The 559,431-nt window shown below is 53.5% G+C and overlaps 11 protein-coding genes, 1 long non-coding RNA gene, 1 other non-coding gene and 2 pseudogenes across 55 annotated transcripts in view; 8 read left to right on the top strand and 7 right to left on the bottom strand.

The window, feature by feature from the left end:
- Nucleotides 1–2,971, top strand: part of WASHC1 (WASH complex subunit 1) — a 10,148-nt gene extending 7,177 nt beyond the window's left edge. For all 4 annotated transcript variants that reach the window (XM_008259658.5, XM_002712763.6, XM_089303822.1 and 1 more), the window contains 8 exons: nt 26–172; nt 311–447; nt 620–755; nt 914–1,115; nt 1,198–1,362; nt 1,883–2,041; nt 2,515–2,583; nt 2,698–2,971. In XM_008259658.5, the coding sequence (XP_008257880.1) occupies nt 26–172; nt 311–447; nt 620–755; nt 914–1,115; nt 1,198–1,362; nt 1,883–2,041; nt 2,515–2,583; nt 2,698–2,837 (1,155 nt within the window). In that variant the 3' untranslated portion in view covers nt 2,838–2,971. The remainder of the gene's footprint in view (nt 1–25; nt 173–310; nt 448–619; nt 756–913; nt 1,116–1,197; nt 1,363–1,882; nt 2,042–2,514; nt 2,584–2,697) is intronic.
- On the bottom strand, nt 2,962–67,349 carry DDX11 (DEAD/H-box helicase 11). 10 transcript variants are annotated; one of them, XR_016212980.1, is made up of 28 exons: nt 66,534–67,349; nt 37,221–37,354; nt 36,842–36,989; nt 29,515–29,739; nt 28,349–28,435; nt 28,113–28,267; nt 21,822–21,870; nt 20,619–20,726; nt 20,343–20,430; nt 19,501–19,709; nt 16,203–16,355; nt 14,682–14,728; nt 14,263–14,342; nt 13,374–13,418; nt 13,204–13,271; nt 10,924–10,962; nt 10,599–10,710; nt 10,375–10,503; nt 9,915–10,023; nt 5,666–5,738; nt 5,320–5,423; nt 4,736–4,885; nt 4,465–4,533; nt 4,281–4,381; nt 3,955–4,039; nt 3,707–3,785; nt 3,471–3,625; nt 2,962–3,395 (listed from the first exon to the last, which is right to left on the bottom strand). XR_016212980.1 is itself a non-coding variant. In XM_051850245.3 (28 exons), the coding sequence occupies exons 3-28, from the start codon at nt 36,983–36,985 to the stop codon at nt 3,366–3,368; spliced, it is 2,697 nt and encodes an 898-aa protein (XP_051706205.2). In that variant the 5' UTR covers nt 36,986–36,989; nt 37,221–37,354; nt 66,534–67,349; the 3' UTR covers nt 2,962–3,365. The 10 variants fall into 10 exon arrangements, 7 of the variants coding, with proteins under 7 accessions (XP_051706205.2, XP_089159945.1, XP_089159942.1 ...); XM_051850245.3 differs by having other exon boundaries at nt 9,915–10,027; XM_089303819.1 differs by lacking the exon at nt 66,534–67,349 and adding an exon at nt 65,890–66,249 and having other exon boundaries at nt 9,915–10,027.
- On the bottom strand, nt 49,199–49,330 carry LOC127492227 (small nucleolar RNA U109). The gene has a single exon (XR_007921386.1). It is a non-coding gene; the product is annotated as a small nucleolar RNA U109 (small nucleolar RNA).
- LOC149124700 (small nuclear ribonucleoprotein E pseudogene) lies at nt 54,044–56,635 on the top strand (annotated as a pseudogene).
- Nucleotides 67,350–94,299: 26,950 nt separating the features above from the next.
- LOC127492061 (large ribosomal subunit protein uL24 pseudogene) lies at nt 94,300–94,741 on the bottom strand (annotated as a pseudogene).
- A 16,591-nt stretch (nt 94,742–111,332) lies between these two features.
- On the bottom strand, nt 111,333–117,335 carry LOC138843866 (uncharacterized). Its single transcript, XR_011378990.2, has 2 exons — nt 117,226–117,335; nt 111,333–115,441 (listed from the first exon to the last, which is right to left on the bottom strand). It is a non-coding gene; the product is annotated as an uncharacterized LOC138843866 (long non-coding RNA).
- Nucleotides 117,336–117,560: 225 nt separating this feature from the next.
- FKBP4 (FKBP prolyl isomerase 4) lies at nt 117,561–124,951 on the top strand. The gene is given in 10 exon segments (NM_001082310.1): nt 117,561–117,668; nt 119,414–119,558; nt 119,937–120,079; nt 120,794–120,914; nt 121,185–121,341; nt 121,834–121,924; nt 122,011–122,094; nt 122,293–122,478; nt 122,951–123,190; nt 124,162–124,951. Coding segments are annotated over 10 exon segments (1,377 nt in total). The 5' UTR covers nt 117,561–117,563; the 3' UTR covers nt 124,267–124,951.
- Nucleotides 124,952–132,474: 7,523 nt separating this feature from the next.
- On the top strand, nt 132,475–146,217 carry ITFG2 (integrin alpha FG-GAP repeat containing 2). Of its 2 annotated transcripts, XM_002712802.6 has the most exons (12): nt 132,475–132,686; nt 137,363–137,458; nt 138,334–138,375; nt 138,562–138,733; nt 140,139–140,278; nt 140,748–140,896; nt 141,243–141,340; nt 141,531–141,584; nt 141,678–141,769; nt 142,545–142,662; nt 144,482–144,655; nt 144,733–146,217. In XM_002712802.6, exons 1-12 carry the CDS (start codon nt 132,591–132,593, stop codon nt 144,834–144,836), a joined length of 1,335 nt encoding a protein of 444 aa, XP_002712848.1. In that variant the 5' UTR covers nt 132,475–132,590; the 3' UTR covers nt 144,837–146,217. The 2 variants fall into 2 exon arrangements, with proteins under 2 accessions (XP_002712848.1, XP_089159941.1); XM_089303815.1 differs by lacking the exon at nt 138,562–138,733 and having other exon boundaries at nt 132,485–132,686.
- A 311-nt stretch (nt 146,218–146,528) lies between these two features.
- NRIP2 (nuclear receptor interacting protein 2) lies at nt 146,529–157,216 on the bottom strand. Its single transcript, XM_051850244.3, has 7 exons — nt 157,072–157,216; nt 156,299–156,726; nt 152,484–152,633; nt 149,619–149,701; nt 149,217–149,338; nt 148,912–148,964; nt 146,529–148,615 (listed from the first exon to the last, which is right to left on the bottom strand). The coding sequence occupies exons 2-7, from the start codon at nt 156,488–156,490 to the stop codon at nt 148,523–148,525; spliced, it is 693 nt and encodes a 230-aa protein (XP_051706204.2). The 5' UTR covers nt 156,491–156,726; nt 157,072–157,216; the 3' UTR covers nt 146,529–148,522.
- A 14,436-nt stretch (nt 157,217–171,652) lies between these two features.
- Nucleotides 171,653–172,943, bottom strand: TEX52 (testis expressed 52). The gene is made up of 2 exons (XM_002712819.6): nt 172,798–172,943; nt 171,653–172,207 (listed from the first exon to the last, which is right to left on the bottom strand). The coding sequence occupies exons 1-2, from the start codon at nt 172,927–172,929 to the stop codon at nt 171,653–171,655; spliced, it is 687 nt and encodes a 228-aa protein (XP_002712865.3). The 5' UTR covers nt 172,930–172,943.
- An 815-nt stretch (nt 172,944–173,758) lies between these two features.
- Nucleotides 173,759–188,525, bottom strand: FOXM1 (forkhead box M1). 5 transcript variants are annotated; one of them, XM_089303809.1, is made up of 9 exons: nt 188,391–188,525; nt 185,416–185,964; nt 184,664–184,815; nt 182,243–182,434; nt 181,418–181,546; nt 180,764–180,808; nt 180,086–180,158; nt 179,726–179,901; nt 173,759–175,811 (listed from the first exon to the last, which is right to left on the bottom strand). In XM_089303809.1, exons 2-9 carry the CDS (start codon nt 185,915–185,917, stop codon nt 174,804–174,806), a joined length of 2,277 nt encoding a protein of 758 aa, XP_089159935.1. In that variant the 5' UTR covers nt 185,918–185,964; nt 188,391–188,525; the 3' UTR covers nt 173,759–174,803. The 5 variants fall into 5 exon arrangements, with proteins under 5 accessions (XP_089159935.1, XP_089159936.1, XP_002712855.2 ...); XM_089303810.1 differs by having other exon boundaries at nt 180,086–180,155; XM_002712809.6 differs by lacking the exon at nt 188,391–188,525 and adding an exon at nt 187,689–187,925 and having other exon boundaries at nt 180,086–180,155.
- On the top strand, nt 187,915–201,741 carry RHNO1 (RAD9-HUS1-RAD1 interacting nuclear orphan 1). 3 transcript variants are annotated; one of them, XM_008259667.5, is made up of 3 exons: nt 187,915–188,050; nt 197,275–197,526; nt 200,883–201,741. In XM_008259667.5, the coding sequence occupies exons 2-3, from the start codon at nt 197,359–197,361 to the stop codon at nt 201,435–201,437; spliced, it is 723 nt and encodes a 240-aa protein (XP_008257889.3). In that variant the 5' UTR covers nt 187,915–188,050; nt 197,275–197,358; the 3' UTR covers nt 201,438–201,741. The 3 variants fall into 3 exon arrangements, with proteins under 3 accessions (XP_008257889.3, XP_051706201.3, XP_008257888.3); XM_051850241.3 differs by lacking the exon at nt 187,915–188,050 and adding an exon at nt 188,412–188,551; XM_008259666.5 differs by lacking the exon at nt 187,915–188,050 and adding an exon at nt 188,436–188,573.
- Nucleotides 201,742–203,376: 1,635 nt separating this feature from the next.
- TULP3 (TUB like protein 3) lies at nt 203,377–250,727 on the top strand. 12 transcript variants are annotated; one of them, XM_070049366.2, is made up of 11 exons: nt 203,377–203,544; nt 233,034–233,085; nt 240,835–240,994; nt 241,689–241,790; nt 242,005–242,138; nt 242,538–242,735; nt 244,208–244,320; nt 244,591–244,705; nt 246,474–246,572; nt 248,186–248,357; nt 249,834–250,727. In XM_070049366.2, exons 1-11 carry the CDS (start codon nt 203,510–203,512, stop codon nt 249,965–249,967), a joined length of 1,314 nt encoding a protein of 437 aa, XP_069905467.2. In that variant the 5' UTR covers nt 203,377–203,509; the 3' UTR covers nt 249,968–250,727. The 12 variants fall into 12 exon arrangements, with proteins under 12 accessions (XP_069905467.2, XP_008257891.3, XP_051706200.3 ...); XM_008259669.5 differs by having other exon boundaries at nt 241,614–241,790; XM_051850240.3 differs by having other exon boundaries at nt 203,377–203,559.
- A 13,312-nt stretch (nt 250,728–264,039) lies between these two features.
- TEAD4 (TEA domain transcription factor 4) lies at nt 264,040–353,662 on the top strand. Of its 9 annotated transcripts, none has more exons than XM_089303803.1 (13): nt 264,043–264,266; nt 291,229–291,486; nt 306,153–306,217; nt 306,582–306,644; nt 312,464–312,592; nt 314,006–314,049; nt 314,514–314,569; nt 316,703–316,842; nt 317,846–318,019; nt 330,841–330,981; nt 334,285–334,437; nt 334,507–334,616; nt 348,423–348,778. In XM_089303803.1, the coding sequence occupies exons 2-13, from the start codon at nt 291,480–291,482 to the stop codon at nt 348,628–348,630; spliced, it is 1,290 nt and encodes a 429-aa protein (XP_089159929.1). In that variant the 5' UTR covers nt 264,043–264,266; nt 291,229–291,479; the 3' UTR covers nt 348,631–348,778. The 9 variants fall into 9 exon arrangements, with proteins under 9 accessions (XP_089159931.1, XP_089159929.1, XP_089159930.1 ...); XM_089303804.1 differs by having other exon boundaries at nt 264,044–264,266; nt 291,232–291,486; XM_089303807.1 differs by lacking the exon at nt 264,043–264,266 and adding an exon at nt 264,294–264,900 and having other exon boundaries at nt 291,232–291,486.
- Nucleotides 353,663–360,185: 6,523 nt separating this feature from the next.
- TSPAN9 (tetraspanin 9) lies at nt 360,186–556,886 on the top strand. 5 transcript variants are annotated; one of them, XM_070049360.2, is made up of 9 exons: nt 360,197–360,315; nt 365,921–365,987; nt 478,380–478,459; nt 550,473–550,664; nt 550,960–551,034; nt 551,509–551,610; nt 552,302–552,436; nt 552,615–552,698; nt 553,971–556,886. In XM_070049360.2, the coding sequence occupies exons 3-9, from the start codon at nt 478,397–478,399 to the stop codon at nt 554,040–554,042; spliced, it is 723 nt and encodes a 240-aa protein (XP_069905461.2). In that variant the 5' UTR covers nt 360,197–360,315; nt 365,921–365,987; nt 478,380–478,396; the 3' UTR covers nt 554,043–556,886. The 5 variants fall into 5 exon arrangements, with proteins under 5 accessions (XP_069905463.2, XP_069905461.2, XP_089159928.1 ...); XM_070049361.2 differs by having other exon boundaries at nt 360,228–360,315; nt 365,921–365,959; XM_070049362.2 differs by lacking the exon at nt 365,921–365,987 and having other exon boundaries at nt 360,186–360,315.
- The last annotated feature ends 2,545 nt before the right edge of the window (nt 556,887–559,431 follow it).

Raw genomic sequence — 559,431 nt, 5'->3', positions numbered from 1 at the left:
CCCAGATGTGTCCCTGTGTCCACAGGTGTTCTCCAGTGCCAAGTACCCAGCTCCCGAGCGGCTGCAGGAATACGGCTCCATCTTCTCGGGCGCCCAGGACCCCGGCCTGCAGGGGCGGCCCCGCCACAGGATCCAGAGCAAGCACCGCCCCCTGGATGAGCGGGCCCTGCAGGTGTCATGGCCACATACCCTGGGCAGGGAGGCTGCGGGCCCACTGGACAGAGAGTTGTCCCTGGAGAGGATGCGGGGATGGGGTGGGGTCCACAGGACCCAGAGCTGAAATCTCCATCTACCCTCTGGCCGCCCCCAGGAGAAGCTGAAATACTTCCCCGTGTGTGTGAGCACCAAGCCCGGACCTGAGGATGAAGCCGAGGAGGGGCTTGGGGGCCTTCCCAGCAACATCAGCTCCGTCAGCTCCTTGCTGCTCTTCAACACCACCGAGAACCTGTACGGCCAGGTGGCGGGGCTGTGCGGAGAGGCTGGGTGGACTGGCCGGGCCTACAGGGGCAGCAGGAGCCGAGCGCTTTCCTCCGGCCTGTGAGGCTTGGGAAGCCACCGTGGTCAGGAATGCAGCCCTAGAAGGGAAGGTGCTGCTGGCCTGACACCCCTCCTCCCACAGGTACAAGAAGTACGTCTTCCTTGACCCGCTGGCCGGTGCTGTGACCAAGACCCATGTGATGCTGGGGGCAGAGACAGGGGAGAAGCTATTCGATGCGCCATTGTCCATCAGCAAGAGAGAACAGCTAGAGCGACAGGTGGCAAGGGGCGGGGGAGAGGCAGGTGGTGGGGTCCCTGCAAGGAGCCATAATCCCACCCAGCTGTGTGCTGGCACAAGGCGACCTCCCCTCTGCCCCAGGGTCACGATGTGGCCTGCAGCCCCGTTGGCCGCTCATGCACCTCACTGACCCTACAGGTTCCAGAGAACTACTTCTACGTGCCAGACCTGGGCCAGGTGCCCGAGATCGATGTGCCTTCCTACCTGCCGGACCTGCCCGGCATCGCTGATGACCTCATGTACAGCGCCGACCTGGGCCCCGGCATTGCCCCCTCGGCCCCCGGCGCCATTCCAGAGCTGCCCACCTTCCACACGGAGGTGGTGGAGCCTTTCAAGCCAGGTGAGCTGGGAGCTCCGGGGGACTCCCTGGCCCCGCAGCCTCCTTCTCGAGGGCCTCACGTGTTCCCAACCTTCTCTTTCAGACCTGGAGGATGGGGTGCTCACAGCACCCCCACCACCCCCTCCACCCCCGCCACCTCCCCCAGCACCTGCGGTTCTGGTCAGTGCCCCACCACCACCTCCCCAGACAGTGGCCTCCACCGGCCAAGGTGCCAGGGTAGATGACAGCGGCAGCAGTGGGCCTCCAGGTAGGAGCAGCACTGGGCAGGGGCCAGGGCACACACACACTCTGAGGCACCTGTAGGTTCAAGGGACTGTGAATTCTGCGAATTCTGCATGTTCGGAACAGCTCTCCTTTCAAATGTTTTATTCAGTGGGTTCATAAAACCCTGTTTTTCAAGTGTCCTAGAGAGCTCCGGAATTCTAACCCCAGGAGGGGGAGCCTGGGCCCCCCATTCCCACCAATGGGGAAAGGGGGTTATTTAAAATGTGAGGTCACAAACTTCAGTTGTGATGTTCTAGCTCCTGGTGCATGGCCCCATCCACAAGGCACACAGAAGTCCCTCGCTGGTTCGTGGGGCACTGCTGAGACCCTGTCAGCCCATCAGGAATCTCAGCATTCGCCTTTGCAGTGGGAGAACTAGGAGGGCTGCATCTAGGCCCTGGTGCTCGGGCAGCTGGGGACAGGAACACCCAGGCCGCCGTGCGCACCGGGCTTCACCTTCAGCCGGCCCGAGTCCCTGCCTGAACAGCCTTCCCCCCTCCCAGCGGCAGTCCAGGGAGCTCCCAAAGAAGTGGTCGACCCCTCCAGCGGCCGGGCCACCCTGCTGGAGTCCATCCGCCAAGCCGGCGGCATCGGCAAGGCCAAGCTGCGCAGCGTCAAGGAGCGCAAGCTGGAGAAGAAGAAACAGAAGGAGCGGGAGCAAGGTGAGGGGCCCCCTCAGGGGAGGGGCCGCCCCGACATCCACCTCCGCTCTGCCTGCACAGTGGGCTTCCCCCCAGGTTGGGCACCTACAAGACAGCCAAAGCTTGAGCTTAGCTTTCCTCTCTAAGGGGACTCGTCGTGAGTACCCCTGGCCCAGGGATACCCTGAGGCAGCACCTGAGGGGGAGCTCAGTCCAAGTCCTGAAAGCCCTCTGAGGCTGCAGTTGATGGGATGGAGACCTGGGCAGAGAGCAGCAGAGCCCCTGTGGTCAACGGCCCCGAGCTCACACCTAAGCTCTCTGGCCAGGTTTCCTGCAGGGCTGCTCACACTGATGCAACTCTAACACTGCTGGGTCTGCACAGAGGCACCGAGAGCAGGTGGTCAACAGGTGGTGGTGGGTGGGGCCGAGTGCAGCTAAGCCAGGGACTTCCTGCCTGGCTCCTCCACCTCCCTCACTGTGGCTTTTCTGTTGCAGTGAGAGCCACGAGCCAGAGTGGGGACCTGATGTCGGATCTCTTTAACAAGCTGGTCATGAGACGCAAAGGTCAGAGGCCTTGGGCAGGGGATACTTGCATCCTACACGGTCCTCCCCTAAGTTCCCAGGGGCTGAGAATGGGGGCCCCGGCCCACCTCCCTCACTCAGCCTTTTCCCTTGCAGGCATATCTGGGAAAGGACCTGGGACAGGGGCCAGCGAGGGGCCTGGAGGAGCCTTCGCCCGAATGTCTGATTCCATTCCTCCTCTGCCTCCTCCCCAGCAGCCAGCGGGAGAGGACGACGAAGATGACTGGGAGTCTTAGGGAAGCAGGTTCTCGGTCCCCTTGAGACAAGAAAGGTGAGGACTTGTGGCTCTGTGCCTGAGTCCTCTCCAAAGGCAGGGCTGTCCTAGAGCTGAGAGGAGCCACAGAAATAAAGTGCAAGAACTGAGTGCAAACCAGGAGCACACATTTTATTACGGAACTGCAGCTGTGGAGGACATACACAGAAATACTGCAGCATTTCCCTGCAGCCCGAGGCCCTCTCTCCGGGCTCAGAATAGAAGGTGTCTCTGCATTTGATCTGGTGCTGGGAAGAGCACAAGGCTGTGGGGGCAGGGGCCACCATCTGGCCGCCAGAGGCTGCAAACGCCTTTAATTCAAGGTCCCACAGCCTCCTGCAGACAGGCAGAGGCCTGACTTAGCTCCAGGGACAGCCTCAGCAAGGCCATCTGTTTTAGCGGCTTCTCTGGCTAAGCCTGGAGCTGGGGTTCTAGCGGAGCTGTTCTGGGCGCCCTTTCCAGCTTCTGGGACAGGATCCCCGGCTGCACAGCACCAAGCATGCAGCCAGCGTCAGGGAAGGCCAGCCTTCTCCCGATGGAACTGGGAAGATGGGGAAAGGCATGAGAAACTGCCTCAGAATCGGGGCAGCTCAGGGAACCGCGAGGCAGGACTGACCTTCCGCACAGCAGCAAAGGCAGGGCCAAAGGCAGCTTTGACCTCCACCCGGTCTCGGATCCAGGCCGGCAGCTTGGCCAGGACAGAAGGGCGGGCATACCGCTGGTCCAGGAGCACTATGCTGGCAAAGTCCCGCTGGTGCCTGATGGCCCTGCCTGGACAAGAGCAGAGTGGGGATGATGCAGGGCCTGTCCACCTGTCGCTGTCCTGACGGCCAGGAGCAGTCGTGGGCTCACCTATGGACTGGTTGACGGCCTTCATACACAGGTTCTCCACCAGCGCCTTCCCTGGGGGGGCCTGACCTGGGGCTCTGGGCTGCAAAGTAAGGATAAATTCATCACAGCTCTCCCTGGGGACAGGCCAGGCGACACTGGAGATCACGAGGTATGGAGGTACAGCCCTCACGCAGGCCATCCCAGTGTGAGGCTGGGCTGACAAGTCTTCCTCCCCAGCCCATTCCCTGGTGATCGCTGCGGGCACTCACAAGGGTCTGGTCCAGGTAGGCCATCTTCTCCTGTAGCTCTGGGGACTTGATGTTGGGGTATGGCATGCCCACCATCACCACACACCTGGGGGACACACACACACCATCTACTGCCATGTGTGCCCACTTCTCCAGCCCGCCCCAGACATCTACCTGTACTTGCCACCTGGAAAAGGGTTTTTATGGGCTAAGAGACCCACCCACTCCAAAGGGCCACGGTCAGATTTGCTGAAACATCCCACAGGTGACATGAGACCGTAGCAGTGCCTGCTGTCTAGGGAGGGTGGCTGGGTATCACGCCCCAGGAGTTGAGAACTGCCACTCACCTGCCCAGGTCATCAGAGAAGTTGATCCCCTCGCTCATCTTCCCTCCGACCACAGAGAGGAGCACGGCCCCGGTCAGCACGCCTCCTGCCTGGCTGCAGCACTGTGCAACACAGCCAGTCCCACAGGCTGAGCCCAAGCCTTGCTGCCAACCCCACCCTCGCCCTCGCTCTCTGGGCCTCTCACCTGAATGCACTTGGAATACTCCAGCAGCACCTGCTCCACCTGGCTTGCTCTCTTGGGTTCTTGAAATATCTGCAGGTACAGAGACCACCGCCCAGAACAGGTTCAAAATGCTGGGTCTCAGCCCTAGGCACTGGAGAACCACCGTCAGGCGTGGGAATGGTGGGGAGGGAACTAGGATGAGCCAACCAGCCATCCTGACAGGAGCAGCAGGGGAACCCCAGGGGAAGCTCTGGCAGGCACCAAGTCTTCCCAAGAGAGAAGGGCCACTCACCTTCTTCCTGATGGCCAGGCGGGCCAACAGGCCGCTCTTGTCCCAGTGGGCGTGGACCTGACGCTGGTACTCGTAGGAGGGGAAGAAACAGACCAGCCCTCCAGGGACCACATTGCACAGGTTACAGAGAATGCGACCCGCCTCATCCATCTAAGGCAGACAAGGGCCCCATGGAGCAACCCCTGCAGCCACCGCAAGGGCTGCCTCAGCTTGGGGCACCAAGCCAAGGACAGAGACCACAGCGTGAGGATGACGGCCAGGTAGGTGCCACGGGCAGAGACCAGGGAATGGGAGGTGCCGCCCGCTAGTGGTGCTGGTCCTTCCCCAGCTCCCAGTGGGCACCCTGCACGACAGTCAGGCACTGCTCCCCTTGTTGGAGGCCAGAGACCCCTGCCCGAGGCATAGGCTGGCACAGGGCTCACAAGAGGAGAGCAGCTTTCTTGTGGGCCTTGTCCTAAAGGGATGCTGGGGGTTTTAATATGGCTTATTTAGGGATGAGGAAGCTCAGCCCGGCCTGACTGCCCCACCAAGAGCTCTGTCCTGCCCTAGCAAAGCCAGGAAGAGGTAGGCTGGCTGGCACTGACCGTCTGAGGCAGCTCTCTCTTCTGGTACGTGAACTCCAGCTGCTGGCCAGAGGGTCCCGTGCAGATGACCAGGGGCAGGATGTTGTCTGGAGGGATCACGTGACCTGGAGAGACCCAGGGAGGGGCTGAAGCATGCAAAAGCAGATGCTCTGGCAGCTCCAGTCCAGCCAGGGCCGCCCTTACCCAGGTGCGAGGAGCAGCCTGCCCCATGGCTGCGGGCAACGCAGAGCTCGTGAGGGTGAGGTATGGACAAGGCTCCACAGCCCCTGGGCCTGGTGCCAGGCTGTGGAGGCTGGAATGCAGACGCTCGGCTCGGCCCACCCCACCCCTGGACACAGGTCCTCACCACAGGAAAACTCCACCACTCGCTCAGCCTGCACCCCAGCACATGCCAGCAGCTGCTCCCGGAAGTCAGACACCTGCAGGCCACAAGGTCAAGGCTCTGTGACCTCCCAGAGGTCTGAGGAAGAGACTTCAGGCGTGGGGTGGGGTGGAGAAGCCTCGGCAGGGACAGGAGGGATGGGCTGGGAGGCAGGAAGTCCACAGGAACACAAACGGGAGGTAAAAGAAAAGGCTATCGAAGCATCAGAGGCATCAGTGTGGGAACAGCAAAGAAAACGGGCAAGCGTGGAACACACCTCAGCCCTGGCCTGTGTGAGCACCTGCTTAGCACACCTGCATCCCATCATGCCCAGGAAAGAGTCGTGGCCCACGCTCCATTCCAGCTCCCTGCTAATGTGCATCAGGGAGGGGGCACATGGTGGCCTAAGTACTTGGGTCCCTGCTGCCCATGGGGGAGACCTGGACTGAAATCCAGGCTCCTGGCTTCAGCCTGGTTCAGCTGCAGCTGGTGCAGGCATTGTGGAGAGTGGTGGGCCAGGCTAAAGCCAGGAGCCTGGAACTCAGAATCTGAGTACTGAGCCATCACCGCTGCAGCCCGGTGTGTGCATTACCAGGAAGCTGGATTGAAGTGGAGCCTGGACTTGAACCACAGGACTCTGATATGCGATGGGTACATCCCAAGCAGAGACCTAAATGCTCACCATCTGCCCTGCTAGTTTACCTTTTCAACACGCAAGTGCTTACGTAATTAAATTAAAATTACATCTATGAGGAATGAAGCAAACTAGAACTCAAGAAAACAAAATCTCAGCTACCTATCAAACTAACAGTCGCACACAGAGCAAAGTCTGACTTCAAGTCCTTGACGTTCTAAGAGCAAGAAGAAATGCAAAGAAATGGAACTCCACACTGGAGGTGGTTTTAAGAAGTTACGACTAGATGACAACTTTGAAACTAGGTTAAATATATTATGGGATGGGGGCCGGCGCCGCGGCTCACTAGGCTAATCCTCCGCCTAGCGGCGCCGGCACACCGGGTTCTAGTCCCGGTCGGGGCGCCGGATTCTGTCCCGGTTGCCCCTCTTCCAGGCCAGCCCTCTGCTGTGGCCAGGGAGTGCAGTGGAGGATGGCCCAGGTGCTTGGGCCCTGCACCCCATGGGAGACCAGGAAAAGCACCTGGCTCCTGGCTCCTGCCATCGGATCAGCGCGGTGCGCCGGCCGCAGCGCGCCGGCCGCGGCGGCCATTGGAGGGTGAACCAACGGCAAAGGAAGACCTTTCTCTCTGTCTCTCTCTCTCACTGTCCACTCTGCCTGTCAAAAAAAAAAAAAAAAAAAAAAAAAAAAAAAAATATATTATGGGATGGAGTAAAAAAATTATGCAACAAGAAAGCACACATTCCTCGTAAGAGACAAACGCTTGGTCAGGTCAGTGAATTCTGTGATTCTGACTTGGAAAAGCCAATAAATACGGGCTCATGATGCTAAGAACCTATTCTGTGGATCTACTGAAAAGCCTTCTTCACAACGATATACAAGAGCACCACAAGCGCCCAGTGCCCAAATCTTGGTTTCTAAGTCTCTTTCCCATTAAGGGAAGCGAAGAGCACTTGGACAAATGAATGATTCCAGCTCTGGGACAGGAAGGAGTGAGGACTCCTCAAAAGGTTCATGGGAAGTAAGTATTACGAAAACTATGCATGGATTTCAGAAGCTCTTTTGCACCAAAATAAATAATACATCTTTTTTAAAGGAAGAGACAGATCTTTAATCCACTGGTTCACTCCCCAGATGGCCTCAGGAGCTGGTGCTGAGCCAGGCCAAAGCTTGGAGCTTCATCAGGTCTCCCACGTGGTGGCGGCGCCCAAGTACTTGGATCATCATCCACGGCTTTCCCAGGCCGTTAGCAGGGAGGGGGACGGGGGGGTGGGGGGGCAGCCAGGACTCACCAGCCCTCACACGGAACGCAGCTTAAGCTGCTGCACCACAATACCAGCCCCAAAACATTTATATTTTAATTCTATTTTTTCACAAACCTTTGAAGCATCTTCATGTAAGGGCAGCCTGAAGCATCCTGTTATGCAGAGAGCAAGACCTGATGCAGTCATGTTGAAAGAACCAACGACAGCATGAAGGCTGCCCCAGCCAGCTGAGAGGGTAAGGAGGGGCTGGCATTGTGGCGCAGTGGGTGAGGCTACTGCTTGCAATGCCTGCACCCCAAACTGGATGCCGCGCTCTTTCCAACCTAGCTCCCCGCTGATGCACCTGGGAAAGCAGCCAGTGATGGCCCAAGTACGTGGGCTCCTCCACCCGCATGGCAGACTTGGATAGATTTCCAGGCTCCTGGCTCCTTGCTTTGGCCTGGTCCAGCCCAGCCACTGTGGCCACTTGGGGAGTGAACCAATGGATAGAAGAAGGTGGTATGTGAGTGGGTCTGTAACTCTACCTTCCAAATAAGCCTTTTTTTTTAAAAAAATGACTTTAAACAACTTTAGTACACTGAGTGAACAACAATCTTTGAGTACAGATTGCAAACAGAACAGGTGCTGAGGCCAGTCCAACAGGCCCCAGTGGCTGGAGTCAGAGGTGTGGACCAGCCCTGCGCTGCAAGGAGGTATCCTGAGGAAAGCCGCACTGCAGAGACTGGCTTGTGGTTAGCACAGTATTGCTGAGAACAGGGAATCTGGGGCCGGTGCCATGGCTCACTTGGTTAATCCTATGCCTATGGCGGCAGCATCCCATATGGGCACCGGGTTCTAGTCCCGGTTGCTCCTCTTCCAGTCCAGCTGTCTGCTGTGGCCCGGGAGTGCAGTGGAGGATGGCCCAAGTGCTTGGGCCCTGCACCCCATGGGAGACCAGGAGGAAGCACCTGGCTCCTGACTTCGGATCAGCGCAGCACTGACTATGGTGGCTACTTGAGGAGTGAACCAACGGAAGAAAGACCTTTCTCTCAGTCTGTCTCTAACTCTGCCTGTCAAATTAAAAAAAAAAAAAAAAAAAAAAAAAAAAAGGAAAGCTGGACACAGCCTGAACACCTAACAGTGGTTCTATAGAATATATCCACATAACTGGAATACAGCACACTAGCCGACAAAACGTTTGGGAGGAGCGCTGGGTTTAGCACTTTGGGTGCCTAGAGTGCGTGGGGCTCCACCGCTGGCTGTGGCTCCTAACCCAGCTTCCAGCTGATGCAGACACTGCGAGGCAGCAGTGATGGCTCAAGCAGTTGGGCTCCCACCGCCATGTGGGAGACCTGGACTAAGCCCCTGCTCCTGGCTTTTAGCTACTGTGGAAATCTGAGGAATAAACCAGCAAATGGCATCTGTCTGTCTATTCCTCTCAAGTGCGGGGCTGGTACTGTAGCTTATCAGATTAAGCTGCTGCCTGCAGCACTGGCATCCCACGTGGACACTGGTTCAAGTCTCAGCTGCTCCACTTCCAATCCGGCTCCCTGCTAATGCAGCCAGGAGCAGCAGAAGATAGCCCAATTCCTTGGGCCCCTGCACCCACGTGGGAGACCCAGATGAAGCTCCTGGCTCCTGATTTTGGATCAGCCCAGCTCCAGCACTGTGGCCATTTAGGGAGTGAACCAGCGGATGGAAGATCTCTTTGTCTCTACCTCTCTAATTCTGCCTTTCAAATGAATAAATCTTTAAATAAAAATAAAAAAATACTTGGGACATGTTGTGGCTGAGTGAAAAAAAAGCAAGTTTTTACAGCATGAAGAGATAGTACCATTTTTAAAATACCTAAGTAAAAATTACACCTAGTATATTATTACAATGACATACACCAAAATCAATTTTTGAGGGTAGAATTAAGATTTTTTTTCCTGTTTTTGCTTGTCTCTGCTTTCTACAATGAAAACATTTTTCTGAAAAAAAGTATATATGCATATTTATAAAAACTCAATTTTCAAAAGAGGTTGGTGCTTCCGTGGCAGGTGCAGCAATGGCACAGAGCACCTACAGCAAAGTCTGAAGCTCTCCCTGGACCTGGCTGCAGAAACACCGGAGGGCGCGGTGGCCTGGGCCCCACACTCTCCCTGGACCTGACTGCAGAAACACCAGAGGCGCAGCGCCCTGGGCCCCACACTGGCCCACGGGCCCAGGGAGCCAGGTGGCACGACACTGCCACCTTGTGGACGCTGCAGGGCCTGCTCAAGCTGACCACCTCCTGACTTGGGGCCTGTTTATCCACCCCCAGCCCAGCTCCCATCCCACACAGGGCACAGGCGGCCGGGACACGTGTCCTTACCGGCTGCATGGTGCCCCCCGCGATGACCACAGCCCGGCATTCCTTCAGCACCTGGGCGAAGTGTGCAGCTGGGTTCAGCAGCAAGAACTTGAGGCTGCTCTGACTGAGGCTGCCTGGGAAAAGCACAGATACATGGGAAGGGGCCGGTGCAGGCCCCCAGATCCTTCCACCAGGCAGAGGCCGTGGAGGAGGCACTGCTCTCGCAAGCGCCTCCTGTGGCTCTCCAGGGCTGTCCCCCTATTTCCCACAGCAGGAGCTGAGGTCCAGAGCTGGGAGACAGGTCCCACAGGCGACAGCCGCCTCCCCTCGGCCCCAGGGCTCCTCTAGGAACCTGACCGTCTCCACTGCCTGCCCCAGGTCCCAGGCGCCAGGTCCCTGCCCAGGGAGGTGCCGGGGCAGCAGCAAGGGCTCATCGCCTTGGCTCCAGGCCCAGGCTGCTCCTCCATGGGCACCCGATTACCTTGGCGGCTCACGATGACCCTGCCGTCCTGGTTGGCCGTGGTGAGGGCTGCGAGGAAGCCTTCAATGTGCATGAGCGGGGAGGCCGTCCGCGGCGCCCCAGCCGGGTCCTCCTCAGCGGCTGCAGGAGCTGTGCGTTGGGAGTGGCAGGGGGGCCCCCTGAAGTCAGGTCCGCGTTCCCGCCCAGGCCCACGGCCCGGCTTCCCGCCCTCCCTCCCGACTCACGCTCAGGTGTCCCGGGCTGCAGGCTCTGCAGGAAGCTCTGGAACCCCGCCAGCCTGCGCTGCTCCCGGGAGGGCAGGACGACGGCCCCGTAGCGCTCTGTGAAGCCGAAGAGCTGGGCCGGGGTGAGAGAGACGAGGAGTGTGAGAAACAGAGGAACAAGAACAGAGCGGGGGGATGGCCCAGAGGCTTCCAGGCCCGCCCTACCCCCAACAGCAAAGCAGGCCCCACCACGGAAAACCAAGGGCGACCTGGCATCTCCTGGAGAAGGAGGCGGGGGGAGGGGGTGCCCCTGGGCCCACCCCAGGCCCACAGGGAAGGCAGGTACCTTTCTGCTGATCATGCTCTTCTCACAGTACCGCTGCACCTGCAAGAGCAGGCTCCGGTGAGAACACGGCACACTATGGCCAAGCTCTTTACAAGGTTTTATAATCATTACTCATTTATTTTCAGTGCATCTGAAGTCAGCCTAACAGTTTTTCCATCCACTGGTTTACTTCCTGAATGCTTTCAACGGCCAGGGCTAGAGCAGGCTGAACCCAGGAGCCCAGAATCCAGGTCTTCCCATATGGGTAGCAGGGATCCAAGTACTTGGACCATCACCTGCTGCCTACCAGGATGCAGATTTAGGAACCAGAAGTACAGCCAGGACTTGAACCAGCTTGGGACATGGGGTGTGGGCAGCCCAAGCAGCACCCTAACCACTTGTAACCTAGATTGAAACGGCCGCCTTCCCTTCCCAAGGAACGCAGGTCACTGTCTCCTCCAGAGGAACCCAAAGCCCAGCTGTGGTCAAGGGTGCTGATCTCCACTGCCCCCTACGATCCCTCGCCACCCACTGGGGGACTCCCCCAAGCCTCACACACATGGTCACCGCACACTCCATGGCTCTGGGTGCTCCAGGGGCACCACCGATAGTTGGGTCCCCCCGGCCTTCTTTCCTGGTGACAGCACCTAAGCTAGGTCTCAAACGAGACTTAGCTTAAAAAAGACCAACCCTACGCGCAAAGGCCTGAGCAGGCAACGCGTGGTGCTTGTTCGGGGAAGGCTGGGATGCTGCCGATGTCCTCCAGCTAAGATCACTCGATCCCAGTGTGATCCGAGGAGGGGGGAGCAAGACAGCCAGGCAGGAAAGAGCAGAGGGTCAGGGTGTGCACTCAAGTTGCAGCTGTGGGCAGGAAAAGGCGGGGCAATTCAGAGCCCTCTTTGGCAGCGGGAGCAAGCAGCTACTTGGACAGGGACACAAGGGAAGTACGGGCTCAGAGATGAGCGGATTCCCAGCTACCTGGTGAGGCTGATGACGGTGATGAGCAAAGGTGTAAGTCAGGAGGAAAGTGGACTGAAGAAAGGCGGGCGGGCAGGATGGAAGAATGCAGGGTCCCGGGCAGAACGCTGGCTCCACCGTGCACCACCAGCTCACCGACACCCTCCAGGGAGCCTCTGAACCTCAGAGTCCCTGCTCGCAAACGGCGACAGAGACACAGCACGTGCTCCGCCCGTGGAGAGGGTTACCATGACTGAGAATCAAGGGCTGTGCTTCAAGCGCCAGGGCCAGACCCCAGGATCTGGGGAGACAGCAGATGTGCAGGACCGGGGCACACAAGGGTCTGAGGCTGTGACGGCTCAGGTGGGAAGACGAGAGGGGCAGCACCGTCACCCAGCTCCACCCCGACAGCAGGAACCAGGCCCGTGCACACTGGGGAAAGACTGCGCCGGAGGGGAGGGGAGGGGAGGGGCGTGCAGGAAGGCCCTGGTCTGTGCCGAAGAGGTGGGAGGCTCCTGTGACCCAGACTGAAGGCTGTTCTTGATGGTTCGTTGCTTTCTGGGCTAATTACCCGTGCATATGTTTTAAATCCTCAAACCCCAGGCTGCTTGAGGGTAGAATTTACATTTCGTGTCCCCCCCCATGGTCTTAATAGCGCTCTGCCCACAGGTGGTGATTAGAAAAGGAAACTGGATGTGCTCATATAAAAAAGCGGCATCTGTGGAGAGCATTTGGTTATTGATTAAAATGCTCACATCCGGGGCCAGTGCTGTGGTGTAGCGCGTAAATTCACCACCTGCCCTGCCGGCAATCCCATATGGGTGCTGGTTTGAGTCCCGGCTGCTCCACTTCCGAACCAGCTCCCTGCTAATGCACCTGGGAAAGTAGCAGAGGATGACTTGGGACCCTGCACCCATGTGGCAGACCCAGAAGAAGCACCTGGCTCCCAGCTTCAGCCTAGCCCAGCCCTGGTCATTATGGCCATTTGGGAAGTGAACCAGCAGATGGAAGATCCCGGTCTCTCCCTCTAATTCTGCCTTTCAAATAAAGAAAATAAACTTTAAAAAAAAAATGCTCACGTCCCATACTGGGGTGCCTGATTCAACACCTGGCAGCAGATTCCAGCTCCAGCTTCCCAATTCAGACCCCGAGAGGCAGCAGTGAGGACTTAAGTAGCAGGGTCCCGGCACCCACGTGGGAGCCCTGGGTTGAGTTCTGGGTTTCTTCTGGCTGTGGCCTGGGCCCAGCTCCAATTGCCTCAGATATTTGGGGAATGAACAAGCAAATGGGTGATCCCTAGTTGTCCGTCTCTCAAATTTAAAACAAACGGGTGACAAGCTCTACCTTGAAGAGGTTGATGTTGTCTATCTGGCTCTGAAAGAGGAAGTCGTTGATGGTCTTCAGCTCCGTCCCTGAAAGCAAACGAAGGGCCTTGGGGGCCGCAGCCTCGTTCTGCAGCGCACGGCTCTCGGTCCGCAGTGAAGCTCAGCAGTGGCCCAGGGCAGCTCCCTTACCTGTCTGCGAGAGGCTCTGTGTGTTGGGGTTTTGCTTAACATTCCCTGCAAAAGAGAATTCCGACAGGTCAGGGTGCAGGTCCTCTGCCCCCACCTCCCAGCTCCACATGGCACTCATCAAGTCAGATGAGCATTCATATCTGAACAGGTTTTTTTTTTGTTTTGCCACTAACAGCACATCAAGAACCAGATGTGTCCAGAGTCAGAGGTCCCAGGATGCCCACTCCCCATGTGACTCCCATGTTGCACCTGGAATCTAAAGCTTTGCAATATCACCCTTTGGACACCTCCTGAAGGAGCCAGAAAGGCCACCCCACCCTCTGCACGCAGGGGAGCATGGAGAGCCAGGATCCAGCAGTGAAGTAGGAGACAGAAGCCAAGAACACCAGTAAAAGACAAGGTCCGGCCAGAAAACACTCTCCTCCTGGCTTCTGGGAACACATGCTGCTACGATGCCTTCAAGGGGATCCCGCACAATACAGGACAGGGGGCACCAGTGAGCAACACGAGGCAGCCTGAGCTCTGGCCACAAGGGCCATGTCATGGCTCACGGCTCTGAGCTATGTGCTTCCTGCGTTTCTCCCGAGACTGCAGAGCTCTGGGCTCCCTTTGGGTGAGCAAGGGAAACTCCTTGTGCAAGGGACACTGGGAAGTACCACAAGCATCACAGGAAATGCAACACATCTAGCGGAAGATATCACCAGACCTAGAGAGTAGGGCCTGGCAAAATTAAAGCGACGTGGAAGGCAAGCAAACGCGGATTCTCACAAGAGACCTGAGGCCAGGCAACCCAAATAAGCCAAGGGAATGAGGGATCTCCTATCACCGCCCAACACACTTAATGAGAGACAAAACCGACATCGAGCCCGACAACGGCAGCTTCTCTCACCCCCCAGCACAGTCACAAACTTCTCCAGCAAGTACAGGATCTGCTTAATGTACATCAGGTTCTTGGCCTTCAGACGCTTCCTGTGCAGAGAGCAAGAGACATGGAGAGGAGGACCCGGAGGCTCCTCCCTTCCCCCAAAGCCTGCCCCTGTGCCCAGGTCTTTCTCCCCCAGAACAGCCTCTCAAACAGAGCTCAAGCTCCAAGTCCTCCTAGCAAACGGGCTGGCCGTGGCCCAATGCCCTCAGAGCCAGCCATTCCCTGCTGGACATCCGAGGCCCTGTGGGGTCGCGCCACGTGGAACTGGGGGTGTGGGCAGCACCATGACCACCCCACCCTAAGCCCAGGCCGGAGACCATGACCCGGGGGCCCCGGAGGCTGAATGGGGTAGCCCCTTCCCACCTCCAGAAGCAGGGTCTCACCCGTATCGTTCCATGTACTGTAGCAACTGGGAATGGGCCTGGCAGAGCTGGGGAGAGAATGCGGAGAACGGGGTGAAGGCAGCCCAGGTGCTGGGTAAGCAACGTGGAGCTGTGCCCGTGAACCGCAGGTGCCCAGAGAGACCACCCAGCAGTCACAGGAGAGACCACGTGAGCTGAGGGGGCTGGGCGCACACAGAGGAATGGGTTTGTTTATTTTTTTTAATTTATTTATTTGAAAGGTAGAGTTGTAGACAGTGAGAGAGAGACAGAGAGAAAGGTCTTCCTTCCATTGGTTCACTCCCCAAATGGCCACCATGCTGGCGCTGTGCCGACCCAAAGCCGAGAGCCAGGTGCTCCGTCCCGGTCTCCCATGCAGGTGCAGGAGCCCAAGCACTTGGGCCATCCTCCACTACCCTCCCAGGCCACAGCAGAGAGCTCGGCTAGAAGAGGAACAACCAGGACTAGAACTGGCGCTCATATGGGATGCTGGCGCCACAGGCGGAGGATTAACCAAGTAAGCCACGGCGCCAGCCAGAAGAATGGTTTCTTTATTTATGTATTTATTTTAAAAGAGTCAGAGTGACAGAGAGAGGGCCAGGAGCAGAGGGAGAGTTAGACCCTCCAAATACTGGTTCACTCCCCTAATGACGGTAATAGCCAGGTCTGGGTCAGGCCAAGGCCAGGAGCTGGAACTCCATGGAAGTCCCCCATGAGAATGGTAGAGGCCCAATCATCTGCTGCCTTCCAGGCACAGTAGCACTGGCACTCCGGTACGGGATGCCCACGTTGTAAGCCGCTATGTAACCTCCGTGTCACAACGCCAGCCCTGAGGGGTGGGTTTTAAAGGGAATGGCAGGAGGGGAAGTTCTGCTTAAGCGTCCACTTTGAGGCAGGGAAATGCAAGAGGCTGAACACCCAGAAGTCTCCCTGCTCCTCTGGATGCAGGAAAGACAAGGAGGCTATAAAGTCGACAGTTCAAGGTAACCACTACAACCTGGCCCACAGATAACCCAGGTACTGGTCAGTAGAGGCGGTGGGTGCCACGTGGGTTTCACCACTGGAAACCAGTGGTCGGATACTGGCTCCACACTTGTGAGCTGGGTGACCGGGCGCCAGGAGCTCAGGCTCTGCCCCAAACAGGAAGACCTAGCCCCGTGCAGAATGAGTGTGGGGAGCAGTGCAGGGCACGTGAGAGAGTAGCAGGCAGCAGGGATCTCACACATTTCCCACACATCAACAACATCTCACCCACCCCACGCAGACCCCCGCTTATCCCAGGCTACCATCCCTGGTCACACAGAACTAGTAGGAACACCTGGGCTAGAGGGACTCAGAAGGACACAGGCAGGAGAGGAGCAGGAAACACGGCGCTAAGGTGGAGCTGATGCGCTGGAAGGCAAGGCCGGGACCATGACCCGGTGCATCATGACCCGGGACCATGACCAGGCCCATCCCTGGAGGAATTCCAGGCCCAGCTACTCAGAGCAGCGACCTCTGGCCCTCTACGCCACGCAGGCCCACCTGGGAACCGCCGACCTCAGTGCTGTACATGCTCGTGATGGTGTCGATCAGGTTGTGCGCCTCGTCGATGATCACCACCTGGTCCTGCAGGCGGATGCCCGCAGCCTGCCGGGTGGCTGCGTGCAGCAGCATCTGGTAGGGCAGCACCACCAGCTGGAGGGGGAGAGGCCCAGCTGAGCACTGGCGGGACTCACAGGTCTCACCCTGCAGCACCCCCGCCTGGCCTCCTAAGTTCCTGATGCAAACCGGTTTGGTTTTAAAGAATATTTCTTAAAGATTTATTTATTTCACTTGAAAGGCAGAGTTAGAGACAGAGTGATCTTCCATCCACTGGTTCACTCTCCCAGTGGCCACAATGGCTGGGGCTGGGCCAGGTGAAGCCAGGAGCCTGGAACTCTGTCCAGGTCTCTCACATGGGTGGAAGGAGCCCAAGTAATTGGGCCATCTTTCACTGCTTTCCCAGGCACATTAGGAGAGAGCTGGATTGGAAGTGGAGGAGCCAGGACACAAACCAGCGCCCACAGGGGATACTGGCAACCCAGAGAATAGGCTTAACCTGCTGCGTCATAACACCAGCCCAGTGCAAGCTGTTTTATCTGCTGCCTGGACAACGTGGACGGACAGCCAACAGAAAAGCTGTGCACGGCCCTGTGCCTGCACCAAGTCTTTTCCCCTAAAGTTTTACATGGGATGTCAAATACATGAAACACAAAGCTGGAGCTAGGAGTGACCGCTGGCCTGGCAATTAAGATGCCACTTGGGACGTCTGCATCCCATATCAGAGTGCCTGGGTTCGAGTCCTGGCTCTGGCTTCACACCAATGCAAACCCTAGGAAGCAGCCGGCGATGGAACAAGGACTTGGATCTCCGCCACTCATGAGAGAGAATGGATTAAGTCACTGGCTTCCATATCCCATCCTGACCTAGCGCAGCCGCTGTGGGCATTTGGGAAATGAACCAGCAGATGGGAGCTCCGCCTGCCTGTCAGATGAGCTGACCTGACTCCTGACTGGACCAAGGATGGAGGTGAGGGGTAGGGGGGAGCCCCTGCAGGTGACCCTCACCTAGGACCCGAAGGTAGCCCTGAAGGCACTCAAGGGTCCTCAAAACACCACAAAAAACCACTGTCTACCTTAAACTGGCCCAGGCAGTAGGTGCTGGGCATAACTGGATTCCATTCAGGATGCTGGCGTCCCACATCCAAGTGCCTGGGCTCCACTCCTAGCCCCAGCTTGGCTCCAGCTTCCTGCCAATGGGCACCCTGGGAGGGAGACGGCACCTGATGGTTCAAGTACCTGGGTCCTGCCACTCATGTGGGAGACCTGGATTGAGTTTCCAGCTCCAGGCTTCAGCCTGTCCCAGCCCTGGCTGCTGCAGGCCTTTGGGACGTGAACTAGCAGATGGAGATTTCTGTCTGCCTGCCTTTCAAATAAATACAGAAGGAAGCAGCCTTGGCTCCTGGTCCTGGAGCGCTGACTTTGCAGCTCTGGGACTCAGGAAAAGCTGTTGGGCCTGGGCCTGACCCTTACCTCCTCATCTGCAAATGGCCTTGATAAACTCTACCCCCCGTGAGGGCGAAGGAGTCGGGACAGAGGAACAATAAACGCATTCTGTATGTTTTCAAGTGTTTCCTTATGAAAATGTTCCAGCTGAAAGAATACTGATGGACAAAGTGAAAACCAAAACAACGAACGTGTGAAGCCCAGGGTGGGATGCCAGCTCTGGTGCTCGTTGGTGCTGACAAGGCAGTAGAATCACTCCCCATTCCTGGCCCCAGGGCCCTCTTGCATAGAATGCAGCCGCCACAGTGGGATACTAAACGGCAAAACCAAGGTGGGAAGTGCTTTAAAAATTCAGATCTTGATAATCTCAGGTGACCTTGCCATGTGTGCACAGAAATGGCGACAGCCCAAGCCGTGCTCTGTGGCAAGCACATCGGAGGAAGGCTATCGGCAGGCAGCGGGGGGACGGGGGAGCAGCCCGGCTCCTCTGTGCGCTTCTGTGCCTGCGGCTCAGGGTGTGCTGGCGAGCGCTTTGCTGTCTAGTAGCATGAAGACTAAGCCAGCGCCGCGGCTCACTAGGCTAATCCTCCGCCTTGCAGTGCCGGCACACCAGGTTCTAGTCCTGGTCAGGGCGCCGGATTCTGTCCCGGTTGCCCCTCTTCCAGGCCAGCTCTCTGCTGTGGCCCAGGAGTGCAGTGGAGGATGGCCCATGTACTTGGGCCCTGCACCCCATGGGAGACCAGGAGAAGTACCTGGCTCCTGCCATCGGATCAGCGCGGTGCGCCGGCCGCAGCGCACCAGCTGTGGCGGCCATTGGAGGGTGAACCAACGGCAAAGGAAGACCTTTGTCTCTCTCTCTCTCTCACTGTCCACTCTGCCTGTCAAAAAATAAATAAATAAATAAATAAATAAATAAATAAATAAATAAATAAATAAATAAAAATAGTAGCATGAAGACTAGCTCACTCCCTGCATCTCTTGGGATCCATGTAAACCTTCCCTTGATACTCAAGTGAGTGACACAAACGTCACTCAAATTCAGGTAGTTGTAAGAAGACAGTTCAATCATACCCAACAAACAAAATCAGATCCCAGGCTTTTTGAAAGAGACAGAGACTCTGTCCACTGGTTCACTCCTCAAATACCCGCAACAGCCAGGGCTGGGCCAGGCCAAAGTCAGGAGCCCGGAACTCGAGCCCAGTCTCCCACACGGTGGCAGGGACCTCTGTATCTGAACCATTACCTGCTGCCTCTAAGGTTGTGCATCAGCAGGAAGCTGGAACTGGAGCTGAGCCAAGACTCAAAACCCTGAGGTTTGGGACGCAGGCATCCCAGGTGGCAGTTTAACTGCCGCGTCCAGTGCCCGCCCCAGAGACCAGTTTTGACTGGTCAGAACTGCTCTGGTTAAAGACACAGCAGGTCAAGGAGAGTGCTCTCCCACGCTCCAGGTGGTCATGTGGGTCGGGACAGTCACTCGGAAAAGCCATCTGGAAATCCGTTTATGTCCTGGGGCTCCCTCACTGCACCTTCTCAGTTCCTGCCCTACCCCCCCTCACTGTGGGCTCCCTAGGAATGCACACTGGCCCCTGGGTGCCCCACTCCTGGAAGCCCAGAGCCACCTAGGGACCCACAGGCCTCCTCCTCCCCTGCGTACTAGGAGAGAACGGTCATGTGCCTGGAGTGTGCAGAGCACCGGCAGTCCAGCCTCCGTAGTCTGCAGGGTGCCACCCGGATTAACGGGGATGTGGACTCCCCTTGTGGTCTAGAGCTACTCTCTGCCGCAGCAGAGGCCTTACCTGGGCGGCAGGAATGGCAAACCGGCTGCCATAATAGGGACAGGCCCGGGCCTCCTGCCCCAGGCTCAGCAGCTGTTCAATGTCCTTGACCTCCAGCAGGATCTCGTCCCGGAGCAGCTGCAACTGCTCGTAGTTGTAGAAAGGGCAGGCAGCCCGGCTCTCCCGCCGCCGTCTCTTCGGCTGCTCCTCCTCAGCCTTGTTCTTCTTCTCTGAGGGTGGGACAGGCACGGGGGCGCAGAGACCCGGAGGACCAAGGCTCGATATGTGGGATGCTAAGACCCCTAGCCACACGCTGTTCATGGAGCCCCTGTCCGCACATTCTGGGATCTGAAATCACTGAGGCCAGGGATCTGAACGCTGATACACAGAGCAAGAGCGTGGTCCCACGGGAAAGAGTACTTACAAAGGAGCCTGGGTCCACTCTGCCAGTATCTCTGTGTCTTTTGCATTTATTCACTTATCTACTTGAGAGACAGACGCAGAGAGAACTCCTATCCACTGGTTCACTCCCCAAATGCCCCCAACAGCTGGGGCCGGGCCAGGCTGAAGCTGGGAACCAGAACCCAATCCAGGTCCAGCCCGTGGATGGCAGAAGTCCAATCACTGGCGCCATCACCGCTGCCTCCCAGGGTCTACAGGGGCAGGAAGCTGGAGGCAGGTATTAAACCACACACTCCGATGTGGGACATGGACGTCTTAAACCCCCACACCAAAAGCCTGCCCCCATTATGTCTACGTAGGATACCTGCAGTTTGCTTCCCCACGTCCCTGGCCCCGCCCACTAGCCGTCCTGTCACTCCCAGCCTGGCCCACCCCAGCACTGCCCGAGTCCCAGTGGCTACCGTGCTTGCTGCGCTGTATCTCCATGCAGCGGTCATTGATCAGCTGCACGGAACCCAGGCTCTTCACATCCTCGTTCACACAAAGGCTCTAGGAGACAGGAGGAAGTCAAGCAGTGATGCTGGCCCAGCGACCCACAGCAGCCCGGCTGGCCCTGCCCGGCCACCTCATCCTCCCCTTTCAAGGCCAGGGAAGGCCAGGAGGGAGCCGGTCAGACCCATCACCTTCCTACATCTAATGGAGCAGCACAAAGGCCGAGACACCTTGCCCCAGTGTACCTGCCGGGAGCCAAGGGCTACGAGTCGGGTTTCCTTGCCAAAGGGGCTCTTCTGTACTTCTCGCACAAACTGGGCCAGCTGGGAATGCGTCCGACTGCAGTAATAAATCTGTTCCCAGGAGAAGGGGATGTCTTAAGGGGACTGCCACATCCTCTGCACACCAAGGCAGGCTGCAGCCCAGGAGGCCGTGGGGACAAGCAAAGCTGCTGCCCACGCACCAACCTCAAGATAACCACAACCCACATCCTGTGATGAGGGGCACCGGACTTCCCAAGTCACCACTGATCTGCATGCGCAAGGGAAGGCCCACAGACGGAACTCCTGTCACTCATCCCAGCCTCTAATCCAGCCGCAGGAGAGGGTTCAGGCATCAGGGACCCGTTTCCCATATGTGCTCAGTTTTCTTTTAAGGGAGAGCTCCCAGCCACTGGTTCAATCCCCAAATGCCTGGTGGTCAGGAATGGGCCAGGCTGAAGCCAGCAGCCAGGATCTCAATCCAGGTCTCCGTGGCAGGGATCTGACTTTGAGGCACCATCGTTGCCTCCCAGAGTCTGCACTGGCAGAAAGCTGAGGTCAGGAGCTACAGAAACACAGATGTGGGATGCCCACCCACCAGACAAGGGCTCAACCTGAAAGAGATCCCTCACACTCTTGGGAGGGGCAGGGTTGTCTCGGGGGGGGGGGGGGGGTGCTGAGGCACACACTTCCCCCAGAGGAAAAGAGGCTGAGCAAACACTTTGTCCTTTACTCCTCTGAAGTCTGGAAGACAGAGGAAACCAGAAAAACAGGGGGTGGGGGGAGACAGCTGCTTTCACCCAAATCAGAAGTCTTCAATGAGAAGAACCAAGTCTCTTCCTATTTGCGAGGGGTCAGAACCATAGGCACCTCCTAGCACTCCACGCAAATGAAGGGACAGACAAGGGGAGGCACGGGCCACGAGAGGGATGCAGTCCGGGGTATCTTGGTCATCCCACCCCTCACCTGCACCACCCCTCCAGAAACCACGCAAGCACTCGGCCCAGAACGGAGGCCCCTCGGTGCTCCGGGCAACAGGCCAGGCTGGCTCCCGGGGCAATCCCCAGGGGCTGCCTAGCTCCAAGTTTGGGGCGCTCTTCCCAGAGAGGAGCCAGGGAACGGCTGGCGCACCTCCTGCACTCTCCCCAGGTGGAGTCCAGGACTCCACCCCAAGACAGAGCTGCTCACCTTAGTTCTGTGTTCTTCCTCCAGGGCTTCCTCCTCATCCTCATCCACTCTGCAGGGAGAGGGGAGACGGGGGGCGGGAGGGAGTACTCAGAACAGCCTTCCCTCAGCAAACTCACACCAACCAGAAAACAGCCCCAAGCCTCGAGCCTCTGCCAGGACCACTGACCCGGCCCTCGACAGCCAACCATAAACAACAAAGTCGGGTCCCTTTCCACAGAACCCAGTGGAACGGAGGCTTGAGCTCTGAGCCCGAAGGCAACAGAGACCCCTCCCAGCACTGAGGCTTGAGGAGGGCAGCAGGTGCTGGCTCAGAGACACCCCCAGCGAACTCCAGCCAACGCCTGCCGTGCTCAAGCCTGGGATGCAGACAGATGTGGGAGGAAGGAGCACGGGGCAGGGTGTGCCCGACCCCACGTGGAAAGCCAGCAGCCAGAACTCCACACTCAACTGTGGCAGGCACTGCAGCCTCCCCCTGGCCATTCCGTCCAACTCCAGCTCAGCTGACTCCTCTCAGCTCCCAAAGAGACCTTGCCTTTCGCCACCTTAGGGCCTGTGGATGCACCGCTCTCTGCCTGGAACGCTCTCTCCTCTTGCCTCACCAACTCCTGCTCCTGGGACCCCAGCACAGACATGGCTTCCCCTAACCACCCACACAGGGCCACTGCCCTGCCACACCCCATGAACTGTGCACCCACTTGGAAACACCCACCTCGTTCCAGGTCGCTTCCTACTGGGCTGGGCTGTCTCCCCCATCAGGCTACCCTGTTCTGTCCAATCCCTGAGGCCCAGCCCACAGCCTGGCAGCAGCAGCGAACACACGCACGTCCCCAGTGAAGCCATGGCTGCCGGACACAAGGTGCTGTCACGAATGACCAGCAACCCTTTTCTCGTCCCAGTGTCACGCTCCGTCTTTCCCAGCAAGGGACGAAGAGGCCATCAGCACAGGGAGATGGCAGGGAGGTCGGGCCTGCATTACCAGCCCTCAAAGCTCAGCCAACATGAGCCAAGGCTCCTGGGAAAACAGAATTCTCTTATAGACCCTAGCTACCTACAGGAAGAGCCTAGGAAATAGATTTTTATTCGCTTTAAAACCCAATTTGAAAAAAGCAGAAACACTCTTTTAATCTAAATACAACTGCAGTGCAGCTGCCTTGTGCTAACTACAAGAGGACTGCGTTAGCCAGTAGCCTCCTGGTCAGTATTTTCCAACCACTTCTCTGCAAAGGCTGGGATGTCCACCACACAGAGCCTACTGGACAACCAGCAAGGTCCAGGACAGAGGCTGGCGTGTGAAGACAGAAGGATGCAGACTTCGCACGGGGCTCCTGCCCAGACCCCAGACAGCACCTTCCCCTCCACAGCTCACAAACTCCATTGAGTTCTCACCCCCTCCCCAGGTGCCTGGGGCAAGCAAAAGGGTTCATGGAGCACCTAACACCCCGGGTGATGCCAAGGGGGCCCAGAAGTCCCCAGCGCAGGCAGGGGCTGGGCTGTCATCCTCCAGTCCTGATCCCAGTGCCTGAGCACAGGCCCACCAGGCCCCTTCCCCGTGGCCATGGCCATGGCCATGGTTGTCCTTCCCTTGGGGTGAGGAGAAAGGTCGCTGGGGAAAACCTCAGTGACGAGGCGTGGGCGGAAGGCAGTTCCTAGGATGAGGGTGGCTAACAAGCAGGGGTCAGCAGACTTCTCCACAAGGTTTCAGACATGGGAGGGCTCAGGGATTCTGCCAGGCCCACTCAGCACTCCCTGGGGCTGCAGGCATCACCTTGGCATCTACTGAGCACACGGGGTGAAAAGGCCCCAAGCTACCAGAGCCCGGGTCTAGCTCAGCTCTCACAGGTGCCGGGGGGGAAGAGGAAGGCAGCCAGACCTTCCGCCCGTGGAAGGAAAACCGCAGAGCCTCTGCTAGCCACAGTGCCCCAGTCCCACCTGTCGCTCCCCCTCTTCGTGGAGGAACGACACAGGACCCTGCGCTGTTCTTTCCGTCTGCTCGGCCCTCCCCGGGTTTGCTGCTGGTTCTTCCCGGGTTGGCTACTATCCCTTCCACCTCCGTGGAAGGGCAGTTCCCCCTGGCCACATTCCCCACTTCCGCAGGGGAGCGGCACACCACCGGCCGGTTCTCTCGGGGGCTGCACGGGTTCCCTTAGATGTTCCCCATAGATGTTCCCGGTGCATGCCGTTTCTCTCCTCCTTTATAGTCCTTCTCTGCCAATCCCAACTCGGCTGCCCACACGCCGAGTACGCTGCTCTCCAATCAGGAGCAAGTCCTACAGTTAATTGGTTGAACTGGAGGCAGCTGTGCGGAAGCTGTTTACTTCTCTCCCAGCGCCATATTGTGGGAGAGCAGATGCATAGAATAAGTCTTAATTCCAGTAACAGTCTAGTCCGGTTTGCTCCCCACAGATCCCCCTTTCTTTTTATTTTTGGCGTTGATACGCGCCTGTCTTCGGTGTCCCGCGGCACACACTCTGCTCTACTTGCTAGAGCTGCCACAGGCTCTTACAAGTCCTATCAATCAGGAAAACCGAATCCGGGTCCTCTCTTCGCCATGTTGTGAGGAGGTTTTTAGGCGCTGATGCGTGCCTGTGTTCGGTGCCCTGCAGCGCATGCTCTGCTCTGCTAGCAGGGGACTTACAAGACCTATCAGGCAAACCGAACCCAAGCCTTCTCATTGCCGTATTGTGGGGGAGACTTATTAGTGTTGGTTTGTGCCTATCTTCGGTGACCTGCAGCTCATACTCTGGTCGAGCTTTGCTGGCGCTTACCGCCTTAAATCAGGCAGACCGAATCCAAGCCTCCTAATTGGCATGTTGAGGGGAGGCCTTATTTTTCTCTATTTCTCTATCTCCGGGCATTTCTATTTCTCCCATTTTACTTCTGTCTGCCAACATTCCTATTTCTCTTTTACTTCTAAACTTCTGTTTCTCTTATCCCCGCAGCTTCCCGGCACCTCGCCCCGCCGGCGGGTTCCCGGCTCTGCGCCGCTTCAGCCCGCGCGCCTCTCTCATCTGCGCAGCTTCCCGGCTTTGCGCGGCTCGGCTTTGCGCGCTCCGCGGTCTCCACGCTTAACCCTTTCGCGTCTGAACCACGGCCTACGCCAGCGTTCCCTATCTATTCACGCCCCGTGCTCTCTCTGCACGCGGCGGCTTCCGCGAGTAACACAGCGTAGCTTGCGTCTCCACCACTAGCATTCAATCCAAGTTCCCCGGGCTAGCCTGGCGAATTCAACCCAGCGTACGTCTCCGCCCCACGATTTGGCTTCCCGTCCTTTGCTCCCCGGGCTAATCAGACGGATCCCAATCTGGCTTGCGTCTCAGCTTCTGGTTTTAACTTTTCGCCCCCTATTCCCGGGCTAACTTGAGAATCCCAAAGTGGCTTTCGTTTCCGCCTTGGCCTGCCCCCCGCGGCTTCAATTTCCCTAACATTTTTCTCTACCCGGTATGTTTCCCCAAGCTTTCTTCCAACGATACTCCTCCCTCATTTCTCCTGGCCTCTCCCCACAGTCCGCGACCGAATCTGTTTGTTCTAGCTTTCACTTTCGCTTTCGACCTTAGAGATTTCTCCCAGCTTCCCCCCGTAGTCCGTATCCGAGTCTATGCCTAGGCTTTCAATAGCTTCTTCCGGCTCCTTTTTCGTCCGGCTTTTCCCTAGGCTGTTTGCTAGTCTCTCCCTCCGATATTTTCCCTAGTTCTTCCCGTTTCTTCCCTCCTAAGTTTCATATCCGTCCTAAGTTTCCTATCCGAGTCAGGTTTCCTATCCGAGTCATTTCTTCCCTCCTAAGTTTCCTATCCGAGTCACGGCACCATTATGTCGCTCCCCCTCTTCGTGGAGGAACGACACAGGACCCTGCGCTGTTCTTTCCGTCTGCTCGGCCCTCCCCGGGTTTGCTGCTGGTTCTTCCCGGGTTGGCTACTATCCCTTCCACCTCCGTGGAAGGGCAGTTCCCCCTGGCCACATTCCCCACTTCCGCAGGGGAGCGGCACACCACCGGCCGGTTCTCTCGGGGGCTGCACGGGTTCCCTTAGATGTTCCCCATAGATGTTCCCGGTGCATGCCGTTTCTCTCCTCCTTTATAGTCCTTCTCTGCCAATCCCAACTCGGCTGCCCACACGCCGAGTACGCTGCTCTCCAATCAGGAGCAAGTCCTACAGTTAATTGGTTGAACTGGAGGCAGCTGTGCGGAAGCTGTTTACTTCTCTCCCAGCGCCATATTGTGGGAGAGCAGATGCATAGAATAAGTCTTAATTCCAGTAACAGTCTAGTCCGGTTTGCTCCCCACACCACCACGGTCACCGTCCACAGGCCCTCTTCAGCCACCCAGCCTCCCTCGCTGGGGTTTCTGCAGTCTGCGCAGGAAACGCACCGCAGGACTCAGTCACCAGCATCTGTGTACGCAGCTCACTCTGCTTTCACCAATCACGAGATGTCCAACACCAGCTCAGCCCCAAACGTCAGATCAAAAACCACTGGCTCAGCCAGCGCCACGGCTCACACACCACTAATCCTCCGCCTTGCGGCGCCGGCACACCAGGTTCTAGTCCCGGTTGCCCCTCTTCCAGGCCAGCTCTCTGCTGTGGCCAGGGAGTGCAGTGGAGGATGGCCCAAGTACTTGGGCCCTGCACCCCATGGGAGACCAGGATAAGTACCTGGCTCCTGGCTTCGGATCAGCGCGGTGCACCTGCCGCAGCGCGCCGCTGGAGCGGCCATTGGAGGGTGAACCAACGGCAAAGGAAGACCTTTCTCTGTCTCTCTCTCTCTCTCACTGTCCACTCTGCCTGTCAAAAAAGAAAAAATACAGTGGCTTCTGCCCTGCAGCAGCTCGGCCCCCAGTGGCAGGGGGAGGAGGGAGGGATCCACTCACAAACTCACACACCCAGTGCTGCAGGCAGGACAGAGAGACAGGGGCTGACATCGAGGCCATGGACACGGCCTCTCAGCCACCAGAGTCTGCGAGGTGAGGAGCCTTGGGAATCCTCACACGGAGCAGGGGGCAGCCTGGTGCATGGACCACGAGCCAGGCCAGCCAGGATGGGGCTGCATGCGGAAGGCAGCTGCAGGTGAGGCCGGACGGTGTGCTCTGGACACTGTGCAGGTGCAAGCATTGATCCTCCTCAGGGACCCCGGAGGGCTCCAGACTCTGGGGTTACACTCACCACACTGACCATGCTGACACGAGGATGTGTGATGTGTGAGACCAGGACCCACCTCAGAGCAGGACAGGCCTCAGGGAAGCCCACAAGGGAGAAGTCTGTAGGAACCCTCATGGAAGAGCCACGAACTCTGGAGCCAGAAGGAGCTTCCCAGTGTGGGGATCAGATCACGTCACTCCCTCGTCACCGCACTGAAGAACAGCCACCCCCACCCCGACTAGACACACCCCCTGCCGTGTCTCTGACCTTCTCTCCTCCTCCTTCACTCTTTGCTCAGGCTCCTGGGCCTTCTTTCTGGCCCAGGAACACAGGCCCATGTTCCTATGCCCAGTCTACTGTCTCGCAGCTCCAACTGGCCCTCCCTGGTCCCCTCCTGGGGTGGCCCCCGACCTCTGGCCCTGGAGACCACCCCAGCTCTGCACCACCCAGCTGCACCTTCCCTGGAGGCAAACACGCTGACCACAGACGGGCACTGCTTGTTGTACACTCACTGCCGGATCCTCCCCTGAAACGCAGGGCTCTGAGATCACGGTCACATGTGTCCTCCTCTTCCCCACAGCCGCCCCCAGGGCACACACTCTGAGGGCCCTGGTGAAACAAAAGGGGGCACTACGGAGGCTCTCACGAGGGGTCCTGTGGTCCCGAAACAGCCTTGCTGACCTCGGCGGCACACCTGCAGGCAATGCTCCAACCGCAGACACCTACACACCTGGACCAGGAAGAACTTGGCCAGGGACCACCCTGACGGTTTGTGTCATGACCCTGACGCAGCAAGGTCTGGCAGCTGAGAGTGCGAGACCTAGAGCTAGCCTAGGGCCTCCCTGAGGTCTGTCCTGCTCTGGCCGGGTTCAAGTCCAGCTCCTCCACATCCTACCCTCATGGCCTTGCTCAAGCAACTCCCATCGCGGGGCTGCAGCACCCTCCTGCATCAAGTGCAGACGCAGACACTGCCGCCAGCCGTGGTTGAGCTAACACAGCACGAGGCCAGCGGCCAGCAGGGTGCCCATCCTGCTCACCAGCACCTCTGGGCCCTGAGGAGGGCCTGGGTCGCAGACAAGGGGCAGGGAGCAGCCACTCCCTCTCCCACGGGCGGGCAGCCTTCCGGGGCCTGGCGCCTCAGGCAGGGGCACGGAGGTCTCACCCGCGGACGGCCCTCTTCTCCTCGTCGCTCTCGTACTCCGCAAGCACCAGCTCCTCCTCCCCGGATTCCAGCTGCTCCGGCGGCTCCGCGCCCGCTGCCGCCAGCATCTCCCTGCTGAGGCGCAGGAGGCTCTCGGTCTCCTCTTCTTCCTGTCTCTGTGCAGGGGCACGGCAGAGGGGCTCACACCCATGCGTGTGCAAGCAGCAGGACCCAACCCACCTCCCCCCAACACTCACCCGGCGCTGGGCTGCAGCTCTGAGCTGCGCATTGCGCCGGATCTGCTGCAGCCGCTCCTCCTGCTTCCTCCTCTTGGCCTGCTCCTCCTAAGGGGGAAGCAGCATCGAGAAAACACCCATGAAAGCCCCCAAATCAGGCCTGAGTCTGTGGTGCTCCGCCAGGTGCCTCTCCACATGGGGCAGCCCTCCCCTCCCTGGCCACACTCAGGGTCAGGGCAGGCGCTGCAGGTAAAGCCGCCACCTGCAACGCCGGCATCCTGTACGGGTGCTGGTTCAATTTCTGACTGCTTCGCCTCTCATCTAGCTCTCTGTTAATGCACCTGGGAAAGCAGCAGAAGATGACCCTAGTCCTTGGGTCCTTGCACCCACGTGGAAGACCCAGAAGAAACTCCTGGCTTCAGCCTGGCCTAGCCCCGGCAGGTGCAGCCATCTGGGGAGTGAACCAATATATGGAGGCTCACTCGCTTGCTCGCTGTCTCTCCCTCTCTAACTCTTTCAAATAAAAACAAATGAAGGAAGGTAGCGAGGCAGGCCTGTGCAGGCCAGGGCAGCAACCCCTCACCAGACCCTCAGCCCTGCAGGACACAGCTCCCCACCGCCCTTGAGTTGCAGCCAAAGAGCTGGGTTGCCAGTCGAATGCTTCGTTTCCTTCCCGCCGTGAGCAATGAATCGAAACTGCCAGGCCCTTCTTGGTAGAAGGCTTGTTGACACCCAGGCAGATAAGACAGCAAAGGAGCAGACACAGACTCAAGAGGTGGGCAGGGGGTTAGTGTTGTGGTGTCGCGGGTAGAGCTGCCACCTGCAGCACCGGCATCCTATATGGGCACCGATTCAAGTCCCAGCTGCTCCACTTCCAATCCAGCTCCCTGCTAATGCACTTGGGAAGGCAGAGGAAGATGGCCCCAGTGCACGAGCCTCTGCCACCCACATGGGAAACCCTGATGGAGCTCTGGGCCAGCCCCCGGCTTTGGTCTGGCCATCTGGGGAGTGAACCAGCAGATGGAAGATTCTGTCTCACTCTGTGTTCATTCTTTCAACTAAATTAAAAAAAAAAAAAAAAGGCGGCAGAGAACTCAGAGGCACTGCAGCGGCAGGGATGTATCGACCCTGATGACAACCAGCTCTGCTTCCTCCCTCCCTCCCACGGCTGTCACACCGTGCCTCACCTTCAGTCGGTCCACCAAGTCCCTTTCTTCTTTCTTCTGCACAAATTGAGTGACCCAGTCTGGCTCTCCCGCAGGCCTCGGGCTGCCCGGAAGTGAGGACGAGCTGCCCGTGCCAGGCAAGGGGTCGGTTCCAGGTTCCAGCAGACGGGCCTCTTCTTGGCGCTTCTTCTCTTCAAAGTCACGGAGCCAGGAGAGGGCCCCACAAATGAGACTCAAGGACTTTCCCTACAGGGAGAAAACAGTCCTCAGAGGAAGAGGCCGAAGAGCACAGCTTCCCAAACGGCCTTTCCCCAACCTCATCACAGCTTCAGACGGCCAGCTTGCAAGAGCGGAGGCGGCGCCAAGGCCAGCCCAGGAAACACAGCAAGGGACTCAGGGACAGAACAGGGGGCGCGCTGTGTGGGTTTGCTGTTTGCTTTTATTTAAGCACACAGCTCACTCTTCCAGAAAGAATGCAAAGTGGTTTACCATGTTCTGTATAAATACTGCAAGTTAACATAATTAGAAGGTGGTGAGAAATCAGATAAGCAACCTTCCAAAAAGAACCAACACCAAAAAATGAACAGCATAAAACCCACATTCTTGGCGCCAACACTGGGGCAGAGCAGGTCAAGTCACTGCCTTGATGCTGGAATCCCATATGAGCAGCAGTTCAAGACCTGGCTGCTCCACTTCCCATCCAGCTCCCTGCTAATGCGCCTGGGAAAACAGAAGATGTCCTGAGTGCTTGGGCTCCTGCCACCCATGCGGGAGACCCAGATGGAGTTCCAGGCTCCAGGCTTTAGCCTGGCCCAGCCCTGGCCATTGCAACCACTTGGGAAATGAACCAGTTGATGGAAGAACTGTCTCTCCCTCTCTCCAACTCCACCTTTCAAATAAATAAATGAATCTTAAAAAAAAAAAAAATCCACATACTTGGCAAGGGACGATCAGAGTCAACACTGAGCTTTAACGCAGCAATGAGCAGACACAGCAGAGGCAGGCACGTGAGCCTCGTGTGTGAACTGCTGACAAAGCAAACCAGCTGCCTGGAGAACACTGCTCGATGGAAAGTTCAGCATTTCCCTGTGGGTCCTTGTTACAGGCTGGACTGTGCCCCACAACAAGCGCAGTGTTCACGGTCAGAACCCCAGCATCTCAGAACACGGCCTCATTTGCGAACAAGCTCACTGTCATGTCAGCAAGTACAATGAAGCCATCAGCGTGGCCCAGGATCCTCCTGACCAAGGGGGAATCTGGACCCAGGCACGCACCCCCCAGGGAGAAGGCAGCCATCAGCATACCCAGGCGAGAAGCCTCGAGGCAGCCAGCCCTCAGCCCCCGGCCTTCAGGACTCCCAGGCCCACACACCCGTTTTACCCACTCCGGGCAGCCTCACGGAGCTCCTCCAGGCAGAGGCAGCAGGGAGCTGCTCTGTGCCGGGGCAGGTCCCTGGAGGCTACATCCTTTTGGTGCAGGCACTCATCTCTCTGAGCCTGCTTAGCCCCGGGGGTCTTGGAGTCTCCAGAGCATGGTCTGAGCCTATCAGGCAGGACTGGACCTCAGGGGAAAACGTGTGTGAGCAGGGCACACAGCACAACACAGCAGCTCCAGCTTCAGAACCCATGTTGGCATGTGGCTGCCCAGGCCACACGCCAACTCCCCTTGTGCCAGCCCGTGACCTCAGCTGGCCTGTCTATACCTATTCCACACACAGGAACAGAAACAGGAACCACAGTGGGACCGTCCACACAGAGCTGTGGTCGGCATGAAGCTGGTTAACACAAAGTTAACAGCTACACCAAGAGTAAAAGGACACTGGTACACAGTCAGCAACAGGAGCTGGCTGTATTTCTGCTATTTCTTCATTTTAATTTTTAATTAGTTTGTAACAAACTCAATGTGATTTGTAGATACAATTCTCGAAACATGACATTCCCTTCCTCTGAAGATATATTTATTTGTTTGAAAGGCAGAGTTATAGAGAGACAGGGAAAGACACGGAGATTTCCACCTGCTGGTTCACTCCCCAGGTGGCCACAACGGTCAGGGCTGGGCCAGGCCTAAGCCAGGGGCTTTATGAGTTCAGGGGCCCAAGCACTTGGGGATCTTGCAATGCTCTTCCCAGGCCATTAGCAAGGAGCTGGGCAAGTAGTGGAACAGCTGGGACATGAACTGGTGCCCGTATAGGATGCTGGTATCGCAGGCAGCATCCTCTGCACCACAATTCTGGCCCCCTATTTTTGCCATTATTAAGACGACTAAAATAACCATCACCCTCAGATGCAGGATTGACTACCTCGTGGACCGAACGACACTTCCGGCAGAGGGGTGGGGCACACATCTTTAGAAAAGCCCCATCTGCCCCTTTCTCCCAGCTTCTGACAGATGCTAAACAGCAGAGAGCCAGACAGCACTCCCCAGCAGTGAGGGAGCAGCCATTCTGTGCTGTGGGACCTGGGGCAGGTCAGACTTCCCCCCAACCAGATCCCAGGGACAGATGCCTGGCTACAGCCACCTCTCCACCTGAAAGTGAGCTGAGGGGGTGCATATTTGGCAAGAGGTAAAAGACTGCTTGGGATGCCTGGATCCCGCGTCAAGAGTGCCTGGGTTCAGAATCTGGCTCCACTTCCAATTCTAGCTTCCTACTGGTGCACACCCTGGGAGGCAGCAGGTGATTGCTCGGGTAGTTGGGTCCCTACCATCCATGCAGGAGAACAAGACTGAGTTCCCGGCTCCTGACTTTGGCTGGGCCCAGCCTTGGCTGTTCTAGGCATTTGAATGAACTAGAAGATGGGAGATCTTTGAATGTCTGTCTCTGTCTCCCGGCCTTTCAAATAAAATGTTTTAAAAAGTCAGGGGCAGGAGGCCAGTGCCATGGCATAGTAGGCTAAGCCTCCACCTGCAGCGTCAGCATCCCATATGAATGCCAGTTCTTGTCCCAGCTGCTCCTCTTCCAATCCAGCTGTCTCTGCTTATGGCCCGGGAAAGCAGTGAAAGATGGCCCAAATGTGTGGGCCCCTGAACCAACGTGGAAACTTGGAAGAAGCTCCTGGCTTCGGATCGGCCCAGCTCTGGCGTTGCGGCCATTTGGGGAATGAACCAGCGGATGGAAGACCTGTCTCCCTGTCTCTCCCTCTATAACTCTGCCCCTTGAATGAATAAATATTTTAAGAGAAGGTGAGAGGTGGGTATTTGGCACAGAGGTCAAGACACCACTTGGGATTCCTGGATCCCATATCAGACTGCCTAGGTTTGAATTCCAGCTCCACCCCCAATTCCAGCTTCCTGCTGGTGTGCACCTTGGGAGGCGGGTCCCTGCCATCCACAGAGGCCCAGAGTTCCAGGTTCCTGGCTTCGGTCTGGTCCAGCCCCATGTGTTATGGGCATTTGGGAAGTGAACAGTAGACAGAATCTCTCTCGGTATGTCACTGTCTCTCTGCCTTTCGAATAAATTTTTTTTCTTTAAAAAGTGAGCAGAGGAAGTTCCTGAGGCTATTGGCCAAAGTTATCTTCCAAACACAACTGTGCATATACACGAACTCGAAAGGGTGATGGAGCCCCCACAGTTATGAGTCCTTGTAGTAAGACCACAGTTTCAGATTAGGGAATGTAAACAGGAGGAATAAACACTCAGCTCAGTCATGGAGTAAACTGAAAACAGCACTCACAGCACACCTAGCTCTGAGCAAGGTCATATTTCCTGGGCTACCCAGGCCAGACAGCAGCTACAAAACAGCTGCCAAGACAGCAAGCAAATGCATTCACTCTACACACTTGCTGGGTATAGCAGGCACTGGACCTGGGACTAGGGCCAAGGAAGTGCAGAGACCAAGAAAGTGACCATAAGGAACTCCCTGGACATCATGGATCCTGGTAAAGCAGAGACCCAGAGTAGAGTTCCCAGGACGGCAATGTCACAGGAAGCACAGTATGCCCAAGCTGAGCCAGTGACTCATCTCAGTGCAATCACTTAGGATTAAAAAGGTACTTCTGGGGCTGGCGCTGTGGCACAGCGGGTTAAAGCCCTAGCCTGAAGCACCGGCATCTCTTATGGGTGCCAGTTCTAGTCCCGGCTGCTCCACTTCCCACCCAGCTCTCTGCTATGGCCTGGGAAAGCAGAAGATGGCCCAACTCCTTGGGCCCTTGCACCTATGTGGGAGACCCGGAAGAAGCTCCTGGCTTTGGATCAGCGCAGCTCCAGCCATTGTGGCTATCTGGGGAGTGAACCAGCACGTGGAAGACCTCGCTCTCTGTAACTCTGTCAAATAATTTTTTTTTTTTTTTTTTTTTTTGACAGTGAGAGAGAGAGAGAGAGAGAAAGGTCTTCCTTTTCCGTTGGTTCACCCCCAAAAGGCCGCTGCAGCCAGTGTGCTGTGGCTAGCACATCGCACTGATCTAAAACCAGGAGCCAGGAGCTTCTCCTGGTCTCCCATGCAGGTGCAGGGACCAAGCACCTGGGCCATCCTCCACTGTACTCCCGGGCCACAGCAGAGAGCTGGACTGGAAGAGGAGCAACAGGGACAGAATCTGGTGCCCCGACCAGGACTAGAACCCAGGGTGCCGGCGCCGCAGGCGGAGGATTAGCCTAGTGAGCCTCGGCACCAGCCAATAAAATAAATCTTAAAAAAAAAAAAAAAAAAAAAAAAAAAAAGAGGCAGTTCTGGGGGCCAGCGCTGTAGTGCAGCGGGTTAAGCACCAGCCTACAGCACCATTATCCCATATGGGCACTGGTTCAAGTCCCAGCTACTCCACTTCCGATCCAGCCCAAGTCCGTGGGCCCCCTGCACCCACATGGGAGACCCGGAAAAAGCTCGTCTTGGCTCCTGGCTTCAGGTGGGCTTAGCTCCAACTGCTGCAGCCATTTGCGGAGTGAACTGGTGGATAGAAGGCGTTTCTCTATCTCTTCTCTATCTTTCTCTGTAACTCTTACAAATAAATAAAATAAGCCTTAAAAAAATAAAAAAGGCAGTTCTGGGGCCAGCATTGTGGCATTAATGGGTCAAGCTGCCGCCTACAGCACCAGCATGCCATATAGGCACTGGTTCAAGTCCAGGCTGCTCTACTTCCAATCCAGTTCCCTGTTGGTGCGCCTGGGAGGGCGGCAGAAGGTGGCCCAAGTCCTTGGGCCCCTGCACCCACGCAGAAGACCAGGATGGAACTCATGGCTCCTGGCATCAGCCTGGCCCAGCACCAGACGCTGCAGTCTTTGGGGAGTAAACCAGTGGAGAGAAAATCTCTTTCTCTGTCTCTCCCTCTCTCTAACTCTTTCAAATAAATAAAACCTAATAACAAAACAGGCTCCAAAAAGGTAAACAGGGAGCAAAACTCGCCTGGGGTGTGAGACAGCATGGCCTCTTCTGCAGACCAGGTGTGACTTAGAAGACATGAGGACAGAAGGGGAAACAGGAGCCACAACGTGCTTTGTGCAGAGTGCACACAAGATGAGGCCCAGAACCGAGGGCATCCACCCTGCAGGCCTGGGCAAAGCCAGGGAACCTGTGGGACAGCAGAGGAAGGGAATGCCCCTTCACAGCCCCTGCAAAACACACTATCATCACACCAAAGTAACAACGGCGGCTGGCACTCCCAAGACAAAGAAAGTGCAAGAAGGGCCCAACCGGCCTGGGTTGCGAGACTAGAAAGACAGGAGACATGGAATGGACTTGGCAGAGACAGGACACGCAAGCCCAGGTGCCTCAGAACCTCCCAGACTGGCCTCCGAAAGACCCACTGTGAGCAGGGTCCTGGGCTGCAAACCCAGGGCCCAAATGAGATGCTTCTCAAAGGCAGAGCCCCAGGCTGCAAGCCCATTCCCCACAGAGCCAGGAGCGAGGGGGCTGACGCACTTTCTTTCCCTCATTCCTCAAGACGTGCATAATAAGGCCCTCTGTGGGCCCCAACCCCACCAAGCCCTATTAGGCAACAGGGACGCAGCAGCAAGGATCTGAGACCTTATCCCCCAGGAGGCTTCAGTCTTGCTGGGAGCCTGCACACCAACATGAATGAGGGGACTCCCATAGCTCATGAGAAAATAAAATTAAAAATAAGTTTATTTGGGTATAAGAGACTTTTGAAATCTATATTTTATAATAACATTCCTTTATAATCTTTTTAAAAAGATTTATTTGAAACGCAGGGTTGCGGGGAGCGGGGCACAGAGAGCTATCTTTCATCTGCTAGTTCGCTCCCCAAATGGCTGCAAGGGCTGGGGTAGGGCTGGGCCCGGCCAAAGCCAAGAACACTATCCAGGTTTCCCATGTGGGTGGCAGGGGCCCAGGCACTTGGACCATCTGCTGCTGCTTTCCCAGGATCATTTCCCATGATCCAGAGAGCTGGATCAGAAAGAGGAGCCAGGACATGAACTGGCACTCATACAGGATACCAACATTCAGGAGGCAGCTTAACCCACTGCCCAGCAATGCTGGCCCTAATACGCATTTTCCTATAAACATTTTCAAGCTCCCTCACAGGCAGATTTCAAACATTTTTACACCTATCTTTCTATCTTTTCTACCCATTTTCCATAAACTTTTCAAAGCACCCACCATGTCAAAAAGCCTACTATAGGAAGTCACACATGGGCCGGCAAGGTGGCATAGCAGGTAAAGCTGCTGCCTGCAGTGCCAGCATCCCATGTGAGTGCTGGTTCAAGTCCCAGCTGCTCCACTTCCAATCCAGCTCTCTGCTATGGCCTGGGAAAGCAGAAAATGGCCCAAGTCCTTGGGGCCCTGAACCCCGTGGGAGACCTGGAAGAAGCTCCTGGCTTCAGATCAGCCAAATTTCGGCCATTGCAGCCATCTGGGGAGTGAACCAGCAGATGGAAGACCTCTCTCTCTGCCTCTCCTGCTCTCTCCCTCTGTAACTCAACTTCTAAGTTTTGGTTTTTTTTTTTTTTTTTTAGACAGGCAGAGTTAGAGAGAGAGACACAGAAAGATCTTCCCTCTGTTGGTTCACCCCCTAAATGGCCACTACGGCTGGAGCTACGCAGATCCAAAGCCAGGAGCCAGGTGCTTCCTCCTGGTCTCCTGTGCAGGTGCAGGGACCAAGCACTTGGGCCATCCTCCACTGCACTCCCGGGCCACAGCAGAGAGCTGGACTGGAAGAGGAGCAACCAGGACAGGATCCGGTGCCCCAACCAGGACTAGAACCCGGGGTGCCGGCACCGCAGGCAGAGGATTAGCCTAGTGAGCCACGGCACTGGCCATAAATAGATCTTTTAAAAAAGAAAAGTAAACCAAGACATCTCAACTTCAAACTATGAAGATCTCTGCACAGGTGAACAGCAAAAGCCAGCAAGTCTGCCTCTAAGCTGCCACAAGCCCGGCCCCTCGCTGTTTGTACTCACAGTGCCCGTGGGACTCTCAAATATCCCAATCTTGCCAGCCTCCAGCACCTTGTAGAGCTCTGCCATGAAGTCCTTCTGGATGGAATAGGGCGTGAAGGGAAACGGGAAATGGACGCCACCAACTTCCTGGGTCTTGTTAGCCATGGTCCTAGGGAGAAATCTAGGTCAGAGCGCTCTCCTGAGCCAGGAAGAAGCGGCTGGAAATCCACTGAGGGAGGAAGAAGCCCCCAGCCTCGTGACAGAGCTTCTCCCCGGGCTGTGCTTTCTCACGGCAAGCAGACGCCGTCTCTCTCCGTCTTCAGCGCAGCCACGTGCAAGCCGCCTATCAGAAGCGGCGACAGTCAGGAACACCCTCACCCACATCGCCCTGCCTGCGTACCTTCCTGTGCCTCTCCCACGGGCCGGAAGTGCGGTCCTCCAGGACAGGCACGTGGCGCGCGAGGACTCTGGCAGCACTGTCCTCCCACGGCCCTGCACTGCAGCATCCGTGCGTCACAGCCGCTTCACCTCCTCCTGTGAAATCACGGCACACAGGCAGATGATCACAAGCCCAGCTCGTGTAGACGGCACAAATCAACACCTACCTCTTTTTACAGATACCTTTAGTCTGCTTATCACTTCACCCTAGCCTGGAGGACAAACCAGAGCCCCCCAGTCGTTGTTCTGGGCGGTGGGCATTTGGCCACATCATTTGCTTCTCGGCTCCAGCTCCTGACTCCACCTTCCTGCTAACGCACAGCAGGTGATGGCTCAAGAACTTCAGTCCCCATCACTCCCACAGGAGACCTGGATTGGACTGAGTTCCTGGCTCCCAGCTTTGGCTTATCCCAGGCCTGGCCATTGCAGACATTTAGTGAGGGAACCAGTGGTTGAGGGCTCTGTCTTCCCGTCTCAAATAAAAAAGGAAAAAAAAAACTTCTAAAAGAAAAATCATCATCCTACTGGCCTAAAGAAACATGAGCTAGGGGCTGGCACTGTGGCATAGCAAGTAAAGCTGCCACCTGCAATGTCTGCAAACCCTGTGGGCACCAGTTCAAGTCCCGGCTGCTCCTCTTCCAATCCAGCTCTCTGCTATGGCCTGGGAAAGCCGCAGAGGATGGCCCAAGTGCTTGGGCTCCTGCAGCAGCATGGAAGACCCGGAAGAAGCTCCAGGTTCCTGGCTTCAGAATGGCTGTTACAGCCATTTGGGGAGTGAACAAGCAGATGGAAGACCTTTCTCTCTCTGTCTCTCTCTAACTCTTTCAAATAAGTCTAAAAAAAAAAAAAAAGGGAAAAAAGGAGCTGTTGGTTGCAGACAGGGAGAGCCCGCTTTGCAGCACTGAGCTCCGCCTGGACAGCTCCCTGCCCCGGCCAGGGCGAGGGCTAAGATGCACCTCTGCTCCAAGTGCACATCTTCCTCACCAATCACCCTGTCTGGAGGACTAACTTCATTCTGGTCCCCACACCTGTCTCTTTAGAAGTCTTTTTTTATTTGAAAGACAAAGTTACAAAGAGGGCCAGAGACTGATCTTCCACCCAGTGTTTCACTCCCCAAATGACCACAACCACCAGTGCTGGGTCTGGCCAAATCCAGGAGCCTGGAACTCCATCAGGGTCTCCCACACAGGTGGCAGGGGCCTAAGCACTTAGGCCATTTTCCACTGCCTTCCCAGGTCATTAGAAGGGAGCTGGATAAGAAATGGAGCACCTAGGACTTGAACCAATGCACACATGGGATGCCACACAGGGGGCAAATGAACCCGCCGCACCACAACGCCAGCCCCAGAAGTCACTTCTTCAAGCTATCTGACAGGTTCATCTCTTGCAAGCCCAGATATTAGTAAGCCTAAGACCTACTCATTACTATTAATAAACCTAAATTCCATCTCACTACTCTGGCTCAACAGACTAGTGACAATGTCACATGCTGCTTTGCCAGGCAGAGTCTGGGGGACACTGAATGACCACACAGGTGGAGGTGACTACTACTGTCCAGGTGTTACTGCACTCCCCCTCTGTGTGGAGACAATAATCAAATCCTTGATTCAGCCACATGATCACATTGATCAGGAAGGTTATTTAGAGTTGTGGGGAGCAATCCGGACTAGACTAAGTTACTCGAATTAGGACTTATTCTATGCATCTGCTCTCCCACAATATGGCGCTGGGAGAGAAGTAAACAGCTTCCGCACAGCTGCCTCCAGTTCAACTAATAAACTGTAGGACTTGCTCCTGATTGGAGGAGAGCAGCGTACTCGGCGTGTGGGCAGCCGAGTTGGGATTGGCGGAGGAGGACTATAAAGGAGGAGAGAGACGGCATGCACCAGGAACATCTATGGGGAACATCTAGCTGAAGGAACACCCGTGCAGCCCCCGAGAAAGCCGGCCGGCGGTGTGCCGCTCCCCTGCGGAAGTGGGGAATGTGGCCAGGGGGAACTGCCCTTCCACGGAGGTGGAAGGGATAGTAGCCAACCCGGGAAGAACCAGCAGCAAACCCGGGGAGGGCCGAGCAGACGAAAGAACAGCGCAGGGTCCTGTGTCGTTCCTCCACGAAGAGGGGGAGCGACAAGAGTAATATGTACTTTAATGAAATCTAGTAACTGCTTAAGAATGTAGGGGCCTACAATGTCTGAGGCGGCGGCGGCTATTTTGTAGGACAATCCCTGCAAGAGACTTTACCTGGCCGTGTGACACATCAATAGAAGATTAGAGGTGGCTGATGTTGGCACATGGAAAAGACCCAGCTTACCCAGAAGCCAAGCTGCCGTGCCGAGGGCAGCAGTGCCGGTCACACTGAACCCATCCAGGGCCAGAACGAACAAGAGGGCAGAGCAATGTTGGCGATAATTAAGATCAGGGGAGCCGGCGCCGTGGCTCAATAGGCTAATCCTCCACCTTGCGGCGCCGGCACACCGGGTTCTAGTCCCGGTTGGGGCGCCGGATTCTGTCCCGGTTGCCCCTCTTCCAGGCCAGCTCTCTGCTATGGCCAGGGAGTGCAGTGGAGGATGGCCCAGGTGCTTGGGCCCTGCACCCCATGGGAGACCAGGAAAAGCACCTGGATCCTGGCTCCTGCCAGGATCAGCGCGGTGCGCCGGCTGCAGCGGCGGCCATTGGAGGGTGAACCAGCGGCAAAAGGAAGACCTTTCTCTCTCTGTCTCTCTCTCTCACTGTCCACTCTGCCTGCAAAAAAAAAAAAAAAAAAGATCAGGGGAGAGGGCCGGCGCCATGGCTCAATAGGCTAATCCTCCACCTTGCGGCGCCGGCACACCGCGTTCTAGTCCCGGTCGGGGCGCCGGATTCTGTCCCGGTTGCCCCTCTTCCAGGCCAGCTCTCTGCTATGGCCAGGGAGTGCAGTGGAGGATGGCCCAGGTGCTTGGGCCCTGCACCCCATGGGAGACCAGGAAAAAGCACCTGGATCCTGGCTCCTGCCATCGGATCAGCGCGGTGCGCCGGCTGCAGCGGCAGCCATTGGAGGGTGAACCAACGGCAAGGGAAGACCTTTCTCTCTCTGTCTCTCTCTCACTGTCCACTCTGCCTATCAAAAATTTAAAAAAAAAAAAAAAAAAAAAAAGATCAGGGGAGAAACAGGTCCCCTGTAAGTGCAGACCTGAGGAGGGCCGGGTACAGTAACACAAAGGCTGGTGCCTTTCACTGACAGCCCGAATGGGAGGTCTTAAGAACTAGTTTTTTCTTTGGTGGGCCCAGCCCCTGCTGCTAGTTTTGGGTTCAGGATATCACAGCAGAGAGGCGGGATCAGGTATCAGCAAACCTTGCTGTCACAGCTCACAGCCCATATGCACAAGACATCCTGTGAAAGCTGCAGGGGCCCAGCCACCACTCCCCCATCCACACCCTACCACTGTAGGGACCCATGGCGACGATCTCATCTTGGCTACTTCTGCTGACAGGGGTTGTTGTCCTGGGGGCCCCTCAGGGTGGGGAGTAGGGAATGGCAGTCAAAACAGGGTTTCAGGGGCCAGTGCTATGGCGTAACGGGAAAGCCGCCGCCTGCAGTGCCGGCATCCCATATGCGCACCAGTTCAAGTCCTGGCTGCTCCACTTCCAATCCAGCTCTCTGCTGTGGCCTGGGAAAGCAATAAAAGATGCCAAGTCCTTGGGCCCCTGTACCCGCGTGGGAGACCTAGAAGCTCCTCCCGGCTTCGGATCTGCACAGCTCTGGCAGTTGCAGCCGATTGGGGAGTGAACCAGAGGATGGAAGACCTCTTCTCTACCTCTCCCTCTGTGTAACCCTGACTTTCAAATTAATATTTAAAAAAAAGGGGGTTTCAACAGGAGGTGGTTTTTTGAGGGGGCCACAGTGTCAGCCTGCAGAAACTGCTTCCATCCACAGTTTCATGTGAATGGCCATCTGGAATTTTATTAAGTCTGGAGAAAACGAATCTAACAAGCAGATTAAATACACAGGGTCTGCAGGGCCTGCGCAGCTCCTGGCTTCGAATTGGCACAGCTCTGGCCGTTGTGGCCATCTGGAGAGGGAACCAGCGGATGGAAGATCAATCGATCGATCGATTGATCTCTCTCTCTCTCTTTGGTTTCTCTGTATCAACAAGTTTAAAACACCTGATACAGAGATTTTAGGTCACGTAAACCAAAAATTATTTTGGGTTAATATAGCAGTTTAAATTTATGAGCGATCTTTTATCTATAAGTCAATTAAAACAGAGCTCTTAATGAATTTTTTCATGTAGGCATACAGTATGAACACACATACAACATACATTATAGCACAATAGACCAGTTTTAGTAATAGACTTTTAAACTCTAACTTTTTTTTAATTACCGATCGATTAGAGTTACTTAGTAACCTGAATCAACCATGTTTTAGTTGGGACCTATTAGACCTCTGTGGAGCAGTTTGGAAGTACTGAATACAATGAAGGTCAGGAAAAATAAGTTCTTTGGAACCTAAAATAAGACATATTTATACATAGAACCAAGAACGTTTTAATTTTTGTGACCAATGGGATTTTTAGTGTTTAGAGGAAAATACAACAGAATGACAAGACTTTAAATAACCTTAGTTAAAATTATAGAACTCATTAACCAACAAGAAGAGGCACTTGTTTATTCCACAGTATTTTAGAAAGTACCTGTAAGATTTTATAAACCATTTATCCTTTTTATTCCTCTGGGACTTTAAGATAAAGAATATTTTAAAATATTTACTAACATAAGTATCACAAAACCTCACTGTTTTAACAGAGAATCAGATTTTAATTGTTTTTTAATCCAGAAAATTTTTTATAATCTTTTGTGACTTTTTCGCACCTTTTGCAACTTAAACCTTTTTAATCTCTTTCCTTCTTAACCTTCCTTACCAAGAACAGTTTTATACTCGTGTGGCGAATCCCACAGGAGTCCCAAAGAGTTACAGAGCCCCGTTAGTCCAAAAAGAAGGAAAAAAGCAAAACCAAAATGGAGTTACTTAAGCTAATGCTGTGAAGCAAAACAAAAAATGGAGTTACTAAGGTAAGGTACTAAGCACCAGGAACTGCCCAGGCCATCTGTCAGAAACAGACACAGGGGCCAGCACTGCGCAGTGGGTTAATGCCCTGACCTGAAGTGCCGGCATCCCATATGGGTGCTGGTTCGAGGCCCGGGTGCTCCACTTCCGATCCAGCTCTCTGCTATGGCCTCGGAAAGCAGTGGAAGATGACCCAAGTCCTTGGGCCCTGCACCCACGTGGGAGACCCAGAAGAGGCTCCTGGCTTCGGATGGGTGCAGCTCCATCCGTTGCAGCCATCTGGGGAGTGAAACATAGGATGGAAGACCTCTCTCTGCTTCTTCTCTGTGTAACTCTTTCAAATAAATAAATCTTTAAAAAAAAAAGACACAGGTGCTGAAGCATGGTAAGGACAGGGAGACATTGCATCATTAAGCAGCAACCAACCAGCTGGCTACTACATTACTTCACCCACACTACTGCACCACAATCTGTCACACCCAGAAGACCCCTGACACACCACTGGTCACACCCAAAATCCAACACCTGGCTGGTGACACACAAAAAGGATGGGCCTGTGATTGGTGACACCCTAGGGCACAATCACCGCCCACCTACCCCAGAGCAGGGGTAAAAAGCCAGCCTCACAACTGCTCTCCATCCTCTCGGGAAACCATGGCTCATTGCCAGTGATGACCAAGTGGATCCGCCGCATCTTGCCAAACACTCTCACTACTCCGCTGGATCCAACCCCGCATGGAAGTCCTAGCTGTTGCCAGAGCTGACACGGACCCCTGCCCCAGGCGACAGCATAGGCAACTTCTCCAACCCTTCACCATTGCCATATGTCTTGGAACTCCAAGCCTACTGCCCAGAGTCCCAGCCATTCTATGACTACTGCCCGTAAGTGACTGTTCTGAGATCCGTCCGAGTGGTAACGGAGACTTTGGCCTTTGACTGTGATACAAACCTTGAGAACGCAGCATTCATATTACACCCTTAGCCATGAGTGTTCAGATTATGCCTTTATGCTTTATGCTTTTTACTACTGCTGGGTATGTTTAGAGATCGTCTTACTCCTAGATGTGTAGTATGACCTGTGGACTAATGATGTATTGAGTGGTATTCACCTTTAGATGTGTGCACTGAATACATATAGAGACAGAGAGACAGAGAGAGGTATTGAACAAATTATATTGAAGACTATCACGATTCTGTGCGATTCTTCCCTGTGCTCCAACATGTCGCATTAGCCTTGTCGACCAGCGTGACAAGCGGCACTCGCGACAGCTGACGTAGTCAGCAGTCACAAAAACGCAGTTAAATGCTGGAAGACGAAAATAGCAAACAGCATGCATTACAGCAATTAATACTATGTATAAATTACAGGAGTGTGTCAGATAGTTAATTTGGTTGGCAATTTTAATATAGTATCATTTATAGTAGTAAATATAATAGGACATTACACATTCTGCCCAGAACTTTACAAGATAGAAAATGAAACTAAATTACAAATCATAGCAATAAATTACACGATTTGTATAATAGAGCATTTACATCGTGGATGAACTGGATAGAAAAAATACAGACATTTAGAAAAACAAATAGCCAAACAATTACAATTCCCAAACAGCCAATACAGTTAAGTGGTACCTCAGAAATAAATAAATATATAAAATTAGTGTATCAGTTAATAACATGATGGCAAGTAAAAAAAAAATACACTTAGGAAGAAAGGAAAAACGGAACAAAATACCAAAAGATAGTAAATGGAGAGAAATTGAAGGAATAATAAAGAAATTAGCGTATGCAATGAAAGGAACTAGCATAGAAATCCCTTGACCAGCCCAAATTAAGTAGAACCAATAATAGAGCACAGAAGAGATGATAGATATGGACAGGAAAAAGGCATAGAGCTGGCAACTGAAATCCTAAGTAGGAGAAATGGAGACCAAGATGAGCAGTAAGTTTTACTGGTAACACCCATAAGGTCACAGAAAACTTCGAAAAAGGAACATAGAGAGGACAAGTACAATAGTTCAGTAGATTAAAATTACGGCAAATTCGTAATGAATTTGCACAAAAAGAGGCCTCAAACGTAAAATTCTTACTGAACCTATGGGACAAAGGAGCCCAAGGGATCAGAGTAAGCGGAGAAGAAATGAATGCCAGGGTGTCAACAGTAGAGAATGAAAATATATGGGGCCAGCGCCACGGCTCACTAGGCTAATCCCCTGCCTGCGGCGCTGGCACCCCAGGGTCTAGTCCCAGTTGGAGTGCTGGTTCTGTCCCAGTTGTTCCTCTTCCAGTCCAGCTCTCTGCTGTGGCCCAGGGAGGCAGTGGAGGATGGCCCAAGTGCTTGGGCCCTGCACCCCATGGGAGACCAGGAGGAAGCACCTGGCTCCTGGCTTCGGATCGGTGCAGCACACCAGCCATAGCAGCCATTTGGGGGGTGAACCAATGGAAGGTAGACCTTTCTCTCTCACTGTCTAACTCTGCCTGACAAAGAAAAAAAAAAAATATATATATATATGGCCAGTGCTGTGGCGCAGTGGATTAAAGCCCTGGCCTGAAGCGCCAGCATCCCATATGGGCGCCAGTTCAAGACCTGGCTGCTCCATTTCTGATCCAGCTCTCTGTTGTGGCCTGGGAAAGCAGTGGAAGATGGCCCAAGTCCTTGGGCCCCTGCGCCCACATGGGAGACCCAGAAGAAGCTCCTGGCTCCTGGCTTTGGAACGGTGAGCTCCGACCATTGCAGCCATCTGGGGAGTGAACCATAGGATGGAAGACCTCTGTGTGGGGAGTAACTCGGACTAGACTAAGTTACTGGAATTAAGACTTATTCTATGCATCTGCTCTCCCACAATATGGCGCTGGGAGAGAAGAAAACAGCTTCTACACAGCTGCCTCCAGTTCAGCCAATAAACTGTAGGACTTGCTCCTGATTGGAGGAGAGCAGCGTACTCGGCGTGTGGGCAGCCGAGTTGGGATTGGCAGAGGAGGACTATAAAGGAGGAGAGAGACGGCATGCACCAGGAACATCTAAGGGGAACATCTGAGGGAACACCTGTGCAGCCCCCGAGAGAGCCGGCCGGCGGTGTGCCGCTCCCCTGCAGAAGTGGGGAATGTGGCCAGGGGGAACTGCCCTTCCACGGAGGTGGAAGGGTCAGTAGCCAACCCGGGAAGAACCAGCAGCAAACCCGGGGAGGGCCGAGCAGACGAAAGAACAGCGCAGGGTCCTGTGTCGTTCCTCCACGAAGAGGGGGAGCGACACCTCTGTCTCTACCTCTCTCTTTCAAATAAATAAATAAATCTTAAAAAAAAAAAAAAGAATATATATGATTGCTTAGTGCTAGAAACTACAGAAATCAGAGATAGGAAACACTCTATATTAAATGAGTAGCTGGGGCTTGGCAAAGAGCATTTCCTTCAATGGACCTAGAAAGTTTTGAATCACAAATGGCATGGACAACACATCAGCAAGCTATAAAAATATGCAGAAAATTAAGCATTTACTATATATCAAATAGACACGTGTAACACGCCACTACAGGCAAATATGATTCCACCAATTAAGAGACTGCTAATAAAAGGAGGACCACAAACACTCAGACTAACATCAGCACTACAGAACGTGGACATGGTACAAGATACAGTAAATTATTTTAAAGAGACAAAAGAGCTAAATAGACAACAATCATTCACATTTAATACTATAACATGGCCTAACAAACAGGAAAACAGAAATTCCTCCACTCACGGGCCCTAAGAGGAGGGTCATACCCCTAAGCCCCAGGAAATTTCAGAACAAACAATACCCAGACACACACAGATTAGAAACCACAATAGAAAGCAGAGAGTATCAACACCTAGGGGAAGAACACAAACACCATACAGAACCAAACCAAGAAACCGGCAAAGGAGAACAGTACCACAACACAGAACACACCACAGAGCAAACAATCAGCACTGGAGAAGGCAACCAATAAACAGAAACAGCACTTACAGGTCATGTACACACAATATCAGGTAAGACAATGACTAATAAACCAGAAGATAGTAACAGGCTATACATAAATGCAGCATTATCAGAAAAAGAGAAGGAAATACCAAAAGGATATAAATTTCTTACAGATACAGGAAGTAACAATAGGAGTAAATTATAAATTAATAAACCCAATCATAATATAGTAGGATTAGCAAGTATAAGCACGCCAGCAAAATGGAAAACAATGTTCTTACACTTATGGAATACACAAAGACCTATAAAATATTAATAGCAGAAATACCATATAATATATTAGAAATGAATGAAATCCCGAATACTCTACCCTTATGGATAAAAAAAAATAAAACCAATGAAAGGTCAAGTATATTAAGTATAGAAATGGAACCAATAAAATTACCAAAAATAAAAAACATAAAACAATACCCTATAAAAGGGGGACATAAGAAAATTAGGGAGAAAGTAAAAGAACTATTTCAGGAAGACATAGAATACACAACTTCCTTCAGTTATAATAGCCTCATATGGCCATTATTAAAACCAAATGGTGGCCAGCGCCGCGGCTCACTAGGCTAATCCTCCGCCTTGTGGCGCCGGCACACCGGGTTCTAGTCCCGGTTGGGGCACCAGATTCTGTCCCGGTTGCCCCTCTTCCAGGCCAGCTCTCTGCTGTGGCCAGGGAGTGCAGTAGAGGATGGCCCAGGTGCTTGGGCCCTGCACCCCATGGGAGACCAGGAAAAGCACCTGGCTCCTGGCTCCTGCCATCGGATCAGCGCGGTGCGCCAGCCGCAGCGCGCCAGCCGCTGCGGCCATTGGAGGGTGAACCAATGGCAAAGGAAGACCTTTCTCTCTCTCTCTCTCACTGTCCACTCTGCCTGTCAAAAAAAAAAAAAAAACAAATGGTAAGTGGAGATTTACAGCAGATTATAAAAACATCAATAAGTCAACACATCAGATGCCTGGAGAATTACCAGACATCGCAAGTATTTTACAGCAAATACATACAAAAGAATATGAAAGCTCTGCAATAGGTTTATCAGATATGTTTTTTGCCATTCCAATAGCAGAAGAATCTAGAGATAAGTACATTTGAAACGGCCGCGCCTAGCGAAAATAACACCAAGAGACAGACTCCTATGCAAGCTGCAAGTAGAGTATTTTATTCCACCAGCATGCTGGGGTCGCAGCGTCACAGTTTGTGAGCGAGCGACCCCGAGTACACTGCGCTCCCGTCTTTTATAGTAGACTAGAGCTTTGAAGATAAACTAGTTAATCTATAAAGAACATTTTACAAGAGTACAGAAATGTGGGGCAAGCACAAGGTGTACATTTGCAGGGTACAGATAGCATTTGATTAACAATGTGTCTTACATCAGTGCAGGGACTGGTTACACTCCTCACATATTTTCCAAGACTTAAACAAACCCTAAGTTATACATTAAAGTAATCGCTATGCAAAGAACAAAGAGAATAGCACTCCTGTGTTCCATCACCCGAGAACCTGTCGAGGCAAACAAAGTTTATGGGCTTAGTTTCTTGCATGCACTACTCGAGTTTTATTTCACAGACCCTCATTCTGATCTTATCTTCTCCCTGCCTGTCTCTGCCAGGCTCCTCTAAGCTTACTATGGGGAAAGGTTAGTCTTGTAGAATGCAGAGAAAAATTCCTAAACTCTTAGTTCAAGGGCCAGGCCTGAATGTGACATGGAAGCAGGGAGCTAGCTTGTGTTATTTCTATATCCTAACTACCCTACATTCCCCTCCTTTTTGTCTTAGGACAGTCTCTAATCCTAGAGGCTAGACTCATCACTCGACTCACTGCTATATCCCAGATTTTCATCTTTTTCCACAGACCCATTTTCCATTGAGGTGTATTGTTGCCGAATAACCATCAGCTTAACACTTCCTACTTGAGTCTTTACAAATTCAATTAGTTTAAAACGCAAGGCCCTATTGTGAGTACCAAGAGTAATATGATCAATGGCCCTGCTACAGCTGATAATAGGGTGGTCAGCCAAGGGGAGCGCGCAAACCAAGACTCAAACCATCCCTGATGTTGAATCTTGTCCCACTTTCTTTCTTCTAGTCTCTTTTTTAGTTGTGCCATGTTATCTCTAGCTACCCCAGTTTTGTCGACACATTTACATGGGAACCACAACAATATAGATTTAAACACTTTCCGCAAAGATATAATAGCCCCAATAATGGCACATATTTTTTCTTATTTATTTGACAGAGTTAGACAGTGAGGGAGAGAGAGAGAAAGGTCTTCCCTCCATTGGTTCACCCCCCAAATGGCTGCTACAGCTGGAGCTACACCGATCCGAAGCCAGGAGCCAGGTGCTTCTTCCTGGTCTCCCACATGGGTGCAGGCACCCAAGCATTTGGGCCATCCTCCACTGCCTTCCCGGGACACAGCAGAGAGCTGGACTGGAAGAGGAGCAACCGAGACTAGAACCCAGCACCCATATGGGATGCCGGGGCCACAGGCAGAAGATTAACCAAGTGAGACACAGCACCAGCCCCAAGGCACATATTGTATTAAAACAAACTGAGATATGCCTAAAATATAAGCAGACATGTACATAGATGATATCTTAATAGCTTCCACAAATAAAGGGACTATAAAGATATGGAAACGGTAGTTAAACACCTTATAAAGAAAGGATGGACCATAAAGAAACAAAGTACAAGGGCCAGGTAAAACCATAAAATTCCTTGGACTACTAATATCTACAGAAAGTCAATGCATACCAGGGCAGGTAATAGACAATAGGGGACCCCCAAAAAATAAAGTCCAACAATTAATAGGATTATTTGTCTATTGGAGGAACCACATACCATCCCTTAATCTAACACTACATCCAATATATAAAATTACATGAAAAGCACAGGATTTTTTTTTCTCTTGTGTAGGAGAAATATACTACCACTCAACCTCTACTGTAAGGTTGGCAGCCCTGAGAACTCCTTTATTAATGTAGCATGTTATGGATGCAGTCCTGCTCCAAAAGGAATGAGAAGGCATTTCCACATGCATGAAAAGCACAGGATTTTATGTGGACAGAAGAACTAGAAAAAGCATTACAGTTATGCAAACTATATATAAAGAATATAGCAATCTGTATAACTTAGAAGGAGATACCACAATAGATACAAAAATAAAAATGGCTACAGAACTTGGGGAATTTATAATGCTTCAAAACCACAACCTGTAGGACTTTACTGTGAAAGATTTCCATTCACAGAAAACAGATACTCATTATTTGAAAAAATTGCATAGACAGCTTATGAACCACTAAAAATGACATCTACCATGACAATAGGAAAAATGATCCTACAAACACCAATCATGTTAAAAGATAGGATAAAATGACACCAAAGGAAACACAAGGTTTAGGATGGGAAAATAAAGCTTTAATATGGCAATGGTACCTAAAACAATTTGAGAAAAACCAAACAAAAATAGGAACCGATAAGATCACCGAAGAAGCCCAAATATCTATAGCCCCAGTATCAGATATCCCTATAATAAAAAGGAACTTAGCAACGTGGGGGCCAGAATATACTACTGATTTTGAAAATGTATGGTTTACAGATTGATCTACTACAGTAATAAAGAAATAAAGTGGAGGGGCTGGCACTGTGCTGTAGTGGGTAAAGCCACTGCCTGCAGAGCTGGCATCCCATATGGGCACCAGTTCGAGTCCCAGCTGCTCCACTTCCAATCTGGCTCTCTGATGTGGCCTGGGAAAGCAGATGGCTCAAGTCCTTGGGCCCCTGCACCCACGTGGGAGACCTGAAAGAAGCTCCTGGCTCCTGGCTCCAGATTGGTTCAGCTGCAACTGAGGAGTGAACCAGTGGATGGAAGACCTCCCTCCCCCCCTCCCCCTCTCCCCCCGCCTCGCCCTCCCCCTCTCTGCGTAACTCTGACCTTCAAATAAATCTTAAAAAAAGTGGAAAGCAGCTTATAACCCTAAAAACAATATACTATTAACAAAACAAGAAAATAAATCAACACAACATGCATAATTAATAGCCACAGAATTAGCCATACATTATACTAAAGAACACAGTTTAAAAACAATATATATTTAGGCCGGCGCCGTGGCTCAATAGGTTAATCCTCCACCTTGCGGCGCCGGCACACCGGGTTCTAGTCCCGGTCGGGGCGCCGGATTCTGTCCCGGTTGCCCCTCTTCCAGGCCAGCTCTCTGCTATGGCCAGGGAGTGCAGTGGAGGATGGCCCAGGTGCTTGGGCCCTGCACCCCATGGGAGACCAGGAAAAGCACCTGGATCCTGGCTCCTGCCATCGGATCAGCGCGGTGCGCCGGCTGCAGCGGCGGCCATTGGAGGGTGAACCAACGGCAAGGGAAGACCTTTCTCTCTCTGTCTCTCTCTCACTGTCCACTCTGCCTGTCAAAAAAAAAAAAAAAAAAAAAAAAAAAACAACAACAACAATATACATTTATACTGACTCATGGTGTGTGGCGAATGCCCTAGCTATACGGTCAGGTAAATTTAAAATGACAGACTATAAGAAACGGAAAGGATTTGTGGTCCAGAGATACATGGAAGAACATAGGTAAAATGGCAAAAAGAAATAAAAGTAATCCATGTAGATGCACATACAAATAAAAAGGATGAGGTGAGCAGATACAATGATATTGTAGATAAAGAGTCAAAAATACTGCTTATGAAACTACAAGGAAAATGGCAAACAAAACAGGAGACACGAAACAAACAGGCAATGAAAGAGAACAAAATCAGAAGGAAAACATGAAATACACCCACAACAATTCTTACAAATACATGCCCAATGAGGACATGCAGGAACTCACACGTTGTATGAGTGGTTCCAAACAAGGAAACTAAAGGTCAATGGAACAACAAAAAAGGCAATAAGGGAATGCACAACTTGCCCAAAAATGAAATTAAAATTTAATCTCTATAAAATGCCCAAGATACAAATGGAATATAAGAATTTTAATTATATAAACAGATTTTATAGGACCACTAACATTCAGGAATATGTACATATGCACAATGGTAGACACATGCAGAGGACTAGGAATGGTAACAGCTACAATAAAACCTAACCAAGCACCAACAATCCATACAATATTACAATGGAGCACAGCTTACAGTATTCCAGTAATACAATCAGATCTAGGGTCACATTTTATAGGGAACTTAGCGAAACAAATGGTAGATCGATTAGGATCGCAATGTAACTATCATTGATCATATAACCCCACTGAAGCAGGCAATATAGAAAGATGGAATGAGATTTTTAAAAATGAACTAGAATTACATAAGAGAAAATTTAAGGACAGCCTTACCTAAAGCAGTAATGGAAATAAACAACAGAACTAGAAGGAATACAGACCTGCAGAAGAAGTGTTAATACGACAAACACCAAGTATACTACAAACCTTATTAGATGTTAAGAAAACACAGGACAAAGTATACAATAATATACCATATAGAATTATGATAAAAAGCAAGAATAATGTAACTATCAGCCCAGCTTAAATAGTGGCAGCAGGGCAAGGAAACATAGTATTGACTACCAATGAGAGGCATGTTAAAACTTATAAAAATCAAAGATATACATCAGTACAGCAGTATATAGTATCTGTTCTCTTACAGGTACATATAAAACTATCATAGGGAATTTGCACACCACATCAAATACAGAACTATTACATGAACTACAAGTAAACTACAACTACTTCACCACAAAAGACACTTACTCCTTAGAAAACAGCTTTAAAACATACAGGAGAAGCATACTAATGAAGATACCTACCACCCAAACATTAATGAAGCTACCTACAATGGCAACAATATTATCCATAACCAATAGTCCTGTGACTGCTGTGAGCACTAGTAGCCCTAGTAGTACCCCAAATAGTGGCACTTCTCCTCCCACATCTGCTCCAGAACTTGATATAACCATACCATTCCCAACCAAAAATTATATAGATGTAAGTAAAATCGTTGATAGGTGGAGATATAATTATTACAGCAACATGTTGTTCCACATGGCCCAAATTTTCTTTGCAAGGTACACACATTGTAGACAGGCACCTACATCAGTATATAAAGAAATATGTGAGGAATACTACAAAGCTATAAAACAAATACCACCATTAGCACATAAATCATTGGAGGACATAAGTAACACAAATATAATACATAATAACCCTTTAAGATGCATTTATACAGAACTCTATAGGAACACTACCGGAGACATGCAATATATCTATCTACCAGAGATATGCAATATATCTATTCCATGCCAGAACAATGCACAGAATTACAATTACGAACCATGCAAATTGTAGGTAATGTAACATATCACATATATGAAAAAACAGAGGCAGATGATATTGCAAACTGTCCACGGAACTCGGATTCCTACCCATATTCTTTGCACCAACATTACAGCAAAGATCATGCTAAGATAAATGGGGAATAGAACCACATGAATCTTGTGAATCCACCCCAACAACTCCAACTACACAAACATCACAGACTACAATGACATCAGTTACACAAACAACAACATGGCCACCTCCACCCAACAGCTGACTCGGTCTCAGTAAAACTTTTTCAACCAAGGGTAACAATCCACACGTATAATAAACACAGATGTCCTATTTCAATACCTAGTAGATGTATGGGACAAACTTCCCAACACTCCCAGGGACAATACCACAATTTGGTGCATATCAGGCTTCCCCAATCTTCCATATTATGGAAAGTTTGAAGTAATTGATGGCACCTCAGATTATAAAGCAGAAAAATACATCATTCCTACCAGTATCAACCTAGGCAAAAAGCATGGCTGTGGGAATTAGTACATAAGTTTCTGCTAATAACAGACCCAATACAACAACCATACCAGATAAATAGTGCATTTAAACCCAATCCTTGCCAGCGCCGTGGCTCAACAGGCTAATTCTCCGCCTTGCAGCGCCAGCACACCAGGTTCTAGTACCGGTCGGGGCGCCGGATTCTGTCCAGGTTGCCCCTCTTCCAGGCCAGCTCTCTGCTGTGGCCCGGGAGTGCAGTGGAGGATGGCCCAAGTGTTTGGGCCCTGCACCCCATGGGAGACCAGGATAAGCACCTGGCTCCTGGCTTTGGATCAGCGCGGTGTGTTGGCCGCGGCAGCCATTGGAGGGTGAACCAATGGCAAAGGAAGACCTTTTCTCACTGTCTCTCTCTCTCACTGTCCACTCTGCCTGTCCAAAAAAAATAAATAAAATAAACCCAATCCTAAAACAATATATAGATGCCAACACTATGAATTACACTAGTAGTCCAAAATATTAATGGGAGTATAACAAGAGAAACAAAAGCTAAAAAAGGAATTAGCCGCTTTGAATATTATACAAAAAATAATGATGGCCGGCGCCGTGGCTCACTAGGTTAATCCTCCGCCTAGCGGCGCCGGCACACCGGGTTCTAGTCCCGGTTGGGGCGCCGGATTCTGTCCCGGTTGCCCCTCTTCCAGGCCAGCTCTCTGCTGTGGCCAGGGAGTGCAGCGGAGGATGGCCCAGGTGCTTGGGCCCTGCACCCCATGGGAGACCAGGAAAAGCACCTGGCTCCTGGCTCCTGCCATCGGATCAGCGCGGTGCACCGGCAGCGGCAGCCATTGGAGGTTGAACCAACGGCAAAGGAAGACCTTTCTCTCTGTCTCTCTCTCACTGTCCACTCTGCCTGTCAAAAGAAAAAAAAAATAATAATAATAATGAAACACTTGTTGGCACCAAAGAATACAAGTTCTGGGAATTGGCAGATTATAAAGCCTGAATAAAGTTATTAAGTGAAATAGCAGGAAATAAGACAATCTATATCAAATGTAACCACACACATTTCAATCACACAAAAACAACTGATTGAAATTTTTTAGCTATATTCCCATGGAAAAACTACTAGGCGAGTATAAAAATTGTACAAACTGACATACATTCATAGTAATGAACACAACAACAACGCAACATAAGGCAACAAGACTAATAAAATATAATAAAATGAAAGACACATCTTGTAGACCAGTTAAACCTTCTTGGTGGATGTGTGACACATTAATGACAGATAATAGTACTTTAGCTTTTGAAATACCAGTGGATATAGAGAAAACAAACAGAACCATTACAGTATCATACCCAGGTGAGTCCGGTGTGGTCTTTGTGAGATTCCACCATGGCATACTGTGGTCAGGACCAGAAAGTGCAGAAGGTGATGGTGCAGCCCATCAACCTCATCTTTACATCCTTGCAAAACAGATCTCGCATTCAGGTGTGGCTCTATGAACAAGTGAATATGCAGATAGAAGGCTGTATCATTGGTTTTGATGAACACATGAACCTCCTATTAGATGACGCAAAAGAGATTCATTCTAAAAGTCAAGAAAACAACTGGGCCGGATCATGCTAAAAGGACGTAATTACTTTGTTACAAAGCGTCTCCAACTAGCAATGATGGATGAAGTGAGAAAATACTGAGAAGGCAATGCTATGTTTTTTGGTTTGTTTTTGTAGGTGCCCTTTCATTGCGAGTATAGTTCCAAAACACTTCCTCATGTTGTTTTTATTACCCTTATGTTATTACAAGAAGACAATAAATACAGTGGGAATTAAAAAAAAAATCACAATATCATACCCAGATAGAGGTAGAGGTTTTAAAAGAAATATAATAAACTCAATTACAGTTACGAACCTTATCAACCCTTTATTGAAAACAAGGATATTCGCAGGAAAAATGTGTGAAAAGGCTCCAGAACAACAGTGAGTTAAAATAAAAGATGCAGAGAAGAGACATCCAATGGTGAATAAAAGCAGGAGTGGATTCTATAAACATCCCTCAGAGATACAAAATTCAATACTCTAATCTACCATATCATTTTTATGATGCTACCAAAGTGGAATGAGCCAGACAAAATAATACAATACGACTTTATAGCACATGCACCCTCATTAATGAAGACCTCAAGAAATGGTAGATACTGGAGTAACCAAGGTAACATACAAATACTCCCTATGGATTTTAATAAATACAACACTATACCTTGTATTATTGAAAGAGGAAGCGTAAATGCAACACAAGTTATATACAGCACATTACACAACAGGATGGAAGTTAATGCACAAACACCCCAGAGAATTAGAAACATTACCAGCACCATATACAATACTGGATGTGAGTGCACCAGTACAATTAAGAATACAACCAATAATACAACAGGTGTGCATCAAAATTGACATTGGGATATTCTCCACAGCCTTAAACAAAAGGTGTCCTCAAGTGGAATGACTTATACCTATAAGCCATATAAGACATCAAGAAGGAAAAGGAATTATTGGAGTAGATAGCAATAGGAAGATTAGCACAGGAGAAATAGCAAATGCAAAGGCAATAGAGGACCTAGACCTATGTATAACTAAGATAGAAAATATCAGAGATAAATACAAGGGTTGAAAGCCATCTCCAAATCCCTAATAAATGAAATTTTATATCACGAACAAATCATCTGCTCACAAATCCTAAAGAATTTGAAAGACCAATCAGACTTATATGCAGAAAGATATAAAATTACAGAGCAAAAAATTAGACACTATTTAGAGAGCACGAATGCAGTACAAATATTACAACAAGCATTAACTGACACACGACAATTAATACAGGGAAAGGAGAACACACACACAATTCTGTTAAACCCAAATGAAAGATCTTATTGTAATGAAGTAGAATGTGGGGCCGGCGTGGTGGCGCAGTAGGTTAAACCTCCGCCTGCTGCACTGGCATCCCAGTTCTGGTCCCAGCTGCTCCTCTTCCAATCCAGCTCCCTGCTATGGCCTGAGAAAGCAGTGGAGGATAGCCCAAGTGCTTGGACCCCTGCACCCACATGGGAGACCCGGAAGAAGCACCTGACTCCTGGCTTCAGATCAGCACAGCTCCAGCCATTGCAGTCATTTGGGGAGTGAGCCAATGGACAGAAGACTTTTCTCTGTCTCTCCCTCTCACTGTCTGTAACTCTACCTCTCAAATAAAATCTTTAGAAAAGAAAATGTAGCTGGCGCTGCAGCTCAATAAGCTAATCCTCCACCTGTGGCACTGGCACCCCGGGTTCTAGTCCAGGTCGGGGCACCGGATTCTGTCCCGGTTGCTCCTCTTCCAGGTCAGCTCTCTGCTGTGGCCCAGGAGTGCAGTGAAGGATGGCCCAAGTGCTTGGGCCCTGCACCCGCATGGGAGACCAGGAGGAAGCACCTAGCTCCTGGCTTCGGATCAGCGCGGTGCACCGGCCACAGCGGCCATTGGAGGGTGAACCAACGGTAAAGGAAGACCTTTCTCTCTCTCTCACTGTCCACTCTGCCTGTCCAAAAAAATAAAAAGAAAAAATGTAGAATGTAAGATGTCTATCATTAAATTAATATATACCAACATGTATATGGCTTATAGATCTAGGCTCTTATACAGGAAAATAGGGAATAACTTTATACAACCATTAAAAGGAGGAATAAGAAATGGACAAGTATACCTAATGGAGGCACTAACCCCAATTGCACCCGCGACTTACTTGTATAACCATGACTTAAGTATAATATACACACATCAAAAACTGCCTTAATAGACCCAGGCCTAGATTAATATCAATAGAGAACAATACGTTTGCAGTACGCACTCCCAAACCAGCAAGCATGACACTTCCAGCCTGGGAATGCCACCAGGATAACAAAAGTACCCTGCCCAGCAGATGACCTGGATTATGGGGATTATGCTTATTATCCTGAGGTTTATGGGTATGAGAACCCTGCATCCTCAACCCCATCTACGTCCTCAATTACACCTAAACCCACATCTACACCTCTAACACGCAGCATAAATAGAATAACAAAGGCACTAGAACCAGGATGCGTACTAGTATATAATACACCTGAAATAACATTACACATTACAACTAGGAACTACATGGAACATGCCAATAATCCAGTCATGTAAATCATGTTTTACAATCAAATATATGTGAAGATAATAAAGATAAAACAGACATAAACAAATACTTCAGAAACTAGAAATGCAAATAAAACAATATAGAACTAATAAAACAAGATATCCTTATAAGTAAATATTTAGTATTGTTAAACCAAACTATAGGACTAGTACACAATACAGTACATGTACTAGAAACAGACTCATTAGCTTTTTTTTTTTTTTTTTTTTGACAGGTAGAGTTATAGACAGTGAGAGAGAGAGAGAGAGAAAGGTCTTCCTTCCATTGGTTCACTCCCTAAGTGGCTACTACGGCTAGTGCTGCACTGATCCGAAGCCAGGAGCCAGGTGCTTCCTCCCGGTCTCCCATGCGGGTGCAGGAGCCCAAACACTTGGGTCATCCTCCACTGCCTTCCCAGGCCAAGCAGAGAGCTGGACTGGAAGAGGAGCAACCGGGACTAGAACCCGATGCCCATATGGGATGCCGGCACCGCAGGCGGAGGATTGACCAAGTGAGCCACAGCGCTGGCCCCGACTCAATGGCTTATAAACACAACATACAAAAGTTGTACATGGGCAGATACAGCCTGGAGATTACATTTTGATGTCGTTTGTCTTCATATTCCAGATTTTTGGACCAACATCAAGTAATTCTTCTACTGCACAGTCCTCATAGTAGTGGCAATAATTGCAATAAGAATATTACGTGTGCGAGTACTTATCGGAGGCTTCAGAAGAAACAAGCACTAAAAACACTTAAACCAATGGAAAATAATAAATTAAAATGTATACAAAAACTTAAAGGATACATTAATTTACAGTGTGATAAATGTAGCATAACAGTAGAGGATATCCTAGACAGAGAATTAATAAATGATACTATACCAGATAGGAACATGTATATCAATATTTATGGTCCATCGCACATCTAAGAAACGTCATCTATTTAGATTCTGTACTTTCAAAACTAACACAGTAACATTCATGAAGGCGAAAGTGGAGATATAGCTAAATATATAATCAAATTGCTAACATTTTATTTTCACTCAAATGTTTTTGGAAACTCATGATAAGACCATCAGACTATATGACACATAAAATTTTTAACTAATTACTCTACAGATCATGATAGCATATCAATTATTCCATGTCCAGCACAGAATGATCTACATAAAAGTAAACAGTAAGAATCATAATAAACCCATGGCTAACTCAGTTTTGTAATATGAAAAGGTGCTATAACACCACAAAGCCGTATTTGGAGTATGAAGAAGACATGACCCTACACAATCACACAAAAAACAGATGATTGCTCCAACCAGGAAACACTAGCCTTATTTCCACACTGCATAATAAAAGATCAACTTTCAAGAGATCAGGAACAACATTTAAATACATACACCTACAATTAACACTCCAAGTGATAATGACGGGAAAAATAACACCATACAGAAGATGATACCAAATTTCGATTAGGACTCAGAAATGATGCACAAATAGCATGGCATGACCATGAAATCCCTAACACAAAATATCAAAAACTACTGGGAACCCAAGAAATTATGTGGATAGCAGCTGGACCTAAACTACCATTCTCATACCCATCAACAACGTATTACACAGAAAAATGAAAATAAAAATTAAAGCCTTAATGTCAGTCAACAAAAAAGCCTTTGAAGATGTCAAATATGCATTTCCATTAAGCACCATGATAATGACAGGAAACCAATGGAAATATAGCAATCTAGAAAGAAATAATTTTTGAAAATAGAGAAAATGATACCAGCTTCAGCAATCATGGTGTAACCTGGATTTACAATCAAAAACCATAAAATTTATGGCTTCCAAACAATCCACTTCAACACAACAAGATGGGACAAGTATCTCAACATGCTCCAAACCCTAATATTACCACCTGTGAAACTCCTGGAAGAATACATCACACCAAAAGGCCTTCAATTAACAGAAACCATTACTATTCTAGGACAATGACAATACAGAGCTCACTGGGATATAAACAATGCACAACATATTATACAACAAATCCAATAATCCTACCAGAACATGATTATACGACAATAATGATAGAAGGAAAACCATTACTACGACTATACACACAATGCAGTCATAGAATAAAGAACACAGAATACATCATAGAACATACCTCCCACAACCCGTATTTTTGGGAAAATATGCAAAAAGGAATATGGGAAAGCAGCATGGATCCCAGAAGAGGACCACCGGGGTAACTCAGGATTACTCCTGACGTCTCACGATGTCTCTCGAAGGGACAGACTGTGGGGAATTCCACAGGAGTCCCAAAAAGAGTTACAGAGCACTGCTAGCCCAAAAAGAAAGAAAAAAGCAAATCCAAAATGGAGTTACTTAAGCTAATGCTGCTAAGCAAATCAAAAATGGAGTTACGTAACCTAAGAACTAAGCACCAGGAACTGCCCAGGCCATCTGTCAGAAACAGACACAGGTGCTGAAGCATAAGGACAGGTGCACATTACATCATAAGCAGCAGCCAATCAGCTGGCTACTACATTACTTCACCCACACTACTGCACCACGATTGGTCACACCCAAAAACCAACATCTGATTGGTGACACACAAAAAGGATGGGCCTGTGATTGGTGACACCCTAGGGCATGATCACCGCCCACCTACCCCAGAGGTGGGATAAAAAGCCAGCCTCACAACTGCTCTCCATCCTCTCAGGGAACCATGGCTCATTGCCAGTGATGACCAAGTGTATCCGTCACATCTTGTAGAAACTCTGCTCGCTACTCTGGGGAATCCGGCCTCACCTGCACGTCCTAGCTGTTGCCAGAGCTGATATCGACCCCCCAGGCTACAGCATCAGTGACTTCTCCAACCCTTCACCGTCGCCATCCGTCTTGGGAACTCCGAGTCTACTGCCCATAAGTGACTGTTTTGAGATCCATCTCTCCAAGTGGTAACAGAGACTTTGGACTCTGGACTTTGACTTTTGTGACCATGATACAAACCTTGAGAACGCAGCATTCATATTACACCCTTAACCATGAGTGTTCAGATTGATTATGCATTTTATGCTTTATACTTATTACTATTGCTGGGTATGTTTAGAGATCGTCTTACTCCTAGATGCATAGTATGACCTGTGGACTAATGATGTATTGAGTGGTATTGACTTTCAGATGTGTGCACTGAATATATATAGAGTGGTATTGAACAATAAATTATACTGAAAAGACTATCATGATCCTGTGTGAGTCTTCCCCATGCTCCGACACGTCACATTAGGCTTTTTAAAAAAAAAATTTATTTGAAAGTCAGTTACACAGAGGAGAGGCGCAGAGAGAGAGAGAGAGAGAGAGAGAGGTCTTCCATCCATCGGTTCACTCCCCAAATGGCCGCAATGGCCGGAGCTGCACCGATCTGAAGCCAGGAGCTTCTTCCAGGTCTCCTACATGGGTGCAGGGGCCCAAGGACTTGGGCCACCTTCTACTGCTTTCCCAGGCCACAGCAGAGAGCTGGATCGGAAGAGGAGCAGCTGGGATTAGAAATGGCACCCATATGGGATGCCGGCACTGCAGGCAGAAGTTTTACCTGCTACACCACAGCACAGGCCCCCGCACTAGCCTTGTCAAGCTCTGTGACAAGTGGCACTTGTGAAAACTTGTGACCCTTTAATCTGATTTCTTGATCTATACTGAAATAATCCTTTAAAAATCTGTAAATTAAGACATTTTAAAAATAACACATAGAGCCGGTGCTGTGGCTCAATAGGCTAATCCTCCGCCTTGAGGCGCCAGCACACGGGGTTCTAGTCCCAGTCGGGGCGCCGGATTCTGTCCCAGTTGCCCCTCTTCCAGGCCAGCTCTCTGCTGTGGCCAGGGAGTGCAGTGGAGGATGGCCCTAGTGCTTGGGCCCTGCACCCCATGGGAGACCAGGATAAGTACCTGGCTCCTGCAATCGGATCAGCATGGTGTGCCGGCCGCAGCACATCGGCCGCGGCGGCCATTGGAGGGTGAACCAACAGCAAAAGGGAGACCTTTCTCTCTCTCTCTCTCTCTCTCACTGTCCACTCTGCCTGTCAAAAAAAATAAAATAAAATAAATAATAATAACACATAGAGGGGCCGGCACTGTGGCACAGCGGGTTAACACCCTGGCCTGAAGTGCTGGCATCCCATATGGGCACCAGTTCTAGTGCCGGCTGCTCCTCTTCCAATCCAGCTCTCTGCTATGGCCTGGGATAGCAGCTGAGGATGGCCCAAGTCCTTGGGCCCCTGCACCCACGTGGGAGGCCCAGAAGAAGCTCCTGGATCAGCGCAGCTCCAGCCATTGTGGCCATCTGGGGAGTGAACCAGCAGATGAAAGACCTTTCTCTGTCTCTACCTCTCTAACTGTCTTTCAAATAAATAAAATAAATCTTAAAAAAAAAAACACACATCAAATTTTAACTTTACTTTTAAGCTGCCTTGAATTATTCTTTATATATGGACTCTTATGAAAACATCTGTGTGGGTGACCCTGTGCCTGGCTGTAAGAGTGCCTGCCTAGCCCATGCTGGAGGTTAGGAGGGGGTGGCACAGCACGCCTCCCGGGATGGCCTGACTGCTGGCAGGTGGAAAAAGTCCTGGGCACATTTCCCCCACTCCTGATCCCTGTTGAAGGGCCTTGAAATTACCAATCAGGTAAACAGCTCCCTGGTGTGGCCCAGGCCCATCAGGACCACCTGGAAAGCTACCAGGCCAAGTGACCTCCAAGCTGATTGGAGGAGCATAGTGGCGCCCGTATCAGCTTTATCCTATAGAATCAGTGTTGCCCTGAATTAGCTACGCCCCCTCTGCCTGCCCCTTAAAAGGTGTACTTAATGGTTAATAAACGGATATGTTCACGGAAACTTGTCTCCGGTACTTCTGGTCGAAGAACGCCATCGCCCCACCATCCCATCGCCCCACCATCCCATCGCCCCACCATCCCATCGCCCCACCACCCCGACAGTGTGCGGGCCTCGCAAGACAAGCCCACATTTTTGTTACACATTTATCTCATTTACCTTTACCCAATTTACATTTAGCAGTTACGCCTAGGTGACTTAAGATGCTGATATTACCACACCTATATCTGAATTAAGTTCAAAATTATATTTACATGGAATTTCACGCTTTTTATAGAACTCTAGCTAGAAATCAATGACATAAACCAGAGATTGAAAAATCTACATTAGAGCTGATTACCCCTTGTTATTTTTCATCCGGATCTGTAAGAACCAAGTCACAAAACTTTGGCAAGTTACAAGGCAGTTTTTAAGGCAGTGATCTTTCTAGATTCAAGAGCAATTTCTGAACATACATTGAAAAGGTGTCCCCTTAGAGTAGAGCCTATGCTCAATGGAAGGGACAAGACTCCATAGACAAGGGAGTAAAGGAGACAGAGCAGGGAAAAGAATGTACCTCCCGGGATTATGCATGCGACAGTACATCAGAAAGTGGCCACGAAACAGGAACAGGCAGGAAAGGCCTTTCTTTAGCCAGACCGAGTCTCCCATCCTAACGCCATCACACTCAAACGGAACGGAGACTGTACTGGTGTCTCCTCAGACCTCCAATACCCAGAAGGCACCACCAGAGAACAGGAGTCGACTTATCAGAGGACCTAAGGCCAACTGGTCGGTGAAGAGGTCAAGCCCAACCTCCCAGGTCAGTGGATCAGGACACGGGGCCCTGGAACATTATCAGGGAGCGCCTCCCCTGGGGTCAGAGCACCAACCTGGAAGGATCACAGCAGGATCTTCCCAGGGGTGGTCTCCACATCTGCTGGGGCCTTCGAAATGTTGTACCTGAGCAAGTGCTGACAGAGGAACACCACACACTGATAATCCTGGAATCCTTTACTGCCAGCAGCCAAGAGTGGGCTCATGCCCGAAAGAACTCTCGACCCAGGGCTGGCACTGTGGCGCAGTGGGTTAAAGCCCTGGCCTGAAGTGCCGGCATCCCCTATGGGCACCGGTTTGAGTCCCAGCTGCTCCACTTCCTGTCCGGCTCTCTGCTTTGGCCTGGGAAAGCAGTAGAAGATGGTTCAAGTCCTTGGGCCCCTGCACCCACATGAGACCCAAAAGCAGCTCCAGGCTCCGGATCAGCGCAGCTCCTGCCGTTGCAGCCATCTGGGGAGTGAACCAGCAGATGGAAGACCTCTCTCTACCACTCTCTAACTCTTCCAAATAATAAATTAAAAAAAAAGGTAAAGAAAAAAAAGAACTCGACTCAAAAGCACAAAGCAACAGGGCCTTATAAAGGCAAAAACTGCAAGAAGGGGAGGGGGAATACATAGTTACTAGGGTCAAGCTAACCTAAGGCCTATGCAAAACTAGTATCAATTACAATCTTGACAATAGGCAAATATAATCTTAACATGAATCCAGGTGCAGCCTATCTGCTTTAAGCCTGAGTGATCATGCTAGGGCGTTTCCATGCTATGCCAAGAGGGATACAGGGCACTCTTATTGTACAAGTACTGTTACTGTCCGAGTTTTAGAACATAGTGTCAGACCAGAATCTCACGGTGGGGGGTGCTCTCTCAAGTTGGGGTCTCAGGTGCTCTAAAACGGAGTCCTACTGTCAAGGTGGTACATCAGAGGGATGACCACAAAAAGGGTCACCTGAGAAAAACCAGGACATTCCACACTGACAGGGAGGTCTATAATGGAAACACCATCAAAACATGAAAGACAGGCACTTAAACTCTGAGCACCCCATGTGGTAAACACTTGAGTAATCTAAACTGTACAACACCATAAGGCTGATGGAAATTGATCCTTAAAAAAACTAAATACTTGCTCAAAGCCACAAATAGGAAGAGGAAAACCAGGGATTCAAAACCCAGGTGCACAGGGCTCAGGGTAAGCCAAGCACACGTGACTGCAATAGCAAAGGGTGGGGTCCTGAAATGCCACCTCCTGAGATGAAGAACTGAGGACCCCCCCACACAGATCCCCAGGAAACCAGGATGGAAGCACTGGCAGGGTGCGGCTCCTTGCAGACAAGAACCACAGAGTAGCTCGGCTTTCGAGACAGCTCCAAACACTATGAGTTCCATGCCAGGTGGAGCCGGTGACTGGGTTTTGGCTTACCCTGTGTTAGCCCTCAAAGGACCACTGCAGCCCCTCTGCGTTTTAGCTTCAGCTGCCTCCACGTGAAAATTTTCACACTTCTTAGTTGTTAAGTATAAAGAGAAAAACGTGGTTAGCATCTCCACTCCGGACAGATCGCTGGTCAAGTCTACACACGTGTCAAGCACACAGCCTGCTTCAATCAGCACAGGCCCTGCACCTGCTGCTGCCCCAGTGATGGTATTTAGGACTCAACTCACTTCCTGGGACAACCTTCTCCTTTTATTCGGCTACTTTATCAGCCAAAACCACCGCTTTCCACCGGACACACACATCCCACCCCCCCCTTCAACCACCTGGCTTTAAGTCACTCTTTTATAGGATGCCCTGTTCATGTTTTCCGTAGCTCTCAACACAAACTGAGCATCTTGTAGGCACTTTCCTCCCCCACTGGAACACAAGCTACGTAAAAGGAGGAACCCTGAACCTGCCCCCAGGACTCGGAATTAGGCGCTTCGGCAATTCTTCCAACAGAATTCTGATGCATGAGTTAACTGCCAGCCACAGGCCAGGGCTGTAAGCTCCGCAAACGCGGGCAGAGGTGGTCCCACACAGGCCCCAACAATCTCACGTGGCTGGTATCCGCACTAGCTCTACCTTGTAGATGAAGACATGAAACTCAGAGACGTGCAGCGACTTGCCCAGGGTCACTTGGCAGGAGAACCCAGAATTCAAAGTCTACCTGCCAAAGCCCTTGCACTTTGACTCTTCCTCCCACCAGGGCCGCCTTGGCTACCACACGTTAGACCACCACAAAACACAACCAAAGCCATCATCTCACTTCCCTGCGGCTGGGAAATGGATCTCACTACAGCAGACGCAGGAAGGGCTGGCTCGCATAGAAACCTTGAGAAAGGTTTCGTCACCAAGCGCTATCCAGGACCTAGCAGGTAACCACCGTGGGCCTCTTCGGACGGGCTGTGTCCTGGACAACCACGACCTCCCCAACCCTCCCCACAACCCCCCTCCCTCCTAAGGCACCAGCAGCTCATGAAGCCAGGTCGGCGCTGTGCAAACACCTCGGGTCCGTCTCAGCTCCCAGCGTGTTCTTCAGCCCTCAGTCACCGCCCCTTGTTTACTGGTGGAGCATAAACTCTTGTCCTGGACCAACCTGTACCCCCCTACACCTGTGGAAGGCCCAGCCGGCAACGGGACTCGGGATTTGGAGATGAGGAGGCGACTGAGGTGAGACTCAGTCGTGAGGGCGGGGTCCACGATCCAACGGGACCAGGGGGTTCACACAGAGTGAGGGCACAGCGAGGAGGAAGAGCCGCCGGCAGAGAGAAAACGACCTCCCCCTCCCCTTAAGCCCCCAGGGCAGGGTATTTCATTAGCGGTCTGAGACCGCCCGGTGCCGGCACCTGTGGTGCTGCTACACCCTTCAACCCTGCACACCTGGGAAACCCCACAGCCCCCAGGGACAAGCGCTTCGGCACCTGCCGCTCATCCGGCTCCGCGCAGAGCTCCACCGGGGGAGACGGCCAGGCCAGTGCAGCCCGCCGCCTCACCTCCGCTGTGCCCGGCCCACTCCCGCCTCCACCTTCACACACTTCGCGCCGCTTCCAGCAAGCCGGGCCGACTCCCCTCCACCGCACCCTGCTCTGCCCCGGGACAGCGCCACCAGCCGCATGGTAGGGACCCCGGCTGCACCCCGAAGTGACAATCCCCACGCCTCAACTCCTCCTCTGCCAAAGCGAGAGCAGCGCACACCGACCCCGTCACTACAACTCTACACAAAAGCCCTCAGCTCAACAGAACAGCCAAACACACACCCCGACGCCACTAAGCTTCTGCCTAAACTCATCCGCCCCGCCCCCAGCGGCCGGCCCCGCCCCCGCCGAGGGCTTCTCCCTGTCCATCACGCCCCGGCCCCGCCCCCGCCCAGGGCCTCTGCCCTGTCCATCACGCCCCGGCCCCGCCCACGCCTTCTCCCCTGTCCATCACGCCCCGGCCCCGCCCTCCAGCCGCGAAACCGTTTCCCGCGGCCGGCTCGCCCCGCCCCTCCGCGCCGGTACTCGCACCGCTCCACGCTCCTTCTCGCTGCAGTCCTTCCTCCGTCACCACCCAGCCCTGCACTCACCCTCCTCAACTGCAGCACCGCTTCGCGAGGGCCAGGCCAACGAGAGTCAGCGCGGGGCGTCCCAGAGTTTCAAATCATAGCCGCGCACAGGGAAAAACCAGCCGGGAGTGGAGCGTGCAGCCTGGACACGCCCCCGCGCGTGCGCACTTCAGTATTCGCGGGAAGACGGGGAGGGCGTGGTTTTGGGCGCGCTAAGCGCATTGCGCTTGCGCGGCGGCCTCCGGACCGGGGTTTTCGGGACCCGGGCACGGTCTATTGAGTTGGAGTTGTAGAGGCTGGGGGTCTGCCTCCTAGACTGTAACCTCCCGGCCCTGTGTCCTCCACCCCTCCTGCCAGCGGCAGAGACGAGTGACAGACCTTCCGCCGCTGAGCGGGACAGTCCCCTGACTTGATCCAACTGCTCGGTGCCTTCCGAGCCCCCGAGCGCCCAGTGCCGAGCCTCTGCCAGGCCGCAGAGTGTAAGGCCCTCGACCCGCGCTGCTCACTGCGGCCAGGGGCTGCGGGAGCCCCCAGTCGGGACGCGGCGCGAGGGTCGGCGGCGGCCCCGCCCGGGACACCACACAACACCTGCATCCCCTTGCGCTCGGGCTCTCCCGAGTCCCGCGGGGGGCGAGCTAGGTAGCCTTTGGCCTTTCCGAGCGCAGCGGTTCGTGCCCGCGCGACTGCCCGGCTGGGAACCCTGAGGCGGCTCCCGGGAGAGGAGCTTGGGTCACAAGCAGTGACTGGGGTCACTGGAGAGAGGCAAGGAACAAATACGAGGGCGCTTCTAAAAGTTCGCAGAAAGTAGAATTATATGATATTTAATTATGGTGCAAAAAAAATTTTTGCAGTCCATGCAAGCTTTTACATAATACGCCTTTTCTATGAACTTTTTGAAGATTCCTCACACCCTCCAGGGTCTTGGACTGCGGCCCACAGAAGTCCTGAAAGGGCCTAGTTTTACCTTGAAAATCCACGTAGCTGTTTTACTCCGTGCTGCTGTTTAGCAAACGAATAATGGTTTGCAGTAACTGTTGTCCAGTGAACTGACACACCTAGAAGATAAACTAGCTTCTCCCCTATTGCTTCAAATTCTCCCCTCCTTTCTCCCCACACACGCCTGGGGTGAAGTCCTGCAGTTTAAGGAGCACTAGAGGAACAGAAGGCAATAAGATATGAAGGGGGGTGTGGCGCTGTGGTATGAGAGGTAAAGCCACCAACTTGCAGTGCCGGCATCCCCTATGGGTATGGTTCTAGGACACCTGCCTAATTCAGTCCCGGCTGCTCCTCTTCCAATCCAGCTCTCTGCTATGGCCTGGGAAAGCAATGGAAGATGGCCCAAGTCCTTGGGCCCTGCACCCACATGGGAGACCCGGAAGAAGCTCCTGGCTTCAGTTAGCGCAGCTCCAGCCTTTGCCCATCTAGGAGATGGAGGCCTGCCTCTCTGTAATTCTGCCTTTCAAATAAATAAATCTTTAAAAAAAGAGAAAGCTGGTTGGGGTGTGTGTTAGTAAAATGGCGCATTCTTATCTATGGCGCAATCTACACTCCAGATATCATCCTAGGCTCTAGCCCCCACCGCCATTGCTGGAAGCCAGGTGACCACGTGGCCCAACCACCGGTGTCAGCTCCACCCCCATCCTAATGAGATTCGCTGCTCCTACCTCCCTGCCCGCCCCCCCCCCCCGATAAAATTTTAAAAGGACCTGTTCCTGAGTTGTGACCCCTCTGTCTCTCCCTCTCTTACACTCTCCTCCTTCTTCGCCCCTTCCCCACCAATAAACCCTTTCCCCTACTCCAGTGTTTGGTCTGTTTTGTGGTGGTCTTACAGTGTGTGTTTTATAACACAGCTTTAAATAGCTACCTGGTAAATTTAGGCTTCATACAATGAGAAATCTACAAGTCACTGAGATGTTTTGGAATGAAGGAGTGGATTGCAAAAGCAGCATCTTGGACATACTAAGCTCAAAGCACTGTGAGTGAAACCGATTTGCTTACTAATATTTCTGAAGTTAATAAGCTGTGTGGGTTCTTGCCATGAATTCAGGGAAGAATTCTGAATACTAGCTCAAGTAGACCAGGCAGCACATTTAAATTTCTAAGCTTTTTATTCAGTGAGAGAAATGCATAGGAGAGTGGGGGCTCTGTCTAAAGCTAAAGGGGAAGTCTGGATCTATACCAAGCCAAAAGCCATGTGCAGCAAGCGCTTGGTTAACAGCAGCTACTATGGGGCCAGCGCTGTGGCGAAGCAGGTTAACACCCTGGCCTGCAGCGCTGGCATCCTATTTGAGCGCCGGTTCGAGACCCGGCTGCTCCATTTCCTATCCAGCATCTCTGTGATGGCCTGGGAAAGCAGAAGATGGCCCAAGTCCTTGGGCCCCTGCACCCATGTGGGAGACCCAGAAGAAACTCCTTGCTCCTAGCTTAGGATGGGCACAGCTCCAGCCATTGAGGCCATCTGGGGAGTGAACCAGCAGATGGAAGACCTCGCTCTTTCTCTGCCTCTCCTCTAACTCTGACTTTCAAATAAATAAATTTAAAAAAGCAGCTACTAGCAGCTTATCATGGGCAGCAAAGTGAAGGCAGAAAGCGCAGGCGGCCCAAAGCCATGAGCCCCGAAAGCGCAGGGCAACAAAGATCCATAATGCAGACAGGGCTAAAGAGCGAGGAGGAAGGCCAACCCACCATGTTGCAAGCCTTTTATCCACTTTCAAAGGGGCGTGGTTAATTAGTCTGGCAGATGAGCTTGCAGGTGTGGTCAGGGGCCTGCGTGGTGAAGGTGTGCCCTTCCAGCTCACAGATCTAATTAAGTTTACCCTACCTGCCTGCCTTTAGGATGGTTTGGCGGGAATGGAGAGCAGCAGCAAGCAAACAGTGGGTTGTGCGACATCCCCGAGAAAGCAGTGGGACCTGGGACGGCAGGAATGGCACTTAGCACCAAACTGTAAACCAGGATCTTGTCCCTCTGCCCTCCCCTCACTCCCACTCTAGAGGTTTATACTTAGCTGCACTGCCAGCACCAGACCCTGGCTTTTGTCTCAAAAGTAAAGTCAGAGGTTTGCCCACAGTAGACCGCTTGTGCGTTTCTTATTAAACAGCCTTAGGTGATCCCATTCACTGAACTAAACCAAAAACCTTCCTAACAAATTCTTCTCAAACCTCAAGACCAGGAAGGAAAAGTCTTCTAGAACAAACCACCTTGTATTCTGTAACTCGACAATGACAGCTGCTGAAACCCTTTGGGTCTTCTGCCTTGCCTCTGCTGCTAGTAACCTCAGAGCCAAAGATTCTGCACTTGTTAGTTGCCAGTGACAAGCATATTTTTAGAATTTGTTTTTCCTGGTCTCATGACTTCTTGCTAATTGTAAACATGTGCTCTAGGGAAGTCAGATGGCCTGGATTCCCACTCTGCTGTTAGCCAGCTGAGTGACCTTAAGTTCTGTGAGCCTGGGTTTTTTCGCTCATCAAGTTGAGATAATAACGGGACCCATTTATGGGATTCTTATTAAATGAGATGATCCTGATCACAAAAAGGGCCCAACACCCGGCACACCATCCTGTAAATGCCTAACTGTGTTAGCTATGACAGATACTAACTGGGGTTGGTTTCGATGGCCATGAGTTCATTGCAAATTTTCTCAGGTCCCCTTTGAGTAACAGCTTGACACACAGCTAGTGATAAAGCCTATAAAGGTGGGTCCTGACTGAGAATGACTCAAACTTTGAGATTTAGGTCTTCAGTGATTGGAACAGCAAAAATAATGAGGTGGAGCGAGGCCGTGTATTTTGAGGGGGAACATGAATGTTCTGGATTGAGACACTCACACACTCGATGGTGCATGTTAGTTTTGGGGTGGAGTAGTCACCCGCTCTACAGGCAGGACCAGGACTTCTTGAGGGTATCATACTTCGGGGTGTAGCCCAGCCCTGGCATTCATTCATTCGAGTATCACCTGAGTATCAGTCCAGAACTCAGTCATCTTGGTAAACTCAAATGTCAGGTGCACAACAAGTGCGTGACCACTAAGTTGACGTTCCTGCCAATGGATGCATTTATAGAGAGCTGCTGCCAGTGACAGTTTCTCTCTGCCCACTTGGAAGCCAAACGGAATTCAAAGATGGCTTGTTGAGCATAGATTCAGGTCAAGGAAAACGTAGGAATTTTGAGTGAGACATATTACTTAGGTACTGGGAAAGTCCCAGGAGGTGTGCCTGTCCTTTAAGAGAAAACCTCTCTAGAGAGCAGAGCACCCCTATCCCCAAGACCCCTTCAACAGTTCAGTGTGCACTCTGGTAACATGTGCTTCTCTGAACACTAGGTTTTATATATATTATATCTAGATAAATTACTTCGACTCATTAGGCCATGCCCTAGGGGGTATGGGATAAGCTGGCTCCTCACATAATAGATTGGTGTGATTAGCCCAACTTGTGGGGTGGCTGGCTCCAGGTTCTTCAATACAAGAAGGAATTCAAGGACAAGATGTAGGTGAAGGGCGTTGGAGTTGTGGCAAAGCAGATGAAGCCACCATCTGTAACACTGACATCCAGATGGGTGCCGAGTGGAGCCCTGGCTGCTCCACCTCGATCCAGCTGCCTGCTAACACACCTGGGAAGGAAGCAGAAGATTGCCCAAGTGCTTGGGCACCTGCACCCACCTGGGAGACCCAGAAGAAGCTCCTGGCTCCTGGCTTCAGCCTGGTCCAGCCCTGGTCATTGAGGCCATTAGGGGAGTGAACCAGCTGATGGAAGACCTCTCTCTCTCTCTCTCTCTCTCTCTCTCTCTCTAACTCTGCCTTTCAAACAAATAATTTTTAGCAAGTTTTTGCAAAGATACATGTAAAGGTCAGCAGAGATTTATTGAGACCACATGGAAGCAGGCAGGAGGCTGTGGCACAGGGGAGCCTGCAGAGGGGCTCTGACAGCCTCAGCCACTCCTTGGCAACCACCTCCCTGCCCACATCACCTCTCCTGCCCCTCTGAGATGTTTGTTTGTTCCTTCATCAGATGCTGAAGGAGGAAGATCCACTCCTGCCGCTACTTCCTGCTGACTTAGGGCATCATCCCTACCGAGCCTCTGAAAATCGAAATCTGGAAACTGAACAGTCTCCCAGCCCCCTGCTGTGAACATCCACAGGGACTCCCAGGCAAGCAGGGTGTAGCTGGCCACGGCGTCTTGAGGCAGACTTCCACACTGTGGCCTGGAGCTCTGCCGACCTCCTGGAGCGGAGAGCTGCTCACCCTTGGAAACGTGCCTGTGGCACAAAGCATGTGGACGGCCTCCAGCCAAGGTCACTGGCTAGCGCCTTGCCACTGGACAACCTCAGAAAGGCACTTCCTCTCTCCTTCCTGCCAAGGCTTAGGCAGGGACTTCCCATCAGGCTGAGCCTGGAAGGAGGGAATGGCTTCCTGGATGGTGTTTGCTAGCCCCTGGGTGGGTTCCAAAGGATCAGACCTTCAGGCATGCAAGAGCTGAGAGCAGAAGGAAGGTGATGCAGAAGCTGGGTCCCTAAGGCCCACCCACCCAAAGCCATTCTTCCTCCCTCCCCCATATCATGTCTTCACTGCAGAGTTCCGTGTAGAATAATTCTCATCATTACTTATCAAAATAATATTCATCTCATCGTAGAAAATACCTAAAACACAGAATGACTTTTTTTAAAGGAAAGCAAAAAAAAAAAAATTCTCTCCCAAAGATAACTTTGCTAATATTTTGGTACCTATTCTTGCAGTGTATTTTTAAAATTAGGATTAATATTTTTCCCATAAAATATTCCTTTGTGTAATGTAACATCCCATCACATAATTCTATCACAATTTTTATGAATCCCCATTGTTGAATAATTAGATTGTAGTTCTTCACCACAATAAATAGTAATCATTAACTCATTCAACAGATACTTATTGAGTCCTGGTGATCACCATCCACGTACTAGGTGCTGAGGATACGAAGTGAACAATGACAGACAGATTTCCAGGGCTGGCACTGTGGAGCAGCGGGTAAAGCCGCCGCCTGCAGTGCTGGCATCCCATATGGGCACCAGTTCGAGTCCTGGCTGCTCCACTTCCATTCCTGGAAGAAGCTCCTGGCTCCTGGCTTCAGCCTGGCCCAGCCCTGGCTGTTGCAGCATCTGGTGAGTGTACCAGCTGATAGAAGAGCTCTCTCTCTATCTCTCCCTCTCTCTATATAACTCTGCCTTTCAAGTAAATAAAATAAATAATAAAATAATATAAATCTTTAAAAAATAATTGGAATGACCTCAGGCTTCTTCACAGCCACAAAGGCAGCCGGGTGTCTGGTTTTCTCGCCCAGAAAGCGGAACCTGCACACTGCGAGGGGCTCGTAGGCCAGCCTCTCTCATCAGCTCAAGGCTAGGAAAGGGGGTGACTGCCCCATCACACCAAGGCTCTGGCTTAGAGAGGGCAACCCTGCCGCAGAGAGGAAGACGGGGCCTCGGGGCGAGGGCCACTCCGGCTGCCCCTAGGGAGGACTGAGGGTCTTCAGGAAGCCAGAGTCCTGGGGGAGCAGCTCCCCCGAATGTTCCGTGTTCAGAGGAGCGGTGGCCTCAGGAGATGCCTTATTCTCTCAGTCCTCCTGCCACTCAGCACCTGGGTACAGCCGCAGACAGGCTTGGCACAGCGGGATAACAAATGCCCCAGGTTACTGGCCACACGACTGGAAAACGGGAGCCCAGGAGAACTGTAAAGTACCAGGGAAGCTGCAGACGGAACAGCTCGGGAAAGCCAGACAAAAGTCTTGTAGCAACTCCTGACTTCCCCAGGGGAGAAACTAACCATGCTGGTCGCAGACTGCCCTCTAGTGGCACAAACTCACGAGTTCATAAAGGCTTTGAACTGAACCTGGAATCACAAGCTACAGAAGGCTGGTCAGGATTTGCAACCTGAAGTTAGACAAGCCATCAAATTCCTGCTAAAACAAAAGCATCAGCACCTCTCACAGGAGACACAGAGTTGTATAATGTAATATTCATAACTGGCATGAAAGAATCCAAAATTACTCAGCATGCAGTGACGTAGAAAAATCTGAACTCACGGGGGACATGCAATGGATATACCAAGGTGAAGAGGAAACAGATGTTGGAATTATCTGATCAGACTTTTTAAGGGGTCAGTGCTGTGGCGCAGTGGGTTAAAGCCCTGGCCTGAAGCACTCGCATCCCATATGGGCACCGGTTCTAGTCCTAGCTGTTCCTCTTCCAATCCAACTCTGCTATGGCTAGCAAAGCAGTAGAAAATGGCCCAAGTCCTAAGGCTTTGCACCCATGTGGGAGACCCAGAAGAAGCTCCTGGCTTCAGACGGTCTCAGCTCTGGCCATTGCAGCCATTTGAAGAGGAAGACCTCTCTCTCTCTCTCTCTCTCTCTCTCCCTCCCTCAGCCTCTGCCTCTCTGTAAATCTGCCTTCAAATAAATAAATAAATCTTTTTTTAAAAAAAAAAGCTCACTGAGAGGGCTGCTTTTGTGGCACAGTGGATTAAACCTCCACCTGCAACGCTGTGTATCGGTTCAAGTTCCAGCTGCTCCACTGCCAATTCAGCTGCCTGCTAATTCACCTGGGAAGGCAGAGAAGATGCCCAAGTACTAGGGCCCCTGCCACTGACATGGGAGACCAGGATGGAGTTCCTGGCTCCTGGCTATGGGCTGGCCAAACCCTAGCCATTGCAGCCATTTGGGGAGTAAACCAGTGGATGGAAGCATCCTCTCTCTATCTCGCTCCCTCTCTCTGTAACTCTACTTATAAAAACAACAACAACAACAGCAAAAAAGGAAGTTCATTGAACCAACCCTAAGCTATCTAAAAACAAGAACACGCATGCCCATACACATTGTGGAAGTGCTGCAGACATGAGGCAAAATAAAGACATATTCAGATAGAGACAGGGAGAGGTTTACTGCTAACAGACCCTCACTGAAGGGGAAAAAATGACTCCAGTGGGGAGGAGAGAGCCGCAGAAAGGGAGGAGGGGAAGCCTGGGAGAGTCTTGACTGCTTAGAGAAACAACCATCCTGATGATTGTGCCATCAAGACCAAACTTGGCAATTCATCAAGAAGGTGGAGCTCCAACCCTAGACAGCGCCAACACGTAACATGGGCCAGTGTGGTAAGACTGAACGTGTTCTGAGCTCCTTATATTGATGGAGGGAGGGAAAAGATGCTATCTTTATGCTTTGTGAATCCTTTCTGAACTCTAAAAGGAACTGAAAGATGGGTGAATCAGACATTGACCTTGCCAAGACAAGAGCGCCCAGGGTCACAGAGGAGAAGAGAGCAACAGAAAAACAACTCAAACCCAAGGTTTGCAGACTGCAAAGCAGACCAAGTCCACATGTGGGAGCTGGAACGGCGCTGCTGGCGCTGGAGTCTGTGACCCAGCAGGAGGCTGAGGCGTGGGGAGGACTGAGACTGGTCCGTTGAGTTCTGGTTTCTGGCTCTTACGTTTCTCTTGCCAGGAGGATCCCAGCAGTCCAAGCTCCTGGCACTGTCTGGGAGGACAGCAGTGGCACCAGTTCTCTCTGCGCTCGTCACTCCATGAGTGGAGTCAGCAGAGGATCCCTGGAGCGGGAACCGGCGTCAAGCCAGTGTGCTTGTGTTTCAGCTTCCGTGCGTTGGCTCCTTACGGGAGCTCCTAGACAGGGTCGTGGTTGAGCACGTGCTCATCCGTACGGGACTGCACCTGGGCTGTGTCCTAGGCGCAGCTTCAAACAGCCCATTCTCCTTTATCCTGCCCCCGAGCCATTCCAGTCTTTCACTGCGGTCCCAGAGCCCAAAGCTGACCCCCTTGATTCAACTCCAAGGTTCATCTTCAGCCCCAGCCCATATCATTCTCAAAAGAACCTAAGGATGTAGACCCGTGCATCAGTGATGAGGGACGACGCAGTTTCTCGGGAACAGGCCACCTTGTGCAAAAGGCCACCTGGCCTCACCCACGGCAGGTGACACTCTGCAGACTCCTCACCGCAGGCACCGTACCCGCAGCTCCTTCCACAAGAAGCCTTCCATGATGGACACCTTCTAGCCAGAGCCTCTGCCTATTGATTGGAAAGAAGGCCGAGATTGCTCCCCCCCCCCCAGGAACATGCAGCATTCTGGGAACAGGACACATGGCATCTGGGAGACATGGATGTGGGAACCCAGGGACTGGACACACTAAGGAACTGTAGGGGTCCTGGGGTTGGAGCGGCCTGAGGACAAGTCTATGTGGGTGTGCAAAGTAGATGTCGTGACGCCCTGGCAGGAGGGGCTGGGGGACAGATTAAGGACTGGGCCACTGAGCGCCCCCAGGAAGGCAGAGCAAGCATATCAGGGACTCCCATGAGGCCCCTTTAGTTCTCCCACCTGACCCTTACAAGTCCTAGATGGCCAAGTTGATGATTCCTAAAAGGGCAAGTTCACTGATAATCAGCCTGAGCTCCTGGAGCCATTTAGAGACTGCCCATAACTTCTTGCCAGGGTCCTGACCACTGACAGGAGCTGGAGGAGCCGTAGGGGCAAGGAGACCACAGCCTTGGATGGGGGAAGACTCACGGGGACCCAGCACAGCCACAGCCTACCCTCAGGCCCCATCCTCGGGTCCAGACGGTATCCAGTGGAGGGCAGAGTCAGATCTGTAACACAGGGTGGAGACTAAGGAGAGGAACAGGGAGGGAGGGGGATGGGGAGGCTGACAAGGCCTTAAAATTTGGCCCAGGTGGTAGCGGAGTCCACAGACCATTCTGGGAGGACCAGGACTGCTAGCCCCCTCCCTAGATGTTCCAGAAGTGCTAGGAAGGGAACCCCTCCCCCCCTTTATATGACTGGGTTCTAGTCTTCTCTCCCCTCCTGGGCTCGTTAAGTAATGCGGGCGGAGAATTAGGCAGGCTGCCCGCAGCTTGCCTTGGCTGAGGAGGGGAAGTGTGCCACGCCCCACCCTCCACTCAGCCTTCCCCAACCCTGGGGGACAATCAGTGGGGAGCCCAGTCGAAGCAGGATCTCACTTTATTGTAAAAGGGAGGTGTATATATAGCTGAGGTACAGAGCGGACAGTACAGAGTGGATGCGGGCAAGGGGTGGGGTGATGTGATGCAAAAGGGTCTTAGCCACTCCTATTACATCACTTAATGATCCTTAGGCAAAAGCACCCTGGGGCTGGGGTGTTTGCCACCAGGGATTTGAAACTTAAAGACAGGTTTTCAAATTCGAGGCAGGCTCAGGAAGTTTGCTCTAGGCCTCCCCCACAATGTAACTTTCTGTTAAATAGTTCCTCAGCTAGGAGAAATGCATGACTGCAGCTACTGGGTGCCCCAGCTTTCACCTGTACAGGGAAGGCCCTGGCAGTGATTTTTCTCACGGTCACACGCACTCTGTCCAGCAGGCTGCTCCCATGATTCATCAGCTGGGGCAGTAGGAGGGGCTGCACAACGCCCCTGGGATGGGTCACAGGAAGCCAGGAGTTGCCTGGGGGAAGCAGCCAGTGAGCAGTGCGCACAGAACAGGGGGGCTGCAAGGGCTGAGGAAGGCTAGGAGATGAGAAGGGGAGGGGTGCAGGTGACCGTACCTGAGTGCAGGGACCCAGGAGTCTGGGGTCCCCTGGCCTCACAGCCACAGTGAAATTGACCTGCCAAGGCAGAAAAATGACCTCAAACGGTGCCTTCAGTAGGCCAGCATTTGAGCCCCATCCCTTCTCGGTCTCCTGCTACTGCCCACAGGCACGAGCACACCTCATCCCCAGCCTCTGAGCCTCGAAACGACTGCTCTTCAGTGGAGGTCCGCCCCCCCACCATTGTCATAATCTCCTCGCCTGCATTTGCTCCCAGCTCCCCCACAGAGCCCATCACAGCTACCCTGATGGGTCACTTCCTCGCATTCCTGTCCTATGCCATCATGTTCCCATTGAAGTAACTTAGGACAAGCTGCCCTACGTTGTTCACCGTTCACCATGTCAACAGCCCCATCTTGCCTCCCCAGCGCAGAGCTCCGTGACGGCAGGGCCTGTTTTAGTGATGTGTGTGCTGTGGTTTGGATATTAGCTTGGAGGTTGATTGGCCCTGCAAAGGACCATGTGTTGAAGATCATGGTACCAAGAGGAGGGGAACCGAATCCAGTGGTGGAGCTCAGAGGTTCGGCCTTTCAAGGTTTGGATAGGGTCATTAGGGTGGGCATCCTGGGGCCTGTGTAAGAGACCACAGACATGAAGATGTGTGGTCCTGTTTGTCACGTGTGTGTGGTGCTGTTTGTCACATGGTGTGGGATGCTGCCCTGGGACTCTGCCAGCAAGCTCACCTTCCCCAGAGGCTGAAGTAACGGGGCCCACCATTCTTGACCTGTGAACCTCCAAAACCGTGATGGGAGATAAACTTCTTCCTTTCCTAAGGGGTCTGGGCCAGGTGTCTTGTAGCAACGAGAAGCTGGCTGACGGCGCTGTGCTGAGCACACCGTAAGGTGCCACTGAGACTTGATCGGGGGCGTGAACCACAGGAAAACCACTATTAACAGGAAAGTCACTATTAAAACAACTGCAGAGCAGGCACTGAGTTCTAAGGCCGTCATCACACTAGCACTTCTCCAGGCTGTGGAGACCAGAGGATGAGATGGGAACAAAAGGAGCGGGGGCAGAGCAATGCCCAAGCCCTTCCGGATTCACTTCATTTCAGGCAACGCACACATGAGCTGCTTTGCATCTCATTAAGAAGGGTGACTGGCGCCTACTCAGGGAATGTAGGCCCCCACTCCAGCCCAGGGACAGACAAAACAGTAGTCCTGAGTCCCCACACATACACAGGAGCACCCACGTGGGGGGCTGGGATGGAAATGTGTCCACCTTAGTCCAGACGGAGACAGCCTGAGTCAGGCTGAGGCTGTGGTCCTGCACACACTGAGAATCTGAGTCAATGACTTTCCCAAACATCTGGAGGAAGACTGAGGCCACCAGATGCAGGAGCACTGAAACCAGGGCCCCAAGGCATGGCTGGGGAAACAGGCAAGGAGCCATGAAAAATGCAGGACTTGGCCAAGAGGAAACGAGAAAAGTAGGACCCAGGAAGGAAGAAGACAGTGGCCAACAGATTAAACAGAGGGGCGGTGTCACTCTCTTCCTTAGGCTGCAACGCAGGAAGCCTGGCATTGTCCACAGGCGGGGCGAGAGGCTTGAACCTTCTGCCCTCTCCCCAGAGCTCAGGGGGAACAACCAAGCCTGTCAGCCCAGGGATCCTGCAGGGGGTGTCCAGGGACCCTCATGGAGGACATCGTCCTGGGCGCCCAGAATCTAGGCCTTCGCCGTCCCAGGCGAGCTTCAGGTGTGAACAACAGAGGTCACCCGATGACTCACCTGCATGTGTGGAGGCGGCAGCTGGTATGGAGGAGCCACCACCTCCAAAGGAGGGAGAAAGGCTGAGGCGGGCGTTTGTAGCCTCACAGCACTCCCCAGGGAGACTGCATGCCTGGGAGATTCCCAGGCTGGGATGCCACGTTTGCACCGCTACGGCCACTGAGAGCCGCAGCCGCCAAGAGCTGGCAAACTCACCGCGTGCGTCAATCAGGACAGAGTCAGGACAAGTCCACCCAGCCTCTGCACAGCCTCAAGGGAGATCCGCTTTCCTCACATCCCTGCACGATGGTCCACACCGTTCCAGCATATGGCACAGCAGGCTCAGGGTCCGGTTCCCAAGCATGAGCAAACACAGCCACGATCTGCCCTTTCACCTTGCCAGGAAGCTCCACTGATTTCCGTTAATGCCATTATTCCATGGAAACTTCAGGACAGTTCAATACTGCAAGTGTTGGCTGGCTTCAAAGAAACTGGAGAAGACAACCGTGGCAAAAGCCAGAACTGGTTCTGTTCTTTTCTGACTTTCCGAATCATAAATCAGTCTGAAAGCCAAACTATCCTGTCCACCTGGTGCATTCCATTGCTTGGTGGGTTGTCCCACCAGTGCGAGAAAACCGTCTTGGTTTAAACATGTCTCTGCGTTCTAGTTGATATTCCACAGACAGCTTTATTGATGTAAAACTCACGATGAATTTCACATATTTAAATTGCACAATTTAATAAGTTTGGAATGTATTTGACAACTTTGACAAATGCCCACAATAGCCAGGGCTGGGCCAGACTGAAGCCAGGAGCCTGGAACTCCATCCAGGTCTCCCACGTGGGTGGCAAGGGAGCCATCGACTGCTGCCTCCCAGGATGTGTTAGCAGGAACTTGGATCAGAAGCAGAACAGCTGGGACTCGAACCAGGCACTCCACTATGGGATGCAGATGTCCCAAGCAGCAACTTAACACCCTGCACCACAATACCTGCTGCTTGAGAATTCTTCATATACCCTGAATATATATGTGATTTGCAAAAATTATCTCTATTACCATGCTTGTCTTTTCATTCTCTTCTCAACAAATGTCCCAGCACTATTAGTGAAGAAATTATCCTTGATGGGGCCGGCTCTGTGGTGTAGTAGGCTAAGCCTCTGCCTGCAGCGCCAGCATCCCATATGTGCACTGGTTTGAGTCCCGGCTGCTCCTCTTCCAATCCAGCTTTCTGCTATGGCCTGGGAAAGCAGTAGAAGATGACCCAAGCCGGCACCGCAGCTCACTAGGCTAATCTTCCGCCTAGCGGCGCCGGCACACCGGGTTCTAGTCCCGGTCGGGGCGCCGGATTCTGTCCTGGTTGCCCCTCTTCCAGGCCAGCTCTCTGCTGTGGCCAGGGAGTGCAGTGGAGGATGGCCCAAAGTGCTTGGGCCCTGCACCCCATGGGAGACCAGGAAAAGCACCTGGCTCCTGGCTCCTGGCTCCTGCCATTGGATCAGCTGGCCGCGGCGGCCATTGGAGGGTGAACCAATGGCAAAGGAAGACCTTTCTCTCTGTCTCTCTCTCTCACTGTCCACTCTGCCTGTCAAAAAAAAAAAAAAAAAAAAAATGACCCAAGTACTCAGGCCTCTGCACCCATGCGGGAGACCTGGAAGAAGCTCCTGGCTCCTGGTTTCAGAACAGCCCAGCTCCAGGCATTGTGGCCATTTGGAGAGTGAACCAGTGGATAGAAGATCTCTCTCGCTCTGTCTCTCCCTCTCTCTCTCTCTGTAACTCTACTTCTTAAATAAATAAATAAAATCTTTTTTTTTTTTTTTAAAGAAACTATCCTTGTTCCAATAAATAAAATCTTTAAAAAAGCCTGTGGCTTAGGCCGGCGCCGTGGCTCACTAGGCTAATCCTCCGCCTAGCGGCGCCGGCACACCGCGTTCTAGTCCCGGTTGGGGCACCGGATTCTGTCCCGGTTGCCCCTCTTCCAGGCCAGCTCTCTGCTGTGGCCAGGGAGTGCAGTGGAGGATGGCCCAGGTGCTTGGGCCCTGCACCCCATGGGAGACCAGGAAAAGCACCTGGCTCCTGGCTCCTGCCATCGGATCAGTGCGGTGCGCCGGCCGCAGCGCGCCAGCCGCTGTGGCCATTGGAGGGTGAACCAATGGCAAAGGAAGACCTTTCTCTCTGTCTCTCTCTCTCACTGTCCACTCTGCCTGTCAAAAAAAAAAAAAAAAGCCTGTGGCTTAAACCACTGTGCCACAGCACTGGCCACAACATATACCCTTAACTTACTCCAGTCAACCCTCAGCTGACATATACCACTGTATGGATGGTAAGTAAATGTGTCTGTATACTTATACTCTAATACCCTTTGTGCTATTATCACGTATTTTATTTCTACATGTTATAATCCCATACTACATTGTCATAAAATCTTTAAAAAAAGAAACTATCCTTGCTCCAAAGAGCTACATTTATGTTTTTGCCAAAAATTAATCAATGGCATACATGTAGACATATTTGCCTACTAGACATATTAGTTCTTTTGATCTATTTGTTTATCCAATAGTCCCAATCCAGTGTCAATGCTGAACTGTCATAATTATTGTAGCTCTGCATCATTCTTCTTTTTCTAGGTTGCGTTTGGTGATGCTGGTTCTTTTTCATTTCCACATGAATTTTAGAATGAGCTCCTCTATTCCTATTTTTAAAGGTGGCTGGGATTTTATTAGGATCGGACAAATCCAAAGCTCAACTTGAGAACTGTTTTTTTTAGCGATATTGGATCTTCTGATCATGAACAAAACTTCTGTTTCATTTAGCGTCTGTGGTTCCTCTCAGTAATGACTAGTGTAGTTTCCAGTGTCCAGGTCTTACATATCTTTTTTTCAGGTTTATTCCCAAATACTTCATATCTTATATAGACTATCATGTTGCCCATACAGTTTTACTTCTTCCTTTCCAATTTCTATGCCATTCAGGACAAACTGCTTGTCAGTGTTGTTCAAATCATTCATATACTGACTGATTTCCTACCTGTTCAGCTATTGAAAAATGGATGTTGAAATCCCTGACCATAAACGTGGACTTGCCTATTTCTTTCTTTTTTTTTTTTTTTTTTTTTTTTTGGACAGGCAGAGTGGATAGTGAGAGAGAGAGAGACAGAGAGAAAGGTCTTCCTTTTTTTTTTTTTTTTGCCATTGGTTCACCCTCCAATGGCCGCCGCGGCTGGCGCGCGGCAGCCGGTGCACCGCGCTGATCCGATGGCAGGAGCCAGGTACTTATCCTGGTCTCCCGTGGGGTGCAGGGCCCAAGCACCTGGGCCATCCTCCACTGCACTCCCGGGCCACAGCAGAGAGCTGGCCTGGAAGAGGGGCAACCAGGACAGAATCCAGCGCCCCGACCGGGACTAGAACCCGGTGTGCCGGCGCCGCTAGGCGGAAGATTAGCCTAGTGAGCCACGGCGCCAGCAGTGGACTTGCCTATTTCTTCTTGCGGTTCTGTCGGATTTGGCTCACTGTGTTTTGAAGCTTCATTTTCAGGTACATAAACATTTGGAATTCTCAGGTGCCCTTGATGAACTGAGTCTTCTATCCATATAAAATGACCTTCTTCATCCCTGACACTCTTGGCTGTGAAAATATGTGTTAATATAGCCAACATAGTCTTTTTGCTGACAAGTGTTAGCCTGGTGTTTTTTGTTTTTTTGTTTTTTGTGTTTTTGCTATCCTTTTACTCCTTAAAAATATTTTATTTATTTATTTTTAAATTTTTAAAGATTGATTGATTGATTGATCTGAAAGTCAGAGTTACACACGGAGAGAAGAAGAGGGAGAGAGAGGTCTTCCATCCTCGGGTTCACTCCTCAATTGGCCACAGTGGCTGGAGCTGTGCCGATCCGAAGCCAGGAGACATGAGCTTCTTCCAGGTCTCCCACATAGGGGCAGGGCCCAAGGACCTGGGCCATCTTCCACTGCCTTCCCAGGCCATAGCAGAGAGCTATATTGGAAGTGGAGCAGCTGGGACTCGAACCAGTGCCCATATGAGATGCGGCACTGCATATGGCAGCTTTACCCGCTATGCCACAGCGCCAACCCCTATTTATTTATTTATTTATTCAAAAGGCAGAGCAATAGAGAGGGAGAGACACAAAGAGAGGTCTTCCATCCACTGGTTCAGTCCCCAACTGGCCACAGCAGCCAGGATTGGGCCAAGCTGAAGCCAAGAGCCAGGCGTTTTTTCAGGTCTCTCACATCAGTGCAGGGACCCAAGCACTTGGGCCATCTTCTGCTGCTTTCCCATGTGCATTAGCAGAGAGCTGCATCAGAAGTGGAGCAGTGGCCAGTGCTGTGGTACAGTGGGTTAAAGCCCCGGCCTGCAGTGGGTGCCAGTTCAAGTCCTGGCTGCCTCTCTTCTTGATCCAGCTCTCTAGAATGGCCTTGGAAAGCAGTAGAAGACAGCCCAAGTCGTTGGGCCCCTGAACCCATGTGGGAGACCTTGAAGAAGCTCCTGGCTTCTGGCTTTGGATCAGTTCAGCTCTGGCCATAGTGGTCATTTGGGGAGTGAACCAGTGGGTGGAAGACCTTTCTGTCCTCTTCTGGCTCTACTTCTCTCTGTAGTTCTGTCTTTCAAATAAATAAAAATAAATCTTTAAAAAAAAAAAAAAGAAGTGGAGCAGCAGAAACTCAAACAGACACCTGTATGGGATGCCAGCACTGCTAGCAGTGGCATAACCCTCTGTGCCACAGCACTGGCCACAACATATACCCTTAACTTACTCCAGTCAACCCTCAGCTGACATATACCACTGTATGGATAGTAAGTAAATGTGGCCGTATACTTATACTCACTTATACTCTAATACCCTTTGGGCTATTATCATATATTTTATTTCTACATGTTATAATCCCCATACTACATTGTCATAAACATTATATAAAATTAGCTTTTAAATGTTCTTAAAATAAAAAATATATTTACTCTCATAGTTGCCATTTCTGGTGTCCCTCATTTCCTTTGTATAAACCTGCATTTCCATCTGGTATCACCTTGCTCCCACCTGCAAGATTTCCTTTAACATCTCTGCCAGTGTGAGTCTACTGGTGATGAATCCACTTGAGTTTTCATTGTCTCAAAACTGTTTTTCTTCCCACTCATTTTTGAAAGATACTCATTGGCGACAGAAGTTTTGGAGACAGAATTTTTCTTTCTTGCAATTGTTCCCAGGAAGAAAGCTGCTATTGTCCTTATATTCGTCCATCTATATGAATCAGGCTTTTTATTGTTGTTCAGTTTAGTTTGATTTTTACTCTGGCTACATTTAAGATTTTCTCCTTCTCACAGTTTTTTTTTTTTTTTAAGATTTTATTTATTTATTTGAGAGGTAGACTTACAGACAGTGAGAAGGAGAGACAGAGAGAAAGGTCTTCTGTTCCCTGGTTCACTCCCCAAAAGGACACAATGGTCGGAGCCAGGAGTTTCTTCTGGGTCTCCCATGCTGGTGCAGGGACCCAAGCGCTTGTGCCACCTTCCACTGCTTTCCCAGGCCATAGCAGAGAGCTGGATCAGAAGAGGAGCAGCCAGATACAAACTGGCACCCATATGGGATGCCAGTGCCACAGGCAGAGGACTGAGCTACTGTGCCACAGCGCCAGCCCCTCACAGGTTTTGAGAAGTTTGATTGTGCTTGAAGATAGGTTCTGTATGTTTCTTATGCTTGGGGTCCATTGAGTACATCTTGGATCTGTGAGTAAATAATTTTTGTCTGTGGGGAGCAACCTGGACTAGACTAAGTTACTGGAATTAAGACTTATTCTAGGGCCGGCGCCGCGGCTCACTAGGCTAATCCTCCGCCTAGCGGCGCCGGCACACCGGGTTTTAGTCCCGGTCGGGGCGCCGGATTCTGTCCCGGTTGCCCCTCTTCCAGGCCAGCTCTCTGCTGTGGCCAGGGAGTGCAGTGGAGGATGGCCCAGGTGCTTGGGCCCTGCACCCCATGGGAGACCAGGAAAAGCACCTGGCTCCTGGCTCCTGCCATCGGATCAGTGCGGTGCGCCGGCCGCGGCAGCCATTGGAGGGTGAACCAACAGCAAAGGAAGACCTTTCTCTCTGTCTCTCTCTCTCACTGTCTACTCTGCCTGTGCAAAAAAAAAAAAAAAAAAAAAAAAAAAAAAAAAAAAAGACTTATTCCATACATCTGCTCTCCCACAATATGGCGCTGAGAAGGGAGAAAGGGAGAAACAGCTTCTACACAACTGCCTCCAGTTCAACCAATAAACTGTAGGACCTGCTCCTGATTGGAGGAGAGCAGCGTACTCGGCGTGTGGGTAGCAGAGTTGGGATTGGCGGAAGAGGACTATAAAGGAGGAGAGAGACGGCATGCACCAGGAACATCTAAGAGGAACACCTGTGTAGCCCCCGAGAGAGCCGGCCGGCGGTATGCCGCTCCCCCGCGGAAGTGGGGAAAGTGGCTAGGGGGAACCGCCCTTCCACGGAGGTGGAAGGGACGGTAGCCAACCCGGGAAGAACCAGCAGCAAACCCGGGGAGGGCCGAGCAGACAAAAGAACAGCGCAGGGTCCTGTGTCGTTCCTCCACGAAGAGGGGGAACGACATTGTCAAATTCGAATTTTTTCTACTACAAATTTTTTAAAAAATTTTTTCTGTCTCAACTTGTTCTTTGGAGGATCCAAGTGCACATAAATCAGGCTGTTTGAAGTTGACCCACATTTCATCGATGCTTCATTCTTTTCCTTTTATTCCTTTCTGCTGCTCATTTTGCGTAATTCCTATCTGACTTGAAGTTGATGGATCTTTTTCTCTTGTCATTAATGCCATCCAGGATTTTTGTTACCATAGATATTTTAGTGTTTAGCTCTAGAAGTTCAATTTGGGTCTTCTAAAAATATAGGTGTCAGGGCCGGCACTGTGGCCTAGCAGGTAAAGCCTCCGCCTGCAGTGCCAGCATCCCACATGGGCAATCGGTTCTAGTCCCGGCTGCTCCACTTCCAATCCATCTCTCTGCTGTGGCCTGGGAAAGCAGCAGTAGATGGCCCAAACGCTTGGGCCCTTGTACCTACGTGGGAGACCCAGAGGAATCTCCTGGCTCCTGACTTCAGATTAGCCCACTGTGGCCATCTGGGGAGTGAACGAACAAATGGAAGATATCTCTCTCTCTCTCTCTCTCTCTCTCTCTCTGCCTCTCTGTAACTCTACCTTTCAAATAAATAAATAAATCTTAAAAAAAAATGACTGTCTCCTATTACAGGACATACTTTCCTGATTCTTTGTTCATTTCATGCCACACCTTGTGGGTTTACCTTGCTGGGAGCTGGATATGCCCACATGGCTGCTAATACTCTCGAGTTTGCTCTGGCACAGCTGTCACTTGGAAATAACTTGACCCTGCTGGGTCTTTCTTTTGAGATCTGTCAGATGGGATCAGAACAGCATTTGGCCAGCTGCCAGCTCTACCCCTCTTCAGTTCCCTGCCCAGTGCTCTGAGTTAGGTTTTCTAAGATCATTTCTGGGAATGGGAACCGTTCTGGCTACTGTTCCTTCAGTTAATGCTCCTTTTCATTTCTTTTTTTTTTAAAGATTTATTTATTTTACTTCAAAGTCAGAGTTACACAGAGAGAGGGGAAGCAGAGAGAGAGAGAGAAGTCTTCCATCCAATGGTTCACTCCCCAGTTGGCTGCAACAGCTGGAGCTGTGCTGATCCAAAGCCAAGAGCCAGGAGCTTTCTCCAAGTCTTCCACACGGGTGCAGGGGCCCAGGCACTTGAGCCATCTTCCACTGCTTTCCCAGGCCACAGCAGAGAGCTGGACAGGAAGTGGAACAGCTGGGACTTGAACCAGCACCCATACAGGATGCTGGCGCTTCAGGCCAGGGCCGTTAACCCGCTGCACCACAGCGCCAGCCCCTGCTTCTTCTCCTTCCCAGGCAGATCTAACACAGGCCCTTTTTGGTCCTCTGCCCTATGAACTCTGGCCTCTTGGCTTTTCCTGGAGTCTCGACACCATCTCCACTACTCAGGGAGTCCACTGGACTCTTCCTGGAAATCCTCCTAAGGAAGGAAGCTGGGCCAGTGTGGGGACCGCGTCATTTCTTGCTGCTACCCAGGGATCACTGTTCTCTATGGCATGATGTACAACATCTAGAGAACTTGTTTCACATATTCTGTCTGGGTTTTTGTTGTTGTTGCTGTTTTTAATTGTTTAGGCAGGAGGGTTCGTCTCATCCCCATTGCTCCATCTCTGCCAGGAGCTGAAGCCCTTCCACTGGGTTTTGCAAATTTAACATTTCTTCTCCCTTGTTGGCCTGATGAACCCCCAAGTTGAGCCAGCTTTCCTAGGCAGAGCTAGTTAGTAGTAGTTACTGCCCTAACAATTATACTATGAACTCATCAATACCTTGATTCTTTTTTCAAAAAAATTATTTATTTATTTGAAAAGGAGAGAGAGAGAGAGAGGTCTTCCATTCACTGGTTCACTTCCTAAGTGGCCACAACAACTAGGGCTGGGCCAGACTGAGCCAGGAGTGCAAAACTCTATCTGGGTCTCCCGTATGAGTGGCAGGGCCTCAAGTACTGAGCCATCTTCTGCTGCTTTCCCAGATGCATTTGCAGGGAGTTGGAGTGGAAGCAGAGCAGCCAGGACTCAAAACAGGACTCATGGAATGCCAGCATTGGAGGTGGTGCATAACCCCTTGCACCAGCTCCGGTTCTTTTTTTTTTTTTTTAAGATTAATTTATTCATTTGAAAAGAAGAGTGACAGAGAAAGCTCCCATCTACCAGTTGACTTCCCAAATGGTCACAATACCTGGGGTTAGTCCAGGAACATCACCTGGGTCTCCCATGTTGGGGGCAGGAACTCAAGCACTTGAGCCATCGTCTGTGCTTCCTAGACACATTAACATTAGCAGGGAGCAGAAAACCTGGGACTTGAACTGGTATTCCAGAACGGGATGCAGGCATCCCAAGCACAGGCTTAACCATTACACTGTGCCATGACGCCCACCCCAATATCTTCCTTCTTAATCACTGTCCCTTGGAATAAGGGAAGAGGAGGGAGAGAGAGGAAAGCAGTAGCCAAAACATATCCACGGACAACCAGGACTTTGGGTACACTGTGTACCTGACCGATCTGCAGACTAGCAGGTAGGATACAATTTCCATCCTACAAATGGAAAATCCAGTATACAAAACGAGCCTATGCTCACCCTTAGACAGCACACAGACATGTACCAGGAAGGAGAATAAAAGAGAGACTGTGCTTGGTGTACTACTGGGGAACACTACGAGCACCTGTGTGATAAAGCCCAACTCTTCATGTACCAACGGAAGCACACGTGATTTGGTGGTGCAGCAGCAGATGGCAAACTGTGGTCTCTGGAAACTTGAGGCTAATGGATGCTCCCAATAAAAAGTAAAAACCGGGGGCCCGCATCGTGGTGCAGCAGGTTAAACCACCACCTGCAACGTTGGCATCATACCTGAGCACCAGCTCGCGTCCTGGCTACTCTTCTTCCTATCCAGTTCCCCACTAATGCACCTGGGAGAGCAGCAGAGGACAGCCCAAGTTTTTAGCCTCCTGTCACCTACATGGGAGACCCAGATGCAGTTCTTGGCTCCTGGCTTCAGCCTGGCACAATCATTGCAGCCATTTGAGGAGTGAAGCACGTGCACTCGCTCGCGCTCTCTCTCACTCTGCCTTTCAAATAAATAAATAAATCTCTAAACAAACAAAAGAAAACTGACCAGCATCTCTAGTTGCCATCCTTTAAAACTCGGGCCAGATGCCCGGAGGCTTTTCTGGCTCAAGACTGAGGATGATAGGCTCACCAAGGCAGGCCTACCCCTGCGAGACATAGGACGTCTCTGCTGGGTGACTTTGGATCTGCAACTCCCTGCTGGCCTTGCTGAAGCTTACTGAGGACCACAGCATCAGTTAAGGCCTTGCTCCCCTCCTGCCTTCTTCCCCTTCTTCACCAAGGATCACACCAGCACCACAGGCTGATGGCTCTGCCCTCTCCACTGGCTCCTTTCCTGCTTTCCCTCAACAGCTTCATCTCCAACAGCTCTCTCCTACCTGCAGGCCCATGTTGGCGTCTGCTTCTAGCAGGACAAGACTAACCCACACACAAATCCCGAGAATCCTACAAGGAGGAAATCTTATTTGACCTCTGTTTCCCACTCATTTTACTAAGTAACGCACCTGTGCTTTTATGCAATACCACTGAAAGGTGGTGGAGGGGTGGCCACTGGGCCTGGCACTTAAGCTGCCACTTGGGAAACCCACATACCATATTCGGAATCCTTGGAATTGAGTCCCGGCTCCACTTCTGATTCTGGTTTCCCACAAACACTGACTCCGGAAAGCAGCAGGTGATGGTCCAAGTAGCTGGGTCCTTGTCACCCATGTAGGAGACTCATTAAATTCCTTGCACCTGGCCTCAGACTGGCCCAGCCCTGCTGCTGCAGGCATTTGGGGAATCAATCAGGAAATAGGAGTTCTATTTTTTCTATTTTTCACAACAATAATACAAATAAAATTTTTGTCAAGTTGATGAGATCTTAGCTTGAGAAATGTCAGTGAAAGTAAAGGAGAGCTGAAACAATTAGAAAATTGGGTCCTGGATCCAGGTCCTATGCTAATAAAAATATCTAACACTGGTGGGAACATTTCTCTGATAGGCAGAACTCCGACCTTGCCTGGTGTGCTCACACCTGTCGGTTATTCAATCAAGTACTAATCCAGTGCTAATGCTAAGGGACTTTGCAGATACAATTAAGGTTTCAAATCAGTTGCCCTTCAGATAGGGAGATTATCTCCATGGTTTGTATTTTATTTAGGAGATTTGATTCTGCGTTCATCAGAGTTAGTGGCCTGGATTCTTCTTGAACCGGATGTTGATATCAAAATATCAAAAACGTCTTCATCTGCTGCCTCTTAAAATGAAATTAGAGGAATTTCCTCTTCTGTTTTTTGGGAAGAGTTTGATACTGATTCTTCTTTAAATGTTTGGTGAATTCAGGAGACAGCACTGTGACACAGCAGATTGGGCCATTACCAGGGATGCCAATATCCCATGTCATGCAGCACAAATTTGAGTTCCATAACTCCGATTCTGATCCAGTTCCCTGCTAATGCCCCAGGGAAAGCAGTGGGTGATGGCCCAAATGCTTGTGACCCTGTCGCCCACATGAGAGACTCAGAAGGAGTTCCAGGTTCCTGGCTTTTACCTGGCCCGGCCCTGCCTGTTGCAGCCATTTGGGGGTGAACTAGTAGATGGAAGCTCTCTCCCTCTGTCTCCTTCTCTCTTACATTCTACCTTTCAAAGAAATCAAAATAAATCTTTTTTTTTTTTTTTTTTGGACAGGCAGAGTGGACAGTGAGAGAGAGAGACAGAGAGAAAGGTCTTCCTTTGCCGTTGGTTCACCCTCCAATGGCCGCCACAGCCGGCGCACTGCAGCCAGCGCACCGTGCCTATCCGAAGGCAGGAACCAGGTACTTCTCCTGGTCTCCCATGGGGTGCAGGGCCCAAGCACTTGGGCCATCCTCCACTGCACTCCCTGGCCACAGCAGAGAGCTGGCCTGGAAGAGGGGCAACTGGGACAGAATCTGGCACCCCGACCGGGACTAGAACCTGGTATGCCGGCGCCGCAAGGCGGAGGATTAGCCTACTGAGCCGCAGCACCGGCCAAAATAAATCTTTAAAAGCAAACAAACAATGAATTCAGAAGTGAAGCCACCTGGTCCTGGCCTTTTCTCTGATGAATGATGGCAGGTGCTTACTGCTTAGTGCTCCATCACGTCTGCCTCAGTCTCCACAGTGCAGTTCCAGTGTCACCTGGAAACTCCTGGAGGCAGAACCAGCTACTTCCTCTCTGAGTTCCCACAGCCCTTACTCAACACAGCGCAGTCCCTAAACTACACTTCTGGTTGTAGCACAGAGCACCCTGACCTGCATTCTTATGGCTCTCTCTTCCTCACATGGGAAAGCAAGACAAGCACAGTGGCTTACTCATATCCACTACCCCGCCGGACACACAGTAGTTGCTCAAGAAACGTGGGAGGCATTAACTCGGGGGTCAGCAAGCTTCCTCTATACAGGGCCACACAGGAAATAGCTGAGCTTTTGCAGGTCACAGGGTCTGCACAGCTACTGCTCCCCTCTGTGCTTGGAGCCCTGAGCCGCCACGGACAACTGGCAAATGATAAGGAAATGAAGGGCACAGCTGAGTTGTAGTTCAGCCTTGTTTACAAAGCTCCTTTGGGCCAGATATGGCCTGCGGGCCATGCTTTGCCAGCCCCAGCACTAGCTGCTCAATATATAAGGAACGCATGACTAGTGACATTTGCATCTCACCTAGGAAATGTAGAAGGACTCCCATTTTGCCGGTATCAAAGTCATTGGCCTTTGAGTTAACCACTTCACCAGTTCATTGAGGTTGGACTGTAGCATGAGGAAGAAAAGGCAGCCCAGCATCACCAGACTCTGCTCCCACCTGTGCCCAAGGAAAGACAGTGAGTTGGCCTCAGTTCAGGAAGGAAGGCAGGACCAGTCCTCGGTGGCTCTGCCTCACGCCGTGCCTGGCAAACAGGGGCACTCAGGAAGCGCCAAGAACAGGATGACACTGCCAACGATGGAGGGGCTAGGGTGGAGGGTCTTCTTAGTGCACCCTTTCCTGGACCATGGGGAGGGGTTGTCATTCTGCTCGCCTGGAGGAGCCCAGAGAATCTCCCTGCACAGGCAAGTGGACATTTGCCAGCTCTGCCCAGCTTGGCTCAAGCCTCACTCCTTCAGCCCAGTCGCCCAATCCCACTCCCATCCTGGTCTGCATCCCCAGGGGCCAGCACCTAAACAGCAGCCAGAGGGAGGCAGGCCTTGGTGGACACTGCCTCTGCAGCGATGTCCATCACCATAGCAGCCCCAGGCCCCAGACTTGGGTACTTCTGGGCACTGGTAGGCAATTCACTGAGCACTCTGAGAGGAGCAGGAGTTGGAGCTGCCCGTGGCCTTTCCTTTCCTCCAAGGCAAAACATACAGCCCCACGTGCAGAGACAGTCCTCCCTTGCCTGGCCCTCAGTGGGTCTCTGGGTGTATGCTGGGAAAGAAGAACACACTGCCTGCCTCCCGGGCGACCCTTCCTCCTCACTGCACCTGTCCCCTGCCTCCAGGGCGGCCCTTCCTCCTCACTGCACCTGTCCACCCAGCAGGAGGAAGGAAATCACAGAGGCTGTCGACCCATGGCATCCCTATGGAGTTTGGTTCTTGCCCCAGACCTGGCTAAGGAGCAGAGCATCTGCCCACACCCTGGCCTGCACTTGCCCATCCCCAGACTTCTGGGACCCACATTTTCTGGGCTTCTCTTGTCCTTCTTTCCTCCCTCCCTGATTCCAACAGAGCCTTCCCCAGACCCTCTGACCCTCACTGTAACAAATCGCCACCATGTACTCTTCCTTCCAGCCATTCTCAGCACCATCATGCTATACTCCCTGTGGTACCAACGTAGTTGGCTGCACCTGTGACAGAGGGCAAGCGAGGCCTCCCTGGCCTAGGGAAGTGCGCAGGGCAGGAAGCCTGATTCACTGGGGGCCACGAAGGCTGGGTCCTGAGCTCATTCTTTATGTGCAGCATCAGCTTCTTCAGCTGGGATGCGGGACTCCAGGTCCTGCTGGGAGGATGGAGCTCCATAATGGATATCAGCACAACACACAGAGTGAAGGCGTGGCCGTAACCCACACAGATGTACCCTTAGAGTATACCTGCAGAACCGAGGAGCTCTGTTGTCTGGGGCCAGTGTCAGAGCGCTGGCCCTGGTGAGATCAGCAGATACATTTCCAACTTCTGTGTCTGTGTCGCCTGAGCTTGTTGTGTGGCCCAGCTCTTAGCACCTTATCACTCCGAATCTCATGCCCAGAAGGCTATTGACTTCCCTCAGCCTCTGTTTGCCCTGATTCCAAGTGGTAAACAAAGGGCTAGAATGTTCGTTTGCTCAGTAATGTGATTTGGTTTTGTTTTTGACTGAGGGAGGAAAGTGGGATGAGCCATAGGGGTACCACACTCATCCTACTATACATATAACTCATCTACTATACATAATCCATCCTAGCATTCCAGTTTTTTTTTTGTTTTGTTTTGTTTTTTTTTTTTTTTTTTGACAGACAGAGTTAGACAGAGAGAGAGAGAGACAGAGAGAAAGGTCTTCCTTTTTCCATTGGTTCACCCCCCAAGTAGCCGCTACAGCTGGCGTGTCACGGCTGGTGCGTTGTGCCAATCCGAAGCCAGGAGCCAGGTGCTTCCTCCTGGTCTCCCACGCGGGTGCAGGGCCCAAGCACTTGGGCCATCCTCCACTGCTTTCCCGGGCCACAGCAGAGAGCTGGAATGGAAGAGGGGCAACCGGGACAGAACCGGCTCCCCAACCAGGACTAGAACTCGGGGTGCTGGCGCCACAGGCGGAGGATTAGCCTAGTGAGCCGCGGCACTGGCCCTTCCTAGCATTCTGTACCATATAACTCATCTCACTGTACATAATCCATCCTAGCATTCTATACTATAAAACTCATCTTACTATACTAATGCACTGCCAGGCCTGGAATCAAACTCAAAAGCTGTTTTCCCCTACTTCCTTCCATGCCCTTCCCCCCACTGTTGGGTGGGGGCTTTCTATTCTGCCTCTCACTCCATCTTTGCTCTGAAGTCTCCTCCCCAGCCCCATGGTCCCCCATACCCTCATGATCTTCCTGCTGTACTATTTCTGGTCTCCAGGAATTCCCATTAGTCCCACAAGGATTTTGTCCCCTCCCCACCCCCACTCACACCCCTTCACTGACCCCAGTAGAGACAGCCAGTGAGAAGAATCAGGAGGAGGGGGATGAAGGCCTGCAGGCCACACCACATTCCACCTGTGCTGCCCTGTTCTCTTCTCAAAAGAACACTTCCATCACAGGGATCCTGCAGGAGGCTCCCTGAGGCCGGGGTGGGGGTACAAATGCCTCCATCCCACAGTTTGATGATGAGTCATGGGCTCTAGGACCCCACAGCCTTGAGGGCCATGATGCACGTTTCCCCCTGGATTCTGAAGAGGAGGAACTCTTCCAGGGTTGAGCCCCAAATTTGTAGAATCTCCAGGAGATCGCACTATGGCACAACAGGTTAAGCCACCCCCTGGCGTATTCACTGGAGTGCTGGTTCAAGTCCTGGCTGATCCCTTTCAATCCAGCTCCCTTCTAAAGCACCTGGGAAAGCAGCAGAAGCTGCCCAAGTGCTTGAGCCCCTTCCACCCATGTGGAAGACTCAGATGGATTTCCTGGATCCAGGTTTGGCCTGGCCCAGCCCCGGACATGGCAGCCATTTGGGAAGTGAGCCAGAAACAGGAGATATGTTTCTCGCTCTCTCTCTCTCGCTCTCTTTCTCTCTCTCTCTGTTGTGCTGCCTTACAAATAAATCACTTCTTTTTCATTTTAGCATTTTCATGACAGCTGTATATAAGATTACTTTAGTCCTGAATCTTCCCAATTGTTTCTACCTTACAGTTGCCCCCCTCCTTTCCTACTTGCTGAGATTTGGCTTTCCATTTAAGGATCTTTGTGCAGTCATTGTCCAGGCTTGGCCTGGTGATAAGCAGCACCTTGCTGGGGGAAGGCCCACCCCGACAACTGTGCCGCTGGACTCTTCCCACTGCACCTGTTCCATGCGGATGACATATTTCTTTCTGTAAACCTGCACTGCCTTGCCAAACCGCTGCCCTTTACTGCGACCTCACACAGCCTGCATATCACCACCCCTCTGGGTAGGCATAGGTCGCACGTTGTCCCATCTGTCTCAGCTCTTGGGAAAGAGGGGAAGCACACAGTCTCCCTGACACTGCGCGACACTGCATTGAAATGCATTTTTCAGTTCTTGCCTCAGTCAGAAGTCACAAAGGGACTGAACCTCATTTTGGCCACTGCCACTCTAGTGATGGCCACAAAAAGAAAAGAAGCCATAAAGAAGTCTTTTTTGAAAAGATAACTCCACCCTCTTCAATGGGGAGAGGGCAGGGATTCCGCCCCCCAACCTCTCACCCCTCTTCAGGCATCCACCTTCCCAGTGATGGAAGGCAAGGGCTTCCCAGAGGGAGCACGTGGACAAGAAGACAAGGGAGTGGGACAAACGCTCAGGCTGCAGGGTGTTGGGGTGGAGGTGGGCACTGGAGTTTCCAGAGCACACAGCTTCGCCCACAGCAGCAAGGGAAGCATCTGAAAAGGGGGCAGAGGTTGCAGACGTCTCTTTCTTACCAGGAGCTCTGGAAAATTCCTGACAGGTCAGAAGACGAGTGTGCCAAGGGGAGCCAGGTAAATCGAAGACCCCTCACAGGTAGGTGGTTAACCAAGAAGGCACAACAGCAGAGGAACTCGGTGTCAGCAAAGTCCACACAAAAGCATGTGGGTGGGTAGATGTTCAGTCTCAAGGGAGGCCGGCAGACAGGTGGGTGGGTGGATTTCGTTAGCTTGGTAAATTGATTAAGATGACTCCCTGAGTGACACTAACAAAGGTGACCGCTGGAGGTATCCCAGAAGGTGGTTTAGAATGCAATTTGGGCCGGCTCCACGGCTCACTAGGCTAATCCTCCACCTGCGGCACCGGCACCCCAGGGTTCTAGTCCGGTCAGAGCACCGGATTCTGTCCCGGTTGCTCCTCTTCCATTCCAGCTCTCTGCTGTGGCCTGGGAGGGCAGTGAAGGATGGTCCAAGTGCTTGGGCCCTGCACCTGCGTGGGAGACCAGGAGGAAGCACCTGGCTCCTGGCTTCGGATTAGCGCAGTGCGCCGGCCGCAACGCACCAGCTGCAGCGGCCACTGGGGGCGGGGGGGGTGAACCAACGGCAAAGGAAGACCTTTCTTTCTGTCTCTCTCTCTCACTGTCCACTCTGCCTGTCAAAAAAAAAAAAAAAAAAAAAAAAAAGAATGCAGTTTGAGAACCAGGTCAGGCTCAGTGGTCAGCAGCCCAAATCCTTCCCATTTTCCACCTCACTTCTGCCTCCCACTTCACTCCATTACTGGGCTTCAGTTCTGCCTAGGTCCCAGTCCTCGGGTGCACGCTCAGGGCACTAGCACGAGGTAGAGACGTGGGTCCCATCCAGATTCCAGACACCATCACTCACCCAAGAGAACACCTGGGCGTCCTTTCTTTCCCCACGGCCCTCCACCACCAGGCATGGGAACCTCACTGTCTAAAGGAAGACAAGCACCCTCTGGTTTCATGGAGCTGATATCTTTCAGCTACAGTCTTGAGTTCTAGGACCTCCAGGACATCAGTAACATCTCCAGGATATCAGTTACATTGTAGCCAAAAGTTAAAAAGAAACAGGACCTAGGGCTGACATTGTGGCTAGCGAGTAAAGCCACCACTTGCCCCAGCATCCCATCTGGGCACCCGTTTGAGTCCTGACTGCTCTACTTATGATTCAGCTCCCTGCTAATAGCCTGGCAAAAGCAATGGAACATGGCCCAAGTATTGGAGCCCTGCCACCCACGTAGGGAGACCAGATGAAGCTCCTGGCTTCGGCCGGGCTCAGCCTCAGCTACTGAGGCCAGCCATCTGGGGAGTGAACCAGAGGACAGAAGATCTCTCTCTCTCTCTCTCTCTCTCTCTCTTTCTCTCTCTCTCTCCCTCTGTAACTCTTTCAAAATAAATAAACAAATTTTGGGGCCAGCATTGTGACATAGCGGGGTAAGCTGCACCTGCCACATCCCATATGGGCACTGGTTCAAGTCCCTGCTGCTCCACTTCCAATCCAGCTCCCTGCTAATGTGCTTGTGAAAGCCCCAGCCATTGAGGCCCTTTGAGGAATGAACCAGTGGATGGAAGATTCTCTCTCTCTGCCTCTTACCTTCCAAATAAATAAAAATAAATACTTAAAAAATATATAAGTAAATCTTTGAAAGAGAGAAGACCCGAGCAGGAAGGAAGGTTGAAAGGTGAACATAATAAAGGGAATGACAGCCCCTGGAAGAGGCAGAGTGACTCTAGGAAGAGGATGAAAACTGGGACAGGAAATGAGCAAGTGGGTGGAGAAGGGATGGGTCAGACAAGACATGGGAACCAGACCAAGTGGTGCTATGCTGTGAATTCTACCCTCTGCCAGCCCACTGGGCATGTGCCCAATCCACTGCCTTTGGGGAGGTGGTCCCACCGTGGCTACAGCCTTACCAACAACTTGGAGTTCCTTCATAAACTTCAAAATGTACCTTCCGAGGATGCCCCACTCCAGATCAGACTCAAGACATTGCAGCCACATACGTGTCTGTGGAAAAAACAAAGGGGCCTGAGGCATCTCGCTTGCTAGAACAAAGTATTTCCTTTGAGGCTTCTCGTCATGATATAGTGAAACCATGCAAAAAGTACCATTTAAGGATCAGAAGAGGCCGGCGCCGCAGCTCAATAGGCTAATCCTCCACCTGCGGCGGTGGCATACCGGGTTCTAGTCCCGGTCAGGGCACCGGATTCTGTCCCAGTTGCTCCTCTTCCAGGCCAGCTCTCTGCTGTGGCCCGGGAGTGCAGTGCAGGATGGCCCAAGTCCTTGGGCCCTGCACCCACCCGCATGGGAGACCAGAAGCACCTGGCTCCTGGCTTCAGATCAGCGCCGTGCGCCGGCCGCAATGTGCCAGCCGCAGCGGCCATTGTGGGGTGAACCAACAGAAAAAGGAAGACCTTTCTTTTTCTCTGTTTCTCTCTCTCACTGTCCATTCTGTCCAAAAAAAAGAATCAGAAGAGGGAGGCAGCCGGTGCTGCGGTGTAGCAGGTAAAGCCACCGCCTGCAGGGCTGGCATCCCATATGGATGCCATTTTGAGTCCCGGCTGCTCCACTTCCAATCCAGCTCTTTGCCTGGGAAAGCAGTAGGAGATGCCTCAGGTGCTTGGGACCTTGCACCCACATAGGAGACCCTGAAGAAGCTCCAGGCTCCTGGCTTCAGATCAACCCAGCTCTGGCCAATTGCGGCCTTTTAGGGGAGAGAACCAACAGATGGAAGAAATCTCTCCCTCTCTCTGTAACTCTGCCTTTCAAATAAATATTAAAAAAAAAAAAAAGAAGAAGAAGAAGAAGAAGAGGGGACAGTGTTGTGATGTAGCAGGTTAGGCCCTCCACCTGCAACACAGGCATCCACTGTGTCACAGTGCCCGTTTGGGTCCTGCCTCTGCACTTCTGCTAAAGCAGCAGATGGTGGCCCAACTACTTGGGCCCTTGCCACCCATGCAGGAGACCTGGATGGAGTTCTAGGCTCCTAGCCTCAGCCTGGACCAGCCCTGGCCATTAAGGAGTGAACCACAGATGAAAGATCTCTCTCTCTCTCTGTATGTGTGTGTGTGTGCTTGTGTGTCCCACTCTCTTTCAAAGTAACTCTGCCTTTCAAATAAATTGAAAAATCTTAAAAAAAAAAAAAAAAAAAAAAAACAGAAGAGAGGGATAGGCATTTGGCACAGTAGTTAAGATGCTACTTGGGATCCTCCACCCCGTGATGGGACGCGGGGTGTGGGTTCTGGCTCTCCTGATTCCTGATCCCTGCGAATGCCCACCCTGGGCAGCAGATGGTGATGCTCAAGTACATGGGTCCCTGCCCCTCAAATCAAAGCCCAGATGGGCTCCTGGCTTTGGCCTGGCCCAGCCCTGGCTTTAGAGGGCATGCGGGGAGGGACCCAGCAAATGAGAGCTCTCTCTGATGATCTTTTTCTTGGCCTCTTAAACAAGTTAAATAAGTTAAACAAACAATAAAATAAAAATAAAGGCATAAAAGTGGAAAATTAAATTCAGCAACAACATCGAAAACTATCACACATTGCAGCTAGGTCTACACAAAAAAGGTAAGACAATTTAAGCCACACCAAGGTATCATATGTGGGGCCAGCATTATGGCACAGCAGGTTAAGCCACTATTTGCAACGCCAGCATCCGTATCGGAGTGCCAGATACAGACCTGGCTGCTCCACTTCCAGACTAGCTGCCAGGTACTTGGGCCCTTGCCAGCAATGTGGAAGAGCAGGATGGAATTCCAAGCCCCTAGCTTTGGCCTGGCCCAGCCCTGGCTGTTGTGGCCATTTAGAGAGTGAACTGAAGGGATCAAACCAAAGAGGTGTGTAAGTAAGGCAAGTAGGTAAGTAGGAGAGAAAGATAAACTAGAGACTAATGAAGTCGCTTACTACTGAAGTGTCTGACAGTGGGATTAAGACTTCCCTCAATTTACCTCTTTACTAAGTTTTAACTTTTTTTTTTTTTTAATTTTTATTTTTTTTTTTTATTTTTTGACAGGCAGAGTGGACAGTGAGAGAGAGAGACAGAGAGAGAAAGGTCTTCCTTTGCCGTTGGATCACCCTCCAATGGCCGCCGCTGCAGCCGGCGCACCGCGCTGATCCGATGGCAGGAGCCAGGATCCAGGTGCTTTTCCTGGTCTCCCATGGGGTGCAGGGCCCAAGCACCTGGGCCATCCTCCACTGCACTCCCTGGCCATAGCAGAGAGCTGGCCTGGAAGAGGGGCAACCGGGACAGAATCCGGCGCCCCAACCGGGACTAGAACCCGGTGTGCCGGCGCCGCAAGGTGGAGGATTAGCCTATTGAGCCACGGCGCCGGCTTAAGTTTTAACTTTTTAACCACATAATTGCTTTATATATTCAGGGAAAAAAATGAAAAAAAAAATGGAACAAAATAGACAAATCCTAAATATGAGTGTAATAGAAATAAATAAATCTTACCGCATAGAAGTTGACCATATATCTATGCCAGAAAAATAATGCGGACAATTTTTATTTACTTATTTTTAATTTTTTAAATTTATTTGAAAGTCAGAGAGCCAGAGACAGAGAGAAAGGGAGAGAGATCTGGGCCAATCTGAAGTCAGAAGCCTGGAAATGAATCCCATGTGCACAGCAGAACTTGGGCCGTGACCTGTTGCATTAGGAGGAAGCAGAGTTAACACTCAGACCCAAGCACTCAAAAATAGGATGTGGACATCCCAAGGAGCATCTTAAAACTGCACCCCCCGAAAACACTGAATTCTTAATATCGAACTTAGAACAAAAGTAAAAATTATCACAAATAATGATCCGGGAAAAAAATGCAATACTATGGGCGTGTACAGAGCCCTGGAGAAATACATAGGAGGGTATAAATAACTCCGGAAAGGTTCAGGAAGGCTTCAGAGAGGAGGGTTTAGTGAGCTGATTTTTTAGGATGAAAAGGATTACAGGGTATAGCTTGGAAGGAGAAAGATCCTCTCAAGCAAAGACAACAGAACATACCAAAAGCCCGGGGGTAGGACACCATGACATGGAAAGGAAGGTAAAAACAGAACTGGTAAAACAACTTATCTATCCTGTCTGCAAATGACAAAAGTTTGGTGCAGCTATTAAACTGGTATCTTAAAGGGCATCTCCTGAGTGCGGTGTTTGGTGGCTGTGTCCCAGCGCACAACGTGCAAGTGAGGAGGAAAGGCCTTGTCTGCCACACTGTGGGAATAAGGAGCCTCAGAGAAGTTTGGGGATCAGAAAACCTGCATGGTGGAGGGCGGCAAGACTGGGGGCAGGAGTGAGAAACAATGGTTGCCTAAAGAGAGAATGGACTGCAAAGAAACTGGGGGAGGGGGGTGCAGACAAGTGTCAAGGATCACTCCCAGGCTCTAGGCTTGAAAGGGAAAATGGAAGAAGACATTGAAAACACAGAAAGAGGAGCCCGCCCCAGGGGAGGAGGATAATGAGACACTATAGGACACGAGCAGTGGCAGAGTTCAGTCTTGGAAGAAGGATCTACCAGCTGCAGACTGCGCTGTCAGGGGCTTGGAGCTGATGGTTGAAGGCAGTCTCCCACCTCCAGAGAGAGTAGGGTTGAGATTCCCGGGACGGAGAATGCCACCGTGAGAGAGGTGGGCGGAAAGAAAGAAGACAGGCGGTGGCTGGGTGAAAACGGGACAGAAGGGTGTGCAGGGCAGGTTGCACAGTGATCCCAGCGTGGTAGCTGCAGCCACAACACCTGTGGACAAAAGGCTACTCTCCTTATCTGTAGGTGGGAACAAACACATCATCTGTCCATTCACGGAAACAATTCTCCAGACTAGGAATAGAAGGGAACTTAGTTAACATGATAAAGAGCTTCTGTGTAAACCCCACAAGGGGCCAGCACCACGAGTTGCAGTGAGTTAATCCTCCGCCTGAGGCACCAACAACCTACGTGGGCGCCGGTTCTAGTCTTGGCTGCTCCTCTTCCGATCCAGCTCTCTGCTGTAGCCAGGGAAAGCAGTGGAAGATGGCCCAAGTGTTTGGGCCCCTGCACCCATGAGGGAGACCTAGAGGAGGCTCCTGGCTTAGGATCGGCGCATTTGGGGAGTGAACAAGCGAATGGAAGATCTCTCTCCCTCCCTCTCTCCTTCTCTCTCTCTCTCTCCCTCTCCAATCCTCACCCCCCCCAAGTCTACCTCTCAAATAAATAAATAAAGTCTTAAAAAAAAAAGTCTGTGGCAAAGTGGAATTAAAAGCTAAGTTTCTTTGGGTGCAAAATATCCGGAAAACCATGGCTAAAAGGTTTCTTTAGAAAGTTCATGGGAAATGAACATTTAGATGACTGCAGTATTTTTGCACCAAAATAAACATCTCTGTGTTTCATTTTCTATGAGCTTTTTGAAGCACCCTCATATTTAATGGTGAAAGTCTGAATGCTTTCACCCTGCAGAGTGAGAACAAGACAAAGATGTCCACATTCACCACTTCTATTCAGTACTGCACTGGGATTTTAGCCAGAACAAGTAGGCAAGGCAGATATAAAAGCATCCAGCCTGGAAAGGTGGGAGTAAAACTGTCTTATTCACAAATGACATGATCTTACAAACAGAAAATCCTAAGTGGTCAATAGGAGTAATAACAGTAATAAAACTGGAATAAACAAGTCCAGCAGCTTCACAGAAGTCAGCTATATTTCTATACAGTTGCCATGAACACTATGAAACTGAAATTAAGAAAATGATTTTGCAGCCAGCTCTGTGGTTCAGCGGGTTAATGGCCTGGCCTGCAGTGCCATTATCCCATATGGGCACCAATTGGAGTCCCAGCTACTCCACTTTCGATCCAACTCCCTGCTACTGCACCTGGGAAAGCAGTGGAGGATAGCCCAAGTCCTTGGACTTCTATACCACGTGAGCTCCTGGCTCCTGGCTTTTGATCAGCCCAGCACCAGCCGATGCGGCCATGTGGGGAGTGAACCAGCGGATAGAAGATATCTTTCTTTCTCTGTAACTCTACCTTTCAAATAAATAAATCTTAAAAAAAAATCAATTGCATGGTTGTACAACAACATGAATATACTGAATGCCACTGAAACATATGCTTAAAATTGTTAAGTGGTAAATTTTGTAATTTATATTTTACTACAACTAAAATAAATGAAAATGAAAAAGTCAGGTGCACTGTCTATACTGGAAACAATTAGAAAATAAGCTTTTGAAAAGGGCATTTCCAATAGCAACAAAACCAAAAAATGCCTAGTAGTACAATAAAAGTTGTGCAAGACCCCATCTGAAAAATGTAAAACATAATTAAAGAATAGCTAAATAAATGGAGGAGTATCTCATGTCCATAGATTAGAAAACTCAATATTTTCTTTAAAAGATTTATTTATTTGAAAAGCAGAGTTATAAAGAGGCAGAGGTAGAGAGAGAGGTCTTCCATCAGCTGTCAGTCCCCAAAAAGCTGCAATGGACTGAGCTGGGCCAATCCAAACCCAGGAGCCAGGAGCTTCTTCCAGGTCTCCCACCTGGGTGCAGGGGCCTAATCACTTTTTTTTTTTAAGGTTTATTTTATTTATTTGAAAGGCAGAGTTACAGAGAGGCAGAGAAGAGAGAGAGAGAGTCTTCCATCCACTGGTTCACTCCCCAACTGGCTGCAACGGCTGGAGCTAAACTGATCCAAAGCCAGGCGACAGAAGCTTGCTCCTGGTCTTCCCATGTGGGTGCAGGGGCCCAAGGACTTGGGCCATCTTCTACTGCTTTCCCAGACCAAAACAGAGAGCTGGATGGGAAGTGGAGCATCCGGGACTTGAAGTGGCGCCTATATGAGATGCCAGCACTGCAGGCGGCGGCTTTACCCACTATGCCACAGCACCAGCTCCAGGGGCCAATCACTTGGACCATCTTCCACTGCTTTCCCAGGCCATAGCAGAGAGCTGGATCAGAAGCAGAGCACCCAGAACTCGCTGGCCCCCAAAACTCAGTATTTTAAGATCTCAAATCATATATAAAAACTAATGAACTTAACAAATAAGATCAGTAAGTTTAGATTTCAAAATCAACATACTAAAATCAATTGTATTTATACCTATACAGCAGCAATAAAAAAATTTCAAAGAGGAAATTAAGACTTCCTTTATGATAGTATCAAAAGGAATAGAATAAGAGTAAATTTCACAAAAGTATAAAATTTGTGTGTTGAAAACTACAAGTGTGCTGAAATAAATTAGAGGCCTCAATAAATGGAAAGACACCTATCCATGTCTAAAAAATTAATATTGTAATATTAATGATAATGCTCCTCAAATTGATCTACAAGTTCACCGAAATTCCTATCTGTGGGGAGCAAACCGGACTAGACTGAGTTACTGGAATTAAGACTTATTCTGTGCATCTGCTCTCCCACAGTATGGCGCTGGGAGAGAAGTAAACAGCTTCCGCACAGCTGCCTCCAGTTCAACCAATAAACTGTAGGACTTGCTACTGATTGGAGGAGGGCAGCGTACTCGGCGTGTGGGCAGCCGAGTTGGGATTGGCGGAGGAGGACTATAAAGGAGGAGAGAGAGCCGGCGCCATGGCTCAATAGGCTAATCCTCCGCCTTGCGGCGCCGGCACACCGGGTTCTAGTCCCGGTTGGGGCACTGGATTCTGTCCCGGTTGCCCCTCTTCCAGGCCAGCTCTCTGCTATGGCCAGGGAGTGCAGTGGAGGATGGCCCAGGTGCTTGGGCCCTGCACCCCATGGGAGACCAGGAAAAAGCACCTGGATCCTGGCTCCTGCCATCGGATCAGCGCGGTGCGCCGGCTGCAGCGGCGGCCATTGGAGGGTGAACCAACGGCAAAAGGAAGACCTTTCTCTCTCTGTCTCTCTCTCTCACTGTCCACTCTGCCTGTCAAAAATAAAAAAAAAAAAAATAAAAAATAAAAATAAAAAAAAGGAGGAGAGAGACGGCATGCACCAGGAACATCTAAGGGGAACATCTAGCTGAAGGAACACCTGTGCAGCCCCCGAGAAAGCCGGTCGGCGGTGTGCCGCTCCCCTGCGGAAGTGGGGAATGTGGCCAGGGGGAACTGCCCTTCCACGGAGGTGGAAGGGATAGTAGCCAACCCGGGAAGAACCAGCAGCAAACCCGGGGAGGGCCGAGCAGACGAAAGAACAGCGCAGGGTCCTGTGTCGTTCCTCCACGAAGAGGGGGAGCTACACCTATCGAATATCTTAGTTGCCTTTTTTTAAAAGACTTATTTATTTTATTTGAGAGGAAGAGTTACATACAGTGAGAAGGAGAGACAGAGAGAAAAGGTATTCCTTCCATTGGTTCACTCCCCACTTGGCTGTAATGGCTGGAGCTGCGCCAATCCAAAGCCAGGAGCCAGGAGCTTCTTCTAGGTCTACCCACATGGGTTAAGGTGCCCAGGCCCTTGGACCATATTCCACTGTTTTCCCAGGCCACAGCAGAGAGCCAGATTGGAAGAGGAGCAGCCAGGACTTGGACCACTGCCCATATGGGATGCCGGCACCGCAGGTAGAGGATTAACCTACACAGCGCCGGCCCCCTTAGTTGCCTTTTTAAAAACAGAAATCCATAAGATGATCCTAAAATTCATAGGGAAATACAAGGCTTAGAGTATCCTAAAATACCTGAAGAAGAAATAGGCTAAAAGATTCACATTTTATTTTAAATCATATTAAAGCAACAGTAGGGTCTGGTGCTGTGGCATGGCAGGATTGCCACATCCTGCAGTGCCAGCATCCCATAATGGGCACCAGTTCGTGTCCTGGCTGATCCACTTCTGATCCAGCTCTCTGCTGGTGCACCTGGGAAGGCAGTGGAAGATGGCTCAAGTTCCTGAGCCCTGCCACTCATGTGGGAGACCCGAAGGAAGCTCCTGGCTCCTGGCTTCAGCCTGATGTGGCCCTGGCCATTAAGGCTGTTTTGGAAGTGGACCAGAGGATGGAAGACCCTTCTCGCTGTTTCTCCCTCTCTCTCTCTTTAGAACTCTTCCTTTCAAATAAATAAATAAATCTTAAAAAAAAAAAAAGCAACAGTAACCAAGAAACTGTGATACTAGCATAGGAGACAGAATTAAGAATCCAGGGGGCCAGCATTGTAGCATAGTGGGAAAACTGCCACCTGTGATGCTGGCATCCCGTATGGGTGCCAGTTCGAGTTCTCGCTGCTCCACTTCCAATCCAGCTCTCTGCCATGGCCTGGGAAAGCAGTAGAAGATGGCCCCAGTCCTTGGACCCCTGTACCCCTGTGGGGGACCCAGAGGAAGCTCCTGGCTCCTGGCTTTGGATAGGCCCAGCTCGGGCTGTTGCAGCCACTTGAGGAGTGACCCAGAGGATGGAGGGCTTCTCTCTGTCTCTGCCTCTACCTCTCTGTAACTCCACCTTTCAAATAAATAAATAAATCTTTTTTTAAAAAAAAGAATTAGGAATCCAGAAATAACCTCTTACATTTATGGTAAACAGATTTTTTTTATTAAAATTTATTTATTTGAAAGTCAGAGTTAGAGAGACAGAGGGAGAAAGAGAAAGTCCTTCCATCCACTGGTTCACTCCCCAAGTGGCTACAACAGCCAGGACTGAGCCAGACCAAAGCCAGGAACCAGGAGCTTCATCCAGGTCTCCCACATGGGTGCAGGGATCCAAGCATTTGGGTCATTTTCCACTGCTTTTCCCAGGCTATTAGCAGGGAGCTGGATAGGCAGTGGAGCAGCTGGGACTCAAACCAGCACCCATATGGGATGCTGATGATGCAAGTGGCAGCTTTACCTGCTATGCCACAGCACTGGCCCCAGTAAAAAGATTTTCAACAAGTGTGCAATGACAGTTCAATGTGGGAAAACATTATCAACAAATGATACAAGGACAACTGGATATCCTTGTGCAAATGAAAGGAACTGGAATCTTACCTCACATCATATAAAAATGAACTCAAAATGGATCATGGGGCAGGCCTTTGGCATAACAATTCAGATGCTGGTTCAGTACCTAGGTTCAATACCTGGCTCCACTCCTGACTCCAGTTTTCTGTCAATGCAAAATTTGAGAGGCAGCAGTGATGGCTTAAGTAAATGGGTTCCTGACATCCTGTGGGAGACCTGGATTGAGTGTTTGGTCCCTGGCTTCAGCCCCAGCTGGGGGCCATCATATCCATCTGCAGAGAACCAGTGGATGGCAGCTCTCTGCCTCTTTACCTCTCAAATTAAAAAAAAAAAAATTCTAATTAAGAAAAGGTCAGGGGACCGGCGCTGTGGTGCAGTGAGTTAAAGCCACAGCCTTCAGTGCCGGTATCCCACATGGGCGCTGGTTCAAGTCCTGGCTGCTCTACTTCTGATCCAGCCCCCTGCTAATGGCCTGGGAAAGCAGTGGAAGATGGCCCAAGAGCTTGGGCCCCTGCCACCCATGTAAGGAGACCTGGATGAAGCCCCTGACTCCTGGCTTCACCCTGGCCCAGCCCCAACTATTGCAGCCATCTGGGGAGTGAACCAGTGGATGGAAGCTCGCTCGCTCTCTCTCCCTCTCTCTCTGTCTCTCTGTCTCTTTCTCTCTCTCTCTGTAACTCTGCCTTTCAAAATAAGTAAACAAGTCTTTTTTTTTTAAGTCAAATCTCTCTAATTTGATATGTATTTAATGGGATCCCATCTAAAATCCCAGCATTTTTATATTTAAAAGATAATTCTATAGTGTATATGGAAAATCAAAGAATCTAGAATAGCCAGGGCAGCCTTGAAAACAAAGATGCAGGGTTTAACTACCAGATATCAAAACTTATTTTTGAGTCACTTAGGGTCTGGCACAATGGCATAGAGGGTAAAGCCACTGCCTACAGTACTGGCATCCCATATGGGTGCTGGTTCCAGTTCCAGCTGCTCCACTTTCAATACAGCTCTCTGCTATGTCCTGGGAAATTAGTAGAAGATGGTCCAAGTCCTTGGGCCCCTGCACCCATGTGGGAGACCTGGGAGAATTCTTGGCTCCTGGCTTCAGATTGGCTCAGCTCTGGTCATTGTGGCCATCTAGGGAGTGATCTAGTGGATGGAAGACCTCTCGCTCTCTCGCGCACGCATGCTCTCTCTCTGCCTCTCTGTAACCTTTTTAAAAAAGATTTATTTATTTTTATTTGAAAGTCAGAGTTACACAGAGAGGAAAGGCAGAGAGAGAGAGAGTCTTCCATCCGATGATTCACCTCCCTGCTTTCCCAGGCCATAGCAGAGAGCTGAATTGGAAATGGAGCAGCTGGGTCTCGAACCAGCACCCATATGCAATGCCGGTGCTTCAGGCCAAGGTGTTAACCCACTGTGCCACAGTGGTGGCCCCAACTCTTTCAAATAAATAAAAAATCTTTTAAAAAAATAAATAAATGTAATTATGAAGTGTATGAGGTTTTTAACTGTAAAGCTGTATAGTTCTGCATACATTCCTATGGACTTACTTCTAAGGGTACAGTTTAAAAACAACATGGGACCCCAAATTCCCTTAAGCTGGGTAGTAAATATACCATCTTAAGTGTTAAAGTGATCATATGGATAAGATTAAGGTTCTGGTAATAATAGATAGAATTAAAAAGGTGTGAACGCTCCACATGGGGGGCAGTCCACATGGCAGACTCATAGAATGACAACTGCTTTAAGTAGCACTCTGACCTCAGAATCAGTCCTTAAGGCATTCTGGTCTGGCTGAAAAGCCCACGAGAGCATTTCAGGCATGGAAAGCCAAGACATTGTGGCAAAATACGTCCTACATGAAGGACATACATGAGAGACCCCAGTGGAAAGTGGTCATCAAAGAAGGAGGTACTTTTCTCTGAAGGGAAGAGAGAATTTCCATTCTGCTTATGGCCTTGTCTAAATATTGACAGAGTTTGTGAATTCAAAAGGTTTCCAAGCCGGCGCCACGGCTCACTAGGCTAATCCTCCGCCTAGCGGCGCTGGCACACCGGGTTCTAGTCCCGGTCGGGGCGCCGGATTCTGTCCCGGTTGCCCCTCTTCCAGGCCAGCTCTCTGCTGTGGCCAGGGAGTGCAGTGGAGGATGGCCCAGGTGCTTGGGCCCTGCACCCCATGGGAGACCAGGAAAAAGCACCTGGCTCCTGGCTCCTGCCATCGGATCAGCGCGTTGCGCCGGCCGCAGCGCGCCGGCCGCGCCGGCCATTGGAGAGTGAACCAACGGCAAAGGAAGACCTTTCTCTCTGTCTCTCTCTCTCTCACTGTCCACTCTGCCTGTCCAAAAAAAAAAAAAAAAAAAAAAAAAAGGTTTCCATAACCTAGGTAGCTCATGTCAAGAGCCTCGGGTGATCAGTGATATCATACATAAGAGTGTTAGTTGTTAAATTAACAACAGGAGTCACTGTGCACTAACTTCCCATGCAGGACCTCTGTCCTCATAGAGTTGTATTATGTCTAAGTGCTTGCAAAAGATGTATCATTCTTGGGTGCTTCTTTAAACTTAATTAATTAAGTTTCAAAAAAAAAGTGAAATTAACTTCAAGATGCAATGACTTGGAACAGCCCTGTCTTGAATATTGAGGAATAATTTTTTTTGTTTTTTGTTTTTTTGTGTGTGTAAATTGTTGAACTCTTTACCTAGTATAGAGCTGGTCTTCTGTGTATGAAGTTAATAAAAAAATGTATCTTAGTGGAGAATGGGACTGAGAATGGGAGAGGGAGGAGGAGGAGGGGTGGGAGTATGGATGGGAGGGTTAGTATGGTGGGAAGAATCACTATATTCCTAAAGCTATACTTATGAAATGCATGAAGTTTGTATTCCTTAAATAAAAGGTTTATTTGGAGAAAAAAAAAACACTACAATCAATCAATCAATCAATCAATAAAGTTATTGAAATGTTGGCACAAGGATAGATTAAGGCCAAAGGAACAAAAAGGATACCACAAAGAAACAGAAATCCATGATTATACCATGGGTCAGTGGGGGAGACTGAGCCATCAAAAATTGGTGTTGGGATAGGTGTTTGGAATAGCAGCTAAGTACTCACTTGGGATGCTTGCATCCCATATCAGAGTGCCTGGGTTCAAGTCCACCTCCTCTTTCAATCCAGCCTCCTGCTAATGTGTATCCTGGAAGGGAGCAGGTGATGGCTCAACTACTTGGATCCCAGCCACCCACATGGGAGACCTCAACTGAATTCTGGGCTCCTGGCTTTGTCCTGGACCAGTTATGGCTGCTGTGGGCATTTGAGAAGTAAACCAGGGATGAAAGATCTCTTTCTCTGAATCTCTCTTTCTGCCTTTGAAATAAAAAAAAAAAAAAAAAGAGTTTGGGGCTGGCACTGTGACATAGCAGGTTAAAGCCTCAGCCTGCAGTGCTGGCATCCCATATGGGCACCAGTTCCAATCCAGCTGCTCCACTTCTGATCCAGCTCCCTACTAATACGCCTGGGAGTAAGCAGTAAGATGGCTCAAGTGCTTGGGCTCCTGCACCCATGTGGGAGATCTGGAAGAAGCTCTTGGCTCCTGGCTCCAGATTGGCTCAGCTCTGGTCGTTGCAGCCATTTCGGGAGTGAACCAGCAGACGGAAGACCTCTCTTTCTCTCTGTTTCTACCTCTCTCTGTAACTCTGCCTTTCAAATACATAAAAATAAATCTTAAAAAAAAAGTTGCCGGCGCCATGGCTCACTTGGCTAATCCACCTGCGGTGCCGGCACCCCGGGTTCTAGTCCTGGTTGGGGCGCCGGATTCTGTCCCAGTTGCTCCTCTTCCAGTCCAGCTCTCTGCTGTGGCACGGGAAGGCAATGGAGGATGGCCCAAGTGCTTGGGCCCTGCACCCGCATGGGAGACCAGGAAAAAGCACCTGGCTCCTGGCTTCGGATCAGCACAGTGCGCCGGCTGTAGCAGCCATTTTGGGGGTGAACCAATGGAAGGAAGACCTTTCTCTCTCTCTCTCTCACTGTCTAACTCTGCCTGTCAAAAAAAAGTTTAAGGGCCTTCCTTCTTCCCATATAGAAAAAAAATGACCCTTGACTCCCTTTCTCATTCCACATGTAGAAATGAATTTCACATGGATCACAGACCCAAATACTAAAAATGAAACAAACAAAAAACTTCTAGAATAAAAAAATACCATTTTAGGGGCTGGTGCTGTGGCGTAGTGGGTAAAGCTGCCACTTGCAGCGCTAGATCCCATATGGGCACCAGTTTTGAGTCCCGGTTACTCCACTTCCTATCCAGCTCTCTGCCATGGCCCAAGTGCTTGGGCCAAGGAACTCCCGGCTCCTGGCTTTAGTTGGGCACAGCTCCAAATGTTGCAGTCAGTTGGGGAGTGAACCAGTGGATGGAAGACCTCTCTCTCTCTTTCTCTCTGTCTCTCTCTCCCTGCCTCTCCTTCTCTCTCTGTGTAACTCTGACTTTCAAATAAATAAATAAGTCTTAAAAAAAAATACTATTTCATGACCAGGGGAAAGGCAAAGATTTCTCAAAGAAGACATTCACACAAGTCTCTAATAAAAATAAATAAATAAATAAATAAATAAAAGACTAATAAATTAGATTTCAGGGGCTGGTACTGTGGTATAACAGGTGAACTCTTGGCCTACATCACTGGCTTCCCATATGGGCTCCAGTTCCTGTCCCAGCTGCTCCATTTCTGATCCAGGTCCCTGCTAATGGCCTGAGAAAAGCAGCAGAAGACAGTCCAAGTGTTTGGGTCCTGCCACCCACATAGAGAGGCCTGGATGAAGCTCCTGGCTTCAGCCCTGGTCCAACACTGGCAGTTGCAGTCATCTGGGGAGTTCAGGTTCAGGTAGATAGAAGATTGATCAATCTCTCTTTTATCCCTCTTTCTGACTTTCCAATAGTCTTTTTTAAACATTAATTTCATTATCTGGTCACCAAAAATAATACCAACCTGTGAGTAAAAAGGCATGCCACAAACCAGATTATTGCAATATATATATAACTATCAAAGCAAATCTAATCTATGAGAAATCCCATAAATTAATAATGAAAGACATGGGCCGGCATTGTGGCGCAGCCAGTGAAAGCCCTGGCTTGAAGCGCCAACATCCCATATGGGCGTCGGTTCCAGTCCCGGCTGCTCTTTTTCCAATCCAGCTCTCTGCTGTGGCCTGGGAAGGCAATGGAAGATGGCCCAAGTCCTTGGGCCCTGGCACCCATGTGGGAGACCCAGAGGAAGTTCCTGGCTCCTGGCTTCGGATCAACGCAGCTCTGGCCATTGTGGCATCTTGGGAGTGAAATACTTCTGTCTGTAACTCTGTCTTTTTCAAATAAAACAAATCTTTAAAAAAAAAAAAAAAGTCACAAAGCACATGTCCAAGGACTTGCTCAATTTATTAAAAAAAATAATGAAAGACAATGAAATGTTCTTAAATAGGTTAAAGATTTGAATAAATATTCCAAAATGTGGCTATTCCAGTGGTCAATAATGTGACAAAATGTTCAACTTCACTATCAAATTACATAGAATTACAGTCCTCCAGAAAGGCTAAAATTAAAAGGACAGACAATACCATGTTTTGGCAAGAATGTGGAGCAACTAGAACTCTCATAGGCTCTTGGTGGGAGTGTAACACGATACAACGACTTTGGGGAATAGGCCATTTAAATTTTTTTTTTTAATTAAAAAAAAAAAATGACCCAGGAACTACATTTCTTACATATATACCAAACTAAAATAAGTATTTATATACATCAAAAGTCATGGATAAAAATGTTCACAGCTTTATTGATAATAGCTAAAAACTAGTAACAACCTCAACATCACCAACAAAAGATTGCGAAGTGTGGGGAGCAATCCGGACTAGACTGAGTTACTGGAATTAGGACTTATTCTGTGCATCTGCTCTCCCACAATATGGCGCTGGGAGAGAAGTAAACAGCTTCCGCACAGCTGCCTCCAGTTCAGCTAATAAACTGTAGGACTTGCTCCTGATTGGAGGAGAGCAGCGTACTCAGCGTGTGGGCAGCCAAGTTAGGATTGGCGGAGGAGGACTATAAAGGAGGAGAGAGACGGCATGCACCAGGAACATCTATGGGGAACATCTAGCTGAAGGAACACCTGTGCAGCCCCCGAGAAGAGCCGGCCGGCGGTGTGCCGCTCCCCTGCGGAAGTGGGGAATGTGGCCAGGGGGAACTGCCCTTCCACGGAGGTGGAAGGGATAGTAGCCAACCCGGGAAGAACCAGCAGCAAACCCGGGGAGGGCCGAGCAGACGAAAGAACAGCGCAGGGTCCTGTGTCGTTCCTCCACGAAGAGGGGGAGCGACATAATGGTGCCGTGACTCGGATATGAAGCCTAGGCATGGTTCAGTGTCGTTCCTCCGTGAAGAGGGGGAGCGACATAATGGTGCCGTGACTCGGATAGGAAACCTAGGACGGATAGCAAACTTAGGAGGGAAGAAACGGGAAGAACTGGGAAAATACCGGAGAGAGAAACTAGCAAATAGCCTAGGGAAAAGCCGGACGAAAAGGGTGCCGGAAGAAGCTATTGAAAGCCTAGGCATAGACTCAGATACGGACTACGGGGGGAAGCTGGGAGAAATCTCTAAGGTCGAAAGCGAAAGTGAAAGCTAGAACAAACAGACTCGGATACGGACTGTGGGGAGAGGCCAGGAGAAATGAGGGAGGAATATTGTTGGAGGAAAGCTTGGAGAAACATACTGGGTAGAGAAAAATGTTAGGGAAATTGAAGCCGCGGGGGGCAGGCCAAGGCGGAAACGAAAGCCACTTTGGGATTCTCAAGTTAGCCCGGGAATAGGGGGCGAAAAGTTGAAACCAGAAGCTGAAACGTAAGCCTGGTTGGGATCCGTCTGATTAGCCCAGGGAGCAAAGGACGGGAAGCCAAACCGTGGGGCGGAGACGTAAGCTGGGTTGAATTCGCCAGGCTAGCCCGGGGAACTTAGATTGAATGCTAGTGGCGGACATGTAAGCTACGCTGTGTGACTCGTGGAGGCTGCCGCGCGCAGACAGAGCGTGCGGGGCTCAAGTACATAGGGAACGCGGGGCTGGCGCGAGGCCATGGTTCAGACGCGAAAGGGTTAAGCGCGGAGACCGCGGAGTGTGCGCGCAAAGCCGAGCCGCGCAGATGAGAGAGGCGCTGGCTGAAGCGGCGCAAAGCCGGGAAGCTGCCGGCAGGGCGAGGCACCGGGAAGCTGCGGGGATAAGAGAAACAGAAGTTTAGAAGTAAAGTGAGAGAAATAGGAATGCTGGAAGATAGAAGTAAAATGGGAGAAATAGGAATGCCCGGAGATAGAGAAATAGAGAAATAGAAAGGCCTCCCTACAACACTGCAATGTGAGAGCTTGGATTCGGTCTGCCTGATTAAGTGAGGCGATGAGCACGATGAGCACCTGCGGCGGCTAGCAGCTTATGTGCCGCAGGTCACCGAAGACAGGCACGAATTAACATCAGTAAGGCCTCCCCACAAAAAGGCAATGAGAAGGCTTGGATTCGGTTTGCCTGATAGGGCTTGTAAGCCCCTGCAGGCAGAGCAGAGCATGCGCTGCAGGGCACCGAACACAGGCATGCATCAGTGCCTAGAAACCTCCTCACAACATGGCGAAGAGAGGACCCGGATTCGGCTTGCCTGATTGATAGGACTTGTAAGAACCTGTGGCAACTCTAGCAAGTAGAGCAGAGTGTGTGCCGCGGGACACCGAAGACAGGCGCGTATCAACGCCAAAAAATAAAAAGAAAGGGGGATCTGTGGGGAGCAATCCGGACTAGACTGAGTTACTGGAATTAGGACTTATTCTGTGCATCTGCTCTCCCACAATATGGCGCTGGGAGAGAAGTAAACAGCTTCCGCACAGCTGCCTCCAGTTCAGCTAATAAACTGTAGGACTTGCTCCTGATTGGAGGAGAGCAGCGTACTCAGCGTGTGGGCAGCCAAGTTAGGATTGGCGGAGGAGGACTATAAAGGAGGAGAGAGACGGCATGCACCAGGAACATCTATGGGGAACATCTAGCTGAAGGAACACCTGTGCAGCCCCCGAGAAGAGCCGGCCGGCGGTGTGCCGCTCCCCTGCGGAAGTGGGGAATGTGGCCAGGGGGAACTGCCCTTCCACGGAGGTGGAAGGGATAGTAGCCAACCCGGGAAGAACCAGCAGCAAACCCGGGGAGGGCCGAGCAGACGAAAGAACAGCGCAGGGTCCTGTGTCGTTCCTCCACGAAGAGGGGGAGCGACAGCGAAGTATGGTATATTCAGACCATGGATTATTACAACGCAATAAAAGGTAACAAACTAATCCTATTGCAATGAAATGAATGAAATAACCAGGCACAACAGAGTACACTGCATGAGTCCTTGTGAATGGTGTGCAAAACCAGTCAACTCTGGGGCTGGCATTGTGGTGTAGCAGGTAAGCAGTACTAGCATCCCACATGGGTGCCAGTTCAAGTCCCAGCTGCTCCACCTCTGATCCAGCTCTCTGCTAATGTGTCTATTAGAATGCAAATGTTTTAAAATGTCAGCGCAGGAACCAGCATTGTGGTATAGCAGGTTAAACTGTCATGTGCAGCCCTGGCAACCCCTACGGGCACGGGCACGGGTATAAGTCCAGTGGTTCCACTTCTGATCCAGCTCCCCGCTAATGCACCTGGGAAAGCAGTGGAGGATAGCCCAAGTGCTTGGGCCCCTGATCCCACGTGGGGAACCCGAAAGAAGCTCCTGATTCCTGGGTTCAGCCTGGTCCAATCCTGGTCATTAAGGCCACTAGGGGAGTGAACCAGCAGATGGAAGATCTCTCTCTCTCATCTCTCCCTCTCTAATTCTGCCTTTCAAATAAAATAAAATAAAAATAGAACTTAAAAAAAAGTTAGCATAAACTAATCACAGAAGTTAAACATTATACTGAAGGAACCATCATTTCTGAATTTCTCAGCCATGCAGCTTCTCTCCGTCTGTCATTCTTTCAAATACATAAATAAATTTTCAAAAGAGAAGAGAGAATCTTTAGCTTCAATGTGGTCTTCCAGTCCTGGTGGAATTACAAAATATCAGCACACAAAGCTACTGGGAGCTATATTAGCCGGTCAAGATCACCATCAAGTGTTAAAGGGCAAAAGGTACAGATGTGATTTAGCATCTGAAGAGCAGCACTCCTCTGAATCAGTGGGGCTGAGCCTTGTCTGGGTGGGGACCGCTGAGTCTTCTGGGTAGCTAAATGCAAGAGGCACAGGCACCGACCACATCCACCTCCTTCCTGCACGCCACACGCTGTTTAGTAACTCATCCACTCCAACCTCTGCTTTCCTCGGCGCCGTGAACCCAGGTAAACCCAATCCAGAGCCTGTGTTGGAATTTGAACCAGGTGACTCGGATCCAGAGCCCAGGAGCTCAACCTTGACACCACAGTGCTGCACACTGTGCACAGCTGACACCAGGCCTACTGTTTTAAACCGCAGGAAAATAGAACAGTGAGCCTGAAAAGAAATAAACAAAGGACACGTTTTTACGAAATGTGCAGCTCTTTTCGGTCAGTAGAGTTTGAGTTGTTCCGATCAACAGACACCACAAGCACCAAGAAATTCTGTCGGAGGCTTTAACCATTTTTGCACAACATTTTTGGCAGAGTTTTATATCGGGAATGTTGCAACTCTGAGGCTGGTGGCACAGTCTTTCATTTTATGGTATTGTATGTTATGTAACACACATGTGTGTGCATCCGTGTACATAGCCTATATTCATCTCACTTTCTCTGGAGTGATTCAAATAGCATCAGGGTACTTCAGGAAGCTACTGGTTAATGGAATGAAAAGATCAATTTTGGTGAAAAAATTCTGAAATCCAGGCACATGAGAAGTCTGCAAAAAGTTAATGGAAAATGATTACAACAAAAACCTGTGCAAGGATTCAATGTTTTTGCACCAAAATTAAACTCGTGTATTAGTCCACTTACCATTACATTTAAAAATTTTTAATTTATTTGAAAGAGAGAGAGACCTAGATCTCCCATCTGCTGGTTCAGTTCCAAATGCCTTCAACAATCCAAGGTTCAGTCAAGCCAAAGCCAGGAGCCAGGAACTCTATCTGGGCCTCCCACGTGGGTGGCAGGGGCCCAACCAGCCATCACCTGCTGCCTCCCACAGTCTGCATCCACTGCAAGCCACCACAATCAGGAGTAAAACCAGGACTGGAACCCAGGCACTCTGATATGGGATGCAGGCGTCTGAGTCGCTCTGCTGAACACCTACCCCTCCTCTAATCTTTCAATGTACCCTCATGTATTTTTTTTTAATGTTTAAGTGCATTAACAGCCCAAGGTGGCCAAAATACCAGCTGTGAAAAAAGAGGAGACTTCACGAATGAGGTGTGGGCCCAGAGTTTGCGAGCTGAGCCAGGTGGGCTCACAGAGGCTCATTCTGGCAGTATCAAATTATAACATGGAAATTTCAGATATAACAACTTTTTCAGTTTTTCTAGATGAGATTGCCTAACACAGCACAGGCACACAGCTGACAACACAGCGCGCGGGGGCGGGGGGGGGGGGCGTTTATTATATTGGAATAACAAATGCACGTAGCCAATTTGCAATCACTCACTGGACCCTGCACTAACTGCAGCTGAGCGCTGGATAAAAATCAAGGCTCCCTCTAGATATCTTGTGGGCGACTGACCGCCAGGTATGCAGTTGCCCTACAGCCACGTAACCCACCACGATAAACCCTTAGGAATCAAACACTCTTTCTCACGGGCCTTTGCTACCATGGAATGACTTGGAGCGTTAGAAGTACTTCTTGCAGAATTCACCGAAAGGGTGGTTTCATTTCCAGCCAGGACGGTCCCGGTCCCGCCGCCCCCTATCCTGAGCCCGCCCCTTAGCCCAGCAGTTCGCTCCTCGCCCTAGCGCGAAGGTGGCGGCTCTGGCCCGGCAGGGCTGCTTCCCCAGCTTCTGTGTCACGCGCTCGCCAGCCAGGCTCCCTGGCCCTCAGTCTCCCTTCCCCGCGCCGCCAGCGCCGGCGGGGCGGCCCCCGCAAACCACGCGGGACCGCGGGGCGCACGGCCATCTGGAGCGGCCGGCGTGCTGGGCGCGGAAGCGGGGCGGGAGGGGGGGAGGTGGCTGAGGTGCGGGATCGAGAAAGATCTGGGAGGATCTGGAAGCCAGCTGTGGGGAGGGCCCCGGGAGAGCGCTGAGGGAGTGGTCCCCAGAGTCGCAGGGCCCCCCGAAGGGAGCCGGGCAGTGCGCGGAGTGACCCGGAAAACGTACCCGTCCAAGCGCCCTAAAGCACTAAAACAGCCAGAACCGGCTCGGCCGCCGCCGACTCTAGAAAGTTCTCCGCCCCCGCCCCCTCCGTCTCCCGCTCGCGCGCCAGCTCCTCCCAGCCCCTCCCTCGCGGCGGGGTGGGACCAATCGCGCCCTCAGCCGCCGTCCACCTCCGCCGCGGGCTCCGAGCGCGCCGGCTGCAGAGAGCGCGAGCTGCGGCCAGTCCGCACGCCCGGCAGCCGCCAGTGCCGTCGCCGCACGCCTCACGGGCAGGCCCGGCGTTCGGGAGGGTTTGGCTCGCGCTGCGCTCGGTCCACGGACTCAGCGGGCTCCGAGCGGCCATGACCGCCGAGGAGATGAAGGCGGCCGAGAGCGGGGCGCAGTCGGCGCCGCTGCCCCTCGAGGGCGTGGACATCAGCCCCAAGCAAGACGAAGGCGTGCTGAAGGTGAGGGCTGGGCGGCTGCGGCGGGAGCGGCCGCCGGGTCCCGTAGCCCGCGGCCGTCGCGTTGCCTTCCCGGGCCGGGCGGCGTTATCCGGGGTGGCAGAGGCTTCCACACGGCCGGAAGGAGTCGGTGCGGGTGCGCGGGTCACGGCGTAGCCGTCTGCTGGCTCCCGGACAGCCAGGGGTCTGGGCCCAGGCCCTCCCCTGCCGCGCCCGGGCCGGGCAGGGGCCGAGCCTGCGGCGCCAACTCCGGCGTGCACGGGGCGGTCGAGAGGGGCGGGGCGCCCGCGGGCCGCGCACCGCGCCGGCCCCCGCACCGCCCCTCGTTCACCTGTCCCCGACCCCACGGTCCGGCCGGGCTGCCCAATGGAGATGGGAAGTCCCTGGATCGCCCGATCGCTGATGGTGTGAGAGCGCGTCCGCCCTAGCGGTGAGACGGTGGCTTGGACGCGAAGCGGCTCCCGGAGTCATTTCCTGGCCCGGAGCTCTTTGTGCGACCCGTTGCCCTCGGCGCCCCACCACCACCACGCTCGGCGCCCCGGGTTCCAAACGCTGGCGCTCGCCCGGGGTCACCTGCTCAACCCTGCCATGCCCGCTCCCTCGGCCCAGGGAGGGCCAGGAGCAGTGCCTGCCGGGACCTGTAGTTCCGGTAATCCTCGCCGCCCCCCCCCTCCCCGGGCGAGGCTTTAAGTGTAGGGCGAGGAGGAGGAGGGTCTTTGCTTCGGCGCCTGAGGAGGGCGGGGGAGGCACCTTTGAACCGGGTCTGGCCAGCCTGTGGTTATGCCTAACCCGTTCTGCAGAAAGCCCAGGGTGGTAACCTCCCGGCTGGCGTTTCATACCTTGTCTCCATCCTCTGCATCTGCCTACCTGGCCGCCCACTGCTCAGCCCAGCCATTGTGCAAAGCCAGAGGCTTCAGGGAGCTTGACCTGGTGCAAGCAGTCCGCCTGGCTTTCAACCATGTGCCTGCGGCCGCGAGCCCCTGCCCCAGCTGCTCCCACGTGGCCATGTGGCTTCCCGGTTGTCTGCAGCACCTTGCTGTTTTCCACAAGGTTATTACTCTGGGAAGGGTCATTCCCCTTCACCCTCCAGCCCTGGCCTTTGTCTTTTCTACTCCTCACGGCCTGGGGTCAGAAGCCAGTGTTCCTGGGAAGTATTCTTACCTGAACAGGGCTTATTTGGCTCCCAGGTCAGGGCCTGTTGGGGCCTGGGGTCAGAAGCCAGTGTTCCTGGGAAGTATTCTTACCTGAACAGGGCTTATTTGGCTCCCAGGTCAGGGCCTGTTGGAGAGCCTGCGTCTCACCAGTCACCCAGTGTGCTCGACCCATTGCAAACTGTCCTGTTCCCAGTACTGATGCTCCTCTCCTTCGGCTGCCTCCAAAGCAGGCCCTGGTCTGATGGCCACTGGCGCTTGGGAAGAATGAGGAAATATTGCAAGGATACGTCCCCCTTTGCTGCTGCTGACAACCCTTTATCCAACCTTTGCTGTGTGATCTTGCAAGATCTCAGAGGGATCATCATAGCTGGGCAGCTTATCCCACAGCATGCAGCAAAAACTGGAGCTCGGCTCTTGTCTCCAGTTTACCAGCTCAGTCTTGCAGCCCCTCTAGAAAGCTGGGAGTCACTTGAGGATTGGGGCCCTCAAATCTGGATAGAGGCAAGAGTCCCTTTAGGTTCGCTGCAGAGGTGTGAGCTTTGCTGCCCTTTCTGCCCCATCCCCGGGCTACTCACGCTCTTCACTTCTTCCCAGGTCATCAAGCGAGAGGGCACAGGCACCGAGACACCCATGATCGGGGACCGAGTCTTTGTCCACTACACTGGCTGGCTCTTGGATGGCACGAAGTTTGACTCCAGTCTGGACCGCAAGGACAAATTCTCCTTTGACCTGGGAAAAGGTAGGCATGGCTAGTGGGCTGGCCGGAAGGCTTCGGGGTGGCTAGGAGCTATCTGGCGAGCTGAAAGCATATTCCCAGAACCCAGCTCAAGGTGGGGTGGCTTACTGCAGACTGTGTCCGTCACTCTTTTCTTCCTTCTGTTCTGTGACTCTGGTGATTGCTGTCTCCCCCCACACACACCTTTTCACCCTGACTCCCTCTTTGGGGGTGCACAGTCCTGCTTCTTGAACTTGTTTGTCCCGGGATTGAGTTTTAGGTTAAGAGTTCTGAGACGGCAGCACTTCATGCAGCCAGGCCTCTTAGCTCCTGGTGCATTTCTCGGGTGACACTGAACAGAGACCCCTGCTGAGAGGGTCCTGTTTGCCTCTGTATCTGCAGGGGAGGTCATCAAGGCTTGGGACATTGCTGTTGCAACCATGAAGGTGGGGGAATTGTGCCGCATCACCTGCAAACCCGAATATGCCTACGGTTCGGCAGGCAGCCCTCCAAAGATCCCCCCCAACGCCACACTTGTGTTCGAGGTGAGTGTCCAACCACAGAGACCCGGGCACAAGGCCAGGCCTTATCTCAGCCCAGTGGCTGGCTGCCCTCCAGCCCTTCCTGCCTCTTGGAGACAATGTAGCCGAGGCTGAGAGCCTGGCCCAGGAGGAGAAATGGGGAGGGCAGCTGGCTCTGCTGCTGCCAGATGTGGCGGTAATGGAAGCTTCAGGTAGGAGGAGGTGATTGAGAGCAGCTCCTGCGGCAGACGGGTGGTGGTGGTAACTGCAAGCTCTGGGAGGACAGAAACTCGGCAGTCACAGAGACAGAGTGGAGGGCTGAGACTTGTTTGCTCTGGGCTGCAGTGGGGGCTGAGGCGAGGCCTCACTGAGGAATGGAACTGGCACTGTTGAGTCTAGGAGTGCCTGAGCCCATCAGTGGACACTCAGAGAATGCCCAGAAGATCCTGGAAGTTGTGGTGGCATGGATTGGGCTTTCTTTTTCCTCAAGGAAGGTGGATTGAGATTGTCTGAAACATCTCTTGGAGTGGGGCAGACCTTGGCTCTCCTGAGTTAACTTAAATCCACATGGTCTGCACTCACCACCATCATTGAAACAACAGAGCTTCTGGTTAAAGGCCCTGGTGGTCAGATCCATCTGGTCGTTCACTAGGGACTCCTGGCTGAGGGCGAGGTGGTGATGCACTATCGAGGAGTTCGTGGGGGAAGGATCTGTGTCATCTTGGGTCTTTGCCACAGGTGGAATTGTTTGAGTTCAAGGGAGAGGATCTGACAGACGACGAAGACGGCGGAATCATCCGCAGAATACGGACTCGGGGTGAAGGCTATGCTAGGCCCAACGATGGTGCTATTGTGGAGGGTGAGTCAGTTCCGCTGAGTCTGGGATTTGGATACTGATGCACACCTGGGGACCAGATGGTTTTGGCTAAGTCACTTCCCTTCTCTGAGCCTATTTTCTTAACTATAAGGTTTGGGATTGGACAATACACTCTTAATATCCCTCCAGGTCTGAGACCACAGCAGGGGTATCTTGGGGACAAGAAGTGATGGGTGACCTAGGGAGGCTGCTGGCATCCTTCCTTGGTCCCCTGCCCTCTCACACCCTGGCATACTGCCTCTTGCATGCTAGTCGCACTGGAAGGGTACTACAAGGACCGGCTCTTTGACCAGCGGGAACTCCGCTTTGAGGTCGGCGAGGGGGAGAGTCTGGATCTGCCTTGTGGGCTAGAGAAGGCCATTCAGCGCATGGAGAAAGGCGAACATTCCATCTTGTACCTCAAGCCCAGGTGAGCAGGGGGTGCTCTAGAGCCAGTGCCAGACCATGAGTGGTAGAGCTGGCCACTTGTGTCCTTTCCCCTTCGTGTGCTGGGTGCAACTCAACCACATGTGTGTCAAAGCGTGGCCACGATTGTCTGCCTTGGATCAAAGCATATCTTTTCAGTCATTGCTGCAGATTGTCTCCTGCCAACATTAAGATTTTAATCTCCCATTAATTGAGTCACTCGCCATTTATTGAGATGCACCTGTTAGGTACGATAGTGGTGCTGAAAATCTCGAGGTTCAGGGACTAACAGAACATTGTTCCTGCCTTCCTAAATTAGTAGTCGTACCACTGTGTGCTCACAGAAGATGCTAAGGGACCACCAAGGTCAGGGAACATTTTGCCAAACAGGAAACAATGGGCCCAGGTCTGAAAGCATGGGGTGGGGAGGTAGTTGAGAGGAAAGGGGGAAACGTTAGGGCTGCCGAGCTGACCCGGAGCCTTTCTAACCCTGCAGTTACGCGTTTGGCAATGCTGGGAAGGAAAAGTTTCAGATCCCGCCATATGCTGAGCTGAAATATGAAGTCCACCTCAAGAGTTTTGAGAAGGTGAGTTTGCACGGCGTCTTCCCTGCCCACCCAGGCGCAGATTCCGCGGGCGCTGACAGCTGTGTTTCTCCCCTGGGTGCTGGCAGGCCAAGGAGTCCTGGGAGATGAGCTCGGAGGAGAAGCTGGAGCAGAGCGCCATCGTGAAAGAGCGAGGCACCGTGTACTTCAAGGTGAGCAGACGGGGCCGCTGCTAAGCACACCCCTGGGAGGGCTGCCCTGGGGGCTTGGCACCTGCTGTGTCTGAGCTCAGTGGTCTCAGGGGCGAGGAGGAGATGGCCCCTGCCTGTGGGTCACAGGTGTCTACAAGTTGTGATAGACTGGTGACACCGAAGCTGTGCTGGGTGCCTGAACCCTCCCTCCCACTGCAGGAAGGCAAGTACAAGCAGGCTCTGCTACAGTACAAGAAGATTGTGTCTTGGCTGGAATACGAGTCAAGTTTTTCCAGTGAGGAAGTGCAAAAGGCACAGGCCCTGCGCCTGGCCTCCCACCTCAACCTGGCTATGTGTCACCTGAAGCTACAGGCCTTCTCGGCAGCCGTGGAAAGCTGTAACAAGGTGAGGCCCCTTAGAGGCTGTGGAGGCAGCGAGCACAGGCAGGGCCAAGGAAGCTTCCTGAGCAGGGCAGGAATGGTGGGAGTGCAGAGACAATGAGCCCCGAGTCGGGGGCTGTGAGTAGCACGCACCTTGGCTTTGGTGGGGAGAGATGGGGGAAGCGCTGGGTGGGAAGAACTTCGGTGTTCACCCAACGTGGTTCCCAGCCTCTCATCCACCGGCTTGATCCTAAAGACAATGGAGGTGGCAGCCTTCCTCCTCTTTGACCAGATGCCTGCTGTCGTCTTCCTCTGCCTCCTGAATGATCGAGGTTCCTACCTAGACCTCAGTCTTCTCCCTTCAATGCGCCATACCTTGTTCTTTGTGGGCTAGAGTCAGCCATTTCCGTTCCTCTTCATCCTGTGGAGCCCAGCCTTGGTCAGGCGGGCTTCAGGGCCTGCCCTCTCACTGTGCTGCCTCTTCCCCGCATCCTCAGGCCCTGGAACTGGACAGCAACAACGAGAAGGGCCTCTTCCGCCGGGGAGAGGCCCACCTGGCTGTGAACGACTTTGACCTGGCACGGGCTGACTTCCAGAAGGTCCTGCAGCTCTACCCCAGCAACAAAGCGGCTAAGGCCCAGCTGGCTGTGTGCCAGCAGCGGATCCGCAAGCAGATTGCCCGGGAGAAGAAGCTCTACGCCAACATGTTTGAGAGGCTGGCAGAGGAGGAGAACAAGGTGAGGGCCGGATAGAGCAGGGTTGGAATGAACAGAGAAAGGCACTTGCTTGTCCTCTGCTCAGCCCAGCTGGGGTGGGCTCTTCGTGGCTCGCTGTCTGTGCCAGTCCTAGAAACCAGAACTTGCCCTCTTCCCTGGAGGAGTAAGGCGAGTGTGTGTTCCCTCAGGGTCCAGAGTTAAGCCTGCCTGTCCCCAGAAGCAGTTGACCCTTCTAGCTTTTGTGCATTATTCCAACACACGTCCTACATACTTGAGGCTGCAGAAAGTACACGGAAAACATGGATCATGGAAAAAGAAGTTATGCATGGATTTCAGAAATTTTCGTGCCAAAATCACCATCTTTTCATTTCATTTTCCGTGAACTTTTTGGGGGCCCTCGTGTGAACGATACATGCATGCATGTTGCCTTCCCCCTTTCCCTCACAGAAGCAACATACTGGCTGTGTTTCAAAGAATATTAGCAGGAAGCTTCTCTTACGGTGGCATTTTAGAGAGCGTTCACATCCTTTCACACACCATATTTGACTGTGTGCATGCAGTGTGTCTTAACCAGGGCCCTGTTTCTTAGTCTTCAGTGTTAGAAAGCAACCCTGTCTAACAAAGGACGTGGGAAATTTTAAGTTCTCTGGCAGCCATGTTTACAAAGGTAAAAAGAGATGGAGTTACATTTTAATATTTTAGTTGACTCGCAGTACATGTAATTTTTGAGTTGCATGTTTATTTTCCAAACTAAGTCTTTAAGATCCAATGTATATTTTGCCCTTAGACGGCATCAGTTGAATTAGCCACATGCAGTCGTGGCTACCATACGAGTTGTGCACAGTTCTAAACTACTGCAACAAGTGACCTTGTAAGGTGTGATTCGCCTACGTACAGATTGTCCAGGACAGAGCAACGAGGAAAACTTCTGTGTAGGCCCTGCATGTGTGTTTTTACTTAGGAGGTCAGCCCCTTCCTCTTCCTGCTTGCAGGCGAAGGCAGAAGTGGCCGCAGGCGACCATCCCATGGACACAGAGATGAAGGATGAGCGGAACGACGTGGCTGGAAGCCAGTCTCAGGTGGAGACAGAAGCATAGCCTCTCTGGCCTGACTCCTGCGACTGCCCGCCTCCTGCTCCCCTGCCCTACTCCACCCTGTTAGTTTTGTAAAAACTGAAGAATTTTGAGTGACTTAGACCTTTATTTTTCTATCTGGTTGGATGGTGGCTTTGCGAGGAGGGGGGAAAGACTAGGCTGGGAACGCTGAGGTAGGGCTGATTCTAGGGAGTGTCACCCGCCCCCCTTCCCCCATCACACGTGAATGTACATCCATCCACACACACGCAACTGAATGTTCGTGCATTTTGCTCCCTCTGTTAGGTCTACTTTGCAAATGGTAGAAGGGGGCAAGTGGTGGGGATGGGGTCTGATGTGAAACCAGGGTGGAGAGGGAGACCGACTCCTGGGCAGCTGCTTTCCTGATCCTTGTCCTCTCCCAGTCCCTTTCAAACTGTGGCCTCCAGGTGGGTGCTGGGGGTGGGGAAACCATTGCTGTGCCTGTTACCTCTCAGTCCCTTCCTCACCCCAGATGGTGTGGCTGACTGTGTCTGGTGTCCAAGACCACCCCCGTCCCCCATTCTGGTATTGGCCTTCCTAGCAGTTTCCCTTCTCAGCCAGGTTGTATCCCCACCCTCCCACCCTGTCAGCCTCTTCTCTGCACGTTGCTGAAAGTCCAGGCTCGCCTCAAGTTCTGTGCTTGAGCAATAAAGTGGAAACAATAAAACCTGGGTGTCAGGCAGCCCTTTCTGTCCAGCTCCAGAAGGGGGTACAGTGTAGATAGAGGCAAATCAGGGGAGCTGCTGACCTAGTCCCCAGCCCCACTGAAACAAGTGCAGCACCCGATGGATTCGCAGTAGTTGGGCGGGAAGCCTCCCTGCTGCACAGGGCCCCCTGAGAACTGCACAGACTACAGCCAGGACTACCATGGCCTTGCTGTAGGTTCCCAGCAGTCCACCTCCTAGACATCTAGGGTGGGGGTGGGGCATTAGTACCTCTGGTTTTCTTCCCTGACGCACAGAAGGGATTGTAAACATCTAGAAAACTGGGATCATGTTTGTTTGAAAGTGGACACATGTACTTCAGATCCAGGAGAGTTGTCTGGCCTTGCTTGCACCCTTGTGACCTGCTGGGGCCTGGGAGAAGCCAAGTGGCCAGGTCATCACGCTGAGCCTGCTCTGTGTGATCTTGGCTGTAGGTGAGAGCCTGTATCTAGGCCTGTTTCTTACGTCCTGCGTCTTCACAAACTGGTGGAGTAATCTATTCCCACACACCTGTACAATTCCCTCCAGAGGAATTGCTCCATACTTTGATCATGGAGGGTTAATTTGTGAAGAGTTTCTCCAAGTCATGCTGTACATTGAGGAATCCCATTGTTACTGCTGGGTCTCTTCTACATCTGGATCCTTTTGGTGTTTTGAAATTAGATTTGTGAGAAGCATTTAGCGTGGCAGCTGTGGCTGCTTAGGATGCCCACATCCCATGGTGGAGTGCCTGAGTTCAGGTCCCAGCTCCTGACTTTGCTAAAGTACACCCCAGGAGGCACTGGCTGAAGGTGTATGTGGTCGGATCCCTGCCATCCACATCAGAAACCCCGGGTGAGTGCCAGGCTCCTGGCTTTGACCTGATCTAGTTTCAGCTGTTGTAGGCATTTAAGGAGTGAACCAGCAGGTGGAAGATCTCTGCCAATTTGCCCTTCAAATAAAAATTAGACTCCTGCCCCTGCAGGTAGTCATAATAGCTATCTCTCATTAAGTACTTAGCATGTCAGCCTCAATTAAATGGAAAGAAAGTGTAACATGAGGTCTCCAAACATTCAAACTGTTCCATGAGGTTCAGGAGGCTGGGCAAGTCTTGAGGTACCTTCAGGTTCTGCATGCTTCTGTAAGGTTCCAATAACAAAACACAGGGCAGTAGGTTACGTAACATTAAAGCTGTTTGTGAAGATGTTTTGTTAAAATAGCTAAACATGTTTAAAGCTAAAAATAACCCTACCACATATTCCACCTCTTGGGGTCAGTGTTCAAGTATATTTTGCAGGCATCTGCACCTGCCTCACTCACTTTGTACCAGAGACTGCCTGAAAAAGGGAAATCAGTGGCATCCAGGAACTTGGAAGTGGGGTCCCTGGACAAAGCGGAATTGAGTTTATCTTGAACGAATGCTGAGCGAAACATCAGGATCTACTACGTTTCATCTCCAAAGTATTTCTAATCATCCTAGCCCCACTCCCTTCCCAACACTACCACACATGGCCAGTCTGCTGTCTTGCAAAACGCTTTTTGTTTGTTTTTTTAAGATTTATTTGAGAGGCAGAGCTACAGACAGAGAAAGGTCTTCCATCCCCTGGGTCTCCTACACAGGTGCAGGGACCCAAGCACTTGGGGCATCTTCCACTGCTTTCCCAGGTCATGGCAGAGAGCTGGATTGGAGGTGGAGCAGCCAGCACCGCAGGCAGAGGCCTACCCGCTATGCCACAGCACCAGCTCCCAAAACACTACTACACTGCATCTGAGTCCTGTCCCTATACCTGCTCAGTCGCTTCCAGTGGGTGCCCATCCCATTTAGGCTGAAGATCACAACCCTGCAAGGCCTGACCCAGCCTGCTCTTCCAGCTTCAAAGCACTTGAACATTGTATCAGCTACACCTCCCTGAGAGCAAAAGCTGGAGGTGACCTCTGTCCGCTTACAACTGGAGAAAAAAATATGTGAAAGACATCTTGGGGCCGGCGCCGCGGCTCAATAGGCTAATCCTCCACCTAGCGGCGCCGGCACACCGGGTTCTAGTCCCGGTCAAGGCGCCAGATGCTGTCCCGGTTGCCCCTCTTCCAGGACAGCTCTGCAGTGGCCTGGGAGTGCAGTGGAGGATGGCCCAAGTGCTTGGGCCCTGCACCCCATGGGAAACCAGGAGAAGCACCTGGCTCCTGCCTTCAGATCAGCGCAGCGCACCAGCCATGGTGGCCATTGGATGGTGAAACAACAGCAAAGGAAGACTTTTCTCTCTCTCACTATCCACTCTGCCTGTCAAAAAAAAAAAAAAAAAAAAAAAAAGAAAAAAAGAAAAGAAAGACATCTTGGGCAGGACTAATAAAAAGCAGTGGCTTACCGGTGTGAGTCCCAGCTGCTCTGCTTCTGATCTAGCTCTCTGCTGTGGCCTTGGAAAGCAATGGAAGATGGCCCAAGTCGTTGGGCTCCTCCTGCACCCATGTGGGAGACCCGGAAAAATCTGGCTCCTGGCTTCAAATTGGCTCAACTCCTGCTATTGGGGAGTGAAGCAGCAGATGGGAGACTTCTCTATGTCTCTCCCTCTCTGTAACTTTACCTGTCAAATAAATACATCTTAAAAATAAATAAATACACCGGCGCCGCGGCTCACTAGGCTAATCCTCCGCCTTGAGGCACCAGCACACTGGGTTCTAGTCCCGGTTGGGGCGCCGGATTCTGTCCCGGTTGCCCCTCTTCCAGGCCAGCTCCCTGCTATGGCCCGGGAGTGCAGTGGAGGATGGCCCAAGTGCTTGGGCCCTGCACCCGCATGGGAGACCAGGAAAAGCACCTGGCTCCTGGCTTCGGATCAGCGCGGTGCGCCAGCCGCAGCACGCCGGCTGCGGCAGCCATTGGAGGGTGAACCAATAGCAAAGGAAGACCTTTCTGTCTCTCTCTCACTGTCCACTCTGCCTGTCAAAAAAAAGAAAATAAATAAATAAATAAAAACTCACAACACACATCAGTGCCTGAGTTTCAGTCCCAGGTCCGCTCCTGTCTCTAGCTTCCGCTAATGTACACCCTGAAGGGCAGCAGGTGATGACTCAAGTGATTGTCTTCCTACCATCCACGTGGGAAACCTGGATTGAGTTCCCCGATCCCGGTGGTGGGCACTGGGGAAGTGAACCAGCAGATGGGAGCTTGCTGGCTCTCTACTTCTCTAACAAATAAAAGGAGTACTTTTTTAAAGAAAGCATTGTTGGAAAATAGTTAAACCATGGAAACTTTCATGCTTTATTCCTCTCTTACTAATGTTCTCTTTCCAAATGCAGACCACTTCAGAACCTTGATACTTAAAATAATGGGCTAAGGGCTATGCAAATGAAGCCAGTGTAAGAATGGGTGGACATTTTCTGGAAATCGTTCCTGCTCAGTTATGGCTGTAGCTCCCCAGTTGGTTGGCAACCTCACACATAATGCCGATGCACCAGCCATCCCCAGTTATAAATCACTAGCATGTATTGAACAACACACCAGCCTGAGAGACTAACAACAAAGTTTCACAAAGTGGCTCCTAAGAGAGATGATGAAGAGGAAACGCGCAGGTGTCTGGTGCAGTGGCAGGGACATCTACATCCTAGATCAGCATGCCTGGTTTCAAATTCCAGCTCTACTCTGATTTCTGCTTCCTGCTAGTGTCTACTCTGGGAGGCAGCAGATGATGGCCCAAGCACTTGGCATCCTGCTACTTCTGCCTACAGCACTCGCATCCCATATGGGTGCCAGTCCAAGCCCCAGCTGCTCCACTTTTGATCCAGCTCCCTGCTAAATGGCCCAGGAAAGCAGTGGAAGATGGCCCAAGTGTTTGGGCCCCTATACCAATGTGGGAGACCCGCAAGAAACTCCTGGCTCCTGGCTTCAGATGAGCCCAGCTCCACCCATTGCGGCCAATTGGAGAGTGAACCAGCAGATGGAAGACCTTTGTCTCTGTCCCTCTTTCTGTCTGTAATTCTGCCTCTCAAATAAATAAATCTTTAAAAAAAAAAAAGATCAAATTTATATAAAATTAATCACTTTAAAGTGAGCAATCCAGTGACATCACATTACACAGCCGCCACTCACATCCTAGTTCCAAACCTCCTCCTCCTTAGCTTCAAGCCCATTTCCTCACCTGTGCACTCAGGTGACAAATGAGAACTCAGCCTTCAGTGGGGTCTTGACCAGACACAACCACGGCAGGTTCCGGAGGCAGAGCACCCTGGAGCTGGCCTAGGCCTACCACGCGAGCAAGGGGCTGGAGCTCAGGAGAGTTCGGGACAACAGCATTTCACTCAGCAGAGCAGCCCAGGCTGTTGTGGTCCATTCCCGGGATAGATAGGTTTGGGATGCAGGTTTCTGTCCTTCCTGGCACTTCAGAAACTTCACCACACCACGGTGCACTGCGAGAGGGCAGGGAGGGACGACGTGTCTCAGGCCGAGCCCACTGGGAAGCCCTGGTCCCTGACCCCAACGTGGTGAAGGGCTCTCGGCCTCATGTGCAGGAAGTGCTCTGTGAAGGCCCTGCTAGGCCAGGATTCTTACTCGGGCACCTTGGGTAGACGGAAAGAACCTGGGTAGGGCCATTCTCTAAGCAGATGTAGCGGTCATAGAATAGCCTTAGAAATCCTTCTCACGCAACTCCATTTTCTCCCATGGAGCTTTCCACTGAAGCTACTGTTCATAGTTTGTATAAACTAGGCCATCCTTTGGGCCTGCATTGTGGCATAGCAGATAACGCCACAGCCTGCCATGTTGGAACCCCATATGGCCATAGGTTTGAGTCCTGGCTGCTCCACTTCTGATCCAGCTCCCTGCTAATGACCTGGGAAGGCATCAAAAGACAGTCCAAGCACTTGCTCCTCTTCACCCACCTGGGGGACCCAGATAAAGCTCCTGGTTCCTGGCTTTGACATCTGGGGAGTGAACCAGCAGATGGAAGATCTCTCTCTCTCTCTCTCTCTCTCTGTCCTACTCTCTGTGTAACTCTTTTAAATAAATAAATCTTACTGAAACAAAACAACAACAAAAAACAACTATGCCACCCTCATAACAGTCTCTATGCCACCCAACTAGGAAGATAGCCTGGTTAGATAGTTCCAGGGAGTAAGCCACAAACCATGCTGAGAGAGTGCCGGGCTTACACAAGATGGGATCTAGATGGTGCCAATGGAGACCCACCAGCTACCTCACTAAAAAGGGACCAGAAGCAAGGGGTGCTCCTTGTGGTGCCAGGAATCTGCCTATGCGGGTCTGCAACGCCTAGTCTTGTATTCCACTCACTGTGAATGCAGCACTCAACGTCCTTACAGTAATTGATGCAAGGTGGGGAGAGGCACAGGTATGGAAAGACTTGATTCATATCCTAGTTCCTGGAGACCTTTCTCTGCTCCCTTTCTAACTTTACTTGGCTCTCTTGACAAAAGGCCTGGTATCCAAATTGCGATCATAATGAAGTGCCTTTGTGGAAACACAATCCACCAATAAACACAGTCACTCCTTGGTACAGAATGATCCAGAAAGAAACCAAACAATGAGGAAGATAAAACCAACACATTGTGGAGTGTTGGGTGAGGGTAAGACTTCAGAGAATTGAGTCAGGCCAGGGTGCCTAGGGCAGAAGCAAGGGGATCCCCATCCTGAGTTATTAATTCATATATTTATTTTACAACCTCATTCAGAGAGCTGGAAAAAGAGAAAAAATATATAATAAGGTACAACAAAACATAAAACTATTTAACTTTACATAACATCTGAAGTTAAACATTTTAAAACTGGCTTTTGTTCCCATATCCCTTAAAATTAAATATGAAGCTCAGGGCCTTAACTAGAACAGAGAAGAGAGATGCGTTAGAGCACAAGGCGAGGCAACAGGCAACCCCTCCATCAGTGAGAATCTACTGCAAGCAACAGGCACGCCTGACAGTGCTTTTCTAATAAAATACTTATTTTTATTTACTTATTCATTTTATTTATTTGAAAGGCACAGAGGCAGACAAACAGAACAAAAGAGATCTTCCATCTCCTGATTTGCTCCCCAAATTCCCACAACAGCTGGGGCAGGGCCAGGCTAAAGCCAGGAGCCCAGAACTCCATCTGGGTCTCCCATATGGGTGGCAGGGACCCAACTACCTGAGCCATCACCCACTGCCTCCCAGGGTCCACAGTGACAGGAGGCTGGAATTGGAAGCAGAGCTGGGACCCCGACCCAGGCATATGAGATGTGGGTGTGTCCCAAGTGGTATCAAGTGCAGCACCAAATGCCTACACTGACCATCCATTCTGCAGTACCAGGAATGGGCCAGAGGGCATCTGTGGTCCCCAGTATTTGTCCAGACTGCCTCCTACTTATTGCTGTGACCTGCTGTTACCTTAATCCAGCTGGGACCTCCAGAACAAAATTTGCCATCCTCCTTTCACTCCTCCAAGCCAAGAGGCCCTGTCCTCTAGCCTCCTCCCACTATGGCTCAAGCATATAAAGTGGAACCAGCCTGTGGTCCGAGATCTCCAGGTCGGTAGACGTCCTTATCTGACCTGAAAGACCAAGTGTAAATCAGCTGGGTCTTACCGACCTAAATCTACAAATGAATTGATCACCTCTAGGATTTCATGACTACTACTCTGACTGCCCTCATTGATGAGGCACCACAAAGAAAGGCAAGGCTGCATTCAACTAGGAAGAATCTCACAGAAGCCGGCACTGGAGATGCCAACAGAGACTCGACAGCGAGGGAAAGGGGCAATAGCTCTGTGCTGGGGGATGGGGCCCACAGGCAGAGCAGATCCAGAATCCCGGCAGCCTGGGACTGTCCTAGAAACTACGGCAGTAAAAGGCCCTGGGGTTTGGAAACAAAACAAGCCTGGTTGAGACCCACCACCATCACTTTCTGCCACATTACCTAATTTTGCTGAACCTCTTCTCCCCTACAAAGTGAAATACAAGCTCTGGGGTGGCTGTGCTAATTGCATTAAGTAATACCTGTGAAATATGCCTTGCAACAGGTGGCTTTCGAACTACTGAGCAGGAAGTATAGAGTGAACTGAAAACTTTTTTACCTGATAAGCCTGTCCACACGTGTAAATATATACCATTGAAACAAAGGGTTTGCAAAAACGATACCTCACCACCCAGGAGTCACCTGGTCTCTTCTACTTCATCATTAATTAAAATGTTAGTTGTAATTTACTACATTATTTTCACAACTAATGGGTAGCTAGCTTTAAAAATACATTCCTAGAAATCATACAGCTCTCAGTTATTACGATTATTAATATGATTCCCAGGTACACGAATTTTCACACCAAGGCAACCAAGAGGTCAAGGTTATTAGGTCAAGCCCTGGAGAGCCCTGTTGCCAAGGAAACACAGGGGCTACGTCAGGATCAATCCAACCACGCGCTGCAGCCCTCTGGAGAAAAGCAATGGTTCATTGCCCTGTCAATCACATCTTACATTGGGGGGGCCGCCTCCAGGCTCGGAAGACCCGCCTCCTCGCTAAGGTTAAATCAGGAAGGCAGGGATTGGAGGGCAGGCGGTGACGTCACTTTAGGTGGCCTTCCTCTCGAGCGCCCGTCGGGAGGGGCTCGAAGTTCGCAGGGCTCCCGATCACCCAGCCCTTGCAAGTACTATGAGGTCGGTTAGCTACGTGCAGCGCGTGGCGCTGGACTTCAGCGGGAGCCTCTTCCCCCACGCAATCTGCCTGGGAGACGTCGATAACGATACGGTAGGTGCGTGCGCACCGCCGGACTCGCAGTCCGGCTCTGCGCAGGCGCGGGGCGGAGCCGGGCGGAGGCCCGGGGAGGGGGCCGCCGAGCCTGCCGCAGGAGCAGCGAGCATGCGTAGTGGGGCCCGCCTGCGGGACTGGCGGCGGGCTTTGATTGATAGCTTAGATGGCAGCCGTCGTCACGGGGATAGCTGGCCTGGCACCCCAAGAGTGATTTTTCAGGGGGTAGATAGTTGGTCCCTCCTCCTGGTTCTGGAACTGGTTCATAATAGGAGCCTGGTAAACGCTGGTGGCCACTGGCTCAGGGCTTCTGGGGCCGGGCCTCACCTCACGGACAGATCGCTTCGCTGTCAGAGCCTCGGATTTTCTCCCAGCCGTTCGTTGGTCGCGCAGTTCGCGCTCGATAACTGCTTCGTGCACTCGGCCATCTGTACCCGGCCAGCCACGGATGGAAAACATTAGCTAAAGAAGCACACTGGCTCTGTAATGGGTGTGTGTGTGTTTAGGCGGTTCTTTCCAGCCACTATCCCCTAAACAGTACAACGCAGTAATAAACTGTGGGACGCTTCGTGTCAGGGTCGCGCTCTGAGAAGCGTGTTTTGAGCTGATCTTGCCCTCCTGCAAACATCATGGTGTGCTCACAGAGATTAGGCGGTCCAGCCCACCACACGCCTAGGCTGTATGGTGTACAACCTTCACACACGTGGCCTGTGTAGCTCGTGACTGTACTTACATAGCACACGCATTAGGTATTAGAAGTAATCCAGAGATGATTTGAGGTAGAGTGGAGAATGCCGGAGGTTATTTGCAAATGCTATGCCGTTTTATGTAAGGAAATTGTATCTGAGGAGTCTAAGGAAGTCCCGGAACCAGTGGCCTGCAGATACTGAGGGATCGCTGTATATTACACTACTATTTTTTTTCTCGTTTGAGTGGTAAGCTCTGTTGTTACACGTTCCATGAGGATATAAACTTTTAAGTCTTTTTTTTTTTTTCACTGTTGTATTCACTTAGAACAGTGCAGGCATGTAATGAGCACTATTGAGTTGTTCTAATGCATGAGGATTGTTGTAAGAAGCGAATGTGAGGGGCCAGTGTCTGGGTGTAGCAGAGAAAGCCACCACCTGCCACACCGGAATCCCACACGGGATCCGGTTGTGTCCCAGCTGCTCCACTTCTGATCCAGCTCCCTGCTAATGGCCTGGGAAGAGCCAGATGATGTGGAAGAACTGGATGATGTTCTTGGCTCCTGGTTTCGTCCTGGACCAGTGAGCACTGGTTGTTGAAGCCATCTGGGGAGTGAACCCAATGGATGGAAGATCTCTCTCTGTCTCTTACTGTCTCTCAGTAACTCTTAAAAAAAAAAAAAGAAGAAGAAGAAGAAGAAGAAGAAGCAAATGTGATCATGTGTTTCAAAGCAATTTGAAGAGCTTTGCCAGTTATTGGCAAAGATAACTGAAAGAGGGAAACATTTGGCTACTGGGGAGCACAAGGACAACTGATGTCAGCCTAATAAACCCCCAGTCTCCTGGTTTTTTGACAGGGACTTATTTCCTGCTAAGGAGTGGGAGAAGCCAGGGTTAGAATACGTACGCTGTATGACTGTGCACTGAAGCAGATCATAGAAGGCCCTCAGCGCCTTTCTCCTGGTGCATTTCTGACCCCTAGTGTACCTCCACCCGAGGGAGGGACCACCCAAGCACAGAGAAGCAGACTGGCTGCTGGAGGGCACATGGCTGGCCCGCAGATCTCCTCTCCCGGGACACCTGCCGTTGCCTCCCTCTTCACCCAGCTGAGTCCCGTCTGCTTGCTCCCTGTACATGCGGCACTCAGGGGATTTTATTCCTGTGTCTCTCTCTGTTCAACCACAGCAGGGAGACTGTGGGATCTATGAGAGGACCTCAAAAAGTTCATGGACAAGTGGAATTTAAAAAATAGTTTTTTCTGGGGCCAACATTGTGACATAGGGGGTAAAGTCGCTGCCTGCAATGCCAGCACCTGGTTTGAGTCCTGGTTGCTCCACTTCCAATCCAGCTTCCTGCTGATGTACCTGGGAGAGCAACAGTGATGGCTCAGTACTTGGCTCCCTGCCACCCAACTGGGAAGCCAGAATGTGCTCCTAGCTTTGACCTGGTCCTGCCCAGTCTGTTACAGGCATTTGGGAGAGTGAACCAGCAAATGGAAGATCTCTGCCTGCCTTTCAAATAAAATGAAAAAAAAAATTTTTTTTATTTAATTAAAGGAAAGTGAATTGTTATCAATAAACAATAAATCCCAACTTGTTTCTTCTTTTTTTTTTTTCAACTTGTTTCTAACTTTCTCTTACCATTGAGGTGTTATCTCTTTGTTGCCTTTAGAATTAAATCTTTTGAGAACCTAGCATTAGTTTCTTCTATTTGGGGGACAAATAAGAGTTGTTGGCTGTATCCACACAAGGAAACCATGAGGCTGTTTATAGAAATAGGGGTTGAAGCCACCTGGCTGTCATCTTTAGTCGGGGGGAGGGGCCACAGATGGTGGAAAAGAGGCTTCATGCAAGGAGCCTCCCCTCCTCACAGCTGCTGAGGGCGCCCCAGGCCCAGGCGGATGTTGACACCACCCTCGGTGGCCACATCACATCTCAAGGCCTTGCCAGGGAGGGAGGGCCCCAAGAGCTGGCATTGTCTTTCTGCTTCACTCCCGTGTTGTAAATACTAGTCTGGGGGCCGGTGCTGTGGCCTAGCGGATTAAGCTGTTGCCTGCCATGCCGGCATCCCATATAACTGCAGGTTCTAGTCCTGGTTGCTCCACTTCCCAGCCAGCTCCCTGCTGACATACCTGGGAAAGTAGAGGAAGATGACCCAAGTACTTGGGTCCCTGCCATCCACATAGGAGACCTGGATGGAGTTCCTGGCTTCTGGCTTCAGCACAGCCCAACCCACACTGTTGCAGCCATTTAGGGAGTTAACCAGTGGATGGAAGATTTCTTTCTGTCTTTCCTTCTCTCTCTGTAACTCTGCACCTTTCAAATAAAAAATAAAATAAATATTTTAAAATAAATTAACAAATACTAGTCTGATGGTAGGCATTTGGTACAGTGGTTAAGTCACAGCTTGGGACATCCACATCCCTATCCGAATGCCTGGTTCGTGTGCCATCTCCCTACTTCTGATTCAACTTCCTGCTAATGCAGCAGAGAGTGATGATCCAAGTACTGGGGCCCTTGCCACCCATGTGGGAGACCCAGATGTGTTGTGAGCAACTGAGAAGTGAACCAACAGATCTCTCTACCTTCAGATAATGTGAAAATAAATAAATATGGGCCGGCACCACGGCTCATTAGGCTAATCCTCCACCTGCGGCGCCAGCACCCGGGGTTCTAGTCCCGGTTGGGGCGCCGGATTCTGTCCCGGTTGCTCCTCTTCCATTCCAGCCCTCTGCTGTGGCTCAGGAAGGCAGTGGAGGATGGCCCAAGTGCTTGGGCCCTGCACCCACATGGGAGACCAGGAGGAAGCCCCTGGCTCCTGGCTTCAGATCGGCGCAGCGCCGGCCATAGTGGCCATTTGGGGGGTGAACCAACGGAAGGAAGACCTTTCTCTCTGTCTCTCTCTCTCAATGTCTAACTCTGCCTGTCAAATAAATAAATAAGGAGCTGGCGTGGTGGCGCAGCAGTTTAAAGCCCTGGCCTGAAGCGCCAGCATCCCATATGGGCACCAGTCGAGCCCCAGCTGCTCCATTTCTGCTCCAGCTCCCTGCTAATGCACCTAGGAAAGCAGCAGAGGATGGTCCAGGTCCTTGGGTCCCTGCACTCGTGTGGGAGACCTGGAAGAAGCTCCTGGCTCCTGGCTTCAGATCAGCTCAGCTCCGGTCCTCGCGGCCATTTTGGGAGTGAACCAGTGGATAGAAGACCCCTCTCTCTCTCTACCTCTCTCTGTAACTCTTTCAAATAAAATAAATTTTAAAAAAAATTAATAAATAAATACAGAGCCTGAGGTTAGAGTCTCAGATGGTTTTCAAAACATGTCCCATTTGTAATGGACAGAGTAGAAGAGCCAAAGTCAGTTATATAGAGTTTAGAGGTTTTCAGGTACCAGAGTTTGCTGGGATGGGTTACAGGTTCTGTGTAGTCCCTGTCCCTCTGACTTCTCCTACCTCCAGCACACACACACCTCAAAGGAAAACTATGACTATGTTGGTCCCAAAAGGTTTTTTTTTTTCAGTTACTGATTTTTTTGGTAAAGTTTTAATTTATTTTTGTTTGAAAGGCAGATCAATATATAGAGAGAGACAAAGAGACAGAAAAAGATCTTCCATCTGCTGGTTCATTCCTCAAATGCCTGCAACAGTGAGGACTGGACCAGTCCAAAGCCAGCCCAGAACTCCATCTGGGTCTCCCAAATAAATAGCGAGCACCCAAGTACTTGAGCCCTGTCTGCTGCCTCCCAGGGTGGACATCAGCAGGAAGCTGGACTGAGGAGCAGAGCAAGGACTTAAACCTTAGGCACTCGATGTATGGGACACAAACCGCTTAACCTCTGCACCAAATGCCTGCCCCCTCCCCCACCAAATAATTTTTCTCAAGTTAATAAATTAAAAGCTGATGCCTTGGGGTTCCCCCAGGTTGGGCCAACTAGAGAAAAGCTTTCTGTTTTCGAGCATGATCTCGTCCTAACCCTCTCTTCTTTCTCCACTTGAAGTTGAATGAACTGGTCGTGGGAGACACCAGCGGAAAACTGTCCGTGTATAAGAAGGACGACAGCCGGCCATGGGTCACCTGTTCCTGCCAGGGGATGGTTAGTATTCCCCTCCCTGGATCTTGGGCCAGCGGAACCTCTCGTGCACAGGGACCGTAAGGGCAGGTCCCACACAGGAGCTCACTGGTGCATCCTGACTGTCCTGCTCCTCAGCCCACCTACGCGGTCACACTTCCTGTGACTCAGGACAGTAGCCCATAGGCAGTGCCCTTGTCTGTGCCTGTCCCCCCACCGCAAGAGGCTGGATGTCTTTTATGTTGTAGAGTGCCCTTTGGTACTTTATGGGAGAAGATGCTCTGATCTTGTGTAGTCAAGAAATGGGGGCAGTCATTTGAGTGCATCCAGAATCTGCTCGTCTAGCTATATTAGATGTAAGGATTTTTCTTTGTTTTAAGCCCAAATTGCCCTAACTACATCAGGTCTTCATCTTGCCGTCTGGGTAAACTGGGCCTGTCATACAAAACTCGGTTAACAAAGACTCAGTGTACGGGGCGAGCATTGTGGCACAGTAGGTTAAGCCACAGCCTGGGATGCCTGTAGCCCGCACCAGAATGCTGGGTGTAGAGTTCTGGCTACTCCGCTCCTGGTCCAGCATTTGTGCTAAAGCAGCTGGAAAGGCAGCAGATGATGACCCAAGCACTGAGGTCCCTGGCACCCACGCAGAGACTTGGATGGAGTTCCAGGCTTCTAGCTTCAGCCTGGCCCAGCCCTGGCTGTCGCTGGCATCTGGGGAGTAAGCCAGCAGATGGAAGATCTCTCCCTGTCTCTCCTTCTCTCTGTCACTCTGCCTTTCAAGTGAATGCTTTTTTCCTCAATGACTAGGGTCGGTCACGTGGCTCTCCTTCTTGCTCTGCAGAGATGAGGGAGTGCTGGCCTCCCTTGGTGCCTCCCTGACCCTCCTTTCTCTCTTGCAGCTGACATGTGTTGGCGTTGGAGATGTGTGCAACAAAGGAAAGGTAAGAGCTCTAGGAATCCTGATCTCAGGCCTCAGTAGAACACGAAGGCCTGCCAAGGAGCCCTGTCTCCTAGTGGAAGTCAGTTGAGAGTTAAAGGCTTCAGCCGTGCCCCCCCTCCCCCCCCCCCCGTGATATGATTCCCAAGCTGGTGCCCGCGCGCCCCTCCCGCACTCCCGTCTCTCCCAGAACCTGGTGGTGGCAGTGAGCGCCGAAGGCTGGTTTCACCTGTTTGACCTGACACCTGCCAAGGCCCTGGATGCGTCTGGGCACCACGAGACACTCACGGGAGAGGAGCCGCGGCCAGTGTTCAAGCAGCACATCCCTGCCAACACCAAGGTCATGCTGATCAGCGACATCGGTGGGCATGGCCGCCATTGCGCCGCACCTGGGGGAGTGGGAGGGGGGTCAGTGGGCACCAGGGAGAATTCCAGGACATGAGAGTGAGGGAGAGAGTCAGTATTTGTTTGCATGCTTTATGTGTTTGATATAGAGTTACTGAGCTCCTATTACCAGCCAGGCATCGTTCTAAGTCCAGAATATAACAACCTGCTGCCTTCTTGGACCTTGTTAGAAAGAGAAGAGAAACATTATAAATCTTGCAAGAAAATCAAATATGATATTAAAAGTTAATATGTAAGCACAGTGAAGAAAACAAATCACGAAAAAGGGTAGAGATTATCAAAGCAGAGAGCGATTGGAATTGGAATTGTCAGAGATGAGCTTACTGAGAAGGTGACACTGGGTAAAAAACCCAGCGGGTGAAGAGAGGGCGCCATAGAGATGTGGGGCTGCTCCTTTACCCCGCAGCTGTCTCAAAGGCGGCAGTTAGTGTGTGGGATCAATCGGGACACCTGAGTGCTGTGTCTGCGCTCTCTGGGTCAGGTGGAAGGGCAGGGGCCGGTGGCAGCCACAACGTGAAAGGTGATTGGGTGTGAAGTTCCGCTGGAGAGAAGGTGCCGGTGGCGGGGAGAGGGCAGTGAGCCTGGTAGTTGCGACACTTGCACCCCACGTTGGCACTCCCGGCTCCAGCTCCTGGCTCTCACTTCCTGCTAATGCAGATCCTGGGCAGCCGTGCTGGTGACTCAAGTGACTGCTTTCCTGCCATTCATGTGGGAGACCTGGGTGGCGTCCCCGGCTTCAGCCTTAGCCCAGCCTGGGCTGTGGCAGGCATCTGCAGAGCGAGCCAGTGAATGGGAACCCTGTCCCTCCATCTGTCTGTCTCTTCCTCTCTCTGTCTCTCACATAAATTACAAAAAAGAAAGAAGGTGCCTTAGCCGGCACCGTGGCTCACTAGGCTAATCCTCTGCCTTGCGGCGCCGGCACACTGGGTTCTAGTCCCGGTCGGGGCGCCGGATTCTGTCCCGGTTGCCCCTCTTCCAGGCCAGCTCTCTGCTGTGGCCCGGGAGTGCAGTGGAGGATGGCCCAAGTGCTTGGGCCCTGCACCCCATGGGAGACCAGGAGAAGCACCTGGCTTCTGCCATCGGATCAGCGCAGTGCGCAGGCTGCAGCGCGCCAGCCGCGGCGGCCATTAGTCCCGGCCGCGGCGGCCATTGGAGGGTGAACCAACGGCAAAGGAAGACCTTTCTCTCTGTCTCTCTCTCTCACTGTCCACTCTGCCTGTCAAAAAAAAAAAAAAAAGAAAGAAAAAGAAAGAAGGTGCCGACAGTGGTGATGGCAGCAGTGTGGGGGGCGAGATGCTAGTAGGAGTCAAGCTGATGAATACAGATTTGGCTGCAAACCCATCCTGTCTTCTGTGCGCACAGATGGAGATGGGTGCCGCGAGCTGGTGGTGGGTTACACCGACCGTGTGGTGAGGGCCTTCCGCTGGGAGGAACTGGGCGAAGGCGGCGAACACCTGACCGGGCAGCTGGTGTCCCTCAAGAAATGGATGCTGGAGGGTCAGGTGAGGGGCTGAGCTGGGGACCAGCAAGGCCAGGAGCGTGGGAGAACGGCCAGGGGACAGGACCAGGTGGGGAGAGGGCAAAGTCACCTGTGTTGAGACAAATCCAGAGGAGATCCTTGCCCATCAGGGCCTTAGGGGAAATTGCTAGTAACTGGCAGGAAGACCAAAGACTGGGCTGAACACTGGGAGTATGGCGGTGGGTGTGGTGTGGACTGCCTCAGGACGTGGCCCCAGCTGCAGCTCGCACAGTGGGAAGCAGGTGGTCTCTGTGGAGAGAAGGCCACCAGCCGCACTCTCACAGACCCGAGTCCTTCCTGCTGCCAGCCTCAAAGCTGGAGGGCTATTGCCAGGACCCCTGCCCCACCTCAGCCTGTTCTCTGCAGGGTGCCAGTTCCTTCTCTCTCTCTCTCTCTCTCTCTCTCTCTCTCTGTCTGTCTCTCTCTCCCTCTATCCCCCATCCCTGGTGCAGGTGGACAGTCTCTCCGTGACTCTGGGGCCGCAGGGGGTTCCTGAGCTGATGGTTTCTCAGCCTGGCTGTGCCTATGCAGTCCTGCTGTGTACCTGGAACCAGGACGCTGGGTCCCCTCCCACCTCTGAGGGGGCCGCAGAGGGCAGCAGGTAAGGGGGCGTAGGCCTATGGGTGGCGCTGAGGTGCATGGCAGCAGGACCAGCTCCCCGTGGCACATGGCAGTGAGTTGGGCCTGCAGTGAGCGGAACTTCTTCACCTGGGTCCCAGCCCAAGCCCTTTGCTTCATTAAGGAAAATTATTTTGGGACTTCAACCAGTAGCTCTGAAAGAGATCCCAGGCTTCAAGCCTGTGGCACTGTCCTTCTCTTTTCTATTGGCTACTGGGCCAGACGGGGTCAGAGACAGGCTTCTAAGCTGACTTAGATCCTGGAAGCTCGTTCTGGGTTAGCAGTCCCACAGTCCCAAGGGGCCTCACTTGCACTCCCACTTGGCCCAGGGAGACCCCAGCTGCCCGGGATGTGGTACTGCACCAGACTTCTGGCCGAATTCACAACAAGAATGTCTCCACTCACTTAATTGGCAACATCAAACAAGGTGAAGGTGGGGTGGGGCGGGGGAGGGAGCCGAGCTCTTGGGGGCTGGGAGCCGGGAGAGGGCCAGCGTCTTGCCCCTATTTGCATTCCCATCACCCTTCCCTCCCTGCTGGGGCTGCCTCTCCCTGGGGGCACCTGTCTTGCCCTGCCTTTCATGTTTTCTTCCCCTGGCCCTTCTGCCCCACCCACAGGCCACAACCCAGAGAGCCGTGGCTCTGGCCTCTTTGCCCTGTGCACCCTGGATGGTGAGCAATGCTGGGATGGAGTAGGGGGTTGCCTGCCTGAGGGGTCTGCTCAGCGGCCTGGCCCACCCACCTCGGCCTGCCTCTCCCTGGCAGGGACGCTAAAGCTGATGGAGGAGGCGGACAAGCTGCTGTGGTCAGTGCAGGTGGATCACCAGCTTTTTGCCCTAGAGAAGCTAGATGTCACGGTGAGTGACGCCCTGGTGGGGGGCGCAGCACAGGAGAGACAGAGACCAGAGTCACATCAGGCCATCCCCGCATCCCAGTTTCATCCTTTTTTTTTCTTTTAATTTTTATTGATTTATTTGAAAGGTAGAGAGTTAGGGAGGGAGGTCTTCCATCTGCTTATTCACTCCCCTAAATGCCCACAACAGCTGGGGCTGGGCCAGGTTGAAGCCAGGAGCCAAGAACTCCATGTGAGTCTCCCACATGGGTGGCAGGAAGCTGGAATTGGAAGCAGAGCCAAGACCTGAGCCCGGGCACTCTAATACGGGAAGCGGGCATTGCAAGTGGCAGCGTGACCCACCACGTGCCACAGCCCCTATCATTTTATGAGTCTCCGTTTGCTAGCTCCGCGGCCCCGGATGTAGCAGATGGAGGCTACACTTGACATTGCCAGTGGGCATATTTGATGGTTTAGGAGGAGGCCTGAGGCTTTGAAGCCAGGCAGACAAGACTTGGTTTTGAGTCCTGATTCTTTAACATCTCAGCTGAGTGACCTTGGGCGAGGGACTTGACTTCTGACGGCTGCGGTTTCCTCAATATAAAGTTGGGAATGATGTCGCCTGGCTCATGGGGTTGTAGCGCGCGCTCGGAAAGGGGCTCCTTTGCCAGCCCGGTTGGCCTGGCCTGCAGAAGTGCTTCCCCAGCTCTGTCTTCCCGCAGAGTACGGTCCACAGCTCCCATGGAGCTTCGCGTGTGGCGCCCAGCCTCCCTCACACCCTGCGCTCTGGCCTCTTTCAGGGCAATGGCCACGAGGAGGTGGTTGCGTGTGCCTGGGACGGACAGACGTACATCATCGATCACAACCGCACTGTCGTCCGCTTCCAGGTGGATGAGAACATCCGGGCTTTCTGTGCAGGTGGGTCCCCTGGCCCCACGGCCACACCCCCCACCCCCCGTTCCACGCATGCTCATGCCAGGTCATTTCTTGCCTCTCGTTTCCACTCTCAGCATCATCTTGACTGTAAGTCTTCCCAGATGAATGAGTTCCTTAAGGGGTGGTGGGTGGCTACTACATTGCCATCTTGACAGTTTATTTTTTTTTGTTTTTTTTTTGTTTTTTTTTTTTTTTGACAGGCAGAGTGGACAGTGAGAGAGAGAGAGACAGAGAGAAAGGTCTTCCTTTGCCGTTGGTTCACCCTCCAATGGCCGGCGCACCGCGCTGATCCGATGGCAGGAGCCAGGAGCCAGGTGCTTTTCCTGGTCTCCCATGGGGTGCAGGGCCCAAGCACCTGGGCCATCCTCCACTGCACTCCCTGGCCACAGCAGAGGGCTGGCCTGGAAGAGGGGCAACCGGGACAGAATCCGGCGCCCCGACCGGGACTAGAACCTGGTGTGCCGGCGCCGCTAGGCGGAGGATTAGCCTATTGAGCCGCGGCGCCGGCAGTTTATTTTTTTTTTTCAAAGATTTATTTATTTACCTGATAGAGTTACAGAGAGAGAAGGAGAGACAGGAGAGTTATCTTCCAGCCACTGGTTTACTCCCCAAATGGCTGCAATGGCCAGGGCTGGGCCTAGCTGAAGCCAGGAGCCTGAACTCCATCCAGGTCTCCCACATGGATGGCAGAGGCCCACGTACTTGAGGCATCTTCCACTGCTTCCCCAGGTGCATTAGCAGGGAGGTGGATCAGAAGCAAAACAACTGGAACTCGAAACAGCACCCATATGGGATGCTGGCATCATAGGCAGTGGCTTATCCACTGTGCCACGGTGCTGGCCCCATCTTGACAGTTTTAAAAAGGAGAGATAGAAGACAATGAGGTCAGGTTGGGTTGTGGCACAACTTCTTAAGTGCTGCTTGGGATGCCTGCATCCCATATCAGAATGCCAGTGGTTTGAGTCCCAGCTCCTCTGCTTCTGATCCAGCTTCCTGCTAATACTCCAGGGGAGGCAGCAGATAATAGTCCCTGCCACCTACATGGGAGACCCAGATGCAGTTCCAGGCTCCTGGCTATTGTAGACATTTATGGTGTAAACCAGCAAATAGAAACTCCATGTGTGTGTGTGTGTGTGTGTGTGTGTGTTGCTCTGCCTTTTAAGTACATGAACATGAACATTTAAAAATAAAATATTGGAATGCAAAATTAGTTTTTTTTAAAGGGGGGGGGCATCAGTGAGATCTCCAGCTCTGAGTGTTTTGAAGAATGGGATGATTTCTTGCCATCCCTCTGGGGTGTGTGACGACACAGACATCAGCACGTTCTTCTCCACGCGAGCCTCCCAGACCTCGGTGAAGAAGAGTCCCCACTGGGGACCTGGGAGAGCCGCGCTCGTGCTCCAGGTGACTGGGAGTATGTTCGGTCGTTACAATGATGACATACTCCGGTGACCTGAAGGGATCATGTATATGCCTGGGAAGAGGGGACGGGCAGCCTAGGGAAGCTTTCCTTCCTGGTCCTGTTTTGCTAATCTGCCCTTGGACTAGTCAGGCTGTGTCCTTCCTGCCTCTCGCAAGGTCACTGAGATGGGAAAAGGAACTAACAGCACCTTTTCGGAGGCAGTTCTGCCTGGTTTTGGTTGCTTGGTTCCCAACAGAAGCTACAGAGAGAGCGTGTTTCTGGTTTTGCTTGACTGCTCTGGAAAGGCCAGACTCCTGACCTGGAGCTAGGTTTTGCTCTCTGCCGCCCATCACTGTGGCTGAAACCTGTGGCCTCTGTCTCGCTGCCCGCCCTTCCCAGGCCTCTACGCCTGCAAAGAGGGCCGCAACAGCCCCTGCCTGGTGTACGTCACCTTCAACCAGAAGATCTACGTGTACTGGGAGGTGCAGCTGGAGCGGATGGAGTCCACCAACCTGCTGAAGCTGCTGGAGGCGGAGCCAGAGTTCCGCAGCCTGCTGCAGGAGCTGGGCACCGGTGAGTCCCCAGGGAGTCGGTGGCCCAGGCGCCCAGCAGACCCTGGAACCTCTTACCAGCCCCTTTTCGGCCCTCAGATCCCAACGACCTTCCTGCGGCCCGCGCCCTGCTTCACCACACCCTCTACCATCCGGACCAGCCGCCACAGTGTGCGCCTGCAAGCCTCCAGGACCCCACCTAGGTCCACCTAGGTGCACCGTGCTTCTTCGCTGGCAAAGGATCCATCTGAGCCCCACTCCCACCCCCAGAGATTTCCATGGTATTGGCAGAATAGGGAACATGGGTTACTGATGAACATGATCCGACCCGGGGCACGGAAGGATGGTGACAGCCTGAGGGCGACCGGGAACTATAGACCTCATAGTCTTTGTGGTGAAGGAAGACACAAGTTGACCCCTCCGCCCTTTCTGGGTGGCCCTCACACATTACACCAGCAGGGTCTAAGACTCTGGCCTTGTTCCAAATCATTTGGGATTCCCCCACCACCACTCTCCCTATGTGGGAAACAGAGGTTTGTTGGAGAGGAAGGAGTGCATGTCTTTTTGTGTGGCCCCAGCACCCCTAAGAAAACCAGGCTTCAGGCCGAGAAGAGCACGGAAGGTTGAGGTGAGGCTGCACCCCAGCCTAAGCGCTAGCTCCCCGGCCCAGCTGCAGGTCACTGTCATCAGGAGGGACCACAGGCATGGCAAACTGTTTGCTTCGCACTGTGGGATCTTGCTGGCCATTTTACAGTCTGGTCTTGTGTTCCTGGCAGCCCTGAGACAATCGATTTTCCTCCATCTACTGAAGCAGCCAGATCGGTGCTTTCTTATCCTACCACAGTTCCTCAAGCCGAGTGCTGTTCTTCCCATTTCCCCGTCGCGCTCTCCCCACCAAAACACCGTATTGTCGCTGAGACAATAGACATTCGCAGTCTGATGCAGGTTTATGACCCAGACCACAACAGAATTATGTCTTGGGCCATGTATGTTCCTTCTGCTCTTGATTCTCTGTGCCCTTAATCAGCGTTTTTTCAAATTGTAGATTGCAGTCCTTTGGAGGGTTGTGGCCAGCATGTTCGAAGTAAATGAAGTAGGATAGAAAGAAAATTGAAAATGGCAGGAGTATGCTATTCACAGTGTAGGTCAGTGTTATAGCTGTATGTGATGTGGTACTAAATGCTGTCCTCTTAAAAGTGCACAGAAAATGGAATTAAAAGAAAAGTTCATGGAGTAGGCATTGGGCTCGGGGTCAAGATGCCCCTTGGAATATCTGCATCGTGTACTGGAGTGCCTGTGGCCAAGTCCTGGCTGCACTGCTGACTCCAGCTCCCTGCTAATGCATGCCCTGGGAGGCAGCAGTGATGGCTCGAGTGCTTGGGTCCCTCCACCCATGTGGGAGACCCGGATGGAGTTCCTGGCTTTTGGCTTTGGCCTGGCCCAGCCCCAACTATTGTGGACATTTGGAAGTAATCTAGTGGGTAGAAGATCTCTCTGTGTCTCTTGTCTTTTCTCTGTGTCTCTCTCCATCTCTCTCTCCACCTTTCAAATAAAATGAAAATAAATAAAAATTTTAAAAGATAATTTGGTGTAAAGATAAATTTGTGCACAGTTTTTTCATACTATGCCTCGTCTATGAACTTCTTGAAGATCCCTCATATGCATGGATTCCAACATTTTTGCACCAAAACAAAACTTCACTTCCCACACATTTTTTGAAGTACCTTTGTCCATCTCTCTCCCACTGTGAGTTGTGCTCAGAGCAGTTTGAAAGCCACTGCTCTGAATTGTGCTGACCCCCAGTCAGGTGGGTATGGGGCACCCCAGGGAAGGCAGCCAGGGCAGAGCTATCATCGTGCTCCTAGAGCAGGGAGGACAACCAGAGAACATCGGCATACAGAAACAAGTGTTTATTCAAAGGGGAAGCAGCTGGGCTGAGGGTTGGCGCTGGGGCCTTGGTTCTGCAGTTACAGAAGCAGCCGGAAGCAAACAGGGAGAGGAACAGGGCGAGACCCAGGGAAGCAGAGGTCGTGGAGCAAAGCAGTGAGGGCAAGGGAATTCTGTAGGTACCTGTGAGAACTGAGCCTGAGAAAGGCAAAGCAGGTGTCTCGGGGAAGCTCCTTGCACCTCGGCTTTTCTCTAATCTACTCCAGGCTCAAGATTTTCATTCCAGCCCCAGGACCCAGGTCCCGGCTCAGGTTAGCTCCACCACTGGCTTTTCTCTATTCCTGACTCTGATTTGCGAGACCCAGACCAGCCAGAAAGACCCTCCAGGTCTTGCTGCTTGAGGTTTGGACTCTTCACAGTGAATTCAGAAGAACCTCTTTTTGCTTTGTGGGTGAGCCCAACTGGGGGATAAAAAGCCACTGATTCCAGGACAAGATAAGCTTAAACTCGGAAGGCCAAAGATATGGGTAGGAAGAAGGCTAATGGTGTGTGTGTGTGCTAATTCTAGAAATAAGAAGATGGGCAGGTGTTGCAGTGCATTGGGTAAAGCTGCCACTTCTGGAAGCCCACATCCCACATCAGAGTGCTAGTTCTGAGTCCCGGCTACTCTACACTTCCAATCCAGTTCCCTGCTAAAACATGGAGTTGAGGGGAGGGAGCAGAATATGATGGCCCAAGTACTTGGGCCTCTGCCATCCAGGTGGGAAACCCAGGTGGAGTTTCTGGCTCCTGGCTTCCACCTGTCTCAGCACCAATTGTTGCAGGCATTCAGAAAGTGAAACCAGCAGATGGAAGATCTCTTTCTCTCTCTGTTGCCCAGCCTTTTAAATAAATAAATAAGCCTTAAAGTCAGAGAGGGAAAGAGATTATTCCATTTGCCGCTTTACTCCTCAAATGGCTGCAACAGCCAGGGCTGGGCAGGGCCAAAGCCAGCAGCCTGAAACTCCATCCAGGTCTCCCACGAGGGTGGCAAGGGCCCAGACACCTGGGCCATCTTTTGGTGCTTTCCCAGGTACATTGGCTGGATCGGAAGCAGAGCAGCTGCGACTGGAACTGGGACTCGAATATGGGATGCCACTGTTGGAAGCAGCAGCTTAACCTGCTGAGCCACAAGGCCCACCCCATAAATATAAACAAATGCTGGATAGGTTTAAGTCTGAAGACTGCCAACCCCACCATCCTCTCCTGTCTCTCTGGGCTCTTCCACATACACCTTCCAAGTTCAGGAGCCCAGTGGGTACAAAGGGCAAGTGGAGAATAAATGCGTGCAGTGAGTGTGAGCGGTACAGCCAAGGCTTTGCACTGGGGAATCAATCAACCACCAATCCCAGAGAAGGTGAACGACAGATGCTCTCTGCCTTCGGCTTTGCACATTCCTGCCCCAAGTCACCTTCGTTGTACTGAATTCCTCTGCTCAAAATGTCTCCCCCCATCACCTGTGAGCAGACGTGTATGGACTCCAAAAGGCAGGCCCCAGGAGGGCCAGGGACCCGGGCTGGTTTGGCATGGCGGCCTGGTGTAGGAGACCAGGAACCCCGGAGGTGAGCAGGGAGACGTGGGCGTCAGGACAGTGCAGTAGCTTTGGGGTGGGGGCTGAGGGATCGTGAGGACAGCGGTCAGCTGCAGCTTTTGGCTCAGGTCCTCCCATGCCCAGGGCCAAGCCCAGAGCCCCATTTTGCTCTTGTCCCATTCTGCAGCCCTGACCTGGTGTCGCTCTTCTTGGGAAGGGACTGAGAGAACAGGGAAGCCAGAAGGCTGGAGTCTGGGCCCCCGGGTGAAACTCCTGAGGGAGGAAGCAGTTGCTGACAGCTGAGAGGACTGTGGCAGACTGAGAGAAATGGGTCAGTAGGGGTCAGGGCAGTGAGAAGCGGGACACAGAGTCCCCAGCTCTCTGGCCCTCCCCACAGCTCTTGCCCCGGGGGAAGACTGATGGGGACAGCGGTCACTGGCCGGGCTCTTGGTACAAAGGCAGGAAGGGCAGCTCTGAGGACGGGGCTTTCAGCCGCAGCACCCCATGTTCCAGGTCGATGCAGCACTGTGGGGTGAGGGGGGTGTCATGTGAGCTCACCCCCGCAGGGCACCACCTCTCCCCCCGCCCTCCCACTTCCTGCAGCTGCCTGGCTCTCTGCTCCTCCCCTGTTCCATCCACCCAGGCCCCCAGCAGGGAGGGACCCAGTTCTCTGGGTTTTTCCCTTGTAGATCATTAAGGAAGCAAAGGGGAAACTGCACATCTAGCAGTCTTCCTCGGCAGAACCTGATCCGCTCTTCTATAGCTGCGCCTTCTGCCGCTTTGCCCAGCTCTTTGGGCTGGGCCCCAGTGAGGGCACTTACCTTGAGAGAAAGCAGTGTGGACAGCCCGAGACAGAGGTCAGGGCTCTCAGCATCTACAGGAACCGTGTGAAGACAGAAGAAGGTGACGAGTGCTGCAGCCCCCGTGGCCCTCCGCTGGGCACCCGCCCCTTCCCTGCCCACCCCCATGCCCCAGGTCTGCAGGTACTGGCACAGAGAGAGGGGATAATCAGAGGATCCTTGAGGACACCTTGTGCTGCCAGGGGCTGGCAAGCCTCTGCCCGGCCCCACCCCCAGGAGGATGGCAGAAGCGGAGAGAAGCTGGGCCGAGAGGAGGGAAGACTCACCCACCACCCGGGCCGAGCAGGCCACAGTCTCCTGCCCCAGCTGCAGCTCCAGCTGCTCCACCTGGCTTGGGGACCCAGGTGCCAGGCTCCCACCTGGGCCTTTCAGGACCCTCTTCCCTAACCTGTAGTTGGAAAGCAAGGTAGTGAAGGCCACCGCAGCCCCCGCCCACACCCCTGTTCATTAGCTAACGTCCCGCTCCTCGGTCAGAGTCTCCAACCACGCTTGCAAAATAAATCAGGCTTTATGGGGATATAATTCAGATGTCATAAAAATGCACTCTCCTAAAGCGTACAGTGGTTTTTAATATCTTCAGAGCCCTCACCACCATCTAACTTGAGAACATCGTCCTCACCCCAAAGAGAAGCCCCACGCCCCCAGCCACTGGTTCGGGCCCCACTCACCCCAGACGGCTGAGGCACGCGGAGGAGATCTGATTGTGCGGGGCGCCTGTGTCCACGGCCACTCTAAGCAGCTGGTCCTGGCACTGAGCAAGGGGGATGGGGAGGGTGGGTGAGCACATGAGAGCAGGTTGGGGTTGGAGCCTTCAATATTCCCAGTCCCTTGAAGATTCTCTTTTACAGATGATTTTTTTTAAAAGATACTTGCATGTATAGGTTTTTAAAATGTTGATTCATTTTTAATTTTTTTAAAAGGAGAAACAGAGAAAGAGACCATCTTTCACCCACCCGTTCTCTTCCCCTAAATGCTACAACAGCCAGGGCTGGGCCAGGCTGAAGCCAGGAACCAGGAACTCCATCCGGGTCTCCCATGTGGATATCAGGGACTTAGCATTTGCGGGGTCATCTGCCTCCCAGGTGCATTAGCAGGGAGGAGGATCGGGAACAGACAGAAGCAGGAGTGCATCTCAGGCACTTGGAAATGGGATGGGGGCATCCCAAGCAGTAGTTTAACCTGCCGTACTATAATGTCTGGCCCTGAACTGAATCATTGAAAGTGATTTTTTAGGGAACTCAAACAACTGTGGCAAAATTGACTCTCAGATAAAGGAATTCAAAACAAAATGGACAGAGCAAACGTTTAGCCTAGTTAAGACACTGGTTAAGATGTCCATGTCCCTTGTTGGAGTAAGCTGGGTTTGATCCCCTGGTCTGGCTCCTGCCTATTGCTTCCTCCTAATGCAGGCCCAGGGAGGCAGCAGTGATGGCTTGAGTATTTGGGTCTCTGCCACCCACATGGGAGACCTGGAATGAATGCCTGGCTCCTGGCTTCAGCCCAGTCCTACCTCAACTATTATGGGATATAGGGAGTGAATCAGTGGATGGAAGCACGATAGACAGAGATCTGTCTCTCAATATAATGTTTTTTTAAAAGTGGAACTACCCTTGGGGCTGGAATTGTGGCATAGCAGATTAAGCCACTGCCTGCAATGCCAGCATCCCATGTGAGCACCGATTTGAGTCCTGGCTGCTCCACTTCCAATCCAGCTTCCTGCTGGGAAAAGCAGCAGAAGATGGTTTAAGTACTTGGGTACCTGCCACCCACGTGGGAGACCTGAATGAAGCTCCTGGCTCCTAGTTTTGTTCTGGTCATGCCTTGGCAGTTGCAGCCATCTGGTGAGTGAATCAGCAGATGGAAGGCCTCTCTCTCTCTCTCTCCCTCTCTCTCTCCTCTGTATCTCTTTCAAACAAACAATCCTTTAAAAAAAAAAAAAGTGGAGCTACTCTTGATGACTGCTAAGTTTGGGAAAGATCTGGCCAAAAATGGAGATCCACTTAGAAGAATCCTTGGGAGATTGAAGGCTTCCTGATTGGAGAATTCCAGCTTAGGGGTAGAGGAGGCAGAGAGAACTGGGATCCCTTGATCGGAAACTCAGGTGGATCACCCAGAGTTCACCACTGGAAAGAAAGACAAGTCCAATTCCTTGGAAATGCACTGACCTTTTGGTGTATACCTGCGGTCTTCCCATCTTAAACATCTACTGAGCATTTATGCATATCCATGCAAGATATGTCGCTGGAAGGTTCATCAACGAATGCTGGTTTTTAGGAGACTAAAGGCAGTGACATGTAGTTCTGTATGGTAGCAAGCTTTCAGGTCTGCGAAAGGATTGTGAGCAAAATGTCTTAGAGGCCGAGCAGGAGGAATGGCTGTTTCCTACTGGGGAAATGAGGTTTCAGCGAGGAGGTAACTTCCAGGCTGAGACGGCAGAATGTGCACACAGAGAGATTGGAGTGCAGGAACAGAGCGCTCCAGGCGGAGGAGCAGTGGGTGCTTAATGGGAACAGTTCAGAAGAGACTGGGTGGCTAAATGGCTCCAGAGATGACAAGACCATCGCCTTGGAACACACAAGGTTTTTCCAGGAGAAGCACAATCTATCCTTGCATACTGAGTGTATTTCCATTTAAATATACTTTGATAGGGGCTGGCGCTGTGGGATAGCAGGTTAAAGCCCCGGTCTGTAGTGCCAGCATCCCATATGGGCACTGGTTCGAGTCCCAGCTTCTCCACTTCCAAGCCAGCTCCTTGCTAATGGCCTGGGAAGCAGCAGAAGATGGCCCAAGACCTTGGGCACCTGCACCCATGTGGGAGACCTGCATGAAGTTCCTTGCTCTTGGCTTCAAATCAGCAAAGCTCTGGCTGTTGCAGCCATTTTGGGAGTGAACCAGAGGATGGAAGATCTCTTTCTCTGTCTCTACCTCTCTCTGTAACTCTCTCTTTCAAATAAATAAAATAAATCTTTAAAAAAATAAATAAATACACTTTGATAAAGGAAAGAGGGTGGAACAGTGGTCATACTAGATGGAATTGTGCAGAGGGAAGATGGAGGATGCAGGGTGGGAGTTTGGGGCAGTCATCACTTGGGACACCCACATCCCATATTGTAGTGCCTGGTTCAAGTCCTGGCTACCCTGCTTCCAATGGAACTTCTTGCTACTGCACATGCTAAGAAGGCAGTAGGAGATGACTTAAGCATTTGGGTCTGTAGGAGGCCTGGGTTGAGTTTTTGGGCTCCTAGCTTCAGCCTTGCCCAACCACAGTTATGGTGGGCATCTGGGGAGTGAACCAGCAGATGGAGGATCCTTGTGTGTCTCTCCTCTGTCTCTGTCTCTCTGCCTTTTAAATAAAAATAAGTAAATAAAAGATGGAGGATCCCATTTTTAAGTGCACGCAGTGGAGAGAGGTGCCTCTTCCCCACTCCGTCCCTCCCTCCCTGGTCAGGGCAGACAGGAGGGTGGGTGAAGTGAGCCAGCTGCAGGCAGGGTAGACTTGTTCATGAGAGGCGGTGCCTACAGAGGCCTCTTACCTTGCAGTTGACCAGCAGAGCTGGAAGCTGTGGCCCACTCTTCCCCCCGTCCTCTTGGCCGTGAATGGGGACCTGTACCAGGGGAGACTTCTCCTGAACCCGACTCTGGTTTCCCTCCACCAGGCGTCTTTGGATCACGCTGTGTGGCTGCTGGCTCCATCACAAAACAATGCAGGGAGACAGGTCTACACCCAAGAACTCGGGCCACTCTGTCCCTCCACCTTATATAGCCCGGTCGCTCCCACCAACCCCACCCCCCAAAGATCTGAGTCTCAGGAAGGAAGTGGCATGAGCTCACCCAAGGATAATGAGAGCAGCGCACATGCAAACAGGCTACTTCCCTGGGACCTCAACAGACTGCCCAGCCGTGGAGAGAGAGGAAGAGAAGGGTCCACGCTGATCTACTGGCTGAAGGGACATTTCAGAATTGAGTATGCTGGTGGTGGGGGAGGGTGTGTGTGTGTGTGTCTGGAACCTGCAACACTGTCTTCCCCACTGCAAGTTCTTTTCTCAACGCACCTGCCCATCCCCCCATCCTTCAACAGGCTGCTGATGCTGTGACAAGGAATAAAGTCTTCAGATCCAGAATCCTGGGAGTCACCCTAGACCCGTCCCTCACCCACAAACACCCCTACCCTGTCTGATCGCTTCCTGAACCCTGCCAGCTGTGCCTTCTGCCTCTCCCTGCCCTTCTTCCAGCCTCCCTGCAGCTCTCCTGGACCCCGGGAGCCCCCACCTACGTTCACAGGAACCTGCCTCCAGGCCTGTTGCCTTTCAGACACACCAGCCTGAAGCCTCCAGACTGAGGTCAGATCTCGAGCCTGAATCAGAAGATTCATTTTCATAAGATTCCTGGGTGATTTGTGTGCACATTAAAGTTTGAGAAGCATCCAAGTAAAACCAGCCGTGTTCCTCTCCTGTTGAAGGGCCCTGGGCCAGGCACTAGGTGCATCGGTGAAGCTGCCGTATACCGCATCAGAGTGCCTAGGGTTCAAGTCCTAGCTCCACCCCGATTCCAGCTTTCTGCTAACGCACACCCTGGGAGGCAGCCGGTTTTGGCTCAGGTAGACGAGTCTCGGCCACCCACATGGGAGATCCAAATTAGCTCCCGTCTCCGGGTTTTGGCCTGACCCATCCTCACTGGCATTTAGGGAGTAAACTAGCTGATGGGAGTCTCTGTCTCTCAAAAAAAAAAAAAAATCTTTAAAACAGTAATAAAATGCAGGAGTGCTTACATGATAGAGCCCAGACTTTCTAAGATGATGCCCAGGCCAGATGGTGCAGCCACTGCCTAACATCAACCTCATCTCCCCGACCCGGCTTGTCTGCCCCAGCAACACGGCCTGTCCAGCTTGGAGCAGGCTGCTTCACTTCCACGCCTCCCCTCCTGCTCAGCCCTCCTCCTGAGGCTCCTCCTCCTCATGCCTCTCTCGGCCAGACCGATGGCTGCCTCGACACACTATCTGGGAGAGAGGCTTTCGTCACTGTGTGTCTCCTACTTACTGCAGGGGGCCTCCTCTGGGATAGCTTCTCTATTCTTGCTGCTCCCTCCAGGGCACCAGGCTTGGGAGGGAATGCCCATGCTTCCTCTAACAGGTGTTTTTGGATTTCACTCCCACTAGCCGGGAGGAGCCCTCGAAGTGTCTGTATCTCACCCCTCTTTCTATGCCAGGACCTAGCTCAGCATGCAGTAGGTGCTCAATAAACACCTGCTGAGAGAGGCAGTATCCCCCAGGCTCCACACACCCCTCCACCTGCCTTCACCTCCCTGAGTCTCGGGTTGTTTCTACGCCCTTGGCTTCACGAGACCCCTGAGGTTGCTGCTCAACAGGAAGCCTGGCAGCCAGAGACCTCGCTCTTGGAAAAGTACGGGGTGGGAGGGCAGCAAACAGGGGCTCCGGGGCTGCAGATTCCTCCAGAGCTATCCCAGGGAGGGAGACAAAGGGGACCTCCCAACCTGTTGTGTCTTTGTTCCCAAAGCCCCAGGAGCTGACCACTAGAGATAGAGTTGGCAAGTGCCAAGGCAGAGCAGAGAGGTGAAAAACCCAGAACTGGGGCTGGCGCTGGGGCGTGGCAGGTGAAGCCGCTGCCTGCAGTGCTGGCATTCCATATGGGCGCTGGTTTGAGTCCCAGCTGCTCCACATCCGATCCAGCTCTCTGCTATGGCCTGGGAAAGCAGTAGAAGATAGCCCTTGGGCCCTTGCACACGTGTGGGAGACCAGGAAGAAGCTCCTGGCTTCTGGCTTCAGATAGATATAGCTTTGGCCATTGCAACCATCTTGGGGGTGAACCAGTGGATGGGAGATCTCTCTCCCTCCCTCTCTCTCTCTCTCTCTCTTTCTCTACCTCTCTGTAATTCTGCCTTTCAAATAAATATTAAAAAAAAAAAAACTCTTAAAAAAAAAAAAAAAAAGCTCAGAACTTTCTCATCAGAGGCCAGGACCTACCCCCGGGGATGGCAATGTTAGGAGGCCTCTCCTGAGCTGCACAGATGTAGGGAGGTCCTCAATAGAGGTAGAGGCTGCAGGACCCCAGCCCTAGGAGCCACACAGCCTGCCTCCCTGTTCCATCCCCGTAGCTCGGCTGTGCTTGCCACGCTCACGGGGAGGAAGAAGCCCCCAGCAGTTCTCTGAGCTGAAATCTCTGTGCATCACTTTTCCTCTCTGGAGGCTGCTGGCATGGAGCTATGGGAATGCCTGGGCTCTGCCCTGGGTTCCTGGAGGCGGGGGAGTTGGGGGCAGGCAGGCAGGGCGGGGCATGGGAGAGGAGGGCTGGGTCAGGAAGGGCCACACAGGGCTGCATTTGGCCCCAGGTTCCCAACAAGATGTGGCCCGGGGCCACCAGACAAGCTTCCCGCCTCTCACAGTGCAGGCCCTGCTGGGGGTCCTCCTCTTGGACTCGCAGATGAGAGAGGCCACTAAGTGCTCCAAGCCTTTCTAGAAAGGCCTTCCTCTCTCCTCTAGGGGTCAGAGGCCAGATGTAAGCCCGCACTCTCCAGCCCCTGTGGAGCTGACTTCATCTCTTGGTTGGAGGAAACATAACAGCATTTCTACAGTGCTTTCTATTCGCCGGCTTAGCTCACATAGCTCACAGCCACCCCTCAAGGCAGGTACTATTGATTTTATCCCCATTTAACAGAGGAGGACGTTGAGGCACAGAATTCAAAGTAACTTGCCCAGGTTGGTAAGTGGCAGAGATTGTCCCAAAGCAAAGTGGTTCCAACGCTTAGGATTTTCATTACCACCTCTCAGGGGAATGACTGTCCCTGCAGCCGGCTTGCTGCCCACGCACCTCCCCAGACTGACTCCCCTGCCCTGTTCCCTCTGGAGGCCGAAGCAGCCGCAGGGGAATGGAAAGAAAGGCACCCAGGAAGCAGGGAGCGAGAGACGCTCCAGGAAACCAGGGGGCTCAGGCAAGAGCTGTAGGAAACAGGAAGCCCCAGGGAGGAGGGAGGGCCCTGGTGCTTCCTTGATGAGGGGAGAAGTAGAGCCCACCCGGCCTGAAGGAATCCAAGGCTTGGGGACCGGAAGCTGACCAGTCCTCCCAGCGTCCGCTGACTGCCCCAGAGGGCTCCTGCGTCCCCCAAACCTCTGCTCCTGGACAGCAAAGCTTCTCCCCACACCCAAGATAACAGTGGGGGGAGCTGAGCAATGAGGATGGGGCTCCTCGGGCCATGGGAAAGACGCCAAGCACAAGACCCCAGCATGGTCAGAGGGAAGTCCCTGAAGTTGGCAGGACGCTCTGCCTCCCTGGGCCAGGCAGGGGCGCCCGGAAGGGTGTAGGGTGGTGGGGAGCAGGGGCGGGGGCTGCCTCACCAGGTCCTTGGAGGTGCCGAGTCTCTTGAGGCTGTCCAGGGGCAGCAGGTCGGCCGAGTCCTTGTGCAGGAACTGGGCGGCCTGTTTGAGCCGGCGCTGCTGGCTCAGGGGGGCCCGGGCCCGCGGCTCTGCCCCCTGTGCCCTCCGGCTAGTGTCGCCCTCATCCTTCCTGGCCTCCGGCCCAGTGCTCATGGCCCCCGCGGGGCTGAGCGCGGGCTGCCCCTGCGTGCGCTCTGTGCGCCCCGGGGGTCTCCCGGTAGACCGCTGGCGCCTCCCGCTCTGCCTGTGACAGCAGGGTCTCCGCGAGAGGTAAAGACGAAATAAATAAATAAATAAATAAATAACGTGCAGGAGGAGCAACCGCGTCACACACCAGTTTCCAGAGCTTGCAGCAGAGGGAGTGAGGCTTCGGCTGGAAAAACCCAGGTCTGGAAAAGAGAGAGAGGGAGGGAGGAAGGGAGGGCTGGGGGGGCGCGCCGCGGGCTGGCCGGGCAGTGTCGCCGCCGCGGGGGTCCCCGGTCACAGCGCACGGGGAAGCGGCGTGTGCCCCGAGGTTGGAGAGGAGCGCGCGCGCCGCTGAGCAGGACGCCAGCCTGCGTGCCGGTGTGCGTGTGGCTTGCGGGCGTTCGAGTCCACAGTGCGCGGACCCGGCTCGGCTGCCTGGCTGTCTCCTCTTCCCGGTCTTCTCCGCAGCCAGGGCCTGGGGTGCAGGCCGGGAACTGGGTTCTGAACAGAGCGGAGAGCGTGAAAACCCCCCCTCCCGCAGACTGTACCTTTCCGGGTCTCTGGCTTGGCGCGCACGGAGGTGTTACGGTCTCAGCTCACGGACTTCCAGGGGAAGGAGCGATCGGCTCCCGACCACCCCAGAAGTGCACCTCAGCTTCCGATCTCCTTTGTGGAAACAGTACCGGCTCTTTTACAGTGTTACGCAGGTGGAGCGTCCCTCACCCCCAAATGTTTCGGACCAGAGGCATTTTAGATGTGGAATTTTTTTTTTCCCGTTTGGGAATATTTGCAAACATTTGCAATGAGACATATTGGGGATGGGATGCAAGTCTAAACACGGAACTCATTTCTGTTTCGCACACGTGTTACACGCACCGCCTGCAGGTCATTGCATACCAGGTTTCTCGTGCTCAGGCATTTCAACAGCCGCCCTCACGCGAGGTCAAGTGTGGAATTTTCCACATCTGGCATCCTGCTGGCGGCAGATCTGGGAGCCGTCCGGAAGCTTCGGTTCTCAGATTAAGGCTGCTCAACCTGTATTTCAAACATGCAAAACTTACAAAGAATAACACTCTTGACTTACCACCTAGTTTAAAAAATAAACTGTTACCAGTGTGGTTACAGCTCTTCCTGAACCTCTACCTCCCTCCCGACTTTGGTGTGTACCAAACCCACTCTTCTTTCATACTCTTTTTACAAAATATTACTTATTTATTTATTTGAAAAACAAAGCAACAGAGAGGGACACACACACACACACACACACACAGAGGGAGAGAGAGAGATTTTCCATCCATTGAATTACTCCCCAAATGCCCACAATACCAGGTTTGGGCCAGGAGGCAGGAACAACATCCAGGTCTCCCACGTAGGTGACAGGAGCCCCAGAGACTTGGACCATCTTCTGCTGCCCTCTGTAGGCACATTAGCAGGGAGGTGGATTGGAAGTGGAGCAGCTGGGATTGGTACAAGCGCTTCTGTATGGGATGCCAGTGTTGCAAACCATGGCTTAACCAGCTGTGCCACAATGCCAGTCCTTTTCTTTTATACTGTCTAGGCATATGCATGTATCTGTATCCTAAGCCATATATCATTTAGTTTTGCCTGGCCCACTGTATGTATTCTGTAATTTGCTCTTTTTGTTCACTATTTGTTTTCTTAATTTATTTGAGAGACAGAGGAGAGAACGAGAGCCTGCCAAAGACAGGCCAAAGGAAAGAGCTCCCGTCCACAGGTTTATTCCCCAAATGCTCACAACAGCCAGGGCAAGGCCAGGCCAAAGCCAGGAGCCCAGAACTCCATGAAGGTGTATCATGTGGTAGCAGGGACCCAAACACTTGACCCATCCTCTGCTACCTCTCAGGATTAGCGGGAAGTTGGATTGGAAGCAGAAGAACAGAGACTTGATCCCAGGCAACCCGATAGGGGATGTGGGCAGTGCCACTATGCCTGCCCTGTGGTGTGGGGGCTTAGCTAGTGTCAACTACTGGGCCAAATGCCCACCCCTGAAAGTTCGTGGAAAATACTGCATGCAGCTCAAAAAATTTTTTGCAGCAACATAAACAACTCTTAATTCTGTTTTCCATCAAGTTTAAAATGTATTTATTTATTTTTTAAGAAAGAGAGACACAGAAAAAGAGATTTTCTAGCCATTGATTCACTCTCCAAATGTCCACATGGCCAGGTCTAAGCCGAGCCAGGACCTCAGTGCAGATCTTCCACATGGATGGTGGAGACTCAACCACTTGGGCCATTGTCTGCTCTACTTCTGGTTCAGCTTCCTGCTAATGGACTGGGAAAGCAGCAAAGGATGGCCCACGTGCTTGTGCCCCTGCACCCCAGTAGGACACCTGGAGGAAGCTCCTGGCTCCTGGCTTTGGCCTGGCCTAGACTGAGTTGTTGTGGCCATTTAGGGAGTGAATCAGCAGGTGGGAGATCTCTCTCTCTCTCTCTCTGTCTCTGTCTCTCCCTTGTTCTGTGTAATTCTGACTTTCAAGTAAATAAATGTCTTTTTTTAAAAAAAGGAAGAAATTTGCAGCAGATGGACACAACTGGAGGACATCATGTTGAGTGAAATAAGCTGGACACAGAAAGACAAACACCATGTGTTCTCCCTTACAAGTGGGAGCGAGCTAAAATTAAAATAAAAAAGAAAGGAAGAAAAAAAAATATGTGTATCAGTAGTGCTACAAATATGGTTTTGTGAAACTTTGTTTATTCCTTTTTCAAATGTTAAAATGTTTTATTATTATAGTTTCCATGATCTGTGATTACTTTAAAATTTACTGTATCTGGGTGAAATAGTCATTTTTCCATCCAAATATTGTTTATAGCCGTTATCTATATTCCTACGAAACTAGGGTCTTTTTGCTTTTTATTTGTTAAATTTCTTATTTGGTGAAGTATTAAGCTTTTTTGCTGTAACATAAATTTAGAATATGTTATCTCAAAAACTAAAAAACGACAGAAAGGGAAAGGGTGGGGGGAGAGGCCGGTTGTGGTGTAGGAAGTTAAGCCAGGAGACGGGAGCTTCCTCCGGGTCTCCCACGTAGGGGCAGAGGTCCAAGTACTTGAGCCATCTCCCACTGCTTTCCCAAGTGCAGGGCACTGGATCAGAAGTGGAGCATCCAGGATTTGATCAGGCCCTCATATGGGATGGCAGCAGTGCAGGCAGCAGGTTAACCTGCTGGGCCAGAGTGCTGGCCCCTGTTGTTTTACTTTTTTAATGTGGCAACTGAAAGCTTGTAAACTGCACACATGGTTCCTTTGTACTTCTTGTTTTAAACATTTTTTATTTGTTTACTTGACAGGCAGAGAGACAGAATGCCGCCATCCACTGATTTCCTCTTTAAAAGCCTACAGAGGCTGGGACTGGGCTGGGCCAAAGCCAAGAGCCAGAAATTCAGTCCCGGTCTCGTCCTGGGTGGCAGGAAAACCAATCACCTGAACCGGCATCACTGCCTCCCAGGGTCTGGAAGCTGGAGCCAGGAGCTGCAAGCGGGACTCCAAAGCAGAGAGTCTGAAATGAGATGCAGGTATCCTAACTGCCGGGCTAACTGGCCACCCCTACATTTCTGTTGCGCAGTACTGGCCACCCCTATGTTTCTGATAGGCAGTGCTGGCCTAAATGAATTTCACAGTTCATTTCCTCTAAGCCGATATAATCTACTCCAATATCACTCAACTCTATCGGGAAGTCCTCTATCTCTAAATCCCTGTAACTATAGTCAGAGTTCCTGTCCACTGGTCCAAGCCTCAGGAGAAATGGAGATTACCTGTGTCCTGCCTTTCATGCCTTTAACTGTCTTGGCCCCTTTTTGTGAATAGTTCATCCCTTGAGGCTGAACAGTGCCAGTGCTTATCTCTGCCGAAAGGGCTGGGGAGAGAGCTCACATAACCCGGTGAAACCTCCCGGGCAAAAGGCCCAGCCACAAGGAATTGCCCAGAATATTCTCTGTCGACTGCAACTCAGAGCCAGAGAAAAGCTCCCTTGGGTGTCCGGAGGGTGGAGGACAGCTGGGTCTATTTCGAGCCTTCTCCTCTAGGCCCGCCATATGCACTGAAGACAGGAATAGAGTGATTTCCGGAACTCTCCCATCCAACAAGGCTCCCAGGAACCCTGTGCCCGTTCGGAAAGTTATCACTGGGAGAGGACACCCAGTGTTCCCACGTCCAAAACATGGGCCTTCCAAAGACCACCCAGGGCAGCGCAACTTTGGATATTTTCCTATTTTATAGATAGCACAACCAAGGCACACAAAGGTCAAGGTCAAGTAGTAGGGCACATGGTTGGCCTTGTGGTTAAGATGCTGCCTAGGACACCTGCACCCCACATCAGAGTGCCTGGGCCACGTCCCAGCTCCTCTCCTGATTCCAGCTTCCTGCTAATGCACACCTGGGAGGCAGCAGGTGGCGATGGCTCAGTAACTGCGTCTCTGCCACTCATATCAGAGACAGATTAAGTTCTGGGCTCCTGTCTTTGGTCCTACCCTGCTTTGTCTATTGCAGGCATTTGGGGAGTAAACCAGCATTTAAGAACTCTCTCTCTGCCTCTCTCTCTGTCTCTCTCTCTGTGTGTGTGTCTGTCTGTCTGTCTTTTCTGATCGAAACAAATAAATAAATAATTTTAAAACTTTATTAAAAAGAAAAAGAAAAGAAAAAAGGAAGAAAGGCCAGGCAGCTTGCGTCTATTGATGAAAGCAGGCTGAACGTGAACGTGGGATGTTGAATTCAGACAGACGTGGTCAAGAATCCCAACTCTGGGGCCAGGGCATAGTGGGTAAACTTGCTGCCTATGATGCCAGCATCCCTTATGGGCACCAGTTCAAGTCCTATCTGCTCCACTTCTGATCCAGCTCCCTGATAATCACCTGTGAAAGCGGAGAAAGATGATCCAAGTACTTGGGTTCCTGCCATCCACATGGGAGACTCAGATGAAGCTCCTGGCTCTTGCTTTTGGCCTGGCCCAGGGCTGGCTCTTGCGGCCATTTGGGGGAATAAACCAGAGACTACAAGATGTATCTCTGTCTCTCCTTCTCTCTCTGTAATTCTGACTTTTGAGTAAATCTTTAAAAAAAAAGTCCCGACTTTGTCCTTTATCATCTGAGTGACATCAGGTAAAGTAACATGCTTCATTTTTGGTATCTATCTCTCCTGTTGTGAAACTGAAATAACACATAATTTATGGAGTTAGTGTGAGGATTAATTAAGAGACAGAATGGAAAAAAATAGTAAACTCTGTGTCTCAGTTTACTTATCTCTAAAATGATAAGGGACTGGCGTTGTGGCTTAGCGGGTAAAGCCGCTGCCTGTGACAGGGGCATCCCATATGGGCACCACTGTGGGGAGCAAACCGGACTAGACTGAGTTACTGGAATTAAGACTTATTCTATGCATCTGCTCTCCCACAATATGGCGCTGGGAGAGAAGTAAACAGCTTCTACACAGCTGCCTCCAGTTCAACCAATAAACTGTAGGACTTGCTCCTGATTGGAGGAGAGCAGCGTACTCGGCGTGTGGGCAGCCGAGCTGGGATTGGCAGAGGAGGACTATAAAGGAGGAGAGAGACGGCATGCACCAGGGAACATCTAAAGGGAACATCTAAGGGGAACATCTAGCTGAAGGAACACCTGTGCAGCCCCCGAGAAGAGCCGGCTGGCGGTGGTCAAGAATCCCAACTCTGGGGCCAGGGCATAGTGGGTAAACTTGCTGCCTATGATGCCAGCATCCCTTATGGGCACCAGTTCAAGTCCTATCTGCTCCACTTCTGATCCAGCTCCCTGATAATCACCTGTGAAAGCGGAGAAAGATGATCCAAGTACTTGGGTTCCTGCCATCCACATGGGAGACTCAGATGAAGCTCCTGGCTCTTGCTTTTGGCCTGGCCCAGGGCTGGCTCTTGCGGCCATTTGGGGGAATAAACCAGAGACTACAAGATGTATCTCTGTCTCTCCTTCTCTCTCTGTAATTCTGACTTTTGAGTAAATCTTTAAAAAAAAAGTCCCGACTTTGTCCTTTATCATCTGAGTGACATCAGGCTGGCGGTGTGCCGCTCCCCTGCGGAAGTGGGGAATGTGGCCAGGGGGAACTGCCCTTCCACGGAGGTGGAAGGGATAGTAGCCAACCCGGGAAGAACCAGCAGCAAACCCGGGGAGGGCCGAGCAGACGAAAGAACAGCGCAGGGTCCTGTGTTGCTCCTCCACGAAGAGGGGGAGCGACATAATGGTGCCGTGACTCGGATATGAAGCCTAGGCAGGGTTTAGTGTCGTTCCTCCACGAAGAGGGGGAGCGACACACCACCTCCTGTCCCAGCTGCTCCACTTCCCCTCCAGCTTCCTGCTAACGACCTGAGAAAAGCAGCAGAACATGGCCCAGGTATCTGAGCCCCTGCCACCCATGTGGGAGATCCAGAAGAAGCTCCTGGCTCCTGGTTTAACCTGCTATGCCACAGTACCTGCTCCTGGCTTTGGCCTGGCCCCCATTCATTGCAGCCATTTGGAAAGTGAGCCAGCAGATGGAGGATCTCTCTGACTCTCCCTCTTCTTCTGTAACTCTGCCTTTGAAGTAAATAAATGTTTTTTTTTAAGATTTATTTATTTATTTGAAAATCAGAGTTACACAGTGAGCAAAAGGAGAGGCAGAGAGAGTCTTCCATCTGCTGGTTCACTCCCCAGTTGGCCGCAATGGCCAGGGCTGTGCCGATCTGAAGCCATGAGCCAGGAGCTTCTTCTGGGTCTCCCATACAGGTGCAGGGGCCCAAGGACTTGGGCATCTTCTACTGCTTTCCCAGGCCATAGCAGAGAGCTGGATCGGAAGAGGAGCAGCTAGGACCAGAACTGATGCCCATATGGGATGCCAGCGCTGCAGGCAGAGGACCAACCCACTGCACCACAGCACTGGCTCCCAAACTCAGGCTTTTACAATCCTCTTGCAAGAACCACCTTCTGAGTGCACATTCCCAGCAACCCAAGGATCTCCCAGTAGGCTCACCTCCTAAAGGCTCCACCCTCTCCCCATAGCACCCATCCTGAGGACCAACCTTTTTTTTTTTCTTCAGATTTTATATTTATTTCTTTGAGAGGTAGAGTTACAGAGAGAGAAAGAGAGGTCTTCCACCCGCTGGTCCACTCCCCAGACGGCTGCTACAGCCAGAGCCAGGCTGATCTGAAGCCAGGAGCCAGGAACTTCTTCCGGGTCTCCCACCCAAGTGCAGGGGCCCAAGGAGTTGGGCCATCTTCCTCTACTTTCCCAGTCCAGAAGCAGAGAGCTGGATCAGAAGAGGAGCAGCCAGGACTCAAACTGATGCCCCTATGGGATGCCGGCACTGCAAGCAGAGACTTAGCCCACTATGTCACAGCACCCGCCCCAGGACCAAGCCTTTAACACATGGACTTTGGGGGCACACTCAAACTAATATTCAAACTTCAGCTCTGCCGCAGTATCTGTAAGCAGGTAGGCATTTGGGAGGCTCTGTCTTGGGACCTGCATAGGATGTGTTGGCTCAGTACTAACCTCAGATGGGCAACTATGTGAACAGCCACAGAAGCCACAAAACTATAACGATAAATAGGCATAACAATTGTTTACATTGTGCCATGAAAAAGCAAATGTATGTGGGCCCAGTGGACAGCGGGACTAAGGAGAAGGCTCGGTGGTGGAAAAGACGCACAAGGGCAAAGGGCCCGGAGCAGGCGAGGCAGCTGTGAATAGAAACGATAGGCCAGGGGTCCTGGGGGAGGTAGACGCTCCCTTGGGGCTGCCCGTACTGCCCATCTTGGCTCTGACTTGTCATCTCCAGGAGCAGCTACAGGGCTTTTAGAGGCATGGCCATCAGGCGAGACAACCCTGAGGGCCGTGACTGGCGATGATCCCAGGGATTCCCAGTCCTCAAGCTCCCAGCACTCACTGGCCCCGACCATTCCTCAGGCTCCCTGCAACTTGAGACCCTGAGCTTGCCTTGGCAACCTCGCTCCTGAGACCAGCAACCAGGCTCACAAAATGAGTCATGCGGCTCAGGATCTAGCAACCCGGCACCTGCTTGCAGCAAACCCAGCTCACGGGGACGGGGAGGGTGCTGGCCCGGAACCTGAACTGGGATGACTTAGTGTCTGTGAGGCTGGTGGCATTTAGCAGGGCGCAGGCATTTTGGAGAGAGGCATGCTGGGTTCGTCTAGGCAGAGGGGTGTCCATGCCTTTGGCCCTGCTTCCCTCTCAGGTCTGGATCCCCCACCCCCACCTCATCATGGGCTCCATATCCATTAGTGTATGAGAGAAGGGGCTGGGGCAGGTGTTCATGGTTGCTGGCCAGGTAAGTGGTAGGCTGGGCTGGGGACTGCCTTGTTGGAGTCCCCACGTCCAGGAGGACAGATGGAGTCTAAAGACCACTTTTCTCCCACCCCCCAAATCTTCGTGTTAGCCTCTGAGTACCTCTAGGCCTCTCCCGGTGGAGGGGGCAGGTAGCCTGAGAAGTGGCACAGCACAAGCCCTGGAGTCCCAGCCCCCAACGCAGCACCTCCTGTTCTGCTAGCGTGAGGGCAGGGACTGCCCAGTTTTCTGGTCTGGAGCAGGTTATTCCTTGATGGGCTTCAGTGTGTCCATCTGAAAATGGAGGGGGTTGGGCATTTGGTGTAGAAGTGAAGTTGTCGCTTGGCATACCTGAATCCCATGTTGGAGTGCCTGGGTTTGAGTCTCGGATTCACCCCCTATTCCTGGAAAGCAGTTGTGTTGGCTCGAATGATTGGGTCCCTGGAAACCTGAATGGAGTTCCCGACTTCTGGCTTCAGCATGGCAGAGCCCTGGGCATTGTGGGTAGCTGGGAAGTGAAAAGTGGGTGGGAGCTCTCTCCGTTTGCCGCTGTGACGATTTTGGATCCTATGTAAAGGGGTCCCCCTCTTTGCCACCAGTATTCCTAATCCAGAGTGGGGAGAATGGGTTCATTTCCAGAGCCCTGGGACTCCCTGAGGCACTCTGGAAATTCCTCATCTCTTGGTTCTGCTCCCACACCATAGAGAGAGGTGGCAAGGAGAGGAACTGTGTAAGGCAATTCTAGATTTGGCGCTAGAAAGAAGGGGAGAGACTATGTTCATAATCCTGTGTGTTATATTTATTTCTAATGCAGATGAAATTCACATAACATAAAATTTACTATGTTAAAACACATAATCCAGGGGCTGGCACTGTGGCGTAGCAGGTAAAGCCACCGTCTGCAGTACTGGCATCCTGTATGGGCGCTGGTTCAAGTCCTGGCTGCTCCACTTCCCATCCAGCTCTCTGCTATGGCCTGGGAAAGCAGTAGAAGATGGCCCAAGTGCTTGGGCCCCTGCACCCATATGGGAGACCCAGAAGAAGCTCCAGGCTCCAGGCTCCTGACTTTTGATCAGTGCAGCTCTGGCCATTGCAGACATCTGGGGAGTGAACCAGTGGAGGGAAGACCTCTCTCACTCTTTGTACTTCTGCCTCTCTGTGACTCTGCCATTCAAATGAATAAACAAATCTTAAAAAAAAAAAAAAAGTACAATCTGGTGCCATGTAATTCATTCATAATGTTGTGTGACCACCACTGGTTGTCTAGTTCCAAAATATTTTCAGTGCCCCGGCAACTCCCAGTTTACCTTCCAGCTTTGTGGATTTGCCTTCTCTAGATATTTCAAAGGCGGATACTTCAAAAAGTTTATGGGAAAATTGAATTAAAAATAAGTTTAATTTGGTGCAAAAGAAGTTTGAAATCCTTGCTTTTTTGTAATACAGATTTTCTTACTTTCTTTTTGTTTTTAAAGGTTTTATTTTTATTTATTTGAAAGAGTTAGTGAGAGGGACATACACACACACACACACACACACACACACAGAGGTCTTCCATTCACTGGTTCATTTCCTAAATGGCCGCAACGGCCAGGGCTGGGCCAGGCTGAAACCAGGAGCCTGGAACTCTACCAGGATCTCCAACATGGGTGCAGGGGCCCAAGCACTTGGGCCATCTTCTGCCGCTTTCCCAGGGGCATTAGCGGAGCCAGTGCCCATATGGAAGATGCCAGTGTCACAGCCATGCCACAACACCAGCCCCATATAATACATATAATAATATATCTAATATATAGCCTCCCGTATAATACATATTTCCTTTGAACATTTTCAGACTGTTTTTATACATGGCTTTCAAGTTTTTTCTGTCGCACCAAAATAAACTTGTCTTGTAGTTCCACTTTTTAACCAACTTTTTTGAAGCCCGTGTGTGGCTTTTTTTTAAAAATTTTTTATTTATTTATTTTTTGACAGGCAGAGTGGACAGTGAAAGAGAGAGACAAAGGTCTTCCTTTTGCCGTTGGTTCACCCTCCAATGGCCGCCACGGCCAGTGCGCTGTGGCCGGCGCACCGCGCTGATCCGATGGCAGGAGCCAGGTGCTTCTCCTGGTCTCCCATGGGGTGCAGGGCCCAAGGACTTGGGCCATCCTCCACTGCACTCCCTGGCCACAGCAGAGAGCTGGCCTGGAAGAGGGGCAACCGGGACAGAATCCGGCGCTCTGACCGGGACAAGAACCCGGTGTGCCAGCGCTGCAAGGTGGAGGATTAGCCTGCTGAGCCGCGGCGCCGGCTCCGTGTGTGGCTTTTTGTGTCTGGCTTCTCAGGGTGACGTTCTCACATTTCAACCATGTGTCAGTACTCCTTCATGTGAGTACTCCCTTCATCCTTATGGCTGAGTAAATGCCATCCATTTCTTATTTTATGCTATGAACCAGGGTCACCAGCTGCACTTATGGAGGCCTGCTGTGTGCCTGCGCCTCTGTAGGCACTCCGCTCACTGTGTGTTATTTCTCCCACTGATTTACTGGGTCCTGCTGTACAGATGAGCAGAGTCAGAGACCAGTGATGTCCCGAAGGCCTCCCTGCCGGCTAGTTAGGGGATGACCCTGAGCGATGGCCCTGTGCTGTCTCCACTCCCAGCTGCCTGTGGGTCTTGAAGAAAGTGGAGACAGAGAGGGCAGGGGGCAGGGGACCAAGAGAAGCCCAGTAGGGGCAGACCACTGACTGGGGGTTGTGATGGGAACAAGAGGAGGTAAGGTAGGGTACCCCACATATAGCTACTCCCCTTGCAGTCCCCTTCTCGTCTCCAACCTCACCCCCACCCCAGCCAAGGCCCACTGTGTCCTGCTGGCCCCACTTCAGGCTTTGCCCCTGGGAGCCTCATAGCTGAGGCAGCTGGAGTCCGCTGCAGCACAGGCCTGATGCTCTGGGCTAACTGCTTTTGATTTCTCTGTCTTGTTCTGCTCCTGTTCCCCTGCTGAGGCTGGTTAACCTTCCTCAGGCCTGACTCTCCCATGCTCCAGCACCAGCCTGAACCTGACCTCTACTCCTACAAACCCTGCACAGGCACCTGTGGCCAAGCAAACCTGTGTCTGGTCTTTGCATGGTCCGGGGAGGGGGTGGGATTGAGGTTTTGTTTGCCTGAGAGGCTGTCTGTACTCTGACTAATCCCAGCCTTGTGCCAAATGCATTGTAAAAGTGGAGGTGACCGCTTCTTATTCACGTTTCTTATAGCACCTCTGCTTATACCCCAACAGACACACACGCACACACACACACACACACATCACTTCCAGAAGCTGGAAGCCCTCCCTGCTCCTCCTGCTCTACCCACCCTGCCTGTCCAGCCCTCCCATCCCCAAGGAAAGCATGGGACAATCGAGGGTTTCAGTAGTCTCCAAGAGCCTGGGGAACAGAGGCTGCTTGAGGTTGGGAGGATGGTGGTCCTTGGGCCACCCCCAGTGGCTCCTTGCTGAAGGAGTGTTGGCTGCCAATCCTGGAGCCTGAGGGTCTGGGTGCCCACAATAGTCCCCACGCATATGCAGGCTCTTCTAGATGTAGCCAGGTCTTCTTTTTTTCTTCCTGGATGACGCTGTGCCACGTTGTGTCTCGGGGAACTGGCGGAGGGGCACGGTGACTCGGTCCTGTAGCAGGCTTTGGTAATCCCTTATGAGGTCTGAGCTCAGGGGTGCGCTTGGCAGCAAGGCCAACTTCAGCACCTTCTCCTGGTAATGAGGCAGAGTGTTCGGGCAAGGCCAGCCCTGGGCAAAAGAATTAGGAAGTGGGTTGGGCATGAGCTGGAGGCCCTGGGGTTCAAACCTTCCACCAGCAGATATGTGCTTGTACCTGTTGGGAGGAGCAGGAGGGGCGTGGAGAGAACAGAGTGGTCAAAGGCGAGATCCAGGCACAGTGGGGAGGTGTGAGATGGGACAGGGCTACACGGCCTTCCACAGTAGCCAGCAATCCAGCCTGGGGAATCCCTTCCCTCTCTCCTCCTCGGATATGGATCTGTGCCAATGGCCTGCACCCTATGCATGTGTTTTGGCACTGGGATGGTGATGCTATGTTGATGCTACTGTACCTACCCTACCTGCCCCAGCCCTTCCATCCCCAAGCAAAGCACAGAACAATCTAGGGCTGCAATCCAGTAGACTATCCATCCTTTTGACATGTCATCATTATTTCTCATCCACTGTGCTTCAAGTTTCACCCTCCCCACCAATGTAGGGGGGATGGGAGGACCACAGGATGGAGGGTAAGTGGTTGACTTCCTCTTCTCTCTGTGCCTGTAGTGTTAAGATGAACAGTAAGAAGTGGACTTTTGGAGCAAAAGAACACAGTTAGACAGGGTAGGTACTTTAGAGTTCAACATGGTCTGCACCTGGCTCATCCTGTTCATCGTTGTTGCCTCAGCCACGACTACACACTAAAGTCACCCTGGGGATCTTCTAAAACCACCACGCCCAGGCTGCTCCCCAGGCCACTTGAAGTAGAATCTCCAATGTGAGGCTCAAACCTCAGCATTTTTTGAAAAAGCCCCAGTTTCTAATGTGCTGCTAGGGTTATATGCAACGTTCTAGTTCGCCAACAAAATCACAGCACCATGAAGCTTGGATCCTGTCTCCTGTGTCTGCATTCCTCTAGGGTCCCAGCGCTCCAGGTATGCTTACTGACTGATCCAGAGTCATCTTTAATAATTGTTAAAGCTTTTACATCAGGACTTGCTGTAGTTTGGAGGTTAGTGTGGGTATCCCCCGAAGGCTTGGTCGATGAGTGTACTCCCTGCTTCCTGCCTCACTGTGTTATCTTTGCTCTGCACCTGTCCACTACTCACGGCCCTCATGGGAGCCTGGACCATGGGGCTGCCTGTTCTTGGACTGTGAGCCCCCAGAACCATGAGCCAACATCAACCTCCTCCTTCCTAAGGAGTCTGTGTCCGGTATTTATTTACAGAAGCAAAGAGCTGACTAATCCTGGACTCGATGGCCTTCTCAGCTCCTCACTCTCTTGTACCCCTCCTTCAAGGTCCAACTCAAATACAGCCTTCTCCTGAACCACAAAACCTCATCTGCACGCATTCCCCTGTTCCCGGCTCCAGGGCCCGGGACAGGGTCCTGCTCTCATAGAAGTACCATCATTTACTGAGCCCCTTCTATACTTAAGCCCCTGTGCCACTTCAATCCTCTTAGCTCTGCAAGATACTGGGCTCATCTCCATGCATACATCAGGAAAGTGAGGCTACAAGAATTCAAGAAAGTTAACGTCATGGAGGAAAGTTGCAAACAGGGGGCTGTGTGAACTCTGAGCCCCATCTGTGAAGTGGGGTTAATAATAGCTTCTGTCCAGAGACTCCCGGGGGGATTCAGTCACATAACTGAGATGATTAGAACAACATCTGGCACTGGATTTGACCATGAGGCTGTCTGAGATGTGCTGTAAGCCTCACCCCCCGGGCATGCCCAGGGCTGGCACATGTTAGCAATCTATCTTCCCTGTGACCAGGACAGCAGGGAGAAGCCAAGGTCCTGGGGAATCTTCTCCCCAAGTCACCCAGCTCTCAGCACCCACTTTTTTTCTCCCCTTAAAGATTAAAAATCTCCACAGCCTCCCTCTCTGGTTCCCCAGGAATGCCCTTGGGATTGGAGGTGGAGCCATTCTATCTTTAGCTCTCTTCCCCCTTTTCTGCTACTCGTGCCCAGTGCGGAGACTGGCCCCGGTTAGGAAATATCTGTGAGTTCCCACGTGGGCAGGGAGCGGAGGAGCTGCAGGGTTCTCACAGTCAGACCCCTGGATCCTTGGAACGTGCAGAGGGCTCCTTGCCCTTGCAGCCCGGCTCCGACTTTCTCAGGAAGCCTTCGTGGGGTGGGGTCAGCTCACAGCAACCCCTCCCTCTCTTCAATTTCTGTAATGATATCTCTATTTTGCTCAGTTCCTTTCCACACTCTGTAATCCAGGCAATCCTCACCCAGTGAGGTATCTGCTTCCCCTTCATCAGGAATGGCGTCAAGCCTGGAGAAATTAAGCAACGCGCCAGAGGGCTGCTCCTGGACTTGAACCCAAGCCTGCAGCTCCAGCTTTTATTTCAGCCCTTTCCTTTAATAACGGGCTTTGTGGCAGCACCCACCACATCTCACACGTTGTGCACTTGGCACCCAGGGCCTGGTTGTGACAGCCTCTTCTCATGAGCTCCTAGAGGCCAGGGACTCCATCACACGTCTCTGCATCCTCAGGGCCTACCAGGTGTTAAGGGCAGAGGGTGGCTGGTGCTGCGGCTCACTAGGCTAATCCTCCACCTTGTGGCGCCAGCATACCAGGTTCTAGTCCCGGTTGGGGCACCGGATTCTGTCCGGGTTGCCCCTCTTCCAGGCCAGCTCTCTGCTGTGGCCTGGGAGTGCAGTGGAGGATGGCCCAAGTGCTTGGGCCCTGCACCCCATGGGAGACCAGGAGAAGTACCTGGCTCCTGCCATCAGATCAGTGCAGTGCGCCGGCCGCAGTGTGCCGGCTGTGGCGGCCATTGGAGGGTGAACCAATGGCAAAGGAAGACCTGTCTCTCTGTCTCTCCTTCTCACTGTCCACTCTGCCTGTCAAAAAAAAAAAAAAAAAAAAAAAAAGGCAGAGGGGCACTCCCTCACCCTGCCCAATTTCTGCTGAATGATTACGTGCCTCTGTGTACCATCCCTCCCCTCCACCGGCTCCTTCCAGCCACCTTCAGACAAGAGAGTTGGGTTTTCAGATGAACAGAGGTGGAAAGGAGAGATCCCAGAAATCAGGAATCAGAGAGAGGGAAGGGGTCACCTGAGCACAGGTGTGTTGGGGAAGGGGCGCATCTTACTTCTTGTAGGTCGCGGGGGGCAGGATGTTGCCCTGGGCATCAAGTGGAGGGGCCCTAGCTTCGCTCCTCAGCCTGAGGCTCTCCGCCGCCTTCAGCTCCTTCGCCGTCCTGAAAGTCACCTCGTTCTTCCTGTTTGCGTCCAAGAAGATGGGAGTGTAGCTGATGAAGGTCAGAAAGCTGTGGGGTCCCATCCAAGAGGGAGGGGGGATGAGGGGCCCTGCTGGGGGATCGCGGTAGGCATCGGAGTGGGTGAGCCAGCGCCAGACGTTGCTATTGTAGGGCTGGTCGGGCTGCGAGGGGAAGGTGGCAGGCAGACGCCCCACGTCCAGCCAGGTGTGGAAGCCCCAGGTGTGCTGGTTTGGCTCCTTCCAAGGGCGGAAGAGCTGGTGACGCACCTTGGACTTGATTTCCGTGCAGGGAGGCAGCTTGTGGATCAGCTGGTGGTAGGTTTGCCGTGTGAAGCCTGGCAACTCCCAGGGTGCATCAGGGACAAAGAACTCACGCTGGACCCACGTCTGGGAGGTTGGGGGGGACTCATGGGCATGGACCATCTAGGGAGAGACAAAAGGGAGCCTGGGGAGTGGCCGTGCAGGCAAAGAGCTCTGGGCAGGATAAGGCGCACACCCTGCTGTCTTTCCCAGGCTTCTCATCAGGACCCTGGGGGCCTGGCAGGGATTCCTCTATCCCTGTCCGGCTCATCTGAGGTTCCTGTACTCTTCTTTGTGTCATTCATGGGCCTCTCACATTCTCTGTCCCTTGATCATATTTTGACTTTAATTTCCCACCCGCCTCAACTTTCACTCTTTTTTTAAAAAACGTCTTTTCATTTAATTGGGAAGGCACAGAGAAAAAAAGATCTTCCAATCTACTGGTTCACTTCCCAAATGCCCACAACAGCCAGGGCTGGGTCATCCCAAAGTCAGGAGACTGGAACTCAACCTGGTTCTTCCACATCGGTGGTAGAGACCCAAGTGCTTGAGCCAGCACCTGCTACCTCCCAGGGTAGCAAGAAGCTGGCTCAGAAGTGGAGCTTAGACTTGAACTAGGCCCTGCGATATTGGATGTGGAAGGTCTCCCTCTGTCTCTTTCAAATAGAAAGTTTCTTAATAAGGTAGGCTGCTGAGATGGTCCCACCGCCTACCCGCAGGAAAGGTTCTCTCACTCGAGACGGATAGCTTGGCCTCTTGAGTGGTCTTTGTGGGTTGCAGGCCATTTTTCTTGTGGGCCTGCCAGCCAGGATGGTAGCTTTGTGGAGAGGCCTTTCTGGTGTCATTGTTTGCTGCTGGGGTTGCTATGGTAATGCTTGCTGGGTGGTGAGGGAGGGAGGAGGCCTCTGACTTGCCTCTCTGGTGAGGCAGGCAGGGGACACGTTTCCCTCCTACACTTTTTTTTTTTTTTTTTTTTTTTTTTTTTTTTTTTTTTTACAGGCAGAGTGGACAGTGAGAGAGAGACGAGAGAAAGGTCTTCCTTTTTGCCGTTGGTTCACCCTCCAATGGCCGCCATGGCTGGCGTGCTGTTCCGAAGCCAGGAGCCAGGAACCAGGAGCCAGGAGCTTCTCCTGGTCTCCCATGGGGTGCAGGGCCCAAGCACTTGGGCCATCCTCCACTGCACTCCCGGGCCACAGCAGAGAGCTGGCCTGGAAGAGCGGGCAACCAGGACAGAATCTGGCGCCCCGACCGGGACTAGAACCTGGTATGCCGGCGCCGCAAGGCGGAGGATTAACCTATTGAACCACGGCGCTGGCCCCTCATACACTCAGACCGCAGAGGACGGTAACAAGAGCTGCCTCTGGACAGACTTGCCTAGGAAGATGTGGGGAGGAGGGAGGCAGGGCAGGCTGCCTTCCAGGCCTCAGTTGGCAGTGGCACCTGGAACTGGGCCTATCCTTCCCTCAGGCTCTGGGGGCCTGTTCCTCTCGGGATTTCTCTAAGGAGCCCCCAAAGGCCCAAGTTTTAATCAGCAATGTCGGTGTGAGAAAGGACGTGTGCCTGTGCAGGGAGGGATTCACATGACCTCCCTTCTTTCCTGCCAGCACCCCCCTTCTTTCCCAGCCCTTTGCACCCCAAAAGGGCCAGGCACCAACAGACCACACAGACCAGCACTTGCAGCCTGGGTTTTATTGAGTAGGTAGGTACAGTAGTGTTCTTGAGCTGGCTCACATCCATGCAGTCAGCTGGGGCCCAGGGTGGCTCTTTGCGAAGCTGAGGTGCGAGCTAAGGAAGCCAGGCACGTTAGGGGCTCTCTCAGCCTTCTTACGCCCTCTGCCCAAGTTCTGGTCAATGCTCATCTCCCTGGCATGATTAGGGACATTATCAGAGAAACATCTCATGGGGGCTTATCTGGGTACCCACACCCTTTGCCTCAGATGCCTCCATTCCCCCACCCAAAATTCAACTCCAAAACCATCGCAAAAGACCTTTTCAACCAGGATTGCTTCTTGCAGGAAAGCTGACTTGGAAACACGGGGAGGTGGGAGGGAGGGGCAGGAAGAGGGCCCCCGGCAGGCAGGTCTGCTTGTCTGGGCACCTATGGTGATGAAGCCTGGAGTCAGGTACCCTGGGCCTGGAAGAAACCATGCACCGCACATCCTCCCTTCTCTAGCAACCAAAAGCATGGAACAGAAGCAAACTGAAAACCCTCGTCTTCCTACGCCCTTCTCCTGGCAGTCTCTACACAGCGGTCTAAGGAAATAAGCCCACGTCTATAATTAGAGGACGATTTGGAGAACTGACACTATTCACAGCAGCCACCCTGTGAGGAGCAGAGAAGGCGAGACTGCTGGGCACAGGATGGGCGTGGCTGTGGTGTTCTCACCCTCTTCTCACCCCCCTGGTTTTTGTCCTTCCCACCCTTCTGCTCCTGGCAGGGAGAGGACGGGAGTCAGGTGCTCCTGGGGGACACGAGTGGCTTGGGGGGCACGAGTGGCTCGGAGGGCAGCTCCCAAGGCACGACTGCTGGCAGAGGTCTCAGCAGCAGTGGCTAAGGTGTGACTGCCGCCGTGGCCGAATCAGGCCAGGTGGAGCCGAGATCAATCCCCGCCTGCTGTCCTTGCTCAGAGGGCTTGGCGTGCACTAAGCCTTGGGTCTCCCTATCACAGCGGTGCCTCCAGTGGTGGGCAGCTTGAGGGGCCAGGGCACGGTCGGGTTTCTACCGCAGCTCAGGAATGAACTGAGACCAGTTGATGTTGTCAGGGCCCAGTGGGTCCTCCTCCAGGCCAGGGAAGCTGATGTCCAGCAGGATCTTGCTGAGGCTCTCATTCATTGTGTCCAGGACCAGGCCTTCCGTTAGAGACCGATTGGCTGAAAGGCTGGGAACCTGCAGCTCTGGGGAGCCTGGTTTGGGGGCTTCCATTTCTGAGCGGGGAGAGTGGCCAAAGGGGTCAGCAGCCAGGTCAAAGGGTTCTGAATTGAGGAGCTCCCGGGGTGAGTCAAAGAGAGGAACGCTTTTCAGCGGGGTAGTGCTCAGCTCCATCAGCCCCAGGGAGTCGGGCAGGGGGCCAAAGGCACCCTGGGGGGTTCGTACAGGGCTGAACTCCAGCTCCCCAACCCTGGCTGGGGGTGTGAGCCTCCAGGACTCGGGGGTTCTGGGGAGGACAGATTTGCTTGGAGTGGACGAGATGGGCAGTGTCTCCTTAATGGGGGTCTTGAAAGGCCCTGCCTCCTCCTGGGAGGCGGGCTCTGAGGACTCCGCCAGGAAGGGGAGCTCTGCTCGCCGCCAAGTGCTGGGGCCCTCGGAGAAGAGCAGCTCGGGCTCGTCCACGCAGGGGGGCAGCAGGTGCTGTTTCCTTCGAGACCGGCTCATCTCCCTCCGCTGCCTTCGTTTGATCACGAGCATTTCCGAGACACTCCGGCCCGGGGACTGGAGCTCGCTGTAGGCCTTCTTGGGCCTCGGGGTGGGAGAGTGGGACGAATCCTCCCAGGAGTGAGATGACTCCTCTTTGAAAGACGGGGACGAGGAGGGCCACTCCTCCAAGGGCGGGCTCTCCACTTTGATGGGCCTCGCCAAGTGAGGTGCCTCCTCCCCTGGCCGGATTTCCTCCTCCTTGATGGACTGAACCGGGAGCAGGGGAGACAGCCCTTCCCCAGGCAGGTCCTTCTCCTCTTTCAGGGGCCCTGCAGCGGCAGCGGGGGCGACCTCCTCATCAGCGAGCAGCACCTAGAAGGGAAGCAGAGGCAAGGAAGCTCTCGCGGGCCAACCGTCACCGGGCAGGGCACAAAAGCAGGACCACACAGGTGAGGTTCTGGGGCCTAGCCTCTTTCTTGTCTTTCTTAAGTCTTATTAAACACGAGAAGAGCCAACATGCTACACTTGATCTTAGCCAAAAGACCGAGAAGCGATGAGCCAACATGTTAAAGGCAGTTCAGTTCCAGGGGTCAAAGAAGACAGTATTTAACACGGTATTGGCATAATCAGTATCCAGCCGAGAGAAAACAGAGTCGATGCTTATCTTACACCATACACAAAGAAGTAAACGTAAAGATTAAAACCTTAAAACCATACAAATCCTGAAAGAGAACCTAGGAGGCTATACGGACAATCTGAGGTGGGGGAGGGGCCTTCTTAACCAAGACTGGAGACTCAGAAGCTGTAAAAGAGAAGAGAGACATATTTGACTATGTACAAACTTAACATCTTACTGTGGCAAGAGATACTGTAACCAAAGGTAAGAAACAAACACTTGTAGGAGGAAAAAAAACAGTCAGCGTAGAGACAGAAGGTGAATATTTTCACAGCAAAGAGCTCCCACAGTTTATTAACAGAACCCTGTTGAAGAACAATGTCTAGGAACACGCGGGTCAAAGAGGACCACTCCCAGGGAGCGGCCCTTCCTGAGACACTCCTCAAAGTTACCAAGAAACTGCAAAGGGCAAAATCACACAAGGAGCTGTCATGTACACACATTAGTTGGGCAAATATGAAAAAGTCTCTTCACACCAGTTGTTGGCAGAGATGCAGCTCTTGTCATATATTGCTGGTGAGATGTGAATTATTGCAGCTTTTGTGGAAGGGAATCTAGCAATATTTGGCAAAATTTAAAAGACCTTTTCAATTAGCAAACTCAGGTTTGGGGCGACTCCATCCCACAGATATAAGAAGGAAACTCACAAAGATCTTTATTGCACTGTTGTTCACAGGGCAAAGAACTAGAAACAAATTGTGCCCATTAAAGTTTTTTTTTTTTTTTTAAGATTTTATTTATTTGACAGGTAGAGTTACACACAGTGAGAGAGACAGAGAAAGGTCTTCCTTCCGTTGGTTCACTCCCCAAATGGCTGCTATGGCCGGAGCTCCGCTGATCCAAAGCCAGGAGCCAGGTGCTTCTTCCTGGTCTCCCATGCGGGTGTAGGGACCCAAGCACTTGAGCCATCTTCTACTGCTATCCCAGGCCATAAAGGAGAGCTGGACCAGGAGAGGAGGAACCGGGACTAGAACCAGTGCCCATATGGGATGCTGGTGCCGAAGGCAGAGGATTAACCCAGTGAGCCACGGCATCGGCCCCACCCATTAAAGTAATATGGCTGGGGGCCAGCACTGTGGCATAGTGGGTAAAGCTGCTGCCTACAGTGTCCGTATCCCTTATAGGCGCCGGTTTGAGTCCCAGCTGCTCCACTTCCGATCCAGCTCTCTACTATGGCCTGGGAAAGCAGTAGAAAATGGCCCATGTCCTTGGGCCCCTGCACCCACATTGGAAACCTGGAAGAAGCTCCTGGCTCCTGATTGGTGCGGCTTTGGCCACTGTAGCCAATTGGGGAATGAACCAGCGGATGGAAGATCTCTCTTCTCTCTCTCTGCCTCTCCTTCTCTCTCTGTGTAACTCTTTCAAATAAATAAATAAATTTTTTAAAAAATTACGCATTATTTTGGGGGCAGGTGTCTGGCACAGCACCTGTCACTTGGGATGCCTGCATCCCACATCAGAGTGCCTGGTTTGAGCCCCAGCTCCCTATTTCCGATCCAGCTTCCTGCTAATGTTCATCCTGGGAGGCAGCAGGTGATGACTCAAGTTCTTGGGTCCCTGCCACCCATGTGAAATACAGATAGAGTTTGGGTTCCTGACTTCAGCCTGACTCAGCCCTGGCTATCTGCAGGCATTTGGGAAGTAAATCAGCAGATGAAAGATCTGTCTCCCTCTCTCTGCCTTTCAAAGATGAAGGAGCCAGTACTGTGGCGCAGCAGGTTCAAGCCCTGGCCTGAAGCGCCAGCATTCTATATAGGCGCCGGTTCTAGTCCTGGCTGCTCCACTTCCGATCCAGCTCTCTGCTGTGGCCTGGGAAAGCAGTGGAAGATGTTCTTGGCCCTCTGCACCCACAAGGGAGACCCAGAAGAAGCTCCTGGCTCCTGGTTTTGGATCGGCTCAGCTCCGGTTGTTGCAGCCATTTGGGGAGTGAACCAGCGGATGGAAAACCTCTCTCTCTCTCCCTCTCTCTGCAACTCTGTCTTTCAAATAAATATAAATAAATCTTTAAAAAATTTAATTAAAAAAATTTAAGCATATAAAAGAGCTTTGGGGCTGATACTGTGGCGTAGTGGGTAAAGCTGCTGCCTGCACAATCAGCATCCCATATGGGTGCCGGTTCGAGTCCTAGCTGCTCCGCTTCTGATCCAGCTCTCTGCTGTGGCCTGGAAAGCAATGGAAGATGGCCCAAGTCCTTGGGCTCCTGCACTCATGTGGGAGACCTGGAAGAAGCTCCTGACTCCTGCTTTTGGATCAGCCCAGCTCCAGCTATTGTGGCCACTTGGGGAGTGAAGCAGCAGATGGAAGACCTCTCTTTCTTTCTCTGCCTCTGTAACTCTGCTTTTTAAATAGATAGATAAATCTTAAAACAAACAAAAAAACCAAAAAACAACCAGTCACGAATGTTGCGGACATTTGGGGGGGGTGAATCAGCAGATGGAAGTTCTATCTCTTTCTTTATTTCTCAGCCTTTCAAATAAAATTAAAAAAAAATTTTCAAAAAGTTTGTGGGAAACTGGAATTTAAAAATGCAAAATTTCCAGGAATTTTGAAACTTCTTTGTAACACACAAAATTTTATTTATATATGAATTCCCAAATGCCTACAATAGCTAGGTCAGGCTGAAGCCAGGAGCCCAGACCTCTATCCAGGTCTCCTACATGGAAGACAGGCACCCAAGTACGTGAGTCGTCGTCCACTGCCTCCCAGGGTGCGTATTAGCAGGAAGCTGGATTGGAAGTGGAGGAGCCGGGACTGGAAACAGGCACTCGATATGGGCTGTGGTCCTCAAGTGGCAGCTTAACATCCTGCGCCACAATGCCTGCCCCTAAAAATATTTCTAAATTAGAAGAATAAAAACAAACCCAAATCTCTCTAAGCTTTAGTTTAGGTTATCTCCATCTCACTGAATGGGGTGCAGTGGTTCTCCCACAAACAGTTGTCCTTGCCGGGTTAAGACAAGACTCGGTGGCCCTCCTGGTGTGGTCTTAGCTCACCCTTCCCACATTCCCAGGCTGGACCAGTGATGTTCAACTGGGGACAGCTTCCCCTCCCCACAGACATTCTGCAATGTCATGCCTTGAGGGTTGGGGGGGGAGTGCATGTGTGATACTGGCTTCTAGTAGGTAGGACAACAGACCCATAGACAATACCCCTCCAAACTGACAAAGACTAACTCAGCCCCAGGTGTCAGTAAGGCTGAGGCTGAGAAATGCTGAGACTGACTGATTCACTCTGCCACTCCCAGGTACGCACCGGCATCTCCTGCTTCCAGGGCACTGCCCACGAGGATGCTCTCTCCAAACTTGTCTGTTCACCCAGACTCACTTCTTCCTCAAACGTGCCTCCTTGTATTTCCTCAGCCACCTCAGCCCACATATCACAACCACCCTTGTCTGAATTTTTAAAAACTCATCAAGTATTCATGGGCCTCCTGACACCATTTACGTTGTAATCCAAATCCCTTTTTAGCTCTTACCACGCTACCACATTTTCTTGTGTCTTTATGGTTGTCTACCCAGCTAGATTCATCAGCTTCCAAGGACCATTTAGCACAGTGATTCACAAGCTATAGGTCCAGGACTTCTAATGGAGAGAGAGAGAAGACGCTCACCTTGGGGGCAATGCGTACTCGCTTGCTATGGCGGGCGAGCTCTGAGCTCATGAGCGAAGCTGCCAGGGGCAATGGCACCTTCACTGAGGGCTGCAGCACCAGTGACTGGTTCACTGGGAACTGGATGGGCACCAGGTAGGAGCTGACTCGTGGTAGCAGTGGCTTCATCTTCCGCCCTAGGAGGAAACCAGAGAGATAAGAGCAGGGGGACAGAGGCCCACCCCTTCTCAGTCCCAGGAGCTTTGCTCTCCTCTGGGCTCAGATCCCTTTGAGCTGGGAACAGAATCCCGGAGTCTTGATCCACTACAGATATGCCCCCAGAACAAGGCCTAGGCCTGAGGCCCACTCTCCCATACTAACGTGCGCCCAGTGGGAGTTCAGTTTTGATGGTCACGTTCCGGCGGAGCTCAGCATTGGGTCGTTTCTGCTGCTGCTTGTGGCGGGTAGGGAGAGAAAGAAACCTAGGTTAATAAGGGAAGGGGGAAGCAGAACCCCACCAGCCTGAGCTGGTGCACTTGAGCTAACCAACAGCCCAGAAAGAAAAAGCCAAGTCGAAGGTATGGATACAGGTGGGCACAATCTCTAAGGCCCTGGTAAGCAGACAGGTGGACAGCATTCGATGGCAGGACAGCACTGCCATCTCACCCACTTGTCCTCACCACCCCGAGGGATGCCAAGCACGTAGCCATGTGAGTGGCAGAGAAAAGCCAGGGAGAAAAGTGAGAAAACTGTCCGCTTCCTGGAGCCATGTGCCATGCGTCTGCCACTGCTGTGGCATGTTCTCCTGCTGTGCCGTGCCCTGCCCTGCACAGCACACCTTGGTGATGCCTGTGGGAAGAGGAGGAGAGGCAGACCCGTGGCCAGCAGCCTGGTGTCCCTCACTTCCAGCAGCTGTAAGGTGCTCTGAGGTCGGGCACAGCGGTTGCACAGCCGTGGACCGCCTTCCCCGCCTCGTGTCTTCTCTCTGTTCACGAAAGCCATGCTGAGCAGTGAAAGGAAAACAAGACAAAGCCCCGAGCCAGAGGGAAAGAACCTTACTGATTCCAAGTGCTCGGGCGATTGTGGAGACCCTGGGTCCAGTGGCTGGTGGCGGCCAGGCATCAGGGGAGAGAAATGACATGAAGTTACCACCAACCAGGCTGGGAAGAACACCTGTTCCTGATTGATGCTGAGACATCGGACGCCTGGGGCCCCCAAGAGAATGCAGGTACAGCAGCCTAAAGGGCACCCTGAAATCCCACAACAAAAAGTTCTGGGGCCTCTGCTTCCTGTCTCGGGCCTAAAGGGCTTTACTTCAAGTTTCCCAGGGTTTCTCTGTAGCAACCACCTGAGACACTTGTTTAAAAATGCAAATTTCTAGGCCCATGCCAGGCCCGCTGAATGAGCAGCCCTGCGAAACGGGTCTGGAAAACTGTAATTTAACAGATGTCCCAGGCAATTCTTATTCGCAGTCTTGGGAAATCCTCAATTTTGGGTCACAACAGCGCTCTCTGTGCCGTGGCCTAGCCTAGAAGTGTGTCATTCAGTATTTCTCAACTGTACTTAATTCAGCGAGTTTTACGCAAGTCACCGTCTGGCCGGCCTTCACTCCCCCGATCACATGGAAGCATCGCAAAGAGAACTCGTTTCCTTCCGAGATGGCCGGGACAACCTCCACCTCTGGCCCTGTTTAGAGGACACCAGGACATTCACCTTAAACACCTGGTCCAACGTCAAGTAGCGGTTGGCACTGGGGTGAATGGTCCAAAAGGAGACCCTGCCATTGGCAGACGTCTCCCGAACAAACATGTCGTGGAGAGACAGGTTGTGACGGATGGAATTCTGAAAAGACAAAGACAGGTTACTGGCAACTTGGGCTTCAGAAACATCACTCATTGAGACGAGCAGGGGAATCAGCCTCAGGGCCCTCCCACTGCGCTCCGCACAGGCTCCGTCCAGCGTCCCTGGAACCCTGCCCGTTGGCGACTCTGCCTGGCACTCCACACTGCAGAGCCACCAATCTCGACCATAAACCCGTGCATTTCCACAGGGATAAAGACTGGTGCCGTTCCATTAGGCTGGTGAGAAGCAAGTCCTGGGGAGGTGCTGGGGACTAGGAAAGCGGAGACTGAAACAGCATTCGATCGCGAGACGGGTCAGGGATAAGGAACCGGAAAGTTACAGGAATATGAGAGCGTGAGTGCAGGACGTGAACCTTGGGTCATAAAGCCTACAGGTTGTGTTCTGTGTTTTTGTTTTTTCCATTAAGATCTTTTCATAAAGCTTCTTAGCCAGTCCAGCCGCTGGTACCTAGGGTGGCTGTCCAGTGTAACCCAAAGGTGGGCTGGGTGCTACACTGAAGATCTCGGGGAGCCACAGACTGGCCGCTACGGAAGACGCTCCTGCCTAGACTGAGCAGTCCCGGTTGAGGTCTCTGTTTACAGCCTCAGCATCCTTTGCGCTTCATCGCCGCCCCCTCCCCAGGGCCCCACCGTTGGATGCAGTGACCTCCACCTCATTTGTTACAGGACAAGTTACCTTCCAGCCAGGCTTGGCAATGTGCTTAAAATAGGGGAAGTGGTCCTCAATCCAAGTATAGATGTCTTTCAAGGTCATGCGCTTCCTCTCCGTGCTGTTGATGGCGAACTGTATCATGGCCATGTAAGAGTAGGGTGGCCGTTCAGACACGGAGTCCTGCCATGATGTGGATCCTCCGGAGGGCTCCTCAGCCTGAGGGTTATGAGAAGCCAAAGGGAAGAGGAAAAGGAATGACAGGGAGAGTCACAAGAACCCCCCGGGGCCAGTGTTGTGGCCCAGCGAGTAAAACTTCCACTTCTGATAGCAGCACCCCATATCAAAGTGCTGGCATGAGTTCCAGGTGCTTCACTTGCAGTCCAGCTCCCTGCTCATGTGCCCGGGAAAGCAGCAGAGGATTGCTCAAGTACTTCAGGCCCTTGCCATCCACATGGGAGACCAGGATGGAGCTCCTGGCTCCTGGCTTTGGCCTGGCCCAGTTCTGGCCATTGTGGCCATTCTGGGGAGTGAACCTGTGGATGGAAGGTCTCTCTCTCTCTGTCATTCTGTCTTTCAAATAAATCTTAAAAAACAAAAGAACCATCCCCTACTCCATGTAGAGCACCACCTAGAGAAATATTCCTTGGAACTGTTACTAGAAACAAATTCATCTGAGACTACTATTCCACTGAGTAAAATTTTAGGATTGGGGAGATTAATATAACCTAGTCTAGACCCTAGCCAATACAGAACCACTTCTTTGCCATCATTCACTTTGCTGAAGATATCGTTCAATAATAAGAGAACATCTAATTTGTCCTCCTCCTTTTTTCTTTTTTTTTTTTTTTTTAAGATTTATTTATTTATTTGAAAGTCAGAGTTAGAGAGAGAGGGAGAGATAGAGAAAGGGCTCCTCCATCCACTGGCTCACTCCCCAGATGACAGCAACAGCCAGGGCTTCTCCAGGCCTAATCCAGGAACCAGGAGCTTCTTTCAGATCTCCCACATGTGTGACAGGGGCCCAAACACTTAGGCCATCTTCTGCTGCTTTTCCCAGGCCATTAGCAGAGAGCCGGTTCAGAAGTGGAGACGTCCATGGGATGCTGGCATTGCAGGCAGCAGTTTTACCTGCTATGCCACAATGCCAGCCCCTGGTTAAGATTTCTTAAGAGTTGTGTGTACACTATGATTAAAAAGCACTGATTTCATACTAAAACCATGCTCATTTTTCAAACTTGTAGGTCAAAAGACCTAAGTCTTAGTGTTACCTCTAGATGTGTTGTGAATAAACTGATGTGTTGAATAAATGATTAAAAGGTAAATAAGGAGCCAGTGCTGTGGCATAGCGGGTAAAGCTGCCCCACTGCAGCGCTGGCATCCTATATGGGTGCTGGTTCAAGTCCCAGCTGCTCCTCTTCTGATCCAGCTCTCTGCTATGGCCTGGGAAAGCAGTAGATGACCTAAGTCCTTGGGCCCCTGCACTCGCGTGGGAGACCTGGAAGAAGCTCCTGGCTTCGGATCAGTGCACCTCTGGCTGTTGTGGCCATGTGGGGAGTGAACCAGCAGATGGAAGACCTCTCTTTGCCTCTGCTTCGCTCTATAATTCTGCCTTTCAAACGAATAAATAAATAAATATTTTTTAAAAAAAAGGTATATACGTGTAATACTGGCAACTATGAAAAACAAACCTAGACTACACAATTAAGTCAGATGAATTTTGATTGCTGGGGAAGTATTTAAAATTCACTTTATTTGCTATTAATACCATAGTGTATCTTCTAACAAAAAAATCACAGTACATCTTTTAATAAAACTATCTTGTGGGGTGAACATTTGACCTAGTGGTTAAGATGTGGCTTGGGACACCCATGTCCCATATCAGGGTGCCTGGTCTTGGCCCTGCTAGCAAGTCCAGCTTCCTACACCCAGCAGATGATGGCTCCAGGATTTGGGTCTCTGCCACCCACGTGGGAGACCTGGAGTTCCTGGCTCCTGGATTTGGCCTGGTCTCCTGTCAAGGGCATTTAGAGAGTCAGCCAGCAGATGGAAGCTCTTTGTCCTTCTCTCTCTCAAGCAAATAAAAATGATCCCACTAAAGCTGCTGCAGTCAATTCATGCTGTTGGGATGCATCTTTGAAGTTCAAGTGGTTTCCCAGAGTGAAATCTCTTAATTATCTCCTCAAAACCCACTAACCACCTGCTAACGGCAGAACACTAAACCCAGCGCTGAATCCAGAGAATCTGCTCTCAAGAAAATTTCACAGACCAGGGAGCAAAAGATCCTAGGCAGAAAAGTCATTTACAAGTTATACAGCGTAGCACTAAGGGAATGCTAACAGCAGAACACGCAAATCCTGCTTTAGCAAGCGTCCATTTGACTATTTCTCTTCTTAGAAATTGCCTGCGTTGGCTCTGACTGCCCTGGTGAGCGACAGAACAATTCACCTTAACCTGACTCCGCTCCAGGTGACAGTTCTCCTTTTCCTCCACCTCTTGCTTGATGCTGCAGGAGCCCAGTCCATCCGAAGTCATCTTTCCAAGCCACTGGATGTTGGTTAAGCTGTTGTTGAGAGTACAGCCTGCTGCCTCTCCGCCGGCTAGAGGGGAAACAATCCAAGACCCCGCTCAGCTGCTGTGTCTGAGACTCAGGAGGCCCACCCACTTTGGAGGTTAGGGATTACCCCTCCAAGACCCGGACGGCCCTTGGTGACAGGACACACATGTGCCATCTGGGGAGGCTCTAAATTACTCTGCCCCACTGTGGACTTCGGGGAGAACTCAGGGTCAGAGTTCAAATGGCACTTCAATCTGAGCCACAATGAACCGTATAGGTCGGTCAAGGAAACCTGCCACGTTACTTGAGCACTGGCAACAAAAAGTCACTTTTCCTACTCGTGCTTCTGTCTTTTATTAGGAGCCAGAAAGACTCCTACCTCTTTATCCGGTTCACTGAAGGGACCGATAGAAAGAACAAATCCTTTTCCCATATGAAGAAGGCAACAGAGATGCTAAATTATGACCAGAACTCTTTCAACGGGGACCCAGAGGATCCGCGTCAAAGCTCCGGGGTGAAGACAAGACTTCCCTTTGGTTCAGGCAAGACACCTGTCAGCTGCAAGCACTGGCCTGCTGGCTGCAGACCCCGGCACCGGAGAGCAAAAGCAGGCTCCCCACCCCCTGCCCTGCAGGCCACATACCACAGCTCTCCCGACGCTGCCTGCGAACAGCTCCGGGTGGCTGAGCGCGAGTCGTGTCCCCAGCTGCGGGCTTTGGCCCCAACGTCTCGGGGATCACCTCTGTCCTCTTGGAATCACCGCTGGATCGGGCTGGAGGCTGCGTGTCTGGAGGGTCCGCTGGGGCGCCCCCGCAGCTGATGAGGATGAATTTGTTGGGGCCACTGCTCCCGCTCTCTTTTCCTTTGGCCGTCAGTGCCGTGATGATGCTCTGGATGTCGGCATTGTTGGGGATGGCCACCACTTGGGTGTTGGGCATGGTGGGGTGGTTCATGATCTTGATCCCGGCTGGAAACTTGCAAGAGCTGGACTCTGCCCCGCCCTGGGAGGCCTGTGCTTGACCAGGCTCCTGTTGGGCAGGGGCACCCTTGGGTTCCTCCTCTGATGTCTCACCTGGGGCATTCTGAACAGGTAGGGGCAGCCTCCGTCTTTTGAGAATCAGTGGCCGACAGGGGCTGGTTTTCATTATGATTCTACGCTTTCACTCTCCATCGAGAATCACAATCATGGGCCCTGAAAGCATGAGGGGCAGCAGGCTGTCAGAGATTCGATGAGACAAGCGTCCCCTTCACGTGACAGGAGAGGGGAGCAAAGACCTCCGACAATAAGATCAGCTGCCCTGGCGAAAGAAAACTACAAGCGCAGCAAACGGGAGCATCGCCAGTGGGTAAGGTGTGGCAGGGATGGCGCAGCCGAAGGCTTCCTTCCGGAAGTGGAAGGATGTTTGGCTACAGAAATGAGCAGGACAGCTACGAACCATGGAAATCTCCATTACGGCCTGATACAATGCAGACAGATCACGTGTAATGACTGTAGAGGCATGAATGGAAGACACTGGGATAGGGGGATGTGTGGCAATCGGGAGTCCTGATGGAACTCTGAGCCCATAATCTATTCTAGGATACAAGCTTCAGATGTGGATGTCACCCTACGTTGCAAATGATAGGATCAGTGCCCACAGGGACAGGGGAGAAGGGCAGATTGCACTGTCACTGAACTCATCACCGCCCAGTTCATAAGACCTCAGGTGAGCGGGAGATCTCCCCATTCAAGGCCCATGGTAATGTACAAGCTGCACACTGCACAACTCTGGCGGGGGCAAGGGAGAGTGACATTCATTTTACAGGTTCCTATCCTAGCACTGATTTTTTCAAAAAATCACATTTTCTTTCACAACTTACAAAATATTTGCATCATGACAATTCTGTTCTTGCATGTGCTTAAACACATACTTTAACTTCCTACATATACTACTGCTTAATCCCCTTTACAGGGCCAAGACTTGGAACCCCTATCTCCTGACTACAAGAATGCGCTACCCTCAACGTGCTAAGGTGGTTGTGAAATCTGAGGAATGTAGTTTCGGCTTTAAAAGAGTGCTTTGTTGAGTCTAACAAATACTTGGAATACTCTGCCAGTAAGTCAAGTCGTATAATTCTACTTCAAGGTACTTTCAAAGACAGAATTGGCTCTTTTACAAAACCTTCCATCGCCCTACAAAAGGACCACATATTCTGTGACATTTGCCACCTGCTCAGAGGTCGCAGGCGCTCCCTACCCTACTGTCCCTCTTTCCTGTATATCTAGGCTTCCTCTACTTTCAAATCTCAGCTGTGATTCCACCTCACATCCCTCCAGGCTTCCCTCCTTCCGGCATGCACCTCACTAGACACTATTCCTCTAGTCCACTGGATATTTAATCTCTCCCTCTCTCTCTCTCCTATCTGACAGGCCTCTCTGTTACTGTCAACCTTCCAGCCGGAAAACTTCCAGAGTGACTCCTCTGACCCCGTGCCAATCCTCAGCAGGGGGACCCTGACACAGCCTAGGGATGCAGGGGTAGGCTGGAGACAGTGTTGCGCAATGGTGAGAGCGCCCGGGAGCAGGGGTGCATGTGTGCGGGCTGGTCTCGCACTCCATGAAGAACAAGGTCTGTCTCTGTGCCTGGCACAGTGGACGCTGAGCAAGCAGGCCATCCTGGCCTTCCTGGGCCTGTGGACAGCGTGCAAAGGTGAAACTTGCAGGCAAGGCCAAGGGGTGCTTTGGGAGACGGGAGAGACAAGGCCAAGGCCAGGAGCTAGACGCAGAAAAAAATGTGCACGTTCGCTCAGACCTCCTTCCCAAGCGGCCCCAAAACTTCCACTCGCGCGTCCCGCGCCCTGCGCTCGGCGCCCGAGCCCCGGCTCCCCGCCTCCGCCCCGGCCGGGCCTGGGACTCCATGGCCGCTCCCCGCTCACCTCCAGACTGTAGCACCGCCGCCGCCGCTGCTGCAGGGCTGTGCCTCCTCCAACCTGGGGCCGAGCCAGGGCCCCCGACAGGGACTCGCACCCGGCCGGCCGGGTCCCGGACGCGCGGGAGGGGCGGGAGCCCCGGGGGTTCCCGGGAGGGGAGGGGGGGTCCCGGGCCGGGGCCGGGGATGGGGTCGGGCACCGGAGCTTTCAGTTTGTTCCGCTGTTTGAAATTGGCGCCGGCGGAGCGTTGCGGTTACGTTGCGGTCACGTGACGCGGCGCCGCCAATGGGCGCAGGCTTGTCTCGGCGTTCCGGCTCGAACGTGGGCGCCCGGCAGCAGCAGCCACGGCGGCCTGGCGCGGCGGGGAGGTAAGGCGGCCGCGGCGGGCTAGTGGGGCCCCGGCGCCGGACGGGGCGGAGGAGGAGCCGCCTGGGGAGAGGGGCGCGGCTCTGGGGCGCGCGGGGTGGTGGCGATCGCCCCCTGCTTCCTCACGACGGCCTTGGAGCGCTGTGGCCGCGGATTTCCCTCCTGAGCAAAGTCGTTCTCCGGGGTCGTCCAGTGGACCTCCGTCTGCTGCAGGAGCCCTCTGGGGGGTGGGGTGCAGCGTGCGCCCCCCGCCCCCTCGCCGCGGTCCACCCGCCCTTGGCTTGGATTTTGCCTACCTGCGATCCCCGGTCCGCCCCACTCCCTCTAGCAGCCCGGCCTTACCTGGAAGAGACCGGAGACGCATTCTGCAGCCACCATGGGCGGGCACGGGCAGGCCCCGAAGGTACCGAGGAGCTGCAGAAGTTCGTGGAGAAATGAAATGGAAAGATAAATGCGAATCGTCCGTGGACCTTTTGCAGCTCCCTGCTAGGATGAAAGACAAGGTCTTTTGCTTCTCCTGAACTTGTAGGTTAATGGAGGGGCTGGGGGGACGGGAGTATGGATGTTTTTGCAAGAGTCAAATAAACTTAGAATGAAAGCATCCTCCCGCTCCTCGTCATCAGTGCACTCTTAGGTAGGACAGGCAGGGCCTTTCGGATGAACTGCACCGTGCTGTGAGCCCTGCCGCCTTTTGCAGAGAAAGGAGAGACGCTTTCTTGAGTAGAAGAGGGGAATAATGTGTGCAAAGACGATGCCCGGCGGGAGGAATCAAAGGCTTAGGAATATCCGGGTCTGAGCTAAGAGACTAGGACGGATTGTGGTGTGAGTCGAAGCTGCAGCCAGAAGAGGTACGGCCTTCGCCGTGCTGAGGAATTTTGTTCTGACCCGAGAAGCAGAGGAAGCCAATCAACAGCTTTTAAGTAGGAGAGACCCAAGATCGGATTTGCATTTTTAAGAGAGAGGCACCAGAGGGGATTAGGGTAGACCTGTTAGGCCATTGCTGTTCTAGACGCGTTGGAATCTGAAGAAGGGCAGTGGGGAGAGAAAAGAGAACGGAGAAGGAGAGAGCAGTCAGAAAGAGACATATTTAAGAGAGAAATCTGCAGGCTTGGTGTTGGGTGGGGAGCAGGGATGGGAGTGTCAAGGTTTCTGGCTGCCTAACTGGAGGACTGATGATGCTGTCCCTTGAGCAAGTCCCCCTCTGCCCCAGCATAATCACTTTGGCCGGGGTTAGGGGTGGGAGGTGCTGGGGGAACCGTGGTTCAGTTGTAAATGTTAGTGCGGAATTGGAGGCGCGCTTGCGACATCTAGTTGCTGTTCAGCAGGCAGCAGGACATCTGAGTGCAGAGCTTAGAGTTTTAAGCTGAAGAGGTAGTGCTGAGGTCGTCTACCTCTAGGTGGTTGTTGAAGTGTGAGCAGAGGACATTGCCTAAGAGCATAGAGTGAGAACCAGGTCAGAGCCCAGCCGGGGGGAACAGAAAGGGCTGACTTCTGATTAGACCACAAGGGAAGAGGATGGCTACAGATTTATGTAGGCGTGTGTGTTTGCTTTCTGCAAAATCCCAGCATTTCCTTTGATGTCATCTGTATTTTTTGTGAAGTAGGAAGTAATGTCATTTCTGAGGTTTTAAGAACGTGGAGAGGCCAGCGCTGCGGCATAGCGGGTAGAGCCACCGCCTGCAGTGCTGGCATCCCATACGGGCACCAGTTCTAGTCCTGGCTGCTCCACTTCTGATCCAGTTCTCTGCTAATGCGCCTGGGAAAGCAGAAGATGGCCCAGGTGCTTAGGCCCCTGCATCCACGTGGGAGACGCGGAAGAACTCCTGGCTCCTGGCTTCAGATCAGCACAGCTCTGGCCATTGAAACGATTTGGGGAGTGAACCAGTGGAAGGAAGATCTCTCTGCCTCTCTCTCTCTCTCTCTCTCTCTCTGCCTCTCTGTAACTCTGCCTTTCAAATGAATAAACAAATCTTTAAATGAAAAAGAACACGGAGGGGCAGGCCTTTGGCCCGCCAGTTAGGCCCCTGTTGAGGCACCTGTGTCCTTCATTGTAGTGCCTGGGTTGGACACCTGGCTCTGGCTTCCTGCCAGTGAGGATCCTGGGAGGCAGCAGTGATGGCTCACGTAACGGGGCCCCTGCCACTCATGGGGGAGAACTGCTCTGAGTTCCCAGCTCCCATCGCTGGGCCTCTAGCTATTGCAAGCATTTCAGAAGTGGACCAGTAGATGGGATCTTTCTGTCCTGCTCTGTCATAGACATAGATTGCTTTAAAAAAAAAAAAAAAAAGGCTTAATCTTTGTGGAGAATGAGTTGATTAAAGAAATAGCAAGATTGCCAAACAATGTAGCACCCATTTGAGGCTGTTGACCTCAGCAAGTCATGAATTTCCACATTCTCCCCAAAGTTTGTTATTTCTCTCTCTTTTTAAGATTTATTTACTTAGAGCCGGCACCATGGCTCACTAGGCTAATCCTCCACCTGCCTCGCCAGCACCCTGGGTTCTAGTCCCGGTTGGGGCTCTGGTTCTGTCCCGGTTGCTCCTCTTCCAGTCCAGCTCTCTGCTGTGGCTCGGGAAGGCAGTGGAGGATGGCCCAAGTGCTTGGGCCCTGCACCCGCATGGGAGACCAGGAGGAAGCACCTGGCTCCTGGCTTCGGATCAGCGCGGTGCGCCGGCTGTAGTGGCCATTTGGGGAGTGAACCAACAGAAGGAAGACCTTTCACTCTGTCTCACTCTCTGTCTAATTCTGTCAAAAAAAATAGTTATTTATTTTATTTGAAAGAGTTACAGAGAGAGAGAGAGGTCTTCCATCCGATGGTTCACTTCCCAGTTGGCCTCAATGGGCAGAGCTGCGCCGATCCGAAGCCAGAAGCCAGGAGCTTTTTCTGGGTCTCCCACATGGGTGCAGGGGCCCAAGAACTTGGGCCATCTTCTACTGCTTTCCCAGGCCACAGCAGAGAGCTGATTGGAAGAGGAGCAGCCAGGTCTTGAACCGGTGCCCATATGGGATGCTGGCACTTCAGGCCAGGGCGTTAACCCACTGCACCACAGCGCCGGCCCCCAGAGTTTGTTATTTCTAGATTTTTATTTATCTGAAACTCAGAGTAACAGAGGGAGAGAGGAAAGGAGATCTTCCATCTGTTGGTTCAGTCCCCAAATGCCTGCAGCAGCTAGGGTGTGACCAGATTAATGCCAGGAACCTAGAATTTCATCTGAGTCTCATCCTCCACTGCTTTCCCAGGCACATTAGCATGGAGCTGGGTCAGAAGTGGAGGAGCTGGGACTCCAGCCAGCACTCTGATGTGTGGGAATCTGTTATTTTTAAAGATTTGTTTATTTGAGAGGTAGAGTTACAGACAGAGAGAGGTGAGGCAGACAGAGAGAGAGAGAGGTCTTCCATCTGCTGGTTCACTCCCCAAATGGCCGCAACGGCTGGAGCTGGGCCAATCCAAATCCAGGAGCCAGAAGCTTCTTCCGGGTCTCCCATGCAGGTGCAGGGGCCCAAGGACTTGGGCCATTTTCCCCTTTCCAAGCCATAGCAGAGAGCTGGATTAGAAGTGGAGCAGCCAGGACACAAACTGGCGCCCATATGGGATGCTGGTTCTGTAGGCAGAGGCTTAGTCCACTAAGCCACAATGCCAGCCCCCCTAGAGTTGTCTTTTTTTTTTTTTTTTAAGATTTATTTATTTATTTGAAAGAGTTACACAGAGAGGAGAGACAGAGAGAGGTCTTCCATCCAATGGTTCACTCCCCAATTGGCCGCAACGGCTGGAGCTACAAACCATGGGAAGGGTGCAGAGGACAGAGGTCTCAGGTTGTCAGATTCCAGCTGACTGGTCCTGCAGTCACTCAGCTGCCATGGTGGGCGGAATTGACCTTCATAGGCTTGTGGAGTACTGAGACCAGCAGCCCTGCAGGGTGACCCTGTAAGCTCTTCTTCAATGGCTTGGCGCAGCGGGGGAGTGGGGGCTGCTCTCCCTAATATCTGCATTGCAGCTAAGACCAGGGTGTAAGACCTGCCAATCCGAAGCAGGAGCCAGGAGCTTCTTCCGGGTCTCCCATGCGGGTGCAGGGACCCGAGAACTTGGGCCATCTTCTACTGCTTTCCCAGGCCACAGCAGAGAGCTGGATCAGAAGAGGAGCAGCCGGGTCGGAAGAGGAGCAGCTGGGTCTCGAACCGGCGCCCATATGGGATGCTGGTGCTTCAGGCCAGGATGTTAACCCACTGCGCCACAGCGCCAGCCCCTAGACTTGTCTTTTAAAAGTATGATCCAGATTGTGTCACTTTCCTGTCCAGAAGTTTTCAGTGGCTTCCTATCACATGAAGTGTTACACAGTAGCCAGAGCCCTAACCTTGCCTGTAAAGCCCTGTGTCATGGGGACTGCTGTCTGCCTTTTTTTGTTTTAATGCTTTATTTATTTATTTATTTAATTTTAAAGATTTATTTTATTTATTTGAAGGGCAGAGTTACAGAAAGGCAGAGAGAATCTTTCATTTGCTGCCTTTCTGGGGAGTGAACCCTTGGATGGAAGACCCCAGATGGCTGCAATGGCTGGAGCTGGGCCAGCCCAAAGCCAGGAGCCAGGAACTTCTGCTGGGTCTCTCACAGGGACCAAGGAACTGGGCCATCTTCCACTGCTTTCCCGGGCCATTAGCAGGGAGCTGGATCGGAAGTGGAGCAGACGGGACTTGAACTGGCGCCCATATGGGATGCTGGCACTGCAGGCGGCAGCTTTACCAGCTATGCCACAGCGCCGGCCCCGCCATCTGCCTTTCTGCCACTTCGCCTCCTGCACTCTCCAGTTTAGCCGTGCCAACCTTCCTGTTTCTTTTTTTTTTTTTTTTTTTTTTTGACAGGCAGAGTGGACAGTGAGAGAGAGAGACAGAGAGAAAAAGGTCTTCCTTTGCCGTTGGTTCACCCTCCAATGGCCGCCGCTGCAGCCGGCGCACCGCGCTGATCCTGGCAGGAGCCAGGTGCTTTTCCTGGTCTCCCATGGGGTGCAGGGCCCAAGCACCTGGGCCATCCTCCACTGCACTCCCTGGCCACAGCAGAGAGCTGGCCTGGAAGAGGGGCAACCGGGACAGAATCCGGCGCCCCAACCGGGACTAGAACCCGGTGTGCCGGCGCCGCAAGGTGGAGGATTAGCCTATTGAGCCACGGCGCCGGCTCAGCCAACCTTCCTGTTTCTGAAACAAACCAGGTGTACTGCCACCATGGCACATTTGCACTTCTCTGTTCTCTCAGCCTGGAATATCCTTCTGTCCCATTGTTCCGTTGCTTGCTCCTCCTTTCTTTCAGGTTTGTGTTCAGACATCACTTCTTCAGATAGCCCTACCTGACAGTCCTAATGCGGCACTTAGTTCCGCTCCTCATGCTGTTTGGTTTTTCTCCATATCCTTGATCTCTCCCAACAAGAACACAAGCACCAGGAGGGTAGGGATTTTACATTCACAGCACCTGCACCATGCCCAGTACCAACAGGCATTCTGCAAATAAATGTCAAACGAATGAATGAATACATACATGTACTTACTAGTTATTTTCTCCCTAAAAACGTGAGTCCATTCGGATAGAGGCTTTGCCTTTCTCTTTACCTGTGTCTCTAACCACTGAGTCACCTAAGTTGGAGCGTGTAGTTTTTTATTGTTGGACAAATGAATGAACCACGAGTGACCATAGAGTGGAAGCAGTCGGCTTTGTGTGCTGCACCTGCCTTTTGTCTCTGTGCGCTGCATTCACACTTGTGTTCCACCGGTCTCTCGCAGAAGCGCTTGTAAAGTTGATCTTGTTACTAGAGCGAATGGATGCTTCTTCAGACTTTTACTACTGCTATCTGGGAACTGTTGACTCTGCCTCGGCTTCCATCGCCACTGACGCAGCCCAGGTGCAGGCCGTCATCATTTTTCACTTGGATGGCGCCATAACCTGACTGCTCCTCCTACTTCCAGGGAGCTTGTTCTCTGCTTTCAGACTGTTGCCAGGACGATCTGACTACAGGGCACAGATGAATCAAAACAGGATGGCGGGGGGGGAGTGCTGTGGCATAGCGGGTAAAGCCACTGCCTGCAGTGCTGGCATCCCATATGAGTGCCGGCATCCCATATGAGTGCCAGTTCGAGTCCTGGCTGCTCCAGTTCTGATCCAGCTCTCTGCTCTGGCCTGGGAAAGCAGTGGAAGATGGCCCAAGTCTTTGGGCCTCTGCACCTGCATTGGGGGGAAACCTGGAAGAAGCTCCTGGCTTCTGGCTTTGGATTGGCTCAGCTCTGGCTGTTGTGGCCATATGGGGAGTGAACCAGCGGATGGAAAACCTCTCTCTTTCTCTGCCTCTGCCTCTGTAATTCGGCCTTTCAAATAAATAAATAAATCTTAAAAACAAACAAACAAGCAAACACATTTGTGAAGCAAAAATTTGAACATTGGCTGAATATTTGATGATGAGGAATTGATGTATGTAGGTACTTAGACACAAGTGTGTGTGTGTGTATGTATGTTTATATTTTAAAGACTAATGTATTTGAAAGGAAGAGTTACAGAGAGAAAGAGAGGGAGAGACAGATCTTCCATCCACTGGTTCACTCTCCAGATGGCCGCAACAGCTGGGGCTGGGCTAGGCCAAAGCCAGGAGCCAAGAGCTTCTGGATCTCCCACGTGGGTGCAGAGGCCCAAGCATTTATTTGGGCCATCTTCTGCTGGATCAGAAGTCGAGCAGCCAAGACAAACCAGTGCCCATATGGGATGCTTGCATTGCAGGCAGTGGCCTAACCTGTGCCACAGCGCCGCCCCCGGCCCCCATATATACTTCATTAAACTTCATATAGTTGTGTTAATGAGAATGATATAATGGCTGAGAATATATCCTTTGGGGCCAGCATTGTGGTGTAGTGAGTAAAGTCATTGCCTGCAATGCCAGCATCCCATATGGGCGCCCGTTTATGTCCTAGCTGCTCCACTGCCGATTCAGCTCCTTGCTAATAACCTAGGGAAAGCAGCAGAAGATGGGGCCGGTGCTGTGGCGCAGTGAGTTAAACTGTTGCCTGTAGTGCCTGTAGCACCAGTATCCCATGTGAGCGCTGGTTCGAGTCCCGGCTGCTCCACTTCTTCTTCTTCTTCTTTTTTTTTTTTTTTTTTTTTTTTGACAGAGTGGACAGTGAGAGAGAGAGAGACAGAGAGAAAGGTCTTCCTTTGCCTTTGGTTCACCCTCCAATGGCTGCCGCGGCCAGCACACTGCGGCCACCGCACCGCACTGATCCGAAGCCAGGAGCCAGGTGCTTATCCTGGTCTCCCATGGGGTGCAGGGCCCAAGCACTTGGGCCATCCTCCACTGCACTCCCTGGCCACAGCAGAGAGCTGACCTGGAAGAAGGGAAACTGGGACAGAATCCGGTGCCCCGACTGGGACTAGAACCCGGTGTGACGGCACCGCAGGTGGAGGATTAGCCTATTGAGCCACGGCGCTGGCCTGCACCACTTCTGATCCAGCTCCCTGCTAACGCCCCTGGGAAAGAAGCAGAAGATGGCCCAAGTATTTGGGCCCCTGCATACATGTGGGAGACTCAGAGGAGGCTCCTGTTTCCTACTTTGGCCTGGTCCAGCCCTGGCTGTGGCCATCTGGGGAATAAACCAGCAAATGGAAGACCTCTGTGTGTGTGTGTGTCTGTGTGTGTGTGTGTGTCCCTCTCTATGTAGCTTATGTACCTCTTTTTTTTTTTCTTAAGATTTTATGTATTTGAGAAGTAGAGTTATAGACAGAGAGGGAGAGACAGAGAAAAAGGCTTCAATGTGCTAGTTTATTCTCTAAATGGCCACAACAGCCAGAGCTGGGCCGATCTGAGGCCAGGAGCTTGGAGTTTCTTTCAGGTCTCCCATGTGGGTATAGGGGCCCAAAGATTTGGGCCATATTCTACTGCTTTCTCAGGCCATCGCAGAGATGTGGATTGGAAGATGGGCATCTGAGATTCGAACCAGTGCCCACATGGGATGCCAGTGCTGCAGGCGGAGGCTTAGCCTACTGTGCCATGGTGTTGGCCTCTCTACGTAGTTCTTTCAACAAATACATATAAGATTTATTTATTTATTTATCTGAAAGGCAGCATTACCTGTGGCCATCTAGGAAGTGAACCAGCAAATGGAAGACCTCTCGCTCTGCCTCGGCCTCTCTGTAACTCTTTCCAGGTCTCCCACGTGGGTATAGAGGCCCACGGACTTGGACCATCTTCACTGCTTTCCCAGGCCATTGCAGAGAGCTGGATCAGAAGTGGAGCAGCTGAATTTGAACCGGCGCCCTTATGGGATGCCAGCACTGCAGGCGGTGGCTTTACCTACTGCACCACAGTGCCAGCCCCCAAAAAATATATTTTTTTAAAAAACATTCTAAATAATCCAGGGGTAAGGGGAATGGGTGGGGTGTGCATGGGTCAGGATTGGTCATGGGCTGATGGTTATTGGAGCTGGGTGAAGGGTACATTAGGGGGTACTATATTATTCATCTACTTTTGTATATGTTCTAAATTATCTGGGGTGAAAATTTAAAAAGTAACCAAATACAATGCTATTTTTCTGAAATTTTTCTGAAATTCTTCAGTAACTACTCAGGCTAAAACGCAGACTCCTGCGGCCTCGCCTGGTTTATCTAACCTAACCCTCACACCGTGTCCAGCCCCGGTTCTTCCCCCTCATCTTTCCCTCCTCAGCGCGGCTGGTGGCTCTGTGCTGCCTGAGTTCGCAGTACTGCCTTTATGCATGCTGTCCCTCAGGCTGGAGTGCCTCCCCGCTTTTTGCTTTTTTTTTTTTTTTTTTTTTTTTTTTGCTTCTCTTACGTTTTGCGTACCTATGTCAAGGAAGTGCCTTCCCATCAGGAAAGCCTCCCTTAAGGTGTTTGGAAGCATATTGTATTGTCATATTGTATTGTATTTGTCTGTCTCTGCTAAACTTTTTAGCTTCCTGAAGACAGGGACCTCTGCATCACAAGTGCCTGGTGCTCAGTGAGTGATTATTGGACAAATGGTTATTATTTGTCTTTAGATTTCCAGCATGGCACTTCACACATGGTCAGCACATGCTTATGGAACAGGTGCTGTTGAATAGGAAAACTGGTTTTGCTTGGTGGTACAGGGTAGGCAAAGCCTTGAGGTAGGGAAGGGAGTTCATGGTACACTTGGCTGGCAGCGTATCAGAGACAGCCGGGCGTCGTCTGAATTTTCTCTCAGCGTTGGTTTGCTCTCTGCAGGCATGGGTTGGAACTGGAGCCTGTCCCCCAACCCGAAGGCAACCAGCATCATGTGCTTGCTAACTGCTCTTCATCCACCTATTGATGCCTCCCAGAAAAAAACGCCAGCAGCGGTGCCAGAAAGCCCAGCTGCTCTTCCACCAGGAACCACTGGAGGGACCCAAGCACCACTCTGGATCTCCTCAGCCTCCCACCACCCACACCGTGCAGGTGCCCAGCAAGCCGATTGACCACAGCACCATCACTTCCTGGGTAGGCCTGTGAGACTCTTTGCCTTTTGCTCCATTAGAATTCTGTCTCTTCTCCCCCTGCGACCAGGACCCCCAAAGACTAAGAAGATTCATGGGTATAGGAACAAGGAGGCAATGTACTGTGTGATCAGCTGTTTTCTGGTATATCTTTTTTTTTTTTTAGATTTATTTTATTTCTTTGAAAGGCAGAGTTAGAGATAGGGACACACACACACACACACATCTTCCATCTGCTGGTTCACTCCCCAAACAGCTGCAATAACACCAGAGCTGGGCCAAACTGAAGCCAGGAGCCAGGAGCTTCCTCCAGGTCTCCCATGTGGGTGCGGGGGCCCAACCACCTGTGTATTCCCAGCTGCATTAGCAGGCAGCTGGATTGGAAGTAGGGTATCTGGGAATCGAAACAGCGCCCACATGGATGCTGGCACGGTCATCCAATACGCACGCCACAGCACCAGCCCTCACCTGCTATGCCACAGCACCAGCCCTCTGCTTTATATCTTCCGTCTCAGTCCAGACTAAGGAATGGGTTAGGAGTAATGTTGTTTCTTTGTCCCACCCCCACCCCTCATCGTGCATATTCCTCTGAAAGAGTTTATGTTAAAAATTCAGGCCGGCGCCACGGCTCACTTGGCCAATACTATGCCTGCAGCGCCAGCATCCCGGGTTCTAGTCCCGTTGGGGTGCCGGATTCTGTCCTGGTTGCTCCTCTTCCAGTCCAGCTCTCTGCTGTGGCCCGGGAAGGCAGTGGAGGATGGCCCAAGTGCTTGGGCCCCTGCACCCGCGTGGGAGACCAAAAGGAAGCACCTGACTCCTGGCTTTAGATTGGCGCAGTGCGCTGGTGTGCTGCAGCCAGCTGTAGCAGCCATTTGGGGGGTGAACCAATGGAAAGGAAGACCTTTCTCTCTGTCTCTCTCTCTCTCACTGTCTAACTCTGCCTGTCAAAAAAAATAAAAAATAAATAAAATTAAAAAAAAATTCATCACCCAGAAGGCGGCACTGTAGTGCAGTGGGTTAAAGCCCTGGCCTGCAGTGCTGACATCCTATATGGGCGCCAATTTGAGACCTGGCTGCTCCACTTGTGATCCAGCTCTCTGCTGTGGCCTGGGAAAGCAGTAGAAGATGACCCAAGTTCTTGGGCCTCTGCACCTGCATGGGAGACCCGGAAGCTCCTGGCTCCTAGCTTCTGATTGGTGCAACTCCAGCCGTTGCGGCCACTGGGGAGTAAACCATTGGATGGAAGACCTCTCCCTCTCTTTGTAACTCTGACTTTCAAATAAGTAAATATCTTAAAAAAAAAAATTCACCACCTAGTAGCTGGGTGAGAAAAGCTAGACAAGTGGCAGAATGAGTAAAAATGAGATTGTGCCCTGCACATCATGTGAAAGTGGTATATTTAACTAGGTACTAGATTTTTTGAACCTTGAAATACAACCCACAGAAATGGCATATGTCATATTTTGACAGTTTAAAAGCCCTGGGCCGGCGGCGCGACTCAATAGGTTAATCCTCCTCCTGCGGCACCTGGCACACCGGGTTCTAGTCCCGGTCAGGGCACCGGATTCTGTCCCGGTTGCCCCTCTTCCAGTCCAGCTCTCTGCTATGGCCCAGGAGTGCAGTGGAGGATGGCCCAAGTGCTTGGGTCCTGCACCTGCATGGGAGCCCCGGGGAGGCACCTGGCTCCTGGCTTTGGATCAACACGATGTGCTGGCCACAGTGTGCCAGCCACAGTGGCCATTGGAGGGTGAACCAATGGCAAAGGAAGACCTTTCTCTCTGTCTCTCTCTCTGTCCACTCTGCCTGTAAAAAAAAAAAAAAAAAAAAAAAGCCCTGGAAAGGGGCAGGCATTTGGCTTAAGAGTTAAAATATTAAGTTAAGACATAGCCATATCCCATATCAGAGTGCCTGGGTTCAAGTCCCAGCTCTGCTTCCAATTCCAGCTTCCTGCTAATGCACACCCTAGGAGGCAGCAGCTGATGGCTTAAAGAGTCAGGTCTCAGGGCCTGCACTGTGGCGTAGTGGGTAAGGTTGCCACCTGCAGTGCTGGCATCCCGTATGGGCACCAGTTCAAGTCCTGGCTGCTCCACTTCCGATCTAGCTCTCTGCTATAGCCTGGGAAAGCAGCATAGGATGGCCTAAGTCCTTGGGCCCCTGAATCCATGTGGGAGACTCGGAAGAAGCTCCTGGCTCCTGGCTTCGGATTGGTGCAGCTCCGGCCATTATGGCTAATTGAACCAGTGGATGGAAGACCTCTCTCTCTCTCTCTCTCTCTCTCTGCTGCTCCTTCTCTCTCTATGTAACTCTAACTTTCAAATAAATAAATAATCTTTAAAAAAAAAAAAAAAAAAAGAGTCAGGTCCCTAGACCTAGATTGAGTTCCTGGTTCCTGGCTATTGCAGGCTTATGGGGAGTGAACCAACAGATGGTCTGTCTGGCTCTGTCTCTCCCCCCCCCCCCCGCCCAAAAAAAAAAAAAAAACTTGTTCAGGATGGCGGAGAAAAACCATAAGTCAGGATTGTGGAGGAAAACTTCAAACGTTAGAGTCCTGTGGGTGAGACTAGGAATGAGCATTTATTGGATACCATCTGCCAGGTCCTGTGCTGGCTGCTGTCCGTGTCTGACCTCCCTCCCCATTGTTGCCATCAGCCATTCACTCTTTACTGAGGCCAGTCCTTGAGCCAGGCACGCTGCGAGGGGTGGGGGATCAAGGATGAACAGGACTACTGGCCCCTACCCTCACGAAGTGTATGGAGCAGTTGCAGCCTTGTGGCACGATGAAAGAGGCATTGTCGGGCCAGTGCCATGGCTCACCAGGCTAATCCTCTGCCTGTGGCGCTGGCATCCTGGGTTCTAGTCCCGGTTGGGGCGCTGGTTCTGTCCTGATTGTTCCTCTTCCAGTCCAGCTCTCTGCTGTGGCCTGGGAAAGCAGTGAAGGATGGCCCAAGTGCTTGGGCCCTGCACCCGCATGGGAGACCAGGAGGAAGCACCTGGCTCCTGGCTTCGGATCAGCACAGCGTGCTGGCCGCAGCGGCCATTTGAGGGGAGAACCAACGGAAGGAAGACCTTTCTCTCTCTCTCTCTCTTTCACCGTCTAACTCTGCCTGTCAAAAAAATAAAAATAAAAATAAAAGAGGCACTGTCCCCATTCCCACATGTGAGGAAGCTGAAGGTCAGAGAGACTGAAAGACTTGCCCAAAGCCCATATCCTTCTATTATGCCACTAGACACTTGTTTCTGTTTTGCATCCATTACTGAAGTGGACCCCCATTGAGGATTTTGGTCGTTGGGAGTAGTTTCCTGTCTCAGGCTAGTCCTTGGCGGTTGGCTTGTCTCACCCGATTATTTTTAAATCCTTAGGTAACACCTCAGTTTGATATAACAGCAGAAAGCTGCTTCCCAGTGTGCCGGAAACGTCCCCGCAACCAGAGAAGACATTCAAGTCGGAAATCCACCACATCCAAGTTTCCACATCTCACTTTTGAGAGTCCACCCACTTCTTCCAGTTCAGAGACACTGGGGATCCCCTCAGTGAAGGAGTGTCCCCATCAATCAGAAAAGGACGTTTCCAGGAGGCCCTTGGTTCCAGTGCTCAGTCCCCAGAGCTGTGGGGACCCGTCTGTGAGTTCCCCTGAGAGCCTGCCTCACGTGTTCATTCCTCCTGACATCCAGACCCCAGAGCCCTCTTTGGTGAGGGGAGAAGCCATTCCCCCAGACCAGAAGGAGAACGGCCTGCGAAGCTGTCCCCTTCACCTCGGCACTCCCAGCAGCCCAGAGCCTGGGCCTGTGTTGGCTGAAGACACCCCTGAGGAGAAGTACGGGGTGAAGGTCACGTGGAGGAGGCGACAGCACTTGCTTGCATACCTCAGGGAGAGAGGGAAGCTGAGCAGAAGCCAGTTCCTTGTGAAGAACTGACTGCATTCCCGGACAGCTGCTCCCACACCAGCAGTCCTAACAGGGCTGTGAATGTCACTTTTCTGGCACACCAGGGAGTGTTTCTGTAGAATAAAATGGACATAACACCAGCAGAAACTAGATGTAACTAGAGCCCAGGGTCATAGGGGAATTTAATTCCCGATTTGCCTCTTAAGAAACTTGACCATAAACAGTTGAGTTCAGTGTCATGAACTGCTCATGTGTTTTCTTATATTAACTTTAAAATACCTTGAACCTGTTTAACATGTGTATAAATAAACAGTTGCAGAAAGTTTTTAGAGAACCCTGCTCCTGTCAGTAGTGTAACAATATTACCCACCCACAAAAATCTTTCTTAATTATGTTTTCACCACTACTCATCAGTCCTTGAATCACTGCATTCAAACTAATTCATCCACATCTTTGAGTATCAACTCTGAGGCTCAGTGTCAACTGATGGACAGGGGTAGTCAAAGCAAAGCCCGGGGCCTCGGAGTGGCCTTCTGTCACCCCTCCTCTTGGCTCGTGTGCTGACAGAGCAAGATGAACAGGGGCTCAGGGCCTGCTTTAGTGAATGCAGTGGGATCAGGGATGAGTGGCACACACAGAGGGGGCACTTAGATCGGCTTGTGCTTTGAGTGTTTCCACCCAAGAAACCTGTAAATGTTAAATCTGTAAATATTAAATAAGGGTAGGAAAATGGTTTCTTATAATAACTTAACGGTGTATACATAAACGTGGACCTTTTTGAATACTGTTGGAGCTAATGCAGGCTTGCCCAGTCAACAAAGTGTCACGTGGGTTATGCAAGTAGCATCTCATTTAAGCCCCATTCACTGAGCATTCAGGAGCCTACACTGTGTCAGGTGCAGTCCCAGCTGGACCAAGCAGGTGTTCTGTTTATAGGTGGGAATCTGAAGCCCAGAGAGTGAGCCATGTTTATGGTCACACAGTAAGTTCAATGCTCTGCTGTTAGTTTGTGCCAAGATCTATGCCTTTAAATTTTTTTAAAATAAAGATTTATTTACTTGAAAGGCAGAGTGATGGAGAGAGAGAGAGAGACAACTTCCATCTGCCGGTTCACTCCCCAAATGACCAAACTGGCCAGGGCTGTTCCAGGCCAAAGCCAGGAGCCAGTATCCCCATCTAGGTCTCCCACGTGGGTGGCTGGAGCCCAAGCACTTGAGCCATCAGCTGCTGCTTTCCCAGGCAGAACAGCAGGGAGCTGGATCAGAACTGCAGCAGCCAGGATTCCAGCAGGCTTTCCTTAGAGGACGCCAGCCTTGCAAGTGGCCGCTTCACCTTCTGCTCCACGGTGCCAGCCCCTCCTAAAGATGTAACCCATGTGCAAACAGCTGACGATGGGAAATGCCACGGAGACAACTTCAGGGGTTGGGAACTCTTTTCTGCCGAGTGCCATTTGGAAATTTGTAACATCTCCGTGGGCCGTGGAGCATTACCAACTTAAAAGTTAGCCTGCTCCACGAGTGTCCCGCCTGCAGCTGCCTTGGCAGGGCCGGACCAAGTGATAGTTCCCCAGCCTTGGTAGAGAGTAGTTGGTTCCCAGGAAATGGGGGGGGGGGGGGACGGAAACATCCTCTCCTGTCCTCTGTGCACCAGGGAAGAGCTGGAGCAGTTCTCTGTGGGTTACGGAGGCGAGGGCGGCGCAAGGGTCTGCAAATGCACGCGGCTGCGAGGCCGAAGCCGCTCCCTGGGTGGCGCAAGGTGGGGGTGGGCGGCTCCTCGGGCGGACGCCCCTGTCGGCTGCAGGGAGCCCAGGCGCCCGGCGGACGCCCACACATCCGGCGCTCAGTGCCTGCCCAGCCCAGCGCTCCAGGGGATCCAGCCCCGGCGCCGCGTCCCCGCCCTGGCGCAGGCGCCTTTAACTCCCGGGCTCCTCCCGCCCCTTAGGAATCCAATGAGAGAGGGGCGGCCGGCGCGAGGGCCAATGGGCGCCGGCGACAGTGCGGGGTGTGGTTGCCAGGGGGCGGGGCCCGGCCGCCGGCCAGACTTGCCACCCCAGCAGCGGCGTCTGGGGGTCTGCCCCTGCTTGCCGTTCCGGAGAGCCGGCCATGGAGGCGTCGCGCTGTGGACTGGCTCCCCACGGGTACAGGTCGGAAAGGCACGCACGAGGCTGGTCTCCCGTGGAGCGGACAGAGGGACGAGGGCGGAGGCTCCGGGGGAGAGGGCGGGGCGTCGGGCGGGGGCGGCGCGCCCCCTCCCCGCTTCCAACCTGGGACCCTCCGATTCGAACAGGCGGGCGTCGGGGAGCGCGGGCTCGCAGACCCACGGTACCCAGAGAGGGCTTTTTGTGCAGGTCGCCGCTCGGGCTCCTGGAGTTTCTTGAGGAGCTGGCCTCGTTTACCCAGTGCGGGGTCCTCGTCCACGCAGCGGGGGGGACAAGTTTTGAGGATGAAGGGGAGAAGTTGAATGCACCAGTGGATGAGGAGGGTAGCAGACCGTGGATTCAAGAACAGCCGTCCTGGGTCTGGGGTGTTAGGGAGGACGTGGCCGCTGGCTGGTCAGGAGCACAGGGCGCCCAAGGTAACAGGGTATTTTATCAGTCTCCGAAGTTGATGGCTTGGATTTATCAGGAGGGCGTGGCAGGATGTTCTGCACAGCTGAGAAGGAGGCCAGGTATCCTGTCAAAGAGATTTTTCCCTGGCTCCTTCGCCCAGGTGAAGCCCGTTCGTTCAGCAAAGAGCGGCTGCTGGGCTGTGCTCCTAGTAACCCCTTTGCATTCTGTCAGGGTGAATTCAGTTCAGTGACTTTCTCTGGTTGTGTTGGCCCGGAGGGATGCATTGCTTTGCAACTTCAGCTGGCTTCGCCAAGGCCGCTTTCTGGGATTCACAAGCGAGTGCAATGTGTGTGTGTGAGAGCAGATGCGCAGTGTAGTTAGTCCCAAGCTCAGCAGGTAGCTTGTGTTCATCCGAATACGACAAGGACGAGAAAGGCGGCTTCAGCGTGGTTGCATCCCTGCTCCGCCGGGCCCCCGTCTCTGGCTGCTCTGCCCCGCCATGTCTCAGCCGAGGAGCCACCAAGACTTCCCGCGACGAGGCCAGGCGGAGGTTGAGGGTGATATTTAGTCATCTGCTCCACCGCCGTTGCTTTTGGCAGGCAGTGCTGAGTTCTGGAAGGGAGTCGCCAGGCTGAAAATGGGGAACTGGATTTTCTTCCCCCCTGCTTGCCCGTGGCTGCCTCTCAAGCGGGATGTTCTGCCTTGTTTTCTGATGTACTCTAGACTTTGTGCCCTCCCCCGTTCCTGCCCCTGCCGGAGGGAAAGCCCGGGAAAGGAAAGAATCCGAACCTCAGCCTGTGGATTTTCTTGTTGACGAGGCTAATGAAAAGTTAACAAGGAGCAGTGCGGCTTAAAGCTTTGGCCCTCCCGTCTGAAGATTCAGATCCTACTGGCCAGTCCTGCCTGTTCCCAGCCTTTTATTCCATTACCACGGCAAACGAACACTTGGCATTTGAGGGTTTAGTCTGGTGCTTAACTAGTAGACGTTTAGATGATTCTGAATCATTTTTAAAAGCTGTCACAGGGCTGGCGCCGCGGCTCACTAAGCTAATCCTCCGCCTTGCAGCGCCGGCACACCGGGTTCTAGTCCCGGTCGGGGCGCCGGATTCTGTCCCGGTTGCCCCTCTTCCAGGCCAGCTCTCTGGTATGGCCAGGGAGTGCAGTGGAGGATGTCCTAAGTGCTTGGGCCCTGCACCCATGGGAGACCAGGATAAGTACCTGGCTCCTGCCATCGGATCAGCGTGGTGCGCTGGCCGCAGCGCGCTGGCCACAGTGGCCATTGGAGGGTGAACCAACGGCAAAAGGAAGACCTTTCTCTCTGTCTCTCTCTCTCACTGACCACTCTGTCTGCCAAAAAAAAAAAAAAAAAAAAAAAGCTGTCACAGAGGAGGCGCTCAGGGAGAGAGCCCCCGTTTTCCTCCCCGAACGAGTCCTGTTTGTGATGGCTGCATTCGTTGTTGCTTTTTTCCCCTCCAAGTCAAGAGGAAAAGAAAAAATCTACATTTTCAAATACAGGTATGGAGATGCTGTGTAGAGATGAAGTCAGCACTCAGTTTCTCTGAATTGAGATGGCACTTGTTCAGTTGTGGACGGTCAGTTTTCAGTTGAATTTAAAGCAGTAAATTTCGTGAGCACCAGATGTTTGATATGACTCATGATGTTTGAACAAGAAAAAGAAAATGAGGTGGACTTGGAAATTAGAGCCAGGAGGCAAAAATTTTTTTTTATTGTACCTGAAGTTTAAAGATGTAAATTTAAAGTTTCTCCCCTCTTTTTCTTCCTAGAGAAACCAGCTGCTTATTAAAACTGACATCAAAGGGGAACGTGTGAGTCCCTGAGTGTGTTTGCTGGGCTGGGTAATGTTAGTGCAGCTTCTGCCACTGTAGCATTCGCTGCTGTAGCCACTGTTGCATCCGTCTCTTGTCCAAAGGGAGTGCGTGTCTTTTGCTGTTGGGCTTCAGGTTGTGTGTTCCGTGTCCTTTTGATGAAATACATTGATAAGTTTTCAGTATTAATACTTTATGTGAGGATAGCATCTTTTAGTTTTGCAGTGATATTATTTTTCTCTGAACTCTGTGACTGTTGAAAAGAAATCCGCCTCATGGAAAAACAGAGCGGAAGAATTATTAACAAGTACTCTTCAACCAATTCCCTCCTCTAACATATTTTGTGAGGCTTGGAGACCGAGCTGGGAGCAACACTCCAGATTTGCGTGAAGCCGGGCGTTGTGTGCATTTTAACGAGCACAGGTTACCTGCAGACCACCGGGTTTGGTGAGCATTGGAACTCTGAGCTCTGTCTGCCTTTGTTGGCGACACAGAACTGAAGGTGTGCCGTGACCTTGTGACCTGGAGTTGTCCTAGAAGCGTCCTGGCCTCCAGTTTATATCCCTGCGCCGTGATTGCTGAACAGTGCTGCTGAGACCTGTGATCGGGGTGAAGGGTGGAAGCTAGGGCCTGGCCAGTCTCGCTCCTCGCGCTGTCCAACATGCATGCATTTCTTCACGTGACAAGGCCGCTGAGAGGCCTGGAAAGCAAAGGATGATCCGTGTAATGCACTTCTTGTCTTTCGAGGTCCTTCTGTTCCAAGCAGGCAGATTTAGACGTTTCTGGGAAGAGTGTCCATGTGCGGCTTCTCTTATTCTTTGTCTATGGAAACTCTGCTGTTTTCCCTGTGTCTGTGCCTGGCCCAAGAAAAACCTAGTATTTGTTCTTACTAAGAGGAAAGGAATGCGTGAGTTATTCAGAGGAGCAGTGGAAGCTGCCTGGTTTCCTGGAATTGGAGGGTTTGGGGACTAGAAAGGCCTGGAGAATTCCTCAGTTCCACTGGAGGGCAGCTCTGTGGCAGAAGGAAGTCTTTTCTGCACGAGAACTTCCTGTCTGCTGCTTTTGCTTTCCGGCCCCCGGGTGAGTTCGCCAGGAACAAGCTCTCAGGACCACTGAGTCTTGCCATCACCATTAGTAACCACGCAGGCTGCACACTTCTCCTGGCCTGGGGGAAGCTGGAATCCACGTAGGTCCGGGAAGAGGCCCGGGGTCCAGCACACTGAGGTGGGATGCAGATGCCAAGTCTGTCCCTTTGCCTTCATTGGGGTTTCCCGTGACCCCCCACCCCACCCCCGCACGCCTCTGGGAGACCAGGGTTCCCAAGAGGATCACAGCAGGGCCTGAGTTGTCTGTAAGACGCCTCTTGCTGTTTGATCCCTTGGCGTTCCTTCGAGCTCTTGCAGGGCTCCTGACTTCTGTCCCGGCCTCTGCACATGCCAGCAGTGTGCTGCTTCCTTGGCCCCGGTTGTCTCCTCTGGAAATGAGGGCTTCTTTGGGCCCCCTCAGTGATTGATCAGGACTTAATAAAGCGACACACAGATTTCAACTGCATGTGGCTCAGATTTCTTCCTTCCTGCTTTCCTTTTTTTTTTTTTTTTTTTTTTTAAGATTTATTTATTTATTTGAAAGGCAGAGTTACAGAGAGGCAGAGGCAGAGAGAGAAACAGGTCCTCCATCCGCTGGTTCATTTCCCAGCTGCATTGGCCAGAGTTGCAGAAGCCAGGAGCTTCCTCCGGGTCTCCTGCATGGGTGTAGGGGTCCAAGGACTTGGGCCATCTTCTACTGCTTTCCCAGGCCATAGCAGAGAGCTGGTTCGGAAATAGAGCAGCTGGGACTCGAACCAGCATCTATATGGATGCTGGCACTGCAGGTGGAAACCTTACCTACCATGCCACAGTGCTGGCCCCTTTCTTTTTTTTAAGATGTTATTTACTGGTGCTGTGGCAGAACAGGTAAGGCCACCGTGTGTAGTGCCGGCATCCCATATAGGCATTTGTTCAAGACCTGGCTGCAGCGTTTCCAATCCAGCTCCCTGCTGATGCACCTGGGAAGGCGGTGGAAGGTGGCCCAAGTGCTTGGGCCCCTGCATCTGTGTGGGAGACCTGCAAGAAACCCCTGGCCCTTGCTTTGGATGTGCCCAGCTCTGGCTGTTGCAGCCATCTGGGGAATGAACCAGCAGATTGAAGATCTCTGTCTGCTTTTGCCCCTGTCTCTCTGTAACTCTGCCTTTCAAGTAAGTGAATAAATAAAATCTTTTTTTTATTTGAGAGGTAGAGTTAGAGAGAGAGAGAGAGAGACAAAGTTGTCCATCTGCTGGGTCATTCCCCAGATGGCCTCAATGGCCTGAGCTGGGCCAGGAACCAGGAACTCCTTTAGGGTCTCCTATGCAGGTGCAGGGGCCCAATGACTTGGGTCATCTTCTACGGCTTTTGCAGGCCATAGCAGAGAGCTGGATTGGAAGTGGAGCAGCCAGGACTTGAACTGGCACCCATATGGGATGCTGGCACTGTACACAGCGGCTTTACCCATCTTGTATCCTCTTATCCACCCCCCAAATTCCTGCAACAGCTAGGCCTAGGTCAGACCGGTGCCAGGAGCCTGGAACTCAAGCCAGATCCCCCACATGAGTGGCAGGTACCAAACTACTTGAGCTATTACCAGTGCCTCCCAGGGTTCCCATTAGCAGAAAACTGGGATCAGGAACCAGAGCCAGAGGTGGGTATTGAACCCTAGATACTTCAGTCTGGTATGTAGGCACCCTAATTGGCTTTTTTTAAAAAAATGGATTTTGAAATTTATTGTTCTTTTGATTTTTTTTGTTCTTGGGTGCTGGTATGCCCGGGGAGTGGGGGTGGTGTAGCATCAGTCACCCTGTTTGGCTTCTCCACCGCACTTCTGCCGTGTCTCCGTGACTCTTTGCTTCCTCTGCGTGGACCTGCTCAGCCTCTGTCTGCGGGACTCCTGGGCTTCTCAGCTTAAAACTCTCGGGGTTCTGTCACCACCTAATTGCCTTTTTTTTTTTTTTTTTTTTGACAGGCAGAGTGGACAGAGAGAGCGAGACAGAGAGAAAGGTCTTCCTTTTGCCATTGGTTCACCCTCCAATGGCCGCCGCGCTGCAGCTGGCGCATTGCTCTGATCCGATGGCAGGAGCCAGGTACTTATCCTGGTCTCCCATGGGTGCAGGGCCCAAGCACTTGGGCCATCCTCCACTGCACTCCCTGGCCACAGCAGAGAGCTGGCCTGGAAGAGGAGCAACCGGGACAGAATCCGGAACCCCGACTGGGACTAGAACCCGGTGTGCCAGCGCCGGCCCCTAATTGCCTTTTAACCATTGGGCCAAACACCTGCCTCAAGACACATTTGTAGAATATCGACTGTAGTTGCGGGTTAAGCTACCACTTGGGACACCTGCGTCCCATACCGGAGTGCAGGTTCGAGTCCTGGCTGCTCTGCTTCTGGTCCAGCTCCCTGCTGATGCACCTGGGAAGATAGCAGAAGATGGCCCATGTACTTTGGTTCCTGCCACCTGTGAGGGAGACCAGGCTGCGGCCAGCCTGGCGTAGCCATGGCCGTTGAGGGTATTTGGGGGGTGAATCAGAAGATGGAAGACTTCTCTCTCTCTCCCTCTCTGTGAAGTCGTTGGGTTCCTTTTATATCCACGTGGGGTGCCTGGATTGTGTTCTTGACTTCTGCCTGGGGCCCCTGGCCGTTGTGGCCCTTTGGATGGACACCAGCAGATGGAGCACTCTCATCTCTCTTTCGTCCTTAGTTAAGTCCAGAGTAAAATTCAGGCTTTCTGCTTCCAGCCATCTTTCTAACTTTCCTCATGTGTTATCAGACTATCTACTCCAGGTGTTCTGAATGCCATTTGTGGTTATAAATGGTAAATGATACTGGTTACATTTTAATTATTTTTACAGTGAGCAGTTGAAGATACTAGACATTTCAGCAGTGTACAAGTGAATATTGAAGTCTTTATTTTGTTTTATTAAGCAAAGGAATGCATTTGCATCTTTACATAAGAAAGAAGGAAAATAAATAACATTCCTGAAGAACCCAGATGGCTGCAATAGCCAGCACTGGGCCAGGCTGAAGCCAGGAGCCAGGAGCTTCTTCCAGGTCTCCCACATGGGTACAGAGGCCCAGGGACTTGGGTCATCCTCTACCGATTTCCCAGGCCATTAGCAGGGAGCTGGATTGGAAGTGGAGCAGCTGGGACACAGCTGGTGCCCACATGGGATCTGGTACCACAGGCAGTGGCTTAACCCACTACACCACAACGTAAACCCCCTAATTTTTTAATCTATAAGGAATAAATAAGTTCATTCTTTAACTTTTGGATCAGATCATACATTTTATTTTATTTTATTTTATTTAAGATTTATTTATTTATTTGAAAGTCAGAGTTACACAGACAGAGGAGAGGCAGAGAGAGAGAGAGAGGTCTTTGATGAGCTGGTTCACTCCCCGATTGTCTGCAATGGCCGGAGCTGTGCTGATCCGAAGCCATCGGAAGTGGAGCAGCCAGGTCTTGAACCGGCGCCCATATGGGATGCTGGCGCTTCCAGTTAACCAGTTAATCAGTTAACCAGCTGTGCCACAGCAGCGGGCCCCAGATCATACATTTTAAATAACTTTGCAGTTTGGTTTACTCAAAAGAATGCTTTTTGCTTTTGCCACGTGGGACAAACAAAAGCAAGAGGATTTCAATTTAAAATAGTCATTCTCACTGCATCCCCTGGAGCTATACGGAGCTGCAGTCAGCGGTCAACTTTTCCCTCCCATTGCCTCCTCTCTGCTGCCTGATGTCTGCTAAATGGGCCCCTGGATTTTCATTCTCTGCCTGCAAGAAGCAGCGAGCGGAGCCTAGAACACAGTGGCTGGAGAAGGAGGGTCCCAGAGATGTTTTTCTGATTTGATTCCTCCCCCACTCCCATCTGTTCTGTTCCAGCCACATGTGTTCTCCGTGTCCCATTCAGACAGTTTGGCCTCCCAGTGTTGACATTTAGGATCTGGACAAGGTAAACCTGTTCCTCAGCTGACTTAAAAAGCCCCTGTGATACTAGCCATTGCTGCTGTTATCTGAAACCAGTATCAGTTTGAACACAATGAAAGCTGGGTCTGGCTGAGTGGAACCAGCACACCTGTGGGCTGCGGGATGCCTGCTTCCCAGGCAGCAGCCCACCCACTGTGCCACAGTCTGGCCCCAATCTTTTTTTTTTTTTTTAATATCTCCTTATCAGATTTCTAGGCATAATACTAAGGTTTTTTTTTTTAAGGATTTATTTATTTATCCAAAAGGCAGAGTTACAGAGAGATACAGAGAGAGAGAGAGAAAGATCTTTCATCTGCTGGTTTACTCCCCAAATGGCCACAACAGCTAGAGCTAGGCCAAACCAGAGCCAGGAACTTTTTCTGGATCTCCCACATGGGTGCAGGGGCCCAAGGATTTGGGCCATCTTCTGCTGCTTTCCCAGGCACATAAGCAGGGAGCTGGATCGGAAGTGGAGCGGCCAGGACTGGAGCAACCAGTGCCCATATAGGATGGTGGCACTACGGGTGGCAGCTTTCCCTACTACTACACAGCACTGGCCCCCTTATTTTTTAAAAAACAAAAATTGTTATTTTAAATTCAAAAGGCAGAGAGAGAGAATGGCTGAGACAGCCTGAAGCTAGGAGCCTGGAATATAGTCCTGGTCTCTCATGTGGGTGACAAGGTCCCCAACTACTTTAGCCATCACCTGCTGCCTCCCACGGTCTGAACTGGCAGAAAGCCAGAATCCAGAGCAGAGCCAGAAACTTGAACCCGGGCACTCAGATGTGGGATGTGAATGTTTCAGTGTTGTCCTTTTTTTTTTTTTTTTAAAGATTTTATTTATTTATTTATTTGAGAGGCAGAGTTACAGACAGGGAAAGATCGGAGCTGGGCCGATCTGAAGCCAGGAGCCGGGAGCTTCTTCCGGGTCTCCCACGTGGGTGCAGGGGCCCAAGCAATGGGCCATCTTTCACTGCTTTCCCAGGGCATAGCAGAGAGCTGGATCGGAAGATGAGCAGCCGCAGCACGAACTGGTACCCATATGGGATGCCGGCACCGCAGGTGGAGGTTAGTCTACTACGCCACAGTCAGCCCCTCAATGTTGTCCTTTAATTTATTTGACAGAGTTAGACAGTGAGAGAGAGAGACAGAAAGGTCTTTCTTCCATTGGTTCACCCCCCAAATGGCTGCTATGGCCAGAACTACACCGATCCGAAGCCAGGACCCAGGTGCTTCCTCCTGGTCTCCCATGCGGGTGCAGGGCCCAAGCACTTGGACCATCCTCCACTGCACTCCTGGGCCATAGCAGAGAGCTGGACTGGAAGAGGAGCAACCGGAACTAGAACCTGGCACCCATACGGGATGCCAGCGCCGGCCCTCAATGCTGTCTTAACCACTGTGTCAAGCAGCTTCCTCTTTTTCCATTTTATTATTTTTAAAAAATATTTTTTAATTTGAAAGGCAGAGTTACACCTAGAGAGAAGGAGAGGCAGAGAGGGAGAGAGGTGTTCCATCTGCTGGTTCACTCTCCCAATTGGCTGCAACGGCCGGAGCTGTGCCGGTATGAAGCCAGGAGCCTGGAGCTTCTTTCAGGTCTCCCACGTGCGTGCATAGGCCCAAGGCCTTGGGCCATCTTCCACTGCTTTCCCAGGCCATAGCAGAGAGCTGGGTTAGAAGTGGAGCAGCTGGGACTTGAACCAGTGCCCATATGGGATGCTGGCACTGCAGGTGGTGGCTTTACCCGCTAGATACCCCAAATGCATGCAACAGCAAGGACTGGACCCAGTGGAAGCCAAGAGCCCAGAACTTAATCCAGGTTTCCCACGTGGGTGGCAGGGACCCAAGTATTTGAGCCATCAGCTGGTGCCTCCCAGGAGACACGGTAGCAGGAAAGCTGGATTTGGAAATACTAGAGTTGGAGCTTGAACCCAAGCACTTATATGAGATGTGAGTGTGTCCAGTTTTCATCTTCCCCGCTGTGCCATACGACTTCCCCCAGCTCCTACTGTATTTCAAGTAAGCTGTGAAGCAGTTAGTGGAGATGGGTGAGTCTGCTTGTAATGCAGACATGGGATTAATACTAACAGGACATTGCTAGCACCTGTGTTGATGTCAACCATTTATAGTTTTAAATTGTTGCTATTTTTTGTCACATTTAATATGCTTAAAAGCAGGTATTATATGTATATGTATGTATATATATATAATTTTTTTTTTTTTTTTTGACAGGCAGAGTGGACAGTGAGAGAGAGAGACAGAGAGAAAGGTCTTCCTTTGCCGTTGGTTCACCCTCCAATGGCCGCCGTGGCCGGTGCGCTGCGGCCGGCGCACCGCGCTGATCCGATGGCAGGAGCCAGGATCCAGGTGCTTTTCCTGGTCTCCCATGGGGTGCAGGGCCCAAGCACCTGGGCCATCCTCCACTGCACTCCCTGGCCATAGCAGAGAGCTGGCCTGGAAGAGGGGCAACCGGGACAGAATCCGGCGCCCCGACCGGGACTAGAACCCGGTGTGCTGGCGCCGCAAGGTGGAGGATTAGCCTATTGAGCCACGGCGCCGGCCCTATATATAGTTTTATTTATTAAAAAAAAAAAAATTGAGAGGCAGAAAGAGAAATAGAGAGTTCTCATCCTCTGCTTCTCTCCCTACAATAGCCTGATCGAAGCCGAGAGCCAGAAACTCAATCCAGGTCGCTTAGGTGAGTGGCAGGGAGCCAACCGTTTGAACTATCACTTGTTGCCTCCCAGGGTGCACAGTAGCAGGAAGCTGGAGGCTGGAATTGGGAATGGCACCAGGACTCACACTCAGGCCCTGCGATATGGGATGCTGGTACCCCAGCAGCTGCTTAACTGGTAGGCCAAATGCCTGCCCCCTTACTATGTATATTTTAATTGAAAATTATTATTTCTATGTTTTTAAGGCAGAGAGAGAGACTCTCATCCACTGGTTCACTTCCCAAATGCTTATCATGGGTGGGACTAGGGTGAGGCTGGGGCTGAAGCTGGGAGCTGGGAATTTAATGCAGGCCTCCAGTGTGGGTGGCAGGAACCCAATTCCTTGATCTGTCACTGCTGCCTCCTAGGGTCTGCTTTAGCAGGAAGCTAGAATCAGCAGCCAGAGCCAGGTATTGAACCCAGGCGTTCTGATGTGGTGCATGGGTGTCTTAACCATTAGGCTAACACTGACTCCCCTTTAATATATTTTTAAAAATGCATTCACATGTCATAAAATTCAAGAGATCCCTAAGAGTGTATAATGAAAAGTGAGACTTTCCCCTTCCCATTCGCTGTCTGATTTTACTTTCTGAAGGCAACACTGGTGCTAGTGTCCCTTCCTGCATGGCACATGTGAATACATGGTTTTTCCTTCCATAAATGATAGCAAATGCTACTCCCCAATATTCCATACCTTGGCTTTTAATGATCAGCAAAACAATTTGGGCATCTTTCCAAATGAGTACCTCTGTATTTCTGGATTTTATTCAGGTAACTGCTTTTTTTTTTTTTTTTTTCCAAGCAGCTGTGTGATGTTCCTTTGTGTGGATGTACTACTATTTAGCCAGTCCCCCAGTAGTGAACATCAGGGTCCACTGTCCTTGCTTTCAAACTGGACTGCAGAGTCACATAAAACCTGATTTATACTCATAACAGGCAGTTGAAAAGTAGTCAGATTTTAGGGAGCGTACATTTTACGTGGCTGTCTGAGATTAGCATTATGCTTAGGTTATGCGTGAGATTGAGGGACAGCCAAGGTCACGTTAACTGCTACGTGATCAGAGGCAGCTGACTCAAAGCCTGCAGTTGTGTGTATTCGTGCATGTAGCTCTCCAGTTACTCTTAAATGTTTTATGAGATCATTATTATTATTATTTATTTGAAAGGCAGAGTTACAGGAAGGAAGGGGATATCATATTCTTAGAATTATACGTATGAACTACATTGAATCTTAAAAACTAATTAAAATAAAGAATATATGAAACAGCAAGAAATGATTTTTCGGAATCCAAGTTAAAACAAACAAACAAGAGACAGAAAGAGAGAGGGAGACAGAGAGAGAAAGAGATCTTCCATCTGCTGGTTCCTTCCCAAATGGGCACAACAGCTGGGGCTGGGCCAGGCCGAAGCCAGGAGCCAGGAGCCAGGAGCAAGGAGCCAAGAGCCAAGAGCTCCATCCTGGTCTCCCGTGTGAATGAATGGCAGGAGCCTAGGCACTTCGATCCCATCCACTTCCTTCCCAGAAGCATTAGCAGGAAGCTGGATCAGAAACAGGGCAGCCAAAACTCGAACTGGCGTCCCTATGGGATGCTGGCGTTGCAGGTGGTGGCTTAGCCTGCTGCGCAATGCCAGCCCCTTATGAGATCATTATTATCATCTTTGTTATTAGGAGAGGAAGATGCGAAAAAGTAAAATTGCTTGCCTACGATATTGGCACGCCTTTTAGAATGCATTTAGGAAGGCTTAAAGATGGGGTTTTGGTTTAAGAGTGTTGGTAGATGAAGGCCCTAGGGTGAAGAGGCCAGCCTGGACCTTGAACATTGTGGTTATTGAGCAGTGGCTGCTTTAGCTGCGGTTAAGGCAAATTATATGTTTAACTAGATTGTTCTTACCCTTTTTTTTTTTTTTTAAGATTTATTTAGTTATTTGAAAGAGTTACACAGAGAAAGGAGCGGCAGAGAGAGAGGTCTTCGCTCCATTGGGTCACTCCCCAACTGGCTGCAATGTCCAGAGCTGCGTCGATCCGAAACCAGGAGCCAGGAACCTCCTCCTGGTCTCCCACGCGGGTGCAGGGGCCCAAAGACTTGGCCATCTACTGCCTTCCCAGGACATAGCAGAGAGCTGGATTGGAAGTGGAGCAGCTGGGTCTCGAACCAGCACCCATATGGGATGCCGGCACTGTAGGCCAGAACATTAATGCTGCGCCACAGTGCTGGCTGTTCTTACCCTTTCTCTTCATCTGTCAACTTAGTGGCTTTTTCTGTTTTCTTTTTTTTTAAAGAGTAACAAACAGTTGCCAAGGAAGGACACATTATTTAAAATATGATTGAGCTGGGGAGCAGGAAGCAAGAGTGGCTAGGCCATTTATCCCTCTGCTGGGTGGAAAGGAGCTGTTTGTGTTTGTGTTTCTATGTCAACTTCCGAAGAAGCTTACCTCCAGTCTAAGCACTGGGTGCTGCCTCAGTTGTTGGCCCTCATTGGTTTATCTAATTCAGCTGCAGGACTCCATCTCCATATCTGGGAGACTTGACCGCACCCTTTCTCTTTGATGACTTCCCATAGGAAAGTGTGAAACGCGGAGATTGGTAAATGGAAGAATTAGCAAAAAACAAAAGGCAGCCCTAAGAAACAAAGGCCAGGAAATATGGCCGTGGGGAGGAGCAGTCTCTCCTTTCTGCTAGCCTGGTAATACAGACCTTTGCTGAAGACTTGGGGGTCCTTGGTGGGTAGCGACAGGTGAACAGTGCTTCCCTTGGATCAGAAGTCAGGAACCAGGAGCTTCTTCCAGGTCTCCAACATGGCTTCTGGGACCCCAGCACTTGGGTTATCTTCTACTGCCTTCCCAGGCCGTAGCAGAGAGCTGGATCGGAAGAGGAGCAGCTGGGACGTGCCGCACGTGGAGGCTTAGCCTACTACACCACAGCACTAGCCCCTATGATTCTCTTCTATACTTTTTTTAAAAAATTATTTTCATTTTATCTGAAAAAAAAAAAAAGAGGGGGAGAGAAAGAGAGTGATCTTCCAACCAGTGGTTCACTCTCCACATGCCTGCATCAGCTAGGGCTGGATCAGCCTGAAGCCAGGAGGCAGGAACTCCATCCTTGCGTGGGTGGCAAGGGACCCAGTACCTGAGCCATCACCCGCTGCCTCCTAGGGTGCTCATTAGCAGCAAGCTGTAATTGGGAGTGGCACTGGGACTGAAACCCAGGCACTGCAGTGCGGGATGCGAGTGTCCCAAGCGGCTTCTTAACTGCGTGCAAAACATGTCCTTTCCTTCTCTTTGCAGGTTTCTGGTCCAAATGCTAGAGAGAGAGACTTGGGGGTTAGCAGCGTGGGCACAGACTAGATGATAGAAGGGGGCCTGGAGGAGGCAGGTGCAACTGACTACAGTAAGGAGGAATGGAGGAGGGGGAAAACCAAAGGAATGCATGGGGCAGCCTGAGGCTGTTGGTGCCTAACTCAGTGCCAGGCTTGTGCACTGAGTGAATTTAATCAAAGGAGATGGCGTGCCCTGTAGGTAAGAGTAGAACCAGGAAGTTTTCCGGAAAACAGGGGAGAGAGTTCCGGTAAGGAGCTGGTGGTGATGGTTGTCGCATACTTCGGAGAAGCCCAGCGGGAATGAAGAATGAAAACCAGCTGTTACTCTTGGCAGTTACAGAGTCTTTGATTTCCCGCAGATGAGAAGGGAATTAGCCAGGTGGCAGGGATTGAGACCGTGAGCTCTGTTGGTTAGCCTTGTTTACTGGGGAGGGGAGGTGGAGCTGGGGTCATGGCACTGCAGACAGGGCGGGTGCAGGAAGGCTCAGGCTGGGGCTGAGGGAGAAGCTGCTGGAGCTGCAGGGGCTGGAGAGCCAGGAGTGGTGGTCACGCTGGTTCTGGGATGGGCTGGGTCAGGGCTGCCAGCAGAGCCCTCCGAAGTGGTCAGGATGCCTTTTTCTACTTCCTAGGATAGGAGGGGATAGGGAGAGGAAAGTATGTATTTTTAATTTTTTTATTTGGGAGACAGAATGAGCTCCCATTCACTGTATCACTTCACTAGACACCCTGGCATTGGTTGGGGGCTGGACGGGGGGAGGGGAGGCGGCTGCAGCCAGGGAGCAAGGATCTCCATCCAGGTCACCCACGCGGGTGGCAGGGACCCAACAGCTTGGACCATCACCTGCTGCTTCTCAGGGTACACAGTAGCAGGAAGCTGGAGTCGGGAGCGGAAGCTGGGTGTGGAGCTAGTTACTCTCACGTAGTGGTGGGTGGGTTGGTGGCTAGTTACTCTCATGTGGGTTGTGGACATCTTAACCGGCTTCCTCGGGGTGTGTATTTTTATGGATAGTGTTGGAGAGGAAGGTGAGAATTTGTTTGTATATACTGCCTTACCTCCTAGAGAGCAGCTTTGTGTCCTGAGGCTCAAGGCTAATTCACAGGATGTGTTTCATTCTCCATTCTACACATAGTGCTTATTTATTTTGCATATTTTTGTGGCAAGCCAAGTCTTGAATCGTCTTTGTCTCCAACTATTTATATAAAAGGTCTAATGGGGCCAGCATTGTGGCACAGTGAGTTAAGCTGCTGCCTGCATGCTGACATCCCACATGAGTGCTGGTTTGAGTCCTAGCTGTTCCACTTGCGATCCAGCTTCCTGCTAATGGCCTGGAAAAGCAGTGGAAGATGGCCCAAATGCTTGGGCCCTTGCACCCTTATGGGAGACCCAGATGGATCTCCAAGCTCCTGGCTTCCACCTGCCTTCCAGCCATTGCAACCATCTGGGAAGTGAAACAGCAGATGGAAGCTCGCTCTCTCTCTCTCTCTCTCTCTCTCTCTCTGTAACTCTGCTTTCAAATAAATAAATAAATATTTCAAAAAAAAAAAGCCGAGGCCGGCGCCGTGGCTCAATAGGCTAATCCTCCACCTTGCGGCGCCGGCACACCGGGTTCTAGTCCCGGTCGGGGCGCCGGATTCTGTCCCGGTTGCCCCTCTTCCAGGCCAGCTCTCTGCTATGGCCAGGGAGTGCAGTGGAGGATGGCCCAGGTGCTTGGGCCCTGCACCCCATGGGAGACCAGGAAAAGCACCTGGATCCTGGCTCCTGCCATCGGATCAGTGCGGTGCGCTGGCTGCAGCGGCGGCCATTGGAGGGTGAACCAACGGCAAAAGGAAGACCTTTCTCTCTCTGTCTCTCTCTCTCACTGTCCACTCTGCCTGTCAAAAAAAAAAAAAAAAAAAGCCGAAAATATGCAAGGAGGCACATTTAATGTATTTTTCTGTTGGAGATTTTCATTATTATGGTTTATAAAAGTATAAAATATATAGTTTGCAAACATTTAACATTAAATTGACACCTGTAATGTAGTGAAATTTGGGTTGTGACTTATTCACTTGTTTAATTTCCTTGGTTTTGGATTCTGAAAATAGTGTTAATGGGGCTGGCATTTTGGCATAGTGGGTAAAGCTGCCACCTCCAACACAGGCATCCCGTATGGACACTGGTTTGTGTCCCAGCTGCTCCGCTTCCAATCCAGCTCCCTGCTGATGTGCCCGGGAGGGCAGCAGAGGATGGCCCAAGTGCTTGGACCCCTGCACCCATGTGGGAGACCTGGAAGAAGGTCCTGGCTCCGGGCTTTGGACTGACAAGCTCTTGTTGTTGCCGTTTGGGAGGTAAACCAGGAGCTGGAACATCTGTCTCTCCTTCTCTCTCTGTAACTCTGCCTTTCAGATAAATAAATAAATTTTTAAAAATAGTGTTACTAAGATATGTGAGATTCCTTCTACCGTTTTAAAAAAGCTTTATTTATTTGAAAGGTGGAGCAACAGAGAGAAATCTCCCATTCTGTGGTTTACTCCCCAAATGGCTGCAACCTCCAGGGCTGGGCCAGGTTGAAGCCAGGAACCAGCAGTTTCATTGGGCTCTCCCACATGGGTGCAGGGGACCCAAGCACTTGGGCCATCTTCTGCTGCTTTCCTGGGCCATAGCAGGGAGCTGGATCGGAAGTGGAGCAGCCAGGACTTGAACTAGCACCCATAAGTGTTGCCAGCATTACAGGTAGCAGCGGCTCAACCCACTGTGTCAAAGCACTGGCCCCGTTTCTCTTTAAAGGAACTGCTATGCTTGTTTCCAAAGTGGTTGTACATTTTCATAAAATTGCTGGTTGCCCAGTGGTCTGAGAGAGAATTCCAGCTGCTTTACACCCTCATCAGCACTTGATGTGGCCACTTGTTTAGTTTTAATCATTCTAGTACATGTGTACCAATTGTGTGGCTTTTTAAAGAGATTTTATTTATTTATTTGAGAGCTAAAGTTACAGGCAAGGAGAGGGAGAGACAGAGAGAAAGGTCTTCTGTCCACTGGTTCACTCCCCAAATGACTGCAACAGCTGGGGCTGGTTTTAATGTACATATTCCTAATGACTAGGAATGTTGATTGTTTTTCCATGTGTATTAGGTTTTTTTTTTTTTTTTTGTGAAGCGAGTGGATCTTTTACCCAATTTTTGTTTTATTTTTTATTTACTGGAGAGAAAATATTTGTAGAACATCTATCCATCCAAAACCTTACATTTTGAATCTAAGAAATCTTACCGATATATTAAGATAACCTATTTAAAAATTGGGGGTGGAGGCAAGCCCTGCAGCACAAAGGGTTCAGCCCCCCACTTGGGACCCCTCATCCAATATCCAAGGGCCTGGTTTGAGTCCTGTCCGGTCCCCGCTTCCTATCTAGCTCCCTGCTAATGTGCCTGGGATGCAGTGAGTGATGGGCCAAGTACCTGGGTTCCTGTCAAACACCTGGAGACTCACATGGACGTCTTGGCTCCTGACTTCTGCTTGGCCCAGTTGAAATTTGTGGGCATCTGGGGAGTGAACCAGCAGATAGAAGATGGCTCTTTCTCTTTCTGTGTCTCTTCCCTTCTCTCTGCCATTCTGCCTTTCAGGTAAATTAATTTTTTTAAAATTGGGGGTGGCCATTTAGGCTGAAGGTTAAGTCTTCTAAGTCTCATCCTGGAGCACCTGCGTTCAATGCCAGCTGCAGGTTCTGACTCCACGTTCCTGCCAGTACAGACCCTGGGAGGCAGCGGTTTAGGCACAGGAAGTCGAGTCCATGCCATGCTAATGGGAAGCCCACACTGAATTCTGGGCTCCTGGCTTTCGCTGATCCAGCACTGGCTGTTATGACCATTTGGGGAGTGAACCAGCAGATGGAAGATCTTTCTCTTCTTCTCTCTCTCTCTCTCTTTCTAACTTTGCCTTTCAAATAAATAAAGTCTTAAAAAATGAAAATGAATAAATTATGGGCCTCCACTGTAGCTCAGAAGCCACTGCCTGTAATGCCAACATCTGTATAGGTGCTGGCTTATATCCTGGCTGCTCCACTTCCAATGCAGCTCCCCGCTGGTGCAGCTGGGAAAGCAACAGAGTATGGTCCAAATGCTTAGGCCTCTGTCACCCATGTGAGAGACCAGGATGGAGTTCCTGGCTCCTGGCTTTGGCTGGCCTAGCTCCAGCCATTGTGGCCATTTGGGGAGTGAACCAGCAGATGCAAGATTTCTCTCTCTGTCTCTCTTTCAAATAAATGCAAATGCATAATTTAAAAAATTTTAGAAAAATGAATAATTTTCCTTCTCAATAGTCCCCTTCATCATTCCACATGGACCTTTATTGCATTTATTTAATCAAGGCAAGCCATCCTTTCCCTGTTTGTTTGTTTCTTTTTTTTTTTAAAGATTTATTTGTTTATTTGAAAAGCAGAATTACAGAGAGGCAGAGGCCTTCCATCCACTAGTTCACTCCCTAGATGGCTGCAATGGCTGGAGCTGAGCTGATCTGAAGCCAGGAGCCTCATCCAGGTCTCTCACGAGGGTCCAGGGGCCCAAGGACTTGGGCCATCTTCTACTGCTTTCCCAGGCCACAGCAGAGAGCTGGATCTGAAGTGGAGCAGCCGGGACTCGAAGAGGCGCCCATGTGGGGTGCTGGCGCCAGCTCCCCTTCTCAACTATAACGTATCCCTAAGCCTGCCAGCTGCCCATTGGTGATGTTACAGGCAGCACTGAGGCTGTTACAGGAAGTGCTCACTGAAGCTGTGTTAGAAAGGCCAGCAGCTGCTCACTGCCTGCTCTGCAAGTCCCATCCTGCTGCTGGCCTGGCGACCAGAGTGTTTCCTCTCGCCAGTGCCCAGAAGGAGCCTGTTCAGCCGCTGCTCTCTGGCCAAGTCGCAGTTAAGTGCTGACTGCAGCGTCCTGAGTATCTGGCCCAGAGTAGGAGGCAGCAAGAAACCCTCCCTGGTGGTTTCGCAGCCACAGATTTTGCATTTTCGGCAACTTGAAAAATGGGCTGTGTTTTTGCAGGCTGAAGGAACTTGACAGGCATGTTGAGGGAGCAGCATAATCGCAGTATCCAGTGGTCATTGACACATTAGTAAATGCTTGGAACTGTTTGACAGCATGGTGTGTTGGCTATAGCTTAGGCTAGCAAGGGAATAAGTAGTATTTTTTAAAGATTTGTTTATTCAAAAGGCAGAGTTACAGTGAGGGAAAGAGAGAGGAGAGATCAATCTGCCATTCGCTGGTTCACTCCCCAAATGGTCGTGATGGCCAGGACTGAGCCAGGAGCTTCTTCAAGTCTCCCATGTGAGTGCAGGGGCCCAAGCATTTGGGACATCTTCCACTGGTTTCCCAGGCACATTAGCAGGAAGCTGAATTAGAAGTGGAGCAGCTGAGACACCAGCAGATACCATATGAAATGCTGGTATCTCAGGCTGCAACTTTGCCCAGTGTGCCTCAGTGGGCAAATAAGTAATATTTTAAAGTAGGCTTGAGGGGCCGGCGCTGTGGCTCAGCAGGTTACTCTGCTGCTGGCAATGCCAGGCAGCATCCCATATCAGTACTGGTTCTAGTCCCAGCTGCTCGGCTTCCAGTCCAGCTTCTGGCCCCTGCCACCCACGTGGGAGACCTGGATGGAGTTCCTGGCTCTTGGCTTTTGCTTGGCCCTGACCTGTCTGTTGGGGCCATTTGGGAAGTAGACCAGTAGACTTCCTGTCACTCTGCCTTTCAAATAAGTAAATAAATCTTAAAAAAAAAAAAAAAAGTAGGCTTGAATTTTCTGTTATTTGATATTGTGCTTATTTCTTCATGGTTATGCCATCTCTAGTCCTTAGAAATAGAGGGAGTATAATTTAGGTGCTCAAATAAAGGCCCAGAGGGATTTTTTAAGCATACTAAGTTAATAACCATGAAGTAAATATTTAACAAAAATGTGGGGTTTTAGACACATTTTTTTCTAATTTTTTTGTTTTGAAAAAGTTTCCATTTGCTGAAAAGTTGCAATGACGGTACAGTTAACAACTGCTGTAAATGTGCACATGCTTCCTAGAGTTCCCGTGTTAATCCCTCTGTGCAGCACTGTGGGGCCTACAGGAAGTGTTTGGGTCCTGGAGGCAGAGCCCTGCAGTGAAGGGATTAATGCCTTTCCCAGAAGAATGGGTTGGCTGACACAGAAGTCCATACCTTTTTTCTCTTCCACCAGTACCTGCTTGCCCTTATGCTTTCTGCCGTGAGTTGAAGCAGCCATGAGACCCTCACCTGTAGCCGAGCAGATACTGGTGCCATGCTCTTGAAGTTCCCAGCCTCTAGAACTGTGGACCAAATAAATGTTTTCTTTACTGGTCACCCAGTCTCAGGTGTTCTTTTATAGCAACAGGATATGTGAGTATAAAGACACCTGAAAGTGTGGCCGCGGCTTCAGACCTGGGTCACGTGCAGAGGTTGCAAAAGTTTGGAGGAGTGGGCTAGAAAAAGCCCGTGTTGCTGTGTGTGCAGCATAGAGGGTTTTCCTGGTAAGGGCCCAGAAGACAAGACCAGGGACAGCCCGGACTTTCTTAGAGACAGACAGTTGAGGGACCTTGTAGACAGTGAAGCCTATTCTGGTGAGGCCTCATGGGAAGATAAGAAATGAAGGCTGTCCTTGTTATGTGGTTGCAAGAAACTTGGTTGCATTGCGTTTATACCCTAGGGCAGGGGTGGGGAACCTCTTTTCTACCCAGAGACATTTGGATATTTACAGGGATATACAAAATTATCGACTTAAAAATGAGCCTACTGTAGGTTTATTGATTTGTGTCCTGCCTGCAGTTGCTTTGGCAGGGCCAGACCAAGGAGTTTTAAGGGCCTTACACAGCATGCAGGCCAGATGTTCCCCGTCCCTGTGGCTTACAGCTTTGTAAAAGGCAGAATATAAGAGTAACAAAGGGGAGAGAAAAGGTGGGAAGGCAAGACCCATCCCCTTAAAAGCCCCAGCCTAAATGTGCACTATGCACTCTCCCTCAGGTCCTGTCTGGAGAGGTGCCCATTCATTCTTATGGATGTCCCTACCCTAATAAACTTTGCTATTTCGCTTTCCACTGCAAAAAAAAAAAAAAAAAGAAATGAGCGGGGCTGGCGCGGTGGTGTAGCTGGTGAAGCTTCTGGCTACAGTGCCGGCATCCCGTGTGGGCACCGGTTCGAGTCCTGGCTGCTCCACTTCAGATCTAGCTCTCTGCTGTGGCCTGGGAAAGCAGTAGAAGATAACCCAAGTCCTTGGGTCCGTGCACCCACGTGGGAGACCTGGAAGAAGCTCCTGGCTTCGGATCGGCACAGCTCCAGCAGTTGCAGTCAACTGGAAAGTGAACCAGCGGATGGAAGACCCCTCTCTCTCACTCTCTGCCTCTTCTTCTCTCTGTGTGTAATTCTGACTTTCAAATAAATAAATAAATCTTTTAAAAAAAGTAATATGCTAGGATTTTTAAAAAGATTTATTTTTATTTTTTATTTGAGAGAGGGAGGAAGAGGTGCAGAGAGCGAGATATCTTTCATCCACTGGTTCACTCCCAAATGGCTACAATGGTTAGGGCCGGGCAAGACCAAAGCCAGGAGCCAGGAGCTTCCTCCGGGTTTCCCACGAGGGCCCTGGTTTTCCCACTTGTCAGGCCTTTCTGCGGCTGGTTGGTGGAGGAGGAATGCAGGCGGAAGTGTCTCAGCAAAGCTGGGGGTCTGTTCTCAGTCAGGTAGGCAGGGTGAGCTGGTAGAGGGAGATGTCTCAGGAATGCAGGGGTAGGGTTGAGCTGGCCGAGAAGGAACGCAAAGGGTTGCTTTTTGTCCTTGCTTCCATCGCAGGTCTGAGCCAGGCCTAAGCCAGGAGCCAGGAACTCTGTCTTCGTCCCCCTGCATGGGTGTCCGGGGTGCAAGTCTGTGGGCCCTCTTTCTTTGCCCTCTCTGGTGCATCAGCAAGAAGCGCGATTGGGAAGTGGAGCAGCTAGACTCAAAGTAGCACTCTGATGTAGCAGGCTTCTGTTGTGGGAGTCCAGCCTGATTCTCTCACTTGCATGTACTTGCCCATTCTCTTTCTGCTGTGATGGAAGCAGCACAAGGCCCTCACCAGAACCTAAGCAGGTGCTGCTGCCATGCTGTTGGACTCCCCAGCCTCCTGAATCAAGAGCCAAGTAGCCTCAGTGTCAGGTGTTGTGTTATAGAGCAGAAAATGGAATAAGACCATAGCCTGTGTCCCTTACTAGAATGTTGATCTTTTTATTAAGCTTACAGAAAAATTATAAAAGCGTAAGAGAATTCCCACATTTCCCCCAGTGTTGTTATATAATCTTAGTACAGTCATCAAAACCAGGAGGTTAGGGTTGGGCATTTGGTGTAGTGGTTAGGAGGTCACTTGGAAGACCTGCATCTCATGGTGGAGTACCTGGGTTTGAGTTCTTGCTCCACTCCTGATTCCTGATTCCTGATCCCCGCTTCCTGCTAATGCATGTCCTGGGAGGCAGCAGGTGAGGCCTCGGATAGCTGGGTCCCTGCCACACATAGAGGGGACCTGGGCTTGATCTTGCTCAGCCCTGGCTGTTGCAGGCATTTGAGGAGAAAACCAGAGTTGGGGGATTTTTGTCTTTCTCTTTTCTCTCTCTCTCAAATAAGTAAATTTGAAAAAGAAAAAGATGCAGGACCTCATGTCCATCCCAGTCAGGACCTGCATGTTAATAAAAAGGAAAAAAAAACCCAAAACCCAGGAACTTCATATTGATTTGGTACAGTTAGCTAGTCTACATACCTTATTTGGATTTGTAAGTTTTCTGCTAGGTCCCTTTTCTAGTCCAGGATCCTATAGTGTATTTAGTCTCCTTGGTCTCTTCCAGTCTGCATCTCTCTTTGCCTGACCTTGACACTTTTTTTTTTTTTTAAGATTCATTTATTTATGCAAAAGACAGAGCAACAGAGAGAGAGGGAGACAGAGAGGGCGAGATATTCCATCCTCTTGTTCACTCCCTGGATGGCCACAACAGCCAGGGCTAGGCCAGGTCAAAGCCAGGAGCCTCAAAACTCCATGGGTCTCCCCATGGGTGGCAGGGGCTCAGGTTCTTGGACCGTCTTCCGCTGCTTTCCCAGGCGTGTTAGCAGGGAGCTGGATTGGCAGTGGAACAGCCAGGACTGGAGCTGGTGCTCATATAGGATGCTTGTGTTGCAGGCAGCGGCCCAACCTGCCGCACCACGACACAGGTCCCCTCGTAACACTTTTGAAGAGTCTGACGAGTTATTTTGTAGGATGTCTCTCTCTCTCTTTTTTTTTTTTTTTTTTTGACAGGCAGAGTGGACAGTGAGAGAGAGAGACAGAGAGAAAGGTCTTCCTTTTGCCGTTGGTTCACCCTCCAATGACTGCCACGGCCGGCGCGCTGCGGCCGGCGCACCGCGCTGATCCGATAGCAGGAACTAGGAGCCAGGTGCTTTTCCTGGTCTCCCATGGGGTGCAGGGCCCAAGCACCTGGGCCATCTTCCACTGCACTCCCTGGCCACAGCAGAGGGCTGGCCTGGAAGAGGGGCAACCGGGACAGAATCCGGCGCCCCGACCGGGACTAGAACCCGGTGTGCCGGCGCCGCTAGGCGGAGGATTAGCCTAGTGAGCCGCGGCGCCGGCCAGGATGTCTCTCTTTTTGGGTTTGTTTGGTGTCTCCTCTTGAACAAATTAAGATTATGCATTTTTGGCAAGAACACCACAGGTGCGGTAGAACTCTGCCCTTCTGGGCACACATCACATTAGGAGGAAGGTGATGTTGCCATTCTTGTTACTGGAGATGTTAAACAGTTAAGGTGGTGTTTCTCCGTCTTTCCCATTGTGATCTCTGGTTATCTTTGGAGAAATGCCGTCTGCATGTGTGTCTATCCCCAAGTTCCTGTGTTGCACCTAATCACCGAGGTGATGGCATTGATGCAGCCTTTGGGCAGTGACAAGGTCCTGGGGGTGGAGCCTTCGTGGATGGGATTAGTGCCCTTTTGAGAGAGACCCCAGAAGGCTCCTTTGCTGCTTCTACCAAGTGAGGATGCAGGGAGAAGGTGATGTTGATGGGGAGGGGTCTCTTACCAGAGAGCAAGTCTGCTGGCGCCTTCCTCTTGGACTTTTTTTTTTCTTATTATTCTTCTTTTTTAATTTGAAGGGCAGAGTTAGAGAGAGAGAGAGAGATTTTTCCATCCACTAGTTCACTCCCCAGATGGCTGCAACAGCTGGGGCTGGGCCAGGCTGAAGCCAGGAGGCAGAAGCTTCATCCACGTCTCCCATGTAGGTACAGGAGCCTAAGCATGTGGGCCACCCTCAGCTGCTTTCCCTGGCACATTAGCAGGGAGCTGGATCAGAGTGGACCAGCTGGGACTCGAACCAGTGCCCATATGGGATGCCAACACTGCAGGCTGCGGCTTTGCCTGTTTTGCCACAATGATGGTGCCCGTCTATGGGATTTTTGTGATATCAGCCTAAAGGACTCAGATCCTGGGAGGTAGGGGGAAGCACTGAAATAGCACAAGGTTGTTGTTTTTTTTTGTTTGTTTGTTTGTTTTTGTTTTTGTTTTTGTTTTGACAGGCAGAGTGGACAGTGAGAGAGAGAGACAGAGAGAAAGGTTTTCCATTTGCCGTTGGTTCATCCTCCAATGGCTGCCGCGGCCGGCGCGCTGATCCGATGGCAGGAGCCAGGAGCCAGGTGCTTTTCCTGGTCTCCCATGGGGTGCAGGGCCCAAGCACCTGGGCCATCCTCCACTGCACTCCCTGGTCACAGCAGAGGGCTGGCCTGGAAGAGGGGCAACCGGGACAGAATCCGGTGCCCCAACCGGGACTAGAACCCGGTGTGCCGGCGCCGCTAGGCGGAGGATTAGCCTAGTGAGCCGCGGCGACGGCCTGAAATAGCACAAGTTTTTATAGGTCCTATTTCTCATCATACTTCCATCCACTAATTTCACCATCCATTGATGGACACTGCCTGTACCTGTTGCTGTGGTGTTTGCCTATTTCCATTGTTCCCTTTTATTTATTCATATCATTATGGACTTGTAGACACAGAGAAGGGTAGCTTCCCAGCCCCCACCCTTCTTACCCTGTTTCCACTCCCTTATTTTTACCTCATTTCTACTCAGAAGGGCATACTCTTTCTTTTAATGATTTATTTCATTTATTTGAAAGGCCGAGTGACAGAGAGGGAGAGACAGAGATCTTCCATCTGCTAGTTCACTCCCCAAATTGCTGTGATGGTTGGGGCTGGGCCAGGCCGAAGCCAGGAGGCTGGAACTCCCTCTGGGTCTCCCATGTGGGTGGAAGGGGTTGAGGCACTTGGGCCATCTTCTGTTGCCTTCCCAGGTGCACTAGCAGGGAGCTGGATTGGACATGAACAGGTGCTGTGATATGGGACGCCAGCATCACAGACAGACCGAGGCTTAACCTACTGATCCCAAACGCCTTGCCCCAGGGCATTCTCTTTCATAACCACAATATGATTAGTCACACATGGCAACTTAACATTAATATAATGCTCTTGTCTAAATTACAATACTATATAGATCTTTTGGTCTAGAATTCAAGGATTTTGTGTTATGTTTAGTTAATTCCTCAGTCTTTTTTTTTTTTTTTAAGAGTTCGTTCTTTATTTAAAAGGCACAGTTACAGAAAGAGAAAGAGAGGTCTTCCGTCCTCTGGTTCAGGCATGTGAAGCAGCTGGGACTCAAACCAGTGCCCATGTGGGATGCTGGACGTGCCCGAGGCTGCTTTACACACTGCACCACAATGCCGGCCTCAGTGTTTCTGCTTTTGATATTTCTTGGTATTGATGTTTAGAGTCCCGACCATTGTTGGTACAGTTTCCTGCCGTCTGGGCTTGTTTCTTCCTAAAGACATTCGCGGTAAACATGTTTGGCAGGAGTATTACAAACGTGGTGTTACGATGCTCTTGGTGTCTGTCCTGTCACAGCTAATGTATCCCATCATGTGGTTAAGGCTGTGTCTGCCCGGTTTCTTCATTGTCAAGTTACCTTTTCTGCTGGTTCACTCCCCAGATGGCTGCAGCAGTCAGGACTGTCCAGGCTGGAACCAAGAGCCAGGAACTCCATCTGGATCTCCCACGTGGATACAGGGGCTCAGGCCCCGGGCCATCCTTTACAGCTTTCCCAAATGCTTTAGCAGGAAGTTGGATTGGAAGGAAAGGAGCCAGGACTTAACCGAGCACTCAAATATGGGATACAAGCATCCCAAGCAGTAGTGTAGCCTGCTGTCCAGAAATGCCCATACCTACCCCCAGTTGTTTTTTTTTGTTTTTGTTTTTTTTTTTTAATCCAGTTAAGTACTGATAGGGACTTGAGTGATTCTTGAAAATGTAGATAATGAGGTGGTGAACGGGGTCATCCTTTTACCCAGCAGTTTTTAGATGAATAATTAAATAGTGCAGGGAGATTCAGACAACATTTTGGTGTCCACAAACGAAGTTGGCTGGGATGGGACACATTCGCAAAACATTGTGTCAGTGTGATCTGTGCTTTGCTAAAGGCTTCTTGGTTTTTTCCATTTAGACTTTGGTTGTAACTGAGTAACAACTCAGATGAATGGCGTTCTGCTACACTTGTTAGAAACTTGTGTTCCTCCAAGATGTATGTACCAAGCAAATAGGAACTTTCCCATGAGAAAAATTGGAAGAAAAGTAGCAATTCCGTTCATTTTATTCTGTAGAAATTTTTGTTTTATGTTGATTTACTTTGCAGTCTTGGTTAGTCAATCTAACTAAGCTTCCTATACTATCTTAGTTTGAAATGAAGGAAAACAGACTATTGAAGGGGAAAAATACGAATTTAATAAGATCATATTCCGGATTAGAAGTATTAATTTAGATCAAATATAAGTACATAAAACATATTTCTCCCAAGTTAGAATTTCAACCTAAAATTCGGGAAGTCTGGCCTTCAGAGAATGGGAGGTATCTGACTGTTAGAAAGGTGTAACACCTGCTTAATGTCCCTTCCATTCAAGTCAAAAAGCTTTGATTGTACCCTGCTCATTTGGATTGTCTGCTCAGCTTGTCCAGGCTTGATGAAAGGAGCTAAGTGGTGTCTGGAAGGCGCTGAAATCACAGCTGCTTTCCTCACTGGGAGAGGCCCGAGGGGAAGTGCTTGAGAATGTTAGTGGTGGTATGTCAGGTTTTTAGAACTTTGGGGGGGGGGGGTGATGTGTGTTTTGTGCCAAAAGGCATCTTAACTTATTGTTGAGAACAGAGTGAGTTGGGGGAAAAGCAGCAGCTGTTTGGAAATCCTAGACTGTAATGGTGATTTATTTTTTCCTCCAAGTTCCCCTTCCTTTATATAATGTTCATAATTTTTTTGCCTTAAGTCATTTTTAAAGGATTTGTATATTTATTTGAAAGTCAGAGTTATAGAGAAAGAGCGAGATACAGACATCTTCCGTATGCTGATCCACTCTCTAGACAGCCAGAAGAGCCAGTGCTGGGCCTCACCCAAGCCAGGACTGTCATTTGGGTCTCCCACTGGGTGGCAGGGACCCAAACACTTGGGTCATCTTCCTCTGCTTTCCCAGGCCATTAGCAGGGAGCTGGATCAGAAGTGGAGCAGCCGGGACTCAATCCAGTACACAAGGGATGCTGGTGTTGCAGGTGATGGCTTTATGTGCTGTGCCACAATGCCAGCCCCTGTCTTAAATCATTTTGTATAGAGTTTTTTCAAATGTGTGCTGATTATCCACTCAGTACCAAAAGTACAATGCTAGATACATGACCGTGGATAAGACATGAAGGAAATGTAGGAACATATCCAGGAGAAATGTAGGGGCCACAGAGTTGAGGCCAAAGGTACATTTCCCCTGGGAATTTTTTCTGTTTGCTCCTCTCTTGAGCTGGGAGAAAGAGATAACTTTTTTTTTTTTTAAGATTTATGTATTTATTTGAAAGAGTTTTACATAAAGAGAGAAGGAGAGAGTGAGCGAGCGAGAGAGAGGCCCTCCATCCGCTCGTTCATTCCCCAAGTGGCCACAATGACTGGAGCTGCACCGATCTGAAGCCAGTAGCCAGGAGCTTCCTCTGGGTCTTCCCATGTGGGTGCAGGGCCCCAAGGACTTGGGCCATCCTCTACTGCTTTCCCAGGCCATAGCAGAGAGCTGGATCAAAAGAGGAGCAGCTGGAACTCAAACTGGTGCCCATATGTGATGCTGGCGGCACTGCAGGCGGCGGCTTTACCTGCTATGCCACAGCACCGGCCCGAGATAACCTATTGAGTATGCTGTTTTGTTTTGTTCTTGAAACTTAAAGGTTGTGGGGGAATTGATGGGGATTGGGCACATCCGAAGCGGCCTCCACATCAGAATAGCTAAGGCACTGTTAGACCTGTTGGCTGCTTCTGTGGCAGGAGGAGTCTTGGCCACTAGTATGCAAATTCCAAGTTGCTGTGCAGCCATCCACAGCGCAGCCTCGCAGTGGTTAAGCCATCTAGCCACCGGGGAATGCCTTGAGAGTTTGCCCCAGATGAGCACCAGCGTGCTTTGTGGTCATGGGCTTTGTCTTCTTATCGGAGAGCCACTTCTGCCTGGCCTCATACTTCACTCCAGCCAAGAATGCCGAGTCAGAGCACAGAATCCTCCAGCAGGAATGTGTGAGGATAGAAATGGCTTCAGACAGAGTGAAAGAATGTTCAAAAGGGTTTGTTTTACCAACTGAAGGCAGCAGTTCGATTCAGTTTCCATCAAGCGAATCTGTCTCCCAGCAGCGCTGAATCTTGTCAGTTGATCCCATGGCCTTCTTTGGTGAGGGGCATTGTAAGTGTTCTTCATGGCAAACTAGAAAAGCAAGTTTGGCGACTTGCCCAGATTTTTTTTATATTTATTTATTTGAAAGAGTTACAGAGAAGGAGAGAGAGAGAGAGAGAGAGAGAGAGAGAGAGAGAGAGAGGTTCTCCATCCACTGGTTCACTCCCCAACTGGCCACAATGGCTAGAGCTGTGCTGATCCAAAGCCAGAAGCCAGGAGCTTCTTCTGGGTCTCCCACGTGGTTACAGGGGCCCAAAGACTTGGGCCATCTCCCACTGCTTTCCCAGGCCATAGCAGAGAGCTGAATCAGAAGCGGAGCAGCCGGGTCTTGAACCAGCATCCATATGGGATGCTGGCCCTGTAGGCGGCGGCTCCACCTGGTATGCCACAGCGCCGGCCCCAACTTGCGCAGATATTAAGGATGTCAGTAAGATGCTCTACACAGTCTTAACTTTCCCTCACCTAGACCTAACTCAGAAAAGGAGCAAATTACATTTGATGTTTAGGTGTGATGTACCCTAGAGGGAGAGCAGTAATATCGGTAATATAATAATAAATATGTGCATGCAGATAGAAAATGTAGAAACCTTAGGAACATACCTGGGAGAAACGTAGGCACCACAAAGTCAAGGCCAGAAGTATGTCTTCCCTGAGAGTTTAGGGTCCATTTCTTTTATTCAGTCTTTTAAAAGACTTTTTTTTTTATTAGAGAGGCAGAGCTACAGACAAGGGAGAGACAGAGAAAAAGATCTTCCATCTGCTGGTTCACTCCCCAGATGGCCTCAACAGCCAGAGCTGGGCCGATCTGGAGCCAGGAGTTTCTTCCAGGCCTCCCCCATAGATGCAGGGGCCCAACCAGTTGGGCCATCCTCCACAGGCCATAAGCAGAGAGCTGGATCGGAAGAGGAGCAGCTAGGACATGAACAGGCACCCATATGGGATGCTGGTACCACAGGCAGAGGCTTAGCCTGCTACGCCACAGCACCAGCCCCTCTGGTCTTTACACACAACTCTCCAAGTCTCAATTTCTTTGTGTTCAAAGTATGAAAGTAATGGTTCCTAACACATAGGGTTGTCTTGAGGAATAGATGCACATGGGATTCTTCACTCTGCAGTAGGAACATAACGAGGACTTGGTCTGTGATACAGAGCAAGTGGAAACCCTGACGCATATGGAGTCCCTGCTCCTTGGCCTTTTTCTTAGCTCGGCTATTTCAGACCCTGAGGGACCTGTGTGGAGAGAGAATGGTGTGAGGGGTGGCAGGTTCTGCCGCAGTCCGTGGGGCAGCCTCCAGAACTGAGACTTTGTCTGAGGCTCGGCTGATGGGTCACGAACAGCCCAAGGCAGTGCACATGTGAAAGGAGGAAACAGACGTGGTCTTGAAGGGACTTTCTCTTTACCGACTTCGTTGTTGTTTTCTCTTGTCTTTAAACAGTGCCTTTGAAGACGAGACTATGCGGCTTCGACAGCTGAAACTGGACAATCAGGTGAGTCTCCTCTTGAGAGGTAGGTGGACAGCAACATCGGCTGCTGTGCCAAGGGTCTTTGCTCTCAAATCTGGGCAGTGGCTTGGAAAGGAAAAGACTGATGGTCACTCAGGAAGCATTGTCAGGAGTTAGTCGTTGCTGAACCAAGGCTCTGGGTCCTGGCAAGACTAAAATGCTCTGAGGTTGCCAGCAATGAAACTGGCCTTGGCTTGGCTAAGTATTAGAAGAATTGTATTTCTATGTAGTGACTTGGTTCTGCTTCTTTAAGTACTTCCCTACGTTGTAGTTTTATTTAACTACAAGATTTTTCTGTTATCCTGAAATGCAAATCTGAACTTGCTGCTTAGAAACTTCATTGCCTGCAGAATGAATTTCTTCTCAGTGCTGCTCCTAGGATTTAGTCACACATTTATTTATTAAAAAAAAAAATTTTTTTTACAGTAACATATTTATTTCTTCCAGTAGACTAAGCCCCATAAGAACATGAACCAAGTATGTTTTTGCTGGCCATTACATCAGAAGCTCCTGGTACTGGGCATGTAGTAATCCTTCATTAAATATTTGAATGGGGGTGGGCATTGTGGCTCAGTGGGTGCAGCCACCCCTTGGGACCCCTGCAGCCCACATTGTTCACAGTGCTTGGTCTGAGTCCATGCTTCCAATCTAACTTCCGGCTAATGTGCTTGGGAAGCAGCAGGTGACGGCCCAAGTACTTGGGATCCTGCCACCCATCTGGAAGACCTGGATGGAGTCCCTGGCTCCTGACTGTGGCCTGGCCCAGCCCTGGCTGTTGTGGGCATTTGGGGATTGAACAAGTAGACTATAGGTCTCTCCATCTATCACTCTCCCTTTCAACTAAGTACATCTTAAAAAAAAAAAAATAAATGTTTGAACGGAGGAAGGAATGAATGAACAGCCTTGTGTGTACACACTGTGATGATGATTGGGCAGCTTGGAACCGATACCCAACTTCCATTGCTTTCATACACAGGTGCTTCAAACCATTTGTAGAAAATGTAATTAAAAGATAAGTTTATTTGGTACAAAAATTTTTTGAAGTCCATGCATACAAAGATTATTATTATGTATTTTGATAGGTAGAGTTATAGACAGTGAGAGGTAGAGAGGTCTTCCCTCCGTTGGTTCACTCCCAAAATGGCCGCTATGGCTGGTTCTGTGCTGGCCTGAAGCCAGGAGCCAGGTGCTTCTTCCTTGTCTCCCATGCGGGTGCAGGGGCCCAAGCACTTGGGCTAGCCTCCTCTGCCCTCCTGAGCCACAGCAGAGAGCTGGACTGGAAGAGGAGCACCAGGACTAGAACCCGGTGCCCGTATGGGATGCCGGTGCTGCAGACGGAGGATTAGGCAAGTGAGCCAGGGCAACGGCCCCTACAAAGATTATTTTAAAAGATCATGAAAAAAAGTATTTTAGGGAAGGTGGCATAGTGGGTAAAGCCGTGGCCTGCAGCACCTGCATCCCACATGAGTCCTAGCCGCTCCACGTCCCTGCTAATATGCCTGGAAAAAGCAGCAGAAGATGGCCCAAGTGTTTGGGCCCCTGCACTTATGTGGGAGCCTGGAAGAAGCTCCAGGCTCCTGGCTTCAGCCTGGCCCAGCCCCAGCCATTATGACCATTTGGGAAGTGGACCAGTGGATGGAAGCTCGCTCTCTCTCTCTCTCTCTGTTTTCCCCCCTCTCTCTGGAACTCTTTCAGTCTGGGTCTCCCATATGGGAGAAGGGACTCAGCACTTGGGCCATCATGTGTTGCCTCCCAGGGTGCACATTAGCAGAAAGCTGGGATTGGGAATGGAGCTGGGATGTGGACTCAGGTACTCTTCATTTGGGATGTGAATTTCCCAAGGGGTGTCTTAACTAGTGTGTCAAATGACCGCCCCTTTATGAATGTTTTCTAATTGAGGACATTCTGTAGCCATAGGCTACTTAGGTAGGATCACTGACAACCAAGATGTCTAAGATTCCATGTGTGACCAAAAGTATCTCTGAAGTTTTGTCATTTTTACATTGTTGGTAGAATTAAGAATGGGAATTCTAGCCTAATAAATGACCTTAAAGGTGGAATCATCTAAACCTTGGAAAGAAACTATTTGTTGTAGCTGTGGCAATGATTCTGATACATAGAGACATGAATACTTACCCTCCTCAACAAAGGTCAGAGTAATTGTCTTAAGCCCTTTGTCTTCTGGGCTCAAACCGGCACTCCAGTGTAGGAAGCCAGTGTTGCAAGCAGTGGCTTAACCTGCTGCAGAGTACCAGCCCCCACATAAATCTCTTTAAATTGTGATTTTGGGGGTCAGTATTGTGGCATAGTGGGTTAAGCCACTGCCTGCAGCACTGGCATCCCTTACGGGCACCAGTTCAAGTCTCAGCTGTTTCACTTCCGATCCAGCTCCCTGCTGATGGCCTGGGAAAAGCAGGGGAAGATGGTCCAAGTGCTTGGGCCCTTGCACTCATGTGGGAGACCTGGAAGAAGTTCCTGGCTCCTGGTTTTAGCCTGGCCCAGCCCTGGCTGATGGCAGCCATTTGGGGAGTGAACTAGTGGATGGAAGGTCTTTCTCCGTGTCTTTCCCTCTCTCTCTGTAACCCTGCCTTTCAAATAAAATTCTTTTAATGTGATTTTATATAGGTAATAAAAGCATATGGTAACAATTCCAGTAATGCAAAAGAGATGTTTGATAAAAGATCTGTCTGCCTTTATAGGCTCAGTTCTTTGCCAGGGGCTGTCACTGACTTCTAATGTTTCCTGCAGAGATGGTGAGACATAATATTTTATAGGAATTTTTAAAACTTCAAAAGAAAAATCTCTCTGGGCTGTTGTATAACTGTTGGTGTGTGAGAACACTGTCAGGGCCCTGAGTGCTGCCTGATCATCAGAAGGAGGTACCCAGCAGATGGGAAGGGAGGTTCCACCATGTGCAGGCTGGGCATTCGAATGGTGCCAGTCAACAAAGACTGCACCACGTGATGCGTGGAGAACACCACGCTGCGAGTTTCAGCTCTGCCACTGGTCAGCTGTGTGATTTTAGGTAAAGTCCTTAAACTCCAGGGGCCTCCGTTCCTTTGATGAGACTGCATCAAACAGTAGGATGTCAGAAAGGATCTTCGAGCATAGGCTAGACTGCAGCTCATTCTGGAGCCTCGCCGTGCAGAGCGTGCCAGACTGCCTGCCTGAGGGTCACGGGCACTGCCCTCGGTGACAGTGATGCGCTCGGGCAGGTGAGAAAGGCTGGAGAAACGGACACCTGCTGTTCCTAGGTCGAGCTCAGGAATTCTGCTGTGACAGCAGTCTCTTGGTTGAAAGCCACTGGTAGTGAGCATCGTAGGACGATCAGTCTCAGGACAACTGGTTCTTGCTAGTCAGGCTCCCAAGTGATGACTCTAAGTGAGAGAATTAGTTTCCTGTGAACAGTACACCAGAATCAGACGGTCATCATGTTCCCAACAGAAAAGTCTAGGCGAAGTTTGCCGCCAGAAAGCAGCCTGGTACGCTCAAAACCAGAGCAAGTAGAGTTGGAAAAATGATCTTCAGAGTGAACATGTTGTTTGGTGGTGTAATTAGTTTACCTCTACTGAAGGGATATACCTACCAAAGGAATGAGATATGACTGTCCAGCCAGGTCACTGTGCTTGCCCAGGGTGGCCCTGGAGACACGGGGTGAAGCTTGCTCTTTGCTTCCACTTTCCCTTATTTCCATACAAACCACTTGCCTTCTCTTAACTTGTTCTAACATCATCCAGGTTACAGGACTGTTGATGAGATCAAAGCTTATTTCACATCGTCATGATTTCCTGATATTATGATCTTAGAACTTAATGTTTAAAAATCCTGCATTTGGGGAGCTTAGTGGTTAATTTGCCCACATGCCCTATCAGGGTAGCTTGGTTTAATTCCTGTATCTGGCTCTTGACTCCAGTTTCCTGCTAATGCAGACCCGGGGAGGGCAGCAGTGATGGCTTAAGTGAGTGAGTCTCTGCCATCCACGAGGGAGATCTAGGTTGAGTTCCTGGCTCCTGGCTTCAGCGCCAGCCCAGCCCCAGCCCAGCCCTGGCTGTTGCAGGCATTTGGGGAATGAACCAGTGGATAGGAGCTCTTTATCTGTTCTCCCTACTTCCCAAATAGATATGTAAAGTTGTTTTAAAATGTCCTTCATTTTCAGAGAGTTTACACAGAGGTATTTTTGTCCTTTATAGGCTTTTAAACAGATTTATTGAACTATAATTCACATATTATAAATATATACCCAAGGAAAGAACACAGATAATTTTTGGATCTTATATAAATAGAACCATACAATATGTGGTCTTTTGTGTCAGGCTTCTTTGAGTTAGCGTAAGATTCATCCTTGCTGTAAATTATGTCTGAACTTCTTTCCTTTTCATTGTCAAATAGCATTCCATTTATCAGTTGATGGACATTTGATTTGTTTCCACTTGTGGTTACTATAAATAAGGCCTATCTGTCTACAAGTTCTCATTTCTCTTGGGTATACACCTAGGAGTAGGTTATGTGAGAAATCTGTTTAACATTTTAAGAAACTACCAGACTGTTTTCCAAAAGGCTGCACCATTTTCCATTCCTACCACCAATGTTTGGTTTCCAGTTTCTCCACATCTGCTCTAACCCTTGTTTTGTCTGTCTTTGATTTATACCCATTGTAGTGGGTATGAGAGTGGTATCCTGTTGTAGTTGTGATTTGCATTTCCCTGATCACTAATGATGTTGAGTTCTTTTTGTGGTTAGTAAACATTAATATATCCTCTTTTGAGGATTTGTGTATCCAAATCTTTTGTCCATTTTTGGAATTGTGTTTTTGTTAAGTTCTGAGTATACTTTACATATTCTGGATCCAAGTTCCTTGTCAAATATAATTTGTGGATATTTTCTCCCTTTCTGTGGACTTTTTATTTTCTCAGTGGTATTATTTTCAGCATAAGAATTTTAAGTATCTGGTTTTTTCCTTTGGTCATTTGCACTCCTGATGTGTTCCTTACAAAACATTGCTTAACCCAAGGTTACAAAAAGACGTGCTCCTTTTGGTTTCTTCTAAGTTTTGTAGTTTTAGTTCTTAAACGTTCTCTGTTCCATTTTTAGTTTATTTCTGTGTTTGGTATGAGACGAGGGTAAAAGCTTCATTCCTTTGCATGTGGATACCCAGTTGTCCCAACACCATTTCTTGAAATGCTTTCCCATTGAGTATACTTTGCTTCCAATTTTACTGGTTTCACTTGGATACTCTTATTTTCAGGGTATGTGGATAGTTTAGCTGGCTACAAAATACAAAGATTTTTCCAGAGTCCTGCCATTTTACTGCTTAGTCATGGATGTATAGGACACAGAACGTTTATGCCACGTGGTGGCAGAGTCTCCGTGGGTGTGGTTGCCCTCATCTCTCTCTATTTACCCTTCTTCTTTTTTTTTAATTTATTTATTTATTTATTTGAAAGAGGGTCACAGAGAGAGGAGAGGGAGAGAGAGAGAGAGAGAGGTCTTCCATCTGATGATTCACTCCCCAATTGGTTGCAGAGCCAGAGCTTGTTGATCCGAAGCCAGGATCCAGGAGCTTCTTCCGGTCTCCCATGCGGGTGCAGGGGCCCAAGGACTTGGGCTATCTTCTTCCTTTTTTTTTTTTTTTAAAGATTTATTTATTTGACAGGCAGAGTCACAGACAGAGAGAGAGAGAGACAGAGAGAGACAGAGAGAGAGAGAGGTCTTCCTTCAATTGGTTCACTCCTCAAGTGGCTGCAACGGGTGGAGCTGCGCCAATCTGGAGCCAGATGCCTCCTCCTGGTCTCTCATGCACGTGCAGGGGCCCAAGCACTTGGGCCATCCTCCACTGCTTTCCCAGGGCACACCAGAGAGCTGGACTGGAAGAGAAGCAACCAGGGCTAGAACCTGCACCCATATGGGATGCTGGCGCCACAGGTGGAGGATTAACCTAGTGCGCCACAGCGCCGGTTGGGCCATCTTCTGCTTTCCCAGGCCATAGCAGAGAGCTTGATCTTAAGTGGAGCAGCTGGGTCTCAAACTGGCACCCATATGGGATGCCGGCACTTCAAGCCAGGGCATTAACCCGCTGCACCACAGCACTGGCCCCCATTGCTATTGTTCTTGACACCTAAACAGTTAAGTTGAAAATTATAAGGCTGACTAATGAGCAAGGAATTAAGTTTCTTCATCAGAGTCATGAAGAAGCTTCATGTAGTTCCCCGTGCATAAAGGAAGCTAGCTCTCCTAGTGAATCCAGTATTCTCGTCTGCCACGTTCAGTGTTTCTTTTCCTTGGACTCATCGACTCCAGCAAATTCTCTTTGGCCTCCCTCTTTTTTTTTTTTTTTTTTTTTTTGACAGGCAGAGTGGACAATGAGAGAGACAGACAGAGAGAAAGGTCTTCCTTTTTCCGTTAGTTCACCCCCTCAATGGCCGCTGCAGCTGGTGTGCTGCGGCCGGCGCACTTCGCTGATCCGAAGGCAGGAGCCAGGTGCTTCTCCTGGTCTCCCATGGGGTGCAGGGCCCAAGGACTTGGGCCATCCTTCACTACCTTCCCGGGCCACAGCAGAGAGCTGGACTGGAAGAGGAGCAACCGGGACAGAATCCGACGCCCCAACCAGGACTAGAACCCGGGGTGCCGGCACCAGAGGCAGAGGATTAGCCTAGTGAGCCGCGGTGCCGTGGCCTCCCTTTTCTAGACCACGAGCAGATCACTCCTTTTCTGTAAAACACTTTTTCTTTACATATGTTAATAAAGTGGATTAGGCTGTAGCTTTTGGTTTCTAATCATAGCTCTAATTTTTAGCTTGGGGCCTGACATTTTGCCTATTCTGAGATATCTCAGATCTATAATAACTTATCTGTGTTATTAGTTCTTATTTGCCAAAGTTTAAAACTGGTGTATGGGCTAGTACCTTCCTCTCCATCGGGTTGACTTCATCATCATCATCATCGTCGCCGTCTCTTGTGCCCTTTTCATTTATTTGGTGGTGAGGAACCGAGAAGGGAGAGGAAGAAGGGAGGGCTCCCGTCCACTGGTTATCTCCCCAAAAGCCCAGAATGTCTTGGTGGGGCTGAAGCCAGGAGTACTGGGGACTCAGCCAGGTCTTTTGTGTGGGTGGCAGGAACCCAGTCACTTGAGCCATCCCCAGGTCTGCATTAGCAGGGAGCTGGAATCAGGAGCTGGAGGTGGAGGTCAAACCCAGGCTCTCTGATACGGGACCCGAGCATCCGAACCTGCCCACTTCTGATTTCTAATTACGTAAGATGAACAGGAAAGCAAAACTTACTGCTCTTTGGCTGATCAAAACCTGAAAGTAATCTGAGGTTTAGAGGCTAATAAATTTTTTCTACTGATTATAAAACTAAGAAAATTTGGAAAACCAGAAAACTGGAAAAACACACCATCCACCTTCTGCCAGCCAGAGGAGTCAGCCTGGTGGTGCTCCTCCGCGTTTGTGTTTATGTTTGGAACCCGCGCTCCTGCTGTGGTCATAGCAGGGTGATTGCTGTATAGCTCTTCAGTAGACGCGACTCGTGACCTCGGCTCGGCTAGAAATTGCATTGTGTGGTTTTAAGCAGAGCTTTCCAGATGAAATGAATGAGCCTGTTCTCTGTGCCTCAGCTTTCTCACCTCTGAAGTAAGAGAAGCTCATGTGTATGAGTTCTTGGGAGGATCAGTGAGAAACAAGCACTGCATATTCAACGCAGCCGGGTCTCCTGGCTGTCTCATCACGTTGTTTTCTAGAGAGCGCTGCTGGAGAAGAAGCAGAGAAAAAAGCGCCTTGAGCCACTCATGGTGCAGCCAAACCCAGAAGCCAGGCTGCGTTGGTCCAAGCCGAGGGGTAGTGAGGACCAAACTCCTTTGGTGGAACCTTGTACCCTTCACAGCGATGTCATCCTGCACGGTGTGTATTGAGGCAGCGTCACTTCCTGCTGGGGTGCAGTTTTCGTAAACCACAGGAGAAGGTGAGAGGGTTCTCAGGAGGACCAGAGGAACCGCGTTAGCGTTGTTCCTCGGCACCTTCCTCTGTATAATTGCATTGTGGGTCCTTGAGTAGAAAATAAAAGCCGTGGTCTGGTCAGCGGAAGATGCTTTAAAAGTTCACGTCCATCCTAGAATAGTTGTTTTCAGATGCCAAACATGCTAGTCTAGAAAGGCGTACTGGAGCAGCTTGCAGCTTGATTGTCACGTGGTGGCAGAGGTTAATGAACTGTGATGCAGGAGTAGGGCGGGAGCCTCCCTGCTCCCAGCAGACGGCTCTGAGGATCCTGTGAAACGGGGAGAAGGCAGGGCATTCACCGCCTCTAACAGCCCCCGGAGCTGTGGGCCCAGAAAGCATCAGGTCCAGGTTCCTTCACTCCCAGAGCGTGCTTGTTAATAAAACGCACACCAGTGCTGGGCTGCTCTCTTAACAAATGCACTTGTAGGTTTTAAGGTAGAAGTGAGTTCTGGGCGCGCACGCTGAAACCCTGCAGCTCACGAGTGGGTAATCCTTGCTGCTTCTCTTTCCTTCTCGCTCTTAGGCATTGACGGTCCAGCTGCCTCCCTGAAGCCAGACGCTCAAGATCAGGAAACCAAAGTTCATGTTCTCTCCGTAGGCTCTGCCACCACGGAAGAGGAGACTGAGGACAGTGCTGGAGGGGAGGGCACTGTGGATACCGTTTCCAAGCCTGGTCTTCAGGAGATTCTCCAAAAACACGGTGAGGACTGGTGATGATCACTGCTCAAATGCCCGCAGCGGTCAGGGCTGGGCCAGGCTGAAGCCAGGAGCCAGGGCCTTCATCCGGGTCTCCCAAATGGGTGGCTGAGGCCCAAACACCTGGGCTGCCACCTGCGGCCCTCCCAACGGTTTCCTTTTTCCAACTAATATCGACCATTAGTGACCTTTTTTTCCTGCCTGCTTTCTCCTGCCAGGCATCTCGAGCAGTTTGAACTTTGATGAGGAAGAGACGGATGGTGAGGAAGAAGATGGGAAAAAATTAAGTTCCCATTCCCCACATTCAGAAACAGGAAGACCCAATTCTGCATCTAGCCAGAAATCGACCACAGTATGTAGTTCTGAGACTTCCTTTTTTGGAACTAATCTGGCTCCCAGATGTATCTTCACTGTTTTAATACCACTGCTAAATAGGGTAATTGAGTAGCTCACCACTTCAGTAATCCATAACTTCAAAAACATTTAAGCTCAAATGTAGACTTCAAGTGTATGACCTAATCCTGTCTCAGGTCAGTTCTTCCGAGGCTGTATTCCTTTCTTCTTACTTGCTCCTTCATTACTCCCAATGGCCTGGTCTTTGTTGAGCTTTTTAGAATTCCTTCTCATTTTGTGAGAAGCATGAAGACATGGAGCAAACCAGTCGGTGTTTTTGGCCATTCGGTGTTGGCCACCGCGGCTGTGAGGTCCCCCGGCCCAGCCTCCCTTTGCTCACGGGTGCCCGTCCTTTCAGGATACAGGGGCCACCGGAACCACCGCCCCGCGGCCGGACAACCAGCTGGGAGAGGTGGAGAACCTGGAGGACTTCGCGTACAGTCCTGCCCCGCGGGGCGTCACAGTGAAGTGTCGGATAACGAGGTACAAGCGAGGAATGGACCAGGGTCTCTTCCCCACCTACTACATGTTCTTGGAAAAAGACGAAAATCAGAAGGTACGCAAATCGATTGCTAAGACGACTTGAGAGGGGAGAAGAATGCAGGGGAAGAGATTGCTGGTGGGCCTTGCGATGGAAGTAACGCTGGCGTTGGACCAGGCCAGTCGGAAGTAGCTTGTATTTCCTCCTCCCCAGATGCTGTGCTCTCGTCATCTTCAACGAGCTCCTAGTCTAACAGGCAAGATCTACCGTCTACACCCCCAGCCCCCCAAAAAGGTTTTATCCATCATTTAGGAATATCAAATAATATTTATTTATTTGAAAGTCAGAGTTACATAGAGAGGAGAGGCAGAGAGAGAGAGAGAGAGGTCTTCCATCCGCTGGTTCACTCCCCAGTTGGCTGCAACGGCCGGAGCTGCGCAGCTCCAAAGCCAGGAGCTTCTTCCAGGTCTCCCACGTGGGTGCAGGGCCCAAGGACTTGGGCCATCCTCCAGTGCTTTCCCAGGCCATAGCAGAGAGCTGGATTGGAAGTGGAGCAGCCAGGACTAGAACCGGTGCCCATATGCCATAGCACCGGCCCCCAAGACTATTTTCATCAAATTATTTTTATCTCCCTCTCATTAGTTTTTGCTAGTTACTGTTGTTTTTTTTTTCTTCTTTTTTTCTTTTTGTTATGGTAAAACATGATGTTGTGGAAGGAGGTTTTAGAGAACAGGAAGAATTGGAAATGTAGACAGACATGCAAGTTAAAAGTCTTCTTGTTTTCTCACCCTGGAAATTACAAGTCTGAGGCAATTTAATATTTGCTAATAAACAACGTGTTTTATATCTGTGTAGATGGTTTTAAGAGCCTCGAAGTGAGATGATGACAGGTGTTGTGCAGCGTATCAGGCCTGCCCTGAAGGTGTTTATGTATTATCACCGGAATCCTTGAAACAAGCTCGTTGGGCAGGATTTCTTGTCTTTGCCGTGTGGATGAGGCAGCTGGCGCTTGGGAGTAATTTAGGAGTTACAGATCATTGAGTGGGTGGCGTGAGAATCAAACCCATTGCTCTCGGAGCCCAGATGTGCCCGCTCAGCTCCTGCTGAGCTCCTGCTGCCACCGTCCAGGCTCTAGCAGAGTTCAGGACGGGTGTGTCAGCGTGAGAGTGTTCATTCCCTTGCAGTCACGGGTGTAAAGCAGCAACAAAATACAAAAGCAAGGAGGCTGGTAAAGCTGCCACAGCGGAGAGTGGGCAGGCCCTCGGGATCCGGTCTCTCCTAATGTTGGGAAGACTCATTCATGGCATCGGATGAAGATTTTGGAAAAGTTGTTGGGAGTTTGGGGTTAAAGTTGCAGTTAATTACAGGGAGAAGCAAGCTAGTGTATGTAGAAGTACACAGGAAAGAATTCATGGTGAATTCCGAGAAGCGTTTGGGAGAAAGACCCAAAGATGGCTTGGCACACATTGGGCGCTTGCTGTAATTATCTGCTGAATGAATAGGACAGCGTGGGGTTCATTTTTGAACATTTTCTCTTTTTTTTCCAGATATTTCTTCTTGCAGGTAGAAAGCGGAAAAAGAGCAAAACATCCAACTACCTTATCTCCACCGACCCAACAAATCTGTCTCGTGAAGGAGAAAGTTACATCGGCAAGCTCAGGTGAGCAGCGTGTGTAACTGCCCCATTCCTCAGAGGTTTCTTCTGTAGCTTCAGAACCGTGCATGTCCCGTTTGCAGTTAGCATTTACTGATGTGATCATCTTAAAGAAAAGTAAAGACAGATCCAAGTCCCTTCCTCGTCTTCATGAAAGCTCTTTGGAAAAGCGGTGATGAGCATTCAGGCTTACGTTCTGTTTCTCACCTCTGCTGGAGTGTGTGTGTGTGTGTGTGTGTGTGTCATCCTCATGGGGGCTTTGTCTCCCGACTGCAGATCCAACCTCATGGGGACCAAGTTTACCGTGTACGATCATGGTGTGAACCCAGTGAAGGCCCAGGGTCTGGTGGAGAAGGTGCACACCCGGCAGGAGCTGGCGGCCGTCTGTTACGTAAGTGCCGCTCCCATCCTGGTCGGTCCCCCTTAGCCTCCTGCCGGTCCTGCTGCCGCTGTGCACGGCACGTCACCAAAGCTTGGCTGAGAGCCCTGCTACTTCTGTGACTTCCCCCTTTCTGTTGCTGGCGTCATTTTTGCATACACCCAAGTTTTACTTACGAATAACCAGCTTCAGTTGTTTTTCACTCTTGCAATATTTCTTGTCGTATCTGCTCTTCCCTTTTCCTAGTGCCACTTAGTTCAGACCTTCCTTCCCTCCTGTCCCTTGGCCGGAGTTTACAAGACACTAAAAGTGATCTCTTGCTGTCTTTTACCTCTGTGGATCACTCTATATTGCTGTCAGACAAAGCTCCCTAAAACAGGGCTCCTGCTCTCCTGTTTCACAGCTTTTTAATACTGCCCATTACGTGCAGAATAAAGAAAGCCCTCACACATTAGGCTTTCCTTCCAGACTCCTGCCGGCAACCCCATCCCGTTCTTGTTCCAGCCACGAGGGCCACCCCCCACCCCCGAAGTTCCTTTGTCCACCATATTTCCTCACCTGAGACCCTTCCCTACTCCCCTGCCCTCCCCTCGGTTAATCGGCTCCTGCTGACATCATCTGAGAAGTCTCTCCTGACCACACTCCCCTGTGTCCCCGTGGCTTCTGTGACCCACACAGCACACTCCCAGTTCCTTGTCAGCACGAACCCTCCCTGCCAGTAGTAATCGCTGCAGACCACTGACCGCTGTATCCACACGAGCACAGGACCTGGGCACAGCCAGCATTCGAAGAGCTGTTGGGCAAAACCAAGCCGAAAGGGATGGGCCCAACTCAGTTATTGCCATCCCAGAGTCCCCGTTTTCCTGAATTTGAAATTAATCTCATTATTTGATTCCTAGGAGTTTATTTTTTTTTCCAAAGTGCCTGAGAACTATTTGATTTAATGTATTACTTGTATGAATAAAGCATTTTCCTGGATAACTTTCATATATGTAATATGAGTACTGACACACATATCTATTTAATATGCTGGTATATATTTATTATAAACTGCATGGCTTGAATTAGAATGTTTTAAAAGAATGTGTTATTTATTTGCGAGAGATCTTTTCCATCTGTTGGTTCATGCCCCAAATAGCCACAACATCCAGGTCTGGGACAGGCTGAAGCCAGGAACCAGAAACTTCATCCTAGTCTCAAACATGCATGTAGGGGCCCAAGTTCTTGAGCCATCTTCTGTTGCTTTCCTGGGTGCATTAGCAGGGAGCTGGATTCGAAGCAGAGCATCTCGGACTCACACCAGGACTCCAATATGGGCTGCCGGTGTCACAAGTGGTAGTGTAACCCACCAAGCCACAACACTGGCCCCTAGCGTTTGAATTTTTAACTGCTGGTACAGACCCCATTTAAACTGTGATTCTTACTGTATCATAGTGTCCCATGCCCTCATTGGGAAATAAATACTTATTGACAATGACAAAGTTGGGTAGTTCTCAGTTCTCTCAAATTCCACCTAAGACTGAAGTGGAATCTTGAAAAGCGTCAAGCCGTGGGATGGGTTTCAAATGCAGGTGCTCGCACTTCAGAACGAGGCACAGTGTCAAGCTCCTGTGTTCTGTTCTGTGTCTCTTAGTTTAACTACAGCAAAGTAATGAAATCATTTCTGGGGCTCTTGGCATTGTCCACATTCCATACACCCAGCAAAGACTCGTGCTACTACAGAACGGGGTCTCCTTTTACTACCTGTTTCCAAGTTCTGCCTTGTTTTCCTGTCTTCCAGGAGACAAACGTACTCGGATTTAAAGGTCCCAGGAAAATGTCTGTGATCATTCCAGGGATGAATATGAATCATGAACGAATCCCGTTTCAGCCACGAAATGTAAGAACAGAACTCATGTAATCATCAGAAGACTCTAAGGGATGATGCTACAACATGGGAGAGATGAACACAGACAAATCACTGAATCTTCCAGAGCCCACGCTGGAGTGAGGCTCCTGGGAGACAGGCCCGGCTCTGAAACTTTAGGAGTGCAGGTGCAGAATCGCTGCCAAAGTTGTTGGCTTGAAAACATTCTGTCTGCAAAAAACAAGTGCTGCTTCATGTATAAGAATTAAAAAAAAGGCTGGCGCCGGGGCTCAATAGGCAGCGCCGGCACACCGGGTTCTAGTCCCGGTTGGGGTGCCGGATTCTGTCCCGGTTGCCCCTCTTCCAGGCCAGCTCTCTGCTGTGGCCCGGGAGTGCAGTGGAGGATGGCCCAAGTGCTTGAGCCCTGTACCCGCACAGGAGACCAGGAGAAGCACCTGGCTCCTGGCTTCGGATCAGCATGATGCGCCGGCCACAGTGCACCGGCCACGGTGGCCATTGGAGGGTGAACCAACAGCAAAAGGAAGGCCTTTCTCTCTGTCTCTCTCTCTCACTGTCCACTCTGCCTGTCAAAAAAAAAAAAAATTTTTTTTAAAGATTTATTTATTGAAGATTCACTTATTTATTTGAAAGAGTTACAGAGCGACAGAGAAATCTATCCGCTGGTTCGCTTCCCAAATGACCACAATGGCCTGGCCAAAGCCAGGAACCAGGAGCTTCTTCTGGGTCTCCCATGTGGGTGCAGGGGCCCAAGCAATTGGGTCATTTTCCACTGCTTTCCCAGGCGCATTAGCAGGCAGCTGGATTGGAAGTGGAGTAGCTGGGACATTAACCAGGGTCCATATGGGATGTCTGCAGGTGGTGGCTTTTTTTTTTTTTTTAAGTATTTTTTATTTTTTTGAAAAGTAGAGTTAGAGAAAGAGAGGGACCTTCCATGGTTCACTCCCTAAATGGCTGCAACAGCCAGGACTAGGCCAAGCCAAAGCCAAGAGCCCAAAGCTTCTTCCAGGTCTCCCTTATGGGTGCAGGGGCTTGGGCCATCTGCTGCTGCTTTCCCAGGTGCATTAGCAGGGAGCTGGATTGGATGTGAAGCAGCCGGGACTTAATCTGGTGCCCAAGTGGGCACCACTGCCAACATCTCTGGCAGTGGCTTAACCCACTACGCAGCAACGTCAGCTCCAAGATTGGTTGATTTATTTGAAAGGCAGGGTGACAGCGAGAGAAGAGAGAGGGATCTACTGGTTCACTCCCCAAATGGCCACAACAGCCAGGTCTGGTCCAGGCCAAAGCCAGAAGCCTCCATCCGAGTCTCCCACATGGATGGCAGGGGCCCAGCTACTTGAGACGTTTCCTGTTGCCTTTGTAGGTTCATTAGCAGGAAGCTGGATTAGACGCAGGAGTACCTGGGACTCAGGCTGGCATTCTGATAAGGAAGTGGTGGCTTAACCTGCTGCCCCACAGTTTTAGCCCCTCTGACTTAACGTTCGGCTTTCATTCCTTGTGTCTGTTTTACCTTTTCTGAAATGGAGAAGGCACTTCCCTGCTGCACCCCCTACCTCCTCACCACCTTGAAAGTGAATGAATTCTTAGGGTTCTCAGCACCAAGTGATGACGTTTCCTTCGAACAGGATCATGAGAGCTTGCTGTCAAGATGGCAGAACAAGAGCATGGAGAACCTGATCGAGCTGCACAACAAGGCCCCCGTCTGGAACGACGACACTCACTCCTACGTCCTGAACTTCCACGGCCGGGTCACGCAGGCGTCTGTGAAGAACTTCCAGATAGTCCATGCGAATGACCGTAAGCCCACAGGGCTGGGGCAGCGGCCGGGGGTGGGGGGTGCTCTCACGAGATGCACGAGCAGTCTGAGAAATATTTCGGAGGAAAACAAAACCACCATGTTGAAGCAGGGAGAGACGTGTGAGAGCCTTCCCAGGGCAAGGCAGAGGAGTCTTCATCAGGCCGTTTGGGAAGCAGACTCACATAATCCTTAATAAAGGCCCCGTGGTAACTCCAGCCCACGGAGCTCGTGCTATTCCCAGGAAATGCTCTTGATCTTCCGTCCTGCTGCCCTTTCTTGCTACCAGTGTTGGTCTGCCGTTCTCTGTAGGCGAGAGGAATATCATAGAAACTTCGCTCGTGCTTAGCAGACACCCTTGCTTTTTTTGTTGTTTTTAAAGATGTACTGATTTGTTTGAAAGGCAGAGTGACACAGAAAAGAAGGAAAGAGAGAAAAAGATCTTTCATCTGCTTATTCGTTCCCCAAATGGCCACAAGAGCTGGGGCTGGGCCAAGCCTAAGTCAGGAGCCAACAGCTCCTTCCAGGTCTCCTACAGGGGTGACAGGGACTCAAGTACTTGAGCCATCACCTGCTGCCTTGCCAGGTGCGTTAGCAGGGAGCTGAGACAGAAGTGGAGCAACTGGGACCAGAATAGGGGCTCTGATATGGGATGTGGGCATCCCAAGGGGTGAGTTAACCTGCTGCACCACAACACCCATGCCAGGTTTTTGTTTCTGATTTATTTACGAGAGATCACTCCCCCATCCTCTGGTTCACTTCCCAGATGCCCCCAACAGCTAGGACTGAGTCAGAACCAGGAGCTGGGAACACAGTGCAGGTCTCCCACAGGGGTGGCAGGGACCCAGTTATTTGGGCCATCACTGTTGCTCCCAGGCTCTGCACTGGTGGAAAGCTAGAGGCAGGAGTCAAACCCAGGCACTGCAGTGTAGGATGTGGGCATCTTAACCTGCTGTCTTCATTGCAGGCTGAACACCCACCGCAGACACTTAGTTGTCAATGCTTCCTTCCAGCCTTTAGAAGTTTCCCACTTTAAGAAGACTTGGGGACTGGCACCGTGGCATAGCTGGTAAAGCTGTCGCTATGGGCGCTGGTTTGAGTCCCGGCTGCACCACTTCTGATCCAGACCTCAGCTGAGAAGAGCAGTAGAGAATGGCCTGAGAAAGCAGTAGAGGATGGCCCATGTCCTTGGGCCCCTGCACTCATGTGGGAGACCTGGAAGAAGCTCCTGGCTCCTGGCTATGGATAGGCGCAGCTCCAGCCGATGCTGCCATCTGGGAAGTGAACCAGCAGATGGAAAGCCTCGCTCCCTGTCTCTGCCTCTCTGTAACTATGCCTTTCAGACAAATAAATAAATCTTTAAAAAAAAAAAAAAAAAAAAAGACCTAGGGCTGTTTGAATGTGTTGTCTATCTTTCTAGGTTGTTCCTCACTGCAGCCACATTATTGTCTGACATTCGCATTTCTTTTCGTTTCTAGCCGACTACATAGTCATGCAGTTTGGCCGTGTGGAGGACGACGTGTTCACACTGGACTACAGCTACCCGCTGTGTGCACTTCAGGCCTTTGCCATCGGGCTCTCTAGTTTCGACAGCAAGCTTGCTTGTGAATGAGAGGAAGGCACGTACAGGGGCGGGGTTTCTCAGCACAGAGCCGACCAGGAACACACAGCTGCTGCCCTTGCCCGAGGACATGAAGATTGATGGTCTCTCCTTTCAGAACAGTTCCTGAATGCACGTGTGTATCCACATGTGTGTGTAGAAACGTCTGAACATGTCTGCACACGTGTGTGTGTGGGTACATCTGAACATACATGCACACACACTGCTCCGCTGGATTTCATAGACTTGTCAGGGATCCCGGGCGAGAGATTGTTGAAAGCAGAGAGAGGCTCTCGTCTGCAGTACGTGGGTGAGTGCTGCAGTTACTGCCTGCAGCGTGAGATCTCCCACGCCTGGAAGGTTGCAGCGGTACGATCCTAATGGCGAAGTACGTGCGTCTCTTTCTTTGAAGACCTTTTCAGAGAGGGCCAGCTCCCTAAGTTGCCTTTAGTCTCCAGGGCAGGGGTCTGCACACTTTTCCGTACAGAACCAACTCAGCCGCCCAACTCTGCGTTTGTGGTGCAGAAGTAGCCACAGATAATCCACGAAGGAAAGACCTGCTGGAAGAAGCGACAGAGACCTCAGGAAAAGGCCACCGATCACTTAAGCTTAGGAACGGCTGGGGGGACATTCTGGAAAGGTGGAGAACTTTCCGCAGAGTGGAAGAAATCGGACCCCGTGATGAGGAAGTGTAGGACCCCAAAGCTGCGTTTCCCCAAGCACTGTTGAGATTTTTTTAAAAAAATAAATACCCTCTTTATTTTACCAAGTATAATATGTCAGTTGACATTGGTCACTTGAGTTACAGTAACCACAAGTGCCTCTTACTCCACAGAACAGACCTTGGGATGCTGCAGGCTGCACTTTCCCTTGGCCTGCTCCTCTGGATAGAGCTTCTACCATGGACTCAGGCCACGTGTCTCAGGTGGGCTCTCTGCGTCCGTGGTCCTCACGTGCGCCCCAGCCAGGGGCTTGCCAGGGACTTGCCAGGTCTTGTCCTACCTTTTAGGACAGTTTCTCAACCACTTCCATATTGAATCATTAAAAAAAATTTTTTATTCACTTCATTTGAAAGAGATGCCTCCCTCCACTGGTTCACTTCCCAAACGTGCACAATAAACAAGGCTGGATCAGATTGAAGCCAGGAGTGCAGAAATCAGCGTAGGTCTTCCACGAGGGCAGCAGGGACCTAAGTACTTGGGCTGTCATTTGCTGTCTCGCAAGGTGTCCATCAGCAGGAAAACTGGCCAGAGGCAGAAGGGCTGGGAATCTAGCCAAGAACTCTGTTGTGGGATGCTGGTGTCCCAGTGTCACCGCGCCAAAGGCCTGGCCCCATCCTGTGTTATTTTGCCTTCCCTCTTGCTGTGGTCTTTGTTATCATAGTTAGTGTATATTCCTTAAAAGTCTAAGGCTTCTTTATCAAATAGACTCTCCTTTCATCCACAAAAACCTGGGGGTTGGCACAGCTGGAGGCAGCAGCTGCTGTCAGTGCCCTGTGGAGTGCTTTGGCTGGTGTCGTGGCACCACCTACTGACCAAGGGTGCACATCACAGATGCATGAAAGTTAGAACCGCACCAGTGCTGTAATCCCGGTGTAATCAGTGTGTAATCCCGGTGAGAAAGCCTCAGGGGCTCAGCCCTGACTTCCACACCTGGGCCACTGGTGAGACAGCAGACTCTTCCCAAGGCCTGAGCACAGGAAGCCTGGAGTTCAGAAACCAGCTGAGGTCCTCAAAGTAAATGCCCAGGGTCTGGCTGATACACAGTAAGCGTTTAGTTTACATTTTTTTGTTTTAATATATTTTTTTTAATTTTAAGATTTATTTATTCAAAAGGCAGAGTTACAGAGAGGCAGAGGAAGAGAGAGAAGGGGGCAGGTCTTCCATCCTCTGGTTCATTCCCTAATTGGCCTCAACGGCTGGAGCTGCGCCAATCCAAAGCCAGGAGCCAGGAGCTTCTTCCAGGTCTCCCACACAGGTGCAGGGGCCCAAGGACTTGGGCCATCTTCTACTGCTTTCCCAGGCCATAGCTGAGAGCTGGATGGGAAGTAGAGCAGCCGGGGCTCAAACTGGCGTCCATATGGGATGCCGGCGCCTCAGGCCAGGGCGTTAACCCGCTTTGCCCCTAGTATACATTTCTATTCCTTTTCTTCCCTTTTCTCTTTTCATTTGAAAGGCAGAGACAGAGAGGGATCATCCATCCATTGGTTCACTCCCTGCACACCCACAGCAACCAGGGCTGGGCCAGACCGAAGCCTGGAATTCAATCTAGGTCTCCCGTGTGGGTGATAGGGACCTGAGTGGCACCAGCATCCCATATGGGCACCAGTTTGAGCCCCAGCTGCTCCACTCCCAATCTAGCTCCCTGCTAATGTGCCTGGAAAAGCAGGAGAAGATGGCCCAAATGAGAAGCCTAGAAGAAGCTCCTGGCTCCCGGCTTCGGATCAGCCCTGCTCTGGCTGTTGGGGCCATTTGGGGAGTGAACCAGCAGATGGAGAATCTTTTTCTAACTCTGCCTTTCAAATAAATATATCATTAAAAATATAAAGATTATATATCCTATATAATATAATTATATAATTATAATATATAGGATACAGTATTGCAGGTGGTAGCTTAGCCAACCTGCCGTGCCGTAATGGTGGCACCTCTGCTGAGTATTTTGGCCTACCAGGCCAGGCCCAGGCCTCTTCTTCCACCACAGCTGTGGCCTAGGAGTGGAAGACAAGAGAAGAGTAAGGCACGAAAGCATGCCAGAGGGGACCAAGTAGGGCAGGTGTGAGTTTTCCTGGCCTGTCCACACTTTTTGTCACTTTTATTTGAAAGCGACAGATGCAGAAAGATTTTCTGTTTATTGGTTCATGCCCCCAGGTGCCCACAACAGTCAGGCCTGGGCTGGGTCAAAGCCAGGAGGCCAGAACTGAACCTTCATCTCGCATGTGATATATCTTTGGTTTAATATAATGGTTCTAAAGCTCCAACTTTTTTTTTTTTTAAAGGATTTATTTATTTGAAAGGCAGAGTTAGACGCAGAGATCTTCCATCTTCTGGGTCACTCCCTAAATGGGCACAATGGCCAGGGCTGGGTCAGTGCAAAGCCAGGTGCCTGGAAGGGCTTCCCACATAGGTGGCAGGGGCTCAAGCTTTTGGGCCATCTTCGTTGCTTTCCTAGGCACATTAGCAGGGAACTGGGTGTGAAGTGTACCAGCCTGCAGTGCCACAACACTGGCCCCTTAAGCTTCAGTATTTTTAAGATTTTATTTATTTATTTTGAAAGAACTACAGAGAAAAAGGGAGAGACAGAGAAAGTGATAGAGCTCTTCTATCTGATGGCTCAATTCCTCAGACGGCCAGTGCTGGGCCAGGCCAAAGCCAGAAGCTCCATCCAGGTCTCCCATTTCTGATGCTTTTCCCAGGCCATCTTCTGCTGTTCTCCCAGGTCATAACAGAGAGCTGGATTGGAAATGGAGCAGCCAAGACTTGAACCGGCACCCACATGAGATGCTGGCACTGCAGGCAGCAGCTTTACTTGCTATGCCACAGCGCCGGCCCCACAAAGCAGTCTTTCTGTACTCTGCTCTTTCAAGTTATTAGGGCACTAAATCCAGTTGTCAGTTTATAAATTTATATTTTCTTATTTGAAAGGTAGGAAACTGGGCGGGAAGTGGAACAGCTGGGACATGAACTGGCATCCATATGGGATGCCAGTGTTGCAGGCAGTGGCTTTACTTGCTAGGCCACAACGCCGCCCCCGCTAAAGCATCAGTCTTTAACTTCTAGCTATGTACGGTTTACCTGGATTGTGTCCCTTGTTAAGGTTCTCAGATATTTCAAGAATAATTACCCAGCAGTTCTCTTTCTTCTGTATTGAGAGTAGGAAAGTTAGGAAGGAAGAACACTGAGGAGAAAGAGTGAAAGACAGAGGAGGGCTAGAAATTAGATCGAGGTTTTTTTTTTTTTTTCTTTTTTTGACAGGCAGAGTGGACAGTGAGAGAGAGAGAGAGAAAAAAAGGTCTTCCTTTGCCGTTGGTTCATCCTCCAATGGCCGCCGCGGCCAGCGCGCTGCGGCCGGCGCACCGCGCTGATCCGATGGCAGGAGCCAGGTACTTATCCTGGTCTCCCGTGGGGTGCAGGGCCCAAGCACTTGGGCCATCCTCCACTGCACTCCCTGGCCACAGCAGAGAGCTGGCCTGGAAGAGGGGCAACCGGGACAGAATCCGGCGCCCCGACAGGGACTAGAACCCAGTGTGCCGGCGCTGCAAGGCGGAGGATTAGCCTAGTGAGCCGCGGCGCCAGCCTAGATTGAGATTTTAAAGGGTGGATCTAAACTCAAGTTCTAAGGGACTAATGGGTTTAGGACAAAACATGATTACTTGGAGAAAGAGCCTATTTAGGATTATAGAGTCCCCTTCCTCCAGGAGGCCACCCAAGTAAACCTACTTACCTCCCTACCAAAAAAAAAAAAAAAAAAGTCCTTACTTGATGTGGGTGTTTGGCACAGCCGTTACATCACCCCATGGCCTGCCCACATCCCATCCTGGAGTGCTTAGTTCCAGGTCTCTCTCCTTCCCATCAAGTTTCCTGCTAACGTGCACCCTGGGAGGCAGCAGTGATTGATGGCTCAAGTACTTGGGTCCCTGCCGCCCAACTGCTAGCGCCAGATTGCGCTCAGAGCTTTGACTTGGTCCTGTCCAGGCTGTTGGAGGCGTTTGGTGAGTGAACCCAGTGGATGGAAGATTGAGCGATCTCTCCTTCTCTGCCTTTTGAAACAAACAAATCACAGGGTTGCTGAAGTTAAAAATTTCAGCTGAACAAGGGCAGAGGAAGCCTTCCCCACTTTTGTTGTTCTCAGGACGATCCCGAAGACCCTGTGGGAACCCAGAAACCAGCTGTTCTTTTCCACCTGAAAATGTACTGATATAGCTCGGGCTGTCATCCGTAACAAAACCCACCAGCTGGGGACTCCAGCAATAGACATCTACTTCTCTTCTTTCTTTTTTTTTAAATGAGATTTATTTATTGATTTGAAAGAGTTACAGAGAGAAAAGGGGAGACACACAGAGATCTTCCATCCACCAGGAGCCAGGAACTCCATTTAGGTCTCCACATGGGCAGAGGAGCCCAGGCACTCGGGCCATCTTCCGATGCTTTTCCCAGGCACGTTAGCAGGGAGCTGGATGGGAAGTGGAGCACCAGGACTCAAACTTAAAGTACTGGAGGCCAGAAGTCCAGGATTTCTTGTGAGACTTCTCTGTCTTACAGAGGGTGCCTTATCCCTGTGTCCTCACAGGGTGGTCCCTCCAGTCTGTGTGCTTCCTAATCTCTTTATAAAGATATTGATCAGGTTGAATTAGGGCCCACCCTAATGACCTCATGCTAATGTAATCCGCTCTTTAGGGAACTTATCTCCAAATACTGTCATGTGCTGAGCTACAGGATAGGGTTAGGGCTTCAACATTTGATTTGGGGAAATAGTTCAGCCCACAGCTTATACTGTTGTCTTGATAGTGGGCCCAGAGCCTGCTCACTCTCACACTTCTCTTTGTTAAAGAGATAACAGAGCTGGGGCCAGCATTGTGGTATAGCAGGTGAAGCCACTGCCTGTCATGCCGGCATCCCATGTGGGTGCTGGTTCGAGTCCCAGGGCTCTGCTTCTGATCCAGCAGCTCCCCGCTGATGGATCTAGGAGAGCAGTGGAGGATGGCCCAGGAGGCCCAGGATGGCTCCTGTACCCACATGGGAGACCCGGAAGAAGCTCCTGGCTCCTGGCTTCAGTCTGGCCCAGTCCTGGCTATTATGGCCATTTGAGGAATGAACTAGCAGATGGAAGACCTTTAGTTGTCTCCTTTTCTCTCTCTAATTCTGCCTTTCAAATAAATAAAAATGGATATTAAAGAATAACTAATATGATATTTATCAAGTTACTGCTTTTATTCTGCAGATGGAGGAAAAGACTCCAAACAACTTCAGTTTTTAAAGGTTTATTGATTTATTTGAAAGGTAGGATGATGGAGGTGGGGAGAGGAGCAGTCTTTAATTTGCTTGTTCGCTCACCAAATGGCCACAATACCGGGACATGGGCCAAGCCAAAGCCAGGAGCCAGGAACTGCATCTGGGTCTCCCACACAGGTAACAGGAATTCACATACTTGGGCCATCTTCCGCAGCTTTCCCAGGTGCATTAGCAAGGAGCTGGATCAGAAGCAGAACAACCGAGACTTGAACCGGTGCTCAGATATGGAATGTGGCCAATCACAAGCAGTAGCTTAACTGGTTGCGCCACAATGCTAGCCCCTGGAGAGTCTTTTTAAGGACAAAGTAAATAGAAATACATGGTGGAGAGGCTGGAAAAGAAAAGGAGCCGGAGTCACAGTTGACCTCAGGTGCAGCAGGAGTTGTTCATGCAGTACTGTTGGTGGTGGGGAAGCAGCAGCTTTGGAGCTATCTCAAAAACCACACAGTGTAGTCTTTCAGCCAAAGGCTAGGAAGCCGTCTTTTTTTTTTTTTTTTAAGATTTATTTATATTTTATTTGAAAGGCAGAGTTACAGAGAGGCAGAGAGAGAGAGAGAGAGGTCTTCCATGTGTTCGTTCACTCCCCAGATGGCTGCAACGGCTGGAGCAGGAGCTGTGCCGATCAGGAGCCAGAAGCTTCTTCCAGGTTTTCCATGTGGGTGCGAGGGCCTAAGGACTTGGACCATCTTCTGCTGCTCTCCCAGGTCATAACAGAGAGCTGGATTGGAAATGGAGCAGCCAAGACTTGAACCGGCACCCATAGAAGATGCTGGCACTGCAGGCAGCAGCTTTACTTGCTATGCCACAGCGCCGGCCCCACAAAGCAGTCTTTCTGTACTCTGCTCTTTCAAGTTATTAAGGCACTAAATCCAGTTGTCAGTTTATAAATTTATATTTTCTTATTTGAAAGGTAGGGAGACAGAGCTCCCATACACTGGTTTGCTTCCCAAATGCCCTCAATGACGGGCTAGGTCGAGGCCAGAGTTGGAAGCCAGGGACTCAACCCAGGTGTCCCACAGGGGTTGCAGGAACCAAGAACTTGAGCCATCCCAGGGTCTACATTAGCGAGAAGCTGCAGACAGCAAATGGAGCCAGCTGTCAACTCCAGCTACTCCGACGTGGGTGGGACATTGGCAGCTTAACTGCTGGACTAAACTTCAGCTTGTTTGTTTTGATTTGGGGAAATGTTTTATTTGGAATAAAATTTTCTATAGAGTTACAAACTGGAACTCAGCAGTAGTTGAAATAAATAGATAAGATAATGAGTGAGTCAGTGGAAACTCTGAGAGACTTAGATGTTGGTTTCCTCAGAGTTCTCCATATAACCTCTTTTTATTCCCGTGGCATTATTAAGGTATAGCTGACACATAAAAACTGTATACATTAACACAACATGATGTTTAGATACATGAGGGCACTCCAAAATGTTTGTGGAGAAATGGAATTAAAAGATAAGTTTTGTGGGGCCAGCGCTGTGGCATACAGGTAAGCCTCCATGGGTAAGGTAAGGCCTCCACCTGCGATGCTGGCATCCCGTATGGGTGCCAGTTCATGTCCTGGCTGCTCCTCTTCCCATCCAGCTCTCTGCTTATAGACTGAGAAAGCGGTAGAAGATGGCCCAAGTGCTTGGGCCCCTGCCAACCATGTGGGAGACCCAGAAGAAATTCCTGGCTTTGGATTGGCCCAGCTCCAACTGTTGCAGCCATCTGGGGAGTGAATCAGTGGATGGATGCTCTGTCTCTATCTCTTCTCTCTAATTCTGCCTTTCAAATAAAGGAAGAAATATTTTTTAAAAAATAGAAAAATGAAAAGGTAAGTTGGTAGGGTGGGTGTTGCACAGCAGGTTAAGCCCATGTAAAAGTGCCTGATTCAAGTCCTGGCTACTCCACTCCTGATTCAGTTCCCCACTGGTGCACACCCTGGAGGCAGCAGATGATGTCTGAAGTAGAGTCCCTGACTGTCACTTGTGGGACCTGAATGGAGTTCCTGGCTTCAGCCTGACCTGCTCCTGCTCTTGCCGGCATCTGGGGCGTGAACCAGCACATGGACGATTTCTTTCTCCCTGTCACTCTTACAAATAAATACAATTTTAAAAAAAGTGTTTTAGTGCAAATGTTTTATTTTTTGAAATACATGCATTTTTTTTTTCATAATACACATTATTTTTATATTTATTTATTTTGAAAGAGAGCTTCTGTCCACAGGTTTACTCCCTGATGGCTCCCAGATGCCAGACCAAAGCCAGGAGCTAGGAGTTTCATTTAGGTATTCCACGTGGGTGCCAGGGGCCTAAACAGTTGGGCCATCTTTTTCTGCTTTTCCCAGGCCATGAGGAGGGAGCTAGATGGGAAGTAGAGAAGTTGGGACAGGAACTGGAGCCCATATGGAATTCCAGTGTTGCAGGAGGTGGCTTAACCTGCTTTGTCAAAATGCTGGCCCCATATAAATTCAAAATATTTTTGCACCATGCTGGTGCTGTGACACAGCAGGTAAAGCTCACCTGCAAAGCTAGCATCACATATGGGCGCCAGTTCATCCTAGAGATTCCTGGCTGCTCCACTTCTGATCCAGCTCCCTACTAATGTGCCTGGGAAAGCAGCGAAAGATAGCCTAAGTACTTGGGCCCCTGCACCCGTGTGGGAGACCCGGAAGAAGCTCCTGGCTTTGGATTGGCCCAGTTCCAGCCATTGCAGCCATCTGGGGAGTGAACCAGTGGATAGATCTCTCTGTGTGTCTCTTCCTCTCCCTGTAACTCTGCCTTTCAAATGAGTAGTGTGTGTGTGTGTGTGTGTGTGTGTGTTTTAAGGATTTATTCACTTATTTGAAAGAGAGAGGAGAGGCAGAAAGAGAGGTCTTCCATCTGCTGGTTCATTACCCAGTTGGTTACAACAGCCATAGCTGTGCCCATCCGAAGCCAGGAGCTTCTTCCGGGTCTCCCATGCAGGTACAGGGGCCCAGGCACTAGGGCCATCTTCTACTGCTTTCCCAGGCATAGCAGAGAACTGAAATAGAAGTGGATCAGCCAGGTCTCGAACCGGCAGCTATATGGGATGCCAGCACTGCAGGTGGCGGTGGCTACCTGCTGCGCCAGAGCCTCATCAATAGATTTTTTTTTTTTTTTTTTTTTGACAGGCAGAGTGGACAGTGAGAGAGAGAGACAGAGAGAAAGGTCTTCCTTTTTGCTGTTGGTTCGCCCTCCAATGGCCGCTGCGGCTGGCGCATCACGCTGATCCAAAGCCAGGAGCCAGGAGCTTCTCCTGGTCTCCCATGTGGATGCAGGGCCCAAGCACTTGGGCCATCCTCCACTGCCTTCCCTGGCCGCAGCAGAGAGCTGGCCTGGAACAGGGGCAACCGGGACAGAATCCAGTGCCCCTACCGGGACTAGAACCCGGTGTGCTGGCGCCGCAAGGTGGAGGATTAGCCTATTTAGCCACGGCACCGGCTCATCAATAGATCTTTAAAAAAATTTTTTTTCCACCAAAATAAGCTTATCTTTTAATTAATTCCATTTTCCACGAACTTTGAAATACTCATATTTATAGGGTTTTATTGCTTAAAGATGAGAAATTAGGAAAGGTTTAGGTATACAGTTATAATCACATTTTTCCTGATTATAAAAGAAGTAAAAGTTTGTTATGGAAAATCATGAATAAAAATAAGAAAATAAAGAAATCTCCTTAATCTTTACACTTTCTGGGATAATCACTCAAATACTTTTATTTATTTATTTTTAACATTTTATTTATTTGAAAGAGTTACACAGAGAGAGGAGAGGCAGAGAGAGAGAGAGGTCTTCCATCTGATGGTTCACTCCTCAGATGGCCACAACGGCTGGAGCTGCCCCGAAGGCTGGAGGCAGGAGCTTCTTTGAGTCTCCCACACTGGTGCACCACAGCGCTGGCCTCAAATACTTTTGAGAAGCTTCTTGGGGGGGTGGGTGCTGTGGTGTAGCGGGTAAAGCTGCTGCCTGCAGTACCAGCATCCCATATGGGTGCCGGTTTGAGTCCCGGCTGCTCCACTTCCGATCCAGCTCTCTGCTGTGGCCTGGGAAAGCAGTAGAAGATGGCTCTAGTGCCTGGGCCCCTGCACCTGTGTGGGAGACCCAGAAAAAGCTCCTGGCTCCTGCCTTCGGATCGGCTCAACTCCGGCCATTGCAGCCAATTGGGGAGTGAAGCAGCGAATGGAAGACTTCTCTCTCTCTCTGCCTCTCCTTCTCTCTCTGTGTAACTCTTACTTTTAAGTAAATAAATCTTAAAAAAAAAAAAAAAAAGCTGCTTGGGATACCAACGTCCCATATTGGAGTGCCTGGGTTTGAATTCTGCTTCTGATTCCAGCTTCCTGCTATGTGCCTCCTTGAAGGCAGCAGATCATGTCCCAAATATTTGGGTTCTTGCCACTCAAGTGGAAAACCTGGATGGAGTTCCTGGCTTAGCTTTGGCTGCTGTGGACATTTGGATGGAAGATCTCTTTCTGTTTCTTTGCCTTTCAAGTTAAAAAGTAAATAAATAAATAATTTTACGAAACAGACTCATTCTATAAAGCCTTTTAAAAATCTAACTTTCCAATTATATTCTGGATGCTTTTCTGTTTTAGGAGACATAAAAACATCTTGTTATTAATAGCTGCAAAGAATTCTATCACATAGATGTGGCTGGTTTTGTTTAACGAAGTGTCAGCTGGATAATGTGTTTGACTGTGATCATGTGGTTTGGAAAAACAAAGTTTATTAGAGGCATGGAAATAATACCAAATGACATCTGGTAAAAGTAATTAATAGAGTTTCAACGTTGACTTCAGCATGGAGCCAACACAAATAAATACCTTTCCCACATCAAACCAGCTCTGACCACACCCCCACCCTACCTCTGTGCCGCCCTTCCTCACGCATCCCCGTGAGCCAGGATCCACTTGCAGGACTGAGGGGGTGGGGAGTGGTTTGGGTCACAGAAGTGAGGGGATCCAGGAGCACCTGCTGCAGTCAGATGCTGTGGTGTTTCCACCAACAGAGTGGTCCCTGAGGGGCCCACCCTTAACCCTGGGAAGGGCAGGAGGTGTGTGTAAAGCTCTGTGTATCTGATTGCTTTCCTTTCCTCCAGGGTCCTGTGCTCTCCAGGAGGCGGGTGCACACACACCTTCCCTCATGTGATCTGACCCCCAAGTTCCCCTCCTAGCAGTCTGCTGAGTGACAGCCAGGGGCCACTCTCCTGTGCCTTTCCCTGGACCATCTGAAGAAGGTTACTTTTTTTTTTTTTTTAAGATTTATTTATTTATTTATTTGAAAGAGTTACACAGAGAGAGGAAAGGCAGAGAGAGAAGTGTCTTCCATCAAATGGTTCACTCCCCAGATGGCCACAACAGCCGGAGCTGTGCCAATCCAAAGCCAGGAGCTTCTTCCGGGTCTCCCACACGGGTGCAAGGGCCCAAGCACTTGAGCCATCTTCTACTGCTTTCCCAGGCCATAGCAGAGAGCTGGACAGGAAGTGGAGCAGCTGGGTCTGGAACTGGTGCCCATAAGGGATGCTGGTGCTTCAGGCCAGGGCGTTAACCCATTGTGCGACAGAACCAGCCCCACTTCCTTTTTTTTTTTTTTTTTTAAGATTTATTTTATTGATTTGAAAGAGTTACAGAGAGAGGCAGAGACAGAGAGAAAGGTCTTCCGTCCGCTGGTTCACTCCGCAGATGGCCGCAACCGCCGGAGCTGTGCCTATCCGAAGCCAGGAGCCTCTTCCGGGTCTCCCACGAAGGTGCAGGGGCCCAAGGACTTGGGCCATCTTCCACTGCTATTCCAGGTCATAGCAGAGACCTGGATCTGAAGAGGAGCAGCTGGGACTAGAACTGGCGCCTCAGGCCAGGGCTTTAACCTGCTGTGCCACAGCACCACCCTGTTACTTACTTTTCACCTCCCTCCCTCCCTTCTTTGAATTCTTATCTTTTGGAGGCCACCATCAACTGTTCTGCTGTTAAAGTTTAGTGATTTTTGTATTCTCTCTCCACCCCTCCACCCCCACCCTTCACAGCCAAACTCATAATTCTAGCTGATTTTGCCTCTAGACTCCTTCCTGGTCCCTTTCCTGCTTTTTCCACCTCAGGACCACTGAGAGTGTCCGATCCAAGGCCAAGACTGTTGCCAGGGGGTCTTTCTGTTGGTGGTGCTGCTGGGTACGGCACACCCGCATCTCAGTGGCTTTACGATGTCCATAAAATCTTCAGCATGGCATATAACAATTTTCACAACCTGGCACCCACTCCTATTAATTGTATTTTTACATCCCTTGTTCTCCAGCCACACCAGTTTACAAACCTTTCTTAAACAGCCCTCGTGCACAGGCCACCTGACCTGTGTAGGTACCACTCTATATGACTTCAACGGGGTTTCTAGCCTCAGTTTGCTGCTTCTCCAGGCACACCGCAGGGACCTGGATTGGAAGTGGAGCAGGCAGGACTGGATCCTACACTCACGGAGGATGCCAGTGGGTACAACAATGCTGCCCCCTCATTTATCTTTTAGGAGCTAGACTGGGGGTCAGCAGGCAGCCAGATTAAGCTACCACCATATCAGAGTCCCTGCTGCTCTGCTTCCAAAGATCTGGCTTCCTGATAGCATGCCTGAGAAGGCAGCAGCAGATGGCCCAAGTACCTGTGGGAGACCAGGATGCAGTGTCTGGCTCCCGGTTTCAGCCTAGCTCAGGAAGATCTCTCTCTGAGCCTTTATACACATATATAAAGAGCTGGATGGACTGTCATCCGTGGGATGTGGATTTCGTTATTCCTTCTCTGGGACTCGCAGGCAACTTTGCATAGTTACCCCCCTTCTCACCTGGACTGTGGTATCAAAACCTGCAGACGGTCCACAGACGGCTGCTGAATGAAATAGCGCTAGTGGTCTGTGCTCCCTGGTGGTGGTGGGGGGGGGGGGCGGGGGCGCTGCTGAGACCCTGTCTCTATCGCAGCCCTAGCGTGTGACTGAGCGGCAAGGTGACTCACCATTTAACAAGCATACCAGAATCTCTCCCTCCACATGCGGGCTGCTGGCTTCAAAGCCTTCCCCCGGCAAGACTGGATACTGGGTCCAGTGCCGCAATTTTCTTTCGGAATACCTCTCGGGTAAACCACCTGGACACTTCCAGCCTGCCCTGGGAGCATTCTCTGCCTCCCTGTCTTCAACATCCATTATGCACTTTCCCATCCCAGACACCATGCTGGTGCCGGGTGAAAGATAAGATAAATCAGACATTTGCCCCGTCTTCAAGGAAGTTTCTGTTTGGGAAAGGAGATAAGATCAGACCAGCACTGCAAAAACAAGGTTAGGGGATTATTGCTCCAGAAAGGTTAGATTTGATTTTGGAGTGGGGGGTGGGGACCAAAAGTCCATTGGCCTCCGGTCTCCCGGCAGAGTGGCTACGTGACAGGAGCGGGCTGGAGTTTGCTCTGGGGATGTGCGCCCAGGAACGCGCTGTCTCCGGCACAGGCTGGATTTCTCCGGCACAACTTGTTTAAAAGGCAGAGTCGCGCTTCAGGGTGCCGCTCCCCACCCCGGGACGCGGTCTTCCCCGCTCTGGCTGAGCCGGCATCTGGGAACAGCCTCCCAGACTCGCAGATGCGCTGAGTATTTATTCACTAACTGAACCCACCGGGCGGCTCGCGCCCCGCCACACGGACCTCACAGGGCGCCCCCTCTCCGACTTGCTCGCTCAGGGTAGCGGCAGGTTTGCAGACCCCTCCTCTCCCACCCGCAGCGGGGAGCCTCGAGGGGCAGACGCCGCGGAGGGAGCCCCGGCGGCGGCGGAGCTGCAAGCGCCGCCAGCCGTTCCCGCTTCCTGGCTCGCGGCGCAAGTGTCCTTCGATGGGAGCCGCGGGGAAGGGAGCAGCCCTTCCTGCACGGCGGGCCCCCGCCCCCGCCCCGGCCCTCAGTCCCCGGGACCCCGACCCGGGCGGAGAGGACTGTGTTCCGTGCCTGGGACGCGGGGTCAAGCCCCCGCCGCTGCAGCGAGGAGGCGGAGGGCCAGGCGTAGGCGAGGGGTCGGGCCGGCCCCCTCCCCCGCCCGCCGGCCCCGCCCCGCCCCGCCGCCCGGCCCGGCCCGGCCCGGCCGCCCCCTCGCGGGCGTCCCAGTCTCCTCCCCGCAGGGCCGCTGGTGGGGCCGCCACTCCCTCCGGCTGCCTCCCTCAGCCGCGCGCATCTCATTCCAGCCCTCATTCCGCGCATTCCTGGCGTCCTCCCCGCGAACTCCCGGCCAGCGGTGGGAGGGCCCGCAGCTCCCGGCTCCGCCGCCGCCGCCGCCGCGCCGCCGCGTCCCCGTCAGGTGAGTGGCGCGGCCGCCCTCCCGGCCGCGCGCCCCCCGCCGGCCCCGCCGCGGATCGCGGGGTTCCTGGCCGCCGCCAGCCCTCGCGCCGCGAGCCTGCCGCTCCCGCTTGACTCACTCCGCCAGGAATCGGGATCCCCGTGCCTTCCCGTCAGTCCCGTTCTGGGAAGGCTCCTCCCTCAGCGCGCGCCGCTCGGCGCCCCGGGCCGCCGCCTGCCCCTGCCCGCCGGCCGGCCGGCGCGGGGCCGGGCCGTCCCGGGCTCAGCCGACCGCGGCCGCGTGGGAGCTGGCGTGGCGCACGCACCTCGGCTTCCCCCGCACCCGCGGGCCGGTGAGGCCGGGGAGCAAGGCGGCCCGGGACTGTGCAGGAGTTTGCCGGAGGGCGGCCGGCGGGGCGGGAGCAACTCTCTCCGGAGCGAGACTGGAAAAGCCGCGCGCACGTGTCTGGGGAGTGGGGCAGACGCCAGGGATTCGCAGGGGGCGGGGGTCCAAGTTGCCGAAAGGACCGGAGAGAGAGGGCGCACCGAGAACGCGGCTCCAGAAAAGACCCCAGAGCGCGTTGCCCCCTTTCTGCTGGGCCCTTTTTGGGCCTGGAAGACAGCGCTGGAGGAAGGTGTAGTGACTGTTCCACGGGGTGAGAAACTCTGAAGTTCGGTGATGGGGGCTAGCAGACCAAAGGAGAACTGTGACTCTTAGCGCCTGCTTCGCCAGCCGGCAACCCAAACGCGCGCTTCTGTGCGCTTGCATGAGTGGGGAGAAGGGGGGTCCCTTGGCAGATCGGGGTTCACTGGCGAGCGAGTTCGTGGGCTGCCCTTCGGGGGTGCGGGTAACAGCGTGCCTCCCAGGTGTGCGTGTGTGTTGAACCTGAGCCACAGCGTGTGTCTGTCCCTGCTGGACTGTGGTGCGGTGTGTCTGAGCCAGGGGGCGGTGGGTTAGGTGTGTGTTTCCGCTCCTACTGCCTGTACAGCCTGGGCGGAGACCACGTCTCTGGTTGTCCTGGCGTGCTTCAGAAAGTGCATGGGAAATGAAACCAAGAGAAAAGTTTATTTCGGTGCAAAACATTTCTCCCCCTGAAATTCATGCATATTAAGGGCTCTTTTAAAGGTTCGTGGAAAAATGCCTATTATGAAAAGATTGCTGGAATTTCAACTTTTTTTTCCGTACTGAAATAAACTTACTTTTTAAAAATTCTTCCCCCCCCCCCCCCCATAAGCTTTTTGAAGCACAAGGATCCTTTGAAGTGTGGTGCTGGAGTGTGTGGACCTCCAGGCTGCCTTCTCCCTGGGGGACTGGCCAGAGGTAGGAGTAGAGCTGGCGACACCTGTCCCCTGCAGGCAGTTGGCCTGCCAGTGGGTGGACCCTGTTTGGTTGTTTTGTTTCTGCCTGTTGGAGGAACAAGCTGGGAAAAGGCTGACCTCTGCCTGTAGGTGATGGGCCTAGGGTGGGCTTGAGGGTGTCTGTGGGGGTGGGCGCCAGGAGTTCCCTGACTCCTGAGACTTGTGGGGATGGTGCTTTCAGTTTGGTCCGTCGACAAGATTGTACAGATGTGTCCCAGCTCCATGGAGCTGACCGGCAATCAAGTGGGAGAATGGCTTGTTAGGACTTCCCAGAGGCCGCCGCACTTTGCTTAGGGAATCTGGGGCCAGCCTGGGAGCTCATGGGCTGCCTCGGGTTTGCCCCTGGTGTCCGGGAGGCTGGCACAGGCATTGGCACGGGCAGACCTAACATCGCAGCTCATTCCCACAGCGAGCCGGGGAAGCTCCTGTAAGGGCTCCTGCCTCTGTCCTGAGGACGTAGAAGCAGGGAAACACCACACACCCGTCACACCTGCCCAGGTGGTGATCTAAAAGCAGCTTTGATGATGCTGAGTGGGTACAGGGTCAGACACACCTGGGTGCAAATCCTGACAGTCACTCGGTGCCTCCGAGGCGCTCAGGCTGTTTCCTGGTGCGTAGAGTGGTGGGAGGAGAGCTCGGATACCCGTGTGGAAGGCTGGTTGTGAATCCAGTGTTTGCAGGGCACCCGCCAGGGGAGTGCCTCAAACCCCGAGCCCTGCCTCATGGCACATGGCTTCTTGGGCTTCCTCAGCTGGTTCTGGGAGGAGCCTCTTTATTTTCCTAGGGATTAGTGTTTTTCCAATTAGCGGTTCTCTGAACACTCCTTGAGAAACTGCCCTGTTATTTGCCCTGTTCTTTATCCTGTTCCTTGAGCGGCCTGAATGGAGCATTTAGTATGAGGGGGGCCCTGCACCCGTGTGTTCTTTCTTCATTGTGAAGGGGGCTGGTGCTGGGGTGCCTGTGTCGCTTGGTTGCTGGAAACAGAATCCCCAACTCCTGGGTTCTAATTCTGATTGGGGAGAAAGTGCATCCAACTCCCTCATTTTAAAGGAGGGGAAGCCAAGGCCCCCTACAGGGGCACTGGGGGCTGGCTGGAGCCTCTGCTCTTCACTTTGCATTGCTGCCTCATGGACCCCGGCTCTCAGACACCCTCCCACACCTCCCCAGCCCCCTTCATCCGAGGTGGAGGCTGGAGCAGTCTGCCTTGGGCCGAGTCCACCATCCTGTGGCTCAGAGCAGGTTGTTAGGAGGTGGAAGTGCCCTCCCCGGTCACAGGGCTGCTGGGAAGGAGCCGTTTTCCTGTAGAATCCGAGCATGCCGGGGTGCAGGGGTCCCCGTGAGCTCTGTAAAGCACACCCTCGCTCTCCCACTCTGGGTGGCCGAGGGGTCTCCCTGTCTTTGCCGGGCGTGCAAAGGTCGAAGCCGCCTCTGGCCTCGGTTCTGGAGTGTTGGTGGTCACCATCACGAAGCAGTGCCTACTGACAGGACTGTGGCTCCTGTTCCTCCTCCCCAGGGGAGGCGGAGGATGCTGGTGCCCCGCGGTGGTCCTTGCCTGAGGCCAGTCTTTGGGCTGCTGGAGAGTCAGGGCCTGGAAGGGCCGCTTTCCCTTGCCTGCTTCCTCTGCCCCCATGGCCCTTTGTTGGCCTGGGGTTGGGACGACACAGCTCTGAAATCGGAGCTGAACAGCTGCTCTCCAGCACTGCCCCCCACCCGCACCCCCAGGCTGGGCGGCCAGCCCAGGGGCCCAGGTGGAAGTGGGGGCAGGGCAGGCAGGGCTGGGAACACAGGAGCTCCAGCTCCCAGGTTCCAATTCCAGCCCCACCTTGACCTCTGCTGAAAGGATCCTTCTTCGCTTGCTTTTGGCCTGGGGAGATTCTAAGCACACCTGTGTGCTGTGGCCCCATGGCCCTGCTGGGGACTGGATCTTTGGGTGGGGGAATGTCCGCTGGAACTGCAGCCTCTCCTGTGTGCGGCTGGGTCCCCCTGCGTTTCTCCCACACAGGCTCTTGGAAGAGGCTGGAGGTTGGGCCAGGCTCCCTGGAGTGTGGGCTAGTGCCTTGGCAGGACAGGCGGGCCCCCATGGGTGGGGACTTGGCTTCCTTTGACCCAAACTTCGTGGGAACAATGGACTTCAGAAGAGTCACCAGGCGCAGGAAATGGGAGCTGTGCTAAGGCCGGGGTGACCCTCCTGGGGGATGGGATTGCATATCCGGTCGAGAGTTGTGGGCAGTGCAAAGGGCACGGGGAGGGGCTGGTGACACACAGGGTGGGCCTCTGGGGTGGGGCTCTCCTCCTAAGGGGGCTGTTGACTCACAGTGAAACCTGAGCCCTTAGTTTGGCCCTCTGTTGTGCTTTGTGTCTCGGGAGTAAAGGACTGTGGCTGCCAGCCTCACTTCCACCGGGCTCACCCCTGCCAGAACTGTCTTCCCCTTTCCTTTGAGCCCCCGAGATGCCTCCGTGAATGGCCCTGACCAGGGTAGAAGGCCTGACTTCCATCCGGGCAGGGAGCCCTGGGTAGTAGTGCTGGGGAGGCAGCATAGTGCAGCAGGCAGAGCTCTAGGTGGGGAGGCAGCAAGTCTGGGTTGGCCGGACAGGGTGATGGGATTTCTCATGTCTTCAGCCACGGTCAGGGCGAGACAGCAGGTGGTGGAATGCTCTGGGCGGCGTAGGACTCACCCTACCTTTGTCTTGGTCAGGAGCACAGCAGAAGTGAGTGTCAGACCTCAGTGTCTTCCTGCGTTCAGGTTGCCAGGTGCTCTCAGCCAGGACCTGGGAGGAGAGTGGGGGTGATGGTGTGCAGTGCACTGCTGATTTGTTGTTTCTTCCAGGGACAAGAGAGCGAGGTCCTAGAAATGGCAGACAGAAGCCTCTTAGGAGCCCCTTGCCCAATTCTAGGACTGATTTTGTTTGCTTCCCAAAGATTTTTATTTATTTTATTATTTGAAAGGCAGAGGTAGAGCGAGAGCAAGAGAGAGAGAGAGAAGAGCGCTTCCATCTGCTAGTTCACTCTCCAAACGGCCACAACAGCCAAAATCTAGGCCAGGCCCAAGCCAGGAGCCTGGAGCTCCGTCTCAGTCTCCAGCATGGGTGGCAGCCTAAGCGCTTGGGCCATCTCTCGCTGCCTTCCCAGGCACATTAGCAGGGAGCTGGATCAGAAGTGGAGCAGCAGGGACTGAAACTGCTCTAGTGGGATGCCAGCACCCTGCCACCCAAGTGGGAGACTCAGGTGGAGTTTTTGGCTGCTGGCTTCCACCTGGTCTAGCTCTGGCTGTCGCCAGCATTCAGAGAGTGAACCAGCAGATAGAAGATCTCTCTTTTCTCTTAAAAAAAAAAAAAAAAAAAAAGCTCAGTGTTTTTTCAAAAAAAAGGGGGAAAGAAAAACCTTAGTCCACAGTACTCTGTGGCGCTGCTTTTGAAAGGGAGCAAATGCGTCATGCCTTGCCATTGCTGTATGTCAGTAGTGGCTGGAGGAGGAAGTGTCCCCTGCCTGTGAAGGGGGGCTTTCTCATGTCCAGAAGGCAGGCCAGGCCCTCTGCAGCAATGGCAGACTAGTCTGATCTGATCTGTCTCATTACGGAGCGCTGCACAGAACTGCAGGATTTCATTGTGTAGGACACCTTAGGAGTGCTTTGGAGGAGGTCTCCCTGCGTGGGGTAGGAAATTGGACAAGGTGAGCTCTGGGGCCTCTCTGCTTCCTCACAGGGTCTGTGATCCTGGCTGTCAGGGTCCTCACATGTTAGCATGTGGGATTTGCACTAGATGGTATGCAAGGTCTTTTCCTGCCTTAACCTTCTGGGCTTGCTCCTGGGGGGAGGTAAAGAGCTAAGCTGTCCCTGAAGCTGACGGCAAGGCGGGGAGAGGGCCAGTGTCCCGGGAGCTGGAGGAGAAGGGGGACGTGTGAGACCCACTGTGCAGAGTGAATGGGCAGGTGTGAGGGACAGGCTGCACCCTGGTTCTGCCCTGAGGCCGGGGGATGAGGAGGGTGAGCCCAGCTCGGAGCAGAAGCTATGACCGCAGGTGCTAGTGGAGGGGTGCTGTGCAGCAGAAGTGTAATGTGAGCCAGAAAGGGGGACCGTTCAGTTACCCAGGAGCCACAAAGTAAGAAACTGCTACGATGAATCATGATATTCACGCTTTACTGAACCTATCATGTCTGTAATATCATTTTAGTATGTGATCAATAGTGAAAACTATTGATGAGGGAGTTTACCTTTTTCCCTGCAGAGTATTGAAATCCAGTCTGTATTCACACCTGACAGAACATTTTGGTTCAGACTAGCCACATCTCCAGTGCTCGTGTGGGGCTACTGATCCTGTGTGGACCGTGTGCCTGCCTGGGTTTGAGTCCCTGTCCTGCCACTGACCGGCTGGGTAACCTTGAGTGAGTTATCTACCTGCAGGTGTCTTAGTTTCCTCCTCCGCAAAATGGGCATAATAATATGAGGATGCTTCAAAAAGTTTGTGGAAAATGAAATTAAGAGATAAGTTGTTAATCCTCTGCCTGCAGTGCTGGCATCCCATTCGGGTACCGGTTCTAGTCCCAGCTGTTCCTCTTCTGATCTAGCTCTTTGCTGTGGCCTGGGAAAGCAGCAGAAGATGACCCAAGTGCTTGGACCCCTGCACCCATGTGGGAGATGCAGAAGAAGCTCCTGGCTCCTGGCTCCTGGCTTCGGTTTGGCTCAGCTACAGCTGTCTGTAGCTCTGCTTCTCAAATAAATAAATTAAATCTTTAAAAATAAATAAGAGATAAGTTTGCTTCGGTGCCCCCCCTCAAATTAAAATCTGCCTTTTTTTTTTTTTTTTTTTTTGACAGGCAGAGTGGATAGTGAGAGAGAGAGACAGAGAGAGAAAGGTCTTCCTTTGCCGTTGGTTCACCCTCCAATGGCTGCCGCTGCAGCCGGCGCACCGCGCTGATCCGATGGCAGGAGCCAGGATCCAGGTGCTTTTCCTGGTCTCCCATGGGGTGCAGGGCCCAAGCACCTGGGCCATCCTCCACTGCACTCCCTGGCCATAGCAGAGGGCTGGCCTGGAAGAGGGGCAACCGGGACAGAATCCGGCGCCCCGACTGGGACTAGAACCCGGTGTGCCGGCGCCGCAAGGTGGAGGATTAGCCTATTGAGCCACGGCGCCGGCTTTTTTTTTGACAGGCAGAGTGGACAGTGAGAGAGAGAGACAGAGAGAAAGGTCTTCCTTTGCCGTTGGTTCACCCTCCAATGGCTGCCGCGGCTGGTGCGCTGCGGCCGGCGCCCCACGCTGATCCGATGGCAGGAGCCAGGTACTTCTCCTGGTCTCCCATGGTGTGCAGGGCCCAAGCACTTGGGCCATCCTCCACTGCACTCCCGGGCCACAGCAGAGAGCTGGCCTGGAAGAGGGGCAACCGGGACAGAATCTGATGCCCCGACCGGGACTAGAACCTGGTGTGCTGGTGCCGCAAGGCGGAGGATTAGCCTAGTGAGCCACGACGCCGGCCCTTTTTTTTTTTTTTTAATAAAGATTTATTTATTTATTTGAAAATCAGAGTTACACAGAGAGAGAAAGAGAAGCAGAGAGAGAGAGAGAGGTCTTTAATCGCTGGTTCACTCCCCAAATTGCTGCAATGGCAAAAGCTGGGCTGATCCGAAACCAGGGGCCAGAAGCATCTTCCAGGTCTCCCACGCAGGTGCAGGGGCCCAAGGACTTGGGCCATCTTCTACTGCTTTCCCAGGCAATAGCAGAGAGCTGGATCAGAAGAGGAACAGCCAGGACTCGAACCGGCACCCATATGGGATGCCAGCACTGCAGGTGGCAGCTTTACTTGCTATGCCACAGCATCGGCCCCAGCATTTTCCATAGTATACATTTATTTTTATTTGTTCGAAAGGCAGAATTAGAGAGGGAGAAACAGAGACAGACAGATCTCTCATCTGCTGGTTTTCTCCTTAGACAGCCACAACTACCAGGATTGAGCCAGGCTGAAGCCAGGAGCCAAGAACTCCATGCAGGGACCCAAGTACTTGGACTATATGCTGCTGCTTTCCAAAGTGCATTAGCAGGAAGCTGGGTCTGAAGTGGAGCAGAAGGGACTCGAACCAGCACTCTGGTATAGGATGCCAGTGTCCCAGGCAGTGGCTTAGCTTGCTGTACCACAATGCCAGCCCCTCTGTGAACTGTTTGAAGAGCTTTTGTATTTCTGGGCTTCAAAATTTCTTGCACCAAAATAGACGTCTTTTTTTTTTCTTTTTAAGATTTATTTATTTATTAGAGAGGCAAAGTTACAGATAGAGGGAGAGACAGAGAGTGAGGTCTTCCATCTGCTGGTTCACTCTCCAAATGGCCGTAGCAGCTGAAACTGGGCCGATGTGAAGCCAGGAGCCAGGAGCTTCTGAGTCTCCCACTTGGGTGCAGGGGACCAAGCACTTGGGCCATCTTGTGTTGCTTTCCCAGGAGCATTAGCAGGGAGTTGGATTGGAAGTGGAGCAGCCGGGACTCAACTGGCACCCATATGGGATGTTGGTGTCTCAGGTGGAGGCTTTCCCTGTGAAGCCACAACTCCGGCTCTACAGGTGGTTCTTGCACAGTGGACAAGCTGGAATTTGTAAGCAGGAGGGGCTAGTGATGTGCTTGGAAAATGCCATCATGGAGTGGCCCTGTAAAGTTAGTGATAGGCTGTGCCTGTACGACAGTAGTTCTGCATCATGAATGAACTCCTGATAGTCTCTCATTGCTGCCGAGAGGGTTTGCCCTCTGGAAGTGAGAGATGACAGCACCCTGATTGGGACAGTGGCTCCGCTCCTGAAGCAGGTGTGTCCTGAGCATCTGCCCGGGGCTTGGAACTGTACTGCACCCTCAGAAATGTGCATCGTAAATTGTATGACATCATGTTGGGATGGGTGGTGGGGTCGCTTCCAGCTCTTAGAAGTTTAAGCAATAGGTGTGCTGCTTTTACAAGAGAAAAGGTGAAGCTTCCATTCCCTGCTCAGGACACAGCCCAGGTCTCTCTTGGCATCAGGCCCTCTGCTTGCACCTGCCCTCTGCCAGTCCACAGCAATCTCAGAGCGCTCACTGGGTGCCTAGCACTGTGCTACGTACAGTGGGGGTGGGGTATGGATGGAAGGCATGGTTGCTGTCCTCAAGGAGCTTGCTTTTCAGTGGGCAAGACGCACTGAACAGCTGACAGTAACCTGGGAGGCAAGGACTCACTGGTGGCGCAGAGAGTGCTGTGAGGGTCCCTGATAACCGGTGATTCCTTCTGATGGGGGTGGTCAGGGAAGGCTTTAAGGAGGAGGAGGCACTGGAACTGGGTTTGAGGATGGATAATATATATTTTTTTAAGATTTATTTTATTTATTTGAAAGGCAGAGTTACAGAGAGGGAGAGATAGAGGGATCTTCCCTCTGCTGGTACACTCCCTAAATGGCCACAGCAGCCAGGGCTAGACCAGGCCAGAGCCAGGAGCTTCTTCTGGGTCTCCTATGTGGGTGCAGGGACCCAAAAACTTGGGCCATTTTTTGTTGCTTTCCCATGTGCATTAGCAGAGAGCTGAATCAGAAGTGGAGCAGCTGAGACTTAATGCTGGCACTGCAGACAGTGGCTTAACCCTCTGTGCCACTGCACCAGCCCCCTAATGGATAGGATTTTGATAGCAGGAGGTGTGTATGTAACAGAGAAGGACATAGAGACAGAGAAATATCTGAAAAGACACATAGTACAGTGGCTGAAGGCAGTGCCTGCATACCGTATCAGAGTTGCCATTTGGAGAGAGAACTCATGGCTGGAGGATCTCTCTGTCTCTGTTATTCTGCCTTTCAAATGAAAGAGAGAGCTTCCTCCTCTGGGTCAGTCTCCAAACGGCCACAGTGGCCCTGGCTGAAGCAAGTAGCCAGGAACTCCATCCAGGTCTCCTGTGTACAGGGGCCCAAGCACCTGGGACATGTCCCAGCACTCTTCCAGGGTGTTAACAGGGAGCAGGATTGGAATTAGAGCAGCTGGGACTTGAACCGGCACTCTGGTACAGGATGTGGGCATCACAGGCGGGCACTGACCGGCTTTGCCACAACACTAGCCCCAGGACATACAGCTTTTAAAAAAATCCAAGAGGAGGAGATGAGGCAACTTAACGAGGGGAGATAACCTGGTTTTATGTCTGAGGTGGGTTTGAGTTGGGTCCTAAGGGCAGGATAAGGCCTTTTTTAAATTAGTTTTAATTTCCGAATAGCAAAATGTCCTCTTGTGGGGTCTGACAAACGTGTGGAGTCATGTGTTCACCACCACAGCCAAGGGACGAGACGTTACGTCTTCCCCAGCAGTTCTGCCTACTGCTGCCACTTGCAGACTGTCCCCCAGCATGCTCGGCCCCTGGAGACATTACTGTGTTCTCCTGTCCTGTAGCTGTGCCTTTCCCAGCATGCCCTGTCAGTGGAACCGTACGTGGCGTAGCTTTTGCGTCTTGCATCATCCGTGATCTCTCTGCCCGTAGCTTGTCCCTTTTGCTTGCTGAGCCGTGTCCCCACTGCCTGCAGGTCCCCCAGTGGGCTTTTCCTGCACAGGTTAGAGGCCATTGGGGTTGCCGCTAGCCTCCCAGTGATGAATAAAGCTGCACAAACCTCCACATACAGGGTTTTGTGTGAACATAGTCTTTCTCTTGCGTAAACACCTAGGAGTGGGACTGCCAGGTCATATGATACCTTCGTGTTTAGTGTCTTAAGAAATGGCCAAATTGTTTGCCTGATTTCTAAAAGGTGCTATTTTGCATTCCCATGAGCAAAGTATGAGGTTTCCCCCACTCCCACATCCTCACCAGTGCCTGGTGATGTTGTCAGGGTTATTTTCCTGCCTATCTAATAGGTGTGCAGTGGAATCTCATTGTGATTTTTAATTTGCATTTCCCTAATGACTAGTGATGTTAAGTATGCTCTCGTAAGCTCATGTTGGCTAACTTCTTTAGAGAAACGCCTGTCCAAGGTTTTTACCCATTTTTTTTCCCTTTTGATTATTTGGAGAGTTCTTTAATATTCTGGATAGAAGTCCTGTCTTGGATGTGTGATGCACAAATCTGGGGAGAGCATTCACTGAAGGAGGAGACCTGCCAAAGAAGACGGGTGGGAGGGATTCGGAGGGCAAGGAAGAAGTTTGGTATCTTTGAGCCTTGGCCTGCCTTCAAGGGCAAAGGTGGGAGGAGGGATGGGGAGGGGGTAGACCTGGAGAAAGGGCTATGAAAAAGGGGAGGAGCTGTGAAGTTCAGTTCCTAGCTTGGCACCTGCCCTAGATCATGCTTCAGAATTAGAGGCACAGCTGGACGTCTTCCCCTACTGATCGGCTACACTGGCCCACTCCTCAAGGTCTCCTGGGCCAGCTGGGCCAGCCCAACCTGGAAAACAAATGCTGGTGCTGTGGCCTGGGTTTCAGCTATTTACATGGCCTTGTTTTCAAATGGGATGACCACGCATTCTGGAATGGGAGTGGGGTGGTTGTTGGACCTGCAAGGGTAGGCCACTGGGTGTGTGGCTGGTGCAAAAAGTCCATGGGGGTGAGTCTTCTGGGTCAGGGTGGGTCCTCTGTGATGGTGACCTCAGCCTAGGGCCTAAGAGCTTTGGGCCATGAGCAGAACTTCTGAGTGTTTCAGTTCTTATCCTGATCCCTGTCCAGGCAGGTTGGGCCCTCCGCCTCGAGTCCAAGCTCAGTGCAGCCTGGCCCACTCCTATGTGCCGAGAGCTGGACTCCAGATGCTGGAGTCTTGGTTCTTCCCAGGGAGGTGGTGATGGCCCAGAGCTGGAGAGTGGGGCCGAGCCGAAGAGTCTTGGTTCCCTGGAGCTACAGCTGAGTCCTGTGTGCTCCTATAGGGTCGTTCCCCAGTGCTCAGTGCCCCTCACCATCTCCTTTTTCCTGAGCAAAAGGTCATCTGCGCCAGTCCCGTGGTGCCTTTGCTGCGGGGCACCTGGTTTGGGCTTAACCTCTGGTGGTTCAGGGCAAGCCCCTCCCCCTGGCTGAGAGTCTGATGGGTGCCCCAGGCAGGTGTGTTCTGTCAGTGCCCTGGGGCAGGGTGGGGGGGGTTGCCATTTGATGGGATTCCATGGGAAAGACTCCCTAGGTAAATCATCTGCTTTGAGATATGACTTGTGCTGGGACAGGCCTGCTTAAAGTGAAGCCAGCTGGTTTGGTTCAATTCTTCTGCTATTAAAGTACTTTTGTGAATTTTTCTTTATTTTACAACCCTGAAGAAAAACCCCAAGAGGAAAAGAATACAAGACTTATTCTCCCCACACTGGGCCAGAGGGAAAGCTTTATTTAATTTCTGTTTATATATTCAAGAGACAGAGAGAGACAGAACTCCCATGGTCTGGTTCACTGCCCAAATGCCTGTAATGGCCAAGACTGCACTGGGGCCAAAGCTGGGATCCAGGAATTCAGTCCAGGTCTCCTCGTGGTGGCAGGAACTCAATTTAGGCATCAGCACTTCCTCCCAGGGTCTGCATTTATAAAAATGCTGGAGTCTGGAGCCAGAGTTGGGTGTTGTTGGACCCAGGCACTTTGATGTGGGATGTGGGTGTCTTAACCACTAAGCCAAACACCTGCCCTTTATTTCTTTTTGAGGCAGCTTAGCCTGCTGCACCACAACACTGGCCCCCTTCTTTTTTGCCTTTTCCAGAATATCATGTATGCTCAGCTTTTTAAAAGACTTATTTATTTGAGAGGCAGAGTTACAGACAGAGAGGGAGAGACACACAGAGAGAGGTCTTCCATTTACTGGTTCATTCCCCAAATGGCTGCAATGGCCTAAGCTGAGCCAATCCTAAGCCAGGAGCCAGGAACTTCTTCCAGGTCTCCCACATGGCTGCAGGAGCTCAAGCACTTGGGCCACCTTCCGCTGCTTTCCCAGGCCATAAGCAGAGTGCTGGATTGGAAGTGGGCCAGTCGGGACTCAGAGCATCCATAAGGGATGCCGGCACCGCAGGCGGAAGCTTAACCTACCACAGCACGGCTTGGCATGGCACGGCACCCGCTTCCCACCTTTTCTATTTTGCAGATGTGAGCACTGAGGTACAGAGATTGTAAGTAACTGGCTGGAGGGATGTTGTGAGTCTGTGGCAAGGCTGAGCTGGAAACCTGGTTTGCGTGCCTTCTGCAGCTCTGTTCTGAGGGGGCTGTGTGCCAGGCTGAGGCCTAGTGCCTGTTCCATCACAGCTTTGTCACTCCCTTTCTGGGCTCCAGGACAGGCAGCTGAGGGGCAGCAGGGGATGGAGGGGCACTGACACCCGCTTGCTGTGACCTGCTTCCTGGACGGGCCTGCAGACACCCACACCCCTGCTGCTTGGAAGGGGTGTCTGGGGGTAGGGTCCCAGCTCCCACCTCCTGCTGGAACCTGGGAATGTCCTCCCCCACTCTGGCAGGCTGGAGCCTGGGGCCTGTAGCCCCTTAGGAATCTTCCTCCCTCCCTGTTTCTTCTCCAGCTGCCCTGCCCACTTGACTGCCCGCCTGGCCGCCTGCAGGGGGCTCTCCACTGTTCGCTCCTCTGCCCTCTGTTGCATTTTGTTCCTCCTGCCCCCCTGCTTTCCATTGCCTCCTGCAGCCCTAGTTGCTTGCCAGCCATTGTCCCCACACAGCAAGGATCTGAGTGTGCAAAGAGCCCTTGTGTGTGCCAGCCCAGCCCACGTCTTAGAACTGAGTTGGATCCTCACTCCACAAGGAGATAATCTTTCTACCTCTTGGGTTTATCTGGGAGGACCCTGAGGCTTAGAGAGGCCCAGGCCCTGCAGGGCCAAGGACTGAGTTGCTACAACATGGCACCTCTCCCCGCAAGCAATGCTGAAAGATTCTGGCACTCTCTCGCTCTCTTTCTCTCTTATATTTATTTATTTGAAAGGCAGAGTTACAGAGAGGCAGAGGCAGAGGCAGAGGCAGAGAGAGGTCTTCCATCTGCTGGTTCACTCCCCAAATGGCCACGATGGCTGGAGCTGTGCTGATCCGAAGCCAGGAGCCAGGAGCTTCTTCCAGGTCTCCCACGTGGGTGCAAGGTCCCAAGGACTTGGGCCATCTTCTACTGCTTTCCCAGGCCATAGCAGAGAGCTGGATTGGAAATGGAGCAGTCAGGACTCAAACCGGTGTCCATATGGGATGCCGGCGCTACAGGCGGAGGCTTTACCTGCTATGCCAGAGCTGACCCCACTGACTTTAGTTCCAGCGTATCCTTACCCTGGGGAGGATTGAGAAGGATCTTCATCCCCTTACCTTCTCCCTCTCACTGTCCCCCACTCCTACCCCCCCCCCCCTCGTTCCCCTTTCCCACCAAGCACAGGGAGATGGATGTCTTCCCACTGAAGCTGAGCGAGGGCACTGTGTGCCTCGTTTCGCTCCACCTGGGCCAGGGCTCTGCAGGACAGGTCTCCCCACTGTTCGAGAGGCGAGGGAGCGGAAGCTCTGGGCAGTTCACGTTGCTGAAGCCACATAGCTGGCGAGAGGTGGATTTGCTCTCAGGTGCTCCAACTTGGGATCTTCTCTGAAGTATACCGTAGGTGATGCTGTGCCTCCCTGGAGAGGGAGGGCGCCAGGACGGGAGTGACCCTGCCATTGGGACACTAGGCTTTTCTTGGTTTTGTTATTGTTGGTGGATTTTGTTTTTGTTTACTTATTTTGAAATGTAGAGAGAGACAGAGGGCGCTCCCATTTGTTCCTTGTTCTCCAAATTCCCTCAACAGCCTGGGCTGGACTTGACTGAAACCAGGAACCAGAAACTCCATCCAAGTCTTCCATGTAGGTGGGGACCCAACCACTTGAGCTGTCACCTCTGCCTCCCAGGGTATTCATGAACAGGAAGCTGGAATCCAGAACAGAACTGGGCCTTGCACCTGTGCATTGCGGTACTGGCCCAGCTCCGGCCGTTGTAGCCATCTGGGGCATGAGCCAGCAGATGGAAGACCTCTCTCTCCATCTCTCCCTCTCTGTAACTCTGCCTCTCAAGTAAATGAATAAATCTTTACTTATTTGTTTATTTATTTTTAAAATTACAGTCTGGCTTTTATGTGCTTGAACATAGCACATTTGTGTGTGTATGTGTGTTTTAAAGATTTACGTATTTACTTCAAAGTCAAAGTTACACAGAGAAAGAAGGAGAGGCAGAGAGAGAGATATCTTCCATCTGCTGGTTCACTCCCCAACTGGTCGCAACAGCCAGAGCTGTGCCAATCCAAAGCCAGGAGCCAGGAGCTTCTTCTGGGTCTCCCACGTGGGTGCAGGGGCCCAAGGACTTGGGCCATCTTCTGCTTTCCCAGGCCATAGCAGAGAGCTGGATTGGAAGTGGAGCAGCCGGGACTTGAACCGGTGCCCACATGGGATGCTGGCACTGCAGGCAGCAGCTTTACCCATTACACCACAGCACCGGCCCCTAAATAAATCTTTAAAAAAATATTTTGAAATCCATGCATTCAAGAGGTCCTCAACATTCATAGAAAATGCAGTTTACAAAAAACTATGCATGGTTTTCAAACATTTTTGCTCTAAAATAAACTTATCTCTTAGTTCCACTTACCCATGGGCTTTTAAAAATATTTATTTATTTATTTGAAAGGCAGAGCAACAGATAAGGAGAGAGAGATGTGGAGAGAGATCTTCCATCTGCTTGTTCATTCCCCAGATGGCGGCAACAGCCCAGTCTGGGCCAGGCTGAAGCGAGGAGACAGGAGCTTCTTCCAGGTCTCCCATGTAGGTGCGGTTCTGCTGCCTTCCCAGGTGCAGTAGCAGGGAGCTGGATTAGAAGCAGAGCAGCTGGGACTTGAACTAACACTCTTCATATGGAATGCAGACACAATTGGCAGCTTAGCCTACAATGCCAGCCCCTCTGAATTTTTTGAAGTAATTGTGTACATTTACAATGTTGTAAAGCATCACTGCCATCTGTCTTTAGAACTTTTTCATCATCCCAAACAGCCCATCAGACAGTAACTCCCCAGCTGCCTTCTTCCCAGGAAGCATTATTGTGCGTTCTGTGAGTCTGCCTATCGTAGGTATGAGTGTCTGGCTTCTTTCACTCAGCATCCTATCCTCAAGGTTCATCCACAGGGTAGCACGTGGCAGAATTTCCTTCCTTTTGTAAGGCTGAATGACATTCCATGGCAGGTAGGTAGAGACCACGTGTTGGCTGTCTGCTCACCTGTCGATGCACACTAGTGCCTTCTGATACTTCTCTCCACCAAGTGTGGTCTTCCCACGGCCTTGAACTCCTCTTTGTTAAAATCCACCCCCTCACTCCAGGATGGTCTGACATATTATCCTCCCTAGGTGCAGTCGATTTCTTGTTTTTCGAGGTGGTTATGCCTTATAAAGTTGATGTGAACACTAATTTAGCAAATGTGAAACCATTGCTCCTAGGAGAAATAGAGGGTTAGGTTCCTGCAAACACCTGGTCACAAGATTTTTGTTAAATGATTCATTTATGACCTTGTTTTATATATGCTTCTGTTCAGAGACACATTATTTAATACATATTGCTGATGTGTTAGCACTGGACCCCTAACACCTGGAATAAGCTTCCCTAACAGGCATATTTTCTTTTTTAAAGATTTATTTATGCATTCAAAAGGCAGAATCACAGAGAGGGAAATGCAGAGAGAGAGAGCAAGGGAGCGAGCTTCCATCTGCTGGTTCACTCCCAAAATGGCCACAATGGCCAGGCTGGGCCAGGCTGAAGCCAGCAGACAGGAGCTTCTTCTGGGTCTCCTATGTGGGTGCAGGATCCAAGCACTTGGGCCATTTTCCGCTGGTTTCCCAGGCCCTTATCAGGGTGCTGGATGGGAAATGGAGCAGCCATATGGGATATTGGTGCTGCAGACAGTGGCTTTACTTGCTACACCACAACGTGGGTCCCAACAGGCATATTTTCTACCTAAGGCACATCACCATCTTCTTGCACATACTTGGGGGCCATTATGAATGGTGCAGTCACTAACGGAAAGCATAAATTTGAAAAATGTGGCACTTACATAGACCACAGAAAGGGTAGTTGCTTATAGCACTAGAGTCCAAACAGGAAGGCAGAATGCAGCCTTGTTCAACCTTGGCTGGGAAGTGGTGCGTCTGGGCAAGTTGATTTTCTTTTGGCTGCTCACATGCATGCGTGTATCTGCAGATGACAATGAGACTGAGAGTACAGTCGGCCTCTGTGTGAGTTCTGTGTCCACAGACTCAACAGTGCTGGGTAGGAAACATTTAGAAAAAATATATTGCTCTGTACCGAACATGTACAGACCTTTTGGGGTCCTGATACCTAAACAACACAGCACAACACCTAATTACATAGCCTTTGTATTCGGGATCACGAGTCTAGAGACATGAGGTGCACAGGAGGACGTACGTTGGCCATGCACGAGAACTGTGCCATTTTATGTAAGGGACTTGACCGTTGCACATTGTGGTACTCAGGGGGCATCCTGGTACTGATCTCCCTGGATACTGAGGGATGATGGTGCTGGTTTTGAGGTTACACATTTTAGCAGTTAGGTGAATTTGTGGGTATAGAATCTGTGATGAGAATTGACTGTACTTGCATCACCATATGCAACTCTGAACACCACCTCCCAACACACACACACACACACCCCCCCACACACACACACAGTGAGGGCAGGACCATGGCTCATTTGACTTTGTATCCAGTGCCTGGTATGTATGGTGTGAGCTCAGTACACAGTTTTGGAATGAATGAAGGTCACAGGGCTGCAGCACTAGTGGGGAGGAGCTAGGCATGCGCAATAGCAGGGAGAAGATCTGTTTGCCTGAGAACCTGCTCCCCGACACATGTGGGTCACCTGCACCTCTCCTTCCCAAGAGCAAACCCTCTTCCCCTCTGTGTGGGGCAGCCAGGTGATGATCCTACCAGCGGTGACTGTAGCAGAAAAGCCCAGGACTGGGGCTGATGTGAAGCCGAGTGGTAAGATGCTTACGTCCCACACTGGGGTGCCTGGGTCTGATATCTGCCTCTAGTTCCTGACCCTGGCTGCCTGCTCATCCACACACTGGGAGGCAGCAGTGATGGCTAAGGCACTGGATTCCTGCCACCTACCTGGGAGACCCAGATTAAGCTCCAAGCCCCTGGCTTCAGCCCCAGCATAACCCTGGCCATTAAGGGCATTTGGGGAGTGAACCAACGTATGGGAGCTCTCTGTCTCTCAAATAAACAAATTTAAAAGAGAAAAGCAAAGCACAGGGCTGAGATTCAGTTCCAGCCCCAGCCGTAGCCAGCTGTGTGACACTTGGCTACATCACAGCATCTCTCCCTGCCCTGATCTCTTCCCCCAGATAGGAGGGCAGCTTTCCCATCTGTGGTTCACACAGACCTGGTACCCTGCATCTCCCTCTGGTTCCTCTCCGGAGGCTGGGGCGCAGTGGAGCCCCTGCTGAGAAAGAGACCAGAGGGTTTCTCCTGCATCCACAGCGAAGCTTCTGCAGCTTCCCTTAGCTGACCAAGCCAGAGTCTGGTACCGCACCCGTTCCTCTGCATGTCTCATTTACTTCCCTTCTGCTGGAGTCAGCACTGCCCTTCCTTGTTTGCAAAAGGGAGCATTGTGGTGGGCAAGAGGCAGCTTGCTGGGGTCTTAGGGACTTCAGAGCCCACACACTGAGCCTTACCGTTTACTAGCTTTGGGGCTTCAGCACACACTTTGCCCTGAGAAGCCGCTGCGTCTTTACCTCCAAAATGGTGTGGAAATAGCTTCCTCACAGAAGACGTAGCCAAGCGTCTGGCCCAGTGCTGGGCAGAGTGGGTGTTCCAAGCTGGAACCTTGCAGCATTAGCATCACAGTCGCTCATGGCCTTGTCCTCAGTGTCCTGGGAACCTCGCCGACCTCTAGCATCCCGTGAGTGTTGGGCTGCCGGACCCTACCTGCCCAGCACACAAGGGTGTGCACCAGGGGAGGAGGCAGTGCTGTGTGCCAGGCAGGTGCACTTCCCACTGTACCTGACTGTGCCTGAAGGGCAGGTTCTTCTCTCCTGCCCCAGATCCCCTGTCCTTCTCTCCTTCCCTCCCAGCCACAGAGTTAGAGCTAAGCATGGAAGACCAAAACCAAGCGACAGGTTGAAGCGGCACTTGTAGGGCTACATGAGTTCAGGCAAGAAGTGTCACAGGGTAGAGAGGCCTGAGTGCTCCAGGGGCCCGGGAACCCCGAAGTGGAGCCTCTGTGCCCCGTGGTGTGCCCTCTACCTTCCTCCATCCAAGCCTGGAACACTTTGTAGCACTGATGGGTTTGCACATCTCTGCCAGCCTCCTGCTCCCTTGTCAAGGCTAAGCCCCCTGGGGGTCTGGACTGGTTTCTCTGGAGTTTATCCAAGAACAGATCAGTGCTCAGGGCGTGTTTGTCCATGGACTCAGCAGAATGAAATGAGGACAGAGGCCCACCCTGAGCAGGGAGACACTGTGAATAAACTTGGGGAATCACAAGGTGATAAGAAGACCAGGGCAGCTGGAGATGAATCTGGAAGAAGGCAGGGTCTACACAAAAGACTTATTTTATTTATTTGAAAGGCAATTACAGAGAGTGAGGGAGAGAGATCAATCGATCTTCTGTCCACTGGTTTATTCCCCAAATGGCTATAACGGCCAGGGCTGGGCTAGGCCAAAGCTAGGAGCCTGGAATTCCATCTGGGTCTCCCATGTGGGTGGCAGGGACCCAAGCACTTTAGAACCATCTTCCTCTGCTTTCCCAGTGCATTAGCAGGGAGCTGGAACTGAAGTGGAGCAGCACCCATATCAGATTCAGGTGGCGGCCCAACCTGCTGCACCACAATGCCGGTCCCTCCCTTCTCTTATTTTAGGAAATGAGGTCAGGGCATCGAGGGCTCAGAGACACACCTCCACCCCCACTGTCATCCCCACCCCCATAATGAGTGGCTGCAGAGGCCTCTTTGTACTGAATTCTGCTTCTTGTCTCTTGCACAGTTGGGCCCAGTCTCCAGTCTCGTCCAGTGGGAGTGGCCAGAGATAGTGGTGGTAGGAGCCGTTTCTCTGCTCTGGAGTGTGTTGGATGGTGCAGATCCACATTTCCCCCAGTGTAGGTGTTCTGTAGCCTCAACCATGCTAGACTGGGACCAAGCATCTGGGATTCAGAGATGGGACTCCAAGCCTTGGTAACTGAGCCTCGCACATAACGTCCACCAGCCTGAAGTAGGCAATTCCTGTGCTGGGATGGAGGCAGAGGGGACCGGGTTTCTACTTTTTTTTTTTTTTTAAAGATTTACTTATGCATGCATGCAATTTATTTGAAAGGCAGAGTGACAGAGGGAGAGACCGAGAGAGAGAGAGATATCTTTCATCTGCTGGTTTATTCCCCAGATACCCACCACAGGGCCAGGGTGAAGCCAGGAGCCAGGACCTTCGATCACCAGGTCTCCCACCTGGGTGGCAGGACCCAAGTGCTTGGGACATCATCTGCTGCCTGGGAGGCACATTAGCAGGCGCTTTGATATGGGATGCAGGTGTCCTGAGCAGCCCCTCTTTGCCACAGTGCCCACCCCAGGGTTTCTGTTTTTAACCCGCTCCCACCCTGCCTCCTGTATCTACACCCCTGGGACTCAAGTATCCGGAACTGTGTGGATGGGTCTTTTGGAAGGAAACTCTGGTTTTCCTCTTCCTGCAGGCTTCTCAGTTACTGGCCTGTCTCTGGGATGCAGGAGGTTGCTGTTCCCAAGGGCCCCAGGGAGGCATTGGTGGAGAGCTTGTCCGAGCCCAAAGATTATGGCCCCTTCATCCTAAGCCCCCGGCACTCCTGGGGTTGGAGGTGGGAGGAGAACAAGAGCAGAAGGAGCGGTTTTTCTCCTTGCCATCGGGAGGCCCTGGCCCTCTCCTGGTTGCCCATATCTGGTGACACCAGGCGAGCCTCACAGACTTGGTGAGCCTGTATCCATCACTTCCAGTTTGGGGTCGTGGAGTCTGGGGAGTGGGTTACATTGGAGATGCTGTGGTGAAAGGAAACGAGTGTGGGACTGGTGCTGTGGCCCCGTGGGTGAAGCCGCCGCCTACTGCTTGTGTCCTGGCTGCTCCGCTTCTGATCCAGCTCCCTGCTAATGTGCCTGGGACAACAGCGAAAGATGGTACAAGTGCTCAGGCCCTTGAACCCACATGGGAGACCTGGGGAAAGCTCTTCGCTCCTGGCTTTGGCCTGGCACAGTCCTGGCTGTTGGGACCATTGGAGGAGTGAACCAGCAGATGGAATATGTCTCTCTCTCTAACTCTGCCTTTCAAGTAAATAAAATAGATTGTCGTCCGCTAAGGAAAGGGAATCTGCGGAGGAGGTGACTCTGCAGGGATACTGTCTGCTCCGTGAATCCCAACATGGGGTCAGGAGTGATGGGGACTGGCTCATAACCCTGTGCTCCAGTCGAGAAGACGGGTGAGCACAGCTGGGGACATGTGGCTCAGCTGTGAGCTCTGAGGCTGGGGCACAGACCATCCAGGGTCGTGGAAGGCCTCCCATGGGTGGGCTTGGTGAGTGTGAGGTTGCCCGGGTCAGGGAGAGGACTTTGGGGTATGAGGTGTGGTCTTGCCACCTTCTCAGGGCAGGCTGCTTTCACTCCCTGAGCCGTGGCTCCTCCATCTGTACCCCGGGGGTTGGGATTGCCTTCTTGTCATGAAAGTGTTTTGGTTAAGCTGATGTTGCTGGAATGGCCTAACTGAATGCTTCTGAATTCCTGATTCTTCTGAAAATGCCCCAGTAACCAGACCGTGGACCTGGGATGGATCTGCGTGGTGTCCTGCCCAGGATTGCCCTGCAGAGGCCATCTGATGGCTTTTGGGTAGGACTTGGGACAGAGCTGGAGGTATCTGGGCCAGGCCCTGAGAGCCAAGTCAGGATTATTTTTGTCCCTCTGCTCAGGGCACATGGCCTGAGCTCACCGAGGCCATCTGTGCCCGCCCCTTCCAGCACGCCCCTCGGCTGGCCCTCAGGGGTCCTTGGGGAGCACTCTGCACTTGGGGGAGGAGGAGTAGGGTCCTGCTCTAGGCCACGTTGGCATTCCCCATTCCACTCACCGTGGATGAGATCAGCAAGGCCACTCAGGGCAGCTCCATTTCAGTAACGAAACCCGTGGCCCAGGGCCTTGGGTGACCTGCTGCCCTGCTTTCCCTGGGACAGACCCAATCTTGGGGACACGGAGTGCAGGACCTCAGAAAACCTCACTCGCGGGGAGTCTGGCGTGAGGAGCCTCTGCTTCTCCCCAGGTCTAATGATCAGCTGGGCAGCCCTGGGCCTGACTTCTGTAGGGACTGGCTAGGCTCATCTTACCAGGCTGGTCTAGCTGTGCTCTGGGGCAGCTGGTGGGCTCAGGGAGGTTGGGCTGCCCTCTTCTCTGTCTCTGTCTGCTAACACCCTGGCCTCCCCATTACCCTGTGCCTGTGCTTAGTGTCAAGTCCCAGGAGGCTAGAGAGACTGATGTCAGTATTAGTTAATATTAGGTATTAGGGCTTCAGGTGTGTGTATCTCTCAGGTCTGTTGGGGACTTTACAGCTTCTATTTGAGGCATTATTTGTAGCTTAATAATAATGATGAGGACAATAAACAACTCTTAGTGGGGCGGACGTTTGCAGCAGTGAAGGTACCACTTGGAACATGTGCATTCCATGTTGGAGTGCCGGCTCAGGTTCAAATCCTGGCTCTGCTTCCGATTTCAGCTTCCTGCTGATGCACACCCTGGGAGGTTATAGCCCAAGTACCTGAACCCCTGCCACCAACATGGGAGAACAAATGGAGTTCTTGGCTCATGGCTTGAGCTTGGCCCAGCCCCAGCCATTGCGGCCATTTAGGGAGTGAAACAACATATGGCAGACCTGCCTCTCCATGTCTCTCACTTTCAGATAAAATAAAAATTAGTATAAATAGACAGTTCTCAGTGAGCTGTCAGACCCTGTAGTAGGTAACATCTGGTCTCAGTGACCATGTGGGACATATCTCTGTGTCAGATCAGTTCCCCAGCCTTCTGTGGACCCAGGCCATACCACAGGGTATTTAGAGGCCACTGGGGAAATGGAGAGGCCAGGTAGGAAGTCTGAGTGCTGATGTTCCTGGCATAGGAAGGGCCGTAGATGCCAACGAGAATAGCCCCTTAGTTCTACAGATGAGCAAAGGGAGGCTTAGGGAAGCAAAGTAATTTGTCTGTGGCCACGTGGTAGATTGTAGAACTGGAACCAATACCGGTTCTACTGTATGATTCCCATACATCCTACTTTCATTTTATAAGCTTCCAAAATAAAATTTCCAAAGGATATACATGTAACTTAAACTCTGTCTCTGGTGTGCCACAATCTAAATATTTACGAAAACTGAGCTCTGAGCAGAGAGATCATCATTACACAGAGAACATTTACCAAATATCCATTGATTTGTTTACCTGCACCATGCTGGGTGCCAAGGACTTAAAGGAAGAACTGTCCCTGGCCTCGTGGTATCTGAAGTGTGGAGGAGACTTGATGCCTGGGAGATGGGCTGGGATAAGGAAAGGCATGATTCTGTTAACTTACAAGAGGGCTCCTAATGCAGAGGTAGGATTAAGGTGTGTCCCAGAGCTAGTGCCTGAACCTTATGATTTAGGAATTAGGAGAAAAAGGTGGGTGGGGGGGCATTACAGCCAGTGAGCACTTCTGCCAGGATTGGAGAGAGCTTGGTGTGTTGGTGGGATGGTTTGGAAAATAGAGAGTGGGGTAGATGGGTAGAAGGTATGGCAGGACAGCAGGAGTCAGCTGATGAAGGGCCCTATCAAATCCTATTGTGAGCTGACACTGTGGTGTAGCAGGTAAAGCTGCCTGCAGTGCCCGCATCCCATATGGGCGCTGGTTCGAGTCCTGGCTGCTCCACTTCTGATCCAGCTCTCTGCTATGGCCTGAGAAAGCAGTGGAAGATGGCCCAAGTGCTTGGGCCCCTGCACTGTGTGGGAGAGCCAAAAGAAGCTTGTAGCTCCTGGCTTTGAATCAGCGCAGCCCCAACAGTTGCGGCCATTTGGGGAATGATCCAGCCTCCCTGCCTCTGCCTCTCTGTAACTCCGCCTTTCAAATAAGTAAATCTTAAAAAAAAAAAAAAAAAAAAAAGTCCCATTGTGGAATAATTATTTATTATTTGGTAGGCAGAGAGAGATCTTCCATCTGCTGGTTCACTCCCCAAGTGTCTGCAATGGCGGGGGCTGGACCAGGCTGAAGCCAGGAGCCTGGAATTCCATCTGGGTCTCCTGCATGTATGCTTGGGCCATGTTCTGTTGGTTTCCTTGGTGCAGTATTAGGGAGCTGGATGGGAAGCAGAAGAGCTAGGACTCAGAATTGGCAGGTGGCTTAGCCCACTGGGCCACAGTGCTGGCCTCTGTGTGGTTTTATCTTAATGAGCATGGAATGGCCATGGGAAGATTGTAAGTAGAGGAATCATGTGGTCAGATTTGTATTTTGGAGGAATCCCTCTGGCTGTAGTGAATAGAGATTATGGGAATCTGAGCAGTGCTCCTACAGTGGCCCAGGAGTGCCTTGGTGGGAGTTTGGATAAAATAGGAAAATAGGAAGACAGGAAGGAGAGGGAACTTGAAGTCACTAGGTGTTCCTTTTTTTTTTTCTTTTTTTCTTTTTTTCTTTTTTTTTTTTTTTTTTGACAGGCAGAGTGGACAGTGAGAGAGAGAGAGAGACAGAGAGAAAGGTCTTCCTTTGCCGTTGGTTCACCCTCCAATGGCCGCCGCGGCCGGTGTGTTGTGGCCGGCGCACCGCGCTGATCCGATGGCAGGAGCCAGGTACTTCTGGTCTCCCATGCGGGTGCAGGGCCCAAGCACTTGGACCATCCTCCACTGCACTCCCTGGCCACAGCAGAGAGCTGGCCTGGAAGAGGGGCAACCGGGACAGAATCCGGCGCCCCGACTGGGACTAGAACCTGGTGTGCCGGCGCCACAAGGTGGAGGATTAGCCTAGTGAGCCGCGGCGCCGGCCTCCATTTGTTTTTAGAATCAGCTTAAGTGTTGTGGAAAACCTTGAGATGTCTGTCACACAGGCATTGAATTGGAGACTTCTCTGAAGAAATTCACATTCAGCATCTGTTGAATACTGTGATACTGTTTTCCTGTCCACAGTTGCTCCATGTTTATTTAGGTGTTTCATGTCTTTGCAGGCAGTTTCAGTGTTCTCTGCAAAGATCTTTAGGTTTTGTTAGATGGATACTTTGGTTCCTTAGTGAAATATTTTTTAGAAGTGTATTATCTAATACCTTATTTCTGATCTACAAGTGTGTAATTGGTATTTTGATGGTGATATTGCTAGAAAGTCCTTTAGAAGCTTTCCTAATTTGAGTATCTTTTCTAGCTTCTGTCATCTTTTCTGCAAATAATGAGTTTTACTACTTTTTCTCCTTTAGTTCTTTTTTATTGTCCTATTGTGTTGGCCAGGATTTCTGTTACATCTTGAGTTTACGTGTTGAAAATGAGCATTCTTGAAGCCAGTGCTGTGGTGTAGTAGGTTAAGCCTCTGCCTGTAGAGGCACTGGTTCGTGTCCTGGCTACTCCTCCTACTCCTCTTTCTATCCGGCTCTCTGTGTATGGCCTGGGAAAGCAGCGGAGGATGGCTCAAGTGCTTTGGCCCCTGCACCCGTGAGGGAGACCTGGGGAAGCTCTTGGCTCCTGACTTTGGATCCATCTGGCTCTGTCTGTTGTGGCCATTTGGGGAGTGAACCAGTGGATGGAAGACCTTTCTATCTCTTCTCCCTCTCAATTAAATAAATAGTAATCTTTAAAAAGAGAGAAAGGATTCTTGGGTCCAGTGCTGTGGCGTAGTATGTTAAGCCTCTGGCTGCAGTGCTAGTATCCCATATCCAATCTAGCTCCCTGCTAATGGCCTGGGAAAGCTGTAGAAGGTGGCCCAAGTGCTTGGGCCTCTGCACCCACATGAGAGACCAGGAAGAAGTTCCTGGCTCCTGGCTTTGGATCAGCCTAGTTCTGGCCATTGAGGTCATTTGGGGAGTGAACCAGCTGATAGAAGAGCTTTCTTTTTGTCTCTCCCTCTCTGTAACTCTGCCTCTCAAGTAAATAAATAAATTTAAAAAAAAAAGTGAGCATTCTTTATCTTATTCTTGAATTTAATAGAATGCTTCTAGTGTTTCATCTGGTGTGACACTTGTGCAGGTTTTGGGGCGGTATCTTTCCTTAGGTTAAGGAAATATCCTTTTGTTTCTAGCAGTTTTCTAAGAGTTTTTGTTATGAGCAGGCCTTGAGTTTTATGAAATGTACCTTCTGAGTTTATGGTTCAAAAACACATTCTCTCTTCATGTGTGTGTGAAAGGTTCACTTTGCCAAATTAAATTAGTCACTAGTGTCCCTTTTTTAAAGCTTTATTTTTATTTATTTGAAGGTCAAGTTGCAGAGAGTTCTTACATCTGCTGGTTTACTCCCCAAATGCTTGCAACAGCTGGGACTGGGCTGAGCTAAACCCAGGAGCCAGCAGCTCCGTCCTGGTCTCCCACATAGGTGACAGGGACCCATGTACTTGTGTCACCACTTGTTGCCTTCCAGGTTGCACATTGGCAGGAAGCTGAGTCAGAAGTGGAGGCAGGACTCAAACTCAGACACTGTGATACAGGACGTGGTCAAAGGTGGCTTAACCACTGTGCCACAATGCCCAAAAGTAGTACTGTTTCTAATAGTTAAGGTTGTTTAGTTTTGCGCTCTCTCTCTCTCTCTCTCTCTCGTGCGCTTTTATTTATTTATTTATTTGAAAGGCAGAATTACAGAAAGAGAGAGAGAAGAGATCTTCCATCTGCTTGTTCACTCCCCAGTGGCTGCAGCAGCTGGTGCTGGGCCAGGCTGAACCCAAGAGCCAGGAGCTTCATCCAGGTCACCCACATGGATGCAGGGGCCCAAGGACTTGGGGGCCATCTTTTGCTGCTTTCCCAGGTACATTAGCAGACAGCTGGATTGGAAGTAGAGCAGCCAGAACCCAAACTGGGGCCCAAATGGTATGCCGGTGCTGCAAACACGGCACAACCCCTAGATTTACCTTTTTTTTTTTTTTTAAAGATTGGGGCTGGTGCTGTGGTGCAGTAGGTTAATCCTCTGCCTGAGGCGCTGGCATCCCATATGGGTGCCGGTTCTAGTCCCAGCTGCTCCTCTTCCAATCCAGCTCTCTGCTATGGCCTGGGAAAGCAGCAGAAGATGACCCAAGTCTTTTGGCCTCTGTACCCACGTGGGAGACCTGGAAGAAGCTCCTGGCTCCTGGCTTCAGGTCAGCGCAGTTCTGCCATTGCAGCCATTTGGGGAGTGAACCAGCAGATGGAAGACCTTTTTCTCTGTCTCTCCCTCTTGCTGTCTGTAACTTTATCTCTCAAATAAATAAATAAAATCTTAAAAAAAAAAGATTTACTTATTTATTTGAAAGTCAGAGTTACACAGAGAGAAAGAGAGAGAGAGAGAGAGGTCTTCCATCCGCTGGTTCACTCCCCAGTTGGCCACAATTCTAGCTATTGGTGTGAGTACCTGGAACCACGTTAAGAGAGCACCTCAGACGTTGTGTTCGGTGGACAGGAGGGACGCCGAGGCCCACAGAAGGGAAATGACTGTGTGAGCCCAGGCCTCCTGATCCTCATGGCAACTGGTTGGGGCTGTGGGCGTCCCAGGTCCACATGGCTGTGACCCCTCACCAATGCTTCCTGCCCCAGCAGGTCCAACGGGCGCTCCTCCAAGCGGAGCCTTGGAGGGCAAGGCCGGCACCATTACCTCCAACGAGTGGAGCTCTCCCAACTCCCCTGAGGGGAGCAACGTCTCTGGGGGCAGTCAGGCACTGGACAAGCCCATCGACAACGATGCTGAGGGTGTGTGGAGCCCGGACATCGAGCAGAGCTTCCAGGAGGCCCTGGCCATCTACCCGCCCTGTGGCCGGCGTAAAATCATCCTGTCGGACGAAGGCAAGATGTACGGTAAGGAGCCTCGTGGCCCAGCCCTGGAAGCAAAGCCAAGGCCCGGGGTGGGGGTGGGCTGGGCACGGGAACCTTGGGGAGGCATGGCCTCTTAGAACGTCCACCAGGTGGGCCTTGTGCTCCCCCAACTCCACAGGGATCCCAGGGATGGGGGCATCTGAGGTGAGTGGGACCCCAGGAGTAAGAAGCTGTGGTGGTGGAAAACTTGGAAAGGGGAGTAGAACAGCTCCCTAGAGCAGGCTGGGAAAATCCCACAAGCTGTCCTTCAGGCAAGGGTTTGATCTCCAGGAGTGGAGTCACACCTTGGCTGTGGAGGGTGATGAGGAAGTGGGGGCTCCTTCTGGACTGGACTCATTCCCTCCTGCGTTCACTCACTCACTCGTTCTTGCGTCAAGCCCTCTGTGTATCTGGTGTGCCGTGGCGAGGGGCTGGAGAGCCCACAGTTAGCTGGGGCAGATTGCAGTAAGCCGGACAGGGGGGTCGACCCCACTTCGCTGGTGAGGAAGCCACCTTGGGACTTGAGGCTCTTTCCAGTCCTCTGGTGGAGAAAGGGTGGATACTGATGGTGAGCGGAGGCATGAGGGTGGGATGTGCCGGGGGAGGCAGGTGTTTTGGCTGCACCGCTGTCTCGGGGTCCCCGGTCCCCAGTTGGGAAGCCATCACGTGCTTGCTGGACACTTAGGGGACAGATGATCTCAACACATACGTGTAAGAGGCAGTCAGGGAAGGCCGCGCACTGAAGGCGCTGCAGGTGTGTGGAAGGCCTTGTGGAGATGCAGAGTGTGGTGGGATCAGCACGTGTCATTTGATGGAGCACCACTGTGAGTCGGCAGCTCTGGCTGTTTACTTGTTGGGGTTTTTTTGGAGGTGGGGTAAAATGTCTACAACATAAAATGTACTCTTTTAACCATAATTTTTTAAAAAAGATTTTATTTATTTACTTGAAAGGCAGAGTTACAGAGAGGCACAGGTGGAGAGAGATAGAGAGAGATCTTCCATCTGATGGTTCACTCCCCAAATGGCTGCAGTGGCCGGAGCTGTGCCAATCAGGAGCCAGGAACTTCTTCTTGACTGGGCTCCCACATGGATGCAGAGGCCCCAGGACTTGGGCCAGTTTCTGCTACTTTCCCAACCCAGCAGAGAGCTGGATTGGAAGTGGAGCAGCTGAGACTCAAACTGGTGCCCATGTGGGATGCTGGAACTGCAGGCAGTGGCTTTTACATGCTACGCCACAGCACCAGCCCCTTAACCAGGGTTAGCCATGTTGTGGCAGAATTCCCAGCCTCTCTCAGGCTGATTTTCCATCTTGTGTGTGTACTATGTTTTGCTCACCCATTCTTCTGTTGATGAGCATTTTAATTTCATTTAGTTGTTGTAGAATATATTTCTTTTTTTTTTTTTAAAGATTTATTTATTTATTTTAAAGGCAGAATTACAGAGAGGGAGAACACAGAGAGATCTTCTATCTGCTGATTCATTCCCCAATTGGCTGCAACAGTTGGTGCTGGGCCTGCCTGAAGCTAGGAGTCTGGAACTCCATCCAGGTTTCCCACATGGGTGTCAGGGGCCCAAGGCCTTGGATGCATCTTCCTAGGTGCGTTAGCAGGGAGCTGGATCAGAAGTAGCGCAGGGCCTGGTGTTGCAGTGTAACAGGTTAAGCTGCCTCTTGAGATCCCCATATGGGTACCAGTTCAAGTTCTAGCTGCTCCACTTCTGATCTAGCTCCCTGCTAATGTGCCTGGGAGAGTAGTGGAGGATGGCTCAGTCCTTGGGCCTCTGTACCCACCTGGGAGATCTGGAAGAAGCTCCTGGCTCCTGACATTGGCCTGTCTCCTCAGTCCTGTCAAAGATCTTGTTGGGGGGTGGGGTGGGGCAGAGGTTGTGGCATAGCAGGTTGAGCCACTCACTGCCTGCGATGCCCGGATCCTATGTGAATACCAGTTGGAGTCCCAGCTACTCCACTGGCAACCCTGTTACCTGCTTGGGAAACCTGGATGGAGTTGCTCACTCCTGGCTTCAGCCTGGCCCAGCTCTGGCCAGCCCTGGCCGTTTCCACCATTTGGAGAGTGAAACAGCAGATAGAAGACTTCCTCTGTGTTTCCCTGCTTGCTTCCCTTTAATTCTGCCTTTCAAATAGATAAATAAATATTTTGTAAAAAGATCCTTCCAGGGAGGGAAGAATTAGGATCTGTGCTTGCAGATGCAGCAAAGGACTTTCAGAGAAGCCATGAGTTCATCCCTGGGTCTTTGGGGCAGGAGGTGGGGAGTGGGCAGCTCCAGCCCCCAGCTGTCCAGCCCGTGAGCCTGGTGCCACATATTACCTACCCTGAACGGCCTTGCTCCTCTCCCCTGCTCCTGCCTCTGCCTGGCCCTGGCTCAGGTAAGTCAGGCTCAGTGCAACTGGGGGGTCAGGGCACTGGGGGCTGCACTGCAGTGTCTGATGACTCACGCAGCCCCCGCAGCACCTGGCCCTGGCCCGTGGGAGGTGAGGCCCTGCCAGGATCCAAGACTGACGTCTCCTCCGCGTCTCCGCTTACCAGTGGCCCTGGGGAGCCAGGGCCGCGCCTTGCAGGCAGTGGATGGAGGGGCTGTCTGCAGAGCTGACCGTCCAGCTGGGAGGTATAGATAGCTCTGAGCTCACTCCCAGCATGTGTTGGGCCCTCCGAGGAAGGCAGTAGGGATAGGCTGCCCAGCTGACTCAGTCCTCATTCTTCTGGTTGCCTTTCTTCCCTGCCTTCTCTGGAAATCCAGCCAGCTGCCAGCATCCCCAGGAGCCCAGGTCTCCACTGCCCCAAGAGGCCAAGTGGGGCAGTCTGGTGGGCCCAGGTTGGGGCTCAGAGCAGCCTTCTGGACCTGGGGACCTGGCTGTAGCTCCTTGAGGGCAAGGATTAGGCTTGCTCCCAGCCCAGGCCGCGGCACACCAGAGTAGGACACGCTGACCAGGGCCAGGCAGACATGCAGATGACATGCAGAGCAGCATGGCAGATTAACACCTGTTATTTCTGAGCCGAGTCTCCCGCACTTGTTGGCCATGGCCCCGCCTCCAGCACGTCTCACTTTTCTGGGCCCAGGGTGCTGGCCTTCTGCTCACAACTGCCTTCATTTTCTGCCCTGTCACTGTGTGTCCCTCTCCCTGGCACTGCCAGTGGTGGTCACTCTGGTTTCCTTGGGCTAAGCTCAAGCCAGCACCATGTGCAGGCGGTGGGGTGGTGACTGCGAGTGACCTCACTTCCCATTTGCGTTCCCCTTTCCCCACAGCTCAGCACCTTCCTGTGGGTTGCTCTGGGACTTTGAGTCTTTCTTCCTCTCTGTGTCCCAGGCTTGCTGTTCTGATAGCAGACACTCAGTTCTTATTAAATGCTCCCCCTCTCTGAGCCAGGCTGGGGCTGAGGGCTGTGTGGTCCCTGTTCTGTGCAACCTCATGGTCTAAATAAGGGGACAGGCTGGAGGGAGGTGGACCAGCTGGGCAGGCCATGGTGTTGAATGCAGCTGTCTGGAAGGGGGTAGGGCTTGCAGTGGATGGAGGAGGGTGGGTGCTCTGGGCAAGGGGGAAGGCAGTGCGTGAGCTCAGGCTGGAGGCATTGCAACCGATCGGGTCAGAGTGCTGTCAACATGGAGGTTGCTTTGTCCTGAAACAAGCCGCTTGAGAAGGAAACAGGCTTCTTCCAGATCATGGTTTTGAAGGTTTATAGTCCAAGACCAGGCACTCATTCAGCCCCTGGTGAGGATGGTCCTGCTGGCAGAGTCCCCCAGTAGTGCAGAGCATCACGTGGCAAGAGGGAGCCACGTCTGTCTCTCTGAAGCCACTGGGCAGGGCTGGGAGGCATTGACACCGGCATCTCATGTCGGAGCACTGGTTGGAGTCCTGGCTGCTCTGCTTCCAATCCAGCTCCCTGCCAGTGTGCCTGGGAAAAGCAGCAGATGATGGCTCAAGTTCTGGGCCCTTGCCAGCCTTGTTGGAGGCCTGGATGGAGTTTCAGGCTACTACCTTCAGTCCCAGCTTGTTGGTGGTCCATCTGGGGAGTGAACCAGTAGATGGAAGTTTCTCTCTCTCTCTCTCTCTCTCTCTCTCTCTCTCTGTCTCCCCAACCTTGAAAGTAAATAAAAGCCACCAGGCTCCACCCTCCCAATCTAATCCCCCCTCCCGGCCCCACCTCTAAACGCTGTAAACAATTACTTTTCCAGTCTGCTACCGCCATCAATATGGGACTTTGGGTACCAAGCCTTTGACACATGGTTCTTTGGGAAACACTGAAACTGATATCCAAACCACAGTGCCTACTGTCCAAGGTGAAGGGACGTCCTGTGAATGAGTTGCACACAAGTAAGGGGCAGAGCCGGGACGAGACTCCAGCAGTGTTGGGGACTAGAGGCAGGTAGGGCTCTTCTCACTCAGGGGAAGGGACAGAGTTCCGTGAGCTCAGTGGGACGCCTGCCCCTGCGTCCTCAGCAAGGCCTTGTTCCTGGATTCTCCACTTCCCTTTGCTTTGCTATCCCATGGGTTTCCAGCTCCCTACATGCTCCCCTGTGGCCTGCACCTGACTTCCTGCTCCTGGTTCAGTCTACACTTTGCCCTGGCAGCTGCTGTGACCTGGGGCAAGTTCTTTAACCTTTCCCAGCCTCACTTTCCTCATTTAAAATTTTTCTTTCTTTCTTTGTTTTCATTTTATTTGAAAGGCAGAGAGACAGAGATTGTACAACTGCTGATTCGGTCTCATAACAATTAGGGCTGTACCAGGCGGAGACTAGAAGCCAGGAACTCTATCCAGCCTTCCCACATGGGTGGCAGGGACTGTGTCCTCAGGTGTGTGTCAGCAGGTGTGTCCTAAGGTATGTGTCAGCAAGAAGCCAGAATCAGGAGCAGAGCCAGGATTCAAACCCAGGCACTCTGATCTGGGATGTGGGCATCCCAAATGCCATCATTTTAATTTATTTTTTAGATTTATTTATTTATTTGGCAAGCAGAGTTTCAGAGAGAGAGGGAAGACAGAGAGATCTTCTATCTGTAGGTTCACTCCCCAAATGGCCACAACTGCTGGAGCTGGGCCAGGCCAAAGCCAGGAGCCTAGAACTCCATCTGGGTCTCTCACATGGGTGGCAGGCCCCCCGTCACTTGACCATCTTCTACTGCTTGCCCAGGCACATAAGCAGGGAGCTGAATCAGAAGTGGAGCAGCCAGGACTCAAACCGGCACCCTCGTGGATGGTGGCCTTATTGGTGGTGGTTTAATCCACTGTACCATGATGCTGGCCCCTAAAACATCATCTGAACTGCTGAGCCAAGTGCCCACTCCTGCTGCCTTATTCTCCATTCCCACCAGCAATGCACAAGAGTTCCAGTTGCGTCACATTCTTGCCCTCCGGGAGCTGATTTGATGAGGCAGTGTGACAAGGGCTCAGCTGGCTAGCCAAGAACCACGAGAAGGCACAGGTGCCCCACTTCCGCCTTGGAGGGGACCAGGGCAAGCTCCTTGGGGCGGTGGTCTCAAAGCCTCAGAGCTCCAGGGACAATGGTTGTCACAGCTCAGGTGTCAGGCCCAACAACTGTCTCCTGGGCTTCCCTCTAAAGTTTCTCCTCCACAAACAGCCTCCTCCAAGCCCAGGTGTATGTGGCTTCAGCTCTTCCCTGCACAGAGAGGCCCCCAGGCCCTAAGGAGTAGGATGGGTCCTTGGGCCCCAACCTGCAGGACTCCCAGAAAGGGCTCTTCCTCCTGGGGAGGCTGTCTCTCCTTGGTGGGAAGGCTCCTGGCCTCCCATACCCAGTCCTTTTCAGTATCGAAAGCTAATCCAGCATTGCCTACAGCAGGTTCTGTGAACCACAGGAACGGCGCTGGCTGACCTCACCGGCCTTCTGCTAAGTGGCAGGGGCTTTGCTAACTTGAAGCTGTTCCATACATTCATGGCCCCGAGGGAGGGCTGTGTGGAGAGAGGGAATCATACGCAGGAGGTGAGTTAGTGGATGGGATTGGTTCCTGTGGGGATAGGTGACTGAGAAAGGGCCCAGCTGGCTGGTCAGGGGTGTGAGGCTGACTGCGGGGTTAGGAGACAGCAGTGCTGTCTTCTGATAGACCTTGCACCAGCCATGCTCCCCTTCAGCTTGTGGTCAGGCCAAGACTTCCCCTTGCACTGCTCTCAGCAGCCTCGCCCCTGCAGGGTGGGGTCGTAGATATGAGCTCTGTGTGCCAGGGGCTGTTGGACACTTGTCCTCTGACAGATGGGCCCAGTGTTCTTCCCAGGTCTACCCAGGCCCTCTCTGGGGCTGCCCAAGGCCACCTGCCACATTGCAAAGCCCAGCTGCCCCAGTTGGCCTCCCCCAAAGGTCTAGGCTGGCCTCCTGCTTTCCCAGCCTGTGACTGCAGAGAAGGCTGTGGTTAGGTATCCATTGGCAGAGCTGTGACTTGGAAACAGGTCCCTTTCCTCCCCACTGACTCACCTGGATTTTCTACAAGTTTCTGTCTGCCATGGCTCTTTGCCGGCCTTCACCATAGCTTCAGGGCTCATATCTCTGGGCCCATACTCCCTAGTTCCTGTCTTTTCTGTCCCTAACGCTGTGTCTCCCAGTGTCTGCATCCTCCAGGGCACCCTGGCTTCTGCGAGCTCAGGGTGCCACTGCCCAGGAGAGAAATGTGGGCCGTCTACTAGGTCCAAGAAGGTAGTCCGTCTCCAGGACCCGGGTCAGGGTGAGTGGCCAGGCTCTTCACGCAGAGACCCTGAGAACCGAGGGGATGGGTCCAAAGAGGACAAGCAGAATGGTCCCTCTGCAGGGGAGGCCTACTGCTCAGCCACGGAGGGTATCCCTGGGAGAGGTGAAGTATGGGGGACAGCCTTAGAAAATGTCTGTTTTTGAGGCCATTGTGGCGCAGTGACACCAGCACCCCCATGTGACAACACTGGTCAAGTCCCAGCTGCTCTACTTCCAGTCCACCTCCCTGCTAACCTGCCTGGGAAAGCAGTGAAATAAGGCCCAAGTGCTTGGGCCCCTGCCACCCACGTGGAAGACTCAGATAAAGCTTCAGACTCATGGCATCAGCCTGGCCCAGCCTTAGCCATTATGGCCATTTGGAGAGGGAATCAGCAGATGGAAGATTCTCTCTCCTCTCTCTCTGTCTCTCTCTCCTCTTTCTCTCTCTGTCCTTCCTCTCTGACACTGCCTTTCAAATCAATCAATCAATCAATCAATCATTTTTTAAAAAAGAGAGAAGACTTACATTTTCTTAGTGCCTAGGGCACAAGCAAGCCAAGAGACTGGGAACAAATTATTTCCCTCTCCTCTGTGCTTCATCTTCTTCCTCAGGCCAGATGGGACCTCTGGGGTCCCCTGGTGCAGTCTCTGCTTCTGAGTGTTGGCCTCTAATGTCACGTGCTTAAAATACTGTGTAATTATTAAGAGCAAGGCTCTGGGACTGGACTGCGTGGATCACAATTTCCACCACTTGCTGGCCTGTGACCCCCAACGAGTTTCTGTGTTTTTTAAAGACTTATGTGTTTATTTGAAAAGCAGAGAGAAAGAGAGAGAGATCGATCTTGCATTCGCTAATTCACTCCCAAATGGCCGCATGGCTGGGTTCCGCTGCTGCCTTGCCAGGTGCGTTAGCAAGGAGCAGCTAGGACTCGATCCAGCACCCTGGTTTTGGATGCCAGCATTGCAGGCCACAGTTTAACCCACTGCACAACATCATCAGCCCCCCTACACAAGGTTCTAAACCTCTTTGTGCCTTAGTTTCCCTGTCTGAACATGGAGGTAAGGATACCAGATGCAGAGGCTGTTGAGAGACACGAAAGGGGGGATGCACGTAGAGCTGGGACTGTGTATGTGTCTGTGTGTACAGGACCTTGTACAGACGAGGTGTGCAGTGTGTGGCACATGTGAGTGCTCATGGTGGTTAATGTTAGCACAAGAGTGAAGGAGACTATTGCATTCCCTCTGCGTGGGAGAAGCCTGGATTAGATGCCAGCTGTCCTGGAGGCAGTGGAATGGCCAGGCTGACCTCTGGAGGACCCCTGGTGCCAGGAAGGAAGCTGGCTCAGCAACACCCACAGAGACCCAGCACTTCCTCCCACTCTTGGGCATCTCACCTGCAGGCACCGCCTCTGGTGAGCAGAGTGAGACTGGATGGAGTCGTGGTGTGGGAGGAGCCGGGAAGGAGGATGAGTGGAATGAGCCAGGTGCAGAAGGACAGAGGCAGCCTGGCCTCACTTACAGGTGGACTCCAGGATGTTGGAGCCCACAGAAGCATGGTGCTTACCAGGCTGGCGTGGGCAGCGTTGGGAGATGTTGGCCGGAGAGCACCAAGTGTCTGTCAGACAGGAAGAGTGAGGCTTGGGGGGACATGTTGCACAGCATGCTGACTGTAGTGAGTAATTTCAGAATTGCTAAGTAGATTTCGGATGTTCTCTCCATAAAGAATGAAGAGTACTAATGGTGGTAGATGTGTTAATTGCTTGGTGTAATCATTCCATGACGTGTAATAGCATGCTTTTATAACCATAAATGCATACAATTAAAGAAAGAAAAAGTCAAAATTCACAGGGCTCTGAGCCAGCTTTAGCTGCCTTGGGATTGACTCTCTGCTGCCCCCACCACGAGCCCCTCCCCTGAGGGGGGCTAGGATTGCCTGTCTGGCATCAGAGCCCCTGTGCCCTGTGACAGGGATAGCTGTGGGCTGGACTAGGGCTCTTGGCACAGGAGGCCGAGAGACCTGTGCTGCCTGGAGCCAGGTGGGGAGCAGGGCCTTCCCGGCTGCTGTGTGGATGAGCTGCAGAAGGAGCACCGGCCTGGCCTGTGAGACGAGTTTCCGTTAACCCAGCCTCCTCTCGGGGCCAGGCCCTGGGCTACAGGCAAGTGTCCTGGACAGGAGCCAAACCTGGGCAATTTGTCCCAGATCCGCTGGTGAGCGAGCTGGGTGCACGTTCATGGCCTCAGTTTCCCTGTTGGGCGAATAGTTATAATGACTGCTTCTTGTAAAGGGGAAGTGGATTTGCTGTGAAGCTAATGAGGCTCACACATCAGGACCCTGACTTACAGGGGCCCCTTCCAAGTCACTAAACCTACCCCCCTGCCCCAGTGTCCTGTTGTTTTGCAGCACAAAGAGCATAATTGCAAGTATCTGGCTGTGAAACAGAGGAGCTAATGCTGAGTACAAATGGAAAACATGATTTTTGCTTTAAATAAATATAACTTGGGTCCTACACATGCCCCAGACTCGACAGAGCTGTCACGCTCCCCCCCTCCCCCACAGAGTACTCAATACTTGGAATCAGGATGCTGATGGTTCAGTGATCACAGGGAACCCCTTTTATAGAGCCTTCCCCAGCCCTCTGCTAACATGATCTGACTAGGACAAAGACAACTGGAATTGTGTTTGTTTATTTTGAAAGGCAGAGAGACAGACATAGATCTCTCCTCCATTGGTTCACTCCCTAAAACCTGCAACAGCTGTGGCTGGGTCAGGCTGAAGTCAGGAGCCTGGCACTCAATCTGGGTCTCCCACATGGGTGGCAGAGACCCAAGTACTTGGGCCATGACCTGCTTACTCCCAGAAGGCTTGAATCTGAAGTGGAGCCAGGACTTGAACCCAGGCACTTTAGTAGGGGGTGTGGGTGTCCCCAGTGGCATCTTTTTTTTTTTTTTTTTTTTTTTTTTTGACAGGCAGAGTGGACAGTGAGAGAGAGAGACAGAGAGAAAGGTCTTCCTTTCTTCCTTTTGCCGTTGGTTCACCCTCCAATGGCCGCCGCGGCCGGTGCGCTGCGGCCGGCGCACTGTGCTGATCCGAAAGCAGGAGCCGGGTGCTTTTCTTGGTCTCCCATGCGGGTGCAGGGCCCAAGTACTTGGGCCATCCTCCACTGCCTTCCCGGGCCACAGCAGAGAGCTGGACTGGAAGAGGGGCAATTGGGACAGAATCCGGCACCCCAACCTGGACTAGAACCCGGTGTGCCAGCGCCGCTGGGTGGAGGATTAGCCTATTGAGCCGCGGCGCCGGCCCCCAGTGGCATCTTAACTGCTGGGCCAAATGCCAACCCTTGGAAGGGCAATGGTCCACAACAGGTAATATTCTACCTCCTTCTCTGGGTTCTCATAAAATTAATTTTTTAAAGATTTATTTATTTATTTGAAAGAGTTACACAGGAGAGGAGGGGAGAGAGAGAGAGGGAGGGAAGGAGGGAGGGAGGGAGAGAGGTCTTCCATCCACTGATTCACTCCCCATTGGCCTCAGCGGTTGGAGCTGTGCCGATCCGAAGCCAGGAGCCAGGAGCTTCTTCCAGGTCTCCCACGTGGGTGCAGGGGCCCAAGGACTTGGGCCATCTTCTACTGCTTTCGCAGGCCATAGCAGAGAGCTGGATTGGAAGTGGAATAGCCGGGTCTTGAACCGGTGCCCACATGGGATGCTGGAGCTTCAGGCCAGGGCGTTAACCCGCTGCACCACAGCACTGGCCCCACATAAAATTAATTTTTTAAAGCAACTTTTTTGAAATGCAATTTGCATACAATAAACTGTATACTTCAGGTGGACAATTTGGTAAATTTTCACAGATGTATATAATGGTGAAGACATCAGCACCATCAATATAGTGAATGAAGCCATCACTGCCAAAAAGTTTTAACCTAATTTTATTCTTTTTTTTCTGATCTTTGTTTTTCTCAGAGAGAGCCTCCCTCCCAATTTTTAAGTACCCTAGGTTCACAAAATTCTGGATTTGCTCTTCTACAGAAAGGCTCAAATGGAACCAGAATAAGTAAATACTTTGAAAATTAGGTTGTAAAAGGTTATTCAAAGTATATACTTTGAAAATTAGAAGTAAAAGGTTATTTGCACTGATTTAACTCACACCTGTCTTAGAAAGCTAAAAGAGTTTTTGGAACCTCCGGTCAGCATCTTTTTTAAAAGATTTATTTGAAAGGCAGAGTGACAGAGAACACGCATGCATACGTTGGATCCTCCCTCCACTGGTTCATTCTCCGAATGGCGGGGGCTTGGCCAGGCTGAAGCCAGGAGCCAGCAACTCCATTTGGGTTTCCTGTGTGGGTGGTGGGGACCCAACCACCTGGGCCATCTTCCACTGCCTTCACATTAGCAAGAAGTTGGATCAGAAGTGGAACAGCCAGGACTTGAACCAGTGCTCTGATATGGGATGCCAGTGTCATTTGCTGTGTCACATTGCTCCCCTCTCCCACACTGGCATCTTGCCATTCATTTAACAGTTTTCCAGGGCCTATAATGTTCAGGCAGTTTCTATGGTGTTTGGTATAGATAAGTGAGTAAACAGAAGAAGTTCCTGTTCTCATGGAACTTTCCTTTTTTTATTTTTATTTTTTGAAGATTTTATTTATTTTATTTGAGAGTTAGAGTTACAGACAGTGAGAGCGAGACAGAGAGAAAGGTCTTCCTTCTGCTGGTTCACTCCCCAGATGGCTGCAATGGTCGGAGCTGTGCTGATCCAAAGCCAGGAGCCAGGAGCTTTTTCCTGGTCTCCCATGCAGGTGCAGGGGTCCAAGGACTTGGGCCGTCTTCCACCACTTTCCCAGGCCACAGCAGAGAGCTGGATTGGAAGTGGAGCAGCCGGGACTAGAACTGGCGCCCATATGGGATGCTGGTGCTGCAGGTGGAGGATTAACCTACTGCACCAAGGCGCTGGCCCTGGAACTTCTCTGATGGGGCCCAGGGAAGCCAACAGTGCTCAGGCAAGCATTTAGTAAAGAAATTGAGACACCTGTGCCCCATATTGGAGTGCTCGTCGGTAGCTCTACTCCCTAGTCCAGCTTCCTGTCTGTGCACACCCTGGGGGGACAGCAGTGACAGCTCAAGAAGTTGGGTCCCTGCCACCCATGTGGGAGACCTGGAGCCCAGCCCTAACTGTTGCGGGCATTAGAGGAGTGACCCAGCGGATGGAGGATCTAGCAGAGCTCTCTCTAGGATTTGTCTATCTCTGTCTGCCCGACTTCCTGTATGGTATGTGAAAGGTGTTGTGAAGAAAAGACAGGTAGTACGAAGTGCCGGGGTGGGGTGGGCAGTGATTTCAGTTCTCAGCGAGGTGGGCAGTGCAGGTCTCCCTGAGACTACGGCGCTGAACCTTGAGACCGTCAGGGACGCTGCTGCTCGTCTCCCAGAGCATTGAGCTCCGCTGGTGGAGAAACCAGATCCAGAAAGGCCCTGAGCGAGAGTGGGTCCAGCTGGTTCCAGGGGCAGCCAGGGGCCAGGAGGGTGGAGTGGAAGGGACCGGGGAGGTGGCTGAGCGTGGAGGGGTGAATGGATCCCACGGCAGCTTCCAGAAATCGCAGGGACTTGGACCCTTTGGTCTGCGGGAGACATAAGCCTTTGGAGGGCTTCTGAGTTCTGATAGGATCACTGCAGCTGCTGTGTTGAGAGTGGAGTGGGAGTAGGTGGGAGGGAGTGTCAGCCTCCAGGGCAGCGTGACCATGGTGGGTGAGGCTGCTGGATCCTGGATAGGTTCTGAAGGTGGAGCCATTGCAGACGCGTTCACCCATTCATTCAGTGCATCGGTGTCCAGGTCTCAATGGTCCATACTTGAATGTTGAGAAGCTGACCGGGACAGATCACTGACCACGCTGCTTCCTGTGTACAGGGCTTGGTCTCTGAGCTCCCCCGGACTAAAGCACTCCCTGCCTCCTTCCCTGCGGTCATCCCACCCACGACCCCAGACCTGCAACTCTTCCCTCTCAGCATGTGTTCCCTGACTCCGGAACTGCTCTCCACCCTTGCCCTTACACTAGTCTCTGAACTAGACTGTGTACCTGGGCCTAGAACTTGCTCAGTTTATAAGGAAACTGAGCCACAAAATGTTCTCACTGAGCCTAAGTTAAGATCTGTCTCCTAAGTCTGTGACAATTTAGTTAGAAAAATCTGGAGGAAAAACCCTGAAGGAACCAGATTTGGGAAGAAATGGCTGGGTGCAGGTGTTGCTGGGGCCCCATGGCTCATCACAGTGGGTGATACCTTCAGCCCTCTTGCATGTCATGGCTGCAGCCTGAGTGCCTCTGGTTAGACGTGGAGTGGAACTGTTGAACATTCGCTGGGCTGCTGAAGGAGCCTGTTCAGTGTCTTTCCCTGGGAAGCTTTGGGAAGAGACATCTTGCTGGGCTTGCGGTACTAAGTGTCGATCAGCTCACAGGCAGTGTCCCCCAAGTCTGCTCCTTCCCTCTGTCCTGCCTCCTCTGACAGAGTTGGGTTGCTGTTCCAGGCCAGCAGTCTTCTTGGCAAGCAGGACCTCTTCAGCACGGCCTCTTAATTCAACCTTGGCAGTGGAGAAAGGTCAGCTGGGGGGCCGGCTTGGCCTCGCCGAGCTCTCTGGTTACTGCCCAGGTGGCCAGCAGCCCACTCGTCTCACCTGCCCCCTGCATCAGCAGCTTCCTTCTGTAGACAGCAGTTCCAGGCCCAGCGGGACAGGGCAGGCTGGCTGCTGTACCCACTGGCTGCAGGGGTGGAGTCAGGGGTGATAAATTCTCATTCAAATCTTCTGGGCCTGCTTCTCCCCTGTCCATTGCTCTTCTGTAGGGCCTAAGTGAATGCCCATGCCACCTCTGCACCTGAACTGACGACTTAAACCTGTCTGTAGCATGCGCTGGACCCATCCTGCGGGCATACATTACCACTTAGATGCCAACGCAGGGAACTTCTTGTCGCGGTCAGGTTTGTGATAACAGAAAATAGGGACGGCTCCTTGCAGTTTTCCAGGGTCTTGCAGACACAGCATTGGCCTCTAGGAGCCTGGACCCCTGGGGAGTGCTCAATGCTACCCATCAGCTGGTGTGGGAGTGCTCAGTACTACCCCTCAGCTGGTGTAGGGAGTGCTCAGTACTACCCATCAGCTGGTGTGGGAGTGCTTAATACTGCCTGTCAACTGGTGTGGGAGTACTCAATACTACCCATCAGCTGGTGTGGGGAGTGCTCAGTACTACCCATCAGCTGGTATGAGGAGTGCTCAGTACTACCCATCAGCTGGTGTAGGGAGCGCTCAGTACTACCCATCAGCTGGTGTGGGGAACGCTCAGTACTACCCGGCAGCTGGTATGAGGAGTGCTCAGTGCTACCCATCAGCTGGTATGAGGAGTACTCAGTGCTACCCATCAGCTGGTGTGGGGAGCGCTCAGTACTACCCATCAGCTGGTGTGGGGAGTGCTCAGTACTACCCATCAGCTGGTGTGGGAGTGCTCAGTACTACCCATCAGCTGGTGTGGGGAACGCTCAGTACTACCCATCAGCTGGTGTGGGAGTGCTCAGTACTACCCATCAGCTGGTGTGGGGAACGCTCAGTACTACCCGTCAGTTGGTGTGGGGAGTGCTCAGTACTACCCGTCAGCTGGTATGAGGAGTGCTCAGTACTACCCATCAGCTGGTGTGGTAGTGCTCAGTACTACCTATCAGCTGGTGTGGGGAACGCTCAGTACTACACATCAGCTGGTATAGGGAGCACTCAGTACTACCCGTCAGCTGGCGTGGGGAGCACTCAGTACTCCCCGTCAGCTGGTTTGAGTCTGAGCCCAGGCTGCAGATGGGGACCAGCTGGGTTTCCTGCTACTAGCCCAGGCCTCCTCTCACACTCTGTCTCAGTACTTTGCTCCCATGCCCACCTCTCCCAGACAGGATAGGACATCTTGTAAGACCTCCCTAGTCTCTCCCCTCCCACTGAGAAGCTGTGGTGTCTTTGCAGGTCGGAATGAGCTGATTGCCCGCTACATCAAGCTTCGGACAGGGAAGACCCGCACCAGGAAGCAGGTGGGCCTGGGGAGATAGGCGTGGGACCCAGGGACAAGTGTCTCATTCCTAGCTCCCAAAGGGCCACACTGTCCCTGAGACCAAGGCCAAACATGGGCTCTCAGCTGGGACAGCTATGATGGGTGATCTCTGGTGGGTGTCCCTGCTGCCATCACCTAGGACGAAGCCCCTTGCTTCTCTGGGGAATCAGCTGCCCCCTTTCCCCAGCCTTCTCCAGGACAGCCCCACCGACGGACCCATTGGTTCGTTCATTGATTTTGTTCAGTCCATCCACAAATGTGGTTTGAGGGCTGAGCATCAGGGCAGCTGGGGTGGAAGCAGAGGTCTGGGAGGTCGGGATAGGAGCCCTCTCTCCCTGCCACAGGTCTCCAGCCACATCCAGGTGCTAGCTCGTCGTAAAGCCCGCGAGATCCAGGCCAAGCTCAAGGTAAGGCCCGCTGCAGTGGTGGGAGGGAGGGAGGGGCCGCTGAGCACAGGTGGGGCCGGCTTCCCTGATGTTGGTGCTGTTTGTGCAGCAGGAAGGGGCTGGCTGCTTGTGTGCTGAGCCAGTGTGCTGCTTGCTATTGAGGAAGGTTAAGTTCAGTCTGTGACCTTGCTGCTGCCTGCCACTTGACGTCTGGACTTTATGTGACCGCAGAGCTCCAGGCCCAATTTCCTGCTCCTGGCTCCTGCTCCAGGGGGTCTACACAGCTCAGATCAGCCACATCACCCTCCAGACCCCATTGTTGGAAGACCTCAGGAGCCCTGCTGGCCTCTAGGTGCCACTGAGCAGAGCCTGCGAGGGTGGCAGGGACAGGAGGCACAGTGTAGAGGGTGGGTTTTATGTATTGGGGCAGGGAGCTGGTGGAATTCTGTCCTGGGATTGGCAGTTCCTTCTCCCCGGGTCGTGGGGTCTCTCTGTGCACAGGATCCCTGGCAGTACAGCCCTGCTCCCACCAACAGTCAGGCCTTGAGGACCTGGAGCCAGGAGCCCTTGTTATGAATACTAGGAGAGGGTGAGCTCTCCGCCCATCTTGGGCTGTTAACAAGAGAGCCCGCACAGCCCCTAGCCTTAGACCTGACCAGACCAGTAGCTGGCAGGCTTTTTTTTTTTTTTTTTTTTTAAGATTTATTCATTTATTTGAAAGGCAGAGTTACAGGGTTCGGGGGGGGGTCTTCCATCTGCTGATTCACTCCCTAGATGGCTACAACCACTGGAGCTGTGCTGATCTGAAGCCAGGAGCCGGGAGCTTCCTCCGGGTTTCCTACGTGAGTTCAGGAGCCCAAGGACTTAGACCATTTCCTGTTGCTTTCCCAGGCCATAGCAGAGAGCGGGATTGGAAGTGGAGCAGCCAGGCTAGAACTGGTGCCCATATGGGAAGCCAGCACTGCAGGTGGCGGCTTCACCCGTTATGCCACTGCACCAGCCCCCAGACTTTCTTTTTAAAGCAATGGAGGCTCCTTTGGCTTTCTTTCCCAAATAGAATCCACAGTTTGCTCTGGGGGCAGCAGTTTAGTCAAAGCTGGCTTGGCAAGAAGCAGACCTAAGACTCCCTCCTTTCATGGGGCCTCTTGTACCCCATGACATTCGCACCCTAAGATACTCCAGTAATCTGTGATCCTGACACTCAGCATGAGTGGGTGGGAACAGACCTTCAAGCCTCCTGGGAAGCCACACCCAGTGCCTGCTCAGTTCCGTTCAGCCCAGCTGTCCCCTTCCCCGCCACAGCTGTGGCCCACACCTCGCTCCTTTGTCCCTGGACAGCTGGCTGGGTCGCAGCTGTTGCTCCCTCCCTATCAAGCTGCCACATGGACCCCTGGAGCGCAGCTTGCTCCTCATGTCCCCTCTCTGGTCTGCTTCTGTCTCCCTGGGACCCCAGCAGGTGACAGAACAGACTTCCCAGTGTTGTGGCCAAAGGAACATTTAATTCCCTTGGTGGCCTGGCTGTACTGCCTGGATTCTCTCCAGGGAGTTGCACCTGTTCTTGTCCACAGGTTCTTCCCTGGGGCCCCAGGACAGTCCCAGTGGATTGTTCAGCAGGCACCAGGGAGCCTTAAAATAATACAAACTGTCGTGAATATGTGTGCTTTCCTGGAGAGATTGATTGGTCTGAGGACTGTGTCCAACTCGCAAGGGCTCTGGGACCCAGAATAACTAAGCTGGGGCCTGTTCAGCAAGGTCAGGTGGAAATCCTCGCCTGCCACGGCCAGGATCCAGCCCTGGCCCTGCCCTGGTGACTGACCCTGGGCGCTCCTTGAGCGCCGTTCGGTTTCCTCATCTGTAAAGTGGCAGGGTTTGGTAAGGTCCCGTCCGTGGCCCCCTCCCCCACAGCGGCCCAGCTCCAGAATTTGGCGACTCCCTGGCTCCGCTGCCCCTGATGTCACTGCCACTTCCTCCTGACTCCGGCCCCACCCGCCAAGGCCGTGGCTTCCTGAGCCACAGTCGTTTGTTTAGATTGGGAGTCCGGGAAGGGCCGAGGGCTGCTGGCACCGAGCGGATGGAGCTCTCCGGCCTCGTGAAGAGGTTGTTGGTCACAGAGGCCGGCAGGCTGTCCTTGCGCTGGGGAGGAGCGCACCTCCTTGCTAGCTCCCTCTGCCTGTCAGAGCCAGGCCCAGGGGGTGGTGGGAGAGTGGGGAGGGGCCGGGGACATGCCTCATCTACTTCCCTGCTTTGTCTAAACAGGGCTGACCCTGTTGTGTGAGCAGGAGCTGTCAGATCCCCTCACCTCTCCCCCCTCTCTTGGTGTGTGAGGCTCCTCTGGCCAGTCTGGACGTCTCCGTCTGTTGCCTGTCACTATGACAAAATACCAGAGACTGGGTGAATTATAAAGAAGGGTTTATTAGCCTGGCGGTTCTGGGGGCTGGGAAGCCTGGGAGAACGGCGCTGGCTTCTGGTAGCATCTTCTTGCTGCGTAACATAGTGGAGGGCACCACGTGGTGAGACAGAGCAGGCTTGCTTGTGCCGTCATGGGGTCCCAACATGAGCTCTTCGTCTGTGGGGTCCCATCGTGACCTCCTTGTCTGACCCTAACCACCCCCGCACAGGCCCCCTCCAAGTACCGTCAACACAGGGCTGGGGTTAAGTTTCCAACCCCATACCTGGACAGGCTGGCAGGGCCATCACTGTTAGCCCTCATCACTGAGTCACCCCTATTTTTTTTTTAAGCTTTTATTTAATGAATACAATTTTCATAGGTACAACTTTGGGAATATAGTGATTCTCCCCCCTCCTCCATACCCACTGTCCTCTCACTCCCATCCCATTCTTCTTTAGATTCATTTTTAATTAACTTTATATACAGAAGACCAACTCTATACTAAGTAAAGATTTCAACAGTGTGTGCATGCGCACACACACACACACACAAATACAATGTTAAAAAGTACTGTTTGAGGGGCCGGTGCCACGGCTCACTAGGCTAATCCTCTGCCTTGTGGCGCCGGCACACTGGGTTCTAGTCCCGGTCGGGGCGCCGGATTCTGTCCCGGTTGCCCCTCTTCCAGGCCAGCTCTCTGCTGTGGCCAGGGAGTGCAGTGGAGGATGACCCAACTACTTGGGCCCTGTACCCCATGGGAGACCAGAAGTACCTGGCTCCTGCCATCGGATCAGTGCAGTGCGCCGGCCGCAGCGTGCCAACTGCGGCAGCCATTGGAGGGTGAACCAACGGCAAAGGAAGACCTTTCTCTCTGTCTCTCTCTCTCTCACTGTCCACTCTGCCTGTCAAAAAAAAAAAAAAAAAAAAAAAAAAAGTACTGTTTGAGAGCAAGTTTTGCAGTTAATTCTCATAGTACAACTTATTAAAGACAGAGGTCCTACATGGGGAGTAAGTGCACAGTGACTTCTGTTGTTGATTTAACAATTAACACTCTTATTTATGACCTCAGTGATCACCCAAGGCTCTTGCCATGAGCTGCCAAGGCTATGGAAGCCTTTTGTGAACACAAACTCTGTCAATATTTGAGAAGGCATTAAGCAAAGTGGAAGTTCTCTCCTCCCTTCAGAGAAAAGTGCATCCTTCTTTGATGGCCCCTTCTTTACACTGGGTCTCATTCACAGAGATCCTTCATGTAGGACATTTTTTTGCCACAGTGTCTTGGCTTTCCATGCCTACATTGCACTGAGTCATCTTAAAATTGGTGCTCCATCCCTACGGGAGTCACAGTGCTCATGAAACCCTTCCATAGGCTGTCTCGTGCCACACGAGCCACCCAAGAGGCCGGGTGGGAGTGCCTGTTGCACTCTGCTCCACAGGCACACATCGATCCCTGGCTGGGCACCTGGACTCCTGAGTGTGTGGACCAAGGGAAGTTGTCCTTTGCACCTGCTCCAGCACTCCTGCCATGGCCAGTGCCTCCCAATTTCTGTATCACTCAAGGCAAATCAGTGTCTACCCAGTTGTTACTCATTTCTTTAAATCAGTTCCCTGTAACATTTTTCTCCCTCTTTTTAAAAAATACTGCTCATTACTTCATTTGAGAGGCATAGAGACAGAGCTTCCATATGCTGGGTCACTCCCCTAATGCACAGGAGCTGGAAGCTCAGTGCAGGTCTCCCATGTGAGTGGCAGGGACTCGAGTACTTGAGCCATCACCTGCTGCCTCCCACACTGCACATTAGCAGGAAGCTGGAGTTAGGAGTAGAGCCAGGACTTGGACATGGGCACTCTGATATATTCTGTGGGTGTCCCAAGTCACGTTTTAACTATTGCATAAAATACCGACTCCTCGGCCGGCGCCTCAGCTCACTAGGCTAATCCTCCGCCTTGCCGTGCCGGCACACCGGGTTCTAGTCCCGGTCAGGGCGCCGGATTCTGTCCCGGTTGCCCCTCTTCCAGGCCAGCTCTCTGCTGTGGCCCAGGAGTGCAGTGGAGGATGGCCCAAGTGCTTGGGCCCTGTACCCCATGGGAGACCAGGATAAGTACCTGGCTCCTGCCATCGGATCAGCGCAGTGTGCCGGCCATAGCGCGCCAGCCGCGGCAGCCATTGGAGGGTGAACCAACGGCAAAGGAAGACCTTTCTCTCTGTCTCTCTCTCTCACTGTCCACTCTGCCTGTAAAAAAAAAAAAAAAAAAGAAAAAAAAGAAAATACCCACCCCTCTCCCTCTGTTTTATTATTTGAGAGTCAGGGACATATAGAGAAAGAGAACATATGCACTCATCTACTGATTTATTCCCCAAATAAACCTCATCTGAGCCAGGGCCAAAGCCAGGAGCCAGGAACTCCATGTGTGTCTCCCACATGGGTGACAGAGACCCATCTACTTGACCCATCACCACTGCCTTCCAGGTCTGCACCAGCAGGGACAGGCATTGGGAACAGAGGCAGGTATCAAACCCAGGCACTCTCATATGGGATGTGACATTTTAACCACTGGGCCATATGCTTACCTCTGTTGTTAAGTATTAAATGATGATTCATTCTTTTCCCCATTAAAAAACTCATCATAGAGGATTTCTAATCAGAGCTTCTAAGTTGACATAATCAAACCATTTAGTCCCCATAAAGCTGTACATACGTACTTGCTGTTCCAGTCTGTGTGGTTTTATTTTGGATAGAGCTGTAATTCCCATTAGGCTTTTTGAAATGGAGAATGTTGTCTCCTGAGTTGTGAAGACTTTTGGGGCTGGCCAGCACAAGGTGGGAACCCCTGGCTCACTCCAGGAAACAAAAAGCCTGTTGTTACCCAGTGCAAATGACCTTCCCAGGGACTTGTTAGTTCAGGGCTGGGCACCCAAGGAGGGCAGACAGGAGATGTTTCCATTCTGATGCTTGCAAGGTAACCGAGTCGCATGCTGCCCACATTGCAGGGGACACCTGTAGGTCAGGATTGAGGCTGGTATGACTGCAGGAGACAGTCGTTTCCCTCCAGGCCACCCGTGTGGTCAGGGGTGGTTCCTCTTGTACCCTCGATACATCCGGCAGCTCTCCCTGCACCATCTGTCATGGGCCGGGTGCTGAGCTCGGCACCTGTGGCACAGGGGTGAGCAGGCAAAGACCCCTGTTCCTGGGGGGTCCCAGTGGTCTACATGAAAGATTCGGTCTCATCTTCAGAGTTACTTTAAGGTCTGGTGAAGTAGGCAGGGCAAGTACTGGACCTCTTTGACAGATGAGGAAACGGATCAGGGATACCAAGTGACTTGCTCAGTGTCAAAGCAACTGAATGGCACTTCCCAGACTTGAGCCCTGGACCCCTAAGGCTGGGCCCTGCCCCACCTCGGCCTGATGAGCGACCCCTGCTGAGGTCCTCCCTTCCAATGTCTTCCCAGGATCAGGCAGCTAAGGACAAGGCCCTGCAGAGCATGGCTGCCATGTCGTCCGCCCAGATCATCTCGGCCACGGCCTTCCACAGTAAAGTGGCCCTCGCCCGGGGCCCGGGCTACCCAGCAGTCTCAGGGGTAAGTGGGGCTGCTCAGAGCCAGGGGCCACACCAGACCGGTTCTTCTCCCTCTTCCCTCTTTGCAGAGCCGGAAGTGTCGGCCGCCTCATTTCTCTTGATTGAATCCTCTTGGGCCAGGAGAGCCTGGGAAGGAGGGCACGAGGACCCAGAGGCCATCCTGAGTCACCAATCTTGGAACCGTCTTCTTAGGGTCTTAGCAGTGACGTAGCAGGGCTAAGAAGCCACCTCCATTAGCTGACCAACCAACCAGTAGCTCTGTTTTTACAGATGACAAAGTCGAAGTCCAGGGGCTGGAGTCAAGAGTCGGCATAGTGCCAGTGCATCCCTGAGTAGCACACTGCCACATGGCTGTGTCCCCACCCCACCCCCACTCAGGGACTCACCCTGCTCTCCTTCGAGGTGGAGAGTTGATGTCTAGGGACAGGCTTGCTGAGATTTTAAATTTCTCAGTCTAAGGACTGGCCTCTTTGCCATAACCATGTTAACTGAACTTTCTTTTTTTTTTTAAGTAGCATTATTTTTCTTTTTCTGAAAAAAGCATTTTTTAAAAAAATTTCATCTTATTTGAAAGGCACAGAGACAGGAGGAGAGAGACAAGCCAGAGAGGTTTTCCATCTGCTGGTTCATTCCCCAGATGCTCACAACAGCCAGGGCTGAACCAGGCTGAAGCCAGGAGCCTTGAAACTCAATCCAGATCTCCCGCATGGTGGCAGGGATCTAAGTACTTGAGCCGTTGCCTGCTGCCTTCCAGTGTGTGCATTAGCAGGAAGCGGGAGGGAAGTAGAGAGCTGGGGCCCAGGCACTTTGATATGGGAAGCAGGCACCCGATGCCATGCTTTGAGTAGCCCAGAATCGTGCCTCCTTCCCAGGGCTATATCCTCACAGGGCTGCCTTGGCCACAGGGGCTAAGTGGGTCTTCAAATGAGCCGTGCCAGCGGCACTGGTCCAGGTCTGTGGGGAACAGATCCTGTGCTCCTTGGGCCTCTGTTCCCACACTGCTGCAAGTGCACCGCAGAGAGCACCAGTCCACCAGCACTTTAAATAGATGAGTGCACGGTGGTTCTGCGGATGAGTGAGTTTGGGAGCCTTGATACTGAGAGTTGACACAGCCTTGAGTGCTGCTGTGTGCTGTAAACCTAGTGACACAGCATGCACCTGTCCCTGGGTCCCCAACCCTGCTGTTCTTCCCAGGGAGCCTTCCAGAGCCTGGAGTCCCCCAAAACATGTTTGGGGTGTCTGCTTGAGCCTGTTAGCATTAACCAGCTAGACCAAGAGCATCTACTTCCCTCCCTAACCCCCTGCTGGTTCAGATACACAGCCTCGCTCCCAGCCCAGGTCCCTGCTCTGTGTCTCTGCCGTGGCTCCCGTGTGCGTACAGGCCTGTGCTGACTCTGCGCTTTTTATCCTCCAGTTTTGGCAGGGAGCTTTGCCAGGCCAAGCCGGAACGTCCCATGAGTGAGTATTGCCTGCTGTCTGCTAGCAGTTGCTCCCTGAACTGAACTTGAACCCAGAAACTTGTGAACTGGAGCTTGGGCCCCCTGGGTGGGGTGGGGCCACCATCTGGGGTCAGCCTTTCCAGAGAGCAAAGAGCCCAGACACCGGCCCTCCTGCTTTCGGGCACCATGTGGCTGAGCTGCGAAGCCCACACCCCAGGGTGGCGTTTGCTAAAACCTCAGGCTGTCCAGGGTGCAGGCAGGGAAGGAGGTCAGGAATCAGGCCTGTGGCTGGCCCCGGAGGGAGGGAAGGCAGGAGGGGTGGCTTTCCCAACAGATGCACTGCTTCTGTGGATCAGGACATTGACCGGGAGGGCGTGGGAGGCCAAAGCCCAGCAAGGCCACTGACGACCGGACCACCAGGGCCTGCCCGAGACTCTGGGTGGAGGGCTGGCCAAGACTGACACTTCCTCCTCTTTCTTGCAGTGTGAAACCTTTCTCTCAACAGCCCTACTCTGTCCAGCCTCCGCTGCCTCTGCCAGGTGGGTTGGCAATGCGTGAATTGCACCGCTGTGGCTCCTGTCCCTGGGTTCCAGACTGGACACCTGCGTGTCCCTCTTAGATGTCGCCTTGTCGTGTGCTCAGGCCAGATCTCTCAGTCTCTAGGACACCCCATTCTTTGCCCCTAGCATGCACACTTCCCCAGAGTGCTGTCTTCCCTGGTGGTGCTCAGGGGTGGGCTGTGCCTGTGTCCTGGGGCAGTGGTCCCCCTTGACTGCTGACCTATAGTCTGCCTATGTACCTCAGCTCCTGGGGTGGCCTCCCTCATAGCGATACTGTCACTCTCCTGAAATGGGTGGCCCCAGAGTGCCCAGCTTCCTGACCTGGGGCCCCTTCCTAACTGAGGAAACCCTTGGCAGGGAGGAGTGGGAGGAGGGGGCTGGAGCATGACTGAGGCCAATGAGCTGAGTGAGCTCTGCAGAGTGGACCAGCTGGCCAGCTGCAGGGCCCCTCATCCCGTTGCTCAGGTGACCTGACCCTTTCTTGGATTTGCTGACATTCCATCCCTGGGCCCCACAGCCCTTCTACCCACTTAGGTCCCTGGCTGCCGCTTCCTTTCGTGGAAGCAAGTCACTAAGTCAGGTCCTGTCCACCCCACTGCCTCATCCCTCTTGACCTCTTCCTGTGCACTCCTGCACCAGGCCCTCCTGATTCTTGCCTGGGTGGTGGCAGCAGCCTCTTCCTGGCTCTCTGATTCTCTCATCGTCATGTGATTCTCCAAAGTGTCCATCTCACCTTGTCACTTCCGACTGAGGATGCTTTTGTGGTACCTTCAGGGTTCAATCTAAACTCTGCAGTAGGACTTGTGCAGTTGCACCAGCTTTCTCTCTCTCCCTCCAATCTGTATGCCACTCGCTGCCCTGCCTCTGGGCTGCAGTTCCTGTTGGCTGCCTGCCACCTGTCCACCTGTCCACCTGCACCCTGTGCACACACTTTCTGCTCATGATGTGATTACTTGTCTCTGTGTCTCTGTGCCTCACCTGTCACGCATGATACACAGCGATTCCTTGGTAAGCAGTGGCTGAACCAATGTATGGCTGAGTGACTCGGCAGATGCACTAAGCACCAGCTGCTGTGACTCAAGGCTGTCCACCCAGCCCTTCTCCGTCTCCCCTACAAGCTCTTGAGCTCTCTACCTCTGCACAGGGCACTGCTGTTCACCTGACTCCTGGGGGAAACTGGGATCCCTCACAGGCCTCTGTCACTTCCCTTCACGTCTTTCCCTCGTCCTCTCCTTACCACTCCTCGGCACTGCTTCACTTTTGGAAACCCACAAGGACCTTGCTCCTGAGCTGCCTAAACCTGGGTGCAGAGCTGATCCTTTCTCTGCCCTGCTTAGACCTTGACCTTCCCAGAGTCTCAGGGTAAAGTCTGCCCTGCTGGCCACCACCCATGGCTGTCTCTTCAGCCTTGTTTCCTGCCATTGGCCCAAATCTGCTCTTCTCTCCAGGCCTACGAGGTACTGGGTTTCCAGCTGTTCCCCAGCCCCACAAGCTTGCCTCTGCTCTTTCCTCTGCTTGCAGTGCCCTTTCCCAGTCTTCATCTAATGCTTCCCACCTGTCACAGCTTCTTACAAGCTCTTCAGAGAGCCTGTCCTGGGCACCTGTGCCTGCCCTCCTGGTGGACTGGGAGCTCCTTTGGTGCTGAGTGCATACCTTACCGATCTGTATCACACTCATCACCCATCCATTGATCTGATCGCAACCCTGTGTGAAAGGCTGTTCTGTGCCAGAGTCTGTTTTGGTGCTGGAGACACGGCTGTGAACCATACAGGACACCTGCTACTGTCCTGGGGTTGATGCCTTATTGCCATAGCTGGCTCTTCTGGTTCTTTCCCTGATTGGACCACAAGCAGCTCAGAAGGGCAGGACCTGACCAAGTTGCTGTCCCCATGCCCAGATCCAGTCTCCCTGGAGTGTGATTCTGTGCAGAGGCCTGAGTTGCATCAGCCCAGCCCCTCCCTGCCTGGCATCCCTTCTACCACCCTGCCCAGGACAGGAAGTCCCCCAGCCAGCAGTCCTCCCGGGGACAGGGGAGACCTGGGTCAGCACAGAGCGGGACAGCAGGGAGGGTGCCTGGAGACAGGTTCCATGTGCCCCTCCCTCTGTATGCAGGGTTCGAGTCTCCTGCAGGACCCACCCCGTCGCCCTCAGCGCCTCCAGCACCCCCATGGCAGGGCCGCAGTGTGGCCAGCTCCAAGCTGTGGATGTTGGAATTCTCAGCCTTCCTGGAGCAGCAGCAAGACCCGGACACGGTAGGTCCCCACTCCCTCTCCTCATCCCTGGAGGCCCCTGCTCCTGCACCTCCTACTCAGCTCTCTCTCTCTTGTCTGTTCTTCTGCCCCAGTCCACTTCGGGGCTTTGGTTCCCTGCTCTGTCCCAAACCTATGGACCCTTCCTTCCTCTACTTTGCTCTCCCTCTGCTCTGCTCATGTGCCCCTCCCTCCCTCCCAGCCCAGCCTGCTCTCAGCGCAGGGGCACCGTCCCAGCCCCTGCAGCCTGGCCCATCCTTTCTCTACTCTCGAGGGGCAGATAGAAAGCCAAGGAGCCTCCTGTGTCTGGTCTGCATCCTCTGTGCCAGCAGCAGGGAGCAGCCCTGTCCCCCAGCGTGTCCCCTCAGTGTCTTCTGACCTGGGTGACCAGCATCACCTGCCAAGGTCAGAGTAGCACCAGGAAGAGGCTGGTGGGCAGAGACCAATGCACTTGGGCCTTTAAAAAAATTTTTTTTAAAACTGTTGTTGGTTTATTTTTTGAAAGGGAGAGAGAGAGAGAGAGAGAGAGAGATCTTCCACCTGCTGATTCACTTCCCAAATGCCCCAACAGCCAAGGCTGGGCCAAACTGAAGCTAAGAGCCAGGAACTTGATCCAGGTCTCCCCACATGGGTTACAGGAACATAATCTCTTGCTGTCTGCTAGGGTGTGCTTCAGCAGGAAGCTGGATTAGAAGCAGAGCTGGGCCCTGAGCCCAGGCAGTCCAGTATGGCACATGGGTGTGCCAAGTGGTAGCTTAATGCCCACGCTAAATGGCCATCCTCAAACGTGTATTTCAGCTGAGGAGCCCATTAACCAAACAGGCTCTGACTCAGCAAAACAAAACCAAGACCTTTACTGTCTGTGTTTCATCAGTGGGGAAACCGAGGCCTGGGAAGCAGAGGAACTTGCTGCAGCCATGTGGCGGGTGAGCACCAGAGCCAACAGTCCTTCTGTGTCTGCCCCGCGGCTTCCCTCGTCTCCCTCAGTCCTCTCTCCTCTCCACAGTACAACAAGCACCTGTTCGTACACATCGGCCAGTCAAGCCCGAGCTACAGTGACCCCTACCTCGAAGCCGTGGACATACGCCAGATCTATGACAAATTCCCAGAAAAGAAGGGAGGCCTCAAGGAGCTCTTTGAACGGGGACCCTCCAATGCCTTCTTCCTTGTGAAGTTCTGGGTAAGCCCCTGGATAGCGTCTTCCTTCCTACACCATGGCTGGGAGGGCAGGCAGGACAGGAGCAGGGGAGGAGCAAGCACACGATGGCCCTCGGTGGTGGGAACCGCTGGGCTCCTGGGAGGTGGCCCTTTTCTGCCAGGGAGTGATGTTGTCAAGCATAGGCAGGAGTGGAGCCTTAAGGAGGAGATACCAAGCAGATAGGTGAAGAACAACTTGTGGCAGCTGCCCCTAGCAGCCCTGTTCCAAGGCCTGCAGCTACGCAGCTGGTCCTGAAAAGCTCATCTCCAAGGCATGTTGGGCCGGACAGAACCTGGACAAGGGAAGTATGAGGTTAGGACAGGTTGCCTGGCTAACACTACTGCAGGGCCAGGCATCCCCAAAGAAACACCAACCCGCTTCTCAACCTGCTTAGCCTGTAGTCCTGGTCTCTGCCGCTCTCTGCATCTGAACCCTGGACAGCTGCTATGTGGTTAGAGCCCCACCATGGCAAACTCAATTAAGACACTGCAGTTTTACATCAGGGCTGGACACCTGGCTCCAGCTTCCTGCTAATGCAGACCCGGAAGGCCAGTGAGGGCTGATGTAATTGGATCCCTGCTACCCTCCTGAGAGGTCTGGTTTGAGTTTCCAGGCCACCAGCTTCCGTCTTAGCTGAACCCCAGGTGTTGTGGGCAATCGGGGAATGAAGCAGTCAGTATGGGCTCTCTCTTTTTTTTGTCTCTGCCTCTGAAATAAATAAGTAAATAAAATCAAATAAAAATAAACTCTCCTCTGAGACCACGAGACATAGTAACTGCCCGGGACAGGGTCAGACCAGTGCAAACCAGGCCAGCAGCAAGGAAGGCAGGAAATCCTTCAGGCTGTGTGATTGAGGCTTTGAATATCCTAAGTGCTTTCCAGCCAGGCTGGGGCCCCGCCCACATTCCTCTTCCTGCTCCCTTTTTTGGTTCTGTTGACACCCAGGGGAGCCAATGACTCCTTCTAATACGCCTTGCTAGGAGATTCTTAGCCTTGTTTGTTCCCAGGCCACCTTGATAATCTGAAGGCTTGGCTTTTCTAGAAATACCCTGACACACAAGTCGACACCTAATTCCAGGCGGCTTGCCGGCCCCTGCCCAGGAAGCCCAGCCCGGCCCTTGTGCAGCTAAACCCGGGGTCACTGTCATGGAAGAGACCACTATTGGGGCTGAGACCCAGGTGCCCTGTCTTGAAGGTGCTTGGTTTTTGCACTCTGCAAGACAGCTTGTTGTCTGAGCAGGGTTGAGATGCTCATGGGTGTTGAGGTCAGGCAGGCTGTTACATAGCCTGCGGGAACGTGTGTGATGGTGAAGGCGGAGGGGAGTGGGCTCCGGAGGGTGGGAACCTTGTAGGAAAAGGTGTATGAGAGGGAACCGGAGAAAACAAAGCTGCAAAGGTGAGTTACAGCCTGGGTTTTAATCTAAGCTGGGATGCAAAGTAGGGAATATTTCCTTTTACTTAAGCTTCCGTTTAAATCAATGCAAGCTCATAACTATATTGTTAATGAATACCAAGGGGCTCATAAGGGGAAGTATCAGATTCTTATGCTGTTCCTCCTCGTGCCCAAGTCCCAAGCCCCAAGCCCCAGAGGCAGTGTTAGCTTAGTTCTAAATAATATGCTTATTTGGTTGTATCTTGGTGTCATGACTGGGATATAAGATTTTTATTTCATTATGGTAGAAAAAAGTAAGCTGTGTTACACCACTTATCTTCTCATCAGTATAATCCTAGCCAATAAGTTGTATATAGTTTAGTAAAAGCAATATAACATTTAAATTTTAAAATTATACATTGATTTATTTGAAAAGCAGAGAGATAGAGAGGTCTCCTAATCCCTGATTTACTTACCAAATGTCCTTAACAGCTGGCGGTGGGCCAAGCTAAAGCCAGAAGCTGGGAACTCAAGGCAGAACTTCCATATCAGTGGCAGGGATCCTACAGCTTGAGCCATCATTTGCTGCTTCCCAGGGTATGCACTGGGAAGAAGCTAGATTTGGGAGTGGAGCCAGGACTTGAACTCAAAACACTCCAGTGTAGGATACTGGTGTCCCGTATGGTGTCCTAACTGCTGCTCCGGACACCCACCCCTGTTTGCCTTTTTTGTCAATGTAGGTTTGTGGTTTTTTAAAAGATTTTATTTATTAATTTGAGAGATGGAGTCACAGACAGAGAGTGCTAGTTGACTCCCCAAATGGCCACAACGGCTGGAGCTGGGCTGACCCGAAGCCAGGAATCCAGAGTTTCTTCTGGGTTTCCCACATGGGTACAGGAGCCCAAGCACTTGAGCCATTCCCCACTGCTTTCCCAGGCTGTAAGCAGAGAGCTGGATTGGAAAAGGAGCAACCTGGACATGAACTGGAGCCCATCTGGGTTGCTGGCACCGCAGGTGGAGGCTTAGCCTGCTATGCCACAGCACCAGCCCTGCTAATGTAGTTTGATCACCAAAAACCCAGGAAGTTGGTTAATGACTCCATGTTGTTACTTGTACAACTTTTTTTTTTCCTGCAAATAAAAGCTATTTTACCTTGCTAGTGTTTAAATAAAAAGCTATTCTTAAACTTCTAGAGAAAACACACCTATTCTTTAAAATGTACAAATTTTCTCCATCAGTGTCACCATGTAGAGGCCAGGGTTTGGCTTAGCAGTTGAGTTGGTTAAGGTGCCTCTACCCCACGTTTCATTCTTGACTGCACCACTGACTCTAGCTTCCTGCTAATGCAGACCCTGGGAGGCAGCAGATGATGGCTCAGGTAGCTGGATTCCTGCCTCCCACGTGGGAAAACTGGGCTGACTTCCTGGCTCCCAGCTTTTGACACCCCATCAGGTGCCATTTGGGTAGTGACCCAGGGAACTAGAGCAGTTTCTCTCTCTCTCTGCCTGCCTGCCTGTCAGATAAATTGAAAAAAAAAGGAATCACCGTGATTGGGCAGTCACTGGGGCACAGCAGGTTGAGCTGCCAGACCTCTGCATCTCAAATTGGAGTCTTGACTACTCTACTTCCCATCCAACTTCCTGTTAATGTGCCTGGGAGGCAGCAGATCATGGCCCAAATGCTTAGGTTCCTGCCACCTGCCTTTATTTTCCAGTTCATTTGCATGACCTATTGTCCTAGAGATTTCCTTAACTGTATCTTCTAACCCTTCTGAATTAGCTAAGATATGTGAGCACGTGTTACATAAAACTCAAGTTGTCAGTCAGTGTGAAGGAGGTCTGGAGGTAGAATGGGCTGGGCCAGTGTCTCCACGAAATCACCAGGGACCTGACTCCATCTGCCATCTTCAGTGTATGGTTTCTGTCCCCGAGGCTGGGACTGCTGGCATGGTAGCCACCACGTCCATATTACAAACATCTAATAAAAACCAAAAAAAAAGAACCAACTTAACTCCCCTCCATGGGGCTGTGGAAGGACCCACAGAACACTTGACCTGTTGTATGGTTGCATCTAGCAAAGGAGCCTGGGAAATGATGTTGTCACTGAATAAAGTCAGGGTTCTAATACTGTAGAAGAAACTGGATGAGTCTTTCTACTGTAAGCACATCAGTCCAGTTAATGGCATGTTTTTTCTTTCTTAGCAGTAAAATGGTGCTTCTCGTAGTTAACTAAGATTAGATTAATGGGGGTGGGTGTTGTGTTGCAGTAGATGAAGCCACCGCATGGGATGCTCATATCCCGTATCAGAGTGCCTGGATTCGAGCCTGCTTCTGATGCAGCTTCCTACTAATGTGCACCCTGGGAGGCAGCAGATGATGACTTTGCTATTTGGGTCCCAGCCATCCAGATGGCAGACCCAACTGGAGTTCTGGCTCATGGCGTCAATCAGGCCCAGAATTGGTTATTATAGCCATCTGGGGAGTTGAACCAGTAGATGGAAGACTTCTCTTTATCTCTCTCTCTATGTTGCTGTGCCTTTCAGATGAATAATTAAATAAATAAGTGGTTAGATTAATGGAGTATGGCAGCATCTCTGGCTTACCTTCTGTTGAAAATTTAATTTTGAGAAGGACTTTTTTTCTATTTGTTTGTATTTGATTTTTTAAAAGATATATTTATTTATTTGAAAGCCAGAGTTACAGAAAGGCAGAGGCAGAGAGAGAGAGAGAGAGAGAGAGAAAGATCTTTGATCTGCTGGTTCACTCCACAAATAGACACAATAACCAGGTCTGGGCCAGGCCAAAGCCAGGAGCCAGGAATTCCATCTGGGTCTCTCACTTGGGTAGCAGGGTCCTAAGCACTTAGGCCATCACCTACCACCTTCCCAATGTATTAGCAGGAAGCTGGATTGGAAACAGAGTAATTCAACTGGCATTTCAATATTGGATGCTGGCATCTCCAGTGGGGGCTTAACCCACTGCGTCATAACACTGGCCCGTTTCCTTTTAATCATTTTCTTGTGTTTTGGTCTCTTCTAAGTTGGAGAGTTTTCATTTGGAAGGCAGAGTTACAGAAAGAGGGAGAAGGAAAGAGAGAGATCTTCCATCCACTGGCTCGCTCCTCAGTCACTGCTACAGTCAGGGCTGGGCAAGTGGAAGCCAGGAGCCTGGAACTCCATCCAGGTCTCCCACACGGGCAGCAGGAGTCCGAGTACGTGGACTATCTTCTGCTGCTTTCCTAAGTGGGACTGAAAACTGCGCTCATATGGGATGCTGGCATCACAGGCGGTAGTGTACCCCACTTTACCACAGCACCAGCCCCTCATCTTGGTGAATACTTGTCTCCTGTTCTTTGTGCCATTGTCCTTGTGTGGTGTTGGCTGAGCGCTCCTGGTGCCAGCTGGGACTTCTCATGTCGTCGGGCTCTGTCCAGCAGCAGTGGGATGTGGACCCCGCTGTGCTACTGGGGAAAGCACCTGCTGTCAGTATGTTTCCTAGCCCTTTGTTTTTTCACGGAGGTCCAGAGTTTCTGAAGAGTACTCCTTTAAATTCCCTGACAGGAATATACTTGGCCACAAGCATTCTGGGAGTGGGATTGGGAAAGGGGTTAGGAGTCTGGCCATGTCCTCCATTTTTTAAAGTAGATTTGTATATCTATGTATTTACTTGTCTGAAAGGTAGAGACACCACCCCTCATCTTTAACCCAAAGTCCAGGAAAAACATGCTTAACTTGAGTCCCCTCCAATGGATTGGAATTCATTGTTGGGCATACTGGGTTTATGGAAGGATCTAGATTTTTCTGGTAGTGTCTGCTGTGGAGTAGCTAGCGCCTTTATGCCACATTTGTCAGACCTTCCCTTTAGGTGATGAGAAGTCACTGGAGGATTTCGGGCAGGGCCAGCTTGGCCAGCGTTGTGCTGAGCTGGGTGCGTCGGGCTTCCAGCCTGGACACAAGAGAAGCCCCCTGTACTGGAATCCAGGCCAGCAGAGAGGGCAGCTTCCTTCGGACCCCAGCCAGGCGCTTGGCGTCAGGATGCGATGGATAAGACAGGATGCTGGCCTGCGTTTTTCCAGGAAGCACTTAAGCTGTCTGACTTCCGCTTTTCTTCTCCCCTCTCCCTACCCGCCCTGGACATGGGGGCTGGAACCAAGATTCTGCTGGGGACAGACAGTGGCAGCGGCAGCGGCAGCGGCAGCTCCCCGTTCCTGTTCTGCATCTACGGAGGCTCCGGAGCTCTCCTTTGGAGAAGGCTGTGCCTCTTTGGAGTCTCCCTCCCCCACCTGCCAAGCCTCTACCTGCACTCAGCAGAAGCACCTGGGAGAGCTGATTGGCAGCTCTTCCTAGCTCTGGCCCAGCCACCTTGCTCAGAAGGAGGACCAGTTGGCAGTGGCAGGCAGTGTTTGTGTAAGGCCACCCTGCAGGGGGAGCTGACCTCTCTGGGGCTCTTCTCAGTACTCCTGCCTTATTTTGGTTGTTAGGAATATTCTGTATTCTCTTAGACACCTTCCAAATAAGAACCAGCCTACCCTCCGGCCCTCCGAGGCGTGGAGTAAGCAAGGGCCTGGCTTGCGTGAGCCTCTTTCCTGCGGTCTTCCCTGTAATACAGGTGCCTGCTGGGAGCTGGATCAGGGCATCTGCAGAGGGGAAGCCAAGGCACAGGCAGATTCAACAGCATTGCTGAAGGGGAGCAGTACCAGAGCCAGCACCTGGGCCCAGAGCGTGTGCTCAGAACCGCTCCTCCTCGCAGAGTGCCTGGGTGCTGCCCTGCAGGCTCCTGTTGGAGGAAGCTCTGCGTGGGCTCCTGTCGTGTGTGAACAGCAGGGAGTGGCTCAGATGAGTCAGGCGGCACAGCTGGGCTTCTTGCATTTTCTGGACCCCAGCGTTTCCTTCTAGAAAATGGGGGCATTGTCCAACCTTGGGATGAGGTTGGCAGGTGGAAAGGAGGAAGGGGCTTGTTCTTCTCCACCTGTCCTCTCCCCTCTGATGCTTAGGGGAGCCTGGAAGAGAGAAGGAAAGGGGGAAGAGAAGGAAAAGGCGTGTGGGGGCAGACGGAGCGGGCAGCTTCCACGAATGGACTTTGTGTTCAGCCGTGTACCTGTGCACACAGCCCACCTGGCCCTCCCTGGAGCTTGCATCCTGAGGTCAGAATCCACAGCAGATCTCGGGATCCTGGAGCAAGAACCGTCTACAGGGGAGTATGGCCGGCCGTCAGCAAGTGCGGCAAGGCAGGGCGAGGCGGGCAGCAGTCAGCCTGCGCTGTCGCAGCCGGGACGTGCAAACTCCAGTCTCGGTTCTGCCCCCTGAGAGCTGGTCTTGAGCACGTACATCTGCTCCGCGTCTCTGTTTCTGTCTGAAATGTCAGCAGCTTGGTCTTGCGGGCGTGCAAGGGGCCGTGGCTTTGGTCTGGCAGTGCAGGGGCAGCTCCGCCCTCCTCTCGTGAGCCCTGAGAGCCGGTAGTTCAGGCAGGCTGAGGACAGGTGAAGATCAGAGACCAGGACGTGTTGGCAGCCATCCCGTCCATCCTCCTGCATCGGGAGGAAAAGCAGAGGCTCCTGAGGGGGACAGATGTGACGGGATCAAATATGCACCTGTGCCAGCCTTGAGACTGGGTGGCTCGGCAGGCATCTGCCCCCGGCCCTGTCCCTCCTTTCCCTGCCATTAGCTGGTGTGAACTTGGCCACACACAACTAGGAAGGAAAGCTGTTTGGGCCAGGAAATGGTGCTTTTCCTGCCTGGCTGTTTTCTCAGCCCCAGCCCCCCCCAGGCGCTGGAGGGCTGATCCGAGGGCAGAGGAGAGAGGAGGAGGAGGACGATGGTGACGTCGTTGTCACCGGCCCACCCTCCGTGCCTCCCTCCTACTCTTCTTGCTGGGGGGGTTGACTCAGGGCTGCCGGACAAGCTTTCCGCTGGGAACGGTGACTGCATGCATGCAGGAAGGGCCCTGCCTGGACAAGTTTCTCAGGGCCTGCGAGGCAGAGGCCGCCTCTGTCCCCGTGGGAAGGGGACCCTCGGACACTAGCCCCAGTCTGGGTGCTGACAACGCCGAGCAGAGGCTGAGCTGAGCCGCCGGGCGGGGTCGTGCCCAGGCCCTCCTCCCATCCCGGCCTGCTGTTCCCTTTTGGGTCCTGACATTTCTCCCAGGCACACACCAGCACATGACAATGAATCTGAGCCCCTCCGGGTCCCCACAGCCGGTCTCAGCTGTCAGTCACCAGATCCCCCACACCTGTTCTAGGCACAGCCTGTGAGCTGCCCACCCGCATGCACAGCTATGAATAGGGTGGAGGGGGGGAGCAAGGGGCATTCAGAGGGCAGGCAGTGGGGGGCAGGGGCTTCCTCTTTCCCTGGGCTGGGAAAGTCAGAGCTAAGCCTGTTTGGAGGAGGTGCTTGGAGGGGGCAGGGGATACAGGGTGGACAGGAGAGGCCTGAAGGGTGGCACCAGAGCCGTGATGGGGTTGCAAGTAGGATCCAGCCCCGGGGACATGAGGTGCTTTGGGTGGGTGTCAGGCCAGCCACTCCTAGGTAGATGCAGCACTGCCTGAGGTAGGTTCTGGTGCCGGCTTTGACCCTCTGTCCCTCCTCCCTCTCCCTCTCTCATCCCCCCCTTCCTGCCTGCCCCTCCCCTGCTTCCCCGCTGGGCCACCAGCTCCTTGGTACTTGCCCTCCCATTTATAAATTCCTTGAGAGCAGAAACAGTGTCAGCCTCAACCTCTTTGGGCCCCCACTGCCCCTAGCAGGGCTGGGCTGGGGCTGGATAAACAGTGACTGAGTGGCTGGGAGGGCCCAGTGACTGGGAGAGGTGATGATGAAGTCCCTGAGTGTTATTGGAGCTGGGGGCGGGGCTGGGATGTGAAGACTCCCTGGGTGAGTAGGTTCCTCGGTTTTGACCAGGGGTGCTTGCTCCGCTCACCTGGCGCCACCCAGAGGCAAGAGGTTGAATAGCCTCATGTAGCATTTATTAAATGCTACGTGGCCCCAGTATGTGGCGCTGCCGAGAGCTTAGTTCTTGTTTTTATTCTGTTTTTTTTTTCAGTAGTATTTGTCTTTTTTTTTTTTTTTTTAAGATTTATTTTATTTATTTAAAAGACAGAGTTACAGGGAGAGGTAGAGACAGAGAGAGAGGACTTCCATCTGCTGGTTCACTCCCCAGATGGCCACAACGGCGGAGTTGCGCCGATCCGAAGCCAGGAGCCAGGAGCTTCTTCTCTGTCTCTCACGTGGGTGCAGGGGCCCACGCACTTGGGACATCTTCTGCTGCTTTTCCCAGGTCATTAGCAGGGAGCTGGATTGGAAGTGAAGCAGTTAGAACTCAAATCAGTGCCCATATGGGATGTAGATGTTGCAGGTACTGCCTCAACCCATTATACCACAACGCTGGCCCCTCCAGAAACTTAAAATTTTTAAAAAATTTATTAAGGGATGGTGTTGTGACTCGGTGCCACAGCTGCCATGGTTGTGACACCAGCTTCCTGTATCGGAGCGCCAGTTCAAGACCCGGCTGCTCTGCCTCCCATCCAGCTCCCCGCTCATACGTCTGGAAAGGCAGTGAAAGATGGGCCCAGTGCTTGGGCTCCTGCCACCCACCTGAGACCATGACAGCGTTCCAGGCTCCTGGCTGCAGCCTGGCCCAGCCCTAGCAGTGGCGGCCATTTGGAGAGTGATCAAGCAGATGGAAGATCTCTCCCTGTCACACTCCGCCTTTTAAATAAATAAATCTTTTTAAAAATTTCTTTAGAGAAATTTTAAAATTCATTAGAGAATTCCCATCTGTGGGTTCTACCCAGCAACAACGAGGGCTGAGCCAGGCCAAAGCGTGGCGCTGGGGACGCAGTCCAGGTCTCCCACACGATGGCTGGGCCCCAAGTAGCTGAGCCATCAGCTCTGCCTCCCAGAGTTAGCAGGAAGCTGGCCTCAGGATGTGGGAGTCGGACCCAGACATGAGCATCCTAAACAGCATCTTGGCCACCAGGCCGAATGCCCAGCCCCCATGGACTTTCTGAAGGGTCCTCCTATTTCATCTGTAAGGCCTGGGGCCAGTCGCAGCTACGGTTGGTTCTGACACACTCAGCTGGGACCCAGGGGTGCCCTGTCACAAGTGGGGTTAGAGTCGGGGCCCCGGCCTGCGCGGAGGAGGTGGGGAGCAGAGGGTGTTTCATACACAATGCTGCATATTTCAGAGGCTGAGCAATGGTGTGAATGCAGCTGTCATTCTTTTCCTTCTTTCCTCCTGGCGGCTGCCTCAAAGCCAGAGCAGAGCTCACCGCGCCATATGCCATTCTGTGGCGTAACCTGCTTTAGTTACAAACCCACCTGCTTTAGTTACAAACCCGGCGTGTCTGTAGTCATCCGCAGTAGTAAACACAGGTCTGGCTCTTGGAAGGCTTTCCTACAGAGAAAATAGCTGAGCGCCCCCTTGTGCCCAGTACTAGAACTGCCCGGTGCCTGTCTGTCCTGGAGTTCTGGGATCGCAGTACCTCTGAGCACAAGTGTGGTGTCAGAACCAGAGTCGGGCTGGAGATCCTCCACGTGTGTGGGCTGCACTTGTCTGTGCTGGGGAGAGGCCTCCTTCCCCTAAGAAGAAGCCTTTTTGTAACAGGCCGGGGGGTTTTCCTGGCTCAGAAGGGGTGAATCCATGTAGGGCCTGACTTCTGGGGATCCCTATGTGGCCTGGGCTTCAGAAATACAACCTCTGCCTCCGAGTTCCCAGGGCACCAGGCTGGCTCATCTTCCCTCTGCTGGGTTGAGACAGACGTCGGGGTTGGAGCCGTGGACTTGGAGTCTGTGGCTTGTCAGCAGTTAGAGTGAAAGCTGCAGTGGGAGCTATCGATCTGGGGGCTGAGACAGAAATAAAAGATCAGGGTGAGAGCAGGCTAGCCTGGTGGTTACCACGCCCGCATCCCACATTGGAGCGCCTGGGTTTGATTCCCAGCTCCAGCTGCCGACTTAGATGTCTTGCCCGTGTGGACCCTGGGAAGCAATGGTGATGGCTCAGGTACTTGGGTCCCTGCCACCTACCTGAGAGACTTGGATTCAGTTCCCAGCCCTCCCTCACAGGCATTTGGAGAGTAAACCAGTGGATGGGGACTCTCTGTGTGTCTCTCAAATAAATTACTGTAAAAAAAATTGCTAAGGTGCCAGCGTTGTTGCACAGTGGGTTAAACACCTGCTTGGGTTAACCGCTGTTAGCTTGAGTCCCAGGTGCTCCACTTCCAAACGGCCTTCTAGCTAATGTGCTGGGCAAGCAGCGGATGATGGCCCGAGTCTAGGGCCCCTGCCCTGGCTCCTGGCTTCTGTCTGACCCAGTCCTAACTGCTGTGGCCACTTGGGGAGCCAACCAGCGGATGGAAGCTCTCTATCACTTCCTTGTTCGCTCTGCCTTTTGAATAAATAAATCTTTTTTTTTTAAGAGGTCAAGGGTGGCATTCTCTATGGTACTGCCATAGAGAATGGTGAGAGGCAGCCCAGAGCCTTTTCTGACGGAGCATTGGTGGGGTCTGTGACCGGCTGACCAGAGAATACCACTTCTCCATGTCCTTAACTTCTTGAGAGTGCCAGTCCCCTGTTCTGGCTTTTTTCTTTACCACCAAGAGTGATTCTGAAACTCATTCATACTAAAATAGAAATGACTGACCTAGACTTAAATACTCCCAGTTTAACAAGAGACTCTTGGAATATAAAACATGAAATCCTGGAGACAGAGTACCCCACCTACTGGTGGGTTGGTGTCTGAGCAGGCAGCAGGATTCTCTCTCTCTCTTTTTTTTTTAAGATTTATTTTGTTTGAAAATCAGAGTTACACAGAGAGTGAAGGAGAGGCAGAGAGAGAGAGAGGTCTTCCATCTGCTGGTTCACTCCCCAGATGACCTCAATGGCTGGAGCTGTGCCAATCCGAAGCCAGGAGCCAAGAGCTTCTTCCGGGTCTCTCATGCGGGTGCAGGGGCCCAAGCACTTGGGCCATCTTCTACTGCTTTCCCAGGCCATAGCAGAGAGCTGGATTGGAAGTGGAGCAGCTGGGACTTGAACCAGCACCCATATGGGGTGCTGGCACTGCAGGCGGCAGCTTTACCCGCTACGCCAGAGCGCCAGCCCAACAGGGTTCCCTTTTTGTATGGTTTGGGCAACACTATCAAGCCTCCACATGGTTGTGTTGTTTTTTGTTTTTTTTTTTTGTTTTGTTTTGTTTTTGTTTTTTTGTTTTTTTTTTTTGGACAAGTAGAGTTAAACAATGAGAGAGAGAGAGACAGAGAGAAAGGTCTTCCTTTTTCCATTGGTTCACCCCCCAAATGGCCGCCACGCACTGCGCCGATCCAAAGCCAGGAGCCAGGTGCCTTTTTCTGCTCTCCCATGTGGGTGCAGGGAAGCACTTGGGCCATCCTCCACTGCCTTCCCGGGCCACAGCAGAGAGCTGGCCTGGAAGAGGGGCAACCGGGACAGAATCTGGCACCCCGACCGGGGCTAGAACCCAGTGTGCTGGTACCGCAGGGGGAGGATTAGCCAAGTGAGCTGCAGTGCCGGCCCATCCATATGGTTTTATACCAGGCCTCCATGTGGGGAAGGGAGGATGCTTTCTCTTTTTTTTAATTTTTAGAAAAGTTTTTATTTAATAAATATATAAATTTCATAGGTACAGCTTTTGGAATATAGCTGTTCTTCCCCTCATACCCACCCTCCCACCCCCATTCCTGTCCCACCTCCTACTCCCTCTCCCATCCCATTCTTCATTAGATTTGTTTTTAATTGACTTTATATACAGAAGAGCATCTCTATAGTGAGTAAAGATTTCAACAGTTTGCACCTAACACAAAGTATAAAGTACTGTTTGAAGACTAGTTTTACCGTTCATTCTCATAGTACAAACACATTAAGGACAGAGGTCCTACATGGGGAGCAAGTGCGCAGTGCCTCCTGTTGTTGATTTAGAGAAGATACTTTCTAATGCCTACTGCTTTTTTTTTTTTTTTAAAGATCTATTTATTTATTTATTTGAAAGGCAGAGTTGCAGAGAGAGAAAGAGAGGTCTTCAATCCACTGGTTCACTCCCCAGATGGCCGCAATGGCTAGAGCTGCACCAATCTGAAACCAGGAGCCAGGAGTTTCTTCTCGGTCTCCCATGCGGGTGCAGGAGCCCAAGGACTTGGGCATCTTCTACTGCTTTCCCAGACCATAGCAGAGAGTTGGATTGGAAGTGAAGCAGCCGGAACTAGAACCAGTGCCTATATGGGGTGCTGGCACTGCAGGCAGCTGCTTTACCCAGTATGCCACAGCGCTGGCCCCTACTGGTTTTCTAAGTCCTTTCAAAGCACTCCTGACTTCTTCACAGCCCACGAACTTGCACCATGACCTGGAGGTCTCCCAGACCCCAGTCCCTCTTGCCAGGGCCCCTGCTGTCCTGTCTGACCTCTTCCTTGGCTTCCCCATGTCTTCTTCCAGGCAGACCTCAACACCAACATCGAGGATGAAGGCAGCTCCTTCTACGGAGTCTCCAGCCAATACGAGAGTCCTGAGAACATGATCATCACCTGCTCCACCAAGGTCTGCTCCTTCGGCAAGCAGGTGGTGGAGAAGGTTGAGGTAGGAGACCGCCTGCCCAGCCTTGGGGGAGGGGCGGGGTGGGCGGTGCAGCAGGCCCCTGCGGCCACCTTGGCTGGAGTGCTCCTTGGAACGGCCCTACCCCAGGTGACCCCGCTGTGGCTTCCCCCTCTGTGGGTTCAGGAGCATCTCACAGGCTCTTTGTTGCCTGCCACCTCGCACTGGGCTGGATATGTCTTCCAAACACATTCTTCCAGGCACCCCTCATCACCTGCCGGAGCAGAGCCCCAGCATAGGCGGGGCTCTGGGGTTGTACACCCCAAAAGAGGAGAGGCCTTCCCCACTGTCACACTGCTAGCCAGGGGGCAGAGTCAGGCGTGGAGGGGGTCTCCAGGGCATCTGTCTTTGGCTCACTTCTTACTCCATGGATGCTGGGAACCGTTCACCTCCCTGCTGTATGACTTTGTGGGTACCTTGGAGCCACTGCTCCAGTGAAGTGATGGGAGATTCAGGCCAGTGGTTCCGTGTCTCCCCCACCCCCTGACCTTGGGCAGTGCAGAGGAGCAGCAAATGTGTGAGCTTAGGTGGCCCAGGGTTTGAATCCCAGCCCTTGCTTCCTGGTTTATGTTTGGGGCTGGGGTGGGGAGAGGTGGGATTAAATCCTCCTAGCTCTAAGCTAGGGGCAGGTCGTCCTTGCTGACATAGGCCTCCAGCCCCGTGCCACCTGAGACCCTGCGCACCCGCCTTGCCCCTGTTTCAGGCCGGTCTTCATCCTGGCCGCTCCTTCTCCGCTGAGTGGAGGGAAGCCTTCTTGCTGGTATAGACTGTCAGTTACTGCTAACCGGCCCTCTGTCAGGCACAACCAGATGCCAGCCTAGTTCTGGGATCGGTTCTAGGAAGAAATACCCCCTTTCCTCAAGGATCTGACCCTGGCCAGGCCTTAGTCTCCCCACCAGTGCCCAAACCCCACTTACCTCCATCTCCATACGGCTTCTCCATATTGTCGGTAGAAGCTGACGATAGCGATTTTTTATTAAAGATTTTATTTATTTGAAAGTAAGAGTTACGCGGTGGGGGGGGGGGGTCTTCCATTTGTTGATTCACTCCCCAATTGGCCACAACACCTAGAGCTATGCCAATCCGAAGTCAGGAGCCAGGAGTTTCCTCCGGGTCTCCCACATGGGTGCAGGGGCCCAAAGACCTGGGCCACCTTCCACTGCTTTCCCACACCATAGTAGAGAGCTGGATTGGAAGTGGAGCAGCTGGGACTCGAACCAGCACCCATATGGGATGCCGGCACTGCAGGTGGCAGCTTTACCTGCTACGCCACAACGCCAGCCCTGACAATAGCAATTTATTTTTTTATTTTTATTTTTTGACAGGCAGAGTGGACAGTGAGAGAGAGAGAGACAGAGAGAAAGGTCTTCCTTTTGCCGTTGGTTCACCCTCCAATGGCCACCGCGGCTGGCACGCTGCGGCCAGCGCACCGCGCTGATCCGATGGCAGGAGCCAGGTGCTTCTCCTGGTCTCCCATGGGGTGCAGGGCCCAAGCACTTGGGCCATCCTTCACTGCACTCCCTGGCCACAGCAGAGAGCTGGCCTGGAAGAGGGGCAACCGGGACAGAATCCGGTGCCCCGACCGGGACTAGAACCTGGTGTGCCGGCGCTGCAAGGCGGAGGATTAGCCTAGTGAGCCGCGGCACCGGAGGACGATAGCAATTTTAAAAAAACCTCAACTTAGAAGAGCACTTCAAAAATTCATTGAAATTGCATATTTTGGAAAACCTATGTATACATTCCAATATAAACATTTAAAAAAATAATGTTCTTTCTTATTTTGAAAGACTTACAGAGAGGCAGAGAGAGATTGATCTTCCATTTGCTGGTTCACTCCCCAGATGGCTGCAACAGCTAGTGCTGCGCCAGGCCGAAGCCAGGAGCCCAGATACTTGGTCCATCTTCCTTTGCTTTTCCCAATCCATTAGCAGGACACTGAATCAGAAGTAGGGTAGCCAGCACATGCACCAGTGCCCATATAGGATGCGGGTGTCAGCACTGTAGCCAGCAGCTTAACCTGCTACACCACAGTACTGACCCCACAACATAAACTATTCATTTTTTTCACACATGTTTTGAAGTGCCCTTCCTTAAACTTTTGCATTTTTTTTTTTTTTTTTTTGACAGGCAGAGTGGACAGTGAGAGAGAGAGAGACAGAGAGAAAGGTCTTCCTTTGCCGTTGGTTCACCCTCCAATGGCCGCCGCGGCCGGCGCGCTACGGCCGGCGCACCGCGCTGATCCGGTGGCAGGAGCCAGGAGCCAGGTGCTTTTCCTGGTCTCCCATGGGGTGCAGGGCCCAAGCACCAGGGCCATCCTCCACTGCACTCCCTGGCCACAGCAGAGAGCTGGCCTGGAAGAGGGGCAACCGGGACAGAATCCGGCGCCCCGACCGGGACTAGAACCCGGGGTGCCGGCGCCGCTAGGCGGAGGATTAGCCTAGTGAGCCGCGGCGCCGGCCCAAACTTTTGCATTTTTATTTAAGGTTTCTTTTCTTTATTTGAAAGGCAGAGATACAGAGAGAGAGGGCGGGACAGACAGAGTTCTTTGATCTGTTGGTTCACATCCCAAATGGCTATAGCAGCTGAGGCCAGGCCGATCCAAAGCTAGGAGCTTCACCCAGGCCTCCTGTGTGGGTGCAGTGGCGCAAGTAGTTGGGCCATCTCCCACTGCTTTCCCAGATGCATTAGCAGGGAGCTGCATCAGAAGTGGTACTGCCAGGACTCCAACTGGCATCCACATGGGATGCCCTTGTTGCAGACAGCAGCCTGCTGTACCACAATGCCGGCCCCCAAATCTTTGAGATCCTTGTGGATCCTCATGCAGTCATAATCTCCTGTAACTAGAGTCTAATATTGACAGCCAGGAAGTTACAGTGATATGGTCCACCAGTCAGGCTCAGATGTCATCAGTGCGCGCACGCGCGCGCGCGCGCGTGTGTGTGTGTGTGTGTGTGGCTTTGTGTGATTCCTACCAGAGGCCACGAGAATCCCATGTGTTATCCTAGCGTGCAGCCAGGACTGCAAGATGTCTGTCCCATCCCGTCTACCGCTGCCAGTCCGGGTCCCTCTCAGGCCTCCTCCAGGCCCAGGTGTCTGCCTGTCACTGCAGAGGAGAGGAGCCTAATGGGTTAGCGTACGCCAACCTGAGGAGGCGGTTGTGTGCTCGAGGGCCTCCAGGCCTCCTGCCCTTTCTTCCCACTCAGCCGTGACCAGTTGTGGAGCTTGCCAGCAGAGCTGGGTGGGAGGGGAAGGGGTCCTGAGGCCCTGCTGTCGCCCTGGCCCCTGCAGACAGAGTATGCTCGCTATGAGAACGGCCACTACTCGTACCGCATCCACCGCTCGCCGCTCTGCGAGTACATGATCAACTTCATCCACAAGCTGAAGCACCTGCCCGAGAAGCACATGATGAACAGCGTGCTGGAGAACTTCACCATCCTGCAGGTGCGTGGGCGCCGTGGGGCCCGGCGGGAACGGCCGCGATGGCGTGCCTCACCTCTGTCTCACCCGCAGGTGGTCACCAACAGGGACACACAGGAGACCTTGCTGTGCATCGCCTACGTCTTCGAGGTGTCGGCCAGTGAGCACGGGGCTCAGCACCACATCTACCGGCTGGTGAAGGAGTGAGACGCAGGGAGCGGGGAGGGGGGAGGGGCCCTGCAGGGGCAGCCTGCGGAGGTGCCACAGGGGAGCCGAGCCGCGTGGCCGTGACTCTTCTTCCTACCCAGCAACAGACTGTGCCTGAGCCTGCAGTGCCCAACCCCCAATAAACCCACGGTGTTGTGTATTTTCGGAGGACCTGGTCTGGCTGTATGAGCCTCGGGAGGGGCTGAGGGCCGCCTGTGGGCAGACCGGAAGTGGTGCCCAGAGAGGCCCTGGCCCTGGCCCTGGGCAGGTCTGAAGCCAGCACTCCGGGCGGACTCAGCCAGGAACCTGGCCCAACGCCGAAGCTCCGCTGCGATGGCCCCTGCGCTGTGGTGCCGGCTGCACCGGGAGGCCCGAGGATAGATCCATGCATGGACCCTGGCGCCCACGGCCTTGTGTGTGTGACTGCCTCTGTGCTCCCTGGCCACCCTGCTGCTCCCCTCCGGCCGGCCCATGCCACCAGGCCTAGGGTTTTAGGTGTGGAGGTGACAGGTGTCGGAAGGGGACAAGCTCAGAGCTCTCCCAGGAGTTCTCGTCCGTCTCCCCCATCGCCGTCTCCGTGGCCACAGCTGGGGGTCGTGGTTCCAGATCCCCGGGGGCCCCAGGCAGGCTCTGCAGAGGCAGCCCAGGCAATCTGAAGGCAGAGAAGATCAGGAGGTCGGTCTGCAGTGTGGCGTGCCCGTGGCCCTCGGGGGCCCCTGTTCAGATGTTTTCTGGGTGCCCAGAGCTGGGGCCCTGCTTGGAGCCAGCCCTAGGCTGTCTGGCGCCTGCACACCGGGCAGTTTCTCTGCTCCCTGGGCATGAGGAGCAGGGAGTGCACCCCGCCTAGGCCCCGCTTGGTTGGCTGCTCTTGAGAGAGCCAGTGGGGCCTTAGGTTAGGCTGCCATGGCCTGGGGGCCCTGCCAGCCTTGGTACCTTTTCTTCCCTGTAAAGTGGAAGGAGGGGAGAGAGAGGCTGGGACCTGCCTGGTGCACACAGGCTGAGAGCAGGTCTGATGAGCACCCTCCCCGCCCTCAGCTCGCTGCTGCCACCTGCTGACGCTGGTATCCTCTGCTGGGTCAAGGGCAGAGGATTGAAACCACAGACCTACAAGGGTGCCTGGTGCTCCAGATGTTCAATGGGAATATGAAAATTAGATTTTTTTTTTAAATAAGGGGAGGTTTTCCTGAGTCGTGGTTAGGAATAAGGGCTCTTGGGATCAGACCAGCCACTGACTAAACCTGTGTGATCTTGCAACAAGCTAACTTACTTTCTCTCTGCCTCAGTTTCCCCATCTGTAAAATGGGCATCACCACAATAACCTACCTCGTGTGTGTTCAGTGCCTAGCGAAGCACCGAGCACATATTCGTGTTCGATGCATAACATGTGCCTTGTTCTGGCTAGTAGGAGCTTGCAGTCTAACTAAGGAGTCAGAGTGGAAAACTGTTGAGTGGGGTGAGCCGATTCTCGAAGCAGCTCGTGTGCAGAGATAGGAGAGGTGGGGGCATGGAGGTGGGAGGAAGGCAGGCCGTCAGCCTCCTGGACGGGGAAAGAAGCCTCACAGCCCAGCACTGCTGTTCAGCCCTGTGCCAGACAGCACCACTGCACGGTAGATGGAGGCCCAGCTTCTGTCCAAACAGGCTGAGAGGGGCATGGAATGCTCACATCCTGTATCAGGGTGCCTGGGGCCAGTCCAAGCTCTGCTCCCTATCCAGCTCCCTGCTAACGTGCACCCTGGGAGGCAGCTGCTCCACTCCCCGCCCAGCTCCCTGCTAATGGTAAAAGCAGCAGAGGATGGCTCAGGTACCCGGATCCCTGACACCTACATGGGAGACCCAGATGGAGTTCTAGCCTCCTGGCTTTGGCCTGGCCCAGCTCTGCTGTTGAGGGCTTTTGCAGAATGAAACAGTAGATGGGAGATCTTCCTTGCCTATCTGCCTTTTAAATCAATAATAAAAAATTAATAAATACAAAAAAATTTTTTTTAAAGATGGGCCATGGGCCCCAGGGAGCCTGGGCTGAGTGTCTGGGCAGGCAATGAGTTCTCTCACGTCCACAGGTGGGCTGGTGTTTGCGGAAGGATCCCCACCCCTCCCTGGCCTCTCTGCTCACCCACACCTATTCCTGTGGGCTGTTTGGAGTAGGAAAACCCACAGCACCCACCCCCTCACCCTTGACTGGCAGCAGCAGTCAGCACCCTGACCGCCAGGGACACGTGCACCCAGTGAGCAGATGTCCTTTGGTTCTCTGCGTGGGTGGAGGGCAGCACAGGTGTTGGCTGCGAGTGAAGAGCCCACCTCAGCAGCCTGACCCCGAGGAAGTCAGCCACAGCAGGACAGTGCGGACCTGAGCCTTGGGGCCTTGGGAGCCGAGACCTGGTCCCTCCCTCCTGTCCTGACCCGCTGCCTCTGGCACCTCCTCCCTGCAGGACCCCTGGCCAGGAGTGATCTCCCCCACCTCTCCCACGGGCTGGGCCGTCTGTGACACGTTCTTCCAGAGCCAGTGCTCCTGCAGAAGGGTTAGGCACGCCCAGCTGTGTCAGCCGCATTCCAGGGGCCTCAACGCACAGGTCCCCCGCCAGCCTTGTTTTAGAGATGTGCAGAGACATCGGCTCACTTTCCTGACTGGTGAACGCGTCTGTTCATTCACTTAGTCAATATTTTGTCCAACTTCTGCTTTGAGTTAGAGCTGGGAGTATGTTCGCCAGCAGGACAGACTGGACCTTGGGGGAGTGTGCCAGCGAATGAGACACTTGCAGGTTGTGGCAAGTGCCAGGCAGGAATTGGGCAGGCGCTAGGGTAGGTGGAGGGTTACCAGCCGTGATGGCATTTGAAGGACAAGAGGCAGCCCTGGGAGGGGAGGGCACAGCTGTGTCCTGGGTGCAGTGAGTAGGTGGGATGCAGAGTGAGTGACGCAGGGGTTGAGGCAGGCAGAACGCATGAAAGAAGCAGGTGACTTAGTCTCCCTGTGTCCCTCGGCCACCCCCTCGTGGTTAGGACTTTCAACTTCACTCAGTGTCACCAGAAGTCCTGGAAGTTGAGCAGGGGAGATTCGTAGATCTGGTCTTAGTTTTATTACTCAAAAAATGGTATAGATTTACTTGAGAGAGAACTTACATCTACTGGTTTATTCCCCAAATGCCCAAGACAACCAGGAGCTCAATCCAGGTCTCCCACGTGGGTAGCAGGAAGCTCATCACTTGAGCCTTCACCTCTGCCTCCCAGGGTCTGCGTTAGCAGGAGCCTGGAGTCAGGAACCAGAGCCGGTTATTGAACCTGGGCCCTCCAGTGTGGGACGTGGAGCATCTTAACCACTGGGCCAAATGCCTGCCTGTGATCTGACTTTCAGAGAGCAACCCTGGGGCTGCCGTGGACTGCGGAGAAGCTCCTGTAACTGTGCCTCGGCGTCTGCTTTTCCTTTCCTGCTACTTCACGTAAACCGAGCACTGCGTCTGGAATCCAGCAGGTGCTCGGTGAACACTTGATGAGATAGAGTGAGTGTGCCCAAGGCAGTGCAGTCCGCCTTGTGCGGATCTGCCAGGTGGGGAAGGGCCCTGGCCCTCTAGAGATAGCCAGCTCTCCCCACCCCCACCCCACCCTCACCATGATGGAGAGTTGACAGGTCATGTGGTGGTGGGGGTGGAGACAGGAACAGGAAGACATGGCATCTCGTAGGATCTCAGGATGGCCAAGCAGATTCTACCAGTGAACCTCAGTGGGATGATTTCCCTACAAGGGGTTTGGGCTGAGTGTGTGTGTGTAATTCTTTTGGGAATGAGGCCAGCTGAGTGGGGAGCGAGGGGCTGCCATGATGTGGCCTCACCCAGGCGTCTGTATCCTGTTCGCCTGCTCCCTGTCCTGGGCACAGCGGGCATCGGCTGAGCAGGTGCATGGCTCTCACCTGGCTGCAGCGGCGTAGGATTTCACCTTGGGGGCAGGTGTAGTCCCTGTCACTGTGCTTGCCCCCTTCTTACATGATCTGTTTCCTTAGCTCCGAGAGTGAAAACCAAAGACTTTACATCTGAGTTCTCAAGAATACGAACCAGGCCGATTTAGGACCGAATTGGCCTCTTCTGTGTCATGTGACCTTGGGGGCATGACTTACCCTCTGGAAACCTTCAGAACTATATTTATGAAGTGGGAATAAGTGGCTCTGACTTTGCTGCTAGGAGGGGGGGCAGGCTTGGTCCTGAGGTGTGTGAGCCGGGCCCCGAGGCACTCACACAAGCTCTCCTGTGGGGCCCCTCCCTGGAGGTGAGCCAAGGCCTTGGGTGGCGGCACCCTGGTCTCAGAGGCCAGGGGGAGGAAGTTTCTGAATTGGGAAGATGAACTTGTGGTCCAGTAGGGGCAGACAGGCCCAGGGAAAGTTCTGGAAAGGAATGGCAGACACACGGGAGATTGACCTGCTCAGAGGAGAGAACTGTCAGGAATTTGACTTCTGTGCTACTTCCTGAGAAAGGACAGGGTGGGGGAGGCGGTCAGGTACCTTCTTGGGAGGGGGCCGTGGCCGGAGGGTCTTTCTGAGCTCGCGATGTCTGTGTTCAACCTAAAGGCTTTTGTATTTTTGCTCTGTAAACCCCCTTGTCTCTCCAGATCTTCAGTAAAGTCGGCTACAGACACAAAGGCCCTGGTGCGAGTGGTTTCTTTGTATGGCAAGGACAGAGCTCCACGCCTTGGGTGCATCTGAGCTGCCCCCACCCCGGGAATGCAGGGCAGCTCAGGCCACCCACGCTGCCTAGTGGGCTTGGCTGGAAATTACAAAGGGGTCACACCTTGGCCCAGGGCAGGCCAAAATTGGCACCCCTCACCATCCAGACAACTCCCCCCCCAACTCGGGTGCCTCCAAACAAGGAGTTCAGGCCAGCATCCTTGGGGCTATCCAAGAACAAGTGCCCCTCTGGTTAGGGCAGTCTTTTGGCATCTCCCAGTTTGGGCTCCAGGAGCTATGAGTGCAGCGTTTCAGGAAGCATAGAATTGCATACATGAGAAGCAACTAATGAACACAAAAAAACCCTGGAGTTGAAGAGTGGGCAGAGGGACACCTTCCGGCAGGGGCTGGCAGGATTTGGTCTCCCCCTAGGCGTCCCAGGACCTCGATTTTAGCACTTGGCCCGGGGCGGGGTGGGGGGTGGGGCAGGCCGGCTCACAGGCAGCCATGGGAATGGCGTAAACTGAAGTGAATACCGTCATATGGCCTGGGAACGCGTGTGCCTGCCCACCACCTCGCCCCTTCCTCTGTGGGCACCCTCCCTCTGCAGGGAAGCTGGTCCCTTGCACACGGAGAGCTGGGTTCCGTGTGCCTGAAAGGGTTGGTGTTCCCGTCTCCACCACAGGGACCTGGATTCTCCCATTGGAGGAATAAGAAATCCTTTCTGGACTCTGTTAACTGTGACTTTTTTTTTTCTTTTTGCCACTAACCCTACTACCTTATGCTGAAAAGTTACAGTGATACTGAATAGGATGCAGCGTGCAGCCAGCAGTCCTTATTGAAATGCTAGTGTGCACTTAATACCTGTCCGCTGCTCTCCTACACCGATTTTGACTAGTTTGGGGATCAGAGGGGGGACTCAGTGACAGCCTCAGCACCTGCTGCCTGGGCTGTGGGCTGGACCAGTGACCTACAGTGCCCCTCACTCTTAGATCAGGAGCACGGAGAACTGGCCTGCTGGACTGGAGCCTGTGGCTCTCAGGCCCTGGGTGGCCCTGAGCAGACAAGACTGGGGATTGAGGGAGGCAAGGAAGGGGAAAGAAGCCAGAAGAAAGGTTGGGGGAGTGACGGGGTGCGGGATGCCGTTGTTGTCCCTGATAAACAACCATTTATCCAGCACATACTGTTCGCCAAGTGCCATCCTAGGTACTCATAGGCCAGGGAAGAGTGCAAGGGTCTTTTGTCTTTTTCCATTTTATTTTGAAAGAGATCTTCTATCTGCTGGTTCACTCCTCAGATGCCCACAATAGCTTGGGCTGGGCCAGACCAAAAGCAGGAGCCCCGAATTCCATCTGGGTCTTCCCAGTAGGTGGTAGGGACACGAGTACTTCACCTGCTCCTCTCTGCGTTAGCAGGAAGCTGGATTAGAAGCAGAGGCAGGACTCGAATGAGGGACTTTGATATGGGATGTAGGTGTACTAAGCGGTGTTGTAACTACAGAGAACGCCCATCCCAGTGCAAGGGCCCTTGCTCTCCTGTGACTTCCATTCTAGCAGGGGACTTACAACGAACGCTTGTAACTTAGCAAGTAACAAAGGTAGATAAGCAAGAAGACAACAGGAAGCGGATTATTGCTGTAATGAAAATAAAGCAGGATGTGTCAGAACACAGTTTGGCCAAATCCAGCCCACTGCCTGTTTTTGTATAGCCCAGGAGCTAAGAATGGTTTGTTTTGTTTTATTTATTTATTTATTTATTTTTTGACAGGCAGGGTTAGACAGAGGCAGACAGAAAGGTCTTCCTTCTGTTGGTTCACCCCCCAAATGGCTGTGCTGATCTGAAGCCAGGAGCCAGGTGCTTCCTCCTGGTCTCCCATGCGGGTACAGGGCCCAAGGACTTGGGCCATCCTCCACTGCCTTCCCGGGCCACAGCAGAGAGCTGGACTGGAAGAGGAGCAACTGGGACAGAACCGGCGCCCCAACCAGGACTAGAGCCTGGAGTGCCGGCGCCACAGGCGGAGGATTAGCCTAGTGAGCCACGGCATTGGCCTTATTTATTTATTTATTTTTAAATTTTATTTATTTGGAAGGTAGAGTTAACAGAGAGGGAAGAGAGACAGTCTTTCATCTGCTGGTTCACTTCCCAAAAGGCCACAATAGCTGGGACTGGACCAGGCTGAAGCCAGGAAGTTCTAAGTCTTACATGTGGGTGTAGGGGTCCAAGCAGTTGGGCGTCTTCTGCTGCTTTCCCAGGCCATTAGCAGAGAGCTGGATTGGTAAAGGAGCAACCAGGACACAAACTGGCACCCATGTGGGATGCCGGTACTGCAGGCAGAGCCTTAACCTGCTGCACCACAATGCTGGTCCCCTTTTTTTAATTTTGAAGATTTATTGAGTTGAAAAGCAGAGTGAAAGCCAGGAGCCAGGAACTCCATCCGGGTCTCCCACATGGGCAGCAGGGGCCCAAGCACTTGGGCCATCCACCGCTGCCTTCCCAGCATGTTAGCAGGGAGCTGGATGCGATGCACAGTAGCTGGTACTGAACCAGGCTTTGCTACGAGATGTAGACATCCCAATCTGTAGCTAACCCTCAGTGCCACTGTGTTAGGCTGCAAGAATGGTGTCTGTGTTTTTAAATGATTGGAAAGAAATCAAAAGGAGTGTGACATTTGTGGCCCATGAAAATGATATAATGTTCAGGGTTCTGTGCCCATCAATGGAGCGGCCACAGTCGCTTGTGTACACATTTCCTGTGGCTGCTTTTGTGCTACCAGGGCAGAGCTGAGTAATTGCAAAAGAGACCACAGATGGCCCGGAAAAGCCTCAAATATTGATTTTAAGTCCCTCTACAGAAAAGGTTTGCTGCTTCATTTTCTGTTGCTGTAACCGTGCCGGAGACTGGGTATTTTATACACACAAGAAAGACATTTATTTAGCTCATGGTTCTCTTATAAATTTTTCTTTATTTATTTGAGAGACAGAGAGCGCGTGGGTGTTACTATCCACTGGTTCACTCCCTCACACTTCCACAGTGGCTGCGACTGGGCCAGGCCAAAGCTCTAAGCTGGAACTCCATCCAGGTTTCCCAGGTGGGTGGCAGGAACCCAGTCACTTTCGACATCACTGCTGCCACCCAGCGTCTGCATTAGTTAGGAAGCTGGAGGCTGGAGCCATGTGGGACTCGGGCAGCCTACCCACTAGGTAAGGACCTGCTCTTAGCTCATGGTTCTGGAGGTTGGAAGGCTTCAGATTCTGCGCCTGCATTGGGCAAGGGCCTCGTGTGACACCCCAACATGGTGGCTGGTGTCGAATGGTGAGAGCATGCGTGAGTGTGGCGAGCAGGTGCCGCTGGAAATAAAGAGGGGGCTGAACTCCTGGCAGAGGTGACCTAGTCCTGGGAGAAAACCCCTTCATGGGGGTGGAACCCTCATGACCCCAAATGTCTCATAAAGGCCCCTACTACCTCAATATGGTTGTGTCGGGGACCAAATTGTAACATGAGCTTTGTTGGGGATAAATCCTACTCAACCCCTAGCAGGGACCTTCTGGGATGGGTGGTCATCAAAGGCTTCTCTGATAAGGTCTGGGGCGGGGGTCTCTCGAGCAATCACAGGGGTGCTGAGCGGGGAAATGATTCCACACATCTGAGGGGCTGGCGTTGTGCAGCCCCCGGCATCCCACACTGGAGTGCTTGTTTGAGAGTCTGGCTGCTCCACTTGTAACCCGGCTCCCTGCTGGTGCACCTGGGAAGGCAGCAGAAGATGACCCAGTACTTGGGCCCCTGCCCCCAATGTGGGAGAACCAAGTGGAGTTCCAAGCTCCTGCCTTCTGCCTGGCCCAACCTTGGCCATTGTACCCATGTGGGAGTGAACCAGCAGATGGAAGGTTTCTCTCTCTCTCTCTCTTTCTCCTCTGTGTGTGTGTGTGTGTGTGTGTGTATCTGTCTGTCTCTCTGCCTTTCAAATAAATAAATTTCAAAAAATATTCAGGTGGGCTCCTGGAGGTGTATACTGTCCTCATTGGCTGGAGGCAGCATCTTCATTGACCTGAGGATGGGAGTGACCCTGGGGAGGGGGTTCTTCTTCCACCTCTGCCCCAGCTGCTTTTCTCTGTTCCTTTGTTGTTTGTTTGTTTGTCTTTTTTTTTTTTTTTTTTTTTTTTTTTTGGTGCACGTTCCAGCCTTTCTTTGGATGCCTGGTAATCCCTGCTTTTCTGCTTATGGGGGGGACTTCAAAAAGTTCATGGAAAACAGAATTCAAAGGTAAATTTATCTTTGTATGAAAAATGTTTGAAATCTTTGCATAAAAGTCCTTAAGAGGGGGCCCTAAAAGCCAATGGGAGCAGCAGGCCAACACCCACCCCCCATATCAGAGGGCCTGGTTCGAGTCCCGGCTACTCTGCTTTGGATCCAGCTCCCTGCTAATGCATTTGGGAAGATAGCAGAGGATGGCTCAAGTACCTGGACCCCGCCACCTATGTGGCTGACCCAGATGGAATTCCTGACTCCTGACTTTGGCCTGGCCCAGCCCGGTTTGTTGCAGGCATTTAGGGAGTGAACCAGCAGATGCGATAATCTGTCTGTGTCACTCTGCCTTTCAAATAAATCTTTCTAAAAAAATAAATAGAGGCAGGCATTATGGTATAGCTGGTAAAGCCACTGCTTGTGACACCCGCATCCTATATGGACATCGATTCATACCCCACTTCCAATCCAGCTCCCTGCTAATGGCATAGAAAAGCAGCAGATGATGGTCCACATACCTGGGCCCCTGCCACCCACCTGGGAGATCTGAAAGAAGCTCCAGGCTCTAGGATCTTGCTTCGTCCTGGCCCAGCACCGTCCATTGTGGCGATCTGCGTAGCGACCTGATAGATGGAAGATCTCTCTTTGTCTCTCCTTCTCTATATCTGACATACATATATATATATTTGTATATACATATATATATATATATATTATTTGAGAGGCAGAGTTACAGAGAGAGGGAGAGACAGGAAGGTCTTCCATCTGCTGGTTCACTCCCCAAATGGCCGTAATGGCCGGAGTTGAGCTGATCCAAAGACAGGAGCTAGGAGCTTCTTCTGATCTCCCACGTCGGTGCAGGGGCCCAAGCACTTGGGCCATCTTCTACTGCTTTCCCAGGCCATAGCAGAGAGCTGGGTCAGAAGAGGAACAGCCAGAACACGAACCGGCACCCATATGGGATGCCGGCATTGCAGGCGGAGGCTTAGCTTACTACACCACAGAGCTGGCCCAAAATAAATATTAAAAAAAAAAAAAATAGTGAGGGCCAGTGTTGGCACAGTTGGCTAAGCTGCCATCTGCAATGTTGGCATCACCATATGGGCGCTGGTTCAGGTTCCAGCTCTCTGCTAATGGGCCTGGGAAAGCAGCAGAAGATGGCCCAAGCCCTTGGGGACTTGTGCTGATATGGGATACCCAGATGGAGTTACAGGCTCCTGGCTTCAGTTTGGCTGAGCTTCAGCCATTGCAGACATATAGGGAGTGAACCAGTGGATGGAAGATCTCTCTGCAACTCTGCCTTCCAAATAAATAAATACAGTATTTAAAAGTAAATAAATAAGTAGACGCCTGCATTGTGGCATAGCAATGCTGGCATCCCCATGTGGGTACTTGCTCAAGTCTTGGCTGCTCCGCTTCTGATTCAACTGGCTGTTCATGCACCTGGGAAGGCAAAAGGTAATGGCCCAAGTGCTTGGACCCTTGCCACCCACGTGGGAGACCTGGATGGGGCTCCAGGCTCCTGGCCTCACCCTGGCCCAGCCCCAACTGTTGCAGCCATCTGGGGAGGGAACCAGTGGGAGGAAGAGCTCTCTCTCCCTCTCCTCATTCGCTGTAACTCTGCCTTCCAAGTAAATATAACAAATCTTTAACGTAAATAAGTAAAAGCAATGGGAGACTCCAGGCAGGTGCTGGAGGCTGGGCTGCACGCTGGCCCCCTGGTGAGCTTGTTTTGGGAGTGGGTTTCTGTAGGGAGCGCCCTCCTGCGCTCGGTGGATTCCAGGGAAAGGGCTCCCCATTCCTTGCTTGGGGGAGCTGTTGGGGGGCCAGCAGGCTGTGAAGCAGTAGAAAAGGGCTGGGGGCATCTCAACGCTCAGTAGGTGGGCCTTCGCTAACCCTCTCTCCTGTTAGCTGCTCCTGGTGCCCTCTCCCTTGGAGAGACCCCCTCCACTGGCCTGGGCTGGGAGGGGCCGGCCCCGGGGCACGGAGGCAAGGGGAGCATGCAGAGACCTGGCTCTTCCTAGCTCAGTTGGGGCAACCCTCCCGTGTGAGCCCTGAGGTTCCCTCCTTTTCCTCAGACACCTTGTGACACCACTTCTTGACTTTGCTGGGATGAGTCACCTTTTTGGCTTTTGCTGGGTCAGGATTCAGCTAAGTTTGTTTTTGTTTTTAGAGTTATTGTATTTATTTGAAAGGCAGAGTGAGAGAGAGGGAGACACACACACACACAAACACACAGTTTGTGTTCACCAGTTCACTCCCCAAGTGGCCAAAATGGCCAGGGCTGGACCAGGCTGAAGCCAGGACCCTGCACTCTATCTGGCTCTCCCATGTGAATGCAGGGGCCTAAGCGTCTGGGCCATCCTCACTGCCTTCCCAGGTGCAATAGCAGGGAGCTGAATTGGAAGTAGAGCCACCGGGACTGAAACCAGCTCTGTACGGGGTGCCCATGTCGTAGGCACTGGGTTAACCTTAGCCCTTCAGCTGAGTTTTTGTGACTGTTCTCTTCTGTGTTCTTTGTCCCGTGGGATTTCATCTTGGGGCGTGGGAGGAACCCTGGAGTGGGCATTTGGCACAGTAGTTAAGATGCCATCTGGGACACCCACAACACATCAGAGTGCTGAGTTCAAGTCTTGGCTCCACGCCCCACTCCAGCTTTGTGCAAATGCACAGCCTGGGAGGCAGCAAGTGACGCCAACTGTTGAGGGCATTTGGGGAGTGAAGCAGCGGATGGAAGATCTGTCTCTGATGCTGTGCCTTTCAAATAAATAAATCTTAAAAAAATCTATATTGCAAATGACTAATCACTAAACCTTGATTATTTTAAAAGTCAGTATAAGATCACTGGCTGTGGTATGGAGTCAGGTTTTAGGACAGAAAGGCTCCAGCAGGAGGCTTGATCCAGGTGGGAGCTGTTTGTGCTCTGGGCCAGGGTATAGTGGTGGAGATGAGAGAAAGTGGGTGAACCTGGAGATGTTTTAGAGATAAGAATTCACCACATGCCGATAACTCAGATGTAGGGGTATGGGAAAGTGAGGAATTCAAACTAACTGCAGGCACCAGTGGCACAGTGGGTTAGGCAACACCAGCATCTCATATCAGAGCGCCCATTCCAGTCCTGGCTGTCCTACTTCCGATCCAGCTTCCTGCTAATGCACTTGGGAAAGCAGCGGAAGATGGCCCTTTTAATACCTGGGCTCTCAGCCGGTGCCATGGCTCACTAAGCTAATCTTCCACCTGCGGCGCCGGCACCCCAGGTTCTAGTGCCAGATGGGGCGCCGGATTCTGTCCCGGTTGCTCCTCTTCCAGGCCAGCTCTCTGCTGTGGCTCGGGAAGGCAGTGGAGGATGGCCCAAGTGCTTGGGCCCTGTACCCGCATGGGAGACCAGGAGGAAGCACCTGGCTCCTGGCTTCGGATGGGCGCAGCATGCTGGCCATAGCGGCCATTTTTGGGGGGGGCAATGGAAGGAAGACCTTTCTGTTTCTCTCTCTGTGTAACTCTGCCTGTCCAAACACACACACACACACACACACACACACACACACACACCTGGGCTCTCTCCTGCCACGCATGTGGGAGACCCACTTGGAGCATCTGGCTCCTGGCTCTGGCCTGGCTCAGACTTGGTTCCAGTCAATTTACATAGATGGGAAAGGCCTGGAAGGAGCAAGTTTGTGGATGGAGATCAACATGAAGGTTGAGCTATCTGTCACACACTCAAGTGGACAGGTCACACAGCAGCTGGACATAGGGCTCCGGATGGAAAGGGAGAGGTCACAGTTGGAGTCAGGATTCACTGGCACCCAGATTGGTATTTAGATTCCTGGGATCTGGTGCCATTACTTAGGAGGAGAGTATGGATGCAGATGAGGTGGATGCAGGCGCAACAGCAGGGCGGGAAAGTGCAGGCTCTGCCTGCTGCTGCTGGGAGAGTTGGCAGGGGCTCCAGGACGTCCCAGCGCGTAGAAAATGCTTTGCAGCAATCAAAGCACCCTCACCTTTTGCGTGCCGCACTTGTATTTCTGTGGGGGTGCTGGGAGCTCCAGGAGAGTGTAGAGAATAAAGGGAAGTCCGAATTAGACAGTCGCGATGTCGGAGGGGACAGGAGTGTGCCAGCTGGCACACGAGCCGTCCCCTGCTAGCAGTAATCGGGTCATCATCAGATGGCGCAGTCGCAAGTCTGCTGAGTGTCTTGTGACCGTGGAGCTCTGCTTTCTTGGTATCAAAGGGATCTGCTTCTCTTCGCAGCTCCTTTCCCTGGAGGCCAGGCAGAGAACTTCTGAAGTCTGGCACGGGTCTCAGCCTGCTTTTCCTCCAGCTACTTTGCTGACTTCTTTCCAGTCTCTTTCTCGAAATCCCTACCAATTCTGGCGCAAACCCTTTGTGGCTGGTGCGTGCCAACGACCATTCTGCCGTGATTGGAGAGAAGCGGACTTCTGATGTTAAGCCGCTTATTAAGGCTCTGCACCTTCTAACAGCAAGCAATAGTAACCTGCTGCAGGTCATAGCCAGGAAGCTGGGAGCTGAAGCCTGCCTGTGACTTCTAAGAGCACAGGCTGCCTCCCCAACAGAAAACCAAGAGCCCCAGGAAACGCCGTCTTTCCCATTCCACCTGTGGCCCCCTTTAATCCCCCTGACCCACCCCAGACCGCCCTGGAGGCACATGAAAGCAAGCCTCAAATGCCTGCTCCGGGACGCCGGGCCCCTCCCCAGATAGAATCAGCCCACTTGCTCTTTTGCTTCATCTCGCTGGGTCTGGGATTCCTGGCTGTAGTCCCTGGCTTTGATATTTGCTTCTGCTCTCTGCCTTGGCAACTGATCGCATTCCCCTTGTGGCTTCTTGGGCGTCCGGATTTTGTTTGTTGGCCCTCTGCTTTGTTCCCTCCTCTGATTTTATGTCCTCCACTGGCCTCAGGCAAGGCACAGTCTCTCTGGTCTGGACTCTGTGTGATCCCATGGCCAGGCTGGAGCTGGAAGGGGCACCAGATCTCGACTGCCTGCAAGGGTGTGTGTGCACCAAAGAGATGAAGCGAGACACTCACCGCTGTTTGGACCCCGCTGTGGAATCCTGCAAGGGCTGGCTCCAGTGCCCAGAGCCTGAACAGGCCTCGTGCATCCCATAAACACCTACTGAGCACTATTGTGTCTGGCATGGTTCTAGCTTCTGGAATGTGCCAGGGATAAAATGAAGGCCCCTGCCCTCAGCAGCTTGTATTGTAGGGGAGGGAGTCACACACAACATGAATAAAATCAGGTCAGCCTTCTGTTTTATTCAGCCTTGGATCTTGGACCTGACCCCTGTGATGGAGAACAAGGCCACACACACTAGATCAGCAGAGGGAGGGCGAGAGTCAAGAACATGGGGCTCAGTGGCCCCACCAGAGCTTCCTTAAATCAGACCCCGGCTGCCCGAGGAGAGAGGATGCAAGAGAGTGCGCTGACCCAGCTCGTTAATGGGGGTGATGGGAAAGAGCCTCTGGATGGTGCCCACAGTGAAGACCACACTGCATGGGCTTCTGAGGGAGGACTGCTCTCACCCTGCACACCAGGCGACTGTCACGCACATCACAGTTTGAGAAGCAATAGGATTGAACATTTGTAAAAAAACTTATACATATATATTTAGGCTGGCGCCGCGGCTCACAAGGCTAATCCTCCGCCTTGCGGCGCCGGCACACCAGGTTCTAGTCCCAGTCAGGGCGCCGGATTCTGTCCTGTTTGCCCCTCTTCCAGGCCAGCTCTCTGCTCTCTGCTGTGGCCAGGGAGTGCAGTGGAGGATGGCCCAAGTGCTTGGGCCCTGCACCCCATGGGAGACCAGGAGAAGCACCTGGCTCCTGCCATCGGATCAGCGCGGTGCGCCGGCCACGGCAGCCATTGGAGGGTGAACCAACGGCAAAGGAAGACCTTTCTCTCTGTCTCTCTCTCTCACTGTCCACTCTGCCTGTCAAAAAAAAAAAAAAAAAAAAAAGCAATAGAATTGAACATTTGTAAAACATTTATATATATATTTATATATATCTTTTAAAATATTTATTTATTTATTTATTTGAAAGACGGAGTTATAGAGAGGCGGGGCGGGGAGGGGAGTCTTCCATCCGCTGACTCATTCCCAGATGGCCACAACAGCCAGCACTGAGCCAGGCTGAAGCTGGGTCTTGCCCTTGGGTCATCTTCAACTGCTTTTCCCTGTTGAGTAGCAGGGAACTGTCGCGGAAGTGGAGCAGCCAGGACTTGAATGGGCACCTGCATGGGACACTGGCGTCATGGCACCAGCCCCTAACCCAGACTTTATGAGCAGCTGCAAAGCTCCACTCCCAGGCTGTGCCCAGTCCTATGAATTGCTCCCCTCTGCAGATGGAGCAGAGGGGACGTGGGTTGAGACAGATGGACTAGGCGGCTTCAAAGAGTTTCTGCAAAACCACATTATCTTTTTATTTATTTGAGAGTCAACAAGAAACAGACACACGTGTGCGTGCATGCACACTCATACACACACACACACACACAGAGCTCCCATCCACTGGTTCACTCCCCAAAAGCCCACAACAACCAGGCAGAAATTGGGAGCTGAGAACTCGTTCCATGTCTACCATGGAATCTTTATTTGTTTTTATTTATTTATTTATTTAAAAGGCTTAGTGTCAGAAAAAGAGGGAAAGACAGAGAGAGCTCTTCCATCTGCTGGTTCACTCCCCAGATGGCTGCAATGGTCACAGCTGGCCAAGGCTGAAGCCAGGAGCCCAGAACTCCCTCCAGGTCTCCCATGTGGGTGGCAGAGGCCCAGGTGCTTGGCCGATTCCCCCCCTGCTTTCCCAGGCGCGTTATCAGGAAGCTGGATCAGAAGCCGAGTAGCTAGGCAGCTAGCACATGGATATCCTCAGCGATACCTTGACCTCCCAAACCACAGAGCCCGCTACCACCACTGAATTTTTAAGGTCTGCATGGAATTTTAGGCATGAAAAAAGGTGTATTTTACTAGCTTTTTCTACTTATTGAAGTTGTAAATTTTAAAGACTACTTTGTTACACTCAATTTACACATCCCGTTACTCAGCCCATAGAACGAATGTGAACTCTCCTTCAGTTGTTCTTTACTGAATGCTCAGTGAGCTTATACATTCTCTAAACAGTTCATATCACTTACGAGCTTGATTAATTACATTAGCTTAGGCTGTTTCAACTGTGATTAAGCACTTCAGACATCTAACATCTGTCTAGGGCAGACTTAGGAAGCTAACAAAATCTTAGACACTAAGCATTTAATTCAAGATTTTAAATATTAATCACAAAGTGTAAGTCTCAGTTTATACATCTAATTTGATTTCCTTAAGTGTTTGGCCACCGAACTTCATCTAAACACTAAGTTAATATTCCCTGTCTAATGTGACAGGCTGCTCTATTTCTCAGTACCTTGGAAAGTAGATTGGGGCTGGCATTTGGTGCAGCATCTTGAATGCTGCTTGAGACACCCGTATGCCATATTGCCTGATTTGACTCTTGGCTGCTCCACTTCCAATCCAGCTTCCTGTTAATGAGCGCACCAGGAGGCCAACCACGAGGGAGACCCAGACTGAGTTCCTGGCCCAGCCCTGGCTGTTGTGGGTATTTAGGGAATGAAGCAGCAGATGAAAGATGTTTGTCTGTTTCTTTTTCTCCACCTTTCATATAAAATTTAATAATAGAATATATGGGAATGTGTGCCTAGGTTATCTACAAATTCTGTCACTGTATACAGGGGACTTGAGCATCCACAGATTGGATGTGTGAGGTGGCAGGGGTGGTGTCACTCCCCCTCTTCGTGGAGGAACGACACTGAACCCTGCCTAGGTTTCCTATCCAAGTCACGGCACCATTATGTCGCTCCCCCTCTTCTCGGAGGATCGACACAGGACCCTGCGCTGTTCTTTTGTCTGCTCGGCCCTCCCCGGGTTTGCTGCTGGTTCTTCCCGGGTTGGCTACCGACCCTTCCACCTCCGTGGAAGGGCGGTTCCCCCTGCCACTTTCCCCACTTCCGCGGGGGAGTGGCACACCGCCGGCCGGCTCTCTCGGGGGCTGCACAGGTGTTCCTTCAGATAGATGTTCCTGGTGCATGTTGTCTCTCTCCTCCTTTATAGTCCTCTTCCACCAATCCCAACTCTGCTACCCACACGCCGAGTACGCTGCTCTCCTCCAATCAGGAGCAGGATCAGCTCCTACAGTTTATTGGTTGAACTGGAGGCAGCTGTGTAGAAGCTGTTCACTCCTCCCAGCGCCATATTGTGGGAGAGCAGATGCATAGAATAAGTCTTAATTCCAGTAACAGTCTAGTCCGAGTTGCTCCCCACAGGGTGGGGGTGGGGGGGAGGTAGAGGTTCTGGAACCAACCCCCGTGGACACTGCGGGAGGACTGTGCAACTGTCATCCCTGGTGTCTCTTAAATCCACTGCCTGGTAGAAGGACAAGAAGTTCACAGCTTAGGTAATGACCAAGCCTTGGCTGTGGTTTGAGCATGGTTTGAACTGTGAACACAGACTTCTTTTTAATGTAACCCATATCCAATATATCACCAACTAAGGCTTTCCACAGAATTTGTGTCTTCTTTGTGATCCTCAGATTGTCAAAGTACTGTTTTTTCTTGACTGTGTCCCTTTTCCTTTGTTTCCTTTTTTCTTTTAAGATTTATTTATTTAAAAGTCAGAGTTACAGAGACCTAGAGATGAGAGAGACAGAGAAAAAGATCTTCCATCTGCTGGTTCACTCCCCAGATGGCTGCAATGGCCAGGGCTGGGCTAAGCTGAAGCTAGGAGTTCCATCTGGGTCTCCCATGTGGGTACAGGGGCCCAAACACTTGGGCCATCTTCCACTGCTTTCCCAGGCCATTAGCAAGGAGCTGGATTAGAAGTTGAGCAGCCAGACACAAACCAGCATCCGTATGCACAGGCGGCGGCTTTTCCTGCTATGCCACAGTGCCAACCCCGTCCCTTTTCAACTACCGCAGACATCTTCGGAAACTAACGGGCAGCCAGCATCGGTTAGCAGATTTAGGTCTACTTTGATTTTTTCTTGGAACTGGGCATGGAGCTAGCTGCTCTCCAGGGAGCCCTGGTTTCTTTAAGTAGTGATGTTATCAGGGACCCATGTCTGGGTGCGCGTGGTGTGAATCACATTATCCACATGAGAACTTGAAGCAAGCAACCTCTGCTTCCAAGCGCTTCTCATGCCTTCCCATGAGACAGCCAGAGAGTGAGTGCACATCGATGCGTCCAATTTAACTCCAGCTCTACTACTTCAAAAAATAATTTCCTACTATAAAAGGTTTGCATTTTGTTCCCCTCTTTGTAACTGCTAGCTTCCTAACTTTTATTCTCTCCTTATAGCTAGCAATCGCTTCTTCTTGCATAAAAACAACTTCAAGATATATGAGGACTTCAAAAAATTCATGGAAAATGGAAATGCAAGATGAGCCCAGAGTGCCCGGGTTTGATTCCTGGCTCCGACTTCTGACTCCAGCTCCCTGCTGATGCACACCGAGGGAGGCAGTGGTGTGGTGACGGCTCAAGGACTTGGATCCCTGCTGCTCACATGGCAGGCCTGGACAGGTTCTCAGCTCCTGACTCGCCCTGGTCCAGCCCCGTTTGTTGCAGATATTTGGAGAGTGAACCAGCATGTAGGTGCTCTCTCATCCTGTCTCTCAAGTAATAAAAGCAGAGAGTTGAGTTTATTTTGGTACAAAAAATATGAAATCCATTCATAGATTTTCTTAAAATATGTGTTTTCCATGACCTTTTTGAAGACCTTGCCCCATATACATGAATTTCAAAATTTTTTGTATGAAAATAAACTTGTCGGGTTGGGCACTGCGGCATAGTGGGCAAAGCTACCACCTATGATGCTGGCATCCTAAAAGGGTGCTGGTTCTGGTCCTGGCTGCTCCACTTCCCATCCAGCTTCCAGCTAATGCACCTGGGAAAGCAGCAGAGGATGGCCCAAGTACTTGAACTCCTGCACCCATGTGGGAGATCAAGATGAGGTTCCTGGCTCCTGGCCCAGCCCTAGCCATTGTGGCCATTTGGAAAGTGGACCACAGGATGGAAAAAATCTCTCTCTCTGCTTCTGCCTCTGCCTCTCTCTCTGTAACTCTGCCTCTCAATTAAATAAATAAATCTTAGAAAAGAAACTTGTCTTTAAATTCCATTTTCCACAAGCTTTTTGTAGTCCCTTTGTACTATGCTCCATATGGTTTAACTATAATAATAACAAATGTTTCTGTGTCCCAAATAAAGATAAATCTACTGTGATCCCGGCCACTGTGGCCAAGGTTACAAACATGCTGTCTTCACTTGTCCAGTCCTTGAGTGTCTTATCAGCCATCATCCTCTGGTCATTTTATTGACAGAAGCACGATTTTGTTTCACTCAAGTCTACTGCATTCCCTAGGCTTCGATTGAAATTTCAGAGTGGCAGCCTTGGCTCTCTCCTCTCTCCTGGAACAGTCTTGGCCATTAGAGCATCCTCTGCATTTTCCAACGGAGATATTATTTTGTTTCTCACTGTTATCTTCAAGACTCCACTCAGACTAGTGTCTGTGTATGTACCTCAACCATCTGCTCTTTAAAGAGACCAGGCTTGGAGCTGGCAGTGTTGTGTAGCTGGTTAAGCTGCTGCCTGTGACTCTGACATCCCATATCGGCGCCTGTTGGAGTCTCAGCTGCTCCACTTCTGATCCAGCTCCCTGCTAATGTGCCTGGGAAAGCAGTGGAGGCTGGCCCCCGTGCTTGGGCCTCTGCACCTATGTGGGAGATCCAGATGAGGCTCCTGGCTCCTGGCTTTGGCCTGGCCCAGCCCTGGCTGTTGTGACTATTTGGGGAGTGAACCAGTGAATGGAAGATCAATACCTCTCTCTCTCTCTCTCTGTCTTTCAAATAAGTAAATAAATCTTAAAAAAGAGATCACACTTTCGGAGGAAATGTATTCAATTATATATATGTAAATATATATATAAAACAAAGTTTACCTGTTTGCCATTCATATTTCTATAAGTGAGCAGATTTCTTTTTTCTAGTACATAGGGTGAAAAAAGCAGAAAGGCCAAATCTCCAACAGCCTGTACCAAAATCTGAGCCCCTCTCCCTGTCTCCCCCTGCCGAACCTTCATCCTCAGGGTTCAGCACTTCCTCGCCCTGAACCTGCTGCCCCCTTCCCCACCTCCCGCCTCTGTCCACACTGCTCTTGCAGGGTAGCTAGCAGATGCTCCATCTGCTCTCCTGTGGACCCCACAGGGCGCCCTTGACCTTGCACTCCCGGAGCTCACACCTCTGTGCAGTGCCCTCCTCCTGTGGGCATGGGCACCTGTGACTGGCATCTCAGGAATGGCTTATGGCACAGGTGATGGAATGGCACCCTGTGACTCTGTGTTCCCTAAGACTCTCTCTTGCCAACAGGCTTGTTCTAGGACTTGGTGACGTAATCAGCACACTCAGAAAGCCCATGTGGCTAAGCACTGGAGACAGCCCCCAGCAGCCAGCCAGCAAGAAGCCAGGGCCCTCAGCCTGAGTGGGCTTGGAAGCTGACTCTTTTTTTTTTTTTTTTTTTTTTTTAATGCCAGTGGAGCTCCAGAGAGCAGCTTGGCCAACACCTTGGCACAGCCTTGTGAGATCTGGAGCAGAGACCCCAGTGAAGCTGGGCTGGGGCTGACTCACAGAGGTGGTGAGATGCTGACCCTGTGTTGTTTTATGCCCCCAAGTCTGTGCTGATTGTTGGGCAGCCGTAGATAAGTAGTAGACACCCAGACACGAGTCTTCGGTGGCCCTCCTACTTGGTGCTGCGTTATTTTCTCCCACACTGTAGTTCACAGGCTGTGATGTAGGGTCACTGCGTTCACTTCCCATTCCTCTGCCATCAGTCCTCTGAGCCTCAGCCATACAACAGTGCCACCCCCTTCCCCTGCCGAGAGCCTTGGTCATAGGCTGCTCTCCTGGTGCCTTGAGTGAGCTCCCAGACACTTGGATCATCTGCTGCTTTCCCAGGTACATTAGCAGGGAGCTGGATCAGAAGGAGAGCAGGTGAGACTGAAACAGGCACTCTGATATAGGATGCTGGCATTGTAGGCGGCGGCTTAACCACAACGCCATGCCCCACCCACCGTGGGTCATCCTTGATGCTTTCTTGGCCCTGGTCCCCCACACCATTGCTGATCTGTGAATGTCACCGTGTGACTCTCTCTCAGGTCTATGCATACTGCTCCTTCTTTGCCACCACCACCCTAGATGAAGCTGACTTCATCTTGTACCTACACCACTGTGAAAGCCTTGTACACCTGTCCCTCTAATCTGTTTTCTATATGATAGCCAAAGTGATGATCCCAAAAATGCAAATGTGATCATGTCATTTATTTGAAACACTTCATTATTAGCCAAGTGAGCCGCGGCACCAGTCAGGTTTAACGCCTTTTTTTTTTTTTTTTTTTTTTTTTTGACAGGCAGAGTGGACAGTGAGAGAGAGAGACAGAAAGGTCTTCCTTTGCCGTTGGTTCACCCTCCAATGGCCGCCGCGCTGCGGCCGGCGCACCGCGCTGATCCGATGGCAGGAGCCAGGATCCAGGTGCTTTTCCTGGTCTCCCATGGGGTGCAGGGCCCAAGCACCTGGGCCATCCTCCACTGCACTCCCTGGCCATAGCAGAGAGCTGGCCTGGAAGAGGGGCAACCGGGACAGAATCTGGCGCCCCGACCGGGACTAGAACCCGGTGTGCCGGCACCGCAAGGTGGAGGATTAGCCTAGTGAGCCACAGCGCCGGCCAGGTTTAACGCTTTTAATTAGTCAGTCTTGGGGTCAGCGCTATGGTGCAGTAGGCTAAGCCTCTACCTTCGGGGCTGGCATCCCATATGGGTGCTGGTTCAAGTCTTGGCTGCTCCTCTTCTGATCCAGCTCTCTGCTTATGGCCTGGAAAGACAGAAGATGGTCCAAGAGCTTGGGCCCCTGCACCCACATGGGAGATTCAGAAGAAGTTTCTGGTTCCTGGCTTTGGTTCAGCCCAGCTCTGGCTGTTGCGGTCCCTTGGGGAGTGAACCAGAGGATGAAAGACCTTTCTCTCTGTCTCTCCTTCTGTAGGTTTGTAACTCTACCTCTTAAATAAGCAAGTAAGTAAATAAATAAATAAAATCTTTAATTAGCCCTTTTATATGTGGCCTGGGGATACAGGGCAGAATCGAAAGGACAATTTTCAACCATTGATTGGCCCTTGGTCAACATACAGGAATATTCCAGGATCAGTAAAGGAAGTTGATACAAATGTAGCTGATTCAGCGATTACACTGTTACATTTGTTGATTCCAACTAACCCAGCACATTCCTCAGTAGCTACCCACGTGTTCAGCTAGATGGTGGATGTGTCCAGGCACACAGGTACATCTTCAGGCAATTGCCCTGCATTTCTGAGAACTCTACATCAGGTGGACGAATGCCAGCAGTTTTTCTTTACCTAACAGCCTCTGTCTGTCTTGGCCTCTGTATTCTTTGTTTGTGCAGACAACCTGCTGACCACCAGCAATTCCAGACAGGAATCTGCACTTCTTCAAGCAGGATCTGACCATGACCTTGTAAAAACCCAGGCAGCGCCAACCACACACTTACTCCAGCAGTGCCTGCTTCCTGCAGGTGCTAACTCATTGTGGGTCACACACATGCACACTTGCACACACCCACTCATAGAACTCCTGGTATTCATTATGCTCCGTGCTTTTGATCAGTCGATATTTCTCATACTTGAGAACTTGGATCCAGCTCACTCTCACTCCCACCATCCATCTGAGGATAGCCAGGAGTCCCAAGGTCCTCATTTGGAAAACACACTAGTCTGATCCAGGGCTTGGCAAGCTATGGTCCAATGCCAGTTTTTGTAAGTTTTATTGGAACACATTGTCATTCACTTTTGTATTGTTATAATGTTTGTGTTCCACTGGCAGAGTTGAGTAGCTGGGATGGAGCCTAAAGTTTTACTCTCTAGCTCTGTAAAAAATTTGCCCACTTCTAATGTAATCCACATTTTAAAATTATTTTAACAACAGTCAATAACAAGTCAAGTTGCCAGAGTTAGCAATTAAAAATATAGGCTTGAGGGCCAGCACTGTGGCACAGCAGGTTCAGCTGTCCCTTGCAACACTAGCCTCCCCTGAGCACCAGTTCAGGTCCTGGCTTCTCAGCTTCTGATTCAGCTTCCTGCTAATGCGCCTAGGAAGGCAGCAGAAGATGGCCCAAGTACTTATGCCCCTATTACCCATGTGGGAAGACCAGGATGGAGGTTGTGAGTCCCAGATTCAGCCTGGCCCAGCCCTGGCTATTTAGGCCATTTGGGGAGTGAGCCAGGAGATGTAAGATCTCTCTGTCTCTCTCTCTTTCCTTGTCAATCTGCCTTTCAAATAAACATTTATTTAAAAAAAGACACTTTGAGTGGCAGATGGAGTCTTCCATCTGCTGGTTCACTCCCCAAGTGGCTGCAGAATCAGGAGCTTCTTCCAGGTCTCCTGTTTGGGTGCAGGGACCCAAGGACTTGGGCCATCTTCCACTGCTTTCCCAGGCACATTTGCAGGGAGCTGGATCAGAAATGGAGTAGCCGAGTCTTCAACAGGAGCCCATATGGGATTCCAGCATCGCAGGTGGTGGCTTTACCCGCTACGCTACAATGCTGGCCCCTTAGACCAGGTCTTTTGCTGGCTATCTGACCTGGGAAAAATGCTCTAAACCTCTGAGCCTGTTTCCCTATCTGTAAAATGGTAGATAATGGGCCTGGCCCTGTGGTGTAGTGCGTAAAGCTACCGCCTGCAGTGCTGGCATTCCATATGGGCACAGGTTTGAGTCCTGGCTGCTCCACTTCCAATCCAGCTCTCTTCTAAGGCCTGGGAAAGCAGTAGAAGATGGTCCAAGTCCTTGGGCCCCTGCACCTGTGTGGGAGACCCGGGAGAAGCGTCAGGCTCCTGGATTCGGATCGGTGCAGCTCTGGCCATTGCAGCCATTTGGGGAGTGAATCAGGGGATGGAAGACCTCTCTCTCTCTGCCTCTGCATCTCTGTAACTCTGCCTTTCAAATAAACAAATATTTTTTTAAAAAATGGCAGATAATGATGGTACCTACCTCATGGAGTTGTTATGAGGTTCAAGGAATTAAAACATATGCAGTTACTAGAACTGTGCCCGGCACATAAAAACTTGGTAAATGCTAGCTGTTCCCTGCTTGAAATCTGTGGCAGAATCCAAATGTGGAGCAACCGGCCTGCCAGCAGTAACAACTCTCCCCACTAGGTGGCACAGTTCAGCAGGGACAGTCCGGGCGCTTTGCCCTGCTGTGGCTGGCTGGCTGGCTGGCTCTACATTTAATTTTTGCTTTTGAACATTTTTGATTTGATTCGGTGATTTCAAGGGAATAAACTGACACCTGATCTTCCGAAGTCCCTGGGGATCCAGAAATCCCTGGAGAGCTGCAATCCTGCTTTTGTTCCTAAAGTGGCATGCATTTCTTGTCCAAACCAGGATATTTTGACAGTGAAAAAGACTGATCACCACTCCAGGACAAGAGGAGTAAATGGGATGTGCCCCCAAGAACCTGGTGTCGTCACCTTGCCTGTATCTAAGGCTTCTGACAAGTCTAAGACCCCATAGCTTCCTCTCTTCCTTGAAAGGGCAGGGAGAGACTGGCACTTGCAGAGTACCCACCGTGCATCAACTTTTTTTTTTTTTTTTTTTTTGCCCATCACCTTGGTCAGCCTATGTGGGGAAACTGAGGCGGAGGGAGCTCCAGCCCTTGAGAGGCAGACCCAGGATTCGAAAGGCCTGTGCGGTTGCATCTCCAGGTGCACGGCGGCCGTCACCGCCAAGCTGTCCCCCTGTGCTCCCGGGCAGGGTTGGCTGCGGGTGCCGAGGGCACCTGCCGCGGTGCCTGGAGGGACTGGGGCTGGCGGGGGCTCCTCTGGGGAGCCTCTAGGAGAGGAGGAGGGGTTCCCGACTTTGACGGTCGGGAAGCAGTGATTACGGGTCAAGTCTGACAGACAAGATCGCCCAGGACGCGAGCAGCGTCAGGCTGGAACCACGCCACATCGAATCCTGTCAGCGCGCGCTGCCCCGCGCGCTTTCGGAGTCCGGGCCTAGGGTAGCGCCCCCGGGAAGAGCCGGGCCGGCGGCGCCTCACCTGCCTCTCGCCCTGCCGCCCGCGGTGCCCTCTACAAGCCTCGGCGGCCGCCAGCTCCCGCGGAGTCCGCGGGAAGTGAGCGGCTCCAAGGGCCCGCCCCAAACACTGGGAAGCCAGACCACCGGGGACGCCACGGGGAGAGCCGAGACCCCCGCCAGGACGGCCCCGGAGCTGTGGGCGCCGGCTCCGGAGCGGGAACTACCAGGCCGCGACCTCCCCCACTGCCCAACCCAGGGGGCGCGGCCAGCGCTTTCGGGCCCCCGCGGCGGGGAGGGGAGGGGACCGAGGCTCCCTGAATCCCGAGAGGGCGCCCGTGGCCCGCGGGCCGCGTTCTGGCTTCTGGGGCTCCTTCCAATTCTGAGGCTGGGGATCCAGGCGGGGGGCGGTGGCGGCCCTCGGACCCTCCAGGCCCCGCGTCCCCGCTGCCGAGTGGCCCGGTCACCCCTTTTCCACGCGCTCTTCCCTCTCCCCCGGCGCGGCCCCGCCGCTCCCGGTCAGGCCCCGCCCCCACGGCCAGCCCCACCCCGCGGCGCCGCCGTTCCCGGGCAGGCCCCGCCCCTGCCGCCAGCCCCGGCCCCGCCCCCCGTTTCCGCTGGCGGCGGCGGCGGTGCCCGAAAGCGAGCGGAGTGGGGACCCCACGTTCCTGTGGGTGCGGTGAGTACTGCCCTCCTCGGGGTGGGGAGGGCGCGGGGCGGGGCTCAGGGGCGTGCAAAGTTGAGGGGCTCCGGCCGACCCCCGGTGGGCGCGGCTGTCCCCGACACGGTACAGAGAGGGGGGGAGCGGCTGGGGACGCCGGGGTAGGGGCGCTCAGGGGGAGGGAGGCAGCGGGGCGGGCGGCGGGCCGGGGGAGGGGCGGTGGGTGCGGGCCCGGCCAGTGGGAAGACCTTTTGGGAGTGGGGCTGCGGGAGGGTGGACAGCCGGAATCCAGGCGAGGGGCTGGGCAGTCTGTGGGACGAGGCAGAGGCCAGGGAGACCCGCGAAGCTGTCTAGGGTGTCTGTGTGTGTGGCCCAGTGTGGTCCCATAACGGACCCCCAGAGAGGGCAGGAGGGCTTTTGAGCAGGACTGGGCTATATAGCCCGCAGGCCCCCCCCTCTCGACCCCCTCGACCCCATCCGGGGACCGCCGCTGGCTAATGAGCATTCGGAGTGACAGGGCTTTGGCACGTTCCGAGGTCGGAGATGTAGCCCATCTGTGCTTTCAAGTTTGGGACTTTAAAAAACTTTCTTGTGGTTAAAAGGAAAAAAAAAGGAGGGGGGGCGGACGAGAAACTGGCTTGTTCTGAGAGTAGTATTTGTACATGTGGGTCTGGGAACTGGAGTCTTGGAGCTCCTCTCTCTCCCTGATAAAGGTAGGGGTCTCTTCTACATCTCTCCTGTGTGGGAGAGGCCTGTAGGGTGGGCGTTTGAAGTGTTGAGGCGTTGTGGGATCTCCTAAGCTGTTCAGCCACGTACCTGTCTCCATGCAGAGAAACAAGGTCATAACATGAGGATGCCTTTTCTGGGGGTGACGCAGGTGTTGCCTCCTCCAGAAAGTTTTCCTGGACTGGTCAGAAAGCCAGGGACCCCTATGGTGATCCCTCTTTACCTGCCAGCCCCACTCCGCCCCTGAAAACCAGCCCTGGGGAACGTGTTCTGCCTGTGTGTTGTGCCGTGAGATGGGTAGTCAGTCAGCCTGCCATTCTGCAGTGTTGGGGGGTGGGGTGGTGGTGGGAGAATTGTGCATAATTTCCAACAATGGACTGCACAAATCATTTATATTTAGCTGAGGAATGCAGCCAGAGAGAGAGAGAGAGGGTCACACCAGCTTCCTACCGCTGGCCTGGTCCTGGCCCGGCCCGTGCAGCTGGGCTGTGGGTTGGGGATGAGTGGGGGAAGAGGACGGGGGTGGGTCACACTTGAAGCGTGATTCAGTTCTGCTCTCCCTCATTGAAGACCTCTTCAGAAGACCCTGAACAGCTGAGAATGGGCCCGCACGGAGTGAGATGGTTTATTATTTTTTTGTCTCACTTAATCATATTTTAATCATCTGGTAGGACTCTTTAAATTGACGAACAGATACTGAATATTAACAGTAAGTAATGTGTATAAAGTCATTTGCAGCTGGCCATATGCTGCATATAATTTGGTTTGATTAGTATGTATTCTTGTGAAGTGTATGTTACTTTGAATTGCCTTTTTATAGATGAGGAAAATGAGAATAAATATTCCCTCAGTGGTTACAAGATTCATGAAGTGCAATAAGCAAATTTGGCTCCAGGGCTTGCTCCTGACCCCTTATCCCGAGTGTCTGCTGCTCCTTGTCTTAGCCTGGTTCCCACCTGTTTGTGCAACCTTGGGCAATTACTGCCCTTTCAAACTCTCCATTTTGGAGGGGACACTGGAGTAAGATGTATCTAGAGGGACCAGCAGGTTAAGCCTCCACCTGCCATGCTGGCATCCCACACGGGCACTGGTTCAAGACTGGCTGCTCCACTTCTGATTAGCTCCCTGCCAATGTGCCTGGGAAAGCAGTGGAAGATGGTCCAAGTCTTTGGGCCCCTGCTACCCATGTGGGAGACCTGGAAGAAGCTCTAGACTTGGCTTCAGCCTGGCCCAGCCCTGGCCGTTGTGGACATTTGGGAAGTGAACCAGCGGATTGAAGATCTCTCTCTCTCCCTCTCCCTCTCCCCTTATCTCTCTGCTACACTGCTTTTCAAATAAATAAAAAATAAAATCTTAAAAAACATAGATGTTTCTAGAATCTATTCCAACAGTGGATAACTAAAAGTGTAAGATGAATGATAGCAGCAGCCAGTCAGTCCCTTAACAAATGTGCCTCATTTTAAAAGAAAGTTTTATTGTGAGAAAAAGTATAATGTAACATTTAGCATCTTTGACATTTTTTTTTTTATTTGACAGGTAGTTATAGACAGCAAGAGAGACAGAGAGAAAGGTCTTCCTTCTGTTGGTTCACTCCCCAAATGGCCGCTAAGGCTGGAGCTGCACTGATCTGAAGCCAGGAGCCAGGTGCTTTTCCTGGTCTCCCGTGCGGGTGCAGGGCCCAAGGACTTGGGCCATCCTCCACTGCCTTCCCGAGCCACAGCAGAGAGCTGGACTGGAAGAGGAGCAACCGGGACAGAATCCGGCGCCCATATGGGATGCCGGTGCCATAGGCGGAGGAGTGAGCCACGGCACCGGCCCCATCTTTGACATTTTTAAGTGTACAGTAGGATTAAGTATAGGAGGGTACCTCAAAAAGCTCGTGGAAAAATGGGATTAAAAGTATGAGTTTATTTTGGTGCAAAAATGTTTCCCTATATGGAAACTGTGTAGTATGAAAAGGCATATGGATTTCAAAAATGTTATTGTAGCCAGGTGAATTCCCACCTTCCAGTCCGTCTTCTGTGAATGCCTTGAAGTATACTTGCTTTCATGTGGCCGGGCCATAGGTCTCAGAACTTTCCATCTTGCAAAACTGAAACCATAGGCATTAAACTACAATTCCTGTCTCCCCTCCTCCCAGCCTCTGGCAACCACAGTTCTTCGCTCCGTGTAGTGTGCTTCATTAAGCACACAGTAGGAGCTTTATTCACTGCCGCTCTTCGGGAACTAATAAAGGAGAGTAGTGGAGAAGCAGCAGTGGGAAGCCCCGGGGCCTGAGCTGGCTGACTGGCGAGCCTTCCCCATCCCTGTGTGTGCCCCCAGTGCCAGCTGGTACCGGTGCAGGAATGTGTGAGTAGGTAAGGCCTTGGGCTAGTGCCTTCACCTCCTGGGCCCCAGCTTCCTGCACGCAAGACAAGGCTGACAATACCAAATTCTCAAGGCTGTGGGAAGGGCACTGAGATAATGTATGGGAAGCACATAGCTTCGGGCCTCATACGCAGCAGGTGTGCAGTAAACGGTGGCTGTTATTTATAACCTAGCCAGGGATACTGGACTGATCGGCTTGGAACAAGAGAAGACAAGACTTCTTTTCTTCTGCCGTGAAAGCCCGGGCCTGCTGTGTTGCCATCCCCACTGACTCAGACGGTGTGGATCTAATCCAGGTGCCTTAGCGTGGCACTGGGCAGCCTTCTCCAGCCCAACCTGTCTGTCTAGCTTTATCTCCCACTCTTCTCCTTCCAGGAACCCTTGGTTCCAGCCAGACTCATCTCCCAAGCCTGCTGCACTCATTCTTTCTTTGCCCCTTTGTTCATACTGTCCCCCCTTTCTGGAATGTTCTCCCCCTTTCCATTCTTCCTCAAGACCCTGCTCATGCTGGAACTCTGGTCACGAAAGCCTTCCCTGGCTGCCCACCACAGACGAGCCTCTTTTTCCTCAGAATTCCTATGGCATTTAAAAATTTCTTTGTTGAAGAGGCAGAATGAGAAATGTGGGGTGGGGGGGAGACTCCCATCTGCTTGTTTATTCCCCAAATGCCTGCAATGGCTGGGGCTGGGCCAGGGCCAGGTCAAAGCTGAGAGCTGGGAACTCCGTCCAGGTCTCCTACATGGCTGGCAGAAGTCCAGTCACTGGAGCCATCATCACTGCCTCCCAGGGTCTGCGTTAGCAGGAAGCTGGCATTAGGAGCTGGAGCTGAGTGCTGAATCCAGGTACTTGCACGTGGGATGCAGGTGTCTAAACCACCACGCTAAGTGCCCGCTCCTCCTGTGGTATTCTGTCTTCCTTCCTCCTGGCTTTTCCACACTGCCTTGGATAATTCTCTAGTGAGCTCCACAAAGTGCCCTCTGTGTCACATGGACATGAGGCTGTGTTCTGATGCTACGTAAGAAAAAGTACACGTGCTTTTCTTCATGGGGCTTATGTAGTCCAGTGACAGATCAGAAAGGGGGCTCACAAATGACAAAAGTACAAGGTGAGTGGCTTCTGCGAGCAGACTGTTGTGTGGGTTCGAACGTGGATCAGGCACGCTGACCAGGGGGCCATGCTTTCTGCGGCAGCTGGTGAAGACACCGCCCTGGGAGAGCGGCGGCGGGCATTTTAGCAGAGGGAGGAAGGCTGTTTGAGGACGAGCCCTGGGAAAGTGCTGGGGTGTGTGCATAGCCCTGTTGGACTGATGTGGGGGATGCGTATGGAAAAGCTGATGGAGAGAGGCTGGACAGGTGGACAGTGGCTGTATTGTGGGTGGCTTCAAATGTGCAGCCAAGGAATTCTGTCCATCCATGCATGCATTCAAGAGAAATTGAGTGCCCACCGGGTGCAGACACTGACCTGGGCTGGGGAGCCTACAGTCAACCTGGGAATGGGGAAGGTTGAGACAGGGGCCACGAAACAGGGCTGGGCTCAAGGAGAGTGCTTCTGGGGTCTGTGAAGAGGGGAATCGTGGTGGGGACAGCGGCTGGGCAGCTGTGAGGCCTGGGGAAGAGGGAACAAATGACGTATTTTAGAACTAGCCCACGAGCGTTTGGGAATTGGTTGGATGGGGCCAAAAGGAAAGGATGAAGGGGTGGTTGGGAAAACGCGATGCTACTTGCTGTTTCCTGTGGGTGCCCTGGTTTCTCCAGCTAGACAGGCAGCAAGCCGCCCCAGGGCGTGCCTAGACCCTGAACTCACTGCGAAGAGGCACAGGGCGGATGCCTGATGTTCTTCGGAAATGAGTCTTGCAGGTGTAGACTCCAAGCACGTACCCCCAGCAATATTTGCACACGGGCCTGGCTTTCTCCGGAGTCATATTTCCGTGGCACATCACATGTTTCCTCTGTGTGTCCTCACACCCTGAGCTAACTGCCCTTTCAGCTTCTGCTGCAGCTTTATCTGTCGTTGGATGCCAGTTTCCTACTGAGTGTTTACTGCTCCACAAACGTAACTTTGCGTGGGGTAGCAATGAAAACAACAGAGTGGCCTGTTCCTAGCAGCCTGGCGTTGTGTGTGTGACTCAAGCTCATTTCTCAGTGAAGTTTGGGCCACTTTTGAGTGGTCAAAATTGTAAATGTTAAATCTTCCGATGGGAAGCCTCTACCCAAGGGATGGCAAATATGTTGCATGGATACTGTTACTTTTTTAACTGCCCATGGCAGACATCACTAATCGATCACAGCTGTCAGCCCTGCTGGGCCAGAGCTTAGGTTCTGCTCATCATGCTTTAGGCACCCACCACCAGCTGAGTGGAACTGGCACAACAGCTGGCAGCTCTTTGCCATTTCTGGCCATCTCCATTTGCGGAGCGAGCAGGTTCTCAGTGGGAGACTGCTGCCCAAAGGGTGGTCATCATTGCTGGACAAAATTCGCCCTTGGGTGGCTGCATAGCAAAGTGATGAGCCTGTTTTTAATTTTTCTACAGGAGTATCCTGGAACCTCTTCTTTCCCGTCAGCAGCCAAGGTGTGTGCAGACAGTTCAAAGAACACAGGTCAGCGGTTAGTCTGGGTTCATGGTGTGGTGTGGCCTCTGGAAGTCTGTGTGTTCTGAACTATGGGGTCTTGCCCTTTAACTGTGGGTGGGGGAGGATGCACTAGGTTGCTGACATTTTCTAGATGGTTCTCTGCCTTCCCTCTTGACTTTGAACCTAGGAGCTCTTTCCAATGCGCTCTGGGGCCCTGAAGAGAACCACTCTGTGCCCAGCGTTTCTGATTGGCAGTGGACCCTGTGAGTTCTTAGTTTCTTTCTTGGCCACCCTGATTGTGGTGGAGGAAGCCTAGGGAAGTAGGAGAGGCCAGTAGCTTCCTGCTTCCCATTGGCTTCCCCCTCAGCAGGCCAGACAAGGAGCCGTGGGAATCCTTGCAGGTCTCCATTCCTCACTGGGGGGCCCAAGGTAGCAAGGCCCCTGGCTCTCAGCTTATCCTCATCTCCGTGCCTCCAGGCTCCTGCGGTCTTGCTGACGGCTGCTGCTTTGTTCCCAGCACTTGCGCAGGATGCCCCTGCTGAGCCAGAGCCTTCAGGAGCTGGGAGGCAGCAGGGTGTGCACTGTGCTGTGTGCACTGTTGCTGGTTCAGGTTCCCTGGGGGTGCTGCTTACAGACCTGGGCCTTTTTATGTTTTAATTTATGTGCATTTTAGCCCGTGGCTTCTCCCTGCTGGGTGATTTGTAAATCTCTTACCTTCTGTGAACTCAGCCACGTGGTCGTGGTCGGTGGAGGAGGGAGGGGCGGCTGGGCTTCCAGCTGGGATCCTTTGGTGGCCCACAGTGGCCCTGAGCCTCAAGTTGTCCTGCTATACTTTGCGCGGGACACTTTGCCCCAGTTCTCAACCCTTATGTATGTCCACAGTGGCTTTAATTTTGTTCTGTTGGACTATGGTGTACATCTCTTTTTGCCTGCACTACGGTGCCGTGCAGCAGCAATTGTGGGTTGTCCTGCACGGCAACCACGGCCTCGTGCCCCGGTCTCGAGTTGGGTGCAGCAGGGATGGCAGCCCAGGTGTTCCGAGTCGGCAGCACCTGCCCTTGCCGGGGCAGACCTGCGGCCTGCTGGGCTCGGCCTCCGGGAGCCCTCTCCAGGCCCCTCCCCGAGCCTGCTGGCGGCAGGAATGCGTGCGCTCCCGTTTTAAGTCTTCCTCCCGCCTCCTCGGGCCTGCAGGGGTGTCTGCTTTCAGTCTCGCAGCTCTGGGATTTGGGGCACTGCCTATGGTTGCTCTGTGCAGTGAGCCAGGCGCAGGGGCCTGGGCCGAGGGAAAGCAGTGTGGTGAAGGTCACACTGCAGAGAAGAGAGGACTCTGGGACAAGGGAATGGCGGCCCTGCTGTGCGCACATCCTGCCCTGCACAGATCCTGTGTGTGTGTGTGTGTGTGTGTGTGTGTTGGGGGGTGGCGTGGGGGAGGTGCCTAGGAGCCTGCCTGGCCCTGGGAGACACCCAGCCTCTGGCTTCTCCAGCCCCATTTAGGCTGATGGCTGTCTACCCTTCTGTGCGACTGTGTTGAAGCAAGGGACACCTGCGTGCAGGACTGTGCAGGCCCTGTCCCCTCTCATAGCTGCATGGCTTGGCCATTTCTTGTCCTGAGCTTGGGCCTCTGCAGGGATGCCCAACTGTGGGGTGAGGGTGGTCTCATTCCTGACCCCTGGGCCTGTGTGACCTCTGGCAAGGGAGTTGCTGTCTCAAGTCTCTTTTCTTTCCTGTGGGCCAGGGGGCCAGGTGACTGTGGCTAAGGTTCCTTATAGCTCCAGGACGTTTCCCAGGTAGGGTGACCTGTTTCCCTGGTGGGATGACCTAGGCTTGCAGCGTTGGCGTTGGAGGAGGGGCCAGCGGGGGAGCCAGGCCTGGGCTTTGGCTCCCAGGCCTGCAGAGGAGCGAATGGGGTTAATAAGTAAACCTGGTTTCTGATAGGAGTCAGCTGGCAGTGGAGGCTGTTAACAGAAGTGGTCGCCTGTCCCTGGAGCCGGGTTCTGCCGCCTGACTCCAAGCTGTGCTGCGTCTTTCGGGTTAAATGCCCGCCTCCTGCTCTGACTGATGCAGCTAGGAGCTACAGGGCGCCGTGGCTGCTCTCCAGCCCTTCAGGTTAATAATTTCAACTTCAGTGAGAGCCGCAGCATAATGAAGAGACTCTGGGTACGGTTCAGCTCTCGCAACACTCAAGCAAAAACCCAGCCTGAGCCTGGCCGGGGCTTCGTGAGCGCCACTCCCTGTGCAGCTCAGCCCGCACGCTGGAGCCAAGCATGGAGTCCTTTGGGACTGTCCTTCCCCTCACAGTGGCTGGCCGGAAGTTGATTATATATAAGATTTCAACATTTTTTGTACCCAAATAAACATTATTTAGTTCCGTTTTGAAGCCCCCTCCTACACTGAATATTCACTTTCTCAGAGTCTCATGATCAATTCTACCATCAGTGGCCAGCATTTGTTCAAACGCTGGGTCTTGTGCCGGGAGCAGGAAAGGGTGGGGAGCCGTCCAGGGGTCTCCAGGGTCAGGAAGCTCAGTGGATGCCCCGAGAGTCCCCTTCCCTTGTTGGGGAGGCTTGGCTGGCACTGCAGGAAGCACCGAGGGTCCCGTGGTTTCCGGTGCAGGATCTTGGCAAGGCCTTGGCCTCGGCCTTAGTAACTTAGGACCACTGCTAACCCATATAGTCCCTTTCCCACGAATTTGAAAAAGGCCCCTTCCTCATGTTCAAAACAAAAATCAGACACACAATGTAGCATCCGAGCCCTGGGGGCCGTGGCCCTGGCAGTGTGTACACTGATGTCACGGGGTAGGCCTGTTGCCAGTGGACTTGTTCTGAGCTCATCCACTCCCAGGGCAGGGATGTCAGGTTCAGGGCTGGCGCAAGGGCCTTTGGAACAGAGGTCAGGTGGGGAGACTCGCTCAGAGTGGGGTTGGAGCAGGAGATGGCCGTGCATGAGTGAGTGTGTGTGCCTGTGGTGGGAATGTCCCCTCCAGAGAGGGTAGGGTAGCATCTGAACATAGGACCTATTTCCTCTCCCCTGGGCCCCTGCCGCTGTGAGCAGCCAGGGTTTTAGGGTCCCAGGCTCTCCGGCAAGTCCCCGGGGTGCAGGAGTGGAGCCTGATGGGAGGGCTCCAGGGGGCAGGTGATGAGGGACTGTATTTCTGGGTGTGTGAACCTGTGGAAAGTCATGTTTTAGTTTAGAGAAAATGAGGCCCAGGACTGGGCATGCGATTTTCCACTTGTCTTAATCCTGAGAGATTCTAAGCAGCTTTGTTTAAACACTGGATGCATAGATTACAGAGCCCCGAGTGAGGAAAAGCTGTGGGTTCCCAGGGAGGCAGTTGGGTCTGCAGCCAGGTTTAGCTCTGTTTGACCATTGCGTATGCGTGCGGTGTGCGGGAGCCGGCTGGGGAGGGCACTGCCTGCAGCATCACCCTGATGTGAGTCACTCACAGTCAGCAGCCTGACTGGTCGGTGCCCACCGAGTGGTGGCTGGGCCTGGCTGTGAGCAGAGAGAGGACGCAGGGTTGGAACTACCCGTCTCAGCTCTACTTCCCTTGCACTGCTGCAGGGATGGGTGGGAGTAGTGTGGCAGTGGGGAGCCAGGAGTGACAAGTTGGAAGGGACGTGTTAAGAAAACTCATCTTATAGCAGAATTTAAGATGGAGTTTTTTTTTTTTTTTTCTCTAAAAGATTTATTTATTTGAAAGGCAGAGTATCAGAGAGGAGAGAGAGGTCTTCCATCTGCCTGTTCACTCCCCAGTTACCTGCAACAGCCAGGAACTCCAACCAGGTCTCCCATGTGGGTGGCAGGGGCCCATTGGACCATCTGCCACTGCCTTCCAGGTGCATTAGCAAGGAGCTGGATCAGAAGTGGAGCAGCTGGGACTCAAACCAGGCACTCTGATAAGGGGAAGCCACCGTTACAGGTGGCGACTTAACCTGCTGCCTCACAATGCTGGCCCTTCAAGGTGAATATTTGAAAAAGCATCTTTTCATAAAAGGTTGCAAAAACAATACAAACTCATTATAATTTTCAAGCATTACACATATTGTGCAAAGGGGAAAATCACCCAGGATCCCGCCCTTCAGAGATAATCACTGTTAATGCTTTGGTTTACATCCTGTCCTGATATTTTTGTGCTAGACTAGCATGTAGCCGTCCACCTTTTTATCTTGTCAATTTCCACAAATAGAATTGTGTTAGACTTGCTGTTTTGCAGCTTCTCTAGGCCCTCTTTCCACATCAGTGCCTACGGAATGACCTCATTCTTTTCAATAGCTGTGTCGGGTTTGCACCCATTATCTGTGCGGCGTGACAGACGACCCTAACATGGACTGGATTAGCACAACCGCCATTTATTTACTCGAAACTGTGTGGGTTAGCCGTGCGGATCGGGCCCAGCTGGGCTCGCCTGAGCTTATTAACACGGTGGCAGTCAGCCGGTGGCTGTGCAGGGCCTGGGTGGCCCACAGGAGCCTCACTCACATACCTAGTAGTCCAGGCTGTCTCTGGCCGGGCCTCCCTCCCTTCCACGTGGTTTCTCACTATTGAGGAATCTAGCGTTGGAGGTGAAAATGAAATCTGTGAGACCTTATGTAGGCTAGAAGCCGAAGCTGCCCAAATGCAGTAATCATCTTCTCTCTGGTGAAAGCAAATCACAGCGCCAGAAGCAGGAAGGCCATGGTGGGAAGAGACTCCACCCACCTCTGGCTGTCTCATCAAAGGGACGTGTGTACAGGCACGGCAGGGGGTGGATGTGCAAGCTCTCCCTACATACAGAAGGAGAAACTCTGGTGATAGAGCCCACAGATCTCTGGGAGACTGCACCCCTCCCCCTTCTCCAGCCCTCAGCTTGCTCCAGATGGTCAGCACTGGCTAGGGCCGGACGCTCGAGTCTTCCTGTTGGGTTTCGGTGTGGTTTGAGGTGGATTCGTGGTGTTTGTGTGGCAAAGCAGTTTGGACTTTGTAGTCGACTGCTCTTGGAGCTGGAGGGGTCAGCCCTTCCCGCCCCAGCGCTTGGCACCATGGTGCCCCCTGCTAGTTTTCAGGGCATCTCTGAAACACACGAGCCAGTGAGTGACAGCTCTTGCACAAAGCCAGCTGGACAGTCCAAGTCCAGGCCTCTGCTAGGATTTCATTCATTCCTTTGCCCCAGGAATACAGCACCTGCTGTCCACCAGCCTTCCTCCCCGGGCCTGGGTCTGCGCCATGCACGGGCCATGCCCTTTGTTTTCGGGCACTTGATGTTTGGGCTGCCCAGCAGGTACTGTTTTGATAGTTTTATGATCACTTGCCTTGATAGCTCTTCCCTCTTGTGAACTGCCACAAATGACGGGGAGGCAGGAGGAGGCAGAGGGAGAGCGAGCCCTGGGCTGTTAATGAATCCCTGGGTCCCAGCTGGAGGCTGCTGTCTCCCCAGCCTGGCTCATTCATCAGCTGTCTGTCTGCCGGAGGTACAGGCTGACCCCGCCGAGCCTCACCTTCCCGGCACGCCAGCGTCCTCTGCCTGACACCTGCCGGGTGGTTTGTGCAATCGTCAGGTCGGAACAGCGGCCCGGTGGGCCTTCGCTTCTGAAAACCCCGTGGTGTTTGCTTTTCTCCCTGCTCCCTCTCAACAGCTCTTGGAAAAGCAACATTTTGTGGCTGAAAAGCAGCCCGCAGCTCAGCCTCTCGGCCGTCCAGCTCCTCCCCTCCGCCCTGGGAAACCTGGCGTTGCCAGAGCAGAGCGTTCCGCGGCCTGGCTCCATGGCAGCAAGTCACAGCCCCCCTCCCCCGCAGTGCTCCTGCAGCATCTGGGTGACTCGAGGGCACCGCGCTGTGCTACTGTGGGCTCGTGAGGGTTGATCAGCTTACAGGCTCAGTGCTTGCCAGAGCTCTGTGCTGATGGAAACTTGCAGGGCCGCCTCTGCAGGCCCTGGAGAAATCTGGCATCGCAGGCAAAACAAGAAAACTCAGCAACTCCTTTTAGTCAAGGAATTGGAAAAACTGGATGGAGGTCCACAGCCTGCTCCCACGGAATTTGCTAGCTCGGGGCGTACTCTAGGTGAGCTCCTTCTAAGCAGAGACCTGGAGGCCAGCTCTGATCCTTGATTGCTCTGCTCCTGTCGCCCCTGCTCTGTTACTGGCTGCCCGTGGCTGCATGCTCACGAGTCGTAGCATCAATTAATAAAACGTGATTATCGAGCACTCTGATTCCTCAGGGAGCTGAGGCATCTTTGGGCTGAAAGGTGAGAGAGCTTCGGCCAAGTGTAGGGATAGGTGCACCCTCGGCTGTTTCTATTTGGGGCTGCAGACTGCCTTTTTCTGTTTTGTCCCGTTCTCTCATATTCCCCCAGGACTCCGTCCCACAGCACCCGGGAGTGGGCTCTGAGGGCAGCAAGCCAAGTAGGAAGAGGAGATGAGATTGTTACAGGTGCTGCCAGAGCTCTATGTCTAGGACTTGAAAGAGGGACCTGCTTTTTTCAAAAAAGATTAATTTATCTGAAAGGCAGAGTGAGAGAGAGAGAGAGAATCTTCTTCCATCTGCTGGTTTACTCCCTAAATGGTGGCAGCAGTCAGGGCTGGACCAGGTCGAAGTCAGGAGCCTGGAACTCCATCCAGGTCTCCCATATGGATAGCAGGGGCCACCCTCAGCTGCCTTCTCAGGCATGTTAGCAGGGAGCTGAATTGGAAGCAGAGCAGCTACCAGTGCTCATATGGGATGCTGGTGTCACAGGCGGTGGCTCAACTGCTCTGCCACAATGCCATCCCCGATGGGCCTGCCTTAACTCCACTGGGAAGGCTCACTGCCTCCCAGTTGTACCGAATTTGACATAAAAAATGACGTTCCCCAGTTTCATCATCTGCTTACCTACTGCCTGTCCCAATGATCCTCAGTTGTGTGACAAATTCAATGTCCCTCTAGGGACCAGGATTGTCTTCCCCAAAGAGTGCTTACTGGACTGTGCCTTGGCTTCCTGGGATAGCTTTTTAAAGAGGACAGCAGCGGCAGTCTCGGGACTATGTGTTTGGCTTTCCCAGGGCTGGAGGTGACGGGAGGTGATTCTCTGGCCAAGTGAGAGTGAGCAAGACCACCACTGCGTCCAGGCTTGGGGGAGCTGCTGCATGCTCATAGCTGGTCTTTGGCTTGGACGCTGCAGGCTGGGACAGCTGAGGCAGGCAGGCCTCTGCTTCTGAGGAGTGCCCACCCTGGGCAGCTCCCATTCACACTGACCCCGACACATGGGAGAAGCTTTCAGTCCTGGAGTTGGAAGATCCAAGTCATACACGTTGTCTTTTCTGTGAATGCTTTGGAGGCCCCTGGCCTTTGGGAGGCGATAGCAGTTGTCAGAGCTGCTTGCACTAAGAGAGAAAGCCACGGAGTTGTCCTCAGTTCTGGGGGGACTGGATGACAGCCCTGTTTCCTGGGCACACACTGTTGCTGGCTCTGGCTGTGCTCATCGGCTGATGTGGACAGAGTGGACCTTGTCCTCGAGGGCTGTTGGGGAGGGCAAAGAGGCTCTGTAGTGGGAGGCCCTGACGCTGGGGCAAGGCAGAAAGTGGAAGGTGATTCTTTGGGCTGCAGGCCTTTGTCCTTGAGTGGGTGGCGTGAGCCTGGTGTGCTACGCTCCTGGCCTGCCATCTCTGTGGGGGAAGGAAGAGCATTGGACAGGCGGGGTCAGCTCTCTAGCTCCCCAGTGAGAGACAGTCAGTCCCTGGGCACTTGCAGGCCGGTGGGGAAGGATCAGCTGCAGAAGCGGAACAGTGGCTCCGGCTGCCCAGGGCCACCCTTGACCTGATGTGAGCGGGTGTGGGGAAGGGAGGTGTGGGATGTATCGGATGCAGATTGCAAGAGTGCCCGACGCACGGTAGGCTCAGAGACATTTGCTGATGGTAAGGAGGAAGGCGATGGTGAGTCACACGAGGGGAAAGAAAACCGAGTCAGCCACGCTTTGAGGGACTGTGGGGAACTCATCCCACCTTGAGCGTGGTTGCCTGACGCTCGGGGGACGTTTGTTCTTGTGCATGCTCTTTCGTCTTCAGGCATCTTCTCTTTTATTTTTTTAATTAATTAATTTATTTGAAAGGCAGAGTTACAGAGAGGCAGAGGCAGTGAGAGAGAGAAAGATCTTCCATCCGCTGGTTCACTCCCCAAATGGCTGCAACTGCCAGAGCTGTGCCGATCCGAAGCCAGGAGCCAGGAGATTCTTCTGGGTCTCCCAGACGGGTGCAGGGGGTCCTTGGGCCATCTTCCACTGCTTTCCCAGGCCATAGCAGAGAGCTGGATCAGAAGTGGAGCAGCCGGGACTCGAACCGGCACCTATATGGGATGCTGGCACTGCAGGTGGTGGCTTTACCTGCTATGCCACAGCGCCAGCCCCAAGGCATCTTCTCTTGAAATGCAGGGGTGGCCTGTTTTCCAGCTGTGGTGCTACCCCTGCAAGACATTTGGGAAGTGAGATCTTTGGGGAGGCTGGGGTGTCGAGCCAACCACAGGCTCCTGGCTGCCTCTCCCTGCGGCACTGCCTCCAAAGGGAGTTCCCAAGCATTTTCCTTCTGCAAACCTTTCCGAATGCTCCGCAGAGCAGAAGGCTCCAAGGGTTGCCCTCCCCGACCAGTGCTCGCCAGTATTTGCTAAGAAGTCCTCACGGGCATCGCTCTGCAGGGTGGGTGGCACAGCCTTACGGAACACCTGAGAAGCCCGGATCTATTTCGTGGCAGTGGTTGTTTTAAATCAAGTGTCTGTGTGCTTACTCTTAAAGTTTTTACTTATTTATTTGAGGGGTGGGGGCTTGGCGGAATCTTATCTGCTGGCTCACTCCTTAAGTGCCCATGAGCCATGAGCCCAATCTGAATCTCACACATGGGCGCCAGGGACCCAGACAGCTGAGCCATCACCAACTGCCCCTGGCTCCCAGGGTGTGCGTTAGCAGGAAGCTAGAATTGGGAACAGAGCTGGGACTTATCCAGTTACTCCATTGTGTGATGCGAGTGTCCCAAGTAGTGTTTTAACTGTTATTCCAAACACCTGCCCCTTTAATGCATTCTTCCTTTTTTTTTTTTAATTTTTATTTACTTATTTGAGAGGTAGAGCTACAGAGAGAGAGAGACAGACAGAGAGAAAGGTCTTTCATTTGCTGGTTCACTCCCCAAATGGCTGCAACAGCCGTAGCTGGGCCGATCCGAAACCAGGAGCCTCTTCTGAGTCTCCTGTGTGGGTACAGCGGCCCAAGGACTTGGGCTATCTTACACTGCCTTCCCAGGCCATTAGCAGGGAGCTGGATCAGAAGAGGAGCAGCTTTGGACTTGAACTGGTGTCTGTATGGGATGCTTGTGCTGTAGGCAGAGGCTTAGCTTACTACACCACAGTGCTGGCCCCCTTAATGCCTTCTTGATTCATGTCTGGACCAAGGCATAGGTGCTGCCATATTCTAAACCCAGTGGTCCAGGGACTGGCCTGTGGCAGATTGTGCAGCCATCCCCATGCATCCTACTCCTCAGGACTCCAAACAGTTTGTGTTTGCGCTGCCCGGAGAGCTGAGTTCCAGGCTCAGGACTCCTGCAGCCTTTGCTGGTGTTCTCTGATGGGCAGGGCTGTCACTAATGCCTCACTTGTTAAACCTCTCGTTGCACATCGTCTCTCTTCCTTTGGGAGAGCTGAGGCCTTGCTGTTCCTTTTGCTGCTGTTTTTTCTGTTTTCTCGTCACCTGGCATCTCTTGGGCACACAGATATTTCTTAAAGAATGAATACTGCACTTAATGATCAGAAAAGAAATGTGTCCCTAATCGCGACCATTTCCTCATGACAGTTGAGAGCGTGTGCTTGTTTTTTTTTTTAAGATTTATTTATTTATTTGAAAGTCAGAGTTACACACAGAGAGAGAGGCAGAGAGAGAGAGAAAGAGGTCCTCCATGCGCTGGTTATCTCCCCAGATAGCCACATGGCCAGAGCTGAGCCAATCCGAAGCCAGGAGTCTCTTCCGGGTCTCCCACACGGGTGCAGGGGCCCAAGGATCCGGGCCATCCTCCATTGCCCTTCCAGGCCACAGCAGAGAGCTGGATTGGAAGAGGAGCAGCCGGGACTCGAACCGGCACCCATATGGGATGCTGGCGCCTCAGGCCAGGGCATTAACCCACTGCGCCACAGCGCCAGCCCCAATGTGCTTGGTTTAACACCTTGAATTTTCACAGGGTGGGTGCTGGGTGCCACCATTAAGACACTGCATGGGATGACTGCATCCCATGTCTGAATTCTAGGCTTTGAGGCTCAGCTCTGCTCCCTGTTCCAGTTTCCTGCTGCAGATGATGGCTTAAGTGTGTAGGTCCCTGCCGCCCACATGGGAAACTTGGATTGAACTCCTGGTTTTGGCCTGGCTTAGCTCTGACTGTTGTGAGTGTTTGGGGCATGAACCAGCAGATAGGAGATTGCTATATCTCTGCCCATCTGTATCTTTGCCTTTCAAAAAAAAAATCCACTTTTTTTTTTTTTTTTTTTTTTTTTGACAGGCAGAGTGGACAGTGAGAGAGAGAGACAGAGAGAAAGGTCTTCCTTTGCCGTTGGTTCACCCTCCAATGGCCGCTGCTGCCAGCGCGCTGCGGCCGGCGCACTGCGCTGATCCGATGGCAGGAGCCAGGTACTTATCCTGGTCTCCCATGGGGTGCAGGGTCCAAGGACTTGGGCCATCCTCCACTGCACTCCCTGACCACAGCAGAGAGCTGGCCTGGAAGAGGGGCAACCGGGACAGAATCCGGCGCCCCGACCGGGACTAGAACCCGGTGTGCCGGCGCCGCTAGGCGGAGGATTAGCCTAGTGAGCCGCGGCGCCGGCCAAAAATCCACTTTTGTAATTGTGGGAGTTTGAAGTCTCTAGGGGAGGAGGCAGGGTTGTTGGAGCTTTTTCTTCTTCTTCTTCTTTTTTTTTTTTTTATTTGAAAGTCAGAGTTACACAAAGAGAGGAGAGGCAAAGAGAGAGAGAGAGAGAGAGGTCTTCCCAGATGGCTGCAATGGTTGGAGTGGCACTGATCCGAAGCCAGGAGCCAGGAACTTCTTCCGGGTCTCCCACACAGGTGCAGGGGCTCAAGGACTTGGGCCATCTTCTACTGCTTCCCCAGGCCATAGCAGAGAGTTGGATTGGAAGTGGAGCAGCCAGGACACAAACTGGCACCCATATGGAATGATGGCACTCCAGGTGGTGGCCTTACCCACTATGCCACAGTGCTGGCCCCATGGAGCTTTTTATGAAAGTGCTCTCGGCTTTGGGAGTGAGGGTTAAGCTACCTTCCCGAAAGAGATAGAGGAAGGCAAAGGAAGAGGCACCCACTGGTTGGAAGTTCCACACTTGGGGAAACTGAGGCAGATTTCCTAGTACATCCAGAAGTGAGCAGAGGCAGCCAGATGCAGGCTTCCTAGATCCTGGCCTGGATCGTGCCTCTTCTCTCTCCTCCCTCACCCAGGCCTGCTTCCCCTACCCAGCCACTCCCAGGAGCATCTCAGAGTTCCCCGCACCCTGTGTGTAAGGCGGCCTTGGAGGAAAACACGAACCCAAAATGGCCAGATCTGTGCGGACTTGGGAGAGGCACGTGTGGGGTTATTTTGGGTCAGGTGGGCCGGGCTCAGATTTCTCTGGCATTCCTGGCCACTGGCCTCTCAGAACTGACCAGAATGGAAGGACGATAAGAATCGAGGCTCCAGGAATAGCCCAAGAATTTGCTCATTCTTAACCCTGGGAAGAGGTGCTGCCCTACCCAGAGCCCACACAAAGATGGGGCTGAGGGAGGGTGACTGTCGGGGGAGGAGGAGAAGGAAAGTCCAAAACAACTTCCTCTTCCTCTCCTTCCTGCCTGGAGGAGGTGGGGGCAAGCACAGTGCCTGGCCCAGGGCCAATCTGATAGGGACCAGGACTTAGAGCCCAGAGGAATGTCTCTTCCAGCCCGGCCCCTGCCTCTTGGGGAGTTGCCTGGTGGTGTCTGTCTTAGGCAAGGGCCCCATGGCTTGGCTTCCAGACCTCAGGGAGCTCTCGTCCCAGACTCCCTGGTTGTGCAGTGCATATGGGGGAAATGCCAGGGGAGCAGCCACTCTGTGGTGGTTCAGGCCTCTGCGATGCCGGGAGGCCCTGTTTGCCCTGGAGGAGCTGCGGTGGACACGGGTGTGCATACTCCAGCCACCGTCCAGAGCAGTGCAGAGTGCCAGAGGGCAGGTGGACTGTGGCAGGCAGAGTGGGTCCGTGAGAAGAGTCAGGGCCCCAGCTGGTCCTAGGCAGGCCGTGTCACTTCTCTGGGTGTCAGAGGTTCTCAGGTATAAGGTGAGGAGTTTGTGGCCCTTTCTGCACCAAGGGTTAACTGCTTACAGGCGTGGGAGATGCAGGCCCTCCTCGGATGGACTGGATGTTTCTGTTGCCCCTGTCTCGGTCCTGACAAGGTCTACTGTTCTCCCGCACCCCACGGAGTGGGCAGCCGAAGGGCTCAAGTGTCCCTGTTCTGTTTGCTGCACTTGTTCGTGGTGACGGTCTATAATGCCAGACTCCTTGTAGCCCCTCCTCCTCTCCCACCATGCAGGCTGCCCCCCCCCTTGCGTGGAGGGCCCCCCCCCCCCCCAATCCTGCATTGTTTCATCTGGTGTTTGTCTTTCCATCCCCTCTCCTCTGGTTATATGGATAGTAGACCCTTTCCTATTGTCCTCTAGTTGCCTGTGTCTTGGTGATTTTCTTTCCATCATTTTTCTTTCTGGGCTTCACTTTGGGTCGTTTCTAATGCTGTCTTCAAGTGCACCGATCTTTCCTCCTGCAGCATCTGAATCAGTTGCTAATTAATCCCCTTGAGTATATTTTTCACTTTAAAATACTGAATTTTTACCTGTAGAGGTCCCATTTGTCTTTTGATTATTTCTCTCATCGTTACGTTTATGTTTTCCTCTATATGCTTGACCATAGGACTCTACTTATCACACCTGTTTTTTTAATCCTTGTCTACTGATTTCATCGTCACTATCATTTTTGGGTAAGTTCTGCTTTATTTTTCTTCTGGTTATGGGCCTTTAAAAAAAAGATTTATTTATTATTTATTTGAAAGGCAGACTTACAGAGAGGCAGAGAGAGAGAAAGGGAGAGACAGATCTTCCATCCACTGTCTCGCTCCCCAAATGGTCGTAATGACCGGAACTGGGCTGACCCGAAGCCAGTTGCCAAGAGCTTCCTCTGGGTCTCCCATGTGAGAGCAGGGGCCCAAGGACTTGAGCCATCTTCTACTGCTTTCCCAGGCACAGCAGAGAGCTGGATTGGAAGTAGAGCAGCCGGGACTTGAACTGGAGCCCATATGGGATGCTGGCACTACAGGCAGTGGCTTTACCTGCTATGCCACAGCGCTGCCCCCCCCCCCCCTTTTTTTTAAAGAAAAGATTACTTGAAAGGTGGAGTTACGGAGAGAGGGACACACACACATACACAGAGAGAGAAAGAGGGGGAGGGAGGGAGGGTGGGAGAGAGAGAGGTATCTTCCGTCTGTTGGTTCATTCCCCAGATGGCTGCGACATTCAGGCTAGGCTGAAGCTAGGAGCTTCATCCGGGTCTCCCGTGTGAGTGCAGGGGCCCCAGCACTTGGACCATCTTCTACCGCTTTCCCAGGTGCATTATCAGGGAGCTGGATCAGAAGTGCAGCAGCTGGAACATAAACTGGCATACGTATGGAATGCTGGCATTGTGGCGGCTTAACCCTACTGTGCCATGTTTTTATTTAACTCAAGGGCCATGTTTTTCAGCTTCCTTGAGAGCATGCCAATTTGATTGGTTGCTGGACATTGTGAGTTTAATGTTGAGTGGTGCTGGGTTTTGTTGTGTTTCTCTGAATAGGATTGTACTTCATCCTGACATGCATCTAAATTACTTGGGATCAGTTTCATGTGTTGAGGTTTGTTTTTAAGCTTTGTTAGGGTGGATCTAGAGCGGACTTTGGGGCTAATTTAGCCTCACTCCGAAGGCAGTACCCTTCTAAGGCCTGCTGAATGCCTCGTATTTGGTGAGTTCTCTCCACCCGTGCTGGTGGCAATGTGAACTCTTTCTGGCTTGTTGGCCTGTTGCCCTCCAGTGGTTCTTTTTTCTGGCCTGGTGGCATTTTACCCCTCAAAAATACATACCAGCCCAGATGCCGGGGACTCTTGCGCAAATGTCTCCATGCTCTCCCCTCCTTCCTTTGTCCTGCACTGTACATCTGGGCTGGGTGAGCTCTGATTTCTGTCTCCTTCGCCTGGCAAGAGCACTGACTCCGTTTGGATTCCTTCTCCCTGAGCCACTGTCTGGAGGTTGCAGCCAGGCAGGTGCTTGGGCAATCACAGGATTCACCTCCTTTGTCCCCTCTCAGCAGTTACAGTCCTGGCTGCCTGTTGTCCAGTGTCTGAAGTGGTTTTATGCATTCTTTGCAGGTTTTTAATTGTGGGGGGTGGAGGTGAACCCAGGGCCTGCTGCTTCTCCTCCGCTGTCAGCAGGAGTCCTGCGTTAATTTAAGATTCAGCTTGGGCATCACCTTTCCCCACTGGGGTGAGTGTCCCTAAAAAGCACTCCCACAAGACCTTGTGAACAACGTGGTCTTTCCCCATAGTTTTAAATTATGCTTTTGTTTTAATCTCTTCAAATTAGTTGTCTCTTTAAGTACAAAGATAAGAAGGCATTTTTCTTTATCTTTAAAGACAATTTAAAAAGTTTATTTTTATTCGCTTGAAAGGCAGGGAGAGAGAAAGATCTTCCATCCTCTGGTTCTGTGTTTCCCTGAATGACTGCCACAGCTAGGGCTGGGCCAGGCCGAAGCCAGAGCCAGAGCTCCATCCAGGTCTTTCACTTGGGTGTCAGGGACCCAAGTACTTGAGCCATTACCACCTGTTGTCTCTATGGGTGTGCACTGGCAGGAGGCTGGAACTGGGGAGTGTAGCTGAGACTTAAACCCACACTCCAAACGCCTGACCTGAGAAACCATTTTTCTCATTATCCCTTATACCTGGCCTAGTGCCTGGAATGTGGAAGGCAGCTAACATTTGTTGACAGGATGAGTAAATGTGAGTGAGTAGAAGAAAACAGAAGCTAACCATGCCACCTGGTTGCTAGGTCCTGGGTGGGGGTCCCGGTGTACAGGAGTTCAGATCCCAGCTGAAACTGGGTTTACTGAATTCTGGTTGGGATGCTGGCAAGTCAGAATTCATCCAGAGCAGGGAGCCTGGCAGGGTGGCAGAAGCTACATGACATGGGACTTAGATGAATGATTTGGGAATGTTCATTTTTTCTGGGACTTATTTTCATGGAGTGCTATGGGAGTGGCATAGTAGTATTTTTTTTCCAACAGAGGTAGGATTGAGGGCCAAACCTAGGATCTGTGGGGGAGGACTCCACAGATCAGATTGGCATCCAGGGCCGGGATGAGCTTTCTAACAGTGTCAACCGGCAGAGGCGTGGGCACCTGGCGACCTGGGGAGGGAGCAAGCTCCCTGTTTGTGGTGGGATTTTGGCACAGACCCGTGTCTGGCCCAGTGTCTGTTGAGTTAGGGATTGTGAGATCAGATATGATCTTGTGTGAGATCATCTCCTAGATATAATTCTACTTGAAGTCTTAGTCTTCCCTTTGAGATCCATGATTCATCCCCTTGTCAACCTATACACACACACACACACACACACACACACACACTCTTCCTGGGGACCTAGCAAGTGTCTGCTGTCCTGCCTCTGGTCTGTGCTTGTCTTCATCATGCTGATTGCAGGCTGCCTGGCTCCCCAGTGGTCGGGGCTGGCCCCTTATGTTGTGCCCTTGTCCTGTCTCCTGCATTTGAACACACAGTGCCTTTGAGACAGAGGAGAACTCTGGCCTTCTCATTGTCCCCCCCACCTCCTGCCTGCCTGCACAGCGGCCTGGCTGCATCTCAGTGCTCGTGGACATTGTCCTGGACAGCCATGGCCACTCTTGACCTGTTCATTGCTTGATGCTCTGGGTCTTGTGTCTTCCTTTCCCTGTTTTTTTTTTTTTTAAAGAATTTTGTTTATTTGAAAGGCAGAGTTACAGAGAGAAAAAGTAAGAGAGAGAGAGAGAGGTTCCATCTGCTGGTTGATTCCCCAAATGGCTATTTCTCGGTCATGGCTGAGCCAGGACAGAGCCAGGAACCAGAAACTCTATCTGGGTCTCCCATGTGGATGGCAGGGGCCCAAGCACTCAGGCCATCTTTTGCTGCTTTCCTAGGCACATTAAGCAGGGAGCTGGATCAGAAGTTGAGCAGGGGGACTTGAACCAGCACTTGTATGGGACACTGGCATTGCAGACAGTGGCTTAACACACTGTGCCACACAACCCTCTGCACCACAGTGCCAGCCCCTGCTGTCTCTTCTGGAGCCTCCCTCGTCCCTGGACTGTAAGCTCCTAAGAAGTCGTTCCACTGGGTCTGGGACAGGGTGTTGCACACTGTGGAGGCCTCGTGACTGGTGGTGCTTGCAGATTTCTTGGGAGACTCTTTATTTTATTTACATTTTTGTTTGTTTATTTATGTGAGAGACAGAACAGTCCCATCTGCTGGGCTAGGCAGGACAAAGCTAGGAGCTGGAAACTCAATCCAGGTTTCCCATGCGAAGCAGTCCAACTCCTTGAACCACGACTGCTACATCCAGGTTCTGCACTAGCAGGAGGCTGGAGTCAGGAGCTGGAGGTGGGAATGGAATCCAGGCACCTGGATGTGGGACAACAGTCCTGGCTGCTGGGCCAGATTCCCGCCCTGAGAGATGCGCTAAGCAGCTGGATTTGCCAGTTTTTAAGATGGCCTCGAGGGAGTTGCAGATGAGTTCTCTCTAGGAAGCATGGGTGGGTCTGCAGCTCCCGTGGGGTGGGTAGAGCAGAGGGGTCATGAGCCAAGAGACCTCCTTGGCAGGGGCAAGTCTTGGGCTTCCCCAGCACAGGTGCGCAGCCTCTCTGTGGAAGGAGCCTTTGAAGGGTCACTTCTTGTCTGCTCTGGAAGTCCGTGGCTCCTGCCTGGCCCCTCACTGTTTCTGCCGTGCCTGGCTGAGCCCAGGGGTGAGTCACAGTGTGGGGTGGGCCCTGGGGCTAGGGCTGTGACCTTAAGCTCTTGTGAGCCTTCTTGGTGTGTTCTCGACCCCTGAGCCCTGCCCAGCCAGGCACCATTGTGTATATGGGGATGGGAGTGCTCTTGAGCTGGGGACCCGGGGTGCTGTGCTCCTCTTAGCCAGACAAGTTTGATGTGAGTGAAGCCTTGGTTTCTCCGTCTGCAGAATGGGAAGAATAATGACTTTGCAGGGGAGCGGGAGGAAGGGCTCACTCGCAGGACTTCCTTCGTGTTCAAGGCCGCTGACCTCCTGGACTCGCTTGCATGTCCTGAAGGGTGTGGACTTGGTGTCTTCCTCAGCAAATGTTAGAGGCCTTTGCAGGCGAGAATCTTCTTTCCCATAGGCAGAGGAGGTCAAGGTCGTGTTATTTGAGGGCTGGTTGTGTCTACAGGGCTGGAGCCTGAACGCACCTGGGCTCCCAAGGTCAGGGCCCCCACAGGGAAGGGGCTCTGGGAATGTAGGGGCGTTGCTCACTGGATGCACTGCTGGGTCTAGAAAGGCCTTTAGTACAAGGCCATCACCCAGCCAGTGTTTGCCGAATGACTGAATGGGTCCCAGCATCCACGTGGCCAGGATGGTGCTTGGCGAGTTGCAGTGGCAGAGCAGCGTGCCAAGGCCAAGTGCTGTCAGAGGGGAGACTCTCCCAGAACCTAAGTGCTGTACCTTCTAGATTCCAGCTTGTTCCACTGGGGGTGTCAGAACGCTCATGAATACAATGATAGAGGCAGTCCCCAACTTAGAATGGCTGAGGATTTTTAAACTTTATGATGGTGTGAAAGTGTACTTGTACAACTATGGTGTTTTCCGCTTTCATTTCAGTGTTGGATCAATTGCATTAGACACAGCCTTTTTACCCGATGGGCTCTGCGTTAGGCTGATATGAGCGCTCAGAGCATGGTCAAGGCGAGGCTAGGTTAGGCTTTGCAGCCTGATAGGTTGGGTTTACTAAATGCATGTTCCACTTAGGATGTTCTCAGTTCTCAGCTGTGGGTTTATTGAGATGTAACCCATCGTAAGTGAAGGACCCATGCCTTTGGCCATGATCTACTGTGTTGTAGCTATGTGCGTTCCATCATTGTCTGTAGTGATCTGGCCTATGTCTTAAATGCATTCACTGAAAAGAAATTTCTGGAACTTGTCCGCCATTCCCCTTGGCTGTCTTCACCAGCTCCTCGGTGGAGCCCCAGAACGCACTTGACTGTGATGGAAACACATGCCCTATTTTTGCAACGTTATCCACGGTAGCTGTCGTCTGCATTCTGTTGGGTCATCTGCGATCTTACGCAGGTCGTTAGTGGTGGTTACCTTCCTGTTCTCTGCATGGGATATGCTCTTCTGTGCTCTTGCCAGTCATTTACTGAGCACACATGGTGTACGGTGGGTCCCAGGCCCCAGGACGGGGGGCAGGGACTAGGACAGGGTGTGCCCATCTGAGGATCCCGCACCACTCCCAGCCGGCTTCTTCCAGGCTGCAGCTGTGTCTCTGCCTGTCTCTGTGGTCTCCTCTTACTACTCTGGGCCTCCCACCTGGGACTAGAAGTTGGCCTTGGGGGGGGGGGTGCCCGTATGTGAGCCAGTTTTGAGGGCTTCCATTTTCCATTTCTGTAAGGCTGCCTGCCATGCCAGGGACCCCAGCATCTCCCAAGAGGTCGTCTCAGTGGCGCAGTCCCCTGGCACTGACCTGAGGATGGTTTTTGTCAGAGCAGGCGCCCGAGCCTCCTAGCTGTGCTGTGTTCAGTCTCGGGGTCCCACAGCTCATTCAGTCCACAGGTGTTGGAGGGGATCCTCTGGGCCAGGCACTGTGGGGGGCTCTGGGGATTGAGGAGGGAAAAACAGTCTCCACCCCCAGGCACATATGTTTGGGTGGAGGAGACAGACTACAAGTGGGGAAGACCTACATGTATCAGGTGGTACAAGTGCTGTGTAGACCAGCAGGATGGTGATGGGACGGGGAGGCGGTAGGAGGGTGGGGTCAGAGGCCTTACTGAAGAGAGGACACACAAGGAGGGACCATGGAAGCAGGCCATGGAGTGAGCCCTGTGAGTGTCTGGGGGAGGTGATCCCAGGGCTTTGAGGGACAAGAGATGCAAAGGCCCTGAGGTAGGAGCCTGCCGGGCTCATGGAAGGCCAGTCCAGCTGGAGTGAAGTGAGCCGGGGGAAAATCACGGGGCTCAGCTCACAAGGGGGACCTTGCAGCCATCTTCGGGGCTTTAGCTTCATGGTGGGAGCTACTGGAGGGATTGGGCAGAGGATTGGCAGAGCTGCTCTGCACGTCCGAGGGGTCGCGGTGTCTACTCTGTAGAGAAGCCACTGAGCGCCCGCAGCACGAGTGGGTGTTGCCTGTCAGGTGCTTAGGGTGTGCCCAGCACAGGGCGGACTCTCGGCGCGCGCCTCTCATCAAATCCTCACGATGGCTTTGTCGCCATGTTATTCAGGAGGAGATCGAGGTTAGGAGGAGTTGGGCATTTTGTGCAAGGGCACAGGGAGAAGGCGGTGGACCTGGCCGTCAGCCCGCGTGGGTTGTGCTGTGGCCTGTCGTCCACGTTTTCAGGGACAAGGGAGTGATTGTTGAGGACAGCAGTGAGTGCGTGTCTGTGTGTGACGCCCCGGCTGACCCTGTGCTGTGGCCACTCTCGGGGGTCAGGCTGGTCGCCAGCACGGGGGTAGAGGGCTAGGCTCTCTGCTGGAGCTCGCTCATTTGGTGGCAGGAAGAGCAAATGGCTTCCAGATGAGGGAAGGCTGCTTGGGAGTGGAATGTGTGCCCATCTGCAGACAGCAGCCCCGTGGGCCCATGGAGACCCTGAGTCTTTGAGAGACCCGAGATTTCTGCTACTGACCTGGGCCCTGCACCCCTGCCGGCGAGCCTGCCCCTCCCTGGGGCAAGAGCCTCCCTCTCTTTCTGAGTAAAGTCTGGGCCAACGCGTCCCATATTTTATCTGCCCCCTCTCCCAGTAGTTCAGATTGTCTCTTCCATAATCCTCTTATTTATTGCTCCCCGAGGAAGTGAGCAGGCTTATCCCTTGTTTTTAAGAAAAGTGCTACAGGGTCTAGAAATTCAGGTCAGTGCGGCTGGACTGGAGCGAGGGAGGGGCCCCAGGAGCTGAGACCTGGGCGCATCCTTGAGTGGGCGGTGGGAGGGGGGTGGGAGCTAGGGGGCTGTGCAGTTCTGGATTTAGAGGCAGTTCCTTCTATACTAACCACACTCTTCAGTGTCTGATCTGGTAGCTTTCAAGGAGTGAATGTGGTCCCTGGGGGCCCAGGGTCTGCTTTGTGAACACTTCGAGACACAGGCGTGTGCATGCACACATATGCACACATGCGTACACACACTTCAGCTCACGTGTACTCGTGCTGTCAAGTGTGCTTGTGCGCACTCACGCTTCTGCCTTCACGCACAGCCATGCCTGCAGTGCACACACTGGCACACATGCCCTCATTCCCTTCCATCTTACCCCCTCACACACTCCTGCACACACCAGTGCTTTTCACAGTGTGGCTCTCACACACGCTCCTGTGCCCAGATCACCCCTGTGTTGGCCCTCCCAGGCCCACAGGGAGATATTTGGGACGCCTGTGTTAGAGACAGGTACCAGCAGCTGGCAGCTTTTGATGTGGCACGAGAGCTTCTGACAGCAGTGGAGTCCTCATGGTCCTGACTCAGCCTTCCCCACCCTGTGCCTCAGTTTACCCACCTTGTGTTATACAGGAGAGAGAATTTGCAGAGATGTGAGAGCCAGGCGGGGGCCGGTATTCTGGGGTCCTCAGCCTGAGAGGTGTTGCATCTGTGAGATGAACAAGATGGAGGACCAGTGGTGGGACGTGGGGAATGCCCTAAAGGGAGAGAAGGCAACACTCCTGCTGGGTTCTGGGGCTTTGTTGCACCAGCAAGGCCCTGGGTCCCTGCACTGGAGCTGAGAATTAGCCTGACCTTGGATATGTACCATCAGCAGAACCAAGACCTTGGCTGTGGGGCCGCAGGGGCCCTGGGGACAGGGTTGGCGTTGCTCAGCACCGTGGAAAGGGAGCCGTTTGGGGAAGGACGGTCTCCTTCTTGGCTGCTCTGATCCCGGCGGGTTCCCAGCCACAGAAGCAAAGCAATCAGGCCCTTGACTTTGTTTCTATTTCAGAAACCTCACTGCCTCCGCCGCCAACACCACCAGCACCGCCGCGGCCGCTGCTACCGCAGAGCACGAAATCATCACGGGGCTGTGGAAATCCAATTAGACTGGAGCCGAGCCTCTCTCTGAGGGGAGTGGGGGAGGGAGGCGCCCAGGGGGCTCTGTCTACAGAGCTGCCTCCCTGCATTGGAGTTAGGGTGGTGGAAGGGCTGGCTGTTCCTCATTCCTGACGGTTTCTCCTGACCTTGAAATCCAGCAAGTGACAATCTGCATGAAAATCGGAGGCTGGCCCAGCAGGCTGAGCAGGGAAGGGGCAGCCTAGAGCCTTAGACTGTGTTTTCCAGCCCAATTGCCCCACACTCCTTTTGAGCCTTAAAGCTCTACCTTCCACAGGGCTGTCTGGGAGGAAGGGACTAAGTACAGCAGACCCTATCCCAGCCCAGCCCTTCTATCCCAGGTGTTTTGGGGGGCCTCTTGTTAGGTCTGGCTCCTCCTTCATCTTAGGGCACTGACTTCTTGGTGCTCTGTGCCCTCTAGGATGACCAGGCTTCTCCAAAGTCCTTTAAATTTATTTTATTTTATTTATTTTTTTAACAGGCAGAGTTAGAGAGAGAGACAGAGAAAGGTCTTCTTTCTGTTGGTTCACCCCCAAATGGCCGCTATGGCTGGTGTGCTGCGCCGATCCGAAGCCAGGAGCCAGGTGCTTCCTCCTGGTCTCCTATGAGGGTGCAGGGCCCAAGCACTTGGGCCATCCTCCACTGCACTCCCGGGCCACAGCAGAGAGCTGGACTGGAAGAGGAGCAACCGGGACAGAACTGGTGCCCTGTCCAAAGACCTTTTACATCCCACCCAGAGCCAGCCTCATGCCTCAGTGTCTCCCCATACTTTCTTTGCAGATGGGTTGTTATTTTATTTATTTGCTTATCCCTTGTTCCAGGAAAGGTGATTAACATGCACCCTGGTGCCTGGTGCTACCTGGTAATCCCACAAATGCTGCTCATGTGTGAATTTCATTTGTTCCTGGCTTGAATGTCAAATGCCACCCGGGACTCTTGTCTGATTGATGGGTCCCCAGGCCTGTACGCATACGTCTGCTGCCTGGGCCAACATTGTGTTCCTTCACTTACCGTGAGAGCTCAGTGTAGATGCCATCGCCTTCTGTTCCACTCTGCCCGCCCCACCTTGCTGGGCGGGGGCCTTTCTTAAGTCACTGCTGAAGGTATCGGGAGGAATGACACCTCCTCTATGCTTGAATCTACTGGGATAGGCAGTGAGGGATCTGGTGTTCACAACACAGTGCGTGCAGTGCACCACAGGGTGAGGCGGTGCAGGGTGTGTAGCGTAGCAGTAGGCACTAGTTGTATTCATTGACCTTACAAATCTTAGGATTCTTCATACATTCACATTTATTGATATTTTGGCTTGGTATAGGATCTAAGGAGGTTTTTTTTTTTTTTTTTTTTTTTTGACAGGCAGAGTGGACAGTGAGAGAGAGAGACAGAGAGAAAGGTCTTCCTTTTTCATTGGTTCACCCCACAATGGCCACCGCGGCCAGCACACTGCGGCTGGCGCACTGCGCTGATCCAAAGCCAGGAACCAGGTGCTTCTCTTGGTCTCCCATGTGGGTGCAGGGCCCAAGCACTTGGGCCATCCTCCACTGCACTCCCTGGCCACAGCAGAGAGCTGGACTGGAAGAGGAGCAACCAGGACAGAATTCAGCGTCAACCGGGACTAGAACCCGATGTGCCGGCGCTGCAGGCGGAGGATTAGCCTAGTGAGCCGTGGCGCCGGCCTCTAAGGTGTTTTTTTTTTTTTTTTTTGAAGATTTATTTTATTTATTTGAAAAGTAGAGTGACAGAGGAGAGATAGATAGAGATTTTCCATTTGCTGGTTTACTCCCCAGTGGCCACAATGGCTAGAGCTAGGTCAGGGCAAAGCCAGGAGCCGGGAACTCCATCTGGGCCTCCCATGTGAATGGCAGGGGCTCAAGGACTTGGGTTATTTTTTGATGCCTCCCCAAGCATCTTAGCAGGGAACTGGAAAGGAAGCATAGCAGCTGGTACTTGAACTGGTGTTTCAGTATGGGATTCCAGCGTCACAGGGGATGACATCGCAATGCCAGCCCAGGATCTCACTCTAGCTCGCTCTCCTCTCATGTGGATGTGTATATGAATGTGTGCTGAGTATTGTTTCACTTTCTTTTAAATTCTTGGGTTACTGTTGAAAAGCCTCAGTGCCATTCATCTTAATTCCTTTGTAGGCAGCATGGTTTTTCTCTCTGCTTCTACTCAAGCTAGACATCTATATGCAGGCATTTGGTCTAGTGGTTAAGTCACCGCTTGGGATGCCTGCATCCAATGTTGGAGGCCTGGGTTTGAATACTGGCTCTGCTTCGGGTTCTAGCTTCCTGCTAATGCACACCATGCAGGCAGAAGATGGTGGCTTAAGGACTTAGGTCCCTGCCACCCACATTTGAAACCTGGATGGAGTGCAAGGGTCAGGCCCTGAATGTTACAAGCATTTTGGGAGTAAACCAGCAGATGGAAGCCCTCTCTCTCTCTCTCTCTCTCTCTGACATTAAAAAAATAAAAAGTGAAGGCAGACCCTGGCGAAGTCTTCCGCCTGCCTTTGATGTGTGATGTGTCACGTATGTGACGTGCCTTGTCGTGGATGAACTTTTAGCCAGTGGATTCCTTCATCTTGAAACACACATTATTTCACCCAGGAAGGTTTTCTTGACTCTACATATTTCTGTTCTTCTCCCTTCCTTTCTTGGGAAGTTTCTTCAGCTCTGTCTCCCTGACTTCTGGGAGTTTTTTTAGTCAGCATATTTTCAATTTCTAAGAGATTTCATGTTTCCTACATAGTCCTCTTGTGTGGCACCTGTTTGGTTTCATGGCTACAATATCGTCTCTTACTTCTCTGTGATGGTAATGATAGGTCTATTTTTGGAAGGATGCATTCTTTCTCACAGTTCTTACAACATGTGGGCGGGTGTGTTTTCTGTCTCCCTGTGACAGGATTTCTTCTGAAGTCTAGTAATCCTTGGAAGTCTTTCATTTGAGTGAAGCAGCATAAAGATCTTTGATGTGGGGCAGGTGTTTTGTGCATCTGTTAAGATGCCACTCGGGATGTCCACGTCGACGTTGGAATGTCTGAGTTCCAGTCCTGGCTCTGTTCCCAATTCCAGCTTCCTGCCGTGTGTATCCTGGGAGGCAGCCGATGATGACTCCAGTCATTGGGTTACCTGGATTGAGTTCCTGGCTCCTGGCTTTGGCCTGGCGGAGCCCTGGCTATTACGAGTATTTGGAGGGTGAACCAGCAGATGGAAAATCTCTCTGCCTTGCAAATAAATAAATTAAAAAAAAGGAAAGCATTATAGAAAATTAAGGTCTTCTTTAAAAAATTAAGAAGGTCTTTGGAAGGCATGGGCCTCGGGGAGGGTTGCCTGGCTGGCCTGTTCAGGTTAGGAGCCCACTGAGTTAGGATCTTAGGTGTTTTTTTCTTGAGCTCTTGGGATTCCCTAGAGAAGGCTCCTCTCATCCACTCAGAAGATCCAAGAGGGACTCCCTGTGCTCTGGAGCCTGATGGAGGAAGTGGGCCAGGGCCACACAGGGGTCCCTGCCTTCTGTACCTAACCTTGAAGCCCTCTTTTCCCTGGGCTCGCTTTTCCTGCCCCCAGACCTCTGCTTCAGCTGCTCCCCAGAGAATCCCACTTCCGGGTCTTCTGCCACTGGAGGAGAGGGAAGCGGGGAGAGCTTGGGAGTGGGCCTGGGTCGACAGCAGACTTCCTGCCCACCCTTCCCTTGGCAGCCCCTCCTGGGGCGAATCCTTTCGGAGATGCCTTGGGATTCAGCTTCTTGAGGGTCAGTTAGCGTTAGTCCTCTTTCCTTCTGACCTCTGCAGTCATGTTGCTATTCTCAATCTTTCTGCTATTTTTTTTAAGGTTTATTTATTTATTTAAAAGGCACAGTTACAGAGAGGCAGAGAGAGAGAGAGAGGTCTTCCATCCGCTGGTTCACTCCCCAGATGGCCGCAGTGGCTGGAGCTGCGCCAGTCTGAAGCCAGGAGCCAGGAACTTCTTCTGCATCTCCCACACAGGTGCGGGGGCCCAAGGACTTGGGCCATCTTCTACTGCTTGCCCAGGCCATAGCAGAGAGCTGGATGGGAAGTGGAGCAGCCTAGACTCCAACTGGTGCCCATATGGGCTGCCGGCACTGCAGACAGTGGCTTTACCCACTATGCCACAGTGCCGGCCCCCTCTGCTGTCTTTGAAATAGGGATTTATGCCTTAAAAAGTCTCCTGGGGTATGAGGTGTGGGGTGGCAGCAGAGGTGAGTGCCCCTGTTTCTGAGCAGCTTTAGCCAGAACACAGTTGGTTCCTTGAGTTGCCCTCACTTCTTGCTTTTAACAGATGGGGGTGTTTTGCTTGAGCCGCTGTGGGGAAGGAAGGGACATTCACTGTGTGGGGTATGTTTGCAGCAGGACCCTCTGTGCCTATAGCTGTGCCTGCTAAGTATGAGGACGGCTGGGCCAGTGCTGTGTTGCAGCGGGTTAGGCCGCCACCTCTGATGCCTGCATCCCATATGATCCCTGGTTCTCATCCCAGCTGTTCTACTTCTGATCTAGCTCCCCGCTGATGCGGCTGGGAAAGCAGTGGAACACAACCGAAGTACTTGGGCCTTTGCTACCCATGTGGGAGACCCAGATGGAGTGCTGGGCTCCCGGCTTCAGCCTGACCCAGTCCTGGCCATTACAGCCTTTTGGGGAGTGAACCAGTGATGGAAGGTCTCTCTGTTTTCCCCTTTCTTTCTGTAACTCTGCCTTTCAGATAAATAAAGTAAATCTTTAAAAAACACACTAGGATGGCTGAATAGAAAGAACAAAAGTTAAACACAAAGCAGGGTCATGCTCCGTTCTGCTGTGTCAGCATTTCTTGACTGAACCCATTCCATGTGAGACTAATGAACTAGTGGTGTGGACCCTGGCTACATTGGCCTCTTCTGGCTGTAGTGAGCTTTCTCTCTCTCTCGCTCACTCACTCGCTCGCTCTCTTAATTTGAGAGGCAGCAAGAGTGAGAACACAAGTGTGAGAGAGCATTCCCATCCACTGGTTCACTTTTCAAATGTCTGCAATGGCTGGGTCTCAGCTGGGGCTGAAGCCAGGAGCTGGAAACTCAATCCAGGTCTCCCACATGAGTGGCAGGAACCCAGTTACTCGAGTCATTGTCACTACCTCCCACGCTCTGCACTGGCAGGATGCTGGAGTCAGGAGCTGGACCCAGGAACCAGAACTGGGCGTTGAATCCGGTACTCCTGTGTGAGATGGGGACTTCTTAACCAGCATCTTAACCAGCTAAACCTCTACCCTACTTCTCTAATTATATTTCAGTTTTATTCATTTATTTTTACTTCTTTGAAAGGCAGAGCAACACACACATACACATTCTGTCTGCTGGTTCCTTCTCCAAAAACCTGCGACAGCCAGGGCTGGTCCAGGTTGAAACCAGGACCCTGGAACTCAATCCAGGTCTCCCTGTGGGTGACAGTTACCCAAGCACTTGAGCCGTCACTGCTGCCTCCCAGGGTGTGGGTTCTGGGGAAGCTGGAATCGTGAGTGCAGCCAGGACCTGCACCCAGGAACTCTAATGTGGTTGGCTATGCAGGCATCTCAAATGGTGTCTTATGTGCTGCACCAAACACCTGCCCCTGCCTCTCTAGTTTTTAAGGAGGAATGGAATAAGTAAGAACAAGGAAGTGTCCAGTTCAGAAGGGATGCACCAGCGCCTGCACAGCCTTTCGTGGGTTGCTCCAGCACCGTGGACTCAGTTCCTTGCTCTGTAAAACACCTGGTTGGACCTGATGCATCTTAGGTTTCATATGCATGAGTTCCATGATTCTGCTGTTGTCTGTCCTTGTCCATCTTGCGATGCCCTCTTGGGGGAAAGAACGGCTTGCCCTCCACTTTTTTTGGGTCTAGAATGACCTTCTTCCCCTCCTAAGTCCTTCTGCTCCTTCAGAACGCAATCCTGACCCCACTTCCTTGTGCACACTTCCCAGATGCCCCCTGGGCCAGCCCTGCTCTCTCCTGCTGCCCATGGCGTTTGTAGTTTGCAGTTAGGTATAGAGGAAGGGACGTAGACCTCAGAGGCTTCATACTGCCAGGCTTGAATTCCAGTTCTGTCGCTTACTTACCGTGTGATTGTGGGCACTTTGCATAGTGTCTCTGAGTTTCAGTTTCTTTATCTATCTGTCCCCAGGAGAATTTGTAATCATTCATAGTCCCAGCTCAGGGTTTATGAGGATGAAATGAGACCTGTGCAGTGGTCCCACAGTGTCTGCAGGGATGGCTTCCCACCCTGAGGACACTAAATTCCTTGGGTGCTCGGGCTTCCTCATCCATGGAAGCTACCCTGTCCTCCTGCATGCTTCAGTCATCTCCAGCTTACTTCTTTTGTAAAAAACATTTATTTATTTATTTATTTATTTGAGAGGCAGAGTTACAGAGGGGGGCGGGGAGATCTTCCATCTGCTGGTGCACTCCTCAATTAGTCGCAATGGCTGGGTCTGGGCCATGCTGAAGCCAGGAGCCAGGAGCTTCATCCAGGTCTCCCACGTGCGTGCAGGGGGCCAAGGACTGGGTCAGTCCTCCACTGCTTTCCCAGATATATCATCAGGGAGCTGGATCGGAAGTGGAGCAGCTCGAACTCAGGCTGTAGGTGGTGGCTTACCTGCTCCGTCACAGTGCTGGCCCTTCTAGGTTACTTCCAACTCCTAGTACAGTGTAAATGCTTTGTAAATCGTTGTTACAGCATGTTGTGTAGGGAATAATGACCAGAAAGAAAGTCTGTCCTTGTTGAGTACAGACAAAATATTTTTGATCCACAGTTAAATAAATCTGCAGGTGAAAAACTCATGGGTATGGGACCTGAGTGTATGGAGGGCTCCTTGTGTTTAAGAACTGCTCCTTGAATGCATGCTACAACATAAACCTGTAACCCAGAAAGATGCTGCTAACAATCATGCTGTTACCTATGTACCCACTTTTATTATTTCCATTTCACAAATAAGGATCCAGAGCCATGGAGGGACAGCTTGCCCAAGGTCACAAGGGCCTTTAGACCTGATGTTTCCTGGGGGTGTTCTGTGTGTGTGTAGATTCCGTGAATATTCACAGAGAGCTCACTGTGTGTCAGCTCTGGCACTGGGAATATGGCGGTGAAGCAAAGTTCCTGCCCTCCTGAGCATCTCTGCTAGTGTGACAGCCAGTTAGCAGCACGTACCTGCCCATCCCGGGGAGCTGCGTGGAGGCTCAGGGTGTGCAGGGCAGAGTGGGGGAGGGGTGCTGGCGAGGGAGAGCTCCTCTGGTAAGTTCTGTGTAGTGGAGACCGTGGGAGAGCTGGGGAGTACTCCTGGGGTAGCTGTGGAGACACCTTCCAGACATTGGGAGCAGTGACAGAGCAACAGAGAGAGAGACACTGAGAGAGAGAGCGAGCGAGTGCGCGCGCTTTTATCTGCTGGTTCACCGCCTGCATGTCCGAACAGCTTGGTGGAAACCAGAAGCCAGGAACTGCTTGCTGCTCTCCCACATGGGTAGCAGGGGTCCAGGTACTTGGTTGTCTTCTGCTGCCTTCTTGGGTGCGTGAGCAGAGAGCTGGATTGGATCAGAAGTAGGGCAGCAGCAGGGACTTGAACCAGCACGCCGACAGGGCATGCTGGTGTGACAAGCGGTGGCTTAATCTGCACCACAGCACCAGCCACCATGCATATTTTTTTAAGTGTTGAATTGTCCCACGTTCCATCTTCTTGGGGCACCAGGTGCACGGTTAGCACACAGTCAGCACTTTGCACTGCAGCCTTGGCGGCTCCTTCTAGTCCTTTTAGTGCCTTTTCACAAGTGTCTTCCTCTTCCTCTCCCCTCCTCCCTCCCCCGTTCCCCTTCCCCCTCCCCCCCACTCGTCCCTTCCCCTCCCCTTCCCCCTCCTCCTCTTTTTGTAATAACATTTTTAATTTAATTTATAATCGTAGGCTTAATGCTGCACTGAATAAAGAGTTCAACAAGTAAAAATAAGTAAATAAATAAATAAATAAAGAGTTCAGTAACAACAACAAAAAAAGCCCACTGCTCAACAGGAATAGACCAGGGCTGAAAACATTCTTCAAATCCTAAGATGTCCATTTTCACTCCTATATAGTACTTTTTGGTATTCTATATATTAGCTACCACAAGTCAGAGGAAACCTGATATTTGTCTTTTTGTATCTGGCTTATTTCACTAAGCATAGTGATCTCCAGTTGCATTCATTTTGTTGCAGAAGACATGAGTTCATTCTTCCTTATGGCTGAGCAGTAGCCCATCATGTATATACACCACATTTCCTTTATTCAGTCATCAGCTGGTGGACGTCTCAGTTCACTGCCTATCCTAGCTATGGAGAATTGAGCTGCTATAAATATAAGGGTGCAAGTAACTCTTTCATAAGATGATGTCAGTTCCTGTGGGTAAATTCCTAGGAGTGGGATGGCTGAGTTGTATGGTAGATCTAGTTTCAGATTTCTGCAGTTCTCCATACTGTCTTCCACATGGTTGTACCAGTTTACATTACCACAAGCAGTGTATTAGGGTACCTTTTTCTCCACATCCTTACCAGCATTTGTTATTTTTTGACTTTTGGATGCTAACCATTCTAACTGGGATGAGGTAAGACATCATTGCGATTTTATTTGCATTTCCCTGATGGCTAGTGATCTTGAACATTTTTCTTGTATCTGTTGGTCATTTGTATTTCTTTTTTTATTATTTATTTTATTTATTTGAAAGACAGAGTTGGGGGGGGGAGAGAGAGAGAGAGAGAGATCTTCCACCTGTTGGTTCACTCCCCAAATGGCCTCAATGGCCAGGGGTGGGCCGGGCCAAAGCCCAGAGCTTCATCCAGGACTCCCACATTGGCCCAAGGACTTTGGCTGTCTTCATTTGCTTTCCTCGGCACATTAGCAGGAAGCTGGGATTGGAAGTGGAGCACCCAGGACTTGAACATATGGGATGCCTGTGTTGCAGCAGTGGCTTAACCTGTTACACCACAGTGCTGGCACCCCATTTGTATTTCATCCTTAGAAAAATGCCTGTTCATACCTTTTCTTAACTGGGTTGTTTGGTTGTTGTTGAGTTTCTTGAGTTGCTTGTATGTTCTGGATATTAGTCCTTTATCAGTGTGTGGTTAGCAGTGTTTCTCCCGTTCTGTCGTTTTCTCTTCACTTTGTTGAATGTTTTCTTTGCTGTGCTGAAGCTTCTTAGTTTGATGTAATTCCATTTGTCAATTTTTGCTTTAACTGCCTGTGCTTCTGTAGTCTTATCCAAGAAGTCTTTACCTATGCCACTGTCTTGCAGTGTTCCTATATGTTTTCCTCTGGTAATTTGATGGTTTCAGGTCTTAGGTTTAGATTCCAGACCCATTGTGAGTTGATTTTCGTATCGTGTGTAAGATAGGGGTCTTTTTTTTCATACTTCTGCATGCGGAGATACGATTTTGACAGCACCATTTGTTGAAGAGACTGTCTTTTCTCCAGAGAGTGATTTTAGCTCCTTTGTCAAAGATGAGTTGGTTGTAGAAGCATGATTAGTTTCTGGGATTTCTGTTCTGTTCCGTTTACCCACATGTCTATTTTTGTGCCAGTACCAGGCTGTTTTGATTATGACTGCCCTGTACTATGTCTTGAAGTCTTCTATTGTGACGCCTCTGGCTTTATTTTTATTATTAAAATTGCCTTAGCTAAACTGGGGTCTCTTGTGTTTCCATATAAATTTTAGAATAATTTTTTTCTAGATCTGAAAAGAATGCCCTTGGTATTTTGTTTGAGATTGCATTGAATCTGTAAATTGCTTTGGATATTTTGGACATTTTGATAGTATTAATTCTTGCAATCCATGAACTTGTAAGATTTTTCCATTTTGTTTGTGTGTGTGTACATGTGTGTTTTTTATTTCTTTCCTTAATGTTTTGTTATTTTCACTGTAGAGAGTATCTACATCCTTGGTTAAATTTATCCTAAGATATCTAAAATTTTCTGTAACTCTGTTGAATTCTCTTATGAGTTCCAGTAGTCTCTTAGCAGAGTGTTTTGGTTTCCCTCTGTATAGGGTCGTGTGATCTGCTGATATAATATGGGCTCTTCATACATAACAGCAACAAAGACTAGCGAAGAGCACCTTCCATGCAGAGGCCACCAGTGCCTCTGGCTTGTAACCATCGTGAATTAAAGACACACTCTTGGGGGCTGGCGCTGTGGTGTGGTAGGTTAAGCCTCTGCCTGCAGTGCCGGCATCCCATTTGGGCACCGGTTTGAGTCCCGACTGCTCCACTTCCACTCCGTCTCCCTGCTAATGGCCTGGGAAAGCAGTGGAAGATAGCCCAAGTGCTTGGGCCCCTGCACCCACGTGGGAGCCCTGGAAGAAGCTCCTGGCTTCAGATCGGCCCAGCTTCAGCCGTTGTGGCCATTTGGGGAGTGAACCAGCAAATGGCAGATCTTTCTCTCTGTGTCTCTCCCTCTCTCTCCCTCCCCCTTCCTCTTTCTATCTCTCTCTCCCTCCTTCACTTTCTGTGTAACTCCGCCTCTCAGAGCAATAATTTTTTTTTAAAGACACACAGCTCTCATGGGTTGCCCCTGCTGTGTGCCTGTGGTACTGGGTCCCAGTCGGGCACCCGGTCCCTGTTGGAAGTTTCCACTGAGAAGACCCCCCTGCCCCTGGCTCCATTGCTGGGCTGCTCTGGTTCTCAGCTGTGCCCTTCTGGAGCTGCTCGGTGGCCAGGCCTCTGCCATCAGGGCCCGGGAGAGCGAGCAGCACCAGGAGTATCTGACACTACTCTGTCGGCTGTCATTCAGATGTCACCTCTAGGCCTCTTGCCCTGTGGCCGTCTTTGGACACACTCCAGTTTTGGTTTCCTGGACTCAGCCTCTTGGTGCGTTGGTGGTGGGGGTGGGGGTTGACATCCCCATTGGGGGTAGACAGTGACCTGGTGTTGCAGTGAGCTGTAAGCCTGTGGGTGCCACGTGGTCGCCTGTCCCGGCAGGGTGGTTCCATGAAATGAAGTGCTGAAGCAGGAGAGAGAAACTGAAATCCTAGCACGGCTGTCCAGTCTCCCCTCCTGTGTTCCAGCTCAGCCGGCAGGCGCTCCGAAGGCCCTCGAATCTAGCCTTGCTGATGCTGTCGCTGGGGCAGCTCATGCCTGGAAGGGTCTTCTCCAAGGTGGATTCCCATCCTGATGGGGCAGAGCCTCTGACCCGTTGTTGCGTCCCATCTGGTGCACTGCTGGAGGGAGATGGTGGCCCACAACCCGCTGCTAAAAGCTCTTCTGCTAAAAACAGGACAAGGGGGAAGGAATGGCAGCAGAGTGTGCTCCGGTGCTGGTCCGCTTTTTGTATCCTGGGCCCTCTCCCCTGTTAGTGGAAGAATCTGTGGCGTGTTTCCCAGTCCCTTTGGTGCCTCTGGGGTACAGACCATGTACTTCTGTCATCGGGAGCAGTTTAGAAACCCATGCCAGTCTCCAGGCAAGGATGGTGAGGACGCATATGGTTGGGCTAGTTCCCACATCCTCAGCCCGAGTTTGTGAAGCTGGTGCCTGGTTTCATTCTGTGTTCCTGGCTGATTTATGTAACTTAATCTTCTGTGGTTAATTACTCATTCGGAAATTCCCTCGTCCATCCGTTCTTCTGGGATTCTGAGTACTCTCATCCTTCTGCTGGATCCCACCCTGGACTCAAGACCCAGAGCTGGAGCACTTGCACAGCTCGCGGGGCATATGTGAGCCTCAGGACTTGGGCAGTTGGTGCAGCACCTGGGGAGGCGGGTGCTGTGGGTTCTGGAACGTGTGGAATGAGAGCCAGCCTTCCCGGCTGTCACCCCATGGCTTGGGCAGTGGAGGGGGTGACCTGGAGGCACAAGAAGCTTCCTGGGGAAGTAGAGGGCTCGTTCCACAAGGGTATTTGAATGGCAAACGAGCTCCTGTGTCAAAGCGTCCGGAGCCCTCGCTGGCACGGAGAAGGCACTGCGTGGCTGGTGGTGGGGGAATGGGGCTTGAGGAAGGGGTTATCATGGTTTGTCCTTCCTGATGGAATCCCTGATCCTTGTCATTCTTTAAAAAAATTTTAAATTTATTTTTATTTATTTCAAAGGGAGAGAGAGAGAGAGAGAAGGAGAGCGAGATCCCCCATCTGTTGGTTTACTTCCCAAATGCCTATAACAGCTGGATCTGGGCCAGCCAAAACTGGAGCTGGTAACTCCGTCCAGGTCTCCCGCTTGGGTGGCAGGGACTCAAGCATTTGACCCATCACCTGCTGCCTCCCAGTGTACATGTTAGCAGGAAGCTGGAATTGGAAGAGGGGACTGGACTTGAACTCAGGCACTCTTACTATGGAATGCGGGTGTCCCTGCAACGTCTTCATCACTGTGCCAAATTCCTGCTGTCCCGACTTTTTGTTGCTGTTGAATGGAATAAGAGTACTTGGTGTGTGCCTACTGACAGACTTGGGGAAATTTCCACCTGGGCTCAGCTTGACTGCACCTGCAGCCTTTAGGGTTTGCAGCATCTCTTTCCCACCGCCTCTTCCGACTGCCACGTCTGCTCCCAGCCACCGTGTGAGAGCAAGCCTCGGGCTGATTGCTGGGCGGCAGGAAGGTCTCATTCCCCTGCCTCAGTCTCCTCATCTGTGAGCCATGGGAAACCTCTTCTCTTCTGTCCTTCCCCCTAGCCTCCTGCAGGGACGTGAATCAGGTCAGGGGACGTCCATGCAGCGTAGCAGGCAGGGTACAGAGACGGGCGGAACCTGGGTGGGCGGTATAGGAGAACTGGGGCACAGTTCGGAGCAGGATGAAAACGGGTCTTAGCCTCACCTTCCCCACCTTGAACTACTGTTAGCAGGTGCAGACCCTTGGTCTGGACAGCCCGCTTGAGTAGGGGTGGAGTGTTGTTTAGAAATGAATATTCTCCAAGCTTAGTCTCTGACCCCAGACAGGAGCTGTGGCTGTGCTTTTTGGCCTCTGGGTGCTTGGGAGGTGGCAGACGGTGGTGTGGACACGGGGCAGAGAGTTGCTGGTGCGCAGGGGCGGCAGCTGTCGCCCTACCTTTTATGGGGCAGGTGCGCGCGAGGCATCTACTTTACAGATGAGCAGAACAAAGCTCAGAGGGGCTCATTACCTTCCTACCAAGGTCATCTGGTCAGGAGATGCTTAAAGCTCACATCTGGGGGATTCCAAAGGCTCTGTCTTCGCAGTACAGGTTGGGGAGCTGGTTGGCCTCCCAAGGCCTTCCTCTGCCTTTCTTCCCCAGTGTCGGGAGAGCCCTCTCCCTCTTGGGATGTGTGTGCTTTTCCTGCTGTGGGAAGTCTGTCTGCTCTCCCTGGCCCTTCCTCCCTGTGCCCAGCCCCTGCCTGGCAGGGCTGTGTATGTGACCTGAGAATCTCTCTGCCACAACCACCACCCCATTCTCTCCTCCCTGCCTTCGCTTTACCTTTGCCACATGGGGAGGAGAGCGAGCCATCAGCAGGTGGGAGGCACCTGTGCCACAAGGTGTGGGTGACCTCAGGCTTTTGTTAGAAGTGGATTTTCTGAGACCTGGGTTGGAGGGCAGGGAAGTGAGACACCTGTGTGCTGTGGCTCCGGAAGATTCTTCAGTGGAAAGCTGGGGTGAGGAGGTATGGCGCTCTGTTTGGCAGCCTGGGGCCCTGGGATCTGGGGTCCGTCTACAGTGACTGGCTGTGTGGCCTTGGGCATGTCACGGCCCTGTTGTGGGCCTTGTGCCTCGCTGTAACCTGAGGGGCTTGTTCCTTCTGTGTGAGAAATGACTGCATCAGGGTAGGCACTGTTCACTCTCTCTCCCCAGTGGTCTCTTCCCAGCTGAGGTTTACTTTTCAGCGGGTGTTAATGAGAAAGCGTTAATGTATGCTTTGGAACGAGCACGCAGTATTCCAAGTATTCCAAGGCCATAACTCACTCAGCCCTTGAGGGTGGAAAGTTTCTGAGTAAGAACAAATTCAAAGCGGATCCTGGGGATCACAGCTCGGTTCTTTGAAACCTGCTGGTTCCACTTGGCAGGACTCCACCCCTCCCTGGGAGGTCAGCAGGACCAGAGCCCCCTCTGCCTGGGCACCCCATCCCCACTGGCAGCCAGAGCCTGCCTTCGCAGCCCATACTCCCACCTCCCCGCCAGCCAGCCACCCTAGTCCCCCACTCTGGCCTTGTGGCCCTCCCTGTCCTCTGGGTGTTGGTGTCACCGCCTCCTTTGCCATGTCCTCTACCGTGCAGGCTGGCTGGGGCAGGAGGCCACACTTGACACAGCCTGCAGGGAGTGCAGGGGTAGGGAGCATTACATCGGATCAGTCAGTCATGTTGACTGAGCCCTCATCACCAGTCTCGCACCTGGAACAGATGTGTGCATAATCCTTCCTGAGCGCCATTTGCTGAGGCTGTCACTGGTGGCGGTTGCTTGGGTTTATGGATGGAGACTGGAGACCTGGGTCCCAGGTGACTCTTGCCCCCCCCCCGCTCCTTGGCAGTTCATGGCTTGGTCTTGGGGCTGCGGCCGAGCTTTCCCCTGGAGAATGAGGTTGGGGCGCGGTGGGGGGGACCTCACACTGCCACCTGTCAAGCACTCGCTGTGTGTCGGGCAGGCCTGAAGCACTGACTCCTCCCAGCACCCATGCTCTTTCCTCGTTCTTGTTTCATAGCTTAGAGCTGAGCCTGTGACCTGGGGGCCCCCAGCTCCCATCTGGGCCCAGCTAATGCTGTGGGTGATGAGCGCCAACATGGAAGTACTGGAGAGGTTTACAGAAGGAGGGAGCTGGGGAGGTCCTGTTACACTGAGCCTGCAGCGCTCGGAGCAGCAACTGGCCGGATCCGAGTCCCAGCCACTGTGGTCACGTGGACTCTCCTGACCCCTGGGTCTTTGCACAGTGTGGGGACCTGTCCTTGGGCAGCTGGCTCCATGAGTTGACCCCTGAAGGCTCCTGTGGGCACTGGAGTTTGCAACCTTGGTTGAAGGATGGGATGTGAGTCACTCACATGGCTGCTAAGAGAGGCAGGATTATTTAAACGTGGGTCGCTCTAACTTTAGAGCCATGAACCGCTCTGCAGCTTTTCTGAGTGCTTCCAAGTCCTAGGGCACAGGAGACTGGGTCAAGTCCCCAGACAAGGAAGTTGCAAGGATGCCATTTTCCAGAAGGTTCCAGGGCACCCCACCTCAGAATGCGCTGTGCAGTGAGGTGGCTTCTCTCTGCCCAGGATTTCATATGGAGAAAGTTCTCTCCTTACTGAGTCCTTTCTGCGTTCATGAACCTCACTGTTTTTGATGGATGCCCATTTGCTGGCACCTTGATGTCTGCATGCTGGAAAAATGAACCCTGCACCCCTGGCAGAAGTTGCTGAAATGCGGCAGGCAAGCGGAAGCAGCCATGGGGGCATCTGCTCTGTGTGTGGATGCCTGGGGGTTGGTCGGGGTGCCTGGGGGACAGGCAGGCAGGATACTAAGGCCTCCTGAACAGGGAGGGGGTGCCCCCAGGGGAGATCCAGTGGAGGCTGAGGTTTCCTGCATTTGGTGCTGGTCTGTCCAGCTGTTTCCTCCTGATAGAGCTGGTGGACAATGCCACGGTGACTCAACTCCAGCCCCATCTGTGAACAATAGCACATTTGTCCAGGGTCAGTGAGGGAGTGGCTGCCGGAGCAGTCACCTGCTCCCAAGCTCCCAGTCGGGAGGAGTCTGTGGTACCTTGGACCACTTCCTGGCTGGTGCTTGGTGCCCCAGAACCCTGCCCGGGTCGCGTTCATTTCAGGCTGTCGCTGTTTGGTTTCCCTCTGGCTAGTGCTCACCCCTTCTCCAGGCAGAGCTGACGTGTGGCTTCCACGGCCCCATGCTGACCAGCTGCCTGCCTGCCATCCAGGCCCGGCTTTGCCAGCCCTCCCTTGCCCTCGGTCTGAGGTTCAGCGGGTCTGGCGCAGTCCCAGAAGGTTCTGAGCATCTCCCAGGGCGCACAGGGCCTGGATGAGCCTCAAATGAGAGCAAGGCAGCTGTGTGATTCTTTAATCCCCCCCAGTGGGGACAGGATTAAACAATTTTTTGGTGGGTTTGTTATCATGTGTTATGGTTTTTTTCCCCCAAGGAAAGTGCTATTGTTTATTGTGTATGTTTTCTAGGTTTCTGTCATGGTTACTCAGCACTTTGCGTGCATGATCTAACTTCATCCTTCCAGCACCTCTCGGAGGAGCTATTGTACCCCCATTTTACAGACGAGGAAGCTGCAGTACAGAGGCTAAGGGATTTGCCCCTAGCCTCAGTTCTCCCTTCAAAGTCTGGGACACGGCCAGGTATGGAAGAGTTACTTGGAAAGATGGCTGCAGGGGCCGGCACTGGGCACAGTGGGTGACGCTGCTGCTTGCGATGTCCACATCCCATATCTGAGCACTGGTTTGAGTCCTGGCTGCTCCACTTCCTATCCAGGTCCTGGCTAATGCCCCTGGGGAAGCAGCAGAGGATGGCCCAAGTTCCTGGGCCCCTGTCTCCCATGTGGGAGACTTGAATGAAGCTCCTGGCTCCTGGCTTTGGCCTGACCGCACCCCAGCTGTTGCAGCCATGTGGGGAGTGATCCAGCAAATGGAAGATCTCTCTGTCTCTCCTTTTCTCTCTATCACTCTGCTTTTCAAATAAATAAACTTTCTTTTAAAAAACAAAACCAACCATGCTGGTGTGCAGGGATTTGGCGGGGGAGGGGGTAGGGCCTGGCCCGGGGCTCCCTGAGATACAGCAGTGTGGAGGAGACGGGCATGTCGTCGTTAACTCTGCTGCAAGATGCGGGTGTGATGGGGGCTCACGGTCGCGCTGCCAGAGCAATTTGGAGGCCGCTTTTCAGCTCCGAGATGAGCAGCTAGCTGAAGAGACACTTCAGAACAGAAGTGGGAAATTCCTGGCCCACAGGACTGGTTCAGCTGTCAGCATGGTTTAAACTGGTCCATGTGGGAAACTCTGAGCCACAATGCCATTTACATCTCGAGTTGCAAAAAAAATGCAACATGGCTGTGAATTATTTTTAGTGAAGTTATTTGGAAATTTATATCACGAACCTTAGGAATATTCATTCATAATGATGTCTCTTGGAATTTATACTAAGGAAGTAATTCCATTTACATATGCTCATCTATGTATATATCTATATATTTTCATTGAGCTGTTATTTATAATAGCTAAGAACTGGAAGTGTACCAGACATCTAACAATAGGAAGTTAGTTACATAAACTTTCATGCATCCATATGATGGCCTTTTAAGCAATCATGTCTTCAAACATTACATATAATGACTCAAAATATGCTTATGAAAAATGTCAGGCAAATACTGTAAGATAAAAAACCGTGTATACTCTAAATCCTAATTTATAAAAAAAGATTGATTTGTTTGAAAGGCAGAATGACAGAGCGTGAGCGAGCGAGTGCGTCCATCTACTGCAATGGCCAGTGCTGGGCCAGGCCAGAGTCAGGAGCTAGGAATTCCTGGGTTTCTCATTTGGGTGCAGGGGTTCAAGCACTTGGGCCATCCTCTACTGCTTTCCCAGGCCCATGGCAGGGAGCTGCATCGGAAGTGAGCAGTTGGGGCTCAAACTGGCACTCATATAGGATGCTGGCATCATAGGCAATGGCTTAACCTGCTGTGCCACAATGCTGGACTTTAAATCCTAATTTTTTTTTTAAAGGTAAAGAAGGATGGCTAGAGGCAATACACCAGAAATATCAGTGGTGGTTAGTGATTACTAGTGATTTTCATTTTCTTTTTTATATTATATACTTCCTAAGATATCTTTAGTGAATAATAACAACAAAAGATTTAGAAAAATTTTGGGAGTCTCAGAGGATGCTGGGTGTTTTGTTGCCTTGCAAAGTGAGGCTCCAGTGTTTTCCAGGGAGGGATTAAATGTGTTCTGGAGTCAGGGGATGGGTATTGAACGAGCAGTTAGGATGCCACTTGAGGTGCCTGCATCCTATATCAGAGTAGCTGGGTTCGAGTCCTGGCTCCTCCACTTCTGATCCAGTTTACTGTTAATGCACACCCTTGGAGGCATCTGATAATGGCCTCTGCCACCCATGTGGGAGACCTGGATGGAGTTCTGGGCTCCTAGCTTCAGCCTGGCCCAGCCCCAGCTGTTGCAGGCATTTGGGAAAATGAACTAGGGGATAGGAGATCTCGGTTTCTGTGCCTTTGAAAAAAAAAATAAAGTAAATAAAAAAAGAGAAAGCCACACTTAAAAAACTGTGTGTTGGGACCGGCATTGGGGCGTAGCAGGTAAAGCCACCACCTGCAGTGCTGGCATTGCATATGGGCTTGTAATCCAGCTCCCTGCTAACAACCTGGGAGAAGCAGCGGAAGAACGCCCAAGTGCTTGGATCCCTAGCACCCATGTGAGAGGCCGGATAAAGCTCCTGCCTCCTGGCTTTGACTTGGCTCAACTATGGCTTTTGCAGCCATCTGAAGAATGAACTAGTGAATGAAAGATTCTCTCTCTCTCTCTCTCTCTCTCCAAATCTTTCAAGTAAATCTTCAAAACAGACATCCCCGTGTGTCCAGGGAGGCCGTGTTTCTGCCTTAAAGTTGCTTCTTCCTTTCTTTCTCCAGCACATTCTTCCCTCAAGTTTTCTCCCTTAATTGGATGTAAATTTGCAACTGAAGAATGATTTTTAAAAATATGCACTGTTTTTATTGGCCGCATTTCCTGACAGGAGGCACATTTTGTGTTTCTCACTCATGTGTTTAAGTTCCTTTCCACTCATGCAAACTCAATTGATTTTTTTCTGTCTCTGATTCAGATGGGCTTTGTCGGGTAGAAAGTTTTCTACTCCTGCCTTAAATGCCCTCTGAAAGCCCACTTGCTTCGTGGTGCTTCATTGCTGTGCCTGTTGGGTGTCACCCAGGCCGGTCTGGTGTCACCGCAGCGGAATTGGGAGCTCGCTGTCTTTTTGTTTATTTATTTGCATGCATTTCATAAATACAACTTTTGGAACATAGTAATTCTTCCCACCATCCCTGCCCTCACACCCACAGTCTTACCCTTCTTTCTGTTCCCTCTCCTGTTCCCAATCTTGTTTTTTACTAAGATCTATTTTCATTTAACTTTATACACAGAAGATTAACTCTATTTTAGGTAAAGAGTTCAACACTTTGTATGAGGAAGAAAAAGAAAAAGAAAGACAGAAAACAAAGCAAAACAACCTAAAAATATAATAATAAAAAAAACAAGAACAAAAACTGTTCCTCAAAAGTCCAGACAAGTCATTGCTTTTTGAAGGTAATTTCGCTTTTTTTCTTTAGAAACTTAATTACTTTTAAAGAAGAACCCAAGAATGAGACATCTTTTGCAAGCACTTAGACATAACTATAATTTATGAGACATAAGAATATCCATATCCTCCACTTAATACACTAAAATAAAGTAATTCTTTGAGAGCACGTTTTGCTACTAGCTCTCATAATACAACTCTTTGAGGACAGAGGTCCTGCATGGGAAGTTAGTGCACAGTGACTTCTGTTGTTAATTTAACAATTAACACTCTTATGTATGATGTCAGTGATCACCCGAGGCTCTTGACATGAGCTGCCTAGGCTATGGAAGCCTTTTGGATTCACAAACTCCTTCAGCATTTTGACTAGGCCATAGGCAAAGTGGAAGCTCTCTCCTCCCTTCAGAGGAAAGTGAATCCTTCTTTGGTGGCTGCTTCTTTCCACTGGGGTCTCGCCTACAGAGGTCCTTCAGATAGAACATTTTTTGCCCCAGTGTCTTGGCTTTCCATGCCTGAAATGCTCCCCTGGACTTTTCAGCCAAACCAGAATGCCTTAAGGATTGGTGAAGCTCGCTATCTTAATGACGTTTGGTAAGTTTGCACTGGACCTTCGGGTGAGCCCAGAGAACACCTGTGATCATTCAAGAGAAGCCTTCTTATTAGTTTTCTATGGATTATTATAATTAGCACTCTAAACATTTTTTATTTTTATTTAAAAGGCAGAGGGACAGAGATGATCTTCATCTACTGGTTCACTCCCTAAATGCCCACAACAGCCAGGATTGGGCCAGGCAAGAGCCAAGAACCTAGAATTTCATCTCAGTCTCCCATGTGGGTGGCAGGGGCCCAAGCACTTGAGCTATCACCTGGTGCCTCCCAGGGTGTGCATTAGCAGGGAGCTGATGGAAGTGGAACACCAGGACTTGAACTGGTGCTCAGATACAGGCTGCAGGCACTGCAGGCGACAGCTCCATTTGTACCAAGGCATTGGCCCTGAACACTTAACACTTAACATCGTGGAGCCTCACTTTCTTTCTCTGTAGAACAGTCCTTCATAGGAATGCTGTAAGTATTAAGTGAGCCAGGGCCTGGGCCAGTGTTGTGTAGCGGGCTAAGCCACTGCTTGCCATGGTGGCATTTCATATGGGCAGCCATATGAGCAGGTGGTTTGAGTAACAGCTATTCCACTGCCAGTCTGACTTGCTGTTCATGTGCCTGGGAGAGCAGTGCAAGGTGGCCCAAATGCTTGGTCCCCTGCTGCCTGCGTGGAGGACCTGGATGAAACTCCTGGCTCCCGATTTCAGCCTGGCCCAGCTCAGGCTGTTGTGGCCATTTGGGGAGTGAACCAGCATATAGAAGCTCTCTCTCCCCTTCTGTCTCTGTCTGTTGCTCTGCTTGTGAAATAATAAATACATACTTAAATCCATCTTTTTTAAAAAATAGAAAAGGGCCGGCATGGCATAGCAGGTAAGGCTGCCCCCTGCGATGCTGATGTCCCGTATGGGTGCCGGTTCGCATCCTGGCTGTTCTACTTCTGATCCAGTCCATGCTAATGGCCTGAGAAAGCAGTGGAAGATGGTCCAAGTGCTTAGGCCTCTGCACTCACGTGGGAGACCTGGAAGAAGCTCTTGGCTCCTGGCTTCAGGCTGGCCCAGCCCTGGCTGTTGAGGCCATTTGGGGAGTGGACCTGCAGATGGAAGATCTCTCTGTGTCTCTCCCTCTCTCTCTGTAACTCTGCCTTTCAAATGAATAAATAAATAAATATTAACAAAATAGGACTTATGAAATGCTTATTAAGGGATCAGTAAATACCCTACTGATACTAAAATATTAATGGTATAATTTTTGGTGGCATGTGTCTCCATCTCATCTTAGTTCTCAACTGCGTGGGTGGCAGATTGAGCCAGGAGTGTGGCTCCGTGGCCCATTATCTCCTGGATCCAGGCCCCTGGCCCCTTTCCCTCCAGCTCTGCCTGCAGGTCCATTGCTCTTCGTGGTGGATCTGTAGACATAGAAAGGGCTGGCCCCATCTTCTTTTCTTTTCTTTTCTTCTCTTTTTTCTTTTCTTTTCTTTTCTTTTCTTTTCTTTTCTTTTCTTTTCTTTTCTTTCTTTCTTTCTTTCTTTTTTTTTTTTTTGACAGGCAGAGTGGACAGTGAGAGAGAGAGAGAGAGACAGAGAGAAAGGTCTTCCTTTGCCGTTGGTTCACCCTCCAATGGCCGCCGTGGCCGGCGCGCTGTGGCCGGCGCACCGCGCTGATCCGAAGCCAGGAGCCAGGTACTTATCCTGGTCTCCCATGGGGTGCAGGGCCCAAGCACCTGGGCCATCCTCCACTGTACTCCCTGGCCACAGCAGAGAGCTGGCCTGGAAGAGGGGCAACCGGGACTAGAACCCGGTGTGCCGGCGCTGCAAGGCAGAGGATTAGCCTAGTGAGCTGTGGCGCCGGCCCCCCATCCGTTTTCCTGGATATTTGAACTCAGTCTAGAGTTGTGTTTTTTTTTTTTTTTTTTTTTTTTTTTTAAAGATTATTTATTTGAGAGGCAGAGTTACACAGAGAGGGAGAGACAGAGAGAGGTCCTTTATCCACTGGTTCACTTCCCAAATGGCTGCAATCACCGGAGCTGGGCCGAGCTGAAGCCAGGGGCTGGGAGCTTCTGGGTCTCCCATGTGGGTGCCGGGGCCCAAGTACCTGGGCCATTTTCCACTGCTTTCCCAGGCCACAGAAGAGAGCTGGATTGGTAAAGGAGCAGTCAGGACACAAACCGGAACCCTTATGGGATACTGGCACTGCAGGCAGAGGCTTAGCCTGCTACACCACAGTGCCAGCCCCTAGGGTGTACTTTTAACAAGGCCTGTTTTCAGATGGTCTTCAAGGGCACCTTAAACACAGAAGAACCCCTCTGCCAAGCAGTGCCTTCCTGGCTTCCTGTGGTTTCTTGTCCACTATGTTGTTCCTTGTCGGTTACAGTGCCAGCTTGGGGGCTGGTATTGTGTCCCGGTGGGTTAAGCCGCCACCTGTGATGCTGGCATCCTGTATAGGTGCTGGTTTGAGTCCCACCTGCTCCACTTCTGTTCCAGTCCCCTGCTTGTACACCTGGGAGAGCAGTGGAGGATGGCTCAAGTGCTTGGGCCCCTGCCACCCACATGGGAGACCAGGGTGTAGTTCTCAGCTCTTGACTTCCTTCTGGCCCAGCCCCAGCCATTGTGGCCTTTTGGGGGAATGAACCATCGTCAGATGGAAGGCCTCTCTCTCTCTCTCTCTCTTTCTGTATCTCTTTCTGTGTCTCTCTCAGTAACTCTGTCTTTCAAATAAATTATTTCTAAAAGTGCCAGCTTTGTGGCATTAAGTGCCTTCACACTGCTCACCATCGCCACCATCCATCTCGAACTTTCTCACCACTCACACCGAAGCTCTGCATGCATTGGATAGTAACTCTGCTTCTCCCAGAACCCCAGCCCTTGCTAACTCTTTTCCTACCTTCTGGCTCTACGAATCGGTCTATTTCTGGCACTTCATAGAAGTGGAATCACACAGTATTTGTCTTTCTGTGACTGGCGTATTTCACTTGGCATAATCTCTTCTGTGTTCATCCGGGTTGCAGCAGGTGTCAGAACTCCATTGCTTGGTATGAATAATAATACCCTGCTGCGTGTGTAGATCTCATTTTGCTTATGCATTGGTCTGTTCGTTGGCTGATCCCCCCTTTGGCTGTTGTGCACCATTGTATTTTAAAATGAAACCCCTTGTCTTTTTTCCCATTATTCAGTGGCTGTCACGTGTACGTGTGGACCCAGCACACACACACACACACACACACACACGCATGGCTTTGCATAATTGAGGTGATGGAGAACATCTGCAGTGCTAATGCGTGTATACTCACAGGTGGTTTTCCTATTCGTGGATCCACTTCTCCGTTTCCCCTGGGAGGCTGGGCATGCTGGGAGGCTGGGGATTTTGTTAATGACCTTCGCCGTGGCTCCTTTTCGCTGTGGGAAATGGTGAAGGATCGGTGTGGGGTGTGGATTCTGCAGTCAGACCACGCAGCTTTGTGTCCTGATGCCACCCCTTCTTTACCCTTTGACTTGCAATTTGTCCACTTTTGAAACGATGGCGATGGAGCCAACTACCTTGGAGGATTGCAGGAAAATTGAATGAGAGAATCCACATAGCAGGCTTAGCAAAGTATCTGAGAGGTTGACAGCCCTGAAATGTTGGCTTAAAAAAATGAAGATCTTAACGGCTCTGAATTTGCCTCTCTCATCCCCATGGTTCCTTGTTGGTGGCTGAAGAGGAAGGCAAATGAATCCCACTGAATGGATTGGCATCCCAGGGTCGCGGGCAGCAGTGGTGGGGACCAGGCAGTCAGAGCCCCGTATTGTTGCTAGCCCCGAGCTGTCTCCCTCAGTGCCTTCCACCCTTGTTCAGGTGGGCAGACGTGGAGTGTGCTGGGCTCCTAAGACTTCTTTTTCAAATTATGTATTTATATTTGCTTTATTTGAAAGGCAGAGGGAAAAGCAAGATGGGAACAGAGAGAGAACTTCCATCCACTGGTTCATTCTCCAAATGCTGGCAACAGGCAGGGCTGGACCAGGCTGAAGCCAGGAGGCTGGAACTCAATGCAAGTCTCCCACATGGGTGGCAGGGACCCAACGACTTGAGCCATCACCTGCTACCTCCCAGGGTGCTTAGCAGGAAGCTGCAAACAACACAAGGTAGCCAGGATTCCACCCCAGGCACTCCATTGACATGGGCTGCAGGTGTTGCAAGGGGTGTCTTAACCACCGTGCCAGACACCTGCTCCTGGGACTTCTGTGCTGCCGTCCCTGCAGCCTTTTCTTGCACGGGCCACTGGGCAGCGGGGTGAACTTGCCAACACGGCAGGCCTCGAGTGGCAGTGACTGTCAGGTGGCCAGGGGATCACTGCCCTGTTGCTCCCGCCTCCGCAGGCTGCTGCACCAGCAGTCATGTGCCCGGTGGCCATCTTGGAAACCGGAGCCCCTCCTGCCCACCTGAGCACACTCCAGTGGCTTTCAGCCCAGCAGGTGGCAGCTGTGCCGAGCGGCCATGGTTTCTGCCTGAAGCCACTCGAGTTGGTGAACACGGAGGTTCTCTGTTTCTTTATTTAACAGCATCTCCTGAATACTGACTGTATCCTCTCACAGTCCCCGCCCCCCCAGAAACTGTTTATTTAAGGAATGCAAAGTTTATGGTTTTCATAAATACAATTACTGTCAGCTTCTAGCTTCAGTTTCCTGGCCTCAGGGAGGCAGGGGGTGGGGAGAGGGCTAATTCCAGGTGAGACTGAGAGCAGAGGCCCCGGGGCTGGGCAGATGAGTCTGCAGGTGTCTTTCCCCACAGTCAGGTGATCGGGCTTCTCGAAACTGGCATGTGCACTGGCCTGTGTCGTGGTGGCACTGAGGGCATGTCCAGGGACTTGACTGCATGGAAGCTTCTTTTGTTAAGATTTATTTTGTTTATTTGAAAGGCAGAGTGACAGAGAGAGGGAGAGAGGGGGCGGGGGGGGGGTCGGGGAGAGAGAAAGAGAGAGAGAAAGAATCTTCATTTAGCTTTTCAACCCTGGCTACAATGGCCAGGTCAAAGCCAGGAGCTTGAAACTCTTTTCTGAGTCTCCTACGTGGGTGCAGGGACCCAAGCACTTGGGCCGTCTTCCGTTGCTTTCCCAGGTGCATTAGCAGGGAGCTGGATCGGAAGCAGAATAGCCAGACTCAAACCCGTGTTCTGCTAGAGGTTGCTGGTGCTGCAAGCTGTGGCTTAACCCCCTGTGCCCCCGTGCCGGCCCCTGAGCAAGCTTCTTAGGCTCCTTCTGTTCCTAGCTGTAAGATGGGGGTAATGGTAGCCCTGCCCCATGGGGAAGTGCGGATGATGAGCAAACCTATGTGAAGTGCTTAGCACAGGTCCGGCTCACACGAGGACGCTCCCGGAATGATAGCGGCTTCTCCTTTAGTGGGAAGGCGTGATTTCTGCCGATCCCTGCCTTCTGTTACTTACACCTTCCCTTCTTCCTTATAACTCGGATTCCTTCAGGATCCTGGTGCCCTGGGACTGCTCCCCAGTGTCCTCTCCTGAAGCCCGTGAAGCGTTTGCCTCTGGACCGGCTCATCAGCCTCCACCTCCCCACCTCCTCTGAGCTGGCTGGCGCTCTGCACCTGCTGAGATCCTCTCTGGGGAAAAAGTAATAGAAACAAATGTTTCTGCAGCCCCATACATGCCCAGGGCTGCTGTGCCCCTCCACTGTCTACTTTCATCGTCCGGTCAGGCCTTGGAGGTGGACGGTGTCATTCCGATTGTCACCAAGGAGGAGACTGAGGCACTGCAAGCTGGAGTCGGAAGCCAGAGGTCCTGTGTGGGCCTGGGTCACGCCTGGGCTCGCTGCAGCTGCAGCCCACCTTCTCTGCCGCGTGCTCTTGGTTGGCGTGGTGGCTAGTTCCACAGGTGCTCAAGTTTGAATCTCAGCTCCTGCACTCACTGTGTGCCCGGGGGCCCACCTGCCCTGAGCTGCAGATTCTTCACTTGGAAATGGGGATACCAGCAGGGCTGTTGTGTGTATAGTGTGGGAAGGTGCTGCGGTGCCAGCCAGGCTCTGACGCATGCCCGACATGTGGCGGCTGTGAAGATGTGGTGACAGGGGAGTGAGGTTCCAGGAGGTTCTGTACCCTGACCACTGTGGTAGCCCCTCAGATACTTGATGTCAGCTACCATGTCCCTCCCAAAATCCGCTCCACTTTTGAAAACATTTCACTTTGTTGTGGTAAAATACACAGAGGGCGTTTGGTCTGGCAGTTGGGATGCCACTTAGGACACTCGAGTCCCGTGGTGGAGCATCTGGGTGTGAGTCCCGGCACTGCCTCCGATCCCAGCTCCTGCTAACAGACATCGTGGGAGGCCACAGTGATGGCTCAAGTGCTTGGGTCCTGCCACCCGTATAAGAGACCTGGATTGAATTCCTGGCTCCTGGTTTCCACCTGCCCCAGCCTAGGCTGTTGTAAGCATTTGAGGTGTGCGTTTGTATATGAAAGATCTCTATCTGTCTCCCTCTGTCCATCCTTCCAAATGAAATGAAAAAAGGGGCTGGCTCTTGATACAGTGGTTACTGGGGGTGCCAGAATCAGCCAAGAGCCAGGAGCTTCATCAGGGTCTCCTGCATGGCAGGGGCCCAAGTACTTGGGCCATCCTCTGCTGCTTTCCCAGGTGCATTAGCAGGGAGCTGGATCAGAAGTGGAGCAGCCTGGACTCGAACCAGTGCCCATATTGAATACTGATGTTGCAGACGGCAGCTTACAAGCACTACCCGCGCCCCACCCCCCCAGTTCCACTTCTGATCCAGCTTCCTGCCTATGTGCACCCTGGGCAGCAGCAGATGATGGCCCGAGTGCTTGGGTACCTGCCACCCACGTTAGAGAACCTAATGGCCACATTCCAGACTCCTGGCTTTGGCCTGGCTCAAATGCCCTGTCTGTTGTGAGCATTTGGGGAGTGAATGAGGGAATGGAAGACCTCTCTTTGTCTCTCTGCTTTTCCAGTAAACACACAAAGTACATAAGTGAAAATGTAAAAAAAAAGAAAAGAAAAATAAAATGACATAATAACATAAAATGTGCTATCGGAACCCTTTTAAAGTATATGGGTCAGTGGCACTGAGTACGTTTGCCATGGTGTGAAACCATCACCACTGCCTCATTCCACAACTTGCTCTTCACCAGACAGAAGCCCCGCAGCCCTTGGCTGTCACGCCTCTGTCCCCCGTCCCCACTGGCAGCCACTAACCTGCCTTCTGCCTGTGCACTTGTCTCTTCTGGCCATTTCATGTTGACAGAGTCATACCACGCGTGAACGTGTGTGTCTGGCTAATTTCACTGGCGTAGCATCTTCAGCTTCAGGTTCACCCGTGTTGGAGCACGTGCCAGGACTTCTTTTTTTTTTTTTTTTTTTTTTTTTTTTGACAGGCAGAGTGGACAGAGAGAGACAGAGAGAGACAGAGAGAAAGGTCTCCCTTTTGCCATTGGTTCACCCTCCAATGGCCGCCGCGGCTGGCGTGCTGCAGCCGGCGCACCGCGCTGATCCGATGGCAGGAGCCAGGTGCTTCTCCTGGTCTCCCATGGGGTGCAGGGCCCAAGCACCTGGGCCATCCTCCACTGCACTCCCTGGCCACAGCAGAGAGCTGGCCTGGAAGAGGGGCAACCGGGACAGAATCTGGCGCCCCGACCCGGCCTAGAACCCGTTGTGCCGGCGCCGCAAGGTGGAGGATTAGCCTAGTGAGCCGCGGCGCCAGCCAGGACTTCTTTCTTTTAAGGGCTGAGTAATACCCCATTGTGTGTGTGTAAAACAATTTGTGCGTGCTTTCATCTGCTGGTGGACATCGGAATGGCCTCCACCTTTTGGCTCTCGTGGGGGAGCTGTTGCGAGTGCTCATGGGCAAGTGTGTGTTTGGACACCTGCTTTCAGTTCTTTCGGGTAATAGTCAGGATCCTGTGGTAATTCTGTCTCACATTTTGAGGAATAGCCAAAGTGCTTTCCACAGCCCAGTGCTCCCTCCTGCAAGGTGCGAGGGTCTAATTTCTCCACATCTGTGCCAACCCTTATTTTTCATTTTCAGAAGCAAAAATTTTTTATGGCCGTCCCAGGTGTGCAGTGGTGTCTCGGTGCGGCTTTGGTTTGCACCTACCCCGGTGATTCGTGACACGGGACCGCCCTCTTTGTGTTTTAACGCCCCTGCTTTCTCTTGACCCACTTCTCAGTCTCTTCCGTCTTTCTACTCACACTGCTCAGAATCCGGCTGCGTTTGTCTGGATCCTGTTCCAGAGGCCCAGATCCCCGCAGGGTTGGGACTGGCGGGGCTGGGAGGTGCCCGCTGCACTGGGGACTGGGAGGTGGCCACTGCTCGTGTGCCTCCTCCTGCTGGCATTGGCCCTCTCTGCTGACCTCAGGTCTGGCTGTCTCGTCCATCGTGGCCGTGGGGCTCTCAGCCCTGTTCTTGCTCCCTGTCGGTGGGTGCACTCTGCATGTGTGGACAGGTCGGGGTGAGGATGGATACCTCCGTCAAGGCTGGTTGACAGTGGCTCTGGCCCCAGTGTTCCCATCTTGCCCGTGGGATTACCCTGAGGGCCTTGGTTCCCTGAGACCAGCACCCTGGTCCCCTCCGAGTGTGCCTGGAGGCACCGTTCTGCATCTCTCTGCCGGGTTTATGGTTTCAGGCCTATTTCTGACCTTGGAGTCAAAGCCTGCCTCTCCGTGAAGGAATCCCAGGCATGAGTGAGCAGATGGGGAAGGTATTTGGGGGGCAGAGAGTTTGGCACTGTGCTCCAAAACCTCTCCGCCATCTGCCCAGACAGACCCCACCCATCCTGCAAGAGCGCACGGCCCCATCTCCTTTCCTGGGCCCTGGCCTGCTTCGCCAGGCACTTTCCTGCAAGGACAGGGTCTCCTCTGCCTCTGATCTGTCCCGAAGGGCTTAGTTTACTTTACAGTAACAACTCGGTTATTACACGAACATGTCCTTGCAGTAACAAATAGCATCAAAGTAACAGAGTAAAATGGGAGTGGCTCTCCGTCTTTGCACACCCCTCCCTCAACCCTGGCCCAGCCCCCAGGGAATGACAGGGGAGCGCTGGGGCAGGCTCTTCTCTCTCCCGCGGGGTCCTTGGTACCAATGCATCGTCCCAGGGCAGCTCTGAGACAGATAACAGCATCAGACCAAATGTGGCCCCCTACAGCAGTTCAGACAGTGCCCCGACAGGAAGCTTCTTGAGATGGGCAAGCTGGGGTGGGGGCAGGGAGCTTCTCCCCAGGTGGCGCTCAGGGACTCTGGGCTGCAGAATAAGTAAGAGGAGGGGGGCAGCAAAGATATGCCGGGGTCGGAGGGGAGCTTTTCAAGAATCAGAGCCCAGGAAAAATGGGTCCATGAGGAGGAGAGGGGGAACTGGTGTTTGGGGTCATCTATGGCACCAAGGTAAGAGCCGAACAGCTGCCTGGGTTCAGTTCCTGGCGGCACACTGGTCTCCTGACCTTGGGCAAGAGTAGGTTACTGAAGCTTCTGCCATTAGAACAGGGTCAAGACCAGGGCTGTTGGGAGGGGTGGATACTGGGTGGTGGCGGGGGGCAGAAGGTGTCGTGGGAGAGCTGCCGCCTGCCCACGCTGGGTGTTGGGCTGCAGGCCGGTGCCTTCCGTCCTGTGTCTTCCGTCCTGTGTCAGGTCAGCCTTGTCCCTTGTTCCTGGGCCTTCCCAATTGGCCTTTTCCCTTGTGGGCTGTGGCTCAGAGCTGAGCAAGTGCGTTGCTAAAAATAGAGATGCTGCCCCCACTGTGTGAACGAACAAGGGGAACGGCCGAGACTTGGTCCCTGGCAAGGTGGCAGTCTGATGGCAGTGGTTGCACACTTAGCTCTTGCTGCTCACTGATGCCTTGTAGTTAGTTAGTGTCCTCGGTATTTGGACCTTAGAGGGATCTGAGAGGTGATCCTTCAATGTACAGGGTTCAAGGAAGGAAGAAATGTGCCGGGCGTGTCACTCAGCTGGTCAGGGGCTGGTGCAGGCTGGAGCTAGTGTCTCAATTCTGCATGTCCTGCTGATCTGACCGGAGCAGCAGCCTAACTTCTGTGAGGGGCCTGCCTCCCTCTGCTTGGGTGTGCTGCCTCAGCTCACGGGGCCTTCCCGAGGGCTGGTGGGGCCTGGGGACAGAGGTGTGGCAGGTGGCCATTTGGGGCTCTGGGGTCCAGTTTGGTCAGGCCTCCTTGTGGCTGTCACTGCTAGCTGAGAGCAGGGGTGGTAGGGAGATGGACGTGCAGGGGCAGTGTGCGCTGTAGAAGAGGTGGTGCTGCTTGCGCAGGACATGGTCCAGGTGTGGAAGAGGCAGGGGATGCAGGGAGGGGTGAGTAGGGCAGGCCCAGGGGTTGACGTCTGTGATGGGTCACGGGTGTGGAGGCAGCAGGGATGGGAAGAGGAGAGGCTCCCGGGAAGGTGGCTGTGGGCCTCCCTCAGCAATTTTTGGTGGGTCTTATTGCCCTTTTTTTTTTTTTTTTTTTTTTTTTTTACAGGCAGAGTGGACACAGAGAGAGACAGACAGATAGAAAGGTCTTCCTTTTGCCTTTGGTTCACCCTCCAATGGCCGCCGCGGCCGGTGCGCTGTGGCCAGCGCACTGCGCTGATCCGATGGCAGGAGCCAGGTACTTATCCTGGTCTCCCATGGGGTGCAGGGCCCAGGCGCTTGGGCCATCCTCCACTGCACTCCCTGGCCACAGCAGAGAGCTGGCCTGGAAGAGGGGCAACCGGGACAGAATCCGACTCCCCGACCGGGACTAGAACCCAGTGTGCCGGCGCTGCAAGGCAGAGGATTAGCCTATTGAGCCGCGGCGCCGGCCCTTATTGCCCTTTTAAAAATTTTTATGTATTTTAGTTTTATTTGAAAGTTAAGGACACAGGAAGAAAGAGACAGACAGACAGACAGACAGACACACGCACACACACACACACACACACGGGGTGGCGGGAGAGAGAGAGAGAGATCTTCCATCTACTGGTTCACTTCCCAGATGCCCACAACCCACAACAGCTGGGCCTGGGCCAGATTAAAACCAGGAGCCAGGAACTCCACTTGGGTCACCTGTGTGGGTGGCGGGGACCCAGCGACTTGAGCCATTCATCATCTGTTGCCTTGCAGGATGCACTTTAGCCGGAAGCTAGAATAGGAAGTGGAGCAGAGACTCTAAAAGGCTCTCTCACTTCGGATGGGAGCTATTGCACCCATAGTCCCAAATGCCTGCCCTGTTTGGCACCTTTTTAATCCTTCTTTTGCAACATTCTGCCTTGCCCAGCTTGGCCCTGGTCCAGGTTTGTAGGAGTTTGGGGTCCTGATCACGGAGACATGCAGATTTGTTGGCTGCTCTGGCTCGTGGCAGCCACTAGATGGCGTTAGGAACCCTTTCAATGTCTCTCCTGTTGCATTTATTCCTGTCAAGCCCTCTGGCCTGGAATCAGCCATCACTTCCTGCCTGGCTTGGGGCCTCATACCCCATGTGGCCCTGATTCCAGGATGGGTGTGAGGAAGGGCTGGGAGGGTGCCGAGGCAGCTCCCAGAGACCCCCAGTAGCCGACCCCCCTACAACAGCTGTCTCAGCTCAGTCCCAGGGCCTGTGAAGTGGCCCAGATCCTTGGGGCAGAGCTGCCTGCTAGGACAGTCTTGTTCCCAGGACCGGCTGGCCTCTCAGTGCCTCAAAGGGACCAGGATCTGAGCTGCAATGTCACTGAGGATTGTCCCTTTGCTTCCCAGGAGTCTCCAGCTTCTAGCCTGTGCAGACCCTGTGCATGTGGTAGTGGAGAAGCAGGAAGGAGGGCTCCTGGCTAGGGGACAGCAGCATGAGCCCAGGGGTGGCCCCCCATCAGTCTTGAGACCCAGCAGCAGGTACCTGAAGCACCGTGTGGGCTGGGGAGATGCAGCTCCTTCCCTGACGTTAGTTCCCTCCCTCCCCACTTCTCAGCAGCCCCTGTATCGGGGAGCTTGCAGCCCCATCTCGCACAGCCGGTCATGGCCAGCCGGGTTCCAGTCCAGGCAGGCTGGTGCCGTCATTGTCATCGGCAGGTGTGTTGCACCTGTCTGCCTGGCTCCTCTTCACCTTCTTGGGCCCCACTCGGTCCTCCGGATACCCCTTGTGTTGGGGACTGGGGTGTCCCCGTCTCACAGTGGGGAAACTGAGGCTCAGATGCCCAGCCCCTTCATTAGGTGTTGAGTCTGCTGGCATTTTTGTTTGTTGCATCGCTGTTTGCAGAGCACCAGGTTGGTATGTTGTAGGGTTGGCAGGAGGAGAGCGTCACTTTCCGAGGTGCTGGAACATCTGTCCCGAGTCTTCCTGGTCTCTGCCCAGCCTCTCCAGGAGAGGGATGCGTGTGCAGGTGCCTGTGTGAGCCTCCAGCCAGTAAGTAGACAGGATCTGGAGAGGTGGAGAGTAGAGAAGAATGGGAAGGAGGTAGCCTGAGGCTGGGACCCCCTTCCCCGAGTCCCACCTCTGAGGACCCCAAGCTGGGGCTGGAGAAAGAACCCACACTGTGCCCTGGACATTGCCAGCTGGTCCCGGCTGCCAGAACCTTCCACTGTCCAGTTGTGCCCTGAAAACATTGGGTGTGGAGATGGCTCCTGGGCCCCTCCCTGTCTCTTTCCCTCTCCAAGATCGGTTCACTGCAGCTCCAGCACTGGGTGACCTTGCCTTGGGTCCCCGTCTCCTGGCTGCCCCAGGTCCCCACCCCCTCTCACCAGAAGACCCGAGTGTCTGCCTCTGGAGCCCAAGTCACTGTTGTGTCCCTGCTGCTCCCAGGACCCCGCCTCCCACTGCCTGCCTGGCTGGCTCCCAGCAGGTGTTGCTTTTAGAGCCCCCATGGGTATCTCTGATGCACCCTGCTCTGGGCACCCCACGCCCAAGGATTTGGGCCCCTGGGGACCCCTCCTTGCCCTGGCTTTCCAGTTCAGAGGCCTCAGCTCTCTGGCCAGCAGCCGGTCAGGGACGGCATCCCAGGCTCCAGCATCCTGCTTGGCTGGGCCAGCCCTCCCTCCCCACCCCAGCTCCAGCTGCAGCTTCCCTGTTGTGTCCTTGGCAGTAGGCTTGCTGGGGAGGGAGGGGCCTGGGGGGCTCTTCCCTTGGCCTCTCCTTTCTCTATTACGTCAGCCACAGCCAAATACCCCTGGGGTCTGCTAAGGGAGGGCTTTTTATTAAGTTTTTTTTTTTTTTTTTTTTTTTTTTTTTCCAGGGGAAATAATTCCAGCTCTTGTCACATGGGTTTCTGCATTCAGCTCTTTGGGGGGCTTGACTTCCCTTCCTCATCCTGTCCCAGCCCCCTCGGTGCATGAGGGAGGGGCTGCGGCTGGCTGCAGGCCTCCGAGGAAGGTGGTGTGGGAGTGGGGAGAGCACAGAGCCGAGACGCAGGTGTCTGGGTCCTGCCTCTGCCCTCACTGGAGGTGTGACCTCCAGGCCGGTCCCCCCACTCTGGGCTGGGCTGCTGTTCATGCGTGGTGACAGGGACAGTGCCCCCCCCCCCCATGTCACTCACTGACATCCAAGGAGGAGGCCCCAGCATGGGCTGTGCCACTCTGCTGCTGCTGTCACAGGCCCTGTGCCTGCTGTCCTCTCCCTGGTCCTGCCTTCCTCTGTCTCCCCACTCCCTTTGTGGTGGTTTCTCTCCATCCTTTCCGCCTGGGCCACTCTGGAGTTCCCAGCCCTACAGCCACTCCCCTGACCCCCGCCTGGGGAGCCAGGAAGCTGGGGATCTCTAGGACAGCACACGGGACCCAGGAGGGAGGCCCCGCCCCCACCCTGCCCACAGCTGGCCCTCGTTGTTCTCCCCTTGGCGTCTTCCCAGGTTTCGGCTTCCTGGGCCTTTTTCTGGGGGGCGGGGCCGGGACTGGGGGTGTCCTGGAAGGCTCGGCTCGTCCCTCCTGCCTTCATCTATCTGAGGCCGTGCAGGGGGAGCTTTGGCAGTGCTGCTCACCATCCGTTCACTCTGTCTTGGGGAGCTCTGGTTTTTAGCAGGTGGCTGCGCAGGAGCCAGCTTGATTTCCCGCATTTCTGTTCACACCTCCGCCTTCTCCTCCCCCAACCCCTCAAGGCTGGATGCCCCCATGTCACCTCACTGAGCAGTGCTTGTGTGTGTGTATGTGTGTGTGTGTGTATGGGGGGAGGCTTTATCCCTGGGGAGACCATGGGAGTCTCTAATTTGCCCTGCCTCATGTCCTTCCTTTTTTAAAGATTTATTTGTTTGAAAGCCAGAGTGTGAGAGAGAAACAGATCTTCCATCTGCGGGTTTACTCCCTACATGGCCGCAGCGGCTGAGACTGGGCCAGGCCAAAGCCAGGAGACTGGCACTCCATCCGGGTCTCCCATATGGGTGGCAGGGACCCAAGTGCTTGGGACATCTTCCGCTGCCTTCCCAGGTGCTTTAGCAGAGAGCTGGATCAGAAATGGAGCAGTTGGGACTCAAACCAGTGCCCATATGGGATTATGGGATGCTGGCGTTGTCATAGGCCACAGTGCCAGCCCTGTGTCCATCCTCAGAAGCCCCATCCTTGTGTATGCAGTGTTTGGCCTCAGGAATCCCCTCGCCCTTCACTCAATCAGGGGCTCAGTGGCCGTTATCCCCTCCTCGTCCCACCCTGAAGTGTGACACCTGGAGGCACCAGCTGGTCCCTGGCTGGGCCCACCCTCCCCCGCTGTGGGACTTGCCTTGTGCCACCTTCCTCTCGTCACCCGGCACCTGGGAGGGCGTGCGGGGCAGCCCCTGGCTGTGGACGCACGTGGCTGGCCTGCAGCAGGGGCGCTGGAGTGGAGAGGAGGTAGCCGGCGGCGCCTCTGCAGCCAGTGCAGCCCGCAGGCCTCGCTTGTTCGGTGTTTCTAGGGCAGTCATGGACTTCGGTGGTGGAGAACAAGGAAGCCCTTTTGCGGACACCTCGTCGTCTTGACCAGGGTACGGGCCAGCACGGGTGTCCTTCAGAGCTCCCGGAGAGTCACGTGTGGGTTGATCTCGAAAAACAGGGCCACGTGTGGGGCTGGGGCGGGTGGCAGCTAAGCCGTGGGCTTCTGAGGGTTCCCTAGGAGAAACTGGCGGGAGTGCTGGGCTGGGGATGAGGCGTGGTGAAGGCAGAGGGGAGTCAGGGACTTCGTGGGGGCACTGGGCTGAGGAGTGGCTTCAGGCTGACGTGAGAAGCTAGCTGGAGGGGCTTCGAGCCTGTGGTGGAAGGGCAGAGGGGTGGTCTGGGCATAGGTGTGGGAGGCCCAAGGAGGCCTTTGTGGAGGGCAAGGTGCAACTTTGGGGCTCCCCCAGGTGGGGACATGGGAAGCATGGGGCTTCTAGGGGAGGGAGAGGGAGGAGCAAGTTCAGGTGTGCACTGATGGAGGGTGGGAGGTTCATCGGGGAGGCCAAAGTGAGATTTGGGGTTTTACTCAGAAGCCTGGAAGGAAATCTGGATGTGTTTGGGGGTAAAGGGGGTTTCGGGTTTATTGGGGAGGTTGAAGGGAAGCTTGGTGCTTGGTGGGGGGAGGGCCCCCAAGGCTGCTGGGTTCACTGTGGAGGCCAGGGAGAAATGTGGGATCCCGAGGGGAGTCGTGAGAGTCAGGTGGGTGGCTCAGGGGCTTTGGGTTCTTGGCCCAAGGGGGTCTGCATTGCTGTGTGTTACGCATGATGACCTAGGCCTCTGCAGTCTCCATCAACTTGCACACATCTGTGTAACTTGGAAGTTTAAAGAGATCTCCTAGCCTGTCCACTTAGAACTTGTTCCTCGATGCTAGAACTTCCATCTCCCTGAGGTGCCCCAGCTCTGCCCACCCAAGAGCGGTTGTACCATGCTGTGGGTGCCCGCGGGTGCATCTTCCGAGAGCCTGCAGGCCCAGCCTCTCTCTGCACACCTCCAGATGGCTTTTCCAGCCGTTCCCCTGCGACGCTCGCCCTCACGGCCGTGGTAATGGATGTGTTGCCTGCCTCCGTGCCAGCCCCCTCCTCCCAGCACTGCCTCTGCTCCCCGAGCCCCACACCCCTCAAAGGCCAGCGGGGCCACCCAAGGCTTGGACCTGAGGACTCCCAACCCGGGCTGCCCAGCAGGGGACAGCTGGCCACACAGGAAAATATTTTTCCAGGGTGACCCAAAGCTCACTTTCTCCATCTCATCCCCTCCCACCTGGCCAGCAGGTAAGCAGCAATGCTAAGAGCTTTCCCACCAGAATCTTGAGATAGGTGCATTTAAAAAAATTATTTATTTGGGCTGGCGCCGTGGCTCAATAGGCTAATCCTCCGCCTTGCGGCGCCGGCACACCAGGTTCTAGTCCCGGTTGGGGTGCCGGATTCTGTCCCGGTTGCCCCTCTTCCAGGCCAGCTCTCTGCTGTGGCCAGGGAGTGCAGTGGAGGATGGCCCAAGTGCTTGGGCCCTGCACCCCATGGGAGACCAGGAAAAGCACCTGGCTGCTGGCTTCGGATCAGCGCGATGCGCTGGCCACAGCGCGCCGGCCGTGGCGGCCATGGGAGGGTGAACCAACAGCAAAAAGGAAGACCTTTCTCTCTGTCTCTCTCTCACTGTCCACTCTGCCTGTCAAAAATAAAAAACAACTATTTATTTATTTGAAAGGCAGATTGATAGAGGGAGAGACACACAGAGAAAGAGAGCTTCCATTTGCTGGTTCTCTCCCTAAATGGCCACCATGGCTGTGGCTGGACCAGGCCAAAGCGAGGAGCCTGAGACATCATCTGCTGCTTTCCCAGGTGTGTCAGCTGGGAACTGGACTGGGAATGCAGCTCTGTACTGGGATGCCAGTGTTGCAGGCAATGGCTTAACCCACCGCGCCACAGCGCTAGCCCCATTGACATGTGCATTTCATAGGGGAGGAGACAAGGGCACAGAAAGGGTGAGGAACTTGCCCAACCTCACACACATCTGCAGTCAGAACTGGTCATGCTGCTGAGCCAGGTGCCCAGCTGGGGAGCCTGCTGCCTGCGGCCCTCTCCCTTCTCAGCCATGATTTCATCACAGCAGGTGCCCGCGCCACTGAACTCCCCTCTTGCGACTAGGTTTCCTTTTCACCCTGGCCGGGGTCCAGCCTCCGGTTCTTGGAGCCTGCAGGGGCTCAGGTTGGTCTCCCCTGCATGGGCTGGCCTCGTCCCCTGCTGCTCCCTCCGCCCCCTTGCCTGGGAAGGCCTGAAACCTTTCCCAGGCTGCTCCTAGATGTAGGAAAAGGGCTGTAGGATGAAAGGTGATATATAAATGGAAGGCGATGATTATTTATTTGACAGGGACAGCTGCCTGTGGTAAAGAATGTAATCTAGTAATCCTTTTGTGAGAATCGGATCCGAGGCTCAGCACGCAGCCAGAAGCAGCCAAGGGCCCTTTCCCCCCCTCCTCTTCCCTGCCCCCCACCCCCACCCACCGTGCTGTCTCCAGTGTCCTGGTGTTCCCAGGACCTGCACTGCTGTGCCTAGGGCGTTTGAATGCAGTGACTTCAAAAGGCTTATGGAAGACAGAATTATGAGGTTTTTTTATTTTTTAAATTTTTACAAGTTTTGTTTACTTATTTGTTTGAAAGGGAGAGAGAGAAGCAGGAGGGAGAGAGAGAGAGAAAGAGAGAGAGAACCAGCCAGCTTCCATCCACTGGTCGTTCCCCGAATGCCTGCAGAATCAGGAACTGCATCCGGGTCTCCCACGTGGGTGACACGGTTCCAAGTACTTGGGCTGTCACCTGCTGCCTCCCAGGATGCTTTAGGAGGAAGCTGGAAGGCAGAGTCAGGCACTGTGATAATGGGGTGTGCATGTCCCACATAGCGACTTGACCTGCTGTGCCGTGAGCCTGCTCCAAAAGATGAGTTTATTTTGGTGTGAAAACTTTTTTTTTTCTGAAATCCACGTATAATTTTTTCATGGTACACACTTTCCATGAACTTTCTGAAGGCTCTTCATCTGTATGGATATTTTCCACAACTCTTTAAAATATCCTCATACTCGTGTGTGTGGCATAGACATGCACATACACACTCTCTTGTGCTTTTTGGGGCTGTTGTTAGCATCATAACATAATCATATGTTAGCATAACTGTAGCACAATGTCAAAAGCAAGACATTGACATGGTGTCGTAGTAAAGCTGCCCCCGCGTGCCTCACGAGTGTCCCTTTGCTGCTGTGGGACCCTGCGTTGCATTTCATTACCCTGTCTCCCTGGGCTCCTCCCACCTGTGACGGTTCCTTAGCTTTCCCTTGTCTTTCATGGCCTTAACCATACTGAAGAGCACTGGCCTGTCGCTTTGTAGGCTGTCCTGCCTTTGGGTTTGCCCGGTGTTTTCTCATGATTAAACTGAGGTGAGGTGTTTTTGGCAAGAATACCATTGAAGTGACCTTCTTGGCGCATTGTGTCAAGGAGTACGTGACCTCAGTGTGTCTGCTTTTCTTGAAGATTTATTTAGTTAGTTAGTTGAAAGGCAGAGTTACAGAGAGAGAGAGAGAGGGAAGGAGGAAGGGGGATAGAGAAAGAGAAAAAGAGAGGGAGATTGAGATCTCTTCCATCTGCTGGCTCACTTCTCAAGTGGCCACAGCCGCCAGGGCTGGTGCAGGCTGAAGCCAGGATCCTGGAGGTCCATCCAGGTCTCCCACAATGGATGGCAGAGGCCCAAGCACTTGGGGCACCTTCTGCTGCTTTCCCAGGTGCATTAGCAGGGAGCTGGATGGGAAGTTGAGCAGCCACGACTCAATCCGACACTCACGTGGGATGCTGGTGTTACAAGCAGTGGCTTAACCTGCTGTGCCACAATGCTGGCCCTTTCTGAAAAAATAGTCTCATCTTTAATTTCATGTTCATTTTTTTAAAAAATTTGAATGGCGGAGAGACAAAGAGAAAGATAGAGATCTCCCATGCTCTGGTTCACTCTCCAAATGCAAACAATTGCTAGGACTGGGCCAGGCCAAAGCGAGGAGCCGGGAACTCCTTCCAGGTCTCCCATTTGGGGGATGGGGACCAAACTACTTGAGCCACTACTGCTGCCTCGCAGGTTGTGCATTAGCAGGAAGCTGGAATCAGGAGCAGAGCTGGGACTCGAACCCAGACACCCTGATAATAGAGCGCGGGCATCCCCAGTGGCATCCTGACCTCTGTGCCCAGTGCCCTCCCCTCAGTGTAGCTTGTTCTGGTGGTTGTACACCTGATGGCTCCTAGAAGGTGATTTCAGCCAGATGTGTCCACTGTGAAGTTAGTGCTTTTTTCTTTGTGGGTAAAATGTTTTGAGGGTAGGCACTTTGCAACTATTCAGATATCTTGTTTTCCCTACAACTTTTGTTTTGTAATTTAGAAGAACCATTGTTTATATATATTATATTGTTTATTTATCTAAAAGGTCGAATTACAGAGAGGCAGAGGCAGAGAGAGAGAGAATGGTCTTTCATCAGCTGGTTCACTCCCCAAATGGCTGTAACAGCCAGACCAGGGGGATCTGAAGCCAGGAGCCAGGAGCCTCCTCTGGGTCTCCCACATGGGGTGCAGGGGCCCAAGGACTTTGGCCATCCTCCACTGTTCTCCGAGGCCACAGCAGAGAGCTGGATCAGAAGTGGAGCAGCCGGGACTCGAACCGGTGCCCATATGGGACGCCGGCGCTGCAGGCAGCAGCTTCGCCCACCGCCCCCATTGTGGGATTTGCCTGCAGCAGTTGTAGCTGTGGTGTCTGTCTAACAGTAATTTCTGTTGCCCTCATTTCTTCTGCATTATTGTGATTCTCCTGGAAGGACGAGGCATCCCTTCCCACACATTTTATCGTTAACAACTCAGAACACGTACACTAGAAAATGAATGTGTGGGTTCATGATATATAACAAACATGCTGTTTGTTTTATTTTATGGATTTTAGTCACAATTCAGAGCTATGGGCCGGCGCCGCGGCTCACTAGGCTAATCCTCCGCCTAGTGGCGCCGGCACACCGGGTTCTAGTCCCGGTCGGGGCGCCAGATTCTGTCCCGGTTGCTCTTCCAGGCCAGCTCTCTGCTGTGGCCCAGGAGTGCAGTGGAGGATGGCCCAAGCACCCCATGGGAGACCAGGAGAAGCACCTGGCTCCTGCCATGGGATCAGCGCGGTGTGCCGGCCGCAGCACGCCAGCCACGGCGGCCATTGGAGGGTGAACCAACGGCAAAGGAAGACCTTTCTCTCTGTCTCTCTCACTGTCCACTCTGCCTGTCAAAACAAACAAACAAACAAACCAATTCAGAGCTATGTTTTGCTGAAATTCCTCCACATTTAGCCTTTGGAACCTCTTTCAGCTGGGCCCCCAGGCCCTTTGATGCCTCCTGTCTTTTACTGTCGAGCGTCCCTTATTCCTGGGACCACAGAATGCTCCAGATTCTTGTGAGACTTTTTCCTGTTCCAGCCTTGGATTCCTTGGCTCTCTAAGGATCCTTGATTCCTTTTGCTGGAGAATGGTGTTTAGAGACCAAAATTCAGGTGCTAGATGTACTCATTGCCTCCTAGTGCTCTCAGAGAACAAAGCCAGGAAAAGCAGACATGCCTGTTCATGCATGCCTGCCTGCACACACACACAGACACACACAGACACACACACCCCCACAAGCACACACACTTGCGTTTACTTCTGCCTTTGTTTTTAAAATTATGAGTTAGCACTGATTTTCGTTTGCTTTTAGGTTGGTGATCTTTTGGCTGGGAGGACCCTGTGGAATCACTCTCAGGACAGTCGCTGAGAGGCCTGGGGACCTGGCTCTGGGGGCCCAGATGGTCACAGGTGGATTTGGGGCTGGAACTCAGCACTCTGGATGGCCACTGTGGTTTCTCCCCACCACCTGGATTCCAAGGGCATCTTCTGGCCATGGGTGGATGTGCTGGGTTAAATAGTTCCCCTCTACTCCCTAATTCACGTCTGCCTGAGTGCTGTAAGTGCTGTCTTACTTGGAAGTAGGGTCTTTGCTGATGTGATCGAGTTGGGATGGAGTCCTGCTGAGCCCCAACGTGGTGAGGTTTTTCCTTCCACAAAGAGGGAGATGGGACATGGAAACACACAGGGGGAGCCCCACATGATGGAAGAGGCAGACTGGAGTGATGCACGTGCCGGGGAGGGCCAACAGCTGCCAGAGGCCAGGACAAGGCCGGGAAGGACCCTCTCTTGAGCCTGTGGGGAGAGCATGGCCCTGCTGGCACCTTGATTTTGCACGTCTGGCCTCAGGTTCTCCTGGAAGCTGTCTGTGTGGCAGCCCTGGAACACTCGTTCGCTGGAGTTGCTGGTGGGTGTGGCTTCCCAACCCCTGCCCAGCTGTGCTCAGCTTCTTTGAGGCACAGACCATCCCCTCTGATCCCAGCTGCCCTGGCAGCATCCAGGCAGGGTAGGGGCAGAGGTTCTTCAGCCGGCCAGCCATGGCCAGAGCTCCCCGGCAGGGCAGTTTGTGTTTGGGCCAAATGAACAGCCAAAGTGCTTGGGTTTTGAGCCATAGCTGATAACGTTACTTAGGCCTCATCTCTGTTTCCCAGGATTTCTGGTGATCTGGCTCAAAGGTATCTCCTTGCAGATGGCCCTCCTTGTTCCACACGTCAAATGCATCCCTCGGGCTCCTTTTCTGTCTCCCACCTGACTCCCCCGTGAGTGCAGCCCATGCAGCAGCCTGGCATCCTTTGTTGGGTGGCATGTTTATTCATGATTTGAATGGTGAGGTGCTCCAGTTAAACCCACAGTTACCTGGTGCGCAGGGCCCACGCTGTCCCGCGTTCTCTGTTGTTGAAGTCACGTCTGTATTCCAGCACCAGCTGAGGGCTCTGTCCTGTTGTGTGTCTGCAGTAGAGGCCAGGCCTGGTGCCCCTGCTCTGTCCTGTTCACTTGACCATGCTCTTGTTTGGCAAGTGGCCTTTTCCTGAGCATCTGTTTGGACCAACTTGACCGAGAGCTCCTTTACCATACCTGGCTTGACTCGGATTTATTAGGGGTTTTCTCTGTGAAATACCTGGGGGCACAGGAACACCCATCTCACGCAGCACGGCTTGCTGAGTTGGGGGCAGAAGATTCCTGGGGCAACTGAGACCCAGGAAAAGAGAAAGTGCATCCCATCAGCACATACAGAGCGAGGGAAGGTAGGGAGCAGGTGTCTGTGGCCTCCCAGTAGTCCTCTCTGCCAGGATCATCCTGTCCTGCTCTTTCCTCATTTCTCTGTCCAGATGGCTGGGGGAAGGCATAGCTGGCATCGGCCAAGGTGATGTATGCCCACATGGGGCTCGGAGCAGAGAGGGCTCAGGCCGTTAGGGGTGTCAGGCTGGGAAATCGGAAATTAAAGGTCTGGTGCTGTGGCCAGCGAAGCCTCCCCCTGGTGCAATGTTCCGAAATCACCTGCAGTGGACCTCATTAACGCGGGGCACAGGGGACAGGAGGCCTCTTGGCAGACCGAAGAGACAGATGGGCTGCAGGCACTGCCCTGGCCCCGTGAGCGAGCCACAGTGCCTGGGCCTTGGTGGCGACTTCCGTCATCAAGCTTAGGAAACTTTGCTTCACTCTGGAGTGAAAGCCTGCCCCCAGGTAAGCCCTTTTTCCTCTTGGGCCCTAGTCTCATCATCCTGTGGATGGCAGGAATCTAATCACGTGAGCCACCCCCTGCTGCCTCCCAAGGTCTGCACTGGGAGGAAGCTGGAGTCAGGAGTTGGAGCGGGGAATCAAACCTAGGCAGTCCAATTGGATGTGAGTGTCTTCACTGGAAGCCCTCTCTGCAGCCGGTTGTGTCTGAATCTGGGCTAGAAGCTGGGGAGGCCTGGCCCTGTGTAGGTACTCTATAGCCTGAATCATAGGCTGGGTGTGGAGAGCTGCTGGGTGGCAAAAAGGTGGCAGTGCTCCCTGCCCTGGGGCCAGGTGCTAGGAAGGGCTAGGAGTCCACTAGGGGCCTAAGAGAATGACAAGCATCCTATGTATCCCAGAAATGAAGCATGGTGTGACAGCTGCCTGCTGCATCTTTCCGGGTGTTGGGATGAACTTCGCTGAGAGGTGTGGATGGCGGGCCTGCTGGAGCCCGAGATCTCTCCAGAGCAAGGCAGTGGTCCCTTCTTCCTCCAGGGTTGCCACTACCCCATCCCTCTCGATCCCTTTCCTGATTCCATTGGAGCCACCTAGGGCCTGCTGTGCCCCCTGAAGAGAGGGTGTGTGCCAGCCCAGTGCTGTGGGGAGGGGCATCTTCTCCCTTGTGCTGTCCAGTACAGCAGTCTCTGCGACTTGAAGCTATTGGGCAGGTGAAGTGTGGCTCAGTGTACCAGGAGCTGAGTTTTGCATTTCATTTAGTTTTTGATGGACATCTCCATTTAAATGGCTACATACTGCAACGGGCTGCCCTATTGGATGGTGCTGTCCCAGACACGTGTTTTTCTTTTGGAATGCTTCCCTCACACTGGGGGTCACTGTTGTTATGAGACGTGTTAAGAGTGAGTGGTCTGTTCTTAGTAGGAGGTCACTGAGCTGTTCACATGGAGTATGGAGACGTGGGAGGTGCAGCTTGGTGGGTAAAGGCTGGCCCTTGGCAGTCAGATCTGGGCATGTTTGGGAGTCGAGAGTTGGGTCTGGATAGGCGAGTGGGAGGACAGAAGACTCGAGGGCCTCCTTCATCTGGGAGGTGCAGCTGAGCCAGGGTGGGAATCTGGAGCAGCAGGCTCCCTTTAGAGGGGAGGGGTGCAGGGCCCACGTCCCCGGGCTGCTGGCTGCCACACTGAGTGGATTGTAAGGGAGCTGGAGGAGGCCTCGGAGAGCAGCTAGGTTAGCCAGTTGTGTTACATGTGAGGCTGCTGAGGCCCGTCATGCATCAGGCGCCCATTGTGGACCTGCATACGGTACTGATGCTTCTGAGAACTGTGAAGGAGAGGTACCATCTACCTCATTTGGTGGACAAAACTGGACGAAGCGTTTGAGTCAGACCTGGATTTGGTCCCAAGTCTGCCAACAGTCACAGCTTCATGTTGTGACGTAGCTGCGTCCGCAGACCCTCAGGCCAGCGTCTACACTGCCAGTGCCTTCTGCCATCCTAAACTGGGTTAGGGCCCTGGGCTGCTTCCTCCAGGACCGGGCCCTGGGAGTGTTGGTGGGGTCTCAGGCCCGTGTGTAGGGGTGTGGAATGTGTGTAGGGGGCGTGAGCCATGGCCATGTGGGTTGCTGGTCCAACGCCCAGACTAGGGGAACACACTGCAGAGTGGCCCTGCTGTTTATGGAGTTCAGAGACCCCTGAAAAGGACTCGGAGGGACAGGGAGCACGGTCGGGGGGAGCTGAGCGTTCCCATCCCACACCCAGGAGAGAAGGCGCAGAGGAGACCTGAGCCGCTCCCTGCTCTCCGCTCTGCCTGGGACTCTGCCCAGGCGGGGGAAGGGCCTCCCTCTGTCCAGCTGCTGTCCTCCCTCCGCCTCCCCCCTTCTCCTCGCTGCTGCAGCTGTCCCAGCTCCATCAATCTCGTCCAAGGCTGGGGGAGAAGAGGGGGGTAGGGAGAGCAGGGGCCCCTTGGGCTTGTCTGGCTGGGGTGGAGGTGCACCCAGTTGCTGAGGGAAGGGTTCAGGGTGGTATCTGCCACCCACTTTGGTTCCTGGGTAAATCGCAGGGTGTGGGCGGCTCAGCTTTCAGCCCTTGGCCTTGGTGTCCTGGCCCCGTTTCTCATTGAAAAAAGTCGTGAAGTTCTGCCTTCATTTCCATCCAGCTCTACTAATGTGTCTTAGCCTTGATGTAGTTTTCATGAATGAATCGATGAATGGCCCCTCAGCTACCTCCAGGATAGGGAGGGGGCGGGGGTGTCTTCCTCCCGGCCTGGTGAGAGTCTGTGGGGGGTCGGACGTGGGCTGTGCCAGCTGGGAAAGGACAAGCAGGCTCTGTGCAGCAGGTAGAGGGGTGCCCATCCGGGCATCAGCATTGTCTGCATCCAGATGTGTGTCTGGCCTTGTGCTCACTTTCTTCTGAGATCCTGCAGAGTCCTCGGAGGCTCTGGATACTTTGCCTTCCTCAGGAGCTCATGGGAGAGATGGAAAGAGGAAAACAGAACTCCTTCTTGGCGGGGTTTCAGTTTGCCAGCCTGCAGAATGGGAGCAGCGCTGCCACTTGTTGCCAGCCGACAGGTAGCAGCAGCACGGTATGCAAAGCATGTGCATGTGACGAGAGGCTCTGGCTTCATCTCGTCCCAACACTGGCTGAGTGCGCGTGAGCCAAGTCACACACTTCAGCGCTTCCAGACCTGGCTTTGGGTTAGAGACATCTGGGGAGCTCTTCAATAATTGACTCCTGGGCCCCTGCCCTGGGTCTTCAGAGCCTGGCGCTCTGGCATTGGGGGTAGAAGTCTGTATTTTACGAAGCCTTCCAGACTGTTTGCCTGCAACATTAGGGTTGAGGAGGTGCAGCGCGCGCACCTTCGAGGAGAAATCTGCTGGCGGACAGATTTTCACAAGAGCTTCCTTCTGAAGCCTGCCCGGCTTGGAGGAGCATTTGCTCATTACTGATTCATTGATCCAGCCAGCCGCCACGCAGTGTCTGTGGTGTGCTAGGCACTGGGCTAGGTAGAGGAGCGCGAGCGGTCCGGCTGGGAGACAGGCAAGAGGAGCAGCGGTTAGGAGGTGGCAGGAGAGGGGTGGGACACCCTCGCCGGGACTGTCCACTTGCCCGGGGCTCCGAGGACTGTGTCCAGACCATCCGGTCCATTTCAGCCCCTCTGTCAGAGTCACGGGCTTACTTGGAAAGCTATTTTGAACTGAAAGGGACGTTAGCCAGGACCTCAGTCACCCCTTATTCTTATTCAGGGCTTCAGCTGATGCCCAGAGAGATTAAAGGACAGGCCACCCAGTGAGCTGGTGTTTCTGTTGCTGCTGTTTTGTGTGTGTGTGGGGGGGGGCCTGAGATGGGCAGGGTTCACTTTGGAAAACCCACATCACGAAACCCCAGATGGAGTGTGGTGTACCTGGACCCTGGGGTGCCCACAGTCTTGGTTTCGGCCATGAGCCCAAGGCTGCGTCTCTTTGATTCCCAGGTTTCTTCGCAGTCCGAGCTCATCTGCCAGCTTTGCTGCCGGTTCTCAGATATCCTATGCTGTGTCCGTGCTGGTGCTCAGTGAATGCTAGTTTTTCTTCTCCACTCTTTTGTTTGGTCTCTAGTGAGGAGCATGTGTTTTTTGGGGGCTTAGACTTTCTGAGCTCTCCTCTAGCTGGGGGCTGCCTTAGCCAGTTCCCACCAAAGGGCTGATGTCAGCCTGCCAAGTTCTAGGCACTGCAGGAGAGAGAGCGTGTCTGCTACCCCTTCCTCACCCCTCGCTGGTCCTGGCCTTGGGGAGTCCAGCCCCCCCTTCCTGTGCCTTTTAACTCGATACCCCCTGCCCAGCTCCACGCACATCGCTGGAGCACTCGGCATGCCCGATTCCTCAGTGAGGCTCCTTCATCCAAGCCTTTGTCCTTCCGCTCACATTCAACTCCGTCAACATTTTTTCCCAATGAAGTTCTTCCTCCCCTGCATGGTCCCCAGTCTCCAGCCAGCGTCTCCAGCCAGGGACACAATTGCATTGCAATTGCTAGCACTTCCTGGAGATCAGGTCCCCGGAGAGCTATAAAAATCCAGGAGTGTTTCTGGCCACCTTTCCATGAGGACTGCACTGTCACATGCCCGAGGAGTGTGTGTGTGTGTGTGTGGGTGTGTGCGCGCGTGCAGCTGTGCACGTGCACATGTGTGTCTCTGTGTGTACTGTGTGCTTCTGGCTTTAAGGGAGGCCTTCGTATTGCATTACCTATGTCGCTCGTTTCTGGCTGCCAGTTTGAATTTCTTAAGTGGCTTTTCTGATTCCAGGCAGCGGAGGGCTCCCCGCACCCACCCTATATAATCAGGCTCCGTGCCCGCCGTGGGGTGGATTTGGGTAATGGCCGGGTTGCATTCCTCCCATTCTTTTCTCACAGGAAAAAGTGCCTGGAAATAACCCCGTGGTTGTGGATTGCTTTTGGGAGGAGGGGCCTGCACATTTGGGCCCTCTTGGCCCTGGCCAGCGTTTCCCTCCCACCTCCCCCTCCAGGCAGGTGCGGCCAGCTGGGCAGCCCGCAGGCTGCACGTGCCCCTCGGTGGTTTCTGGACCTGAACTGCTCGGCTGCCCTCCACCACCCTTGCCTGCAGCCACAGTGGCCGCGTTCCTGGGGCTTCCTCTACCAACCCTGACACTTAGCAGAACGGGACAGCAATCAATGAAATGCCCCCCTCCCTCCCCCTCCTTCTCTCCTTTGTCCCCTCCCTCTTGTGTTGGAATTGAAAAGTAAAACCCAGCAGCAAGGGTAAGTGAGTTTCCCCCGGAAAGGAGGCCCTGCCGGGCCTGGGCTATGATCCGGCTGCTTGGCTCCGGCAACTCTCCCAGGAGGGTTTTCCTTCCCCGGCTCTCCCGCCCATGGGGAATTCATAGCAGGAAATCACTCCCTGGGGAGTCTGATGTGCTTGGAAGCTTTGTGCAAGGAAGTCTCTCTCCCTCTGTCTTTCAAGCACCAGCTCTCCGTCACGACAGCCACTTCACAGCCCTCACTGCTTGGTGCTGGGGAGACCACCATGAGGTCATGTCCTCCGTCCTCCGGTTGTCCCTGTGACCCTGACACCCTACCTGCTGGGCTCTGCTGTGGGATTTGGCCATGGTGGCTGGGATAGAGCACCCCCCAGCCCTCTCTTGGGGAAAGTCTTGCCTCCCTGGGCATGAAAAGGCCCCTCGGTCCCCAGTGATGGTCACGATGGAGTGTGTGTTGAGAGTGAGTGAAGAATAGTCTTGGGGGAGGCTGCTGGCTGCGCTGTGTCCAGCCTGGGGGCCATGACCAGAGCCACCTTCCCTCACACTGCATCACACAGTGGGGACCCTGGGCCACTGCACAGGTGATGGAGCCACACAGGGTCCCATACGCACAGTGGGTGGGGGCCACAGGGCCACGTCTGTGCCCAGCGAGGAATGCTGGGCTTCCTTTTACAGTGTGCGTGTGCCGGGGGTGAGGGTGGGGCAGCAAGCACCTTCTCTGCACCCCCCCCCCCCAGGTCTGCAAACTGTTACCTCGTGCCTGACCCTGTGGGACTCCCATAGCTGGCGTTTCCCACCTGGCCCTTCCCGTCATCTGGTTTTGGATTGTGCCAGTGTATTTCAGGGTCAGGAGTGGCTGGGCCTTCGGAACAAATGCATATTGTATAAAAAATGCCGAATGATAACAATACAAATCAAAGGAATAGAGGGGAAAAAAACACCTCAGGAACCTGCCATCACCACAAATCAACTTTGCATTTTCTGTGATGCCTTTGGTCTAGATTTACTTGCAAACATAATTTTCACACGATTGTAGTCATAATGTAGATGAGACTTTGCATTCTTTTTGCTTTATTTAATATTCTACTACAAGCTACATAATCATCACAATTAAACTTTCCAGTGGCTATGAAGGAATCATTGAATGTTTGTCAGTTACCCCATTGTTGAACATTTACTGTGTTCATAATTTTATTTACTTAAATCATCATGTGGGAAATTGCCTTAATATATGTTGTTGTGTTAGTGTTGTGTGTGTGTGTGTGTGTATCTGTGTACCTGTCTTCTCCTCTTTGTGTATTATGTCCTTTAGACAATTCAGGAAGCTCACAGGAGGCTGTGTTTGCGTGGTTAAGATGCTGGTTGGAATGCCCGCAACTCATATGCTAGTCCCAGCTCCTTTGCTTCCTACTGAGGTACACTCTGGAAGGCAACGGGTGATGACCCACGTCGCTGGGTCCCTGCCACCCACAGGGGAGGCCTGGATTGAGCTCTGGGCTCCCAGCTTTGACCTGGTCCGGTCTGGCTATTGTGGGCCTTTGAGGGAGTGAACTTGTGAATGGAAGATCTCTCTCTGTCTCTCTGCCTTTCAAATAAAGTGAAAACAACTAAGTAAAATAAAACCCATTTACGGGACTCTGCTCGGAGCTTGGTCTCGGTTTGTCAGACTCACAGACTGTCCTTGGAAAGTGTTGAGGCTGCGTGTCCATTGTGGCTCAGGCTTGGCAACTGCTGGCCATAGGTGTCCGGTGTGCTGTGTCACTCACTCAGTGATTCCTGTGTGTATTCCCTCGTCTGGCCCCATTCAAAGCAGCAAGAATGGGTTCGGCTCTTATACTCAGGAGCATGTGATCTGAGGTGACCATGCCTTCCATGGCATTCAGTGAGCCCTACGCAAGGTGAGTGACGGGGGCCAGCCTGGTGGGGTCTGTGACAGGTTGAAGGCTGTGTCTCCCACCTGAAAACATCCCAGCTGGCGGTTATCACAGCAACGCATGAGCCTGATTTGGCCAGATCCTGCCCCCCGCCTTCCCAGTTTTTATTGTTTCGTAGTAGAAGACCCAACATGGAACAGAAGTGCAAATGCTGGTGTGGAAGAGGAATGGGAGTCACAGCTCTTGCCGTAAATACTTAACACGGTTCAGCCCTGTGGCTCCCATCCTACGAGCCCCTGGACTCCCACGTCTGCCTCACCCTGCACCTGCAGTGGCATCATTACTTCCCCCCCACCCCCAGTGATCAACGCACAGAGTCAGGGTGCCGCTGCTGCGGCCGTGAGCACAGTGGGCCCCTTTTCTGGTCGTCCCCAGCCCTTTGCAGCCCTGATGGAGACAGTTGGAATTTCTCAAAGGTCAATGGTCCATAGCAGTTAATAGAATTACTACGCAAAGCATAACACAGTCCATCTCAGTGACACTGGCGAGACACAGACAGGCTGCCCTGGGAATGCCCAGACAGGGCCATCTGATTGTCTCCTAAGCTGCTGGAAAATCATCCTGTGGAGGCTGCTCCTGCAGCGCTGTTAGAACAGCGTGAGATGTCACCAAGTGTCCGCTGTACGCCATTGCGATCAGTGAGCAGCTGGGGGTGTCTGGGTCTGTGACACCCAGTGGGACACCACATCTTCCTCTTCTCATCCCTTTGGCGAGAGCTGGGCCTTGAGTGTGAGCCGTGAGAAGCCCCGAGTCAAAAGTGGGGAGTGGGTGGGCAGCGAGTATATTTTGGTTTCTCCACTTTCCCGTCTGTGCAGTGAGGAAATTGCACCCCTTGGGCAGTTAGCAGGTGGTTACCGCAGGCCCCGGCCTGCTCCTCACCGAGAGCTGCAGGGAGGGTGAAGGGGGGCCCTTGGAAGTGCTTGGGACTCCTCCGGAAGGGGTGGAGTCAGCGGAGACGGCACCTGGCTCCACGCGCCAGCCCGGTGACACTCGGGAAATACAACTTGCTAGGGAAATAAACACCCGGTCTTATTTATTATTTATTAAAAAGCAAAGCTTTTCTCAGCTGGGAGGTTTCAGATCACTGACAGCGTCAGGTCCAATTTTCCTCCATTAATAACAGGCCGACAGCCTCTCTGCCCGGGGCCCGGGATGACTCCTCAAGGAAGGGGGAAATGGGAGTGAAGACTGGGAAGGGCAGGCGGTGCCGGGGCCCAGGACTTATGAAGAGCAGTCAGGGGAAGCGGCTGTCCCAGTGTCAGGGCCCCTGCGTCCTCCCCGTGACCCCCTCCAGGACTGGTTGGATGGGGCCAGCAGGTGGGGTGCTCATGGACACGCCCAGCCTCCTCCTGATAAGCTCTTGGAGTTGGGAATCAAGGCAAACTTGGACTTTGTTTCTAAGGATTGAGCGGAGTCTGTGCACTAAGGCAATCTTGATGGTGGGTGGAGGAGGTGACAGTGGGTCAGGGTGGGGGGCTGGGCTCCATGGTGGAGACAGGCCTGATCCAGGGCCCCAGTTGTGGTGTGGTCTACCTCACTTATGGACTGTCATAATTTTTTTTTTTGACAGGCAGAGTGGACAGTGAGAGAGAGAGAGAGAGAAAGGTCTTCCTTTGCCGTTGGTTCACCCTCCAATGGCCGCTGCAGCTGGCGCGCTACGGCCGGCGCACCGCGCTGATCTGAAGCCAGGAGCCAGGTGCTTCTCCTGGTCTCCCATGGGGTGCAGGGCCCAAGGACTTGGGCCATCCTCCACTGCACTTCCGGGCCACAGCAGAGAGCTGGCCTGGAAGAGGGGCAACCGGGACAGAATCCGGCGCCCTGACCGGGACTAGAACCCGGTGTGCCGGCACTGCAAGGTGGAGGATTAGCCTAGTGAGCCGCGGCGCCAGCTGTCATAATTTTTAAAATAAAGATTCATTTATTTATTTGAAAGGCAGAGTGACAGAGGGAGAGGGCGAGACAGAAAGAGAGAGAGAGATTCCATCTGTTGGTTCACTCCCCAAATGGTCACGGCGGCCAGGACTGGGCCAGGCTGCAGCCAAGATCCTGCAACTCCATCTGGGTCTCCCACATCGAGGCAGGCACTCTAGTACTTGGGCCGTCTTCCGCTGCTTTCCCAGGCTCATTAGCAGGAAGCTGAATCAGAAGTGGAGCAGCCAGGACTTGAACCAGCGCTCATATGGGATGCCTGCATCACCGGTGGCAGCTTAACTGATTGTGCCACAATGCTAGCCAGGGACTACCACATTGTGACCCTGAGTAGCTGCAGAATTTATAAGCACAGTCCCCTTGGAGTACTAAATGTGCAGTCTTCCCACTGAGCCTCGTAGCCTGCAAGCCAGGGGGGCAGGGCAGATTTCTTGATTTCCACTTCATTCAGGCAGGCGTGGCTTTTGAAGCAAGGTAGAACTGGATGCAAGCACAGACTTATGACCTTTTGACCTTGACTAATCTCTTGACTCTGTGGACCCCAGTTTCTGTATCAGTAGAGTGAACAACTGATGCTTTCCCTTTTGCAATGTTTCGTAAGGGAGAAAGACCTAGAGATAGGGCTGGTTGTTGTGGCACAGTAGATTAAGCTGCTGCCTGTAACACCAGCGTTCCATATCTGGACAGCAGGTCAGGTCCTGGCTGCTCCACTTCCAATTGAGACCCTGCTAATGCTCCTGGGAAAGCAGTGGAGGATGGGCTAAGTCCCTGGGCCCCTGCATCCATGTGGGAGACCTGATGAAGCTCCTGGCTCTTGGCTTCATCCTGGCCCAGCTCTGGCCATTGTGGCCATTTGGGGAGTGAACCAGCAGATGGAAGATCTCTCTCTTTCTGTCTCTCTTTCAAATAAATAAATTTTTTTTTTGGGGGGGGGGAACCCACTCCTAGCATCATTCCTGGCACCCAGGAGGCCGTGAGTACTCAATGCAGCTGCAGTGTTGTCGACGCAGACTGAGACGCAGAGACCAGGAGAGGCATGGGTCTCACTCAGGGTCACACAGGAAACGGCCAGGACTTGAGCCAAGGTCCCCAGCCTTGCAGGCCATGCCCTCCCTTCCTCCGTGTGGCCCTGGACCTTCCTTCACCTCCCCGAGCTGATGGACTCTGGCAGATGTCGGCAGGCGGCCGCTGAGTTGTACATCTTGGCCGAGTCCCCGCCTCGCATATGATTACGGGGTGCAGACAGAGCTGCATACCCTGATAAAAACCTCGAGCGAAAACCTAGCAGGGCTTTTGTTTCCCCGAGCAACTCCATTGTGTCTGTCTCCCCTTCCCCAGCCCTCCCTTTATCTCCCGAGAAAAAGACACGGCAAGGGATGATGGGCTGTCAGCGCCGATCACAACACGGGCTCCGGGAGTTGGCGGCTTCTCAGTGCCTGCACAGACATCTCCCATCCTGCTCTCTGTGGCTAAGTTGCAGTGAGGTAAATCTGGACACCCCTGGAACAGAGGGCCTCCTGCACTGCTGTCTCGTGCTGGAGCTCTCTTTTTTAGCATCCTCCCCTGTCCTACTAATGCCTCAGAAAGAGCCTGGAAGCAGCAGCTACCTGTGGGTAGCGCCAGGTCACCCTCATGCTCCAGAACCTTTAGGGGCTCCCTGTAACACACAACCAGGCCACGCTTCTAAGTGCAGCGTGGAAGGCTCTGCAGACCTGAGCCTGCCTTGCTCTGTTATCCCCCACTGTCCCCTGCAGCAAACATATGCTTCTACTGTACCGGCCAACTTGCTGTTTCCTGACCAGATCTGCAAATTACCTGCCTTCGGTCACGTGGTCCCTTGTGCTTGGAAGGTTCTCCTCCTGGTGGAATTAAGCCCATTCTTCAGGGTTAGCCCAGGTGCCAGCTCTGGTGTGGACTACGTCTTGCTGAGGAGCATGCACCCGTTGTACCTGGCAGGGGCACACGTGGGATGAGTGCTGCACTTGCTCCCGGACCTCCTGTGTGTCCATGCTGGATCTCCTCCAGGGCCTCTTGAGAGCTGTTGAGCATGCCCCACCCCCCCCAGCCCCCAACCAAGGAACGTCTTCACACTTTAATTGCACATGATCTAAGTGCTTAGGCATTTTTCTTCTGCAGCTTAAAGTCCTCTTACTTTTCCCATCATTGTGCAGTTTCTGAGCAGTCACATTTAGGAGAAAGAACCGTGGACTGAAGCAGGAGTCCTGGCTTCCACTCCGCCCCACCGACTGTGCTTGGAGAAATAGTTCCCTTTCTCTAGGCCTCAGTTCCTCACCTGCACAGCAAGGGTTTTTTCAAAAGACGTTCTATTGAGTAGTTTGTATACCACAAAATTCTTAGTTAGGCCTGGCTTTCCCCCACTTCCTGTGTTGGATGTCCTGACCCCTGCACCCTAGAATGTGACTCTGTGTGGAGGTGGGATCTTTAACAAGGTGATGGAGGTTAAACAGCGTCGCCAGGATGGGCCCTGAGCCACATGAGTGATGTCCGGGTAAGGAGAGGGTGTTAGGACACACTGAGAGGGAGACCATGGGAGGGCGTAGGAGGAGGTGGGCACCCCCAAGCCAAGGACAGAGTCTGAAACAGGTCCTGCTGGCACTTGAACGTGGGCCTCTGGAACCATGTGAGATTGAGATCTGTGGTTCAAGCCTCCCGGGCTGTGTGGCTTGGTTACGGCAGCCCCTCCTTAACACACCGCTCCCCTTGGTGCTTCAGTTCAGCGTCACACAGCTGTCACCACCATCGGTTTTTTGAACATTCTTATCACCCAAAAGAAACTCCGTGTACATCAGAAGTCGCTCCCCACTGCCCTCCAGCCCTTCTCCCACCCCCAGCCCTGGGTGACCAGGTGGGTGGCAGGGGCTCAAGGACTTGGGTCTTCTGCTGCTGCCTTTCTAGGTGCATTAGCGGGGAGCTGGATTGGAAGTAGAGTAACTGGGGCTTGATACCCGCCTTCTCACCCACCCAGTCTCCCACCCCTCCTTCCTTTCCCAGTCTCAGTCCCATTCTCCACTAAGATCCATTTTCAATGATCTTTATACACAGAAAACCAACTCTATACTAAGTAAAGAGTTCAACAATTTACATAAAAAAAAAAAAAAACCTGTTCCTCAATAGTTGAGACAAGGGCTGTTCAAAGTCACTGCATTTTGAAGTTAATTTCACTTCTTTTTTTTTCTTTAGAAACTTAATTAACTTTAAAGAAGCACCCAAGAATGATACGTCTTTTGGAAGTACTTAGACATAATTATAATACAACTCTTTGAGGACAGAGGTCCTGCATAGGAAGTTAGTGCACAGTGACTCCTGTTGTTGCTTTAATAATTAGCGCTCTTATGTGTTAAGTCATTGGTCACCCGAGACTCTTGACATGAGCTGCCTAGGCTGTGGAAGCTTTTTGAATCCACAGACTTCATCAGTATTTAGACATGGCCATAAGCAGAGTGGAAGTTCTCTCCTCCCTTCAGAGAAAAGTACATCCTTCTTTGATGACCACTTCTTTCCACTGGGTTCTCAGCTACCGAGGTCCTTCATGTAGGACATTTTTTTGGTCACAGTGTCTTGGCTTTGCATGCCTGAAATGACAACAATATCTTAACCCATGCACCATAACAATGGCCCCGTATGAGTTGTATGGGTTTTGCCCTTACCTTTAGGTCCATTTGAAGTTGAGTGGCGTGAGGTAGGGGTCCTACTTCATTTCTTGCATTAGTGGATTTGCAGACCATTGTTCTGATGGATGGGATTGTAAAGGACCCTTGAATTCACCACCTTCGGGGACAGTGGGGTGGGGCACACCGGCCTGGGCCTGCCCTGGGAAAGGAGCTCCTGGAGGCCTTTTGCTGTCCTGTGGCAGCAGCCCCCTCTGCCAGACAGCCTTTTGTGTTGCGATTTTACGGCTCCGCATTTGTTTAACTTGCGCTTCACAACTCCCAGAACGGTGCTGTGTGCAGCTGGATGCTGAATAATTGATCCGGGTGATGGTGAAGGTCAGAACAAGAGGATGTGGACGTCCATCGCGGCAGGGGTGGCCCACTCTCCAGAGACAGGCGTGACCAGCAGTGGAGGGGTCCTCTGCTCCTCTGCGGGCCCGAGTCTACAGAGGGGCTGGGGAGGAGATGCCCGTGACCGCTGGGGCCCAAGCTAGTGAGGGTGTGGAGAGGAGAGAAGAGAGCGTCTTCAGCTTCCCACCTCCTCCTGTCCAGTGCTGCTTCAGGGCTCGGCAAGGGCGCTTTGTCAGCAGAGCTGATGGTTCCCCTGGCAGGATTTAAGGGGAGTCACTGAGACAAGCTGCACTTAGCCCAGGCTCTGGGCGTCACAGCCCCCCTGCTGCCCAGGCCATCATCTCCCCACTGGGAGAACCAAGGCGGACCTTGGGGCACAGGGCAGCCCATGGGGTGGAGGCCCCAGTGCGAGGGCAGGGGCACTTCATGGGGAGGGTCTCTTCCCTGGTGAGCAGTGGGGAGGGGCAGGGTCATGCTGGTTGTTGGCAAAGTCTCCCCAGGAGCCCCAACCCTCTCCTCCCATCTCCCGGGGGTCCCTGGCTCCAAACCCTTCCCATGCTCGCATGTTTCATTCACTGCCCCTCCCGCCTGCCTGACACCAGCAGCGGTTGCTGAGTGTGTGAATGGGTGAATGAATGCTGTTCTCCCCTTAACTGAAGCTGCTTCCTTCACCCCATTCCTCATCCCCCTTGGCCGTCTTCAGAAGCCTGCCAGCAGTGCAAGGGCCAGATTAAATAGCTCATCCATCAGCCCCATAATTGAATATGACAGTCTCTTCTTTAAAAATAATAATTGTTTTTTTCTCCCTTTTATTTAAAAGGCAATGAGACAGAGCTCCCATTCTCTATGTTTATTTCTCAAATGCACTCAATGGTTAGGACTGGGTCAAGGCCAAAGCTGGGGGCCAAGAGCTCCGTCTGGGTCTCCCACATGGGTGGCTGAGACCCAGCAACTTGCACAGCCACCTGCTGCCCCCCATTAGCAGGAAGTTGGAGTCCAGAGCTTATGGAGCCAGAACTTGAACCTGGTTGTGAACGTCTTAGCCAGTATCCCAACCTGTAAGCCAAATGCTCAACCCCAATCTCTTGTTTTTAAAAAATTTTAAATGTTTTATCTGAAAAGCAGAGTGACGGAAAGAGAGGGAAAGACAGAGAAAGATCTTCCACCCACTGGTTCACTCAGTGCCCACGACGTTTAGGGCTGGGCCAGGCAGAAGCCGGGAGCCTAGAATTCCATGTGGTTCTGTCACATGGGTGGCAGGGGCCCCCATGCTTGGGCCATCACCTACGGCCTTCCCAGTGGCATTAGCAGGAATCTGATGGGAAATGGAGTAGCTGGGACCCAAGCTGGTGCTCTGGTGTGGGATGTGGGTGAGTTAACCTGCTCTGCCACAACACCTGCCCCGACCTCTCTCTTTTTTTTTTTTTCTTTTAATATTTATTTATTTGAAAGGCAGAGTTGCAGAGAGAGAGAGAGAGAGAGAGAAAGAGAGAGAAAAGTCTTCCATCTGTTGGTTTACTCACCAAATGGCTGCAACTAGGCCGATCTGAAACTAGGAGCCAAGAGTTTCTTCCAGGTCTCCCACGCAGGTTCAGGGACCCAAGGACTTGGGCCATCTTCCACTGCTTTCTCAGGGCATAGCAGAGAGCTGGATCAGAAGGAGAGCAGCTGAGACTCGAACCGGCACCCATATGGGATGGGGGCACTGCAGGCAGCAGATGTACCCACTATGCCACAGTGCCGGCTCCCCAACCTCTTCTTTGCATCTGCTGTTTTGCTTCTCCCTCTGTCTTGCCACTTCTCATGCCTGCCCAGTACCAAAATGTTTGTCTGTGTCTTCACCCCAGAACCTCGATACCGTGCACGTGAGAGGGACCACAACTTCGTCCCGTGCGTGACTCTGTGTCTGCTCCCTTCTCTGTCACCCAGAGGGTGGCGTTTTACAGATTTTGCTGCTCTGTGAAGTCAGCTCAGCCACAGCATCTGGGGCACGGTGCTGGGGCTGGGGTTCTGCCCTGCGCCTTCTGCTGCCCAGCGGCTTCTCTGGGCTTCACAGCCTGTAGGAGGAGGTGACTCTGAGGCAGGTGGCAGCGTGTGGCCTTCCCTGTCTGTTGGGTGTGGTTTCCCTCCCTCTGGGTGTCTGCCGTGCCGTGCCGTGCTGGGTGCTACTAAGGCATCATGCTCGATGCCTGGCGGGAGGGACCGGAGCCTGTGGCAGGCGCATCATTGTAATTCTGGCTGTGCCTGGAGCAGGCAGAGGACCTGGACGGTGAGGCACTGCCCGGGTCTGGGAGAGCCTCAGCTGCTGTCACCGCGTCATCCGCTGGGCGCCTCCTCTCTGCTGTCTGCTCTGCCCCTGCCATGGTCCCTGACCTGGAGGTGGGGCAGAGTGGGTGGGAGGCTCCGTGGGAGAGGAGCACTTGGAAGGCCAGGCTGTATCGTTGGGGTGCTGAGGCCGCAGTGTTCACTGCATGCAAAGAGAAAAGAAGGGAACACAAACGATGGCCGTGCCCTTTCCTTGCTAAGGGCTTGCTCCTTCCCAGTGCCCCGTCGTGTGAGTTTTGATTTTTCATTCTCTCGCCATCCCGGGAGGGGTGTCTGTCTCTGTTTCAGACTCGGAGTCTGCAGTGTAGACAGAGAGGTGACAGGTGACTGAGGTCACACTCGGGGCAGGAGAGGCTCTGTGGTGCTGGCCGGGACCTCACCGTGCCTCGTGTGCAGTGCATGTGTCATACCTAGTCACTGGTGTGTGGACAGTGGGCACTCAGTGGCTAATGGTTGATTTGCAATAAAAGTGAAGTTTTCTGGATTTGGATCTCAGCTCATTCAAGTCTTTCTCACTCTCTGACTCCATTTCTTTTTCATTTTTAAAAAGATTTATTTGAAAGATAGAATGACGGAGAGATGAAGAGAGAGAGAAAAAGGGATCTTCCATTTGCTGGTTCACAATGGCCAGGGCTGGGCCAGCCCAAAGACTGGAGTCTGGAACTCTGGGGCTTCCATGTGGGTGGCAGGGGCCCAAGCACTTGAGCCAGAGTCAGTATCCACTGCCTCCCAGGTTGCATTAACTAGCCACTGGATCAGAAGCGGAGCCAGGACTCAAACCAGCACTCTGATATGGGATGAGTGGCTCAACCTGCTACCCCAAAACACCCACCCTCAATAAGCTTTTTTTTTTTTTTTTAAGATTTATTGATTTATTTGAAAGGCAGAGTTAAGAGAGAGAGAATGAGAGCCAGAGAAAGAGAGATCTTCCATCCACCGGTTGCCTGCCCAAATGGCTACAACGGCTTGTGGCAGGTCAAGCTGAAGCCAGGAGCTTCTTTTGAGTCTCCCACGTGGGCGGCAGGGGTCCAAGCACTTAGGCCATCTTCTGCTGCCTTCCCAGGTCCATTAGCAGAGAGCTGGATCAGAAGTGGAGCCACTGGGACTCAAATCGGTGCTCTGATGTGGGATGCTGGTGATGTAGGCGGTGATTTACCCCGTGGTGGCAGGTCAGCCCCTGTGACTCCACTTCTTCTCTTCCCCAGAGGCTACTCTCCCTGGCCCTTGCACTCAGCCCAGGCCTGCGTGGGGAGAGTGACACTCAGAGATTTCTGGATGGTGGCTCTTGGGATGGTTGGTGGCTTAGTGGTATGGGGCAAATGCTCTCGCCATTCCCTCCTCTGCTGGTTGTCCCAGCACCCTTGCCTCTGTCACCCAGACCCTTCCTGTGGGACATGCTCCATACAGTACTCCTGGCTGCCATCCCAGTAGGCCAACAGGGCATGGAAGATGCCAAGTGAGCTGTTGGTTTGAGTATGGAAACAAGCCTTAGGCCAGCCCTGAATCCTGGCCTCTCTGTTTCTGCTTTGGGACCTCAGCATAATCCCTAGACATTTCGGAGCCTTGAACTTCCTGGTTGCTAAGGATCCTTATGGTCCTGAAATTCTAGGATTCTGTGGCTCCCTTGGCTGGGGGAGAGAGGTTCATGGTCTTGCGGGCTGTCCACAGAGGGGCAGGATTAACCCCCAGGGTCAGCGAGCCTGCAGAGCTCAGGAAATGCCTCTTTGCGATCCATATTTGGTCCAGAGACAGGTGGCAGGGCCTGGAGGAGGGGAGCTCACTCAGCGTGGAGCTGGGGGAAGGGAGGCCTAACTCAGCTGCTCTCTCTTTCCTGGTGGGGTGAAGGTTTCAGGCCTCAAGTGCATTTGGGGCTCAGCAGAGAAGCCCGACCCTGTGAATGCTCTCTCCCCAGTCAACCCTGTGGCCGCTGAACCTGTCGTCCACTCTGTAGGTGGGGGGCACGGGGGTCTTATTCCTGGTGAAGGGGGGTTGGCAGGGAATCGATCCATTCACTCCTTTTTCAGTACACGTCATAAAAGGCCAGTGCCTTGGGTAGTCGCTGCTGTTGGGACTTGCAACACAACCCACAGGAAGTGCCTTCCTTGGAGACGCTGTTCTCTGTGCTCTCCTGTTTGAGGGTCAGGGGGTCCTGCCCAGAAACATTTAAAATGATGGCAGCTTGGTTCCTTAGTCTCCACTGTGGAGCAGGGTGAGGTCTTGGAGCCCTTCCGCCCATTGTACAGGAGGAGGCCGAGGCCCTAGGAGAGCTGCCCACCAAGCCGTGATTCTGCTGACAGTCGGGAGGGTGGTGCCTCGGGTCGGAAGCTCTCGAGGCCACGAATGAGCCTGAGTTCGTCTCTGTGTGCCTGTGAGGCGCCCGTGAGATCAGCCTCTGAGCAGAGGTTTTATTTACGATGGCATCTAGACTCCCCACCCTGCTGGGCTCTGCTGCCTGCCCGGGTGCTGCTCAGCTCCCAAGGGTGCCTTCTGTCTCCTGCATACTCTGTGTGCCGCTGTGGTTGAAGGCAGCCCCCTGTGGGGCACCGTCTGGAGGAGTGGGGCCAGCACCAGGGCCGAGGTGTGGGCCTGAGGCTGCAGTCCAGCGGGTGGCCGGGGGTGTGGGCGTGGCTGGTGCCTGAGTCCATGTCACCCTCCCTGCTCTGTAATTCGGCCACTTGTAATACAGCAGAGGTCGTAATTTGGCATTCGTGACTCCTCTTGATGAAAATGGTTGAAATAAGGGCCTCACATGGGCGAGACACCGGATTGCAATAATACCGCAGCAATATTAAGTAGCGACAGCCCAAGTTATATTGTACTTTCTTTCATTAACTTCGATTCAGTAGACATTTATATTTTAATTTGTAATGGGCTTAGCTCTTGAAAGCAGTAACACTGCACTTCTTTAAACAAATGTTCCATATTTTGCACTTCTCACTAATTTGGGAAGGATTTCTTATTACCCATTAATGAGGTTTTACTAAGAATAGGATCAAAAGCATCATACTATCCAGAGCTGGAAGGTTCCTTAGAGATGATCTCATATTCTTCATTTTAGAGATGAAAAAACACTAGTTATTGCACATATGGATGATCAGTGTTTTTTTTTTATTTGAGAGGCAGAGAGAGAGAGAGAGACAGAGACAGGCAGACACACACATGGGGAGGAAGAGAAAGAGAGAGAGAGGGAGGTAGAGAGAGAGAGGGAGAAATATTTCTCATCTACTGATTCTCTCCCCAAATGCCTGCAGTGGCTAGGAATGGCCCTGCCAAAGATAGGAGCCAGAAACTCAGTCCAGGTTTCCCATCCCACCATGGGTGGCAAGGGACTAACTGCTTGCCCTATTGTCCGCTGCCTTTCAGGGTGTGCGTTAGTGGGAAGCTGGAATCAGGAACCGGAGCCAGGAATTGGACCCAGGCACTCCGATGTGGGCCATGGGCTTCTCAACCTGCTTCTTACTGCAGGCCCAGGCACTTGTCCTGATCAGTGATGTATTTTTCACGATTAGCCCTGTCTCTGCATTTGAGAGAGCTTCAAGGGTGCCTCGGTGGACAGAAATGGAAAGTTCCTCTGGTGGGTATCACACCTAAGAGTGCAGCATGCAGTGAATGTGTAGAAAGTGGACCCCTCAGGGCAGAAGCCCCCAGGTTGAGAAGCAGAGCGCTGCTGGCCCCCGGAAGCCACTGCCTCCTCCCTTCCCAACGCTGCTTCTAGTCCTGGTAGGCAAGGCTGGTTTTTCAGCTTCACATAAGCAGAATCGTACAGTATGTGCTCGTCTGTGTTTGGCTTACTTTTCTCCATATTAAACAATCTGTGTCTCTGGAAGTGCTTATACTTCATTAATTTTTTTTTTTTTTTTGACAGGCAGAGTGGACAGTGAGAGAGAGAGAGACAGAGAGAAAGGTCTTCCTTTTGCTGTTGGTTCACCCTCCAATGGCCGCCGCGGCTGGCGCGCTGCGGCTGGCGCACCGCGCTGATCCGATGGCAGGAGCCAGGTACTTATCTGGTCTCCCATGGGGTGCAGGGCCCAAGCACTTGGGACATCCTCCACTGCACTCCCGGGCCACAGCAGAGAGCTGGCCTGGAAGAGGGGCAACCGGGACAGAATCCGGCGCTCCGACCGGGACTAGAACCCGGTGTGCCGGCGCCGCAAGGCGGAGGATTAGCCTAGTGAGCCGCAGCGCCGGCCTCTTCATTAATTTTTATTGTTGAATAGTATTCTACCACGAGGCTGTCCCACAACTGACTCAGTCTTTCTCCTCTTGATGGGTGGTCTCTCTCCAGATTTGGTTGTTTTACAGTGATGGTTCTGTGAACATTCTGATACACTTTCTCATCAAAACCAACTTATTTTGTCTTATAACAGAGATCGAAATTGCTGAGACACAGAATGTGGATACATTCCACGTTCATAGCTGTTACCTGTTTTTGATTGTACCAGTTAGCACTCCTCAGCAGTAATGCATGGAAGTTGTGGGTGGCCTGTGTTGATCCCAGCAGTTGGTATTTTCTGTTATTTTTGTTTTAGCCATCCACGTAGGGTATAGTAGAACCCTAGTTAGACTTTTGATTTCCCTGATGATAGTGAAGTTGGGTGCCAGGAATGCACAGATTGCGTGTTTAGTGTTTCTGTCAAGGGAGCTGCTGTGTGCCCGCCAATGTAGACACGGATATCCTAGGACATATTTTAGGGGTGATGAGCAAACGTGTAACTTTAGTGCAGTGTTGGTCAGCTCAGAATGAGAAGATCTGTAAGTCCCTAGCGGTGGGGTTGTATCTGGCCTACTTCTGCACCTTCCTTTTTGGGGTAATGCTAGGCACATAGGTGCTCCATTAAGGGAAGGGGTGGGGTCAACCCAAGGTGCAGCTAGAGAGGGATGAGGGACATGGGCTGGGATGCATGTGGGGGCTTCAAGCCTACGATGAGCCAGATTTGGGGCATGCATAGCCCTTCCAAGTCCAGGCAGCTGCTGCCCAAGTCATGTGAGCATGGCCTCCTGTGGGCTTCTCTGTAAGCTCAGGATGGCCAGAAGCTGCCAGGTGGCAGATGGGGCTATAGACCTGGACTCCAGGGGCTGGGGCTGGACCTGCAGAGTCCTCTTCTGTGGTAGGTTGTGCACTTGCACCCTCCTGGCCCATCCCAGTGGCTCCTTTGGGAGCTCTGGGCCTGATTCTGCAAGGCCTGGTCATGAGCGTCTACCCCTGGGGAGAGCGAAGGCAGCCAGGGGTTGCAGGCCCCTGTGGATGAAGGCATGGCCTGGAGTCCAGGGGAAGAGCCGTAGCAGGAGGCAGCCCTTTTGTCGCGTGGAGGACACCCTAAGTGCCATGGAAGCCCAGACTTGGGGGTCTCTACAACCCCACTGATGCTGCAAGGCAGGGGTAGTAGCAGTCACCCTTGGCCAACAACCCTTCTCTCTCTTCTTTATCCCCTGAACCATCTTCAGCCCTCTGTGCTCCATCAGCTCCTTCCAGATGCTCCACCGCATCCATTGACAAGGTCTGCCCTCTCCTGTGCCTCCTTCAGTTGCAGATCCAGAGGGGCGCCAGCATGGAGGAGTCCCCTCTGTGGGCCATGTGCTTCAGGGGCCTGCCCGTGGGCATCCAGCGCACAGAACAGAATCCATGAATCCCTGAGCGCAGGGGCTGGCTCGAGACAGAGGCTGAGGGGGGAGCATGGTGTGCAGGAGGCGCACGCTTCCTCGCTGTCTCTGCCCCCCTCTTTCTGTCTGGGAATCACTCAGGTGCTGGTCAGTCTCTGCCAATGCTTGGCTTGAGAGAGGTTCAGAGCACTAGGGAAGAGTTGGATTTGGAAAACCTCGGTTCTCTTCCCTGTCTCTCTCTCTCTGTCTTGGTAAAGCACTTGTGGAGCCAGTGAATGAATAAGATGTGGGGCTCGGATGCCCCGCCCCCTCTCCTGGCCAGCGCTGGCGTGCAGATGGATGAGCTCAGGTTTGGCCATGACTCAGGAGGAAGGTAGTGGAGAAATAGAAGGTGGTGATCTCATGTGGCATTAAACGGAGTCGGAACATGCAGCGTGTGTACACTTATCTTGTCATTCCCTCTTCATCTAGGGCCCTGGCAACCGTCCTCCTGGATGGACTCCTCTTGGGGTGTTGTCAGAGAGGAGAGCACTGGCTCCGTCTCCACCTGCCGTTCCAGCCTCCAGACTTGGAACACTGGTGGGGGGCCAGAGACCCTCCGCAGATGGCTGCCTCCTCCGCCTGTGTCGTGCGCTGGCTCCTCACTTTGTTTCGCCTGGGTCGGGGGAGGTCCCGTTGACTTGGGCACCCGGTGGGAAGAGGCATGGAGGAAGTCCCTGCTGTGGGAAGTGGTGCAGGGAGAGGGACCTTGTGTGGTCTGGTGGAGAAGCCTCTGGTCCGGCAGTGACTTCTAGTTCTGGCTCAGAAATTCCTTCGCTCAATGTCCTTATAATAAGTCCTCTATCCCTATCGGTCAGTTTCTCCGCTTATCAGCTGGCGACGTGTGTGCCTGCCCTCCCTGCCACCCACGTGACGGTAAGGACCGTGTGAGTTGGTATGAAAGTGCGGTGTGCAGGATGACAGAAGGAGATTGTTGTTAATCATAAATCCTACAGTGCAGAGACATAGCTGTCAGTGGGAAGTGAGGAACTGCTGCTGGAAACGTCTGTCGACGCAGGTGTCGGGGCTCAGGGCGTGCAGAGCCCAGCATCCAGGGGCTACTTCCGAGTCCATGAGCTCCTTGAAGGAGGTCCAGCCAAGCGCGTGAGTGTGGAAGCCTGGATGAAGGATATTACTGTTCCTGAATGCTGTCTGATGGAGGGAAGATGACCATGTTAGGTTTCTTGGTAGGCAGGGTGACTTCCTGTTTCCAGAGCAAGGTGGAGGTGCAGGGTACAGGGCAGCCTGGAGAGTCAGACTCATGCCCTTGACCCAGACTGTGGGGTCCCGTCTTCCCTCCAGCAGCCCAGGCAGCATGGCAATGGGCAGAGCTCTGATTCAGGAGTCAGTGCCTTGGGATGGGGTGGCGGTATCCTGGGCCCCATCTCTGCTGGGACCTTGAGTGCGTTCCTTTGCTCCTGTGAGCTCCACGTCCTTCATCCGGGAACAATACCTGTCTCGCTGGGTTACTGTGAGGATTGAGTGAAGCCTGGAAATAGAAGGTACTCAATAACGTCACTTAAATCTGAATTTCTCTCCCATCCATCTCACTTATGGGGTTTGCAGGGAATATTCCAGAGACTTTGGACACATACACATTGCTCCATGTCCAGGCTCAGTGTTTTCCTTCTTGTTCAAGGAAGACAGACTTTGTACTTCTCCCGTGTTTATACCTGTGATCTCCATTTCTGTACTGGACGTACCTGTCAGGGTGCAGTTTGCATCTAGCCATCACATCGCATGTAGTAGGCACTCCTAGAAAAAGCTCACACTCCAGAGGCAAGTTTTGTGAGAACACCTGTAAGCACAGAGCTTTGTTTCCCTGCCCCATTGTCATCAAAATGACATTACTGGAAGCAAAATCTAATTTGGTGGATTTGTGTGGTTAGGAGAAGAGCTCACAAGCTCAGCTCTGCTGCAAGGTGGGGAGTGGCCTTGGGCCAGTCGAGTGGCTTACCCTGGCCTTGGGGAACCCGCGTGGAGACCGAGATGGCTGCGTAGCCCAGGCCACCTCAGCAGCACCAGCCAGGAGCCTTGGGGATGAGGATGTGAGCCCCTGTAGAGTGTGCAAGGGCCGGCGTGACCAGGGCACCTGCTAAGGAGCTGCCAAGGGGACTCCGGGTGCCCCATCACATCCCTCTCTGCTTGGGGAAGACTTCTGAGTTAATTCTCTCCAATCTCTTCTGAATCAAAAAAGCTCTTCGACTCACAAGACCACGTGATCCACACCTGCCCTTTGGATGACTGACAGTGGTGTTCGTGGCTTGGAAGCACGCGTTCTGTTGTTTGTGCTTGGTCTTTGCACCAGCCCGGCTCCAGCCGGGTTCGTCCTCATCTTAGTGCTCCTGCAGCCTGCATCCCAGCCGCCTCGCCTCATCTCTCACTCGGATCCTCCTGACAGCTCCCCAGCTCTCCTCCCTGCTCTGCCCTGCTCCTGGGTACCACCGACACCTTCCCTAACCTTTTTGTTGGAAGTGGCGTCCCTGCCCCCACCCCGTGTGTTCCTGTTCCTCCTGCTCCCTGTTTTTCTTCATAGCACATCAGACGTAGGTATTTTTAAGCTTCTTTCTTCACTGTCACCTCTAAGTCCTCACACCAGGATGTAAGCCACATGAGGGCCTTTTTTTCTTCCTCTGGTTTTGTGTCTCACGAACCTGGTAACTAGATCACATAATCCATAACATTTATTGTTTTAGAATAGATTGATTAATTTATTTGAAAGACAGAGGGAGAGGAATATTTTCTATCTGTTGGTTCACTCCCTAAATTCCAAATGTCCACAACAGCTGGGGCTGGGGCAGGTCGCAGCTAGGAGTCATGAGCACCATCTAGGTCTCCCACAAGGGTGGCAGGAACCCAGGTCCTTGGGCCGGTGTCTGCTGACTCCCAGGTACGTTAGCAGGAAGCTGGACCAGAAGCGGAGTAGCTAGGACTCCAAGAGGTACTACAGTGTCTCAAGCAGCAGCTAAACCTGCTACTCCCTGACGCCTACCCCAGTCTGTAATCTTCAGTCTAGGAATTGCCGTCCACACTCTTCTCATGTTCTCCTTGAGACCAGACCCAACTCCAAGGGTTCCCCTGGCCCCGGGTGTCCTGATAGCCCCCTCTTCACCGAGCCCTTCAGAGCCATTCTGTGCTTCCTGTATTGCTGGTTGCCCTTTCCCGTGACCCTGTGAATAGACCTGGTAGACAAGATAACTGGGGGCTTGGTTTTGTACTAACCTGTTTTCGCTCAGCGTAGACCTAGTACGTGAGAGAGGATGCCCAGAACTTCCAGAATTCATTCATTTAGTGATACGCGTTTTAATGGTTTCTGATGACAGATGACCAGAATCAGTCCCAATCTGGGCCTTTCGAAGGTGTGTCTTACGGGCCTGGAGGAAGGATGCTGGCCAGATGGTAATCCAGTACCAGTGGCTTGGGCATGGGGGTGTGGCCAGTGCGGGCCCCTGGGGGAGCCTGTTTGAGGGCAGCAGCCTGTGGGACAGGGGCCCCTACATCTTCATCCAGATAGCCCCTGTCCCCCGGGCAGGAGGAGCACACATAGGTCTTTATGCGTTCATGGAGGGTTGAAGCTGCATCTTGAGATGTTTAAAACACACCAGCCAGTCCTGAGGCTGTCGGGCGGTTAGTTTATGGTCCCTGTCCTGGTTGAGATAGCTCAGACTAAGCTGGATAATAAACGAAAGTGGGACAGAGCTGCAGGATAAATATTGCTACAGGGCATCTCAAGCGGCACAAATCACAGAGAAAATATCTCCCGGGCTGTTCTCTGCTCCTCTTCCTCCCGGGCCCTCTGGTAGCAGCGGGAAAGCAGGACCCATCCATCATGCAGCCCTCCCTCGCCCCGGCCCTGCTGTCTGCACACTGCTGTGGCTTGCGGGATGCAGAGTGGCTGTGGGATGCAGGTGCTACCCCACCTTTCTGCCCTGCTCTGCGTGGAGCCCAGTGTGGACAGGGGCAGGCCTCACCTTTGTGGCCATTTTCAGCTGTGGACCACGGCTTAGCTTTGCAGATCTGGCTCTCTGTCTCTGAAACTAGAGGATATGATAATTGGTGGTTCATAGTCTGATAGAAGCATTGGAATCACTCAGGAAATTTTTTAACAAAAATTTATTTATTTTCATTTTATTTGAAAGGCAGAGGGAAACAGAGAGAGAGAGAGAGAGAGAGATCGAGAGAGAGATCTTCCATCCACTGATTCACTTCCCAAATGGATGCAACAGCCAGGGCTGGACCACCAGTCTGAACCCAGGAGGCAGGTGGGTGGCAGGGACTCAAGTACTTGCTGCCTCCCAGGGTGCACATTATCAGGAAGCTGGATCAGAAACAGAGTTAGGACTCGACTAAGCACTCCAGTGTGCGATGTAGGGGAGACCTAACTGCTGGGCCACACACTCCTACCCTCCCAGGAGACTTAACAGTGTCTGCCTGGTGTGCAGAATCTGCCCTGTGGGAGTCGGGTCTCACAGACCCTGCCCACGGGGCTCCTGATGCTCCTGGCTGAGAATCACTGGTGTCCAAAAGGCGGCGCGAGCTGGGCCGTGGGTTAGGTGGTGAGACGGGCTTGTTCCCGTGACCCACTCCCGTACCATATCCCTCGGCACTGTCACTGGGCGTGGCTTCATTTGGATTTGGGAGTGTGCTTCTGTGCCCTGCAGATGTTGGCTGGGGCCCTGGCATGGACTCTGCCCCAGGCACAGAGGCTCGGCTTGTGGATCCGCCGCACGAGGCTGGCGGCTCCATTTTACGGAGCTTGGTCTCAGGGAGCGTGTCAGTACCTGCTGGGCCTTCCGGGCTGCCAGGAACTCAGCAGGTGTTCTCCGCTGTTGCTCCTGCCCCCACACCCAGGTACTGTTATTTTATTTATTTGTTTGAAAGGCAGAGTTACAGAAAAAGAGATAGATACATAGATAGAGATATTGTCCATCTGTTGGTCTAACCCCAAATGGCCACAATAGCTGGGGCTGGGCCAGGCCAAAGTCAGGAGCCTGGAACTCCATCTGGGGCTCCTGCGTGGGTGCAGGGGCCCAAGTATTTGGGGCCATCATGCACTGCTTTCCCAGGTGCATTAGCAAGGAGGTGGATCAGAAGCAGAGCATCTGGGACCCGAACCTGCTACACCACAGCCTGGCCCTCCTGTTGCCTCTTGATCCTGTTTTCCAATTGTAGGTGTTTGACATGTGCTACCTGAGTTTTGACATGTGTTACCTTAGCCTTTTTTTTTTTTTTTACAGGCAGAGTTAGAGCGAGAGAGAGAGAGAGAGTTTTGACGTGTGCTAGTGAGTCTTGACATGTGCTTCCCATGTCTTGCCATGTTCTCCGTGGGTCTGGACGTGCTACCCAGTCTTGCCGTGTGCTGCCTGAGTCTGCCGTTCCACAAAGTGGCCGTGCTCATTCACCTCACGTGCTCTTGATCTGTGGGGAATGCCCACCTCACCTGCACGGATGAACTGCAGTGGCTCCCGGCCATCCCTGGGGAGAACCTGGCAGACGCACCCCCCAGATGCCCACAATGGCCACAGCTGGGCCGAAGCCAGAAGCTAGGAACTCGGATCTGGGTCTCCTACATAGGCCGCAGGGACCCGAGTACTTGCTGCCTCCCAGGGTCTACTTTAGTGGAAGCCGGAGTCAGGAGTAGAGCTGGACATTAAACCTGGGCGCTCTGATGTGGGACACAGGCATCTTAACTACTAGGCCAAGTGCCTACCCCTTTTTCGCATTTGAGAAGAGAGTTAGCTCCTGAGTGGTTTCCAGGTTGCCGCCTTCTTCTTATTCTTTTTTTTTTTTTTTTAAATAAATTACTATTTTTTTAAACAAGATTTATTTTTTATTTATTTGAAAGTCAGAGTTACAGAGAGAGAGAGAGAGAGAGAGATCTTCCATTTCCAGGTTCACTCCCCAAATAGTTTCAATAGCCTGGGCTGGGCCAGTCTGAAACCTGGAGCTTCATCTGGGTCTCCCACACGGATGCAGGGGCCCAGACACTTAGGCCGTCTTCTGCTGCTTTCCCAGGCCATAGCAGGGAGCTGGATTGGAAGAGGGGCAGCCAGGATGCCAGCGTTGTAGGCGGCACGTTTCCCCACTACACAACAGCACTGGCCCTATCCACCTTGCCTTCTGAGTCTAACATTCTGTGCCTCTCTGTGTTGGCAAGTGCAGCAGAGTTTGTGTGTCCATTTTCATGCCCCATGTCCGTGTCCTGCCATGCCTGGGGATAGGACCTTCTTCAAGTATGGACCCAGCCCTCTGCGTTCTCAGTCGTGGTTTCATCGACTCGGGCAAGCCCCGAGGAACGTCCTGATGCTGTGTGAGAGGCTGCGGGCGACCCGGGCCTCCCGCCCCTGGCCCTCTTCTGCCCTCTTTGTTGTCTGAGCAGGTGGCCAGGGTGTGGGAAGGCTTTAGTCACCAGCCTGTGCCCTGTGTGATGTGAAGTGGGACCCAGACAAGCCTGGGACTTCTCTGTGCTCTTGACTCTGCGTCCTGCTAGATGGAGCTGGTCCTGAGGGTGTTCTGTGGCTGGAGGGGAGGCCCAAGAGTAGCACGGGAGGCATCAGAGTCTCCCTTGGCCTTGACCTTGAGGGTGCCTGGGCTTCTACAGGGGAGCTGGGAGGTCAGTGCCAAGGCAGGGGCCTGCCAGGCCAGGGAGCCCTGTGAGCTGGCATGTGGCTGTCCGGGAGAAGGGATGGGACAGGGAGCTGGCCTGTGGCAGGAAAGGCAGGAGCCTGGGTGCGGGGAGCCAGACTCCTCGTGCTTCTTTTCTCCCTGGGCTCATTTCCCTGAGTACTGAGAGAAAGAGCTGCCCTGCCTAGAGGTCCCGGGGCCCACTAGGGAGAGGCCCCAGCATCTTGGAGGAAGCTCTGCTCTTGGGGAAAGTCTCTCTTTGGTGCAGAGGGCCCTTGCATTGCTGGCGTCTTGTGCTCAGGCCTCAGTTTCTCCTGCGTCCCGCTCTGCCCTGCTCCTGTGGCTGAGAGTGGGCCTGGCATTGCAGCACTGCAGTGGAGTTGCTTTATAAATAGAAAGATACTTAACACCAGCCCGGACTCAAGCGAGCAGGGCGGCTCTGGGCAGCAGTGTTTTAAAAAATGAGCATTGATTTCTGGGAGTCTACATGCTGCATGTTAAAGAGACCCAGGCCATATCCTGGAGAGGCCCTGCTCGCCGCTCCCTTCTCTCTCTCCTGATCACCTGCGGCCCACCCAAGCCTTCGGGGGGGTCTCAGGGTCCGCGGGATGGGGTTTGGCCCAGCCTTCACCTCTGTGGGCATTCTCTGCCCAGAGTGAGCTCATTCATTCATTCATTCAGGTGTCACCTGTTAGGAACCTGGCCCTGTCCCCAGTTCTCCCTGGCCTCAGCAGCAGGACCTGCACCACAAGGTGCAGATGAAGAGTTCCAGTGTGGAGAAAGAATGTCCAGTTTTCCCCTGGGGAGGGAGGGGGCAGAAAGAGGCTTCCCAGAGAAAACCCAGGGAGGGCTATGCATTCCATGTAGGGAACAGAATGTGCAAAGGCGTGAGGGAGCGTGTCCCGCATACCACGTACAAGCAGCTGGTGTGTGCTGGGGGTGGTGGGTGGTAAGGTGCATGGGCTCTGCTCTCCTTTTCCCACGGGGCGAGAAGGTACTCAGTCAGTGTCTGCAGATGGATTAAAATACTTTGTTTTCTGGCCTGATCACAGTTAAAAGCTAAAAGAAGACAAAATAATTTAACTTCAGCACCGCCGAGACTGCCTTCCTTCGCCTTTGGTGAGTTGGACTTGGGCCTAGGGCCTAGTTGCGGTGGAGGGGGTATCTGTCAAGGCAAGCTGAAGCCAGGCTCCTCCCGCGGTTACAGCACACCCGCCCCGCCAGCTGCAGCTGTGTGTTCCTGAATCCTGCTCCATCTTCCAATGAATACTCCCTTGCCCCGGCTTTTCTCCAGCTATTCTGTGAAGACAGGCTGCTGTCAGGGTGTTTCGGCATGCAGTGCGATGAGCACACCTAAGTGTAGATAGAGGCATTGGGGCCAGGCGTTTGGGGCATTGGTTAAGCTGCCACTTAACCATCCTGTGTTGGAGGGCCCGAGTTCGAGTCCTGGCTCTTCCACTTCTGATTAATCTTTCTGCTAATGCCCACCTTGGCAGGCAGCAGGTGATGGTTCAATTACTTGATCCCTGCCTCTCATGTGGAAGACCCAGTGGAGTACCTGGCTCCTGGCTTTGGTCTGGCCCAGCCCTGGCTATTGTGGGCACTTTGGGAGTGAACTATCAGACGGAAGGTCTTTGTCTGCTTGTCTGTCTCTGCCTTTCAAATAATAAATAACGTTTTTAAAAATAGGAAGACATTCAACATTTGTGTGACAGTTACTCTGGAGAGGAGAGGAGGGCAGAGCAGGAGAGGGTGGGGGGCCAGTTAGGGGCAGGTGCGGAGACTCTGACCTGAGCCACGCTGTGGCCAGCATCGGAGAGCCATGGGTGCATTTTTGACCAGTCTGATAGGTAAGTAGTGATGGACTTCTAATGTCTCCAAGGTTTTTTGCAACTAATAAACAAAGCTGTGAGATTCCCTCCTCTCCCTGGGGTGAGAGGTTAGGGGAGCCCCCATGGGTGGGAAATGTCCCAGTGTGGGGGGGCCTGTATCTGGAAGGCGTCTGGCCCTGGGGTATCTCTGGGCAGAGTGTGAGCTTCTGTCTGCTTGGCCTCATTCTGCAGGTGGCTCAGTGCCGTGGGTGCGTGGAGCCCTGGTGTTTCCTTGTAGCGTCTGGCAGGGGTGGGCAGCGCCAGCCTCCAGCACTGCGGGAGGATCTCTTCACAGGGTACAAGGAGAGAGTGTGCTCTGAAAAGTGTGCCCATGGACCTCCAGACTTCTTAGCATCAAAATTTCATTTGTTGCAGTTCCCGTGCATTTCTCTCTCTCTCCTCTCTCTCTCATCTTTCTTCCTGAGCTTTTCCTCCTTCTCAGGCTCTCTGTCCCACCTCTCCCCACAGTGCTCAGCATACTCTTGGAGGTGTTTCTGTTTGCACTGCTGTCCTCAGCTGTCGTGTCCCCTGTCCCTGAGAGTTGAGTTGCAGGGAGGATTGTGATGTGCAAACATGAGCACCCCCACAGTGGCACGTCCCTGCCGAGGGCGAAGCTCACACGTGCTGGTGGCCAGGGGCAGGCGGCTTCCTGGGCATGCCTGCACGTCCACTGCAGGCCATCAGATGGACAGTGGTGGAGACGGCTCCCGCCGGCCGTCCTGCTCGTCCCCGTCACACACGGCGATCTGGTTGCTCGTCTTCTGATGTGGTTTCCCCTGGGAGGGCAGAGGAATGAGAGTTATTCAGTAGCTTTTTATGAAGTGGAATGTGCGATCAGAACAATGCTGGACCCAGAATGCCCTGGATTCTTCCGTCGACATTGGCATTAGACAGGAACTATCGGGAGCTGGAAATAGTCCGTGGGGCCCCTGGGGGAGCCTGATTGTTGGTGGCAACCCCACAACCACCATCCTGCCTCGTCCTGGGACTGAGGATGCCGCAGACAGGCAGGCACCTCCCAAAGTCATCTAGGAAGGAAGGGACTGTGCTGGCTGTGTCACACACCCTGACACTGGGCCCCGCGTGGACTCCAGGTGGGGCGGGGTCTGAGCGGCTCCAGGGTGGGGGAGCTGGTTAGCCAGCACCTGCTTCAGTCACCTGTTCCCATCCTTAACAGCCTCTTCTGCAGGCTTCCTGTTGCATTTTAAGCCCATTCCTCTCATTCTGTCCTAAATGAAACGAGAGATGCGGTCATTGCCCTCCCTGCACGGGGCCTTTCTGTGCGTGAGGACCTGGTGTTTTCCTGCAGCCGGGGACAACCAGCGGGACATGGCGGGGTGGGGGGTGGGGCACACGAGGCAGGCAGCCGAGTAGCATTTGTAACGGATGAAATATTGGCTCAATTTAAAACTGGTTTTCTCGTTTAATAGGTTAGGAAGGTATAGTTCTGTGCTGAGCTAACATCATGCATTTTTTAAAACCAACTTTGATTTGTTTCAGCAATCAAGCAATGAACACATGAATAAAGAGTCCGTGCTAAGTCCACCTGCGAGCTGGGGCACTGTTCTGCCCGTTTCCGCCTGGTTCCCGCCAGGGTCACGTGCGACGGGTGATGCTGCTAAGTCACGTGCCTCGGGGACACGGCGCCGTGCGGACGGGGTTGTTCTGTCTCTTCTCATGGTGCACGTTACTTTTTGGCAGCCTCTCAGCACATTTCCATCCTGGAGAGGGAATCCAAATGTATTTCCTGCAGCTGGGTAAACCTCTCTGGCCAGGTGTGGCCCCCTGCAGCCAATAGCCAGCCCTGTGTTTCTTGTCTAGAAGGTACCTGTTCTCATGGGAAGTTGGCCAGTGTTCCCAGACTCTTTTTTTTTTTTTAAAGATGTATTTATTTATTTGAAAGTCAGAGTTACACAGAGAAGGAGAGGCAGAGAGAGAGAGAAAGATAGAGGTCTTCCATCCGCTGGTTCAATCCCCAATTGGCCGCAACAGCCGGAGCTGTGTTGATCCAAAGCCAGGAGCCAGGAGCTTCTCCGGGTCTCCCATGTGGGTGCAGGGGCCCCAGGACTTGGGCCATCCTCCACTGCCCTCCCGGGCCACAGCAGAGAGCTGGATAGGAAGTAAGCACCCGGGACTCAAACTGGCGCCCATATGGGATGCCGGCACTGCAGGCGGCAGCTTCACCAGCTATGCCACAGTGCCACCCCCTGCCCCCAGACTCTTGTGGACTTTCTACGTCACCATTAAAGATCTAAGGCTGTGTTTCTTAATTTTGTGTCCACACACACAAATAACTGCATTTGAGAAAATGTTTCATGAAATGATACTCTTCCTATATGAGTTATATTCTGGTATTTTCTGTTTTATTTAATTTTAAAAAGATTTATTTATTTGTTTAAAAGGCAGAGTGACAGAGAAGGAGGAAGGGAGGGAGGGAGAGAGAGAGAGAGAGAGAGAGGTGTGTGAGAGATCCTGCATCCACTGGTTCACTCTGCAAATGGCCACCAAAGCTGGAACCTGGAACTCCATCCAGGTCTACCACATGAGTGGCAGGGCCCCAGATAACTTGGGTCATCATCTGCTGCTTTGTCAGGCACATTAGCAGGGGCCTGGATTGGGAGTGGAGTAGTCCAGCTGCCAGAGTTGACAGGTAGCATCTTAAACTGCTGTACAACAGTACTAGCCTCCAAACACATTTTTTTTTCAGGATTTATTTAATTTTTATTTGAAAGGCAGAGTTACAGAGAAGCAGAGGCAAAGAGAGTGGGTGGGTGGGTGTTAGTTTACTCCCCTAATGGCCTCAATGGGCTGAGTTGAGCTGATTCGAAGCCAGGAGCCAGGAGCTTCTTCTGGGTCTGCCACATGGGTGCAGGAGCCCAAGCACTTGGGCCATCTTCTACTGCTTTCCCAGGCCATAACAGAAAGCTGGATCAGAAGTGGAGCAGCTGGGACTCGAATTGGTTCCCCTGTGGGATGCCGGCACTGCAGGTAGTAGCTTCACTCTATACCACAGCACCAGCCCTCCAGCACGGTTTTTAAATTAGAGTGACACAAGATCAGATTCCTTTTAGAAATATGAGTGCAAGGGCAACTGTAGAAAGTGTTCAGGAGCTGGCGAATTTTGGGGGGAGAGAGCAGGCAGGAGTTTTGGTAGAAGTCAGAAGGAGACAGAGTGAGGGGTGTTGCCAAGGAAAGGGCATTGAGGCGGGGGTGGGGGAGATTCTGGGCATGGAACCTGTGTGGTTCTCTGGGGACAGAGTCTGAGGACTCTCTCTAGGTTTCTAAGTTGAGGCTGATGCTCTGACAGAGTAGGAAACACCAGAGGAGGCACAGACGGGTACCAGGAGCAGAAGATTATGACTGTAGCTTTAGAACTGTGGGCGCACCATCAGCCACCTGACTGGAGACATTCCCATGGTCTCTGGACTGGGGCCACAGGCCTGGGCTCTGGGAGGAAGACAGCAAGTTCTGTTAGGGGTCTTCAGCAAGTTCTTGGAAAATGTGAATGGTGAAAAACCAGTGCACGCATTTGAAAGACACTCTTGTTTTTTGCACCAAAATAAATGCGTCTTTAATTCTGTTTTCCCATGAGCATGTTGAAGTGCCCTTGTACTCCTGACTTGGCCAAGTCCGCAGGGTCTGTGCACCCTAAACCGTCTGTTCTCTCACCGGTCCGTTGTGGAGGGCAGGGTTTGTCCTGCAGGGTTCCTCTGAGGCCTGGAGATAGGTGATGCTAGCGTCCTGCACGAGGTGAGTGCTCAGGGTAGGTTGATAGTCTGCGCTGGGAGGAGGAGCCCAGGGCTCAGGCCTTGGGTTTGCCACAAAATCATAAAATCTTGACCGTGGGACCATGGGTGTCAGTCTCCTTGTTTGGATTTAGAGGAGCGAGGGCATTGAACGTGATAACCTCTCCCATGCATCCTAGTGCCAGATTCCCATCATCTGCAAGTTGAGAGAAAGAACTAAACACAGAAGCATGATAATCACAGAGCAAAGCAAGGTGAAGGGCAAGTGTTCCAGGTGTACCTGTTGCCGAAGTCCTGGACCGAGGTTTAGGAAAGCGTGGAGCTCTGGCTGCAGACAAACCTTGGCTTGATGTCTGTGGGCCTGAGCTGTAGGGCCGTGGAGCTGGCTGCGGTGATAGAAATACAGCATCCGGCTCAAGAAATGTCCCAGCCGGTCCCTTCGGCAGTCTTTGGATTCCAGCTCATTCACTGACTGCTCTGCCCCTGGTGTTTCTGCACACCCGTAGTGTGCTGGGTGTGGATGTGGGATCCGGAGCTGCCGCAGGCATGAGTTGGAGGAGGCCAGGGCTCCGTGTTTAGGTTGGCAGCTGCGTGTCAGGGGTGGTGGGGAGGCCTCATGGGCCGCATGTCAAAGGTGACCACGGAGAGAGGTGGCAGTGTTTGTTGGGGGGGAGTGGTGCGAGATGCTGGCTCCTGATGTGTGAGAAGCGGCACCTGGGAGGGAAATGAGGCCTCTACTTTACTGCTCCGTGGGGAAGAACAAATTCCATGAGCCAGAATAATGCTGCTGATGATAATTAAAAGAACTATTATCTATTATTTATTAAGTGTGGGGTGTGCCAGGCATGGATCCTGCACCCTGCGTGTGGCAAGGCCTTTACTGTTGTCGTAACTCCGAGGAGGAGGAGGGCAGGAGGTGGTGAGTGTCAGGGGGCATGGCTGGAGCGTGGCCTTGTGCCTTGCCCAGTGCACAGTCCTGAGAATTGTCGCAGGACCTGGAGGATGGGCACTGAGCTGGCTTTGTTGGAATTTCTGGGTGGGGGTAGGAGTCTTGCTGTGGAGACTCAGGGGGTCATGGTCAGAAATGGAATCTGGGCACGCCCAGCAGGGTGCCTGACTCACTTTCCCCAAGGCTGGCGGGCGGGGCTTCCAGTCCCTGCTGGTTATCAGGGGATGACCACTCCCCCTGCCCCCTCTGGAGTTCCCCAGGTCAGCGAAGAGCAGCGGGTGAGCGCTTCACCTCCACCCCCGGCCGCCAGCCCGCTCGGGCTGCTACGTGCTACAGCCTGGCCCACAGAGCTTAAAATAGCAGGATGAGCTGGCCGCCCTGCCTGTGGGGAGCCCGCCTGAGGCGTGGTGGGGCGGCCGCCCGGGGCCGGGGCTCCGCTGCAGGGCCCCATACCACCCGGTGGAGCACCTTCCGTGGGGGGTTTCTTCCAGGCCCAAATCTGGGGAACCGTCGAAGTGGTTGGAAGTTCAGGTGCAGCTGAGGCACAGGGGACACAGACGGCTAATATTTCCTAGGCCTTTTAAGGGAATGCCTCGGACCTGACCTCACAGCCTCCCACTGCACTCTGAGCTAGAGGCCTTCTGACTTGGCATGTTGCTCCGCCTTAGCCCTGGGCTGTGGTACTTCCCCGGTGTTAGCCGTGTAGGGTCCTGTTACAGACTAAACCAGGAGAGAAAATGAAGTGCAGGGTTGGGGTGGAGGTGCGGCTGTGCCAGGTCACAGGTGCAGGGTGAGAGTGAGAACACGCATGGGCACCAGCCGCTGGGCACTCAGGCTGCACAGCTGCCTCCTCTTGGAGACTCAGGATGTCACCTGAGGGAGTCTGCAGAGACCTCCAGGCATTCGTTCCTGCCTTCATTCATTCAAAGAGTACTTACTGAGCACCTGCCACACGTGAAGCCCTGTTCTTGGCCGTGGAAGTACAGCGATGAATGAAACAGAACAAAACCCCGCCTTCAGGAAGCCTGACCCTGTGGGTGGAGACCTCCTAGGCGACAGATGAGGGGCAGGTGTTTGGACTAGTGGTTGGGACGCCAGCCGAGATGCCCATGTCCCCGGTCACAATGCCTGAGTTTGATGCCGAGCCCTGCCCCGGGCTGCAGCTTCCCACGAGTGCAGACCCCAAGAAGCAACAGTGATGGCTCAAGTGTCTGGGTTCCTTCCCCGCCACCCACATAGGGAAACCTGGATTGAGTTCATGGCTTCGCCCCCGGCCCAGGGCTGTTGTAGGCATTTGGGGGACTGAACCAGAAGGTGGGGACTCTATTCTCTGTCCCTCAAATAAATAGTTTTAAAAGATGTTTACAAGTCCGCATAACATGGGAGTAAATTATGTTGTATGTTGGGGTGTGTGTTTCAGAAGAAGCAGAACAGGGTAAAAGAGACTGTGCTGGGGAGGTGCAGTGTTGAGTGGGGTGGTGGTGGGGCCTCGTGGAGGGGCTGAAGGGAGGCGAGAGAGTGCAGTGCAGCCGTCTAGGGGACTTTCCAGGGAGAGGAGCCTGTGTACGGAACAGCCAAGAGGCCGCTGTGTCTGCAGTGGAGCGGGCGGCTCAGGGGTGTGTGTGAGTGAGTGCATGTCCGTGTCTGTGTCTGTGTGAGTGTGGGTGTCAGTGTGAGTTTGAATGTGTGTGACTGTGTGAAGGGATGTGTGTGAGTATGAATGTGTGTGGATGAGACTGCACATGAGTGTATACGTGTGAGTGTGTACGCGTGTGTGAGTGTGAAAGTGTCAGTTTGTATGTGACTGTGTGAAGGGATGTGTGTGAGTATGTGTGCGTATGAGACAGTGTGTGAGTGTGTACGTGAGTGTGTCAGTGAGTTTGTGACTGTGTGTATGTGTGAAGGGGTATGAGATCAGTGTGTGTGTGGATGAGACTGTGTGTCTGTGTGCGTATGTGAGAATTGTGCAGAACCTTCTAAGAGCCTCGTCTTCTCTCGGAGGGGTTGGAAGCGGCTGGATGGCTTTGCCAGGCTGCTGTCACGGTCTGACTTCCATGACAGGATGAGTGTGGTATACGAGCTGATTTCTGTTCCCTTTTCGTGGTTATTAGGAAGGCCTGGGAGCCAGAGAGCTGCCCCATCCTTGCCCTGTGGTAGCATCAGCCCGCTCCCATCCCCGGTGCTAAGCCCTGAGCCTGTGTTCCTGTGGAGGAAGGGGCAGGCTGGTGATGGGCTGCTGCTGTCTGTCTCCAACTTGCTTTTGGAGGGAAGGGTGCTGGCTTGGTTACAGTGGTTTGCTGGAACCTTCTTGCTTTGGCCTGTTAGTAAATAGCCAGAAAATTTGCCAGCCAGTTGTTAAGCCATGGGTGGCTTGAAATTGGCTATGGTGGGGGCATTTATACCAGAGCAGTTGGCAAGCACTGCACATCAGGCCTTCCCCTCCAGAGAGCTGGTGGTGAGACCTTCCCCGGCCCACTGCTGGGGTACCTGGGCATTGGTTTCTGAGGGCAGGAACGCTGTTTGCTTCCATTTGGCAAGCACCTGCATTCGTGCTATATGCAGTCAAAGCGAACACAGTGGTGTGTGAGATGAGGAAGCAGTGCTGTGTTTCCCAGGATTGACAGGCTTACCCCATGCAGGTGTGATGTGGAGTCTGCCTGCTCTGTCTTCCTAAGGCTTGGCCCTCTGTCACCCTGGCTATCTCCCCCACACCCCCACCCCCACCCACACCCCGCTTTAAAAAAAAAAAAAGATTTCTTTGAAAGAGTGACAGAGATAGGGAAAGACAAGGAGAAAGAGATCTTTCATCCAGTGTTCAGGGCTGGGACTCTGTTCAGTTCCAGGAGCCTGGGCCTCTCTCCAGATCTCCCACGTGGGTGACAGGGGCCCAAGTACCAGTCCATCTTCTGCTGCTTTCCCAGGCTCAGTAGCAGGGAGCTGGATTGGAAGCAGAGCAGCCAGAACTTGAACTGGCGTCGATATGGGATAACAGCGTTGTGGGTGGTGACTTTCCCCACTGAGCCACAACGCTGACCCTGTCTGCTCTGCCTTTTGATTCCCTGGCCTCACTTTGCCTCATCTTAAACATATATTTTTTTATTTTTTTATTTTTTTATTATTTTTTTGACAGGCAGAGTGGACAGTGAGAGAGAGAGACAGAGAGAAAGGTCTTCCTTTGCCGTTGGTTCACCCTCCAATGGCCGCCGCGGCTGGCGCGCTGCGGCCGGCGCACCGCGCTGATCCGATGGCAGGAACCAGGAGCCAGGTGCTTTTCCTGGTCTCCCATGGGGTGCAGGGCCCAAGCACCTGGGCCATCCTCCACTGCACTCCCTGGCCACAGCAGAGAGCTGGCCTGGAAGAGGGGCAACCGGGACAGAATCCGGCGCCCTGACCGGGACTAGAACCCGGTGTGCCAGCGCCGCTAGGCGGAGGATTAGCCTAGTGAGCCGCGGCGCCGGCAACTTTGCCTCATCTTAAACACCATTTTACAGAAGTGGAAACAGAAAAAAACTCATTCATTCATTCATTCATTCGGCAGATGTGTCCTGTGTTCCAAGAACCGTGAGTCTCTTTCCTGGGTCACATAGATGGGGGACTGGGACCCCAGCTCTTCCTTCTGCCTTGTCTGGATGTGCATTTATGGAAGGATGGGGCATGGGCCAGCATACTGGTCTGGCTCAGGCCTGGGCGGTAGAGGAAGGGTGGGGTCAGCTCCGTGCCTATCCCTGCCCAGGCTGCGGGCTGGCATTTCCTCTGGCCACAGTGTCGGGGAGGGGAAGAGCAGGTGTGCCCTGGCGCCCAGCCCGACTGGGATAGGGAAGCACCTCTTGGGGCCGGAGCTCGAGGGATGAGTAACACACGCCACCCAGACACCCTGGGCCTCACGGAGCCTGGCCACATTCTTGGAGCTCCGCCGGGCTGGATGTCTGAGCTCCTCTGTGGTTTTGGTAGCTGGCTGAATCTGGTGGGTGACCCTGGAGAGGGTCTCCAGTGGGAACAAGTGGTGGGTGAGTGCCTAGTGGCTGTCTTACACCTGGGTGGAGGTGAGGCTGGGGGTCTGGGTGCTGCGGGAGACTCCAGGTGACTCCCTTCGGTCTTCATGCATCTGCCTCTCATGAAGCTGGGCTTGCTGATGCAAGAGGATTGTGGGTGGGTTCTGCCTCATGGGGCTTCTTCCCATTTTCTGTGAAGGAAAGACATTTATGCAAATACCCATGATCCCAGGCAGAGTCAAATCAGCACCCACAAAAGACGTTTGGAACAAGAACAGGGCCCCTCACAGAGGAGCCTTGAAACGTGTGCTGAAGGCAGGCATGGGTGCAGGAGGCCACGGCAGGGTGGGAATGAGCAGTGAGCAGCTCCAGTTGCCGGAAGCAGAGGGCACAGGTCAGGGATTTGTAGGGAATCAGGCTGACAAGTGCAGCGTGGAGGGGTCTCGGATGACAGGCTGGAGCTTTGTGTTTAAATCCCCGGGGAGCCAGTGAAGCCTTTTGCTGATGAGGGAGACCGTGGGGTATGTCCTGGCATCTGTCTCGGGGACCATCATGGGGGCAGCATGGGGCAGGGCAGCCAGCACGGGGACTGCGACGGGGGATGTATGTGTGTCCCTGCCACAGGTTGCATGCATGCATGCGTGTGTGTAGGAAGTGTGGGTCTGTGAACTGCACATCAGGTTTGGTTGCGTTCCAGCAGGACTGAGTCTCTGCCAGAACAGCCTAAGAGAGACTTCAGCAAGAACTTTCTAGAACTGTAACTGTTTTGGTAGCCCGAGGCCCTGGAAATGAGCAGAGATGCCTCCAGGTTTGGGCTGGATACGGTGCTTTCAGGAGACCTGCAGCTGGAGGCAGCTGGAATGACTGGGACTCCTGGTCCTGGACCTGTCCGAGGTGGAAGGAGAGGCTGAAGGAGGTATGGCTGGTGTCCTTGCCTCGTCTTCTGTTTTATTTTAAAATTTATTTATTTATTTGCAAGGCAGAGTGACAGAGAGAGAGAGAAAGAATATCTTCCATCCACTGGTTCACTCCCCAAATAGCCACAGTGGTAGGAACTGGGCCAGGCCAAAGCTAGGAGCCAGAACTCCACCCTGGGCCACCTCCTGCTGCCCTCCCAGGCACATCAGCAGGAAGCTAGATTGGAAGTGGAGCAGCCAGGACTCAAACCTGCTTTCCGATACGTGATGCTGGCATTGCAGGCGGCAGCTTAGCCCGCTGCACCACAGCACCGGCCCCAACCCCTGCCTCATCTTACAAAGTGGCCCCTGCAGGTCAGGGAGCACAGTGACTGACTTGAGAGTCATAGGACACTCAGTAGGGACGTGCAGATTCGTCTAGCTGCCGCCCATGCTCCCCCTCCCCCTCTGTCAGCGAGGGCGGTGTAGGAACGGGCTTCTCGCCAACATGGGCAGTTCTCCATCCTCAAGTGTAGAGCACCTCAGGGGTGCCCAGGTGCCGCCCTTGCCTGCCATGGTGCTTCCACTTCAGGATCCGAGGGGGAAGGCAGCAGGGCCAGCTCCTGAAGTCGGCAGGGGGTCCCAGCTGCGTGGGCTCCTGCTGGCAAGCCAAGGCCCTTCATGGAGGGCTAGGAATATTGGATTTGCTGGGTCAGGAACTTACACAGTGCTCAGCCACAAACCTCAGGCTCCATTGTGCTTCCCTGTCCCGGCAGGCGCCTTATCTCATCCTCCCGAAGCCGCCTGCCCTCCTTGATAAGTCCAAGTACAAATGCTTGCTTTCTCCCGTTGCGCACGAGTGAATGGCTGTGTGTGCATGTGTGCAGTTGCAGGTATGTCTGTGTTCAGTGTAGCACCCTGCACACCAGGACCTGGGGACCCAGGAGGTACGCGGGTTGGCCTAGGGATGAAAGATGGGCTGCTTTAGGACTTTTCTGGAAAAAGCGACCTGCAAGCCCTGCATCCAGGTGGTCCCTCAGCCCTCAGCACCCTCACATCCCCTCCCTGCCCCCCAGTCTGCTTGAAGAGGAGATGATTGTCTGGTAGCAGTGGAAGTTCTTCCTTTTTGGCTGCCTTTTCTAAAGACCTGCTTTGGCCTTGTGGAAGCCTCGCTCAGAGGACCTCCCTGCTGACATTCATGCCTTCGGCAGTGGCGTTAGAGCACCCGTGTGCTGGGCACGGTGCCAGGTGTTAGAGACAGGGCGATGGGCATGTCCCTGCCCTCAGGGGCTTGTGTTCTGGGGTGGGGGGAGGGGGCAAACACGGAGCATCAGGGTGCTCCAGGGAGGGAGACAGTGGGGAGGAAGTGATGTTCACACTGATGCTGACTGGGCTGTAGGTGCTCCCTGGCCTGGGAGTTGGAGAGGCACTCTCAGGCAGAAAGAGTGGTGAGAGCAAAGGCCAGGAGGCGAGGAGGATTTGCAGGGGGTTGACCCAAAAAGGTGCAGGGGTGGGTGTGGAAGGAGTGGGGGTAGGGGGAGCAACTATGCTGGGTTTTAGCCAACATCTGACATGATCAGTGTTCCTTCCTTTCAAGTTCATCTTCCAGGCAGCTTCACTGGGACTGGGCACGTGAGCCTGGAGTCTGCCTAGGATGCTGCCCTCTTGCCTCTGCCCACCTAGTGCCACCCATCCCCCATGACCCATTTCAGAGGGCGGGAATCTTAGAGGACCGCTAGTTCACCCTCTGTGTTTGGTGGCTGAGGAGCTAGAGGTCACACAGGTCACCAGTGTCCCCAGGCTTTGTTCCTTAAAGGCCCAGGAGGCCGTTCCTGACAACTCTGGCTTGCCCTGTGCACACCCTCCTTGGAGCTCCAGTTCCTGTATTCACCAAGTATCTGTTGGGCCCCACCGCAGGTCTGGTACAGACCTGGGTCCTGGGTGTACAGTAGAGAGGAAAACAGCCTCGGGCCCTGCTGCTCCGTGGGGTACGGTCCAGTAGGAGAATCAGGCGGAAAGTTGTCATCCAGAGAACCGTGTGCTCCCCAGTGCTCACGAGTGCCTGGGGAGGAAAAGGCACATGGTGCCATGGGAATGTATGCTGGTAGGCGCGGACAGCCAGAGAGCCATGAAAGACCATTCTGGAGAATCCTCAAGACTCGGGGAACCTAAGCCTAGCAGGGTTAGGGCATTCAGGCAGAGGGAACAGCGTGTGCAAAGGCTCAGAGGAGGGATGACCATGGGGAAGTCGTTAACTGGTGCGTGATGAACAGGAGGGGCATGGTCAGGAACAGGGCTGGGGAGGTGGACAGGATCAGTCATGCCAGACCTCCCGGGTTATTTTAAGAAGTAAGATTACACTAGAAGAGTGAATTTGCAAACACGCATGCACACCTGTGCACACAGACGGAGTTGTAATCTGAGTGAACTGGGAGGCCACCGAAAGGTTAAAGTTGAGAGGGCTGTGAGTGAGATGGTGACCTTGGCCTCTGTGTGGTGAATGGACTTGGGGGCAGGGTGGCTGCAGGGGGCTGTGCCTGGGTGAGAGACGGGGTCAGGTGGGCCACAGCAGTGACTGGGATTGTGAGGAGGTGAGTGGCAGAGGGAGGTGTGCTGGCAAGGACTTCTGTGTTATTGGGGGCAACTGGCCCAAGCGATGGGAGTGTGTGCTTGGTTCTCTCGGAGAGGAACAGGGCAGTGCCACGGGAGCAAGTCTGGGGCAAGGTCAGTCCCTCTGGGGCATGTGAAATTGGAGCTGCAGGCGCGCCAGCCAAGTGGGGGAGAGCGGCAGGAGGTGGGTATGGGTGTGCGCGCTCGGGGCTTGGGAGGCAGGTGAGGCAGACACCTAGGTGTCGCTTAGGTGTCGTGGGGGTGCAGATGGACAGCCCTGGAAGGGATGAGGGGGCCAAGTGCAGGAATGCAGGACTGAAGCGAAGATGGCTCAGAACAAGGGCCTCCCCGAGGAAGGCGTGGAGGAGGAGGGGCTGCGGCGCTCACCCTAGAACTTGAGCCACTGAATGTTCCGTTGATGTGTCTTGTTTGCTGCTTTCTGTCAGCTGCATCACAACCCGACAGGGGCTGGGGCCGTGTTGGCTGTCATTACTGTTCTTGTTGATAATGAGGAGAGCCTGGTTCACTGAACATTTCTGTGGTCTTGCCCTTGTGCCAAGTGCAGCGTGTTCATGACCTTGATCTCTCTCTCTCATTCTCACTCTCACTCTCCCTCCCTCCCCCTTTAACATACTGCTGGAAAAGTTGTGCACTATTATCTCCAATTTTAGAGTTGGAGATCAGAATGGTCACACAGTCACTCTTCAGTTACCCAGGAGTGGGGCAGCTACTCCAGATGGGATTTGAACACAGGTCCATCCGATCCCAAAGCCCAGATGTTTGCGCTGTGTTCTTTTGCCCAGGCTTTGTTCTGTGGCTCTGTGGTCGGGTTGGATGGGGAATGTGCACAGGATCAGTGAAGGTGTCTGAACCTGGCCATTTATCCTCCCAGAAACGGCCCAGCTGCTGCCCTGGGGGCTGAGTTTGGCTTTGCCGCCTGGCTCCTCCTGGTCAAGCAGTCACACCGTCCATCTCCTGGCTGGGTCAGCAGTACTGTAGCTGGTCCGTAGCTGTGACCCTGCCTCCTCCGAGCTGAGCTACCTGACCTGTGCAGGGGCACTGGTGCATGCTTTGACGGTGGGATGCAGACGTGCAGCCCAAGGTCTCGCCTGCCCCGTCCTTCGTCTCCCCCAAAGCTCAGCCTCCCAGGTTGGGCGGGCGGTGCTGTCTGGCTGGCTCCTGTCTCCTCCTCCTTGTTTTTCAATCTCCTGTCTTTCCCAGCTCTTCCTCTAAAGTGGCTCTCTGGGTCCATTAGTTTAATTGTCTGTCTACCTGTTTATCCATCCATTCCAGGCTATGCCGTGTGCTGGGGCTACGGCTGTGAACAACATGGTTGACCTGACAGCATTTACCTCGCGTTGTCTGTAGCTGGCTGCCTATATGTTCTTGGCTCCCTCGCGTGGCTCTGATGCCCTCAGATGGCTTGCTTTCCAGGAACCATTCCTTGGATTTCTGGCTTGGGTCTCATCCTTTGGTTAATGAGCCTGGGGATCTCCGGCTGTCCTTGGTGAGAACTCAGGCCTCAGGCATGGTGGTCTTCCTTCTCCCTTTCTCCTCTAATGCTTTCTCTTTTTTAAAAGATTTGTTTATTTATTTAGTTAGTTATAGAGAAAGAGAAAAAGAAGACACACACACACACACACACACACACACACACACGGTCGGGGGGAGAGAAAGAGAGAGATCGATCTTCCATCCACTGGTTCAGTCCCCAAATGGCTACAGTGGCCTGGTCCTGGACCAGGTTGAAGCCAGAATCCAGGAGCCTTCTTCTGGGTCCCCCACGTGGGTACAGGGGCCCCAAGAACTGAACCATCGTCTGCTGTTTTTCCAGGCTATTAGCAGGGATCTGGATTGGAAGCAGAGCAGCCAGGACATGAACTGGCACTGTCAGTAGTGTGTCAGCACTACAGATGATGGCTTAACAGCGCCGGCCCTCCTCTAACACTTTCTAAGTGCCTGCCATGGTCACTGGGACAGGCACTGGGGTTGAAACAACAAGGACACAGCCCCTGTCCTCTTTTAGAAGCCCAGGAACAAGAGCAGAGGCAGGTGGACAAGCTGTCATTGCACTCCAGATAAAGTGCTGAGAGGGAGGCAGGAGCAAGCCTCTCTCCAGAGAGGGAGGTCCCCAGACCACCCTTTCTAGCATGTTCTGAGCGGCTCATCCGCCATCTCACTGGGAACTGGGGACTCACCTGCTAAGCCAAACCTTGTTTGTTTCGTTGCTTCATTGGTCTGAGAAGCTAAAAAATCCCAGATAACCCAGTGCCTTCGCCATCATTGTCACTGTCTTCCCTGAGCCCTGGGTGGCGTACCATGCTGGGTACGTACCACGTACCACGCTGGCTGCTTAGCAAGCGGAGTGCTGGCCCTGCCCGTAGGTCTCACTGCACGCATCCTGAAGGTGGAGGCCCTGCGAGGGACCTCTTCACATTGGCAAATGCTTCCCTTAGCAATGAAACCATGTTTTTCACAGCTGAAGAAGATCCCAAATTCGGAGTTTAAAAAACTGGGGCTGGGCATTTGGCTAAGCAGTCAAGACGCTGCTAGGATGCCCACCTTCCGTATCTGAGCGCCTGGCTTTGAGTCCCAGCTCCCTTCCTGATTCCAGCTTCCAGCCAGTGCAGACCCTAGGAGGCAGCGGGTGATGGTGCGAGGACTTGAATCCCTGCCACCCGCATGGGAGACCTGGATTGAGTTCCTGGCTCCAAGCTTTGACCTGGCCCAGCCCCAAATTGTTTCAGATGTTTGGGGCATGAACCAGCAGGTGGGAGCTCTCTGTCTCTCAAATGAATGAATGAATGAATGAAAATTAAAAACAAAATCAGGGCCAGGTGAGTACCTCTCCCTTCTCTGACAGCAGGGGCTTATCTCATAGGTTCCTCTGTGCAGCGAGCACCACTTTGTGTCTGACCTTGACCCTGAGGCTGTGTTGTTTGGGTTCAGGGGCACGAGCTGTGCGCACTGACAGATACCAGCAATATTCAGCATGGGGCAGAAAGGGGAGCCAGGTCCGCCCGCCAGCTCTGATTGTGTGTGGGTGAGGGAGGAATCAAAGACCGGGCTGTGTTGCCGCTGCAGGCCTGAGAAATCCGTGGAGAGGCAGAGAGAGCCTGGCATTTACCCTGAAACCCTCATCTCCCCAGTTGCCAGTCAGCAGAGATGCTGCATGTTGATTTCACTGATTCACTTTTTTCCTCCCCTCTGAGACTTCTCTACTGGCTTCACTGTTTAAGAAAAAAAAAAAAAAAAAAAAAAAAAAAAGGAAAGCAAAGGCTGCCCTGCCTTGCTCACATGCTCAGAGATCCTTCAAGGACAGCTTGTATCTCCTGGCTCTCCTGGGCATGGCGAGACAGTGTCTCACGTCCCCGGCCTGCCTGCGTGTGCCTTCTGCACCCCAGGTCTAAGCACTTGAGGCAGCTGATCTCTGCACCTCTCATATCTCCCCGCTGCTGCCAGGCTCGGGAACCTGGGGCACCAATTCTGTTGTGTGCCGGCGCTGCCTGGGACTCTGCAGGCTGCAGCGCACACCTGCACCTGTCACAGGAGGCCTTGCAGAGCGGTTCACTTTGCTTCCCAGGCACACTCTCCCACTCGGGCAGCCCCGTCTCCCCACTGCCTCCTGGATATACTTACAACAAGGCCTTCCTGGCAGTGCCCACCCTCCCTGTCTCTTCCTGTGCCAACCACTGCCAAGGGCCACTGGACGTGGGGAGGGCTCAAGGGGCAGCCCAGTGCCTGCCCTCTCCTGGTAGTGGGTGCTACGCGCGTCACTGCCTGTGGCTTCTCTAGGTTCGGTCTTTGAGCTTCTTGAGGTGGACGGAAGGCCTTGTCTCATTCACCTGTGTGTCTTTCTGGGTCCTTGCTCAGTGGCTGGCCCACCATGGATGGCCTGCGAAAGGACTGTGTTCTGGCTACACCTGCCCTCAGGACTGGCTGCCTGCCTTCCACACTGCTTCCTCCCTGCACCGCTTTCCTTCCTGCAGACCTCTGTGAGATCCTGAACTCTGCTGATGAGCAGCCCAGAGACATCACCTGGCTGCATCTCTCCCTTTCGCCCCTCACTTGGGGTTTGTTAGATAACGGTCTCGCTTCAGTCCATGATATTTCATGGTCTTACCCCCCCCTTTTTAAAAGATTTATTTATTTATTTGAAAGAGTTACACACACAGAGAGAGAGAGAGAGAGAGAGAGAGAGAGAGAGAGGTCTTCCACCCCCTGGTTCACTCCCCATTTGGCCACAATGGCCGGAGCTGTGCCAGTCAGAAGCTAGGAGCCAGGAGCTTCTTCCGGGTCTCCCATGCGGGTGCAGGGGCCAAGGACCTGGGCCATCTTTGGCTGCTTTCCCAGGCCACAGCAGAGAGTTGGGTTGGAAGTGGAGCAGCCGGGTCTTGAACCGGCACCCATATGGGATGCTGGCACTTCAGACCAGGGTGTTAACCTGCTTTGCCACAGCACAGGCCCCCCCTCCCCCCTTTTTGAGATTCTGTTAGACTGGGAGTTTCCCCAGGGCAGGAACTATGTGTGGAGTCCAAGAAAGTAGAGAACGTAGGCTTGGAAAGCACACCACTTCCTTTCCTGTACAGTGGGGATGGTGAGCGGCTCATGGGGATGTCATGGGGGTGACATCATGGGAGGCTGGGCCCTGGGAAAAGTGAGTTATACCACAGGCGTCGCTGTTAGCCTGATGGTGACAGCCAGGGACCCTGATGGGACCCGCCTGCAGCCGTGTGAGTGGACTGACAAGTGCAACCAGGAGGGAGCAGAACTGTGACACTGGGCAGACTCTTACCAGCCTGCTGTCCCCCTGCCTCTGCGCCCCCAGACCCGCCGACTTCCGAGGACCGAGCTGGTGGCACAGTTTCATCCATAATGAGAAGTGAAGGTGCAACAGCCAGGGGCGATGGAGAGATGACTCTGACTGGAGCAGGTGTGGGTTGAGACGCGGGAGATGAGATTAGAGAGTAGAGGGGTCAGCCCGAGAGGGCCCTTGTGCCCTGCCGGAGACCAGGCAGGACGTCTACCTTGTCGTTGGCGTGGGCGGTCCCACACCCCAGCTCCGCCTGCTCACGGCCCTCTGCACAAGGCTCTTTTCACCCCCATGTTAAAGAGGAGGAAAGAGCTCAGGAGGGCTGACTCCCCTGCCCTCAACCACACTGCTGGAAAGAACTGAGGGAGAAAGGGGTCTGGTGAGTCCCAGCGCAGCTGCTAAGTGCCTCTCCCTGCACCACAGAAGTGAGGTGGGGAGGATGAAGGGTGGCCGTGAGCCCCTCCTGAGCCGCCAGGAGAGCCGGGTGGGGAGAGACAGAATTCGCCATTCGGGTCAGGAGGCACGAGGTTCCAACAGCAGCCTGCCAGACCTCTGCCCTCTCATCTGTAGACAGCGCCAGCAGGACCACTGCGCAGAATCAGGAGGGAGCAGGTTGCCCTCCTGAGCGGGGGAGGGGCTCGAATGGGGCAAGCGCTGCAGGCTCTGAGCTGCGTCTGGAATCCTAGTGCCCTGGCCAGCAAGGATGCAGGCCCCGCTGCTGCAGCCCGGTGATGAGGCCCTGGAGTCCCTCCGGCTGAGAGTAATGTTCCACGGCCAGCTGGGGTGGCTCTGTTGCTGCCCATCTGCCTTGCCCGATGCCCTCCTGTCTCTCTGGGGGAAAACAGGAAGATTGAGGGTGCCTGCTTCTTCAAGGGCCCCGGGCGCTGCTTGCCACCCGGCACATGGCATAGGTGTGGAGTAAAGGCCTGCGGGGCCCAGAGCGCATGTTCCCACCCACACTCCCAGGCAGGGCACGAATTCTGAGTCCGGCTGTCCCTGGGGAGCGCCTTCCAGAAGACAAGCCCCGTCTCAGGTGCTGGGGCGCTGCGCCAGCAAAACTTGGCTCCTGCTCTGAGCACTGTCCGCTGAGCCACAGGGATGATGGCAGGAGAGGCGGGATCCCCACCCTTGGCCCTCAAGTCTTCTTTTGCAAGGGGTGGCGGGCCCCCGGGTCGGCTGTGCAGACTTCTGCGCCTGCCCAAGGGAGGCCGCCCTCGCTGCCCCGTTTCACGCCAGGGTGAGGAGCTGCTCCGGGTACTGCCCGTGCGGTTTCTCTGAGCAGCTCCCTTCGTGTGCTCCTCATGGGAGACTGTCCAGCCTGCGGCCAAGAGCGCCCCTGCGTTACTCCGGCAGGAAGGGGCAAGGCAGGACCCCCCTGAAGCCACCTGCCTCTCTCGCAGGCTGGCGGGCAGCCCAGCCGGCGCGGCGCCCCACCCGGGAGCGCGGGGGCGGGGGTTCGCGCAGCTGCAGGAGCCTCGCAGAGCCGCGCGTGTGCACGCGGGCGCGGGCGCGCGGAGGGGGCGGGAGGGCGGCTCGCCCCGCGGAGGCCCCGAGCGCGTGTACGCACACCTCGTGCCTCCCCTGCGGGCCCTTCTCCCTGCCAGCCCGAGCCGGTCCCACGTGTGCGCGTGTGCGCTGCCTGTGCTGTGGGTACCGCGGGGAGGCCATGCGCAGAGGGGGCGGCGGCCGGCTCGACGGTGGCCGGGCTTCTTCCCGCTGCAGTAGCCCGCAGCCCTTGCCTGGGGTACCGCCAGTCATCCCCTTCCTCCCCACGCGCTTCCCGATGAGGGTTCTGCTCAGCCCCAGCGCCGGAGCCCTTGACATTTAGCTAGGGTTCGCGGGCACTTGTATAGGCACAAGCAGAACGCTAATCCTATTAAAGATATTGTGTCATTGGGGAGGGGGGTGGCTCCCCCGCCCCGCCGGGCGGGCAGGCCTCGCGCCCATTGGTCGGATGCGAGGCAGGGGGCGGGCCCGGGGGCCAGGGGAGGGGGCTCCGGGCGACCTCAGCTCCGCGAGTCGGGGCTGGGATTTCGCAGGGGAAACCCCGCGGTTGCAGCTGCGGCGGATCCCTCGGCACAGCCCGCCGCGCGCCCGGGCAGCCCAGGGCCGGCAGCTGCTCCGCAAAGTGGCGGAGCGAGAGGAGGCGGAGCGCCGGCCAAGTGCACGGGCTCAGCGCCGGAGCGGGGCTGGGAGAGGTGTGCCCGGGGAGCCTGGATCCCGGCGCCCTCCTGCCTCGCGTGGGGCGACGGGGAGCCGAGCGGACGCCCCGGAAAGAGAAATCCAGTTGCAGCCGCCCCTGAGACGCCAAGTTCGCGAGCGCACACATAGCCGCGCCGCGCCGCAGAGCTCTCCCGGGTCGGCCGGCCCGCAGCCGCCGGGCGCCGTCCGAGCGGCAGCGGCCGCGGGGCGCGGGGCTCAGCCGGGAGTGAGCCCCGGCGCGGAGAGGGGGCGGGCAGGGCCCCGCCGACCCGCCCGCAGCCCGCGCCCGCCTGGGGCGCCCCCTCCGTCCCGCCGTGGGAGCGATGCCCCCCGCCCCTCGCGCCCGCCGGCAAAGACGCGAGCATGGAGAAGTCGAGTAGCGAGGATTCCTCCATTCACCGGAGCCCGTCTTTGGATAGCAAGGACTCGGACTTTGCGAAACCGTCCAGCTCAGGCCGCCCGTTCGGCCGCGGCTTCACGGCCGGCGCCTTCTACGGCACCGCGGGCTCTCGGGGCCAGAGCCGCGCCGAGGCCGGCGTGAAGACCGACAAGTACAATGCCCCCAAAGGCAGCAAGTACGTGGTGTTTTACCTGGACCTGTCCTTTGTGTTCCTCCTAGAATTTAAGAAGTGCAACATGGCCAGGGGCTGCCTCTGCTGCCTGAAGTATATGATGTTCCTCTTCAACCTGATTTTCTGGGTAAGTCCCTGCGCTCGCCGCGGCCCCCCCGTTTGCTCACCGCGGCGCGAACGCCTCGGTAGCGTGCTGCATGGCTCCGCTCCGCACGACCGTGAGAGCCGTGGTCTCGCGTGCATCGCCCTCTTCCTTTCTCCTTGGTGGCTGGGTGGAGGCTCCAACTTGCGGCCAGCAAACTTTGCGCCACCTCCTCCGCCTTTAAGATAGCCGGCGCTGGAAGTGCCGGCCCTGGTAACCCGCAGCATTGTCAGTGGCTGTGGCCCCGGGCTGCAGATAGGCACGTGGAGGAGGGCTTTCTGAGTTTCTTGCCGGTTTCCTCCTGGATGCACAAGGATGCACACTGCAGCATTTTATGGGAGTGGGATGGGGGTGTGTGTGGAGGTCTCTGCCTCCCACTCCTGTCCGGGAATACTAGGAAAAGAGGAAGGGGAAGGAGCCGGTGTCCCAAGCCCATGGACTCAGTTGCTGGCCCCAAGCTGGGGCTTATGTGGGAAAGGAGGGGCGTAGGGGGTGCTGCCCTCAGTGGCTGGGGCTTTGGAGCCATTGTTGCACACACTCAGGGCCTGGGAGGGACAATGGGGCAGTCCTTGGTGAGAGCCTGTTTTCCAGAGAAGGTATCAGTGGGTGGGGCAGCTGAGGCTGGCACTCTGCACTCTGTGGAGTCTCCAGGCGGCGGGCACACACACGCGCGTGTGTGAGAAATCCTAGTAGGGCATATCTGCAGACTTCTGAAGTGCGTCTCTCGTTTTCCCTGCGTTCTAGCTGCTGCCTCCGCCTCCCTTCACCAGAGCCCAGACCTAGTCCGCACAGATGTTTGGCTGTGCCCCAGGATCTCTCTCCTCCCGCCCCGCCGCCCACGGTCCAGGAGGAGCCCTGGAGCAGGGGACGGTCATTGAGAGGCAGGGTAGGCAGGAGCAGTTGGTGTTCAGCTTGAGTGTAGAGTGACCCACTTTAGCTGCAAAACTTTTTGGGGTGTGTGTGCGGAAGGCGTGACTTGCCCCATCGAAGGGAGCGCTCAGGGCCAGCAAAGACCAGGCTCTTAATTCTGCATTAGCTCCCTATGACCTTGGGCAAGACACCAGGCCCCTTAAGAACTGCGCCCTCCATTCCCCCCACTATCCCCCTACTCCCCACCCCTATCCAGTGGGGCAGGGGCTATTGGGATTGCCTTGCCCGCTGTCCTCGCTTCGTGAATGCCGTGCACGGGCACTCTAGTGCTCTCTGGCTCTCTGGGTGTCTGGGGAGGGAATGCTCCCTACCCCCACCCCAGCAGGGGCCGCTGCTGCTTTTCCAGGGAGACTGGGCTGAGAAGACCTGGCCTCGGCCCCCCACTGTTAGGTGTTACCTGCTGGGCGGCGGTGGCTTGCAGAGGCTGGGCAGATCCTCTCCTCCTTGCCGCACTGGAATGCCAGGAATGGCGTTGTCGCCGCCTGTGGGCCAGTGCCTCCTGCTCCTCTGACTCACTCGCCAGCATCTGTGCGGAGGCCTGGCCTGCGTTTTTCTGGTGCCTCTTGGATCCACACGGCTGTTCTGTTGTTCCCAGCTGCCTTCCCTGTTCCTGTTCACAGCTTCGGCCGACCTCTCTGTTCAACTTGGGCAAGCACTTCACACTTGTTAGCGAGACCTGGGGTTACTCTGTGCCTTGGGCCAGCAACTCCTACTCGGCAGCGCCGGCCGGCTCCTCCCCACCCCCACCCCGCCACCTGCTGGCCGTAGTTGGTATAACTGCTGGTAGGAGCCTTCTGTTCTCCAGGATGGTGCTGGCCTGGTTTGGGGAGGGTCTCCCAAGGCCAGCACAGTGCTCCATACCCTGCACATTGCAGACAGTCACGTTCAGTTTGTGAGTGACTGAGTGGGAGGTCAGAGCTGTGAATCTGCAGCATGTTACCACGTGGTAGGGATCCCCACAACCCACTTGCTTGGGAAGAGAAGTTAGAAATCAAAGTTGCCTTTGATGATGGCTCAGCTCCTTAGCTGGGACCCTTCCTGAAAAGCCCAGCAGAATCTAATGAGCCAGTTAGTGAGACGTCCTTCCTTTAAGGTGTACAGCGAGACAGTGTGCCGTCTCTTCCTAATTAAAAAGTACCGACTATACTCTTTTTACTGGGTTTCGTACCTTTCTCCTTCTCTCTGATTTTTCTTATTGCTTAATATTTTCAGAATTCCCATGGCAAGTAAGAGCTGGGAAAATTGAGTCTGCAAGACCCAGATCTTTTATGCTAGTGGCGTTGAAGGTGGTGAAATAAGATGTAGACCTCAGGGAAGAAGAGTGACCCAGCAGAAGGGAAGTGGGTGTGTGGCTGAGCCAGAGTGCTGGCCACTGTTGTTTGTAGGGGGGTTGGCCAGGATTTGGGCATGAGGAGCCGGCAAGGCGGCGCTCACCTTGGCGCGGGGGAAGGAGCAGAGGAGAGAGCTGAATGAGGAGGTAGGGTGTCTGAGGCAGGACCCCAGAAGCCGCTGTTGCTGCTGTGTGCACAGGGAGGTGAAGGGGTGGGGTGGGGGGTCAAGCCCAGCACCCTGGCACTAGGAGCAACTGTTGGGAATTATCTGGTCTCATGGCTGAGACCCCCAGCGGAGGCTTTGCTGGGGTCCTGGAGTTGAACTTGAGGCCTGCAGGGAGTAGAGTTCTCGGTGTAGATGGTGGAGCCTCCCCCGTTGTTCTCCAGACCCTCCGCTGCCGCCCCACCCCCTGTCTGCCCTGAGCCTGATTCCTAGGGTGGGGCAGAGGTACAGCTGGCTCACTCGGCAACCTCCTTGGAGGTGTGCGTGCGTGCAGGTGGGGTCCTGCCATGTCCGTGTTGGTGGGGGCTCGGCGACCTCCCTGAGGGACAGCATGGGAAGTGGAGCCTGCTAAGGAAGGGGCAAGTACCTTCTCGGCTCCTCGGCGCCTGCCTGCTGGTGGTGGTGAGGGGTCCAGGCATGCTCCCGGCACCCTCAGCTTTGGCTGGCCAGTGCCAGCCACGTTGGCACTGCAGTGCACTGTAGGGGTGAGGGGTGCCCGATATAGAGGAGGAGGGTGGGGGAGAGGGCATCAGAGGTCATCCAGCCTTGTCCTGCCCCTGCCTTGTCTTTTGCTTCATCCACTTTGGGTCTCAAGGCCCTAAGCACACGTGGGCAGCTTGGCCAGTGAGGAACGGGAGGCCTGATCGGGACAAGAGCCTCCCTGTACTGAGGGTCCTGTCCCCCAGCTCCGGTATCCATGGGAGCATCTCACTATCCCCGGCTCAGCCCTGTGTCAGAATCCCCTGGCCAAGCTGGGGGAGTACTCTTGGAGAGAGTGAGGGAGTCTGGGCCCCTTGCTTTTGACTGTGAGCAGAGGAGAGGGGGTGTACAGGCCTGGGCTGGAAAGGGCGCCTCCGTCCCCTCCTTGGCAGCAAATCGCAATCCCAGCCGGCTCCTCTGTGCCCAATTCCAGTTGTGTGTGATGCTGAGGGGTGGAGGGGCTGGGGTTGCTGGCATGATTGCCACCTGGGATAACGGTCACTTCTGCCGGCTGGCAGAGCTGCCCTGTCACGTTAATCAGGGCAGGCAGAACAGTGACATCGTGGCCCCACTGGAAAGCCCGGCCCTTGGGGATTGCTCCTTTCATAAAGGCCAATTAGGCGAGGATGGCACAGGGAGCCGGGGCAGGATGGAGGTGGACGGGGGCCCTGATTTACCTCTCGTAAGTGGGGTCGGGCCCTGGCCGGGACCAATCACTGCCTTTTGATGCAGGTGGTGAGCTCTGGGGGTCCCACCCACAGTGTGGGTTCAGACTGGCCTCTCTTGGCAGAGGTGATGCAGACTGAGCCGGAGGGGGTGGGGAGCAAGAGGCCCCGAGCAGCTTCCCCGAGCACTCAGGGGCCAGGCGTGGCTCTGCCTGGGTCGGGGACAGATGAAGGGCCTGGCGCGTACCCCGAGGCCCCAGGAACGTGGCCCTGAGGGAATGCCAGCTGTGTGTTCACTTCCTTTCCGAAGCATTAAAAATTAAACTTCCTTGTCTTCATATCTATTTTTAAATCATGTCAGAGCTGCCATTGGTGTCAGTCAGGAGGGGGTGGGGGGGAGGAGGGCCAAGAAGAGAAAGCCCCAGAAGAAGCGGGGCACGCAGCTCTCGCCCAGTACCACAGGGCGCCCTGGCCACTGGCCTCTCCCGGCGTGCGGGGGCCTCGCCCTCCGCCTGGCTGCCCTCGGCTGAACCTGGTGGCGGGCTGCGTGGCCCCAGGCCTTCTGCGGCTCACTAGGGTGTTGGGGCCCCAATTGAGGCCGCTGGTCATGCCACAAGTATTCGCTGAATGCCCGCGGCGTGCGCAGGAGCGTCCAGTTGTGAGGACAGGAGCTGACTGGGCTCGCTCAGGCCGGATCAGTTTTCTCGTGCCAGGAAGTCGTGGAATCGAGAGGTCATCTGGCCCGCCCTGTGCTGAGCTTCTGGACATGGGGCTGCTGAGGGTGGGGCCGCAGCAGGCCTGGACCGGACCCTGCGTCCTGACTTTCCTCGCCCTCGCTGAAGTGTTTGCCCCCGACACGACCTTAGTCTGGCAACGAGGATTTGGAGAATCCTGTGAGTTCTCTGCTGTTCTTCTGTTGGAAGGGCTGACGGTTGCTCGGTGGCCAGTGTGTACCCCGTGCACTTATTGAGCGCCTCTGGTAAGCAGAGTGCTTGAGCTGCTCCAAGTTCCCTGGTGGAGGCAGACCTGTGCGAGTGCTGTAGAAAACACTCATAAAAATGAAACAGGGAGGTAGTTTATTTTGGTGCAGAAACAATTTTTGAAATTCATGCAGTTTTTTTTTTTCATAATGCACATTTTCCATCAACTTTTTAAAAAAGATTCATTTACTTGAAAGGCAGAGAATGGGAGGAGGGAGAGAGAGTGCGCAAGCACAGTCCATCTTCCATGCACTTTTGCAAGTGTCCTCCAACAGACAGAGCTGCTTAGCAGGGCCCTTACCACGGGCTAGCAGCAGGGCGAGGGGTGGACGGAGCAGATGACATCTGGCGCTTGAAGGATGAACAGGAGTTTGCTGAGAGGTGAGGCTGGGGCTCCAGGCAAGTGAGGAGGGGACAGAGAGAGCAAGCTGGTCCAGAGCTGATGCCAGGGGAGCAGTAGGAGCCTGTGCACCTGAGAAACCGGCTAAACACAGAGCAGCGTCGTGCTGGCCCGGGCGATATCCTTGGAGTGGCTGTAGGGCCGCAGAGTGGGAGTTCTGAGATCGAGGTGGTGCTGGCCTGCCGGAGGCTGTGCACTGTGCCAGGGGCCGCCGGGTGCTGTGGCTCAGATGGCTGCCCTGTTTTCTCTGGCGGTGACCACCGTGGCAGGTCCCGCTGTGGTGCTACGGCTGCAAGCTGTCGCCGTTGGTAATCCAGCTTTAGAGAGATGCCCGTCTTCGCCCCCTCTCCGGCCTCGCCCTTCCCGCTGCTTGTTTGGTTCCAGTTAGGAAGCTTTGAAGCTGAGCTAAAGCCGTCGGGCAGAGTTAAGTCTTCTGAGCCAGCTTTGTCCCTGCTCACATTGGAAAGCTAATCTGCCAGCAGCAGCAGTGGTGGGGGTGGGGGCTGCCCCTGGCAGGGACGTGCAGAACTCAGGCGGGAGAGCAGCTCTGCAGGGGGCAGCAGCCCTAGGTCAGGGTCTGCCTCCCAAGCCCCACTCCTTGCCTAACTGGCCACGGCGTGGGCACTGCCAGGGAGGTCCAGTGAGTCCCTGGTTCCATCCCAGTGGGCCTGGCCCCGACCAGCTTTGCAGGCTCTGGGGAGCGCGGCAGGATTCCTGATCGTGTCCCCTGCCTTGGGCGGCTTTACTGCCCAGCACCACGCGGGGGAAGCCTGCTGTAGTGGCTGATGAGCGTGGGAGACTGGCCACAGAGAAGAGTGGCAGGGCTCTTCCCTGGAGAGCGCGCTTTCTCTGGACCCCAGGAGTCTCTCCCTGGGGTGTGCGTCTACACCGGCCAGGCAGCCTCTGCACAAACAGCTTCTGTACCCCACCCCACCTCGCCGCCTTAGCCTGTGATTTGCAGGTGATCCTCACCTCTGGATGCCTGAGTTCCCTCATCCGTGACTGTTAGAGAACACTCCCCAAAACTTGTCAGAGAAATTGTTGCAGAACCCCCAAAAGTGGGCCAGCCCACCCAACACGCAGCAGGGTAGCTGCCGCCCCCAGGGTGGTGGGAGAGGGGAGGGGCTCAGCGCCGAGGCAGGCAGCTGTGGCTCAATTCCCGGACTCCCCGAGTGATTGAGAGCAGGGAATCTTAGACTCTGGGGAGGGAGGGGGGCTGAATGGTGCGTGATCCATCTGTGGCTGGGGCTCTGGTTGGTCCACAGTGCGCGTGGCCTTCCTCTGGTAGGTCAGTGATGATGGAGCCAGAGTGTTTCTTTTCTATGGCAAGGGTGGGCTCTGATCTGGTTGGGGTCTCTCCGGGGTCCTTTTGGGCCCAGCCTGCACAGTGGGTTTGCTCAGGGTCCCCGTGTTCCTGCGAGGCTCTCAGCATAGAGACGACGTTGCAATGTTAGCCCACGGCTGGGCTGAGTCTTCCTGGTTGTCTGGCCTTGCCCTTGTGCCACTCCCTTAATGCAATGAGTTGATCTGTGCAGGGGAGCTGCAGGCGGAGGGAGAGCTGCTCTGGGTCCTGATTCAGTCTCCAGCAAAGGCACTGGGAAGGGGGCTCGGCGTCACAGTGTTACCAAGGCACTCATGGGGCCGTAGGGAGGTGCAGTGTAGGGGTGCGGCTTCCCAGGCACCTGGCACGTTGGACTCTGTGGCCAGCAGCTGCTGGGAGTGTCACTGCAGTCCTACAGCCAGAGCATATGGACAGGAAGCGAGAGGCCCGAGGCAGGAGCACAATGCCAGGCAGGCCTTTGGAGCCCTGGGAGGAGTCCCTGGTCACTCAGGCTGGGGATCGTCCCGTGTGTCATCTGACCTTGAGAGTATGTGGAAGGATAGGGGAGGTAGGGAGGCCCCGGGGAGACGAGTGGGGGTGCAGGTAGAAGACAGCGAGGAGGGGCGCTGGTCTCTGACCCCAACCCCGGAAGCTGCACCTGCCACGCTCTACATTTCCTGTGGCCCTCCCGGTGAGAGTGGTCCACACCTCTCTCCTGCTCCCTTTGCTCTGGGTGTAGCGAGTTAGCTGGGACTGGACCACCTGGGCAGATGGTCCCTTGGCAGGTCCCTCACAGGGTCCCTGGCAGATGACAGACTCTGGCCACGTGGGCTGCAGCCTGGGCTCACTAAGAGAAAGGGCTTAGTGTGCTGGGTCCAGGCCATTTCACCAGCCAGGTGTGCAGTCACTGCGGTTGTTCTCAAGTTGTAAAACTGGTCATGGACAAATTCATTAGAGCATAGGAGAGGATGAAATGACACCCACTGCCTCGCTCGGGAGCTAGACCAGGACTCTGCCCTCGTCTCCTGAGAGAGGGCCGTGCCTCTGGATTCTGCATGGACTGTGTTCCAGACAGGCAGGGCTGCTTCATCACCGCCTCATTTGATGTGGCTCTCAGCTGACCCTGTGTATCTGGAGTTTCCGCATTTGTGTGCCCAGCCAACCGCCCATCAGAAAAATGATTGTGTGTGTACCGGATGTGTTCAGTGTCCCCAGACAATCCGGTATAGCAACTCTTTTTTTTTTTTTTCTTTGACAGGCAGAGTGGACAGTGAGAGAGAGAGAGAGAGAGAGAGAGAGAGAGAGAAAGGTCTTCCTTTTGCCGTTGGTTCACCCTCCAATGGTCGCCGCGGCCGGCACATTGTGGCCGGCGCACCGCGTGGTATAGCAACTCTTCATGTGACACTTGATTGCAGTGGGCATCCTAAGTAACTTAAAGTACGCAGGTGGATGTGCACGAGCTCTGCTCTCTTGTGGAAGGGGCTGGTGGATCTGTGGATTCTGGTGTCCGTGGAGGTCCCGGACCAGTCTCCCATGGGTAGCAAGGGATGACTGCAGTTTTGCACATTCAGTAGATGGAGTCATTTTGCATGCATTTTTACGTTTTTAATTATTTATTTAAAAGAGAAGGAGAGAGAGCGAGAGTGTGCACGCAGGCTTGTGGTCTCCCGTCCACTGCTTCACTCTCAAATGCCTGCAGTGGCCAGGGCCGAGCCAGGCTGCAGCTGAGTCAGAATCAATCCAGGTCTCCCTTGGAGGCAGCCGTCACCTGTTGCCTGCTGGGGTCTGGAAGCAGTGGAAGCAGAGCAGAGCTGGGACTTGCACTGAGACATTCAGTATGGGATATGGATATCCAGGCAACATGGTCACCTGGGAGGCCAAGCACCCACCTCTGAATGTGTTTTTATTTATTCATTTTTATGAAAGAATGTGCACAGAGTGAGGGAAACAGGAGAGAGAGAGACACACACACACACCTTCCACCTGCTGATTACTCCTCAGATGCCCACAACAGCCTGGGACTCAGCTACTTAAGGTATTACTTGCTGCCTTCCAAGGTACACATTTGCAGGAAGCTGGTGTTGGATGCAGTGCTGGGACTTGAATCCAGATGGTCTGATACAGGATACTGACATCCCCAGTGGTATTTGTGTGTGTCAAATGCCTGTCCCCAAAATGTGTTTTTAAAAATTCAGTATTAGGCTGAATTTGTTCATGCTGACATATGGAGCCATAGCGCATGCATCTTCATTGCTCCTTGGTATTACTCGGTCGCTGGCACGTGCCACAGTGTCTTCTTGTAACGAGCATTGGGGTTCATTCCCCCAAACATTCTTGTGTGGATCTCGAGTTTCCTTAGGACACTGCTTCTGGAAACATCTGTGGTGAGGGACCCACTCTTCAGTTTCCAGTTCTCAGAGGTGGTTCTGCTGTGCGTGACAAGTGCACAGCTCAGACCACTTGTGGCTCACCTGACTGCGGCCATGGCAGGTCCACTGCGGAAGTTTCTAAGCGGTAAGCCACCTGTTGCTGCTCCAGTACGGACAGGAATGGCGTTCATTGCTAGGCTGTAGGCATATGTGCATTTCAGCCGTGGATGCATCAGTTGACATTTCCACCAGTGGGATGTCAATTGGAAATGGAAAGTTTCTGGCATCCTTCAATACACTGGATATAAAATGCCATATTATAATGGATTTAATTTGCATTTCTCTGATTACTATTCAGCATCTTTTCATATGTTTATTCGCCATTCTTGCCGCCTCTGTGAATTCGTGTTTATGTCTTTTGTCCATTTTTCTACCGAGTTGTTTGCTTTTCCCCTCTTATTTTTAGGAGTTTTTTTTTATGTTTTAGATACAAATTTGTGGTCAATTAAATGTACTGCAAACACAGTGTATGGTTTGTTTTTTCACAGTCTTCATAGGCTCTTGTTTTGATAAATGGAAATTCCTTATTAAAAATAGATAATATCTCGTAGATGTCTTTCTATCCTGATGATAAATAGGACAATGCCATCACAATAAAAAAATTTAGGAATTGTTGGATGAGTGAGTTAATGACTTAAGGGGAGATCCTATATTTATTCCTGAAAGTTTTCCTTCTTTATTTGAAAGGCAGATCAAGAGAGAGAGGGAGACAGATAGAGAGATGGGTCTTGCATCTGCTGGTTCATTCCCCACATGATGACTACAGCAGAGGGCTTGGCCGGGCTGTAACCAGGAATCAGGCGCTCCATTTTGGATCTCCCACATGGATGGTAGGGCCCAAGTACTGCCTCTCAGGGTGTGCATTTGGAGCAGAAGCGTAAGTGGGACTCAGTCCCAGGCATTGTGCTATGGGACATGGACGCCCCAAGCAGCAACTTAGCTTGCTGTGCTGTATCGTTTGCCCCTCTGTCTTCATTTTTTTAAAATGTTGTTGTTGGGTTTTTTTTTTTTTTTTTTTTTTTTTTGACAGGCAGAGTGGACAGTGAGAGAGAGAGACAGAGAGAAAGGTCTTCCTTTGCCGTTGGTTCACCCTCCAATGGCCGCCGCGGCCAGCGCGGTGCGGCCAGCGCACCGCGCTGATCCGATGGCAGGAGCCAGGTGCTTCTCCTGGTCTCCCATGGGGTGCAGGGCCCAAGTACTTGGGCCATCCTTCACTGCACTCCCGGGCCACAGCAGAGAGCTGGCCTGGAAGAGGGGCAACCAGGACAGAATCCGGCGCCCCGACCGGGACTAGAACCCGGTGTGCCGGTGCTGCAAGGCGGAGGATTAGCCTAGTGAGCCGTGGCGCCGGCTCTGTCTTCATTTTTAAGGAATATTATTCATTTCTTTATCTGAAAGGCAGAATGAGACAGACATCTTTCATCTGCTGGTTCACTCCCTCAATGTCCACAACAGCCAGGGTTGGCTTAGGCCAGAGCTAGGAGATAGGAACTCAGTGCAGTTTTCCCGTGTGAATGGCAGGGACCCATGTACTTGAGCCATCACCTGCCGCCTCCCAGGGTGCACGTTAGCAGGAATGTGGAACTGGGAGCGGAGCTGGAACTCAGACCCAGGCATTGTGATCTGGGAGTCAGGTCCCTAAGCAGCATCCGACCTGGTCCTGCCCCTGAGTCCTTCTGTTTATACTTAAGTCTCAGTGTACCCCGACGTCGTATTTGTGCGTGACGTGAGACAGGGCTCCAGTTGTGCTGCCCTCCGACGGGTCCGCCGTTCCCTGCAGGCGTGTCCCTGCGTGCCTGGGCGTCACCCCTGGACCGTCTGTGCCATGCCACTGTCTCCGTAACGAGGCCTTCGCAGTGAATCTCCACGTCTGGTGGGGCAGATCCCCCCACCCCAGGCTTTTTCAAGATTATTTTTGTCTGGTCTCAGTCTTTTTGTTCTTTCGTACATTTCTGAGTGAATTTGTCTAGTTCCATCAACATCCCTCCCAACAGCCCTCCTCTCCACAAACCCTGGGGGTGTTTTGAGTATCCTTTCATCGAACCCATGACCAGCTTCGTGCTTCTGTCCATGAGCACCAGGTGTGTTCCACTCGTGTGCGTGTGTTCAGGAACGCGGTCCGTTTCTCCCCACGTTACATCTTCTTTACTGTCTTCCTGGGAACTCCATCACCTTCTGTGTGAGGGTCTCTGGGCACGTTGGGGTGTGTAGAGACTTCAAATTGTCCAACCTGGGCCACCGCCGCCTGCGCCCGCAGGATTGAGCTGAGCTCTCTGCACCCAGAGGACCTGCAGGGTGCCGTGATGGTGAGTGAGGAGGACACGTGCCCGTGCCCATGGTCGGTGTTGCCCTGGGTCACCTTGTCTGCTCTCCACTGCACCTGCTGTGCAGATAGGCAAGGCTCATCCCATCCTGCTCCTGAAGACATGGAGGTGGCAGTGGGAACTCTGCTCCCAAGGATGTGACAGAGCCAGAGTAGAGCCCAGGGCCTTATTCTCTCTGTGCCCTTCTCTGGGGAGTGCCCCGAGGCAGGCCCCGCCCCCTGCCCATGTTGGATTGTGCTCTCACCCTGTGCTTTCAGCTGGGCACAGGGTGTCTGTGTGACGATGACAGGACTGGGGTTATGGGACTCAGCTGGCAGGTGGTACTTCCTCTCCCCGCCCCGGCCTGGAGCGTACCTGCCTTGTGATGACAGTGGTCACAGTTGTCAGGTCAGCAGGTGCTCAGTGGTGTTCAGTGTAAGTTGCAGGAGCTATTTTTGGGCTTTAATAGGGTACCACGGACTGAAAATTGTTCACAACCTCCCCTCAGCGAGGCCTGCGGATCGCACTGCTGACTGCCCTGGGCTTCTGTAGTTTGCTGTCTCATCTTGCTCTCTGCTAGCTGCTTCTGGGCACTTTCACCTTGGGTACCCCCCGGGGGACAATGAGACTGGCTGTGGGCAGTGACTCAGGCCTGTGCCACCCGCAGCAGCGGTGCACGCCTAGGGGCCTCTGTGTGGTCATCTTTGCCTTGCTTGCTTGTAGTGTGTGCTCAGTAAGCGTGAGTTGCTGTGCACTGTGGACTGCACCATCCACACACACACACACAGGGCATGCATGCATGGTGCATCTGCACAGAAGTATGTGTATGCATGTGTGTATACATGTATGGATGCACACATGGTGGGAGGGTGGGGCCTCAGGCAGGCTAAGCCTTCCAGGTGATGTGGCAGGGAGGACCTGTGGCTCCAAGCTGTGGTACCTTACTTAGCCAGACAGGACCCCTGCAGGTCCCGGACTCACTGTGGGGGCAGAGACCCCCGCGGGGCATCCTGCATCTGTGTGTTCTTGTCCCGAGCTCCCTCCCGGTGAGTCTGGGAAACACCGCCTCCTTCATGGCAGTACCAGAGGGGCTGAGGATCTGCGGTGTGGGAGGTCACGGACACTGGACTGACCACTTTGCCCCGAGAGCTGGCCGGGGCAGGCCTTTGGTCGCCATTGTTCCCTCCCTCCACTGTGATTGATGGGCATGTGGCAGAGCCCCTCTGTTGCTCTGGTCCTCAGCTCCCCTTCCTGCACTCCACCCGTGAAAGCAGACACTGGGAAAGGAGACTGGCTTAGAGTCTTCTGCCGGGGGAAATGGATATGTGGGAGCAAGGATTTCCTTGGATTTCTTTCCAGGTCAGAGAGTGAGGCCATGTGTGGGAGAGCTCCCTCACCCCACAGACCCCATCCTCACCCCCGCCCGGCTCCCCAGGACCCAACCCGGCCGTGTGGCAAGCTCAGGGCTGTGCCTAACTCACCATGGCTGCCCATGTCCTGTGCTGAAGTGGGCAGTGTGGGGCTGCACTCTTGGCCCCACCCTTTCCTCCCAGACGGGGGCCCTGTGGTTGCAGAGCAGATGTGTTTTGCTGGGAAGAGCCAGAAGGGATGGGGTGTGTGTCAGTGCCTGTGGAGAGCACAGCGGGCAGAGATAGTACCCGAACTCTTTCTCCCCCTCATCTCCCACTGATCCGGTTCTACATTTGCTCCCTCCCTTCAGACACCCAAATTGTAAGAGCTCAGAACGTCCAAGCCCCATGCCTCTGCATGTACACACGCATACACACTCACAGATATGCGTGGGTATCACATGTATTACAGGTCCATGCACATGCACACACAGAGACAGACGTGCATACATGGGCGCACATGCAGACAGACATGCCTGCATACACAGAGATGTACATTCATACAGAGATACTCATTGTACCCAGTACATACACGCACACAGATATGTGCATACAAGATGCACGTGCATACCATGTGTTCATCCTTACATGTGTACACACATGCACACATACCCACAGTTCCGTGCAGATGCACCATGCATGCATGCCCTGTGTGTGTGTGTGTGTGAACATGCGTTCTGTGTGTCTTGGTTCACTCGGGCTGTTGGGACAAAGCCCCATGGGCTGGGCAGCTTATGAACAGCAGGGATGCATTCCTCCCTGTTCCGGAAGCTGGAGACCTGAGCTCAGGCTGCCTGCACCGTGGTTATGGTTGGGGCTGTCTCCAGGGTCCAGACTGCTACCTTCTATATCTTCATAGGGTGGAGTCCCTTAGATAAGGGCACGGATCCTGTTAGTCCTTGACCTGTCGCCTCTCATGCTCCTCTCTGACACCACCAGAGTGACGCTGGGTTTCAGGACACGAATTTGGGCACACAGATACCCAGTCTCTAGTGTTTCTCTGATGGCCTGGAGGGGAGGCGAATTCCCCCAGAGAAACCAGAGCTGCTGAGGCCAAGAGCTGGGGAAGGGGCAGCTGGACGCCTGCTGGAGCGTCTTCCCTCCAAGTGCCGGCTGCTGCTGCTGGAATTTGCTTATCTACTGAGGCGTAGCCCCCCGCCCCAAAACCTCTGCAAGAGTGTCTGCAGGAGTGCACAGGGAGGCTGGGGCCCAGGCCGTCCAGCACCTGTGGCGTGAGAGACGGTGGCTCAGGTGCACCCCTGACCTGTGCTCCATGCCTGCCTGTGCTGTAGAGGTTCTGTCAGAGCTGCGTGGGGGCACGTCTGCCAGGATAGCCCTCAGCTGCAGATTATGGATCCTGGGCCATTTGCCCCTTCACAGCTGGCCTGGGGCCGGCCTCTGGGTCTCCTGCACAGCACCCTGATGCCCTGTGGTGGGGGTGCTGGGCAGTGCCGCCACCACCTTCCTCCAGCCCTGCCCTGGGGGTTCGTGATGTCCGTGGTCAGCCCTTGCGCCCTGACGAGTGCATGTGTGGTGTGCACCATGCTGCACATGGCAGGGGCAGCAGGAGTTCACCCGCGCCTCCTCCAGGGGAACTTGCAGTCTTGGTGGGAGGGCCCAGCCCTTCACCACGCAAGCATTCAGGAAGGCAGTGTAGCCTATCAGAGAGCCCCGTGCTTGCAGCCTGTCAGGGTCAGTGCGTTTTACTGAGGCCCTCAGTCTCATCCTCTTTCAGGCAACACTCATAAGCACTGCGTACTCTTACAGAGTCAGGGTGTTTCGCTTTTTGCCTTGGCCTCTGGGAGGCTCCGTGCTAGGTTTCTTTAGTCAGTAGAGTCTTGTTTGTTTCATCATGTGTTGGTGGGCTTGTGGCACCCGGGTCTCTCTGTAAGGTCGTTTTGCAGGTGAAGGCAATGACCATGACAACAAAGGCTCATGGCGTGATGGTGAGAAGATGGACGGGGTGGAAGTGGCACAGGTGTAGGGCCAGGTGAGGGGAAGGCTCTGTGGAAGCTGATCCTTGATGTAGGAGAGGGAGCAAGCCTTGTCAGGAGGACCTGGGTCAGAAGGGGAGCCTGAGGTTGGCAGCATGGGCATGGCAGGCGTGAGCACCAGGCGCGCTGCTGGGTGCCCTTGCTCAGCACGGGGGCGCGGTGTCAGAGTTTGCACATGCAGCAGCTGCCACCTGCCTTCTGACGGGGATCGGGGTGGGTGGGTAGGCAGCATCTGGAGGGCGGAAAGGAGAAGGTCAGGAGTGGGGTTGGCAGGGATGGGGGCAGGAATGCCGCGGCGATGGCGTTGTTTGCAGGCTGAGGGAGCCGGGAGCATGGAGGAGAGACGGGCGGAGGGAGGTGATGCTGGAAGCCAGAGAGAAGACAGGCACGCAGGGCCTTGATTGCTTGTGTGGCGCAGTGCTCACTGGAGAAGACCCCTTTGAGTGGTGGCACAGGAGGGGTGCCCAGGGCTGCCAGGGAGAGGGAGGTCTGGAGGACCTGGGGCCTGTGGCCAGGGAGATGGGCCCCGTGAGCCTCTGCAGCCCCGGGGGTAACACCTGTGCCTCGTGCTCTCCACACAGCCAGGTCAGGTGTGTGCCGAAGCCCGGCTCGGCCCCACACCCTCTCACAGGAGGCCTCCCCGCTGTTGGCAAGAGCGGGTCGCATCCAAATCAGAGTGACAGCTTGTCAGGCCGATGAGCCCGGGCTGTGGGCAGGAGCTCTGTGGTGTCTGAGCCATTTAGGACACCCATTGTGACCGGTCCCTGGGGCCTGGAGGCCGGGCTGCCAAGGAGGCTGGGGACCCTCAGGAGAGGGGGCAGGGAGTGCGAGAGGAGCCGCCGGGTACAAGAGGTGCTGCGTCTGTTACCTTTTATGGCAGCCAGAGAGATCGGGGAGGAGCCCCTGGCCCCCTGAGGCCCCCCTTCCTGCCTCCCCCTCCCTGCCCCTTCCTCAGCCGGCCTGCTGGGAGGGGTAGCCTGTGAGCAGCGCACGTGGCACAGAAGCCGCTGTGCGGGAACGGCCAGGGCTCCATGGGGGGCTGATCAGGTCCCTCTCTTCCCACACGGACAGCTGACAAAGTGGGGGTGCCCAGCCTCTGCTCCTGCATCTCCTCCCCACTTTTGGAAGTACAGGTGCCCCACTTGCCGCTTGTGATGTGCATGGGACTCGCAGGTGTACCTGGGTCACAGCAGCAGAGTGGGGAAGAGCTGGGGCTGTGGCCGGGGACCTGGCCTGTGGATCTTGCTGGCTGGCTGTGACCCTGGGCAAATCACATCCCTGTCCAGGCCTCAGTTTCCACATCTGGGAAGTGGGACACTTGTACCAGTTTGGCTCTACCTGACGTTCTGTGGCTTGATGCATTGCTTTTGTTCCCTTTCGTCTTCACTGAGCCGATGACTACCGAGATCTTTACCTTTGAAGAGTAAGGGACCTTTCTGCCTCGCGGGTGGGGGAGCTAAGGCCCAGCGTCAGGGACTGCCTGTGTCCTGGGCTGCCTGGTCCTGGCAGTGGGCAGTGTTCCCCGCAGGGCTAGTTGTGGGCCAGGAGCTCCAGGGCCCTCGGCTGGACACGGCCCCTCGGCCTGTGACTCGGGCCTCAGTGGCCATTGCTCAGGGGCAGGGTGACCCCCTTTGGAGACTGCATGGAGGGGGTGGGGCGCTGTCACGCCCGCCTGCAGAGCAGGTAATGAGGGGGCGGCTGCTTTATTAGCACCCTGACTACACACACAATGGCGGGCTCCCTTCCTATTGTTAGAAGCCTTAATTATGAGTCTTCCAGTTCCCCCTCCAGCAGTCATCATTAGGAAGCTGCTCTCTTTTTCCCTCTCCTGCCGCCCCCCACCCCACCCCAGCAGTGAGCAGAGACGGTACCATCCCTTGGGCGTTCCACCGCCCTCCTGTGCTTGCCCCTCCTTCTGCCTGTCTATTCAGGATACCTCCCTAACCCCCCTCCCTGGCCTCAGCTGTACCCCAGCTGCACCCTTTTAGAAACACACAACCGGGCCGGCGCCATGGCTCACTTGGCTAATCCTTTGGCGCTGGCACCCCGAGTTCTAGTCCCGGTTGGGGCACCGGATTCTGTCCCGGTTGCTTCTCTTCCAGTACAGCTCTCTACTGTGGCCCAGGAGTGCAGTGGAGGATGGCCCAGGTCCTTGGGCCCTGCACCCACATGGGAGATCAGGAGAAAGCACCTGGCTCCTGGTTTTGGATCGGCTCAGTGCGCCGGCTGTGGTGGCCATTTTGGGGGTGAACCAATGGAAAAAGAAAGACCTTTCTCTCTCTCTCTCTCTCTCTCTCTCTCTCTCTCTCTAACTCTGCCTGTCAAAAAACAAAACAAAAACCCCAACCTCCTGCTCCCCCTCCAGGTTGTTCTGCAGTGAGTTCAGGAGCCATTCCCGTTCCTCTGTCTGGTGGGGTGAGGGTGCTCACTCATTTCAGGGCAGCTCCTTCCTGTTGGGGCCCTGTGTACCCCAGCTCTCCCCCGCTGCTGGCTGCGCCTCCCCTGGCCTCTCAGAGCATGGAGAACAGGGCAGAGCCTTCAGCAGGCACGGGAGAGCCTGGGTCCCAGCTCTGCCTGTGCCTCCCTTGGACTTGAGCTTCTTGTCTGTAAAATGGGAGTCAACCCTAATCCTCGGCTGGCCGCCCTGGAGTTGTCAGGGGTTACGACACAGAGACGTTCAGGAGGGATCGCTGACGCCTGCCGAGGGCCCTGCTGATGGGACTGGGCAAGTGTCTCGTTCTCCTTTCTGTCACCCCCTGTTTCTTCGGAGAGGGTCTTAACCCTGCCCTGGGGTTTGTCCCCCAGTGTTTTCCCCACAGGGCGGCCACCGTTGGCGAGCGACTTTCTGTGGTCACGGTCTCTGTGGCTATCGTGGCACCTACCCACCACATCGGACACCCAGAGAGACTGCACTCCAGGGCTGTCCTGGAGGTGTGAGGGGAGGGGCCCCTGCTACCTGCTGCTGCCCCTCCCCATGTCTCTGAGGTTCTGGGCTGGGTCGGGGTAGGGTTTGGTCAGTGGAGACGACGCTGTGCTGAGACAGGGCCCCTTCTTGCTGTCAGGTTTACTGAGATGACCACAGAAAACCCTCCACACCCCCGATCCCAGAGAGGTGAGCCCGTCTCTGTCCCTATCCTCCTCCCCCTGGTCCCTCAAGAATCCTGAGCTGGGAAGTAGCCCCAGTCATGGCCAGGGCTCTCCCTAACCCACTCCTGCCCTGGGGAGCATCTCTGAGTTGGGGAGTCTGAGCAGATTTGCTTGCTTGCTTGTTTTTTTTTTTTTTTAAACATTTAGTTATCATTTATTTGAAAGGCAGAGCAATAGGGAGAGAAAAAAAGAGATATGTTCTGTTTGCTGGTTCATTCCCCCAAATATTTGCAACAGTTGGGGCTGGGTCAGGCCGAAATCAGGAGCCAGGAGCTTCTTCTGGGTCTCCTACGTGGGTGGCAGGGGATCAAGCACTTGGGCCACCTTCCACTGCCTTCTCAGGTGCAACAGCAGAGAGCTGGATCAGAAGTGGAGCAGTGGGGACTTGAACCTTTACTCATATGGCATGCAGGCATCTCAGGTGGCAGTTCAACCTGCTGTGCCACAATGCTAGCCCTACCTGCTTGGGTTTATCTGCCCTGTGGGGACCCCCTGGGCCAGCCGTCATCCTCTGGTTTCTGCTTTAGCCATGAGGATGCAGAAGTAGGGTTGAGGGGGCAGCGGGTTGAGGGGGGCTCTCATCCTTGTCCACATCACAGTGGATCCACATCCATGGCCCTCCCCCCAGAGCTGTCCAAACCCACCCTGCCTGAGGGGGCTCCCTGTGGAGGCAGGGGCTGGAGAGGGCAAATGGGAGGCCTTCTGCAGCTCTGTCCTGTCCTTGGCCAGTCTCTAAAGTGCCCCGAGGACTTGTCAAACGCAGGGTCTGCTGCCTTCTACTTTAGGGGAGACTGAGTCACAGAGAGGGAAGGTGACAGGCCGAGGTCCTGGGCTGCACCGGGAATGAAGCCTGCTGGGCTGTCAGCCTGTGGTGGGAGGACCCCTGTGGGGTCTTCTGTGCCGAGCCGCAGTCTCTGGCCTTTGGACTCAAGTGTAGCCTCTGCCATTGTGTTCTGAGTTCTTCTGCTGGGCCTGTGTGAGAGTCCGGGCCAGGCCACACCCCAAGACCCACTGCCCTGGGGGAGCCGAGCTCCCAGAGTGTTGCTGTGAGCTTGGGCAGAGGCAGGGCGGGAGGAGAGGGGCTGGGGCGGCCAGCTGCAGGCGCGTGCTGGGCAGCTGCTGCCCGGCTGTTTCATCGACCAGAGTTACTTTTCCTCGTTTTCCTCTCTCGGGGTCTGAGCTCCTGTTGGTGACTCTGTCCCTTCCAGATTCTCTCCTCATCTCCCTGGAATTTAGGACAAAACCAGGAAGATGAACCCTCACCTGCCCCTGGGACTGACGCCCCTGCCCTTGGTGCCAGGGTCTGGGTGTGAGGGGCAACCCTAGGTCCCGTCCTGACCACAGCAGCTGGCTTGGTTAGGGGTTGGGCTAGGATCTGACATCCAGGGAAGGCAGGTGGCAGAGCAGCCCACACATCCAGCGTGTACTTTGTCCAGGGCCGGTCTTTGTCCAGAGGGATCCTGCTTGAAAATGAGCGAAACGTCCTCCCTGCCAGCCCCCGCCATGTGCTGGGCAGGTGACTCCCGGAGGCCTCTGCCAATGGAGCAGCAGTGAGGAGCCCCAGGTGGGCGGTGACCTGGTCTCTGAGAGGAGTAAGAGGGCCGTCGCTCCAGGCCTTACACTGCTGTGCAGCTGCAGCCCCTCCCTACCCGCCTTGCGTGGTACCTGGGAAATTAGAGACCCTTTCCTTTGGGGAGGGGTGTGGTTGGCTGAGAGGGACGGGACTCCCCTGGCTTCGGTTGTTGCTCACTAGCATTGCTGGCCCCCGGCCCCCAGCATCAGATCCCTTCTTCCAGGGCGTCTCTGGCTGCCTGGTTTGGGAAGCAACAGGTAATAAGGTAGGGAGAGCCCTGGCTCTGGGGACAGACGGGTGGGTTACTGGCTTGGCATCACCTTTTACTGTGGGCGTGATGTTGAACAAGGTGTTTAGCGTCTTGACCATGCCATCTGTAAAATGGGATGATAATAGTGGCTGCTTCCAAGGCTGGTCCAAGGAGTGCCTGAAATGATGCTGGGAGAGGTCTGAGGCATGGTGGGTGTGAGTTTTCGTAGGCAGCTGATACCCGCTGGGTGGCGCGGCTGCGCTCCCTGGCAGGGCAACATGGGAACATGTGTTCAGCGTTAGGTGTGGGTGCCTGCTTTCTGTTCTCAGCCCCTGCTTCCTCATCGTCCCTAGATTTGTTTTGGCTTTCTCTCCAGCAGAATGAGCCATTCTCCTCCCCGCCCCCACGGCCACAGCTGCCTGCAGGGCAGGGAGAGGGGCAGAAGAGGGATGAGCTCACAGCCGGTGGAGGGAAGACAGAGGAAGTCAGCGGGAAGGGGGGTTGTTCTGTGCTTTTGGGGTGCTCCCCCAGGACTGCCTCTTTAAACCAGACTGGAACCCTCTTACTGAGCTCTCAGGAGGAGGCCAGGAGGTGCTGCCTGGGCTGCCTCAGCCAGGCCAGCTGGGGGCTGGGGCCAAGGGAGCTGTGATGGCCGGGACATCCCTACCTTCTCTCAGGCCCTCCTGTGGGGAGACCGGCCACCCTGCTGAGGACCTTGGTAGAGATGGAGTGAAAGAGAGAAGCAGGGCCTGGGAGACAGGGCGAGGCAATGGGGCAGGAAGGAGAGGGCACGGGAGTGCAGGCAGGCCTGGCGGATGCCCTGGGTTACCCGCCCTGGATGGCTGAGCCTGCCTGGGTGTGCGCCCCAGGCCCTCTCCCCCTCTCCACGGTGATTAAGACATCACAGGCTGCGTGCGTTCCTAGCTCAGCTGGCTGTGCGCTGCCAGTAACAAACGCATCTGGCTGGAATCTGGGTCATTACAAAGCAACCTGATTTCTCTCTTCTTGCCTCACCCTCCGGCAGTCTGTCCCCCAGAATAGGGCAGGAACCACCCCGAGAGGGGTGAGGGCCGTGTAGCCGGCCTCTCTTGTTGGATGTCTGGTTTCTGTTGTGTCCGTGATGCTGTGAAGGGAACTCCACAGGGAGAGCCACGTGCCAGAGACAGGGGTTCTGCAGGTGGCTCTTCCCACCTGTTGCAGCCAGGGGTCACCGGGGGGGTACAGTGGTCTTGACCTTGGAGGTGGCCAGGAGCACGAGCCACTGCACTATGACTTCTCTCCTTGTTTCCTCTTGTGTCTGATGCCAGGGTTGTGCAGCCCCCCTTGGGGTTGCTGATGTGGAAGTTTCTGGAGAGAGGCCTGCGTGACGGCAGCCTGCAGCAGCTGCGGTGCGTGAGGTCTTCAACTCTAAGCTCTTGAGTGACCTGTCCTGCCTGCTTGCTTGTCCAGCTCACGCCAGACTCCTTTCCTGCTCCTGTTCCTCTTTGCCAGGAGTCTGACTCGGAGTAGAGCACTCTCTGGGTTCGCAGGGCCTGAGGTGTCCTCCCAGATGCCCTCTGTGGGTTTGGGCTGGGTGAGCACCTGGCTGGTAGGGGGGACCCTGTCTCTCCAGTGGGATGGCACGGGTGCAGCACAGGGGAGTTCAGCCAGTGTCACGGCTTCTGTGGCATGGGAGGCAACACTCTGTTAATTAATTAATTGAGAGACAGGGGATGGGGAGAGATAGATAGATCCCATTGCCTGGTTCACTCCTCAAACACCCATAGTGGCCAAGGCTGGGCCAGGCCGAAGCCTGGAGCCAGGAGCTCACTTCAGGTCTCCCACGTGGGTGGGAGGGACCCAGGTACTGTGTTTTCAGGAAGCTGGAGCCAGGAGCCAGAGCCATGTGTTGAACTCAGGTACTCTGATATGGGACTATGGAGTCAACCGCCAGGCTAAACGCCTGCCCCAGAAGTGGCACTTTGATCAGGGTGAGCCTGGGCCATTTGCTGGCAGGTGGTGGGCGGGGGAATGAGGAGGTCTCCAAGGATTGTGTTGTATTAGACCTCTGTTACTGCAACAAAGTGGCTGAGTCCAGGTACTTAAGGAGCTTGTCTTACAGCTCCCAGTTCTGGAGATGCACAGTTGCAGGTGGTGCAGGCACTGTTGGTTTGGCGGATGGCAGTGGTGCAGCGGCTGCAGAGTATGGATCCCGTGGGGGCCCGGGAGCAGCCAGAGCAGCAGGGCCCGAGGCAGGCTCTCCTGAGAGCTGCCCTGCAGACCTAAAGACCCAGGCCCGCCTCCCAGATGCCACCACTGCATTCAGTCTTGGCTCTCTGAGCACCCTTCACTTAACGGCTTCGAGGAGTCCTTGTCTGCAGGAGCCGGGAGCCCTACCCTCGCCACACCGCAGCACAGGTCGGGGTGTGTTTTGCTACAGCTGACAAGAGGCTCCAGGCAGAGTCCGTGCTGCTGTCCCAGCCTGTCTCAGTGTCAGAGAGCGCAAGAAGGCCACTTAGCAGAAGCTCAGCTCTTCCCAGCACAGGGCCCTGCCCAAGGCAGACCCCGGGCGAGGAGCACTCCTCCATGGGGCCCTGCCCGAGGTGGACCCCAGGTGAGGAACACTCCTCCATGGGGCCCTGCCCGAGGCGGACCCCGGGCGAGGGGCACTCCTCCATGGGGCCCTGCCCGAGGTGGACCCCGGGCGAGGAGCACTCCTGCAGCGCTGGCTCCTGAGTCAGGAGCCGTCCTTTACCCACTGCTCTGCCGCACAGACGCAGAGCGATATTTCACGCTGCCTTTTACGGCCCCGTGACGGGAGAGCGCTGGAGACTCCACACCGGGCTGACCTTTCTCGAGCCTGCTGGCTCTGAGGGGTGGAGCTGGGAGAGGAGCCACGGGGCCCGAGGGACTTGCCGGCCGCCAGTGCACAGCCACAGCTTTCTGGGGCTCTCTCTCGTGATGGCGGGGGCATTGTTGGGAAGTGTCCTCCTGTTGGGAGCAGAAAAAAAAACAAGGTTGAAACAGCTCCTTCCTGGGCACAGCGAGGTGGCCTGGACCCCTGAAGGCAGGTCCTTCTGTGTGGTTTTTTTTTTTTTTTTTTTTTTTTTTGACAGGCAGAGTTAGAGAGAGACAGAGAGAAAGGTGTTCCTTCCATTGGTTCACCCCCCAAATGGCTGTTACTGCCGGTGCACTGTGCTGATCCGAAGCCAGGAGCCAGGTGCTTCTCCTGGTCTCTCATGGGCCACAGCAGAGAGCTGGACTGGAGGAGGAGCAACTGGGACAGAACCAGCGCCCCAACCAGGACTAGAACCCGGAGTATCAGCGCCACAGGCAGAGGATTAGCCTAGTGAGCCGAGGCGCCAGCCCTTTCTGTGTTAAATATACATGAGCCCTCCATGGGAGCACTCCTTTGACGTCACACGGCAGGATGTTTAAGGCAGATGGAAGGAGTGTGCATGAAACGACAGTGAGCAGGTGCTTTGGGGTCTCCGTTGGGGACACAGTGCCCCGGAGCCGCGCAGGCCACGCTCTCGGCTTTTCCTGAAGATTCTTCCTGCAGACCCGCATTGACCTTGGACTCGGCTCACAGCACAGCGCTGGGCTCGCGCCGCTGGGAAGAGGGCACACGTGAATGAGGAACCCCTCTTCCTGCCGTCAGGCCCTGGCTCCGTCTCAGGGGAGGCCTCGTCGGCCCTGGGTGTGTGACCTGTCCCGGTGGAGTTGGGAGCGGCGGCAGCTGGCAGGCCGAGAAACTGCTCCCGGGAAGGAACGTGGTGGTGGCAGAGGGATGGGGCTTCAGCAGCACGAGTCCCCAGGCCCGAGGCCCTCCCTCGCCGGGCTAATAGCCCGCGTGGAGTTGTGTCTGCATGGATCTGTGGGAGTCCTGGCTTTTAGCCTTGCGTTTGCTCCCTAAAGCTGGCTGCTTCTCTCCTGTGCCTGCTGCTGCCCAGAGGAGGTGCCAGTCTGTGGTGGGTGGGGTCCCGTGGGATGGGTGGCTCCTTCTGTCCCCTGGTGAGGAGGCCCTCACTCCTGCCCTCACTCCTGCCAAGAGCATGCCTGAGGCAGGGAGGGTCCTTTCTCTGGTGGGTCTTCAGTAACCGTGATTGACAGAGGACCAGAGACCCGAGTTCACCCGTGCTGGCCTCTCGCCACGATTTATAGCCCTCCCTCAGATCATCCCCTAGGCCCATGCTGGGGTGGAGGACCAGACGCCCTCCAGCCTCATGGCCCCACTGTGGGTGGGGTTTGCCCCACATCGAGGCCCTGGCCAGCCAAGCCTGGGGGTCCACTATGGGGAAGTGCCCATCAGGCCAGGGCGAAGGGACAGGGTGTGGGCAGGTGCAGGACCTGCAGGGGCACGGTGCCTGGGCTGCCCTCCCCAGCCTATTAACTCTCCATTAGCATGCGGCGCTGGCGTTACCTCTAACAGTTTGATTTATGCCACCGCGGTTTTGCTTACAAATTAGAAGCCGCTATTGTGCTAAGTCGGCTTTAAAATCGATGTGGAGTAATTGCAGTACACGGGTAGTTGGACGACATTAACATGAGGAATGTGCTATAGTCGTCATCCTCGGAGCAAACGCAACCAATTACGGCGAAATTCCGCGCCCTGTGCCCGGCTAATTTGAATGCTGCATCCCCACCAGGGCCTGCCCCCGCTGCAGCTGGTCACAAATGGGTTTATCAGGAGCGGGGCTGGGAGCCGTCAGGTGGAAGTCCCACGTGTGTTTCGTGGCCAGTTCCACCACCCGCCATCCCCCGGCTTTTGTGGCAAGAGTGTGGTTTGGGCCTGGAGAGAGGGCTGAGAGGGGAGAGAAAGCGAGCGAGCACGCGGGCGAGGGAGTGTCTGCGCGCGGTCACCCCCACCCTTGCCAGCAGGCCATTCATTCCCTTCTTCAGAGCGCCGCCCGCGGCCCTGAGTTGAGTGCTGGCTGAGAAATGAGTGTTTTCTTCCCTGCTGGAGCGTGCGAGTCCCGCGGCGCTGGAGACGGCAGCACCAGCGGGAGCTTGTCGGGAGGGTGGCCAGGCTGGATGCTTCCCAGAGTCCTCTGTGCGTTGCAGGCCCATGGTGACTCTCGACAAACGCTGATGCCGGTACTGTCTTGAGCAGTCCTGGTGTGAGCAGCGTGGGGTGCGTCCTGGGCCCCAGGATGAGCTCCCCCGGGGACCCTCCAGCGTGAGCCAAGGCTGAGATGGCCTGCCTGGTACCCACTCTGCCCTCTGATGGGTCTGTTCTTTCAGGGGGCATCCATCCTAGTCAGTGCAATACACATTTTTTGCCCCCTGAATTAACAGGCAGAAAGTTCCTCTTTCCATCTAACTAGAATCCCTGCGACTTCACATTTGGCCCCATCTTCTGTGAGCTGAGATGTGGGCTGCCAGCCCCTCCGCCTCCTTGGGTGGTGGGCATCAGGCAGCTCTGTTCTGTTGGTCACATCAGGGCTTACTTGGGGATTCTGCTGACCTAGGAGCAGGACCACGAAGCTTCTGTGGGGCATTGTGGGCACCTCACCGAGGAGTGTCCTGCCCTGCCTGGCCTGTGGGGTGGAGCCAGAGCTCTCAGAGAGCCGCAGCACGTGGGGGACACACGGAGCCCAGTGAGCCTGGCCTTCTGCGTTTACAGTCAGGGAAGCAACCAGGAAATCAGCAAATTGGTGGCAGAGGCAGGATTAGAACCCAGGCCCACGCTGAGCTGTTTTCCACCCCCAGCAGCCCAGCTGGGGAGGAGCTGTCCCTGGATCCTGTTTCTGGGGATGGCAGCGCCCCTGTGGACGAGCCCCAGCAGCCCTGGATCTCGGAGGGGGGCTGAGCTTCCGCCCACACCCACCCAGACACACACACAGCAGGACGGCCGCGTGATGGGCTGGGGGAATGGCAGCTGTCGGGTCTGGTTTGACGTCACTGCAGGCCCCTGACAGATTTTCTCACTTCTGTCAGTTTCGCTTCAGCAGCAGCGTTGGCATCTGACGAGGGCAGGTCTGCCCACCCTGGGAGTGGGGCAGGGCTCAGGATGTGGTCAGCAGAGGGGTGACGCATCAGCCACGCCCAGTGAGGCTCATCCCCGGGGGCCCTCAGAGCTTCGTGACTCACTCACTCCCCCATTCATTCATCCCCCAGCCTGTGAGCGCTGCTCGCTGACCTGGCTCCGTGCGAGGCACAGCGATCCTGGTGCGGGGAGGGGACGGAGCCCTGTGGTCAGAGAGTTCCTGTTTCGGAGGCTGGCAGACAAGGACGCAGTCACCTGTCGCGGCAGGGAGAGAGCTGTGTTAGATCTTGATGAAGGATGCCACGGGAGTACCCAGGGTCGGGTGGGGAGGGGCGCCCGGCCTAAAGTGAGGAACCCTGGGAGGCTTTCATCTGACCAAGGTGAGCAGAGGTGAGTGACTTGGGGCCAGACCCGTGTTTTTCTTGTGCTGTCTCTGGGCCCTTCTGAGCACCCCCTCGGCATGCCTAGGGAGCCCAGCAGAGGAGGAAGCTGAGAGGAGACAGACAGACATGCAGATGCGCACAGGAAGGCCAGCCCTGGGTCCTGGAGGTGAACAGCACTTCCTGTGCCTTCCTTAGAAGTGGGGACTGCACAGGGGCTGGCACAGCGGCTTAAGTGGTCACCTGTGACACCGGCATCCCATATTGGAGCGCTGGTTCAAGTCCTAGCTGCTCAGCTTCCTATCAAGCTCCCTGCTGCTGTACCTGGGGAAGCAGTGGAAGATGGCCCAAGTGCTGCACCCATGTGGGAGACCTGGATGAAAAAGCTCCTGGCTCCTGGCTTCAACTTAGCCCAGAGCTGGCCGCTGCAGCCATGTGGGGAATGATACAGCATAGGGAAGATCTCAATCTCTCTCTCTCTCCCTCTCTGTCACTCTGCCTTTCAAATAAAAGAAAAGAAATCTAGAGAAGTTGAAGAGTGCAGAGATGGGAAGCCCGGGAGGGAGGGGAGGTGCCCGCCCCCAGGGTGAGGCACAGCTGCTTCCTAGCAGAACAGGAGGCACACGTGTCCCCCCACCACCCAGGTCTGGGGGCTGTTTCCAGACAGCTGCCGGGCTCTGTGGGATGCTGGCCCCTGGTCGCATCCTCTCGGGATGATGAGCAATGTGTAGTCCTGCGCACTGCCTGACTCATGCTCCATTCCGGAGCTGAAAAAGGGGGTGGGGAAACAGCCCCCCTCCCTTCCACGCTAGCAGGAAGACAGAAATGGAGTAATTGTCTTGCGTCTGGGGAGGCAGAGGGGTGTTTTTCACATGGGTTCTGCTTATCAGAGTGCTGGGGCAAGGGGAGGGGGGTCCTTACCCTGGGCTGCCAAGCTGAATTCTCAGTATGGGGTGGGGACAGGCCTTTCTTGTCTGGAAGGGTAAGCAGAGGCAGAATCCTAGCCCCCAGGTCTCTGCCTGGAGCTACAGCAAGCCTTGTGCCACGTTGTATCTGGCCCTCCTAACACAGGCTGTAAACACCACAGCGGGCAAATCCGAATGATTGTTTAGTGGTGAAAAATTAAATGCAAGAGCCAAAGCCAACGGCAGTTTCAACCAACACAGGGAGACTGAGCCGCAGAGCAGCGTGAGAAGTCATCTGCCACGCACGTGTCTGGGGCTGAACGTGTGCCCCGAGGATGTGCCGCCTGGGCTGGCGACAGACTGTGGGGGCTGCCTGAGCCTCCTGGCCAGGGCCAGCCTCTGAGTGACCCTGGGACTGCCCGTCTTAGGGGTGGTGCCCCTGCCGGTTCACTTCCATCCTGTAAAAGAAAAATTCTCATTTTTTTTTTTTTTTGACAGGCAGAGTGGACAGTGAGAGAGAGAGAGACAGAGAGAAAGGTCTTCCTTTGCCGTTGGTTCACCCTCCAATGGCCGCCGCTGCAGCCGGCGCACCACGCTGATCCGATGGCAGGAGCCAGGATCCAGGTGCTTTTCCTGGTCTCCCATGGGGTGCAGGGCCCAAGCACCTGGGCCATCCTCCACTGCACTCCCTGGCCATAGCAGAGAGCTGGCCTGGAAGAGGGGCAACCGGGACAGAATCCGGCGCCCCAACTGGGACTAGAACCCGGTGTGCCGGCGCCGCAAGGTGGAGGATTAGCCTATTGAGCCACGGCGCCGGCCTCTCATTTTTTTTTTTTTAAGGGGAAAGAGACAAAGACAGACACAGAGAGATCCCCCATCCACTGGTTTGCTTCCCAGATACCTACAACATCCAGGACTGAGCCAGGCTGAAAGCCAGGAGCCCAGAACTCAGTTTGGGTCTCCCAAGACCTTGAGCCATCGCTGCTGCTTTCCAGGGTCTGCATTAGCAGGGAGCTGGACCAGAAGCGCAGGAGTCAGGACTCGAGTCATGTGCCCCAATACAGGGTGCAGTGCCCCCAGCAGAGACCCACCTGCTGCACCAGATGCTCCCGCTCCCTGGCCCCCTCGAGACATCAAGGTCAGACGCCTGAACGGTCAACGCTGTTTTTAGTGGGGAGTTGCCCGGGCGAGGGGGAGACTTGCACAGAGAGCAGGAACACACTGCCAGCAGGCCCAGGGAGTCAGGTGCCTGGGTGACCAGCTGGCCTGTATGTGGGCCCACCCCGCCTCCCTCATCATTTCAGCTGCCTCTCCTGTGGCCCTTGCTCCGGCTGTGCCAGCCGTGTATGAGGCATAGAACCTGCAGTTGGGGTCTGGAGCCCTTGGGGGACTTGGAGTCAAGTCCTTGAGGTGCAGGGTGACCAGGGAAGGTGGTGTGGGCTGCAGTGGCCAAGAGCCAGGCCCTGCCGTGGTCACAGCGACTGCCGATCAGCAGTGCCTTCCTGGTTCAGCAGACGTCTTCATCTGCACCACGTGGCCCCCTTTGCAAGGGCATAGCAGAGCAAGCTGATATTTACTGAGTAAGGGGCACTCACCAAGCACTGCACCCAGCGCTCTACCTGCACCTGCTCCCATCACCTGTGACTGTGACCAGTACAACCCCCACCTGACCCATGAGGCAGCCCAGGCTCAGAGACTCTGGGTGGCCATGCAGCAAGCGATGAGAGGGGGATCCGGGATCTTCCCAAGCAGCTGGGCCTCCTCACCTTGTGGGGCAGTGCTCCTCTGCTGTGTTCTTGTGTTCCCTCCACTGTCTTCCATCCACTGGTGCACTTCCTGAATGGCTGCAATGACCCGGGTTGGACGAGGCCAAAGCCAGGAGACTGAAACTCCATCCAGGTCTCCCATATCGGTGTCAGGGGCCCAAGCACTTGGGTCGTCTTCCGCTGCTCTCCGAGGCACATTAGCAGGGAGCTGGATCAGAAGTGGAACAGCCAGGACTTGAGCAGACACTCTGATGTGGGACGCCAGTGCTTCACCCACTGTGCCACATGCTGGCCTCCTAACCTATGTCTTAACCACTGGCTTAAACCCTTGCCCAGATGTGTCTTTGGAGCCACCATTCAGCCCAATGCACAGGTATGGTGAAGGCAGGTGTTGGACCCATCTCAGACCCAGGGCTGGTGAGGGCTGTAAGAACACCAGCCCTCCCAGCAAGAGGTGGCAAGTAGAACCAGGAAGATGACTCCCTGCATGGGGTCTGGGTCCTCGAGCCACAGATGCTTCCCTAGCACCTGTTGCTCCCCACAAGTGCCCCCTGCCCCAGCCTGCTTGCTGGGCTGGGAGCAGGTTATGGGAAGTGTGGATTGCGCATCTTTGAAGGTCAGGAGGCAGGTGCGATTCCCGGGCCTTCCTGGTGTTCAGCTGGGAAAGCAGGTGAAAATACCTGTTGTCCCTAAGCCGGCATCCTCAGACAAGCTGTTCCCTCCCTCGTGAGCCTGGGCCCCCACTGCCTCCCCCTGCGCTGTCCGTATCTTACCATCTTTTCTCCCCACCGCCAACCAGGCAGTGTTTTCTGTTGCGGGGCAGCGTCCACCAGGGACTTGGCCTTTATGCCCCGGCACCGATGTCCCTGGAGAACAGGAAGCCACTCGTCTCTGCCAGCACAGGTGCCTGCTGAGCACACCTGCCACCCTGTGGTTCTCCAGGGGCTTCCTGAGCGCCTGCAGACTGCCTCCCACCCTGGGGTCTCCCAGGCTGCCTGGGAGCTGGCGGGCTGAGAGAGTCCCTCTCGTTCTGTTTCGCTCTCTGCCCCTCAGCTCTCCTTCCAGCCCCAGCAAGTCCCTATTCCCTGAGCTGCTCAGTACCTGCTCCCCACCTTCAGAGTTCTCCCAAGGAGAGGCTCCGTTCCTGGAAGGCTCACCTGTCCCCTGGTCTCCCTGGAGACCCCTCAAGGACTCCCTGGGCTTCCCTGATCCTTTCCTGGAGGCCCCAAAGCAGCAGGCTCTCGGCGAGTCCCTTTTCTGCCTAGCAGGGCAGAGAGAGGGCCGGGAAACTAGGGCCGGGGGGTGTGTGCTAAAAAGGGCCTGGTGTGACCTACATAAGCCTCCTGCCCGCAAAGTGAAGCCTGCCTCTAATTGGGAACAGTGCTTAGTCAAGAGAGAGTGTGCCTGGGTGTGTAAGGATTGTGGTGTTTTTTTTTTTTTTAATAATTTTAATTTCTCACCAGAGAATGCTATACATTGTTTCTGTCTCTACCCTGGGTAGCCTCTTATCCCTGCAGAAGGCAGCAGAACAGAGGTGCGGAAGTGAGAGCGGCAGGGGAGGCTGAAGGGAACCGGGGCCGGCCCCAGTCCTCCATCGCCATGACCTTGGTGTGTGGTGTGACCCCGGCCCCGTCTCTGGGCCTCAGGATTCTGGTCAATGCACTTGACCCTTAGGAGCCTTCCAGGTGAAAGGTTCCCATGCTGCTGTCACCGTTGCCACACCAAGCATGCTCTGAGACAGGGAGTCAGTGAGGATGACACTTCCAGGCTGGGCCTGGCCTTGGCCTTGGCCTGGATAGGTCTGGCCTCAGCCCCACTTTGCTGGGGAGAGATGCCATGGGTGAGGGCGGGTGGGGGAGTAGGGGGAGCAGCCGACCAAATCCTGCATCGCAGCTGAGCCGCCCTGGCGCCCCCCTGCCAGCCCACCCTAAGGAGGTCAACCCGAAGGGGCAGAGGCTGAGTGGGGAGGGCAGGCTGGTGGAAATTCACGTGGAATTGGCCAGCCCCCTTGCCAGGCCGACAGATGTTCGTTTTGGAGCCCGGCTGGGGTTCGCTCCAGGCTGCGGGCGGGCGGCACTTTGAGAAGATCTCGGGTTTCTCGTTGGCTCTGGGCAGGGCCTTTCACTTTGGGGGCCGTCTGGCCTCCAGCATTCCTCCCACCGCTGCCTCTTCCCCCGCCATGGCAAGTGTGCCTGGGCTGCAGAACTGGCTGCTCAGCCCCCGCCATGGGCACCACCGCGAGCTCCCTGCTCCCAGGGCTGGCTCAGTGGGGCTACTGCAGGCCCCGGCGGCTTCGTCCCTGTCCCCGGGGTCATCCCCACGTATGGAGCACAAGGGTCCAGTCCTGTGTGCTGTGGCAGGTGGGTCTCTGCAGTGCCTCTGACCCAGCTGGGTCTCTCTCTTGGCTCCGCCGCCGGCCAGCGTTGGATGTGAACTGACGGGGCACCTGCTCTTACAGCCGGTTTCCTGTTCTCAGGGCCTGCGGTGGGAACTGTTTGCCGGTTCTGTCACGATACTCTTGTCTCTGCGTCTCCAGTCTCTGCTACAAGATTTTTTTCTTCCCTTTTCATCATGAGATTTATTTTGTAAAATCCTAAGAACCAGAAGAAGATACGAAGCCAATTAAAATTTTTTCTTTTTTCACGAAGGAATAAGAAAGAGGAAGTGAGGCGGTGAGGACGCGGCGAGAAGGCTTTGGGTGGGCTCCTCAGGGTCCCTGAGAATTGGAAGCACTTCCTGCACCCTGACCCCTTCCCTCCCCCGCTCTCTGCTCCCTGCCATTGGTTCAAGGATGCAGTGTCCAGTGGTGCTGAGCCCAGCCGCTCATCAGAACCCCTGGGGAGCTTGCAGAGCTATGCAGTGGGCAGCTGCCTGCTCACACTGGGCTCCGTGGCCAGCAGTGGGGCCTGTGGTCTGCTTGCTCAGGCTCCCGCTCCGTGGAGTGGGGCTTGGTCTCCATGCTCCGGTGTGGCTCTGGGCTCTCCCAGCTCCAGCTTTTCTGGGTGGTTCCGCCCGAGGCTGGGGGCTTCCCTCCTGCTGGGGAAGGTTGTCATTGTGGGAGGGCTCTTTCTCGTCGGCCCTGGTTCCCCAGTGCCATCCCCAAACCCTGTCCATTCTGTTCTCTGTGGCTTCTTATTCAAGGAGGGCTGGCCCCTCCTGTGCAGTCTCCATGCTGCCTACCTTCCATTCATCTCAGCTGCCTTTACCTTGCCACAGGCTGAGGAAGTTCGACCAGGGTGGGGACAGGGACTCACTGCAGAGCTGGGAGCAGTTTGTCTGTTTCTCTCTGTCTCTCTAAGTAGCCATCAGCAAGCTGTCTTGAGTTTTCAAGCTTTCACAGTCATACAGCATTCCTTAATAAATTAGTAAGCACTGGGGTTGGCGCTGTGGTGTAACAGGTAAAGCTGCGGCCTGCAGTGCCGGCAACCCATATGGGCGCCAGTTTGAGTCTCGGCTGCTGCATTTCTGATCCAGCTCTCTGCTGTGGCCTGGGAAAGCAGTAAAAGATGGCCCAAGTCGTTGGGTCCCTGCACCTGCATGAGAGACCCGGAAGAAGCTTCTGGCTCCTGGCTTCAGATCAAGACAGCTCTGGCCATTGTGGCCAACTGGGGAGTGAAGCAGTGGATGGAAGACCTCTCTCTCTGCCTCTGCCTCTTCCTCTCTCTGTAATTCTGCTGTTCAAATAAATAAATAAATCTTTAAAAAAAATTAGCAAGCACATGGCACTTCTTCCAACCATGCAGGTTGTAACCACGCAGGTTAAAAAGGATGACATAAGTGGCACTGTGGACTCTGCCACCCAACTTGAGACTGATGGTCAGCAGCTCATGGTCTCTAGTCCTGCTCCGCTCTGTCTCATCCTGTCCTCACCGCACAGAGGGGACCCCTCTCCTGATGGGCATTTAAAAAAAGAATCAGTGTCTTGCCCTGTTTGGTGCTGTTGCTACTCATATGTCCGTGAACAGTGCATGCGGACTGTGGCTCGCTTTGGAGCTGTGCGCTGTGGTCTCGTGCTCCACGTGGCTTTCAGCAGCTTGCATTTCTTCCAGGGATGTTATATCCCTGAGATCTGTGAGTGCTCGGGGTTCATTCATCTTCCCTGCTCCCTAATATTTCATCGTGGGTTCATTGTTAGAAGATTTTTGCTGTCATGAGCAAAGCTGCTGTGAGCATTTCTTCCATGCACACGTGTAAGACATTTCTCTAGGCCATAAGCCTAGGAGTGACATTTCTGGGTCCTGGGACAAGGACAGTTTTATCTTTTGAGAAACATATTAGATCTCAAAAAAAAAAAAAAAAACCACACACACACAAAAAAAAGCCATCCTGGCTGGGCTGACTGACGTGGGGTTGCCTGTGAGGTCGTGCACCTGTTGGAGCCTGGAGGAGCCGCGTCTCTGTGGAGATAACCCTAGGGCTGAGGACCAGGAACCGGCTGAGGCCTCTGCGTGCTGTGCCATCAGGGCGGACTGGAGTGTGTGTGAGCGCGTGCGTCGAGCAGGGCGGAGATCTTCTCGCACATCTTATTTACGGCTCTGCTTTCCCGTCCTGAAGTCTCTGCCGGCGCCTATAAAGAAGATGAAATATTCAGCTCAGATCGGGGAAGGAGAGATCAAGGCAGGCCGGCACGCGCGCTGCGGCGTTGAGAAGGTAGTCTGGGTAATTGCCTTCTGGACTTGATTGGAGTGCTGGCCGTCCCTGGGCGTCTAGCCTCTGATTCCACGGTCTGAATGAAATCTTTTGTCCTCACTGGCGGGCGCCTTACCCTCCTCGGTATTTGTCGCAGACACTGATGGTGTGGTAGAGAGACCGGGTGCTTCCTGATTGAGCCCATGGTCCTCCTTCCAGACGTCCCTGTCCCCTTCCCTCAGCCAGACCGCCAGCCGCGTGAGGGCGGGGTCTGTGTGTCCTGGCCTTGTGGGGGCTCTTCCTCCCTCCTCCCCCATTGCACTGACTGGGCCCAGTAGCAGGTACTCAGTGAATGCCATCATCATTCGTTGACCAAACCCTCCCATGGGCCACACCCACCTGCCTGGGAGCCACCTGACAGGCTGCAGAATCGTCTTGCTGCCTCCCTAAAGATCGTTCCCAGAGCCACGTTTCTCAAGGACTCGGGTCTGTTTTAGGTTCCAGGCTGGGTGTGTGGTGGGAACAGAAGCAGGGTGTAGCCCACGCCAGCACCGGTGCAGAGTTCTTCGTGGACAGTGCTGGCAGGTCAGGCTCGGAGAAGGGCTGGGTGGTGGCAGCTCTGGGAATAGGAAGATACTGCTGCAGTCCCCCAGGTCCTGGGAGGCAGCAGAAGGTCATTGTGGACAAACGGCTTGGGGTCGTGAGTGAGTGAATGAATGAATGAATGAGAGCGCAGGTGAACAGCATGCCCTAGTGGGAAGAGCTCTGACCATATGGGGTTTGCATCCTAGCGTTTCCCTTACTGTCTGTGTGACACTGGGGAAATTGCCCGATGCCGTCTCGGCTTCTCCATCGGTAAAATGGGTGAAGGCACGCCGTCCCCAGGGTGGTGGAGGGGATCGAGGCAGTGGTGCTCGTGGAAGTCCCATGTCTCAGGTACCTGGGGTCTTTGTGGATGACAAGCACGTGTGTGCTTGTCATTTCCCCTGTTGAGCAAGTTTTAATTTGGAAAACGCCGGCTTTGGGGCTGGCTTTTGGCGTAGCGGGGTAAAGCCGCTGCCTGCAACACCAGCATCTTATACAGGTGCTGGTTTGAGTGCCTGCTGCTGCTCCACTTCTGACCCGGCTCCCTGCTGCTGTGCCTGAGAAAGCAGGTGGTGTCCCTGCAGCCCGGTTCACAGTGCAGCCCGAGTTTGTGAGCTAGGAGGTGTGAAGGCCGACAGCTGGCTCTGGCCAGCGACGCCTTCTTGGTTTGCCTGTGTGAGGAGAGCAGGTGCCAATGTGATTAGCTCTGGGGGACTCTGGCCTAGCTGCCCACAACAGCCCTTAACGTGGGAGGAGCAGCCAGCCTTCTTCCACAGGGACTGGCTGAGGCCACTGCTCATGTCCCAGGATTCCTGCAGAGCTGATGAAGCTGAGAAGAAGTGGAGGGGCTTGACCCAGGGCCCCATGGCCACTGTCCCTGGGACTTGGGACTGCAGACCTCCCCAGGGCAGAGGTCACACTGTGCTGCTCTCCCTGCCCCGGTGGTGCCCCGTGCGGGCCTGTGGTGCTGGGGGAAGAATGACGCACTGGAAGTCGGCAGAGCTGGGTTTCAGTTCCCATCTCTGCCTCTTGAACTCTGTCACTCTGAGCCAGAGCTTAGTGTCTCTGTGCCTCACCCTCCCCATCGGCAGAGAGGAGACAGTGGTGTCCACTTGGAGGGATCGATGCAATAATCAAATGTTAATCATTACTTATCGAGTACTCTCTGAACGTGCTGGCGGCCTCGCCGACACTTACACAAACATTACCCCTGCTGCAAATCTGGGAGGGGGCCGTGTGATCGCCAGTGTGTGATTAGGCAGCTGAAATTCAGCAAGGTTAGGTGACCTGCCCCAGGCAGCACAGCGCATGCACACCAGCACCTGCCTCTGCCTGCCGCCCTGGGGCCTCCCCTGTCAGTAAGCCCCTCTGTGGAGAGCACCAGATCTGACCCTCACAGAGCCCTTGGTATTTACCCAGAGATCAATCGAGGATTTTTTGGGGGCTGGGAGAAGTGGGTGGGGGTGGAGGAGAGCCTGGTATGTCTGGCTCTGCGCACCCCAGCCTTTGCAGGGAAACCCTCTGGGAGCGCAGGCCTTGGCATAGTTTGGTAGCAGGTGGGGGATGCTCAGCCGGGAGCGGGGAAGGAGGTGCGGGGCCACAACACAGCCTACACCTTTGTGGAAAGGCCGCAGGCTCCGGTCCCACCGTGGGCACTCTGGGTTCCTCATAGCTCAGGGAACCTGTGAGGGGTGTCATCGGATGCGGCCCTGCTGTGAGAGCACCTGCTTGTGAGCCGGACACGGGCAGTGACGGGCGAGCAGCCATCAAGGCGTGAGCACTGTGGCATGAGGATTTGTAGGGCTTCCTGGAGGAGGTGGAGCTGCAGCTGAAGTAGAACGTGGCCTAGAGAGAACAGGGTGGGGGGTGAAGGAGAGCCTAGTGTGTCTGGCTCTGTGCGCCCAGCCTAGCATGTGACATAAAACAGGAGAGAGGGGGCTCTTTTTAAAATTTGGGCCAGGGCTCATTGTCCTCATGATCCTGATCGGCGTTCCTCTCATCTCATTTTTTTAAATTTATTAAAAATAAAAAAACCTTTTTTTTGTGGGAGATCTCTCATCTAGTGGTTTACTCCCCAGATGCCCACAAACGCCTAATGCAGGAGCCAGGAACCACCCGTGGGAGTGGCAGGAACCTGGTCACCTGGGCCGTTAGTGCTGCCTCCTAGGCTCTGCTTCAGCAGGAAGCTGGAGTCAGGAGCCAGGGTCTGGTGTTCAACCCGGGCCCTCTGATGTGGGACATCGGCATCTTAACTGCGAGGCCCAATGCCCACCCGGACTTTTAGTTATTTATTTAAAAAGATGTGTGTATTTGAAAGGCAGAGTTATAGAGAGAAGGGAGAGAGAATCCTCCATCTACTGGTTCACTCCCCAGATAGCTGCTGCAATGGCTGAGGCTGGGCCAGGCCGAAACCAGACGCCAGGAGCTTCATCCAGGGCTCCTACACGGGTGCCCCAGCACTTGGGCCATCTTCCACTGCTTTCCTGGTGCTCTAGCAGGGAGCTGGATCAGGAGCTGAGCAGCTGAGACCCGAGCTGGTCCACATGGGACGCCAGCGTCGCGGGCAGTGGCTTAACTCGCAGTACCACAATGCCGGTCTCTTCATCGCATGTTTAAAGGCTGCTGTGTTGGCTGCTCTGTGCAGAAGCCAATGTCATAGGCAGTCCTGGGATCCTGCCTCCTTGCAGCTTGCGATCAGAGAGAGTGATGCCAGCTTACAGGGAGCATGACACACAACGCACTCTGTAGAGCTGTGGGACAGAAAGGAGGTTCCGGGCCAGCACGTCCCACCTCTGCTCCTTGTCCCAGGGCTGCCCGTTGGTCTCAGAAGGCCTCGTGGCTGGGAGAGTCCTTCTGTCTTCCCTCCCAGAGCTGGAGTGCAGGGACCACCGCAGCCCCAGCCCCGCCGAGGCGGGCTCCTGCCGCAGGAGCTCCTGCTCTTAGCTGGCGCTCTCTGGCACATATGGCCATTTTATGGCTTCGGGTTTCAGCTTTGGGGAGGGGTCTCACCCCCTCCCCTTGCAAAGCCTGAGGTGGGCATGAGCACAGCTCCCTCCAGCTGTCCCCGAGTCCACACAGCCAGCTGCCGCCTACTGTGGAAGGGCACCACGCTGCCATCTGCTGCTCATTCCGCTCGTATGAATTTTGCAAACAACCTTTTTAATCATGTTTATGAAGTCAGCGTACATTTGCTGCAGGTTGAGTTTCCTGCGATGATGAAAAGGTTTGGCTGTGAAGCCAGGAGGTTGGGTTTCAGTGTCAGCCCGGGAGCTGCCTCCCCTCCTCCCTTCCCCTCCTCCCCTCCCGCTCTTGTCCTCAGGAGGGGACTAGAACATTCCTTCATTGTTTTCTCACTGCTTCAAGTTTACAAAGCACTTTGCTCTCTCCTGCGGACAATGTGCATTAGCCCCATCCTACAGGTAGAAAAACTGAGGGTCGAAGAAACCGAGGGAAGTGCCTGAGGGTCGTGGTTAGAAGCAGATGAGCCGAGCCTCGAGCTCCGGACCTGAGCCTGCCCCCGCTGAGCTCCTGCGATCAGGCTGGTGTGGCCCACTCCGTCCCCAGCATCTCTCGGAGACCTCCCCTGCTGCACCCTGGGGACGCGCTAGGCTGAGCACAGCCTGCAGCTGCCGCGGCCCAGCCCACTTTGTGCTGAATTGCGGTTTGTGGCTTTGGTTTGTTCCCACGGTGCCCTCTGTGAATGTCATTGAGTTTCCAGGGCTGGCTGCTTCTCCTTCGCTAGCTTGAAAAACCCAGCCCCAAATGGTGCTCTGGCCCCAGAAACCTGTACCAGGCTTCCCACGTCTCCTGGGGGGCTGGGAGTGAGGACTCCTGGTTTAGATCCCAAAGCCAAACGGAGATGACCTCTTCAAACCCTAGTCCCAGTGGGGCCATAGAGGGCACCTGGAGAGAAGTGTTCTGAGCCTGGTTGCTGCCAGCAGCAGGTACACCATTTAGTGCTTTGCTGCCGGGAAGCCTGGACGCTGATGGCCCGTGGCCCTGGCATGCTGGCTATGCACAGGCTCTTGGGCCTGGATCATACCTTCATCCCCTAGGTGTTTGCTTGCTTGCTTTTCTCTCTGATTCCCCCAAGCTCATGACCTCTGCAAAGCAGGGGCAGGTCACTGACTCCCCAGCCCAGAGACGGTAGTAGGCTGGTTCCCCACAGGTACCCAGCCAGGCAGGACCTGGCTGGAATTAGAGCCCAGGGCTGCCAGTCTGTCCCTTGATCCTGCTGTCTGACCGGCAGCATATTCCCCCTCCTACCCTGTGGAGATGAGGGAGGGAGTCAGGGTGTGGGCGCTGGGGTGCTGGGCAGGGGGTCTCAGTTTTCACATCCCTGCTGGTCCAGGCCTGCCTGGGGTGCTGCCTCCCTGAGCAGATCCTGCCGCCTGGGGAAAGCACGCATGCCATGCAGAGGGGACCCTTCTGCCCCTCCTGGTTTTAATTTTGATCCTCAGTAATGTGGTCATCTTTACGACTGTGTCCCCTTTCCCCAGCCCCTCTGTGGGTGAGGGATATCCTGTTCACTGCACAGAGAGGGGCCCCCTGCCTCCCTGCCCCCACTTAGGAGCAGCAGTGGCTGTGACTTCTATAAGTCTCTCTGCTGGCCCTGCTGATGCGACCTGGGTGGAGGCTGTTTGCATTGGTTGGTGCAGAGAGGAAACATGGTGTCCTGCTGTCCCCGTCTGCTGCCTGGGACTTGGCTTTCTGGAAGGTCTCTGGGCGTTTGCTAGGGACTGATGGGGAGGGGCTGAGGGGGAGATAGGGAAGGAGCTGGGGGTGTGGGGGGGAGACACCCAGGGATTTGGGAATGGGAAAAAGACCCAAGGGCAGAAGGGAGGCGCCCCGAGACTACAGGTGCAGGGAGGCGGCTGGACAAGGCAGGCCAGGCACAGTGCTTCGTTCTGTGCGCTTGCCCATTCTCCCTGCCCTTCCCTTCTGGGGTGTCATGAGGGAGATCCCACGCCGCATGTCCTGTCCCCCAGGGCTACTGTAGTGATTCTCTGAAGCGCGTGTTTGGAGTGACAGGGCCCCACTGCGGGCAAAGGCGAGAGGGCGAGACCAGCCTCAGGAGCAGGCTGGGGGTGGGGAGGACCAGCAGTCACTCTGGGTACCTGTCACGCTTGGCCTCACTGCTGGTCACGGCAGTGCCCTGGAGAAGGTCCTGTCGTCCTTCCCAGTTGATGGATGTGGATGGGGACTCACGCAGCTGGCACCGCAGACACCGGGGTTTGAATGCAAAGTCTTTGTTGCTGTCTGCTGTTGCACTGCCTTTCGGGGGCCAGGCTGTGGCTTTGGGAGCAGCCCGGGGTCCTGGCAGGAGAGAGCTGTGCTTGCTTTCCTCCAGTGCACACTGAAGCTCAAAGGGCCCTGCTGCCTTCGTGCCCAGCGGGGGTCTTTCCTCATCTGCTGTGTCTGGACTGACTGGGCGCCCCTGCCCCTGCACCCGGCTGGGGCTTTGGGGCTGCAGCATGTCTGGCAGGCGGAGACAGGTGGGCTTTCTGGTATCAGCTCTCACATGGAGAGGAAGCCAGAGCCAGCCCAGAGAGCCGGTGGCATGTGGGCTTCTCTGGTTTTGTGCTTCTCTCAGGAGCCAGCGCCTTGCTGCACTTCCCCTGGAAATGGTCATCCTGGCCCCTCTCGCCTGCTCTCTCCCTGCAGGCTGGGAACCTCCTGGGCAGCAGGGACATTACCCACTGAGCGCCCCACCCTCGCCCTGCCACCTTTGAGTCCCACGGCAGTGCTGAGCTCGGGGTTCTGAGCCCACCTGCAGATGGCCCCTAGAGGGTGGGCGAGTATCATGTGTGTGTGTGATGTGCATCTGTGGGGAGACTGTCTGAAAGGCCCTCTCTGGTGGCTGGGCCGATGGTTAGCATCTCCCAGGATTCCTGGTGTCTTTCCTAGCCCCTTGGGCCATTCCATAGTGGCACTCAGGGTCCCTGTTGCTGTTCGCCAGGCTCCCATAGGTGTGAGCCATGGGCCGAATGCCTCACCTGTACCCCCCTCGCCTGATTCTCACAGGGACCCTGAAGGGTAGTCCCTGTCCATTTGATGGTCCTGCAGCCACTGACATCGGAGGGTGAGAGAGGCTATGCCACTTTCCCAAGGTCACACAGCCAGTGCGAGCAGGAAGTGAGCCGTCTGACTCCTAATGTAGTGCTCCTTACCCTATGCCAGTCTGTAGCTCCTGCACAGCGTCAGCTCCTGTGGCTGACTGGGTATTTTACATACTACGACAACAGCACGGAAATGGCAGGGGCACGTGAGAGTTGGGGCGTGCTGGCTGTTGCTGTGGTTAGAGATAATATTGATCAGCAAACACCAAGAAACAATGCGGACCGGCTCCCCATCAAAGAAATCCAAAGGACGGCGGCAGCAGAGTGCTATTTTCTTGCCTTGCAAAAGTGCACAGATTTTAAAACCATTAATGGCCAGTATGACGTGGCCTTCTAATCGAGCATGGCCAAACCTGGGTGGGAAACAGCTTTGCCCAGAGCCTTGACAATGGCCGTGTCCGTCTGATGAATCTGTACCCCTGAGCTTCAGTCCCAAGAAAACACGTCATGTGTCACAGTGCTGATTAAAGGGCCATTTATGACGAAGGGGAATTAAAAGCAATTTCGTGTCCTACATTATGGGAAGCAGTTAAATAAAGGCGGAGGTGTGTGTGGATGAGTGAGTTTGGGAGGTGATGCAGTGGAGTGGGGAGTGTGCTACATTTTGTGTGATGAAACATTCACTCTTTCGGAGGTGCAGTTCTCTGAGTTCTGAAACACAGTCACGTGCTTGCCGCCGCACAGCGTAATTGTCAGTGAGGAAAAACAGCATCCAGTATGTTCCTAGGTTTGTTTCTTCAAAAGGCTCATTTACATATTTGAAAGGCAGAGTTATAAAAAGAAAGAGAGAGACTGACTCTTCCATCTGCTGGTTCACTCCTCAAATGGCCATAATGACTGGGGCTGGGTCAAGCCAAAGCCAGGAGCCAGGAGCCCCAGCCGAGCCTTTCCACGTGGGTGACAGGGACCCGAGCACTTGGGGCCGTCTTCTGCTGCTTTCCCAGGCCGTAGCAGAGAGCTGGTGTGGAAGCAGAGCGGCTGCACTTGAGCCAGTGCTGATGTGGGATGCCTGAGTCGGCAGGAGGCAGCTTAGCTCACTGTACCACAACACTGGCCCCTGGTCCTAAATTCTTTTTTTTTTTTTTTTTTTTTTTTTTTGACAGGCAGAGTGGACAGTGAGAGAGAGAGACAGAGAGAAAGGTCTTCCTTTGCCGTTGGTTCACCCTTCAATGGCCACTGCGGCCGGCGCGCTGCAGCCGGTGCACTGCGCTGATCCGATGGCAGGAGCCAGGTGCTTCTCCTGGTCTCCCATGGGGTGCAGGGCCCAAGCACTTGGGCCATCCTCCACTGCACTCCCTAGCCACTGCAGAGAGCTGGGCCTGGTCCTAAATTCTAAAACCACATGCATGTGAATATGTGGGCTCACGCATGGAAGGCCAGCCTCTGAAGCTGATGGAGCTATGTGGCCCTGGAGAGGTGGCCCCTGTCCTCTGCAGCAGGTGTTTCCCTCCCGGGGCTTTGGTGAAGCTGCTCCCGGGAGCCCTGACATCATCATGCCCTTGGCCCAGCTGTGGTCAGTGCCACGAGGCCCTGACCTTGGGTGCAGGTCCTGGCCTTGCCAGGGTGCCCAGGATGACTGGGGAGGTGGGCTGGCAGGGGCCCTGGTGTGTGTCACTCGGCTCAGTATAGAATGGAATGCTGCTCGCTGGGGCCGTGTCCTGGCTGCAGATCAGTGGAGGGCAAAGGCCTGTCCCCTGCCCCCTCCTGCTGGTCCCTGCCAGGCAGCTGCTTGGGACTCAGGACTCTTGAAGACAGAGGGTGCCAACCCCAGGGATGGAGAAACTCATGCTCTCCCCCTCTTCTGGGCAGGGCCAGCCGACTGGCTGTCTTCCTGCCAGCTCTATGATCCTAAGGCCAGCTTCAGGGGTCCCCTCTCAGGGATTCCTTGGGCCTCTGGGGGTGGCTTTACTCTTAACTGGTTCCCAGCAGGGCAGGAGATGCCCATGTGTGTAACTGGCCCAAGCACTCGGTAGCTGCTCTGAGCTGGGTGGAGGAGGGCAGTCGGCCACCTGTCGCTCTCCAGATTGGAGTGGGCATGGCTGCGGCCTTGGACCTGCCTTCTCCTGCCTTCTGCCTGGAGCCCTGGGCCGCCAGCCAGCCTGCCCCGCGCGTTAAGTTTCTCCCCTAACGCTGCATCTCCAGGGGGAATCACAGATTCTCGGTCTCTGGCTAGTGTAGCTCCCGTTCTCAAGTGGCAGCCTGGACATGTCAGATGGCCCCGCTCTTGCCCCCGTGGCGGGTTCTGGGCAGAGCCCAGAGGAGCATCCGGCTCCCCTGACAGCCAGGTGTTACCTTTCTCCTCTGCCTGTCAGCTGTCCGAAGTTGGAACCACACTGCCCTTCTCACTATGGCTCCCCGATAGCATAGAGCTCTGTGCAGAGGACCAAGACAAGTGGACAAGGGGCTTGGCCCACAAAGCTCCAGGCTGTAGTGGGAGCTTCAGCCCCGCCCTGCCTGTGCCGGGAGTCTTGGGCGAGTTACTGCTCTCTGGGCCTGGCTTTGGCAGATCTCCAAGGACCCTTTCCTCATGGGATCTTGGGCAGCACGGACTGCTCTCAGCACACCCTCTGTGCTAGGGACCCTGCAGCCTTCACGCAAGGGGGAACTCTGCAAGGGACCGAGTACTCTGAACTGAGCCTCTGGGCCAGCCTGAGAGAGCTGGCGTGCTTGGGATGCGGCAGCAGGGCCATCCCCCTGCCAAGGGACCTTGAGGTCCATGGTGCACAGAGGAATCAGCAGGGTGTCCCCCAAGCCCCTCCGGGCTGGTTTTGTTTTCCGTGGGCTTTTCTGCCTGCTGGCTCGTCCCTGAGTTGACGTGTGACAGCTGCGTTCCACATCTCATTGCCTGCTGGACTCGCCCATCAGTGCCAGCCTGGCTGCCCCATGCCTCAGGAGGCGAGGCCGCTGCTCTCCTTCCTTCTGTGCACGGAGGCTCCTGGAAGTCAGTAATGCACTGGGGTTTTTGGGGGAAGTTTGCACCGCCCCTGTCTGACTCCAGGCTGATCCTTCCCCGCGCGGCTGCCATGGCCCCCCCCCCCCCCTCCTCTCCGTGTAGCTGAGCCCCTAGCCGTGGAGACTGGGCCGTTGGCTAAGCTGCTTAGGGCCAGACAGATCACCATCAAGGAGATCTCAGTGGTGGGGATTTGTGGGGTGGGGGCGGGGAGCCACCAGCCCCTGCCCTTGCCACCTTCTCCCTGCTCCCTCTCTGTGGGCTGGCCCTGCCCGTGTCTGGTTTCCTATCTCTGCAGATATGAGCTGTCAGGGAGGCAGGTGCAGAGCCAGGCCCAGTGACCTGGGATGGGGGGCAGGGAAGCAGGAGGTGGCGGAGCTCAAGGCCGCTGCCTCTGAGAAGCCTTCTCAGATTGTGCTGCCCCTGCCAGCTGTCCCGGGGCTCCTCCGCCCCGACATGACCTCCAGCTCTGCATTCTCGAGAACCAGAGGCTTCCTGGCCAGCGCTTGGCCCTCATCACAAGCTCTCTGGGGCGCGGGCCCCGGGACAAGGCTGTGTCCTTCATCTGGCCCGTCGTGGACTGCTGGGTTGAGCGTCAGCCACAGAGCCGTGTCAGGGGCTCCAAGGTGACAGGTGCTCACGTGGTGTGGTCTTGACCCCAGCAGTCTCCCCAGGCCAGGCACTGTCTTTGCGACTCACCCTTCTTGGCCCAGATTCTTAGTCCCTTCTTGAGAGTCAGCCGTGTGGACGCTGGTCCCCAGGAAGGAGTCGATCTGGGTAGGTCCCCTCCTCCACCTCCTCTTGGGCCTCCCTTTCTGTCCCTGGACCTGCAGAGCCTCTGCACAGTGCCCTCCACGCCTGTCGCTATCCTGGGAGGTGCCATGCATGAAGCCACACCTGCTACCTCTGTGCCAGCCAGAGGAGGCCAGGCTCTTGTTCTGTGCTGGTCCCAGCCCTCCCCCCGATGGCACGAGGCACCCCGATGCAGGCAGGCGACACACACGGCAGAGGGCCCCCGAGGAGGGGCCTGTGGCGTCCACTTTGGGAGACTTTGCCCTTGCGTCAGCCTGCGCCCACCCTCTCTGCTCTGCAGGCTCACAGCGCACTGGCAGCAGCAGGTCCCGCCAGATGGCAAGCCCCGGCCACCTCCTCAAGGGGCCTTGTGGCCGTCCGCCCCTTCAGTCATGGATGTGAGAGCTGAGTAACAGGCAGAAAGGGCTGGCGAGAGAGCCAGGTCCTGCTGGGGCGCAACAGCAGAGCAGTGAGGCTGTGTGGCCCGCTGGGTTGGCGGCATCCCAGCCAGGCTCTGGAACCTTCTGCGTGTGGGGGTCAGAGTCTTGAGGGGCTTTTTGGCCAGGCTCTTCCTGGCGCCACATGTTGCTGCCTTAGGGATCTGCTATTGCCGACTCTCCTCAGCGCCGTAGCAGGAGCCGTCCTGCTCTCTCTGGGGACCCTAGGGACAGCAGGTCCGTGTGCTGTAGCCCAGCTCTTCTGGGTGTCAAGAGTTCCAGGGGGAGAACCAGGAAAGCAGACCCCCATACCAGGCAGATGCTACTTGTCTCACTCGCGCTGGCAGCTCCCGGTTCTGGAACTCGGCACCACTCTGACCGGACCATCCCAGGGCGGCCAAGTGGGCGAGCAGATGCCTGGACCCAGGCACGTTTCTTGCACCTGCCAGCTGGTGGAACAGCCCTGGGAGGCGCCAAGCCCATTTCCGGCCCTCGGGCGTCTGCCCAGGGAGGTGCCCAGGGGGCACAGAGGATGTCCTCGGAACTGCTCCTGGCCTTCCACCCTGAAGATGGAAAGAGAAAGCCGGCTCTTGCCAAGACGGGGGCATGTTTTTCCGTCGTCTCTTTTGCAGACCCCTTTTCGTGCAACAAAGGAAGGAAACAAGCTGAGTGGCAGCCTAGACACAAGGGAGGGAACCAGAGGAAGCGAGGGGCAGGGTTTGCCCTTGACTTGTTGCGTGACCTTGGACCACTGCTCTGGGCCAGAGCCATCAGTAAGCTGAGTAGGGAAGGGCTGCCACCCCCAGCTCTCCACCTGGCCTTGCCGCAGTGCGTTGGCGCCAGGGCCTCCGTGGCAGTGTGGAGAGGACTGGCAAGGGCCTAAGCTGCTCCAGACCGTCAAATGGCCTTTGCTCTCGCCACCTGGGTGTGGTGGGCAGAGCCGGCTTCAGGTTGCTTTCTGCATCTTGTGTGTTGCTGGAGACCTGCAGTGACTTGCACTGAGGGGTCTTTGCTGGGCAGTATTTTGCTGCCTTCTCTGGAATTCAGCCGTGCTCTGGCTGGACCGTCCTGGGGCGGCCAAGTGAGCCAGCAGATTCCTGGACTAGGACACGTTTCTTGCACCTGCCAGCCAGTGGCACAGCCCTGGGAGGTGGTGAGCCCGTTTCCCGCCCTCAGAAGTGCAGGGAGAGTGGGGGCTGCCCGCCTCACTCTGTCTGCTGATTGTGGGGCCACGGGCAGTTGCTCCCTCCTCCCCGCCTTTCCTCAGGATTACAGCGAGCCCATGACAGCCACCCTGGGGTCAGGAGAACTGCAGCCGCCTGTGCCAGAAGTTCTTGGATAGGAAGGGAAGGAGGCAGATGGGCATCTGGCAGAATTTCTCCCTGGGAAGTTTGGGATTCCGAGCCCATGGCCCTCCTCATGCCAGGGAACAGTAGCCTGATTGTTCCAGGTTTGCGCCGTCTGGGTCAGTGTGTCTGTGCCCTTCCTGGCCAGGACCCTCCGTCCCCCGGCCTAATAATAGCCTCATTTGGGGAAGGGCAGAGCAAGCCCTTGCAATCTGGCGTCTTCCGCAGCTCCCCTCTCTGAGTGCTGCCTGCCTCTCCTGCCAGCCCGCCATTAAGACCAGAAACGGCCTGGTGGCTTCATCTGCTTCCTGCAGGCAGAGAGGACGGGGCTGAGCCCAGGCCAGGGCTGTGGTGTTCTGGGTGAGGTGGGCAGGGTGCACAGCAGGTGTCGTGTTCACGGCTGGGTGAGCTGAGGAGTGTGGCCCTGGGCGGATGGGTGGAAGGACCCATGCATGTCCACCTGTGGTGAGGAGCAGGAGCCGCTCACCTGTGGGTACTTAGAGGCGCTCAGAGGCCATCTGCGGTCTTCCTTTCACACTGGCCTCCTGGTTTTGAGGACAGGCTTGTCTCTGAGGCCCCAGTCCTGTGAGCTGCCGTGCTGGCACCTGACCCAGCCCCCACCGTCACGCTCTCTGTGCAGTATCTGCACAGGGCGAGGCATAGGAGTGGCAGCTGCTCCCCCTGGGCTGCCTGTTTCCCACTGCCGGGCTGGGAGCAGAAGCCACTCTGCTCTCCTGCAGAAGGCCCTTCCCCCAACCCTCCCCACCAGCCCCTGCCCCAGCTCCTGGGGCTGGAAGAGGGCCACGTACCTGCAGGTCCGCATGCCCGTGGGAAGCACAGTGGTTGCCTCTTGAATGCCACATCATCCACAGAATGTTTCCCAACTCCTCTAGGCAGAACCTCTGCACTGCTCTCAGACTTGCTCTCTCTCCCACAGTCCTTAGGACTGTTGACTTGTGCCGTGGCTGTTGGTGTGTGCCGTGGCTGTTGGTGTGTGCCATGGTTGTTGACTTGTGCCATTGTTGGTGTGTGCTGAGGTTGTTGGTGTGTGCCATGGTTGTTGACTTATGCCGTGGCTGTTGGTGTGTGCCGTGGCTGTTGGTGTGTGCCATGGTTGTTGACTTGTGCCATTGTTGTTGGTGTGTGCTGAGGTTGTTGGTGTGTGCCATGGTTGTCGACTTATGCCATGGTTGTTGGTGTGTGCCATGGTTGGTGGTGTGTGCCGAGGTTGTTGGTGTGTGCCATGGTTGTTGACTTATGCCGTAGTTGTTGGTGTGTGCTGAGGTTGTTGGTCGGTGCCATTGGTGGTGGTGTGTGTTGAGGTTTTTGGTCTGTGCCATGGTTGTGTGTGCTGAGTTGTTGGTCTGTGCTGTGGTTGTTGACATGCATGTCTGCTGTTCTTGGGAGCAGAGTCCATTCTGCAGATGTGGGCTGTGGTTGGCGGCCATGTGCCGCACACCCCCGAGGGGCTAGCATGTGGAGCCTGCTTTATCTGCAGATCAGCACTGTAGGGCACTCCCCTCAGCATAGTCTGATGACTGGGAAGCAGCCCCAGAGAGGTTAAGTAAAGGACCCGAAGCCCCCAGGGAGTCCTGGAGCCTGGACAGGAGCCCCGAGCGTCTGGCTTCAGTCCTGCACGCTATCTACTGTGTGAGTAGCTGACCTCAGCTGCCTGCTCCTTGTCCCCTCGCCTGTGCGTGGCCAGGGCTTGCTTGGAGGACTCTGCTTTAAGTAAGGCCCTCATTTTAAAGAGGTGAATGTTTCTCTAATTTTCCTGAAGAAATCGGGGCGCTGATGGTGTGAGGGCTGGGGCGTTCTCCCCAGGGCCACCTATGAAGGTGGTGGGTGCTCCAGCAAGCCCCACGCCCATCCTGGCTCGCTGTGGTTTGTCTGAGTCCTCCCGATCTCAGCCATGTCTCCATCCTGTCCTGCCCTGCAGGGTGACGAGCCCCCCAACACTTTTCCTGTACCCTCACCCACTTCTTTCAAGCCTCAGCATCTGTCGGACAGGTCTGTGGTGGCCCCGTCACCATCCTTCATGATTGTGCAGACTAATGAGCTCCTGTTAGCCCTGATTTTCCAGTGTGTAGTCCATGGCCTCCCAGGAGGCCCCTTTCATGGCTCACTGGTGGTCATGAGTGTTCCCGTTGCAGCTGGGCCCCCCGAGGGCAGGGTCAGTGTCTCCCATGTCCCCGGTTCTGTCTGTGGCCGGTGCACACAGAGAGCCTCCCCCTGCACAGATGACCCAAGCAAAGCCTGCCTCTGCTCCCGCACCCGGGCCCGAGCGGCCCACGCTGAGGTCAGCTTCTCAGCAGCCACAAATATCAGCCTTGCAGGTTGACGGGCTCCGGGTGCCAGGTCTGTGACACTGGAACCCTTTCCTGGTGCGATGACGGAGCGCCCGAGGAATGCAGAGCTGCCTCTCGGGCTCCTGGCTGCCGGCTGCCAGGCCCTGGGCACAGCCAGGTTAATGGCCGTGATGGGCATGTCAGCCTGCCCTGGACAAGGGGCTTGGACCGAGGTGGACAGTGTGGCTTGTGGGGATGGCTCCGTGCTTGCCCTTTGCACTCTCATCTCTCGATCTCTTCCTTCTCCCCTTCTCTTCTTCCTCCTCCTTTTCCTCTTTCTCCTCTGCCATTCTGGGCACCATCTCATAGCAGCCCCTCCCAAGGTCAGCATGCCACAGGATTTCCGGGTTGTTGGCACCGTCCGTTCACCTCGGCGAGTGGCCCTGTGGGTGATGTCCTCTCCAGCACTCTGGCCTCTCCCTAGCCAGTGCGAGGGTCCCAGGGCATGTGTGAAAGAGGAGGGGGCAGGGCAAGAGGACTCGGATGCTGATCCTGACCAACGAAAGGTGTGTCTGAGCGGGAGACAGGAAGTCAGTTCTTTGAACACGCATGTGCTTCCTCGGGTAGAACTGGTACCCAGTCACTGGAGGGTATTGGGAAACACAGAGAGCTGCAAATGGATGTACATTAAGATCACTCCCAGTGCCTCACGCAGAGCAGCCACGCCTCCGTGGTGGGGTGAGCATCTCACTGTGGGAGGGGGAGGGGGCTTTGGATACCTCTGGTTTTAAGGAACTGAAGAGCACTGAGGATGGTGAGTGTTCAGGTGGCCTGGGGCCCCCGCCTCTGGCTGCTGGCACCAGCCATCCACCCTGCAGCACCGGGCAGCCGGTAGCACCACACTTGGACTCAGAGGCGGGTGGGAGAGCTCACCCGGAAAGGGGACCAGCTCCTGGAGAGCTGCCCCTGTGATGCAGAAACAGAGTGGCAAGTGGCTGGGACCAGAGCAGCCCCCATGACAGCGCCCTGCTCAGCACAGAGGGTCCTGGGGCTTCCTACCTGACCCTCATGGCAGGGACTGCACTGCGCAGCCGCCACTGTGCTCAGCTCTGGGTCTCCGGGATAGCGAGCTTGAGGGGTTCTTTTCTACCTGTAGGGTCCTGACACTCAGTCCCTGTCCTGCCCCACTGCACCTCATGGAATAAACCTAGCCCCTGTGAACTGTGGTGGTCCTGCCTGCCCGCCCCCACGTAACACCTGCAGCCGTGTTCCTTGCCACATGGCCCGAGGCCTCCCAGGCCCCACCCCAGATCCTGATGGGCAGTTCTGGCCCCTTGCGGTGTGGCTGGGGAGGGGCAGGGCCCCTGACCGGGCTGTGGGAGCAGGTGGAGGTATCTGATGGCAGCGAGGTGGGGAAGCCCATTCCAGGCTGAGGAATGGCATGCAGGAATGTTCATCCGCGGCAGGTGTGTGCACAGGCCTACGCGGGGCCAGGGAGAAACCCCAGCCCCTGGGCTCCCCCAGCCCCGTGCCCTAATATAGCTGTCCCCGCAGAGCCCTGCGGCGGGGACGCAGCCCCCTCCTGCTGTACTCGTGTGGGGAGCCTGCGCTAGCTGGGCCCGGGGCCCACTCACTCAGGACCGTCTTGTCATCGCGGCCTCAGTCAGCTGTTGGTTTGGGAAGCCTTCCCTGGGCCAGTGTTTCACGGGGCGCAGCCAGAAATATAACCCTCCTGTTTGCCAAGAACCTTGGATCTTGGCAGGCATCCCTGTGGCCTATTTTAAACTGAAGGGAGCAGAGAGCCAGGGACCCTTCTTGCGTGGGCTGAGTGGGCTCTTGGAGGCTCGTCATCTTCTCCCTCTGTGAGCCAGGAGGGCAAGGGGCGGGCCGCAGTGGGACACAGGCTGTCCCAGGGCTCTTTGCTGCCCTGTCCTGCATTGCTGTTTGTGCTTGGATGGGGGCTGCACACTGCTCTTTTTTTTTTTTTTAAAGATTTATTTATTTGAAAGAGTTACACAGAAAGAGAAGTAGAGGCAGAGAGAGAGGTCTTCCATCCGATGGTTCACACCCCAATTGGCCACAATGGCTGGAACTACGCCAGTCCAAAGCCAGGAGCCAGGAGCTTCTTCCAGGTCCCCCACTCAGGTGCACGTGCCCAAGGACTTCTATTGCTTTCCCAGGCCATAGCAGAGAGCTGAATAGGAAGTGGAGCAGCCAGGACTTGAACCAGCGCCCATGTGGGATGCCAGCACTGCAGGCAGTGGCTTTACCCACTACACCACAGCAAAGCACCAGCCCCACACACTGCTCTTTTTTTTTTTTTTTTTTTTTTTTTTTTTTTTTTACAGGCAGAGTGGACAGTGAGAGAGAGAGAGAGAAAGGTCTTCCTTTTGCCGTTGGTTTACCCTCCAATGGCCGCTACGGCCGGTGCGCTGCGGCCGGCGCACCGTGCTGATCCCATGGCAGGAGCCAGGTGCTTCTCCTGGTCTCCCATGGGGTGCAGGGCCCAAAGACTTGGGCCATCCTCCACTGCACTCCCTGGCCACAGCAGAGAGCTGGCCTGGAAGAGGGGCAACCAGGACAGAATCCGGCGCCCCGACCAGGACTAGAACCCGGTGTGCCGGCGCTGCTAGGCGGAGGATTAGCCTAGTGAGCCGCGGCGCCGGCCCGCACACTGCTCTTTATGCCTCCATGGGGGAACAGGCTCCCTCTGATCCGCCCTGCCCCGCCCCTCAGAGGTGCTCCTATGAGCACCGGCGGCTGTCAGCTTGTCCTGGGACCCTGGCACAGGCCCTGTCATCCTGCCTCATTTGCTGTGAGTACAGTTGCTCCCCCCTTCTCCTCGAAGCTTGCCCTAAGCAGACACAAGTTCCTCCGGAAACCACAGAAAAGATGATAGGAAACGGGCAATAAAAGCTTTCAATTACTTATGAGGCTGCCAGCCGGCTCCTGAGCAAAGTCACGATGACCGTCCATGAAGAATGCGGTACAACTTGGCACGGAGAGTCCACGTGTTGGAACTGCCCTGCTGAGCTGCCCACACGGGCGAGTGTCCACATCGCTCTGAGCCCCAGTTCCCTCGCCTGTGAGTGGCGAAGTTGATTCCCACCTGGCAGGTGGTGCTGCGGGTGCAGTGGGCTCGTTGGCAGTAAGGGCAGGTGCCTGCCGCAGATTCGACTCCCGACCTTGGCCCCTGCACTGGTGGCCTGGTGGGGTTTACAGAGAGCATCCTCCTAGCCAGCAGGCCAGTGCAGTGATGCCAGAGCGAAGCTCAGCACTGCCTACCCACAGGCCCCGAATCAGCTCGGAGGGGGACACAGGCTGCCTTTGTTCCAAGCCGGAGCTGCAGGTGGGGGCTGGGCCCTGTCACTGGAGATGGGATTCAGCCGGTGTTCATTCTGGAGGGGATGCAGGATGTGACGGAGGCATGGGGACATCCAGGCAGTGGGAAGGACAGCAGGACTCTCATGACCTGCAGGCATTCAGCTTGCGCCTTCACATGGAAATATTTCTCTGCAGTTCATAACCCCTGTGTGGGGTTGATGCCTCATGCCTGCGTGCGAGCTGACTGTTGAGTGCATTGTATTTGTCCGTTTCCAGGGGACCGAAGGGAGAGGCTGGAGAGAGGGCAGCAGCTGCCCCGTCGCCAGGAGGAGCTGGTCTGACGCCACCCTGCCCACCCTGGGGCTTCCTGCTGCAGTGACCGGCTCCCTTTTGTCCCCCAGAGCCCAAAATAGCAGCCGTCTGCAGTCAGGAGAAACAATGAGGGGCTGGCACATGGCTGGGCCGGAGGGCCGATGGCGACAGGGACGGTCACCCTTGGGGCTTCCGGCCTGCCTCTGCCCCGCCAGCTCCGGGCTTTTTATAGAGAGGCCATGCTAGGCGAGCCTGAGCGGGCCTCATCTGACTGTGGCATGTGGATCCTCTTCAGGGGTGGCCTCGGGAGACGGGCCCCTGGGGGCTGACCTGGGTTTGAGCGTCCCAGGCCGCTGCCTTGCCCCGCCCGTGGCTGCCTGGTAGTCGGAGCAGCCGATCAGGGCCACTGGAAAAGGAAACCTGTGCCCAGCCCCGCTCTGCTGTTAACCTTTTCTCTTCCACTTTCTCCTCCACTAAGCCCTTTGCCGCCATGTTTGTGACAGTGTCCTGGTGCCACTCCACGGGAGCGTGGCTGGGGTCAGCTGGTGCGGGGAGGGAAGTCCAGGGGCCTCTGTCTATCTCGTAGACCCACCCAGGGTGGCCGAGGGGCTTCTCAGAACTTTTGGGAGCATCTGGCTGGTAACCCTGGAGGCCACAGAATCTTCTGTTTTTAGGTTGCCCTCAGGACACGGCGAGGTACCCTGGGACACATAGGTTTGGGAGAAGCCTTTGTGCGGGCAGGTGAGTGGACGAGGCTCTGTGGAGACATGTAGGTGCCAAGCCAGTCTGTCCCTCAGTGTCTCTTGTGCAACAGGTGCCATGGTTGGAGGATGCTTGTTGCACTGGAGAGCAGTCTTCCTCCTGCCCCTCCATCCTTGCACCGGGGCTGGTAGTGGGGTCACCACCTCCTTCCCAAGTGCCCCCGGGAACAGACCCATCCAACACTGACATACATGGCTCCCCTCCTAGCCCTTTTGGTGTTTATCCTTTCTGTGGGTTTGTTGGGTTGGCAGGAGCCAAGGAGGCAATGAAGGGATAAGAAAGAGGAGAGCCGTGAGGCTGCCGACTGCAGGGAGTGCAGGCAGCCTGATCTTGAACCCCAGCAGAGAGCTTACCGGAAAGGGCACAGCAATCCAGCCCCAGGCCAGAGTACCCCTGGGGTCTCCAGTGGAGCTGTCTGGGAAGAGAAAGACCCTGCAGAACGGGTTGCTCTACACAGAAGAGGTGACAGAACCTGGCAGAGCCCCCCACCAAGGATCCTGTGCAGGAGCGGCCAGCTTGGCCGGAGCCCCTGAGGCCAGGGCCCCAGGCCGGGCATGGGCACTGGCATGGTGCTGTAATGGGAGGTGTTTAGTTCCCTGCAGAAGGCGGGTGGCTTATAAATAGCTGATGACGGGCAGCAGGAGAGCTGCCGCTAGCGTAATCGGCGTTTTTGGGAGTGCCCTGGCTGGGGTTGGGAGGCATGCAGGAGGTTAAATTCAGCCTCGTTGGCTGATTGGCATTTCTTGAGCTGGGTGCTAATCCCTTCAGGAGGTCAGATAAGCTCCCTAGCGGCGCCCCTGATCTTGACTTTGGAAGCCAGGTTGACTCTTGCAAGGGGCACTGCAGAAGAGCCTCACAGTCAGGACCATCCTCCCGGCTGCCCAAAACAAAGAAGCCAGCAGGGAGCTGGGTTTCAAGAGGGTTCATGGTGTGTGTGTGGGGGGGGGGCGTTTCCTGAAATGCACAGTGGGCTCAGACCCTCCCACCAGGCCATTCTGCAGGGAGGGCCGTTCTGAGACAGCCCTGCAGCGAATGAAGAAAGCTGCTTCTCCCCTGAGGAGTAGCTGAGACCCTGGGAGCAGCTGGCTTGGTTGAATATTGAGAGTGAATTGGGTGGAGGGTACCAGGCAGGCCACGGTGAAGGTGGGGATTTCCTTCAGCACATCCTGTCTGTTGACCTCTTCTTGGTCTAGGGAGGTAGGAGACCCCTCCCCCCAAGTTCCCAAGGCTGCTCGTACCCTTCTCCAGCCTTGTAACCAGAAGCACAGAGGTCATCTCTGCCGGCTGCAGCACGACCTCGCATCCTCTTTGCAAAGGAAAAGGGTAGGTTTCAGCCCTGCTCACTCGCAGGGGTCTCGGGGCATTGGTGGGCAGTGTTCTGCTCCTGTCCCTCAGGCGCCCGGGGCTTTGCTCTCCTCTTTTCCCCCAGGCTGTACCCCTCTTCCTCCCAAACTTGCCCTTCTTCCCGCTGGGATGTATAGGCGGTGCACACAGGTTTCTTGGAGACTTCACTTTCCAGGGCTGTAAAACGTGGTCCCTGTGGAGTGTTGCGGCCCCCGCTGCGCCATCCTTGCTCTGCAGCACAGAACAGAAGCGTCCAAGAACAACAGTGGCCACTTGTTCCCTTACAGATGTGACCAGCTGAATCCCACAGGAATAAATATCCCCAGCAGGCTCCCCTGGGAAAAGCCAGGCCCCTCTGCGCCCCTGCCGGGCTCTTCTTGCTGGTGTCCCTGCAGGTTCCCCAAGGGTGCCCGCTGGCTGGCCATCTCCTCGCACCCTCTTGTACCCCAGACATAGCGCTTTCCAACCACCCAGCATGACAGGAGGCCGAGGGCTTTGGCTGCAGGTGCCTGGGCGCAGAGAGGATCAGATTTCGTTCCTCCTGTTCCTTTGTGTTCTTCACCAGAGGAAGATGTGGCCAGGAGGCGGGTCTTGACTTTCCTGCAGGACCCTTGGAGGAGGCTCTTCCTTTCAGACGGGGGTGTGGCCTGAACTGGGCCTCTCTGAGGGAATGAGGAAATGCCCCTCCTTGTTTTGCTGGACTGAAATGGTTCACAGTGGAGGATGCTGGGAGATGAACCTGTGGTCGGCTCATGACCTCGATGTCAGGCCAGAGAGTTTGACGTCCCATATGGGCAGTGGGCGCTCCTGGCATGACAAAGCAGTTGTAGAAAGAGTCCTGGTGGGCTGGCGCCGCGGCTCACTAGGCTAATCCTCTGCCTGCGGTGCCAGCACACCGGGTTCTAGTCCCAGTCAGGGCGCCGGATTCTGTCCCGGTTGCCCCTCTTCCAGGCCAGCTCTCTGCTGTGGCCCGGGAGTGCAGTGGAGGATGGCCCAAGTGCTTGGGCCCTGCACCCCATGGGAGACCAGGAGAAGCGCCTGGCTCCTGGCTTCGGATCAGCGCGATGCGCCGGCCGCGGCATGGCCATTGGAGGGTGAACCAACGGCAAAAGGAAGACCTTTCTCTCTGTCTCTCTCTCTCACTGTCCACTCTGCCTGTCAAAAAAAAAAAAAAAAAAAGGGTCCTGGAGGGATGGTGCTGCCAACTACAGAGGGTCTCAAGGGAAGTCGAGAGTTGAGCCACCTGCAGTGCAGCTTGAGTCAGTCTGGGGCTGAGTCTGCACCCACGTGTCCCAACCCCAGGCTGTGGAGGCTCACAAGGGAGAGTCTTGGCCGGATTTATTTTGTGTCTGTGGGTCCTGGACATGGCCTCTCCACCCTGGGGTCCAAAGGTCACCCTGACGTCCTCTCCTTTGAGATGGGGAAGGAACAGGCAGGCCCTCGGTCCTGGAGTCCTCAGGGGCCATTTCTGGCCATGTGGTGCAGCGGTCATCTTCTGCAGGGAACAGCGCAGAGCGGTTGGGCCTGGACCGCTGCCCTGGGCTTGGCGCAGCTGTTGGGCGCTTGAGACTAAGGCGTCAGGCAATCTTGTGGTCGCCGTTTCACGTCTTCCCTCTTGCCCCTCCCAGCAAGGCTGCAGGGAGCTTGGGGTAACTGTCGAGCCCCAGCAGCACTGAATAGCCCCCTGGCATGACCCACTTTTCCTGAGCCACCCACAGCAGAGCTTCACGGGACTCTGCCCATGTAAGGTGTGCGTGGACAGCATGGCAGGCTCCTCCTGGCAGCCTCCTCTCCCCTCCACTGCTCCTCGTCCCAGAAGTGAGATCCCGCACTAAGGACGTGGCCAGCATACACTTGGTGGTGACACCTGGGTACACCAATGCCAGGAGAGCCATGGGGATGCGCTGATTGAATTAGAACAAGAGCATGGGTCTGTGGCCCGGTGTCTTTGAGGTCACTTTGTGTGAGTGTCCACTGTGGGCCTGTACTGTGCTTACTCAACCTGTGAGGCTGGCGCTGGTACCTCTGTTTTTCAAGTGGCGAAGTAAGGCATAGAGAAGTGAAGTCACTTTCCGAAACTTGCGTGGCCAGGGCAGGGATTTTTAACTCCTGCACGTCCACCGACTTCATCACCCACGTGTTTTTTTTTTTGTTTTTTTTTTTTTTTTTTAATTTATTTTTTTTTTTTTTATTTTTGACAGGCAGAGTGGACAGTGAGAGAGAGAGACAGAGAGAGAAAGGTCTTCCTTTGCCGTTGGTTCACCCTCCAATGGCTGCCGCTGCAGCCGGCGCACCGCGCTGATCCGATGGCAGGAGCCAGGAGCCAGGTGCTTTTCCTGGTCTCCCATGGGGTGCAGGGCCCAAGCACCTGGGCCATCCTCCACTGCACTCCCTGGCCATAGCAGAGAGCTGGCCTGGAAGAGGGGCAACCGGGACAGAATCCGGCGCCCCAACCGGGACTAGAACCCGGTGTGCCGGCGCCGCAAGGTGGAGGATTAGCCTATTGAGCCACGGCGCCGGCTTACCCACGTGTTTTGTCAGGAGCATTTTCTCTGGGCTGTCACTCAGCTCCCTGTGCCAGCTCCCAGGAGCCTGAGATACCCCAGGAAGATGCCACTGTGGAGGAAAGTGCTCCGGGACACAGGGTCTCGAGGGGCTGTCTCCTGCTGTCATGGGGATTTGCTGAGCTTTTGCTACGGCCTGGTGCAGGGCCCCGCCTGGAGACAGACAAGGAGCAAGCCAGAACCTCTACTTTCACAAAGCTCACATATTAGCAGGGAAGACAAACAGTAGTCACACACACTTAAAGTGATAACAAATTGTGATAAAAACGGAAAGGAGGGAGGACACACTGGAAGGGTGAGAATGAGCCAGGCACTTGATGACCCCAGGGCAGGAGCATTCTGGACAAAGCAAATGCCAAGTGCCAAACAGTGGAGCATGCCTCAGGCCCTCAGAGAGGCCACTGGGCCAGGGCAGACAAGGGAGGAGCTGAGCAAGGAGGCTTGGAAGGGGTTTAGGCTGTGCTGTACACGCAAGGGAAAAGCCACAGGAGAAATTTGAGTGCCCTGCAAAGAAGGCAAGAGTAGTGGGCAGAGAACAGCCCGGTTGCAGAGGCTTGGAGGATAGGTGGGGGTGGGGAGGAACGGATGGACTGGGGATGGGATTGGGGGGCAGCTGGTGGGTCTTGCCGATGGATGCCATGGAGTCGCTGATGATGTGGGGGTGGGGGTCCTGGGTGTGAAGACGTCTACCTTGGACCCAGGAATTTGAGATGCCTGTGAGGCATCCAGAGAGGGAAACACAGGCCAGGGACACTTGGGCCTGCAGCTGAGACAGTTGCCTCGCCCCTGCCCCAGAGCCCAGTGCTCCTCAGGTGTAGCAGTCACACATAACAGACCCTACTAGGAGCTGCCCGGCACTGCTGCATTCTGGCTTCTGCCACAGGCGGCAGATCTAAAGGACAGTGGGAAGAAAGTAAGGGGGTGGCACCACCGAGCTCCCCAGAGGCAGCACAGCCGTGGCCCTGGTGTCAGGTGCCTCGGGGTGGGGGTGGGGATTTGTTCCCATTGATGCGATAGTGCGGTCTGTGCCAGTGAAAGACTTGGATGTGTGTGCTGTTCTTGGAAGCGGGGCTGGCTGGGCCCACATGATCCTCAGCACCGTCCCTGGAGTCCTCCCTCCGGGTGCCAGCCAGGTGTTGCATAGAACAAGCTGGAACGTGGTGCCCCCCTGCCTCTGGGAGTTTGGGTTGTTTGAAAGCAGAGTTCAACTGGAAGTAGTACGTCTCCGGGAGTGAGCCACAGGCCTGCCTTCTGAGTTGGCACAGACAAGTCTGATCAGGAGTGGGTGTCTGTTGGGCAAAGTGTGTCAGGTGCTTCCAGGGCGTGGAGGGGTGGGGGCAGGGCTGGTGGTGGGCACTGCAGAGGGATGCAGGCTGGAGGGTAGCACGTGCTGCTGGCACAGGGCTAGAAGCGACCTGGGACTTGTTCCCAGAGGGGCGAGTGCTCTGGGTGGTAGGCTACTAACACGGAGAAGGAGGAGCCGGGGGAGCTCTCAGTGACCATTCTGAGGAGCTCAAGCCGTGGTCTGTGGGTTGCAGGAGCCCTCTGGGGTCCTGACCTGGCTGGAAGACTAGGTGGAGAAACACATGCAGGTGTGGCACCCCGAGTCCGCAGATGTCACAGGTGTGTGTGACACCTGGGGAGGAAATATGACATCAGTGCAAGTGAGGAGCAGGGGCATTTGGGCTTGAGAAGCAGCAGGCATCCTATTCAGGAAACTGTGGTTACCCTCCCCATCCCAAGGAGTGCAGGAGGAAGGTCTGAAGTGTCCTTGGGTGTGTGGCCCCGGTACAGCTGGTGAGGCCCTGACCATAGCCTGTGTTTCTGGCTCCTCCGGTGTCTTAAAATTGATTTGTTATTTAAAGATTTTATTTATTTGAGAGGCAGAGTTACAGGCAGAGAGAAGGAGACGGAGAAGTCTTCCATCCACTGGTTCCTCAAATGGTTGCAACAGCTGGAACTGGGCTGATCCAAAGTCAGGAGCCAGAGGCTTCTTTTGGGTCTCCCAAGTAGGTGCAGGGGCCCAAGGACTTGGGCCATCTTCTGCTTTCCCGGGCCATAGCAGAGAGCTGGATCAGAAGAGGAGCAGATGGGACATGAGCTGGTGCCCATATGGGGTGCCGGTGCCATAGGCGGAGGCTTAGCCTACTATGCCATGGCGCCGGTCCCTTCTATGTCGCCTTGCTCGCACGATGCTTCGTGTGATGGTTGGGATCCCTGACGTGGCTCTGGCTGGACATTCCCCTGTGGACCTTGGCGACTCACCGGGGGCAGGAAGGGCGGGATCCAGAGCTTTGCCTCGCAGGTGTGCTTTTGCAAAAGAGGTCAGACTTTCCCTGAAAGAAGGCCAGACTCCAGCTCCCCTGAGCAGCCAGTGACAAGCAAAATCAGTTATCTTTTCCCCTTTAATAATTTCTGCCTTCAGAGATGCAAAGCTGCGCACCGGCTGGGAGTGGCACCGTCCCTCGTAGCCCAGGAGTGTCTATTTTGTGGGTGCCCTGGGGGCAGAACCCTAAAGCCCTCTGCTTACAATGTGATTTCTTCTGACTGCAATGCCAGCCTGTATCTCTAAAAACATTCTTTTGAGAGCTTAAGGGAAATGTTGGACCACAAAGTGCAGACGTCTGCATTCCGCCGTTGTCCTCATCTCTCTGGCTACTGCCTGCTCTCTCACTTGCTTCTTTTTTTTTTTTTTTTTCCGTTTCTGTTGAATAAGCAAAAGCAAGAGCAAATTTATTCCTTAGATCTCCTATGAAAATGCGTAGTAATTGTTTCTTTTTGGTCTTGTCAATATGTTTCGGTTTCGTTCATTGAGCTTTGTTCTCAGCTCCCCCCACCCCAGTTCACACTTGCACATAGTGGTTATCCCTGCCCCCACCTCACCATTTGCCGGCTATAAATTGGCATGGTTTCCCCCTCCAGGCACCGGTGGAAGGAGTGGGAGATGAGAGAGGTGGAAGGAGGGGTCTTTTTGAGGGCCCCGAGCCCCTGTCTCCAGCCTGCGCTGGATCAGAGGCCTCACGTGACTTCACTCTTCCCAGATATGGGAAGTGCCCGAGCTCAGACGTGATCGATTCTGCTTGCTGTCCAGGTTGGGGTATAATTAGCAGCTCGATTTCATGTCATCGTGGCCTGAATCGTTGCCATCTTCTCTCTCTCTCTGAGTTGCCGAGCAGAGCAGTGAGGGGGCCCAAGACCATGACCATCGGACTCCAGGCTGGTGGCTGCTCTGAGCCTCATTTCCTTTTACCTGGGGATTTGGGTGGTGATGTCGCCACACAGGGGAGTGAAGGGTACATGGCACAGCACTCCTGGGCCCAGCTTACCTGGCACCTAGGGGATGCTGGTTCCTCTCTGCTCCTTCCCTGAGAACTGTGCGGCTGCTCCTCAGCGGGTGGTGAGGGGTTGGCTGGCTCCAGCCTCCCAGATCTGTGGGCAAGTTACTTACCCTGCGGGGAGGGGGCCTCTGCATGCCTCCCAGTGAAATGGCCTCATAGCAGCTACCTTGCCCATCTCAGAAGCAGGAGAGATGGGTTAGTCAGATGTGGCCACCATAACAAACCCCCTGAGACAGCCTGCTTAGAGGTGAAGAAGGGCTTGTTTAGCTCACAGTTTGAGAGGCTCAGACTCATGTGGATGGGGGGAGTGCATAGAAGGGAAAGGACCCCAGAGCCAGGGCTGTGGTGTAGTGGGTAAAGCTGCCATCTGCAGTGCCGGCATCCCATATTGGCGCTGCTTCGAGTCCCACTTACTCCACTTCTGATCCAGCTCTCTGCTGTGGCCTGGGAAAGCAGTTGAAGATGGCCCAAGTCCTCGGGCCCCTGCCACCTGCATGGGAGACCTGGAAGAAGCTCCAGGCTCCTGGCTTCGGATCAGCCCAGCTCTGGCCATTGCAGCCATTTAGGGAGTGAACCAGCAGGTAGAAGAACTTTCTCTCTCTCTCTCCTCTGCCTCTGCCTCTGCCTTTGTAACTCTTCCTTTCAAATAAATAAATAAATAAATAAATAAATAAATAAATCTTGATAGAAAGAAAGAGAAGAGAAGAAAAAAGAGAAGGGTGGCCTGGCGAGCCAGGAAGCAGAGAGGGGCTGGGCCCCACACTGGCTTTTATGACCAGCCTCCTGTAAGAACCACCTTCTGAGATCACACTCCCCTCCCCCTGCCAATGACCCAAGGGCCTTCCGCTAGCCTCACCTCCTAAAGGCTCCTCCCTCCTACCCCCAGTGTCACTCTGGGAACCAAGCCTTTAATACACAGGCCTTTTGGGGACATTGGACATCCAAGCCAGTGTACAGAGCATAGCAGGGGAGGATGAGGAGGGCGTCCGTCTTTGGTTTGATAGATGGGATGACTTGGAGGAGGGAACTGACTGGTGAGCAGCGCCTGGCAGCCGCACCAGCTGCTTTATCTAAGGGCTCACCATTTGGTGGCACGTGCAGAGGCGCACGCCTCTGGTGGATGCTGGCGGACAGACAGATGGCCTTTCTCCTGCCGTATGCTGTGGCCTGCCTCAGTGTCCCCACGTCCCTCCTTCACTGGGGCCCAGTCGGCCCATGTTCAATGGCTGTCGAGTGAGGGCCTCTCTGGGCCCAGGGTGCTGCCGCATGCTGTGGATGGGCACAGAGAGGTCCCCAGGCAGCCCGCCACCCTGGTGCAGCTGTTTGCAGGCAGAGTGCGCCCCAGCCAAGGCCAGCACTCACAGTGGGGGGATACACACTGCCCAGCGCTGCAGACAGGTTCACTGCCCAGCAGGAGGGGGTGCCTGGAGGAGCGGCTGGGCCCTGAGGCCTGGAGTGGGCTGAGAAAGTGTGTGGAGCAGGGGAAGTGCTGTGAGCCAGGTCCCAGGCCAAGGTGGAAGGTACCCTCAGACCTGTGGCTGACTTGGCCCCGGGGTGTAATAGGGCCAGAGGGAGATGCAATGCTTTCCTGAGAATCCTGGGCAAATGAAGGCACCAGGGACCAAAGGAGAGGGACAAGGAACCCCAGTCTTGCCGTGCATTCGATCTGGCCGCTTCTGGGTCACAGGGCAACCTCTGCCCGCCCGCTGCCCGCCTCAGCCCGCCTCCTCCCGAGCCGGCTTTCCGCTTATCTTAATTTATTGATGAAAACTTGTTTTACGGTCCAGTGCACAGACGGCAGCAGCTCCCTGCCAAGAGAAAGCATGCTCTCCAATCTGGAAAGCGAGACGCCTCCCGGAGATGAGTGGCTGGGGACCAGGGCTGGGGCAGGGGGGCAGCAGCGAGCAAGGCTCATTCGGGTGGATTAGGGCTCAGCGAGGCCAACGCAGCCGCCACCTGGCATGGGGGCAGCCCGCGGGACCTCTCGGTCTCCCTCCACTGCTGGCTGCAGGCTTGGGGCTGTCCCTGACCTGGGTGAGTGATGGCTCCCATTTCTAGCTGTGTGCAGAGCACTGTGCTCTGGAGTTTGTTTTCATAAATGGCCCTGCGCTCTGGCCATAACTGTGGTAGGTCCTCTGAATCTCCTTAAAAAACAAGCACTAGAGAAGATGCCTTTTTTAAAAAAATAAATTTTTTGATATATAAGATTTTATTTATTTGAAAGGCAGAGTGACGGGGTGGGAGGTGGGCAGGGGAGAAAGTCTTCCATCCACCGGTTCACTCCCCAGATAACTGCAACAGCCAGGGCTGGGTCAGGTGGAAGCCAGGCACCCAGAACTCCATCTGTGACTGCCACGTGGGTACAAGGACCCTGTAATTGGGGGACATCGTCTGCTGCCTCCCAGGCACATTAGCAGGGAGCTGGATCAGAAGCAGAGGAGCCGGGACCCACACTGGCACTCTGATAAGGGATGTGGGTGTCGCAAGTGGTGGCTTAACCCACTGCACCCCAGCGCCACCCCAGCAGTAGTCTTTGGAGGGCCTCTCAGCTGGTAAGTGAGGGAACGTGAACCTGGTCTACTGCTTCCAAGGCCAGAGCTATCCATGTCTTCCCTTACCCATGTACTGCATCCAGTACTGTCATGACTGCTGCAGTAGCCTCATTGTCTGGGCCTCTGGGGGTGGGACCCTGTCCTGGACATGTGTGTTACACAAGTTGGCACATGCTGAGCTCAGGGCAGGCCGCATGTGACGCACCCGGAGAGCGTAACTGGTCAGGGGTCCAACGAGCGGGTTCCCAGTCAGGCTTTCACTGAGACCTTCTCTGCAAAACACGAAAAGCCGCAGGGCTGCTGCTGTGAGACCTCGTGTCCTTGTCGTCAAGTCGCGGATATTCTTTAATGTCCCTGCTTTCCCTATCGGTTGGCTGCAGGCACCATACAGATAAAGGCTGGACTCCGGAGAGCTCCAATGACCTCATCATCGATAAAACGGGGTAACAGCTGTCCCCACGTTGGCTGTGACCCGGCCGAGGAGGTGCAGGTTTAAAGTAGTGTGTGGGTGACGAAGGACCAAGGCTTGTCGACACCTCCCCAGACTCCCCATTGTGGTGGAGATGCAGGAGCAGGGCGCCCCGTGGAGCTCTGCATTAGTTCACTTTGTTCCTTTGGCAGAGATGCAGTCAGCAATCTTCACAGCTCAAGATCTGCCGAGTAGGTAGACCTCAGCGGGGCCTGTACCACCTGCACCCAGCACACGTGTGCACCTCGTCCATTCTCTCCACGGACCAGGTCCTGGGGCCGTCTCCTCCGCTCGCTGTCTCCTGCCCCACCAGGCTTCCCTCCCTTCCCCTGGGGCGGTGGCCCCTGCTCCCTCCACATTTTGACGGGCCGTCCCACCATCCCAAACGCAGACCAGCCTAGATGCTTTTCCTTAGGTCTATAGGAGGTGTATGGAGGTCACAGCAAATTGGATTAAAAGCCCAGCTCTGCCAGCCACAGAGCTCTGCCCAGATTCTCTGACCCTCTGAGTCTTAATGTTTCCCATTTGTAAAGTCGGGAGAACCATAGGCATGACCTCGTCCGGCTCTCGTGGGAAGGGCTCACACCAGCTCCTGGCCTGTGAAGCAGGCGAGCTAAGCGCGAGCTGCATCGGCAGCGTCACCGCCCTCATCACCACTGCTGCTGTCACCAGTGCAGCTCCTGTATCCTGTCCTGTCCTGGTCTGTACTTCCAGGCCAAGGGCTTGCCGACCACACCAGAGATGCCTCTGCCACGGTGGGGCCGTGTCTGGGTGCTGCTGCTGTCCTGGCCTCTGGGGGATGTCTCAGGCCTGAGCAGCAGGTGCAGTGGGTCAACGGATGGTTTTGGAGTCGGGTTTCCAAGGCTTCTTCACCACTTAACCTCTTAAGCTTCTGTCCTCTCACCTGTAAAATGGGGTGGATAAAAATAACTCCCGTGCCCACTGGAGTAAGTGGGCAGTGGGGGCAGGGCATACATCAGAGCAGCTTGGGCCCATGGTCCATCGCTGGTGCATTCCCACCCCTGCAGCAGAGCGGGGCAGAGGGGATGCCAGGCCCTGGGCGTGGGTGCTGTGGGCACAGCCTGGCACCTCCAGGAAGAGCTCTGTGACCTTGGACAGGTTTGTCTGGTGACGCTGTGGCCAGGTGGCTTTAGGCAGAACCCCTTCGTTTGCAGCACTGTGTTGAGAAGCAGAGAGTGGGCACTCACCTCCTGTTCTAGGAGACCCAGGAGGTGGTCAGAGCTTGGCACAGGGCAGGGAGGGCTCTCAGGCTGTGACTCACGCTGGTGCTAAGACCATGTCTGGCAGAGAGACCTGGGCTCGAGCATCCTGTGTCTTCCACAGAGCGTGCTAGAAATGCCACTGTCCTGGCGTGGGTGGACAGTGCTCCCGGCTGGCGCTGCACACAGGCAGAGGGCATCGCATTCCTAGAGAGAAAGGAGACCATGGGTCAGCATGTGAAAGGGTTACAGCACAAGCAGGCGTGGGCGGCTGTCCTGGGGTCAGCGATGGCCCTGGTCGTCAGCCATGCTTAGTCCCGGCTCTATAGGTGTGATTATAGGGTGTCACTCACTGAACCCGAACTGTAGATGCTTGTCCCCTGGACACCACGAAGAGCTCCATGACAGGCAAATGCTGGCCGCACGGCCAAGCCAAAAGGCTTCCAGGAAGGAGGTGCTTCCCAGAAGGGGCTCACCTCTCTGCGCCTCTAGGGCAGCCTTCATTTCTAAAGCAGCGCTGTCCCACGGATGAGTTACCGTCTTCGCCAGGCGATGTCCCGTGACTGCACGTGCTCCTCATCTGTCGTGCCTCCCCTTGCGTTCTCCAAGGGCTTGGAGTAACAGGGCGACCCCTGGTGCAATCTTCACACCCTGGGGAGCGCAGAGCACGGGGCTGGGCCAGCCCTGCTCATCTGCATCCTCGTCTGCGTCCTCACTGGCACTGAGGAGGTGGCGCCTTCCCTCCCACGGTCCTTGGGCAGCGCAGGTCTCTGAGTGGTGCCGTGGCCTCGCCGTCCCTGGCCCTTCTCGGGAGTCCAGTGGCTGCCCGCACTGCCTCCCTCGGCTGCCCTGAGCTTTGATGCTGTCAGGTGGATGTGAGAAAACAAACACAGAAGGACAGAGACAAGGCTGGTGGAGGGGAAGTTCTTTCTCCAGGCATCCAGCCAAACTCCCGGATGTACTTGGTACTTCTCTCCCTATGTGCAGGGGCCCAAGGGCACAGACTGAACCTTGCACATGGCCCCAGGCTGTCCCCTCAGCCTCCTCCCTGGGCCCTGGGGTACAGGTGATGGGAGCTGTGTCCCCTGCCCCATACTCCAGCACAGAGCCCCTCCCCACACTAGCACCGGGCTACAAGTGTCACTGGGCTTGGGTGGCTGAAGCTCCACACTGTATTCTGTGAGTGTATGCACGCCCTCACCCCACGCCCCCAGCCAAGGGCCCGCGTCTGGCCAGCACAGAGGACAGACTCACCATGGATCGTGAGTCTCCCTCTTAGGAGGTCTCCCCCCCCGCCTGCCTGTGACCTTGCCCCAGTCTGGTGGGAAACAACCGTGTCCTCTCCTTCTGTGATGGAACCAGGGCACACAGCAGAATCTCGTGGTCTTGTGGCTGTGTCTTGGAGCTGGACAGGCTGGTGGGCACCTGGGGACCCCAAGACACAAGCGTGCCCTGTGTGTGCATTCTTTCAGCACCTGTCCACACTCCATTTCATTTGCATCCTGTGTGTGACTGGCCCATGACATGGCCTGCTGGGAAGAGCGTGCCGTGCTGCCCAGGCACGCACGGCCTGCCCTGCCCTGCCCTGCCCTGGGAGGCACCGACTGGGGAAGCATGCCTCCTGCTTTGTGAGGCCGGCAGGTGCTCTGCATTGTCCACTGCTCTAGCTTTCCAGCCACATGTCATTTTGTGGTCCTTCTGGTGGGCTGTGGTGGGGTGCCCCACTGCTGGCCTCAGCCCTCCATCCATCAGGCTCCTTTAGGGGTTCTGAGCTTGGCCACGCCACCTGTCCGGCCCCCCGAGTGGGAGAAGTCTGACCGGGCCGCTGTCAGGTGTGAGCAGGCCGCCTGGCCTCGGGGACGAGCATGCAGGTGTGAGTCGGGAGGGCGCTGTGTTGCTCTGCAGCTGTTTCTCCCAGCGGAGGCCTGAGCCATGCAGGGGTGCAGTCTGGACAGAGCAGTAGAACCACCCTTCCCAATTGCTCACCCCACTCCTTGCTCCTGAGGCATCAGCTGCCATCTCTCGGTACCTAGCCCTTTAGTCTTTGACACCCAGGGACTGACATGGCTTCTCCTTGCCCCTGGGGACAGCCACCCTAGAGACCCAGCAACGCTTTGCTGGAAGGAAGTGCCTGGGGCAGGGCCTGTGTCCCTCAGGAAGCCCAAACAGATCAAGGCCACCAAGCCCCCTGTGCAGCCCACAGAGGGCCCGGGCTGCTGCTGACTGGGCTTCACCCCTCCCTGTTTACTAGAGGGTGGTTCTGAGTCTCAGATGGGGTCTCCCCAGTACTCAGCAGGATTTTGGAGTGTGAGAGGCACAGGCATTGTAACGGGACCACTCTCCATGGTGGGTGGGGGAGGGGATTGCAGAACTCGCTGGAGATGACTGGCACTTGTGGGTCCTTTCTTGGCCCCAGAGACTTGTGACTCCCAAATATGATAGCTTGGCTGCGCCACGGCTCACTAGGCTAATCCTCTGCCTGCGGCACCGGCACCGGCACCCTGTGTTCTAGTCCTGGTTGGGGCACCGGTTCTGTCCAGGTTGCTCCTCTTCCAGTCCAGCTCTCTGCTGTGGCCTGGGAGTGCAGTGGAGGATGGCCCAAGTGCTTGGGCCCTGCACCCGCATGGGAGACCAGGAGGAAGCACCTGGCTCCTGGCTTCGGATTGGCACAGCCCACTGGCCGTAGAGGCCATTTTGAGGGTGAACCAACGGAAGGAAGACCTTTCTGTCTCTGTCTCTCTCTCTCTAACTCTGCCTGTCAAAAACAAACAAACAAACAAAAAAACCCAAATACGATAGCCGATGAGCTTGGCTGTGTTTGGACATCCCCTGGCGTAAACCTACCCCATTCTGGAATCATCAAGATGTAAGTGGGTTGTCGTTATGCAAATGCCTTACGTAGTGTTTATTGGGAGGAAAATTAGGCCCAGACACAGGGGTGTGATCCTCCTGTCATCTATGCGAGCTGGCAAGTGTCAGGGACTGTGAAGCTGCGAAGATGCCGGAGGCTTTGGGAGAGAGCAGTGCAGGCCGTGGGGCCGCTTGGCTTCCAAGTGTGCGTGGGTCAGCGAGGCCCAGCCGATGGGCTCAGGCTGGTCATTAAGAGCAGGGAGGGCCAGCGGTGCCTCTGCTCTTGGGGCTGCCCCTCTTGCAGCTGGGGTCTGGCTCTGAGTTTGAGGCACAGGTGAGCAGTGAAGGGGGCCTCAGCGGTGCCACAGCTCAGGGCCCTTCATGCAGCCCCAAGGAGACTTGGGGAAGAGAGATGTAAGCTCCACGCCTCAGATCTTGGCAGCCCCACGCATCACGCTGGTTCTTGGTGCGGGTCTTGGCCACGGGGATGTGGGTTTTTGACTAATGAGGGTTGCACAAAAGAGTGAGTGGGGTGCAGTGTTGGACAGTGAACCCTCAAGCCCCAGGGGCCCCCCCGGCTGCCTCCCCCAGTGGCTCACCGGGCTGCCATCCCCCTGCCTGCTGCATGTGACTGTGTCATGTTGTCCCTTCACCTCCTTCCGTGCAGAATCAGAAGTGCTCTCGGGTGCTGCGAGGGCCCCTCGAAGGCAAAGGGCGTCTGAAATGCAGAGCAGCCGCCCCACTGCTGACACTGACTGATGGTCTGCACTCCCCACCACGAGGGTCCCAGCAGGCCAGAGCTGTGCCAGTTCATTACCGGCCAGCACGTCAGGCCGCGCAACTAAAACCCTCTTGGTTTTCTCTTATTTTCTCTGCATCCACTAATTTATTAAATGCCATGAAATGTTGGGCTTGGTCCTGGCTTACCGAAAGCACCAGGGACTGCTGAGACCTGGCACTTGAAAAGCTGCGAGCAAAGAAGGGATGTGGGGGGCAGGGAAAGGGATCTGGTTGGGGGCCGCCAGTGGCATCTGGCCCAGGAGCCTGGGTGTCTCGCTGGGGTCTGCAGGTACGCCAGAAGCTGTGATGGTTTCCCAGGGTGGGGCCTGGGACAAGGGGAGCGGGCGACTTCTCCCAGGTCAGTGTGGAGCTCAGGGCAGCTTAGGTGAGTGACTCGGGTGGGGTGTACAGGGGCCTGGGGGTGGGGAGGAAGCTGCACAGGGGCTTCTTTTTTGTAAGGTGTCTTTGCATTCCTGCATCTGGTCCTATTCCCGGGCCATTGCCTGCTTGGCTCCCCACCTCCGCACCTGTCCTCTCATTCATTTGTTCGTTCATGCATTGAACACATACTTGGCTAGTAGTATTCCAGGCGCGTTCTGGGCCCCTCGGAGGAAGAGAAAGGGTCCTGGGTCCTGGCGGCGCTGGTGTTTGGGGCAGGGTGGGGAGGACCCCTGATGTGCTGCTCTGGGTGCAGCCCTGGCTCAGGGGCCCGGCCCTGGGAAGGGCCTGATCCAAAGCAGGGAGAGAATGTGGGTGTGGTGTGGGTGGCAGCTGTCCCGCCCTCTAAGCAGGGTGTCCTTGGGCCCAGAAGCTCAGGAGGGAGGGCGGCTTGAGGGGGAACTGTGAGGAGTGGGATCCCTGCCTGAAACTCAGCGTGTGTTCCACCAGGGGTCCTAATCGTGTTTCACACCCAGGACAGGCATAAAGTGACAAAACAACCAAAGATGGGGGAAGTGCCATGGGGGTGTTAGGGTAACCACAACAGGCTTCATATATTAGATGAGTCCGGACCCCCGGCTCGCTGCATGTCCACAGCCCGGCTTTACCTGCTGTGCGTGTGTCAGTGTGACGGGGCCTGCTCCCTTCTTCCTTCTACAGGGTCAGTGCTGGGCCGAGACGAGATAGCCCTGGAGAAGGGGAACCCAGAGACATGGCCAGGGCCAAGGTACTTCCTTGAGCTCTGGGAATTCAACCCCAAACAAAACAGACCCAAATCCCAGCCCTTAGGGGAGGCCGCAGGCCATGCAAAAGGGGTCGCAGGCCATGCAAAAGGGGTCGGAGTTCATCTTCCCAAATTTGGACCTGGGCTCATCGAGAGCCCTGAATGAAAGCCACTTTGAAATGTCTCAGGGCCCCCCTCTACTGGGCCAGTGGGGAGGGAGAGGCTCGCTCAGGCGAGGGCCACCCCCCAGGCCTGGGTGGCTTATGACCTCGGGCCAAGCAGTGCGAACCTTGGCTGGGTCCCAGTTGCCTGAGTCACCCAGCCTTGCCCCACGCGCTCCTGCCCTGGACTCGGTTACAGCTTGGTCATCTCAGCTGAGACAGCCCTCTGGTTTTGGAAGGGAATTTTTCCCAGAGGCCACCAGCTGAGGTCGCGGCACCAAGCTTCGGCTGTGCCACCCCTGGCCTAGCTTCCCTCTTCTGCTTGGCGCTGGCCACCTGAGGGCTGCTCCCCTGCCCTGCTGCTTCCTCCCCCTGTATCTGCTCAGCCCTTGGAGGTCAGCCTCCTGCCTGTCCAGGGCAGGCTTTTCCCCAGGACGCTGCCACAGCTCCGTGTCTGCGGTCTCCCCCTCCCTCTGGCTGCTTTCCGAGCCCCTAACTGCTTCTGTCTTGCTCCAGCCTGAATGGAACACGCAGGATCTTCTCCAGGAGCTGTGATCTCCGGAGTTGACAGCCAGAGGGCAGGTGCCTGGCCCCGGGGGGAGTCCAGGGCAGTGTCTCTCAACTCCCAGTGACGTGTGGGCCTGGGAAGTCCTTTGTGCATGAAGCATCTGTGGTCTCCACCTGCCTAAGCAGGAGGCCGGAGGCAGGGAGGGCAGCGGGAGCCGGGTGCTGGGTGCCGGCTCGGGGCCGGGCGGGTTGGTGCACTCAGTCCCTTCATGCTGGGTGTGTGCCAGGAGGACAGGGGCTCGGTGAGCGCTCACGGGCCTCCTGGGGAACGTGGCTGGGAGTCTGCAACCCAGGGCCAGAAGCCAGGATCTTGCCCCATCCCACAGGGTGGCTGGGACGCCACACCCCTGCTCAGTCCCCTTGTCCATAAAATAAAGGTCCAGTTGTGGTTTTGGCTGAGGTTTCCCTCTTGCCTGGAGGCTGTTCAGGTGCTGGGTCGTCTGAAGATAGGCAAGGCAGTCGGGAGTACGGGGCACCTGGCTGGGCCTCATGGCTCAGCAGTCATCCTTGGGTTGGGGCAAGCAGCGGGTCTGGGGGCTCTGAGACAGGTTGCTGATGGGGCTGCCCCACCTGTGGGCAGCAGATCTTACCTGGGACCTTGGACAGGCAGCGAGAGGGGATGCAGCACAGGGCACCAGTTCCGTCCTCCCAGGGCTGGGTCTTTGGGAAGTTCGAGGGCCGATCTGTAGGACAGCGGGGTGAGCCCCGAGCACTGGCTGGGAGGGAGGTGGCTGGCCCTTGGGAGGATCTGACCACTCCAGTGCCAGCAGAGGCTCCCCTGAGACAGGGAAGCTGAGAGTGAGGTACAAAGTGTGTCTCCACCAGGCCCCTGCTCCTGTGAGAACTTCTCCAGACCCTGAGAGGGCCCAGATCTGAAGTCTGGGGCGCCCTGAGCCAGCCTGTTCTGTGGGCTGCTTTTCCACCTGTCGCGAGCGTCTGCAGCAGCGGGTTGTCCGCTTACTCATTCCAGGGCCTGGCTTCTACAGCCATCGGTCTTCAGCATGGAGATCATGAATTTCCCAGGGTGTGATTAATGAGAGAAAAATTGAGACGGCAGCCTAGAAACTGAGCAGACTGAGGAAAGTCAGAGAGACAAGTTGCACACAAGGCTCCACGTGGCCCCTGCAAACCACAGGGCTCTGAGCCAGTCTGGAGCACCACCTTGTGGTTGCCAGAGATGGTGGCTCCCGTTCCCCTTACAGAGCTTGCTGATGCCCCACCTGGGTGTTGCTCTGGGCTGAGGGCACCCGTCTCCTGGGAGCCTTGACCCGATCCTACCTGGGGCTGCCCCAGGGTCAGGGGGACCAGGACCACACGACAGTGTGGGGGACCCAGGTAGCCACTCCTCTTACCCTGCAGCTCCGTGAGTCTTCTCTGGCTCAGAAATATAGGGAAGTCAGCTCAGTTTTTTCCAGGCACAGCCTGGGCCAGCTCTCGGTTCCCCCGTTTATCAAAATCTCACCTGTTCTTCAGAACTCAGCAAGCCCTGTCAATAACACCTTCAAGGTGTATCTCCGATTGCATGGTTTTCTTGCTGCCCTTGATAACCACCGGCATGGGGTGGGCACCCTCTGCACTGTCTACATCTGCTGATTGCTCTCCAGGCTCCCCCATCGCCCTCCGCTGGTCTCCTTGATGAGCAGCAGCCAGAGCAGATCATGTCGCTGGGCAGGACCGCGTGGGGAACCTGCTCCCGTGGCTCCCATGGCGCCACTCACGTCCACCCTTCGTGGAGCTCAGTAGCTGGCCCTCAGCTGCTCACAGATGCCCCCATCTTTCTGGGACTGCTTCCTCCAGCCGGCATCTCTGCCCAGAACCCCTGTAGCACTTATTTGGCACCAGGGTATACTGTGGTAGATGCTGGCTGGATGCAGCCAGAGCAGATTGCCTGGAAGCCGGCCTCAGAGTGGTGGTGGTCTTTGGTGGTTCAAGCTGCTGTATGCTGTAGGTGTGTCACTGGCTGATGGGCTCCTCAGACAGAGCACATGCGGCCCTGGGGCTGGCAGACGGGGCGGGCAAGCATCAGCTGCACGGAGCATGAAACCGTTCCGACGTGGACATCGGCAGCCGGTGAAACGGAAGCTCTCCCGTGTGAGGTTGGCGGGGTTGGCAGCTCCAGGGGTGCTGTCGGGAGAGCCGAGTTCCAGCCAGTCATGTCTGCGGCTGCCGTTCTCGGATCGATGGCCGAGGCAGCTGCAGACGGCCACATGCTGCACCTCCGCCAGCCTGATGAGTGCTTTTCTTTCCTACCTATGGGAAGTTCACTCTTCAGCCTCTGGAGAAATCGGACCCTGAGGCCCCCTTCCCACCCCAGAGACCTTTCCCCAGAGGAACCTCTGCCCCTCGGTCCCTCGGGTGTTTGTCACGGGCTTTTGTCTCTTTTATTGTTAGTTATTTAATTTATTTATTTGAAAGGCAGAATTACAGAGGAGAGACAGAGAGATTGTCCATCTGCTGTGCTGGTTCAACCCCCCCCCCCCCAAATGGCCGCAACAGCCAGTGCTGGGCCAATCCAGAGTCAGGAGCCAGGAGCTCCCTCTGGGTCTCCCACATGGGTGTAGGGGCACAAGCACTTGGGCCATCTTCCACTGCTTTCCCAGGCCATAGACAGAGAGCTGGATCAGAAGTGGAGCAGCTGGGGCTTGAACTGGCATCCATATGGGCAGCGGTTGACTTTACCTGCTCCTCCACAGTGCTGGCCTCATTGCCTGTGTCTCCCTGAATTTGACCCTTGGGGTGACTCTGTGGGGGTTGTGAAGCCCCTGGAACCCCATCTGCCCCACCTGTGGGCACCAGTTCCATCCTCTCCAGGCTGAGTCCAGTGCCAAGTGTAGAGACAGAGGCACTGGGCCTGGATGCTGAGCTGGTGCGCTGTGGTGTGGGACCATACCTGGCCGCAGCCCGCTTCTCCCCTGGCCCGCATCTCGGAGTCCGGCCGGGCGCGTGGTGGACCCAGGGCTGTGCTGGGCTGATGGGCATTCCTCTCTCTCCAGCTCTGTGGCTGCGGGCTGCTTGGAGTGGGCATCTGGCTGTCCGTGTCCCAGGGCAACTTCGCCACCTTCTCCCCCAGCTTCCCCTCGCTGTCTGCAGCCAACCTGGTCATCGCCATGGGCACCATTGTCATGGTGACGGGCTTCCTGGGCTGCCTGGGGGCCATCAAGGAAAACAAGTGCCTCCTCCTCAGTGTAAGTTGGGCCCCAAACCCCCAGACCCTGCCTCTCCCCGCACTCAACTGACTGGGCGGCCAGCCTGACCCCAGGGGAGGTGCTCCTGGACTGTTTCCTGTCTGACCATGCCCCTCTTCCTTGTGATTGGTCAGTCCTGCCCCTGGCGGTCCCTCCCACCCCTTGGTAAGGTGTGTGGGTTTCCTTGGAAGCCCTGCTTGGGGCCATATGCTCCCTGCCTCCCACCCTGCTGCTCTGCGCGCGTGCCCGGCCACCAGCACCACCAGGTGCCCAAGCCCTGACCTTTGCTTTCCAGTTCTTCATCGTCCTGCTGGCCATCCTCCTGGCAGAACTGATCCTACTCATCCTCTTCTTCGTCTACATGGACAAGGTAACCCTGCAGCAAGGTGCCCTTGGGCTTGGGAGAGCCAGCGTCCTTTCCTCGTGTGAGGAAAGGAGATGGGAGCCCAGAGAGTTGCGAGAGGCAGGTGGAGAGACGCAGGTGGAAGGCTGTGGTGGGGCAGTGCGGGGAACACGAGCCTGGGGGAGTTTGTTACCCAGTTACCCAGGGCAGGCAGTGGACTGTGCGGGTGTCACTGAGCACAGCTGTGTGACCGTGCATCGAGAGGGGCCCTCGGGGAGGTGTTGGGGTGGTGGTGGCTGTGTGCACAGCTGGCCTGGGACCAGGACACCTGGAACAGTTGCGGCTTTGCACCTGTAGTGTTCCAGCCTACCCCCACCCCCAGACCACCTGCCTCTCCGCTCCTGGGAGAGACCCCGGGTGCCAGCTGTCCTGGTGGTCCTGGGGGAAGGGGTGGACAAGAGGTACTTCCTGGCAACCCGTAGCCCCGCCCCTCCCCGGCAGGTGAATGAGAATGCCAAGAAGGACCTGAAGGAGGGCTTGCTGCTCTACAACACCGAGAACAACGTGGGGCTCAAGAACGCCTGGAACATCATCCAGGCCGAGGTGAGGGCCGGGCCCACCGGCCACCTGGCCTTTCCGGAGCTTATCCGAGGGTGGGGTGGGGAGCAGTGGGAGCTGCCCCACTGCCACTGCCTGAGCAGGACCCGGCCGGGGAGGGGTGGGGGAGAGAGTGCAGGAAGGAAGCAGGACCTGGGCCCGGAGCAGGTAGCCCGAGCGAGCCGGGCTGCGGGACAGACTCCTGCCCACTCTAGTTCACTCTCCAGATGCCCGCAGTGGTCAGGGCCAGGCCTGCAGCCCAGGCCAGGGTCCCATTAGCGGGAAGCTGCAGTCAGGAGCTGCGGCAGGGACTCAAATCCCCGGCACTTGGAGGTGTGATGCGGGCATCTTAGCCGCTGGGCCAGATGCCCACCCCCAGCATTCATGTCAGCACCAGGCTTGCCCCGTCCTGTGGTGCTTGGCTTGGGTGAGGGGATCTGGTTCCAAGGGGAAAACAAGCTGGTGCTCCTGATGCCCCGTGTGAAGCCCCCGGGGCAGGGCAGCAGGGGGGCCGGCAGCCAGTGGTGCATGAGCCGGAGGGTTTGGGTTCTACTGCCTGGTATGGGGGGGCATTTGGTCCTCTCCCAGTCGCCGCCTTCCCCTGCAGTCCAGCTGAAGCCCAGGGCAGGCACAGAAGGCGGCCCTGGGGAGGGTGGGACAGGTGTGACCCACGGCCCTCTGCGTCCCTACCTGGCAGATGCGGTGCTGTGGCGTCACTGACTACACAGACTGGTACCCGGTGCTGGGGGAGAACACAGTGCCCGACCGCTGCTGCATGGAGAACTCCCAGGGCTGCGGGCGCAATGCCACCACCACTGCCTTGTGGAAGACGGTGAGGCCGGGCGGGGCAGGGCAGGGAGGGGATGGGGGTGAGGCTGTGTGGCCGGGCCTTGCAGGTGGAACCTTTGGTGGGCTGGGGAGGTGGGGAGGAGGAGCAGGCAGGGCAGGGGCTGGGCCGCAGGGTGCGCGCTGTCCTGGCAGGACTGTCACCCGTGGCCCTCGCTCCCCAGGGCTGCTACGAGAAGGTGAAGATGTGGTTTGATGACAACAAGCACGTGCTGGGCACCGTGGGCATGTGCGTGCTCATCATGCAGGTAAGGGACGTGCCTGGCCGCACCTGAGCTTGGGGTGGGGGGAGCCCGGGTGCCACGCCTGGGATGTCCCTAGGCGCCTCCTAGCCCAGCGGTGCTGGTTTGCAGAGCCTGACCTAGGCAGGGCTCTGGCGGCCATGGGGCTCGTCACAGGGTGACCGGGCCTACCAGGAGGCTGGAGCTGGAGTCACCCAGCTGTCCAGGCCATTTGTGCCCCGGCGCTGACCTGTGGGAGTTGTGGGAGGCACATGACTGTGGCCTGGTCACTGCCTTCACTGCTTGTGCCCTGGCACCATCTGCAGTGACCCAAGGCCACCTGCTTCCTTCTGCCTCCTCCTCTCTGGGCCACCAACCCCCTTCCTTCCAGGGACACAGACAAGCACGAGGGCACTGTACAGAGTTTGGGGGGAAATGGGATTAAAAGGTAAGTTTATTCTGGTGCTAAAAATGTTTAAATCTATATATGATTTTCTTCGTTATATGCATTTTCATGAATTTTGTGAAGATCTCTTGTATGTGTGATATTCAAACATTTTTCACCAAAATAAGATCATCTCTTACAAATGATTTGTTTACTAATTTATTTGAAAGACAGAGCAACAGAGAGAGAGAGAGAGAGAGAGAGATTTTCCACCTGCTGGTTCATTCCCCAAATGCCCACAACAGCCAGGGCTGGGCCAGACTGAAACCAGGAGCCTGCAACTCCATCCGGGTCTCCCACATGGGTGGCAGGGACCCCAACACTTGGGCCATCCTCTGCTGCCTTCCCGGGAGCATTAGCAGGGAGCTGGATCAGAAGCGGAGCAGCTGGGACTCCCACCCACACCCTCATAGGGACTCTGGCATCGTAAGCAGTGGCTTCACACGCTGGCCGCAGCCCATGGTTTCAGTCCATTTCTGAGTTACTATTCCAGAGTACCTCTGTAGTCCCTCGGGCGTAAGCACAGCCTCATGGGTGAGACCCCTCCCTCATGCATTCCCAGAGCAAACAGAAGTGACTGGGGAGGTTTTGGTGGTCTCAGTCACCTCCCTCCTCCCCACCCGAGGTTTAGGGACGGTTCTTCGGGCATCCAGTCCTCACAGCGGCCTCTGAAGTCAGCCTGTTGGAGGTCCCGGCCAGGCTCCGTGGCTTTCTGCACAAACAGCTCTGTGAGGCTGAGCCGCAGCTCCCCCCGGGGGCCTGTGTGCACCGCACTCGGGGCTGCGGCCCGTGAGGCCCAGGCCTCAACCCAGGCCACCGGGCCCCCCTCTGAAGCCCTCCCTGCTGTCTTTCAGATCCTGGGCATGGCCTTCTCCATGACCCTCTTCCAGCACATCCACCGGACGGGGAAGAAGTATGACGCGTGAGCCGGCTTGCCGGGCCCCCAGCCCCTGCCTGGGCACCGCCAGGGAAGAGGAGCTGCACCTCGTGTGGCCAGCCCATGCTCTCCAGACTGAGACCCCTGCCCCCAGCCCCAGCCCGCCCTGCCCCCACCCCCGTCCAGGCCTCAGACTGTGTGGGGCGGGGCGAAGGTCCGGGAAGTGGGCTGCACAGAGACCTTGACCCCAGGCCTCTGGGTTCCTGCATCTGCTGCCCCTGTGTATTTGCCAAAGACAGGGTGGGCTGGGGCTGGGGCTGGGCTCGAGGGGGAAGCCCCCTGCCCCTCCTCACGCTGACACTTGGTCCCCGCTTCAGCGGGGGTGATGGCCCCCAGCGGAGGCCACCACCACCTGCCCGTGGCCACCCGTGGGAGAGCCAGCAGGGGCGGGGTTCTGTCTGCGCCAGGAACATCCTGCCCAGGCTTTTTATACCTTATAGTATAACTTTTTTTTTAATTTTATTTTACTCTGATTACAGTCATTCAGGAATATTATCCCTCAGATAAGTTTAGGGTTAGCGATTCTGATTTATAACTTTTTACTGTGTTTGATTTCTTGAATGGTTTGGTTTTTCTCTGGCAGAGGGTGGGGGTCAGGGAGAGAGGACTCAGGAGGCTCCCCGTGAGCTGGGCCAGACCCACCCTCAGGATGCACCCCCTGGGGTGCTAGAAGGGGCGAGGCAGTAGCTAGGGTGCAGCAGGCGAGGTGGAGCATCCCGCAGGGCCGAGGGGCCGGGGCGGGGCTGGGGGCGCTGGCAGGGCACCCTCCAGGGCAGCTGGCGGCTGCAGCGGGAGCTGGCCGGGTCCTCCTGCTTTTCCCTCTGTGAGCAGCTTTTGACTTTTCCCTTTTGCCTCCTCTTCCACCCCACGCGGGCTTTCCCGCAACAGGTTCTGCAAACCCCGGTATTTTCACAGACATTCCTGCTAGAAACTCTCGGACAGATACCTCTCTAGTTCACATGCTGCTCACTGGGTCTCCTTGCTTCTGGAAGGGGAGGCACTCCCGGCTTCATGGCTGCTCAGAGGGCGGCAGAGGACCCGTGGCCACCAGGAGGGGGAGGCGGCGCCCCAGTCACGGCTGCTGGCACAGAGGGAGCGATGGCCATGCCGGTCCCAGCTCCTTTCTTGGGCGTCACTGCCAGCAGCAGGGGCATCCCTGGGTGGGTGGTGGTCCCAAAGAGAAGAAATCCAGAAAGCCCAAGCTGCATCTTGCCCCCCGGGTCCTGACAGAGACAGCCCTGGGCGCTCGAGCCATAGGTGCGGTGGGGTCAGCCACCAGCACCCATCCTGGGCTCCTTTAACATTTTGCAGTTGGAAGTCAAGAATCCAAAGGCCTGAGCTCAGAAAGGCCACGCGCTGGCTCACTGGGGTCTCGCACGCAGCCCTGGAGGGGGCCCTGCTGGGGGCCGCTGCCTTTGCCTTCCACTGTGTGGCTCCTCGCCTTGCCTCCCCAGCCGGGCCTGGTCTCTTCTCTGACCCCCTGCCCTGTGCCTGTCTGCTCCCAGAGCTGAGACAGGGCCGCCCAGCCAACCTGCAGCTCCTGCATTCACCCCAAAGTAGCGTGCCAGTCGGGGCCAGGGGTATAGAACTCGGGGTGTGCTCAGGACGCCAGCTGGTGGGGAGTGGAGTGGAGAGGAGGGAGGGAGGTTCAGCCAGGGGGTAGAGTGCAGACCAGTGCCCCGAAACAGCAAGAGGGGACAAGCAGGTGTTTGGGTAAACTGGCCCCTCTGCCCTCCTATTCCTCCCCAGGAAGCCCCCAGTGCAGTCATGGGGGGAACTGGCTGGAGACGAGCGTTGGGGGAAGGGGCGTGCTTGATGCCAGCAGCACAGGTTTGGGTTTTGTTCCAATCAGCAGCAGGCCCAGTGCACTGTTTCATTTCCCGAGTGCTTCAAGGGCGGCCCCCACCTCACCCATCTGATGGAGAGCCTCATCTGCTGGTCCCCAAACTGCTTTTCGGCCTCATTTCATGCAGAGTCTACTGTGGGAGCATCTCTGTGCACGGGGTGGGTGGTCTGAGCCCCTCACCCGTCCTGCAGAGTGGTCCCCACGCCTCCTGGAAGGCCACACTGGGTGCTGCCAGTGAGGGTGGCCCTGCGACTCCGTGTCTCCCGGTTGCGATCTCACTGGGTCAGAGTTCGGAAGAGTGGATCCCATCACCTGCACCGCCTCGCCAAAGCCAGAGCGAGCGCTCAATCGGCAATGACCCGGGCACCTTGCAGACTGGACTCAGAGAAGGCCCCCAAGCCTCCGGAAGTCTGCAGAACTCGGCCCTTCCCTACTGCTGGGTCGTGGCTGGGGTGAGTGGGCAGGGGCCGAGAGCGCCCTCACGTGCTGGCAGCGGGTGTCGGAGCCCCCATGACCCCCGCCCCTCCCTCCGGCCAGACCCTCCTGTACATGTTCTGGTTTGGCTTGGAGCTAGGTGGCCACTGCTGTGGGCTTTGGTGGCCGAAGAGCCGTCCAGGTGGATGGAGGCGACTGTCCCCTCCTCCCCTGCCCCCTGCCCACCGTCTGGTGGAGGTGCTAACAGCAGGGACATGCACAGGCCAGGGGCTGGGTGCCAGGTGCTTGTCCCGCAATCTGGCCGGCCCCACTCGGGCTCCCCTTCTCCCGTTTTCCCCCTCTCCACCCAATGGGCTCTTGGAGGCAGTGAGGCCTCAGGGGCCTGCTGCCACCTAGCCCAGGAGAGCCGGGAACGCACGCTGGTTGGTTTCAATGCACTTTTCTGCTTGCAATGCCGCATCTGTGGGTTTCCTTCATCCTGACCCTGGCTTTATGGAACACCATGTTTTTAGCATGTTTTTAAATAAAAACTGATAACGTGTCAAAGCACAAGCAGGCTGTCCCTTGGCATGTGTTTCGTGATTCATGGAGTGATTGGTGTGGGGACCCAGGAGGGGACCAGACACTTGTCCTCCTGCTCTAGACACGCCCCCAACCGGGACTGCAGCTGCCTTCCAGAGCTCAGGTTGGAGAGCTACTGGAGCCGGGTGCGTCTTTGCCCTTAGCACCCCTGTTTCCTGGGGACCCACTCCAGGAGGCCGTGCACTGGCCCAAGTCCTCCACTGGAGAGGCCAGCTTTACCTTGGTGCCCTTGGCCTGTCATGGTGCCAGGCTGCCTGCCAGGCTTCCAAGTGTGTTGGGCACGGAGGTGAAGCCAGGTCACCATGGCCTCCTGCGCCAGGTGCAGGTTCTCCCGGTCCCTCTGATGTTCCTGGGATTGTTCTGAACCTGATGTCACTCGGCACAGGCTGGTGCTGAGACGGCCTATGAGAAGGCATAGAAACATGGCACAAGGGTGGTCCCTGGGAAGGGGGCAGGTGCAGGTCTCCGTGGGCTATGATCGGGTTCTGGTTTCCAGGTTCCTTCAGCTGTCAGGATGACCAGCTCCAGACAGCAGCTCCCAGTTCTTGGCCTGGGCACTGCTGCACTGCATGTGCCTGGCTCAGAGGCAAGAATGAACGTGTGGGCACCATGGCCTGCGGGCAGAAGCCCTCCATGTGTGGAGGTCCAGCTCCCTCCCAGGCAGAACGGTCCTCATGCATCAGCCTCTAGGGCCACATCCTGCAGCTACTGTGGCCAAGCCTGCAGAGACTCAGCCCTGTGTTTGCTTATCCGCTGTACTAGAATGAAATACCTGGGGTGTGGTCCCTTGTGAAGAAAAGAGTCACCATCCTGAGGGTTCAAGGCCAGGCCCCAGCCCTGGTGAGGACCTGAGTGGTGGCATCACCATGGTGGGAGCACATGCCAAAGGGGTGACACCAGGTGGGACAGGAGCCAGGGCCGAGGGGCAGGCCAGCCTCACTGCTCGTCACCACCCCAGACCAGCACTAACCCCTTCCAGGGCGGCACCCCTCGGTGACCTCTCTAAGCCCCACGTCTTAAAGGCCCCCCCACTTCTTGTCACCACGCTGGGGACCAAGCCCTCGGGATACCACGTCCAACAGTGGTACCTGAATGGGGTTCTTGAGGGGCTTCCCCGGGGCTTTCAGGGTCAAGAGTTGTTCCCCACTGAGGGGCAGGTGATCCCAATGGCAGCTAAGGACCAACCGAGGCATAGGCTTTTGGGTGGAGGCCACTTCACCTCTGCTGCTCTCGTGGTTGCCCCACCCCCACCCCCCAGACTGCTCTGTAGCACAAGGCTCTGGTCAGGTGAGCTGAGCCGTGGGTGGCAGGTGGCCCTGGCTGGACACAGTGGGGCTTGTTTCCCTTCGGGTCTTGAGCTCTTGCATCCATGAGAGGGAGGGTGGCTATGATGACTGCTGGGACCCTGCTCTGCACCCCCATTCCCTTGTGAGGTGCTCAGAAAACTGCTTCCCTGTCGTGCTCAGCAAGGACCAGCTGAGAAAGGCTGGTCTCTGAGCAGCCTCAGAAGAGGTTTGGTCCCGGCCTGCCCAAGGCCACTGCCAGCCGCCAGTGTGGCCAAGCCTGGAGCCTGCCCACTGGCACTGAACGTCCCTTTGTGCCAGGCACTGGATTCCATGGGCAACGACAGATTGCAGAGCCAGCAGCCTGGTGGGGATGCAGAAAAGTACAGGCGACTGCAGCCCAGGGCAGATGGTGATAGTCACAGGGCTGGGCGGCTGGGTGGGAGACGCAGGGTGAGGCTCTGCAGAGGAGGTGATGGCTACGTGAGAGCCGAAGGCGGAAGGAGCAGGAGGAGACGTGGCCTGTCCATGGAGGTGCACCGAGCTGCAGACAGGGTGAAGGGGCAGTGTCTGGAAAAGGCAGCTGCATAACCTGAAGTCCAGATGCAAGCACTTGAACTTGAAGCTAAGGACAATGGGGATTCATTGAAAGCCTTTAAGCCCAAGCGTGACGGGCTCAGGTCTGGCCTTTGGGGACAATGGCCGTGGGCACTGGTGGGGAGAGCCGTCAGAGGGGACAGCATGGCGGCAGTGAGGGGAACAGACACTGGCTGCTGCTGTGATGTGGCTGAGAAATGACAGAGCCGCAGGGAGGTGGCCAGCGGGGTGGATCTGAGAGACACGCAGGAGAATCAGCAAACCTTGATGGTTAATTAGATCTAACAAGGCTTCTTGCCATTCACCCGGCACGACACTCTCACCCTGGACAGGTAGCTGACTAATTGTTTGCTCCAAGTGGATGGATGATTCTGTCGTCTTGGCTCGGTGCTCGTGAGCAGAAGAGCAGCCATCAGCCCGGCATAATTAAATCTTCCCTTTTATTTCTATCGAGCTTCACAGCTCGCACAATGCTTTCATCTACACCACCCAGGTTCCGCTGACCGCTGTCTTGTCGGCTGTCACTGCTCCCGAGCTGTCCCCATTAGAGCTGCACCGCGGGACAAGGTGGAAGCCCACTGGTTTGGGAGAGCCAGGACCCCTGATTAAATTCCCACTCTAGCTGATGTCTGCGG

This window comes from Oryctolagus cuniculus, chromosome 9 (assembly GCF_051225735.1).
Source record: "Oryctolagus cuniculus isolate XC-2025 breed Fujian yellow rabbit chromosome 9, ASM5122573v1, whole genome shotgun sequence".
Lineage (NCBI taxonomy): Eukaryota > Metazoa > Chordata > Mammalia > Lagomorpha > Leporidae > Oryctolagus > Oryctolagus cuniculus.
The sequence above is the reverse complement of the archived record's forward strand: the minus strand, read 5'-3'. Positions and strand labels throughout refer to the sequence as shown.

Excerpts from the sequence above, each read along its gene's own strand:
- DDX11 (XM_051850245.3), bottom strand. The coding sequence starts at position 36,985 with ATGGCTAACAAGACCCAGGAAGTTGGTGGCGTCCATTTCCCGTTTCCC. Across the intron at positions 21,871-28,112 it reads GAGAAGAGGGCCGTCCGCGG|AGTGGATGAGGATGAGGAGG; the intron begins GTGAGACCTCCG and ends CTCTCCCTGCAG. Across the intron at positions 10,504-10,598 it reads GCAGCCCGGGACACCTGAGC|CTCCTGCAGCCGCTGAGGAG; the intron begins GTGAGTCGGGAG and ends CCCAACGCACAG.
- ITFG2 (XM_002712802.6), top strand. The coding sequence starts at position 132,591 with ATGAGGTCGGTTAGCTACGTGCAGCGCGTGGCGCTGGACTTCAGCGGG. Across the intron at positions 132,687-137,362 it reads GAGACGTCGATAACGATACG|TTGAATGAACTGGTCGTGGG; the intron begins GTAGGTGCGTGC and ends CTCCACTTGAAG. Across the intron at positions 144,656-144,732 it reads GCTGCAGGAGCTGGGCACCG|ATCCCAACGACCTTCCTGCG; the intron begins GTGAGTCCCCAG and ends TTCGGCCCTCAG.
- NRIP2 (XM_051850244.3), bottom strand. The coding sequence starts at position 156,490 with ATGAGCACTGGGCCGGAGGCCAGGAAGGATGAGGGCGACACTAGCCGG. Across the intron at positions 149,702-152,483 it reads CTCTGCTGGTCAACTGCAAG|TGCCAGGACCAGCTGCTTAG; the intron begins GTAAGAGGCCTC and ends CCCCTTGCTCAG. Across the intron at positions 148,965-149,216 it reads CTGCTCGGCCCGGGTGGTGG|ATGCTGAGAGCCCTGACCTC; the intron begins GTGAGTCTTCCC and ends CGGTTCCTGTAG.
- TEX52 (XM_002712819.6), bottom strand. The coding sequence starts at position 172,929 with ATGACACCAGAAAGGCCTCTCCACAAAGCTACCATCCTGGCTGGCAGG. Across the intron at positions 172,208-172,797 it reads TGAGAGAACCTTTCCTGCGG|ATGGTCCATGCCCATGAGTC; the intron begins GTAGGCGGTGGG and ends GTCTCTCCCTAG.
- FOXM1 (XM_089303809.1), bottom strand. The coding sequence starts at position 185,917 with ATGAAAACCAGCCCCTGTCGGCCACTGATTCTCAAAAGACGGAGGCTG. Across the intron at positions 182,435-184,663 it reads TGGAGCGGAGTCAGGTTAAG|GCTGAGGAGCCCTCCGGAGG; the intron begins GTGAATTGTTCT and ends CATAACCCTCAG. Across the intron at positions 181,547-182,242 it reads TTGCCAAGCCTGGCTGGAAG|AATTCCATCCGTCACAACCT; the intron begins GTAACTTGTCCT and ends TTGTCTTTTCAG.
- RHNO1 (XM_008259667.5), top strand. The coding sequence starts at position 197,359 with ATGCCTCCCAGAAAAAAACGCCAGCAGCGGTGCCAGAAAGCCCAGCTG. Across the intron at positions 197,527-200,882 it reads ACAGCACCATCACTTCCTGG|GTAACACCTCAGTTTGATAT; the intron begins GTAGGCCTGTGA and ends TTAAATCCTTAG.
- TULP3 (XM_051850237.3), top strand. The coding sequence starts at position 203,510 with ATGGAGGCGTCGCGCTGTGGACTGGCTCCCCACGGGTACAGGTCGGAA. Across the intron at positions 203,560-233,033 it reads CACGGGTACAGGTCGGAAAG|TGCCTTTGAAGACGAGACTA; the intron begins GCACGCACGAGG and ends GTCTTTAAACAG. Across the intron at positions 240,995-241,613 it reads CAGCGATGTCATCCTGCACG|GCATTGACGGTCCAGCTGCC; the intron begins GTGTGTATTGAG and ends TCTCGCTCTTAG.
- TEAD4 (XM_089303803.1), top strand. Across the intron at positions 314,570-316,702 it reads GCCTCCGCTGCCTCTGCCAG|GGTTCGAGTCTCCTGCAGGA; the intron begins GTGGGTTGGCAA and ends CTCTGTATGCAG. Across the intron at positions 334,617-348,422 it reads ATCTACCGGCTGGTGAAGGA|GCAAGGCACAGTCTCTCTGG; the intron begins GTGAGACGCAGG and ends CACTGGCCTCAG.
- TSPAN9 (XM_070049359.2), top strand. The coding sequence starts at position 478,124 with ATGGAGAAGTCGAGTAGCGAGGATTCCTCCATTCACCGGAGCCCGTCT. Across the intron at positions 551,611-552,301 it reads GGAACATCATCCAGGCCGAG|ATGCGGTGCTGTGGCGTCAC; the intron begins GTGAGGGCCGGG and ends CCTACCTGGCAG. Across the intron at positions 552,437-552,614 it reads CCACTGCCTTGTGGAAGACG|GGCTGCTACGAGAAGGTGAA; the intron begins GTGAGGCCGGGC and ends CTCGCTCCCCAG.